We start from the raw sequence: 576,716 nt of genomic DNA, 5'->3' as shown, positions 1-576,716 counted from the left end.
ATTGCCACTCTATTCACAATAGCTAAGAAATGGAACCAGCCTAGATATCCCTCAATTGATGAGTGGATAATGAAGATGTGGCACATATACACAATGGACTTCTACTCAGCAGTTTAAAAAAATGAAATTATAAACTTACAAAATTTACAGAAAAATGGATGGATCTGGAAAGGATTATACCTAATGAGGTAACCCAGGCCCAGAAAGCCAAATGTCACATGTTCTCTCTCTTATGTGGATCCTAGCTACAAATGATTTGACTTCTGTGTGACTTGGAATAAAACCCAGCAGCAGAGGCCAGTAAGCTAGAAAGGAAATATAAAGGGAATAGAAAGGGAGGGAGGGGGTACTTAATAGAATGGTATTGTATATATGTAAGTAACAGATTAATGGGAGTGGAAAGGCCTAAGAGAGGTCAGGGGAAGAGATTGAGAAAAGGAAAAGTGGAGGGAGGTCTAATCAAAATCTAAGAGGATATAAATAAGTCATATGGAAACATACTTTTTTGGACAATGGAACACTCAAGAAGCCATAGATAGTTGCTCTTGGTTTCCCACCAGGAATAGATGACAAGAAGAAAAAAAATAATAAATAAATAAATATATATATATATATATATATATATATATATATATATATACACACACACACACACACGCACACATACACATACATACATACATATACATGTCATCTATTCCATATATATATATATATGTGTGTGTGTGTGTATATATATATATATATATATATATATATGTATATACACACACACACACATATATATACATATAAATATGTATATATATATGGTCAAAAAAAAGCAGTCAGGTGTGGTGGGGCATGCCTTTAATCTCAGCCCTTGGGAGGCAGAGGAAGGAGGCACTGTGAATTCAACAAACAAAAGCCAAATATATATATATATATATATATATTGTCCTGAGTTACTCAAATACAGGTCACCCCTGTACCCAGCCTCCCTCTTCTTCAGCCTTATTTTCTTCCTACTGAATCTAAGAGAAGAAGGTTATTGTCACCTCCGTGTGAGTGGCCATCAAGGACAAGCTCTTGGTCGTGTGCGTCATCTCTTTCCCTCTGCCTGACAGTCTCTAAGATGTCCTTCACCAGCATCTACCTAGATGACGTAGGACTCCTCTGTGTCAAGCTACTGCCGCCTGCACCCTGCTCTACACCTCTAGGACCCGCTACAGCCTGTTCACCTGGTCACTGAAAAAAATCCTTTTAATTAATTTGCTAAGGGAGGGAAAGGGAAGAGAATGAGAGAGGGGCACTGAGTGCTTGGAGTGGTGGTCTTTGTGTGGAAACTCTTGCTTTTTTATTTTTTTGTTCATTTTTATTTATTTACTTGAGAGCGACAGACAAAGAGGCAGAGAGAGAGAGAGAGAGAGAGAGAGTGGGTGCACCAGGACCTCCAGCCACTGCAAATGAACTCCAGATGCATGTGCCACCTTGTGCATCTGGCTAATGTGGGAAGCCTCAAACTGGGGTCCTTAGGCTTCACAGGCAAGTGCTTAACCACTAAGCCATCTCTCCAGCCCTTTGTGTGGGAACTCTTAATACCACCTTGGTCATTTACTTCTTCTGAACTAGGAATCCTGGCAAGGATCTTACCATTCCTGAAATGGATTCAGTCTATCTATCTATCTATCTATCTATCTATCTATCTATCTATCTATCTATCTATGTATTCATCTACCTTTATTTCTTCCTTCCTTCCTTCTTTCCTTCCTTTATTTCTTTATATTTGGTTTTGTTTTGTTTTTGAGGTAGGGTCTCACTCTATCTCAGGCTGACCTGGAATTCATTATGTAGTCTCAGGGTGGCCTCAAACTTATGGCGATCCTCCTACCTCTGCCGGGATTAAAGGCATGTGCCACCACGCTCAGCTTTATTTATTTAGTTATTTATTTTTTGGATAACTGCCAAAGTTATGACAGTGACTATGACCTTGCCTGGAACATTACTCCTCAAGAACTTCAGAGTTTTTCTTCAGGACAAGCTAACTACTTCCTGGCACAAGTAGGAACTTTGCAACAAGTCTTAATCTTGTGGCTGGGCAGGTCATGAGCCCTAGGGGAGTAATGCCTGCTGTTGTCTGGCTAAATGCATATAACATTCTCATGAAACTGTCTTGTAAACACTTTTCTTAACATTCATACCATGTATTAATGCTAACCTCACTTTTGCTTAGAAAAGCTTCTCTTTTCAGATGGTAGTGACCTCCGGGATGACTCAAAAGGCACCATCGTGCTGAGAAGTGACAGAAGAGTGTTCTACACTGAATCATCTCTGTCACACCTTCCAAGGCTCAGGGTCCATTGTAGAAGAGGTGATGAAAAAAATATAAGAGCCAAAGCCAGGTGTGGTGGCACATGCCTTTAATCCCAGCACTCGGGAGGCAGAGGTAGGAGGATCACCATGAGTTCGAGGCCACCCTGAGAGTCCATAGTGAATTCCAGGTCAGTCTGGGCCAGAGTGAGACCCTACCTTGAAAAACAACAACAACAAATATATATATATATATATATGCCAAAGGAAAGGTAGGACTGCTTACAATGCACTCTGCCAAAAATAACCTCAATATCCATGACCTCACAACACCTGGCACTACCTACACAGGATCCTCATAATAGGAGGAAAAGATGATATCAAATAAAATTGAGACTAATTGAGAGGGGAAGGGGAGTTGATGGAGGGTGAAGTTGTGAAGGGGAAAAGGGGGGAGGAGGGAATTATCATGGCTTTTGTTGATAATTATGGATGTTGTCAATAACAAAAAGTTTAAAACAAAAAAAAAAGAAAAAGTGCTAGATTTTTTTAGTTTCTCTTTACTTTTTTAAATTCTTTTAGAGGTTTCTTATTATTCTTTTTTAAAAACTTATGTGGCCAAGGATAACATTAAATTTATAATCCTCCAATGCCACCACAACCTATTGCCACTATTCAAAAGGGAGCCGGGCACAGTGGCACACGTCTTTAATTCCAGCACTCGGGAGGCAGAGGTAGGAGGATCACTGTGAGTTCAAGGCCACCGTGAGATGAAATAGTGAACTCCAGGTCACCTTGGGCTAGAGTGAGACCCTAACTTGAAAAATCAAAAAACAAAGAAACAATATTCTGATTCCTTACCATCTTCCAGAAGGTTCACTATGTTGTTTTTGTTGTTTTCATTGAGAATGGCCAACCAAAACTGGGTGAGAGTTTTCACTTAGTTTATCCAGATACTTATTGAGTGCCCATCACATGAAAAGTCCTGTTCAGTAGCCAAATAAGCACAATGCAGACATTACTCACAAAGCTTGTATATTCCAATGGGCGAAGAGAAACAACAAATAAAATAAGTAGCCAGGCACGGTGCCGCATGCCAATGACTACAGCACTCAGGAGGCAGGGGTGGGAAGATCCCTGTGACTCTGAAGCCACCTTGAGACTACATAGTGAATTCCAGGTCAACCTTGGCTACAGATAGACCTTACCTTAAAAAAACAATAGTATCAACTAGAATGCTAACATCTCATAGAAATGTATCTACAGGACACCAGCACCACACTGGGAAAGAGCCTGGATGAAGTGGAACAGTGAGCGGAGAGCTTTCTAAAAGGAGGCATTTGCTGAGTTCTGAGAGATGAGGGGCCAGCCATGTGCAGAGGCAGGGATATAGAAAGGTATTACAGTAGCCAGAGTTAGACAAGAACTAGGAATGTTCCAGCCAGAAAAAGGGGGCTGGAGAAATGACTCTGCAGGCAAAAGCACCTGCTCTGCAAGCATGAGGGCTTGAGAGGCCCTGAGACCACCTGAGTCCCACCCCACCACCCATGGCTCAGTGGTTAAGGCACACTTGCCTGCAAAGCCTAAGGACCAAAGTTCAGCACCCGAGTACCCACGTAAAGCCAGATACCCAAAGTGGAGCATGCGTCTGGAGTTTGTTTACAGTGGCTGGAGGCCCTGGTGCACCCATTCTCTCTTTCTCTCAGTCAAATAAATAAATAAAATATTTTTTAATCTTTTAAAAGGAAAATAAGAGCCAGGCATGGTGGCACACACCTTTAATCCCAGCACTCAGGAGGCAGAGGTAGGAGAATCATCTTGAGTTCAAGGCCACCCTGAGACTTCATAGTGAATTCCAGGTCATCCTGAGCCAAAGTGAGACCCTACACCTCAAAAACCAAAAAAAAAAAAAAAAAAAAAAAAAAAAAAAGCACTCAGAAAGAAGTGTCCCGCTTAAGGAGAGAGGTCTAAGCATGAACCTGGAGAGGTGGGTGTATCATGACAAGGACATGATGGGCGCAGCCATCTATTCTGCTGCCACACTGCGTGCACAGAACTCAGCTGCCAACTGTAACTCAGAGAGGACAGCACGCATGTAATGCGGTGCATGCTTATACTTGGGAGCTCCTGGGATTCCCATCAGGTCATTTACTTTCATGACAAATACCCTTTTCATAAATGTCTTTATCTGGTTCCCAAGCCCACCACAGAATATAAAGAGTGGATTCAAAAGAAAGGGAAGGGCACGGATTCTGTTCAGCTGACATTTCATTCAGTGGGTCACTTGCTTGGAAACCACCTCCTCAATGGTTGACCTCATCTACTACTTTAAGGACCAGGGGTCCACCAAGTACCCTTATGCTTATGTTTACTTAGCATGGTATAGTGAAAGGAACATGTTGATAGATACCAGCAGTCTTACATGGAAACTGATTCCACCATTCATAAATTTGCGTCCTTATTAACATGTGTCTTAGTTGTATTTGATGCCTAAGGATAATGATAATTATAGAATGAAGCTTGGTAAGTGGGTCTTGAATGAATAAATAAAAATATGATCATGGATAAACTACCCTTTTTCATCCTCAATTGAATCATCCACAAAAGGAAATAACATCATTGCTTCAAGGAATTCTTGGAATATAAATAATATAATTAGGCAAAAACCACAATATGTATGAAACATACGATTTAAATGAAGGGTCTTTTGCTACTTGGAGCTGAATCCGTCAGTGTCCTTCAAAAGGTCAACAGGGAACTTTTAGGTCTTTGTGTCTATGACTTCAGTACTTGCCACTAGATGGCAGTATTTTCTTAAGTCATTTTTTAGTCTACACCAGTGGGGTTTTTGTTTGTTTTGTTTTGTATCGAGGTAGGGTTTCACTCTAGCCCAGGAGGACCTGGAATTCACTAGGTAGCCTCAGGGTGGCCTTGAACTCACGGTGATCCTCCTACCTCTGCCTGAGATTAAAGGCGTGGGCGACCACGCCTGGCCATTACACCAGTGGTCTTTAAACTAGAAGTCTTGGGGCTGGATAGATGGCTTAGAGGTTAAGGTGCTGGCCTGCAAAGCCAATTTTCCAGGACCCACATAAGCCAGATGCACATGGTGGCGCTAGTCCTGGAGTTCCTTTGCAGTGGCTGAAAGCCCTCTCTCTCTCTCTCTCTCTCTCTCTCTCTCTCCCTTGACCTCTTTCTCTCAAATAAGTAAATAAAAATAAAACATTTAAACTAGGAGTTCTTATACCCCTAAAAGATTTCCAAGAGTGTTCAATTATGGAGGGCTTTGGGGAAAATCAGTGTTGTGATCCTTACTTTCTGTGTGTCCTCTTTCCTAAAACCAATCTGCTTGGAAAAGAATGTGCTGGGTGTGGTGGCACATGCCTTCAATCCCAGCACTCCGGAGACAGAGGAAGGAGAATCACCATGAGTTTGAGGCCACCCTGAGACTAGACTACATAGTGAATTCCAGGTCATCCTGAGCTAGAGTGAAACCCTACCTCAAAAAACCAAAAAGAAAAAAAAAAAGAAAGAAAGTGTGTCCAATTTTTCCAAAAGAGATATGTACCCATTTTTCATCCCAAATCTGATTTGATGACAACACAGCTGAATAATGTCTATAGAAGCATCAGATAAAGGGGAAAAAAATCTCCAATGATTAACAAAGAGCCAGTCTTGTTTTTCTCCCCCACATAGATCTGTTAAGAGTAAAAACTGGGGGTGGGGCATGGTGGAGCAAAGGTAGAAGGATCACTGTGAGTTCGAGGCCTCCCTGAGACTACACAGTGAATTGCAGGTCAGCCTGGGCTACAGTGAGACCCTACCTCAGGGAAAAAAAAAAAAAAAAAAGTGAAAACTGGGGACTGGAGAATGGCTTAGCGGTTAAATGCTTGCTTGTGAAGCCTAAGGACCCTAGTTCAAGGCTCAATTCCCCAGTACCCATGTAAACCAGATGCACAAGGTGGCACATACATCTGGAGTTCATTTGCAGTGGCTGAAGGCCCTGGTGTGCCCTTTCTCTCTCTCTCCCTCTCAAATAAATAATTTTTTTAAACTTTTTTTTTTTTTAAGAATGAAAATTGGGACTGGAGAGATTGCTCACTGATTAAAGTCACTTACTTGTTTGCAAACACTGACAGCCCAGGTTTGGTAAAGGGAGATATACAAAGTGGCGCATGTGTCTGGAGTTTGTTTACGGTGGCAGGAGGCCCTGCCCTCTGCATCTGTCTCTCAAATACATAATTATTTTATTTTTTAAGATTTTATTTATTTATTAGAGGCAGAGAGAAGGGGAGAGAAAGAGTGAATGAGTGAGAGAGTGAGAATGGGCACACCAGGGCATCTAGTCACTGCAAACGAACTCCAGACATATGCACCACCATATGTCTCTGGCTTACGTGGTACCTGGAGAATCGAACCTGGGTTCCTAGGCTTCAGAGGCATGCACCTTAACTGCTAAGCCTTCTCTCCAGCCCCATAATTTTTTTTTTAACAAGTCAAAATTAGCTAGGCATGGTGGTTCATGCCTTTAATCCCAGCACTTGGAAGGCAGAGGTAGGAGGATTGTCATGACTTCAAGGCCACCCTGAGTCTACATAGTGAGTTCCAGGTCAGCCTGGGCTAGAGTGAGACCCTACCTTGAAAATAAACTGCTAAATACAGATAGGTTTTGTGGCTTATTCTTATGATTCCAGTACTCAAGAAAATGAGACAGGATTGCCTCAAATTAAAGGCCATGTGGTCTAAAACAAAACAATGACAAATAAAAACAGTGAAATATTTTCACATATTTAAATAAAATAATTCAGCTATTCTCAATACTTATTCAAAGTCATGACATTAACAAGAAAGAAATATATTGAAGTCACCAGTCATTTAATTCATACAAACATACATCCATTTTTGTGTGTGGTGCTAAGAAATGAAACCTCTCTCTCTTCTCTTTTATTCTCTCTCCTCTCTCCTCTCTCATTCCTCTCTCCATATTATATATATATATATAGTTTATTTATTTGAGAGAGGAAGAGGCAGATAGAAAGAGAGAACAGGCACACCAGGGCCTCCAGCCACTGCAAACAAACTCCAGATGCATGTGACTCCTTGTGCATCTGGCTTACACAGATCCTGGGGAATTGAACTGGGGTCTTTAGGCTTTGCAGGCAAGCACCTTAACTGCTAAGCCATTTATGCAGCCCTCCTCCCTCTCTCTCTCTTTGTTTTTATTTTTGTTTTTCAAGGTAAGGTCTCCCTCTAGCCCAGGCTGTGCTGGAATTCACTTTGTGGTCTCAGGCTGGCCTTGAACTTGCAGTGATCCTCCTATCTCTGCCTCCTGGGTGCTGGCATTAAAGTTGTGTGCCACCACACCTGGCTCTTTTTTTTAAGTTAATTAATTTATTTATTTGAGAAAGGAGAGTGAGTATGGGTGGGCCAGGTCTTCCCACCACTGCAAAGAAACTCCAGATGCATGTACCACTTCATGTAGCTGGCTTGCGTGGGTCCTGGGGAATCAAACGCAGATCCTTAGGTTTCTTAGCCAAGCACCTTAACCACTGAGAAATCTCTCCAACCCCCTCTCTCTATTTCTTTTTTATTTTTATTTATTTGAGAGAGAGAGAGAGAGATAAAGAGAGAGAATGGGCTCCAGGACATCCAGCCACTGCAAACAAACTCTAGATGCATGTGCATCTTTGTGCATCTGGCTTACGTGGGTCCTTTGGCTTTCAGGCAAGTGTCTTAACCGCTAAGCCATTTCCCCAGCCCCCTCTCTCTCTTTCTGTCTCTCTCCTCTCTCTTATTTCTCTCATCTCGCTTTCTTCTCAAACATGCATGTGTGTGCATATGGGGGCAGTATTGGTCATAAAGTTCAGGCCTTTCAAATCCCAGTTGTAAGTTATGAGTTATAACCTCAGCTCTCGTGGATTTTTTATTTTATTTTATTGTTTTTCGAGGTAGAGTCTCACTCTGGACCAGGCTGACCTGAAATTCACTATGTAATCTCAGTGTGGCCTTGAACTCATGGCAACCCTTCTACCTCTGCCTCCCAAGTGCTGGCATTAAAGGCATGTACCACTACACCCAGCAGGTTGATTATTTTAAATATAACTAAAATATTTCTTAGGACTGGAGATATGGCCTAGTGGTTAAGACACTTGCCTAGAAAGCCAAAGGACCCAGGTTTGATTCTTCAGGTCCCATGAAAACCAGATGCACATGATAGCGTATGCATCTGGAGTTTCTTTGCAGTGGCTGGAGGCCCTAGCTATCTCTCTCTCCTTCTGTCTCTAATAAATAAATAAAATAATTTTTTTAAAAAAGTTAATGAGCTGAAGACATGGCTTAGCAGTTAAGGCACTTGCCTGCAAAGCCAAAGGACCCAGGTTCGATTCCCCAGGACCCACATAAGGCAGCTACACAAGAGGATACACATATCTGGAGTTCTTTTTCAGCAGCTGATGGCCCTGGCACACCCATTCTCTGTCTCTGTATCTCCCCCTGCCTATCTCTCTCAAATAAATAAAAATAAAATATATTTTTTAAGTTAAAAAAATTTTCTAGATTCCATAAATTTCTTATGAAGTAATAGATAAAACAAACCAGTAAAGCTATTACATGATCCTTTGCAAATTTGGTGCATGCTTTTCAATAACATAGCTATAAAATATTTGTATCAGTTCATATGAATATATATTTATTCTAATATTGGTCAATTTCAATTTTGGTCTCATTTTATTTAATACCTACTTCCCACTAACATAATTACATGTTATATGCTATTTCAATTCACTTTTGCAGTGTATATTTTTCTATTTCATTAAATCTATGAGAAATTTCACCATAATGTTTAAGGAAAATTACTTTTCTAAATATATTTTATTTTTATTTATTATTTATTTATTTGACAAAAAGAGAGAATGGGCATGCCAGGACCTCTAGCCTCTGCAACTGAACTCCAGATGCATGCACCATTTTGTGCATCTGATTTATGTGGGTCCTGGAATATTGAACCTGGGTCCTTCGACTTTGCAGACAAGTGCCTTAATCACTAAGCCATTTCTCCAGTCCCAACTTTTTTTAAACAGGGTCTCTAGCCCAGGCTGGCCTCCCACTCACTATGTAACCAAGAATGACTTTGAACTTCTGATTCCCCTGCCTCTACCTCCAAGTAGAGTACTAGGATCTTAGGGTTACGTACCACACCCATGTTAAGTAGGCTACACACAGAACGTAGGGCTTCGTGCATGCCAGGCAAGCACTGTCAACTGAGTTACACCCCAGCCCTCTATTTTGTGTTTTTCTACTTGAGACATATTAATGTACTATAAAAGCTGAACTTCTGCCAGGCGTAGTGGTGCATGCCTTTAATCTCAGCGCTTGGGAGGCAGAGGTAGGAGGATCACCATGAGTTTGCAGCTACCCTGTGACTATATAGTGAATTCCAGGTCAGCCTGAGCTAGGGTGAGAAAAAAAAAAAAAGTCAAGTCGTGCATGGTGGACCACGCCTTTATTCCTAGCACTTGGGAGGCAGAGGTAGGAGGATTGCCATGAATACAAGGCCACTCTTGAATACACAGTGAATTTCAGGTCAACCTGAACTAGAGCAAAACCCTACCTCAAAAGAAAAAAAAAAAAAGAAAAGAAAAGAAAAAATAGAGAAAAAGGAAAAAAGGCTCAACTTCTAAGTGTTCTAATATATTTTTGTTATTATTTTTTAGTTTTTTGGATTTTTGAGGTAAGGTTTAGCTCTAGCCCAGGCTGACCTAGCACTTATTATGTAGTCTCAGGCTGGCCTCTACTCATAGCAATCCTCCTACCTCTGCCTCCCACATGTTGGGATTAAAGGCATGCATCACCACACCAAGCTATTATTGGTAGCTTTTTAAAAATATACCTGGTGCCTGGGAGGTTTATTTATTTATTTTTTTTGTTTTGTTTTGTTTTTCGAGGTAGGGTCTCACTCTAGCCCAGGCTGACCTGGAATTCACTATGGAGTCTCAGGGTGGCCTCGAACTCACGGCAATCCTCCTACCTCTGCCTCCCAAGTGCTGGGATTAAAGGCATGAGCCACCATGCCCGGCTATTTTGGTTTATTTTTTTGACAGAGACAGAAACAGACCAAGAGAATGAACACACTAGGGCCTCTAGCCACAGCAAACAAACTCCAGGTGCATGTACCACCTTGTGCATCTGGCTTATGTGTGTCCTGGGGAATCAAACCTGGGCCCATTGGCTTTGCAAGCACCTTAACTGCTAAACCATCCCTCCAGCCCTATTATTTTTTTTTTTTTCAAGGTAGGGTCTTACTCTAGCCCAGGCTGACCTGGAATTCACTATGGAGTCTCAGGGTGGCCTCGAACTCATGGCAATCCTCCTACGTCTGCCTCCCGAGTGTTGGGATTAAAGGCATGCACCAGCACGCCTGGCTTTTTTTTTTTTTTTAATATATATATTATTTGTTTACTTGAGAGAGAGAGGGGCAGATACAGAGAGAGAATGGACATGTTGGGGCCTCCAGCCACTGCAAACAAACTCCAGATGCTTATGTCACGTTCTGTATCCAGCATTATGTGGTCATTGAGGAATGGAACTTGGGTTATTAGTCTTTTGCAGGGAAGCACCTTAACTACTGAACCACCTCTCCAGCCTGCTATTGTTTTGTTTTGTTTTGTTTTGTTTTGTTTTTTGAGGTAGGGTCTCACTCTAGCCCAGGCTGACCTGAATTCACTATGGAGTCTCAGGGTGGCCTTGAACTCACAGCAATTCTCCTACCTCTGCCTCCACAGTGCTGGGATTAAAGGTGTGCACCACCACACCTGGCGCTATTTTTGCTTTTTTTAAGACGGGGTATTTACCCAATACCTCTGACTGGTTTGGAACATCTTTGTGGACCAGACTGACCTTAGACTCAAAGTAAAGTCTGATTCTGCCTCCCAAGTACTGGGATTAAAATCAAATACCACCGTGCCCAACTTCATTATCCCTTTAAAAACTTTTTATTGTATGTTCATGCGAGAGTGTGGATACCAATAGCGGACAAAGGGCAATCAATTACCATGGAATGCTGTGCTCCACCATTGGCCTGGAGATCACTGGAGATCACTTGGCTAGAGAGTTGACCATCAAGTCCCAGCGATCCTCCTGTCTCCGCCTCCCTAGCACTGGGTTGACAAGCATACACCATCATGCATAATATTTTTACATGGGTTCTGGACTCAAACTCAGGTCCTCATGTTTGCAAGGCAAGCTCTTGAGTGACAGAGCTAGCTCCCCAACCCAGTCTAAGTTTGATGTACATCTTTTGGTATATTTTACCAAAGGAATAGCATAATTTGCATAATATTCTTTGCCTTATAAATAGTTCATTGTTGGTCTGATATGGTGATACACACCTGTAATTCTAGCACTTGGGAAGCTGAGGCAGGAGAATCATGAGTCCAAGAAAAACTGAGCTATGTAAGCATATCTCTGGTTCAAAAACTATAACATATATATATGTATATATATACTTTTTTAATTTTTGGGGGGGGTTCGAGGTAGGGTCTCACTCTGGTCCAGGCTGACCTGGAATTAACTCTGTCATCTCAGGGTGGCCTTGAACTCATGGCAGTCCTTCTACCTCTGCCTCCTGAGTGCTGGGATTAAAGGCGTGTGCCACCATGCCAGGCAAAAAGTATAAAATATTTTTAACACATGGCATTGCGTTACCATAACTTAGGTCATAAGGAATAGTATGCTGGTCTTTACTTTTTGCTTTTTGCTTTAAATCAAAGTCGTACTATGTATTGCAAGCTGGTCTTAAACTCACCATCCTCCTGACTCAGCATTCCAAGTGCTGGGATTACAGGCATGCAATACCACAACCAGCTATTACTTTGGGGGTTTGTGGTTATTATTATGTTTGTTTGTTTCTTTGTTAATTTTGAGGCAGGGTCTAACTCTAGCTCAGGCTGACCTGGAACTCACTATGTAGATAAGGCTAGTCTTTATCATCCTATCTCAGCCTCCCAAGTACTGGGACTACAGGCATACTCAGTTAACTTTGTTTTTATAATTGTAAAACTCAATGAATGAAAAGGTATTTAACAATTATGTAATGGGATGCTCAGGGTCCAGAAAAGTCCTTGAACTCCACACTCTAGGTTTGTTTCTAATTTTAATATCAAATAATTGAATAAAAAAGAAAGATAACTATTAAATTATCATATTTATTGAGGGATGCACAAAGTCAAGGAAAGGCACCCAAGTGGCTAGCGATCCCACTTGGAGAGCCTGGGAAAACCATGAAAAAAAAGAAAGAGAAAAGAAAATTTAAAGAGCTCCTGCCTGGTGGAGAGCTGGAGGGGATAAAAAGCCCATGTGGAGAGTTGGAGCTAGGGGGCCTCCCCTTACCCAAGCCCAGGCCCAGCCAAGGGAAAGATGACCAACAGCTGAAAGTTCCCCAGTGGTCAAGCATCTCCGAGAGTGTGCCTCCCCTTACAAAGATATTTATAACCTTAGAGTGGTGGGCTCTGTCTTTCGGCTGAACCAGAGGGACAGCTGGTTGTTTAAGGCTTGGGGCTGTCTCAGGAAAAGGCCAGACCTAACATCAAGTTCCAGGGGCTGAACTTGATCAACAATAATGTTTAAATCCTATGAAAGACCTCCCTTCCAGGAGGGGTCCAGGTTGTTTGTGGAAAAATAGGTCTAGGGAACTAGGTAACAGATGAGTCAGATCATCTTTGATTTCTAGCAAGTGAAAACTTTCCTGCTTTTTTTTTTTTTTTTTAACTTTCAGGAGCCCAGTTACCATAACTGCCTATTCCCTCTCAATTATATATACCCAAAATTAATCTTACCACTTTTAATTCTCACAGTGACCCTTGAAATAGATATATAGTTTGCACTACAAAAAGTTAGGTAATTTGGACTGGAGAGATGGCTTAGTGGTTAAGCGCTTGCCTGTGGAGCCTAAGGACCCCGGTTCGAGGCTCGGTTCTCCAGGTCCCACGTTAGCCAGATGCACAAGGGGGCGCACGCGTCTGGAGTTCGTTTGCAGAGGCTGGAAGCCCTGGCGCGCCCATTCTCTCCCTCTCCCTCCATCTGTCTTTCTCTCTGTGTCTGTCGCTTTCAAATAAATAAATAAATAAATAAATAATTTTTAAAAAATTAGGTAATTTGAACCAGCATGGTGGTGCACACCTATAATGCTAATGATACAGATCAAAAGCAAGATAGCTTTCTCCTGGTAAGTAGTCGACTGACTCACAGAAACACAGATGCCACCCTGTCTGCCCTGGCAGGGCTAGAACCCGAGTCTAATTTAGCCTCATCCAAGATGGCTGTAAATAACAACTCCTAATCCTTCCTGAGCACAGCAACAGGCTGCATATTTCTTCCCCAATTTCACAGGTTTAGCATCTGTTGCCGGGATCAGTCATCCTGCACCCACCAATCAGGTTCCTTCCTACACATCTAAGCCTAATGATGAGGCTCATTCTAGTTGAACGCCTGATTCATAAAAATGGACCCGAGCCAGGTGTGTGAGCTCTTCCCTCAGAGGCATCTGAGACTTCTTTATTTTTGCAGGGGGCGTGGGGATGGTGGGGTGTTCGAGGAAGGGTCTCGCTCTAGCCCAGGCTGACCTGGAATTCACCATGTATTCTCAGGGTGACCTTGAACTCACAGCAATCCTCCGACCTCTGCCTCCCAAGTTCTGGGCCTAAAGGCGTGCACTGCCCCAACTGGCAGCGTCTGAGACTTCCATTGCCCTTGTGAGGGAAATTCTTCCCTGGTCTCCTCTCCCCTCACAGCAATGCTGGCAGGGGAATATTTCTCTTTCTTGCTTTTTTTTCTTCTCTCCTGTTTTCACCGTATCCTTAATCCAGTCTCATAACTTACATTTCTCTGTGACTGTGTTTTGGACTCTGATAACTTGGACAAGGACCCAAACTCAGTATTCAGGAGCCTGGGTCTTCTGCACCGTTAGGGAGGTACAATCTTTCCCGGAGCTCCCATCCCACAACCCTAGCCCTTGGGAGGTCGAGGCAGGAAGATCGCGCATGCAAGGTCATTTTAACTATGTAACAAAGTCCAGGCAATCCTAGGCTACAATTGAGACTCTGTCAGAAAAGAAGGGAAGGAAGGAAGAAAGAGGGAAGGAGGGAAGAAGGGAGAAGGGGAAGAGAAAGGAATTTGAGATACAGGGAATAAGAGACAGTTTCTTGGGTCCAGGATTTTTTTTTTTGATGTTTTGTTTTGTTTTGTTTTGTTTTTGGTTTTGGAGGCAGGGTCTCACTCTAGCCCAGGCTGACCTGGAATTCACTAAGGAGTCTCAGGATGGCCTCGAACTCACAGCAATCCTCCTACCTCTGCCTCCAGAGTGCTGGGGTTAAAGGCGTGCGCCGCCACACCCGGCGGGCCCAGGATTTTTATTAACCACCAGAAGAGAATGGTGGGATCTGAAGAGAAAGGGAAAGTCTTGAGAACCCTGAGCAGAAGGAAGGATCAGGTCTTTGAAGGGGGGAGGGGAGGAGCTATACATGGGACTTGTCTGAGGGCTTGGGAGAGGGGGGGGGTAGCATTCCTCCTCTTACTCTGGATGCATGGTACTCATTCAAGTACCATAACAATAGGTAGAGACTCCCAAAATCTCAGACTTGGTCTGAGTATATCTTGGGTTAGGGAAAAGGAAGAGAAGAGAGGAGGAAGTAGTTCTCCGAAATTTAACAGATTTCAATTTATCCATTGTGATATAAGGAAAAAAACAGCCACCATGCGAGCCAATGTAGATATCATGAAAACCATGGTATTGCATAAAACTTTATTATTGCATAATATTTTATATGTTCCAGTCAAGGAGGCTAAAGTTCACTGTTCTGCTATATTGATTATTGGAGCAAACAGCAAGTGTAAGGATCACTTTGACCTTCAGTGCTGTTCCTTTTTAAATTTTTTTTTTATTATTATTTTATTTGCAAGCAGATAGAGTCAGAGACAGAAACAAAGAGAGAGAGAGGGAGAATGGGCACGCCAGGGCATAGTGCCACTGCAGAAAAACTCCAAATGCACATGCCACTTTGTGTGTCCCGCTTTATATGGGTGCTGGATGTTTGAACCCAAGCCATTAGGCTTTGCACACAAGCACCTTAACCACTGAGCCATCTCTGCTCTAGTGCTGTTTCCTTTTGTTTTTAATTTATTTTAATTAATTAATTTATTTATGTGTGTGTGAGAGAGAGAGAATGGTCACACCAGGGCCTCCTGCCCCTCAAATGAACTTCAGACGCATGCGCCCCCTTGTGCATCTGGCTTACGTGGGTCCTGAAAAGTGCAACCAGGATCCTTTGACTTTGCAGGCAAGCGCCTTAACCACTAAGCAATCTCTCCAGCCAACCAGTGCTGTTTCTTAAGAGCAAAAGACACTGGTCCCTGGTGGCAGAAGCCCTCCTCTTCCTAGAAAACTGCAACATCCTTGACTTCAGCACAAAAAAAGTTAAGGCAGAAGGAATTCTACACACTTTTCCTTGGTAAACAATCTTTCTCTTCATAGTTACTTCTCTGCTCAATTAACCACTCCATGCCAACCCCCCTTTCTTTGCCTGCCCACATTTTCACAGCACACTACTCCTTGACCAATTTAGTATAGAAGTAACTGCTTCTTTGGGCCATTTTTTGTGTTTTAGTCCTCTTATGTCACATAAAATTAGTATTGCACTTTTCTCCTGTTAATCTATGTCATGTCCATTTAATCTTAGACCCAGCAGGGACACCAGCAGGGCAGAGGTGGAATTTTTCTACCTTCCAGTTCCTGGCAACCAGGATGAAATCCTTAAGGGCTGAGACTCTCCTTGTTGTGTAAACATTTCCTGGGGAGAGGTGACAACTGTCTACTAATCCCACATGGGGCACCAAGACATAACAAAGGAACAATTCTACACAAGTCCAGCTTGGTGAACCAGTGAGTTTACTTATAGGAGCATGTGTGAGCTCCAAACACCCATTGTCACCAAAATGTCTCACCCCATTATGGAAGATGACTTCCTCATGGCTGCCTAGATACAGTTCCCTTTTCAGTTAACCTTGCACACTTTAGTCTCTGGAGACCATTAGGTTGAGGGCGGTGATGGGAAGGAATGGCTGGGATGTCACGGAATAACAGTCAAATAACTGTTCTCTGAGGAAGAGGAAGGAAAGTCAACTAGCTCGAGCTCCAGGGTCCAGCGGCTTCTAGGTAATCCCAGCTGCTCCCATTAAGCTAGCGATGGCTTGTGCTCTGAGGACAGCATTCCACTACATCCCCCCATGCCCCACACTACAGATGGGGTCCTGGGAGGGTGAGGAAAGAAGACTGTTGCAAGTCTGTGCCCAGCCCGGGCTACAGTATGAGTTCCAGGCCAAGCAGAGCAAGACCCCGTGTCCAAAAAAAAAAAAAAAAAAAAAAAGGAGAGAAATTCTTACAGCAATCAGTTCTGCTAGACAGATCTTTGAGTGTAACATCCCATTGAAAAAGGAAGATTAAGAAAAAAAATCTTGTCCCTTCCTCTCTAAATTTGGATTGTTTGGCAGGAGTAAAACATCTGTTAAGAGTTGGCTCTTTGCATTGACTCTCATGAACTTGGTTCTGGATTGTCATTAGTCACTCATGACAGCCTCCCATGAAGTAGTCCTTATTCCTGTAAGGTTTGGGAGTGACCAAGACCACGCCAACCACTCTGAGACAGAGATGGAAGCTTTTGTTCGGGAGAAGCACAAGCTGTCAGGGCTGACTCACAAGAGAGGAGCACAGCCTACCTGAGTTCTCAGGTAGTGGGCTTTGTAGGGCTTTTTCAGTTGGGGGAAGGTGAGGAAGGAAAAAGAACTCATTTGTGAAGTTGAATAGAAAAGTTCATTTAACCAGGTGTGGTGGCGCACGCCTTTAATCCCAGCACTCCGGAGGCAGAGGTAGGAGGATCGCCGTGAGTTCGAGGCCACCCTGAGACTCCATAGTGAATTCCAGGTCAGCCTGGGCTAGAGTGAGACCCTACCTCGAAAAAAAAAAAATCTTATATATGGGGCTAGAGAGATGGCTCAGCAGTTAAGGTGCTTGCCTACAAAGACTAAGGACCTGAGTTCAATTCTCTAGTACCTACGTAAAGCCAGATGCACAAGGTGGCACATGTATTAGGAGTTCATTTGCAGTGGCTAGAGGCCCTGGCATGCCCATTCTCATTCTCTTTCTCTAATAAATAAATATTTCTTAAAAAAAATACTAGATATATTTAAGATTGTAAAATTATAAATTCACCTGAAAAATAAAATTGGGTTGGAAGGATGGCTAAGCAGTTGAAGTGCTTGACTGCAAAGACTGCCAGCCTGGGTTCAATTCCCAAGTACCAATGTACAGCCAGATGCACAAGGTGGCACATGCATCTGGAGTTCATGTGCAACAAGAAGCTCTGGTATACCTCCTCTCTCTCTTTCTCTCTCTCTCTCTCCTGACAAATAAATAAAAATATTTTGAAAAATAAAATGTACAATAAAAATAAATTGCTAGGGGCTGAGGCTATAGCTCAGCAGTAAAGCACTTGCTTCGCATGTATGAGTCCCTGAATTTCATCTCCAGTGCTGCTAAATAAATGACTAACAAATAAATAGCTTGGCATACATAACCATAAAAAAGAAAAGGTTGAGAAGAGATTCAGTAGAAGGGGGATTTAGGTGAGGGAAAGAGGAGTAGCAGGAAAGAATTATGATCATGGTATATTGTCTATGTGTGTTGTCAGTGATTTGTTTGTTTGTTTGTTTGTTTGTTTGTTTTAATTCTTGGGTTTTTGCTTTTTGGTTGTTTTTTTTTTTTTTTTTTTTTTTGAGGTAGGGTCTCACTCTAGCCCAGGCTGACATGGAATTTACTATGTAGTCTCAGAGTGGCCTTGAGCTCACAGCAATCCACCTACCTCTGCATCCCAAGTGCTGGGATTAAAGCTGTGCACTACCACGCCTGGCTTCACCATAGGCTTTTTTAAAAATTATTTTTATTTATTTGCAAGACAAAGAAAGATACAGAGAAGAGAGACAGAGAGAATGGGTGTGCCAGGGCCTCTAGCTGCTGCAAATGAACTCCAGATGCATGCTGGACTTTGTGCATCTGGTTTTATGTGGGTACTGGGGAATCAAACCTGGGTCATTATACTTTGCAGGCAAGTTCCTTAACTGCTAAGCAATCTCTTCAGCCCACCACAGGAAGGGTGGGCTCTCTCTCTCTGACACTTGGGAACTTCCAGCCGGGGGTGAGTTTTTCCCTCAGTTGGGCCTGGGCTGGTTCTGCCCAAGAGAGGGCAGGGAGGGCCAGCTGGGAGGGCCCCTTACTTTCCTCATAGGTTCTTTGTCCCCTCCAGCTCTCCATGGCAGGAACTCCTTGAACTTTCTCTGTTCTCCTTTCTTTCTGCTGTTTTTCCAGACCCTCGAGGCTTTTGACTATGTTTCCAATACCAGGCATGTATTTCCTCCCATGCAGCAGGCCTTCAGTTCAACTAGAGTGGTTGGTTTCCCTCATAACAGACGTACTACTATTGCATCCGTTGGCTCATTTGACCTGGCTGGCCAATCTTAAGGCTTACAATGTCCACTGCTGTTTATCACTGCAGACAACTTCTCTCTCCCATGGGACTACATGCAGTGTAGCTTTTTCCAGCTCTCTGTCAGCTGGTCCACAGGGAGGAGGTTTCAGCTCAGCTTCAGCTTGATTTCTCAGTGACCTGCAGCCCACGTGGAAGCACGTGGCTTCAGCAATAAGGTCTTACCATCTGTTCCTGATGGGAAACCAAGAGCCTTGGCAATGGCTTATAATGTTTTGGGGCAACAGGGACCTCCCTGGCCAGCAACTCACTGGAAAGTATCCCATCCCTGGCACTGAAATTTTTGTAGTAACAATCTATGGCTTCCAGGCATGCCATTATCCAAAGAGCTAGGTTTCCGTATGGCTTATTCAAAACACCTTAATTTTTTTTTTTCTTTTATGAGATAATGAGAGAGAGAGAGGGAGAGAATTGGAACGCCAGGGCCTCCAGCCACTGCATTTGTATTCCAGACGTGTGCCACCTGTGCACATGCACCACCTTGTGCATATGTCACCTTCTGTGTCTGGCTTATGTGGGATCTGGGTAGTCAAACATGGACCCTTAGGCTTCAAAGGCAAGCACCTTAACTGCTAAGCCATCTCTCTAACCCACATCTTAAATTTTGATTAACCCTCCTCCCGCCCTTCCTTTACTCAATCACTTCCCCTGACCTCACTTAGGCCATCGTACCACTAGTAATCTGTTCATTTGTTTACATAGATACAATGCCATCTCCTTAAGTCCTCCCCTTTCCTCCCTCCCTTGTAGCCCCTTTCTAACTTACTGGCCTCTGCGACCAATTTTTACTCCAACTCACATACAAATCTAAACATTTGTAGCTAGGATCCACATATGAGAGAGAGCATACAGCATTTGGCTTTCTGGGTGTTTTGTGTTTTTTGTTTTGTTTTTTTGTTTTTTAAGAAAGGGTCTTGGGCTGGAGAGATGGCTTGGCGGTTAAGCGCTTGCCTGTGAAGCCTAAGGACCCCGGTTCAAGGCTCGGTTCCCCAGGTCCCACGTTAGCCAGATGCACAAGGGGGCGCACGTGTCTGGAGTTCGTTTGCAGAGGCTGGAAGCCCTGGCACGCCCATTCTCTCTCTCCCTCTATCTGTCTTTCTCTCTGTGTCTGTTGCTCTCAAATAAATAAATAAAAAATTAAAAAAAAAAAAAAAAGAAAGGGTCTTGCTGTAGCCCAGACTACCCTGGGATTCTCTATGTAGTCTCAGGGTGGCCTTGAACTCATGGCAATCCTCCTACCTCTTCCTCCCAAGTGCTGGGATTAAAGACATGCACCACCATGCCCAGCTCGGCATTTTTTATCAATTTTTTATGAATCTCTCAAATCTTTGGTTTCATGATAGTCTCTGGGTTTTTGTTTGTTTTATTTTCTATTTCATTTCTGGTCTCATCTAGATTATTTCCCTTTTTAGGTGTACTTTAGTTTTTTTTTTTTGTTTTGCACATGTGTGTGTAATATGCGTGGTATTGGTTTTTGTGTGTGTGTGCTGTATGCACATGTGTATGAAGGCCAGAAGAGAATGTCAAGGGTCTTTTGCATCCATCTACATACTTCCTTGAGATGGAACCTCTCTGTGATAGTTAAGGTGTTGTCAACTTGATCTGTTTAGTAATCCACAGGCTGCTTCTAGGAAGGATCAACTAAAGGAGGAGGTCTTTCTCCCAGGGTGAGCCCTTCCCCCAGAGTGGGCGGCCCCGCTCAGAGAGGGACTTGATATAAGGAAGCTCTGGGTAGAAGAGCTCCCTTTTTTCCTTCCTTCCTTCCACTTGGCTGCCGGAGCTGCTCCCTACCTTCTAGCGTGGATTGAAGACCAGTACGGACTAAAGACCAACATCAACTGAAGACCCACGTGGATCGAAACCCAGCGGCTCCTCAGGAAGCCTCCAGGCTTTCCGGCTCCTCAGGAGGCCTCCAGGCTTTCCGGCGCCATCTGCAGTGCCGGGTCGGGACTGCTGAGGCATCTGGCCACGTGGACTGAGCAGCTACCAGGTTCGGTGATTCTCAGGCCTGCAACTGCTATTGGACTACTGTAAACTAATCCAATAAATTCCCTTTATAAAATAATTCATTCTAGTAATTCTGTTCCTCTAGAGAACCCTGACTAATACACTCTCTAAATCCAGAGCTGCCATTTTCATGAGATCCAGCAATTCTCTGGTCTCTGCTTCCCGCAGGACTTGGGTTATAGGAATGCGGGGCCATGCCCAGCTGCTTACATGGGTGCTAGAGAATCAAACAGGGTGAATCAGGTCCTCTCAAATTATCATGCTTGCATAGCAAGGACTCTTACCCTGTGAGCCACTTCCCAGTCTCATGAACTTTAACTTTTTAAATATATTGTTTATTTATTTATTTGAGAGAGAGAGAGAGAGAGATATAGAATGAGAGAATGGGCACACCAGGGCCTCTAGCCACTGCAAATGAACTTTGGATGTATATGCCACCTTACGCATCTGGCTTTGCATGGGTACTGCAAATCGAACCTGGGTCCTTTGGCTTTGCCAGCAAGTGCTTTAACTGCTGAACCATCTCTCCAGCCAAAAAGAAATTGTTACTCTTTTATTTTTTTTTTAAATAGGATCTTACCCTAGCCCAGGCTGTCCTATATAGTTGGGCTAGCCTTGAACTCATTGCTATTCTCCTACCTCAGTCTCTGGAGTGCTGGGATTAAAGGTGTGTGCCACCACACCCAACCAATTTATTCATTTATTGAGAGACAAAGTCTTATCCTATAGCCCAGGTTGGCTTAAAACTCAAGTACTTAGCCCAGACTACCCTAACTCCTAGCAATCCTTCTCCCAACTGCTGTAAAAGAATGAGCCCACACACCTAGATCTTTAAAATTATTGAGACTGGACTAGGGATATAGCTCAGTTTGCACAGTGCTTACCTAGCATGCATGAAACCCTGAGTTTGATCTTTTAGCCACACCACATAAAACAGGTGTGGTTAAAAGAAAAACAACTTTAAAATTATTGAGATTTATTTAATAATGCAGAAGATAGCTAGAAATAAAGTACACCTACTGGGAGAAAATGCAGTCATTATTATGCTAATGCAAAGTCTCAGGTCTGGGAAAGAATATTTCTCCTTGTAAATGAGTATATTGGAGTTTAGATTTTATATATCAGTCTGATGAGCTCAGTAAATGTGAATTTCCTCCTGAGAGAACAAGCTGCCTCTCGCTACACAATGGCAAAGATCTTAATTGAAAACAGAACATTCCAATCTTCTAGGTACTTTCATGAACAGTAGCCATATGTTTGGATTCATATATTTGTTTTAGTGTTAGGACATGAAATAAAGATCTGAGGTCTCTGAATGAATTGTCCCTTCTTGGGTGACTTAATGTCCCATCTCAGTATTAAAAATTTATTTAAATATTTACTTTCTATATGAATGGATTTTGAGGGGAAATGTGACCTATACTGCTCAATATCACTGAATTTAAACAGTTTAGGCCAGGCATAGTGGCACATGCCCATAATCGAGGTAGAGGAAGGAGGAGATCACTCAAGTTCAAGGCTAACTTGAGTTGCTTCGTGAGTTCCGAGCCAGCCAGAGCCACTTAGCAAGACCCTATCTCAACAAGAGAAAGAAGAGAGGAGAGAGAAAGAAACCAGTAAGTGACCACAAATCATGTTGAATATGAACCTTCTTGGAATCAGCTACAATACATTGTTGACCCAGAATTTGTTCTTCATGATGCTTAGGACCAAACCAATATAGGACCTTAACCTTACTAAGTATAGGCTCTACCTCTAGACTAAGAATTATTTTGGTTTTGGGGGCAGGGTCTCACTCTAGCCCAGGCTGACCTGGAACTCTGAAGCCCAGGCAGGCCTCCAAACAACTATGATCCCCCTACCTCCCCCTCCCCAGATGGGATTAAAAGCATGAGCTGCCATGTCCAGCAGCAGTTTGTTCAATATTCTGCTGTAGATCTCAGCTTAAGTGTAGACCAGTGGTCTTGTCTGGATCAGATGTTTCAAAGGATTGAAAAAGTACACACAAATAGCAAAGCAACAGGAAGTTTTATTAAGTGAGCATGGGCTAGAGTGAGACTCTACCTCGACCAAAAAAAAGGGGGGGGCTAAAGGGATGGCTTAGTGGTTAAGGCATTTGCCTGCAAAGCCAAAGGACCCAGGTTCGATTCCCCAGGACCCACATAAGCCAGATGCACAAGGGAGCTCATGCATCTGGAGTTCATTTGTAGTGGCTGGAGGCCCTGACGCTCACTCACTCTCTCGCGCGCTCTCTCTCTTTCTCTGTCAAATAAATAAATAAATAATTTTTTTTTTTTTTTTTTTGTTTTTTGAGGGAAGGTCTCACTCTAGCCCAGGCTGACAAGGAATTCACTATGGAGTCTCAGGGTGGCCTCAAACTCATGGGGATCCTCCTGCCTCTGCCTCCCAAGTGCTGGGATTAAAGGCGTGCGCCATCACGCCTGACTAAATAAAATTTTTTAAAGTAACAGTGCAGAATTAGATACATTGCAAGGGACCAGAAGGCCACTTGAGTAGAGCTGTTCAAGAACTCTTGAGTTAACCCTCAGGATTTCTTCTGAAGGTCCAGGAGGAGGAGGAGGAGTTAGTTGCTAGAGGGTGGAGTATGGATGGTTTTCTGGTTTTTTGTTTGTCTGTTTGTTAGTTTATTTTTATTTATTTATTTGAGAGCAACAGAAAGACAGAGAGGGAAAGAGAGAGAATGAGCACATCAGGGCCTCTAGCCACTGCAATGAATTCCAGATGCATACGTGTGCATCTGGCTTACGTGGGAAGCCTCAAACCCGGTACTGAATCTGGTCTGTTTGTCCAGCAAAGATAAGCAACAGCCTGAGATGTAGGGTTGAGTTCCAGGTCAGCATGGGCTAGAGTGGAACCCCACCTCAAAAAACAAAAACAGTATTACAGACCAATCTCCCTCATAAACATGGATGCAAAAAAATCTTTACAAAATATTGGCAAACAGAATACAAGAATATATCCGAAAGACCATCCACTTCAACCAAGTAGGCTTTATGCCAGAGATGCAGGGATGGTTCAACATACGCAAATTGATAAATGTAATATATTATATAAATGGACTAAAGGGCAAAAATCACATGATCATCTCATTAGATGCAGAAAAAGCATTTGGCAAAATCCAGCATCCCTTCATGATAAAAGTCCTATAGAAACTGGGAATAGAAGGAACATATCTCAGCATAATAAAGGCTATTTATGACTAACCTACAGCCAACATAATACAAATGGAGAAAAACTTGAAGCTTTTCCACTAAAATCAGGAATAAGACAAGGGTGCTCACTGTCCCCACTTTTATTTAACATAGTACTGGAAGTTTTAGCCATAGCAATAAGGCAAGAGACACACATAAAAGGAATAAAAATTGGAAAGAAAGAGATCAAGTTATCATTATTTGCAGATGATATGATTCTATACATAAAGGATCCTAAAGACTTTACCAGCAAACTGTTAGAGCTGATAAACACCTATAGCCATGTATCAGGGTACAAAATAAACACACAAAAATCAATAACCTTCCTATATGCCACCAACAAACACACAGAAGATGAAGTCAGAGAATCATTCCCATTCACAATTGCATCAAAAAAATAAATAAAGTACTTTGGAATAAACCTAACCAAGGAAGTAAAGGATCTCTACAATGAAAACTTTAAAACACACAGGCGAGAAATTGCGAGAAGACACTAGGAAATGGAAAGACATCCCTTGTTCTTGGATTGGAAGAATCAATATTGTGAAAATGGCGATCTTACCAAAAGCAATCTACACATTTAATGTAATCCCCATTAAAATTCCAATGACATTCTTCATGGAAATAGAAAAAAAAAATCCTAAAATTCACTTGGAAGCACAAAAATCCTCAAATATCTAAATCAATTTTGAGCAACAAAAATAAGGCCGGTGGTATCACCATACCTGATTTTAACCTATACTACAGAACCATAGTAACAAAAACACCATGGTAATGGCACAAAGACAGACATGTAGACCAATGGAACAGAATAGAAGACCCATATGTAAGTCCAGATAGCTATCGTCACCTGATCTTCAACAAAAATGCCAAAAATACTCATTGAAGAAAAGACAGCCTCTTCACCAAATGTTGCTGGGAAAACTGGATATGTATCTGTAGAAGGATGAAAATAGAACCTTCTCTCTGTCCATGCACAAGAATTAAGATCAAAGACCTTAATATCAGACCTGAAACTATGAAATTGCTAGAGGAAAAAGTAGGGGAAACCCTTCAACATATTGGTCTTGACAAAGACTTTCTGAATATAGCCTCAGTTGCTCAGGCAATAAAACCACAGATCAACCACTGGGACCTCATGAAATTACAAAGCTTTTGTACAGCACAGGACACAGTGAATAGAGCAAAGAGGCAACTTACAGAGTGGGAGAAAATCTTTGCCAGCTATACATCTGACAGAGGATTAATATCCAGGCTATACAAAGAACTCAAAAAACTAAATAATAAGAAATCAAACAACCCAATTAAAAACTGGGCTATGGAACTAAATAAAGAGTTCTCAAAAGAAGAAACACAGATGGCATATAAACATTTAAAAAAATGTTCTAAATCCCTAGTCATCAGGGAAATGCAGGTTAAAACTACATTGAGATTCCATCTCACTCCTGCCAGATTGGCCACCATCATAAAAACCTACAACAGGGGTAGTCATGAGCCTCAGAGGTGCAACCTCTGCTGCTGTCTGGCTAAATGTATGTTCACCAAACTTCCCAGTAAGCATTTCTCTTAATGTTCACGCCCATATAGTAATGCTACTCCTACCTTTGATTAGAGAACCTTCTCCTTTCAGATGGCAGTGACCCTGGGATGACTTAGAAGGTACTGTGGTGCTGAGAAGTGACACTCCGCACTGAACTATCTCTATCACACCTTCCAAGGATCAGGGTCCACTATGGAAGAATTGGCAGAAAGAATGTAAAAGCCAAAGGAAGGGTAGGACTCCATGACCTCACAGTGCCTGACACTACCTACACAAGACCATCATAATAGGAGGAAAAGATCATGACATCAAAGTAAAAGAGAGACTGACTGAGAGGGGGAAGGGATATGATGGAGAGTGAGTTTCAAAGGGGAAAGTGGGAGGAGGGAGGGAATTACCATTGATTATTGTCTACAATTTTGGAAGTTATCAACAAAACAAAAAAATTTTAAAAACCAACAACAGCAAAAAAAGAAAAAAAAATGGCACTTGTTCTTTCTCTGTGGTGGATGTGATATTATGAGCCATGCATGATGAAGTGACTCAGGTCTCAGCGTCTCCTCCTCACTCAACTGGCCAAAACTGAGGTGTTCAAGGGTCTCACTCCCCCAAAGGGATCACTCAACTGGGGATATAGCCAACATGGCTTCTTCCACAAAACTCTCCTCTTACGGGGCAGTCCACCCTCAAGTGGGTAAATATAAAGTCTCCCCCGATCTCCCTCTTCTTCTTCTGGCCCTCTTTTCTAAAGAAAATGCATAATTCTCTATCTTTCTCTATCTCTGTTTCATATGCCTCTCATCTGCTTTCTTTTCTATACACACCATTCTCTTCTCTCTCTCTGTCTCTTGCCCCTACCCCCCCTGGTCTCTTCTCTCCCTCCCTCCTGGCTCAGATCCAGCCCCCTCCCCCACACCTGTCTTTCCATAATTCCACTTCAGGGTTTGTTAACATTCACATGGTCCAGCAGCAAGGGGCAGCTCTCTGAGGCTTTTGGGCTCATCTGAGCGGCCTTCCACTTCCTTCCCTCACCTGTACCAGCAACCAACATAGTCTTGTGTGCTGGCACCTGCACACTTTCCTCTCCTGCCTCTCCTGCCATGCCTCCCCTCTTTCCCTCTTAAACTGCACTGCTCTGAGTTGTATCAAAGCAAAAGACACAGCTTGCACCCCAAAGGAGACAAGAGATAGTTTATGTTGGAGCCAATATGAGTGACCATGGCCCAGGAAGACAGATTTAGGTTATACCAATTCCATGTTCCAACATGCTAACAATTTCTTGAAGGTTTTATAAGTATAGAACAGAAGAAAGTCATAAATCAAGGCATTTTTTTTCAAATATATTAGCTGACCACTGGGGAATGGGCTATAGCAAAGCTGGGGAAATATCTGCCACAGACTCCAGCTGCTATCTGATGCATTCTTAGCCTTTGAGATGACAGAAGCTGGGGGTCTGTTTGCACATCCCAAAATGGTCACACCTGATCAAGTGATAGCCACATGGATTAGGTCAAACACAGAGGTGGGCAATAATGGCTATTGAGAGGCTTATGGCAGCCCAAGGTAATCTGGCTTTCAGCTTACAACTTTCTACCTCTTTGTGGTCACAAGTGTTCTAGCATTCCGTTCAGCTTTGTTGGAAGTAGATGCAGCAGATGCAGCCCTTTCCTAGGAACTTTAGTTCCAGGCTGCCAATAAACATTCCTATAACAATATCCTTGTCTCAGAGCCTCTGTGGTCGAGCCTCTAATAGAAGATTTCCCTCAAAACTATAAGACAGGGCTGGAGAGATGGCTTAGTGGTTAAGCACTTGCCTGTGAAGCCTAAGGACCCCGGTTCGAGGCTCGGTTCCCCAGGTCCCACGTTAGCCAGATGCACAAGGGGGCGCACGCATCTGGAGTTCGTTTGCAGAGGCTGGAAGCCCTGGCGCGCCCATTCTCTCTCTCTCCCTCTATCTGTCTTTCTGTCTGTGTCTGTTGCTCTTAAATAAATAAATAATTAATTAATTAAAAAAAATTAAAAAAAAAAAACTATAAGACTGAAATAAATGTTTTCCTCCTATAAGCTGCTTCTAGTTGGGTGTTTTGTCCCAGCAATGAGAAGCTAACTGCTGCAGAAAAATTGGTACCAAGAGCGGGGCCGTTGCTGTCATGATTCTGACCACTTGGTTTTTGGAACTTATTTGCTGGAGGAATACAAAAATATTTGGTACATTGGACTACAGAAGCCTTGTAGTGCTGTAAGCAGAGCTTGATAAGCCATTCAGGTAAGAGTTTAAAAGACTTAGATGCAGAGAGAAGTATGGACTGTGAAGACTTGGGCTTATGAAGTTTCAAAGGACAAAGAGAGAACTATCCTGGAATTGGGATCCTGTGGGAAAAGCTGGCTATGTTTGGCACATATCCTGAGAATTTGAGCAAGACTGAATTTAAGAGTAATGGGGGCTGGAGAGATATCTTAGCAGTTAGGTGCTTGCCTGTGAAGTTTAAGGACCTCAGTTCGAGGCTCGATTCCCCAGGACCCATGTAAGCCAGATGCACATGGTGGCGCATGCATATGGAGTTCATTTGCAGTGGCTAGAGGCCCTGGCACACCCATTCTCTCTCTATCTATCTGCCTCTTTCTCTCTCTGTCTCTCTGTTGCTCTCAAATAACTAAAAACAAACAAACAAAAAAAAAACTTTATTTTTTAAAAAAAGAAATATGGAAGCCAGACTTGGCAACACATGCCTTTAATCTCAGCACTTGGGAGGCTGAGGTAACAGGATTGCCAAGAGTTTGAAGCCAGCCTGTGGTTAAATGAGTTCCATCTCCACTGGGTTTCCATTGCAAGCCACGGTTTGTCCTTTGAAACTTCATAAGCCCAAGTCTTCACAGTCCATACTTCTCTCTGCATCTAAGTCTTTTAAACTCTTACCTGAATGGCTTATCAAGCTCTGCTTACAGCACTACAAGGCTTCTGTAGTCCAATGTACCAAATATTTTTGTATTCCTCCAGCAAATAAGTTCCAAAAACCAAGTGGTCAGAATCATGACAGCAACGGCCCCGCTCTTGGGGTAGAGTGAGACCCTATCTTAAAAAAATAATAATAAATTTTTTTTTTTTTTGGTTTTTCAAGAAAAGGTCTCACTTTAGCTCAGGCTGTCCTGGAATTCTCTATGTAGTCTCAGGTGGCCGCGAACTCACAGTGATCCTCCTATCTCTGCCTCCCGAGTGCTGGGATTAAAGGTGTGCACCACCACACCCAACAACAACAAAAAAATAATAATGGATAGACATCTGTGCTCAGTGGAAGAACATATAAAACAGAAAGATATTAAAGATGTAAAGCTTTTCACAGAAAGAGCTGTAAGCAAATTTGAAGTAACATACAAAAAGGCTGGTTTTAGGCCATTTAAGCAATTGCTGTGTATTGGGACAGTGAGAAAGATTCCCGAAGGGCAAAACATAACTTATTGAAGGCTCAAGCTAGTAAGAATGCAAATTCTGCCAAGGGTGGTGTCTCACACCTTTGATCTCAGCACTCAGGAGGTTGAAATAGGAGGATCTCTATGTGTTCAAAGCCGGTCTGGTACTACAGTGTGAGTTCCAGGTCAGCCTGAGTTAGAGCAAGACCCTACAGCAAAAACAAACAAACAAAAAAAGAATGCAAATTCCTTCTTTTTCTTTGGTGTTTTTTTGTTGTTGTTGTTGTTTTGTTTTTTGAGGTAAGGTCTCACTATAGCTCAGGCTGACCTGGAATTCACTATGTAGTCTCAGGGTGGCCTCAAACTCACAGCAATCCTCCTACCTCTGCCTCCCAAGTGCTGGGATTAAAGGCGTGAGCCAGCATACTCAGCTGCAAGTTCTTTTAAAAGGAGGTTGCCTCTGTGGCTGGAGAGATAGTTTAACAGTTAAGGTGTTTGCTTACAAAGCCTAAAGACCCAAGCTTGAGTCCCCAGAGCCCACATAAGTGAGATTCACAGGGTTGCACATGTGTCTGGAGTTCATTTGCAGTGGCCACAGACCCTGGCACTCACCTCTCTCTCTCATAAATAAATAAATAAAAATTTTAAAAAGGAGGTTGCCTGAAGAAAGAATACTAAAGCAGTATCCTGCTCTTTGAGGTCAAGCTTTATCACCCCTCCCAACTTCAATTTACAAATTTGGCAATGTTGCCCACCTGGTATTGGTCATGGAAGCATTAGAAATATGGGAAATAGGGTCATGAAGTACATACATGGTTCCAGAAGCTGCTAAGATATAGCTGAGTGAAGCAAGATTGAATCCCATGCATGGAGGCTCTATAAGACCATTATATGAAGCTATGAAGATCAACTGTGAGTCACAAGATTTTGGAAATGCCAGGATTATGGGAAGGCTGCTAAGAAAAGCTAATCACTCTGATTCAAGTGGATCTGCCTAGAAAGCAAGTAACAAAATGGAGAGGCAGAATAGGGCAGAATTTGGAGCCAGAGGACATCACATTCCCAGATGCCAGACATGGAGCTGCAGGATTTAACGTTTGCCCTGGGTTTTGATCTTGTGTTGGTCCACTATTTCCTTGCTAAGTCTTCTTTTTGCAGTGAAAATGTTTACTCTGTGCCATGATATGTTGGAAGTAAATAACTTGTGTTCTGACTTTATAGGGCTCACAGTTAAGAAACTGTCTTAAACCTCAAATGATACTACATTTTTGAACACTGTTGAGATTGACAAAGATTATGGGGACTTTTAAAGATGGACTGAATGCATTTTCCATTGTGAGATGATCATGAGTCTGTGGGTACCAAGGGCAAAATGCAGTGGTTTGAATGTAAATGCCCCCAATTGCCTCAGGTGTTTATGATTAAACTTCCTGCTTAGTTCCCTGCTGGGGGAGCACTGGAGAGGTGGATTCTTGCTAGAAGAGGTGTGTTTCTGAGGCCACCTTGGGGAAGATGAAGCTAGCCTACTTTGTGCTCAGAACCAGTTCATGCTTGCTGTTCTCTCTCTGTTGTAGATGTGTGATGTTGTAAGCTACTTGACTTTTTCCACCATAATGAAGCATACCCTTGAAAAAATAAGTCAGAAATAAACCCTTTCCTTCCCTTAAAAACATAACATTTGGTGTTGGCCAGGGAGGACCCTGATACCCCAAAACATTACAGGCCATTGCTGAGGCCCTTGGCTTCCCATCAAAAATACATTGTAGGACCCTGTTGCAGTCCGGTTCGCATTGCTGGTAGAAATCACCCAACCAAGAGCAGTTTCTGGGAAAAAGAGGTTTATTTGGCTTACAGGCTCGAGGGAAAGCTCCACGATGACAGGGGAAAATGATGGCATGAGCAGAGGGTGGACATCACTCCCTGGCCAACAGAAGATGGACCACAGCAACAGGAGGGTGTGCCAAACACTGGCAAGGGGAAACTGGCTTTAATACCCATAAGCCTGCCCCCAACAATACACTCCCTCCAGGAGGCATTAATTCCCAAATATCCATCAGCTGGGAACCTAGCATTCAGAACACCTAAGTTTATGGGGGACACCTGAATCAAACCACCACATTCCGCCCCTGGCCCCCATAAACTGATATCCATACATGATGTAAAATACAATGCATTCATCTAACTTTAAAAGTCCCCATAGTTTTTATCAATCCCAATGATGTTCATACATCTCCAGAATCCAAGATCTTTTAACTGAGCCATAATACCAAAAAATAACCTCAAAAAACCCATAATGACACAGAATAAATATTCACACTGCAAAAGATGGCATTGGGCATAGCAAAGAAACATTCAACCAACACAAGATTTAAACAACCAGGGCAAATATCAAACTGTAGCTTCAAGTCCAATAATTCTAACCAGCAACAAGTCTCTGGCATTCCAATTCCGCCCCTCCAGCTAGGCTACTCACAGTCCTGGGAAACTTCATCGGGGCCGGCAGCTCCTTGGCAGCCATCTCATGGTCCCAGCATCTCCACTGGGTTTCCATTGCAAGCCACGGTTCATCCTCATGGCCCCATGGGGTCTCTATGCAGGCAACCAGCAAACCTACTTCACACTGCCCATGGCCATTTCCAAAACACAAGACCGTGTTGCAAACTCAACAACCCTCTTTCCAGCATTTCTTATACTCCATGATACCAGGTAGGGTGCCAGAATGTTAATCCAGGGGGTAATAAAGCAGACTTTGAAGAACAGGACACTCCTTGAGCACTCAGGCCCCTTCTAAAGAGTCTACATTTTTCCTGTTGCCCCAGCGCAGGTCAGCTAGCCCAGTCTCAAAGGTTGTAATCTCTCAGTTGCAGCTGAATGGGCAACAGTTCACCCAAAGATTTTTCTTTCTGTGCCATATTCCTCTGCTCATACCAGTTCATTTCTACGCAAAGCAACCCTGCACAACTTCTCAGGACATGGGCACAAGTGCAAGCTTCTCACACAAACTGCTAGCCCAGTCCAGGCACAGCTCTTTCTCACCCTCATAAGCCAAACCTCACAGTCCATACTGCAATCAGGTCTTGAAGCTCAGACCAGAATAGTCCATTAAGCTGTACTTACAGCACTGCAAGACATCTCTTAGGCCAAGGTTTCAACTCCTTCCACATTCCTCTTGAAAATCAGCTCCAAAAGGCCGAAGCCACATAGTCAGGTGTCTAGCAGCAATCCCACTCCTCGGTACCACTTTACTGTTGCAGTCCGGTTCGCATTGCTGGTAGAAATCACCCAACCAAGAGCAGTTTCTGGGAAAAAGAGGTTTATTTGGCTTACAGGCTCGAGGGGAAGCTCCACGATGGCAGGGGAAAACGATGGCATGAGCAGAGGGTGGACATCACCCCCTGGCCAACAGAAGATGGACCACAGCAACAGGAAGGTGTGCCAAACACTGGCAAGGGGAAACTGGCTTTAATACCCATAAGCCCACCCCCAACAATACACTCCCTCCAGGAGGCATTAATTCCCAAATATCCATCAGCTGGGAACCTAGCATTCAGAACACCTAAGTTTATGGGGGACACCTGAATCAAACCACCATAGACCCTATTGCTGAAGACTCAACATACCTTGGCTGCAAGGTCACTGAGAAATCCTGCTGGAGCTGAGCTGAAAACCTCCTCCATGTAGACCAGCTGACAGAGTGCTGGATAAAGCCATGCTACATGCAGTTCAATGGGTAAGATAGAAATCACCAGTGAAGATACCCAACAGTGGACACTGCAAGCCTTATATTTGGCCAGCCAGGCAAAATGAGCCAACAGGTGCAATTGTGGCATGTCTGTTATAGGGGAAACCAACCACCTTCTAATTTGACTAGAGGCCCACTCCATGAAAGGGAATACTGAAAATCTACAACAGGGGAAGTCATGAGCTCTAGGTGTGTAATGTCTGCTGTTGTCTGGCTAATTATATATACTATGCTCACCAAACTGCCAAGTAAACACTTTTCTTAATGTTCATACCCATATATATATATATACTTTTTTTTTTTTTTTTTTGGTTTTTTCGAGATAAGATCTCACTCTAGCCCAGGCTGACCTGGAATTCACTATGGAGTCTCAGGGTGGCTTCGAACTCACAGCAATCCTCCTACCCCTGCCTCCCAAGTGCTGGGATTAAAGGCATGCACCACCACGCCCGGCCATACCTATATGTTAATGCTACTCTCACTTTTGGTTAGAGAACCTTCATTTTTCAGATGGAAGTGACCTTAAGATGACCCAGAAGATACCATGGAGCTGAGAAGACATGACAGATTGCTTAGCACTGCAATATCTCTATCATACCTTCCATGGCTCAGGGTCCATTGCAGAAGAGGCAGAAGAAAGAATGTTAGAGCCAAAGAAAGGATAAGACTCCTTACATAGTGCTCCTCCAGACACAAAATGGCCTGGATATCCATGACCTCACAGTGCCTGACATTACCTACACAAGACCATCATAATAGGAGTAAAAGATCATGATGTTCAAATAAAAGAATGATTTGTTAAAAGGGGTAGGGTATATGATGCAGAATGGAGTTTCAAAGGGGAAAGTGGGGGGAGGGAGGGATGGAATATTGTTTACAATTATGAAAGTTGTCAATAAATAATACTAATAATAAAAGACTTGAATAGCAGGCAAACTCAAAACCTAGGGTCACTTCTGCTATATAAGAGCTACACCTGGCACCCTAAACACCTAGAATGAAGATATATAAAGTCAGATTGACATGGCTAAGAACACTGCACATAATTAGAAAACCAAAGCATCAAATTAACTCAAGGTACAACATTCTCTGCATTTTAAAATGTTTTATTTATTTATTTACGAAAGAGTCAGATAGGAAGAAAGAAAGAGAATAGGTGCACAAGGGCCTCTAGCCACTACAAACAAACTCCAGATGCAAGTGCCACCTTGTGCATCTGGCTTACGTGGATACTGAGGAATTGAACTTGGGTGCTGAGGCTTCACAGGCAAGTGCCTTAACTGCTAAGCCATCTTTCCAGCCCCAATTTCTACATTGTAATAGAAGAAACAAGATAATACAAAAATATATAACAAAAAAAATCAAGACTATACAATCCCACCAAAAATTATAAATCCATCAGAAATATCCATCAAAGGAATCAAAGAAGCAAACAAACTCCTGGAGGAATCCTAAGAAAACACAGGACACCAACTTAATGAAATAAGGAGGTCAATATAAGACATGAGAAAGGAAATAGAAATAATGAAAAAATACCAATCAGAAATATTAGAAATAAGAAGCAGAGTAAACCAAATAGAAAATCTGTAGAGGGCTGGAGAGATGGCTTAGCGGTTAAGTGCTCGCCTATGAAGCCTATGGACCCCGGTTCGAGGCTCAGTTCCCCAGGTCCCACGTTAGCCAGATGCACAGGGGGTGCACACGTCTGGAGCTCGTTTGCAGTGGCTGGAAGCCCTGGCGCACCCATTCTCTCTCTCTATCTGTCTTTCTCTCTGTGTCTGTTGCTCTAAAATAAATAAATAAAAAATGAACAAAAAATATTTAAAAAAAAAAATCTGTAGAAAGTCTCACCAGTAGAATGAATCAAGGAGAGGACAGATTAGCTAAACTGGAAGACCAGGTGGCAGATTTAATACAATCCAACAAAGAGAAAGAAAAACTAATAGGAAGGCATGAATGGGAATTTCAAGACATTCAGGACACTATGAAGAGATCAAACATAAGAACTCAGAGCATAGCTGAAGGAGAAGAATTTCATTCCAAAGACATAACAGGTATTTTCAACAAAATCATAGAAGAAAACTTCCCCCAAGTAGGGAAATTGATGCTAATACAGATATAGGAAGCCTATAGAATGCCAAGCAGACAAAACCAGGAAAGAACCTCTCACTGTCATAATATAATTAAACTGCAAAACACATGAAGAAAGGAAAATACATTAAAAGCAGTTAGAGAGAAAAATCAAGTCACATACAAAGGCAAGTTCATCAGTATATCAGCAGATCACTCAACACAAATTTTAAAGGCCAGAAGGGCTTGGAATGATGTATTCCAAGTTCTGAAAGATAGCAGCTGTCAACCCAGTGAAGCTATCCATCCAAGTAGACAGAGATATAAAAATATTCCACAACAAAAGCAAGCTAAGGGAATATATGAAGACTAAACCAGCTCTACAGAAAATACTTGAAAGGATCCTCCATGCTGAAGAGAAAGAAAAGCCACACATATAAAGAACCTGGAAAAAAAAAAAGCGTACTCAAATACTCGTTAATACAAGAGAGTAAAGATCAAACTGGAAGAACTATAAAACAAGAAGAATGGAAAGAATAAATACACACCTTTCAATAATAACTCTTAATATCAATGGCCTCAATGCCCCAAAAGACAAAGTTTTGCACACTGGGTTAAAAAGCAGGACCCGGCTCCTTTAGCTGCTGGGCACCAGCTTTTATCTTTGTTATGTCACCCCATTGGAGGCAAGGGCTGCATGCAGCATAGCTTTTTCTAGCTTTCTGTCAGCTGGTCAGCTGGAGGTTTTCAGCTCAGCTCCAACTCGATTTCTCAGTGACCTTGCAGCCCAAGCATGTAGAGTCTTCAGTAGTAGGGTCTTACAATCTAGTCCTGGTGGGAAACCAATAGCCTTAGCAATGGCCTATAATGTTTTGGGAGCGTTAGGGACCTCCCTGGCCAACAACTTACTGGAAAATATCCCATACCTGGCACTGGAATTTTCTACTAACAATCCATGGCTTCTGGATGCACCATTTTCCAAAAAATGTTTATTGACAAAGTGAGGAAGAGACTTTTCCCTAATGTGCCAAGTAGCCAAGAAAAGGAGATATCTCAGAGTCCGGTCTTGGAAACACCATCCAAGAACATTAGCTCTGAGACAGAACAACAAAAGAGTGGTGTAGATGATGTTCATCATTTGACAGATGGTGACATTAAGATCAAGCCTAAACGCCAGCTCCATACTGTGAGTTTGCCTCCTGAGGAACATGCTCCTTGTTTTCCAGAGCCCAACAACTTCACAAACTTTGAGGATGTTTCCAGTGGTGATGATGCAGAAGATCGGAATCTTCATGCTCTACCAAAGAGAAGAAGAAGTAGAAAGCACAAATCAAAGAAAAAACTTAACCGCCGGGCGTGGTGGTGCATGTCTTTAATCCCAGCACTCGGGAGGCAGAGGTAGGAGGATGACCATGATTTCAAGGCCACCCTGAGTCACTGAGTGAGTTCCAGGCCAGTCTGGGCTAGAGTGAAACTCTACCTAGAATAAAACAAAATAAAAAAAGAAAGGTTGGAAAATGGTGTTTCAAGCAAATGGGCCTAGAAAACAAGCAGGTGTTGCTATCATAATATCTGACAGGGTAGACTTCAATCCAACATTCACTGGAAAGATAAGGAAGGTCACTCTATACTGATAAAAAGAACACTCCAACAGGAGGACATGACAATCCTAAACATATATGCATCTAACATGGGGACTACCAATTTAATCAAACAAATAGTATTAGAATTAAGGTCACATAAAAATTAATTAAAAATCAGATACATAATGAGTTTGAGGTGTTTCTAGAAGTGCCTGCCCACACATGTTGTACCCCTTGACTTCACTGCAGCTTTTGTTCTGAACATATAGCATGTGTTCTTTGCACAGTGTGTGCTATCACACCAGACAACACCAGTAGATGCTGCCTCAAAAATCTTAACTCAGATTTGAGACTATTGCATATAATGAATTGCAGTGTTTGTTTTTATCACACAAATCAAGGTTTCCACAATTATAGAAACATAATGGTTTATTTACGGAAAACAAAGCCTTTAATATTTCTGTACCATTCTCAGCATGTAAGTATCAAATTACTGTATCTTATAATTAGATTGTGTTAGACAAGCACATCCATCTCATTAGTGTGCAGATTCACTTTTGTCCTTAATAAGTGGTAAAATTATAAATAAAAAATGAATTAAGGTCACAGATAACACCAAACACAGTTGTAGTGAGTGACTTCAACACCCCATTCTCAAGTGACTGGTCATCCCAGCAAAAAGTAAACAGAGATGCATCTGGATTGAATGAGATCATAGAACAAATGGGCCTAACAGATATCTACAGGACATTTCACCCAAATGCTGCAGAATATGCATTATTTTCAGCAGCACATGGAGCTTTCTCTAAAATAGACCATATATTAGGACATAAAGCAAATTTTAACAAATACAAGAAATTGAAATAATTCCTTGTACTCTATCTGACCACAATGGGATTAAACTACAAATCAACAGCAAGAAAAGCTATAGAGCATTCACAAAATCATGGAAACTAAGTAGTACACTATTGAATGATGAATAGGTCATTGAAGAAATCAAATAGGAAATGAAACAATTCACAGAATTAAATGATATAATAATGCAACATATCAAAACCTTTGGAACATAATGAAGGCAGTCTTAAGAAAGAAATTTATAGATTTAAGTGCCTATATTAGCAAATTAGAAGCCAGATGTGGTGGTATATGCCTTTAATCCCAGCACCTGGGGGGCAAAGGTAGGAGGATCACCATGAATTTGAGGCCACCCTGAGATGACATGGTGAATTCCATGTCAGCCTGGGCTAGAGTGAGACCCAACCTTGAAAAAGTAAAAAAAATAAAAAGAAATTAGAAAGGTCACAAGTAAACAACTTAATGCTTCACCTTAAGGCCTTGGAAAAACAAGAGCAAGGCAAACCAAAAATCAATAGACAGGAAAAAATAATAAATATTAGGGCAGAAATTAATGAAATAGAAACCCCCCCCAAAAAAATCCAAAGAATCAATGAGACAGAGTTAGTTCCTTGAAAGGATAAACAAGGTTCATAAACCCTTAGCAAATCTGACCAAAAGAAAAAGAGAATAAGACAGGAGAGATGGCTTAGTGGTTAGGCATATGACTGCAAAGCCTAAGGACCCAGGTTCAATTCTCCAGGTCCCACGTAAACCAGATGCACATGATGGCACATGCATCTGGAGTTTCTTTGCAGTGGCTGGAGGTCCTTGCGCACCCATTCTCTTCCTCTCTCTCTCTCTATCTATCTCTCTATCTCTCCCTCTCTGGGTCTCAAATAAATAAGTAAAATAGATAAAAATGTCTTAAAAAATAAAGAGAGAAGAGACACAAATTAATAAAATTAGTGATGAAAAAGACACCATTACAACAGATACCAATGAACTTCAGAAAATCATAAGAACATACTTTAAGAACATATACTCCACTAAACCTGAAAATATGAAAGAAATAGATGATTTTCTAGACTTATACAACCTACCAAAGTTATACAAGGATGAGATGAATCATTTAAATAGAACTATAACCAGTACACAGATCAAAGCACTTATTAAAAAAAATCTCCAGCAGGGCATGGTGGTGCACGCCTTTAATCCCAGCACTCGGGAGGCAGAGATAGGAGGATTGCCATGAGTTCAAGGCCACCCTGAGACTACACAGTGAATTTCAGGTCAGCTTGAGCTAGAGTGAGACCCTACCTTGAAAAAAATAAAAATAAAAAATCTCCCAACTAAAAAATATCCAGACCCAGATGGATTCACTGGTGAATTTTACCAGACCTTCATGGAAGAACTAATACCAATGCTTCTCAAACTTTTCTATAAAATAGAGTAGGAAGAAATACTACCAAACTTCTTTCATGAAGCCAGCATTACCCTAAACCAAAACCATACAAAAATAGAACAAAAACAGAAAACTATAAACCAATCTCCCTCATGACCATAGATGTAAAACTCTCAACAAAATACTAGCAAACAGGGCTGGAGAGATGGCTTAGCGGTTAAGCGCTTGCCTGTGAAGCCTAAGGACCCCGGTTCGAGGCTTGGTTCCCCAGGTCCCACATTAGCCAGATGCACAAGGGGGCGCACGCGTCTGGAGTTCGTTTGCAGTGGCTGGAGGCCCTGGCGCGCCCATTCTCTCTCTCTCCCTCTATCTGTCTTTCTCTCTGTGTCTGACGCTCTCAAATAAATAAATAAAAAATGAACAAAAAGTAAAAAAAAAAAAATACTAGCAAACAGAATACAAAAATATGACTGGAGTAGGCCATGGTGGCGCATGCCTTTAATCCCAGCACTCAGGAGGCAGAGGTAGGAGGATCACCATGAGTTCAAGGCTACTCTGAGAATACATAGTGAATTTCAGGTCAGCCTGACCTAGAGTAAAACCCTACCTCAAAACAAAACAAAACAAAATGTATATGGCTGGGTGTGGTGGCACATGTCTTTAATCCCAGGATATGGGAGAAGTATGAGGATTGCTGTAAGTACAAGGCTACCCCAAGACTACATAGTGAATTCCAGGTCAGCCTGGGCTAGAACCAAAACCTACCCCCAAAACAAAAAAGAATACAAGAGTATATCAAAAGGATCATTCACCCTAACCAAATAGGCTTTATCCTAGAGATGTAGGTATGGTTCAACATATGCAAATCTATAAACATAATACATTATAAACATGGACTGAAGGACAAAACTCACATGATCATCTCAGTAGATTCAGAACAGGCATTTAACAAAAATCCAACATCCCTCCATGGGAAAAGTCCTAAAGAAACTGGGTCTAGAAGGAACATATCTCAACATAACAAAGGCTATTTATGACAAACCTACAGCCAGCATAATACTAAATGGAGAAAAATTTGACCTTTCCACTAAAATCAGGAACAAGACAAGGGTATCCACTGTCCCCACATTTATTTAATATGGTACTGGAAGACCTAGCTATAGGAGTAAGGCAAGAGACACACATAAAAGGGATACAAGTTGGGCATGGTGGCGCACACCTTTAATCCCAGCATCAGGGAGGCAGAGGTAGGAGGATTGCCATGAGTTCAAGGCCACCCTGAGACCACATAGTGAATTCCAGGTCAGCCTGAGCTACAGTGAGACTATACCTCAAAAAATCAAATAAATAAATAAATAAAAATTAAAAGTAAAGTATCTTGGAATAAACCTAACCAAGGAAGTGAAGGATCTCTAAAATGAAAACTTTAAAACACTCAAGGCAGAAATTACAGAAGACACGAGGAAATAGAAAGACTTCCCATGTTCTTGGATTGGAAGAACCAATATTGTGAAAATGTCAATCTTACCAAAAGCAATCTACACATTTAATGCAATTCCCATCAAAATTCCAATGTCATTCTTCATGGAAGTAGAAAAAGAAATCCTAAAATTCATTTGGAAGTACAAAAAAGCCTTGAATAGCCAAAACAATTTTGAGTAACAAAAATAAGGCTGGTGGTATCACCATATCTGATCTTAAGCTATACTACAGAGCCATAGTAACAAAAACAGCATGGTACTGACCCAAAGACAGACATGTAGATCAGTGGAACAGAAGAGAGAAACTAGATGTAAATCCAGGTAGCCACAGCCACCTGACTTTTGATAAAAATGCCAAAAATACTCATTGGAGAAAAGACAGCCTCTTCAACAAGTGGTGCTGGGAAAAGTGGATATCTATATGTAGAAGGATGAAAATAGAAGCCGGGCATGGTGGCGCATACCTTTAATCACTTGGGAGGCAGAGGTAGGAGGATCACCATGAATTTGAGGCCACCCAAAGACTACATAGTGAATTCCAGGTCAGCCTGGGCTAGAGTAAAACCCTACCATGAAAAAAAAAAAAGGATGAAAATAGATGCACAAGAACCAAGTCTAAATGGAACAAAGACCTTAATATCAGACCTGAAACTGAAACTGCTAGATGAAATGGTAGGGGAAACCCTTCAACATATTGGCATAGGCAACAACTTTCTGAATATAATTCCAGTTGCTCAGGAAATAAAACCACTAATCAACCACTGAGACCTCATGAAATTAAAAAAGCTTTTATATGTCTAAGGAGACAGTGAATAAAGCAAAGAGGCAACCTACAGAATGGGAGAAAATCTTTGCCAGCTATACATCTGATAGAGGAGTAATATCCAGGATATAAAAAGAAATTTAAAAACTAAATAAGAAATCAAACAACCCAGTTAAAAGTGGGCTATAGAACTAAATAGAGAGTTATCAAAAGAAGAAATACAGATGACCTATAAATAGCTAAGAAAAAGTTCAAAACATAAATAAATAAAAACTTCTGGCTCGTTCTCTCTCTCTCTCTCTCTCTCTCTCTCTCTCGCCCTCTCTCTCTCTTTCTCCTTCTCAGCTGGCTCCTGCACTTCCAGTTCCAGTAAGCCTTCCCTCCTCTCAGCCCCACTGAGCTGAGACCCCCCCACCTTCACCCTTTCTCCCACACAGGCTCTCTACCCTTCCTGCCCTGCACATGGCAGGAGCTCTGCACTTTCTTCTCTTAATCTAATAAAGTCTCTCAAAACCTTTAAAAAAAAAAAAAAGTTCTACATCTTTAGCAATCAGGGAAATGCAAATGAAAACTACTTTGAAATTCCATCTCACTCCTGTCAGAATGGTTATTGTCAAAAAAAAAAAAAAAAAAAACTGACAATAAATGCTGGCAAGGATGTGGAAAAAGAGAAACCCTTCTACACTGTTGGTGGGAATGCAATCTGGTACAGCCATTGTGAAAATTGGTGTGGAGGCTGCTAAGGAGCGCTGCTGGCCCCAGATGAAGTTTTCTAGGACTGTGAGTAGCCTAGCTGGAGGGGTGGAATTGGAACTCTAGAGACTTGTTGCTGGTTAGAATTATCAGACTTGGAAACTTGTCACTGGCTACAGTTGTTGGACTTACAGCTACAGAGTTTGTGTTTGCTCCAGTTGTTTTAAATATTGTATTGTTTGAGTATTTCTTTGCTATGTCCAATGCCATCTTTTGCAGTGTGAATGTTTATTCTGTGCCACTCTGGTTTTTTGTTTTGTTTTGTTTTTTTGTATTGTGGCTCAGTTAAAAGACCTTGAATTATGAGGATTTTGAACATCATTGGGATTGATAAAAACTATGTGGACTTTTAAAAATATTTTATTTTATTTTATTTACTTGACAGAAAGAAAGAGGGAGGGCTGGAGAGATGGCTTAGCGGTTAAGCGCTTGCCTGTGAAGCCTAAGGACCCCAGTTCGAGGCTCGGTTCCCCAGGTCCCACGTTAGCCAGATGCACAAGGGGGCGCACGCGTCTGGAGTTCGTTTGCAGTGGCTGGAAGCCCTGGCGCGCCCATTCTCTCTCTCTCCCTCTATCTGTCTTTCTCTCTGTGTCTGACGCTCTCAAATAAATAAATAAATAAAAATTATAAAAAAAAAAAAGAAAGAAAGAAAGAGGGAGAAAGAGAGAGAGAGAGAATGGGCACACCAGGACCTCCAGCCACTGCAAATGAATTCCAGATGCATGTGCCCCCTTGTGCATCTGGCTTACATGGGTCCTGGGAAATCGAACCTGGGTCCTTTGGCTTTGCAAACACCTTAACTGCTAAGCCATACCTCCAGCCTGACTATTGGGACTTTTAAAGTTAGACTGAATGCATTATATTTTATTATATACATTATATCATGTATGGTTATCAGTTTATGGGGGCCAGGGGTGGAATGTGGTGGTTCCATTCAGGTGTCCTCCATAAAATTATGTGTTCTGAATGCTAGGTCTCCAGCTGATGGCAATTGGGAAATCAAAGCCTCTGGAGGAAGTGTATTGTTGGGGGTGGGCTGATGGGTGTTATAACTAGCTTCCTCTTGCCAGTGTTTGGCACACTCTCCTGTTGCTATTGTCCACCCAATGTTGGCCAGGGAGTGGTGTCCTCCCTCTGACCATGCCATCATTTTTCCCTGCCATCATGGAGCTTCCTGTCGAGCCTATAAGCCAAAATAAACCCTTTTTCCCTACAAGCTGCTCTTGGTCTGGTGTCTTCTGCCAGCAATGAAAACCTGACTGCAACAGGTAAAGAAAGTGTTAACCTAAAACTGTGGGTGCTGGCTGGTAATTTCCAGGACCAAAATCAGGTTCCCCCACAGTGAGCTGTTGGTCAAAGAGACATGAAGTCCCCAAAGTAATACAGACTATTGCCAAAACACTTGGTTACCTGCAAAAACTAAAGGTTAAGTCCCTGTTGCTGAAGAGAGCACAGCCTGCAGCCACAGGACATCAAATGACCATGCTGGAACCAAGAGGGAACCCAGTTATCTCCCAGCTAGCCCTCCTAAGTGCTGGAAAGTGCTATAAGAAAAGCTGCAGAATAACAGTTGCCAACAGACTGAATAAGCAGGAGATCCTGCCAGAAACAAAGTTGACCAGCTGAGCAAGAAGAATACACTTGTGCAATAGTGGTGCCCAGCCAATGTAGGTAACCAAGTGCTCAAGGACTGGACATGAGACCCGCTCAGTGGGAAAGAACCCATATCTGGCTGTGGGAACCAAGCCAGATTCCCTAGAACAGGAATCCAATTGGCTCCTGAGAGAACCACCACTGCTCTCTAAGAAGAATGGATGTGCACATCAATATATCTTTCTAATGAGTAGGCTTATCCCTTTTTATTCAAAGGTTGGAGAACCTGTTTTATTTTACAGATGGTAGAGAATACGAGAGAGAACAAGGATACATCAGTACATCAAGAAGAGAGAGAGCCAACTGTCTACCAGGAGATGGCTCACCTCCATCTCATCTGCCCAGGTCCAGAACTCATTACAGGGGAAGTGGTAACATGAATACTGCTCTCATGGCTAGCCTGGAAAACAGTTCCAGGGAAATGGCAACAGACACTGTGGTCATTCAAATCTCATAAAAACAGAGATCCACAGTCTACAGAGAAAGAAACACTAAATCAGATCTCTTCTTCCCTACCACGACTCAGGGTGTATTGCAAAAGAGGGGGTGGAAAGATTGTAAGAGGCTCAAGGTGGGTGGGAATAGCCTGAGACACCATGTGTGCCCCATCCCTGCAGAGGCTGAATGAGGCCTCTTGGTCCCCACAATGAATACCAATAACCCCATCAAAGATCCTTAGCAGAATTGGGGTGAGGAGGGGGGGTCTATGTGTACAAACTTTTGTTTAAAAAAAAATCAAGGCTGGAGAAGATTGCTTAATGGTTAAGGTGTTTGTCTGCAAAGCCAAAGGACCCCAGTTCACTTCCCCAGGACCCACATCAGCCAGACGCACAAGGTAGCCTATACATCTGGAGTTCGTTTGCAGTGGCTGGATGCCCTGGCACACCCATATTCATCCTCCCTCTCTCTTTCTACCTCTTTCTTTCCTCTCAAATAAATTAATTAATTTAATTTAATTAAATCTTTAAAAAAATCAGCCAAGCATGGTGGCACATGCCTTTAATGCTAGCACTCAGGAGGCAGAGGTAGGAGGATTGCCATGAGTTCAAGGTCACTTTGAAACTACATAGTAAACTCTAGGTCAGCCTGAGCTAGAGCAAAACCCTACCTCAAAAAAAACAAAACAAAAATCAATAAATTGTTTTGTTTTGTTTTGTTTTTTTGAAGTAGGGTTTCAATCTAGCTCAGGCTGACATGGAATTCACTATGTAGTCTCAGGGTGGCCTTGAACTCATGGTGATCCTCCTACCTCTGCCTCCCAAGTGCTGGGATTAAAGGTGTGCATCACCATACCCGGCTCAATAAAGTTTTTAAAAGGAATATTCCTGATAGGGCTAGAGAGATGACTCAGTGGAAAGGTGCTTGCCTGCAAAGCCTAATGACCCAGGTTCAGTTCTCCAGGACCCATATGAGCCAGATGTACAAAATAGCACATGCATCTGGAGTTCTCAGTGGTTGGAGGCCCTGGCATGCCATTCTCTCTCTGTCTTTCTGTTTCTCTATCTCATAAATAAACAAAAATATTTTTAGACAGTTATGGGGGTAATCTACTACATTATGATTGCATATGAGCCCTGCTCAATGAAAGTAAATATTTGCCTGGTACTGAGAACCAAGTCAAAAGCCTAAGGCTTGAAAGGTCACAGACCCTAGAGAGAAGCTTTCACTGTTCTTTAACTAATCAGAGGTTATGATCATCAAAAGGAGCTTTAAAGGCTGGAGGGATGGCTTAGCAGTTAAGGCATTTGTTTGTGAAGTCAAAGGACCCAGGTTTGATTCCCCAAGACCCATATAAGCCAGATGCACAAGGTGACACATACATCTGGTGCACCCATTCTCCCTCTCTATCTGCCTCTTTCTCTCTCTCAAATAAATAATTTTAGGGCTGGAGGGATGGCTTAGCAGTTAAGGCGTTTGCATGTAAAGCCAAAGGACCCAGGTTCGACTCCCCAGGACCCACATTAGCCAGATGCACAAGGGGGCACACATGTCTGGAGTTCATCTGCAGCAGCTGGAGGCCCTGACGTGCACATTCTCTCTTTCTCTCTCTCTCTCTCTCTCTCTTTCTCTATCAAATAAATAAATAAAAATATTTAAATAAATAAATAAATATTTTTTTAAAAATTAAAAAGCCTTTTTAGGTCTGGAGAGATGGCTAAGTGGTTAAGGTACTTGCTTGCAAAGCCTAATGACCTGGGTTCAGCTCCCTAGTATGTACATAAAGCTAAATGCACAAAGTGGCGCATGTGTCTGGAGCTTGTTTGCAGTTGCTGGAGGTCCTGGTATGCCCATGTTCTTTATCTCTTCTCTCTCTCTCTCTCTCTCTGAAAATAATTTTTTATTTTTAATTTATTTTATTTTTTTATTGACAACTTCCATAATTATAGACAATAACCCATGATAATTTCCTCCATTCCCCCACTTTCCCCTTTGAAACTCCACTCTCCATCTTATTCCCTCCCTTTCTCAATCAGTCTCTCTTTTATTTTAATGTCATGAACTTTTCTTCCTATTATGATGGTTTTGTGTAGGTAGTGTCAGGCACTATGAGATCATGGATATCCAGGCCATTTTGCAGTCAAATGCTCTACCACTGAACTATACCCCTGATATCCAGGCCATTTTGTGCCTGGAGCAGCATGTTGTAAGGAGTCCTACCCTTCCTTCGGTTCTTACATTCCTTCTACCACCTCTTCCACAATGGAGCCCTGAGCCTTGGAAGATGTGATAGCGATACTTTAGTACTGAGCACTTTTCTGTTCACTTCTTCTCAGCACTATGGTGCCTTCTGAGTCATCCCAAGGTCACTGACATCTGAAAAGAGAAGCTTCTCTAACCAAAAGTCAGAGTAGCATTAATATATGCATATGAACATTAAGATAAGTGCTTACTGGGCAGTTTGGTGAGCATAGTATATACATTTAGCCAGACACCAGCAGATATTACACCCCTAGGGCTCATGACTACCCCTGTTGTAGGTTTTCAGTATCAAGAATGTATTCCCTCCCATGGAGCATACCTCCAGTCCAATTAGAGAGTGGTTGGTTTCCCCCACAACAGACATGCCACTATTGTACCCATTGGCTCATTTAGCCTGGCTGGCAAAATTTAAGGCTTGCAGTGTCCACTGTTGAGTATCTTCACTGGTGATTTCTCTCTCTCCCATTGAACTGCATGCAGCATAGCTTTTGCCAGCTTTATCAGCTGGTCTACATGGAGGAGAGTTTCAGCTCAGCAACAGCAGGATTTCTCAATGACCTTGCGGCCCAAGTATGTGGAGTCTTCAGCAATAGGGTCTTACCATGTATTTCTGGTGGGAAACCAAGGGTTTTGGTAATGGCCTATATTGTTTTGGAGTATTAGTGACCTCCCTGGCCAACAACTCACTAGAAGGTGTCCCATCCCGGGCACTGAAAATTTTCTAGCAACAATCTATGGCTTCTGAGTGTTCCATTGTCCAAAAAAGTAGGTTTCCATGTGAGTTATTTATATCCTCTTAGATTCTTGTTTTGTTTGTTTTGTTTTATTTTCTCTTTATTTATTTGAGAGTGACAGACAGAGAAAGAGACAGAGAGAAAGAGGAAAATAGAAAGAGAGAATGAGCACGTCAGGGCCTCCAGCCACTGCAAACAAACTCCAGATGTGTGCTCCCCCCATGCATCTGGCTAACATGGGTCCTGGGGAATCGAGCCTCAAATCAGGGTCCTCAGGCTTCACAGGCAAGTGCTTAACCACTAAGCCATCTCTCCAGCCCTCTTAGATTTTGGTTAACCCTCCCTCCACCTTTTCTTTACTCAATCTCTTCCCCTGACCTCACTTAGGTCTTCCTCCCCTCCATTAATCTGTTCTTTTACTTACTTACAGATATATAATACCATCCTATTAAATACCCATCTCCCTCCCTTTCTATTCCCTTTATATCTCCTTTCCAGCTTATTGGCCTCTGCTACTGACTTTCTACTTACATAGAAGTCCAATCATTTGTAGCTAGGATCCACATATAAAAGAGAACATGTGACGTTTGGCTTTCTGGGCCTGAGTTACCTCACTAAGTATAATCCTTTCCAGATCCATCCATTGAAAATAAATAAAATCTTTAAAGGCTTTTAAAGTGTGTATGTTTATGCTATTCTCACTTTTTCTTATTTTTACAGATGGTGACAAATACTGGGAAGATCCAAGACTCACCAGGATGACGAGAAGAAGAGAAAGTCTAGTGCTTAGCACTATAAGAGTCATCTCTATCATACCCACTAGGGCTCAGGGAACATTACAGAGGAAGTGGTGAATAGAATATGCTGCTGTTCTCACTGTTAGCCAGAAAACCTTCTCTGTGGAGAAGGCAGTAGACTCTGAGAAGACTCAAAACTCATCAAAACAGAAGCTAACAGGCTGTGGAGAGTTCAATGCTGGACATTTCTATCATACAACAGTCCCAGCTCAGGGAACTTTGTAGAAGAAGGGAAAGAGAATATAAAAGCCACAAGGTTCTGTCCAGCTTTGGGACAGTGTCCTCCCACATAAACTAATGATGCACAGTGATTACTACTACTCCTACAAGATCAGCACCGTTCTGAGCCCATCAACATTTTGACATGGATGATGGAAGAAGACAAGGAACGAGACAACCCAAGGAGGACTACCTTGAACGAGGAGAGTCCTCAGTGGATGGGGTGGAAGAGAGCGGACAATAGAGGATAATGGAACAGGAACATGATCAAATTACTGTATTATTAAAGTTTTCAATAAGAATGTGTTTTTACATTTTATTTTTTTATTGACAACTTCCATAATTATAAACAATATCCCATGGTAATGTGTTTCTTTAAAATAAGGCTTTTATCAGCATTATGAGATTGCCCTTCAGCAACCACACAATGAATTGAAGATTAAAGAAAAGCCTTTTGCAATATAACTCTCCTACTGCTCCATCAAGAGGTGAATGAAATTCCCATTCCTGGCCATACCACCTTGAACGTGCCCAATCTTGTCTAAAATTGCCATTTCTTTGAATATGGAGTAGCAGATCCCTTGTAGTTTATAGAAAATGATACAAGCAATGCTGCCTGGCTTTTGAGTCTGGGTCAGAAAAGGCCAAGTGTCTTCTACCTTGGAAGGACAGTGTGATGAGTTGATTCAGGTGCCCCCCATAAACTTAAGTGTCCTGAATGTTTGATTACCAGCTGATGGCAATTTGAGAACTGGAACCTTGTTGGAGGTGTGTTGTCGAAGGAGGGCTTATGAATGTCACAGCCAGCTTCCCCTTGCCAGTGTCTGACACACTCCTGCTGTTTCTACCTGATGTTGGCCAGGAGGCAATGTCCAGCCTCTACTCATCACATGTTTTCCCTGCCATTATGGAACTTCCCCTCAAGCCCATAAGGAAAAAAAAAAAAAAAAAAAAAAAAAAAACTCTTTCCTCCCACAAGCTGCTTCTCGTAAGGTGTTTGTCCAGCACCAATAAGGTGATTGCAACAGATAGCTCTCCAGACACTCCCTCTCCAAAGCCAGCCCGAGGGCTCAGAGAAGCACAAGCCACAGGAGCTCAGTCAACAGTCCCAGCTGAGGCCAGCCTTCATGCTTTATGGCTCAGGTAGCAGATAAGAGTGGAGAAGCACTGAGATTTCCAGAGCCCTCAGCCAGTCACACCACTCCAGCCCGAGTCATCTCAACTGAGGCCCTAGGCAGCACCATGGAGTAGAGACAACACTTCTATCTCTACTGTACCCTAAGTTGGAGCATACTGATATTGAAAGGGAACTAGTCAGATAATTATTAGGTAGATAGTTAGAAAAAGACTCATTAGAAACATCTTTGCTGGGTATGGCGATGTACGTCTTTAATCCCAGTACTCAGGAGGCAGAGGTAGGAGGATTGCCATGAGTTCAAGACCACCCTGAGATTACCTAGTGAATTCCAGGTCAGCCTGGGCTAGAGTGAGACCCTACCTTGATAAAAGAAAGGAAGGAAGGAAGGAAGGAAGGAAGAAAGGAAGGAAGGAAGGAAGGAAGGAAGGAAGGAAGGAAGGAAGGAAGGAAGGAAGAAAGAGAGAAAGATCTTAAACTGATCTGTCCGCTGCCTGGAACACAGGTGGGTACTTAAGTCACACAGCTCTGCTGTCTGCTGAAATTTCAGCATCTGCCCCCATCTCATCCAATCAGCTCTCACCTTGGACTCAGCTATGCTGATCTTTATGTGATCCAGGTCCCTGAACCCAGACCAATCAGCCCTCTCAGACCCTCTGACATCACCACAATCTCATTTTATATATATAGATCCTTATCAGGTGGGCAGGCCTGTCTTGGTTGGCTGTTCATCTCTCCTGAATTTCCAGATATCTGTCCTGGTAAGCTTCCCCTGCTCCCACGTGAGTTCTCTACCCCTCTTGCCCTCCACATGCAGGAACTCTCACCACTTATTTCTTTCCTCTCAATATCCCTTTTGAGGATAAGGCACTTGCCTGCAAAGCCTACGGACCCAGGTTTGATTCCCCAGTACCCATGTAAGCCAGACACACAAGGTGGCATATGCATCTAGAGTTTGTTTGCAGTGGCTGGAGGGCCCTGGCACACTCATTCTCTATATATATTTCTCTCTTTCTCTCAAAATAAGTAAATAAATAAATGAAATATTTTTTAATATCCCTTTTTATATTTTTAGGCCCATGCTTACTTCCCACATGGGTTCTGGGTCCGAATATGTGTATCCATTTTCCCTTCCTGAGTTCTGGACCCTCCCTCACCCTGGTATATTCCTGAATAAAATTGTAATGGTTTATAAATTATCCTTCTGAGTCTGATTTATCCAATTCTTTGGTTAAAAACAGACATGAGGTGCTGGAGAGATGGCTCAGCAGTTAAGGGATTTGCCTGCATAGTCTCACAACCCAAGTTGGATTCCCTGGTACCCACATAAAGCCAGATGCACAAAGTGGTACATGCATCTGGAGTTGATTTGCAGCAGCTTGAGGCTCTGACACACCTATTTTCTCTCTTTCTCTCTCTCTCTCCTGACATGATGGTGCCTGCCTTTAACCCTGGCACTTGGGAGGCTGAGGTAGGAGAGTTGCTGTGAGTTCAAGGCCAGCCTAAGACTACATAGTGAATTCCAGGTCAGTTTGGGCTAGAGTGAGACCCAACCACAAAAAAAAAAAAAAAAAAAAAAAAAAAAAAAAAAAACACCACAAATGTGGAGTTCAAGGACTGCCCTGAACCCCTAAAAACCCATTACAATATTGCTAACATTTTTACACCAGTAAATTTGGAGAATTCAGAACCAGCCCAGTGGTGCAGGAGTGTAATTCCAGCTAATTGGGAGGCTGAGGCAAGGAACCATGAAGTTAAGGCCTGCTTGGACTATAGAGTGAGTTCAAGGCCAATCTGGACAACTGAGCTGAGGATTGTTGTAGTCATCTTCTTGCGCTGGGATGAACATCCAACCAGACACAGTTTATGAGAGGAAGAGACTTATTTCAGCTTACAGATCCTAGGGAAACCCATCAGTGCAGAAGAAGCTGCTCACTTCCACAGTCAGAGAGAAATACCTGCAGCAAGCAGACACCAGCACCCGCAAGCAACCGGACAGAGCCCAAACTGCTGCGCACACTTACATCTTTGGGGTGGAATTCGGATCTGTCCCCAGAGACACCTCCTATAGCTGGCAGCTGGAGACCCAAGTCACATGTTTAATTTTAATAAAACACCTGAGTCGTGGGACTATACAGTTACACTATCACATTCAAACTACCACAAGGATATAGCTCAGTGGTGGAGCACCTGCCTAGTATGCATGAAGGCCTGGGATTCAATCCCCAGTACGGGCAGAAAGGAAGGAACCTTCTCTCTTTACAAGTACAAGAACAATTCTCACCTAACCCTGAGCAGCAACGTAGCAGATGTAAAATTCTGCCCTCCACATGTGTTCCTTATGAAAAGTAGGGCAGCGGCTGCAAACTGTGACACCCATAACAAAACCAGCTTTTTGCTCGTGGCCCTAGTTGTTTGATCATAGGAAATAAAGAATATGAAACATAAAGTTTCTTTATGTTCAAATGTGATTTCCTTGTCCCCTGAACTCCCCCCCCATCGGCATTAATTTCAAGGACCCCTCTACTCTGTGTCAATTGTATAATTATGAATTCTAAAGCTGAAGGCATTAGATCTTTAGGTCATTTACACAAAGGCTTTACTTTGGAATGCAATGAGAAAATGCCTGCTGACCCTATGTTTATTTTTTCAGCTGGTGATTGAAGCTCTGGTCCAGTTATAATAGATGGGAATGCAATGTCTTATCCATTTTCAACTGTGCTGCAAATCTTGCATTGCATACAAGTCATATTTCTGCTTTCAGCATATAAAAGTAATTTTTTCTCAATTTTTATTAACATTTTCCATGATTATAAAAAATATCCCATGGTAATACCCCCACACACTTTTCCCTTTGAAATTCCATTCTCCATCATACCCCCTCCCCATCTCAATCAGTCTCTCTTTTATTTTGATGTCATGGTCTTTTCCTCCTCTTATGATGGTCTTGTGTAGGTAGTGTCAGGCACTATGAGGTCTTAGATATCCAGGCCATTTTATGTCTAGAGGGAGCATGTTGTAAGGAGTCCTACCGTTCCTTTGGCTCTTACATTCCTTCCACCACCTCTTCCACATTAGACCCTGATCCTTGGAAGGTGTGATCGAGATGTTACTCAGTACTCCAGTCACTTCTTTCCAGCACTATGAGACCTTCTGAGTCATCCCAAGGTCACTGCCATCTGAAAAGAGAAGATTCTCTACCCAAAGTGAGAGTAGTGTTAATATAAGGGTATAAATATTAAGAGAAGTACCTACTAGGCAGTTTGATAAGCATAGTATATACATTTTTCCAGACATCAGCAGATGTTACACCCCTAGGGCTCATGACCACCACTGTTTTAAGTTTTCAGTATCAGGGATGTGTTCCTAAAAGTAATTTTTATATCTGTGTTTCTAAAGCAAATATCATTGCATTTACCTCACCACCACCACCTTTACTCCATAGAACTATTTAACAGTGATAAGATATAAATATGGAAAAAAGATGTTTCAAGATTCTGTGGGTGCTGGGCATGGTGGCATACACCTTTAATCCCAGCACTCAGGAGGCAGAGCTAGGAGGATGGCTCTGAGTTCAAGGTCAGCATGGGACTAGAGAGTGAATTCCAGGTCAGCCAAGGCTAGAGTGAGACCCTACCTCAAAAAAAAAAAAAAAGATTCTTTGGGAACATTATTAAGAGTTGTTTATCATAGCAGGGCGTGGTGGCACATACCTTTAATCTCAGCACTTGGGAAGCAGAGGTAGGAGGTTCGCCATGAGTTTGAGGCCACCCTGAGATTACATAGTGAATTCCAGGTCAGCCTGAGCTAGAGTGAGACCCTACCTCAGAAAACCAAAAAAAAAAAAAAAGTTTTTTATTGTCAAGGCTGTATTACGATTACTGCTTTTCTTTTGACAGCACTAGATGTCAAATCCAGGGATTTACATATGCTAAGCTAGTACTCTATTACTAAACTATATCCCCAACCTTGTAAAAGCATTTTTTCAATTATGTTAGGGAGCTGGAGAGATGACTCAGAAGTTAAGGTGCTTGCCTGCAAAGCCAAAAGAACCCAGGTTCGATACCCAGGACCCATGTAAGCTACATGTATAAGATGGTGCATGCATTTGGAGTTTGTTTGCAGTGGCTGGAGTCCCTGGCTCACCCATTCCCACCCCCCTCTATCTATCAATCAGTCTATCAGCCTATCTGCTTCTCTCTTTCTCTCTCTCTGAAATAAATAAAAATAAAAATTTTTAATTATGTTATCCCATAATTTGTGACCACTGTTCTACCTAATCTGTGAAGTACTCCTTTGATGCTTACACTAAATCATTTTATACATCTTGATTGAGTGCCTACCGTGTAAGACAGGAATTGTGAACATAAGAGTGATCAGGATAGACAAAATAAGGTTCTGGCCTTTATGGCACCCATATTTGGTTTTGAGATAGTAAAGAAGTAGATATGGAAATGTCACACTGAGAAAAATGTTTTGAAGAAAATAAACAGTCATCACAGGAAACTCTAAGATAATGTGGCAGCTTTTTTTTTTTTGCCATGCTCCTAAGTGACAGAGTGATAACGTAGGTAGAGGTTAAAGCCATTAAAAGAATTCACTCTACCATAGCCCGTCACTGACATTCTTTCCACTAACCGATGCTGAGCTGCCTCCCCTGCCGGCCCTTCTTTTCCCACGGGAAGCACTGAGCTTTGGACCCTGTTTTCCCCACACTCTGTTTCTGCCTTCTGACCAAAACTGGTGCTTCTGTGTGTGGTCCTCACTATGCGGCCTGCCTCCTTCTTTCTTTTTTAAGACAACAGCTTGGGTGGCTGAAGCAGGAAGATGGAGTTCAAGGTGAGCTTCAGCTACATAATGAGACCCTGTTTCAAACAAAACAAAGCAATTGGAATGATGTTTAAAACTCCAGGATTTCCAATTTGCAATATGTTCACATAATAAAGTTCTCAATTTAAAAAAACCTCCAGGATTTGTCCTCATAAACTCAAAGAGGCCATCAGCACATTGCAAATTTACTTTCCTGAAAGACCGTCTGGAATTAAACACCATGTGTGACCTTTATACAGGGCCCTTTTATTTATTTTTCTTTTGTTTTCCTTTTTTGTTTTGGTTTTTTTGAGCTCTCACTCTAACCCAGGCTGACCTGGAATTCACTATGTAGTTTCAAGCTGGCCTTGAACTCACAGTGATCCTTCTACCTCTGCCTTCCGAGTGCTGGGATGAAAGGTGTGAGCCAACACACCCAGTTTCATTTGTTTATTATTTATTTATTTATCTTTCAATGCCATGGTTGAAACCCAAGAACTCATGCATGGTAGGCTCTACCAGTGAGGCACACATCCCTAGCCCTGGCAAATTATTTTTGTCATTGTAATAGTCAGAGTTAGGAAAGGTGAGACATAGGAGTGTATATGCTTAATATACCTATTGTGACAGGTAATCTTCACTGTCAATTTTAGTGGATTAAGAGTCATCTAGGGGGCTGGAGAGATGCTTTAGCAGTTAAGAGACTTGCCTGGGAAGCCTAAGGATCCAGGTTTGATTCTTCAGGTCCCACATAAGCCAGATGCACAAGGTGGTGCATGTTTAGAGTGGCTGGAGGCCCTGGAATACCCATTCTTGCTCTCTCTCTCTCTCTCTCTCTCTCTCTCTCTCTCTCTCTCTCACACACACACACACACACACACACACACACACAAAGAGAGAGAGAGAGAGAGAGAGAGAGAGAAATAAATAAATAAAATACTTTTTTGAAAAAGGGAGGGGGTCTGGAGAGATGTTTTAGCAGTTAAGGTGCTTGCCTGCAAAGCCAAAGGACCCAGGTTCGACTCCCCAGGACCCATGTAAGCCAGATGCGCAAAGGGGTACACACATCTGGAGTTGGCTTGCAGTGTCTGGAGGCCCTGGCATGCCCATTCTCTCTCAAATTAATAAATAAAAATAAAATATATTCTCTTCTCTCTCTACCTGCCTCTTTGTCTATTGCTCTCAAATAAACAAATAAAAATAAAAAATAAAGTCAGCCAGGCATGGTGGTAGATGGCTTTAATCTCAACACTTGGGCGGCAGAGATAGGAGGATCACCATGAGTTCAAGGCCACCCTGAGGCTACATAGTGAATTCCAGGTCAGTCTGAGCTAGAGTGAGACCCTATCTCGAAAAACCAAAAAAAAAAAAAAAGAAAAAAAAAAGAAACCAAAAGTCATCTAGGAGATACACGTGTGGGTGTGTATGTGAAGGAATTTCCAAAGAGGTTTAATTGAGGAGGGAAGAAGTGTCTTAAACTCCTCAACACGGGCTGAGTGCTCACACTGAAGAAAAGGAACAGAAAAGTCATAAAGAAAGGTTGTAAAGAAAGAAAGGTTATAAAGAAAGTCTCTCTGCTTCCTGGTTGCAGATGCAATCTACCTTCTCACACCTGACTGCCATGCCCTCCCTCCTGATGTACTGTATTCATTCAAACCATAAGCCAAACTACACCATCCTTCCTTAAATTGCTTTTGTCAGGCATTTTGTTACTCAAAGGTTAAAAAGTAATTAGAGCCGGGCATGGTGGCGCACGCCTTTAATCCCAGCACTCGGGAGGCAGAGGTAGGAGGATCGCCATGAGTTCAAGGCCACCCTGAGACTCCATAATGAATTCCAGGTCAGCCTGGGCTAGAGTGAGACCCTACCTCGAAAAACCAAAAAAAAAAAAAAAAAAGTAATTAGTATAGTGCTCACTTCAGCAGCACATATACTAACATTGGAACAACACAGAGAGAGAAGATTAGCATGGCCCCTGCACAAGGATGACATGCAAATTCATGAAGTGTTCCATATTTTTGTAAATTAAATATAAAACAACTGAAAAAAAGTAATTAATATACATGCCAAAAAAAGAACACAAAGTGGTGTCATCTTTCTGGAGAATAATTTAGCAATTCATATCACAGACTTCAAAGAGAGATGGCTCAGTGGGCAAGGAGCTTGCCTACAAAGCTTAAGGACCTGGGTTCAGACCTATGTAAAGCCAGGTGCACAAGGTGACCATGTGTCTGGAGTTCGTTTGCAGTGGCTCGAGGCCCTGGTGTACCCATTCTCTCTCTATCTGCATCTTTCTTTCTCTTTCCCTCTCAAATAAAAAAAAAATTAATAATTTAAAAAAGACTCCAAAGAGGGTGCTGGAGGATGGCTTAGCAGTTAGGCGCTTGCCTGTGAAGCCTAAGGACCTCGATTCGATTCCCCAGGACCCACGTAAGCCAGGTGTGCAAGGTGATGCAGGCATGTGGAGTGCGTTTGCAGTGGCTGAAGACCCTGGTGTACCACTGTCTCTTTCTATCTCTCTCTGCCTGTTTCTTTCTCTCTCTCAAAAAAAAAAAAAAAAAAAGACTTCAAAGAATACATCCTGTTTGGCAGAAATTCTAAGCATTTGTCTCCCCTTCTGTGACACCTCAATGCTGGGGATTGAATGTAGACCTTACACAAGCTAGGTAAACGCTCTATCACCAGAGCACATCCCCAGGAAATTATCACTGACAGCCCAAAATATTTTTTTTAAGTTTTTCTATTTCTTTTTTTTTCTAGCTTTGTTCATTTTTATTTATTTATTTGAGAGTGACAGGCACAGAGAGAAAGAGGCAGAGAGAGAGAGAGAGGGGGAGAGAGAGAATGGGCACGCCAGGGCCTCCAGCCACTGCAAACGAATTCCAGACACATGTGCCCCCTTGTGCATCTGGCTAACGTGGGTCCTGGGGAATCAAGCCTTGAACCAGGGTCCTTAGGCTTCATAGGCAAGTGCCTAACCACTAAGCCATCTCTCCAGCCCCCCAAATATTTTAAAACAAAGATTTCTTATAAAACTGAAAACTTCAGCCAGGTGTGGTGGCACATCCTTTAATCCCAGCATTTGGGAGGCAGAGGTAGGAGGATCACCATGAGTTTGAAGTCACCCTGAGACTACAGAGTGAATTCTAGGTCAGTCTGAGCTAGACTGAGACCCTATCTAAAAAAAAAAAAAAAAAAAAACCTTAAAAAATTAGGCTGGAGGGATAGCTTGGTGGTTAAGGCATTTGCCTGCAAAGCCAAAGGACCCAGGTTCAATTCCCCATGTCTGGAGTTCATGTGCACTGCCTAGAGGCCCTGGTGTACCCATTCTCTCACTCTCTCTCCACTTCTTTCTTTGTCAAATAAATAAAAATAAAATATTTAAAATTTTAAAATTTTAAATGCCATGCATGATGGCACATGAGGTAGGAAGATCACCATGAGCTCAAGGCCACTGTGAGACTACAGAGTGAATTCCAGGTCAGCTTGGGCTAGATAGAGTGAGACCCTACCTTGGAAAACCAAAATGGAAGGAAGGAAGAAAGGAAAGAAGGAAGAAAGGAAGGAAGGATGAAGGGAAGGAAGGAAGGGAGAAAGGAAAAAAAAAAAAACACCAGCCTATATTCTCACAATGGGATAGTTAAACCAAGGCATATACATAACAAGGAGTACTATGTAACTATTAAAAATAACATGAATCCGGGTATGGTGGTGCATGCCTTTAATACCAGCCCTCAGGAGGCAGATATAAGATCACCAAGTGTTCCAGGCTACCCTGAGACCACGTAGTGAATTCCAGGTCAGCCTGGACTAGAGTGAAACCCTACCTCCAAACACCAATATACATATATGTGACATGAAGCCAGTTGTGGTTGTTTATGCCAATAATCCTTACATTTGGGAGGCTAAGATAGAAAGATCACTGTGAATTCAAGGCCAACATGGGCTACAGAATGATTTCCAGGTCAACCTAAGCTATCATGACACCCTACCTCAAAAAAGAAAAAAATTGCAGGGTATGGTGGCACACACCTTTAATCCTAGACTCAGAAGGCAGAGGTAGAGGATCACCATGAGCTCAAGGCCACCCAGAGACTACATAATGAATTCCAGATCAGCCTGGACTAAAGAGAAACTCTACCTCAAAAAAAAAAAAAATTTTTTTTTTAAATAGCCAGGTATGACGGCACACACCTGGAATGCTAAAACTTGGGAAGTAGAAGCAAGAGGATCAGGAATTCAAAGTCAGAGAGTTGAAAGCCAGCTGTGACTACATGAAATCCTGTCACAAACAGAAATGATACAAAGCTGGATGGTGGCATAGACCTGTAATCTCAGTGCATAGGAATCTGAGGCAGGAGGATGGCAAAATTAAAGCCAGCCTGAACTATATATGGCGTCTACATGTAGATACTTACAAAGTTCCAGGCCAGTCTAGGAAGCTTCATCTGAGCTTACAATTGGATGTTCTGGGCATTTCTTTTTGCAGGGAACACACTGGTCTAATTACATGGAAACAGTTCATCAAGGAACAATATGGTAGCCGTCATATAGCCTGAGAGCAGTTAGGAGCTTCATTTTTTTTTTGCCTAAATCACGTCTACATAATAAAACATTAAGACTATAAATAGCCGAGCATGGTGGCTCACGTCTTTGATCCCAGCATTGGGGAGGCAGAGATGGGATGATCACTGTGAGTTTGAGGCAAGCCTGAGACTTACATAGTAAATTCCAGATCAGCCTGAGCTAGTGAGACCCTACCTCAGAAAACAAAAAACAAACAAACAAACACAAAAACCTGTAAATAACTTCCTAGTTGACATTAACTAAGTTATTAAATTAATTAAACTTCCTAGTTTAATTCTTCAAGCAATATTTTATGAGGAGCACTTCCTTGAGAAAGGAAAATATATAATCCTAAAAGTCTCAATTTTTCAAAACAAAAGTACTTAAAGCAAAAGAAAGAAATGCAACCTTTCCGGCGGTGACAATCTCTCTGCGAGAACATGCCTCCCACCAAGGATCTCCTTCACCCCTCTCCAGAAGAGAAGAGGAAACACAAGAAACAGCACCCAGTGCAGAGCCCCAATTTCTACTTCATGGATGTGAAATGCCCAGGAGGCTATAAAATCACCACGGTCTTTAGCCATGCACAAACGGTAGTGTTTTTGTTGTTTTTTTTTTTAATTTTTTTTTTTTAATTTGAGGGTGATAGACAGAAAGAGGAAGAGACAGATAGATAGAGAATGGACACACCAGGGCTTCCAGCCACTGCAAACAAACTCCAGATGCCTGTGCCACCTTGTGCATCTGGCTTACATGGGTCCTGGGGAATCGAACCGGGGTCCTTTGGCTTTGCAGGTAAACGCCTTAACCCCTAAGCCATCTTTCCAGCTCCACAAACACTCCTCTGCCAGCCTACAGGAGGAAAAGCAAGGCTTACAGAAGGATGTTCGTTCAGGAGGAAGCAGCACTAACAGCAGCCTGATCAAGATGAGTGGGAAATGATCCCAAAAAACATGGTTTGGGTAAAGAAAAAGAAAGAAATGCAGGCCAGGCATGGTGGCGCACGCCTTTAATCCCAGCACTCAGGAGGCAGAGGCAGGAGGATCATCATGAGTTCAAGGCCAGCCTGAGACTACATAGTGAATTCGAGGTCAGCCTGAGCTAGAGTGAGACGCTACCTTGAACAACAACAACAACAAGAAAGGAAATGCCCACTGGTGCAATAGTGGCAAGTCAGTAATGGGGGTAATGAACTTCTTTCTGATTGGGGTTGAGGCACACTCCACAGGAATGAACACGTAACGTGGGTGGCACCGTAAACCTGTTCAAAAGCCCATCGCTGGGAAGTCATAGCCCCTGGTGGGAACGCTGCTACTACTGTTGTTTGGCTAAATGCCTATCAAGCTACTTTCTAAATATTTATTCTTATTCCCATAAAGCAGTGCTGCAGTCAGCTTTGCTCAAATAAGCTTCTTGTAAACTTTTATGGACTTCTATAAGCAGGCAATAAATCATAAAAATCTGCTCCCATCACCCCCATTAATTCACCCTCCATTGAATCCCTTCTCCTTTCCAACTAGTCTCTCTTCTATTTTGAAATCACCATATTTTCTCTCCTTGTATGCAGCTCCTACGTAGGTAGTGTCAGCCACTGTGAGGTCATCAATATCAAGGCCACTTTGTGCCTGGGTGGCAGCATTGTAAGTAGTCCTCCCCTTCCTTTGGCTCTTGTTCTTGCTGCTACCTCTTCTGCAGTGGAGCTCAGAGGGTGTGACAGAGATGCCTCACTTAGTGCTGAACACTCCAGTGGCGCTTCTCAGCACTGTGGTGAGTTTTGAATCACCTCAGTAGTCACCATGATCTGAAAAAAAAAAAAACACTTCTCTAAACAAAAGTGACAGTAGCATTAGTATACGGGCATAAACATAAATATTTAGAGGGCAGTTTGGTGGGCATTTTCCAGTATTTCTCTGTATCTTTCTCTACCTAGCCTCTTGAGATCTCTCTTCTACTCTTCACATACACAACTTTTCCTCTCTTCCCAATCGCTTCTCCACATTCCTCTTTATTCTCCATAATTACAACCTTCCATAGCCTCAACAACCTCTACAATCTGTGGAAATTAATAATACCCCAACCTCCCTCTCCCACACATTTGTGCCACTTCCAGAGTTCGTACTAGATTTCACTCTAACCTACCTAAGTAACCAAACTCCTAGCATACTGCATACCAGCCTTGTTCACTAACTCTCCAGAAATTATTCAAGACAAAAGGAACATTGTGCCAGATGAGGTGGTGTAGGCCTCTAACCCCAGCACCTGAGAGGCAAAGGTAGTAGGATCACCATGAATTCGGGGCCACCCTAAGACTACGCAGTGAATTCCAGGTCAGTCTAGGCTAGAGTGAACTCCTACCTTGAAAAACCAAAAGAAAAAGAAAAAAAAAACAGAACAGCATACCAGGCGTGGTGCTACACGTCTTTAATTCCAGCACTTGGGAAGCAGAAGTAGGAGGGTTGCTGTGAGTTCAAGGCCAGTTTGGAACCACAGAGAGAGTTCAAGGTCATTTGGGGGTACAAATGGACTCTACCTTAGAAAAACAACATTGCCAGGCATGGTGGCACAAGACTTTAATCCCAGCACACAGGGGGCCCGAGGTAGGAGGATCACTGAGTTCGAGGCCAGTCTGATACTGAATAGTGAAATCCAGGTTAGTATGGGCTAGAGTGAGACCCTACGTTGAAAAACCAAGACAAAATATTGCTAGTCGTGGTGACGCACCCTTTTAATCCCAGTACTGGGTAGACAGAGGTAGGAGGGTCGCCATGAGTTCAAGACCACCCTGAGACTACAGAGTGAGTTCCAAGTCAGTTTGGGCTAAAGTGAGACCCTGCATTGAAACCACCTCCCCCTCCAAAAAAAAAAAAAAAATCAACAACAAAAAAAGGAAACACTGTTAATTTACTACAAGGACATTTGCATAGGAAGCATATCCACCAGCTTGTGTCACTCATACCTACTCTGGAGTAATAGAGAAGCCATATCTAGCACCTGAGCTCCTTCCCTGAAGATTTAACTTCTGATTTACTCATCTAACAATACTGCTGAAGGACTGGAGAGATGGCTTAGTGGTTAAGGCATTTGTCTGCAAAGCCAAAGGACCCAGGTTTGATTCTCCAGGATCCACGTTAGCCAGACACACAAGGGGGCGCTCGCATCTGGAGTTCGTTTGCAATGGCTGGAGGCCCTGGTGTGCCCATTCTCTCTCTCTCTGTCTCTCTCTCTCTCCCCCTCTCCCTCTTTGTCTGTCAAATAAGTAAATGAAAAGATTGATGCCTCTGAAAATACAGTTTCAATGGTTAAAAAAAAAAAAAGAATACAGCTGAAGATGTACTCTGAAGGTAGCGCATACCTTTAATGACAGTTCAGGAGGCAAAGGTTAGGGGGATCACTGTGAGCTACAGACTGAGTTCCAGGTCAGCCTGATACCCTACTTCAAGAAAACAAAATAAAAGAAGAAAGAAAAAGGAAGGAAGGAAGAAAGGAAGGAAGGAAGGAAGGAAGGAAGGAAGGAAGGAAGGAAGGAAGGAAGGAGGCAGGCAAGCAGCTGATAGAAAACTCAAGCAATGAAATAAACCACGATGCAAAAATAACAACACATTATTATAAGAAACGCAATTGGGCTGGAGAGACAGCTTAGTGGTTAAGGCTCTTACCTGCAAAACCAAAGGACCCAGGTTCCATTCCCCAGTACCCACATGAAGCCAGATACCCATGGTGACAGCATGCATCTAGAGTTCATTTGCAGTGGCTAGAGGCCCAGGCCTGCCCATTCTTGCTCTCTTTCTCTCCCTATTTCCTTCTTTCATAAATAAATTAATCAAAATGAATCTAAAATATTTGACTCTGTATCTCTCTACTTGCAAATAAACAAATAAAATTTAAAATAAACTTAGTGAAAATAAAACAGAAAACACACACTATGTGTGAATCCTTTTCTCTGTTTTTTTTTTTTTTTAAATATGTACTTTATTTATTTATTTGACAGAGAGAGAGAAAGAGAGAATGGGCACACCAGGGCCTCCAACCACTGCAAATGAACTCCAAATGCATGCACCCTCTTTTGCATCTGGCTTACATGGTCCTGGGGACTCAAACCTGGGTCCCTTGGCTTTGCAGGCAAACGCCTTAACCGCAAAGCCATCTCTCTAAACCCTCCCACCCCACCCCCCAGCTTTTTTTTCCCGCTTTAATCCCTGTGTTTAGTATTAGTTGGAGAAGTCCTCAGGGACTACAGAATTGCTCTTTTGGGGGAAAGGAAAGTTTTAAAACAGGGGAGCCATGGTATTTGTCATATACTACCTGGCAGCTGGGGAAAGCCCAGGCCTTTTTTAGAGTTCAGAAAGCAGTAGCAGGATGACTTAAGGTGACTGGGAGTGGACAAAGAAAGGAAACCAAGAACAATAGGGTCACTCCACCTCCACCCTCTGTGGATGGTGCTGCTTGCTAAGTGTAGAACTGGCTCAAAACAGTATAACTTACTAACTAGAAATGACCACAGTGAAGTTTTTAAATTTTTGCTTTGAACTCTAAGCACGGCTATGGTGAGTGGAAGTCCAGACGTTCCCACTGTGCTGCAATAAGAAAAGAATATGCCTGTACTTCAAGCTAGTTTTTGGTGCTTTTTCGATTTTTTTAAATATATTTTATGGGCTGGAGAGATGGCTTAGCAGTTAAGCACTTGCCTGTGAAGCCTAAGAACCCCGGTTCGAGGCTCAATTCCCCAGGACCCACGTTAGCCAGATGCACAAGGGGGTGCACACATCTGGAGTTCGTTTGCAGTGGCTGGAGGCCCTGGCGCGCCCATTCTCTCTCTCTCTCTCTCTCCTTCTCTCTCTCTCTTTCTCTCTTTCTCTCTCTCTTTCTCTCTCTCTCTGCCTCTTTCTCTCTCTGTCTGACTCTCTCAAATAAATAATAAACAAAAGATTTTAAAAAACATATTTTGGGCTGGAGAGATGGCTTAGCAGTTAAGCGCTTGCCTGTGAAGCCTAAGGACCCCGGTTCGAGGCTCGGTTCCCCAGGTCCCATGTTAGCCAGATGCACAAGGGGGCGCACGCGTCTGGAGTTCGTTTGCAGAGGCTGGAAGCCCTGGCGCGCCCATTCTCTCTCCCCCTATCTGTCTTTCTCTCTGTGTCTGTCGCTCTCAAATAAATAAATAAAAATGTAGAAAAAAAATATTTAAAAAAAACATATTTTGTGAGAGAGAGAAAGGGAAAGAATGAGAATGAGTGCACCACTGCATATGAATTCCAGATGCAAGCGCCAATTTGTGTATCTGGCTTTACTTGGGTACTGGGGAAACAAACTCAGGTCATCAGGCTTTGCAAGCAAGTGCCTTTAACCACTGAGCCATCTCTCCAGCCCTCCTTGTTTTTTCTTTTTAAATCTTTTTTCCTTTATTTTCTTTTTTAAAATTATTTATTTATTTATTTATTTTTTTAGCAGTTTACACAATGACTTTTAATACAAATCTGCCCAAAAAGGCATGTGAGACAATGTCACAGAGTTGGTCATACTCTTCACTAGTGGCCAGCCTGATGCATAGCATGTTTAGCTACAAACAGCTCTGCTGACTGCCCCTGCAACATTTTCATGGCTCGCCAATAGATCTGTCCGCAGTTCTCAGGTCTACCAAGGGGATGGTTCAGCTCTTCTTTGATGTAATCCATCCAAAGATCAGAATCTGTAGATCCAAACTCTCTCAAAGCCCTCTCATAATATTCTCTTAAGTTCACCATCTTGCAGGATTCTTGTTCCTTTTCAATCTGCATCATTTTCCTAAAAAAATCAACTGAAAATGGACGCCTTTCCTGTAAACTTTTAAACACAGCTCTGGCCTTCTTATAGCCACCACTTCGATAAGCCCGATCCAGGTATTTTTCCTTCAAAGTTCTTGAATCGGCACCTGTGACAGCTAAAATGGCTTTCTTAAAGACTTCTTCAGTGTCCTGGCTTCTAGCACCTTCACTCCACTCTGCCCAGGAAACCCACAAAGGCAGAGAAACCTGGGGTTTGAGGTGTGCAAAAGCTTCTTCAAAAAGCATGGCCACATCAGGGCTCTCTGAGTGGATCAGCACCTGCAGCTTCATCTGCCACATCGTCACAGAGCCTCTGAACAGCTCAGTCCCGGCTTCTGCCACCTCCAAAGCTTCCCTCAAGAAGTCCTGGTGCAGCAGTAACTCCACCCACCGCTTACACTGGACTTCTGATAGGAACTTGAACTCCTGGGCCTTCCTGAATGCAAGCATGGTTCTTTCCAGCCTCTGGCCTCTCAGAAGCACACTGCTAGTCTTCTAAGAAAATCTCTCTAAGCAAAAGTTGATGTAACACTTCCACATGGCCTCTGTGGGCAGAGTCTTCACAGCCTCTTCATACAGGGCACAGCACCTTTCCTCCCGCCGGCCCAGCTCCACGGCTCTGGCTTGTTTGCTCAGAGGCTTCTCTTCTGCTTGGGACTTGATCTCCAGTTCTCGCCGTGCCACGTAATCCCAAGTGAGAGGGTCATCAGTGTGCAGGGCCTAAAGGTCATCATAAATTTCTTTCTGTAGATCTTTGGCAAAGTCAAACAGCTGTGCAATTGAAAGAAGTGACACATGAAATTCTGCACCTTTAATTTTGCTTATAGAATTTTTATAGATGATCCTTGCAAACTCGCCATTAAGGATTTCTTCAGAATGATCAAAATTCCCCATATCCATGTCAGCTTTTTCAAATTCTTGCTTTTCCTTTCTCAGTTTCTCAGCATTCATCAGCTCCATGCGAAAGTATTCTTGATAGAGTTTTGGGCACTCAGGGTGAAAGCGTAAAGCCGGAAGGAAGAGCTGCCTTGCACTCTCTGAGGACAGGCGATCCTCATTTTCCCATTTGGCTGCCATTATCCACAAAGCTGGCTTGTTTGAATGAATGGCCAGCATAGCAGAGAATACTTTGCTAAGTTGAGCTTTAGTAGCCCATTTCTTACAAAACACTACATAAGATAGCCAAAGTTGAACATCATCTTTCCACTTTGTTGAAGCACGTCGAAAAATACCTTGTGCCCGGTGTACAATAGAATGCTCAATCTCGTCTTTCTTAAATGAATATTTAATGCGTGCTCGTCTTCTCTGGATCAGCTCCAAAAGGTTAATTTCATATTGAACATAATTAATGAAATCTTCCTTGAAAAGGGCTCTTCTCTGTATCTTGTATTCTAGATCAGAAGCCTTCTTAATGATAGCCTTGATCTCCGCGTGACTGAACAGTCCGACGCGCTCCAGCTGTTCCAATTCGGGGATCCGGTCTTCGATGCGCTCCTGGATTATCTCCGCCATGAGGCTGGCACTTCACCACCGTAAGTCCTTAGCTTCTCCGCCCGCGGCAGGCACAGGAAGTGCCCACCTGGCAGTCAGGAGCTCTACCCTCTGGGCTCACCTCAAACTTCACGTGTGCCTCTAAAATTATTTATTTTTTGAAAGGAAAGAGAATGAGAATGAGCAATAGGGCCTCTAGCCACTGCAAATGAGTTCCAGACACACGTGCCACTTTGTGCACCTGGCTTTAGGTGGGTGCTGGGAATTGAACCAGGTTGTTAGGCTTTGCAGGCAAGCTCCCCAACTGTGGAAGCATCTCTCCGTCTCAAAGAGAACAAAGTGCCCTGCCTTTTTTGTTTGTTTGTTTTTGTTTTCGTAGAAATAGGGCCTCCCTGTAGCCCAGGCTGACCTGGAACTCATGCTGTCGCCTCAGGCTGACCTCAAACTCACAGCAATCCTCCTCTGTTGGGATTAAAGGCGTGCACCACCATACCCGGCTTCGTCTTTTCCTTCTTTCTTTCTTTTTTTGTGTGTGTGCATGTATGTTTCAAGGGTAGTCTCAAGGTGGCCTCCAAGTCATGGCAATCCTGCTACCTCTGCCTCACAAGTGCTGGAATTAAAGGTGTGCAGCATCAGGCCCAGCCTTTTTTTTTTTTTTTTTTCTTCTGTCTTTCTTTTGTTTTGTTTTTCCAGATAGGGCCTCCTCCTAGCCCAGGCTGACCTGGAATTCACTATGGAGTCTCAGGGTGGCCTCAAACTCATGGCAATCCTCCTACCTCTGCCTCCTGAGTGCTGGGATTAAAAGTGTGCCACCACACCTGGCCTTTTCTTTTTAAAAAATATTTAGTGCTCAGCACTGAAACATCTCTATCACACCTCCCAAGGCTCAGGGTCTAATGCGGAAGAGGTGGCAGAAAGAATGTAAGAGCCAAAGGAAGGGTAGGACTCCTTACAACACTCTCCTCCAGACACAAAATGGCCTGGATATCCATGACCTTGCAATGCCTGGCATTACCTACACAAGACCATCATAATAGCAGGAAAAGATGATGACATCAAAATAAAAGAGAGACTGATCAAGAGGGGGAGAGGATATGATGGAGAGTGAAGTAAAGGGGAAAGTCAGGGGAAGGGAATTGTCATGGTTTATTGTCTGTAAATTGTCAATAATAAAAAGGAAGAAAATAAGTTAAAAAAAAAAAAATAAAGCCAGCCAGGTACATGCCTTTGATCCTATCACTAGGGAGGCCAAGGTTGGAAGATCGTGAGTTCAAGGCCATCCTGAGACTACAGAATGAATTCCAGGTCTGCCTGGGCTAGAGTGAAACCATACCTCGAAAAAAGAAAGAAAGAAAAAAAAAGAAGCCGAGTGTGGTGGCATGCCTTTAATAGCAGAGCTGGGGAGGCAGAGGTAGGAGGATCATCCTGAGTTAGAGGCCAGCCTGAGACTACATAGTGAATCCCAGGTCAGCCTAGGCCAGAGTAAGACCCTACCCCAAAAAGCAAAAAAAAAAAAAAAAAAAAAATCTAAGGACCACCCCATCATACCTCAAAAGGGCCCCAGCTGGAACTAAGAACAATTGGTGAAACAAGCAAGGGTGCTGTTCTCTTGGTGAACCAAGTACCAGCACAAGAGTGAAGGAGATCAACACAGAGAAAAATCAACTTCTACCAAATCAGATATCCAGAGACCCAGAGGACCCCAACACCTCATCAATGAAGCAGACCAAAAATGAACCCAACATGGCTCAGGGAAATTTTGCGGAAGAGGGGGCAGAAAGAATGTCAGAGCCACATGTTGGGTCATGATATGCAGAGACATTATTCCTACCCATAACTGTGGACTAACTCCACAATGCATGACCCATATACCTAAACAAGGAGGGGCCAGGGGAGGGGGTAGGACATGGATGAGCCTAACTATGGTACCAAATTGACTGTATTCACTGAGTACAAAACTAATTAATAAAAATAAATAAATAAATAAATAAAATCTAAGGAAAGGGAGAGAAGAAAGAAAGAGGAGAGAGAAAAGGAAGGAAGGAGAGAGAAAGACAGAAAGGAGAAAGAAAAAGAAAGAAAAATAAAGCAAGCAAGCAAGCAGGAAGGAAGGAAGGAAAATAGAAAGTTCTGTTGCTTTTTGGGTTTGTTTGTTGGTTGGTTTGCTTATTTAGGAGGAATTGTTTACATTTTGGTAGGGTCGAGGTGGGATCTCTAGATCAGGCTGACCTAGAACTCAATCTGTAGACCCAGGCTGATCTGGAACTCACAGCAGTCCTCCTAGCTCTGCCTCCCAGGTGCTGGGATTAAAGGCATGCAACACCAAGCCTGGATTTGTATTTTATTTTTGAAATAGGGCCTCACGTAGCCCAGGCTATACTCAGATTTGCTATGCAGCCAAGGATTACCTTGAATTCCTAGTCCACCTTTCTCTTCCTCTTAAGAGCCTTGTAAGTGTGCACCACCAGCTAAAAAACGGCTGTTGCTCAGCTTGGTAATGCACATCCATCATCCCAGCGCCCTGGAGATACAGGCAGGAAGATCAGGAGTTCAAGGTCATACTTGGCTATATAACCAGTTCAAAGCCAGCCTATGCTACATGTGACTCTATCTCAAAAATATGTAACTAAATTTGTTCTCACTGTGTACACCTACAATCTCAGCACTCAGAAGGCTGAAGCACGGGGACCACCATGTGTTTGAGGGCAGTCTGGACTGCATAGTGAGTGCCAGACCAGCCTGTGTTACAGTGTAAGAAACTATCTCAAAAAAAAAAAAAAAAAAAAAAAAGGAGAATGGAATTTCAAAGGGGAAAGTGGGGCGAGGGAGGGTATTACCATGGGATATTTTTTATAATCATGGAAAATGTTAATAAAAATTGAGGAAAATAAAAGAAAAAAAAAAGCTGGGCATGGTGGCACACACCTTTAATCCCAGCACTCAGGAGGCAGAGTAGGAGGATCGCCATGAGTTTGAGGCCACCCTGAGAATACACAGTGAATTCCAGGTCATCCTGGGCTATAGGGAGGCCCTCTCTGGAAAAAAAAAAAAAAAAAAAAAAAGCTGCTTTTTATTTATTTATTTTTGTTGTTGGTGGTGGTTTTTTGGGAGATTTTTTGTTTGTTTGTGTTTTGAAGTAAGGTCTCACTTTAGCGCAGGATGACCTGGCTTTTACTATGTAGTCTCAGGCTTCAAATATTTCATTCTTATATTATGTTTGTTTGTCTGGTTTTTTTGAAATATTAATATAGTCCCCTGGTTATCTAAATAGGCAAAACCTTTACTGTATTTTACCCAGTTTGGGTCAGAAGATATATCTTCAGGGTCAGGATATTCTTTATTTGGGCCTCTGGTTTAATGGGGAAAGCCACAGACTGGGACTCTCCAGCTGCACTCATCCCTGTGTGATCTCTCTCAGCTAATTGGGTAATGTTTCATTTGTCTCACATGTGAAAGGAAAGTGTTGGTACAAATGATTTTTCTGGTCAAAGGGATCACAAATCTATTAGTTGCACCTATCTACTTAATGTAAGACTGTCAGACTGAATCATATACTCAAGATGAAGTAGAGAGCTGAATCAATTGTATGGATCCCTCTGGAAAAAAAATTAAAAATAGATTTGACCACAGTTAGATATATTTCAGGCCAAAATGTTTATTCAGGTTTGTTTTTCTGGGGCTGTTAGAACAAAGTCCTGCTGATAGAGGAGACTCATTTGCTCTAAGCTTTGCTTGACCTAGATGGGCCCTTTAGAGTTTCACCAGCCTCTACCGAACAATGCCAGGCATGGCTTTGCTACGTACGCACTGTAAAGGTAATGACACTCTTTCAACCTCTGTACTGACCAGTGTCTACCATCATTCGGTTAACTAGCAATTCTTGTGTTTTAAAGTCTCTGGGGGCCATTTAAAGTACAGGCTGGAGAGATAGCTTAACTGCTAAAGCTCTGGCCTGGGAAGCCTAAGGACCCAGGTTCAATTCTCCAGTATCCACAAAAGCCAGATGCACAAGGTGGTGCATGCATCTGGAGTTCATCTGCAGTGCCTGGAGGCCCCGGCACACCCATTATCGCTCTCTCTCTCAAATAAATAAAAATAAAATATTTTTTTAAATACAGAATGCAACTAGGTGTGGTGGCACATGCCTTTAATTCCAGCACTTGGGAGGCAGAGATAGGAGGATCGCCATTGAGTTCAAGGCTGCACTGAAACTACATAGTGAATTCCAGGTCAACCTGTGCTAAAGTGAGATCCTACCTTGAAAAACCAAAATAATAACAATAGCAGAATGTTCTGGGCTGGAGAGATTGTTCAGTGGTTAAGGTGCTTGCCTACCATGCCTAATGACCCCAGTTCAATTCCCCAGTACCCATGTAAAGCAGGATATGAAGTGGCACATTCATCTGGAATTCATTTACAGTGGCTTCAGGCCCTGGCATGCCCATTCTCTTTCTGTGACTCTTTCTATCTCCCTCTCTTCTTGCAAATAAATACTAGTTTTTACAGAACAGATTGGGCTGGGTGTAGTGACTTACACCTACAATCCCAGCATTGTAGGAGGATTGTCAAGAATTTCAGGCTTACCAGGCATGGTGGCACATACCTTTAATCCCAGCACTTGGGAAGCAGAGGAGGATTGCTGAGTTCAAGGTCAGCCTGAGACTACAGAGTGAGTTCTAGGTCAGCCTGCACTAGAGTAAGACCCTGCCTTAAAAAATAAAAATAAAAATAAAGCCGGGCATGGTGGCACATGCCTTTAATCCCAGCACTCTGGAGGCAGAGGTAGGAGTATCACTGAGAGTTCAATCTCAGGGTGCTGAGACTATAGAGTGAATTCCGGGTCAGCCTGAGCTACAGTGAGACCCTACCTAGAAAAACCAAAATAAAGAAAGAAAATAAAAACAACTATGGGCTGGAGAGATGGCTTAGCAGTAAAGGTGCTTGCCTGCAAAGCCAAAGGACCCCAATTTGATTCCCCAGGTTGCATGTAAGCCAGCTGTACAAGGGGGTACATGGATCTGGAGTTCGTTTGTGTGGCATGATGCCCTGGCATGCCCATTCCCTCTCTCTCTCTCAAATAAATAAAAATATTTAAAAATAAATAAATAAAAATAATAAAATATAAACAAACAAACAAGTAAAATGCAGAGTGTGGGCTAGGGAAACAACTCAGTGGATAAAGCCCTTGCCACTCAAGCCTGAGCTCAAGTTTCATGCCCCAGGCATAGGTTAAAAAGCCAGAGGCCAAACTAGGCACAGTGGCACAGACCTTTAATCCTGGCACTCAGGAGGCAGAGGTAGGTAGGTGAATCACCGTGAGGCCACCCTGAGACTACATAGTGAATTGCAGGTCAGCCTGGGCTAGAGTGGAGTGAGACCCTACCTTGAAAAACTAGGAAAAAAAAAAAAAAAAAGCCTTTGGCTTCCATAATCCTAGCACACTGCTAGTGAGATGGGAGGCAGAGAAAGGAGAATTTTCCATCGAAACAAGGTGGAAGGTAAGATAGAGGTTAGAGGACATTTGTGTGTGCGTGCAGGTGCACCCTCATGAACACATACACAAAGAGCCAATAAAATAAGTGCAAAATGCAGTTTGTCTGCTTCTTTCTTTTTTTAAGGGAAAAAAAGTTTTGAGAGATTTTATTAGATTAAGACAAAGTGAGAGTATGAAGAACTCCTGCTCAAGAGGAGGCAGGAGGGGGTAAAGCCCACCCAGAGACCCAAATTGGGGTCATTTATAGTTTCTGCATGGGGATTGAGCTAACCAGCCTGATGCCAAGTTTTGGGGGCTGAGCTTAACCTACCACTCAATGCCAGGATCAAGTTTAATCCTTCCAGGAATCTTAATTCTAGGAAAGGGGGACTCCTGCCTGAACTATAAACCCAGCAATGACAAATCTGAATTATATTCATGATATGTAACAAAGTAAGATTACCTGTTTATATGTTGTTAAATTCTAGCTCACTGTAACAGCCTTATTAAATAAATTCAGTTGTAGCTTGCTTGCTTGCTTTTTTTCTTCCTTTCTTTCTTTTGAGGTAGGGTCTCAGTCCAGGCCAGGCCAGGTTGACCTGGAATTCACTATGTAGTCTCACGCTGGCCTCAAACACACAGCAATTCTCCTACTTCAACCAAGGGGTGGGGGGAGAAAAGGGTACACCAAGGCCTTGAGCTGCTGCAAATAAACTCCAAACGTGTGCAACTACTTTGTGCATCTGGCTTTATGTGGGTACTGGAGAATTGAACTTGGGTCATTAGGCTTTGCAGGCAAACACCTTAGGTGCTGAGCCATCTCTCCATCCTGGCTTTCTTTTTTACAATATATATTTCAGAGAGAGAGAATGAGAGAGAATGGGCACACCAGGGCTAGCCACTGCAAACAAACTCCAGATGCATGTGCCACCTTGTGCATCTAGCTTTACATTGATACTGGGGAATTGAACCTGGGTCTTCAGGCTTTGAAAGCAAGAGCCTTAACCACTGAGCCATATCTCCAGTCCCCAGCTTTCTTTTTATGTTCCTTTTTTTCTCTCTCACTGAAGTCTGAGAACACATTCTAATAAGTCTTCATTAATCTTAGATAAGAAAGAAAATATACAAAGAAAACCAAAACTATATGTTGGCATTCTCCTTTTCCTTGTCATACAGGCAAGTGGCCATTCAGCCTCAGGACAAGATCTGGGGGCCACATGGCATAAATCTGCGTGGGTATGAGATAAAGGTGGCACCAACCTTTTTCCAGAATCCAGCTTACCATGAATTTAAATAGCACACAGCAATTTATTAATATGATGCACAATAAAGTGAAGTAGAAAAAACAAGAGAGGGCTGGAGTGATGGCTCAGAAGTTAAGGCGCTTGCCTGCAAAGCCTAACAACTCAAAATGAATTCCCCAGTACCCATGTAAAGGCAGATACACAAAGTGGCACATGTGTCTGGAATTCGTTGCAGTGGCTAGAGGCCCTGGCACTTCTATTCTCTGTCTGTCTTTCTTTTATTTCTCTGTGCTTGCAAATAAAAATATTTTTGTTTTTGTTTTTGTTTTTGTTTGTACATTTTATTTATTTATCCATTTATTTATTTGAGACAGAGAGAAAGAGAAAGAGAGGAGAATGGGTGCATCAGGCCCTCTAGCCCCTGCAAACAAACTCCAAATACATGCGCCACCTTGTGCATCTAGCTTATGTGGGACCTGGAGGATCGAACTGGAATCCTCAGCCTTCGCAGGCAAGTGCCTTAACTGCTAAGCTATCTTTCCAGCCCTGTTTTGGTTTTTGTTTTTTGAGGTAGGGTCTCATTTTTTAAAAGCAAGAGAAATAGAGTAAAAATCACAATACGCTGACACTGGCTTAAAGTCTCAATAGCCTTGTGTGATACTTTTATTTAGTTAGAAAAGCAAGTCCCTCCTAGGGACCTGAAGGCCACAAGTGGTCCCATAGCAGCCAAGAGCACAAAGGGTGCAGAGCATCTTAGAGCAAAGAGGCATTTTCTTGATTGTACTTGAATGACTGGGATCTACGGATTTAAGTCCTTACCAGTGGGACCCTAAATACACGCTTAAGCTATACTATCTTAGATAGTTCTAATAGGACGTTGGCTCCAGTACAAAAAGAGAAAAAGACAACTCTTCAGGTAATGTACCTATTCTCATGGCCTAGGAAAAGGGCCTTAAAAGGTCGGCTGGGGTTGCAGCCACCACACCTGTGTGACTGAAAGAAGGACAGAGTATGAAGAGCTCAAGCCCATGAGAAGACAGTATGGACCAAAGCCCCTTTCTTTTTGTAAACTATTTTTATTTCTTTGAGAAAGAGTATGAGTGTGCCAAGGTCTCTTCTCACTGCAGACTCTAGACCCATGTGCCACTTTGTGCATCTGGTTTTATGTGGGAACTGTACAAATGAAGCCACGGTGACAGGCTTTCCAAGCAAGTGCCTTTACCCACTCACCCACCTACCTCCCAGGCTTGATTTCTTTCCCTTTCTTTTTTTCTTTCCTTTTTTTTTTTTTTTTTTTTTTTTTTTTTTTGGTTTTGGTTTTGGTTTTTTGCTTTTTAAAGATAGGGTTTCACTCTAGCCCAGGCTGACCTGGAATTCACTATGTAGCCTTAGGGGGCTTCAAATTCATGGCAATCTTCCTACCTCTGCCTCCCCAGTGCAGGGATTAAAGGCATGTGCAACCATGCCCAGCTTTAATTTAATTTTATTTTTTATTGACAACTACCATAACTGTAAACAATATCCCATTGTAATTCCTTACCTCCCCCCACTTTCCCCTTTGAAACTCCACTTTCGATCACATCCCCCCCCCACCAATCAGTCTCTCTTTTATTTTGATGTCATGATCTTTTCTTCCTGTTATGATGGCCTTGTGTAGGTAGCGTCAGGCACTGTGAGGTCATGTATATCTAGGCCATTTTGTGTCTGGAGGATCACATTGTAAGGAGTCCTACCCTTCCTTTGGCTCTCACATTCTTTCTGCCATCTCTTCCTCAATGGACTCTAAGCCTTGGAAGGTGTGATAGAGATATTGCAGTGCTGGGCACTCCTCTGTCACTTCTTCCCAACACCATAGTGCCTTCTGAGTCATCCCAAGGTCACTGCCATCTGAAAAGAGAAGCTTCTCTAACCAAAAGTCAGAGTAGCATTAGTATATGGGTATGAACATTAAGAGAAGTGCTTACTGGGCAGTTTGGTGAGCATAGTATATACATTTAGCCAGACAGTAGCAGACATTACACCCTAGGGCTCATGACTACCCCTGTTGTAGGTTTTCAGTATCAGGGACGTATTCCCTCCCATGGAGCAGGCCACCAGTCCAATTAGAGAGCGATTCATTTCCCCCATTACAGACAGGCCACTGTTGTACCTGTTGGCTCATTTGGCCTGGCTGGCAGTGTCCACTGTTGAGTATCTTCACTGGTGATTTCTCTCTCTCCCATTGAACTGCTTGCAGTGTGGCTTTTTCCAGCTTTTTGTCAGCTGGTCTACATGGAGGAGGGTTTCAGCTCAGCTCCAGCAGGATTTCTCAGTGACCTTGCAGCCCAAGTATGTGGAGTCTTCAGCAATAGGGTCTTACCATCTATTCCTGGTGGAAACTGAGGACATCAGCAATGGCCTGTAATGTTTTGGGGGCATAATGGACTTCCCTGGCCAACAACTCACTGGAAGGTATCCCATCCCTGGCACTGAAAATTTTCTAGTAACTATCTATGACTTAGTTCTAAGTGTTCCATTGTCCCAAAAGCACATTTCCATATGACTTATTTATATCCTCTTAGATTTTGATTAGCCCTCCCTCCACCTTTCCTTTACTCAATCTCTTCCTCTGACCTCACTTAGGCCTTTCCACTCCCATTAATCTATTCTTCTACTTACATATATACAACACCATCCTATAAAGTCCCCCCTCCCTCCCTTTCTATTCCCTTTATATCCCCTTTCTAGCTTACTGGCCTCTGCTACTGAGCTTTATTCCTACTCACATAGAAGTCCAATTATTTGCAGCTAGGATCCACATATGATGGAGAACATTGACATATGACTTTCAGGGCCTGGGCTACCTCACTTAGTATAATCCTTTCCAGATCCATCCATTTTTCTGCAAATTTTATAACTTCATTTTTCTTTACCGCTTAGTAGAACTCTATTGTGTAAATGTGCCATAACTTCATTATCCACTCATCATTTGAGGGATATCTAGGCAGGTTCCATTTCCTAGCTGTTGTGAATAGAGTGGCAATAAACATGGTTGAGCACGTATCTCTAAGGTAGTGAGACGAGTCCTTAGTATATATGCCTAGGAGTGCTCTAGCTGGTCATATGGTAGATCTATTTTAGCTGTTTCAGGAAGTTCCACACTGATTTCTACAATGGCTAAAGAAGATTGCATTCCCACCAACAGTGCAGAAAGGTTTCTTTTTTTCCACATCCTCGCCAGCATTTATGGTCATTTGTTTTCATGATGGTAGCCTATCTGAAAGGAGTGAGATGGAATCTCAACGTAGTTTTAACCTGCATTTCTCTGATAACTAGGGATGTCTTAACTTTTTTTTTTTTTTTTTTTCCTGAGGTAGGATGTTGCTCTAGCCCAGGCTGACCTGGAATTTACTGTGTAGTTTCAGGATGGCCTCAAACTCATGGTGATACTCCTACCTTTGACTCCCAAGTGCTGGGATTAAAAGCATGTGCCACTATGCCTGGTTTCAAACATTTTTTAGATGTTTATATGACATCTATATTTATTCTTTTGAGAACTCCCTATTTAGTTTCATAGCCCATTTATTAATTGGGTTGTTTGATTTCTTGTTTTGTTTTGTTTTGCTTTGCTTTTTGAGGTAGGGTCTGGCTCTAGCCCAGGCTAACCTGGAATTCAAATATTCCCTTAGCCTGCTTTTGTTGTGGAATATCCTTATTTCTCCATCTGTTTGAATGGATAGCTTTGCAGGATAAAGTAACCTTGGTTGACAGTTGTTATCTTTCAGAACTTGGAATGCATCATTCGAAGCCCTTCTGGCTTTTAAAGTTGTGTTGAATAATCTGGTGTGATCCTGATAGGCTTGCCTTTGTATGTGATTTGATTTTTCTCTCTAACTGCTTTCAATATCTTCTCTTTGGTTTGTATGTTTGATAGTTTGATTATAATATGGCAGTGAGGAGAGGTTCTTTCCAGGTTTTGTTTGTTTTGTGTTCTAGAGGTTTCCTGTATCTGCACTGGCATCTCTTTTCCAGTTTGGGGGAAGTTTTCTTCTATGATTTTGTTGAAAATGCCAACTATGCCTTTGGAGTGAAAATCTTCTCCTTCTACTATACCCTATATGCTTATGTTTGATCTTTTTTTTAAATTTTTTTGTTTATTTTTATTTATTTCTTTGAGAGCGACAGGCACAAAGAGAAAGAGGCAGATAGATAGAGAGAGAGAGAGAGAGAGAGAGAATGGGTGTGCCAGGGCCTCCAGCCACTGCAAATGAACGTGTGCCCCCTTGTGCATCTGGCTAATGTGGGTCCTGGGAAACTGAGCCTCGAACCGGAGTCCTTAGGCTTCATAGGTAAGTGCTTAACCACTAAGCCATCTCTCCAGCCCCCCGTGTTTGATCTTTTTATAGTGTCCCAAATATCTTGAAATTCCTATTTCTACCTTCCTATTAGTTTGTCTTTTTCTTTGTTGGACTATATTAGATCTGCCACCTGGTCTTCTAGTTTAGATATTCTGTTTTCTCCTTCATCCATTCTACTGGTGAGGTTTTCTACAGAGATTTTTATTTCACTGTGTTCTTCATTGCTAGTATTTCTGACTGTTTTTTCTTTATTATTTCTATTTCCTTATTCAGGTCTTGTATTGATCTCCTTATTTTATTAGATAGGTTTCCTGTGTCTTCTTAGATTCCTCTGATTTTCTCTTTGAACATATTTATATTCATTCTTTTGAAATCTTTCTCAAGCATTTCCTCTAAGTCAGTCTCACCGGAGGTCATTTCTGATGCATTAATACTTTTTGGTGGATTTATATTGTCTTGATTTTTTTGTGTTTCTTTTGTTATAATGTACATATTTTTGCATCTTGGGTTAATTTAATGCTTGGGTTTTCTAATTATCTGCAGTATTATTAGATGTGTCAAACAATCTGATGTTATATATCTTCAGGGCAGGAGCTTAATGTGCTAGGTGTGGCTCTTAAGACTCTGAGTAAACACAAAAGTGACCCTAGGTGTTGGGTTGCCTGCTATGAGAGTATTCAAGTAGGCTGAGTGGGAAAAAATACAGGCAAGTTCTAAAATTTAACTAAACAATGTACACATTCAATGAAAAACAGCACAGCACAGAGTATTTATGCAAGAGTAGCTATGATGACAAACATCCTCTAATAAAGTCACAGTCCCTAAGGATGTGTGTTGTCCCACATCCTTAATCCTGTCAACTGGAAGACTAAGATTTCTGGCCTGTAGAGGGTTTCAAGGTCAGTTTGTGACCAAATGAGACCCTTCCCCAATGAACGACAGAAGAGGAAACAAAGGTACTATAAATCAGGAAACAACAAATGACAAGCCCAAAATACAGCTTATTTAAGAATGGAGGGATGGCTTAGCAGTTACAGCATTTGCCCGCAGAGCCAAAGGACCCAGGTTCAATTCCTCAGGACCCACGTTAGCCAGATGCACAAGGGGGCACACACATCTGGAGTTTGTTTGCAGTGGCTAGAGGTCCTGGTGCGCCCATTCTCTCTCTCTCTCTCTCCCTCTTTCTCTGTCAAATAAGTAAATAAATATAAATAAAATGTTAATATATATATAAAATAATGGCAAATCCGGGGCCAAAGAGATTGCTTAGCAGTTAAGGCATTTGTCTGCAAAGCCAAAGGACCTCAATTTGATTCCCCAGGACCTATGTAAACCAGATGCACAAAGTGGCACATGTGTCTGGCATTCATTTGCAGTGGCTGGAAGCCCTGGTACAAGCATTCTCTCCCCCCACCCCATTCTTGCTCTCTCAAATAAATAAATGAATAAATAAATTTTTTTTAAAAATATGGCAAATCCATCAGATTTAACTTATAATTTACCCTGACATGGAAGGTGCAATTAGCACTTCCGATGCAAGCCTATACACCAGGCTTACTTGGTGGGTACTGACCTGGTGTAATCTCAGTTACTTTATGGGATGGCTTTGGTCTCAATTATGCTGTGCACCGCTGGCATCCCTCTTTGCTTCACTGTGGGCTCAGGTAGGCTAGCTGGGTCACTGCTCTGATTGCCTGTGCCAGGTGCTGTGTAGGCGAGCTCCCTTCCCCAGGTCTCTGGAGCTTGCTGGCACTTTTGCTGGCAGTGCAGGAGGGGAGGCTGTGAATGGTGGCTGAAGTTTTCCCACTGGTCCTCATGATCCTCTTCCTCATGAGACACTCCACTGGTCCCTGACATCCTCCCACATTTCTTGAGTTTGTGAGGAGGCTGGTGTAAGTGGAAAATCCCTTCACCTGACTTTTCCTGTGGCTCAGGCCGAGCCTGGCAGCTGCTGCCACACAGACCTGATGCCACCGCTGCTGGAGCCGCTTCTGCCTGATTCTGTGGTCTCTAGATGCTCTGGATCGCTCCTACTTCTCTACTGTGGTTGATAATTTATTATACGCCTCCCCTTTTTAGTAGAAGAGTATATTTTGCTGGGTTTTTTTTTTTGTTTTTTGTTGTTTGTTTTTGTTTGTTTGTTTTGCTTTTTCTCCCCTAGGCTGCTTTGCTGGGGTTCCTACGCTACCATCTTAACCAGAAGTCCCAGCCTTGCTTTCTTTTTGTGCTTTCATTTGCTTATTTTTCAGGGTATCATTGGTGAGGCAGTTCAGGGGTGACACAGCCCCAAGAGTAAGAAGCAAGAAATATCTTGGAGCCTGTGGGGGAGAATCTATGTTATTCCACTTTGCTACAGTTCAGAAATGTCAGAAGGGTCTAATTTTTTTTCTTATTATTGTCCACTATGAGAAGTAAGAATTGAGATTTCTGAGATTGCCCCTTCCCAAAAAACCTGACTCCAGGGCTGGAGAGATGGTTTAGTACTTAAGGCACTTGCCTGCAAAGCCTAAGGAACCAAGTTCAAGTCCCAGAACCCACATAAGCCAGAAGCACAAGGTGGCACATGTGTCAAGTTCATCTGCAGTGGCTGGAGGCCCTGGTGTGCCTGTTTTCTCCAGAGGGAGATATCTATCTAGATCTGCTTCTTTCTCTCATGCTCAAATAAATAAATTACATATTTTTGTTAAAGAACCAGACACCTGTTATCAGGACTAGACTTACTAGTCCAGACACCAATCCAGAGGGTTCACATAAAAGACCACAACCTGGGTCTCAGGGACAGCTTTCCTACCTCCAGAAAACCCCTCTTACCACTTTGGGCAAGAGCTCTGTCTTCCTTCCTTGCCTTAAATTCTATCTATAATCTAATAAGTTCTCTCGAAATTTACCCTGTGGTCTGTGGGTTTAAATTCTTTGAACTCATAATACAAGAACCTTGAGGTCACTGACTCAGTGGAAGTTTTGTGTGACTGTGACAGTCTGGTACCTTAACTCCTGGTTCACAGCCCAATCAGGTGCCAAGTGCCACATAAACAGGTGGTTTAGGGCTGGAGAGGGGGCGCAACCGTTAAAGTACTTGCCTAACAACCTGGTTTCAACTCCCCAGTACCCATGTAAAGCCAGATGCACAAAATTTTGCATGCATATGGAGTTTGTTTGCAGTAGCAGGAGACTCTGGTACACCCATTCATTCCCTCTGTCAAATACATACATACATGCATAATTTAAAATAAATAAATGAGAGCTGGGTGTGGTGGTGCATGCCTTTAATCCCAGCACTCAGGAGGCAGAGGTAGGAGTTCAAGACTATTCTGAGACCACATAGTGAGTTCCAGGTTAGCCTAGGCTAGAGTGAAACCCTACCTTGAAAACCAAACTAAATAAATAAATAAATAAATAAATGCAGTTTCTGCTTCAGTAGATCTAGGATAAGACTCAAGATTTTTAGAAATTGAACTTGATAAATACTCTATAAATAAGCTGCATCCCCAGTCCAGATTCTGTATTTTGGTTTTGGCAGTTTGTTTTTGTTTTATTGCGTGTTATTTTTGTTTTGGAGACTTTCCCTCCACAGGTCTGGATCTTTCCATGTAGACCAAGCTGGCCTGGAACTTGCAGCAATCCTCCTGCCTCTGCCTCTCAAGTGCTGACATTACAGATATCAATCACTATGCCCAGATAAGATTCTGCATTTGATTGAGGTGGGGAGGGGATATGATGGAGAACAGAATTTCAAAGGGGAAAGTTGGGGGGGGGGTATTACCATGGGATTCTTTTTATAATCATGGAAAATGTTAATAAAAATTGAGAAAAAAAGAAAAAAAAAGATTCTGCATTTAGGCCTGGATATCCATGACCTCACAGTGCCTGACACTATCTACGCAAGACCATCATAATAGGAGGAAAAGATCATGACATCAAAATAAAAGAGAGACTGATTGAGAGGAAGAGGGGATAGGATGGAGAATGGAGTCTCAAAAGGGGAAAGTTGGTGGGGGAGGACATTACCATGATATATTGTTTACAATCATGGAAGTTGTTAATAAAAAATAAATAAATTTTTAAAAAAGATTCTGTATTTAAATTTTGGTTTGATTGGTTTTTTGAGGTAGGGTCTTGCTCTAGCACAGGCTGACCTGGAATTCACTCCATAGTTTCAGAGTGGCCTCAAACTCACGGTGATCCTCTTACCTCTGTCTTCCAAGTGCTGGAATTAAAAGCATGCCCCACAATACCCGGCTGCATTTAAAACTGCTTTATTACTGGGATGGGGACATGGCTCAGCAGTTAAAGATACATATTTATAAATTTTATTTTATTCTTGATGTGTATGCAAATTTATGTGAGTGTGTGAGGGCAGGCAAGTGTCCGCCTGCACACATGTAGAAGTTGAGGACAATTTTAGGGTTAGTCTGCTGCCTTTCCACCTTATTTGAGGCAGGATTTCTTGCCCTGGATTCCTGCTCTGCTATTGTTCTTTGGTGTGCTTCCCATAAGTTCCTAGAAGTTTCTTCTGTCTCCATCTCCCCTGTTACTTTCAGAATCAAAATCAGCTTCAGCCTGCTGGGATTACAGATGCCCATCTTCCTTTTTACTTATTTACTTATTTTTATTTATTTATTTACTTTGTATTTTTGGGATAGGGTCTTGCTCTAGCCCGGGCTGACCTGGAATTCATATGTAGTCTCCAAATCGAAGCATCAGGGCCTCTAACTGCTGCAAACAAACTCCAGACGCCTGCACCACTTTGTGCAGCTGGCCTTGTGTGTGTACTGGGGAGTCAAACTTGGGCTGTCAAACTCTGCAGGCAAGCCTATTTAACTGCTGCGCCCTCTCTCCAGCCCCACCTCCCAACTTTTTATGTGGGATCTGGGGATTCAACTCAGCTACTCCAGTTTGAGCAGAAGTTGCTCAATCCACACTGCCATCTCCCTAGGCCAGATTCTGCTTTTTTGGTTTTTCTTTTTCTTTTTTCAAGGTAGGGACTCGCTCTAGCCCAGGCTGACCTGGAATTCACTATGTAGTCTTAGGCTGGCCCCAAATTCACAGCAATCCTCCTACCTCTGCCTCCCAAGTGTTGGGAATAAAGGCATGTGCCACCAACCCAGCAGATTCTGCATTTTAACAAGCTCTATTACTATTCATCTAACTAATAAGGGGATAAGCTATTAGGCCCCTCGTTATCTCTTGTAATCCCCTCTTAAAATGCATGCTATTTTTTTTATGAAGAATAACTGACTCTTGAGCTGAGCATGGTGGTGCATGCCTTTAATCACAGCACAGGGGAGGCAGAAGTAGGAGGATCACCAGGGGTTCAAGGCCAGCCTGAGACTATATAGTAAATTCCAAGTCAGCCTGGGCTATAGCGAGACCATACCTTGAAAACCAAAATAATAATAATAATAATAATAATGGTAACTGACTCTTTAACTAATAAAACTAGTGCTGCTTTCAGATAGTATTTGTGAAATAAAGCCAGAATTATTCATTTCTAAAATGATTGTATTGTGTGTGGATATATAATGTTTGCAGTGTTAAAAAATGTGAAAGCATATTTATTTTTCATTAAATACATAACAAAAGGCCTGAAAATGTAGCTCAGTAGTAGAGTGCCCCTCTATTAGCATATACAATTCAAGCCCCAGTATTACAAAAATAATATCAAATAATATATATGTATATCTACAGACACACATACTCGTATGTACACACACAGGGTACCTTATAAGGTAGCAAAGATACACTGAAATATACAAATTTCTTACTTCTCAGAAAGGACTCAAGGAAGCAGATTAGGAAGATTAATGAGATGACCTAAGCAAAAACCTTTAGCCCCATGCCTAGGTCTTACAAAATGCTTACCTAAAAAATAGGCCAGGTGTGGTGGTGCACACCTTTAATCCCAGCATTTGGGAGGCAGGGGTAGGAGGATCACCTTGAGTTTCAGACCACCCTGAGACCACATAGTGAATTCCAGGTCAGCCTGAGCTAGAGTGAAACCCTACAGGGAAAGGAAAGGAAAGGAAAGGAAAGGAAAGGAAAGGAAAGGAAAGGAAAGGAAAGGAAAGGAAAGGAAAGGAAAGGAAAGGAAAGGAAAGGAAAGGAAAGGAAAGGAAAGGAAAGGAAAGGAAAGGAAAGGAAAGGAAAGGAAAGGAAAGGAAAGGAAAGGAAAGGAAAGGAAAGGAAAGGAAAGGAAAGGAGGAGGAAAAGAGGAGGAAAAGAGGAGGAAGGGAGGGGAGGGGAGGGGAGGGGAGGGGAGGGGAGGAGAGGAGAGGAGAGGAGAGGAGAGGAGAGGAGAGGAGAGGAGAGGAGAGGAGAGGAGAGGAGAGGAGAGGAGAGGAGAGGAGAGGAGAGGAGAGGAGAGGAGAGGAGAGGAGAGGAGAGGAGAGGAGAGGAAAGAAAAGAAAGGAGGGACAGCCCTCCCCAAGGAGCTTTTAGCGATCAATGGTTGCTGGGGGAGGGAGAGACATTCTCTTCAGTGGTTGGGCCACTGGTAAATTGCCCATGCTTCAGTAAATAACCCTTGCTCATGGAAGCAACCCTAATTCCCTAATTAAACTCAGTGAGGGGCTGGAGAAATGGCTCAGCAGGTAAGAGCACTTGCCTCCAAGCATGAGTAGGCCTGAGTTTGATCACCAATGCCCATGTGAAAGGCTGAGTGAGGGCACAGAAGCCTGTAACCCCAGTCCTCTCAGAAAGAAAGACTGGATGGAGGTTCCTAAAACAGCTAAAGATTGATCTACCATATGACCCAGCTATAGCATTCCTAGGCATATATCCTAAGGACTCATCTCATTTCCTTAGAAGTAAGTGCTCAACCATGTTTATTGCTGCTCAATTTATAATAGCTGGGAAATGGAACCAGCTTAGAGGTCCCTCAACTGATGAGTGGATAATGAAGATGTGGCACATTTATACAATGGAGTTCTACTCAGCGGTAAAGAAAAATGAAGTTATGAAATTTGCAGAAAAATGGATGGATCTGGAAAGGATTATACTAAGTGAGGTAACCCAGGCCCAGAAAGCCAAGCACCACATGTTCTCTCTCATATGTGGATCCTAGCTACAGATGATTGGGCTTCTGTGTGAGAAGGAAAAAACTCAGTAGCAGAGACCAGTAAGTTAAAAAGGAGACATAAAGGGAAGAGAAAGGAAGGGAGGAGGGTACTTAATAGGTTGGTATTGTATATATGTCACTGCAATGATAGAGATGGGGAGGTAATATGATGGAGAATGGAATGTCAAAGGGAAAAGTGGGGGGGGTATTACCATGGGATATTTTTTATAATCATGGAAAATGTTAATAAAAATTGTGAAAAGAAAAAAAAAGAAAGAAAGAAAGAGAGAATGGAGAACGCTAGGGCTCACTCGTCAGCCAGGCTAACAACAACCACAACAGGCAGCTACAGATTTAGTGAGATACTCCTTCTCAGGAAATGGAGCAGAGAAAGGCACAGTCCTCTGGCTTCTGCATGGATATTTCACATAAACTACAAAGACACACATGCCAGAAAAAGAAAAGAAAACCTCAATGGGTCACAAACAAAATAGGCATGAAATAGAAGTGGCACTAGTTGGGAAGAATAGACTAGGTCATCAAGAGGTGGGCAAGAGAAGATAATGAAGAGTGAATATAATCAAAATATAACATATGCACATACGAAATTGTTTCAAAAATCAATTGGGGGGGTTGAGAGATAAGTTAGTGGTTAAGGCACTTGCCTGCAAAGCCTAAGGTCCCAGGTTCAATTCTCCAGGTCCTACGTAAGCCAGATACACAAGGTGGCACATGTGTCTGTAGTTCATTTGCAGTGGCTAGAGGCCTTAGTACACCAATTCTTTTTTTTTTTTTTTTTCTTTTTGGTTTTTCGAGGTAGTGTCTCACTCTATCTAGCCCAGGCTGACCTGGAATTCACTCTGTATTCTCAGGGTGGCCTCAAACTCATGGCAATCCTACCTCTGCCTTCCAAGTGCTGGGATTAAAGGTGTGTGCCATTACACCCGGCAACACCCATTCTTTCTCTCTCTTTCTTCCTGTCTGTCACAAATAAAAAATTAAAAAAAAAATAAAAAACACTTGGAGCTGAGGAAACGACTCAATGGTTAAAGGCAATTGTTTGCAAACCCTGCTGGCCTGGGTTCAATTCCCCAATACTAATGTAAAGCCATATGGCCAAAGTGGCACATGCATCTGGAGTTTGTTCACAGTATAGGTGCACCCATACTCACTCTGTGTGTGTGTTTCTGTGTGTGTGTGTGTGTGTGTGTGTGTGTGTGTGTGTGTGTCTTTGCTTGCAAATAAATAAAAGCATTTAAAGCCAGGTATGGTGACACATGCTTTTAATCCCAGCACTTGGGAGGCAGAGGTATGAGGATCACTGTGAGCTCAAGGCCACCCTGAGACTGCATAGTGAGTTCCAGGTCAGCGTGGACTAGAATGAGACCCAACCTTAAAAGTAAAAAAAAAAAAAAAAAAAAATCAATTAATTAAAGCTGGGCATGGTGGTGTATGCCTTTAATCCCAGCACTCAGGAGGCAGAAGTAGGAGGGTCCCTGTGAGTTGAAAGCCAGCCTAAGACTACACAGTGAATTCCAGATCAGCCTGAGCTATAGCAAGACCCTGCTTCAAAAAAACCTAAACAATAATAATAAACCAACTGCTCGCTAATTAGACTGGAGGCCCATTCCATGGGAGGGAATACATGACTGATACTGGAAACTTAGTTATAAACCTATTTGCTGGGGAGGTCATGAGCCCTAAGGTGTAACTTCTGCTGCTGTGTATACACTATGTTTATCAAATTGCCCAGTAAGCGCTTCTCTTAATGTTCATACCCTTATATTAGTGCTACTCTCACTTTTGATAGAGAATCTTTTCTTTTCAGATGGCAGTGACCTTGGGATACTCAGAAGGAATCATGGTGCTAGAAAGAAGTGACCAGAGTGCTAAGTATTGTAACATCTCTATCACACCTTCCAAAGCTCAGGATTTAATGCAGAAGAGGTGGCAGAAAAAATGTAAGAGCCAAAGGAGGAAGGGTAGGACTCCTTACAACGTGCTCCCCACCCCCCACACAAAATGGCCTGGATATCCATGACCTCACGGTGCCTGACACCTACACAAGACCATCATAATAGGAGGAAAAGATCATGACATCAAAATAACAGAGAGACTGATTGAGATGGGGAGGAGATATGATGGAGAATGGAGTTTCAAAGGGGAAAGTGGAAGGAGGGAGGGTATTACCATGGGATATTTTTTATAATCATGGAAGTTGTTAATAAAAATTTGAAATAAAAAATGCTACTCTATATCTTCTGCATCACAATTAAAATACAAACCTTTTTTGACATTTTTTTAATTTTAATTTTTTTAATTTTTATTAACATTCTCCATGCTTATAAAAAAATATCCCATGGTAATTCCCTCCCTCCCCTCCACACACAAACCATTTTTTAAAAAAAAATTCAACTCCATCAAAACCCACTACTTCAGAATTAATAGCTTCATTATTGTTTTTAGGCAAGCCTAATAGACTGGCCTTTCTTCCTTCCTTCCTTTCTTTCTTTCTTCCTTTCTTTCTTTCTTTCTTTTTAATGTGAGAGAGGAAGAATGGGTATGCCAGGGCCTCAGCCACTGTAATCAAACTCCAAAGCATGTGCCACCTTGTGTGCATGTGCAATCTTGCACACCTATGTCACCTTGTGCATCTGGCTTATGGGGGACCTGGACAGGCAAACATACGTCCTTAGGTTTTGCAGGCAAGCACCTTAACTGCTAAGTCATCTCTCCAGCACCCCTCCCCTTTTTGAGGTAGGGTCTCACTCTAGCCTAGGCTGACCTGGAATTCACTATGTACTCTCAGGGTGGCCTCAAATTCACAGGAATCCTCCTATATCTGCCTCCCAAGTGCTGGGATTAAAGACATGCAGCAGGGCTGGAGAGATTGCTTAGTGGTTAAGCGCTTGCCTGTGAAGCCTAAGGACTCCAGTTCGAGGCTCCATTCTCTAGGACCCACATTAGCTAGATGCACAAGGGGGTGTACCTGTCTGGAGTTGGTTTGCAGTGGCTGGAAGCCCTGGCACGCCCATTCTCTCTCTATCTGCCTCTTTCTCTCCCTCTCTCTCTCAAATAAATAAATTAATTAATTAATCAATTTTTTAAAAAAAGACATGTGGCACCACGCCCGGCTTCAATAAGTTCATTGGAGCACAGTAACACTTAAAAATGGTTAAGACTCTAATGCAGAAATTTGGTTGGTTGAAAGGCTAACTAAGCTTTCAACTTGCTCAAATAGAATCACAAAAAGGCAAAATTGGGCTTGTAAAGATAGTTTTGCTGTTAAGGCTAAGGCGTTTGCCTGCAAAGCCAAAGGACCCCGATTAGATTTTAAGCCAGATGCACAAGGTGGCGCATGTGTCTGGAGTTCGTTTGCAGTGGCTGGAGACCCTGATGAGCCCATTCTCTCTCTCTCTCTCTCTCTCTCTCTCTCTCTCTCTCTCTCTCTCCCTCTCTCTCTCTCTCTTTCTCTCTCTACTAAATAAAAATTTAAAAACAAACAAAAAGGCAAAATTTAGATTGTAGATTGAAAATAAAATGTTTGTTTCAACAGTGTAAAAAAAAAAGGCAAAATTGAGTTTTTCACAGAGATGCAGTCCACTGCAATCACCAACACTGAACAGCTGTTAAGAGTGCTGAGGTCCTGGGGAATCCAAGCATCCTTCAGGCAGTCTTCTGTTGCCCTTTCTTCCCAATGAGAGATCTGTGGATGTGGAAGGACACTACCAGCAGCAGTCGTCACCTTGAGAAGAGTCCAATTCTTCACCTCCATGAGAATAGCAGGTTGCAAGTGATATGAGTCATTGCTTCTTCTTCGCCTTCTAGTCTTTTGAAGCATTTCCTGCCGATTCATGTTACCTCTTTGGTGAGGTGCTCCCTGGGTGGCTGCACCATACACAGCAGCAGTGGCACCTGTGCCCACACACCTGTGGCTGGTTGTTCCAGATTTCTGTGTCAATGAATACAGCCTACGGGGGACTGCAAGCCCACTAGCTGCGAGTCCTTTCCAGCCTTTCCACCAGCCATCTCAAAGTGTGCTGAGACTCACACAAGGAAGGCAGAGAAGAGGCTAGTCGGACACACAGCGAGATCCCAACATCTACTCTTCGTAGCAATTAAAACTGCCTTATGTATTTGTTTTAATTTAGTTATTTAAGAGAGTATGGGCATGCTAAATTCTCTTTGTCACTGCAAATGAACTCCGGACACATGTACTATTTTGTGCATCTGGTTTTGTGTGGGTACTGGTGAATCAAACCGGGGCCAGCAGGCTTTACAAACAAGCACCATTAAACTGCTGAGCCATCTCTCCAGCTTCTTGCTTGTTTGTTTTTTGAGACAGGGTTTATTATATAGCCCAAGCTGGTCTCAAGTTCAGAGGACAAGCCACTATGCTGAATTTGTTGAATTTATTCTGTGCTTCCCCCCGCCACCCCCCTCCCTCCCTCGTGTGTGTGTGTTTCAAGTAGGCTCTCACTCTAACTCAGGCTGACCTGGAATTCACTATGTAATCTCAGGGTGGCCTAGAATTTATGGTGAGTCTCCTACCTCTGCCTCCCAAGTGCTAAGATAAAAGGTGTGCGCCACAACTCCCGGCTTCTCTTTGTTTTCTTTCTTTCTTTTTTTCCCAAGGTAGAGTCTCATTCTAGTCCAGGCTGACCTGGAATTGACTATGTAGTCTCAGGCTGATGTTAAACTCATTAAAGCCATTCTCCTACCTCAGCCTCTAGAGTGCTGGGATTAAAGGCCTATGTCACCATGCCCCCGTCTATTCTGTACTTTTTGTAGTTATTATGAATAAAGTCTCTTTTTCATCTTTATTTCTTAGCTTTTTCCTTCTTTATTTTGTATTTTTCTTTTTGTTGTATTTTTTTTTTTTTTAATTTTGGAGCGAGAGAGTGATAGAGAGTACGGGCATACCTCTTGCTGCTACAAATAAACTCCATATACACAGGCCGCTTTGTGTATCTGGCTTTACCTAGGTACTAGGGAATCAAACCTAAACTGGCAGGGTTTGCCAACAGGTCTCTTTATCTGTTGAGCCATTTCCCCAACCCCTTAAAAAAAATATTTTTATTTATTTATGTATTTATTTATTTATTTATTTAAGAGAGAGATAAAAAGAGGCAGATGGGGTGGGGGGAGAATGAATGCACCAGGGCCTCTAGCCACTGTAAATAAACTCCAGATGCATGCGCCCCTTTGTGCATCTTATGTGGGTAATGAGGAGCTGAACCTGGGTCCTTGGGCTTTGCAAGCACGCACCTTAACTACTAAGCCATCTCTCCAGCCCGTTTTTATTTAATTTTTTTGGAGGCAAGATCTCATTCTGGCCCAGACTGACCTGGAATTTGCTCTGTGGCCTCCTAACTCAGCTTCCCAAATGCTGAGATTAAAGGTGTCCACCATAGAGGGAGTGATGGCTTAGTGGTTAAGGCACTTGTCTGCAAAGCCTAAGGACCCAGGTTCAATTCCCCAGTTCCCACATAAGCCAGATGCACAAAGTGATGTGTTCATCTGGAGTTCGTTTGCAGCAGCCTGGAGGCTCTGACCTCAGCCATCCAAGTGCTGGAATTGAAGATATCACTGGCTGGTTTTTTGTTGTTGTTGTTGTTGTTGTTATTTTTGTTTTGTTTTGCTTTTCGAGGTAGGGTCTCAGTCTGGCCCAGGCTGACCTGGAATTCACTATGTAGTCTCAGGGTACTCTCAAACTCACGGTGATCCTCCTACCCTCTGCCTCCCCAGTGCTGGGATTAAAGGCAAGTGCCACCACACTTGGCTTTGGCTGTTTGTTTTTTGAGATGAGATCTCACTATGTAGCTCTGGCTGGCTTGGAATTCCTTATGTAAACTATGCTGGCCTTGAGCTTGCAGCTGCATGAGTGCCTCTGCCACCCAAGTGGTAGGATTATAGACATGTGCCACCATGTTTGACTCTTCCATCATTCGTTTCTTTCCTTCATTTGGCAAGCGTGTGTGTGTGTGTGTGTGTGTGTGTGTGTGTGTGTGTGTGTGTGTAGCCATGTCAGCATCTCTTGCCACTACAAATGAATGGCAGATGCATACACCACTCTTGTGTCTGGCTTTATGTGGATAATGGAGAATTGAACCTGGGCTGGCTGGCCTTAAAAGCAAATACCTTCAACCACTGAGCCATCTCTCCAGTCCTTCCATGATACGTTCTTATTGCTAATACATAGAGATAATAGGGTTGGATAGTTGGAGTAGCAGTTAAAGACACTTGTTTGCAAAGCCTGATAGCCCAGGTCCAATTCCCCAGTACTCATGTAAAGCCAGATGCACAAAAGTAGAGCATGTGTCTGGAGTGAGTTTGCAGTAGCAGGAGGTCCTGGCATGCGCATTCTCTCTTTCTATCAAATAAATAAATTTAAAAAAAATATATAGATAGATAGATAGATAGATATAGATATAGATACTGAGCTGGGCCTGATGGCAGAAGCCTTTAATCCCAGCACTCGGAAGGTGAAGTAGGAGCATTGCTGTGAGTTTGAGACCAGCCTAAAACTGAATAGTGAATTCCAGGTCAGCCTGGGCTATAGCAAGACCCTACCTGGAAAAACAAAAGAAAAAAATTATATATATACATATACACACACATACACAAACACACACACACACATAGAGTCACAGGTGTTGGCAGACGCCTTTAATCCCAGCACTGAGCAGGCAAGGTAGGAGGATCGCTATAAGTTCAAGGCCAGCCTGGGACTACAAGGTGAGTTACAGGTCAATGTGTGGTAGCATGAGACTCTACCTCCCTACTTTGACAAAAACAAAAATTAAAAATTAGGGCTGGAGAGATGGCTTAGCAGTTAAAGTGCTTGCCTACAAAGCTTTAGGGCCTAGGATTGACTCCACAGAACCCATGTAAGCCAGATGCACATGGTGGCGCATGTGTCTAGAGTTTCTTTGCAGTGGCTAGAGGCCACTCTTTCTCTCATCAAAAAAAATTACATATTACCTACACAAGACCATCATAAGAGGAGGAAAAGATCATGACATCAAAATAAAAGAGAGACATTGAGATGGGGAGGGGATATGATGGAGAATGGAATTTCAAAGGGAAAAGTGGGGGGGAGGGTATTACCATGGGATATTTTTTATAATTATGGAAAATGGTAATAAAAATTGAGAAAAGGGCTGGGGAGATGGCATAGCGGTTAAGCGCTTGCCTGTGAAGCCTAAGGACCCCAGTTGGAGGCTCGGTTCCCCAGATCCCACATTAGCCAGATGCACAAGGGGGCGCACGCGTCTGAAGTTCGTTTGCAGAGGCTGGAAGCCCTGGCACGCCCATTTTCTCTCTCTCCCTCCATCTGTCTTTCTCTCTGTGTCTGTTGCTCTCAAATAAATAAATAAATAATTTTTTTAAATTGAGAAAAAAATTGCATATATACATACATACATATACATATACATGTGCATATGCATATATATATATATATATATAGAGAGAGAGAGAGAGAGAGAGAGAGAGTCTTAAGTCATTATTAGGTATATTTTAGTTGACCCAGCTCTGTTTTTGTTGCTTTTATCTGGAGCTATTTGATTTCTTTCTTTTTTTTTTTAATTTTTTTTTTCATTTATTTTTATTTACTTATTTGAGAGCAACAGACAGAGAGAGAAAGAGGCAGAGAGAGAGAGACAGAGAATGGGCGCGCCAGGGCCTCCAGCCACTGCAAACGAACTCCAGATGCGTGCGCCCCCTTGTGCATCTGGCTAACGTGGGTCCTGGGGAATTGAGCCTCGAACCAGGGTCCTTAGGCTTCACAGGCAAGCGGTTAACCACTAAGCCATCTCTCCAGCCCTTTTTTTGTTTTTTTTTTTTTTAAGGTGGGGTCTCACTCTAGCTCAGGCTGACCAGGAATTGGAAAATTCACTATGTAGTCTCAGGGTGGCTTCAAACTCATGGTGATCCTCCTACCTCTGCCTCCAGAGTGCTGGGATTAAAGGCGTGCACCACCATGCCAGTCTATTTGATTAATTTCATTAATTTGAATCAATTTCTTTTTTTTTTTTTTTTTTTTGGTTTTTCAAGATAGGGTTTCACTCTAGCCCAGGCTAACCTGGAATTCACTATGGAGTCTCAGGGTGGCCTCAAACTCACGGCAAACCTCCTACCTCTGCCTCTGGAGTGCTGGCATTAAAGGCGTGTGCCACCACGCCCAGTGTGAATCAATTTCTAAATATTTTTATTTTATTTATTAGAAAAAAGGCAGATAGAGAGCGAGAATGGGGCCTGGAGAGAGGGCTTAGCGGTTAAGCGCTTGCCTGTGAAGCCTAAGGACCCTGATTGGAAGCTCAGTTCCCCAGGACCCACATTGAGGACCTGGCGCGCCCATTGCCTCCCCCTCCCTCTATCTGCCTCTTCCTCTCTCTCTCACTGTCATTCTCAACTAAATAATTAAAAATAAAAATAAAAAATTTTTAAAAACTTTTTTTAAGAAAGAGAGAATGGACCCAACAGGGTTTCTGGTCACTGCAAAGGAACTCCAGACGTATGTGCCACCTTGCGTATCTGTCTTTACATGGATATGGGGAAATCAAACCTGGATCCTTAGGCTTTGCAGACAAGCTCCTCATTTTGAATCAGTTTTTTTTTTTTTTTTTTTTTTTTTTTTTTTTTTTTTTAATTTGAGAGCGACAGACACAGAGAGAAAGACAGATAGAGGAAGAGAGAGAGAATGGGCGCGCCAGAGCTTCCAGCCTCTGCAAACGAACTCCAGACGCGTGCGCCCCCTTGTGCATCTGGCTAACGTGGGACCTGGGGAACCGAACCTCGAACCGGGGTCCTTAGGCTTCACAGGCAAGCGCTTAACCGCTAAGCCATCTCTCCAGCCCTTGAATCAGTTTTAAGTTACTATTATTTGGGGGTTTTAAATATTTTATTTATTTATTTGAAAGATAGTGCGAGAAAGAGGCAGATAGAGAGAGAGAGAGAGAGAGACAGAATGGACGTGTCATGGCCTTCAGTCACTGCAAATAAACTCTAGAAGCATGTGCAACCTTGTGTATCTGGCTTTATGTAGGTACTGGGAAATAGAACTTGGCTCCTTAGGCTTTGCAGTCACACGCCTTAACTGCTGAACCATCTCTCCAGCCCTTTTGGGGGTGTTTTTTTGTTGTTGTTGTTTTTGTTTTGTTTTTCGAGGTAGGGTCTCACTATCTAGCCCAGGCTGACCTGGAATTCACTATGTAGTCTCAGGGTGGCCTCAAACTCACAGCAATCCTTCTACCTCTGCCTCCTGGTGCTGGGATTAAAGGTGTGCACCACCATGCCCAGCTCTCTCTTTCTTTCTTTCTTTCTTTCTTTCTTTCTTTCTTTCTTTCTTTCTTTCTTTCTTTCCTTCCTTCCTTCCTTCCTTCCTTCCTTCCTTCCTTCCTTCCTTCCTTCCTTCCTTCCTTCCTTCTTTCTTTCTTTCTTTCTTTCTTTCTTTCTTGAGGTATGGTCTCACTCTATAGCCCAGGCTGACCTGGAACTCACTCTGTAGTTCCAGGCTGGCAATTATTTATTTACTTATCATTCATTCATTGATTCATTTGCACACAGAAGGAAGCAGAGACAGAGAGGGAGAGAGAATGAATGGGTGCACCAGGGCCTTTGTGCATCTGGCTTTACATGGGTACTGGGAAATTGAACCCAGGTCCTTAGGCTTGCAGGCAGGTGGCTTAACCTCTAAGCTATCTTTCCAGTCCTTTTGAAAAAATAACTTTTGGGGGGCTGGAGAGATGGTTTAGCAGTAAAGATGCATGCTTGTGAAGCCTAAGGACCCGGGTTCGATTCTCTAGGTCCCATGTAAGCCAGATGCATATGATGGCACATGCATCTGGAGTTTGTTTGCATGGCAAGAGGCTCTGGTGTACCCATTCTCATTCTCTCTCTCCCTCCCTCCCTCTCTCTGTCTCTAATAAGTAAATAAATAAAAATAAAATCTTTTTTAAAATAACTTTTATTGGGTGCACATGTGGAGGTCAGACTTCCAGTGTCCTGCCTTGACTTCCACTTTGGTTGAGGCAGGGTCTCTCATTGTTCACCACTGCATTTCCCAGGCCAAGTGGCTGTAAAACTTCCAGATGATTCTGTTGTCTCTGCCTGCCTTCTTACCTTAGGCATGCTGAGATTACAGATGGTTGCTGTAGAGCATCTGGTTTTACATGGCTTCTGAGGATCAAACACAAATACATTTGCATGACAAGCACTTTATCCATTGAGCCATCTCCACAGCCCAACTTTTGGTTTTGTTGTTTTTGTTTTTGTTTTTGTTTTTTTCTCGCACTCTCTTCTTTTTTATTTATTTATGTATGAGAGAGAGAATGGGCATGCCAGGGCCTTCAGCCACTGCAAAGTATCTCCAGATACATGAACAAACTTGTGCATCTGGTTTACATGGGTTCTGGGGACTTGAACCTGAATCCTTTGGCTTTGCAGGCAAGTGTCTTAACCACTAAACCATCTCTCCAGGGACCCCCTCTTTTTTTTCTCGAGGTAGGGACTCGCTGTAGCCCAGGCTAACCTGGAATTCTCTATGTAGGCCCAGGCTAGCCTCAAACTCAAAGCAATTCTCCTACTTCTGCCTTTCAAGTACTGGGATTAAAGGTGTGTGTGATTACGCCCCACTCCCATGTTTTGGTTTTTGGGAGACAGGATTTCATGCAACCTAAGTTGGCCTCAAACTTGCTATGTACCTGAACATGGTCTTGAACTCATGATCTTTCTGCCTCCACCTCCCAAGTGCTGAGATTACAGGCCTGTGCCAGCACACCTGGCTAATTTTGAAAGTTATCCTCCTACATAAATATATTCAAATAATGCTATTATGCCTTCTTTTGGATATTTTTTTCATCTTATTTAGCATATATTTTGTTGCATTTGTTATGATTTATAAAATAATATGGGAAAGTATCTGCACCTTGCATTATAGATCATCAATGTTAATCTCCCTTTTAGAAAAGGCTTCTGCAGGCTGGAGAGATAGCTTAGTGGTTAAGGTTGCTTGCTTGCAGAGCCTAACAACCCAGGTTCAATTTCCCAGTACCACATAAAGCCAGATGCACAAAGTGGCACATGTGTCTGGAGTTTGTTTGCAGTAGCTTAGAGATCCTGGTGTGCTCACCCATGCTTGCTCTCCCTCTCTCTCTCTCTCTCTCTCTCTCTCTACCTATCTATCTTTTTATTTATTTATTTGAGAGAGGGAAAGAGGCAGAGTGAGAGAGAGAGAGAATGGGCACGCCAGGGCTTCCAGCCACTGCAAATGAACTCCAGATGCATGTGCCACCTTGTGCATCTGGCTTACGGCAGTACTGGGGAAATCAAACCGAGGTCCTTTGGCTTTGCAGGCAAATGTCTTAACGGCTAAGCCATCACTCCAGTGCTCCCCCCTCCCTTTCTTTATCTCTCTTCTCTCTGTCTTTCTCTGCTTGCAAATAAATAAATAAATTTTAAAAAGAAAAGGCTTCTGCCAAGCCTAGGGAAAAAAAAGACCCAACTAGAGAAAGATGGAAAAGGGCTATGAATAGACAGCTCAAAGAGCAGGAAATAAAACCTTTTATGCAGAAGGAAAAATGCTCAACTTCACTTATAAATGAGAAAAATGCTATGGTGCCTTTTGACCCATCAGATTGGCAAGTCACCAGAAGTTTGTTAACAGTGCGCGCTGAGAAGCTGTGGGGAAACAGGTACTCTCACCGGTGCTGATGGGAATGGAAATTGAATTAATCCCTGTAGAGGGCAATTTGGCAGTATCTGTTAAAATTATAAATGCATATATCCTTTGACCCTACAGTACTCCCAGAAATTTATCCTGCAGATATATTAGCACATGTGCTAACTGATATGTGCACAAGGTTATTCAACAGAGTAGTATTTGAATAGCAAAACCCTAGAAGCAATCCAAGTATTCCTCAATATAAAGCTAGAGGGCTGGAGAGATGGCTTAGTGGTTGAGCGTTTGCCTGTGAAGCCTAAGGACCCCGGTTCGAGGCTCGGTTCCCCAGGTCCCACGTTAGCCAGATGCACAAGGGGGCGCACACGTCTGGAGTTCATTTGCAGAGGCTGGAAGCCCTGGCACGCCCATTCTCTCTCTCTCCCTCCATCTGTCTTTCTCTCTGTCTGTCGCTCTCAAATAAATAAATAAAAAATGAACAAAAAATATATATTAAAAAAAAAAGCTAGTGAAATAAATGTTAGCATACCCATTAAATGGAATACTAAGCCACCAAAAAAAAAAAAAAAAAGGTTGTTAAAGAAAAAAAGGAGGGGCTAGAGAGATGGCTTAGCTGTTAAAGTGCTTGTCTATGAAGCCCAAGGACACCGGTTTAATTCCCCAGAACCCATGCAAGTCAGATGCCCAAGGTGTTACATGTACCTGGAGTTTGTTTGCAATGGCTGGAGGCCCTTGTATACACATTTTCTTCTCTCTCTTTCTCTCTCTCCTCTCTCTCTCATAAATAAATAAAATATTTTAAAAGAACAAAAAAGATATTCAAGAGCCTAGCATGGTGGAACACACATGTAACCCCAGTACTTGGAAGGCTGAGGCAGGAGGATATGAAGTTCCAGGCCAACCCAAACAACATAGTTCAAGGACAGCCTGAGATTAAAAAAAAAAAAAACAAAAAAACAAGAACTTGGGCTGGAGAGATGGCTTAGTGGCTAAGCACTTGCTTGTGAAGCCTAAGGACCCCAGTTCGAGGCTCAATTCCCCAGGACCCACGTTAGCCAGATGCATAAGGGGTGCATGCATCTGGAGTTCGTTTGCAGTGGCTGTGCCCATTCTCTCTATTTCTCTCTATCTGCCTCTTTCTCTGTCTGTCGCTCTCAAATAAATAAATAAAAAGAACAAAACCTTGTTTCAAAATCCTAAACAAACCAGGCTGACCTGGAATTCACGCTGTAGTCCCAGGTTGGCTGGCCTCACACTCAACAGTCCTCCTACCTCTGCCTCCTGAGTACTGGGATTAAAAACCTGCATCACCAAAGACCTTTTTTGGGGCTGGAGAGATGGCTTAGTGGTTAAGTGCTTGCCTGTGAAGCCTAAGGACCCCAGTTCAAGGCTCGGTTCCCCAGGTCCCACGTTAGCCAGATGCACAAGGGGGCGCATGTGTCTGGAGTTTGTTTGCAGAGGCTGGAAGCCCTGGCGCGCCCATTCTCTCTCTCTTCTTTTATCTGTCTGTCTCTCTGTGTCTGTCGCTCTCAAATAAATAAATAAATAAATAAAAATTTAAAAAAATATTTAAAACAAAGACCTTTTTTAATGAATACTAGTTTGTATTTATTTTAAAAATAAATGAAATTATTAAAGTGATTAATTTTGTGATATATATTTTAACACACACATACACATATGGACACAAAGTTGGTGGGAACATAAGTCTTTGATGGGACCAAAGCAGAAACTTATAGCAGAGATCACCCAGAATCTCTGTTAGTCCTAAAGCCTCTATGACACAATAGATAACCCTCATTTGGATCTATACCTCACATGGGTAGCATATTCAAATGCTCTTAAATAAGTTACCTGCTTAACACATATGTGTGTATTTTGTGTATTAAAGATTTTAACATTAGTCATTGCCAATGACCTTCAACTTTCTTTTTTATTGTTATTTTTTCCCTCAATTTTTATTAACATTTTCCATGATTATAAAAAATATCCCATGGCAATACTCTCCCTCCCCCCACCGTACTTTCCCCTTTGAAATTCTATTCTCCATCATATTCCCTCCCCATCTCAATCATTCTACTTACGTATATACAATACCAACCTATTAAGTACCCTCCTCCCTTCCTTTCTCTTCCCTTTATATCTCCTTTTTAACTTACTGGTCTCTGCTACTGAGTTTTTTCCTTCTCACACAGAAGCCCAATCATCTGTAGCTAGGATCCACATATGAGGGAGAACATGTGGCACTTGGTTTTCTGGGCCTAGGTTACCTCACTTAGTATAATCCTTTCCAGATCCATCCATTTTTCTGCAAATTTCATAACTTCATTTTTCTTCACCGCTGAGTAGAACTCCATTGTATAAATGTGCCACATCTTCATTGTCCACTCATCAGTTGAGGGGCATCTAGGCTGGTTCCATTTCCCAGCTCTTATAAATTGAGCAGCAATAAACATGGTTGAGCATGTACTTCTAAGGAAATGAGATGAGTCCTTAGGATATATGCCTAGGACTGCTATAGCTGGGTCATATGGTAGATCAATCTTTAGCTGTTTGAGGAACCTCCACACTGATTTCCACAATAGCTGGACCAGATTGCATTCCCACCAACAATGTAGAAGGGTTCCTCCCAAAGACCTTTTTTATACCTTGCTTTTGTTTGTTTGTTTGTTTGGGTTTGATTTTTCTGTTTTCTGTTTTGGTTTTTTGGTTTGTTTCTTTGTGGTTTTTCTTGATTTTTTGAGGTAGGGTTTCACTCTAGCTCAGACTGGCCTGGAATTCACTATGTAGTCTCAGGGTGGCCTCAAACTCATGGCAATCCTCCTACCTCTGCCTTCCCAAGTGCTGGGATTAAAGGAAGCATGCGCCACCACAACTGGCTTATACCTTACTTTTATTAAGTATTGAAATATTTAAAAATTTAAATTTCCTTTGGCCTTATTTATGGCTATCACTCTATATAAAGTATCTGGAAAATAAATAGTGGTAAGTGGTAAATTTAGATAAATTTTCTTTTTTGCTTTGTGTGTATGATGGATGTGTATGTGTGCATGTTCATGTGTGTGAATACAGGCACACATGTGCCATGGCCTGTGTGTGGAGTCAAGAGGACAGCTTTAGGTGTTAGTTCTTGCCCTTCCACTTTGTTTAAAACAGCATCTCTCATTCACCACAGCATTCAGACAGGTTAGCTGCCCATGAGACTTTGGGGCCATTCTGTGTCTCTGCTTTCTTCCTTGCTATAGATGTGATGGCTCTTTACTCCTGGCCTAACCTGGGTTCTGGAGATCCAAACTCAGATAATTACACTTGCACAGCAAGAGTTTTAGCTGCTTTGTACATCTAGCTTTATACACTGGGGACTCATACCCAGGTTGTCAGGGTTTGTAAGCAAGCATGTTTAACCACTGAGCCATTTTCCCAGCCAAAGGCAATTTTCTCATGAACAACTATGATGACTTGATTCCCAGCTGGGACTCACACTCAGACACTTTACTAAACAAGGCCTCAGCCCCAACTTTTTTTTGGGGGGGGGGTTCAAGGTAGGGTCTCACTCTAGCCCAGGCTCACCTAGAATTCAATATGTAGTTTCAGGGTGTCCTCAAACTCATGATGATCCTCCTACCTCCCAAATGTTGGGATTAGTCATGCACCATGTCCGGCGTAAGAAGATCTTTATTAAAAAATAGTTTGGGGGCTGGAGAGATGGCTTAGCAGGTAGGGCACACAACTGCAAAGCCTAAGGACCCAGGTTCAATTCTCCAGGTCCCAAGTAAGCCAGATGCACATAGTGACGCATGTGTCTGGAGTTTGTTTGCTGTGCTATAAGCTCTGGCTTGCCCATTCTCACTCTCTCTCCTTCTGACTGTAATAAATAAATAAAAATAAAATCTTTAAAAAATATGTTTTAAAAAAATATGTTTTTGGGCTGGAGAGATGGCTTAACAGTTAAGCGTTTGCCTGTGAAGCCTAAGGACCCCGGTTCGAGGCTTGATTCCCCAGGACCCACGTTAGCCAGATGCATAAGGGGGCACACGTGTCTGGAGTTCGTTTGCAGTGGCTGGAGGCCCTGGCGCACCATTCTCTCTATCTGTCTCTCTCTCTCTGTGTCTGTCGCTCTCAAATAAATAAGCAAAATATATTTTTTTTTGGGGGGGGGTCAGGCATGGTGGTGCACACCTTTAGTCCCAGCACTTAGGAGGCAGAGGTAGGAGGATTGCTGTGAATTCAGGGCCACCCTGAGACTACATAGTGAATTCCAGATCAGTCTTAGCTAGAGTGAAACTCTACCTCAAAAAATAGATAGATAGATAGATAGATAGATAGATAGATAGATAGATAGCTGGCTTAGCAGTTAAGGCACTTGCCTGCAAAGCCATAGGACCTAGGTTCAATTCCCTAGGACCCACATAAGCCAGATGCACAAAGTGGCACATGCATCTGAGTTTGTTTGCAGTGGCTAGAGGCCCTGGCAAGCCCATTCTCTCTCTGTCTGTCTGTCTGTCTGTCTCTCTCTCTCTCTCCCTCCTTCCCTCTTTTTTCTCTCAAGTAAATAAATAAATAAAGTATGTTTGAAAAAAATTAGGCCAGGCATGGTGGTGCACGTCTTTAATTCCAGCACTCGAGAGGCAGAGTTAGGAGGATCTCTGTGAGGTCAAGACCAGCCTGAGATTACATAGTGAAATCCTGGTCAGCCTGGGCTAGAGTGACACCCAACCTCAAAAAAAAAAACAAGAAAAATAAAAAATAGAAAAATAAACAAACTGGCACATACCTTTAATCCCAGCACTAGGGAGGCAGAGATAGGAGGATTACGGTGAGTTCAAGGCCACCCTGAGAGTACATAGTGAATTTCAGGCCAGCCTGGGCCAAGTGAAACCTACCTTGCAAAACCAAAACTAACAATAATAACAGTAATGATAAATAATAAATAAAAGAGCCAGGCATGATGGTACACGCCTTTAATCCCAACACTCGGTAGGCAGAGGTAGGAGGATCGCTGTGAGTTTGAGGCTACCCTGAGAATACAAAATGAATTTCAGGTCAGCCTGGGGTAGAGTGAGACCCTACCTCGAAAAAACAAAAATTAATTAATTAATTAAAATAAAAAATTATTTTATTTTATTTGAGAGAAAGAGGCAAATAGAGAGAGAATGGGTGCATCAGGGTCTCTGGTCACTGCAAACAGCTCCAGACACATGCACCATCTTGTGCATGTGGCTTACATGGGTACTAGAGAATTGAACCTCGAAACTAGGTCCTTAGGCTTTGCAGGCAAGTGCCCGAACTGCTAAGCCATCTTCCAGCCTGTCCCCCCCCCAAAATTTTTTTTTGAGGCAAGCCCAACAGGCTGGCCTTTTTCTTTAGTTTAGGTTTTTTTTGGGGGGGGGTGGAAAGAGAAAAGAAGGGGAGAGAGAGAAAGAGAGGATGACAGAGAGAGAATGGGTGCCCCAGGGCCTCCAGCCACTGCAAACAGACTCCATATGCATGCGCCCCCTTGTGCATCTGGCTTACGTGGGTCCTGGGGAATGAAACTAGGGTCCTTTGGTTTTGCAGGCAACCGCCTTAAGGCTAAGCCATCTCTCCAGCCCAGGCCTTTCTTTTCTTAAATATGTGTGAGAGACAATTGGCACACCAGGGCCTCCAGCCACTGCAATTCAACTCCAGATGCACACACCACCTTGTGCACATGTACAACCTTGCACACCTGTGTCACTGTACATCTGGCTTATGTGAGACCTGGAGAATCAAACATGAGTCCTTAGGCTTCGCAGGCAAGCGCCTTAATGGCTAAGCCATCTCTCCAGCCCAAAGAAGAACATTTTATTTATCTATTTGCACACACTCACACAGAGACAGAGAAAGAGAGATAGAGAGAAAAAGAGAATGGGTGCACCAGATTCTGTAGCCATTGAAAACAAACTCCAGGCACTTTGTGCATCTGGATTTACATGGGCACTAGGGAATCAAACCTGGGTTGTTAGGCTTTGCAAGCAAGAGCCTAAATTGCTGAGCCACCTCTCCAGCCCTTTTTCTGGTTTTTGGTTTTGGTTTTGGTTTTGGTTTTGGTTTTGAGGTAGGGTCTTTCTCTAGCCCAGGCTGACTGCAATTCACTCTGTAATCTCAGGGTGACCTCACAGCACCTGGCCCCAATTTGTTTGTTTACAGTAGTTGTTTACTACTGTACCCCTTTTTCCCTCTTTATTTTATTTTATTTTTTATTTTTGCTTTATTTATTTGTTTTTGGTTTTTGTTTGTTTTGGGTTTTTTTGTTTGTTTTTTGGTTTTTCAAGGTAGGGTCTCACTCTAGCCCAGGCTGATCTGGAATTCACTACATCATCTCAGGATAGCCTTGAACTCATGGTGATCCTCCTACCTCTCTGCCTCCCAAGTGCTGGGACTAAAGGCATGTGCCATCACACCTGGCTTATTTTTCTTTTAATTTAATTTTATGTTATTTATCTGAGAGAGAGAGAGAGAATGGGCTGCCAGGGCCTTCAGCCACTGCAGACAAACTCCAGATGCATGCATACCCTTCTGCATCTGGCTTACATGTGTCCTGGGGAATCGAACCGAGGTCTTTAGGCCTTACAGGCAAATACCTTATCTGCTAAGCCATTTCTCCAGCCCCCAAACCAGTAATTTTTACAAGCGAGCACCTTTAACCACCAAGCCATTTTCCCAGCCCCTAAAATTCTTTTTTCACTTTTTTTTTTTTTTTTTTTTTTTATGGTTTTTCAAGGTAGGATCTTGCTCTAGCCCAAAATGACCTGGAATTCACTATGTAGTCTCAGACTGGCCTCAAACTCACAATGATCCTCCTACCTCAGCTTTTTGAGTGCTATGATTAAAGGCAGGTACCATCATGCCTGGCCCTAAAATTATTTTTATGGGGCTGGAGAGATGGTTCAGCGGTAAATCGCTTGCCTGTGAACCCTAAGGACCCCAGTTCAAGGCTCGATTCCCCAGAACCCACGTTAGCCAGATGCACAAGGGGGCACACGCGTCTGGAGTTCGTTTGCAGTGCCTGGAGGCCCTGGCACACCTATTCCCCCTCCCTCTCTCTGCCTCTTTCTCTGTCTGTTGTTCTCAAATAAATAAATAAAACTAAAAAAAAATTATGTTTATGATCACACAACTAAAGCACCAAGCAAGTAGTTAGACAGACCTACTAAGCAGTGAGAAGAAAGGATAACATGCCTTGCTTGAAGGGTAGTCTCTTTTCTGCTTTTGTTCAGTGACAAAGTTTCATATCTAGCAGCATTTTCTCATCAACAATAATTTCTGGAACTTTCAGGACCTCCAAAGCTAAAAATGATTAATTCATCAGTTCAAACAATATTGACAGCTGGGCATGGTGGTGCATGCCTTAAATCCCAGCACTTGAGAGGCAGAGATAGGAAGATCACCATGAGCTGGAGGCCAGCCTGGGACTACAGAGTGAATTGCAGGTCAGCCTGGGCTAGAGTAAGACCCTACCTTGAAAAGAATAAGAGCCGGGCATGGTGGTGCATGCCTTTAATCCCAGCACTCGGGAGGCAGAGGTAGGAGGATTGCCATGAGTTCAAGGCCACCCTGAGACTCCATAGTGAATTCCAGGTCACCCTTGGCTAGAGTGAGACCCTACCTCAAAAAACAACAACAAAAAAAAAAACACAAATAAACAAATAATTAATTAAATAATAAAACTGACATAATAAATAAATAAATAAGGGCTGGACAGATGGTTTAATGGTTAAGGCACGTGCCTGCAAAGCCTTTGGTTTCCTAGTATCCTTGCAAGCCAGATGCACAAAGTTGTGCATACATCTGGAGTTCATTTTCAGTGGTTAGAGGGACTGGTGTGCCCCTTCTCTTACTCTCTCTCTCTCTTCTCTCTTTGCTTGAAAATAAATAAATAAAAATATGTTTAGTTATCTAAAAATATATGGAAACTGGAAAGTAAAAAAAGTAAGAGAAAATAATCTAATTGTCCAGTAATATAAAAACAGCTAAGTAAATTATATATTTCATATAATTTTAGTGGAATGTTAAAATATGGCAACATAAACCATAACAAGGTATTGCCGGGCATGGTGACACATGCCTTTAATCCCAGCACTTGGGAGGCAGAAGTAGGAGGATTGCTGTGAGGCCACCCTGAGACAACATAATGAATTCCAGGTCAGCCTAAGCTAGAGGAGACCCTACCTCGAAAAACAAAACAACAAAAAAAGCAAAACAAAACAAACAAACAAAAACTAGAAATGCTTGTTACTAAAGGTCGTGTTGTGTCCACAGTTTCCTTCAGACCGGTTCAGAAGAGGATGCTTGCCTTAATGAATGCTGTTGGATAGAAACCTAGTACAATGAGTGGAAGGGCAGAAGAGGAGGTCCCCACATCTAAGGGGCTCCAAGAACAACTCCCACCTCAGATGGCACATGATTATAGGACCTTCATCTTCCCTTCAACACAGGAATGTTCCCTTTTCTTTCATTCACATAATTTCTCAGGATCTTTGTCATGCAGGGCAGTTAACTGTGATGCACAGAAGCACCCTAAAATGTTTAACACAATGGTGAGTGTCTCATCTGCTCTGAGGGGAATAGAATGGGACAATAAATGAATCATACAGAAAATCTCACTTGCCTGCAAAGCCAAAGGATCCAGGTTTGATTCTCTAGGCGCATGCATGTGGAGTTCATTTACAAAGGCTGAAAGCCCTGGTGTACCCATTCTCTCTCTCTCTCTCTCTGCCTTTTCTCCATATCAAATAAGTTAATTAATTAAATTTAATTTAAAAAGCAGTAAACTAGTAGTTTTGTCTTGTAAATGTTCTTGAGCCAGGCGTGGTGGCACATGCCTTTAAACCCAGCACTCGGGAGGCAGAGGTAGGAGGATCACCATGAGTTCAAGGCCCCCCTGAGACTCCATAGTGAATTTCAGGTCAGCCTGGGCTAAAGTGAAACCCTACCTTGAAAAACCAAAAAATTTAATAAAAATAAAAATAAATTTTCTTGAGCTGAGAAAACCTAATGATATGAATTGTTTTCTAATACCAAGACATCTTTTTTATAATTTTTTTGTTCATTTTTATTTATTTATTTGTGTGTGACAGAGAGAGAAAGAGACAGAGAGAGAGAGAATGGGCGCTCAAGGGCTTCCAACCACTGCTAACGAGCTCCAGACGCCTGTGCCCCCTTGTGCATCTGCTAACGTGGGTCCTGGGAAATCGAGCCTCGAACCGGGGTCCTTAGGCTTCACAGGCAAGCGCTTAACCACTAAGCCATCTCTCCAGCCCAATACCAAGATATCTTATTTACAAATGTTTACTTTTTTGGAAATGCCTCACTGTGATGTCTATATTCTTTTATTTGTTTTTTTTTCCACTGACTGTCATCTACCCACCTCTTTCCCACAACATAAAATGATTCTTTTGTTTCTAAAAAAAAAAAAAGAAACAAACAAACAAAAAGAAAAAAACACCATATCAAGGACTGGAGAGATGGCTTAGCAGTTAAGGCCTGTTAAGCCTAAGAATGCATGTTTTTATTTCCAGGTCCCATGTAAGCCAGATGCACAGTGACATAAGCACGCAATGTCACACACATGCAGAAGAGGGTGCATGCGTTTGGATTTGTTTGCAGAAGCTGAAGGCCCTGGCATCCCCTTTCTCTCCCTCTCTCTCTCTCTCTCTCAAAAAAAAAAAAAAAAAAAGCCAGGCATGGTGCCACACTCCTTTAATCCCAGCACTCAGGAGATTTTAACCTATACTACAGAGCCATAGTAACAAAAACAGCATGGTACTGGCACAAAAACAGACATGTAGACCAGTGGAACAGAATAGAGGACCCAGATGTAAGCCCAAGTAGCTATAGCCACCTGATATTCGATAAAAATGCCAAAAATACTCATTGGAGAAGAGACAGCCTCTTCAGCAAATGGTGTTTTGAAAACTGGATATATATCTGCAGAAGGATGAAAATAGATCCTTCTCTCTCGCCATGCACAAGAATTAAGTCCAAATGGATTAAAGACCTTAACATCAGACCGGAAACTTTGAAGCTGCTAGAGGAAAAAGTAGGGGAAACCCTTCAACATATTGGTCTTGGCAAAGACTTTCTGAATACAACCCCAATTGCTCAGGCAATAAAACCACAGATTAACCACTGGGACCTAATGAAATTACAAAGATTTTGCACCGCAAAGGACACAGTGAAAAAAGCAAAGAGGCAACCTACAGAATGGGAAAAAATCTTCGCCAGCTATATATCTGATAGAGGATTAATATCTAGGATATACAAAGAACTCAAAAAGTTAAATAATAAGGAATCAAACAAGCCAATCAAAAAATGGGCTATGGAGCTAAATAGAGAGTTCTCAAAGGAAGAAATATGAATGGCATATAAGCATCTAAAAAAATGTTCTACGTCACTAGTCATCAGGGAAATGCAGATTAAAACTACATTGAGATTCCATCTCACTCCTGTCAGATTGGCCACCATCATGAAAACAAATGATCATAAATGCTGGCGGGGATGTGGAAAAAAAGGAACCCTTCTGCACTGCTGGTGGGAATGCAATCTGGTCCAGCCATTGTGGAAAACAGTGTGGAGGTTCCTAAAACAGCTAGAGATTGATCTACCATGTGACCCAGCTATAGCACTCCTAGGCATATATCCAAAGGATTCATCTCATTTCCTTAGAAGTACATGCTCAACCATGTTTATTGCTGCTCAATTTATAATAGCTGGGAAATGGAACCAGCCTAGATGTCCCTCAACAGACGAGTGGATCATGAAGATGTGGCACATTTATACAATGGAGTTCTACTCAGCGGTAAAGAAAAATGAAGTTATGAAATTTGCAGAAAAATGGATGGACCTGGAAAGTATTATACTAAGTCAGGTAACCCAGGCCCAGAAAGCCAAGCGCCACATGTTCTCTCACATATGTGGATCCTAACTACAGATGACTGGGCTTCTGCGTGAGAATGAAAATACTTAGTAGCAGAGGCCAGTAAGTTGAAAAGGAGACATAAAGGGTGGAGAAAGGAAGGGAGGAGGATATTTAATAGGTTGATATTGTATATATGTAATTACAATAATTGTAATGGGGAGGTAATATGATGGAGAATGGAATTTCAAATGGGAAAGTGTGGGGGTGGGGAGGGAGGGAATTACCATGGGATATATTTCTAATCATGGAAAATGTTAATAAAAATTAAAAAAAAAGAAAAAAGAAAAAAGAAGAGGCACAAAAAAAAAAATTAAAAAATAACAGCACAAATAATGGTAAGAGAAAAACAGCAAGTTGACCATGGTAGCTCACACTGTAATCCTAGCTCTAGGGAGGCTGAGGCAAGGAGGTTAGGTGAGAGTTACAGGAGAGCCTAAGACTGGAAAGATAGCTTAGTGGTTAAGGTACTTGCCTGCAAAGCCTAAGGACCCATATTAAATTCCCTAATATCCATGTAAGCCAGATGCACAAGGAAATGCATGTGTCTGGAATTTGTCTGTAGTAGATAGAGGCCTTGGTGTGCCCATTTTTTTTTTCTCTCTCTCAAATAAGCAAATAAGATATAAAAGAAAATTTAAGGAGAGCCTGGCTATCTAATTTTAGGGTAGTCTGTACTATAGTGTGAAGCCCTGTCTCAAAAAAAAAAAAATTAAAACAAAACAAAACTTAAAAAAGGGGGGGGGGGTCTGGAGAGATGGCTTAGCAGTTAATATGTTTGCCTGCAAAGCCAAAGGACCCAGATTCAGTTTCCCAGAACCCATGTTAGCCAGGTGCACAAGGGATGCATGCATCTGGAGTTCATTTGCAGTGGCTGGGAGCCCTGGCGTGACCATTGTCCCTCTCTCCCTGTTTCTCTGCCAAATAAATAAATAAATAAAAAATAATGTCTGCTGTCTGGCTAAATGTATATACTATTCTCACCAAACTGCCCAGTAAGCACTTCTCTTAATGTTCATACCCATATATTAATGCTACTCTCACTTTTGGTTAGAGAAGCTTCTATTTTCAGATGGCAATGACCTTGGGATGACTCAGAAGGCACCATGGTGCTGAAAAGTGACAGAGGATTGCTCAGCACTGACATTTTTCTATCACACCCTCCAAGGCTCAGAGTCCATTGCAGAAGAGGTAGTGGAAAGAATGTAAGAGACAGCCGGGCGTGGTGGCACACTCCTTTAATCCAAGCACTCGGGAGGCAGAGTTAAGAGGATTACCGTGAGTTCGAGGCCACCCTGAGACTACATAGTTAATCCCAGGTCAGCCTGAGCTAGAGTGAGACCCGAAAAACCAAAAAAAAAAAAAAGAATGTAAGAGCACAAAATGACCTCACAGTGCCTGACACTACCTACACAAGACCACCATAATAGGAGAAAAAGATCATGACATCAAAATAAAAGAAAGACTGATTGAGAGGGGGAGAGGATATGATGGAGAATGGAATTTCAAAGGGGAAAGTGGGGGAAGGGAGGGCATTACCATGGGATATTATTTATAGTCATGGAAGTTGTTAATAAAAATAAATGAATAAGCTGGGTGTGGTGGCGCATGCCTTTAATCTCAGCACTCATGAAGCAGAGATAGGAGGATTGACGTGAGTTTGAGGCCAACCTGAGACTCCATAGTGAATTCCAGGTCAGCCTTGGCTACAGTGAGACCCTACCTCAAAAAAAACAAAACACAAAATAAATAAATAGGACTTATTAAGTGGGGAGGGGATATAATGGAGATTGGAGTTTCAAAGGGGAAAGTGGGGATAAGGAGGGAATTAACATGGGATTAAAAAAAAAAACCATGAATAGAAAGAAAACTTTAACATGCTTTGAAAAGAGAATGGATAAAAATATTCCAAAGTAGCTGGGTAAGATGGCTCAAGACTTTAATCCCAGCACTTGGGAGACAAAGGTAGGAGAATAGCCATGAGTGCAAGGCCATCCTCAGAATACATAGTGAATTCCAGGTCAGCCTGAGCTACAGCGAGACCCCTGCCTCGGAAAAAATGTGGGGTGGGGGGGAGGGACAGAGGAAGAGTTAATCAAAATTCAAGTTGTTATGAATAAGCTATATGGAAACCTACTGTTTTTGATAATGGTGGACGTAGAAGCCATAGATTGCTACTAGAAACATTTCAGTGCCAAGAATAGGATACCTCCCAGTGAGTTGCTGGCCAGGGAGGTCCCTGATGCCACCAAAACATTATAGGCCATTGCCAAGGGTCTTGGTTTCCCACCAAAATAGATGGTAAGACCTGATTGATGAAGCCCACATGCTTGGGCTGCAGGTCACTGAGAAATCAAGCTGAAGCTGAGCTGTAAACCTCTTCCCCGTGGACCAGCTGACAGAGAGCTGGAAAAAGCTACACTGCATGCAGATTTATGGGAGACAGAAGTCATCAGCAGTGAAAACAGTGGACACTGCAAGCCATAAGTTTGGCCAGCCAGGCCAAAGATGCCAGCTGGTGCAATAGTGGCATGTCTGTTATGGGGGAAGTCAACTTTACTCTAACTACACTCCATGGGAGGGAATACATGCCTGGTAATGAAAACCTAGTCAAAAGCCTATGGTAGTCTGGAGGGATGGCTTAGAGGTTAAGGTGCTTGCCTACAAAGCCAAAGGATCCACGTTTAATTCTTCAGGACCCACGTAAACCAGATACATAAGGTGGCACATGTGTCTGGAGTTCATTTGCAGTGGTTGAAGGCTCTGGTGCGCCCATTCTCTCACTCCGTCTCTCTCTCAAATAAATAAATAAAAATATTTTATTTTTTAAAATCCTATGGTAAACCAGGTAAAGTGGCACATGCCTTTAATCCTGGCACTTGGGAGACAAAGGTAGGAGGGTCGCTGTGTGTTCAAGGTCACTCTGAGACTACATAGTGAATTCCAGGTCAGTCTGAGCTACAGTGAGACCCTCAAAAAAAAAAAAAAAGAGCCAGGTGTGGTTGTGCACACCTTTAATACCAGCACTCAGGAGGCAGAGGTAGAAGGATCGCCATGAGTTTGAGGCCGTCCTGAGAATACATAGCGAATTCCAGGTCAGCATGGGCTAGAGTGAGACCCTACTTCTAAAAACAAAAACAAACAAACAAACAAACAGGCCTATGATGGGAGAGATTATGAGCCCTAGAGGTGTAATGTGCACACCAAATTGCACTGTAAACACTTTTCTTAACATTCATACCCATAGATTAATGCTACTCTCACTTTTGGTTAGAGAAACTTTTCTTTTTCAGATGGCAGTGACCAGTGGGATTATTCAAAAGGCACCATAGTGCTGAGAAGTGACAGAGGACTGTTCAGTCCTGAAACATCTCTATCACACCCTACAAGGCTCAGGGGCCATTGCAGAAGAGGTGGCAGAAAGAATGTTAAGAGCCAGGGCTGGAGAGATGGCTTAGCAGTTAATCACTTGCCTGTGAAACCTAAGGACCCTGGTTTGGGGCTCGATTCCCCAGGACCCACGTTAGCCAGATGCACAAGGGGGCACAAGCATCTGGAGTTTGTTTGCAGCGGCTAGAGGCCCTGGCACGCCCATTCTCTCTCTCTTTCCATCTGCCTCTTTCTCTCTCTGTCTCTCACTCTCAAATAAATAAATAAACAAAAAATTTTTAAATTGTAAAAAAAGAAAAATGGAAGAAAAAAGAAAAAGGAAGGGTAGAACTGTTTACAATACAATTTTTCAGACACAAAATTGTCTGGATATTCATGACCTCACAGTGCCTAGTACTACCTACAAAAGGCTCTCATATTAGGTGGAAAAGATGGTGATATCAAAATAAAAGAGAGATTAACTGAGAGGGAGAGGGGATATGATGGATTGCTGTGAGTTCAAGGCCAGCCTGAGACTAGTGAATGCCAGGTCAGCCTGGGCTAAACTGAGACCCTAACTCGAAAAAAAAAAAAATTTTTTTTTAAATTTGCAAACAAAGAGAGGATGGGAAGACAGGAGTGCCAGGGCTTCTGGTGCTGCAAATGAACTCCAGAAAAATGAGCCATTATGTGCATTCTGCTTTACATGGGTACTGGGGAATTGAACTCAGGTCATTATGCTCTTCAAGCAAGCACATTAACCACTGAGCCAACTCTCCAGCCCCCAATTTTTTTTAATTAAAAAAATTAAAAAGCATATATATGAGGGGCTGGAGAGCTGGCTTAGCAGTTAAGGCATTTGCCTGTAAAGCCAAAGGATCCCAGTTCAATTCTCCAGGACCCACGTAAGCCAGATGCACAAGGGGGCACATGCATCTGGATTTCTTTTACAGAGGCTAGAGGCCTTGGCATGCCCGCGCCTTAACCACTAAGCCATCTCTCCAGGCCTTCTTGTTTTGTTTTGTGTTTTTGTTTTTGAGTTAGGGTCTTGCTTTAGCCAAGGCTGACCTGGAATTTACTACATAGTCTCAGGCTGGCCTGATCTCAACAAGATCCTCCTACCTCTGCCTCCAGAGTGCTGGAATTAAATACCTGTGCCCGGCTCTCTTTGATTTATGAACTCTGACCCGCGCTTGCTTACTGGATGGCTTAAACACTTAATAGTATGATGATAAATGTTTTGTCCTGACTTTTAGCTGACTTGCGTGGTGCATGGCCAAGGGACCGCTGACACAAACTAGAATTGTGAGGAAGTGTGCCATTGTCCACTGTTATATGATATACATACCCTTGAGAACATACACAGTAGTACCTTATAATAACATAACCCCTGAGGGAATAAGTAGGTATTGCTCCCATTGTGATTGGTATGTAAATTGATATCTTTTTAGGATATACTTTGGCAGTATCTATCAAAACAAATACACATGGCCTTTGGCACAGTAATTTCACATTTAGGACTTTAACCTGGACATATCTTCATGTTGTGCCTAAAGATAAATGTATGGAGTTACTCACTGCAGTCTTATTTGTCAGCGGGAAAACAGGAAATAGCCCTATCATTCCCTGAGGGGGAAGTGTTGAATCATTAATGGTATAGAAAAAATGGAGAAGACAACATAATTATTGGTAGGGATGTGGAAGACTTATTTTGTCCTATAAAATAAGAGGCAAGTTGCTGGAATATGTGTCCAAAAATACGTTGACCAAAACACAAAGCAAATAACTGAAAATGCTTGGAAAATCTCTTAAAGCATGTACACAATTGCCTTTAGGCAGGGAAAATGATTGGGGTGGGTGGATTTTTACCTTTTTGTTGGAGGGAGTTTGAGGTAGGGTCTCACTCTACTCTGGGATCACCTAGAATTCCTAGAAATCATGGTAATCCTCCTTCTTCAGCTTCTGATAGAATTAAAGATGCGTACCACCAGGCATGGTGGCACATGCCTTTAGTCCCAGCACTCAGGAGGCAGAGGTAGAGGATCACCATGAGTTCAAGGCCACCCTGAGACTACATACTGAATGAATTCCAGGTCAGCCAGGGCTGGAGTGAAACCCTATCTCGAAAAACAAACAACAGCCGGGCATGGTGGCACACGCCTTTAATCCCAACACTCAGGAGGCAGAGGTAGGAGGATAGCCGTGAGTTCGAGGCCATCCTGAGACTCCATAGTGAATTCCAGGTCAGCCTGGGCTGGAGTGAGACCCTACCTAGAAAATGAGCAAACAAGCAAAACAGCCCAGCATGGTGGTACACGTGGTTGTTTTTGCTTGTTTGTTTGTTTTTTGGTTTTTCAAGGTAGGGTCTCACTCTAGCTCAGGCTAACCTGGAATTCACTATGTAGTCCCAGGGTGGCCTCGAAGTCATGTTGCTCCTCCTACCTTTGCCTCACGAATGCTGGGATTAAAGGTGTGCACTGGGATTAAAGGTGTGCACCACCACACCCAGCTTGTTTTTTACTTTTAAAATTTCATTTATTTGTTTGAGAGAAAGTGAGAGAGAGGAAGAGCCAGACAGAGAGAATGGGCGCCTCAGGGCCTCTTGCCACTGTAAACAAATTCCAAACACATGTGCCACTTTGTGCATCCAGTTTTACATGGGTACTGGGGAATCAAACTCAGGTCCTTAGGCTTTGCAGGCAAGCACCTTAACTGGTGAACCATCTCTCCAGCCCTCTCTTTTGTTTTGATGTCATCATCTTTTCCTTCTATCATGAAGGTCTTGTGTAGGTAGTGTCAGGTACTGAAAAGTCATGAATGTCAAGGCCATTTTGTGTCTGGAAAATTGAACTGTAAGCAGCCCTATCCTTCTTTTGGTTCTTACATTCTTTCTATCACTTCTGCAATGGACCCTGAGCTTTTAAGGGTGTGATAGAGATGTCTCAGTGCTGAACATTCCTCTGTCACTTCTTAGCACTATGGTGAGTTTTGAGTCATCCCAGTGGTCACCACCATCTGAAAAGAGAAGCTTCTCTAACCAAAAGTGAGAGTAACATTAATATATGGGTATGAACATTTTAAAAAGTGCTTAAAGGACAGTTTGGTGGCCATAATAGATGCATTTATCCAAATAATAGACATTACCCTTTTAGGGCTCATGACCTCCCCTGTCACTGGCTTTTGGCTAGGTTTTCAGTACCAGGCTAGTATTCCCTCCCATGGAATGGGCCTCCACTTCAGTTAGACAGCGGTTGGCTTCTCCAATAAGAGACATGCCACTATTGCACCAGTTGGCACATTTGGCCAAGCTGGCCAATCCAGGGTCCACTACTATTTACCACCATTGATGACTTCTCTTTCCCATACGGCTAACATGCAGCATAGCTTTTCCTAGTTTTTTTTTTTAATACTCTTTTTATTTTATAGTTCTGTTTTCTAATACACACACTCATAATTGTTACACTTATGTTTTGTTATTTTATAATCTTGAATTTATAGTTATTATTTTATGTGACACCTTTACCTGTTTTATGTTCCTCTTTTATTCTTTTTCTAGATATTTATTTATTTATTTATTTATTTGCATTATGTGGTGGTTTGAATAGATGGCCCCCAATATATTCAGTTCTTTATTGTTTGTAGTTTGCATCTGCTGGCTACCTGGCTGGAGGCAATGTCACTGGGTGGATCTTTAGGTATGGTGGTGGGTTTCAGATTTCAATCTAAAGATATGCAAAGTGTGCCTAGCTGGAGTTCCTGAAGTGTGCTGTGGCTTTTGGCTTTTAGGCTTGTGCTTCTCTCTCCCTGCTTGGTCCTGTGAAGGCAGGCCAGTTTCTTCTGCCTTTACGGAACTTCCCCTGGATCTGTAAGCTTCAATAAATATCCCTTCCTCCTTAACTGTGTCTGGTCTGAAAGTTCATCTCAGTGAACCTGAAACTATCTGCTACACATTATTTATCTATATTTTACGTTTTTTTTATTAACTAGTTTTGTACTCAGCGAATACAGTCAACTTGGTACCATTACTAGGATCATCCATGACTTACCCCCTCCCCTTGACTCCTCCTTGTTGAGGTATATGGGTCATGCATTCTGGAGTTAGCCCACAGTTATGGGTAGGATAAATGTCTGCATATCATGATTTTTTTTTTTTTTTTAAGGTAGGGTTTCACTTTAGCCCAGGCTGACCTGGAATTCCCTATGTAGTCTCAGGGTGGCCTCGAACTCATGGTGATCCTCCTACCTCTGCCTGTCAAGTGCTGTGATAAAAGGTATGTGCCACCATGCCCAGCTCTTTCCAGCTTTCTGCCAACTACTCAACAGGGAGGAGGTTTCCAGCTCAGCTCTAACTTGATTTATCTCAGACCTGCAGTCCAAGCATGTGGAGGCTTCAGCAATAGCATCTTACCACCAAGTTCTGTTGGGCAACCAAGAGTCTTGACAATAGCCTGTAATGTTTTGTGGTCAAAGGGACCTTCCTAGCCAACAACTCACTGGAAGGTATCCCACCCCTGGCACTGAAATTTTTCTAGTAATGACCTATGGCTTCTGGGCACACCATTATCCAAAGAACTAGGTTTCCATATGGCTTATTCATATATCTTAAATTGTGATTAAGCTGGACATAGTGGTGCATGCTTTTAATTTCAGCACGTGGGAAGCAGAGGCAGAAGGATCACGGAGTGTTCAAGGCCACCCTAAGATTGCTTAGCGAATTCCAGGTCAGCCTGAGCTAGAGTGAGACCCTATCTCAAAAAACCAAAAACAGGGCAGGGGTGGTGGTGCATCCATTTAATCCCAGCATTAGGGAGGCAGAAGGAGGTGGATCACCATGAGTTCGAGGCCACCCTGAGAGTACATAGTGAATTCTAGGTGAGACTGAGCTAGAGTGAAACCCTACCTCAAAAAACCAAAAAAAAAAAAAAAAAAAAAAAAATTAAGAGCAATGTCTTTCTACCTTTGCTTAAGCTTCCCTTCTCTTAAGTTTTTAAAATATTTTCTTTTTATTTATTTATTTGACGGAAAAAGAGGGGAGAAGAGAGAGAGAATGGGCACACCAGGGTCTCCAGCCACTGCAAATGAACTCCAGACATATGCATTCCCTTGTGCATCTGGCTATGGCTAATGTGGGTCATGGGGAATCAAACCTGGGCCCTTTGGCTTTGCAGGCAATGCCTTAACCGCTAAGCCAACTCTTCAGCCTCCCCAAAAAGTTTTGATCAATCTTCTTCCCACCCTTCCTTTACTCAGACTCTTCTCCTGACCCTACTTAGGCCATTCCCCTCCCAGTAATCTGTTCCTCTGCTTATAAATATACAATACCCTCCCCTTAAGTCTTCTCTCCACCCTCCCATATAGCCATTTCTAGCTTCTTGGACTCTACTACTGGCTTTTACTCCAACTCACATACAAATCTAAACATTTTTAGCTAGGATCCACATATGAGAGAAGACATGAGGCTTCCTGGGCCTGGGTTATCTCACTTACTATAATCCTTTCCAAATCCACCTATTTTCCTGCAAATTTCATTTTTCTTTACCGCTGAATAGAACTCCATTGTATAAATGTAGCACATCTTCATTATCCACTCATCAGTTGAAGGATATCTAGGCTGTTTCTATTTCCTAGCTATTGTGAGTAAAGCAGCAATAAACATGGATGTGCAAGTATCACTAAGGTTGTGAGTAGTCCTTAGGATATATGCCTAGGCGTGGTATAGCTGGGTTTTATGGTAAATCTATTTTTAGCTGTCTCAGGAACCTCCATACCAATTTCCACAATGGCTGTACCAGTTTACATTCTCACCAACAGTGTAGAAGGGTTCTTCTTTTTCTACATTCTCACCAGCATAAAATATAACTTATCTTTATATTAATTTTTATTTTATACTAATTATAACAAGTTATTCTCTTTTATCTCCTTTCCCCAGCTCCCATTATCCCAGAGACCTTCCTCAGTGGGTCTATGGTATTCATTGTAGGGTCAAGAAGGCCTGAGTCAGTCCCTGAGGGGTAGTGGGGAACCATGCCTCTGGATATTCCTACCCACTCTGGGCTCTTAAAATCTTTCCACTCCGTCTTCTGCAATGTTCCCTGGGTCATAGCAGGTCTGTTGGCAGTCTAATTAGTGTTAAGTTCTCTGTAGCCTCTGGATTTCTGGATGACTGATCACTGTGTGATCAATAGATTTTGATTGATCACTACATCAACCTGGAGCTGTTTATCAAGCTAGCAGTATGATCAGTGATCAGAAAATAATTTTTGAAGGATGTGGTGACGGACACTTGTAATTTTAGCCAGAACTCCAGGAAAAAGGCATTAGAACCTCAAGTTCAAGGCCAGCCTGTGAAATTTATGGAGACCTTATGTTAAAAGGAAGGAATAGTTGGACATGATGGCACAAGACTTTAATCCCAGCACTCCAGAGATAGAAAGGTAGGAGGATTGCCATGAGTTCAAGGCCACTCTGAGACTACATAGTGAATTCCAGGTCAGCCTGGACTAGAGTGAAACCCTACCTCAAAAAAAAAAAAAAAAAAAAAAAATTCATAGCTGGGCATAATGGAGCACACCTTTAATTTCAGCACTAGGGAGACAGAGAGAGGTGGATTGTCATGAGTTTGAGGCCAGCCAGAAAGTACAAAGTGAGTTCCAGGTCAGCCTAGGTGAAAATGAAACCCTACCTCAAAAAAAAAAAAAAAAAAAAAAAATCTAGTGCAAACAGTTGCAAGTCCAGTACTTAGTACTGAGGCCAAGTTGCTGAGGCCAGTCTTGGCCACAGCAAGACCTTGTCTTAACCCTCACCAAATAAATAAATAAATAATAAATAAATAGAATTGTGGGGTAGTATGAATTTGTGTAAAGAAAAATGAGTGGTAACTGCAAAATAACTATCTCATGGGACTATACGAACTCAAAGAACACTGATGGCACAAAAGATCTCCAATACCCTGCAGGCACTCCTGGCACTTTATTTACATTTCCATATCAATATCCTACTCTAGGTTTGAAATGTTTCATTCTAAACCAGTGAAGCTAATGAAAAAGCATTAGACACATTCCAGACCTGTGTTTAGATGCTTTTTATTTCTATCTTATTTTTAATTGTTTTAAATTTTCATTTATTTATGAGAGAGAGAATGGGCACACCAGGTCCTCTAGCCACTGCAAATGAACTCCAAATGCATGTGCCACCATGTGCAGCTGGCTTACATGGGACCTGGAGAATCAAACCTGGGTGTTCAGGCTTTGCAGGCATGTGCCTTAACCTCTAAGCCATCTCTGCAGGCCCCTTCCTACCTTTTTACTTTCAGGTACACATCCTCCATAACTGCCTACTCCTCCTCATTAATACTGAGGCTGAGGTAGGAGGAACTCCTTGAGTTCCAGGATAGCCAGTGTTAACAGAATGAGTTCCAGGTCAGCCTGGGCTAGAGACATTGGGTCAAACACACACACACACACACACACACACACGACCAAATAAAAAAAAGCAGCTGTTTTAGTTTTGTTTTTGTTGTTGCTGTTTTTGAGGTAGGGTCTCTCTATAGCCCAGGTTAGTCTTTAGGAAGCATTTTATGTTGAAGCAGCCAAATTCTAGTCGTGAGAGACAAAGCTTAGTTATTTTTTTATCTTTTGGGTTTTTTTTTGTTGTTGTTGTTTTTACAATATTTTAGTTGAGGAAAAGAGAAAGAGGCAGAGAGAGAATGGGAGCGCCATTCTCCAGAGGCATGCACCACCTTGAGCATCTGGTTTCTGGGGAATCGAACCTTGGCCTTTTGGCTTTGTAGGCAAGTATCTTAACCAGCCCAAAACTAGTTTAGCTTTTTTTTAAAAAATTATTTACTTTTATTTATTTGTGAGGGACACAGGGACAGTGAGATAGACATAATGTGTGCGCCAGGGCCTCCAGCATGCAAACTCCAGATGCATGTGCCACCTTCTGCATCTGGCTTACATGGGTCCTGGAGAATCGAACGTGGGTCCTTTGGGCTTCCAGGCAAGCGCTTTAACCAATAAGACTTCCCTCCATCGCTCTTTTGATTTTTCAAGGTAGGGTCTCACTCTAGCTCAGGCTGACCTGGAATTTACTACGCAGTCTCAAGTTGGCCTTGAACTCAGTGATCCTCCTACCTCTGCTTTCCAGGTACTGGGATTAAAGGCTTGCGCCACCACGTCTGGCCCTGAGTTTAGCTTTCTTAAATTTATTCTGGTTATCACGAGGCGCCAAGACCCGTGACTGGCGCCAAGCTCAGCCCGCTCAACTCCAGGGACCCACAGCCAGGCCTCCACGAAGGCTCAGGCTCGGGCCTACAATCCAGCTCCGAGGCGCAGCTCTCTAGGCTCCTTTTCTTCCCCCCATCCTCATTTACAAGCAACAGGGTGTGCTCTCGCTCTCCCGTTCCCCAGCGCAGAGAGGCGGGACCTCAGGGCGCCGAAGGTTGGCGGGAGCCGGAGGGGGCGGGCCGCAGAGGATGGGGGAAGCAGAGCGAACACTAACGCGCGCTGCGCTTAAACTTACGGCGCCACCAGCTCACGACCCGAGCCCCACCCTCGCCGTCAGCAAAGGCGCCCAGCCAATGGACGGGCCGGAAGCCTGCGAGCTACGCGCGGGGAGGGGAGGCAGGGGAGAGGGAAGGGAAGTTGGGAGGTGGGCCGTGTTTGACTGACAGCTCTCTTGAGCCAATCCTCCGCGCGGTCTCTGCGCTCTCTTCATTGCTGGGCTCCGTTCTACGTCCCACCTTCTCTCCCTCCACCTCCCTCCACACTCCCTTTGGACCCGCCCCGCCTCCCCTCCCCCATTCTGCGGGCAAATCACTGCTGGAAAGAGGAGGGGGCCGAAGGGGGGCCGGCTCGTGTGGGGCCCTTGAGGTGCAATTGACGGGCGTTCGGACCAATGAGAGACGGGATGATGGCGCGGCTGTGGCCGGAGCCAGCCAATGGGTGCGCAGCCTGGGGGCGGAGGCCCAGGTTCCAAACGCTCCGCGGCGCCATGGGCTGAAAACTCAACCGAGATGGAATCTCCCAGTCTGAACCGGTTTCAACCGGTTCCTAGTTTGAGGCACTAGAAGGAGGGGGAGAAGCGGCTGCAGCGGCCGCGGCAGGAGCAGCGGGAGCTACGGCATCAGCAAGAGCAACAGTAGCTACAGCCCCGGCGGCCGTGCCCGTTCCAGCGTCGCCGCAGCAGTCCGTGCAGCCACCCCGAGGGGGAGGGGAACCACCAGTCGCTGAGGAGCGGGAGAAGGGGGGAAAGTTTAGGCGAGCCTGGGCGGGCGGCAGCGCCGGGGCCGCGTGAGAGAGGGAGCCGCGCTTTGGTAGGGGGAGCCGGACTGCAACTGGCGGCAGAGCGTGTCCCCCCACCCGCGGCCGCGTGCACTCTGCGCCCCTTCCTCCGACCAGCCTGCGGCCGCCTGGGGCTGGACGGTCCTCGGGGGGCTCGGTCCGAGCCGCTTGACCCCGCTCCCCTCCCCCTTCTCTCCCCAGCCGGGCGGGAGCATTTATTTCTCACACTCTTAATTCCCCTTTTTTGGTGGGGCGGGTGTGTGCGCGTGTGTGTATGTGTGGGGTGGAGTTGTCCCTGGAATAGTAAATACTGAGCTTTTGATTTTTTTAATTATTTTTATTTTATTTTATATATATTTTTTGCCCTTTATTGCTTTTTAATTTCCTTTTTTTTAAGGTGGGGAAACTGTGAAGCCCACCTTAGTTTCATCCCCTCTTTCCCCTTCCCCACCTTCCCTCGCCCTCTCTAAGCCCGGACAAGGAAAGGAAGCAGCAGTTGGTTCAATTTCTGGGTAAGTGGACTGTGCGTCCGGGGGCCGAGGGTCGGGCGGCGGCGCGGCTGGGGCTGGCTTGGCTGGCGGGAGGAGGCCGGCGCGGGGCGCGGCGCGGCGGGCCCACGGCGCAGCCTGCGATTGAATGGAACCGCTTCTGTCGCCGGCGGATGGATGGGTGGAAGGATGGAGGGAGGGAAGGAGGAGGCGGCCGCGGGAGGGGAGCGCTGGCAGGGTCAGCGGCGTGTGCGGGTGGCGGTGAAGGAAGGCGAGAAGCGTGGGGAAGGAGGAGAGCTCCGGCTCGCTGGATGAGAAGGGCTTCCCTCAGTCCAAACGGCCGGGAGAGTTGGGGTGATTTCAGGAACATCTCTGTAAATTATTAGGAGTGGAAGTTTCCAGAAATATTTAGTGCAGCAGCATTGAAACGTCCGCTGGTATCACGTGGCCCCCTCGGTGGAGAGCTTGGGATGGGGGAGGGAGGAAGGGGTTGCCGAAGCCCTGCTCCTCCCGTAAGGTAGCTGGGTTGGTCTCAGAAGTGGGGAAGATGAGTTAGTTTTCCGAGGGGTCTGCGGGTGGTGTATTCCCCCCCCCGTCACCGCCCGAGTCTTGTGTATGGTAAAGTTGGGGGGCATCTTTCACTGCTTAGCAATGGAGAGTGGATGATGTCCCATTCTCCTTCGCAATGTAGGCTGGAGGGGAGCAAGTGCTGGAGTAGGGGATGCCGAGCACGCCCAGGCCACGCTGTCCGGAGCACGGCCGGGGCGGCGAACTCGGGCGCCCGCTCCACTGCCCTCGGAGCTGGGCGGGGTGACTTGCGTGCTCCGGGCTGCTATAGTTAGAAGCGCCGCTCGGCGTGTCGGGTGGGAAGCCAGGGGAGGGCGGGCCTTCCGAGGGAGGCGTGTTGGTACTGAATGAAGCAGGCGAGTGCCCACACACCTAAGTTAGTCTTTGCCTTTGTAGCAACTTGTTTTTTCAAAGTAGTGTGGAAATTAACCTTTAAGCAACGGTTCCGATTTTTCTGGTTTGGGGTTGGCAAACTGGTGGTGTGTTGGTGCTTTTGAAGTGGCATTGTAGATATTTTGGTAATCCCTTGTGAAGTCACTGTGTGGCGGGATAATCTCTAGTATACATACGCAATCCAGCCGGGTGGGTTTAGGATTGAGAGGACTCAACGACAAAGCGTTTGTGTTTACCCTTCTCCCTCACCCCTGTCTATTCACTACCTCCCCCATTGTACACGTTAAGCGGGTGGGACACTGCTCGTAGTGAAGAGTGGTTTGAAAGCTGATTTGGGCAAGTAAATGTACTTAGTTAGCATTGACCAAAGCCGCCATTTCTGTATTACGTACAGTTCGAGAATAAGTAGGTGGGTAATACTCAGGACGACTGATACTTCGGGGGTTGGCAAACTACTGTGAGGAATAAGAAACGACTTTTATTTTAAGTTTTTTTGTTCGTTTTTATTTATTTATTTGAGAGTGACAGAGAAAGAGAGAGAATGGGCGCGTGCGCCCCCTTGTGCATCTGGCTAACGTGGGTCCTGGAGAATCGAGCCTTGAACCAAGGCCCTTAGGCTTCATAGGCAAGCGCTTAACCGCTAAGCCATCTCTCCAGCCCCAGAAACAACTTTTCATATGAATCTAGCCCGGAGAACTCACAAAAAACAGCGTGTTTGAAAGTGAAACTTTCAGTCACTTTAGTAATCCTTTATTTGTTTACTTTTTACCTGTGAGTTTACTAGGGTAGGAAAAAAGCTTTCTTTTTTCTTGATAAAAATTGAAAAAAATTTTTTTGAGGTAGGAACTCTCTGTAACTCCTGGCTGGCAACAGCAATCCTACTGTTTCAGCCTCCCATGTGCCTGGGACTAAAGGTATGCTCCACTATACTGGGATAAAAGATTTTTTTTTTTTTTGAAAGAGAGAGAGAATGGGCGTCAGGGCCTCCAGTCACTGCAAATAAAACTCCAGATGCAAATCCCCCCCCCCCCCGCATCTGGCTTACATGGGTCTTGGAGCATTGAACCTCGGTCCTTTAGCTTTGCAGGCAAGCGCCTTAACCGCCAACCCATCTCTCCAGCCCTGTTTTTGTTTTTGAGGTAGGGTCCCAGTAGCCCAGGCTGACCTGGAATTCACTATGTAGTCTAAAGGTGGCCTTGAACTCACAGGGATCCTCCTACGTCTGTCTCCCAGGTGCTGGGATTAAAGGGGTGCACCACCATGCCCCCACTTCTTAAATATTTTTATTTGCGAGCAGAGAAAGAGAAAGAAAATGAACCCCCAGGGCCTCTTGCAGCCAATGAACTCCAGATGCATGGGACACTATTTGGCTTTATGTTGGTACTGGGCAATCAGACCAGGGCCATCAGGCCTTGCAAGCAAGTCCCCTTAACCACTGAACCATTTCTCCGGCCCCTTAACCTTTAATTTTTAAGATTGTTTTGTGGAACATATTCCTTCTGTATAATGGGGCTTTTTGTTTGTTTGTTTTTTATCTTTTGAGACAAAGTCTCACTATATTCCACACTGACCTCAAAGGGGTTCCTCAGCCTTTAGTGCTGGAATTGTAGGCAAGTGCCATCATCCCCAGCCTGAAGCTTCAGATCATCTGGTCTGCACCTCCAAAGTTACAGCTGTGTGCCCCTTTGGGCAATTTGATTTTTACATTATGTTTAACCTAGATGTCACAGTTTTGTACTTTTATTTTTATTTAATTGAGAGAAATAGAATGGGCACGCCAGGGGCTCCAGGCACACCTTGTGCATCTGGCTTTGGAGGGTCCTGATGAATCAAACCTGGGTCCTTGGCTTTTCTGGCAAGTGCCTTAACTGCTAAGCCGTCCCTCCAGTCCTCCTCTTTTTTTTTTTTTTTTTTTTTTGGTTTTTCGAGGTAGGGTCTCACTGTAGCCCAGGCTGACCTGGAATTCACTATGGAGTCTCAGGGTGGCCTCGAACTCACAATCCTCTCACCTCTGCCTCCCGAGTGCTGGGATTAAAGGCGTGCGCCACCACGCCCGGCTCCAGTCCTTCTTTTTAATGAGAGGGAGAATTGACATACTAGGGCCTCCAGCCAATACAGTTGAACTCCAGATACTTGGGACTTGGAGAGTTGAACGTGGGCCCTTAGGCTTCACAGGCAAGCACCGCCACCTTAACTTCGTAGCTGTCTCTCCAGCCTTGTGCTTGCTTTTGGGGGGGGGGTTTGTTTTGTTTTGTTTTGAGAGCGGGTGTCTAGGGAACCCTAGGCCTATCTGATGACAAACTTATAGCCGACCTTCTGTCTTTGCTGGGATTGCATGTATAACAAACACTGGGGCTCATCTTTGAAACTGATGAGAGTGTGTGCGCTAAGGCCTCCTGCTATTGCAGAGGAGCTTCTGACTTTATGTGGGTACTGGCAAATCAAACAAAGGCCCTCAGGCTTTACAAGCAAGCACTTTTAACTACTGACCCATCTCTCCAGCCCTTGAAACCTTATTCTTGGCCTAATTATTTGAGGCTGAGTGTCATTTACTCAGGTTGGCTTTGAACTCAATGCAGACAAGGATGTTCATGAATTGGAGATTATCCTGCCTCCACCTCTTGAATACTGGAATTACCTTGTGTGCCACCATTCTGGGTTATATACAGCCCCAAGGATTGAACCCAGGACATTATGCATGGCAGCTCTTTTAGTCTTTGGTTTTTTGAGGTAGGGTCTCACTCTAGCTCAGACTGACCTGGAATTCACTATGTAGTCTCAGGGTGGTCTTGAAATCACAGTGATCCTCCTACCGAGTTGTGGGGGTTGAAGAGATGACTTAGCAGTTAAGGCACATGTCTGCGAAGCCTAAGGACCCAGGTTCAATTCTCCAGGTCCCACGTAAGCCAGATGCATATGGTGGTGCATGTGTCTGGAGTTAATTTGCAGTGGCTGGAAGCCTTGGTGCGTTCTCTTTCTCTCCCTTTCAAATAACAATAAAATTTTTTTTTAAAATTTGAAGTTGTGGCACACATCTTGAATCCCTGCACTTGGGAGGCAGAAGTAAGAGGATAGCTGTGAGTTTGTCAGCTTGAGTTACAAGACCCTACTTTAGAAAAACATTGGGGGCTGAGGGAATGCTCAGCGGTTGAGGCACTTGCCTGTAAAGCCTAACAACCCAGATTCAAATCCACAGTACTCACATAAAGCCAGATGCACAAAGTGGATCCAGCATCTGGAGTTGGTGGTGTCACCGCCCTAGTATTCCCATTCTTTCTCTCCCCTCCCCCATCTTTATCTGCTTTTAAATAAATAAATACATTTAATGTTTGTTTAATTGGACTAGAAACCAGGAATGGTGCTGCTCAAGCCTATAATGTTAGCCTTTGGGAAAATGAATCAGGAAAATTGTGTGCTAGGTTTAGAATTTTTTTGAGTCAGGGTCTCACTTCAACCCAGACTGGACTGGAACTCATGGTGTTCCTCCTACCTCAGTCTCCACCAGTCATGTGCCATGTTCATATGAAATCTTATTCAAAGAGCATTCCCCTGGGGTTTTTTTTTTGTTTTATTTTTATTTCTTTTTCTTTTGAGGGGGGTTTCTGTGGTAGGGTCTCACTCTAGCTCAGGCTGACCTGGAATTCACTATAGTCTCAGGGTGGCCTCCAACTCCTATCTCTGCCTCTCGCTAGTGCTGGGATTAAAGGTGTGTGCCACCATGCCTGACTCCATTTTTGTTTTATTTTTTTTTTTATTTGAGAGAGAGAAAAAGAGAAGGTGCACCAGGGCCTCCAGCCACTGCAAACTCCAGACACATGCACCACCTTGTGCATCTAGCTTACATGGGTATTGGGTCATTTGGCTTTGCAGGCAAGTGCCTTAACTGCTAAGCCATGTCTTCATGCCAGGTCTTTTGTTTTTGTTTGTTTGTTTGTGTTTTTGTTTTTTGATGTGTAGGGTCTTGCTTTAGCTCAGGCTGACCTGGAATTCACTATGCAGTCTCAGGGTGGCCTTGAACTCAGGACAATTCTCCTACCTGTTTGAGTGCTGGGATTAAAGGCCACCATGCCAGGCTTTGTGTGTTTTTTGAGGCAGGATCCATCCCACTCTAATGTAGGCTGGCCTGTAATGCATGAAGTGATTTGCTTCACCCTCCCCGTGCATAAGCCACTATGCCCTGTTCCCCTGCTGTTTCTTCAAAGCCAGTGACACTATAAAGTTGGACTGGTTGAATCAGTAGTTTTGACCCTTTTTTGCATCAAAATACCATAGTGTTAGGAGAGTGCCATAGTTATAGTTCCTGTCCCCATTACCCCTCTGTCCCTTTTTAGGTAAGGTCTCATTTTATAGTTCACGCTGGCTTTGAATTTTGGCAATCTTGGCTCAGTCTCCATAGCATGGCATTGCATGTGTCTGCCATTATGCCTGGTACTTAAGATTTCTGTTATAGTCGAGAAATTTATGTGTTTGTAGAGGCTTTTGATGTTTTATTTGTGTGTTGGCATGCCAGAATATCTAGTTCCTCTTTAAATGAATACCAGGACAGTTGCACCAGTTTTTGAATTGTTTGGTTTATTCAGGTGTCTTGAGAATTGAACCTGGGTGGGCAGGCTTTACAAGCAAATGTTGAACCATGTATTTTCCCAACTTTCCTGCTTTTGACTTTGAGACAGAATCTTGCCATGTAGGCCACACTGGTCTGGAATTTGCCATGTATATGTAGCCCAGACTGGCCTCGAGTTAGAGCTCCACTTGCCTTACTTTGCAAGTGCTGGGATTACAGGCTTGATACTATATTGCTGAGTAGATGATGTTTTAATCTCTAAAGTTATTGAGGGTTGAAAGTAACATTTGAGTTGTTTAAGTGTAGAAATTGAATTCCGTAGAGCTTAAGAGAATTATTACTAAGATTTTGTTTTTTGTTTTTCGAGGTAGGATCTTGCTAGCCCAGGCTAACCTGGAATTCAGTATGTAGTCTCAGGGTAGCCTTGAACTCAAGGCAATCCTCCTACCTCTGCCTCCCAAGTGCTGGGATTAAAGGCATGCTGTACCACACCTGGCTCTCTTAAGATTTTTTTTTTATGATTTATTTTATTTGCAAGAGTTGAGAAAGAGGAAGGGAGGGAGATAAACAGCACACCAGGGCCTCATGCTACAGAACATGAATTGTAGATATATAGAGATAACATGCACCACTGTGCATCTGGCTTTACATACATGGGTATTGGGGAATTGAACTCTGGTCTTTAGGTTTTGCAAGCAAGTTCCTTTACTGAACCATCTCTCCAGCCCGAGATTTTTTTTTTATATCGTTAGTGTTTATTTATTTATTTATTTATTTGAGGAGGGAGAGGCATATAGAGAAAGGGCATGCCCAGAACCTATAACCAGTGCACACTCCTGATACATGTGCCACCTTATGCATTTGGCTTTACGTGGGTACTGGGGAAGCAAACCTGGGTCTTTGTTTGTTTGTTTGTTTTTGTTTGTCGAGGTAGGGTCTCACTCTGGTCCAGGCTGACCTGGAATTAACTATGTAGTCTCAGGGTGGCTTTGAACTCATGGCGATCCCCCCTCCCCCCAGTGCTGGGATTAAAGGCTTGCGCCACCATGCCCGGCTTGGGTCATTTTTAAAGTATATTCTTTTATTTGGGGGGGGGAAAGAATGAGGCAGGTGGGGGGTCCAGATAAAGACAGAATGGGCATGTTAGGGCCTCCAGACGCATGCGCCTACTTGTGCATCTGGCTTACTTGGGTCCTGAGAGTCAAACCTGGGTCCTTCGGCTTTGTAGGCAAACGTCTTAACCACTAAGCCATTTCTCCAGCTGTAGGTCCTTTTTTAATTTAATGAACTTATTTTCTTAAGTCTTGTGTGGAGCATTTATTTATTTATTGGAGAGAGTGCAAGAAAGAGGCAAATAGGATGGGCACACTAGGACCTCTACCCACTGCAAATGAACTCCAGATGCATGTGCCACATTGTGCATCTGGCTTTATGTGGGTACTGGGGAATGGAACCTGAGTCCTTTGGCTTTGTAGGTAAGTACTTTAACTGCTAAGCCATCTCTCCAGCACTGAGTTTATTTTTTAATTTTATTTATTTGCAAGGAGAGAGAATGAGAGTTCCAGGGCCTCTAGCCATTGCAAACAAACTCTAGATGCATGTGCCACCTTGTGCTTCTGTCTGGCTGACATGGGTACTGGGGAATCTAACCTGGGTCCTTAGTCATCACAGGCAAGCTCCTTGACCACTAAACAATTTCTCCAGCCTATGTCAGGCTTTAAAAAAACATATATTTAGTATTTATTTATTTGCAAGCAGAGAGATTGCGAGCAGATGCAACAGGGCTTCTCGTTCTGCAAACTCCAGATTCATGTGCAACTCTGCCTCTAGCCTTTATATAGATACTGGGGAATTAAACCCACGTTATTAGGCTTAGCAGGTAAGTGTCTTAACTGCTGAGCCATCTCTCCAGCCCTTTTTTGTTTTTTCCAAGGTAGAGTCTCACTCTAGCTCAGGGTGGCCTTGAACTCATGGCGATCCTCCTACCTCTGCCTCCAAAGTGCTGGGATTAAAGGCATGTGCCACCATGCCCTGGTCTTTTTTGCTTTTTATGTTTTACTGTTTTTTGTTTTTTTTTTTGTTTTTTCAAGGTAGGGTCTCACTTTAGCCCAGGCTGACCTGGAATTCACTGTAGAGTCTCAGGGTGGCCTCGAACTCATGGCAGTCCTCCTACCTCTGTCTCCTGAGTGTTGGGGTTAAAGGTGTGCACCTCGTTTAATGAACTCCAACTTCCCTTCAAAAAAAAAAAAACTGCCTGTAATTTAGGATTTATTTCAGATTGGTAGAGTGCTTGCTTAGCATGCATTAAGCCTTGTGTGGTGGTGTCTCACACTTGTAATCACAGCAGCACTTGGGAGTTGCAGGCAGGAGAATCAGAAATTCAAAGTTATCCTTGGCTACACACAAATCTTAGGCCAGTCTGGCCTACATGGTAAAAGTATGGTAAGCTGGTTGTAGTGCCACACACCTTTAATCCCAGCACTTGACAGAGGTAGGAGGACCACTGTGAATTCCAGGTCAGCCTGAGCTAGAGTGAGACCCTACCTTGAAAAACCAAAAGAAAACTAGGACTTCCAAGGCCAGCCTGAGATTAGTGAGTTCCAGGTCAGCCTGAGCTAGAGCAAGACCCTATATCGGAAAAAAAGAAAAAACATTCCTTGGGCTGGAAAGATGGCTTAGCAGTTAAGGCACTTGCCTATGAAGCCGGAGTACCCAGGTTCAATTCCCCAGGGCTACCCATATAAGTCAGATGCACAAGGTGGCGCATGCATCTCACAGTCATTAGTAGTTGCTGGTGGGCCTGGTATACCCATTCTCTTCTTCCCGCTCTCTCCCCCCCCCCCAAATAAATAAAATACTAAAAGAAAAACTGGGGCTGGAGAGATGACTTAGCAGTTAAGGCGTTTGCCTGCAAAGCCAAAGGATCTGGGTTCAGTTCTCCAGGACCCATGTAAGCCAGATGCATAAGGGTGTGCATGTATCTGGAGTTTTTTACAGTGGCTGGAGGCCCTGGCACGCCCGCTCTCATTTTTTTCCTCTCTCTCTCTCTCTCTCTCTCAAATAAATAAGTAATTAAAATAATTTAATTTTTAAAAAACTGCTTGGAGAGGTGGTGCATGACATCTCAGCACTTGGGAGGTAGAGGTAGGAGGATTGCTATGAGTTTAAGGCCAGCTTGGCTAGAGTGAGGTCCCCCAAACTTCTTGTAACCAGCCTGATCATGGTTTCAAGATTCTGTGATCCCTGTACTCAAGAAGGGGAGGCAGGAGGATCACTGTTATATTTTAGGCTAGAGTCCAGCTAACAAGACACTGTCTTCAGAAAAGAACAGGCGAAAAAAAAAAAAAAAGGCTGGAGAGATGGCTTAGTGGTTAAGTGCTTGCCTGTGAAGCCTAAGGACCCCGGTTTGAGGCTCGATTCCCCAGGACCATGTTTGCCAGATGCACAAGGAGGCGTATGCGTCTGGAGGTCGTTTGCAGTGGCTGGAAGCCCTGGCGTGCCAATTCTCTCTCTGTGTGTCTGTTGCTCTCAAATAAATAAAGTAAACAAAACCCTTTGTACTAACAGTTTGGGGGGGGGCATAAAATCTTAATGATGGGATCATCTTAAAACTAGATTTAGTAGTACGCAAGAAAAGTTAAACCCCAGGTAATATACTTATGGAGTAGCTAGATAATTCAACTTTGCCTCTGTTATTATCAATTTTATAATAATTACATGAGTTCTATAAAGTATTTGTAAGAACAGAGTTGAAGTAAAATAACTTGAATGAAAAGTTGGGAATGTTAACAGCAGAAATTCATAGGTGACTTCAATTTGTTCTTTCTTTCAGTAATCTATGCCAGCAATTATGACAATGTTAGCAGACCATGCAGCTCGGCAGCTGCTCGATTTCAGCCAAAAACTGGATATCAACCTTTTAGACAATGTGGTGAATTGCCTATACCATGGAGAAGGAGCCCAGGTAAAGTAGCTGGCCAAAGCTTTATAAAATTAGTAAATAGACCAAAGTTGTTGAATAAATTACCATATTTTAAAATAGTATTCTATAGTTAATGTGAATGTGGAATTACATACTAACTGTAATGAGGCTTAACATGGAAAATACATTCATGTTGGAAATGGTTGAATGGGAAATTTAAGAATATACTTGTTCTGGGCTGGAGAGATGGCTTAGTGGTTAAGCGTTTGCCTGTGAAGCCTAAGGACCCTGGTTCGAGGCTAGATTTACCAGGACCCACATTAGCCAGATGCACAAGGGGGTGCATGCGTCTGGAGTTCGATTGCAATGGCCGGTGGCCCTGGCGTGCCCATTCTCTCTCTCTCCCTCTCCCTCTCCCTCTCTGCCTGTTTCTCGCTTTGTCTGTTGCTCTCAAATAAATAAATAAACAAACACAATTTTAAAAAAAGAATATGCTTGTTCTGTTCTCCTTCTCAAACTTAATCTCTCTAATACAATAATAGAACTCAATAAATAAATGCTTTGTTAGATACTACAGGTTTATGTACTTTTACATATGCTTAATATATTTGGGCTTCAGTCTATATTTGTTCTGAGTGGGTGGGTGGATGTGTATTTGTTTTGAGGTAGGGTCTCACTCTATTCCATGTTGACCTGGAATTCACTATGTAGTCTCAGGGTGGTCAAAACTCTCCTCTGCCTGCCCAGTGCTGGCTTAGCCTTTTTTTTTTTTTTTAAGGTAGGGTTTCTCATTCTAACCCAGGCTGACCTGGAATTCACTAGAGTTTCAGGGTGGTCTTGAACTCACAGAGACCCTCCTCTGCCTCCCAAATGCTGGGATTAAAGGCATGCACCACAGGCCTGCAAAGCCAAAGGATCCCAATCCGATTCTCCAGTATCCACGTAAGCCAGATGCACAAGGAGGCGCACGCGTCTGTGGAGTGAGTTTGTAGTGGCTGGAGGCCCTGGTGTGCCCATTCTCTTTTTCTCTGCCTTTCTCTCTCTCAAATAAATAAACATTTTTTTTTCCTTTTTAAATTTTTTTATTGACAACTTCTACACTTACAATAAACCATTATATTTCCCTCCCGTCCCCCATTTTCCCCTTCACAACTCTGCTCTCCATCATATCCCCTCACTCTCCCCATTAGTCTCTCTTTTATTTTGATGTCATCATCTTTTTCTCTATTAGCAGGGTCTTGTGAAGGTATTGCTAGGCACTGTGAGGTCATGGATATCAAGGCTGATTTCTGTCTGGGCAGTTGTAAGTAAGGAGTGGTGCCCTTTCTTGGGTCTTACATCCTTTCTGCCACCTCTTCTGCAATAGACCTTGAGCCTTGGAGGGTATGATAGAGATGTTTCAGGGCTGAGTACTCCTCTATCATTTCTTCTTAGCACTCTGTTGCCTTTTAGGTCACCCCAGTGGTCACTGCCATCTGGAATAAGCATTTTTTTTTAAAAAGGCATGTGTCACTACACCAGCTAGCCTAGTCTGTTTTTAAACATTTAAATTACAGAAGTACTCCAGACATTTGTTAAAAATTTTTCAGTAAGAATGCTTCGTTATTTGAATTTTGTGCATTTGTTAAAGAGGTTTTTTTTATATATGTGAGAAAGAGAAAGAGGTAGAGCGATAATAGGTGCACCAGGGCCTGTAGCCTAAGCTAACCTGGAGCTTACTCTGCAGTCTCAGGTTCATCTCAAACTCATGGACAGTATTATTTATAAATAATTGGAAAAGAAAAATAAGTAAATACTAGTCATGCATATTCTCTTTCACTTATGAAATATCATGACACTTATTTTAATATAATAGGTTCCTTGTTGGGTGGTGGTGGTGTCTGGTTTTTGGTTTGGTTTTTCTTTTTCTTTTCTTTTTTTAATTTTTTTTACTTTATTTTTATTTATTTATTTGAGAGGCAGAGAGAGGGAGAGACAATGGGTGCACCAGGGCCTCCAGCCACTGCAAACGAACTCCAGATGCATGCACCACCTTGTGCATCTGGCATACATGGGTCCTGGGGAATCGAACCAAGGTCCTTTGGCGCTGCAGGCAAACGCCTTAACTGCTAAGCCATCCCTCCATCCCCTGGTTTGGTTTTTCGAGGTAGGTTCTCTATCTTGCTTAGGCTGACCTGGAATTCACTATGTAGTCTCAGGCTTGCCTTCCAGGTGTTGGGATTGATTTAAAGGCTTGTGCTACCATGTCCAGCTCAGTGTAATAGTTCCCCCCCACACACAAAAAAATTATTTATTTTCAAGCCAAAAGAGACAGAAAGGATGGGCTCTCCAAGTTCTCCAGCCGCTGCTAAAGAATTCCACATGCATGTGCCACTTTGTGCATCTGGCTTTATGTGGAGACAGGGGAATGGAACCTGTGTCCTTAAGCTTACCTCTAAACCATCTCTCCAGCCCCAATATAACAGTTTTTTAAAGAACTTTGTGCTTTTTTCAAGGTAGGGTTTTTCTCTAGCCCACACTAACCTGGAATTCACTGTGTAGTCTCATGGTGGCCTCTATCTCAAGGCTATCCTCCTGCCTCCGGAGTGCTCTGATTAACGGCATGCACCACCATGCCCGGCTCAAAAGAACATTTAAATTTTTTTTTCTTTGCAAAGGTAAAGGAGAGAATGTACCCACCAGGGCCTCTTGCCTCTGCAAACTGACTCCTGATGCATGTGCTGCTTTGCCTAAATATTGTGGCTTAGTGAACAGGCTTGCAAGTATGTACCTTTAATTGTTGAGCCATCTCCCAAGCCCTAATAATCAGCCTCAAGGGCTGGAGAAGGATCAGCAATTAAAGGCACTTGCATAAAGCCTGACAACCTGGGTTCAGTTCCCCAATACCCATGTAAAGCAAGATGCACAAAATGGCTGCTGTGTTTGGAGTTCATTTACAATGCCATGAGACCTGCACACTCTTACATGCATACACACTCCTCTTATTCAAGTAAATAAAAGAGAACTTTAAAAAGAATAGCTACTCTTGGATCCTTAATATTATTTCTAGAACCCATCCTGAAAAGTGCTGTGCTTAAAGGCATGTACCACCATGACCAGTAATAAAACATTTTTTAAAAGACATAATGAGTATGTGCACAAGCCATATGGAAACCTACTTCCACCACATGCAGCTACTCTCATTTTTGGTTAGAGAAGCCTTTCTCTTATCAGATGGTGGTGACCACTTGGGTGACTCAAAACTTAGCATAGTACTGAGAAGTGACAGTGGTGTGTTCAGCACTTAGTGTGACCTGTCTATCACACCCTCCAATGCTCGGGTACCATTGCAGAAGAGGCGGTGGAAAGAACATAAGAGCCACAGGAAGCGGAGCATTCCTTCCTTACAGTGCTGTTTTCCAGACATGAAATGATCTATTCATGACCTTACAGTGCCTGATAATACTATATACACAAGACCTGCTGCACAGTGGGTGGGGAAACTATAGCATCAAAATAGAGGAGAGACCAGTTGGAAAGAAGGGAGTGAGGGCGGTGGGAGATGATGATCCCCAGATCAGTTGGTGCTAGAGCAAGACATTACCTTGAAAAACCAAAACGTCTGGGATTGGTGGCGCATGACTTTATTCCTAGCAGTCGAGATGCAGAGATAGGAGGACCACCTGAGAGTACATAGTGAATTCCAGGTCAGCCTGGGCTAGAGTGAAACCTTACCTTGAAAAACAAAAAAAGGGGCTGGAGAGATAGTTTTGCAGTTAAGGCATTTGCCTGCAAAGCCAAAGGATCTGGTTCAATTATCCAGGACCCACGAAAGCCAGATGCACAAGGGGGCACATGTGTCTTGCAATGACTGGAGGCCCAGGTGTGCCCATTCTCTTTGTCTCATAAGTAAGTAAATTAAATAAGTTAAAAAGATTTTTCTAAAAAAAAAAACCAAAAGGGATAGAAAATAAAAAGAAGAAAATAATAGTAGCATTAATATATGGGCATAAACACAGGTGCTAAGTGGGCATAATATATGTAGTTAGCTACGCAGCTGTAGTAGTTTTTCTGGCTTCATGGGTGGGTACTGGGGAATCTCGAGCCTTGAACTACTAGGGTCCTTGGGCTTCACAGGCAAGCATTTAACTGTTAAGCCATCTTTTCAGCCCCTAAATATAATCCTTTAAAAATTATTTTTTTTTACTTACTGGGGGGGTGGGCAAGAAGATAGAGAAAATGGGCACACAGTGGCCTCTAGCCATTGCAAACAAACTACAGATGCATGTGTCACCTTGTCTATCTAGCGTACTGGAGAATAGAACCTGGATCCTTAGGCTTTGCAAGCAATCATTTAGCCACTAAGCTGTCTATCCAGCCCAATATAATCCTCCTTCTGCTGGATGTCGTGGGCCATGCCTTTAAACCCAGCATTTGGGAGGCAGAGGTAGGTGCATCGCAGTGAATTCAAGGCCACCCTGAGACTACATAGTGAGTTCCAGGTTAGCCTGAGCTAGAGTGAGACCCTACCTCAAAAACCAATATATATATATATATATGTATATATATATATGTATGTATGTATGTACGTACGTACGTACATATAAATATATAATCCTTCAGGTAGCCCAGGCTAACCTGGAACTCTCTGTAAACCTACGCTTGCCTCAAACTCAGTAGTATCTGCCTACCTCAGCCACCCAAGCACTATGACTAAAGGTGTAGGCCCACTTCTTTAAACTTGTTTTCTTTGCTAATGTTATAATATCTATTAATAAAGGGAAATTAAATTTATTGAACCAATGGTAGGAACCTAACAGGTTTTTATTTATTTATTTTTGCTTTTTCAGGGTCGGGTCTTGGCTCCAACCCAGGCTGGCCTCAAACTCACTGTAATCCTCCTACCTCTGCCTCCCTAGTGCTGGGATTAAAGGCATGTGCCACTGCACCCAGCAACCTAACAGTTTTTTAAAAATTCACTTGTGGGGCTGGAGAGATGGCTTAGCTGTTAAGCGCTTGCCTGTGAAGCCTAAGGACCCTGGTTCGAGGCTCGGTTCCCCAGGTCCCACGTTAGCCAGATGCACAAGGGGGCGCATGCGTCTGGAGTTCGTTTGCAGAGGCTGGAAGCCCTGGCGCGCCCATTTTCTCTCTCCCTCTATCTGTCTTTCTCTCTGTGTCTGTCGCTCTCAAATAAATAAATAAATACATTTAAAAAAAAAATTCACTTGTGGATGCAAAGTGGTGCATGCCTCTGGAGTTTATTTGCAATGGCTAGAGGAGGTCTTGGAGCACCCATGCTGTCTCTGCCTCTCCCTGCTTGCAAATAAGTAAAAATATATTTTAAAAATGTTGGTGGAAGCCGGGCGTGGTGGCGCATGCCTTTAATCCCAGCACTCGGGAGGCAGAGGTAGGAGGATTGCCATGAGTTCGAGGCCACTTGAGACTAAATGGTGAATTCCAGGTCAGCCTGGACTAGTGTGAGACCCTACCTCAAAAAAACAAAAAAAAAAGCTAAAAAAATGTTGGTGGAGCCGGGCATGGTGGCACAATCCTTTTAATCCCAGCACTTGGGAGGCAGAGGTAGGAGGATCACTGTGAGTTGGGAGGCCACCCTGAGATTACATATGAATTCCAGGTCAGCCTGAGCTACAGTTAGACCCTACCTTGAAAATCAAACAACAACAACAAAAAATTGGTGGAGAGAGTATGAATATGGGTGCACCAAGGTTTCTTACAGTTGCAAAGGAGCTCCAGACACATGACCTCTGTGTATCTGGCTTTTTACGTGGGTACTGGGTAATGGACCTGAGCCAGCAGGCAAGCAAGTGCCTTCATCTGCTTAGTCATCTGTCCAGCCCCAGTGCCTAACAGGTTTTGAAGAATGGAAAAACTAAATATTATTATTTTTGAATTTGTAGATAGAGCCAGGTATGGTGGCTCAAGGGTTCAGTCCCTGTGCTTGGGAGGCTGAGTTCAAAGTCAGCCTGCACTAGAGTGAGACCCTGCCTCAAAAATGACGAAATAATCTGTATCAAGAAAAGCACACAATCTCTCCTCCCACCTGCATTTTACTCTAATAAATAAATTTTACCAGGGGAGGGGAGTACTGGAAAGATGGCTTAGAACCTAAGGTGCCTGCCTGCATAGCCTAAACCCACACGTTTGATTCCCCCAGAACCCATGAAAGCCAGATGCACAAAGTGAAGCATGCATCTACAGCTTGTTTGCTCTGGCTGGTGTCCCTGGCACCTCATATTCTCTCCCTCCCTCCCCATGCATCTTTCTATTCAAAAAATTTAAATAAAGAAAGGCACATGCCTTTAATCCCAGCACTTAGGAGGCAGAGGTAGGAGGATTACCATTAGTTCAAGGCTACCCAGGAGACTACATTGTGATTCCAGATGAGCCTGGGTTAGAGCAAGACCCTAACTTGAAAACCCAAAAATAAAGAAAGGGGAAAGAAAAAGAGAGTTGATAGAAGGAAGGGAGGGAGGGAGAGAGGGAGGAAGGGGGGGAAGAAAGAACTTTGGCCTATAGAAATAATATAGTAAGTATTTAACACTAGAATATTAGGGTCCCCTTATTTTTTATTTTTAATTTTATTTATTTATTTGAGAGAGAGAAAGAGGCAGATAGTGAGAAAGACAGATTGGGCACACCAGGGCCTCTAGCCTGGGCTAGAATGAGACCCTACCTCAAAACAAACAAAAAAGTTTAACAGCAATATAAGATCATTCATAACTGTGATTCGTTTTGCTGTTTGACATCAAGCATTTGTTTTCTTTTACGGTTTGTGCTCGTGTTTATAAATTGTAATAGAAATAGGAAGAACAGCCCAGTTAGCTATAAAGTGATCTTTAAAAGTGAAAAACTAGGCTGCAGAGTTGTCTCAGCCATTAAGGCACTTGCCACTTTTTTGTTGTTTTTTCTGAATAGGGTCTCTAGCTCAGAATGACCTGGAATTTACCATGTGGTCTCAGTCTGCCCTCTAACTCACAGCAGTCCTACCTGCCTCTTGAGTGTGCCACCATTCCCAGCTTAAAAAATTTTTCTCATTATGTGTGTACCTGTGGTTGCGCATGTGTGTATGGGTGTGCACAAGGAGCTGCTGCCTCTGGAAATGAGTGTTCACCTGGCTGTACATGAGGTGGCTGGGAAATTGAACCCAGAGCTGACAAGCTTTGTAAATAAATGTCTTTAACTGCTGAGCTGAGCCATCTTCTTGGTCCCTTTTTATTTAAGAACAACAGAAAGAGGCAGATAGAGAATGGGCATACCAGGGCCTCTAGCCACTGTAAATGAACTCCAGGTGCGTGCACCTCCTTGTGCATCTGGCTTATGTGGGTCCTGGGGAATTGAGGCTTGAACCAGGGTCCTTAGGCTTCACAGGCAAGTGCTTAACCACTAAGCCATCTTTATAGCCCTTGGTCCCTGTTTTTAGCTTTTAATTTTTTTGAAGTAGGTTCTCTAGCCCAGGTTGACCTGGAATTTACTCTGTAATCCCAGGCTGACCTTGAACAAACAGCAGTCCTCCTACCTCTACTTCCAAGTGCTGGGATTAAAGGTGTGTGCCACCACACCCAGATTGTTGTGGTAGTATTTTGGAAATCTTTTGGTGTTTCAAAGTAGGGTCTCACTAATATAGCTCAGGCTGGCCTGGAACTCACAGCAATAATCCTTTTACCTATGCCTCCTAAGTGCTGGGATTAAAGGTGTATGCCACCACACTCAGTTATTTTTTTTTTTAATTCTAAAAAGATTTATCTTAGGAGTAAGAAAGAAAGCAGTGTTCATATTAAGTAGGTAGGATAGTGGAAGAATGACCTGATAGTGGAAGAATGACCTCATGATCCTGTTGTGATCTTTAATGTGCACTCATTGGTGGGGTCAGCTGGTTAGTCCATTTCCTGTGTCAGGTGTTTAGGTACCTTGCAATCTTACTCTGATCTTCATATCAGATTTCTAGTGAGGGGAAACTCCTCTAAGAAAAAAAGAGATTAGGAAGAATCAGGCAGGTATTGATGCTTAAGAAACTTTACTTTGGAGTACTAGGCAATTTCTCATTCTCCTGTCTGAAGGGGTAGCCCTAACTGCCTCAGAAGTTCCTGTGTGTTAGAATTTAAACCAGCTGTTCTTAGGAATGAACTGGTAAATGATTATGGTGATATGGAATCTGACCATTGGTCTATATTGTGTGGAAATTTTAGGTAAGATGGTATTTAAAGTCAGAAAGCAAGGATGGAGCTCATTGGTCTCTGAGAGCACTGAAGCATCCTTGCTCTGTTCCCAGATTCTCTAAGGGATGCAAAGTTGATCTGAAATGTATCACATTCATAAAACGTTAGTGTTCATTTCCTTCCATCCAGAAAGTATGCTTCATATTCCAAGGGGTGGAGGGATGGAGTAGTGTGCAAGCAGGTGGAAGTTCTTCCCTCAAGTGTGAGCAAGAAAAACAAACAGTTGGGACTCTTTCTAGGTTTGCCTACTGTTCTGCTCCCTTAACAAAAGGTTATTCCTCTCTTCACAAGGGTCTTTATACAAGAATATTTTCCCAGACCATTTACATAACTTTGCTTAAATAGAAGAGCAACTATTTGGCAAGTAAAGAACTAGTGGGATGGGGAAAGGACAGACTATTCGTGATTATGGTCAAAGGACTCTTGGTTTTTCGAGGTAGGGTCACACTCTAGTCTAGGTTGATGTGGAATTCACTATGTAGTCTCAGGCTGGCCTTTGAACTCACAGCGATTCTCCTACCAATGCCTCCCGAGTGCTGGGATTAAAGGCGTACTCCACTACGCCTGGCTACATAATCTTGAATGAAAATATTATTAGGGAATCAATCAAGTTATAGAGTGAATAAATTTTAAAACTAGAAGCACACAGTCAAAAAGCTAGCTGGGTATGGTGGTGTATGACTTTAATCCCAGCACTCAGGAGGCAGAGTTAGGAGAATTACTGTGAGTTTGAGGCCACCCTGAGACTCCATAGTGAATTCTACATCTGCCTGGGCTAGAATGAGACCCTACCTCAAAAAAAACAAAAAAAAAAGCTTAAGTTTGTCTCAACAAATTTTATGAGCCAAAAGTAAAAGGGAACACTAATTTTCATTCCTACGTATTTCATGCACAATGAAGCAGGGTATGAAAGCATGACAAGATTCTCAGAGGACTAGAGATGTTATTTTGCTGTTGGTGGTGTTGGTGTTCATTCTAGCCCAAGCTGTCCTGGAACTCTGTGTAGTCCCAGGCTAGTCTCGAACTCACAGCGATCTTCCTTTCTCCACCTGGCAAATGCTGGGATTAAAGGTGTATGCCACTGCATGCGGCCTATATTATTTTTTGTTGTTGTTTTGAAGTAAGGTCTCACTCTACTCTGACCTAGAACTCATTCTAGTGCCAGGATGGCTGTGAACTCACAGTGATCCTCCTATCTGTACCTCCTGAGTGCTGGGATTAAAGATGTGGGCCACCACGCCAGACTGTCTTTTCTTTTTCTTATGTCTCAACTTCCTGGTGCTCTGATTTCTAGGCTGGCATCATGCTTTGCCATTTTGTGCTTAACAGAGAATGAGTGGGCCACAGTCTCTAACCATGCAAACAGATCCCAGACACATGTGTGTGCCACCTCATGCATCTAGCTTTATGTGGGTACTGGGGAATCAAGCTCTGGATTTTAGGCTTTGAAGTGCCTTAACCGCTGAACCATCTCTCCAGCCCTCATTTTTAATTTAAAAAAAAGATTTAGGAGTAGTGATAACTTAATATTTCTTTTTCCCCCTTCATTGTCAATGTTGGAAGAGTTCATGCCTCAAAATGTTATCAGAAGTGTTTAGTTTCATTGTCTTGTTATAATTTGTCTCTTCATCAGTATGTATTAAGAAATTCCAAAGAAAAATATCGCTTAAAATTCTTTTTGTATATTTTAGCAAAGAATGGCTCAAGAAGTACTGACACATTTAAAGGAACATCCTGATGCATGGACAAGAGTCGACACAATATTGGAATTTTCACAGAATATGAACACGAAAGTAAGCAAGTGGTGGTTTTAAAAACACATTTATTTCTTTCTTCCAGTCATAAACTTTGAGGAAGGTATCTCATTTATAGTATAGCATTTGTTATGGAATCATTTTATATTGTTAACATTTCAAAATTATTCTTAAACATAGATTTAATTCTTGCAAATAGTCCTAAGAATTAAGACTTAAATTATGTAATTGGGACTAGTATGCAAGATGGTGCTTTTTTGTTTTACTTGTTTTTTTTTTTTTTTAAGAATATGTATATAGGTCTAAATAAATGTAGCATACATTTTGAATAGTATCCAGAGATGAAACTATCAGCGAATTATTTTGGGCAAGTAATCAATATAACACAGGCCTAGTCACTTCCAACACCAAGTAGTGTGGACAGCTTAACACCCTACTCAGTTGTACCAATGCTTTGAATGCACTCAGCTTTTATTTGCAATTGAAGATGTTATGATTCAGGTCCTTTTTTCATAAGTTTGAACAGAAGGGTTGATCAAAATGTGTTTGACTGTTTTGTGCTGATGATTCACGCTTCTCTTTAAACTGCCTTAAAGTAATAAAGTACCATGGCTTTCTGTTTAGTACACAAACGGTTTCTACTTTATAGACATTGTGTTAAAACAGAAAACAGCCATGTTCACATCTGTTTCTGAAATCAGATTGTCTTAATTTGAAGTTTTAAAATATTAATTAGTTTTGACATCTTGTAAATTTTAAGGCAAAAATAAGCCCAGAACTTCCTCAAAGTGCTAACCTTAAGTAACATAATAGTGTTTGCCTGTTTGCTTGCCTGGTAAATTTTGCTTTTTATACTGACAGAGATTACTAATGTTTAAGTTGATTTATCAGCAGTATTTTTAAAAACTCAAAATTTGTCTTGTGAAAAATGAGATGATTAGAGGAACAGAAAGAAAGCAACAGGTAAAGAAATCTTCAATTTACATAAATTACAAATGATTTGGTGCTAAATTTATGCACTATGACATTTGGCTTTTATGCAATTAAATTTTTTCTTTAAAGATGTTAACACTACCTGATATTAATCATAATGTTCCATTATGTTGATTGCTTGTAATAGGAAGAAAAGGGGTGTCTTCCTGTGCAACTGACACAGCTAGGCTTTGACGGCAGGCCTCCACAAGGTCTACCCTTTTGATTCCCTTTAACTGAATTCTGTTCATCAATTGTTTTTGTTTCATGGGTGGTGGGTGGGGAAAGGGGAATTCAATGCATAAAATAAGTATTTCTAAGGGCTCAGAAATTTCTACCATAGGGATCATTTCATTTGCATTTTTTTTCACAGTCTTTGCTGTTATCTGTCCCTCATCCTCATAACTCAGCAGTGGATTATTCAAGATCTGAGATAAAGAACAAGTCTGTTTTAGTTTTTTAGAGTATATGGATAATTTATGGGTATTTCTGAAGTGATTTATCATTGGCCTGCAGATTTGGCTGTTATTTCATATTTTGAACCAGTCTTTTTTTTCCCAAAAGAATAAGGATTATTTTTCTTGAGTTTCATATATTAAATATTTGTTTGTTGAAGAAGAGTTGGGCCTTAGGATATTATGGTGGTAGGCACACCCTGTTGATCACTAATGAGGAATGCTTATTGAGCTCCCTGATTCAACCCTTTTGTTTTTTTTTTTTTTTTTTTGGTAGAAAGATTAGATATGAATGTTTTTCAGCACACTTATCTTACCTTTTTTTTTTTTTTTTTTACAATTGCAATAAAGACTGGGGGTTAGGAAATTGGGGATCTAGGTGTCAACAGTATTAACCAGTCAGGAAGATACATTATATGGATTAGTATAAAAGCAAAAGGGAGTCTCTTTCAATTAGGAAATTTGGTCAGCTATCTTAGACTTGCTCTAATACTTATTTATTTAATTTATGAGGAACAGAATGGGTGTGCCAGGGCCTCTAGCCACTGCAAACAAAGTCCAGATGCATGCAACACTACGTGCATCTACCGTACGTGGGTTGTAGGGAATAGAACCTAGTTCTTTAACTTCTAAGCCATCTCTCCAACCCTCTCAGGTGTTTTTGTTTGTTTGTTTTTAATTATTTGAGAGTATAGGTGAGCCAGAACCTTATGCTGCTGCCAAGAAACTAACCCCAGATGCATCTTCCACTTTGTGCATGTGGCTTTCCATGGGCCCTGGGGCCTATAACTTGGTCTGTAGGCCTTTGCAAGCAAGTACCTTTAACCATTGAGCTACCTCCCCAGCCCAGCATTTTTTAAAAATTCAGATAACATTTATGGCAGGTTTTGATTCTTAGTGTTATTAGCCTTGGTGTTATTTATTTTGGTTCTTAGCAAGAGAAAATACTCTGTTACACAGTGTTGCTTTGGCTCTACAAAGCTTTTGACATCTGATCTTGGCTTGAAAATTAAAGAAAATATGTAGGGTAGTATTTTTCATAAGCTAGTGTTATTTTTAGGTTTTTTTAATTTGCTTAATATGTTTCTGAGACTTAAGATTTATAGAGAACTGTGTTCTTATCAACATGAACAGAATAGGAAGCTTCACTATTTACTGCTGATTATGAAATACTGCAGTGGCACCAAATTTGCAATTTCAGAATTTTTCTCTGGCCTTGCATTTATTTTAGAAACTTTTAAGGAATGTCTGCAAATGTAGGATTGGAGTAGAGATGGCAAATTTTTCTAGAAAGTGAATTGTCAAAATGAAAGAAAACAGCAAAAACATTTTGTTAGAGCACAATATAGTTTGGGACAGTCTATATTGTGCTTTGGGTAAAATGAGAATTCATATGATCCCTTTGGTTGAAATACTAATGCTCCTATTTTATTGTGTATAATAACTAACCATTTTAAAGATGAACTCTTATTCTCAGCCAAAACTTGCAATCTGAGGTTATGTGTCTATATATCATTAAGTTTACCTTTCAGGTGTTACAGCTAATTCTTCCCTAATTCTTCAGTTAAAGCATAAAGCATACCACATTTTTGTCCCTTTTCTTCCTCCTGTCTATCCACACTAATTGGTCATAGTAATCATTTTAGATGGAAACTCCTGAAACACTAAAATTTTTAAAATATTGTTGACTATTTAGAGTGCATAATCAGCAGGAGGGACAAAATTCCTTTCAAGTGGTGTCTTTAAAAAAAAACTTCTACACTTTCCATTACAACTTCATATTTAGGGCGGAATATCTGAAAGGTAGATACAGATTGCAACATGCATTTGTGTATTTTGACTGTGCACAAAAGTTTATCTTTAAATTAGTAGTAATAGCAACTATATAAGGGTGGGGAACAAGATTTACAATAAATCCATGGGTTGTCTTGCTGCTCCTTAAGTAACACACCAGTGATGCTTAAAAAAGTATCTATGACAATCCTTAATATTTGGCTGAAAGCTTATAACTGCTAGAGAATGGTAGGAAGCTTGATAGCATCCAAGCTTACTAAATTCTTTGGAGCCTGGTTGTGTTAATAATGAATATGAGCCTATGAGCAGTCTTTTATGCTGTGAATACGTATCTGGCTGTTATTTTCCTTCTACAGATAGCCCATTTGGCTGCTAAATGGCTTTTTATATGGTTCTTCGTCCTGGTGTGAGCATGTATAAACAGCAGGACCTTATGTAGAGTAGCAAACAGTAAAATGAGGAAAATGCATGAAATCTCAGTATATGGGTGAATAGATCCTTGTTTAATATATGTAATTAAACTTGATAGCATATTGTTTCTGAAATTTTAGATATACATGTGTGAATGTCTGTCTGTTTGTGAATCCCTAAAGTTGCCAGTCCTGTGGCAATATATTCACATAATTCTATTCTCCGATTTTCAGTATTATGGACTACAAATTTTGGAAAATGTGATAAAAACAAGGTGGAAGATTCTTCCAAGGAACCAGTGTGAAGGTAGGTAGTGAGAAATTTGAGAATCTTTCTTTTTTTTTTTTTTTGTTTTGGTTTTTCGAGGTAGGGTCTCACTCTGTCCCAGGCTGACCTGGAATTTACTATGCAGTCTCCTTTCTGTGCTCCCTGAGTACTAGGATCGAAGGCATGTGCCATCACACCCAGCTTTGAGCATCTTTTTGGTTTTTGAGGTAGAGTCTCACTCTAGCCCAGGCTGACCTGGAATTCACTATGTAGCCTCAGGGTGGCTTCGAACCCAGAGCAGTCCTTCTATTTCTGCCTCCCTTTGTGGGGGATGAAGTCATCTCCAGTATACCTCATATCAGAAGGAAATGAAACTTGAATGTGCTCTTAATACTTTGTTGTAAGTTCACAGAACAGTAAGTACAAGAAATATGAATACATAGAACAAAATGCAAGTTTAATTGGGCTAAAGGAAAAAAACCAAGTATGAATAATCAAGACTTGCACATTTCTGATGTTGCCTTATGGGATGTTTATTTTTTTAAATTTTTATATCAATTTTATTTATTTTGAGCGAGAAAGGGGCAGAAAGAATGGATGCATTAGATCCTCTTACCACTGCAAGCAAACTCCAGATGCTTGTGCTACCTTATGCAGGCTTTGTAAGCAAAACCCCTTTGATCACTCGGCCATCTCTCCAACCACCAATGTCTGATTTATTAGCATAGTTTATTGTGTAAAGTTAATCTATGGAAAATCCCACAAAATACCCCTTGAAAAGGAGACAGATAATCTGCTGATTGTTCATTCCTATTCACTTCAAAAAATATTTTTTTCAAATGGTACGTTACTCTGGCCCAGGCAGGGTCTCACTCTAGCCCAGGCTGACCTGGAATTCACTATGTAGTCTCAAGCTAGTCTTGAACTCTTGGTGATACTCCTACTTCTGCTCCCAAGTGCTGGGACTAAAGGTGTGTTCCGGCATTCCTGGCCAAGATTTGTTTCTTTGTTTGTTTTGTTTCTTTTTTGAGGCATGATCTCCCTGTGCATCTTAGGTTGGGCTGAGATTCACATCTCCCTTAACTTAACCTTCTGAATAATGGGATGTACAAAAATTTTCCAACCTACCAAAACTTGATGGGTTGGAGAGAGAGGGGCCAGCAGTTAAGGCATTTGCTTATAAAGCCTGACAGCCTGAGTTCAAATTCCCAGTACCCACACAAAGACATGTACACAAAGTGGTGCATGTGTCTGGAGTTTGTTTGCAGCTGCTTGAGGTCCTGACCATATTCTTTTTTTTTTAATTAGCATTTTCCATGATTATAAAAAAATATCCCATGGTAATTCTCTCCCTCCCCCCCACACTTTCCCCTTTGAAATTCCATTCTCCATCATATTGTCTCTGCATCTCAATCATTGTCTGACCATATTCTTATCTCTCCTCCTTCCTTTAAATAAATTAAAAAATATATTTCTTAATGTACTTGTTGATTTTTGCCAGGCATGGTGGCTCACACCTTTAATCCCAACTCTTGGAAGGCAGAGGTAGGAGGAATACCATAAGTTTAGTTCGAGGCAACCCTGAGACTACATAGTGAATTCCAAAGTCAACCTGGGCTAGAGCTAGACCCTACCTCAAAAACAAAAACTTTTTTTTTTTTTTTTTTTTAGGCCAGTGAGAAAGTTAGGTAGTTAAAGTGCTTGCCTTGCCAGTATGAGGACCTGAATTTGATGCCCAGATGGAGCTATCAGTTGTGGGGCTTTATATATATATATATATGATCTTTATTAGGTGTTTTTTGTTTGTTTGTTTGTTTGTTTTTTTGAGATAGAGTGATACTCTAGCCCAGGCTGACTTGGAATTTATAATGTAGTCTTAGGGTGGCCTTGAACTTGTGTCGATCCTTTTAATTCTGCCTCCTGAATGCTGGAATTAAAGGTGTATACCACTACACTTGGCTTATATATGTATTTTTTTATTTAAGAAGACAAGAATGCCAGGTGTGCTTTGTGGTTTTGCATGCCTTTAATCCCAGCCCTCAGGAGGCAGAGGCAGGAAGATGCTGTTGAGGTCACCCTAAGAGTACATAGTGAATTCCAGGTCAGCCTGGGCTAGAGTGAGACTCTACCTTGAAAAAGAAATAAAACAAACAAACAAATAAATAAATAAAAAAAATACCTTGAAAAACAAATAAACAACTAAAAGAAACAAAAGAAATGGCTGGATAAAATGGCTAAGCAGGTAAAAGCCTAAAGAACCAGGTTCCATTCCTCAGTACCCACGTAAGGCAAATGCACAAGACGGTGCGTGCATTTGGAGTTTATGGTTGCTAGAGGCCCTGGTGTAGCCATTTTTTCCCTTGCTCTCAAATAAATAAATTAGAATGGAGATAATAATGACTTAAAATAAATCAGGATGTGATGGCACACATTTTTAATCCCAGGAGGCTGAGAGCAGATCTCTGTATTCAAGGTCAGCCTGGGCTAGAGCAAGATCCTACCCTGCAAACAAAGAAACAGGTGTATGGGGGTAGAGGTTGTCTTAGTTAAGGTGCTTGTCAGAAAAGCCTAACACTCACGTTTCAGTTTCTAGTTCCCATATAAAAGCCTGATGCACAAAGTGGTGCTTGAATCTGGAGGTCATTTGCAGCAGCTGGAGGACCTTGTGTACCCATTCTGTCTCTTCTGTCTCCCTCTGTTTGCAAATGAATAAGTCAAAAATCTTTCAATAGGGCTGGAGAGGTGGCATAGCAGTTAAGGTTCTTGTCTGTGGAGTTAGAGGACCCAGGTTTGATTCCACAGGATCCATGGAAGCCAGATGAACAAGGTTGTGCATGTGTCTAGAGTTTGCTTACAGTGGCTGAAGGCCCTGATGCACCCATTCTATCTGCTTATTTCTCTCCCACCTCCCCCCCCAATAAATAAAATAAAAACAAAAAAGCATGAGCCAACATGTCCAACTAAGCTTGAGAAAAAAAATGAGAAAGAAATGCAGGTTGTTTGGTATACTTTTTACCATAGAATTGAAGATAGTCATCTGGGCTTATCAGCATGCAGGAGGCAGAAGGGGAGGAAGGTCATAAGTTTGTAACCTGTATGGCTAAACAGTGTCTCCAAAGTACAGACTTAAAGCGCTAGGGTATAGAGATGGCTTAGCAATTAAGGTGCTTGCTTGCCTGCAAAGCCCAAAGACTCAGGTTCAATTCTCCTGGTCCCACATGCGTCTGGAGTTCGTTTGCATTGGCTAGAGGCCCTGGTGCACACATTCTGTCTGTCTCTTTCTGTCTCAAATAAATAAAGAAAAATAAAACTTGAAACTTTATGCAAAGCATATTGCATTGATTAACCTTTTGAAGTGTTTACAACAATCAAGCTCAGGGGTTGTTTTCAAGGTAGGGCCTTACTGTAGCCCTGACTGACATGGAATTCAGTATGTAGTCTCAGGCTGCCCATGAACTCACAGCAATCATCGTGTGTTCTACCTTTGAACCCAGGGGTTTTGTTTGTTTAATGAGAGAATTGGCGGTCTAGGGCCTTAGCTGCTGCAAACATACTCTAGACACATGCGTCAGTTTATGCATCTGGCTTATTGTGTGGGTTCTTTTGGAATTGGACCTGGGTCTTAATGTGCATAATAAGCACTCTTACCAAGCTGTGTGTTGTCCTTGTCTTGCAAAACCCCCTGCCCCCCACTGCCTTTTTTTTTTTGAGGCAGAGTTTCACTGTAGCTCAGACAAACCTGGAACTCACTATACAGTCTCAGGGTGGCCTCCCAAGTGCTGGGATTAAAGGCGTGTGCCACCACACTTGGCTCCCCTTTTATTTACATTCATTTATTTGTTATTTATATGTTTGTGGTTTGTGAATGTTTTTGCAAGTGCATGTACAGGGTTCCACACATGATAAGGCTAGAAGAAGATAACTGTTTGCTTTCTTTGCTCTTCCACATTATTTTCTAGAGAGAGGCTCACGGAACATATAGCTACCATTTCTTTTCAGAGTTGACTGAAGAGTGAGCCCTAGCAATTCTCCTGTCCCTGGCCTCTTTATGGCTAGGGCTACTAAAATTTAAGGTAGTGGGTTCAAATCTAGGAATTGGCAGGCAGACATGCAGACATGGGTGTTGTGGATCAAAATCAGGCCCTCATTCTTCAATGCTCTTACCAGCTGAGTCATTTCTCTACTGTGTAATTTCCCTGGCTCCCCTCCCTCCTATTTTTTTTTTTTTCCAGGTAAGGTCTCACACTAGCCCCGCAGACCTATCTTAACACCTTATGGTGATCATCCTACCTCAGCCTCCATCCAGAGTGCTGGGAGTAAAGGTTTGTGCCATGATGCCCACCTCTAAAAGAGAAGTCTCAGCTTGGGACTGTATTTTCAGTTTTAGATCAACCCTGGCTGGAGAGAGACCCTACCTCACAAGGAAAAAAAAAAGCAAATATTGGAGAAGTGGTTAGAATGTACAACTGATTATCCTTTCATTCATGTCCTAAATATTAGCTTACCCTGTTAAAGGGTCTGGCATGTAATATAGTTTGATTTATATATTTATGTATATATATACACACACACATTATGCAACAATTTTTTAACAGGAATAAAAAAATATGTTGTTGGCCTCATTATCAAGACATCATCTGACCCAACTTGTGTTGAGGTAAGGAAGCTTTTTGGAAATTGCTTTTGAGAGTGAAAATAAATTTATCCAGAGTTAATCAACATTTATAATTTAATTATTTGCACAGAAGGGGAGAGGGAGGAAGAGTAAGAGTGTGTATATACTTAATCTGCCTTTTTTTCCTCCTCTTAGAAGGAAAAAGTGTATATTGGGAAGTTGAATATGATTCTTGTTCAGGTAAGCTTTAAAGATTTAAGCTTTTTTTAATATTAGTTATATCACTTAGACAAAATAACTTTAGAAGTAGTGGTAATAGACTTTACTATAATAATTGTCATATTTTTGTGGTTAATGTTTGATGTGATTAGTTTTATGTGGTATTAATCATTAGTTATTTTAAAAAAAATTTGTTTATTTTTATTTATTTGCGAGTGACAGGAAGAGAAAGAGGCAGAGAGAGAGAGAGAGAGAGAGAGAGAGAGAGAGAATGGATGCGCCACTGCAAACAAACTCCAGATGCATGCGCCCCCTTGTGCATCTGGCTAACATGGGTTCTGGGGAATAGAGCCTCGAACCAGGGTCCTTAGGCTTCACAGGCAAGCGCTTAACCACTAAACCATCTCTCCAGCCCAGTCATTAGTTATTTTAGCCCTATCAGTTACATGGCTCAAGTGTGAATTGGATTGGGCATTGTAATCTTCAAATATTCATTGTTGCATTCTTACCAAGCTGCTGTGCACTTTTGCTTTTCATGTGGCTTATACTGGTCCCCAGTTTGTATATTCTTCTTCTAATTGATCCTACATGTACAGTCCTCAAGCCAACTTTCCAGTCCAATTTTAGAATTTTTACATGCACCCACTCAGGTCCTGATTGAGAATGTCTGAAATAGTCTTGGCTTTTACAACACATACAGTCCAAACATAAAATACACTCAATTAGGCTTTTGATAAACATAATTTCATCCCTAATATGATTTAAGGACCAGGGTCTTAGGGAATCCCTATAGTGTAGTGTAAACGTTAAACCTAACTTCTGCGAGATCATGGTTTAACTTAAATCATTGCAGAAAAAATCCAACCAAAAATCAGATCCATGGCAATCCTATCTATCTCAGCTTCTGGTGTACTGTACCCTGCACAGAAATCATTTATGGTACTCAAACACAGTCACCCGCCCTGAAGTCTGGCTTCCTAACATATATCACCTTTTATCATTTAGAGTTAGATCTTGACCGTTCAGGGATAGTTTACATGTGTTGGGCAAATTTGATTTGAGTGCACATTAATCAAACGGCATCTTAAGGTATGTAATGCAGAAGAAGTCATATTTGATTGTAACCTCAGTGTATACTATAGAGAATGAAACATTCCCTTTTTGTTGTTACTATTTTTTGTTTTTCAAGGTAGGGTTTCACTCTAGCCCAGGCTGACCTGAAATTCACTATGGAGTCTCAAGGTGCCTTCAACTCACAGTGATCCTTCTACCTCTGCTTCCTGAGTGCTGGGATTAAAGGCGTGATGGCCTTTATACATGTTTATTCCTAGCATTTGGGAGGGAGAAGTAGGAGGATAGCCATTAGTTCAAGGCCACCCTGAGGCTACATAGTAAACTCCAGGTCTGCCTGGACTAGAGTGAAACCCTACCTCAAAAATTAATAAATAAAGAGTAAAAAGTGGTTGACACCAGGCCAGTTTAATCCCAGCACAAGGGAGGCAGAGGTAGGAGGATCGCTGTGAGTTTGAGGCCACCCTGAGACTCCATAGTTAATTCCAGGTCAGCCTGGATCAGCATGAGACCCTACCTTGAAAAAACAAAAACAAACAAAAAATAGTGGTTGATAACCTATTCTGGGTTTTAGTCTCATAAATTTCCTGAGAAATTGTTTTATTTGCTTGTCTTTTGCAAGTGAAATGAAATTAACACTTCACTTCCTATTTGTCTTATTACAGATACTTAAACAAGAGTGGCCCAAGCATTGGCCAACATTTATCAGTGACATTGTTGGAGCAAGTAGGACCAGTGAAAGTCTTTGTCAAAATAACATGGTGATTCTTAAACTTTTGAGTGAAGAAGTGTTTGATTTTTCTAGTGGACAGATAACTCAAGTAAAAGCAAAGCATTTAAAAGACAGGCAAGTCATAACTGTGTTTTAGATGTGTTTAATTTTAAAACTACTTAAATTTAGACCTATATTTAATTTTTTTTTTTTTTAGTGAGCTGATCAATAATGTATTAAATTACTAGAAATTAAGGCATAGTCCGTAAATAAGGTCTAACATAAATCTGCAATAGAGTTAATTGAAGTGCAGAGATTGCAAAGAAATGCCCTTTTAATTAGTAATATTCCTGCTGGTTTTCATTTTCCCTTTTGGAATATACTAAATATAATGTTTTGTAATAATCAAGCTGGGTTAATAACAGAATTACTTCTTTTTCATTAAGAATATAGCAAAAATTTTTACCTGTATATGTTCAAGCCAGATAAGTTTTTAAGCCAAACATGATTGTCCTCCCCTATAATCCCAACCTCTAGTAGTGCCCTGTGGAGGCATTTATAGTCCAGGCTGAACAACTTAGCAAGAATCTATCTGAAAAATAAGAACTTTAAAACTTTGGGGGTGTAATATTTGTGGTTTACTTTTTCCTCCTTAGTTAAGTACCTGAGGTCAAACACAAAGCTCAAAAATAGTAACAGAAAATTTTATGAAGTAAGTTTCTTCTCACCCCATAAAGTCTTGGAGGCTAGCCCAGACTGACCAGGAATTCACTATGTAGTCTCAGGATGGCCTCAAACTTGCACACCTGGCTCTGGCTCTTGTTTTTATTGGTAAAAATAATTGTATTTACTTTCCTCTTTTCAATGAGTTATTCCTTTTTTTTCTCTCTCAGTATGTGCAATGAGTTTTCTCAGATATTTCAACTTTGTCAGTTTGTGATGGTAAGTAGTTTGATTTCATTTTTAAATATTTTATTTATTGGGAAGGAAGGGAAGAGAGTAGGAAAGAATGGACATATCAGGGCTTCTTACAGTGGTAAGCTAATCTTAGGTGCATGTGACACTTTGTGCATCTGATCTTTTGTGGATGTTGGGGAATTGAACCCTGGCTGTTGGGCTTTGCAAGCAAGCACCTTTAACCACTGAACCATCATTTCAGCTCCTGATTTCATTTTTAAATTGGCAATTGGAACCAGGCGTGGTGGCGCACGCCTTTATTCCCAGCACTTGGGAGGTAGAAGTAGGAGGATTTCCATGAGTTCTAGGTCAGCATGAGCTAGATTGAGACCCTGCTTCGAAAAATCTAAATAAACAAACAAACAAGCAATTACAGGGAAATAATTTCAGATATTCTTATTTATAGGAAAATTCCCAGAATGCTCCACTTGTACATGCAACCTTGGAAACACTGCTGAGATTTCTTAACTGGATTCCACTGGGATATATTTTTGAGACTAAGTTAATCAGCACATTAATTTATAAGGTAAATGAAATACTTTGAAGTTTTATCTCTTGTTAGTCACAAATACCCTTTTCCTGTGCTGTTTTGTTTTCTTTAGTGTCATAACTATTATCTTTGTTTGTGAGATAAAGAAACAGCTTAGAGCCAGGTGTGATGGCTCACGCAGAGGTAGGTGGATCGCCATGAGTTTGTGGCCACCCTGAGAATACAGAGTGCATTCCAGGTCAGCTTGGCCTTGAATGAGACCCTACCTTGAAAAACCAAAAAAGAAAAAAATAAACAGCTTAATAGAATTTTCTCATAATTACAGCTGGTAATTTATGAGTTAAAAATCCAGATTCTGAGATGTGGAGAGCCCTGTCTTCCGGGACATTGGCATGGCCAAAAAGGGATACACCTTCTCGCCCTGTCACACACATTGGTATATTTGAATAGAACTTTGTGCTAAACCATTCATAGACAACCTCCTTCTGGGTCAGAGTCTTGTATGTAGCAGAGCAGTTCCCTCACTGATCTATTGCAAGTCAGCCCTTAATACAAGGACTTGGCACTTGTTCAATCTATTGATCACCCACTGTCTTAAGGCACTCCCTTGGAGAATGCTCCTTTATTGCCCACTCTGGCTGCTGAGGAGGTGGCTATCCCCAACAAAAGCCACCCTCCCACCTCCTCATCCTGGCATGCCCACTGGGACCCTCCTCCTGTCTCTTCCAGAATGGGACCCAGATCAGAGCAGTGTTTGTCTGTGGTTCTTGTATGCAGGGAGATGGCGAGAACCGGTTGCCAAAAAAAGGGAGGGGGCATTCCAACATGTGCGTCACAGGTATATCCCTACAGGCTGGGCATGGTAGTGCAGGCTGACCTGGAATTTACTATGTAGTCTCAAGCTGGCCTCAAACTCACAGTGATCCTTATACCTTTACTTCTGCGTAGTGACATTAAAGACATACAACAATGAAACGTGGCTGTTTATTTGAGAGAATGAGAGCCAGGGCCTCTAGCCACTGCAAAGAAACTCCAGACTCATGCACCACCGTGTGCATCTGGTTACGTGAGTCCTATGGAATAGAACCTTGCTTTCTAATTTAGCATCTTTCCAGCCCCGGGCAGTTTGGTTTTTGTTCTGTTTTGTTTTTTAATAATGGCACTTTTATTTCTTTGTGTTTGGGTTCAAGCATACTAGGAGATCTTGTTGCTGCAAACAAATGTCAAACCTTGTGCCATTTTGGGTTTGACTCATTTTATGTGTATGCTAGGGAATCGAACCTTGGCCTGGAGGCTTTGCATGCAAACACCTTTAACCAACTCAAAATGAAAATATTTTATGTAAAAATTTCTTATAATTGTTCCTTCATACTGTTACTAGGTAGACATCAGCTTGGGCTCAAGAATGAGTTCCAATTCAGCCTGGTCTAACATGAGATCCTGTCACAACATAAATTTATTTATTTACATGTGTATGGCAGCAACAGCCCCTCCTGTTGCACATGAACTTCAGACACAACTTTATGCCTCATGCTTTACATGGGTATTAGGGAATTGAACCCCATGCTGGCAAAGTTAGCAAGCTAGCTCCTTCAGCTATACCTCCCAACTTTGGAGTGGGTTTTACCATGCTCTACATCTGTGTTAACTGTCTTCTAAAATGCTAAGGAGAGATGGTTTAGTAGTTAAATTGCTTGCCTGTGAAGCCTAAGGAGCCAGGCTTAATTTCTCCAGAACCCACATAACCTATTAAAGCAAAACATGAGGGCTTGAGAGATGACTTGACCATTAAGGCACATACATACCTGTGAAACTTAAAAGACCCATTTTCGATTCTCCAGGTTCCATGTAAGCCAGATGCACATGGTGGTGCAATGTGTCTAGAGTTCGTGTGCAGTGGCTAGAAGTCCTGGTGTCCATTCTCATCTTCATATTCCCTCTCCCTCCCTCCTCTCTCTCTCTCCTCTCACTATAATAAATAAAAATAAAATCTTTAAAGGGGGGAGCTGGGGAAATGACTTTGCCATTAAGGCATTTGCCTGTGAAGCCTAAAGATGCCCATTCAGAGCCGGGCATGGTGGCGCACACCTTTAATCCTAGCACTTGGGAGGCAGAGGTAGGAGGATCTCCATGAGTTCAAGGCCACCCTGAGACTACAGAGTTAATTCCAGGTCAGCCTGGACCAGAGTGAGACCCTACCTCAAAAAACCAAAATAATAATAATAATAATAAAAATGCCCATTCAATTCCCCAGGACCCACAAAAGCCAGATAGATGCTCATTCTCTCTTTCTATCTGCTTCTCCCCTCCCCCCCCAACACACACATGCCCTCAAATAAAAACTTGAAAAAAAAAACAAATAGCATGAGTCCTGGTTCAATGGTTAAAAGACACTTGCAAAGCCTGGCTACCTGGTTTGATTCCACAGTACTCGTGTAAAATCCAGATGCATAAAGTGGCATTTGCTTCTGGTTACTTTGGCCTGGCAAGTCTCTGGCCCAGGGTTGAGACATGTTGTAGCACTTAACCTTCTCATTACTGAGATAAAATTCCCCTAAGCAGATGCCACCTGTGGGACAGAGGAAAGGGTTTATTTCCTGCATCCAGTATTTAGGGGAAATTCTAGCGCGGCATGGCAGAGCATGCTAGCAAGGCTTCATATTCCAACTTGCCAGCAGCTGAGGATTGAGTATGAGGCTTAATTAAAAAGTAAGCTATTTGGGGAAAAAAAAAAAAGTAAGCTATTTGGGGCATATTACATTCAAACTGCATTTATGTTGCTGTTAAAGGACAGACATATATATCTGTTGTCCACTTAAGGTAATCTGAGCTGGGCATGGTGATACACACCTTTAATTCCAGCACTCAGGAGACAGAGGTAGAGTGTTTTCTTGGTATGCACAAAATCCTGAATTTGATCCTCCACCTCACATAAAATTGGATGTTTTGGCCCATGCCTGTAATCCCAGCAATTTAGGAGATAAGAGGAAGATCAAGAGTTCAAGGCCATCTTCTACTTGATAGCAATCTTGTCTGACAAATTAAAGGTGGTGTGGCACACATAGTGTGCTTCTAAAGTATTTATTACCTTTGGGATAGGTAATGGTTGTTTTCTGGTTTTTTGTAAGGTAGGTTCTCACTCCGGTCCAGGCTGACCTGAAATTCACTAGTCTCAGGGTAGTCCTGAAGATAATGATGTTTTTTAATGCATGCAAAATAAAATGTTATCCAGCTTAACTATTTATTTAATTTGGGTCCTTGTTTTTAAAAGTTGTTAACCTTGGGCTGGAGAGATGGTTCAATGGTTAAGGTATTTGCCCACAAAGTCCTAACAGCTCAGGCTCATTCCTCAGAACCCACATAAAACCAGGTGCATAAATTGGCATATGCGTCTGGATTTCATTTGTAGTGCTTGGAGACCCTGCCCAGTGTACCCATGTGTTGGTGGCACATGCATTTAATCCCAAAACTTGGGAGGCAGAGGGCAGAGGGTAGAGGATCTCAGTAAGTTCAAGTCATCCTAAGCTAGAACAAGACCCTACCTCAAAAAAAAAAAAAAAACACCTTATTTTTAAAAAGTTTTAAAAGAAGTTGTTAACCTTCCATCAAGTGTGTATTATGCCATTTAATTTTGTTTCTTCTTTTAAAACATTAGTTCCTGAATGTTCCGATGTTTCGAAATGTCTCTCTAAAGTGCCTCACTGAGATTGCTGGTGTGAGTGTAAGCCAATATGAGGAACAATTTGTAACATTATTTACACTGACAATGATGCAGCTAAAACAGGTAATGTAACACTTTTGAATATTGACTGAAAATTTCTAATGCTTTAGAAAATGTTCATGCTACCCAGTACAGCACATGAATGAGTGGGTTTCAAGTTGGAACTATTTATTTGTTTGTTTTTTGTTGTTGTTGTTTTTTCGAGGTAGGACCTCACTCTAGCCCAGGCTGACCTGGAATTCACTATGTAGTCTCAGGGTGGCCTTGAACTCATGGTGATCCTCTTACCTCTGCCTCCCGAGTGCTGGGATTAAAGGTGTGCACCACCACGTCTGGCTTCAAGTTGAACTATTTAACATAGTGTATTACAGATCACGTACAATGTGATTATTTGCAAATTATATACAATCTTGGGTAGAAATTTTTATGGACCCCAAGAAAAATATGTTGAAACAAAGCAAAGTTAGGTAGTCTCAAGTCTGGGCTGACATGAAACACATACAAAACAGTCTGAGCCAGAGGTGGTGGCACATTCCTTTAATTCCCTCACAGGGGAGGCTGTGAGTTCAAGGCCAGCCTGAGATTACATAATAAATTCAAGGTGACCCTTGGACGGGGGCTTAGTCTAGCCTAAAACTCCTGAATGCTGAGATGAAAGACAAGCACCACCACACCAGACTATGATAATGTATTGTGGTATATAATCAGTCATTCCAGCTCAATTTGGGGTAGACTGAGGCCCTGTTTTAATCAAAATGTGTGTGTGTGTGTGTATTGAAGGTCCATACATCCTCACCCCATGTATTTGATACTGTTGGTTAAACCCTAGTAAGCTTTCTACCAGCTCTGATACTCTGGTTATGTTGCAGGTGATCTCAGTAGTCATTTTATCACTCAACTGACTGTTTTAACTTCTTTTTTTATTTATTTATTTTTTTGGTTTTTCGAGGTAGGGTCTCACTCTGGTCCAGGCTGACCTGGATTAACTCTGTTATCTCAGGGTGGCCTCGAACTCAGGTGATCCTCCTACCTCTGCCTCCCGAGTGCTGGGATTAAAGGCGTGCGCCACCACGCCCAGCTGTTTTAACTTCTTAAAAAATACTTCTTTATGGGTGAGAGGCGGAGAGCTTGATCATAGGCATAGCATAGCAGGGCCTCTTGCTGCTATAAACAAAATCTAGATTCACATTCCACTTTGTGTATTTGGCTTTACACAGGTACTGGGGAATTGAACCCAGGCCAGCAGATTTTATAGGCAAGCACCTTTAACCAGTGAGCCAGCTTCCGTGCCCACATTAAGTATGTTAATGATTTGTGAAAGTCTGATATAGGAAAAGCGAGAAGTAAAAAGCAAAATTGCCAGCCTAAATTCTTTATATGGGTAATGTTAACAAGTATGTATTGGGAATTTAAAGTTTAAAATACTTTTTCTTTAATATTGTAGATACTTCCATTGAATACAAATATTCGACTTGCATACTCAAATGGAAAAGATGATGAACAGAACTTCATTCAAAATCTCAGTTTATTTCTCTGCACCTTTTTAAAGGAACATGGTCAGCTTATAGAGAAAAGACTCAATCTCAGGGAAACACTCATGGAGGTAGGCTTGAATATATTCTTGGTTCCTGGCATTATCCTCTACACAGTGGAAGGTTTTTAAAAATATGTTTATTAGCAAGGAGTGCTATCTTTTGTATCTCTAGCTCCAAAATGAGATTTTTAAAAATATTTTATTTTTTATTTATTTGACAAAGAGGGAGAAAGAGAATGGGCGCACCAGGGCCTCTGGCCATTGCCAACAAACTCCAGACGCATGTGCCCCCTCGTGCATCTGGCTATCATGGGTCCTGGAGAATCGAACCAGGGACCTTTGGTTTTGCAGGCAAATGCCTTAACTACTAAGCCATCCCCTCAGCCCTAGATATCATTTTGTTTGAGAGGGAGAGGGAGAATGGGCATATCAGACCTTCAGCTACTGCAGCTGAACTCCAGGCATGTGCACCACCTTGTGTCTGGCTCTGTGGGATCTCGAAAGTCAAACATGGGTCCTTATGCTTTACATGCTTGTACCATAACCACTAAGCCATCTCTCCAGCCCCCAAATGAAATTTCATTTTAAAGGGTGTTCTGCATAAAGCTTTGTTTTATGGGCTGGGTCCCCAGGACCCACGTAAGCCAGATGCATAAGGTGGCACATGCGTCTAGAATTTGCAGTGGCTAGAGGCCCTGGCATGCCCATCTTCTCTTTCTCATAAATAAATAAATGAATGAATGAATGAATGAATATTTTTTAAAATAGCTTTGTCTTATGTGTATGATATGTACATGAAAGTTACACATGCTTGTGTGGACTACAGAATACCATGTTAGTCTGGTGTCTCCAACCTATTCTAAAAAGGATCCATAGCTAAACCTAGAGTTCACCCCAGCACTGGGATTACAGGTGGGCACCACTACACCTGGCATCTTATGTGGGTTCTGGTTATCCAAACCAGATGGTTTGTATGGCATGCACATCACCCACTGTACATTATCCCAGCTCTGTATGATACATCTATGAAGAAACTTGAAAATGCTTTAAAGTAGTCGTATAATTGGCATAGTTTTCCAACACAGTATACAAGTCTGCAACACTTTGGTATTTTGAATGCTTTATAATGGCAGTAACAAGTTTTCAAAACATTTTGTTATTTCTACAAGAAAGTTGTTATTAGGCCTGACCTATTGGTACACCTGGGAGGCTCAGTAGGAGGATCCTGGTGCATTTGAGGCCAGTCTAGAGCTATAGAGTGAGCAAGGAAGGGTCTCATGTTGCCTGGGCAGGCCTACATATTCGTAGCTAACCTAGAACTCCCACCTCTATCTGGTATTACATTAATGCTGGTATTAGCTCAAAGGAGTTTTTGTTTTTTTTTTGTTTTTTTTTTCTTTTTTTTTTTTAATATTTTTTAAAATTATTTATTTATTTATTTATTTGAGAGCGACAGACACAGAGAGATAGACAGATAGAGGGAGAGAGAGAGAATGGGCGCGCCAGGGCCTCCAGCCTCTGCAAACGAACTCCAGATGCGTGCGCCCCCTTGTGCATCTGGCTAACGTGGGACCTGGGGAACCGAGCCTTGAACCGGGGTCCTTAGGCTTCACAGGCAAGCGCTTAACCGCTAAGCCATCTCTCCAGCCCAGTTTTTGGTTTTTTTGAGGCAGGGTCTCTCTCTAGCCAAGGCAGTCCTACCACTGTGCTGGGATGAAAGGCATGTGCCTCCATACCTTTTAAGACCTTTTTAAAGAGACTTGAAGCTAGGAACTATTGTACCTTTTAAGACCTTTTTAAAGAGATTTGAAGCTAGGAACTGTTGTGCACATGCCTTTAGTCCAGGCACTGGGTATTTGGGCCCGAAACAAAAAATAAAACAGACTTGTATAAAGTTGATGTAATGTTCAACAGGTAAATACATCATGAGAGGTAGAAGTGCCATTTCCTCCTGCAGTTTGTGTTCTTTTCGATGATCAATGACTGTAGAATCCCTTAAAATAAAGCATGATTTTTTATTTCTTTTGAAGCACCATGGAGATGGTAGCAATGTTATAAATTATTTTAATATTGTTTGTATTATATGTATAGGCCCTTCATTATATGTTGTTGGTATCTGAAGTGGAAGAAACAGAAATTTTTAAGATTTGTCTTGAATACTGGAATCATTTGGCAGCTGAACTCTACAGGGAGAGTCCATTTTCAACATCTACTTCTCCATTGTTATCTGGAAGTCAACATTTTGATATTCCTCCCAGGAGACAGCTGTATTTGCCCGTGTTGTCAAAGGTAATAGTAAATTTGAGTGCTGCTCTTGTTGCTTAGTATAATTTTCATGGCTAAATACAATTACTTTGGCCACTCTGAGTCTACATAATGAATTCCAGGTCAGCCTCAGCTAGAGAGAGACTCCACCTTGGAAAAACGAAATTAAAAGGGGGCGGTGGGGGGCTGTGGAGATGGTTTAGCAGTTAAGGCACTTGGCCTGGAAACTCAAATGACCCAGTTTCAATTCCCAAGTACCAGATGCACAAAGTGGCACATGTATCTGGAGTTCGTTTGCTGTGGCTAGAGGCCCTGGCATGCCCTTTCTCTACTTGGTGCCTTTTCTCTTTCTTAAATAAATTCAATACATTTTTTTATGGTGGGGGGAAGATTATACCTCAAAAAAAAAAAAAGTGGTTTCAGAAGTATGATTCTTGTCCAAGCAGGACCATCAGTGTTGTTACAAATGTACATTTATTGGCAACCCCCTAATCTCGAATCAGTCTGGAAATGAGATAGAGGAAACTTGTAAAACAAAAGTTGATCTTTTTTTCTTTTTTTAATTCATATAAAAACATGCAGAAATAAGATGGGACATGCATCTGGAGTTTGCTTACAAAAGCTGGAGCCCCTGGCATGGCTATTTTCTCCCTTTTTCTTTCTCTGTGCTTATTTTGGTGTTGGACAAGTCACATTTGAACTCCTGAGTACTAGGATTATAGAAGTTCACCGCAGCACCCCACTTACAAATTCTTATTTTGTGTATGTATGTGTGACAGATTTGCATGGTCACTGAGTATGGCCTGAAACTTAACAATCTGCTAGATCACCCCCTGTGCCAGGATTACAGGAATGTGCAGCTGTACCTGGCTTCTCACTCTCATTTTAATCCTATCAGGTTAAGCTTTTTTTAGTATTGCAAATTAAATAAATGGTTTTTTTTCCCCCAGGTATTGTCTCTAGCTCAGGCTGACTTGGAATTCACTGTTTAGTCTTAGGGTGGCCTTGAACTCGTTGCAATCCTCCTACCTCTGCTTCCAAGTGCTGGGATTAAAGGCGTGCAAAACTACACCAAGCTAAATAAATGGTCTTTGGGGTTTTTGTTTGTTTGTTTTCCAGTCCCCCTTTCTCATTCTATATTCTATGTGGGTAATTTCAAATATCTTAACAAAATTTTAATTTATTGATGGATAGGTCCGTTTATTGATGGTTAGTCGCATGGCTAAACCAGAGGAAGTACTGGTTGTAGAAAATGATCAGGGAGAAGTTGTGAGAGAATTCATGAAGGATACAGATTCCATAAATTTATATAAGAATATGAGAGAAACATTAGGTAAGTTAATAAACATTTTTAATTCATTCCTGCACTTTGTGAACCATTTGTGGGTTGGAATACTGCTTAGGCAAAGTGTCTAAATTATTGATCTTTCAGTACCTTGTCTTGTTTTTTTTTTTTTTGGTTTGGGAGGTGGGGTCTCACTCTAGCCCAGGCTGACCTGGAATTCACTATGTAGTCTCAGGGTGGCCTTGAACTCACAGCGATCCTCTTACCTCTGCCTGCTGAGCGCTCAGATTAAAGGCATGCACCACCATGGCTGGCTTCAGTACCATGTCTTTAGTTGTTTTTATTTATTTATTTACTTATTTTTTATTTATGAGAGAGAAGGGGGGGAGAATGGGTACACCAGGGCCTCCAACCACTGCTAATGAACTCCAGACACATCTGCCTACCTTGTAAATGTGGCTTACATGAGATCTGGAGACCTGGGTCCTTAGGCTTCACAGGCAAGTGCCATAACCAGTAAGCCATCTCCAGCCCCAGTACCATGTCTTATTGAGGAGAACCACAAACTTTCTTATTAAAATTCTTTCTCCTTGGGCTGGAGAGATGGCTCAGCAGATATGGTGCTTCTCTGCAAAGCCTAACAACCTGGGTTTGTTTCTCCAACAGGCACATAAAGCAAGATGCACAAAGTTGCACGTGTATCTAGAAATCCTTTGCAGTGGCCAGAGTCTGTGGTGTGCCCATTCAGCCTGTCTCTCTACCTCTCTCTACCTCTCTCTACTTACAAATAAATGGAAATATTATTTAAAAAGATAATCTTTCTTGGGGCTGGAGAACTGGCTTAAGGCACTTTCCTGCACAAGTGGCACATTAATCTGGAGTTCATTTTCAGTGGCTGGAGGCCCTGGCATGCCCATTCTCTCTCTCTTTCTGTCATGTTTCTCTCTAACATACTTTAAAAATTCTTTCTGCTGCTTAAAGATTCACACTTGAAACATCTGGAATTTTTTCTTTCTTTGTAGTATACCTTACTCATCTGGATTATGTAGATACAGAAAGAATAATGACTGAGAAACTTCACAATCAAGTGAATGGTACAGAGTGGTCATGGAAAAATTTGAATACATTGTGTTGGGCAATAGGCTCTATTAGTGGAGCTATGCATGAAGAGGATGAGAAACGATTCCTCGTTACTGTCATAAAGGTAGGCAACATACACACATGAAGGAAAAGCACTGTGTGTGTGTGTGTGTGTGTGTGTTTGTTTTGGGTTTTTTTTTTTTGATGTAGGTTCTCTTAACTCAGGGTGACCCCAAACTCATGGCAATCCTACCTCTGCCTCCTGAGTGCTGGGATTAAAGGCGTGCACCACCATGCCCAACTAGATAAGTATATTTTGTTACAATATACGATCCACATCTATTTTATTTTATAGGATCTTTTGGGATTATGTGAACAGAAAAGAGGCAAAGATAATAAAGCTATTATTGCATCAAATATCATGTATATAGTGGGTCAATATCCAAGATTTTTGAGAGCTCACTGGAAATTTTTGAAAACAGTAGTTAACAAGCTGTTTGAATTCATGCATGGTAAGTCTATTTCATGTATTCTATTTTGCACTCTATTTTTGTTGAATAACAACAAAATAGAAATGTTTTTGTTTTGTTAGAGACCCATGATGGAGTCCAGGACATGGCTTGCGATACATTCATTAAAATAGCTCAGAAATGCCGCAGACATTTCGTTCAGGTTCAGGTTGGAGAAGTAATGCCATTTATTGATGAGATTTTAAATAACATCAACACTATAATTTGTGATCTTCAGCCTCAGCAGGTATGTAAAGTATTGTGCATATTAATATTATTTCTTTAAATAAAGAATGTTTAGCCAGGGCTTCCAACCACTGCTAACAAACTCTAGGTGGGAGTGCCACTTTGTGCATCTGGCTTTACATAGGCACTGGTGAGTCAAACCCAGGTTAGGCTTTGGCAGGCAAGTGTCTTAACTGCTAAGCCATTTCTCCAGCATATTACTGGTTTTTTAAACAATAACCATTATATGTACATACGTATATCTTATTATCACACTCTCAAATGTTTCCTATGGTTTAATATTCATACTGAGGCAATAACAGACCTGCATAATATAATTAGTTTGTTTGAGTGTGGTTTACTCAGTTGTATCACTGTATAAAAGCTAAAAAAAAAGTCTCCATTTAAAAACAGGTTCACACATTTTATGAAGCTGTTGGATACATGATTGGTGCACAAACAGACCAGACGGTCCAAGAACATTTGATAGAAAAATACATGCTACTCCCCAACCAAGTGTGGGATAGTATAATCCAGCAGGCCACCAAAGTAAGTTGCTTTCCTTAAAGCTCTAGCAGGGTTTAAGGGTTTACTGTATTTATAGTACTTGTACTAATCTCAATTTTTTCCCCATGTACAGAACAATATTTTATTACAGTTTTTAAATCAAGTAGATAAAGTACAGCAAATGATGACTTATACAAGTTGGACTCTTAACTCTTCATAAAATTAAGTAAAAACAGGCACTGACATTGTGAGACTCCACATTAAACTTACTGTTAGTTGGGGTAATAAAATAGGTAGAAAATCCAAGTTACAGAGTATGTTATAGTTATAATGTGATCTTACCATAACAAAAGAAAGAACATTGCCAACATCACCAAAGAAAAACAATCTATTTTCATGGGCATATTAAATATAAAATAAGTAGAAGAGAGTTTTATTCGTTAAGTGACAGTGAAATTCGACACCTGCAAGCTCATCCTGTGGTTCCGTACCCTCTGTACAGCTCAACTAAGTTCAGAATTTTTCTACACCTTTAGGCTTTAACTTTTGAGGGATAGTAAAAAACAATTATGTAAATTGAAGTTTAAATTGAAACCCATTACACATGAAAGAAAACCTGAATTAATGTTTTTTCAAGGTGTAGGGTATTGCTCTAGCCCAGGTTGATCTGCAATTCACTGTGTAGGCTCAGGATTTCCTTGGGCTCATGGTGATCCACCTACCTACCTCTACCTCCCAAGTGCTCGGAATAAAGGCATGTGCCACCCCACCAGCTAATATTGTATTCCAATTTGGCTCCTTGAGAGAAAAGGGTTAAATCCCAGACCTGCCTGTCATACAAATGCTTTACCTCCCTAAATCCTAGTAACTAGCTTGAAAAGCCTGTGGTTTTATAGTCCTATGTCTGCTTAATGTAGTTTTAGTTTACTCAAAATCTCCATACAACACAAGACTTTACAGGAATAAAGGGAATGTTTGATTGTTTGGTTTTTCAAAGCAGGGTCTCCTGTGAGCTCAGGCTGACCTGGACTTCACTATGTATTCTCAGAGTGGCGTAGAACTCCTGCCTCTGCCTCCTGAGGGCTGGGATTAAAGGTGTGCACCACACCAGGCCAGAATTAGAGTTTTTACATGTTTTTGATATGTGTGCTTTATGCACAAGTATTTTTATTTATAGTTTTGTATGTATAAGGGTAATATTGTAGAAAGTGGGCTTGGTTCAAGAAAGTGTTTTAAGATTACCCTGAGATTCATGAGACCATGAGAATGGTAGAGAATGATTGTGTATGGTTATGCCAGGGCCTCCTGCAAACTTAATTTCAGATGCATGCACCATTAATGTGGGTGCTGAGCAATCAAACCCAAGCTATAAGGCTTTGCAAGCAAGCTGCCTTTAATAAGTCTGAGCCACCTTTCTAACCCAAAGCCAAAAAAGCAAATAGTCATTATAAAATATTTAAAAAAAATTTTTTTTTGTTTATTTTTATTTATTTATTTGAGAGCAACAGAGAGGGAGAGAGAGAATGGGCATGTCAGGGCCACCAGCCACTGCAAATATACTCCAGATGCGTGCACCTCCTTTGTGCATCTGGTTCATGTGGGTCCTGGGGAAACGAGCCTGGAACCAGGGTCCTTCGGCTGCACAGGCAAGCGCTTAACCGCTAAGCCACCTCTCCAGCCCTAAAATATCTCTTGATAGAATGGGCGGGCCAGGACCTCTAGCCTCTGTAAATAAATTCCAGATGCATGTGCCACCTTGTGCCTTCTGGTTTATGTGGGTCTTGGGAATCAAACCTGTGTTCTTTGGCTTTGCAAGCAAACACCTTAACCATTAAGCCATCTCTCCAGCTCTATAAACTTGTGTTCTGTTGGTCCTTTGTGCTACCACTGGGCTACACTATTATAATTTTGTGAGGTTTTTTTTATGAATTGAGTTTATTTAGGGAGAAATCATAATTTGTGAGGTTTATTCAGGGGAAATTGGTGTGTAAGAAAAGGCAGGAGCAGTTCCACACATGTGGTAGATACAACATAGAGAAACTCCTTCAAAGAACAGACCAGAAGGGGTTAAGAATTAGTGAACGAGCCAGGTATGGTGGTGCACAAATTTAATCCCAGCACTGGGGAGGCAGAGGTAGGAAGATCACAAGTTCAAGGCTGCCCTTAGAATACAGAGTGAATTCCAGGTCAGCCTGGGCTAGAGTGAGACCCTACCTTGAAAAACATATTAGGGAAGGACTCAGAGATTAAATATAAATTTTATATATAATCAAAGTGAAAGGATTACTGCCAAAGCATAACACAGATAGAAGGCAAGAGGAAAAGTGCTCAAGCCAAGTTAAGTATTCTCCCCAGGGTCCAGACTCACTTGGATGTTAAGGCCTGGTCACAGGCAAAAGAGCATGTATCCAGGCAGAGGTCACAGGGAAGAAAGAGTATCAAAGCAGAGACAAGAAAATTCAAATTAGAAATGGCTATTAGAGAAAGTTACAACCATAGTTACCCCAAGTTTAGAGAAATTCCAGCGTTTAGGGGAGGTACCCACGTGGTAGATCTAGAGTGTGTGAAGGAAATACACATGGGTAGACTCAAGGATTAGATGAAAGTCATTTATGTTATTAAAATGAGAAGTTATCCCAGAGCATAATGTATATTACAGGTAAGATTGGATTTGAAGCTAGGTGTGGTAGTACCTGCCTTTAATCCCAGCAAACATAGAAGGATCACCATGACTTTCAGGTCAGCCTGGGTTAGAATGACACCCTGCCTGGAAAGGGGGAGGACATGGATTGGATTTATGGTATAAGCAATTGATTTATCTTTGTAAAAGACTCCCCACTCCCCCAAATTAAACTGCTTAGCTGGGTATCCCAGTGATCCTCCTGTCTATATCCCTCTCAGCCCTATGCATGCATTACTATTCCTGGCTTGTTACAAGGGTATAAAACCAGGTCCTCAGTACAACAGGCACTCTTCCCACTGAGCCATCCTTCAGCCCTTTATCTGGAATTTTTGTTTTCCTCCCAGAATGTGGATATATTGAAAGATCCTGAAACAGTCAAGCAGCTTGGAAGCATATTAAAAACAAATGTGAGAGCTTGCAAGGCTGTTGGGCATCCCTTTGTAATCCAGCTTGGAAGGATTTATTTAGACATGCTCAATGTCTACAAGTGCCTCAGTGAAAATATTTCAGCAGCTATCCAAGCTAATGGTAAGTGATCCTGAATTCCTTGCGTAATCTAATGCACTACAACAAATTATTGAAACTGATTGCATCTGAAATAAACTACTCTTTAATATCATCTAGATTATACTTATGTTTTTTAGGTGAAATGGTTACAAAACAACCATTGATTAGAAGTATGCGAACGGTAAAAAGGGAAACTTTGAAGTTAATATCTGGTTGGGTGAGCCGGTCAAATGATCCACAGATGGTAAGACCATATATACACACACTTTTTTTTCTTTTGATGGTGCATTCTTTGGAATTTGCTGTCTCCACATGAATTTTTTAAATGTATTATATTTATTTATGTGAGAGGAGAGAATGGGCACATGAGGGCCTCCAGCCATTGCAAATGAACTCCAGATGCACGCACCCCCTTGTGCATCTGGCTTACATGGGTCCTGGAGAATTGAACTGGGATTCTTTGGCTTTGCAGGCAAATGCCTTAACTGCTAAGCCATTTTTCCAGCCCAGTACTATTTTTATTAAGAAAAATAATACAGAAAGACCAGATGTGCCAGTGCCTCCTGTCACTGCAAATGATCTTCATACACAGGGACCACTTTGTATATCTGGCTTCACATGGGTACTAGGGAACCAAATCCAGTTTGGCAGGTTATGCAAGCAGTACCTTTAACCACCAAGCCATCTCCCAGTCCTGTCTCTTTGAATTTAAATGTGATGTTCCTTAGTCATTCTGGACAAAATAATAGGTCAGGTGAGGTTTTGCTTACTTTTAATCTTTAATCAGGAAGAGGTAAGAGGGTTATCATGAGTTCAAGGTCACTATGAGGCAACATAGTGAATTTCAGGCTAACCTGGGCTAGAGACCCTACCTCAAAACAAGACCAAAGAAAAAAACGCCAGCTCTCTCAAGGCCACCCTGAGACTATATAGTGAATTCCAAGTCAGCTTGGACCAGAGTAAAACTATCTCCCAAAAAAAAAAAAAAAAGGCCAGGCATGGTGGCACATGCCTTTAATCCCACAGGAGGCAGAGGTAGGATCACCGTGGGTTCAAGGCCACCCTGAGACAACACAGTAAATTCCAGGTCAGCCTGGGCTAAAGTGAGACCCTACCTCGAAAAAAATCACTGGCTGTGTTGACGCACCAGCACTGGGGAATTCCCTACGTACTTTCAGGGTGGCCTCAAACTCACGGTTATTCTTCCACCTCTGCCTCACAAGTGCTTGGATTAAAGGCGTGCCCTAACACAACCAGCCTTCTAATTCCCTTTTGAATGAATTTATTTGTAGTATACCATGATGGTGAACAACCACAAGTCTCGTTGGGTGGGGGGACTGAGGCAGTAGGGGGATCACCAGCTGATCCAGTTGCAATTTTTTGTTGTTTTTAACCTGGAACTCAAGGATCCTCCTACCTCTGCCTCAGTGCTGGTACTTAAAGGCATGTGCCACCACACCCTGCGCAAAAAATTTTTTTTTTGCCTATTCTGTTTGTAGCCTTTGTCTTTATGTTTTTTTGTTTTTAGTTATTGGTTTTTCGAGGTAGAGTCTCACTCTTACCCAGGCTGACCTGGAATTCACTCTGTATTCTCAGGGTCACCTCGAACTCACTACGATCCTTCTACCTCTGCCTCCTGAGTGCTGGGATTAAAGGTATACACCAGCACCTTTGTTAGTTTTTATTTTACTGGTTTCTATTTAGAGTTTTAGCATAGGAAACCTTATTAAACCAGGTGTGGTAGTTAGTACATGCCTTTAATCCTAGCACACTCATGGTTATCCTTCCACCTCTGCCTCCCAAGTGCCTAAGATAGAATTATAGTGAGTTCCATGTTAACCCCAGCCTAGAAGAAAACCCTTCCAGGGAAGGGGTGGATTTCTCCAATTTAAGTAGATAATTTAAACGAGGATGTCCCAGCTGTTTACAATAGTATAATTTTTCTTCTTCTCCACAGGTAGCTGAAAACTTTGTTCCTCCTTTGTTGGATGCAGTTCTTATTGATTACCAGAGAAATGTCCCAGCTGCTAGAGAGCCAGAAGTGCTTAGTACTATGGCCATTATTGTCAACAAGTTAGGGGGACATATAACAGCTGAAATACCTCAAATATTTGATGCTGTTTTTGAATGCACATTGAATATGATAAATAAGGTATGTGATTTGCATTTTAATTACATAGTGGGAAATTCTGTAATAATCTCCACTCAAATTAACTAAGTCTCATAGGTTTGTAAAAGGTGTGGTGGTTGCTCACCTTTAATCCCAGTACTTGAGAAGGTGAGATAGGTTTGCCATCTGATCCAGGCATACCTAGGCTACAGTTCCAAGTCAGTGTTAGTGCTAGAGATCCCTTACAAACACATTTAGGCCTGGGGATATGGCTTAGCAGTTAGGGGAGCTTGTGTACAAATCTTGTAACTTAAGTTCAGTTTCCTAGAACATAAAGCAAAAAAAAAGCCTCAAGAGCTGGGTGTTGTGGCACACACCTTTAAGGTGGCAGAGGTAAGAGGATTGCCATGAATTCAAGGCCACCCTTCATAGTGAATTGTGAAGGAGAAAGAATGCATGGGCACGAGTGGACCTCTTCCTGCTGAAATGAACCGAGATTCAGGTGCCACTAAGTGCACCTGACTTTGTGTGAGCTACCTCCCCATCCCTGATCAGGTTTTATTTTTCTTTAATTTTTATTAACATTTTCCATGATTATAAAAAAATCCCATGGTAATACCCTCCCTCCCCCCCACACACACTTTCCCCTTTGACATTCCATTCTCCATCATATTACCTCCCCATCTCAATCATAGTATATATATATAAAAAATACCAACCTATTAAGTACCCTCCTCCCTTCCTTTCTCTTCTCTTTATATCTCCTTTTTAACTTACTGGCCTCTGCTACTAAGTATTTTCCTTTCTCATGCAGAAGCCCAATCATCTGTAGCTAGGATCCACATATGAGGGAGATCATGAGGTATTTGTTTTTTAACCTCTCCCTTTTTGGCAAGATAGGAATATAGCATCTTGTTATGTAGCACTGCCTGCCCTCAACTCTGGCCAAGCCTACTGTCCCTTCCTTCAATGTGTTGGGATTACAGGTTTGTAACACCACACTTGACTATGAATTATAGGGCTACAGAAATGCCTTAGCTTGCCTGCAAAGTCTAACAATCCAGGTTCAATTCCCTAGTGTTCACATAATGCCAGATGCAAAGTGGCACATGTGTCAGGAGTTTATTCTCTCTCTCCTTAAAAATGAATATTTTAAAACTATGAATTAGAAGCCAGACATGGTGGTGCACACCATTAATCTTAGCACTCAATGGAGGACAGAAGTAGGAGTATCACCGTGAGTTCAAGGCCACCCTGAGACTACATAGTGAATTCCAGGTCAGGCTGAGCTAAAGTGAAACCCTACCTCTAAAAAGGGAGGAAAAAAAAACAATTACAATACTGAACTAAGGCTTGTTCCCCCTTCCCATTTAGCATGAATACTGAAATGTTATTTTGTTCTAATCACTTTTAGGATTTTGAAGAATATCCTGAACATAGAACAAACTTTTTCTTACTACTTCAGGCTGTCAATTCTCATTGTTTCCCAGCATTCCTAGCTATTCCACCTGCACAGTTTAAACTTGTTTTGGATTCCATTATTTGGGCTTTTAAACACACTATGAGGAATGTTGCAGATACAGGTAAATACATTGTATGTCCTGTACCAGCTACCTCTTCGTTTTCTGACGTTTTAATTGGGTTAACTAAAGTGGTTTTAAATTGTGTCATGTGTAGCATGGTAAGATTTGTCTCGTGTGTGTCATGATTAACCCTTTTGTCTAACCTGTGTGTGCTGTCTGTATCCTCATTAATAATTGTATAACCTGTCTCATCAACTATCTTAGTATCACAGTGGGTATGTGCAAGTAACTCTTCTTTAAGTTATGTCAGTTTTGGGCTGGAGAGATGGTTTAGCGGTTAAGCGCTTGCCTGTGAAGCCTAAGGACCCCGGTTCGAGGCTCGGTTCCCCAGGTCCCACGTTAGCCAGATGCACAAGGGGGCGCAGCGTCTGGAGTTCGTTTGCAGAGGCTGGAAGCCCTGGCACGCCCATTCTCTCTCTCTCCCTCTATCTGTCTTTCTCTCTGTGTCTGTCACTCTCAAATAAATAAATAATAAGTTATGTCAGTTTTTATGAAAAGCATGAATAAATACAAATAGTTACATAGTTGTAAGGTTGCCATTTCACTTGTTTCTGTTGCAGAGGGATAATATTTCAGAGTATGTCCCACCGCAGGTATTTTTTGTTTTGTTTTATTTATTTATTTGCAAGCAGGGAGCAAGAGAGATAGAAGTGAGACAGACAGAGAATGGGCACGCCAGGGCTTCCAGCCACTGCAGACAAACTGCAGATGTATGTGCCCCTTGTGTGTCTGGCTTACATGGGTCCTGGGGAATCAAACCTGGGATCTTTGGCATTGCAGGCAAATGCCTTAACCAACCCCACCACAGCAGGTTTTTTTTGTTTTGTTTTGTTTTGTTTTTTAATCTATCTAGACAATTTACCAGGCATGGTGGCACACACCTTTAATCCCAGCATTTGGGAGGCAGAGGTAAGAGGATTGCTGTGAGTTTAAGGTCATCCTGAGACTACATAGTGAATTTTAGGTCAGCCTAGGCTAGAGTGAGACCCTACATCAAGCCCTCTTCTTCCCCCCCCCCCAAAAAAAATGAAGGAAGGAAAAATTTTTTTTTTTTTTTTTATCTATCTAGACTGTCTTGTTTTACCCAGATGGGGCTCTTAACTAGTTGGGGTCAACGATGACTTTGAAGTTGTAGTGTTTCTACCTTAATCCCTGAGTTCATGTGTTACTACCCCAGGGATAGAATACTAGGCTTTGTGCATGCTAGGCAAACATTCTGTCAACTAAGCCAAATAATCTGATGCAAATACTGGAGATGATAGCTTAGTTTGAGGCTAGCCAAGGCTACAATGTGATTCTCTACCTCAGTGAAGAACAAAAAAGCCTAGCTGGAGAGAGACCACAGTGATTTAAGACACATTGTTTGCAAAGCTCACAGGCCAGAGTTCAGTTTTCCAGTAGTCAAGTGAAGCCAGATGCACAAAGTGGAGTTGGCTTGCAGTGTCAAGAAGCCTTGGCACAACATAGACAACAAACTGATAATTCCCCACACACTCCCATTTTTACCACTTTCAAATTTGTCCTCCATGGAATCCCTTCTTTTCAATTAGGCTTTCTTCCTTTGGTTTTTCAAGGTAGAGTCTCTTAACACAGGCTGATCTGGAATTCACTCCTCAGTTTTTTTCCAGCTCTATTTTTATGTCATTATCTTTGCTGCCTCTTGTGAAGGTCTTGTAGGTAGTGTCAACAACTGCACGGTCATAAAGATCAAGGCTGTTTCGTATCTAAGAGATTGCATTGTAAGCAGTCCTATCCTTCCTTTGTCTCTTACATTCTCCCCACTACTCCTTCCTTAGTGGACACATGAGCTTTGGAGGATGTGATAGAGATGTCTATCACTTCTTATTTAAGCAGCACACTGGAGAGAGCTAAACTGAGAATTGGCACACCAGGACCTCAAGCACAGCAGTCGAACTCCAGCTTTTGCCACCCAGTGGGCATGTGCAACCTTGTGCTTGCGTCACCTTTGTGCATCTCATTAACATCTGGACAGTCAAACATGGGTCCTTAGGCTTCACTGGCTAGCGCCTTAACCACTAAGCCTCTCTCCAGCCCATCTGGTGACTTTTTGTAGTCACCCCGGTGGTCACTACTATCTGAAAAGGGAACCAGTAGTGAGAGTAGCATTAATATATGAGGATAGGACTGGCAACTTTGGCTTAGTACTCGTTAAGGTGCTTCCCAGAAAAGTCAATGGACTCAGGTTCAGTTCCCCAGTACTCTAATAAAGCCAGATGCAAAAGGTGACGCATGCCTCTGGAGTTCATTTGCAGTGGCTAGAGGCCCTGGCATGCCCATTCTCTTTGTCAAGTATTAAAATAATTTCTTTAAAAAACACAGTGTGTATGTAATTAGTCTATTGTGCCTAATAAGAAGGTTCAGTGATTTTGCTATCAAATAGAATGTGGTATAGTCAATATAATCATGGAAATTTGGGAGGCAAACGAAAAGTGGATTGCAGCAAGGTCTAGGCCTGCCTGAACTCTAGTTCACACCCTATCTCAAGTAATAGCCATTCCCCTATAAATTGCCCATCAATAAACAGGAAAAATCTGAGTCAGTTGTAATGCTTGTGCTTTACCTTCTAGGCTTGCAAATACTTTTTACTCTCTTACAAAATGTTGCGCAAGAGGAAGCTGCAGCTCAAAGCTTTTATCAAACTTATTTTTGTGATATTCTTCAGCATATCTTTTCTGTTGTGACAGACACCTCACATACTGCTGGTAAGAATTTAAAATTATTAAGTTGTTAAATATTTTGGTTTTCATACTTTAGAGTTAATAATTTTCTTCTCATCAACAGGTTTAACAATGCATGCATCAATTCTTGCATATATGTTTAATTTGGTTGAAGAAGGAAAAATAAGTACACCACTGAATCCTGGAAATCCAGTTAACAACCAAATGTTTATTCAAGAATATGTGGCTAATCTCCTTAAGTCTGCATTCCCTCATCTACAAGAGTAAATGGCATTTATATTTATTGTTTAGATTTGAAAATTGACTTTGTCAGTATGCTGGGGTTAAACTTGGCTTCAAAATAACAGTACTTTAAATACTCAATTTATAATTACTTCATGTTTTGATTTGCAGTGCTCAAGTAAAGCTCTTTGTGACAGGACTTTTCAGCTTAAATCAGGATATTCCTGCTTTCAAGGAACATCTAAGGGACTTCTTAGTACAAATAAAGGTACAAACATTAAGGCAAGAGGGCACCCTTAGTTGTTTTATCAGAGGGGTTACATCTGTATAAAATGTGATTTTTGCCCAACATAGTTGCACACACTTTTTAATATCAACACTAGGGAGGCAGAGGTAGGGGATCACTGAGTCTGTGGTTGGCCTAGGGTACAGTATGACCCTACCTTGGCGACGGGGGGCGGGGACGTGATCTTGAGGGCTGGAAAGATGGCTCAGGTGTTTAAAATGCTTGCTTAGCAAGAGTTACTACCTGGGTTTGATTCCTAAGTACCCACATAAAGCCAGATGCACAAAGTGGCACATGCATGTAGAGTTTATTTGCCACGGCATAGAGGCCTTGGCGTGCCCATACTCTCCATTAATTAAGTCTTAGAAACATTTTCTTTGGTATTGTTGCTTCTGAAGATTTTTTTGGTTTTGTTTTGTTTTGTTTTTGTTTATTCAAGGTAAGGTCTCACTCTAGCTCAGGCTGACCTGGAATTCACTGTGTAGTCTCAGGGTGACCTCAAACTCATGGCAATCCTTCTACCTCTCTGCCTCCCCTGCTGGGACTAAAGACGTGTGTGCCACCACACCCAGCTCTGAAGAATATTTAAGCCAGGAGTAGTGCCTTTAATCCCAACATTTGTGAAGCCGAGAGAAGAGATTAAAAATTGGAAATACATCATAGTAGTCTTCCCTCCATCCTAAATTTAAGTTTTATTTTATTTGACATTTCATTTGACTGTTTTCACAGGAGTTTGCAGGTGAAGACACATCTGATCTGTTTTTGGAAGAAAGAGAAACAGCCCTTCGGCAGGCTCAGGAGGAGAAACATAAACTTCAAATGTCTGTCCCTGGCATCCTTAATCCACATGAAATTCCAGAAGAAATGTGTGATTGAAATCTGAAATCAGGCTGGGTTTTTTTTTTTTGTTTTTGTTTTTTTTTTCACTGCAACACTTGTTCACAGAAGAAATCAGCATATGGATATTTGTCGACCAAAATGATGCCAATTTGTAAATTAAAATGTCACCTAGTGGCCCCTTTTCTTATGTGTTTTTTGTATAAGGAATTTTCTGTGAAATATCCTTTCATTGTTTAAGCTTTTGTTTGGTCATCTTTATTTAGTTTGCATGAAGTTGAAAAATAAGACATTTTTAAAAACTTACTTCATGCCCATTTTGTGGCAGGGCTGGGGGGAGTTGGCAAGTTTGATTTGAACATTTACTTGTAAATTCTAATGCGAAATTACACAGTTTTTCTTGTAAACAATACCAATTTTAATTAGGGAGCATTTTCTTTCTAGTCGGTCTTTCAGTCTAGAAGGAAAGGTAATGAGTAAAACCAATTGCGTTGAGAGGATTATAGACCTGCGTTGTTTAAAGTTAGCACCACTTGGGCCGAACCGTCTGTCTGTAGACTACATGTATTACAAGTCTGTATGGCAAGTTTGCAGCGAGATCATGTGCATATCATCCCATTGTAAAGCAACTTCAAAAAAAATATGGGAACACAGTTATTTTTTACACAGTTCTTTTTGTTTTTGTGTGTGTGTGCTGTCGCTTGTCGACAACAGCTTTTTGTTTTCCTCAATGAGGAGTGTTGCTCATTTGTGAGCCTTCATTAACTCAAAGTGAAATGGTTAAAAATATTTATCCTGTTAGAATAGGCTGCATCTTTTTAACAACTCATTAAAAACAACAAAACTGGCTTTTGAAATGACTTATACTAATTTACATTGTTTACCAAGCTGTAGTGCTTTAAGAACACTACTTTAAAAGCAAAATAAACTTGGTTTACATTTATTTTCCCTTGATTGGCTTAAAATTATTCCTATACTGGGGAGATAGATGAGCAGATACAGGTGATGGTTTGCAAAGCCTGGCGGCCTGGGTTGAATTCCTAGTACCCACATACAGCCAGATACACAACATGTACATGTGTCTGGAGTTCATTTGCAGCACCATGTAAAAGAGCACAAATCAGCTTAGAAATAGGAGATACTCTCCAGTTGTGGTGGCATACACTTTTAATCCTAGCACTTGAGAGGCAAAGATAGGATCACCATGAACAAGTTGGAGGCCGAGGCCAACCTGAAACTACATAGTGAATTCCAGGTCAGCCTGGGCTAGCGTGAAAGCCTACCATAAAACATTCCCCCAAAAGCCTGGCATGGTGATCACTTTGGGAGGCACAGGTAGGAGTATCACTGAGTTCAGGGCCACCCTGAGACTACATAGTGAATTCCAGCTTGGGGTAGAGTAGTGAGGCCTTACATTGGAAACCAATGAGGGAAAAAAAAAAAAAAAAGAAATTGAACTGGAGTGATGGCTCAGCAGTTAATGCACTGAGGCAAAAATATTGGATATAGAAGGTGGTTAATGACTTGAAAATTACACAAGGAATTAGAATGACAGTATGTGAGCACACTTAAAGTTTATAATTAGGGCTGGAGGGATGGCTTGGCAGTTAAGGCATTTGCCTGCAAAGTTGAAGGACCCCGGTTCAATTCCTCAGGACCCACGTTAGCCAGATGCACAAGGGGGTGCACATATCTGGAGTTCATTTGTAGTGGTTGGAGGCCCTGGCCCCCCTCCCCCTGCTCTATTTTAAACGTCTATATGAATGTTTTTAGTTTTAAGAATTAATTTGAGGCCAGACAAGGTGGTGCATACCTTTAATCCCAGCACTTGGAGGCAGAGAAAGGATCGCTGTGAGTTCAAGGCCACCCTGAATTCCAGGTCAGCCTGGGCTAGAGTGAAACCCTACCTAGAAAAAAATTTTTTTGAGAAGATACCACATGATGTAACCATACAAAATGTTTAAAAAATAATTTCAGGGGCTGGAGGGATGGCTTAGCGGTTAAGGCATTTGTCTGCAAAGTGAAAGGACCCAGGTTTGATTCCCCAGGACCTACGTTAGCCAGCTGCACAAGGGGCGCATACTTTTAAGTTTTTATTTTTAAACATGCTTGCCTTTTCAAATGCTGAGATTATGTCCTCATCTACCACTTTAAAAATAAAAAACAGGGCTGGAGACATGGTTCTGGTTGTGTTAACCTGTGAATGATGCACAAGTGGAGCATGTGTCTGGAGTTTGTTTGCAGTGGCTAGAGGTCCTGGCCTACCTATCCTCTGTGTCTGCCTTTTCCTCTCCCTGTGACTTGTTATCCTTGGGACCCCAAACAAATGATTGCTTGCTGAGGGCAGAGTGGGGGGGGGGGGATGATAACTTTAAAGCCAAACATAGTGAGTGGGTCATGCCTTTTAATTCCAGCACTCAGGAGGGTAAGGTATGAGGATCACCATGAATGTTCCAGGCCAGCCTGAGCTAAAGTGAAATCCTATTCCTACATCTCAAAAAAAAGTATATTTATTTTAAATTTTATTTTTTGAGGTAGGGTCTCACTCTGGCCCAGGCTGACCTGGAATTCATTATGTAGAAGTCTTGGTGGCCTCAAACTAAGAGCTATTTTCCTACCTCTGCCTCCCAGGTGCTGGGATTAAGGGTGTACACCATCACACCTGTCTCATTTTAATTTTGAAGCAAGGTGTCAATTTATCCCAGGGCTAACCATGGACTCTAGCCCAGGCTGGTCTGGAACTCATGGTGATACTACCTCAGCTTCCCAAATGTTAAGATTAAAGGCATGAATCACCATGTCCGGCATGTTGAATGTTTTTACATGCAACATCTCGTTTTATTTTCATAAATCCTTTCTGAGATAGATTCTGGATTACGTGGGTCCTGGGGAAGCACGTCTCGAACTGGGGTCCAGCTAAGCCATCTCTCCAACCCAGCCCGCGCTAAGGATATTTTAAGTGGGGGAAAGAAGGGGGTGCTGGGGAGATGGTTCAGCCTTTCAGGTGCTTGCTTGCAAAGACTGACAGCACAGGTTCAATTTGTCGAGATTCACATTAAACCAGATGCACAAGGTCCAGAATTCTTTTGCAGTGGAAAGAGACCCTGATGTGCTCATTCTCTGCCTCTCAATAAATAAGAAATACTTACAAAGCTGAGCGTGGTGATACATGCCTTTAATCCTAGCACCAGCACTTGGGAGGCACAGGTAGGACAGCCTTGAGTTCAAGGTTGCCTTGAGACTACATAGCGAATTCCAGATCAGCCTGGGCTAGATTTGAGACCCTACCTTGAAAAATACTTGTTTAGATTTAAAGCTTACACCCTAGCATTCAAAGGCCAAAGGTAGGTGGATCACCACAGGATCACAGCCAGCCAGGTCTACATTGGGAGTTCCAGGCCAGTCCAGACTACATAGCTGGACCTTAAAAATGAAAAAAGGCTCGGTATGATGGGTCACACCCTGAATCCCAACACTGCAATGAGAGGTAGGAGGCCAACTAGAGACCACATAGTGATTTACAGGTCAGCCTGGGCCAAAGCAAGACCCTACCTTGAAAAGCAAAACAGAGCCTGGTGTGATGGCCCATGCCTTTCTCTAATGCAAGTATTCAGGAGGCTGAGGTACGAGGAATGCTGTGAGTTGGAAGCCCCCCTGAGACTACATTGAGAATTTTAGGTCAGCCTGGGCTATAATGAGACCCTAACTTGGGGGAGGGGGGAGCCAAGCTGGGGAGATGGCTTAGCAGTCATAACACTTGCCTGTGAAGCTTAAGGACCCAAGGTTCCATTCCCCAGAACCCATGTAAAGCAGATACTCATGGTGGTGCATGCATCTGGAGTTCATTTGCAGTGGCTAGAAGCCTTGGCAAATCCTCTCTCTCCTCCTCCCTTCCTCCCTTCCCCCCCTCCCTCCCTCTCTCCCTCTCTCTCTCTCAAAAATAAATAGGCCTGGGGAGATGGCTTAGCAGTTAAGGTGCTTGCCTGCAAAGCCAAAGGGCCTAGTTTGGTTCCCCAGGACCCACATAAGCCAGATGTACGAAGTGGCGCATGTGTCTGGAGGTCATTTGCAATGGTTGAAGACCCTGGCATTCCCATTCTCTCTCCCTGCCCCCCTCCATCCCTCTGTAATAAATAAAAATTAAAACTAAATAATTTAAAAAGTGTAAACCAGCTGGGTATGGTTCTCGCCTTTAATCCCAGCACCTGGGAGGCAGAAGTAGGAAGATCGCCATGCGTTTGAGGGCTAGAGTGAGACCCTACTTCAAAAAAAATTTTTAGATTGTATGACTTTCATAAAGCATAACTCTGCCACTAGATGGTGACAAATTATTAAAAACCTTCATTCTAGTGGTGTGTGGTGGTGCATGCCTTTAATCCCAGCACTCGGGATGCAGCGATAAGAAGATCATTGTTAGTTTGAGGCCAATCTGGGACTAGAGTGAATTCCTGGTCAGGCTCAACTAGTGAGATCCTACCTTAAATCTTTCCAAAATTAAGTCTTTGTTAATACACATTACCAAGTCAGCAGGAGTGTAGAATAAAGAGGCAAACAACCTTGTTTTTACTGGCATCCATGCTAGTAAAAATATATACTCAGGCTGGCCTTGAATTTACTATGTATTGGAGGATGACTTTGACCATCTGATCCTCGTACTTCCACCTTCCAAGAGCTGGGATTACAGGCATATGCCACAATGCCCGGGTTTAGGCAGTGATGGGTACTGAGCCCAGAGATTTAGTGCTAGGAAAGAACTCTACGAAATGAGCTGTATCACCATCTAGCTTGTGCCTCTCTTAACAAACAGAGCAGAAGACGCAGGTTCCTGAACGACAGCCCAGCAAGTTCGGCTTGCTACATAATAAATTTGTATGGTTTGTAAGATGTGAATGGTTTTTACTTTTAAAGCAGGGTCTTACTCTAAAGCAAGCTGACCCAGAACTCACTCTAGCCCAGGCTGGCTTTAACTTCGTGGCAATCCTATCACCCTCGTGAGTGTTAGCTTGTGCCACCATGTACAGTTGATTTTCACTTTTGGGGGTTTTGTTTTGGTTTGGTTTTTGGTTTTTATTTTCGTGGTAGGATCTCACTAGTACCAGCTGACCTGGAATTCACGATTTAGTTTCAGGGTGGCCTCAAATTCACAGCGATCTTCCTACCTCTGCCTCCCGAGTGCTGGGATTAAAGCGTGTGCCACCATTCCTAGCTTCCCTTCATGCCTTTTTTTTTTTTTTTAACCCACTTAGTTAAATTATGTGTGCATGACCATGGGTGGTAGGTTATTTACTGTGTACCAGTGGTTACAGGATTGATTAACCTGACTCCCCTCGCCCAGCAACCATTAGCTAATTTGAGAGTTGTGGGGTCTCATGTACCTTTCCCCCAGTGATGAAGAACTGGCAGGTTCAATCTTGTACAGGAAATCACAGTTGCTATGAATTTGTGAGTATAGTGGCTAGTCACGTAGTACCCAGACAGTTATTTGGCTTTTACATTAATTTATTTATGGATTTTGAGGTAGGGTCTCACTCTAGCCCAGGCTGATCTGTAATTTAGTATGTAGTCTCAGGGTGGCCTCAAACTCATGGTGATCCTCCTATCTCTGCCTCCTAAATGCTGGGATTAAAGGTGTGTGCCACTATGACTGGCTTATATATTTTTTGCTTTTTTGAGGTAGGGTATCACTCTAACCCAGGCTGACCTGGAACTCACTATGTAGTCTCAGGGTGGTCTTGAATTCATGGCAATCCTCCTACCTTTGCCTCCCAAGTGCTGAGATTAAAGGCATGCACCACCATGCCCAGCTGTATATTTTTTTCCAATTGAGTTTTCTTAATTTATTTTTATTAACTTCCATGATTATAAAAAAAATCTCATGTTAATACTCTCCCTCCCCCCACTTTCCCCTTTGAAACTGTATTCTCCATCATAACCCCTCCCCATCTCAATCAGTCTCTCTCTTACTTTAATGTCATGATCTTTTCCTCCTATTATGGTCTTGTGTAGGTATTGTCAGGGACTATGAAGTCATGGATATCCAGGCCTTTTGTGTCTGGGGGAAGCACGTTGCAAGAAGTCCTACCCTTCCTTTGGCTACATTCTTTCCGCCACCTCTTCCACAATAGACCCTTAACCTTGGAAGGTGTGATAGAGATATTGTAGTACTGAGCACTCTGGTCACTTCTTTCTAGCACCATGATGCCTTCTGAGTCATAAAGGACACTGCCATCTGAAAAGAGAGGGTTCTCTACCAAAAATGAAAGTAGCATTAATATAAGGGTATGAACATTAAGAAAACTGCTTACTGGGCAATTTGATAAGCATTCATTTAGCCAGACAGCAGCAGATGTTACACCCCTAGGGTTCATGACTACCCGTTTGACATTTTCAGTATCCGGGTTGTATTCCCTTCCATGGAGCGGGCCTCCACTCCAATTAGAGGGCGGTTGGTTTTCACCATGACAGACGTGCCACTATTGCACCCATTGGCTCATTTGGCCTGGCTGGACAAATATAAGGCTTGCAGTATCCACTGTTGAGTATCTTCACTGGTGTTTTCCCTTTCTCCCATTGAACTTCATCATGCAGAATGGCTTCTTCCAGCTTTCTGTCCCAGCTGTACATTTTTATTTTGTGTGTGTGTGTGTGTGTGTGTGTGTGTGTGTGTGTGTGTGTACCACACAGCATGTGTGGTCAGACACTTGGGTTTTAACAGATTCCTGACCAGCCCAAGGTTTGAATTAAGAAGAAATATTTAAAATACTTGCCATCTCACTCTTGCCCAGGCTGACCTAGAATTCACTCTGTATTCTCAGGGTGGCTTTGAATTCAAGGCGATCCTCTTCTACCTCTGCCTCCCAAGTGATGGGATTAAAGGCACGCACCACCACACCCGGCTGAGAAAAACTTTATTATTATGTATTTATTTATTTGCAAACAATAAGAGATAGAATAGAGACAGAGGGGAGAGGAAGTGAATGGGCCCACTGGGATTTTCAGCCACTGCAAATGAAATCCAGATGCATGTGCCACTTCGTGCATCTGGCTTTACATGGGCATTGGGGAATGGAACTCAGGTCATTAGTCTCTGCAAGCTAGTATTTTAGCCATTGTGCAATCTCTCCAGATGAATTTAATACTTTTGTGGTTCTAGGACTAGAACACAGGACCTTGCAAATACTAGGCAAGCCAGGCATGGTGGTGCATGCCTTTAATCACAGTACTTGGGAAGCAGAGGGAGGAGTTACAGGTCAGCCTGGGCTAGAGTGACACCCTACCTTGAAAAAACAAAACAAAAATACTAGGCAAATACTCTGTCACTGAGCTTCATTTTCAGCCCAGGTTTTACATTTTATTGAGAGCAAGAGGAGGAAGGGAGAGAGAGAGAGACAGAGAGAGTGAAAGTCAGACACAGAGTGAGTATGGGTGCTCCAAGATGTCCTGCCACTGCAAACAAACTCCAGATACATATGACACTTTGTGCATGTGGCTTTATGTGGGTGTTGGGGAATCAAACCCAGGCCATCAGAGAGCCTTTACTGCTGTGCTACTTCTGCAGCTCGTTTAAAAAAATATTTATTGGGCTGGAGAGATGGCTTAGCGGTTAAGCACTTGCCTGTGAAGCCTAAGGACCCCGGTTCGAGGCTCGGTTCCCCAGGTCCCACGTCAGCCAGATGCCCAAGGGGGCGCACGCGTCTGGAGTTCGTTTGCAGTGGCTGGAAGCCCTGGCGCGCCCATTCTCTCTCTCCCTCCATCTGTCTTTCTCTCTATGTCTGTCGCTCTCAAATAAATACATAAAAAATGAAAAAAAAATTTATTTATTTATCTTGTGGTAGGGTCTCACTCTGGCCTAGGCTCACCTGGAACTATGTAATTTCAGGGTTGCCTCTAAGTCAAAGCGATCTTCCTGCCTCTGCCTCCCAAGTGCTGGGATAAAATATGCCATCATGCCCAGCTATTTTCCTTTTTTTTTTGTTTTTTTATGTTTTTTTTTTTTTTTTTTTTTTTTGAGGTAGGATCTTGCTTTAGCTGAGGCTGACCTGGAACTAACTCTAGTCTCAGGGTGGCCTCAAACTGACAGCAATCCTCCTACCTCTACCTCCCAAGTGCAGGGATTAAAGGCACGCGCCACCACGTCCAGCTTTTTATTTAATTTAAGAGGGAGGGAGGGAGAGAGAGAGAGAGAGAGAGAGAGAGTTGGAGAGATGGCTTAGCAGTTATGACATTGGCCTACAAAGCCAAAGGACTCAGGTTCAATTCCCCAGGATCTATGTAAACCAGATGTACAAAGTGTCACATGCATCTGGAGTTTGCTTGTAGTGGCTGAAAGCCTAGTCATGCCCATTCGATCTCTCTCTGCCTCTTTTTATTTATTTGAGAGATAGAGAAAGATGCACAGAGAGAGAGAGAGAGTAAGAGGGAGAATGAGCATTTCAGGGCCTCTAGCCACTGCAAACTCTAGATGCATGTGACACCTTGTGCATCTGGTTTACATGGGTCCTGGGGAATCAAAACAAGTTCCTTTGGCTTTACAGGCAAGCTCCTTAACTGCTAAGCCAACTCTCTAGCCCTGCCTCTGTCTTTTTCATTTTTAAAAAGTATTTTATTTATTTGAGAAAGAGAGCAAGAGAATGGGCACATCAGGGCCTCTAGACACTGCAAACAAACTCCAGACACATGTGCAGCATTCTACATCTGACTTACATGGTTACTGGGGAATTGAACCTGGGTCTTTCAGCTTCATAGGCAATTGCCTTAACTGGTAAGCCATCTTTCCAGCCCTCATTTTTATCGGTTTTGTTTTGTTGTTTACTTTATTTTTTTTTTAATTTATTTATTAGAGAAAAGAGGCAGAGACAGAAAATGGGTGCGCCAGGGCCTCCAGCCATTGCAAATGAACTCCAGACGCGTGCGCCACTTTGTGCATCTAGTTTACGTGGGTCCTGGGGAATCAAGCCTCAAACCAGGGTTCTTAGGCTTCACAGGCAAGCGCTTAACCACTAAGCCATCTCTCCAGCCCTCTTTTTTTTTTTTTTTTTTTTTTTGTGGTAGGGTCTCACTCTAGCTCAGGCTGATCTGGAATTCACTATGTAGTGTCAGGGAGGTCTCAAACTCACAGCAATCTTCCTACCTCTGCCTCCCAAGCTCTGGGATTAAAGGTATGCACCACCATGCCTGACTCATTTTCTTGTTTTTAACTTTATTCATTTTTTTTCTTTTTTCTTTCCTTTGCTTTTGGTTTTTTGAGGTAGGGTCTCACTCTAGCCCAGGCTGTCCTGTAATTCACTATGGAGTCTCAGGGTGGCTTCCAACTCATGGTGACCCTCCTACCTCTGCCTCCCTAGTGCTGGGATTAAAGGCATGCACCACCACACCCGGTTGTCTTTCTTTTTTTTTTTTAAGGTAGGGTTTTGCTCTAGTCCAGGCTGATCTGGAATTCACTATGTAGTCTCAGGGTGTCCTTGAACTCATGGCAATCCTCCTACCTCTGCCTCCTGAGTACAGGAATTATAGGCATGCACCACCATGCCTGGCTCATTTTTAAGATTTATTTTTATGTGTATGTGTGTGTGAGAGAGAGACAGAGAGAGGGAGAGAGAGAATGAGACTATGGGTGTACTAGGGCCTCTAGCCACTGCAAACAAACACCAGAAGCATACACTACCATGTGCATCTGCTTTATGTGGGTTCTGTGGAATCAAACCTGGGTCCTTAATTTTCACAGGCAAATGCTTTAACTGCTAAGCCATCTCTCCAGCTCCTTCTCTCTCTCAAATAGGAGAAAAAGGCCTGGAATTAGTAAGAGTATCCACATAGTAGATCTAGAGTATAAGGGAAACATGCATATTATAGATTCAGATACTAGAGGAAAATCTTGCATGTAATCAAGGTGAAAAAGCTCTCCCACCACACCTGAAGCCAGACTCTCATGTATCCATGTGGCCTTATCAAAAAGAGACAGAGCCGAGCAGGGCCAGAAAAGTAGAGCAGAGCTAGTAAGAGGAGGAAGACAGCAGCTTTGATAGGCAAGACCTCATTGGTTTGTAGATTTGAGGGTTGCATGCTAGACTATAGATTGCAAGGGATACTGAAAGACCAGTTTTGATCAGACAGGAGTTCCATTTCTGCCAAGACTTCCCTTCTCTAGCACAGGCTGACCTAGAATTCACTATGTAGTTTTAGGTTGGCCTTGAACTCATGATGACCCTCCTATCTCTGCCTCCCAAATGCTGGGATTAAAGGCGTGTACCAGCATGCCTGGCCTAAGATTTCCTTGTGTCAGGATGAAGTGGCATCTCCTGGTTCTCTCTGTGCCTCAATCTCTAACTGAAACTCCCTAAAAGGAGATAACTTTCTCCAGTCCTCCTTCAGTATCAGATTGCACAGACATCACATGCGTGCTGTTGAATTGAACCTTGGCTAACAGAGTTCGTAAGTAAGCAATTTTAACTATTGAGCCATCTCCCCCGCCCATTTTCTTAAAAGTCTCTCCATTATGTAGACTTGCCTGATCCTCTTTCGTACTTGGATTACAAATGCAATATCCCTGTGTTCCCTATTTTCTTTTTTTATTGAGGCAGAGTTTCACTCTAGCTAAAGCTCACCTGGAACTCACTTTGTAGCTCCAGGTTGGCCTTGGACTCATGGCAATTCTACCTCAGCCTCGAGAGTGCTGGGATTAAAGGCGTGTACCACCATAACCAGCTCCTATTTTCTTTTTCTTTTCTTTTCTTTTTTTTTTTTTAAACAAACTCCAGATGCAGGCGCCACCTTGTGCAACTGGCTTACGTGGGTCCTGAGGAATTGAGCCTTGAACCGGGATCCTTAGGCTTCACAGGCAAGCACTTAACCGCTAAGCCATCTCTCCAGCCCCAGCTCCTATTTTCTAAAAAGCACAAAATATTCACTATCTGCACCTTCTAGAAAACATGGTTTTTCTAGGGAAGGGGAGATGTCTCAGTCATTTAAAAAGCATGTACTGTGCAAGCCTAACAACTGGAGTTTAGATCCTCAGAACCCATATATGGGCAGACACAAGTGTCTGTAAGCCCAACAAATTTACAGTAAAGAAAGGTGGAGTCTATCAAAATCACCAAAAAATACAAGACCCTGTAAACATGGTGGAAGGCAAGAATTAACACCCTGGAGGTTATTCCTTTGGCTTCTACATGGGTGCTGTGGCACTTAAACACCCATACATACACACTTGTTGAACCCTGATGTAGATAACCAAAGAGCAGTTTTCACTAGTAATAATCCACCAGATTCTCAAGGATCTACATCCACCTGTCTCTCTGTATATATAGATAGATGATAGACAGACAGAGAGACAGATACACCATGATAGGTAAGTGCTCTGTCACTGAACTTCATCCTTCATCCCCAGCTCTCCACGTAAGTTATTATTTTTATTTTGGAAAAAGGTCTCTTTATGTAGCCCTGGCTGGCCTGAAACTAGGTAAACAAGGCTGTCCTTGAATTTGTGGCAGTTCTGTCTGTCTCCTAAGTGCTGGGACTGTAGGCTTGTGTACCAAACCCTGTAGGATTATCTTTTTTCAATATAAGTAGCGGGAAACAGTCTATTCAAGGAAGTATTTATGACTCTTATGACCTTTTTTCTTTTTTTTTTTGAGGTAGGGTCTCACTCTAGCTCAGAGCTGACCTGGAATAATTCACTATGTAGTCTCAAGGAAACCTCAAACTCTTGGCAATCCTCCTACCTCTGCCTCCTGAGTGCTGGGATTAAAGACATGCACCACCATGACCGGCCCTTTACTTATTTTATTTATTTGAGAGCAACAGAGAGAGAATGAATGGGTGCACCAGGGTCTCCAGCCATTTCAAAGGAATTCCAGATGCATGCGCTACCTTGTGCACCTGGCTTACATGGGTCCTGGGGAATCAAGCCTCGAACCAGGGTCCTTAGGCTTCACAGGCAAGTGCTTAACTGCTTAAACCATCTCTCCAGCCCCCCCCTTTTAAATATTTATTTTTATTTATTTATTTTTTACCAGAGAGAGGGAAAGAGGCAGATTATATAGAGAGAATGGGCATGTCAAGGTCTCTAGCCACTGCGAACAAACTCCAGATATATGCACCACCAGGTACATCTGGCTTAAGTGAGTTCTGGAGAATTGAACCTGGGTCCTTAGGCTATGCAGGCAAGCGACCTAACTGCTAATGAATCTCTCCAGCCCAAGGATGGCTTTATTTAAATTTCTTTTTTTTTTTTTTTTTTTTTAGGGCTGGAGAGATGGCTTAGAGGTTAAGCGCCTGCCTGTAAAGCCTAAGGTCCCCGATTCGAGGCTTGATTCCCCAGTACCCCTTCCCCAGTATCCACATAAGCCAGATGCACAAGGTGGAGCATGTGTCTGGAGTTCATTTGCAGTGGCTGAAGGCTCTGATGCGCTCATTCTCTCTCTCTCTCTCTGCCTCTTTGTTGCTCTCGAATAATTTTTTTTTTTCGAATAATTTTTCAAGTAAGTAAATATTTAAAAAAATGTATCCAGATGTGGTGGTGCATGCTTTTTTTTTTTTTTTTTTTTGAGGTAGGGTCTCTCTCTAGCCCAGGCTGACCTGGAATTCACTATGTAGTCTCAGGGTGGCCTCAAACTCACGGCGATCCTCCTACCTCTGCCTCCCAAGTGCTGGGATTAAAGGCGTGCGCCACCACGCCCGGCTGGTGCATGCTTTTAATCCCAGCATTCAGGAGGCAGAGGTAGGGGGATCACCATGAGTTCGAGGCCACCCTGAGACTACAGAGTGAATTCCAGGTCAGCCTGGGCTAGAGTGAGTCCCTACCTCAAAAAACTATGTGTGTGTATACACACACACACACACACACACACACACACACACACAGAGAGAGAGAGAGAGAGGGAAGCAGAATGAGAGAATGGGCATATGGGCATGTCAGAGCCTCTAGCCACTGTAAATGAACTCTAGACGCATGTGGCACCTTGTGTATCTGGCTCTACATGGGCACTGGGGAATCAAACTCTGGTCCTTAGGCTTTGCAGACAAGGCCTAAACCACTAACACAGCTCCCTAGCTCATCATTATTATTATTTTTTTTTTGAGGTAGGGTCTCACTCTAGCCCAGGCTGACCTGGGATCCACTCTGTAGTCTCATGGTGGCCTTGAACTCATGGTGATCCTCCTACCTCTGCCTCCTGAGTGCTAGGATTAAAGGCATGTGTCACCACAACTGGCTTCAGCTCAGAATTTTTATTTTTGTTTCTAGAGAAAGCAAGAAGAGCAGGCAAGTAGGCGACAGAGAATTTGCATGCCCGGACCTCAGCCACTGAAATCCAACTCCAGATGCTTGTGTCAACTAGTGAGTTTGTGTGACCTTGTGCTTGCTGTGTACACCTGGTTTATGTGGGATTTAGAAAGTGATCAAACATGTGTCTTTAGGCTTTGCAGGGAAGCGCCTTAACAGCTCAGCCATCTCTCCAACTCACACTTTTTAAAACATTTTTTTTTTTGGTTTTTGAGGTAGGGTCTCACTCTAGCTCAAGCTAACCTAGAATTCACCATGTAGTCTCACAGTGGCCTCAAACTCTCAGTGATCCTACTCTGCCTCTTGAGTGCTGGGATGAAAGGCATGTATCACTATGTCCAGCTTTTTCTTTTTCTTTTTTGATTTTTTTCAAGTAGGGTCTTGCTTTAGCCCAGGCTGGCCTAGGGTTCATTAGGCTGCCCTCAAACTCACAGCAATCCTCCTACCTCAGCCTCTCAAGTGGGATTAAAGGCATGCATTACCATGCCTGGCTTATGGTTAGCTTATTTATTTATTACTTATTTATATTTATGAGAAAGAGAGAAAGAGACAGAGGCAGAAAGAGAATGGTGGCCGCAAGCCCCCCAGCTGCTGCAAACGAACTCTAGATGCATGTGCTCTTGTGCATCTGGCTTATACAGTTCCAGTGGAATTGAACCTGAGTCATTTATCTTTGCAGGCAAGCACCTTAACCTCTAAGCCATCTCTCCAGCCCAAGGTTGCCTTTTTACCTATTTGTGGCTTCACTGTTAACAGATAAACCTAGCTGAGCATGGTGGAATACATATATAATCCCAATGCTAGGCCAGCAGAGGCAGGAAGACTGTAAATTCAATGCCAGCCTGGGCTACATAACAAGACACCTAGAAAAAAAAACCAAACCAAAATGCCTATAAAATGGATGCTGTATTACTTTCCATACCAAGAACAAGCTTCAGGCACAGAGAAAATGTATGTTGGCTGAATTTGTCCTCTATTTATTTATTTTTGGCCTTTTGGAGATAGGGTTTTATTTTATCTCAGGCTGGCCTCCAATTTACAGAGATCCTCCTACCTGGGAATAAAAGCATATGCCACCATGTCTGGCTTTGTCCTCTTTTTTAGGAAAGGGTAATTCTTCCCAATAGACCCAATGCTATAAATTTATGCTTTAACTTCATGGGCAAAAATTTGAACATACAAGCCTGTTGTTGTGGCACATGCCTTTAATCCCAACAGAGGGAGGCAGAGGTAGAAGGATCACCGTGAGTTTGAGCCTACCCTGAGAACACAGAGTGAATTCCAGCTCAGTCTGGGCTAGAGTGAGACCCTACCTTGAACAACCAAAAATCTTAACATACAGTCAGCCAGAGAAAGTAGATTAATAAGACTGTTAGCTTAGATCACAAATTTGGGGTGGGTGTTCCTTTCTGAGATCAAGATCTCATTGATACCAACTGAAAAAAATATGGATTCTGCTGGAAGGCCAAACTGGGCTATATGCAGAATCCAAAATAAAGTAGCAGAAATTTGTTAAGTGGGGAAAAAGATGAAGGCAAAATGGCTGTACAGATTGTAAGGCTCATCCACTGATACGGAACAACAAAACAGTTTGGACATAAACTTTATAGCATAAACTGCAAAACAAAGCAAAGCACACCATAGGGTAAGGAGGTCCATGTGTGGGATGAAGTGAGCCTCAACAAAACACTAAAAAAAAATAATTCAAGGACTTCCTTAATAGGTGCTCTTTTTTTTTTTTTTTTTTTCTCCCAAGGTAGGGTCTCACTGTAGCCCCGGTTGACCTGGAATTCACTATGGAGTCTCAGGGTGGCCTCAACTCACAGCAATCCTCCTACCTCTGCCTCCCTAGTGCTGGGATTAAAGGGGTGCGCCACCACGCCTGGCTAATAGGTGCTCTATGACAGTTTTGAAATTATGCATTCAATCTTAAGATTTCTTTTTTCTTTTCGAGATAGGGTTTCACTCTAGTTCAGGCTTCGAACTCCCGAGCGCTGGGATTAAAGACATGCACCATCACGGCCAGAAGATACTCAGGTTTTGCAAACAAGTGTCTTGCTCCAGGTGAACATTGTCTTTAAATTTTTTTCTTTTGACACAGGGTCTGACACTTGCCCAGGCTCAATCATTGGGGTTCAGCCTCCGGGGTGCAGGGAGATAGAGATAGAGATAGAGAGAGAGAGAGAGAGATTATCACTGTCTCCTCCTGGGAATAGTCCCAGCTTTTTGCTGAGAAACCCAACACAGTACTTCCGGTGAGGCTTCCTTAGGCACGCAGTGAGACTAACTCACGTAAAATGGAGATGTGATGCCAACACTGGCACGCCATTTCTAGTCCCGTCAAGGTGTCTTACTGCTGAGGGCAGAGGCGCCTGGCGGGAGTGCGGGAGAGCGCGGGGCAGGGGGCAGAGGTTAGGCAGGCCTCGGGTCTGTCCCATTCCCGCAGGGCTGGGGGTGCAGGGGGAGGGAGAGAGGCCGCCGCTGACCCACAGCCTCCCCCACCTCCACAGCTGCTGCCCAGCGATGGCTGCAGCCCGCACCTACGCCGCTCGGTGGGCCAGGGGAGAAAATGGCTAGGCGCCGCCGCGGACCAAAGAGCGGCGCCAGTGACTCAGCGCTCGCTGAGCCGCCGAGCGCTGGGAGCCGGCCGCGTCGGGCGCCCGGGCCGCGCAGCGCACCCGGCACCTCCGCCATCTTCCTTTCCGCCCTCCCCCCAGCCCCCCGCGGCCGCGCCGGCTCCGCGCTCCCCTTCCGGCCGCTGACAGAGATCCGGGCCGCGCTGGGCGGGGTGGGCCGCGGGCGGCAGGGCCGGACGGAAGAGGAAAGGGAGGGCGAGCGGCGGGCTCCCGCGGGGCGTGGAGCGTGCGGCGTGTGCGCGGACGGCTCGGAGGGAGGGAGGGAGGGAGCGAGCGAGCGAGCGCAGGGGGAGGCGGGGGAATGAGAGCGCCAGCTCCCTGGCGTACGCGCCTTCGCCTGTGCGGAAAGAGCCGAGCGCGGCCCGAGCGCTCAGTGAAAATGGCGGCGGCGGCGGCGGCGGCGATGACCGCGGCGTCTGCTCGGTGGTGAAGTGACTCTGCTGCTTCTCAGCTCCCCTCCCCCTCCCTCTCCCCTCCCCCCGTCTTCCCTCCCTCCCTCCCCGCCCCCCGCCGGCGCCTGGGCGCCCCTGCGGCCTGCGCGCCTCCCCCGGCCCCCTCCTCCTCCCCCGCCCGCGCCGGCCCCCTCCCTCCGCCGTTCGGCTCCCCGCCCCGTCCCGTCCCGGCTGCCGCCCGCCCTCGTCGCCTCCGCGCCCCGCCGGCCGGCCGGCCCCCTCCTCGACCTCTCTCCCCTCCCCCCCGCGGCTCGGGATCAGTCAGCGCGATCCGAAGCGGGGGAGGGGGGGGCGGCGGCCGAACGATGTGCGAGAACTGCGCAGACCTGGTGGAGGTGTTAAATGAAAGTAAGTAGCCGCGCCGGCGGTGAGGGCTCCCCGCGCCCGCTCGCCGGCCTCGCGTGCCTCTCGCGGCCTGTGGGACGGAGGAGGCCCCGGCCCGGCCCGGCCCGGCCGGCCCGGCACGGGGCCTCGTACACCCGGGAAGGTGTGCGGTGGCCCGGCCGTAGCGGCGCCCTGGGCCCAGGCCTGCGGCAGCTACCTGGGCGTCCGCGGGCTCCGGCCTGGGCGCGCTCCCTCTCGGAAAGTTTCCTCATTACAGGTGTTAATTAGGGAAGGCCCCCATGGGCCCTCCCGGCCCCTTCTCTCCGCCGGGAAGGTGAGGGTAGGTGGGGTTAGAGTCCTGGGCTTTCCGCATTCCGAACCGTAAGGCCGCCCTCTTTGATTTTCCGAGAGCTGCTGAAGGCCTTTGCTTACCTGCTAATAATGTTCATTAAAGTCCGTGCAGAGGGTGGTGGTTTTGCCCTCCCATAGGTTGTGTGTGTGGGTGGATTAAATCCATCTGCCAGGCCCGAAATAGCTGGAAATGAACCGCATCGCTGATGATTGGAACCTTCTTCATACCTTTATTAAAATGAGATAATATTACCGTTCGTCGTTTTCATGCTAAATTCTATTAAGGAGAGACTTGTATGAGAAGATAACTCTACCAAGATGGTCATAATCTGTCTCCCAAAATGAAAGGTCTTACATCTTGTCCCTTTTATTATTACTTGACATACCTTTATTTCTAACCTTTACACAATGGTGCATTTTCTTAAAGAAACAAGATATATTGTAGATCACTTACTTCTGGGTCTAGAGGCGTAGATTGGAAGAAGTGAATTAGATGAACAGGTAATTTACAAAATTTTGACTGTTGAGATGCTGCTCATTTATGAAGTTTTTGTGAGGTAGGATCATTTCTGTGTAATGTCTCAACAGGCTTCCAAACTGCTTATTTTCTAATACAGTTTATTTAAACAGTTGGTTTATAGAATGTTCTGTACTGTTTGTATTTAAATTTAACTATACCATGAGTTTGAATTTCACTTTAATGACCAAGGTTAATAAAAGTGGAAGGATTTTTATTTTTATTTTTTTTGGTTTTTCGAAGTAGAGTCTCACTCTAGCCCAGGCTGACCTGGAATTCACTATTGATTCTCAGGGTGGCCTCGAACTCATGGCAATCCTCCTACCTCTGCCTCCCGAGTGCTGGGATTAAAGGCGTGAGCCACCACGCCCGGCTGGAAGGATTCTTTTAAAAAGAAATCTTTTATAATTTTACTTATGGGGGGGGATATAAATGAGAATGTATGGGCACAACAAGGCCTCTTGCTGCTATAAATGTGGGTACTGGAGAATGGAACCTTGGTCGGTGGACTTTGCAAAAAAAAAAAAAAAAAGTCTCTAACCACGGAGCAATCTCCCAAGCACCAAATGAAAGGATTCTAATTTACTTTCAACTATGTCTTCACTTCCTGACGAATGGAAGTAGTTATTGCACATATTTGAACTATCCCATATTTGTGTTACCCTAGATTTTCAGGTTCTTTGTATTTGTATTTTGGTATCAAGTTGTTTTTTGGTGCAGGTTTTATGGTAGACATAAGTCCCTAATAGTCATTTTAGTAAAACATAGGTCTCAGATAAATATATATATGTGTGTGTGTATATGTGTGTGTGTATATATATGTATGTATATGTGTGTGTGTGTATATATGTATGTGTGTGTGTGTATACATACATACATACACACACTTTTCCTTTGGAATATTTTTATTTGTTTACAAGCAGAGAGAGAAGGTGGGGAGTGAGAATGGGCATTCCAGGCCTCTTACCGCTGCAAATGAGCTCCAGATGCATGCACCACTGTGTACATCTTTTTTTCTTTTTTCTTTCTTTTTTTATTTTTTCGTGGTAGGTCTTGCTGTAGCCTAGACTGACCTGGAATTCACTATTTAGTCTCAGGGTGGCTTTGAACTCATGGTGATTCTCCTACCTCTGCCTCCCAAGATCTGGGATTAAAGGCATTTGCCACCATGCCCGGCTCCCCTCATTTTTAGTTATATACATACACACACACACACACACACACACACACACACACACACACACGAGAGAGAGAGAGAGAGAATATGAATGAGAGAATGGGCACAGTAGGGGCTCTTGCCACTGGAACAAACTCCAGACACATGCACCACTTTGTCTGGCTTTAAGGAAATACTTGGGAATCAAACCTTGGCTGCCAGGCTTTTCAAACAGAAATACTTAACTACTAAGCCATTTCTCTAGCTCTGTAGTATGTAAAAATAGTTTTAAATCAGGCATGGTGGCTCACACTTTTAATTCCAGAACCTAGGAGGCTGAGGCAGGAACCATGAGGAGGAGGTCAGCCTGAGCTGGACTGAGACCCTCCCTGAATACAAACCAAAAACAAAGCTAAACTTAATTAGAAAAATTCTAAAGAAACTAAAGTTTAATGTCTTTGAAACATAGTATCTGGTGCATAAAAGAAAAGTACTATTACACTTACCTGGTAGGGGAAATATGATCAAAAAAGGTTCTTTTTAAGATTATCTGTGTAACTCCTAGAATTTAGGTGTCATTTAGTGGTTCTGAAAATAACTTAGCTACTTTAAGGCCATATTTAAAATTTATCTCTTCAACATTAAAATGTTAAATCTTACTCTCACAGTAGTACTTTTAAAAACCTGGGCATTGTGGCACATACTATGTATTCTTTAGGCAAGCCCAACAAACTGGCCTTTTTTATGACAGAGAGAGAGAATTGGTGTACCAGGGCCTCCAACGACTGGAACCAAAATCTAGACATGCATGCCACCTTGTGTGCATGTGCTGTGTACATGTGTCACCTTGTGCATCTGGCTTACATGGAATCTGGGGAGTTAAACATGGTTCCTTAGGCTTCTGGCAAGTACCTTAACTGCTAAGCCATCTCTCCAGCTCCATGCCACACACCTTTAATCCCAGCACTCAGGAGGCACAGGTAGTATTGCTGTTAAGTTCAAGGTCACTCTCAGACTACATAGTGAATTCCAGGTCAACCTGGGCTAGAGGGAGACCCCACTTTGAAAAAAACCAAAAAACCTACCCAAGTAATATTTAAAAACGACAACGGTGATAGTCTTTAAATTATTTTCATTTGTGCTGCTTTTGTATCTTAAACATAAAATGGTTAAAATTCTCTGAAGATGGAGGTATACTTAGCATAGTATTTATTCACCCATGGATATGATGGATGGAGCTTGTTAATGAGAGTGCTGATTGGGGCTTGGTTAAAACTTGTTGAATCAGCCTGGCCTGGGCTACAGAATGAATTAATGTGACAACTTAGTGAGAACTTGTCATATTTCAAAATTAAAGTTTCAAAAAAGCACTAAGGAGGCAGAAGTAAGAGGATCACCATGATTTCTAGGCCTGTCTGGGACTACAGAGTGAGTTCCAGGTCATCCTGAGCTGGAGAGAGAGCCTGGGTAGGGGGATAAAAGAAAAAATATAAAGCTGTGAAACAGCTCAGTGGTAGTGCTTGCCTAGTATGGACAAGGCTGTAACTTCAATCCCTATTAACTCCCCTCCTACCACCTACCATAACAACAAAACTAACTTGTTTAATCAAAGTAGATTATTACATTTATTTTGTGATCTCAGCAATTATCCATTGTTTGTCCTTTTTCCTGTAGGTTATACAAAGATAAGTAACAATTCAACCTTGATTAGAAATTCAGAATTAGGGCTGGAGAGATAGCTTAGCAGTTAAAGTGCTTGCCTGCAAAGCCTAACGACTTGGATTTGATTTCCCTTAGTACCCATCTAAAGTCAGATGCAGAAAGTGGTGCATGTGTAAGAAATTGAGAATTAGATCTTTGAAACTATGCTTAAAATTATCGAAGTCCCTGTATGTTTTGTTTTGCTTTATTTTATTTATTGAGAGAGAGAGAAAGAGACAATGGGCATGTCAGGCCTGCAGCTGCTGCAAATGAACTTCAGACACATGCACCACCTTGTACATCTGGTTTACATGGGTCTTGATAAATCAAACCTAGGTCTGTTGGCTCTGCAGGCAAGTGCCTTAACTGCTAATTCATCCCTCCAGCCCCTTTTATTTTATTTTATTTTATTTTTTTGTTTTTGTTTTCAAGGTAGGGTCTTGCTCCAGCCCAGACTGACCTGCAATTCACTCTCTAGTCTCAGGGTGGCCTTGAACTCATGACAGTCCTCCTATCTCTGCCTGCCTCCTAAGTGCTGGAATTAAAGGCATGTGCCACTATGCTTGGCTTATTTTATTTTATTTTATTTATTTATATTTTTTGGTTTTTCGAGGTAGGGTCTCACTCTAGCTCAGGCTGACTTGGTATTCGCTATGTAGTCTGAGGTGGCCTTGTGCTCACAGCGTTCCTCCTACCTCTACCTTTCCAGTGCTAGGATTAAAAGTGTGCACTATCATGCCAGGCCTATATTTAATTTTATTTTTTATTTTTGGTTTTTCGATGTAGGGTTTCATGCTAGCCCAAGCAGACCTGGAGTTCACTGTGTAGTCTCAGGGTGCCTTGAACTCAAGGCAATTCTCCTACCTCTGCCTCCTGAGTGCTGGGATTGAAGGCATGCACCACATATATATATTTTTTTAATATTTTGTTTTTCTTTATTTATTTGAGAGAGAGGCAGATAGAGAGAATGGGCATGCCAGGGCCTCCAGCCACTGCAAAAAACTCGAGATTCATGCCCTATCTTGTACATCTGGCTTATGTGGGTCCTGGGGAATCAAACTGTGGTCCTTTGGCAAGTACCTTATCTGCTAAGCCATTTCTCCAGCCATTATTTTATTTTTTGCTACTTTTTTGTATGTCAGTTTACCTGGTCTGTGAGCATCTGGATTCTCCTGGCTCTGCCTCCTATTCCCATAGGCATGCTGGGATCACAGTTGTGTGGATCACTTTTTTAAAATTTTTGTTTTTTTGAGGTAGGGTCTCACTCTAGCTCAGGCTGACCTGGAACTCATTATGTATTCTCAGGGTGGCCTTGAACTCACAATGATTCTCCTCCTACCTCTGCCTCCCAAGTGCTGGTTTTTTTTTTTTTTTTTTAATTTATTATTTGAGAGAGAGACAGAGAATGAGTTGGCATGTCAGGACCTCCAGCCATTGCAAACAAACTCAAGATACATGTGTCACCTTGTGCATCTGGCTTACATAGGTTCTGGGGAATCAAACCTTGGTCCTTTGGCTTTGCAGGCAAGCACCTTAACTGCAAAGCCATCTCTCCAGCTTGTGTGGCGCATTTGTATACAGCTTTACATGGGTGCTTGGGAAATCGAATATGGGGCGTGCAGACTTGCAAGCAAGTGCCTTTAAACGCTGAACTCACAGCAGTCCTCCTACCTCTTCCTCCCTAGTGCTGGGATTAAAGGTGTGCACCACCATGCCCAACTCTTGGTTTGGGTTTCAGAGGTAGGGTTACACTCTAGTCCCGGCTGACCTGGAATTCACTTTGTAGTCTCAGGATGGCTATTTAACTTTTGTTGTTGTTGTTTTTGTTTGTTTGCTTTATCTTGGTTTTCAAAGGTAGGGTTTCACTCTAGCCCAGGCTGACCTGGAATTCATTATGTAGTCTGAGGGTGGCCTTGAACTCTTGGTGATCTTCCTGCCTCTGCCTCCCAAGTTGTGGGATTATAGGCATGTGCCACCACGCCCTGCTCTATTTAACTTTTTAAAAATTAAAAAAAAAATATTTCAGAGAGAGCAAGAAGCAGAAATGTAGAGAGAATGGGTACGCTAGGGTCTCAAGCCAATGCAGAAGAACTCCAGATGCATGTGGCACCTTGTACATATGGTTTATGTGGGTACTGGGGAAATGAACCTGGGTCCTTTGGTTTTGCAGGCTAACGTCTTAACCACTAAGCCATTTCTCCAGCCCTTAATTAACTTAGTGCTTTTGGCTCTACATGAATCCTGGAAATTTATCCAGGCTGAGGCTTTGCAACAAACACCTTGACCACTGAGCCATCTTCCCAGTCCCTCCCCTGATTCTTTTATTTATTTTTTTAGAGTGAGTGATAGAGAACCAAGGCCTCAGCCAATGAAATGGGGCTCCAGACACTTACACCACCTAGTGGGCGCGTGTGACCTTGCATTTGCTTTACCTTTTGTGTGTCTGGCTTACTTGGGATCTGAAAAGAGGTTGAACATGGGTCCTTAGGCTTCTCAGGTGAGCTTTAGTTGCAAAGCCATCTCTCCAGTCTTCTCCCCAATTCTTTTAAGATGTATGATTACCATGACAAAAATAGAAATAAGCTGGGCTTGATGGTTCCCGCCAGCACTGAGGCAGCAGAGGTAGGAGGATTGCTGTGAGTCAAGGCCAGCCTGGGACTACAGAGTAAGTTCTAGGTCAGCCTGGACTACAGTGAGACCCTACCTTGAGAATCCAAAAAAATGAAAACAAACCAAATCCAGTTCTCACTGCTACACTCCAGCTGCAGTCTTTTTATCTTTAAAAAAAGTTTTGAAATTATCTTTGTGTGTGTGTGTGTGTGTGTGCGTGTATGTATGTGTGTATAAGTGTATATATGTATATGTGTATACACACACACGTGTTAGTGTGGGTGTGTGCATGCTATTTCTGCATGTGGAGGTCAGACGTCTCAGGTGCTCATCTTGCATCATGTTTTGAGATAACTGTCTTGTTTACCAGGCAAGTAAGCAAGCATCTAGGAATTCTTCTTTCTCCACCTTTTGGATAACAGATGCTTACTGATGTCATATGTTGGCTCTGGGGATCCGAAATCAGGTTGTCACACTTACACAGCAAGTGCTTTTACTCACAGAGCCATCCCCTCCAGCCTTTTCTGTCTTTCTCATTTTCTTTTCTTTTTTTCTCCAGGAAGGATACTGATTACTATTCATCAATATCTGTGCAATTTGGGTATCTTCACCTGTACTGAATATTATAAAAAATCTTAGCCAGGTGTGGTTCCTGGATAGCACTCAGGCAGAGGTAGGAGGATCACAGTGAGTTTGAGGCCAGCTTGAGATTACATAGTGAATTCCACATCAGACTGGCCTAGAGAGAGACCCTATCTTGAAAAACAAAACAAGGGGCTGGAGAGATGGCTTAGCAGTTAAGCGCTTGCCTGTGAAGCCTAAGGACTCCGGTTCAAGGCTCGGTTCCCCAGGTCCCACGTTAGCCAGATGCACAAGGGGGCGCACGCGTCTGGAGTTCGTATGCAGAGGTGCCCATTCTCTCTCTCTCCATCTGTCTTTCTCTCTGTGTCTGTCGCTCTCAAATAAATAAATAATTTAAAAAAAAAGAAAAACAAACAAAAAAACCCAAAAAAACCCCAAAACAAAATAAAAAAAAATTAGGCCTGTAGATAGAGTTCAGTTGGCAGAGTGCTTGCCTAGCATGCATGAGGTTGAAAGAATGGGCGTGCCAGGGCTTCCTCTAGGTGCTGCAAATGAACTCCAGATGCATGAGCCACCTTGTGCAATTTGGCCTTATGTGAATATTGTGGAATTGAACCAGGGTCTTTTGACTTTGCAGGCAAGCACCTTAACTGCTAAGCCATCTTTCTACATATATAAATATGTATGTGTGTGTGTGTGTGTGTATATGTGTGTGTGTGTATATATACACATACATACATACATATGTGTACACATATATACACATACATACATGCATGTATACATACACATACAAAATACATATACACATACATATATGTTTCATTAAATATATATGTAAATTTTTTTATTTTAGTATATTTTTTTATTGACAACTTCCATGATTGTAAACAATATCCCATGGTAATTCCCTCCCTCCCCCCAACTTCCCCTTTGAAACTGCACTCTCCATCATATTCTCTCCCCGCGCAGTCAGTCACTTATTTATTTTTTTTAATTTTTTTATTTATTTGAGAGCGACAGACACAGAGAGAAAGACAGATAGAGGGGGAGAGAGAGAATGGGCGTGCCAGGGCTTCCAGCCTCTGCAAACGAACTCCAGAAGCGTGCGCCCCCTTGTGCATCTGGCTAACGTGGGACCTGGGGAACTGAGCCTCGAACTGGGGTCCTTAGCTTTCACAGGCAAGTGCTTAACCGCTGAGCCATCTCTCCAGCCCCAGTCACTTATTTTGATCTCATGATCTTGTCTTCCTATTATGATGGTCTTGTGTAGGTGGTGTCAGGCACTGTAAGGTCATGGATATATATCCAAGCCATTTTGTGTCTGGAGGAACACATTGCAAGAAGTCCTACCCTTTCTTTGGCTCTTTCTTTCCGCCACCTCTTCTGTAATGGACCCTGAGCCATGGAAGGTGTAATTGAGATACTGGAGTGCTGAGTGAGCTCTGTCACTTCTTAGCACCATGGTGCCTTCTGAGTCATTCCAAGGTCACTGCCATCTGAAAAAGAAGGTTCTGTAACCAGAAGTGAGAGTAGCATTAATATATGGGTATGAACATTAAGAGGAGTGTTTACTGGGCAGTTTGGTGAGCGTAGTATATACTTTTAGCCAGACAGCAGCAGATGTTACACCCCTAGTGATCATGAGTATCCCTTTTGTAGGTTTTCAGTATCAGTGATGTATTTCTTCCCATGGAGCGGGCCTCCAGTCAAATTAGAGGGTGGTTTGTTTCCCCCATAACAGACATGCCACTATTGTACCTGTTGGCTCATTTGGCCTGATTGGGCAAATACAAGGCTTGCAGTGTCCACAATGGAGTATGGTGATCTCTCTCTCCCATTGAACTTCATTCAGTGTGGCTTTTTTCCAGCTTTCTGTCAGCTGGTCTACATAGAGGAGGTTTTCAACTCAGCTCCAGTAAGATTTCTCAGTGACCTTGCAGCCCAAGTATGTGGGTGGAGTCTTCAACATTAGGGTTAAATTTATTTTTTACTTTACTTTTGTTTGTTAATTTGCGAGAGAGAGAAAGAGACAGAGAAAGGGAGAGAGAGAATGGGTTTGCATGGGTCTCCAGCTACTGCAAACAAACTCCAGACGGATGTGCCCCCTTGTGCATCTGGTTTACATGGGTCATGGGGACTCAGGTCCTTTGGCTTTGCAGTCAAGCGCCTTAACCACTAAAAGCCATCTCTCTAGCCCTGTTCTTAAATTTTGATTAATCCTCCTGCCTTCCTTTACTCAATTTCTTCCCCTGACCTCACTTAGGCCATTCTACCTCCCAGTAATCTGTTCATCTATTTACATATATACAATACCATCTCCTTAAGTCCTTACCTCTCCTCCCTCCCTTACTGGCCTCTGCTACTGATTTTTGCCCCAACTCATGTGCAAGTCTCAACATTTGTAGCTAGGATCCACATATGAGAGAGAACATGTGAAGTTTGTCTTTCTGGGCCTGCATTACCTCACTAAGTATAATCCTTTCCACATCCATCCATTTTCTTGCAAATTTCTTTCTTCTTCTTTTTTTTTTATAGTTGAATAGAACACCATTGTTTAAATGTATCATATTTTCAATACCCATTCATCAGTTGAGGGACATAATAGGCTAGTTCCATTTTCTAGCTATTGTGAATAGAGCCCTAATAAACATGGTTGAGCAGGTATCTCTAAGGTGCTGAGACGAGTTCTTAGGATATATGCCTAGGAGTGGTATAGCTGGTTAATATAGTAAATATATATATATATATATATATATAATATATATATATATTTTAATTTTTATTAGCATTTTCCATGATTATAAAAAAAAAATCCCATGGTAATTCCCTCCCTCCCCACCCCCCACACTTTCCCCTTTGAAATTCCATTCTCCATCATATTACCTCCCCATCACAATTGGTAAATATATTTTTAGCTGTCTCAGGAACCTCCACACTGATTTCCACAATGGCTATACCAGATTACATTCCCCCCAATAGTGAAGAAGGTTTCCCCTTTTTTTTGCATCCTCACCAGCATTTATTGTCATTTTAAAAAAAAAATTTAAATTTTTATTTATTGATTTGAGACGGGGAGAGAGACAAAGAGAAAGAGAGAGAATGGGCACGCCAGGGCCTCCAGCCACTGCAAACGAACTCCAGACGTATGCACCCCCTTTTGCATCTGGCTAACGTGGGTCCTGGGGAATCGAACCTGGGTCCTTTGGCTTTGTAGGCAAATGCCTTAACCGCTAAGCCATCTCTCCAGCCCCATTTCCTTTTTTAAAAACATGTATTTTATTTATTTATTTTAGAGAGACAGAACGAGGCAGAGAGAGAGAGAGAGAGAGAGGGAGAATGGGTACACCAGGGCCTCCAGCCACTGCAAAGGAACTCTAGATGCATGTGCCTCATTGTGCATCTGGCTAATGTGGGTCCTGGAGAGTTGAACTGGGATCCTTTAGCTTTGCAGGTAAACACCTTACCCCCTAAACCATCTCTCCAGCACTCTTTTTTTTTTTCCTTTACAATTTTTTTTTTTTTTACTAACAACCTCCATGATTATAAAAAAAATCTCATGGTAATACCCTCCCTTCCCCCACATTTCCCTTTGAAACTCCATTCTCCATCATATCCCCTCCCCATCTCAATGAATTTTTATTATTTTATTTTTGAGAGAGAGCCAGAGGGAAGAAGAAAGGTGGGGGGGGGCAGGCAGGCATTCAGGGCCTTTTTGCCTCTGTGAAGTATCCCCTTTTCGCACATGAGCAACATTGCATGCTTGTGTCACTCTTGCCTTTGGCTACTACTATTAAAGACTTCTGTGAGTAATGCCATTGAAATTTTGATGAAGATTGCATTAAATGTATAGATTTCATTTGGTCAGATTGACATTTGCACAGTGTAGGTTCTTCCAGTCTAAGAACATAGGATGCCTTTCTATTTCCTAGTGACTTCTGCCATTTTGCTGGAGTGTTTTCACTGTAAGCTGGGCATGCATGGTGGTGCACACCTTTAATTCCAGCACTGGCGAGGCACAGGTTTTCACTTCCTTGGTTAGGTTTATTCTAAGGTATTTTATTTATTTATTATTTATATTCTACCTCCAGAGTGTGGGATGAAAGGTGTGGGCCATCCTTCCCTGCCTTAATGCTTTTTTAAATTCAGTGTGCTTGGGAGATAACTCCGTGGTGGAACACTTGCCTAGCATACATAATGATCTACATTGGAACCTCACTGTAAGGAAAAGAAACAAACCAACAAGTAAAATACAGTTTAGGTAATTGTTAAAATAATTCTTCTAATGTAAAATGTTTGATTATACAAGATTGAAGGTCAGCAAACACTGTCTTTTGTGTGTATTTTCTGGGATAGTATCACTATGTCGCTGATGGCCTTCAGACTATCAAATGCTAGGATTGTAGCCAAGAGCCAGGAAACATTTATATGAAGGTCCAGAACAAAAGTATCTAACCCTTTGCATTCTTTACAACCTATGCAGCCACTTTGCTGTTTATATCTTCAAAGTAATCAGACACAAACAAATGAAATGGCAAGTTACAGAAGTAAGTAGCTGAACAGATATGGATAGGCCATAATTTACCTGTTCCATCCTAGACAGAGGGCAGATTGACTAACAAGAAGGCCAAGCAAAGTGTGGTGAGCGATACATGCTAGTAGTACTGCAATAAGGGGACAAGAAACAGGAGGATAGGAAGTTCAAGGCTAGACTAGGATAGTCTTTTTTTTTTTTTTTTGGTTGGAGAGAAAGAAAGGCAGATAGAGAAAGAGAATGGGCGCAAGGACCTCTAGACACTGCAAATGAACTCCAGATACATGTGCCACCTGTGCATCTGATTCACCTGGGTACTGGGGACTCAAACTTTTGTTCTTAGGCTTTGCAGGTAAGTGCCTTACCTGTCCCACCTCTCTAATAAATAATCTTTGTTTTTCAAGGTAAGGTCTTACTCCAGCTCAGGCTGACCTGGAATTCACTATGTAGTCTCAGGGTGGCCTTGAACTCACAGTGATCCTCTTACCTCTGCCTCCTGAGTGCTGGGATTAAAAATGTGCACCACCATGCCCCGCTAAATAAATATTTTTAAAGTAAAAAAAGCTGGGGCTGAAGGGATGGCTTAGTAGTTAAGAAGCTTGCCTGCGAAGCCTAAAGACCAAGGTTAATTTCCTAGTACCCTTGTAAGCTAAATATACAAGGTGGCAGTCCATGCATCTGGAGTTTGTTTGCAGTGGCTGGAGGCCCTGGCACCCCCATTTTCTCTTTCTCAAATAAATAAATATTAAAAAAAATAAACATGGCTGGGCATGGTGGCACATGCCTTTAATCTCTGCACTTGGGATGCAGAGGTAGGAGGTTTGCCGTGAGCTCAAGGCCACCCTGAGACTACATAGTGAATTCCAGGTCAGCCTGAACTAGAGTGAGACCCTACCTCAAAAAACATAAATAAATAAATAAATAAAAATAAAATAAAATAAACAAATAAATTTGAGGCCACTCTGAGACTACATAGTGAATTCCAGGGCAGCCTGGAGTGGTGAAACTCTACCTTGAAAAACCAAAAAGTTAAAATAAAAAATTAAGTCAAGCATGGTGGCACACACCTCTAATTTTTTGTTTGTTTGTTTTCCAGGTAGGGTCTCACTCTAGTACAGGCTGTCCTGGAATTCACTTTGTAGTCTCCGGATGGCCTTGAACTCAGGGCAATTCTCCTACGTCTGCCTCCCAAGTGCTGGGATTAAAGGCGTGTGCCACCATGCCTGGCTATAACTGCATTTAAAAGAAATATTTATTTTTTATTTATTTAACAGAGAAAGAGGGGGAGAGAGTATGAGAACGAATGGGTGTGCCAAGGCCTCTAGTCTCTGCAAATGTATTCCAGATGCATGCGTCCCCTAGTGCTCTGGCTTATGTGAGTTGAACAGGGATCCTTTGGCTTTGTAGACAAATGCCTTCACCACTAAGTCATCTCTTCAGCCCTAAACCTGCATTTTTTATTAAAATATTTTATTAATGTACTTATTTAAGAGGCAGAGAGAGAATGAGTGGGCATATCAGGGCCTCTTGCTGCTGCAGAGGAACTCCAGACAGTGTGGGTACACCACCTTGTGTATCTTGTCTTACATGGGTACTGGGGAACTGAATTTCAGGTCCATTGGTTTTGCAGGCAAGCCCCTTAACCACTTATCTATCTCTCCAGCCCCAAACTCCATTTTTATTTATTTTTACTTATTTTTTTTTAAGAGCCAAGCATGGTGTTGCATGCCTTTAATCACAGCACTTGGGAGGCAGAGGTAGGAAGATTGCCATGAGTTTGAGGCCACTGTGAGACTACAGAGTGAATGCCAGATCAGCCTGGGCTAGAATGAAACCCTACCTCAAAAAACCAAAAAAAAAAGTTTTTTTTTTTAAACTAGGGAATTGAACCTGGGATGTTAGGCTTTGTAGGCAAGTGCCTTAACCACTGGGTCATCTCTCCAGCCCAATATATACATTTTAAAAAAAGGGATACAAGAGATCATATGTAGTGCGCACCTTTAATCCCAGGATTCAGGAGGCAGAGGTAGGATTGCCATGAGTTCAAGACCACCCTAAGACTACATAGTGTATTTCCAGTCAGCCTGGGCTAGAGTGAATCCCTACCTATCAAAAAACCAAACAAACAGACAAAAGCAGCATCAAGGCTGGACATGGTGGCACATACTTTTTAGGATTGCTGTGAATTTAAGGCCACCCTAAGACTACATAGTAAATTCCAGGTCAGCCTGGGCTAGAGTGAGACCTTACCACAAAAACAAAAGGGATACGAGGGCTGGAGAGATGGCTTAGCGGTTAAGCGCTTGCCTGTGAAGCCTAAGGACCCCGGTTCAAGGCTCGGTTCCCCAGGTCCCACGTTAGCCAGATGCACAAGGGGGCGCACGCGTCTGGAGTTCGTTTGCAGAGGCTGGGAGCCCTGGTGCGCCCATTCTCTCTCTCTCCCTCTATCTGTCTTTCTCTCTGTGTCTGTCGCTCTCAAATAAATAAATAAATAATTTAAAAAAAAGGGGGATACGACTTGAGGCATTTTTCCCCCAACAGAGACTGGCTGGTACACTTATTTTTTAAAAATACATTTTATTTGTTTATTTGAGAGAGAGAGAGAGAGAGAATGGCCTTTCCAGGGCCTCCAGCCACTGCAAATGAACTTCAGATGCATGCGCCCCCTTGTGCTCTGGAGAATCGAACTGGGGTCCTTTTAGCTTTGCAGGCAAACACCTTAAACACTAAGCCATCTCTCTAGTCCCTTTTCTATTTTTTAAAATATATTTTATGTATTTAACAAAGAGAGAGACAGAGAGAATGGGCATACCACTGCCTCCATCCACTGCAAATGAACTCCAGATGTGTGTGCCACCTTGTGCGTCTGGCTTACATGGGTCCTGGAGAATTGAACCAGGATCCTTTGGATTTGCAGGCAAGCACCTTAACGACTAAGCTCTCTCTCCAGCCCTGGCTGCTACACTTAGGAATTCACAGTGACTACCAGTCAATAACCCTCATAAGAAGGTCCCTCCGTGGAATGGGCCTAGGGCAGAGAGGATATAAGAGTATATATAACCCACTGGGAATATGAGCATATGCTACATAGTCATAAAGTTTAAATTAATAAAAAGACAAAATTATGGCACAGTATAACATCCATGAGGAAGGGATGAGTGCATCACATTTTAACACTACAGCTTCATAGTACATAATTTTGCTACATTTTGTCTTGGGCGTGGGTAACCTTAAAGGGCATTTTTCTTTTAATGTTTTAAAATTTGTTTTAGTAGAGAGAAAGAGAGAGAATGGGCACACCAAGATCTTCAGTCAGTGAAAATGAAATCCAGGCACATGAGCCACCTTGTTGTACATCTGCATCTGGCTTATGTGGTACTGGGGAGTTGAACCTGGGTCCTTTGGCTTTGCAGGCAAGCACCTTAACGGCTAAGCCATCTCTCCAAACCTTTCAGGACATTTTTCAATGTTCAATTACATCCAGTCAGGGTTACCATAGAAGTTCCTTTAGCCAGGCTTGTCATTGTGGCACTCAGGAAGTTGAAGCAGGAGGATTGTCACCAGTTCCAGAACAGCCTGGTCTACATAGCAAGTTACAAGACACAGCAAGGCCCTATTTAAAAAAAAAAATTATTTTTAAGCCGGGCATGATGGCACATGCCTTTAATCCCAGCATTCGGGAGGTAGAAGTAGGATTGCTATGAGTTTGAGGCCACCCTGAGACTCCATAGTGAATTCAGGTCAGCCTGGGCTACAGTGAGACCCTGCCTCGAAAAACCAAAAAACAAATTTTTTTTATTGACAACTTCCATAATTATAGACAATACCCATGGTAATTCCCTCCTTTCCCCCACTTTACCCTTTGCAACTCCACTCTCCATAATGCCCCTTCCCCCTCTCAAACAGTCTCTCTCTTATTTTGATGTTATCATTGCTTCCTCCTATTATGATGGTTTTGTGTAGGTAGTGTCAGGCACAGCAAGGTCATGGATATCCAGGCCATTTTGTGTCTGGAGGAGCATTTTTGTTAAAGATCAGATGACTGTAGCTACCTGGACTTACATGGGCTCCTCTGTTCTTTTCTACTGTTCTACTTGTCTGTTTTTTGTGCCAGTACCATGCTGTTTTTGTTACTATGGCTCTGTAATATAGGTTAAAATCAGGTATGGTGGTAACTATCAGCCTTATTTTTGTTGCTCAGAATTTGGTAAGATTGCCATTTTCACAATATTGATTCTTCCAGTCCAATAACAGAGGATATCTTTCTGTTTCCTAGAGTCTTCTGCAATTTCTGTCTTGATTTTTGTTGTTGTTTTAGTTTTTTCTAGATAGGGTCTCACTCTGGCCCAAGCTGACCTGGAATTCACTGTGTAGTCTCAGGGTAGCCTCAAATTTATGGCAGTCCTCCTACTTTGCCTTCCCAGCACTGGGATTAAAGGCATGCTTCACCATGCCTGGTTCTGTTTTTAGTGTTTTAAAGTTATCATCGTAGAGATCCTTCACTTCCTTGGTTAAGTTTATTCCAATATACTTTTTTGTTTGTTCTTGATGCAGTTGTGAATGGGAGTGACTCTGATTTTGTCTTCCGCATGTTTGTTGTTAGAATATAGGAAAGCTACTGATTGCTGTGTGCTTATTTTGTATCCTGCTAGATTGCTATAAGTGTTGATCAATTCTAACAGTTTGCTGGTAGAGTCTTTAGGGGTTATTAATGTATAGAATTGTATCATCTGCAAATAATGATAACTTGATCTCTTCCTTTCCAATTTGTATTCCTTTTATGTGTGTCTCTTGCCTTATTGCTATAGCTAAGACTTCCAGTTATATATTAAATAAAACTGGGGACAGTGGGCACCCTTGTCTTATTCCTGATTTTAGTGGAAAAGCTTCAAGTTTTTCTCCATTTAGTAGGTTTGTGATAAATAGCCTTTATTATGTTGAGATATGTTCCTTCTATTCCCAGTCTCTGTAGGGCCTTTATCATGAAGAGATGTTGGATTTTGTCAAATGTTTTTTTCTGCATCTAATGGGATGATCATGTGACTTTTATCCTTCAGTTCATTTATAAAATGTATTACATTTATTGATTTGCGTATGTTGAACCACACCCTGCATCTCTGGGATAAAACCTACTTTGTCGGGAGATATTTTTATTTATTTATTTATTTTTTGAGAGTAGCAGGCAGAGAGACAAGAGATAGAGAGAGAGAGAGAATGGGCGCGCCAGGGCCTCCAGCCACTGCAAACGAACTCCAGATGCTTGCGCCCCCTTGTGCATCTGGCTAATGTGGGTCCTGGGGAATCGAGCCTTGAACTGGGGTCCTCAGACTTCACAGGCAAGCGCTTAACCACTAAGCCATTTCTCCAGCCCTCGGGAGATACTTTTGTATTGTTTGCCAGTATTTTGTTGAGAATTTTTGCATCTATGTTCATGAGGGAAATTGATCTGTAATTTTCTTTTTTTGTTCTATCTTTATCTGATTTTGGTATGAGGGTGATGCTGGCGCCATAGAACAAGTTTGGTAGAATTCCTTCCTTTTCTATTTTATGGAAAAGTTTGAGAAGCATTGGTGTTAGTTTTTCCATGAAGGTCTGGTAAAATTCACCAGTGAATCCATCTGCGTCTGGACTTTTTTTAGTTGGGAGATTTTTTTTTAATAACTGCTTGGATCTCCATATTTGTTTTATTTAGGTGGTTAATTTCATCTTGATTTAGTTTTATTAGGTCCTATAAATCAAGGAAATCATTTCCTTCAGATTTTCAAACTTAGTGGAGTATATGTTCTTATAGTATGTCCCTATATTTTATTTTATTATTTTTAGTTTTTTGATTTTAAAAACATTATTTATTTATTTGAGAGAGAAAGAGGCAAAGAGAGAAAGTGTGTGTGTGAGTGAGTGAGAGAGAGAGAGAGAGAGAGAGAGAGAGAGAGAGAGAAAGAAAGAGCACACTAGGGCTCTAGCCACTCTGCAAACGAACTCCAGATGCGTGTGCCCCCATTGTGCATTTAGTTTATGTGGGTCCTAGATTATCGAACTGGTATCTTTGGCTTTGCAGGCAAATGCCTTAACCACTAAGCCATCGAGATCTCCAGCCCCCTATGACTTTTTAAAAAAGTTATTCTGGTATTTGTTGTAATGGTCTTTTTCATCTCTAATTTTATTATTTATATCTCTTTTGTCTTTCTTTTGGTCAGATTTGCTAAAGCTTTATCAATCTTGTTTATCCTTTCAAAGAACCAACTCTATTTCATTGATCTCTGGATTTTTTTGTTTCTATTTCATTAATATGTGCCCTAATCTTTATTATTTCTTCCTGTCTACTGATTTTTGGTTTGCCTTGTTCTTTTTTTCCCAAGGCCTTACGGGGAAGCATTAAGTTGTTTACTTGCAACCTTTCTATTTTTTCTTTCTTTCTTTTTTTTGGTTTTCTGAGTAGGGTCTCACTCTAGCTCAGGCTGACTTGGAATTCACTATGTAGTCCCCCAAGGTGGCCTCGAACTCACTGTGATTCTCCTACCTTTGCCTCCAGAGTGTTGGGATTAAAGGTGTGTGCCACCACGCCTAGCTCTAATTTCTTAATTAGGCACTTAAAGTTACAAATTTCCCTGTTAGGACTGCTTCATTGTGTCCCAAATTTTGGTATGACAGTGTTCACATTATCATTTGATCTATGAACTTTGTGATTTTTTTTTTCCTTTTTGTCTTTTTACAAGATAGGGTTTCACTATAGCTCAAGCTTACTTGGAATTCACTATGTAGCTCAGGGTGGCCTTGAACTCACATTGATCCTCCTACTTCTGTCTCCTGAGTGCTGGGGCTTTGGTGTGTGCCACCATACCCGGCTAGGTTTTTGATTTCTTCAGTGACCCATTCATCATTTGATAGTGTATTGTTTAGTTTCCATGATTTTGTGTGTGCTCTAGCTTTTCTTGCTATTGATTTGTAGTTTAATCCCATTGTGATCAGATAGAGTACAAGGAATTATTTCAATTTCCCTGTATTTGTTAAAATTTGCTCTCTGTCCTACTATATAGTGTATTTTAGAGAATGTTCCATGTGCTGCTGAAAAGCGTGTTGTATTCTGCAGCATTTGGATGAAATGTTCTGTAGATACCTGTTAGGTCCATTTGTTCTATGACCTCATTTAATCCAGATGCATCTCTGTTTATTTTTTGCTGGGATGACCTGTCAGTTGATGAGAGGGGTATGTTGAAGTCACCTACTGCAACTGTGTTTGGTGTTTTCTGTGGCCTTAGTTCTCTAGTATGTGTTTTATGAAATTGGGAGTTCATATGTTAGGTGCATATACGTTTAGAATTGTAATGTCCTCCTGTTAGAGTGTCCCTTTAATCAATATGAAGTGACTTTCCTTATCTTTCCTAACTAATGTTGGTCTGAAATCTACCCCATCAGATATTAGGATAGCAACACCTGCTTGTTTTCTAGTTCCAATATTTTTAAACACCATTTTCTAACCTTTCACCTTATGATAGATAATGTCCATCTTTTGTGGAGAGTTGAGTTTCTTGGAGGCAAGAAATTGAAGGATCCTGCTTTATTTTCATTTGATTATTTATTTGAGAGAGGAAGAGAATGGGAGCACCAGGGCCTCCAGCCAATGCAAAGGAACTCCAGACATATGAGTCACCTTGTGTATCTGGCTTCTGTGTGTCCTGGGGAATCGAACTGAGGTCCTTTGGCTTTGCAGGTAAATGTCTTAACTGCTAAGCTATCTCTCCAGCCCAGATACTGCTTTTTAACCCAGTCTGCAAACCTGTGTCTTTTGGTTGGGGCCTTGAGGCTGTTGATTTTTTAAAATTGTGTATTTTTCCCCATTTTTTGGTTTTGTAGTTCTTCTGGTTTTACCTTTGTTTGCTCTCTTGTATTAACTAGTATTTGAGTATGTTCTGCCCCCCCCCCCCCATGTTCTTTATGTGTATGCTTTTCTTTCTCTTCGGTATGAAGGATCCTTTCACGTATTTCCTATAGAGCGTGTTTGGTCATCACATATTCCTTTAGCCTATTTTTGTTGTGGAATGTCCTTATTTCTCCATCTATCTAAATGGATAGCTTTGCAGGATGTAGTAATCTTGGTTGACAGTTGTTATCTTTCAGAGCTTGGATGGAATACATCATTCTAAGCTCTTCTGGCTTTTAAAGTTTGTGTTGAGTAATTGCTGTGATCCTGATGGGCTCACATTTGTATGTGACTTGATTTTTCTTTCAACTGCTTTCAATATATTTTCCTTGAAGACCCTATTTTTTTTTAATGTTTATTTACTTATTTGAAAATGACAGAGAAAGAGGGAGAGGGAGAGGGAGAGGGAGGGAGGGAGGGAAGGAGGGAGGGAGAGAGGGAGAGAATGGGCACGCCGGGGCCTCCAGCCACTGCAAACTCCAGACACATGTGCCCCCTTGTGCATCTGGCTAACATGGGTCCTAGGGAATCGAACCTTGAACCTGGGTCCTTAGGCTTCACAGGCAAGTGCTTAACTGCTAAGCCATCTCTCCAGCCCATTGAATACCCTATTTTTAAAAAGATATATTAGAGGAGGGATGTAGGGAGGTGATGGGAATATGACTTAGTGGCAGAAAGCACTTGCCTAGCAAGCATGAGTTCTGGGTTCAATCCCTAGCACTGAAGAAAAAAAAAAAAAGGAAACAAAAAAGTTCACCTTTCAGCAGTAACTTCTTTGCATGCTTTTACTAAGTGCTCACACAGTCAGGAGCCCATGTCAGGAGGGAATTGGACACTGGTTCCACTGCAGTGCTAGGGCTGCCCTAGAACTCAAATGGCTATGTGAGGCTGCTACCTGGAGTTAAAGTGACCAATCCAATGTTACTATGTGAGGATACAGCCATTGCGGGGTCTCTGACATTGGGGTGCTCTCACTACCCCACCCCCATCCTGAGCGGTGACCCCATTGCCAGAGTGTGGTGATCCTACCTCCCATTGTAGCTGGGCAACCTTCAAGACTCCAGAACCTGACCTTTATCAGTGCTCACACCCCCAACCAGGAGCCAAACCTCCCTGCCACCCCTTTGGCCCCCTTGTTCATTTTCGCCCTTTCAACCCAGCTTTTCCCCACTCTGGGAAGAACTGGGAAGAGAAGGCCTGTATTTTTAGGATACAGGTTTAGTGCTTAGTTTAATTTCAGAATCTTTATTTATTTATTTATTTGAGAGAGAATACATGAAGCTGGGATTGGAGAGGGTAAGTAGATAAGGATATGGCAGGGCCTCCAACCACTGCAAAGAACTCCAGATGCATGCACTACCATGTGCATCTGGCTTATGTGTGTACTGGGGAATTGAACCTGGGTCCTTGGCTTCACAGGCGAGCGCCTTCACTGCTAAGCCATCTCTCCAGGCCTATTTTAGGTTGTTATTATTATTATTATTATTATTGGTTTTGGCTTTTTGAGGTAGGATCTCAGTCTCTAGCCCAAGCTGACCTGGAATTCACTATATAGTCTCAGGGTGGCCTGGAACTCATAGCAGTCCACCTCACAGTGCTGGAATTGAAGGTGTGTACTACCATACCTGGCCGGCCCTAATTTTAGCATCTTTTCATAGTGGTACACATTATATATGTAATGTCAGTATGTTGTGCCCAAACACAAAATTAAAGAGAGGGTTTAATAAAAAGAAGTAAGTACACAAGTTTTGGATTTTTTATTCTTTTACTTATTTATTTATTTTGGCTTTTTGAGGTGTGGTCTCACTCTAGCCCAGTCTGCCCTGGAATTCACTATGTAGTCTCAGGCTGGCCTCAAACTCACAGCGGTCCTCCTACATCTGCCTCCTGAGTGCTGGGGTTATTATTCTTTTATTTATTTATTTTTTTTTTTCCCGAAGTATGGTCTCACTGTCTAGCCCAGGCTGACTTGGAATTCACTGTAGCCTGAGGGTGGCCTCGAACTCACAGTGATCCACCTACCTCTGCCTCCCAAATGCTGGGATTAAAGGCCTGCAACACAGTGCCTGGCAAGTGCTGGGATTAAAGGCATGCACCAACATGGCCAGCAGATGTTGTATTTTCTTTTTAAATTTTTTTAAAACTGTATTATTTATTTATTTTTGAGAGAGGGAGAGAGAGAAAAAAGAAAGAGGCAGAGAGAGGGAGAGAGAGAGAATGGGTGCTCCAGGGCCTCCAGCCACTGCAGACAAACTCCAGACACATGTGCCCCCTTGTGTATCTGGCTTACATGGGTCCTGGGTAATTGAACTGAGGTCCTTTGGCTTGGAAGGCAAGCGTCTTAACCATTAAGCCATTTCTCCAGCCCCAGATGTTGGATTGTCTAAGAGCAAAATGGGAACTATGAGGAAACTCAAGAGATTGTATAACTGCCAAAATGTTTCCCTCTGTTGCATCCGTTAAAAATCTGCTCTGGGGGCTAGAGAGAGGGCTCAACAGTTCAGGTACTTGCTTGGAAAGCCTGATGGCCTGAGTTTGATTTCCCAGGACTAACATAAAGCTAGATGCACAAAGTGGTATATGTGTCTGGAGTTCTTTGCAGTGGCAAGAAGCCCTGGCATGCCAGTTTGCCCTCCCTCTCTCCTTGCAAATAAATAAATAAAATAAAAATAAAAATTGAAACACCAAGCCGGTCGTGGTGGCACATGCCTTTAATCCCAGCACTTGGGAGGCACAGGTAGGAGGATTGCTGTGAGTTCACAGCCACCCTGAGACAACATAGTGAATTCCACATCAGCCCTACCTTACAAAAAGGAAGAAAAAAAAATTGAGACACTTGTATCATTTTTGTGTCGGGCTTATGTGAGTAGCAAGTGCATTTACTCGCTGACCCACCAGTTTAACCCTGGGCTTTATTTTTGAAGTGTTTTAGTATTTGATATTTAGCATTTATTCATGATTACTATTTTTTCTTCATTTCAGTATCAGATACAGAAGGTGGTGATGGACTGCAGCTCAGAAAGGAACATACTCTCAAAATATTTGCTTATATCAATTCCTGGACCCAGAGGTATGCATTTTTAGTATTTTGAATACTAATTTGGTGAATTACTTTTTTTAAATTTTTTATTAACGTTTTCCATGATTATAAAAAAATATCCCATGGTAATTCCCTCCCCCCCACTTTCCCCTTTGAAATTCCATTCTCCATCATATTACCTCCCCATCTCAATCACTATACTTACATATATACAATATCAACCTATTAAGTACCCTCCTCCCTTCCTTTCTCTTCCCTTTATGTCTCCTTGTTAATCTACTGGCTGAATTACTTTTTAACAAATATATATATTTTTTTTATTTGAGAGAGGGAAAGAGGTAGAGGCAAAGTGAGTGAGAGAGAGATTGAGAGAAAGGGTGCGCCAGGGCTTCCAGCCACTGCAAACAAACTCCAGATGCATGCACCGCTTGCGCATCTGGCTTATGTGGGTACTGGGGAATCAAACTGAGTTCTTTTGGTTTTGCAAGCAAGTGCCTTAACCACTAAGCCATCTCTCCAGCCTCCGCTCCCTCCGCCTTTTTTTTAATATTTAATGAGACTAGTAGATTAGAGAAGGAAGTGCAGTGAGCTTCTCATGTGAAAGGCAGGAGCAGGTAGAACCTATCCCCACACTATCTCTGCCCGGCTAGGTTGGGACTAGGCCGCCTGCCTAGAGCAGGGGCTTGGAGTTTAAGGCATCGGGAAGAAGAATACCTGAAAAGAGGCTTTTTCCACCTGTTAAGCATGTATTTGTATCCTATTTGTGGGCTTCCCTTTCAGGCTCAGGTGAGTTCTGAGAGAGCTTATTGTTGTGTTCTCAGAAAGAAACCAGCCATCATGTCTAGTTTTAGGGATGAGCTTAACCAACCAGAGTGTCAGAATCAGATTTAACTGTTAATTCTAGGAAATGTGAACTCCTTTCCAGGGAGGGACTCAGGTTACTGTGGACAAACAGATCTAGGTAACCCCTTTAGGTGGATGAGGAGAGGCCATCATGACCTTCTCTTATCTGCAGCAAAGTGGTGACTGCGAGGGCAGACATAAGAACATCCATACTTTTCATTTTCTTGGCCCAGTCACCCTAAATTGCTTGACTCTCCCCTCTGAAGAAGCAACTCTAAATGTCATTAGGGAAGTGGGACAATGACCCATCTTGCTTCTTTAAGCTGAGTGGAGGTGATGGATATGGTCATACGGAAACTTCTCCAGTGTGTCTGTCTAATGGACCCCAAAAGTGCAGGATGACAGTCCTGGAAGAAAATTTTGGTGAGAAAGGATAAAAGCAAAGAGTTGCTGGGCATGGTGGCACACACCTTTAATCCTAGCACTGGGGAGGCAGAGGTAGGAGAATTGCTGTTAGTTCGAGGCCAGCCTGAGACTACATGATGAATTCCAGGTCAGCCTGGGCTAGAGCAAAACCTTACCTCGAAAGACCAAAAAAACAAAACAAACAAAATCCAAGAAAGACATCAGGGCTGGAGAGACTGCTGAGCAGTTAAAAGGGCTTGCTTGAAAAACCTGATGACCCAGGTTTGATTTCCCCATACTGATGTAAAGCCAGATGCACAAGTATGGTACATATTAATCTGAAGTTAGGTTTGTGGTGGCAAGAGGCCTTGGCATTCCTATTCGTATTCTGTCTTTCTTCCCTCCCTCACTCCTCTGTAAATAAATAATACATATGTGTTTTTAAAGGTATCAAAACACAGAGTGAGTTTCATATTAACCTGGGCTAGAGTGAGATCCCATCTCAAAAACAAAAAGTACACAAACCTAGAAAAGGGACTAGGAAAGAAGGGGGGAGGGGGTTCAATGGAAGAGGGATGGGGAGGGAAGACAAAAAAGAAAATAATGGGAGCCAGTTATGCTCAATGCTCACTATACGTTGTGAGCCAGGCGTGGTGGCCTTTAATCCCAGCATTTGGGAGGCTGAGGTAGGAGGATTGCTGTGAGTTTGAGGCCAGCCTCCGAGACTACATGGTGAATTCAAAGTCAGCCTGAGCTAGAGTGAGACCCTACCTCGACAAACAAAATATATTATGAACATGTGTGAAAATTGTCAGTACAAAAGAGCTGGGAGGGGCGTGTGTGGTGGTGAATGCCTTTAATCCCAGCACATGAGAGGCAGAGGTAGGAGGATCACCATTAAGTTGCAGGTCAGCCTGGCCTAGTGAGATACCTTGCAAAACCTGAAAACAACAACAACAAAAAAAACCCCTCAAAAATTGAGGTGATATCTCAGTGGTTAAAGGTGCTTGCTTGAAAAGCCTGCTGCTGGCACAGGTTTGGTCTAGGTTTTAATACCCACTACTCATGTAAGTCAGATTCTCAAAATGGCACATAAAGCAGTGTGAGTATGCAGGACAAGAGGCCCTGGTGCCTTGCTTTATTTCTTTCTAGAGAAATTACATTTGTTGATGAGATACTATCTTTGTGAATTGCTACAGTGCTACCTCAGCAGGAAAGAAAAAATATCTGAAATTTAGGAAAAGTATTTTTGTTTTTGCTTGCAGTTTTCCTTCCTTCCTTCCTTCCTTCCCTCCCTCCCTCCCTCCCTCCTTCCTTCCTTCCTTCCCTCCCTCCCTCCCTCCCTCCCTCCCTCCCTCCTTTTCACCATGCCCAGCTGTAGTTTTCTTATACACGCCTTTAATCCCAGCACTCGGGAGGCTGAGGAAGGAGGGTCACCATTGCCATGAGTTCCAGGCCACCCTGAGATTGCAGCCTGAGCTAGAGTGAAACCCTACCTTGAAAAACCAAAATAAATAAATTAATATATGTGTGTAATATATGTGTGTGTGTATGTGTGTATGAATGATTGTTGCCTCTCTATAAAGCACTTACTTATTGAATTTTATTTTTTCTTGTAGGCAATGTCTTTGCTGCTTCAAGGAATATAAGCATTTGGAGATTTTTAACCAAGTAGTGTGTGCACTTATTAATTTAGTGATTGCCCAAGTTCAAGTGCTCCGGGACCAGCTTTATAAACATTGTACTACTATTAACATAGATTCCACGTGGCAAGATGAGAGTAATCAAGTGGAAGAAACACTGAACATAGAGAGAGACTATAATGAAGGAACTACAGAAAGACAGAAATCAATAGAAAAAAAATCAAACTCTACAAGAATTTGTAATTTGACTGAGGAGGAATCTTCTAAGAGTTCTGATCCATTTAGTTTGTGGAGTACGGATGAAAAGGAAAAACTCTTACTATGTGTAGCAAAAATTTTTCAAATTCAGTTTCCCTTATATACTGCTTACAAGCATAATACCCATCCTACCATAGAGGTATGTAAAAATAGATACTGTCAATATTTTGTATAACAAGTGCTTGTTAGCTTGGGAATTAAGAAAATATTTGTTTTGATTTTTTAAAAAAATTTTACTTATTTATTTGAGAGAGAGAGAGAAAGAGAATGGGTGCATTAGGGCCTTCAGCCACTCCAGAAACAAACTCCAGAAACATGTGCCACCATGTGCATCTGGCTTATGTGGGTCCTCAGGAATTCAACCTGGGTCCTTTGGCTGTGCAGGCTAGCGCCTTAACCAATAAGCCATTCCTTTATCCCCTTATTTTGAATTTTTGAGGCAAGGTCTCACTTTACCCTAGGCTGGTCTTGAAATAATGGCATTCCTACCTTAGCCTCCTGAGTAATGGGACCAAAGGTGTGTACCAACATTCTTGGCTTCAAAATGTTTTTAGGGGTCTAACTCTGACCCAGGCTGACCTGGATCTCACTTTGTAGTCCCAGGCTGGCCTTGAACTCATAGTGATCCTCATGACTCTGCCTCTTGAATGCTGGGAACAAAGGTGTGTGCCACTATGCCTGCTGACTAGAAAAATATATACTTTAAATATTATTTACTTATTTATTTGAGAGAGAGGGAGAGAGGATGGGTGCATCAAGGCATCTAGCCTCTGCAAACAGACTCCAGACTTATGTGCCACCTTGTGTATCTGGATTATGTGGGTACTAGGGAATCAAACCCTAGCTTAGGTTTTGCAAAAAAAGTGCCGTAATTGCTAAGCTATCTGTAACCCCAGAAACTAAAATAATATTTCATTCATTTATTTATTTTCAAGCAGAGAGATTCAGAGAGAGAGAGAGAATGAATAGGTGGGCCAGGGCCTCCAGCCAGAACTGCAGATGTATGCATCACTTTATGCATCTGGCTTTGTGGGGTACTAGGGGATGAAACTTGGGGTTGTTTGGCTTTGTAGGCAAGCACCTTAACTGCTAAGCCACTTCTCCAGCTCCCGGAAATTATTTTTCTTTAATATTTCATTTGTACTTATTTGAGAGAGAGAGGCAGATAGAGATAGGATGAGAATGGGCATGCCAAGGCCTCCAACTATTGCAAACAAACTTGAGATGCATGCACCAACTTGTGCATCTGTCTTATGTGGGTCCTGGGGAATTGAACCATGGTCCTTTGTTTTTGTAGGCAAGCTCCTTAACTGCTAAGCCGTTTCTCCAGCCTTGGAAAATATTTTTGATGGAAACCTTCATTTTATTTTTTCTTTGTCCCTCCTTACCTCTTTCCTTCCCTCCCTTCCCTTTGCCTTTTCTTTATTGAGATAAAGTCAATAAAATTGAGTCCAACAAGCCTGTTGAATTTGCTGTGTATTCCAGGCTGGTCTTAATCTTGTAATGATCTACTTGCCTCACCAAGTGCTGGAATTAATAGGTCTTTTAATCATGTCTGGCCTGATGGAACAATTTCTAAATGTTGCTAGTATTGTTTTCTCCGACTATTTCTATAACAATTTGTTTTGAAAATGTTGTTAGTGTGTTTGTAAATTGAATTGGTAAATTTCAAGAGATTTAAACATTTTTGACATTGCAGATACATGGTGTGTTCATTGTCATTAAAAAATAATGGATGAAGCCAGGTGTGGTGGGGCATGCTTTTAATCCCAGCACTCAGGAGGTAGAGCTAGGAGGATTGCTGAGAGTTTGAGGCCAGCCTGTGACTACATAGTGAATTCCAGATCAGCCTGGGCTAGAGCAACACCCTACCTGGAAAAACAACAAGGAAAAATAAAATAAAGAAAAGATTAGGAAAAAGTACATAAAAATTTTAATTTCATTCTCAGAAACAGATGACAGACTTTTTTTTTTTCCCGAGGTAGGGTCTCACTCTAGTCCAGGCTGACCTGTAATTCACTATGTAATCTCAGGGTGGCATCGAACTCACGGCAATCTTCCCTACCTCTGCCTCCCAAGTGCTAGGATTAAAGGCATGCGCCACCATGCCCAGCCTTGACATTTTCTTTTTAATACCACATTTATTTATGTCCTTACTTACTTTTCAATATTATTTATTTATTTATTTGAGAGAAAGAAGCACAGGAATGGGTACACCAGGGCCTCCAGCCACTACAAAGAAACTTCAGATACATGCACCACCTTGTGCATCTGGTTTACGTGGGTCCTGGGGCATTGAATCTGGCTCCTTTGGCTTTGCATGCAAACGCCTTAACCTCTAAGCCATCTTTCCAGCCCCCAGACTGACATTATCCCTCAAAAAAGCTTGGGCTAGAGAGATGGCTCAATGGTGGAGTTTATTTGTAGTGGCTAGAAGCCCCAGTATGCACCCATTCTTTTCACTCTCTGCTTGCAACTAAATGAAAATTACTTTTAAAAGGTTAACAAATTAACTCTTTTGGCTATTTTAAGTAATATTTTACTTATTCTGTAAGTCAAGCTGCTTAAATTCTGAACCCTGTACTTCCCCCTTCAAGGTAGGATCTTGTGCTAGCCCAGGCTGACATGGACTCTACTGGGTCCTTTGGCATTGGCTTTGCTGGCAAGTGCCTTAACTGCTAAGCCATCTCTCTAGCACTGATAACAGTGAATTTACAAACCTACTCAATGCATTTATTTTATAGACTAGGGACTTGGCTTAAAGAGGTTAAGAGATTTGACCAGATTTCCACAATGTACTACCATGAAGAATCCTAGGATTAGATATATAACATTGTTTCTTGACCACATTCTTTTTTTTTAAGATTTATTTATATTTATTTATTAAAGATAGAGGGAGGGAGGGAGAAGGAGAGAGAGAGGGAGAAAGAGAGAGAGAGAGAAAGAAAGGACGCTCCAGGGTCTCTAGCCACTGGATATGAACTCTAGATACATTTGCCACCATATGCATCTGGCTTTATGTGGGAACTGGAGAATTGAATTTGATTCCTTAGACTTCACCTTAACTGGTAAACCATCTCTCTGGCCTTTGACCATATATATAATATATATATATATATATATGTGTGTGTGTATATATATATATATATATATTGTACCTTATTTTCTTTTTTTAAAATTTTTATTAACATTTTCCATGATTATAAAAAAATACCCATGGTAATTCCCTCCCTCCCCACCCCCACACTTTCCCCTTTGAAATTCCATTCTCCATCATATTACCTCCCCATTACAATCATTGTACTTACATATATACAATATCAACCTATGAAGTATCCTCCTCCCTTCCTTTCTCTTCCCTTTATGTCTCCTTTTTAACTTATTGGCCTCTGCTACCAAGTATTTTCCTTCTCAGGCAGAAGCCCAATCTGTACCTTACTTTCTTTTCGAGGTAGGATCTTGCTGATCTGGCTGATCTGGAATTCATTCTGTAGCCGTAGGCTGGCCTTGGACTCACAAGTGTCCTATTATCTGTGCCTTCTGAGGGTTGGGTTTAAACATGTGAGCCATTGCATCCAGCTCTTACCATTTTGAAGTAGTGGGCCACTGTCAGTACTTAATTGGATGGGAACTAGGAGCTTCCTTTTCCCTTCCCCTCTTTCTGTCACCTCTCTCAAAGTTGATTTCTTGTCTATGTGAAATAGGGGCTTGCTGTGTTTCACATAGCGAGTCATGAGCTTGTCCCCCCCCCCCATGGAGTGGGCCTCCAGTTCAATTGGAGGGTAGTTGTTTTCCACCATGACGGACGTGCCACTATTGCACCTGTTGGCTCATTTGGTCTGGCTGGCCAATTATAAGTCTTGCAGTGTCCACTGTTGAGTATCTTCACTGGTGGTATCTCTCCCATTGAACTGCATGTAGAATGGCTTCTTCCAGCTTTCTATCAGCTGGTCTACATGGAGGAGGTTATCAGCTCAGTTCCAGCAGGATTTCTCAGTGGCCTTGTAGCCCAAATATGTGGAGTCTTCAGCAATAGGGTCTTACCATCTGTTGCTGGTGGGCGACCAAGCCAGCTCTTTTTAATGCAGAAATTTATGGAAAGGAAAGAAACTTCTATACTTATGTGATCTCTTATACATGATATACCTATAGCTATTGTATGATCAGACTTGTGTGAATATATGTCGTACTCACAGTTTGATCATACAGTAGCTATAGCCTTCCTTGATTCTCTTGATACTTTTTTTTTTATTAACTTTTTGGGAGGTTTTGTGTATGTGCACTTACACATATAGGTCCTTATGTGTAAAGGTCTTAAGACAACCTTCCACCTTGTTGAGACAGGATCTCATTGTCATTGTTTCACAAGCTTCTCTTCCCATTCCTCATCTCCATAGGCACACTGAGATTTCAGACTCCTGTTACAGTATCTGACTTTTTTTTTTCCATTCTTTTTTTTTATAAATATGTTTTGTTCATTATTTATTTATTTATTTGAGAGTGACAGACAGAGAGAAAGACAGATAGAGGGAGAGAGAGAGAATAGGCGAGCCAGGGCTTCCAGCCACTGCAAACGAACTCCAGACGCATGCGCCCCCTTGAGCATCTGGCTAACGTGGGACCTGGGGAACCGAGCCTCGAACCGGGGTCCTTAGGCTTCACAGGCAAGCGCTTAACCGCTAAGCCATCTCTCCATCCCTGCTTCAGGACTTTTATCAGGAGCATGCTGCGAGAAACTTTTCAGGAGGAACGACAGACACTTCACAGGCAAGCGCTTAACTGCTAAGCCATCTTTCCAGCCCAGTATCTGACTTTTTTTTTTTTTCTGACTTTTTTTTAATGTGAGTTCTGGGGCTGGAGAGATGGCTCACTTTCTCAGTAACCACATAAAGCCAAGATGCACAAGGTGTCCAGTGTGCCTAGAGTTTATTTGCAATGGCGAGCGGCTCTAGTGTGTCCATTCATTCATTCGCACATAAGTAATTAAATATTTAAAAAATTGTTTAAATGTGGGGCTAGGGATTCAAACTTGGGTACTTTTACCTCATTTGCTTTACTGAATCATCTCCCAAGCCCTTAACTTTTATTTATTAAGTATTATTATTATTATGATGTTGGTTTTTTGAGGTAGGGTCTCACTCTAGCCCAGGCTACCTGGAATTCACTGTATAGTCTCAAGGTGGCTTTGAACTCATGAGATCCTCCTATCTCTGCCTCCCAAGTGTTGAGATTAAAGGCATGTGCCACCATGCCCGGTTTAACTTTATTTCTTGAGGCTTATATCCCAGTCTGGCCTATAATTCAATTTGTGGCCAAGGATGACTGACCTTGAACTCTGATCCTTCTTCCTCAGGCTCCCAAGTATTGGGATTACGGAAATGCATCATGATGACTTTTTCCCACGTTTTTAAAAAAAATTATCTATTTATTTATTTGAGACAGAGAGAAAGAGGGAGGGGGGAGAGAGAGAATGGGCGGGCCAGAGCCTCCAGCCACTGCAAATGAATTCCAAGATGCATGTGCCACCTTGTGCATCTAGCTAACATGGGACCTGGAGAATTGAACCAGGGTCTTCAGGTTTTTCAGGCAAGTGCCTTAACCGCTAAACCATCTCTACAGCCCTTTTCCACCATTTTTTAAATTTAATTTTTATTAACATTTTCCATGATAATAAAAAAATACCCATGGTAATACTCCCCCCCCCACTTTCCCCTTTGACATTCCATTCTCCATCATATTACCTCCCCATCTCAATTATTGTACTTACATATATACAATACCAACCTATTAAGTACCCTCCTCCCTTCCTTTCTCTTCCCTTTATATCTCCTTTTAACTTACTGGCCTCTGCTACTAAGTATTTTCCTTCTCACGGAGAAGCCCAATCATCTGTAGCTAGGATCCACATATGAGGGATAACATGTGGCGCTTGGCTTTCTGGGCCTGGGTTACCTCACTTAGTGTAATCCTTTCCAGATCCATCCATTTTTCTGCAAATTTTGTAACTTCATTTTTCTTTACCGCTGAGTAGAACTCCATTGTCTAAATGTGCCACATCTTCATTATCCACTCATCAGTTGAGGGACATCTAGGCTGGTTCCATTTCCCAGCTATTATAAATTGAGCAGCAATAAACATGGTTGAGCATGTTTATTGAAATGAGATCGGATATATGCCTAGGAGTGCTATAGCTGGGTCATATGGAAGATCAATCTTTAGCTGTTTTAGGAACTTCCACAATGATTTCCACCATGGCTGGACCAGATTGCATTCCCTCCAGCAGTGTAGAAGGGTTCCTCTTTTTCCACATCCCTGCCAGCATTTATGATCATTTGTTTTCATGATGGTGGCCAATCTGACAGGAGTGAGATGGAATCTCAATGTAGTTTTAATCTGCATTTCCCTGATTACTAATGACGTAGAACATTTTTTTAGATGCTTATATGCCATTCGTATTTCTTCCTTTGAGAATGCTCTATTTAGCTCCAAAGCCCATTTTTTGATTGGCTTGTTTGATTCCTTATTATTTAACTTTTTGAATTCTTTGTATATCTTAGATATTAATCCTCTATCAGATATATAGTTGGCTAAGATTTTTTTTCCATTCTGTGGATTGCCTCTTTGCTTTACTCAGTGTCCTTTGCCATACAAAGTCCTTGTAATTTCATGAGGTCCCAGTGGTTAACTTGTGGTTTTATTGCCTGAGCAATTGGGGTTGTATTCAGAAAGTCTTTGCCAAGACCAATATGTTGAAGGGTTTCCCCTACTTTGTCCTGTAGCAGTTTCAGAGTTTCCGGTCTGATGTTAAGGTCTTTAATCCATTTGGACTTAATTCTTGTGCATGGCGAGAGAGAAGAATCTATTTTCATCCTTCTGCAGATATATATCCAGTTTTCCCAACACCATTTGCTGAAGAGGCTGTCTTTTCTCCAATGAGTATTTTTGGCATTTTTATCAAATATCAGGTGGCTATAGCTACCTGGACTTACATCTGGGTCTTCTATTCTGTTCCAATGATCTACATTCCACCATTTTTGAAAAACTTTACTTTTCACTATTTTTTTTTAATGAAGTAAGGTCTCATTCTAGCCTAGGCTGACCTGGAATTCACTGTGTAGTCTCAGGGTGGGCTTGAACTCATAGTGATCCTCCTACCTTTGCCTCCCGAGCATTGGGATTAAAGGCGTGCGCCACCACGCCCAGCTCCTTTTCCACCTTTTTGAAAAAGGTTCTTCTTGCTCTATATCCTTGAGTGGCATGGAAATTGTTGTGTAGCCCAGCCTGCTTAGAATTGTTGTCAGTCCTCCTTCCTCTGCTTCTTTTTTTTTTATATAAAATATTTTATTTTTATTTATTTATTAGAAAGAGAGAATGAACACACCATGGCCTCCTGCAAACAAACTACACATGCATGTGCCACCATGTGTAGTTGGCTTATGTGGGATCTGGAGAATTGAACCTGTGTCTTTAGGCTTCGCTGGCAAGTGCCCTAACTGCTAAGCCAGCTCTCCAGCCCCCTCTGCTTCTTGAATGCTGGCATTAGAAGCATGTGCAACCCATCACTTTTTAAAAAATAATGCTTTATTTTCTCTTACTATGTGTGTGAATGAACATGGAGGGCCTGTTGCTGCTGCAGTTGAATGCCAGATGCATATGCTACATTGTGCCTCTGTTATGTGGTTACTGGGTTCTCCAGGAAAGTACCTTTAACCACTGAGACATCTCTCCTGCTCTGCCATGATCTTTCTAAAGCTAGTGTGTAAAAATAATGATGTATCTCAGTTGGTAGAGTGCTTAGTTAGCATGAAGCCCTGCTTTGATTCCCAGTACCACATTCATTTTGGTGTGGTGACACATACCTGTATTGTCATTATTGGAGGTTTGGAGGCAAGAGGATCAGGAGTTCAAGGACATCCTGTACTATATACCAAGATCAAGAACAGCTTGGGTCTGACCTTGACCCTGTAATGTATAAATGAAAAACGTTTCACAAACCCTTTTACACTGGTTGTGGTGGCACATTCTGAATCCACCCTAGGGATACATAGTGGATTCCTGTCTCAAAAAGAAGAAAAAAAATAGGTGAGAACCGCCCTTTAGCACTGGAGAGGCAGAGGTAGGATTGCTATGATTTTTTTTTTAAATTTTTTATTTATTTATTTGAGAGCGACAGACACAGAGAGGAAGACAGATAGAGGGAGAGAGAGAGATGGGCGCGCTGGGGCTTCCAGCCTCTGCAAACGAACTCCAGACGCGTGCGCCCCCTTGTACATCTGGCTAACGTGGGACCTGGGGAGCCGACCCTCAAACCGGGGTCCTTAGGCTTCACAGGCAAGCACTTAACAGCTAAGCCATCTCTCCAGCCCGGATTGCTATGATTTTGAGGCCACCCTGAGATTCCATAGTGAATTCCAGGTCAGCCAGAGCAAGACCCTACTCAAAACAAAAACAAAAGAAAAAAATTGCATTTTATATCTTAAAAAGAAACTTACTGGCTGGAGAGATGGCTTAGTGGTTAAGTGTTTGCCTGTGAAGCCTAAGAACCCTGGTTCAAGGCTTGATTCCCCAGGGCCCACGTTAGCCAGATGCACAGAGGACACACGCATCTGGAGTTCATTTACAGTGGCGGGAGGCCCTGGTGTGTCCATTCTCTCTCTGTGTGTTGTTCTCAAATAAATAAATAAAAGATTATTTATTTGAGAGAGGGAGAAAGAAGCAAATAGAACGGGTGTGCAGAGCTCTTCAGCTGCTGCAAACAAACTCCAAATGTATGCATCACCTTGTACATCTGGCTTACCTGGGTCCAGGGTAATTGAACCTGGGTCCTTTGGCTTTGCAAGCAAGCGCCTTAAGCACTAAGCCATTTCTCCAGTCATTTTTACATCTTTTTTTTTTTTTTTTTTCAAGGTAGCGTCCCACTCTAGCCCAGGCTGACCTGGGATTCACTATGGAGTCTCCGGGTGGCCTCGAACTCACGGTGATTTTCCTTCCTCTGCCTCCCGAGTGCTGGGATTAAAGGTGTGCACCACCATGCTGGCTTGATTTTTTACATCTTTTTTAAGAAAAATATTTATTTGCTTATTTGAGAGAGAGAGAGAGATATGAAAAGGCTGAGAGAAAAAGAATGGGCCCTCGAGCCACTGCAAATGAACTGCAGATGCATGTACACCCTTGTGAATCTGGCTTACGTGGGTCCTGGGGCATCGAATCAGGGTCCTTTGGCTTCACAGGCAAATGCCTTAACCACTAAGCCATTTCCCCAGCCCCCATTTTTACAACTTTAAGCTTTATAAGTTAGTGGTTTTTAGGGCACAGCTATCACTAGTAACTTAAATACCTCTGACTTTAAAAATATATGTATATTTATTTATTTATTTATTTATTTGAGAAAGAGAGAGATAAAGAGAATGGATGCGCCAGGGCCTCAAGCCACTGCATATGAACTCCAAATGTGTGTGTGCCCTTGTACATCTGGCTTACATGGGTCCTTGGGAGTGAGTCCTTTGGCATTGCAGGCAAGCTCCTTAACTGCTAAGTCTTTTCTCCAGTCCCCAATACCTCTGACTTTAAGCAGAAATTAAATTTTCAGTCCAGTGACTTAGTTTTCCATGATTCAGTTTTAGAGCAGAATATGCTTTATTAGATACAGAATCATTTTAATCTGTAGATAGCCATTTATTTATTTTTTTAAATAATTTATTTTTTGAGTCTAAGGTGCTATAATTATAATGAAGAGGAGGCTTTAAAATATATCAACCTCTTAAAAAATAACTTACATGTTTCCCTTTTGTTTTTAGTCCTTTTAAATGATTTTCTTAAGATTAAAACTTCATAGGTGTATGTGGGAGAAGGCAGGTGTCACCCTTTAGTTGGAGATTAGTTTGGTCTACATAGCAAGAGCCAGGCCATCCAGGGATATGTAAGAGACTCCAGCTTCAGAGAAGCTAAAATAATATTAATAGTATATTAGAGCTGGGTGGGTGTGGTGGCGCATGCCTTTAATTCCAGCAGTCAGGAGGCAGAGGTAGGGTTGCCATGAGTTCATGGCCACCCTGTGACTGAATAGTGAGTTCCAGCTCAGGCTGAGCTAGAGTGAGACCCTACCTCGAAAAACCAAAAAGAAAAAGTACATTAAAAAATATTTGAGAGAGGGAGAGGATGCATTGGCATGCCAGGACCTTCTGTTGCTGCAAACAAACTTGAAGTGCATGTGCTCCTTTGTGCACCTGGCTTTATTGGGTACTGGGGAATTGAACCCAGGCTGCCAAGGTTTGCAAGCAAGTACCTACAAGCATTGAGCTATTATTCCAGCCCCCGCTTTTTTGGTGGGAAATAGAGGTTTATTTTGGCTCACAGGCTCGAGGGGGAAGCTCCTTGATGGCAGGGAAAACGATGACCTGAGCAGAGGGTGGACATCACCCCCTTGCCAACATAAGGTCGATAACAGCAACAGGAGATTGTGCCAAATACTGGCAAAGGGACACAGGCTATAACACTCATAAGCCTGTCCCGAACAATAACACTGTCTCCAAGAGGCATTAATTACCAAATATCCGTCAGCAGGGAACCTAATATCCAGAACACTTAAGCTTATGGGGGACACCTGAATCAAAGTACCATATTCCACCCCTGGTCACCATAAACTGATACCCATACATGATGTAAAATACAATGCATTCAGTCCAACTTTAAAAGTCCCCATAGTTCTCATCAATTCCAGTGATATTCATCCATCCCCATAGTCTAAGATCTTTTAACTGAGCCATAATACCAATAAAAAAAATCCCCCCCAAACCCATAATGGCACAGAATAAACATTAACAATGCAAAAGATGGCATTTGGCATAGCAAAGAAACATTTAGCCAATATAAGATTTAAAACAACCAGCCAGCCCCATTTTTTAAAAAAATATATTTTGTTTAATTATTTATTTCTTTGAGAGAGAGGGAGGGAGAATGGGCACACCAGGGCATCCAGCCACTGCAAATGAACTCCAGATGCCTGTGGCTTTTGTGCATCTGTCTTATGTGTCTTAGGTGTGCTACCACACCCAGCTCTAAAAGCACTTTTTTTTTTTTCTCTCAAAGTGCTTTTTTTTAAAAGCAAAAATAGCCAGGTGTGGTAGCACACGCCTTTAATCCCAGCACTCAGGAGGCAGAGGTAGGAGGATCACCGTGAGTTTGAGGCTACCCTGAGAATGCAGAGTAAATTCCAGGTCAGCCTGGACCAGAGTGAGACCCTACCTCAGGAAAAAAAAAAAGGCAAAAATAAATAAAATAGAAACCAAAAAAAAAAAAAGAAAGTGTCAAACAGTTTAATAGTTTTAATAGTCTTCACCTCCATCCTGGTTAAGTGTATGTGATTTTGATTTACTACTACTACCACCACCAATACTACTACTGATACTAATACTAATATTACTAGTAGTGTGTTTCTTTTTCCCCCCTGAGGCAAGGACTCTAGCACAGGCTGGCTGACTTGGAACTTACTCTGTGACCTAGGCTGGCCTTGATCCTCTTACCTTATCTTGCAAGTGGTGATTTTGTTTTTTGAAGTCTTTATAAAGATGATTATACTATCATTTATTTAGCTGATTGATGGATATCAGTTGTTTTTAACTTCTATTTTTAGTCATATTAAATTTATTTTTTAATATTTATTTATTTATTTATTTAAGAGAAAATCGGTGTGCCAGGGCCTCCAGCCACTACAAATGAAGTCCAGATTCAAATCCCTTAATTGCTAAGCCATCTTTCCAGTCCAAATTGGAGCTTTCACTGCTAGCCAAGTACTCTACTGTTACTGTACTGCTGCAATTTTTTTTTTCCCTTTTCTTTTTTGGTGCTATTGAAGTTTGAACCCAGGAGCTTTGTGTATGCTAAGCAAGCACTTTACCACTGAGTTAAGAAGCCTAGAATTACTATGCCTTTCATCCCAGCCCTGAAGAGGCAGAGGTTGATTGCCATGAGTTTGAGGCTACCCTGAGACTACATAGTGAATTCCAGGTTAGCCTGGGCTAGAGTGAGACTCTACCTTGAACAATTAAATAAATAAATTCATAAATAAATATAAACAAAGAGCCTAGAATTACTCTGAATATAAAGGAAACTTTACCATTGTTTTTCGTTAAGAAGGAAAATTAAGTCTGATATGGTTGTACACGCCTGTAATACCAGCAACCTGGAGATGGAGGCAGGAGAATTTTGAATTCAAGGCCAACTTAGGTTTCCACATGAAAGCATATATTGAAAGATCAAGGGCTGGAGCTATAGTATAACAAGAAAGCACTTGCCTGATATATGCAAGGTACCCTAGAACAAAACAAAAAGAAAAGGAAAAATAATGTGTCGTATAAACAAAAACAATTCTTTGAGCCAGGCATGGTGGTGCGTACCTTTAATTCCAGCACTTGGGAGTCAGAGGTAGGAGGATCGCCGTGAGTTCAAGGCCACCCTGAGACTATATAGTGAATTCCGGGTCAGCCTGGGCTAGAACAAAAGCCTACCTCAACACCCCCCCCCCAAAAAAAAAAGAAAAAAATGAATTCTTAAAATATCAATTAGAGGAGTGGAAAGATGGCTTAGCAGGTTAAGCGCTTGCCTGTGAAGCCTAAGGACCCCAGTGCGAGGCTCTATTCCCCTGGACCCACGTTAGCCAGATGCACAAGGGGACGTACACATCTGTAGTTTGTTTGCAGTGATTGGAGGCCCTGGCGTGCCCATTCTCCCTCCCTCCCTCTCTGTCTGCCTCTTTCTCTCTGTCACTCTCAAATAAACAAATAAATAAAAATTAAAAAATAATATCCCTTAGAGTCTGGGCGTGGTGAATCATTGAGTTCAAGACCACCCTGAGAGTACATAGTGAATTCCAGGTAAGGCTGGGCTGTAGCGAAGCCCTATCCTGGGGGGGGGGAAAAGGGTTGGAGAGATGGTTTAGTGGTTAAAGTGCATGCCTGCCAAACCTAAGAACCCATGTTCCACTCTTTAGGTCCCATGAAAGCCATATGCACAAAGGTGAGGCAAGCACGAGGTCACACATGCCCACGAGGTGGCACGGTGTCTGGAGTTTTGTTGTAGTGGCTGAGAACCTGGAGCGCCGGTTCTCTCTTTTGCTCTTTGTTCATGGTGAAAAGAATTAGTGTTTTTTATAAAAATCAGTGTTTTAGAAGATTGTATGTTCTTTATATTGTCATTTAATATTGACCTATTTTTCTGTTTTTTACCTTTTTCTAATTAGGATATATCAACACAAGAAAGTAATATATTAGGGGCATTCTGTGATATGAATGTAAGTGTTCATCTTTTAAGTTTTATGAAACAATTTTTGTATATGCCTGTTGATTTACTTTTATGTGTTCAGTATTGTTCTAATATTGTTTATAAATTGAAAATTGCTTTTGATAAATTTGTAAAATTTCTTTATTTTCATAGGATGTAGAAGTACCATTACATTTGCTTCGTTATGTCTGTTTGTTTTGTGGGAAGAATGGCCTTTCTCTCATGAAGGATTGCTTTGAATATGGAACTCCTGACACTTTGCCATTTCTTATAGCACATGCATTTATTACAGTTGTTTCGAATGTAAGTATTGTTTGGAATTGGTCTTTATCTTGAGAATGATGTGTAACATTGAAATAAGATGATTTTTTTTGTCCACAAAGGTAGGTTTTGAGTAATTCATATGAATAGTAATTGTTTTTGCCTCATTAAAAAAATATTTATTTACTAGAGAGAGAGAGAATGGGCACAAGAGGGCTTCTAGCCACTGCAAACAAACTCCAGACACATGTACTACCTTGTGTATCTGGCTTACGTGGGTAGTGGGGAATTGAACCTAGGTCCTTAGGCTTTGCAGGCAAGTGCCATAACTGCTCAGCTGTCTCTCCAGCCTGCCTCATATTTTTATTTTTTAATTTAACTTTTTTTTTATTAACTTTTTCAAGGTAGGGTCTTATTCTAGCTCAGGCTGACTTGGAATTCACTATGTAGTCTCATAGTGGCCTTGAACTCACATCAGCCCTCCTACCTCTGCCTTCCAAGTGCTGGGATTAAAGGTGCGCACTACCATGCTTGGCCTTTTTTATTTTTATTTATTTTTTATTTTTTTATTTTCAAGGGAGGTTCTTACTCTAGCCATGGCCGACCTGAAATTCACTATGTAGTCTTAAGGTACCCTCAAACTCATGTTGATCCTCCTTCCTCTGCCTTCGGAGTACTGGGATTAAAGTTGTGCCCTAATTTGCCTGGTTCATCATGTTTTTAAAAACCCTTTTAAAACCTCAAACCTTGGGGCTGGACAGCTGGCTCAGTGGGTAAAATTGCTTGCTTGTGAAGTCTGATGGTCCAGTTCACTTCCCCAGTACCCACGTAAAGCTAGAGGTACAAAATGGCACATGGGTCTGGAGTTCATTTACAGGGTCAGGAGGCCATGTTGTGCCCATACTTACTTTCTCCCCCCTCTCTTTCTCAAGTAAGTAAGAAAAAAATATATTTATATGTCTATATATACATATATGTGTATATATAGACCCGTACTTAATGTATACTTTTTTATTTATGTTGAGAGAGGGAGAGAGAGAATGGGCATGCCATGACCTCTAGCCACTGCCAATGAACTCCAGTCACATGCGTTACCATGTGCATTTGGCTTAAGAGGGTTCTGGTGAATTGAACTTGGGTGCTTAGGATTTGCAGGCAAGCACTGTAAACACTAAGTGCTCTCTCCAGCCCTAGGCAAATAATTTTGTTGCATTGTTTTCAGTCTTACTCTTTGTAGTAACATAGTACCCTGGAAAGTGTTCTAATTACACTTTTTGAATATATAGACTTGCATATTTCCATATTTGAAATAAATAATAGCAATATTTATTTATTTATTTATTTATTTATTTATTTTTTTAATTTTTATTAACATTTTCCATGATTATAAAATATATCCCATGGTAATTCCCTCCCTCCCCACCCCCACACTTTCCCGTTTGAAATTCCATTCTCAATCATATTACCTCCCCATTACAATCATTGTAATTACATATATACAATATCAACCATTTAAGTATCCTCTTCCCTTCCTTTCTCCACCCTTTATGTCTCCTTTTCAACTTACTGGCCTCTGCTACTAAGTATTTTCATTCTCACACAGAAGCCCAGTCATCTGTAGCTAGGATCCCCATATGAGGGAGAACATGTGGCGCTTGGCTTTCTGGGCCTGGGTTACCTGACTTAGTATAATACTTTCCAGGTCCATCCATTTTTCTGCAAATTTCATAACTTCATTTTTCTTTACCGCTGAGTAGAACTCCATTGTATAAATGTACCACATCTTCATTATCCACTCATCTGTTGAGGGACATCTAGGCTGGTTCCATTTCCCAGCTATTATAAATTGAGCAGCAATAAACATGGTTGAGCATGTACTTCTAAGGAAATGAGATGAGTCCTTTGGATATATGCCTAGGAGTGCTATAGCTGGGTCATATGGTAGATCAATCTCTAGCTGCTTTAGGAACCTCCACACTGTTTTCCACAATGGCTGGACCAGATTGCATTCCCACCAGCAGTGCAGAAGGGTTCCTTTTTTTCCACATCCCCGCCAACATTTATGATCATTTGTTTTCATGATGGTGGCCAATCTGACAGGAGTGAGATGGAATCTCAATGTAGTTTTAATCTGCATTTCCCTGATGACTAGTGACGTAGAACATTTTTTTAGGTGCTTATATGCCATTCGTATTTCTTCCTTTGAGAACTCTCTATTTAGCTTCTTAGCCCATTTTTTGATTGGCCTGTTTGATTCCTTATTAGTTAACTTTTTGAGTTCTTTGTATATCCTAGATATTAATCCTTTATCAGATATATAGCTGGCGAAGATTTTTTCCCATTCTGTAGGTTGCCTCTTTGCTTTTTTCACTGTGTCCTTTGCGGTGCAAAATCTTTGTAATTTCATTAGGTCCCAGTGGTTAATCTGTGGTTTTATTGCCTGAGCAATTGGGGTTGTATTTAGAAAGTCTTTGCCAAGACCAATATGTTGGAGGGTTTCCCCTACTTTTTCCTCTAGCAGTTTCAAAGTTTCCGGTCTGATGTTAAGGTCTTTAATCCATTTGGACTTAATTCTTGTGCATGGCGAGAGAGAAGAATCTATTTTCATCCTTCTGCAGATATTTATCCAGTTTTCAAAACACCATTTGCTGAAGAGGCTGTCTCTTCTCCAATGAGTATTTTTGGCATTTTTATCGAATATCAGGTGGCTATAGCTACTTGGGCTTACATCTGGGTCCTCTATTCTGTTCCACTGGTCTACATGTCTGTTTTTGTGCCAGTACCATGCTGTTTTTGTTACTATGGCTCTGTAGTATAGGTTAAAATCTCCTGAGTGCTGGGATTAAAGGAGTGTGGAAGACGGTGTTTCAAGCAAATGGGCCTAGAAAACAAGCAGGGGTTGCTATCCTAATATCAGACAGGGTGGACTTTAGTCCGAAGTTAGTCAAAAAAGATAAGGAAGGTCACTTTATATTGATTAAGGGCACACTCCAACAGGAGGACATTACAATCCTAAACATATATGCACCTAACATGGGGGCTCCCAAATTCGTCAAACAAACACTATTAGAACTAAGGTCACAGATAACACCAAACACGGTGGTGGTGGGTGACTTTAACACCCCACTCTCATCAATTGACAGGTCATCCAGGGAAAGAATAAACAGAGAGGCATCTGGACTAAATGAGGTCATAGAAGATATGGACCTAACAGATATATACAGGACATTTCATCCAAAGGCTGCAGAATATACATTCTTTTCAGCAGCACATGGAACATTCTCTAAAATAGACCATATATTAGGACACAAAGCAAATCTTAACAAATTCAGGAAAATTGAAATAATTCCTTGCATTCTATCTGACCACAATGGAATTAAACTACAAATCAGTAGCAAGAAAGGCTACAGAGCATACACAAAATCATGGAAGCTAAACAATACACTACTAAATGATGAGTGGGTCAATGAAGAAATCAAAAAGGAAATCAAAAAATTTATAGAGTCAAATGATAATGAGAACACAACATACCAAAATCTCTGGGACACAATGAAGGCAGTTCTAAGAGGTAAATTTATAGCCTTAAGTGCCTATATTAAGAAATTAGAAAGGTCGCAAGTAAACGACCTAATGCTTCGCCTTAAAGCCTTGGAAAAAGAAGAACAAGGCAAACCAAAAAGTAGTAGACGGGAAGAAATAATAAAGATTAGGGCAGAAATTAATGAAATAGAAACAAAAAGAACAATCCAAAGAATTAATGAAACAAAGAGTTGGTTCTTTGAAAGGATAAACAAGATTGATAAACCCTTAGCAAATCTGACCAAAAGAAAGAGAGAAGAGACACAAATTAATAAAATCAGAGATGAACAAGGTAACATCACAACAGATTCCAGAGAAATTCAAAAAATTATAGGGACATACTATAAAAGCATATACTCCACAAAGTATGAAAATCTGAAAGAAATGGATGATTTCCTTAATCTATATGACCTACCTAAATTAAATCAAAATGAGATTAATCACTTAAATAGACCTATAACAAACATGGAGATCCGAGCAGTTATCAATAATCTCCCAACTAAAAAAAGCCCAGGCCCGGATGGATTCACTGCTGAATTTTACCAGACTTTTAAGGAAGAGCTAACACCATTGCTTCTTAAGCTTTTCCAGGAAATAGAAAAAGAAGGAATCCTACCAAACTCCTTCTATGAGGCTAGCATCACCCTGATACCAAAACCAGGCAAAGATAGAACAAAAAAAGAAAATTACAGACCAATCTCCCTCATGAACATAGATGCAAAAATTCTCAACAAAATCTTGGCAAACAGAATACAAGAGTATATCAAAAAGATCATTCACCCTGACCAAGTAGGCTTTATCCCAGAGATGCAGGGATGGTTCAACATACGCAAATCTATAAATGTAATACATTACATAAATGGGTTGAAGGACAAAAACCACATGATCATCTCATTAGATGCAGAGAAAGCATTTGACAAAATCCAACATCCCTTCATGATAAAAGTCCTACAGAGACTGGGAATAGAAGGAACATATCTCAATATAATAAAGGCTATTTATGACAAACCTACAGCCAACATATTACTAAATGGGGAAAAACTGGAAGCTTTTCCACTAAAATCAGGAACAAGACAAGGGTGTCCACTGTCCCCACTTTTATTTAATATAGTTTTGGAAGTCTTAGCCATAGCAATAAGGCAAGAGACACACATAAAAGGGATACAAATTGGAAAGGAAGAAATCAAGTTATCACTATTTGCAGATGACATGATTCTATACATAAAGGACCCTAAAGACTCTACTAGCAAGCTGTTAGAGCTAATCAAAACCTACAGCAATGTAGCAGGATACAAAATAAATACACAGAAATCAGTAGCCTTCATATATGCTAACAACAAACACACAGAGGATGAAATCAGAGAATCACTCCCATTCACAATTGCATCAAAAAAAATAAAATACCTTGGAATAAACCTAACTAAGGAAGTAAAGAATCTATACAATGAGAACTTTAAGACACTCAAGCGAGAAATTGCAGAAGACACTAGAAAGTGGAGAAACATCATTTGTTCCTGGCTTGGAAGAATCAATATCGTGAAAATGGCAATCTTACCTAAAGCAATCTACACATTTAATGCAATCCCTATCAAAATTCCAAAGGCTTTCTTCATGGAAATAGAAAAAACAATCCAAAAATTCATTTGGAATCATAAAAAACCTCGAATATCTAAAATAATACTGAGCAACAAAAAAGAGGCTGGTGGTATCACCATACCTGATTTTAACCTATACTACAGAGCCATAGTAACAAAAACAGCATGGTACTGGCACAAAAACAGACATGTAGATCAGTGGAACAGAATAGAGGACCCAGATGTAAGCCCAAGTAGCTATAGCCACCTGATATTCGATAAAAATGCCAAAAATAATAGCAATATTTTTAAACCCAAATTTCATGGTTACTGATTGGTTGAAAAGTTTGATTCAGAGGCCATGTAGTATGTGCCATTTATACAAGTACCTTTTGAACATACAGTTGCATTTTGGTCCTGAATTCCATTCTTAACTGTTAAAATCTGCACAATGGGAACTATGATGGTACTTAGAGAATTGTGGGGTTTAACATTAAAAGCTAATTTAAAATTGTTTTTAAATTAAAAAATTTTTTTTATTAACAACTTCCATGATTATAAAAAATACTCATTGGTAATACCCTCCCTCCCCCTACTTACGCCTTTGAAACTCCACTCTCCATTATACCCCCTCCCCATCTCAATCAGTCTTTTTTTTTTTACTTTTGATGTCTTGATCTTTTCCTCCTCTTATCATGGTCTTATGCAGGTAGTGTCAGGCACTGTGAGGCCATAGACATCCAGGCCCATTTTGTGTATGGAAGGAGCATGTTGTATCGAGTCCTGCCCTTCCTTTGGCTCTTACATTCTTTCTGCCACCTCTTCTGCATTAGATCCTGAGCCATGGAAGGTGTGATAGAGATATTGCAGTTCTGAGCACTGCGGTCATTTCTTTCCATCACCATGAAACCTTCTGAGTCATCCCAAGGTTACTGCCATCTGAAAAGAGAAGATTCTCAACCAAAAGTGAGAGTAGCATTAATATAATGATGTGAACATTAACAGAAGTGCTTACTGGGCAGTTTGATAAGCATAGTATATACATTTGGCCAGACAACAGCAGATGTTACACCGCTAGGGCTCATGACTACCCCTGTTTTAAGTTTTTAGTTTCAGGGATGTATTCCCTTCCCATGGAGCGAGCCTCCAGTCCAATTGGAGGCCAGTTGGTTTCTCCCATAACAGATGTGCCACTATTGCACCCATTGGCTCATTTGGCCTGGTTGGCCAATTATAAGGCTTGCAGTGTCCACTGATGAGTATCTTCACTGGTGATTTCTCTCTCTCCCATTGAATTGCATACAGAATGGCTTTTTCCAGCTTTCTGTCAGCTGGTCTATATGGAGGAGGTTATCAGCTCAGATCCAGCAAGATTTCTCAGTGGCCTTGCAGCCCAAGTATATGGAGTCTTCAGCAAAGGGTCTTACCATCTATTTTTAGCGGGAGACCAAGGGCTTCAGCAGTGGCCTATAATGTTTTGGGGGCACCAGGGACCTCCCTGGCCAGCAACTCACTGGAAGATACCCCATCCCTGGCACTGAAAATTTTCTAGCAACAATCTATGGCTTCTGAGTGTTCCATTGTCCAAAAAAGTAGGATTCCATATGATTTATTTATATCCTCTTAGATTTTGATTAGCTGACCCTCCACCTTTCCTTTACTAAAAGCTAATTTTTAAAAATGTACTTATTTATTTGACACAGAAAGAGGGGAAGAGAGAATGAGCATGCCAGGGCCTCCAGCCACTGCAAACGAACTCAGATGTGTGTACCCTCTTGTGCATCTGGGTAACATGGATCCTGAAGACTCGAACCTGGGTCCTTTGGTTTTGCAGGCAAATGCTTAACCGCTAAGCCTTCCCTCCAGCCCTAAAAGCTACATTTAAAGTTAGTATAAGTGTATGATAAATGTCCACATAATGAGTTCCACGTCAGCCTGGACTAGAGTGAGACCATGCCTCAAAAAAACGGTTCCCCAGGACCTGTGTAAAGCTGAATGGACAATGTGGTGCATGCACCTGGAGTTCATTTGCAGTGGCAAGAACCCCTCATGTGCCCATTTTTCTTTTCCTCTTGCAAATAAATACTTTAAAAAACAAACATGGTATTCTAGAACTTGATGTCCTTAGTAACCACTTGGTGGCTAGTAGCTGTTATTTGTAGTAGTTATCAGGTACTTTTTGATTTGTTTTTTCTATTTCAAATTATTCCATAGGAAATGCTGTTCACATTGGTTTTCTCTGACCTTGTAACTTTCCTTTAAGGTGAAGGCAAAATGAGTTCATGGCCAGTCTTGACCACGAAGTGTGTTTTTTGTTTTTTCAAGGTGGGGTATGGGTATCACTGTAGCCCAGACTAACCTGGAACTCACCATGTAATCTCAGGGTGGCCTTGAACTCCTACCTCTTCCTTCCAAGTGTTGGGATTAAAGGCGTGAGACACCACACCCATTTAAGACCCTATTTTTTTTTTAATTAATTAATTATTTTTTTATTTCTTTGGTTTATTTTTGCTTTAGAGGCTCATTATGGCCAAAGCTGACCTGAAACTCACTTTGTAGTCCCAGGCTGGTCTTGAATTTACAGTGATCTCTCTACCTCTGCTCCCTAAGTCTGGGATTAAAAGTCTGGCTATCAAAATGTTTGATATTTATTTTCTAATTAAATTAATTTATGAGAGAATGGGCATACCAGAGCCTCTGACCACTATTGCAAATGAACTCCAGACACATGTGCCACCTTGTGTACCTGGCTTACATGGGTATTGGGGAATTAAGTCTGGGGTCTTTGGCTTTGTAGGCAAGTGCCTGAACCACTAAGCCATTTCTCCAGCCCATTATTTATTTATTTTATATATATTTCAGCACTCGGGAGGCAGAGGTAGGAGGATTTAAATTTAATGGTCTATTTCTTTATTAGAGAGACAGAGAATGGGCACGCCAGGGCCTCTAGCTACTGCAGATGAACTTCAGACGCATGTGCTACCATGTGCATCTGGCTTATGTGGGACCTGGAGAATCGAACCTGGGTCCTCAGGCTTTGTAGGCATGTACCTTAACCACTAAGTCACCTCTCCAGCCCAACCACTTTTTAAAAAAAATTATTCTTTGTTTTTATTGACAACTTCCATAATTTTAAACAATAATCCATGGTAGCTCTCCCTCCCCTCACTTTCCACTTCGAAACATGACACTATCATATCCTCTCCCCCTCCCAATCAGTCTCTTATTTTGATGTCATGATCTTTTTCTCCTGTTATGATGGTTTTGTGTAGGTAGTATCAGGCACTGTAAAGGCATGGATATCCAGACCATTTTGTATCTGAAGGAGTACATTGTAAGGAGTCCTATCCTTCCTTTGGCTGTTAAATTCTTCCCACTACCTCTTTAGCAATGGACCCTGAGACTTGGAAGGTGTGATACAGATATTGCAGTGCTGAGCACTCCTCTGTCACTTCTCAGCACCATAGTGCCTTCTGAGTCATTAAATATGTAGATTGCTTTTGGTAAGATTGCCATTTACACAGTATTGATTCTTCCTATCCAAGAACAAAAATGGCTTTCCATTTCCTAGTGTCTTCTGCAATTTCTCACTGAAGTGTTTTTATTAAAGTTTTAAATGTAGAGATCTTTCACTTCCTTTGTTAGGTTTATTCCAAGGTACTTTATTTATTTATTTTTATTTTTTATTTTTTTAAATTTTTATTAACATTTTCCATGATTATAAAATATATCCCATGGTAATTCCCTCCCTCCCCACCACCACACTTTCCCATTTGAAATTCCATTCTCCATCATATTACCTCCCCATTACAACCATTGTAATTACATATATACAATATCAACCTATTAAGTATCCTCTACTTTATTTATTTATTGGATGAAATTGTGAATGGTAGTGATTCTCTGATTTCATCCTCTGTGTGTTTGGTGTTAGCATATAGGAAGGCTACTGATTTCTGTTTGTTTATTTTGTATCTTGCTCTATGGCTAAAGGTGTTTTTCAACTCTTAACAGTATGCTGGTAGAGTCTTTAGGGTTCTTTATGTATAGAATCATATCATCTGCAAATAATGATAACTTGATCTCTTCCTTTCCAATTTGTATCCCTTCTATGTGTGTCTCTTGCCTTATTGCTATAGCTAAGACTTCCAGTTATATATTGAATAAAAGTGGGGACAGTGGGCACCCTTGTCTTATTCCTGATTTTAGTGGAAAAGCTTCAAGTTTTTCTCCATTTAGTATGTTTGTGATAAATAGCCTCTATTATGTTGAGATATGTTCCTTCTATTTCCAGTCTCTGTAGGACTTTTTTGAAAACAATATTTATATTTATTTATTTGAGAGACAGAGAAAGAGCGTATGGGCATTGCCAGGGCTTCTAGCCACTGCAAATGAGCTCCAGATGCATGTACCCCCTGTGCATCTGGCTTATGTGGGTTCTGGGGAGTCAAAGTGGGGTCCTTAGGCTTCGCAGGCAAGCACCTTAGCTGCTGAGCCATCTCCCCAGCCCTCTGTAGGACTTTTATCTGGAAGGGATATTGGATTTTCTCAAATTCTTTCTCTGCATCTAATGAGATGATCCTGTGATTTTTGCTCTTCAGTCCATTTATATGATGTATTACATTTATTGATTTGTGTATGTTCAACCATCCTTGCATCTCTGGGATAAAACTTACTTGGTTGGGGTGAATGGTCTTCCTGATACATTCTTGTATTCTGTTTGTCAGTATTTTTTTGAGAATTTTTGCATCTATGTTCATGAGGGAGATTGGTCTGAATTTTATTTATTATTATTATTATTATTATTATTATTATTATTATTATTATCTGTGTCTGGTTTTGGTATCAGGGTGATGCTGGCTTCTTAGAAGGAGTTTGGTAGAATTCCTTTATTTTCTATTTTATGGAAAAGTTTAAGAAGCATCAGTGTTCTTATTGTATGTCGCTATGATTTTTTGAGTTTTTTTGTTATCTGTTATGATGCTGCTTTTTTCATCTCTAATTTTATTAATTTGTGTGTATTTCCTGTTTTTGTCAGATTTGCTAAGGGTTTGTCAATCTTGCTTATCCTTTTAAAGAACCAACTCTTTGTTTCATTGATTCTTTTGATTTATTTTTTTTTTTTTTGGTTTCTATTTCATTAATTTCTGTTTTAATCTTTATTATTCCTGTCTACTGATTTTTGGTTTGCTTTTATCTTCTTTTTCGAAGGCTTTAAGGTGAAGCATTCGGTTTTTTACTTGTGACCTTTCTAATTTATTTTTTTTTCTCAGTTTTTGTTAACATTTTCCATGATTATAAAAAATATCCCAAGGTTATACCCTCCTTCCCCCACTTTCTCCTTTGAAATTCCATTCTCCATCATATCCCCTCCCTATCTCAGTCTCTCTTTTATTTTGATGTCATGATCTTTTCCTCCTCTTATGATGGTCTTATGTAAGTAGTGTCAGGCACTATGAGGTCATGGGTATCCAGGCCATTTTATATCTGGAGGGAGCATGTTGTAAAGAGTCCTACCCTTCCTTTTTGGCTCTTACATTCTTTCCGCCACCTCTTCCACATTAGAACCTGAGCCTTGGAAGGTATGATCAAGATGTTACTCACTACCCCAGTCACTTCTTTCCAGCACTATGAGACCTTCTGAGTCATCCCAAGGTCACTGCCATCTGAAAAGAGAAGATTCTCAACCAAAAGTGAGAGTAGCATTAATATAAGGTTATGAATATTAAGAGAGGTGCTTACTGGGCAGTTTGATAAGCGTAGTATATACATTTTTCCAGACATCAGCAGATGTTACCCTCCTAGGGCTAATGACTACCCCTGTTTTAAGTTTTCAGTATCAGGGTTGTATTCCCTCCTATGGAGCAGGCCTCCAGTCCAATTGTAGGGCAGTTGGTTTCCATCATTATAGACGTGCCACTATTGCACCTGTTGGCTCATTTGGGCTGGCTGGCCAAGTATAAGGCTTGCAGTGTCCACTGTTGAGTATCTTCACTGGTGGTATTTCTTTCTCCCATTGAACTGCATGTAGAATGGCTTCTTCCAGCTTTCTGTCAGCTGGTCTACATTGAGGAGGTTATCAGCTCAGTTCCAGCAAGATTTCTCAGTGGCCTTGCAGCCCAAGTATATGGAGTCTTCAGAAATAGGATCTTACCATCTATTCCTGGTGGGAAACCAAGGGCCCCGGCAATGGCCTATAATGTTTTGGGGGCATCTGGGACCTCCGTGGCCAACAACTCACTGGAAGGTATCCCATCCCTGGCACTGAGAATTTTCTAGCAACAGCGTACGGCTCCTGAGTGTTCCATTGTCCAAAAACCAGAGGATTCCATATGATTTATTTTTATCCTCTTATGTTTTAATTAGCCCTCCCTCCACCTTTACTCAGTCTTTTCCTCTGACCTCACTTTGGGCCTTTTCACCCCGTTAATCTATTGTTTATACAATACCAACCTACTAAGTACCCTCCTTCCTTCCTTTATATCTCTTTTTTAGCTTACAGGCCTCTGCTACTGAGTTTCTAATTTCTTAATATAGGCACTTAAAGCTATAAATTTCCCTCTTAGAACTGCTTTCATTGTGTCCCAAAGGTTTTGATTTGTTGTGTTCTCATTATCATTTAACTCTTAAGAATTTTTTTGTTTTCTTCTTGATTTCTTCATTGACCTATTCATCATTTAGGAGTATATTGTTTAGTTTCTATGATTGTGTGTATGCGCTATAGCTTTTCTTGCTATTGGTTTGTAGTATGATTCCATTGTGGCCAAATAGAATGCAAGGAATTATTTCAATTTTCCTGTATTTGTTAAGATTTGTTTTGTGCCCTAATATATGGTCTGTTTTAGAGAATATTCCATGTGCTGCTGAAAAGAATGTATATTCTGCAGCATTTGGATGAAATGTCTTGTATATATCTGTTAGGTCCATTTGTTCTATGATCACATTTAATCCAGATGCATCTCTGTTTAGTTTTTGCTGGGATGACCTGTCTGTTGATGAGAGTAGGGTGTTGAAGTCACCCACTACAACTGAGTTTGGTGTTATCTGTGATGTTAGTTCTAATAGCATTTGTTTGATTAAGTTGGGAACCCCCGTGTTTGTTAGGTACACATATATTTAGGATTGTAATGTCCTCTTGTTGGAGTGTGCCTTTAATCAATATAAACTGACCTTCCTTATCTCTCCTAACTAATGTTGGACTGAAGTCTACCTTGTCAGATATTAGGATAGCAACCCCTGCTTGTTTTCTAGGCCCGTTTCTTTGAAACACTGTTTTCTAACCTTTCACCCTAAGATAGTGTCTATCCTTTGTAGAAAGGTGAGTTTCTTGGAGGCAACAAATTGAAGGATCCTTCTTTTTAACCCAGTCTGCAAACCTGTGTCTTTTCGTTGGGGCCTTGAGGCCGTTGGTGTTAAGAGAGATACTATTGTAAGGTGTGTATTTATTTTTGCCTTTTTTTTTTTTTTGTAGTTCTGCTTTTACCTTTGCTCTCTTGTATTAACTAGTATTTGAGTATGGTTTGTTTTTTTCTGGTTCCTTATATGTGTGCTTTTCTTTCTCTTCATCATGAAGGGTTCTTTCAAGTATTTTCTGTAGAGGTGGTTTTGTCTTCAAATATTCCTTTTGCCTGCTTTTTGTTGTGGAATGTCCTTATTTCTCCGTCTGTTTAAATGGATAGCTTTGCAGGATAAAGTAACCTTGTTTGACAGTTGTTATCTTTCAGAACTTGGCATACATCACTCCAAGCCTTTCTGGCTTTTATAGTTTGTCTTGAGTTATCTGGTATGATTCTGATGGGATTGCCTCTGTATGTATCTTGATTTTTCTCTCTGACTGCTTTCAATATATTTTCTTTGGTTTGTATGCTTGGTAGTTTAATTATAATATGAAGACGAAGGGTTCTTTCCAGGTGTTGTCTGGTTGGTGTTCTAAAAGATTCCTGTATCTGCATTGGCATCTCTTTCCCAATTTGGAGGAAGTTTTCTTCTGTAATTTTGTTGAAAATGCCTACTATGCTTTTGGAGTGAAAATCTTCTCCTTTTTCTATACCCTGATTTCTATGTTTGATCTTTTCATAGGGTCCCAAATATCTTGTAATTCCCATTCATACTTTTTTATTAGTTTGTCTTTCTCTTTGTTGGACTGCATTAGATCTGGTACCTGGTCTTCCAGTTTAGGTATTCTGTCCTCTGCTTCATCCATTCTACTGGTGAGATCTTCCCTTCCTTCCTTCCTTCCTTCCTTCCTTCCTTCCTTCCTTCCTTCCTTCCTTCCTTCCTTCCTTCCTTCCTTCCTTCCTTCCTTCCTTCCTTCTTGTTGAGATTTTCTACAGTTTTTTATGTTCTTTGCTAGTAATTCTTACTGGTTTTTCTTTATTATTTCTGTTTCTTTATTGATGTCTTATATTGACCTCTTTTTCATTAAATTGGTTTCCTGAGCTTCTTTGATTCTTTTGATTCCTCTTTGAGTTCTTTTTTTTGTTTGTTTGTTTGTTTTTTGTTTTTCGAGGTAGGGTCTCACTCTGCTCCAGGCTGACGTGGAATTAACTATGTAGTCTCAGGGTGGCCTCAAACTCTCTGCGATCCTCCTACCTCTGCCTCCCAAGTGCTGGGATTAAAGGCGTGTACCACCACACCCGGCTCCTCTTTGAGTTCTTTGCGCATATTTACAATCATTCTTTTGAAATCTTTCTCAGGCATTTCCTGTAAATCATTCTCACTGGAGGTCATTTCTGATGCATTAATACTTTTTGGATTTGTATTGTCTTGATTTTAGTGTTATTTGTGTTATAATGTATATATCTTTGCATCTTGGATTAACTTAATGCTTAGATTTTCTAATTAGCTGCAGTATTTTTAGATGTCTCAATCAATCTGATGTTATTTATCTTAAGAGTGGGAGCTTAAGGTGCTAGGTGTGGCTCTTAGAGCCTGACAGTATGTACAAAAGTGACCCTATATATTGGGTTTCCCTGCTATGAGAGTATTCATGTAGGCTGAGTGGAACAGAATACAGGCAGATTCTAAAATTTAAATAAACAACGTACACATTTAATGAAAAACAGCACAGTGTATTTATGAAAGGGTAGGTATTATGACAACCACATGCTCTAACAAAGTCACAGTCCCTTAGGATGTGTGTTGCCCCATGCCCTTAATCCTGTCATGTGGGAGATTAAGATTTCTCGTCTGTTGAGGGTTCCAACTTAGCTTATGACCAAGTAAGACCCTTCCCTAATGAACTACAGAAAAGGAAACAAAGCCACTATTTATCAGGGAGCAATAAATGACAAGCCCAAAATATATCTTATTTAAGAATGGCAGATCTAACCATCTATCAGATTTAACATCAAATTTATCCTAATATGGAAGGTGCAGTTAGCACTTCTGATTCAAGCCTAGATACCAGGCTTTTTTTGGCGGGTAATGACCTGGTGTAATCCCAGTTAACTTTTGGGATGATTTTGGTCTCAGTTAGCTGTGCTTCTGCTGGGGTCCCTGCTTGCTCTGCTGTGGGGTTAAGTAGGCTGCCTGGGTTGCTGGATTGCTGCTCTGGTTGCCCGTGCTGGGTGCTGTAATCTCCCTTCCTCAGGTCTCTTGTGCTTGCTGGTACTTGAGCTGGTGGAGGGGTAGGGGATGCTGTAGATGATGGCTGTAGTTCTCCTTCTGGTCCACGTGATCCTCTACCTCAGGAGCTGCTCCTCCGTTGGTCGCTGTGGTCCTCCCTTTAAGTTTCTTTAGTTTGCAAGGAGCCCCAATGTGAGTGGACAATCCCCTCACCTGGCTTTTTCTGTAGCTCAAGCTGAGCCTTGCATCTGTGGCCCCGTGGACCTGGTGCTGCTGCTGCTAGAGCTGCTTCTGCCTGCCTGTGTGGGTTCTAGACACTGGATCTCTCCTACTTCTCTGCTACAGTTGTTAATTTCGTATATACCTTACTTTTTAGTAGAAGGGTGTATTTTGCAGTTTTTTTTTTCTTCTTTTTTCCTTTGGCTTTTTCTCCCGTAGGCTGCTTTTGCATGGTTCCTACGCCATAATCTTAACTGGACCTAGCTATATATTCTTGAGTAAAGTATTGTCATCCTCTTGGAGAAGGAATGCTGTAGCATTGGGGAGTGTGTGCACATAGAAAGATTAAGGCAAATATGGACACTTACCTAGGTAGTCAGCCAGATGACCTCAGTCAGCCATAGTGGATACCATTGATTCAGACAGATCTCTCCCACTTCCAGACTGTTGATAATGTATTCAGTATGTAACTTGAAAATGAATTTGCTTCACTTAGATAATGAGGTGACCTAGAATTGTGCGATTTGATTCTCTCTTTTTTTTTTTTCTGAAAGAAGGATGGTTTATCAAAAGTTATTTAAGTACATCATGGGTGGAGTGTGCACATCTTTAATCCTAGGGCTTGGGAATCAGAGGTAGGAGGATGCCATGGGTTTGAGCCCATCTTGAGAGTACAGAGTGAATTCCAAAAGCTTAATTAGGGGTCATTCAGTAAAGTACTTGCACTCATAAGCATGAGGACCTGAGTATGTTCCCCAGAATTTGCATTAAATAGGTAGGCATGGTGGAGTGCTTGTAGTCAGTACTGAGGAGGCAGGTTCCTGGAGTTCCACTGGTCAGCCAGTCTAGTGATGGTACCTTCTAGGCCAGTGAGTTAACCTGTGTGAAAGAAGGTGCATGGTGCCTGTGGAATGACATCTGATATTGTCCTCTGGTCTTCTCCTGCATGCAAACAAACATGCACTCACATGTATATAAGCAAGCACACACCTATTTTATTGTTTTGAGATGGGGTCTCACTCTTGCCCATGATCACCTGGAACTTACTCTGTGGTCCTAGGTTGGCCCTGAACTCACAGTGCTTCTCCTACCTCTGCCTCCCAAGTTGTGGTATTAAAGGCACCACATGGTGTATTTAGTACTTTGTATTATAGTTATTTTCATATAAGGAAAGAATATTAAGAAGTAAAGAGATATAATTTGGGGACTGGAGAGATGGCTTAGCAGTTAAGATACTTGCCTGCCAAGCCTAAGGACCAAGGTTCGATACCCCATTACTCACATAAGCCAGATGTACAAGGCGCATGTGCTTCTGGAGTTCATTTGCAAGGTTTGATTCCCCAGTACCCACATAATTCAGATGCACAAGGTAGCACACGCAACTGGAGTTCTTTATAGTGGCTAGAGGCCCTGGCATGCCCCTTCTCTCTCTCTCTCTCTCTCTCTCTCTCTTACAGCTCTCTCAAATAAATAAATATTTTTTCAAAGATATAATTTGAAGCCAGCCTTAGTAGTACACACCTTTAATTCTAGCTGAGATAGGATCACTATGAGTTTGAAGCCAGCTTGGCATTACAGAATGATTTCCAGGTCAGCCTGGGCTAGACTGAAACTATCTATGACCTCTCTCTCAAAAAAAAAAAAAAAGAGGTACAATGTGAATAAATGGTTTTTTTTCATAACAAGAAGTTAATGTTCTTCAAGCCGGCTGTGATGCCACATGCCTTTAATCCCAACACTCAGAAGGCAGAGGTAGGAGGATCACTGTGAGTTTGAAGCCACCCTGAGACTACACAGTGAATTTAAGGTCAGCCTGAGCTAGGGTGAGACCCTACCTCAAAAAACAAAACAAAACAACAATAATAACAAAATCTTCAGATTGATTTAAAAAAATTTTTTTTTGTTTATTTTTATTTATTTGAGAGTGACAGAGAGAGAAAGAGTGAGAGACAGAGAGAGAATGGGCGTGCCAGGGCTTCCAGCTGCTGCAAACAAACTCCAGACACATGCGCCCCCTTGTGCATCTGGCTAATGTGGGTCCTGGGGAATCAAGCCTTGAACCGGCGTCCTTAGGCTTCACAGGCAAGCACTTAACCGCTAAGCCATCTTTCCAGCCCGAGATTGATTTTTGTTTTTTGTTTTTTGTTTTTTGAGGTAGGGTCTCACCCTAGACCTGACCTGGAATTCACTGCATAGTCTCAGGGTGGCCTCGAACTCACAATGATCCTCCTACCTCTGCTTCCTGAGTGCTGAAATTAAAGGCGTGTGCCACCATGCCTGGCTAGATTGAATTTTAATAAATATTGATTCAATTATTTGCCTGGTATATTTAATCTGGGTTTGTTGTTTATCTTATTCAAAACTAATATTAAAATGCCTTTGGATTAAAAGGCAGCAAAATAAAACACGTTTGTTTAATTTAGTCAAAGCCATGTGTCTCAGCATTTATTATAATTAATGACATTTTAATTAATTTATTTTTTTACAGATTAGGATATGGCTACATATCCCTGCTGTCATGCAGCACATCATACCTTTTAGAACTTACGTTATCAGGTGAGTTTAAATATTTATTACATATAAACAATTTATAACAGACCAATTTATGAACATTTTATAAGAGAGCTATCTCTTTTCTTTTAATTTATTTTTTTTCTCATTTTTTAAATCATTTTCCATGATTATAAAAAATATCCTATGGTAATGCCCTCCCTAGCCCCCTTTTCCCCTTTGAAATTCCATTCTCCATCATATCCCCTCCCCATCTCAATCAGTCTCTTTTTTTTGATGTCATGATCTTTCCCGCCTCTTATGATGGTCTTGTGTAGGTAGTGTCAGGCACTGTGTGGTCATGGATATCCAGGCCATTTTATGTCTGGAGGGAGCACATTGTAAGGAGTCCTACCCTTCCTTTGGTGCTTACATTCTTTCTGCCACCTCTTCCGCATTAGACCTTGAGCCTTGGAAGGTGTGATCAAGATGTTAGTCGGTACTCTGGTAACTTTTTTGCAGCATGATACCTTCTGAGTCATCCCAAGGTCACTGCCATCTGAAAAGAGAAGATTGTCAACCAAAAGTGAGAGTAGCATTAATATAAGGGTATGAATATTAAGAGAGGTGCTTTCTGGGCAGTTTGATAAGCACAGTATATACACTTATCCAGACATCAGGAGATGTTACACCCCTAGGGCTCATGACTACCCCTGTTTTAAGTGTTCAGTATCAGGGATGTATTCCCTCCCATGGAGCAGGCTTCCAGTCCAATTGTAGGGCAGTTGGTTTCCATCATTATAGACGTGCCACTATTGCACCTGTTGGCTCATTTGGGCTGGCTGGCCAAGTATAAGGCTTGCAGTGTCCACTGTTGAGTATCATTGGTGGTATCTCTTTCTGCCATTGAACTGCATGTAGAATGGCTTCTTCCAGCTTTCTGTCAGCTGGTATATATGGAGGAGGTTATCAGCTCAGTTCCAGCAAGATTTCTCAGTGGCCTTTCAGCCCAAGTATGTGGAGTCTTCAGCAAATCATCGATTCCTGGTGGGAAGCCAAGGGCCTCGGCAGTGGCCTATAATGTTTTGGGGGCATCAGGGACCTCCCTGGCCAACAACTGGAAGGTATCCCATCCCTGGCACTGAAAATTTTCTAGCAACACTCCATGTTGAGCCATCTCTTCAGCCCTATTTGTTCTTTTTACTTGAGTGTATAAAAAGAAGTAGAATAATTATGTTATTCTAGTGTATCCAGTCAACAAGTACTTAGTATTGTGTTCTAGAAACAGCCTATTTAGAATGTAACTCTGAGCCTGGTGTGGTGACACACGCTTTTAACCCTAGCACTCATGGAGGCAGAGCGGGGAGAATTGCCTTGAGTTCAAGGCCACCCTGAGGCTACATAGTGAATTCCAGGTAAGCCTGGGCTAGAATGAAACCCTACCTTGATAAACAAAACAAAAAGCAAATAGAAAAGTACACTTAAAGGACACTAGAAAGTAGTAAATACATAGAATAAAAGGTAGATTAAGTTTATAAGAGATTGGTTTTAAACATTGGAATGGGGAAGGTCTTATTGATGACTTGGTGAAAATTCGAGTTTTATTATACATTATTCTAAGAAGGAATCAAAGTTGAAGAATTGTATTCATTACAATATGAACTTTCAGAATTCTAAAAATTAATTTTCATGATTAAGAAGGGGCTGGAGAAATGGTTTAGTGGTTTAAGACATTTGTTTGCAAAGTTTGACCGCCTGCATTTGATTCCTCAGTACCCAATAAAGCAAGTAGATGCACAAAGTCACACATGTGTCTGGAGTTTGCAGTGGCAGGAGGCCCTGGTATGCCCTTATTCATTCTCTCTCAAATAATGATAAACTATACACCCACACAATTTTTTAAAAATAAGATACTCTGGTTTTTTTTTTCTCTACATCATGTGGACATTCTATTTTAATTTTTTGGGGGGGATTGCTATGTCTTTATTAAGCAGTTTTTTTTTTCTAAATTTTTATTAACATTTTCCATTATTATAGAAAGTATCCCATGGTAATACCCTCACCCCCCACTTTCCCCTTTGAAATTCCATTCTCCATCATATCCCTTCCCCATCTCAATCAGTCTCTCTTTTATTTTGATATCATGGTCTTTTCCTCCTCTTATGATGGTCTTGTGTAGGTGGTGTCAAGGCACTATGAGGTCATGGATATCCAGGCCATTTTATGTCTGGAGGGAGCACGTTGTAAGGAGTCCTACCCTTCCTTTGGCTCTTACATTATTTCTGCCACCTCTTCCACAGTAGACCTTGAGCCTTGGAAGTTGTGATCGAGATGTTACTCAGTACTCCAGTCACTTCTTTCCAGCACTATGAGACCTTCTGAGTCATCCTAAGGTCGCTGCCATCTGAAAAGAGAAGATTCTCTACCCAAAGTGAGAGTAGCATTAATACAAGGGTATAAATATTAAGAGAAGTGCTTACTGGGCAGTTTGGTAAGCATAGTATATACATTTTTCCAGACATCAGCGGATGATACTCCCCTAGGGCTCATGATTACCCTGATCCTCTACTTTTTAAAAATATATTTGAGAAAGAGGGAACGATTGGGCACACAGTAGGGTCTTCTAGCCATTGCAAATGAACTCCACATTAATGTGCCACCTTATGCTTTACATGCGTACCAAGGAATCAAACCTGGGTCCTTTGGCTTTGCCAGCAAGTGCTTTAACCTCTAAGCCATTTCTCTAGTCTCATTTACTGACAATTATTTTATTGACAATTTCCGTAATTATAGAAATAAACCGTGATAATTCCCTTCCTTCTCCCACTTTCCCCTTCTTAAATTCTTCCTGTATTGTTTACCCCTTTAAGTAGTCTCTCTTTTATTTTCATGTCATCTTTTCCTCCTTTTTTTTTTTTTTTTTTTTTTTTTTACTTATTTGAGAGAGAGAGAGACAGACAGACATTAACATAGAGCTGTAGTCCCAGGCTTGTCTTGCACTCATGGCTAGCAGTGTTTATAAATAATTGGAAAAGAAAAATACGTAAATACTAATTTTTCATATTCTCATTTGCTTATGAAATCTTATGATACTTATTTTAATATAATAGGTACATTGCTGTTGCTGAATTCGGTTTTTCAAGGTAGGATCTTGCTTTAGCCCAAGCTGATCTAGGATTCACTATGTAGTCTCAAGTTGGCCTTGAACGCAGAGTAATCCTCCTACCTCGGCTTCCCCAAGTGCTGGAATTAAAGATGTGTGCAACCACACCCGGCCTAAATGCTTTTTTTGGAGTATGTAATTAGAAATTTTTCTTTCTTTTTTTTTTCTGGTTTTTTTTTTTTTTTTTTTTTTTTTTTAGGTTGGTTCTTAGTTTAGCTCAGGCTGACCTGGAATTCACTGTGTTGTCTCAGGGTGGCCTCGAACTCACAGCGATCCTCCTACCTCTGCCTCCTGAGTGTTGGGAGTAAAGGTGTGCACCACCACACCCGGCCTTAATACAATTTTAAAATTATTTTCATTTTAATTTATTTGAGAGAGAGAAAGAGGTATACACAAACACCAGTGAGGTGCTTCAGGAGCTGCAAATGAGTCCAGATGTCATGAGCCACCTTGCATATCTGCCTTACATGGGTCCTGGGGAATTGAAGTTGCGTCCTTTGGCTTTGCAGGCAAACACCTTAGCTGTTACATCATCTCTCCATTCCTCCTAAATGCATGTTTTTTAAAAAGGAGTTTTTTTATTGACAACTTCCAGAATTATAGACAATAAACCATTCCATCTCCCTCACTTGTCCCTTCACAACTCCATGCTATATCATACCCCTCTCTCTCTCAATTACTCTCTCTCTTATTTTTTTTTTCTCTCTCTCTCTTATTTTGATGTCATCATCTTTTCTTCCTATTATGGTCTTGTGTAGGTAGTGTTGGCTACTGCAGGGTCATGGATATCCAGGCCATTTTTTTGTCCGGAAGAGTGCATTGTAAGGAGCCGTACTCTTCTTTTGGATCTTAGGTTCTTTAAACCACCTCTTCCTCAATGGACCCTGAGCCTTGGAAGGTGTGATAGAGATGTTTCAGTGCTGAGCACTACTCTGTCACTTCTTAGCACCATGGTGCCTTCTGAGTCATCTCAAGGTCACTACCCTCTGAAAAGAGATGCTTCTCTAACCAAAAGTAAGAGTAGCATTAATATATGGGTATGAACATACGTGAAGTGTTTTCCAGGCAGTTTGATGTACATAATACATACATTTAGCGAGATGCCAGCAGACGCTATACCTCCTGGGGCTCATTACTTCCCCCCATCATAGGTTTTCAGTATCAGGGATGTATTCTGTCCCATGGAGCAGGCCTCCAGTCCAATTAGAGAGTGGTTGATTTCCCCCATAGCATAAATGCTACTATTGTACCCTTGGCTCATTTGGCCTGAGTGGCAAAACTTGAGGCTTGTAATATCCATTGTTGTTTATCTCCGCTTGTGACTTCTCTCTGTCCTCCATGGAGCTGCATGTAGCATAGCTTTCTCTAGCTTTTTGTCAGCTGATGTACAGGGAGCCGGTTTTCAGCTCCGTTCCAGCATGATTTCTCAGTGACCTTGCAGTCCAAACATGTGGTGTCTTCAGCAGTTGGGTCTTACCATCTATTTTTGGTGGGAAACCAATAGTCTTGGCAGTGTCTTATAATGTTTTGGGAGCATCAGGGACTTCCTGTGCCAACAACTCACTGGAAGGTATTCCATCCTTGGTACTGAAATTTTTCTAGTAACAGTATATGGCTTTTGGGTCTACCGTTGTCCAAAAAAGTAGGCTTCCATATGACTCATTCATACCCTCTTAGATTGTGGTTAACCCTCCCTCCACCTTTCCTTTACTCACTCCCTTCCTCTGACCTCACTTGGGCTTTTCTCTCCCAAGCAATCTGTTGTTCTACTTACATACATACAATACCATGCCCTTGAGTGCTCCTCCTCTCTCTCCTCCCTCCCTTATAGCCCCTTTCTAGTTTATTGCTCTCTGCTATCGAGTTTTATTCCAACTTACATAAAAGTCTAAACATTTATAGCTAAGATGCACATATGAGAGAGAATGTACATCCTTTGTTGTTCTGGTCCTGAGTACCTCACTTAGTATAATCATCTCCATACCCATCCATATCCTTGCAAATTTCATAATTTAATTTTTCTTTACCACTGAATAGAACTCCATTGTATAAATGTACCACATCTTTATTATCTACTTATCAGTAGAAGGACATCCAGGATAGTTCCATTTTCTAGCAATTGTGAATGGAGTGGCAATAAGTATGGTTGTGCAAGTATCTCTAAAGTGTGTTTTTTGGGTACATTGTTTTCTCATTTAGTTTTTCAAAGTTGCTTTTTAAGAATAATTTGGGAGAGAGAGAAATAGAGAACAGGTGTTTACAGGGCCTCCAGCTGCTGTGAACAAACTCTAGATGTGCACACCCCTTTTGTGTACATGTGCGACATTGTGTGCTTGCGTCACTGTGAGTCTTACATGGAACCTGGAGATTTGAATATGAGTTCTTAGGCCTCATATTCAAGCGCCTTAACCACTAATCCATTTCTCCATCCCTCAAAGTTTCTTTTTTTGTTTGTTTGCTTTTGTTTTTTTGAGGTAGGTTTTCAATATAGCGCAGATGGACTTGGAATTCACTACATAGTCTCATGCTGGCCTTAAACTCCTGGTGATCCTCCTACCTCTGCCTCCCAAATGTTGGGGGATCATAGGTGTGTGCCACCACACATGGCTAAAATTTCTTTTTCATGTGTTGTATTTTGTTTTGTTTCTTCATGATAGCTTCTCACTGTAGCCCTGACTGACCTGGATCTCAACTCTGAAGTTCTATGTTGCCTTCTAATTCATAGCAATCTTCCTACCTCTGCCTTCCAAGCACTGGGATTAAAGACATGGAGTATCACACCTGCCTCATTTGCAAAGTTTTGAGTGCCTGCTATTTTCTTGATATTGTTGGAGGTATTGAATAAAGTGTCAGGATAGCCCAGATATTATAAGTGTCATGTAGGTTAGATAATATGATAGAGAAAGAGAAGGTAATGATACTAAAGGCTATGAATCAGCCAACCCAGTGATGATCACAAGGATGTATTCTATGACCAAAGAAGATAGAGGCATTGATTTTGGACGTTAGAATTAATGTGTCATTTAAGAATATAAGAAGATTGATGGGGAGTCTAATGTGCAAGGGTAAATGTCACAACATAAAAGAACTTTATTCAGGACCTTGAAGACTACTCTATAATGTTCTGGGGCTGGAAAGATACCCCAGCACTTAATGCGTATGCCCATAAAGCCCAACAATCCCAGTTGGATTCCTCAGTTCCCATGTAAAGCCAGATACACAAAGTAGAATTTAATTTTAGCATTGGGGATCTATTGAAGTTTTTAAAAAATTATTTATTTGAGACAGACAATAGAAGAGAAAAGAAAGAAAGAAGGGCATACCAGGGCCTGTTTGTGTTGCAAATGAACTCCAGACACCTGAGCCACGTTGTATATCTAGCTTTAAGTGGCTATTAGGGAATTGAACCTGGGTTTAGCAGGTTTTGCATGCAAGTCTAACCACTGAATCATCTCCTAAGCCCTGATGAGTTTTAAGTACCTAAGTCTTGGTGCTTTTTATTTTTTAATTCTTCTTTTTTTTTTTTTCCTCTAGGTAGGGTCTCACTCTAGCCCAGGCTGACATGTAATTCACTATGTAGTCTCAGGATAGCCTCAAACTCATGTCAGTCCTCCTATCTCTGTCTCCCAACTACGCCCAGCTGCCCCCCCCCCCCCAAGTTAGGGTCTCACTCTAGCTTAGGTGGATCTGGAATTCACTGTGTAGTCTCAGGGTGGCCTTGGAACATGGCGATCCTCCTACCTCTGCCTCCCAAGTGCTGTGATTAAAATACATGCGCCACCACGCCTGGCTACTGCTATTTTTTAATTCTTGAAAAATATTTTATTTATTTATTTATTTGTTTGAGAGAGAGAGAAAGAGGCAGATAGAGATTGGGTGCCCCAGGGCTTGCAGCTATTGCAAATTAGCTCTGGATGCATACACCACCTTGTGCATCTGGCTTATGTGGGTACTAGAGAATCGAACCCGGGTCCTTAGGCTTTGCAGGCAGTCACCTTAACCACTAGGCCATCTCTTCAGCCTTATGGTCTTTTTCAAAAATATTTTTTATTTATGAGCAAATGGATGCTTGAGAATGGGTGTTACAAGCCTCTTGCAACTGTAGATGACCTGTAGACATATGTGACATTCTGTGTGTCTGGCTTCATGTGGAAAATGCTTTTAGCTGCTTTGTCATCTCCCAGCCCAAGAAATGGTGTTTTGAAAAGCTTTTGTTCTTTATTTTTATATTGATACTGGGGTAGCAACCAGGGCACCAATTAAAAGTTCAATATTATGGTCTTAGACAGAAATTACATAAATCATGTTAAGATTATTAACAGTTTTGTAAATCAGGTGAACTAAGTGAAATAAAATAGCAGTACTTATAATTAAGGGGTATACATGCTGAGGTATTATTATGGACAGTTACTAATTCCCCTTCTCAGATTTCTCTTTTGTGTTTTTTTTTTTCCCCGAGGTAGGGTCTCACTAGCCCAGGTTGACCTGGAATTCACTATGTAGTCTCAGGGTGGCCTCGAACTCATGGTGATCCTCCTACCACTGCCTCCTGAGTGCTGGGATTAAAGGCGTGCACCACCACGCCCAGCTTTCTTTTGTGTTTTTGGTGCCATTAACATAATTGCACAGAACTGAGAAAATTTAAAAGAAGACTGATATTTTTGTGGGGCATTTTAGTGATGCTGACAAATTGAGTGTGAGTCTGTAGTTGTGGAAAGAAAATCAGTTATAGCTGTCAGCATAAAGGCATTATTTAAAAATCATTGGAAAATGGATTGGAAAGATGGTTCAGCAGTTAAGGCACTTGCCCACAAAGTCTGAATGTCTGGATTAGATTCCCCAGTGCCCAAGAAAAGCCAGGTGCACAAAGTGGCACATGCATCTGGAGTTGATTTGTAGCAGAAAGAGGCCTTGGTGTACCCATTCTCTCCCGTTTTGGAAATAAATAAAATATTTTTTAGAGAAAGAACAGAAAATAAAGATGAGAGTAGGGTGAATCCTTTTATATATGTTAAGTAATGTTAAATAGTACTTTAAATTAATAGATCTTTTTTTTTTTTTTTTCCAATTTGCATCTCGCTGTCTAGCCCAGGCTGTCCTGGAATTCACTATGTAGTCTCAGGGTGGCCTTGATCTCAAACTCTTCGGTAACCCTTTTCCCTCTGCCTCTCGAGTGCTGGGGATAAAGGTGTGTGCTACCATGCACGACTTGACTTTTTTTTGTTGTTGCTTTTTTGTTTTTGTTTTTGTTTTTTGAGGTAGAATCTCAACTCTAGCTCAGGCTGACCTGGAATTCACTGTGTAGTCTCAGGGTAGCCTTGAACTCATGGTGATCCTCCTACCTCTGCCTCTGGAGTGCTGAGATTAAATGCATGTGCCAGCACATCTGGCCGGTGACATTTTCTTTCTTTCTTTTTTTAAACTTTATTTATTTATGAATTTTCATTTATTTATTTGAGAGCAGCAGACGGAGAAAGAGGTAGAGAGAGAGAGAGAGAGAGAGAATGAATGGGTGCACCAGGGCCTCCAGCCACTGCAAACGAACCCCAGATGCATTTGCCCCCTTGTGCACCTGGCTTACATGGGTCCTGGGGAATTGAACCGAGATTATTTGGCTTTGCAGGCAAAGGCCTTAACTGCTAAGCCATCTCTCCAGCTCAGCATTTTCTTCTTAATAGGCATTTTTAAATTGCTCATAGCTCTCTGACTGCCTTGGTAGTTTACCTACAGAGTTAGCTTGGCTGAAATTGGATGCTCTCAGAAAACCTTATATATTTTGTGATTTTAGCAGGCTGCTTTTTTTTTTTTTTTTTTTTTTTTTGGTTCCTCCAAGTCAGGGTTTCATGTAGCCCAGGCAGGCCTCAAACTTGATATATATCTGAGAACGTTGTGAAAGTATGATTATCCTGTTTCCACTTTACAAGAGGTTGGATGACAGTTCTGTGCCATCATGCCAGGTTTATGTGGTGCTGGGGATGAATCCTAAATTTTTGTGCATGTTAGGCAGGCATGGTGCCAACTGAACTACAAAGGCTTGACCTTTTATTTTTTCTTTTTCTTGTATTTTCTTTCTCTCTCTTTTTAATAAGCAGGCTGGTTGGTGATTGGAACTGGGGGACTCATATATTCAGTATTTGGCTTGCTGTCAGTTGGGGAATCAGACATTTTTCTCTCACATCCTAGGGTCACTTCTTTTAGTGGTGGAGAAATTTCCAGTAATAGGTTAAACTCCACAGCTTTCTATCTTCTACTTATGTCTGTTAATACATCCTCTTGGTCAAAGCACAGTACATAGCACAGCTAAGATTGAGTAGGCCAAAGAAAAGAATGCTCTTTTTTTCCCTCTCCTTAAGACAGGTCTCATGCTACCTAGGTTGACTGAACTCACTCTGTAGCCTAGTCTGGTATCAAATTCACAGTGATACTCCTGCCTCATTGCTGGGATTAAAGGCATAAGCCACTGTGCATGGCCTAGGTGATAGCTTTTTTAAAAAATATTTTTATTTACTTGAGAGAGAACTGGCATGCCAGGGCGTCTAGCCACTGCAAACAAACTCCAGATGCATACGCCATGTTGTATAGCTGGTTTACATGGGATGTGGAGAATTGAACCTGGATCCTTAGGCTTTGCAGGCAAGCGCCTGAACTTCTAAGCCATCTCTCCAGTCCTAGGTGATACTTTTTGATAGGTGAAACAACGAAGTTAGGCTACAAACACTTTTTTATGTAATAATGGAAGGAATATATGAGCATTTTGTCATCTGTTATAGACCTTCTGAAGTACTACTGTTGAATGTTTGGATAGTGGAGAAGGAACCATCAAAGACACAAGTCAGCAAACATATTTGTTGGTTTTAGAAAGGAAAATAGACTTAAAAATGTATATGTTAATGAATTTGACTATGTCAGTGCAGGAAATCTATGTCTGTAAAGTCAGCTGAAATTTATTGGCAGTAGAAAACATAAATATGTTTTAGAGAGGAACAAAGTTTTATAGTAGATATAAAACCATATGATGTCACGGCATGATGGTACACGCCTTTAATCCTAGGCAGAGGTAGGAGGATGGCTGTGAATTCAAGGTCATCCTGAGACTACATAGTGACTTCCAGGTCATCCTGGGCTCTTAGAGGGAGATCCTACCTCAACCCCCCCCCAAAAAAAATGTAAATGACTTACTTGACTCTCTGCAGCTGCTAGTCTAATTGACTCTTGGCAAAGACACATTATCACAGGGTAAAGTATGTTATGCAATTCTTAGATATAATTGAAGTTTAAAGTTTAAAGATGACAAGTTCTACTGTATAAACCTTATGGAGGAACAGAAGCAAAGCAATGTTGATGAATTCATACATAGTCTTCAGAAGTATTTTGTGAGTTTTTATGTATTTTCTGCTTTTAAACCATTCAGGTATTTATGCAAACTCTCTGATCAAGAGTTACGACAGAGTGCAGCTCGAAACATGGCTGACTTAATGTGGAGTACAGTGAAAGAACCATTGGATACAACATTATGCTTTGATAAAGAAAGCCTAGATCTTGCCTTTAAGTATTTTATGTCCCCTACTTTGACTATGAGGTTGGCTGGATTGAGTCAGATAACCGTAAGCTATACTTATTTATATCTGGAAATTTTTTGCATGTATATTGTATGTGTTTGTGTGGGGGGCATGTTTGTGGAGGCCTGAGGTCAATATCAAATGTCTTTTTTTCTTAATACTCTGCACCTTAGTTTTAGAGACTGGGTCTGTACTTAATTCAGAACTCTGATTTGGGTTGAGAAGCTAGTCAACAAGCCCCAGGTATCCCCCTTTTTTGACTCCCCAGTGCTAGGATTATAGGCACCACCATGCCTGCCTTTGTCCTAGGGCACTGAGGATTCAGTCCGGTCCTCATGGTTATGAGAGAAGTATTTTACCCCATGATCTCCCAGCCCCCATTTTAAATTTTTTAAAATTTTTATTTTTTTCATTTTAAGATTATTATTAATTTTCTTCTTTTCAATTTTTTTAAATTAACAACTTCCATGATTATAAAAAATATACCATGTAATGCCTTCTCTCCCCCTACTATTTCCTTTGAAAATCCATTCTCCATCATATCCCCTCCCTTATTTTGTTTTTTCAAGGCAGATTTTCAATTTAGCACAGGCTGACCTGGAATTCACTATGTATTCTCAGGGTGGCATCATGGCAATCCTCCCTCCCTAGTGCTGGGAGGCGTGTACCACCATGCCCAGCTAGCCCAAATTTTTTGATTTTTTAAAAAACGTTTATTTACGAGAGTGAAAGAGGCAGAGAAAGAGAGAGAATGGGCACATCAGGGCCTCCAGCAACTGCAGATGAACTACAGGTGCTTGCGCTTCCTTGTTCATCTGGCTTACGTGTGTCCTGGAGAATCAAACTGGGGGTCCTTTGGCTTTGCAGGCAAAAGCCTTACCTGCTAAGCCATCTCTCCAGCCTTCAATTTTTTATTTTTGTTTTCCAAACAGACACAATAATATCCACAGTAAGGGAAGCCATTTGTGTTAGATATAATGTTACTTTTTTCATAATGTTTAAAAAATTATTTATTTATATGAGGGGAGAGAGTGAGATAGAGGGGCAGACAGAGAACAGGTGTGCCAGAGCATCTAGCCACTGCAAACAAACTGCATATGTATGTGCCACCTTGCTTATTTGAGTACTAGGGAGTCAAACCTGGGACCTTAGCCTTCACAGGCAAGTGCCGTAACAGCTAAGCCATCTCTGTACCCCCATAATGTTATTGTAAATGCATTTCTTAGTATTATCTTTATAAATAGTTTCTGTGATTTCTTTCTTTTTTTTTTTTTTTTTTTGAGGTTGGGTCTCACTCTAGCTCAGGCTGGCCTGTAATTCACTATGTAGTCTCAGAGTGGCCTCGAACTCACAGCGATCCTCCTACCTTTGCCTCCAGAGTGCTGGGATTCAAGGCATGTGCCACCATGCCCCGCTAATTTCTTTTTTTTTTTTTAATTCATTTTTTAAAAAATTTTATTAATAACTTCCATGATTATAAATAACATTGCTTGGTAATGCCCTTCTTTCCCCCACTTTCCCTTTGAAAATCTGTGTTTTTCTTATTTTAAACTTATTCCATCGTGTGTGTGTGTGTGTGTGTGTGTGTGTGTGTGTGTGTTGATTGTTATCATCTGGTGGGGGTCAGATAGGAAGAAAGAGAATGGACATGCCAGGGCCTCCAGCCACTGCAAACGAACTCCATACACTTGTGTCACCTTGTGCATCTGGCTTATGTGGGCCCTGGGGAATCAAACCTGGGTCTTTAGGCTTCAAGCATCTTAACCACTAAGCCATCCCCCCAGTCCTATTTTGTGCTTTTGAGGCAAGATCTATCTAGCCCTTGGTGGCCTTGAACTTGTGATATTCTTGCCTCTGCCATCAAAGTACTTATTGGTATGCCCAACCATATTTGACCAAAAGTAATGCATAATGCATCAGTTACTTTCTTGTTGCTGGAACAAAATACCAGATCCGAAGCACCTTAACGTCAGGTAGGATTTATTTTTGGCTTACCATTTTGAGGGAAAATTCATCATGGCAAGAAAAGCATGTCAGGAGAAGAAAGTTAGAGTCACATTTGGAGGAAGGAAGTAGAGATGAATGCTAGTGCTCATCTAGCTTTCTTCTTTTTATACCATCTAGGACTCCCAGTCCATGGAATGGCATTGCCTACAAGTTAGCATTGGTCTTACCACCTTAATGTAATATAGAGTATCTCTAATAGATGTACAAATAAGATTGTTTCCATAGTGATTCTAAATCCTTGTTAAGGTATCAACCAGAAATTATAGTATTTCACACTGTATTAAGTAATATTTAAGGGCTAGAAAGATAAGCCAGCAGTTAAGGCACTTGCCTGCAAAGCCTAATGCCAGGTTCAGGTTCCCAGTACCCACATAAAGGAAGATGTCTCATGCAAATGCAGTTCATTTGCAATGGCAGCTCCTAGTGTACCTCTCTTTTTCTCTCAAATAATTAAATAAAATTTTCAAAAATGATCTTTAAAATGGGGAAGAAATCATAAAAATTCATATTCTTGGCTGCTTGGACAAGTGGGATTATCAGAAGACTTTGAGTCAAGGATGAGTTATTTGCTACAGATAAGTGGCTTGCTAAATCCTTTAGTGTGGGTATTCTTCCTATACTTCAGTCCTCATTAGCTTTACTCTCTTATATTTCCTGTGTATTTTTTATAGTGTAGGTACAGCAGAATTCTAAATTTTACTTACATGCTTCTTGACATTTTTCATTTATGTCTTAAATGAGTTTGATCTCAAGAGCCTTTCCTGAAGCTTTGTCTTTAATGCTATAATGATGCTTATATTAGATTTGTGGATTTTTTTGTGTTTGTGTCTGCTTTATTTTCTGTAATGTATTTAGTATAGGGCATGAATATTATTTTTAGGATAAATTTAGTATTTTAATGTGATGGAGAAAGTCATACTGATTAGAAAGTATGGGTACGTCTGATTGTCTTGCATTTTGTGATTTTAATCTTATTGGTTATTGTCTACATATAAACTAATCAATTTATGTTTCTTGCCATTTATTCACATTTACAAGTATTATTTTATAAAAATTTATTTTCTCTACTCTTAGAATCAACTTCATACTTTCAACGATGTGTGCAATAATGAATCATTGGTGTCAGACACAGAAACGTAAGTAGGAGCATTAATTTATGTATGTGTATTGTTTTAATGTGTACGTAGTTATGGGATAGATATAATTGTAACTTGATTATATTTGAAGTGCCGTATGGATTCAATGTCTTCAGAACAATTTGGTAAAAGTCCCTCCACCCCCACCCCCCAAGATAGAGAGTGTCTTATTCTAGCCCAGAGTGACCTGGATTTCACAATGTAGTCTCAGGATAGCCTCAAACTCATGTCAGTCCTCTTACCTCTCTGCCTTGTAAGTGCTGAGATTAAAGACAAGGGGAGGGGGGAGGGGGTGAGAGCACGTGAGCAAGCACATCAGGGCATTCAGCTGGTGTAAACAAACTCCAGTTGCATGTCCCACCTTGTGCATCTGGCTTGTGTGGGTTGAACCTGGATCCTTTGACTTTACAGGCAAACACCTTAACCACTAGGTCATTTCTCCAGCCCGATAGGTTTTTTCTTTAAAGACATGTACTCAACAATATAGCATTATTTGTTATAAAGTGCTAGAAATGGATCTCATTGAGAATTTAGTGAATATGGTATTAGTTTTTTTTTTAAGGACTTGGGTTTTATATTTTTTATTTTTTTTAATTTTTATTAACATTTTCCATGATTATAAAAAAAAATCCCATGGTAATACCCTCCCCCCACACACTTTCCCCTTTGAAATTCCATTCTCCATCATATTACCTCCCCATCTCAATCATTGTACTTACCTATATACAATACCAACCTATTAAGTACCCTTCTCCCTTCCTTTCTCTTCCCTTTATATCTCCTTTTTAACTTACTGGTCTCTGCTAGTAAGTATTTTCCTTCTCACACAGAAGCCCAATCATCTGTAGCGAGGATCCACATACGAGGGAGAACATGTGGCGCTTGGCTTTCTGGGCCTGGGTTAGAATATGGAATTAGTTTTCAGGAAGCAATAAATTGTTTTATTTCAGGTTTCTAGAGGACATTACCAAAATTTTTTTGGCTCATAAAATTTTCTTTCCTATGTATTGGAATGTGAAAGTCCAAGATGAAATACCAGAATAGCCAGGTTCTTTTGTATTGCAGATTGTTGTTACTTTTATTTTTTTTTATTTTTTAATTTAATTTATTAGTTTTCTTTTCAGTAAATACAGGCAGTTTGGTACCATTATTTAGGCTCATCTGTGATCTACCCCCTCCCATTAGACCCTCCTTATTATTGAAAATGGGTTGTGCATTGTGGAGTTAGCCCCCAGTTATTAGTATGATAAATGTCTCTGAAAATCATGACCCAACATGTAACTCTGACATTCTTTCCGCCCCCTCTTCCGCAAGATTTATTTAGGTGTATGACCTTGTGTGCGTGTGTGTGTGCGTGTGTGTGTTTGGGCCTGCCATTGTCTTTTTAAATTTTTAAAAAAATTTTTAAAAAAAATTTATTTGAGAGCAATAAAGAAAGAGTCAGATAGAGAGACAATGGGTGCTCCAGGGCCTCCTGCCACAACAAATGAACTCCAAATGCATGTGCCCCCTTGTACATCTGGCTTGTGTGGGTCCTGGGGTCCACAGGTTTCACAGGCGAGCGCTGAACCGCTAAGCCATCTCTCCAGCCCTTTTTAAATTTTTATTTATTTGAGAGCTACTGACAGAGAAAGAGGCAGGTAGAGAATGCCATTGTCTTTTGTTGCAGCAAATGAACTGGCACATGCCAATTCTAAGTCTCTTTTTAATCTGGACCAGTAGTCTCTGCAAGCAAGTGCCATTGAGCCATCTCCTCGGCCCCTTGTTTTTTCCTTTTTCTTTCCTTTTTTTTTTTTTTTTTTGGTTTTTCAAGTTAGGGTCTCAATCTGGCCTAGGCTGACCTGGATTTCACTGTGTAGTCTCAGGGTGGCCTTGAATTTATGGGGATCCTCCTCCTGAGTGCTGGGATTAAAGGTGTGCGCTACCACGTCTGGCTTTTTTTTTAAAAGAAAATTTTTATTTTCTTATTTTAAAATATTTTTATTTATGTTTATTAAATTTTTTACTTAAAAATTTTTTTATTAACAACTTCCATGATTATAAAAATAACCCATGATAATACCCTCCCTTCCCCCACTTTCCCCTTTGAAACTCCATTTTTCATTATATCCTCTCCCCATCACAATCAATCTAAACTGTTCTTCACAAGGCTGAAACAGTGAGAGAGCTCTCTAGGGTCTTTTATTCTATTATCTTCCCCCCCTTCTTTTTTTTTTGAGGTATGGTCTCATTTTAGCCCAGTCGGACCTCCTATTTTATTTATTTATTTATTTTGTTTTGGTTTTTCAAGGTATGGTCTCACTGTAGCTCAGGCTGACCTGGATTTCAATAGGTAGACTCAGGGTGGCCTCAAACTCATAGTGATCCTCCTACTTCTGCCTCTCGAGTGCTGGGGTTAAAGGTGTGCGCCACCACGCCTGGCTCCTTGTTTTATTTTTATTTATTTATTTATTTGACAGAAAGAGGGTGGGAGAGACTGTGAGAATGGGCACTCTAGGGCCTCCAGTCACTGAATATGAACTCCAGATGCAAGTGCCACCTTCTGCATCTAGCTAATGTGGGTCTTAGGGAATCGAACCTGGGTCCTTTGGCTTTGCAGACAAGGGCCTTAACTGCTAAGTCATCCCTCCAGCCCTGTTTTTATTTATTTGTTTTGTTTTTTGTTTTTTGATTTTTTGAGGTAGGGTATCACTTTAGCTCAGGCTGACCTGGAATTCACTATGTAGTCTCAGAGTGGCCTCAAACTCATGGTGATTCTCTTACCTCTGCCTCCTGAGTGCTGGGATTAAATGCATGAGCCACCTTGCCCGGCCTTTTTTTTTTTTTAAACTGATTCTCATGTAGTTGTAACCCATCCTTTCCTAAACCCTGACCTTGCTATGTACATGAAACTGTCCTTGAACTCCTGATTCAATTCTTTTCTTTCTTAGAAGTGCTACCATATAGACATGTGCCAGCACACACAGCCATCTCTAATCCCATTTATTTTTTTAAAGGGATTTTAGATTATTTATTTATTTATTAGAGACAGAGGAGAGAGTGAGAGTGAGAATGGGCGTGCTGGGGCCTTTAGCCACTGCAAGTGAACTCCAGACGCATGCACCACCATGCGCATCTGGCTTACATGGGACCTGGAGAATCAAACCGGCGTCCTTAGGTTTCACAGGCAAACCGCCTTAATCGCTAAGCCGTCTCTCCAGCCCTCAAATCCCATTTATGATGCCACCACCATCATAATTATATTCTGGTGCCGTTTCCTTCTCCCACAAAGTATGAAACATCTTGGAATTTTTCCTGAAGTACTACTACTGAAAAAGGTTTTTATGGTATAGAAAATAGTAGATGAACTAAAAATGATCCTATTTTAAAACCCTAAGGAAAATATACCTTGAAGACATGATGAGAATACAAGGACCAAATGTTTTTAAGAGCTAGGTCAAAATGAGTTATTTTTAGAATACTTTTTTTTTTTTTTAATTAAATTGAATAGAGGAGGCCATTTGCTTGGGCCTGGGAGTCCCCACAGCCATGGCCAGTTCCAGTAACTGTTGCAGACCAAGAATTGGATGGCCAAGAAGGTGTCTGAGATCTGTCTGTAAGTGAAAGAATCAAAGGCTGAAGGGCAAAGAATAGGCTCAGGCTGTGATTGAACAGTACCAACTGCAGTGGGAGAAAGAGTTCAAGGTCAGTGAAGCTGCGGCACTGAGTTGGAGAAGGAGACCCAGGAGAAGGTGACCCTCCTCCAGACCTACTTCCAGCAGAACAGGAATGAAGTCCTGGGTAACCTCTTAGCCTTCATGTGTGACATCTGGCCAGAAATTCATCAAAACTACCACATGAACGGATAGAAGAGGGAAGCATCTATTTCATGGGCTAGCATTGAAGACACCCTCATAGAATAGGCAGCTTTGCAAAGCTGGGTTTCTTACAAAAGACATTAAATTATTTGTCATCACTGTAGTACATCCCTTCACTTTTTATAGAATAGCACATCTAGCTCTTTGTACAAACTTAGTTCTTACTCAAAGAATTCCTCTTGTCACCTTGTGAGTCTTAGGCAACATGCATCAATACTCACTTTTTCTTTCTTAGTCTACTAGGAAAACAACTTATTCTTTGAAGAAGATATTAAATTTTTCTTCTTTCCCTCTCTTCCCTTCCCCTCCCTCTCCCCCCCTTTTTTGTAGTTCAAAGCTGGCCTTGAATGCACAGTGATATTTCTACCTCTGCCTCTCTGTGCTGGGGTTAAAGACATGTACCACCATGCCCAGTGGTACATGCTTTTTTTTTTTTTTTAATTATTGATTTATTTATTTGAGAGCGACAGACATAGAGAGAAAGACAGATAGAGGGAGAGAGAGAGAATGGGCGCGCCAGGGCTTCCAGCCTCTGCAAACGAACTCCAGACGCGTGCGCCCCCTTGTGCATCTGGCTAACGTGGGACCTGGGGAACTGAGCCTCAAACCGAGGTCCTTAGGCTTCACAGGCAAGTGCTTAACCGCTAAGCCATCTCTCCAGCCCGGTACATGCTTTTAATCCATATACTTGGGAGGCTGAGATAGGATAATCACCATGAGTTCCAGACCATCCTGGAGTTACAGAAAGAAGTCCAGGTTAGTTTGGTTTACAGTGAAACCCTACCTCAAAAAAGGAAAAAACCAAAAACCTGGGGGTGGGGCCAGAGAAATGGCTCACTAGCTAAAGGCCATTACTTCCAAAGCCTAACAGCCCCGGTTTAATTCCCCAGCACCCATATAAAGCTAGGTGTACAAAATCTGGAGTTTGTTTGCAGTGGCAAGGGGTCTTGGTTCACTCAGCCTCTTTCTTTCCATTTCATCTTCTCCCTTTCTCACCTTCCCTTTCCTTGCAAATAAATCAATAAAATATTAAGAAAGAGAAGGAAAAAGAAGCACCTAGGGACATAGATTAGTAAAGTGTTTGCCTTGAAAGCATGAGAACCTATGCTTGTTTTCCTAGAACCCACTTTGTAAAAATCTGAATGTATGCCGTGTACATGTAATCCTGGTGCTGGGAAGGCAGGCATCAGATCACAGGCAGGAAGTCCATTCTAGCTAACTTGAGGAATTCCTGGCCAGTTAGAGACTGTGTTCATTAAAAAATAAAAGGTCAAGCCTGGCGTGGTGGCGCACGCCTTTAATCCCAGCACTTGGGAGGTAGAGGTAGGAGGATCACATGAGTTCAAGGCCACCTTAAGACTACATAGTTAATTTCAGGTCAGTCTGGGCCAGAATGAGACTCTACCTCGAAAAACAAAAAAAAGAAAAGAAAAAAATAATAAAATAAAAGGTCAGAGAGCTGGGGAGGTGGCTCAGCGGTTAAAGGTACTTGCTTGCATGTAACACCTGCCAGTCCCAGTTTAATTCCCTCCTATCCATGCATACCTACGTACACAAAATAGCTCATGTGTCTGGAGTTTGTTGGTAGTACCAAGAGGCCTTGGTGCACACATAAACATTCTCTCCCACCCCCACACAAATAAATAATAATTTAAAAGTTGCATGGAACCTCAGTGGCCGGTGCACACGTTTATCTGTGTATACATGCACAAACACACAAAACACAATTAAAAAGGAGTTGAAGCCGGGTGTGTTGGTGCACTCCTTTAATCCTAACACTCCGGAGGCAAGAGTTAGGAGGATCACTGAGTTCAAGGCCACCTTGAGACTACATAGTGAATTCCAGGTCAGCCTGGGCCAGAGTGAAATCCTATCTCAAAAAAAAAAAAAAAGTTGGGGATGCCAGGCGTGATGGCGCATGTCTTTAATCCCAGCATTCGGGAGGCTGACGTAGGAGGATCACAGTGAGTTTGAGGCCACCCTGAGAGTACATAGTGAATTCCAGGTCAGTCTGAGCTAGAGTGAGATACTAACTTACAAAAACAAAAAAACAAAAACAAAACTGTTGCACATGATGATGCACATTTGTAGTTCTAATATGTGTGAAACAGAGGCAGGATGAGAATCACTTCAAGTTTAAGGCTAGCGTGGTCTACATTTTGATTTCCAGTCTACCAAGACTCTTTCTCAAGAAAACCTAGGCTAGAGAGATGGCTTAGTGGTTAAGCGCTTGCCTGTGAAACCTAAGGACCCCGGTTCAAGGCTCGATTTCTCAGGACCCACGTTAGCCAGATGCATAAGAGGGGGCATGCATCTGGTTTGTTTGCAGTGGCTGGAGGCCTTGGCGCGCCCATATTCTCTCTCTCTCTGTCACTCTCAAATAAAAATGAACAAAACATAAAAATAAAAAAACCTATTCAAACCAATACAAAAAAAAAAAACAAGGTTAGGGCTAGAGAGATGGGTTAGTGGTTAAGGCACTTGCCTGTAAAGTCAAAGGACTCAGGTTTAATTCTCCAGGATCCATGTAAGCCAGATGTACAAGGTGGCTCATGCGTCTGGAGTTCGTTTGCTGTGGCTGAAGGCCCTGGCACACCTGTTCTCTCACACTCTCTCTTTATTTCAAAAAGTAAAATAAGTTTAAAAATTAAAAGAAGCAAAGGCTAAAGTGAATTACTTTTAGAATAAAATTTAACCTTAAAACAGTTTTAAGGACAAGTAGCTCTTAGGGGTTTCTCATGGTATGTGTGAATGTGTTTTTATGAGTGGTTGTGTGGAGGTGCTTGCATGTGTGTGTGTAGGAGTCCACCTGTGTGTGGTCAGTATTAGATATTTGTCTCAATTTCTGTCCATCTCTTCTTATTTTTTTCAAGGTTGGCTCTCTAGACCATGCTGACCTGGAACTTTCTTTGTAGTTCCAGGCTAGCCGTGAACTCAAAGTGATCCTCTTACCTCTGCCTTCCATGTGTTGGGATAAGGGGCTTGCACCACCATTTCTGGCATCTGTCTTAATTTGAGATAGGGTCTCTCACTGAACTTGGCTGGAGTTCATCAATTTAGCTAGAATAGCTAGCCAATGAGCTCCAGCCATCATCTGTTTCTTCCTTCCCTGTACTGGGATAGAATCTGAAAGAGGGCTAGAGAGATGGCTTAGTAGTTAAGGCTCTTGATGGCAAAGCCAAAAGGACCCTGGTTTGATTCCCCAGGACCCACGTAAGCCAGAAGCAAAAGGTGGCACATATGTCTGGAGTTTGTTTGCAGTGTCCAAGGCCCCTGGGGTGTCCATTCTCTCTCTCTCTCTCTCAAATAAATAAATAAATAGAAAAAAGAATCTGAAAGAATAGAGTTTATTCTATAGATTGACTTTATTTGATGAGCTTATATCAATGAGTTGAATCTTGTAGATCATAGCTTCAGTAGTTAATGTATTATTAGTAGTTCTTTGATGTCTTTTGACATGCCTATCACTTGTCTCTTCATTCATTACTGGGCTCTATATAAATGAGTTGAATCTTGTGAATCATAGCTTCAGTGGTTAAAGTCGATAAGTAGGTTTTTGTTGTTGTTGTTTGGTTTTTCGAGGCAGGGTCTCACTCCTGTTCAAGCTGACCTGTATTCACTGTATAGTCTCAGGGTGGCCTTGAACTCATGGCGATCCTCCTTCCTGTGCCTCCCGAGTTGCTGGGATTAAAGGCGTGTGCCACCACACCTAGCTAAATTAGTTTTTTTTTCCTTCAAGGTAGGGTCTCACTCTAGGCCAGACCGACCTGGAATTCACTGTGTAGTTTCACAGTGGCCTTGAACTCATGGCAATTTTCCTACCTATGCCTCCCAATTGCTGGGATTAAAGGCGTGCACCACCATGCCTGGAAGTAGTCTTTTTAAAAAATATTTTTATTTTTATTTATTTGAGAGATAAAGACAGAGAGAGGGTTAGGGAGGGGGGGAGAGAGAGAAAATGGGCACTCCAGGGCATCCAGCCACTGCCTTGTGGATCTGGTTTACGTGGGTCCTAGGGATTTGAACCTGAGTCCTTTGACTTTGCAGGCAAACACCTTAACCGCTAAGCCATCTCTCCAGCCTGGAAGTAGTTTTGTTTTGATGTTTTTATCTAGCCAGTTTTTTTTTCCTGCCACTTTCCTCTTCACTCATTACAGGGGTCTTGATAAGTGCAAGAAGACGACTTGCAGTTTTTTGGGGGGACAATTTTTTATGTGTTGCAATCTACTTCCTACTTTATTTATTACAGAGGATGTATTGGGAAATTTTTCTTGAATGCTTCACTGTGTAGTATGCAAATTAAACTATAAGACTTCAAGTCTTCTCTACTCCTTTTCCTCAAAGTCTTAAGAAGTCTGTTTTCTCACCTGGATACCTGGTCTTAGTTGTGTTCTTGATTTTTCAGTTACTTGTTATTTATTTGTAAACCCAGGGAATATTAAAAATTGTTGTATTTCATCCTAGTTGTTCTTTATATTATTATAAATAGTTGTATATAATTAATTTTCATTCCATAGTAGCCAAATTACGTTTGGAAGTGAGTCTTTTTTTTTCTTTTTCTTTTTTTTTTTTTTTTTAAAGTTTTTCAAGGTAGGGTTTTGCTCTAGCCCTGGCTGACCTGGAATTCACTATGTAGTCTCAAGGTATTCTCAAATTCATGGCGATCCTCCTACCTCTGCTTCCCAAGTGCTGGGATTAAAGGGGTGTGCCACCCCTCCCATCCTCCTGTGAGTCTGCCTTTTATGTCTGGGAAAGGCTGGTAAAGTAATTTTTAAAAAATTATTATTTTAAAAATAATAAATAATAAAAATATGAGAGAGGTAGACAGACAGTGAGAAAATAGGCATGCCGGGGCCTCTAGCCACTGCACAGAAACTCCAGATGCTCGTGCCGTTTTGTGCATCTGGCTTTACGAGGGTACTCAGTATTGGAACCTAGGTTGTTAGGCTTTGCAGTTTTGCAGGCAAGCACTTTAGCCACTGAGCCCTCTCTCCAACCCAAAATTCATTTATTTGTGTGTGTGTATATATAGCACATACATGTGTTTCTTACTACTGCAAGTAACAAGCAGAAACTTTGTGCCCATCCTTATGTCAGTGCTGGGGAATTGAATCCAGGCCTATAGGCTTTGTAAGCAATCTTTTTTTTTTTTGAGATAAGAAAATAATTAGTTTAATAATTACAAGGATGTCATACAGACACTGTAGTAGTCAACACCAGGATGCTGCCTGTACCTCGACTTCCCATGGTGTTGGGGTGTCCCAGCAAGCGGGAGTGATTGGCGTGGAGGGGTACACAGGTACATAGGTGTCCCAGACCCCTAAGGGAAAGCTCATTGGAGCTACAGACACTGCTACATCTCTCATGGTGGAAGCAATCACTTTTTTTTTTTTTTCAAGGTAGGGTCTCACTCTAGCCCAGGCTGACCTGAAACTCACTATGTAGTCTCAGGGTGGCCTCAAACTCATAGCGATCCACCTACCTCTGCCTCCCGAGTGCTGGGATTAAAGGCGTGTGCCACCACGCCCGGCTTTGGAAGCAATCACTTTTAACCACTGTCATTTCCCCAGTGGAGAGTGGGGAAGCAATTTTTAAAACTGTATTCTTTTTTATCATTTTTTTTAGGTCCATTGCAAAAGAACTTGCAGACTGGCTTATTAACAACAATGTAGTGGAACATATATTTGGACCAAATTTACATATTGAGGTTTGTGGACATTTATATTAGTTATGTATTACATACCGAGAACACTTAAAAAATACTACATTAAATTTTCATTTTCCAGATTATCAAGCAGTGCCAAGTGATTTTGAATTTCTTGGCAGCAGAAGGACGACTGAGCACTCAGCATATTGATTGCATTTGGGCTGCAGCACAGGTGATAAGAACAGCTATCTCTCTGTCTGTTTTTCTCTGACTGAGTCTTACTCTAGTTCATGCTAACTTGGAACTCACTCTATCTTATTGTGGCCTCAATCTCATGGCTGTCCTTCTACCTCCACCTCCCAAATGTTTGAAGCCAGATGTAGTGGTTGACACTTATAATCCCTGCTTTATTTATTTATTCATTCATTCATTCATTCATTTATTTGAGAGCGACACAGAGAGAAAGACAGATAGAGGGAGAGAGAGAGAATAGGCGCGCCAGGGCTTCCAGGCTCTGCAAACGTACTCCAGATGCATGCGCCCCCTTGTGCATCTGGCTAACGTGGGACCTGGGGAACCGAGCCTCGAACCAGGGTCCTTAGGCTTCACAGGCAAGTGCTTAACCGCTAAGCCATTTCTCCAGCCTATCCCTGCTGTTTTTATCCCTCCAAACTGAGGATGGCTTTGATCACCTAATCCTCCCATCTCTATCTCCCGTGAGCTAGAATGAAAGGAATCCACTACCACACTCAGATTTATGTGGTTTGGGGATTGAACTTGGAGCTTCTTGCATGCTAGGTAGGCATTCTACCTATTGAGCTACATCCCAGGCCCTGTAATATCTCTTATCATAGATAGTCATTTCATCCATGGACACAGTATTATATGTAAGATTAATTCATATGGAACTAGAATTTCAAGTTTAAAGTATATATGTATTTTTCTTTTTTTATACTTAAATTATTAGAGAAAGGTGGGTGGTGGTGGGGGGAAGGAGAGAAGGGGCACACCAGGGCCCCCAGCCACTGCAAACGAACTCCATATGCATGTGTCCACTTGTGCATCTGGCTTACGTGGGTCCTGGAGTATTGAATCTGGGTCCTTAGGTTCTAGCCCATATACATATATTCATACATACATACACACACACACACATATGTATATATATATGGTGTGTGTGTACGTGTGCTGATAGTCATACCACTTTTTCCATGGCCACCTCAATTTATTATAATTAAACTTGAGTTTTAGTAAATTTGGTGGATAAAAAGGTAGCATTAGTGTTTTATGTATTTCTTATAAAAATGTTTCTTTTTATTATTTGTAAGCTGAGGGGTGGGAGGGAGAGTTCAAATGAATATCAATGGGCATGCCACGGCCTCTTGCCCCTGCAAAGTAACTTGACTCCTGCATTACTTTGTGCATCTGGCTTTATGTGGGTACTGGGGAATTGAACCTGGGCCATTAGGATTTGTAAGCAAGTTCCTTTAATTACTGAGCCATCTACTTAGCCCCAGTTGACTTCATTGTAAACCTGAATATTGAAATTATTATTATTTATTGTGACACTCAATGTTGTTATTAGAATTAGGTTTTTGTTGTTTGTATGATTAAGGTAAATCAGTTTAGGGGCTGGAGAGATGGCTCAATATTAAATGCACTTGCTTGCAAAGCCTAATGACTTGTGTTTGATTCACCATTACTCATATAAAGCCATATGCATACAATGGTACATGCATTTGGAGTTTGTTGACAGTGCTAAGAGGTCTTGGTACACCCATTGTCATTCTTTCTCTTGTTCTGTTTCTCTTTTTCCCTCTCCTTGCAAATATTAATCAAAAAAATTTTTTTTGTTTGATTCTTTTCAAAATTAGAGTCTCACTGTAGCCCAGGCTGCCCTGGAATTCCATATGTAGTCTCAGGCTGTCCTTGAACTCATGGCACTCCTCCTACGTGCTGGGACTAAAGAAGTGTGTCAATACACCCAGTAAAATAATTTTAAAAATAAGTCAATTTAAATCAAAATCCATTTGACTGTTTTGTTTGTTGTTGTCTGCAGTCATACCACCCTGAATGTACTCGATCTCATCTGCTTGTACTTCCATGTATGGTATTCACAAATTACTATTTTAGTAACAAAATATTAGTATATTGACCATCTTCTGTACTTTACAAATCATGTAGTTTTTTTTAAATATCATGTAACTCATTTCTATAGGACATTTTAAACTTTTGACTCTCTTTCTGTTTTATAGTTGAAACACTGTAGTCGGTACATTCATGACTTATTTCCTTCACTCATCAAGAATTTGGACCCTGTACCACTTAGACATCTCCTTAATTTGGTCTCAGCTCTTGAGCCAAGTGTTCATACTGAACAGGTAATGCAATCAGAATATTGTGGTAAGTTTTTTTTTTTTTCTATAAAACTACAATTTATGTTGTTGTTTAGATAATTTCACTTTCAGCTTATCTATATAAATACTACTATTTCTATTTTGGAATGATTTTTAAATGTATTTATTTTTTTATTTTTATTTTTTTTGGTTTTTCGAGGTAGGGTTTCACTCTGGTCCAGGCTGACCTGGAATTAACTCTGTACTCTCAGGGTGGCCTTGAACTCATGGCGATCCTCCTACCTCTGCCTCCTGAGTGCTGGGATTAAAGGCGTGTGCCACCACGCCCGGCTTATATTTAATTTTTAAAAGTTTGACTTCAAGTTTCTAACCTTGTCTCTCTTTTTTAGACATTGTACTTGGCATCCATGTTAATTAAAGCTTTGTGGAATAATGCACTTGCAGCTAAGGCTCAACTATCTAAACAGAGTTCTTTTGCATCTTTATTAAACACTAATATTCCCATTGGAAATAAGAAAGGTTTGTAACATATCTTGTATTTTGTAACAGTGTGTAAACTTTTACTTTATGACTCAGATTTTTAAGCGTTTTCTACTAATTTGAGTTGGTCATCCCTAATCTGAAGATGTTAAATTTAATATGCTCTAAAATCCACAACTTTTTGAATGATGACATAACAATTTAAGTCCTAAGTGCACTAATAATAACATAAGGGTACCTTCAGATTTTGCTTAGCAACCTGAAAATGGAAGAAGTACTGTGTAAAGAACATATGAAACAGCCGGGCGTGGTGGCGCACGCCTTTAATCCCAGCACTTGGGAGGCAGAGGTAGGGGATTGCTGTGAGTTCGAGGCCACCCTGAGACTCCATAGTGAATTCCAGGTCAACCTGGGCTAGAGTGAGACCCTATCTTGAAAAACCAAGAAAAAAAAAAAAACAAAAAAACATATGAAACAAATGATTCTAGGCCATCCTGGGTAGAGTGAGACCCTAACTCAAAAAACTTAAAAAAAAAAAAAAGAGCTGGGCATGATGGTGTATGCTTTTCATCCCAGCACTAGAGAGGCAAAGGTAGAAGGATCACTGTGAGTTTAAAACCGGCCTGGGACTACAGAGTGAGTTCCACGTCAGCCTGGGCTAGAGCAATACCCTACCTCTAAAAATCCAAAAAGGAAAAAAAAAAAAATGAATTTTGTCTTTTTACTTGGGTCCTGTCCCCAAGATAGGCCATTGTGTTTATTCAAACATTCTAAAATCTTAATGCAAGCATTTCATATAAAAGATGATCTGGCTGTACTCACAAGTCTCTTTTTTTCCTTCTCCTTGCAAATAAATTAATCAAAAAAAATTTTTGTTTGTTTCTTTTCAAGATTAGAGTCTCACTATAGCCCAGGCTGACCTGGAATTCCATATGTAGTCTCAGGCTGTCCTTGAACTCATGGCACTCCTCCTATGTGCTGGGACTAAAGGAGTGTGTCAACACACCCAGCAAAATAATTTTAAAAATAAGTCAGTTCAAATCAATTTTCTTTTAAAATATGTCTGGTGTGGGAAGTAGGCAATTTGTGAATGGTTTAATAAATTGTGTTTGGTTCCTTTTTTTTTCTAAAGGTTTGCGTTCTTTTTATTTTTAATTATTTTTATTATTATTATTTTGAGACACAGAGAGAAAGAGGGAGATGGAGAGAATGAGCGCCCCAGGGCTTCCAGCCACTGCAAACAAACTCCAGACACATGTGCCCCCTTGTGCATCTGGCTAACGTGGGTCCTGGGGAATTGAACCTCAAACTGGGGTTCTTAGGCTTCACAGGCAAGCGCTTAACCGCTAAGCCATCTCTCCAGCCCTGGTTCCTATTTTTGATTTAATGTTCAAAGAATAATAAAGTTTTAGTACTTACTTTTTCACTCTTTTGTTTAATTTTCTGTCTTTTAGAAAAAAACACGAATGTTAGAAATAATTCTGAGTAGACCATAATAATGGAGTTCTTATGGATTTGCACTTAGCAGTTTATTGTATGTGTAACTTTGAAGGAATTTCTAAAACGTTATACATGTTAATTCAGTTTAAAAAGTTGTTTGTTAATTTCTTTTGGCGGGGAAGATGTTTTTAAGTAGGGTCTCACTCTAGCCAAGGCTGTCCTGGACCTCCCATACTGCACTTTCCGAGTGGAAGCTGAGGCTTATCTGAAGTTGTAGTCCTAGGCTGGCTTTAAACTCATGATGATTCTCTTACTTCTGCCTTCTAAGTGCTGTGATTAAAGGCGTATGCCATTATGCCTGGCTTTAAGTCAGTGTTTCTCTCTTGAGCACTATTTTAGGCCTTTTTATTCACGTACCCACAAGAACCGACACGTTTCCTATCTATATTTTGTTATGCTATCGAAACCAAGAAGCTTAGTCACTTAGAATGTTTCCTTCCTGTCTTTCCTTTTTCTTCAGAGGAAGAAGAGCTCAGGAGAGCAGCTCCTTCACCTTGTAAGTTGAGTCTCAAAATGGCAGTGTGTGACAATATTACCCAAAGTTTTGATGATCTTTGACTTGATTTGCCACAGTAATATGTTCACATTAAAGTCATAAATTTTATTTTGAGAAGATGACATAGATCTTGCCTCCTTTGCTCCTTTTCTGATCAAGTGTTGGGAATTGAACCCATGGTCTCAAGCATGCTAGTCTACTGTTGAGCTACAGCTCCATCTTACCAAGTTTAATTAAAATCATTAGCTTGATTTAATTGAAATCATGTTTGAAAATAAAATGACAGATGGTATCAAATTTAGGAGGTGTATGTTTGGCTATTAAGCATAAACCTTTTGGTAAAAAACTCAAGGAATCAAAGCATGATGTTCTGTTATGTGTGTATTATTTTAAATTTCAAGTGCAAATTGAAATATATACATATATACATACATACATACATACATACATACATACATATATGCATTTATTATTTAATTTGAGATAGGGAGAAAATGGGTGCACCAGGGCCTCTTACCACAGCTAATGAACTCCAGATGCATGTACCACTTTACAGTGGGTGCTGGGGAATTGAACCCTGCTTGGCAGGCTTTGGAAGCAAGTTCCTTTTAACTACTGAGCCATCTCTGCAGCTCTGAGGTTAAAATTAAAAATTCTCTCTTAGGGTCACCTGCAGCAAGTCCTCAAAGTAGTGATAATAGTGACACCCATCAAAGTGGAGGCAGTGACATTGAAATGGACGAGCAACTTATAAATAGAACCAAACATGTGCAGCAGCGACTTTCAGATACAGAGGTAAGTAGTGTTCTTCTCTTTTAAAGGAATTTAGAAACTTTTAGCCATATTTGCCATTTGAAGTCAGAATATAAATGTAATCCATGTTGACTGTTCTAAGTAGTATATTTTTCTTTATTTTTAAATTATTTCTATGAGTGTGCATTTATGGGTGTGTGCTTGTGATAACACACATGTGGCGGTCAGAGGACAACCCTGTGGTATTTCATTAAACTTTCATCTATCCTCTTACCTCTGTCTTCAAATACCTGGGATTAAAGACATGAACAACCGGGATCTCTTGTTATTGCTTGTGAGCTTTTGGATTCTGCTAGTTCCATCTCTCATTACTGTGCACCGGGATTACAGACACTTTGTGTCTGGCATTTTTTTTTCCCCCCTCAAGGAATAGTCTACTCTAGCTCTGACTGTCTTAGAGCTCACTCTGTACTTAGAGACTGGCATCAAACTCACAGCAATTCTCCTGCCTCTGCTTTCTTCTCTTAAAAAAATTTTTTTTGTTCAATTTTATTTGAGAGCGACAGGCAGAGAAAGAGGCAGAGAGAGAGAGAGGATTGGTGTGCCAGGGCCTCCAGCCACTACAAATGAACTCCAGATGCATGTGTCCCCATGGGCATCTGGCTACTGTGGGTCCTGGGGAATTGGGTCTCGAACCGGGGTCCTTAGGCTTCACATGCAAGCATATAACTGCTAAGCCATCTCTCCAGCCCCTGCCTCTGCTTTCTTGAGTGTTGGGATTAAAGGCATATGTCACTGCATGTGGCTTTTTTTTTTTTTTTAGAGTTATTTATTTATTTTTATTTGAGACGTGTGAGGGGAGAATGGGCATGCCAGGGCTGTAGCAACCTCACAAACTCCAGACCCATGTGCCACCCTGTGCATCTGGCTTATGTGGGAGAACTGAACCTGGGTCCTTAGGCTTTGTAGGCAAGTGCTTCAACCGCTAAGCCATCTTTACAGCCCTGAATGTGGCTTTTATGTGTGCACTGACGAAGATCAAATTTAGATTGGCAGCCTTGCAGTTAAATGCCTTTATTGGCTTGAGTCCCTCTCCTAGCCCCTCTAAGTGGCATTTTTTGGCATCTTTTGGGATTTTGAATATTTTGTTTCATTCAAAGCAATATGGTAGGACTGTGGCAGCCTTTTAAAAAGAACAGTGTGTCCATGCCAGTTAATTTATTCTTACTAATTTGAATTTTGAAGTTTATTTGTTTCTAAATACACAGGAATCTATGCAAGGAAGTTCTGATGAAACTGCCAACAGTGGTGAAGATGGAAGCAGTGGTCCCGGTAGCAGTAGTGGCCATAGTGATGGCTCTAGCAATGAGGTCAATTCAAGCCATGCTAGCCAGTCAGCTGGGAGCCCTGGAAGTGAGGTCCAGTCAGAAGATATTGCAGATATTGAAGCCCTTAAAGAAGATGATGAAGATGATGATCATGGCGACAAAACTCCTAAAAATACTTGTGGTACAGATCTTCGAAACAGAAACTTAGATAGTCAAGCAGGCATTTGCTTGGGGGAATCCCAAGGCACATCTGAAAGAAATGGGACAAGCAGTGGAATAGGAAAGGACCTCGTTTTTAACACTGAATCACTTCCATCAGTAGATAATCGAATACGAATGCTAGATGCCTGTGCTCACTCTGAAGACCCGGAACATGATATTTCAGGAGAAATGAATTCTGCTCACATAGTGCAAGGGTCTCAGGAGTCTTGTGTCTCACGAAGTGGGGACTTCCTTGGAGAGGCTATTGGAAATGAATTATTTAATTGTCGACAGTTTATCAGTCCACAGCACCACCACCACCACCACCACCATCACCACCACCACCATCACCATCACCACCACCACCACCACCACCACGATGGGTAAGCATGTTGAAAAGTAAATACTCAATTTATATTTTGTAAAGTGTAGTTTAGTTCCCATTTATTTTAGTTTATTGCTTTTTAGTAATAATGCAGTATATGAATGCAATTTACAAATAGATAAATTTTATAGTGAGCATCTTTAAAAAATCAAAATAGTTGGGTGTGGTGGCACATGCTTTTAATCCTAGCCGAAGTAGCAGGATTGCTGTGAGTTGGAGGCCAGTTTGGGACTACAGAGTGAGTTTCAGGTCAGCCTGAACTAGAGTAAGACCCTCCCTTGGAAAAAAAAATTGTACCAAGAGAAAAATGGGGCTCATTTTAATTATATAATTTGTTTGACTAAGGGAATATCTAAAGTACTATTACCAAACTAGCCAGTATAAAAATGAAGATTTTTTTTCCCTGAATATATACTGACCAGTTTTTGTGTATATGCTTGTGTTGTAAAGCCTGGAATCAAAAGCCAGTGGCTCCTACATGTAAGGCAAGCATCCACTACTTAGCTGTATCCCCAGCTCCTATATCTTATATTTCTAATACCCCTACATTTAAGACAGGTTTTCTGTGTAATGGCCTTATATATAATCACAGATACTGTATTGGAAAGCATAAATTTAGATCTCCAAGTCTTTGTAGCACTTGTCCTTGTCCCATAGGTAAGTATAAGATCATTTGTAGAAACTTCAAGTAAACTTTGGTGAAGAAAAGGGACACTTTATGCCATCTTTTTGTTTTTTTAAATTTTGTTTGTTTTTTGATATTTTGAGGTAGGGTTTCACTGTATTCCAGACTGACCTGGAATTCACTGTGTAGTCACAGGGTGACCTAGAACTCATGGTGATCCTCCTACCTCTGCCTCCCGAGTGCTGGGATTAAAGGCATGTGCCACCAGGATGGCTCCAACAGTAATAATAATAATAATAAATATTTTTTGTTTTTCTAGTTAGGGTCTCATTCTATCCCAGGCTGACCTGCAATTCACTGTGTATTGTCAGGGTGGCCTTGAACCCATAACAATCCTCCTACCTCTGTCTCCCAAGTGCTCGGCTTAAAGGCGTGTACCACTACACCCGGCAAAACATAAATTTTCAATGTGTAGTGTTTCTCAAGGTTGACACTATTGGCATTTTGAACCACATAATACATTTTCTTGAGTTCATAGAAGTGTCATTGTTGTTGGGTGCATTGTAGGTGGTTTCTAGTATACCTAGCCCTTGCCTTTCTGTAGATGACAGTAACCTCATTTGTAACAACAGAAAAATGTATTTAGACATTGCTAAATATTCCTGCTTGAAGCCAAATAAGCACTGTCAGAACCTTTGGTTTAATTCCTCATAGGATAGGTGTACACATTTAAAATGTCCCCATTATTGCTTAAAGCAGGTACATCAGTATAAAACTGAGATGTAGGATATTCTGTAGAAAGGGTTGCACATATCTTTTATAGTATTGTCATCCACTTTCATAGTAGTTCAAAAACTCAAATTATTGGGCTTCTGCGTGAGAAGGAAAAAACTTAGTAGCAGAGGGCCAGTAAGTTAAAAAGGAGATATAAAGGGAAGAGAAAGGAAGGGAGGAGGGTACTTAATAGGTTGGTATTGTATATTGTGTGTGTGTGTGTGTATGTATGTATGTATGTATGTATGTATGTGTGTGTGTGTGTGTATACATATATATATATATATATATATATATATATATATATATATATATATATATATATATAATGATTGAGATGGGGAGGGGATATGATGGAGAATGGGATCTCAAAGGGGAAAGTGTGTGGGGGGTATTACCATGGGATATTTTTTATAATCATGGAAAATGGTAATAAAAATTGAGGAAAAAAAACCTCCAATCATTAGACCTTAGAGGTCTATTCCACCAGTTACAATGATTTATTGTGTTGTTTAGGCCCTTTCCATATTTTGTATTTATGGCATTACTTATGAGTCTTTAAATGAAGTCTGAACTTCTCTTTATTTTGCATCCATTGTTCTTACATCCTTTAAAATACTCAGTGCAGTATGTTTTGTGTTTACTACTTAATAAGCCTTTATTAACCAGGCATGGTGGCACATGCCTTTAATCCCTGCACTCCAGAAGCAGAGGTAGGAAGATCACAGTGAATTACAGGTCAGCCTGTGCTAGAATGAGAACCTACCTCATAAAAAGGAAAAAGGCCTTTTTATGATAAAACAAAAAAATAAAAATTGGGCCAGAGAGATTGCTGAGTGGTTAAGGTACTTGGCCTACAAAACCTAATGACCCAAGTTCGATTCCCCAGTACTTATATGAAGCCAGATGCACAAAGTGGTGCATGCATGTGGAGTTTATCTGCAGTGGCTAGAGGCCCTTCTGTGCCCATGCTCTTTCTCTGTTTGCAAATAAATAAAAAAGTAAAATTAAAAAGCCTAGTGGGATGATGCACACCTTTAATCTTAGCATTCTGGGAAGCTAAGGTAAGAGTATGGCCTGGGCTAGAGTAAGACTCTACCTCAGAAAACAACCCCCCCCCCCCACAAAAAAAAAGCCTTTATTGAGATCAAGGAATTTAATTTGGAGACTTATTTTTGTAGTGGTCCTGAAGATGAAACCCAGGGTATGTTGATGTGTACATACCTTTGCTCCTCCCCAATTAATATTAACTCTTCCAAGATTGCAGCCTTAAATTGGAATATTTTCCAGTAAATCCCACTTGATTCTGCAGTTACATGAATAAATTTAAATTTTCTGGTTTTATTTTGTGACTTTGAATCTATGAAATAATATATGACAGTGAGTATAAACTGGTATTGCTAAAAATGCTTCTTTTTTGCTATAAGTTCAAGGCCACCCCAAGACTACATAGTGAACTCCAGGTCAGTTTGAGCTAGAGAGAGACCTTATCTCAGAAAACCAAAAAAAGAATAAACAAGACTTTTGTGGGATATATATATATACACATACATACATACATATACGTATACGTATACATACACATACATACATACATATATACATACATACATATATATATATATATATTATATATATATATACACACACACACACACATAAGTATGTTTTGTTTTTTTGGGGGGGGTTTTCGAGGTAGGGTTTCACTCTAGCCCAGGCTGACCTGGAATTCACTATGGAGTCTCAGGGTGGCCTCGAACTCACAGCAATCCTCTTACCTCTGCCTCCCAAGTGCTGGGATTAAAGGCGTGTGCCACCATGCCCGGCTGAGTGGGGTATATTTATGTATCTTAAAATAGAATGTTTATATATTAATTAGTTAATGAGTAATTCTAACATTGGTGCCTTAGGTTTTGCATATATTTATTTTCCATGTGTATTTTTAAGAACCTTTCATATCTGAATGCCTTGCCTTTTACTGTAAAGTAGCTTGGTTTTGATTATATAATAATTTGTATCAAATATTTTCACAGAGAGTTTTAAAATACCATTTGTGAAGTTGGATTAAGACTAATTACTAGGAGTAGGATAGATACAGCTCAATGGAAGAGTGCTTGACTAGCATGCAGGAGCCCCTGGGTTTGATCCCAGTACCAAAATAAAAAAGTTTGGGGCTGGAGAGATGGCTTAGCGGTTAAGCGCTTGCCTGTGAAGCCTAAGGACCCTGGTTTGAGGCTCGGTTCCCCAGGTCCCAAGTTAGCCAGATGCACAAGGGGGCGCACGCGTCTGAAGTTCATTTGCAGTGGCTGGAAGCCCTGGCGCGCCCATTCTCTCTCTCTCCCTCTGTCTTTCTCCCTGTGTCTGTTGCTGTCAAATAAATAAATAAAAAATGAACAAAAAAGTATTTAAAAAAAATTTGTAATTACTAAGTTTTTGGTTTTCTATGTGTTGTAGGCATATGGTTGATGATATGCTTAGTGCAGATGATGTCAGTTGCAGTAGCTCACAGGTCAGTGCAAAATCAGAAAAAAATATGGCTGATTTTGATGGTGAAGAATCTGGATGTGAAGAGGAACTAGTTCAGATAAATTCTCACGCAGAACTAACATCTCATCTCCAACAACATCTTCCTAATTTAGCATCTATTTATCATGAACATCTCAGTCAAGGTAAGATTCTATAGTTATGTTATCATCTTCAAAACACTTTAATTGCCGTTTGAAAAGAATTGTTAATGTTGCCGAGCGTGGTGGCGCACGCCTTTAATCCCAGCATTTGGGAGGCAGAGGTAGGAGGATCGCTGTGAGTTCGAGGCCACCCTGAGACTCCATAGTGAATTCCTGGTCAGCCTGGGTTAGAGTGAAACCCTACCTCAAAAAACCATTAAAAAAAAAAAACCAAAAGAATTGTTAATGTTATTCTTTAAGTGCTTTTGTTCAAAATAACTTAAATGAAGCAGGGTATGGTGGTGCATGCCTTTAATCCCAGCACTTGGGAGGCAGAAGTAGGAGGATCACCATGAGTTTGAGGTCACCCTGAGACTACATAGTGAATTCCAGGTCAGCTTGAGCTAGAATGAGACCCTACCTTGGGGGGGAAAAAATTAAACGAACCTGGTGTGGTGGCACACACCTTTAATCCCATCACTGGGAAGGTAGAGGTGGATTTCTGAGGGTTTGAGGCCAGCCTGGGACAAAGCAGATCCTACCTCGAAAAAAATAAAAATAGAAAAAATAACTTACATGATAGTTTTCTTTCCAAGATAATGAAATTACTGAAGCACACCACATGAATATAAATAGGTCCTGGTGTATTTTCATTTTTCACTTATTAGAGGTACTGAGGATTGAAGTGAGGGTCTTAATCATTGTTGGCCATTGCTCTGCCACTGACCTATATTCCCATCCAGGACTAGCGGGCTTATCAAGAGATGCCTGCTGGGAAAGACAATGAAATTTTATTTTCTTTTTCAAGGTAGGGTTTCACTCTAGCCCAGGCTGACCTAGAATACACTCTGCACTCTCAGGCTGGCCTCAAACTCTCAGTGATTCTCCTACCTCTGCTTCCCAAGTGCTGGTATTAAAGGCATGTGCTACCATATATCCATCAACAATGAATTTTTTAAAACTTTTTTTTTTTTTTTTTTTTTTTTTTTTTGAGAAAGAGGGAGATAAAAAAGAAAATTGGCGAGCCAGAGCCTCTAGCCACTGCTAAAAACTCCAGGCATATGCACCATTTTGTGCATCTGGCTTACGTGGGTCCTGGGGAATCGAACCTGGGTCCTTTTACTTTTCAGGCAAGCACCTTGACTGCTAAGCTACATCTCTAACCTCGACAGTGAATATTTATGGAATCGATCCTGTGTCCTTCGGCTTTGTAGGCAAGCACCTTAACTGCTAAACCATCTCTCTGGCCCCCCAAATCTACTGTTTATAAGTAGAACAAATAACAGATTTATACTTTAGAAAATGTATAGTTGTAATAAGTTTTATTTTCTAAAATTTTAATACTTAAAAATAATACTTAAAACAAAACACATTGTAAGATTCCATTTCTCTTCTAAAGAATTTCTTTTAAAGATTTTATTTTTTGAGCTGGGCGTGGTGGCACATTCCTTTAATCCCAGCACTCAGGAGGCAGAGGTAGGAGGATTGCCATGAGTTCAAGGCCATCCTGAGATTACAGAGTTAATTCCAGGTCAGCCTGGACCAGAGTGAGACCCTATCTCAAAAAACCAAAAGAAAACCAAAAAAAAAAAAAAAAAAAAAATTATTTATTTATTAGTCAGTGAGAATGGGTGTGCTAGGGCATCTAGCCACTGCAGACACATGTGCCACTATGTGCATGTGGCTTATGTGGGACCTGGAGAATTGAATCTGGATCCTTAGGCTTCACAGGCATGCGCCTTAACTGCTAAGCCATCTCTCCAGCCCCCTAAAATTTTTTTTAAGTATTTTATTTATTTATCTATTTAAGAGAGAGAGAAAGAGGCACAGAGAAAGAGAGAATAGGCACACCAGAGCCTCTAGCCACTGCAAATGCCAGGCACAAGCTCCACCTTGTGCATTTTGCTTATGTGGGTTCTGGGGAATTGAACCTGGCGGCTTTGCAGGCAAGCCCCTGAACTGCTAAGCCATCTCTGCAGCCCAAGATTCCATTACTTATATCCTTATAGTGGACTCATTTGTAAAGGCAAGGATAGTGGTTGGAACTATGGATGGTTAGAGAAAATAAGAAAGGGTGCTGGAAAAAAAGAAGAATGAAAAAAGAAAAAAAATAAAGAAAGGGTGCTGGAGAGATGACTCAGTTGTTAAGGTGTTTGCCTACAAAGTGAGATGCACAAAGTGGCACATATATCTGGAGTTCATTTGCAGTGGCTGAAGGCCCTGGTGTGCCCATTCTCTTATCTGTCTGTCTGTCTGTCTGTCTCTCTCTCTCTGCTTGCAAATAAATTTTAAAAATAAATAAAATAGGGTCACTGCTAAAGGCCTGAGGTGTTTCTTAAATCTGTGTTGATGAAAATATTTGAGAGATGATTATTCCAATATTTCAAGTTGATCCTAAGGTTATGGAACTTGACCAAACTTGGGAGAATGGAAAAAAGAATAGGATAAATGGTAATAGAGCCAGGGAGGGTGGCATATGCCCATACTCCTGGTACTTGGGAGGCTCATATAGAATAATCTCACATTTGAGTCCATTTTGGGCTATGTATCAAAAGCCTGACTCAAAAAAGGTGTCATAATAAGCTGGATGTGGTACCATACAACTTTAATACCAGCACTTGGGAGGCAGAGGTACAAAGATTACTGAGAGTTCGAGGCCCGCGTGAGACCACATAGTGGATTCCAGGTCAGCCTGGGCTAGAGCAAGACCTTACTTTAAAAAAAAAAAATTATTTTTAAAATTTTTATTAGCTGGGCATGGTGCATTTAATCCCAGCATTCACGATGCATAGGTAGGATCACTATGAGTTTGAGGCTACATAGTGAATTCTAGGTCAGCTGGGACTACAGCGAAACTTTACCTCAAAAAAATATTATATGTATATTTATTTGCAAGGAGAGACAGAATGGGGAATGTTGTGAATGGGTGCACAAGGGCCTCTAGCCATTGCAAATGAGCTTCAGCTCCATGCTTTTCTTTGTGTATCTGGCTTAATGAGGGTACTGGAGAATTGAATCTGGGCTGTCTTTCTTTGGGTGTTTTCCAGCGAGAGCATTTAATCTTGCTGAGCCATCTCAAACACTGAAACTTTTTTTTTTTTTTTTTTTAAGGTAGAGTCTCACTCTAGCTCAGGCTGACCTGGAATTCACTATAGAGTCTCAGGGTGGCTTTGAACTCATGACAATCCTCATACCTCTGTCTCCTGAGTATTGGGATTAAAGGCATGCACCACCACACCCGGCTTTCAAACACTGAGTTTTTTATTACTTTTTTTTCTCTGTCTTGGTTACTCCATCCCCACGCTGACCTGGGACACACTTGTAGCTCCAGGCTATCCTTGAATTTACAGAGATCTCTTAGGTCTGCCTCCCTAGTGGTGAGACGGAAGGTATATGCCATCACACCTGGTCTAGCTCTTTTTATTTTGAGATAGTATCTTATCAAGTTGCTCAAGCAGGTCCCTTTATTTTTGCAAAATATGGTTGAGGGCACCAGTTTGCCTTATTATTTTATTTATTTATTTATTTGGGTTTTTTGTTTGTTTGTTTATTTATTTATTTGAGAGAGAGAGAGAATGAGAATTGTGCACCAGGGCCTCCAGCCACTGCAAATAAACTCCAGATGTGTGCGCCCCCTTGTGCATCTGGCTAACATGGGTCCTGGGGAATCGAACCTTGAACTGGGGTCCTTAGGCTTCACAGGTAAGTGCTTAACCACTAAGCCATCTCTCCAGCCCAAACAATAGAAGCTTTTTTTTTGTTGTTGTTGTTCTTCAAGGAGTGGTCTCACTGTAGCTCAAGTTGAACTGGAATTCACTATGTAGTCCCCGGGTGGCTTTGAACTCATAGCGGTCCTCCTACCTCTGCCTCCCGAGTGCTGAGATTAAAGGCATGCGCCACCACACCTGGCTTTTTTTTTCCTTTTTTTTTTTGAGATAGGGTTTCTCTCTAGTCCAGGTTTACCTGGAATTCACTATGTAATCTCAGGGTGGCCTTCATTGTGTAGTCTTAGGGTGGACTCACGATGATCCTCCTACCTTTGGTTCCCAAGTGCTGGGATTAAAAGTGTGTGCTACCATGCTTGACTTTTTTCTTTTTGTATTTTTGGTTTTTGAGGTAGGGTCTTACTCTAGCTCAGGCTGACCTGGAATTCACTATGTATTCTCAGGGTGGCCTCAATCTCAGGGTGATCCTCCTACCTCTGCTTCTCCAGTGCTGGGATTAAAGGTGTGTGCCACCATGCCTGGCTCCATCTTTTATTCTTCTAACACAGTTAAAAAATTAACCATATGGATCCAGGTGTGTTCTGTGTCTTCTGAGAAAACCAGTATAGGATGATCATGTCACCTGAGGAAATTGAGATCAGCCTGGCAACATAGTGACACTCCCATTTCCCTCATAAAACAACAGAAGCCCCCAAATTAAATCTAGGCAAGCGACTTGAACAAGTAAAAAAAAGACATAAATGAGTAATAGTACATTCATTCCTCCATGCTAGAGAATCAGACCCAAGGACTAACATGCTAGGTAAACCATTTTACCACTGAGGTGTATCCCTTATCCCATTACATATATTCATAATGTCTAGTGATCTAAACATATCTTTAAAAAATATTTTCTTGGGCTGGAGAGATGGCTTAGTGGTTAAGCACTTGCTGTGAAGCCTAAGGACCCTGGTTCAAGGCTCTATTCTCCAGGACCCACATTAGCCAGATGCACAAGGGGATGCACGCGTCTGGAGTTCATTTGCAGTGGCTGGAAGCCCTGGCGTGCCCATTCTTTCTCTATCTGCCTCTTTCTGTCCCTGTCACTCTTAAATAAATTAAAATGAATAAAAAAATTAAAAAAAATATTTTCTTTATTTCTTAGAGAAAGAGGCAGAGAGAGAATGAGTATGCCGGGGTCTCTAGGTACTGCAAACAAACTACAGACAGATAAACCACCTTGTGCATCTAGCTTACATGGTCAGTGGGGAATTGAACCTGGATTGTTAGGCTTTGTAGGCATTCAACTAACTGCTAAGCCATCTCTTTAGCCCTAAACCTTATAACTTAATATTAACATGGAAAGGGGAGTCACAATTTAAAACCACATTGAAATGGTTCTATATACATTAAAAAGAAGGTAAAATTGGGGGCTGGAGAGATGGCTCAGTGGTTTAAACGTGCTTGCTAGTAAAGCCTAATGGTTCATATTTAATTCTTCAGTACCCACATAAAGCCAGATGCAAAATGTGGCTAATGTATCTGGAGATTGTTTGCAATGGCAGGAGGCCCTGGTATGCCCGTTTGCTCTTCCATTTTCATTATCTCTCTCTTTGTAAATTAATAAATAAAAAAAATTTTTTTAAAAAAATTTGGTAAGGTCTGGGGAGATGGCTCAGTGGTTAAGGCATTTGCCTGCATTGCCTGACAACGTGGGCTTGATTCCTCAGTACCCATGTAAAGCAAGATGCTCAAAGTGGTACATATGTCTGGAGTTCTTTTTCAGTGACTAGAGACCCTGATTCTTTTTTTTTTTTTTTAATTAATTTATTTTTTTATTTGAGAGTGACAGACACAGAGAGAAAGACAGATAGAGGGAGAAAGAGAGAACGGGTGCGCCAGGGCCTCCAGCCTCTGCAAACGAACTCCAGATGCGTGTGCCCCCTTGTGCATCTGGCTAACGTGGGACCTGGGGAACCGAGCCTTGAACCAGGGTCCTTAGGCTTCACAGGCAAGCGCTTAACTGCTAAGCCATCTCTCCAGCCCCTAGAGACCCTGATTCTTATGTTCTCTCTCTCTCTCTCCCCCTTTGTCTCTCTCTCCTTGCAATAATTTATATATTTTTTAAGGTAGGGTCTTCCTCTAGCCCAGGCAGACCTGGAATTCAGTATATAGTCTCAGAGTGGCCTCTAACTCATAGCAATTCTCCTATCTCTGCCTCCTGAGTGCTGGGATTAAAAGAGTGTCCCACTATTTCCATTTTATAAATTGTTATTTATTAATATTATGATTGTAAATAACGTATTTATAAATCATTACCATATTACTAAGAAGAATACACTTAGGCTGTGCATGGTAGCACACACCATAACTCCCAGCTCTAGGAAGGCAGCTATGAGGATTGCTGTGAGTTCAAGACCAGCCTGGGTCTACAGAGTGAGTTCTGGGTTAGCCTGTGCTAGAGTGAGGCCTTCCTTGCCTCTACAAAAAAATGTAATTATTATTATTTAAAAGCAAATACATTTATTACATAGTGGGATAATGGGTTATGATTGTGAATAACATCATTCAATATTGAGCAACTCTTGAGAGAGAGAGAGTGTGTGTGCTACATACACAGATAGAAAAAGAGCAAGCAAGCTCTTGCAAGAGAAGGATCTTGCCAGGGCCTCCTGCCAATGCAAATGGACTCCAGATGCATGAACCACTCTATTCATCTGGCTTTACATGTATACTGGGTTATTGAACCATTATGCTTTGCAAGTACCTTAGCTGCTGAGATATCTCTCCAGCCTTGTGGTTTTGGTTTTTTTTTGTTGTTTTGGTGGTAGGGTCTCACTCTAGCCTAGGCTGACCTGGAATTTACTACCTAATCTCAGGGTGGCCTTGAACTCAAGATGGTCCTCCTACCTCTGCCTCCCGAGTACTGGAGTGCTGGGATTAAGGGCCTGGCTATTGTTGTTCTTATTATTTTGGTGAACCCCTAAATTTAGTTAGGATTGCTTAAATGAGCATGGGTGGGAGACCGATTGTTTCTAGGGATTATAAAATCATAGTAATTTTGGGCTGGAGGGATGCTTAGTGGTTAAGACATTTGCCTGCAAAACCAGAGGACCCAGGTTTGAATCCCCAGGACCCATGTAAGCCAGATGTACAAGGGTGCACAAGTGTCTGAAGCTTGTTCGCAGTGACTGGAAGCCCTGGCATGCCCATTCTCTCTCTCATTCTATCTCTCTCCCTCCCTCAAATAAATAAATAAACATCAATAAAAAAATAATAAAATCATAGTAATTTTTGAGAAAGGTTTGTTTTGTTTTGTAATGCAAGGGAATGACGTCTTATAAAATAAAATAGATACCTACCATATTACCCAACTCTTTTTGCTTTAGATTTTTATTCAGTAAGTGAAAACATATTGACAAAAGTATTTATGTACATGGCGTTGGTGGTGCAGCTCATACATAGAATACCTGGCTAGTATGAATGAACACTAAGTTCGATCCCCATCTCTACATGAAACTGGACATAGTGCTGCATGTCTATAACCCCAGCACTTGGGATGGGAAGTTGAGGCGGAATGATCATAAGTCCAAGGTCATCCTCAGCTGTACATAGTGAGCAGAAGACCAGCATTGCAAATGTGAGACCCTGTTTCATAAAACAACAAAAACCCTGTTCATGTATATTCATACCTCACTGATAAGTGTCTAACAGAATGAGCTGGTTTATTCACATAGTGCATAAATAAAAAAGTCAAACATCATGAATGAAAATCTAAAAAAGGTGGAGGGTGTATGAGATGGCTCAGTAGATAAAGAGCCTTGTAAAGCCTGCCAGCCTTGAGTCCTATTCCTCAGCCACCCACATGAAACTGGATGCAAAAAGTGGCACAAGTATGGAATCAGAGGTAGGATTGCTATGAGTTCGAGGCCAGCCTGGGACTACAGAAGTGAGTTCCAGGTCAGCCTGGACTAGAGTGAGACTGAACTTGCGGGGGGAGGGGGAGGGGCATCGGGGAGGATAGACATTAACTTGTGAATATATAAATAGAAAGTAGTTTTTCTTTTTCTTTTTTTTTTTATGGGTCTCTTATTCTTTTATTTTATTTTTTTTATTTTTATTAACATTTTCCATGATTATAAAATATATCCCATGTTAATTCCCTCCGGTTTTTCTTTTTTTTTTTAAGAAAATTCTTTTTCTTTAAAATTTTTTTTTAATTTATTTTTTTTAATGAAATGTTTTATTTATTTATTTGCAAGCAAAAAGAGAGATAGAGAAAAGAGAGATAGGTAGAGAGAATGGAGCATACCAGGGCCTCCAGCCACTGCAAACAAACTCCAGGTGCATGCACCACTTTGTGCAGCTGGCTTTACGTGGGTCCTGGGGTATCAAAGCAGGGTTGTTAGGGCATGCAAGGGCCTTAAAGCATTGAGCCATCTCTTCAGCCCTCTAGCAAATTCTTTTTTTTTTATTTTTTATTTTTAATTTTTATTAACATTTTCCATGATTATAAAATATATCCCATGGTAATTCCCTCCGGTCTTTCTTTTTTTTTTTTAAGCAAATTCTTTTTCTTTAAAATTTTTAAGGTTTATTTATTTATTTATTAGAGAGAGAGAGAGAGAGAGCACTTGTGCATGAGAGCGAGCGAGCAAGCACGTTCAAGCAAGCAAGTAGACCATGGCCTGTAGCCACTGCAAGTGAACTCCAGACACATGAGCTACTATGTGCATCTGGCCTGTGTGGGACCTGGAGAATTGAATCTGGGTCCTTTGGCTTTTCAGGCAAGTGCTTTAACCACTGAGCCATCTCTTCAGCCCATAAAAATATTTTTGAAAAACTGCATTCTAGGGCTGAAGAGATGGCTCAGTGGTTAAGCACTTGCCTGTGAGTCTTAAGGACCCTAGTTTGAGGCTCGATTCCCCAGGACCCATGTTAGCCAGATGCACAAGGGGGCACAAGCATCTGGAGTTCGTTTGCAGTGGCTGGAGGCCCTTGATGCATCCATTCTCTCTCTCTCTATTTGCTTCTTTCTGTCTGTGTCTATATCTCTCAAATAAATACAAAATGAAACAAAAAATATTAAAAAAAAAATACACCTGTGAAAAAAAATACAACTGTGGGGCCTGGAGAGATGTCTCAGTGGTTAAAGTTCTTGTCTTCAGAACCTAACGACCTGAGCTCTATTCCCTGGTATTATTGTAAAGCCAGATGGACAAGGTAGCACATACATTTGGAGTATATTTGTGTGTCTAGAGGCCCTGGCGCACCCATTCTTTTTGTCTCTCTCTCTCCCCTTGCAAATAAATAGATAAGTTTAAAAAAAATACAACTGTGCTAGCACTCAGGAGGCAATGGTAGGTGGATCACCGTGTGTTTGAGGCCACCCTGAGACTACATGATGAATTCCAGGTCAACTTGCCTAGAGTGCAACCCTACTTAGAAAAAAAAAAAAAAACCAAAATCCAACTAACCAACAATATCAAATACATACATACATACATACATACATACATACATACATACATACATACATAAATAAATCCCCCACACAAAACAACAATTGTGGGTTGGAGAGATGACCCACTGGCTAAACATAATTGTTTACAAAGTCTGATAGCCAGCCTGGGTTCAATTACCCAGTACCCATGTAAAGCCATATATACAAAGTGACACATGTGAGTGGAGTTAGTTTGTAAAGACAGGAATCCCTGTCCCTTTTCTCATTCTCTCTTTTTTGCTCTGTCTGCTTGCAAATAAATAAGAATAAAATATGCAAAAAAAAAAAAGAATAAAATATGCAATTTGCTCAGGTGTGGTGGCACATGCCTTTAATTCTAGCACTTGGGAGGCAGACCTAGGAGGATTGCTGTGAGTTCAAGGTGACCCTGAGACTACATATTGAATTCCAGGTCAGCCTGGGTAGAGCAATACACTACCTCAAAAAAAAAAAAAAAAAAAAAAAAATTCTGTGTTATTTAATTAGAAGTACCATGCTACTGCTAATGTGCCTGAAAATGCATGAACCTTAAGAATGTGCCAAGTAATTGAAACAAGACAGAATAATGCATGAGAGTATGGATTATATTTCTTATCATTTGTTAACTTTGTGAGTGCTATAATTCACAACTCCATTCAGCAGTATTCCTCTATAGTGTGCTGTCTTTTACCCCTTAGGACCTGCTGTTCATAAACATCAATTCAACAGTAATGCTGTGACTGACATTAATTTGGATAATGTTTGCAAGAAAGGAAACACTCTCTTGTGGGATATAGTGCAAGATGATGATGCAGTAAGTTATTTAATAAAGTCAAGAAAGTACAAATTTTTAGCAAAATGCAATCAGGACAAATAGTAACTTTATGCATATACATTTTTTGTAGGTAAATCTTTCTGAAGGACTAATAAATGAAGCAGAGAAACTTCTCTGTTCTTTAGTATGCTGGTTTACAGATAGACAGATTCGAATGAGATTCATTGAAGGTTGCCTTGAAAATTTAGGAAACAACAGGTAAATAATAATTTAACTTTTTTATGTAGTAGTAATAGTTATTTTCATGTATTGTTTTTCTTATATTTAACATACTCATTCCAATCTATTGTATAATATTACAGATTTTATGTTACATTTATGGGCTGTTCCCTTATAATGTTAGCATTTTATCAGTCAGTGGAACTTTTTCAGCACTCTGAGTTAGATAATTTTGAACATAAAAAATAATTATATTCTTTGTTTTCTGAAAAGTTTATTGGATTATATTAATTATACAAAGTAATTGGATTTGTCATGATATTTTTATACATGACTTAGTCTCTTGATTCTAGATACCCAGTGGTTATTGCTTTCAAATTTCAGTTAAATATTCTTGAACTGTCTCATGCTGTATATAGAGGAAACTAAATAAGAAATGACATTAATTTAAGTTAAAATGAAAACATTTTGGAAAGGCTATTATTTTCCCATGTAGTTCTGTCATTCGTGTCTTATTGTGTATAAATACTAGGTTTTTAAGTGTATAAAAAGCATTAGGTTGGTAACTTGGGAAGTTGAATACGTAGAATACATATGGTTGTTATATATAATTCATACTTGAATGAAGTAGTTTTTAAAATATATAACATACCAAGGTTGGTGACACATGTCTCTAATCCTAGCACCAAAGAGGCTAACATAGGAGGGTCATCAGTTTGAGACCAGCCTTACTTAATGAGTCCCTTTCTCAATGGGGGGAAAAAACTTGCAAACTGTATATCTGACAAGAGGTTGATATCAGAAAATACAATGTACTTAAAAGAAAGACTAGCACAAAAAGTACCCTGAATTTTCAAATTTGCAATCAAAGACATTTATCCAAGGGCAGATACAAATAGGTAATAGGTACATCACTTGTCACTTGTATGTCACTGTCAGAAGAATGTAAATCAAAACTATAATGAATTATCACCAAGTAAAAAAGACTGTTGTCAAAAAGACTATGGATAACAAGTACTGGTAAGGATATGGAATAAAGGGAATCCTTGTACACTGGTGATATTATTTAGTGTAGGTTTTACGACAGAAAATTACTGAGATTAAAGAAGAAACAAACAAGGGCTGAAGAGATGACTTAACAGACAAGAGCACTTACTGGGTAAACAGGAGGACTCCCAAATTGGATCCAAATTGGAATGGCCTTGCATGCTTGTGATCCCAAAGCTGAATGAGGCAGAGACAAGATTGCAGAGCCTTCCTGTTCAGTCAGTCTAACTCAAAATGCGGAGCTCCAAATTCAGTGAGAGGTGCTATCTCAGAGAAAAAAACCAGAGTAATAGAGATGGTCACTTGACATCTTCACCTGGATTTTGCACTCATGCACACAGGGCATGTACATTTCTAAATACACATGTGTACACCACATGTGTATCCCCACACGCACCAAAAAACTATAAATAATCAAATGGTCATGTTGTCTAGCAGTTGTACTAGTGGAAAGTCACAAGCAGTAGAATAGAGAAATATGTGATCCCATGTTTATTGCGGGACATAATAGGTAAGAAATAGAAACAACTTAAAGTGTCTGTTAATGGTTGAGAACATAAAATGGTCCATACACACAGCAATACTGCTAAGCCACAGAAAATAATGAAATTTCTTTCATGTGTAACAACATGAATGATATTGGTGATTAGTATGGCAAGGTGAAATAAGGCACAAAAAGACAAGTACAGTATAATCTCATTCATATAGAATCCTAAAAAAATTGATCTTAATGGGTGTGGTGGCACACATCTTTAATCTCAGCACTCCTGAGTGATAGGAGTATTGCCATGAGATGAGGTTACCCTGAAAGTACATAGTGAGTTCCAGGTCAGCCTGAGTTAGAGTGAGACCCTACCTCAAAAAAGAAAAAAGAGAAAAGAAAGGTTGATCTTATATAAGATTAAAGTTACGATTACCCTGTAATAGGAGAGGACAAATTAGCAATTAGACAGATAGGTATTAATAGTTAGGGACAAGGAATTTGGGTGTTGTTCAGATGACTATATATAAATAACAATAAATGGACTATACATTTCAAAACTTATAGGAAAGCTTATTGAAAATTTTAGCCAAAAAAATGATCTAAAGGAATCATATGTTTAACCTGATACAAATATTACACAATATACTGAAGTCATCTTATCCAGTAATATGTAGAATGTTTATATTTTTATGTAACAATTAAAATAGATGAAGTTTCAGATATTAGGTTAACATTTCTTCTCTAGTTTGAATTTTGCCACAAATTTATGTAGTTCTCATTAAAGCTGAAATGACTTATACTATTCTTGATTTTTCCTTTAGTGCTGTTCCATTGGAACAACTTGATTTTCTTTGACTTACATTGCTTTCATTCTTGATGTTGTGTAAACATGATGCTTCTGTGTATGTGGACAGTTCACTTATAAATGCATTGTTTTCTGCTCACATCAGCTTATGTCTGCTATAAATGTCAAATTTCATTGAATAGCTAAGTTCTTCAAAGTATTCATTTTCTGTAATTGAACTAGATAAGCATGTGTAATATGTTCTACTTTCAAAAAGTTTTATTTTTATTTTAGAGACAGAGACAGAAAGAGGCAAATAGCATGGGTGTGTAGGGCCTTTAGCTGCTGAAAAATAACTCGAGATGCAAGCGCCACCTTGAGTATCTGGCTTAGATGGGTCCTGGGGAATTGAACCTGGGTTCTTTGGCTTTGGAGGCAAGCGCCTTAACCCCTGAGCCATCTCTCTAGTCCTACACTTCTGATTTAAAAGGGGCTATAGTTTAAAAAATCTTAATAGGTAAAACCATAATAGGTAAAACTGTTAGTTCATGCATTCCAGTATAAGACACTAATATTAGAATTCTGTTAGTTGATTATATGCCTTACTTGTCTTAAATATTCTTTCGTAAGCGTACATTGAACTGTTGTTTGCGTATGTTATCAGCAACAGGCTTTATTTTTATTTTATTGAACACCAGCTTTTTGTGTGTTTCCTTTTTTGGAGTGGGATGGAGGAAGGTAGTGTTTTGAGATAAGGCCTTGCTGTAGCCCAGGTTAGCCTATACTTCACTATGTAGTCTCAGGCTGGCTGTGAATTCATAGAAATCCTCCTACCTCTGCCTCCCAAGTGCTGGGATTCAAAGCATGTGCCATCATGCCCATCACCAAACATCAGTTTTTTTCCTTCCTCCCTCCCTTTCTTCCTTCCTTCCTTTCTTTCTTTCTTTCTTTCTGAGGCAGGGAGAGAGAGAGAGAAAATGAGCACATCTGAGCCTCTAGCCACTGCAGATGACCTCCAGATGCATGTACCCGTTTGTGCATCTGGCTTTATGTGAGTACTGGGGAATTGAACCTGGGCCGGCAAGTACCTTAATGGTTAAGCCATCTCTCCAGCCCCAAAACATCAGTTTTTAAAGAATGGTTGTTACACTAGCATATATGTATCTGTATATCATGTTACCTGTTAGTTCTCCTTATAAGTATGTAACTACCAGGAATATGTCACATATTCTGAATGTTCATGACAACAGTATTTGAAATGACTAAAATTCATTGTCTAGCTGGCTAAATGCTAACAAACATTGGGACGAATAATTTTGGACTGTTTATAGAAGCCATATGTATAGTAAATGAATTATAACTACAAAAATGGAATGTGGGGCTGGAGAGGTGGCTTAGCAGTTAAAGTGCTTGCCTGTGAAGCCTAAGAACCCTGGCTCGAGGCTCGATTCCCTAGGACCCACGTTAGCCCGATGTACAAGGGGGTGCACATGTCTGGAGTTCATTTGCAGTGGCTGGAAGCCCTGGCCTGTCCCCCCCCCCCCACTTTTCTCTGTCTTTCACTCTCAAATAAATAAATAATAAACAAATTTAAAAATGGAATGTAGATGAATCTCCTTATTGAGTGGAAGAGGGTAGATACAAAAGTATGTCTATCCTCTGGGCATGGTGGTGCACGCCTTTAATCCCAGCACTCAAAGGGAGGGTAGTGTTTTATCTTATTTTATTTTATTATTTATTTATTTATTTTTTGGGTTATTCGAGGTAGGGTCTCACTGTAGCCCAGGCTGACCTGGAACCCACTCTGTAGTCTCAGGGTGTCCACTTACTCACAGTGATCCTCCTACCTCTGTCTCCTGAGCGCTGAGATTAAAGGCGTGCGCCATCACACCCGGCCAGTGTTATATTTTAAATAATATTATCTAGTTGTATTTACTTTAGAATTTAGAACTTCACATTTAGATTTATACAAATTTTGTTTGTGTGTTGTTCTTTAAGAAGGTAAGGATATAAGATGGGTGTGGTGGTGTTTGCCTTTAATCCCAGTAGGAGGATCACCGTGAGTTTGAGGCCACCCTGAGAAAATAGAGTGAATTCCAGGTCAGCCTGGGCTAGAGTGAGACCCTACCTTGAAAAACAAAAACAATCAAACACACAAAGACAGGAATGTAAAAGATGATATAATGTCTGTGCTTTCAAAGATTATATAATGATTTGAACATACCCTTATAGATTGATGTATGAAAACTTAAAAGTATTACTAGAAGCAAACCATAATGTAGTATCTAAATGTGGCTATTTCAGTGAACACTGGTCCGTTTTCTTTTTTTTTGTTAAATGTGTGTGTGTGTGTGTGTGTGTGTGTGTGTGTTTGTTTATTTTTGTTTTGAGGTAGGGTCTCACTGTAGCCCAGGTTGACTTGGAATTCACTATGGAGTCTCAGGGTGGCCTCGAACTCACGGTGATCCTCCTATCTCTGCCTCCCAAGTGCTGGGATTAAAGGTGTACACCACCACGCCTTCTAAAAAAATATTTTATTTATGAGCAGGAGAGATGGCTTAGCAGTTAAAGCACCTGCGTGCAAAGCCAAAGGACCCAGGTTCGATTCACAAGGACCAACGTAAGCCAGATGCACAAGGTGACACATGCGTCTGGAATTTGTTTGCAACGGCTGGATGTCCTGGTGCACCTATTCTATCTTTCTCTCTCAAATAAATTTTAAAAATTTATTCATTTGCATGCAGGGCCTCTACCCACTGCAGATGAACCCAGCTCATTAGTCTTTGGAGGCAAGCATCTCAGTTGATAAGCCATCTCTCCAGCCCTACATTAATCTTATTTTAAAATAAAAAGGTTGTAATCTTATGCCTCCACCCAATTCTGAGGATCTTCTTTGGTGAGGTTATTGGTATTCATTGTGGAGATCAGGGTGCCTCAGTCAGTCTGGTGGTGGTGGGAGTTGGCAGAGGACTCAGTACTCAAGGCTATTCCCACCCATCTTAAGACTCTTAAAAAATCTTTTTTTTTTGTTTTTTTGTTTTTTTGTTTTTTTGTTTTGTTTTTCAAGGTTAGGTCTCATTCTAGCTCAGGCTGACCTGGAATTCGCTATGTAGTCTCAGGGTGGCCTCATAGCAATCCTCCTACCTTTGCCTCCAGAATGCTGGGATTAAAGGTGTGCACCACCACGCCCAGCTCTTAAACTCATTATACCCCCTTTTCCTCAATGTTCCCTGAGCCTTAGTGGGCAAGATAGAGATCTGGTTTACTGTTGCTTTCTTTGTAGCCTCTAGATCTCTCTTTTGATGAGGTTTGAGTAATCATATTGTCGCCATCTCCCTGGTTTTCAGGCCAGCCTTGAGAGTATTATTTTTGTCACTGCTTGTTCTATTGTGACTTCTGAGCCTCGTAGATGAGGTGGAAGTGGCCCATCTCATCAAAGGCAGTTGGTTGGCTCTCTATTCTTGATGTATTGATATATGCTGGTTTCCAAAGCCAGATATGAGTTCTCCCTACTGAGCTGGTCTCATTTCCAATCTACGAGCAGTTGGTTACCAGCATTATCTGCGCGTCACTATTGCACAAGTGTATATTTTCTTAAGTATATACTTGAAGTCGTAGCTCAAGCATTAAGATAAGTTAAAGAAATAAGAGGGATAGAAATTGAAAAGTAAGAAGTTAAACTAGTCTTGTTCACAGATGCTATGATTTGGAAGTGATAAATGCTTTTAGCAAAGTCACAGGATATAAAATAAACACAAAAATCACTAGCTTTTGTATGTCTCAATGATAACCATATGGAAAAAGAAATCAAGGAAGCTGTTCTGTTTACCCCTCCTCCCCCCAAATCAAGTACCTTGGAATATTCTAAGTGTGGTGGTGTATGCTTTTAATCCCAGCACTTGGGAGGCAGAGGTAGCTGTTAGTTCGAGGCCAGCCTGGGACTATAGTGTGAGTTCCAGGACAGCCTGGGTTAGAGTGGGACTCTATCTCTACAAAAGCCAAAGAAAAAATAAAAATAAAATATAAAACCATTGAAGAAAGAACTGGAGAAAGACACAAGGTAGAATGACTTTCCATGCTCTTTGACTGGAAGAATTAAAGTGGCTGTCCTACCAAAAGCAATACCAAGATTCAGTGTAATTCAAATCAAAATCCTAGCAATATTCTCCATGGGGGGGGGTGGGGAAAGAATGTCTCACAACTCATATGGAAGCACAAAAGGCCTTGGATAGCCAAAAATGTACTCAGCAAAAGGAACACCTTTTGGGGTATCAATTTCAAGTTATACTATATGGTCATAGTAATAAAATCATAAAAACAGGTACATAGATTACTGGAATAGAATCGAAGATCTAGGTGTGTGTTCAAGTAACTACAGGTACCTGATCTTTGACAAGGGGGCCAAAAATGCTCACTGGAACAAAGACCCTGTCTTCAGCAAACAGTGCTGGAGAAACTGGACAGCCACATGTACCAGATTGAATTTGGACTAGTCATAGTGGCACACACCTTTAATACCAGCACTTGGGAAGCAGAGGTAGTAGGATCACTGTGAGTTCGAGGCCACCCTGAGACTGCATCGTGAATTCCAGGTCAGCCTGGGCTAGAGTGAAACGCTATCTCAAAAAACAAAACAGGGCTGGAGAGACGGCTTAGTGGTTAAGTGCTTGCCTGTGAATCCTAAGGACCCCAGTTTGAGGCTCAATTCTCCAGGACCCACGTTAGCTAGATGCATAAAGGGGCGCATGCATCTGGAGTTCGTTTGCAGTGGCTGGAAGCCCTGGTGCGCCCATTCTCTCTCTCTCTATCTGCCTCTTTCTCTCTCTGTCACTCTCAAATAAATAAATAAAAATGAACAAAAAAAAAAACATACAAAAGATTGAATTTGGACCTCCTCTTGCCTTGCATAAGCAGCAACTTCAAATGGATTGGGCACTTCAATATAAGACCTGAAACTCTAAATTGATTAGAAGAAAAAGTAGGGGTGATACTCCAATGTATAGGTGTAGGGGAAAACTTTTTTTTTTTTTAATTTTTCGAGGTAGGGTCTCACTCTAGCCCAGGCTGACCTGGAATTCACTATGGAGTCTCAGGGTGGCAATCCTCCTACCTCTGCCTCCCGAGTGCTTGGGATTAAAGGCGTGCGTCACCACGCCCGGCTGGGAAAAACTTTCTGAGCGAGACTCCAGTAGCCCAGGGAATTACGCAAACACTGAATAAGTAGGACCTTGTGAAAATAAAAAGCTATTGTACAAATAAGCAAAACCATCTGTAGGGTCAGTAAACAACCTACTGAGTGGGAGAAAATCTTTTCCAGTTATACCGTCAACAAAGGCTTTATATCTAGAATCTTCAAATAACTCAAAATCTAAGCAATTTAAAAAAAAACAAAAAAACCAAGCACCTCTCTCAAAAAATGGGGCAGGGAAATTGAGCAGAGTGTTTCAAAGGAAGAAATACAAATGATTATTAAATCCCTAAAGAGAGGTTAAACATCTCTACTCATTAGGGAAATTCAAATTAAAACTATGAGATTCTCTCTCACTCTAGTCAGAATGGCAACCATTAAAAAATTAAATGATAGTACATGCTGCTGGGGAGTTGGGAAAAGAAAAACTCTTACCCACTGCTGGTAGGGGTGCAGATTTGTACAGCCACCTTGGAAATCAGTATGGAGACTTCTCAAAATGCTGAAAATAGAACTACCATTCTATCCAGCTGTACTTCTTTTGGGCATGTATTTTATCCCAGAGACACATGCCCAACCATTTTGACTGCACCTCTATTCACAATAGTCTTATACTTGAATCATCCCAGATGCCCATCAACAAATAAATACTTAATGAAGATGTGGTACATATGCACTATGGAATTCTACTCAGTGGTAGGGAAAAATGAAATACCAAATTTATAGTGAAATGGAAGGGCTTGGAAAAAACTCATGCTAAACGAGGTTAGATGCTCAGAATTGCAAGTGCCCTCTCATATGCGGTTTATAACCTAGATCAGCATCAGTTAATTGTAAGCCATAATAAATATCAACGTTATGGACATGGTATGAGAATTAAGCTAGGAAAAGTGGAAATAAGGAGGGAGGAGAGGAAAGGTTACTAGAAAACAAGTTGATGGTTAGCAAAAAGAAAGAAAGAAAGAGGAAGGGAAAGGAAGGAAAGGAGATGAAAACGCCTGGGAAGAGGGGCACTAGAGGAAGGAGGAATAGGGAGAATAAACAAAACCAATAGCAAGACAATCAATTCCATAGAAACATTCTTCCTGAATACCATTCTACAAGTCATTACTTTTTTTTTTTTTAAGATTTATTTTTATTTATTTATTAGAGACAGAGAGATGGAGAGAGTGAGAACGGGCATGCCAGGGCCTCTAGCCATTGCAAATGAACTCTAGACGCTTGTGCATCTGGCTTACGTGGGACCCAGAAAATCAAACTTCTTTGTTTGTTTGTTTGTTTTTTCAAGGTAGGGTCTCTCTCTAGCTTAGGCTGACCTGGAATTCACTCTGCATTCTCAGGGTGGCCTTGAACTCACGGCGATTCTCCTACCTCTGCCTCCCGAGTGCTGATATTAAAGGTGTGCGCCACCACTCCTGACCCATCATTATTCTTAATAAGGGACTGGGATAACAGACAGAAGAGCCCTAAAACCATGGGCTCTGACTGGTAAATCCCAGTGCCAGAAATGCATTTCCCCCACCCCCAGCACCACCACCACTGTAAGCTGATGCTCAGGGAGAGACAAAGTCTCCAAAATAATACAGGCCATTGCCAAAATACTTGCTTACCTGTTAGAGCTAAAAGATAAGTCTCTATTGCTGAAGACACAACAGCCTGCCACCAGAGGACATCAAATGACCATGCTGGAACTGAGAGAGAAACCTTTTCTCAGATTCTCATAAGATTTATATTCAATTTGAGAATCACTCCTTATAAACCATGCCTGGCTACAGACAGAATGGGCATGCCAGGGACTCAAGCCACTGTAAACAAACTCCAGACGCATGTACCACTTTGTATATCTGGCTTACATAGGTACTGGGGAATCGAAAGCAAGGGCCTTTTGCTACTACTGTAAATGAACTCAAGATGTATGTGCCACTTTGTATATCTGGCTTTACCTGGGTAGTAGAGAATTGAACCTGGGTCATCAGGCTTTGCAAGCACATGCCGTTAACCATTGAGCCATATCTTTGAACCCCATTACTTTCTAGTTTTTTTTTTTTTTTTGGTTTTTCGAGGTGGGGTTTCATTCTAGCCCAGCCTCTCCTGGAATTCACAACGTAGTCTCAGGGTGGCCTTGAACTCACGGTGATCCTCCTACCTCTGCCTCCTGAGTGCTGGGATTAAAGGCGTGTGCCACCATGTCCGTCTTCTAATGTTTTTATTTGTTTTGTTTTTCTAGGTAAGGTTTATAATTAAGGGGATACATGCTGAGGTATTATTATGGACGGTTACTAATTCCCCTTCTCAGATTTCTCTTTTGTGTTTTTTTTTGTTTGTTTTGTTTTTGGTTTTTTGGGGAGGTTCTCATTCTAGCCCAGGCTCTCCTGGAATTCACTATGTAGTCTCAGGGTGGCCTTGAACTCATGATGATCCTCCTACCTCTGCCTCCTGAGTGCTGGGAATAAAGGCGTCCATCTTCTAATTTTTATTTTTATTTTTTCTCAATTTTTATTAACACTAATTTTTATTTATTTTTATTTATTGGAGAGAAAATGGAGAGAGAGAAAGGGCATGCCAGGGCCTCCAGCCACTGCAAACGAACTCCAGATGCATGCACCCCCTTGTACATCTAGTTTGCGTGGGTGCTAGAGAATCAAACCAAGGTCCTTTGGCTTTGCAGGTGAATCCCTTAACCACTAAGCCATCTCTCCAGCCCTATTTTCTAATTTTAAAATTTTTAAATAATTTATTTCCAAGCAGAGAGAGCACGAGAGTGCACATGTGCCAGCGCCCCCAGCTACTGCAAATGAACTCCAGAGACATGTGCCACTTTGCATCTGGCTTTATGTGGGTACTGGGGAATCAAACCTGGGTCATTAGGCTTTTCAGGAAAGCGCCTTAACTGTTGAGCCATTTCTCCAGCCCTGTTGTCTTAATTTTTAAGAGTTGGGGATATAACTTCATGATCACTGACAAGTGTTCTTGCCTAGCATGTTTAAGGCTCTGATTTTGCTTTTGTTTTAAATTTATTATTTGTGTGGGGTGGACAGAAAAAGATAGAGAAAGTATGGGCATGTCAGCATAAATTTCAGCTACATGTGCTAGTTTGCACATCTGACTTTACATGGGTATTGGGCAATTGAACCCAGGCTGGCAGGCTTTCTAAGCAAGTGCCCCCTTTAACCATTAAGCCATCCCTCTTGCCCAAGATGTGTTTCTTTAAACGCAGTCCTCAGTTGACTATCATTATAAGGTATACTGGTATTTATCCATATATTTTCCCTTATGCTTGAACAAATTGACAATTTAAACTTTAAACATACTCAGTATAGTCCTAAGATTTGACCAAGCCAGTTGCTTGCTGTCTACAGGCCCGTATTTATACAACTGGGCTATTGGAGACAGTGACACCACAGGATGCACAGCTCACTAATGACACATCCCCAGCACCCAAGGCGACCCTCAACCCTACTATCCTAGCCTTTGGATTATCTGATCACCTGTCTCTAAAAGGACTATTTCTGGGATGGAGAGATGGTTCAGTGGTTAAGGTACTTGCCTGAAAGCCTAGGGCCCAGCTTCAATTCCCTAGTGCCCATGTAAAGCTAAGTACACAAAGTGGCACATGCATCTGGAGTCTATTTGCAGTGGCTAGAAGCCCTGGCACACTCATTCTCTCTGTAGCCAGGTGTGGTTTATAAAGAGTGATTCTCAGGTTGAATAAAAGTCTTGTGATAATTTGGGGAAAGTGACAATAACTTGTTAAAGAGTATTGTCATGAGAAGGAAAAGTTTGATATTTTTGCCTTGGATTTAAAGCCAAGTATGGGGGGGAGGCAGAATGTGTGTGTGTGTGTGTGTGTGTGTGTGTATAATCAATTTTATATTTTATTTAAGAGAGATAGTGGGTGCTTCAGGGTCTCCAGCTGCTGCAAACAGACTTCAGATGCATGTGCCATCTAGTTCATCTGGTTTTACATGGGTAAACCTGGACCCTTTGGCTTTGCAGGCAAGTGCTCTAACTGCTAAGCCATCTCTGCCGTCCTACACTGTTTTAATTTGTAACTCTTGATGGTCTGGAGAAATGGTTCAGTTGTTAAATGTGTTTGCTTGCAATGCCTGATGGTCTGGGTATAATTCCCCTATATTCATATGAACCTGATGCATAAAGTATCATATGCATCTGGAGTTTGTTTGCCAGTGGCAGGAGGCGCTTCACTCCCCTCCCTCCCTCTCTCTTTTTGCAAATAAATAGTTTTTACACACACACACACACACACACACACACACACACACACACACACACGGGGGGGGGGGATAGACTGCCACACCAGGGCCTCAGCCACTGAAATTGAACTCCAGACACTTGTGCCGCCTAGTGGGTATGTGCGACCTTGCACTTGACTCACCTCTGCACATCTGGTTTAAGTGGTATCTGTAGTCTCTAATGTGGTTCCTTAAGCTTTGCAGGCAAGCACCTTAACCACTAAGCCATTGCTTGAGACCCCCCCCCCCGCCCTTTTTTTGAAAGTCTTGGTTTGGAATTATATAACTTGAATTTGTTGCCCAGAAATTTAAAAATGAACTTATTCCTTAGAAGCAAAATTATTTCTGTAAGCAATATATATAGTTCATTATGTACTTGTATATGTCAATGTTTTGGTTTTTTAGGGTTAGAGCATTATAGCTCAGGCTGAACTGGAATTTACGATGTAGTCTTAGGATGGTCATGAACTCACAGTGATCCTCCTACCTCTGCCTCCTGAGTGCTGGGAATAAAGTTGTGTGACACTGTACCCAGCTTTGTTTTTGTTTTTGTTTAGGTAGAATCTTGCCATATATAGCCCAGGCTGACCTGGAAGTTGCTATGTAGTCTCAGCCTGTCCTCAAACCCATTGGAAATTTTCTTACCTCTACTTCCTGAATGCTAGGATTAATGGTTTGCGCCACCATGCCTGGCTGTATTAATTTTTTTTTTTTTTTTTTTTGAAGTAAGGGTCTCACTCAAGTCCAGGCTGGCCTGGAATTCACTATGTAGTCTCAGGCTGGCCTTGAACTCAATGGCCATCCTCCTACCTCTGCCTCCCAAGTGCTGGTATTAAAGGAATGCACCACCATGCCCAGCTTAAAAATTTGATTTTTAAAATATTTATTTATAAGGGAGAAAGAGAATATGAATGGCTATATGGGCATGCCAAGGGCCATCAGTTACTGCAAGTGGACTCTAGACCTGTATGCCCTACCTTGTGCATCTTCCTTATATGGGTCCTGGGCACTCAAACCTGGGTCCTTTGGATTTGCAGGCAAGCGGCTAACCACTAAGCCATCTCTCCAACCCTAAGATTATATATATAAATTTGTATTTTTATTTTTTGGTTTTTTGAGCTTGGGTCTCACTCTGGTCCAGGCTGACCTGGGATTCACTATGTAGTCTCAGGATGTCCTTGAACTCACGGTGCTGCCTCCCGAGTGCTGGGATTAAAGGTGTGCACCACTATGCCCATCCTGATTTTGTTTTAATTATTTTTGTATTAGCAACTGCCATGATTATAAACAATATCCCATGGTAATTCCCTTTCCCCCACTTTCCCCTTTGAAACTCCATTCTCCATCATATCCCTCCCTCCTCTCAATCAGTCTCTCTTTTATTTTGATGTCATGATCTTTTCTTCCTATTATGATGGTCTTGTGTAGGTAATATCAGGCACTGTGAGGACATAGATATCCAGGCCATTTTGTGTGTGGAGGAGCACATTGTAAGGAGTCCCACCCTTCCTTTGGCTCTTACATTCTTTCTTCCACCTCTTCTGCAATGGACCCTGAGCCTTGGAAGGTGTGATAGAGATATTGCAGTGCTGAGCACTCCTGTTACTTCTTCTCAGCACCATGATGCCTTCTGAGTCATCCCAAGGTCATTGACATCTGAAAAGAGAAGGTTCCCTACCAGAAGTGAGAGGAGCGTTAATATATAGGTTTGAACATTAAGAGAAGTGCTTAGTGGGCAGTTTGATGAGCATAGTATATACTTTTAGCCAGACAGCAACAGGCATTACACCCCTAGGGCTCATACCCCTGTTGTAGGTTTTCAGTATTAGGGATGTATTCCCTCCCATGGAGCAGGCCTCCAGTCCAAATAGAGGGCAGTTGGTTTCCACCATGACAGACATGCCACTATTGCACCCATTGCCAGTCTGATTTTTAAAAATTAATTAATATTTATTTATCAGAGTCAGAGAGAGAGAGAGAGAGAGAGAGAGAGAGAGAGAGAGAGAGAGAGAGAAAATGGGTGTGCCAGGGTCTCTAGCCTTGTAAACAAACTCCAGATGCATGTGCCACCATGTGCATCTGGCTCTCTGGGACTTGGAAAATGTAGCCTGGGTCCTTGGGCTTTGCAGGCAATCGCCTCAATGGCTAAGCCATCTCTCCAGCCCAAGATATTCTTATTTTTTATTAAATTTATGAGAAAGAGTGATTGAGAAAGAAGTATGCCAGGGCCTTTGCCACTGCCAATGAACTTTACGCGCATGTGCCTGCCAGTTTGTGTTCGTGCAACATCTTGCGCATCTGGTTTATGTGGGTTCTAAGGAGTTGAACCTGGGTCCTTAGTCTTTGCAGACAAGTAACTGTTAAACCACTTTTCCAGCACTCTAGTGTTTTTTGTTGTTGTTTGTTTTTTGGGGGGATGGAAGCCCAACAGACTGGCTGTCGTTTTTTTTGAGGTACGGGCTCACTCTGGTCCAGGCTGACCTGGAATTAACTCTGTCATCTCAGGGTGGCCTTGAACTCATGGCAATCTTCCTACCTCTGCCTCCTGAGTGCTGGGATTAAAGGCGTGCACCACCACGCCCAGCTGCTCTTTTTTTTTAATATGGGAGGGATGAATGAGAATTGGCCTGCCAGGTCCTCCAGCCAGTGATGTCTTACTTAAGATACGTGTGCATGTGCAAACCTCATGCATGTGTCACCTTGTGCCTCTGGCTTACATAGGATTTGGGGAGTTGAACAAGGGTGCTTATTTGCATACAAGTGCCTTAACTGCTAAGCCATTTCTCCAGCCCTCTTATTTAAGATTTCTAAGTAGCTGTATTTCTGTGAAAAACTGGGTCACTGATAATATTTTTTTTTAATGAATGTCTTTTTTTTTTTTTTACATTTCAGGTCAGTAGTAATTTCACTTCGTCTTCTTCCCAAACTCTTTGGTACTTTTCAGCAGTTTGGAAGCAGTTATGATACACATTGGATTACAATGTAAGTAAATGAATATATGAAATAATTTTTAAGTTTTTCTTCCAAATAACATTGATCAGGGTTTTTGAGTCATTTACTGGCTTTTATTGTATACTTGAAAAAAAATGAGTTTCATAAAATTGAAAAACATTTTATTAAGAATTCTTTGAAGCTGGGCATGGTGGCACACTCCTTTAATCCCAGCACCTGGGAGGCAGAGGTAGGAGGATTGCCATGATTTTGAGGCCATCCTGAGATGACATAGTGAATTGCAAGTCATCCTTAGACTACCTTGAAAAACAAAAAAACAAACAACAAAAAAAAAAAACCACAAAGAAAAGATAGGAAGATTCTTTTTTCTTTTTGTTTGTAGTCTGACAATGCTATAGAATATTCTATTCTAATTTTAGGGTGTTTTTTTATTGTGTGTGTTTATATTAGAGAACTGCTACAAGAGTATCCATGATATATATTTGTATGCTTTTACTTTTTGTTGTCAACACTATTTGGTACATTATATTACTGTATTAGGGATTATCTTGACACTCCTCTGTTGGTCCTTTACATGTGTGTGTGTGTTTAGTTTTTTTTTTTATTTTTTTTTATTTTATTTTTGGTTTTCTGAGGTAGGGTCTCTCACTGTAGCTCAGGCTGACCTGGAATTCCCTGTGTAGTCTCAGGGTGGCCTTGAACTCAGTGTCAATCCTTCTACCTCTGCTATAAGGGTGGGCTGAGGAGATGGCTCAACAGTTAAAGGTGCTTGGTTGGAAAGGCTGCTGGCCCAAGGTTCAACTCCCCAGTACCCTTGTACTGCCAGATAGATGTATGAAGGGATGCATGTGTTTGGAGTTCACCTGCAATGGCAGGAGGTCCTGGTGCATCATACTCTCCTCTCGTGCTCTTCTTGCACGTACATGCATACATACATACAGTGTTTTTTAAAGTTGTTTAAATATTTATTTATTTATTTGGGGGCAGGAGGGAGGCAAATAGACAGAATGGGCACACCATGCCTCTAGCCACTGCAAAAGAGCTACAGTCACATGTACCACCCTGTGCATCTGGCCCACGTGGGTAATGGGAAATTGAACCTGGATTCTTGGGCTTTACAGGCAAGTGCCTTAACTGCTAAGCCATTTCTCCAGTTCCCCATTTTTTAAAAAAAAAAAAATCTCCTTTTTTTTTCTAATCACAATTTGAATTTTCTTTAAATGACTTTGGAATTTTCTTCTCTTGTCTCCCTATATTTTTTTATGTATTTTATCTGGGTATGTATGTACATGTGTTCAGAGGATAAGTTTTGGGAAAGTACTTTGCCCTTTCCAGCTTGTTTGAGGCAAGGTGGCTTACTTATTCCAACTGTCTCCACCTCCTCCCTTACTGTAGGCATGCAAGGATTACTGAAGCCCTCCACAGCTTCTGCTGTTTGTATGTGTATGTATGTTTGTATGTATGATATGTGTATGTGTGCATGCATGCATGCATGCAAATGCATATGCACAGAGGCCACAATAGAAGATAGGGTGTATTTCTCTATTGCTCACCTGTATGTTTTCTTGAGACTGGATTTGTCACTGAATCTCGACCTGCCATTTTCTTTCAGTGTACCTAGTCAGTGAGCCCCAGAAATACTTCCCAGAGGACTAGGGTTATAAGATGTACATGGTCACACTCAGTTCTTCATGTGGTATTGAGGAATCAAAGTTAGGACAGACCAGATCCTCTCAGTCCCTCATGCTTGTATGGCAAGCATTCTTAACCTGCTGAGGCCCTTCCTCAGTCCTAGCTTTTATTTATTTATTTGAGAGTAAGAGACAGTAAAAGAGGCAACTGGAAAATGAAAAAAAAAAAAAAAGTATTGCTGGTCTTGCTAGTGGTGCATGCCTACAGTCTCAGTACTCTTATGAGATGAGGCAGAAGATACTTTGAAGTTTTTTTAGGTAACATAATGAGTTTGAGGTTAGCATGAGGTGGGTACATAGCAAAATTCTGTTAACATTTTTCTTAATGTTATTTATTTATTTGCAAGCAGAGAGAGACAAGAGAGACAGACAGAAAGAACAGGTGCACTAGGGCCTCCAGCCACTGCTAACAAACTCTAGATGCATGCCCCCTTGTGCATCTGGCTTATGTGGGTCCTGGGAATCGAACCTGGATCTTTTGGCTTTGCAGGCAAATGCCTTAACTGCTAAGCTATCTCTCCAGCCCTTATATTTTTAAAAATTAATTAATAATTTAATTTTTAATTAAAAGAATGTAAGGTCTGGAGAGATACTTCAGTGATTTAAGGCACTCAGTTGCAAAGCCTGATGGTCTAAGTTCATTTCCCAAGTACCCATGTAAGCCCAAATGCACAAAGTGGCACATACATCTGCAGTTTGATTGCAGTGGCAGGAGGCCCTGGCATGCCTATACTCATATTCTCTCTTCCTCTACCTATTCCCTGCCCCATCTCTGTCTGAAACAATATAGTTTTTAAAAAATGGGGGCTGGAGAGATGGCTTAGCGGTTAAACGCTTGCCTGTGAAGCCTAAGGACCCCGGTTCGAGGCTCAGTTCCCCAGGTCCCATGTTAGCCAGATGCACAAGGGGGCGCACGCGTCTGGAGTTCGTTTGCAGAGGCTGGAAGCCCTGGCGCGCCCATTCTCTCTCTCCCTCTATCTGTCCTTCTCTCTGTGTCTGTCACTCTCAAATAAATAAATAAATAAATAAATAAATAAATAAATAAATAAAATGGTAGCAAAAAAAGCCGGGCTTGGTGGTGCATGCCTTTAATCCCAGCACTCGGGAGGCAGAGATAGGAGGATCGCCGAGAGTTCAAGGCCACCCTGAGACTACAGAGTGAATTCCAGGTCAACCTGGGCTAGAGTGAGACCCTACTTCCAAAAAAACCAAAAAACCAAAACAAAAACAAAAAGATAGCAATAAGAAATTAAGAATTGAGGCTGATAAGATAACTTAGTTGGCAAAGTGCTTTCCTTCCAAGCATAAGGGACCTGAGTTTGATGCCCAGCACCTACATAAAAATGCCGGGTGTGGGGCTGGCGATACGGCTTAGTGCTTAAGGTGCTTGCCTGTGAAGCCTAAGGACCTAAGTTCGTTTCTCCAAGTTCCACATAAGCCAGATGCACATGGTGGCGCATGCATCTGGAGTTCATTTGCAGTGGCTAGAGGCCCTGGCACACCCATTCTCTCTCTCTCTACCCCTCTACCTCTGTCTCAAATAAATAAAAGTGGATCACGGGAAAAAATTTCCGGGTGTGGCAGAGCATGTGTGAAGTCCCAGAGTTTGGGAAGACAACACAGGCTGATCCCTAAGGCTCTCAGGTCAACCCAACTATCCTGAGTGTTGAGCTCCACATCTACAAGAGATCCTTTTTCAAAGATAGATTTTATTCCTGAAGAATTACCCACCAGATTATACTCTGGCCTCCACGCACACTTGCACGTATGGGCATGTGCTTCTGCACATACAGGTGTGCAGTTGCACATGTAATCATGTATATACACATGCACATGTACCATACAATGAAAATTGAGCAATTGGGAAGTTATTGTGTGCCCTCCATATGCCCTGGGTTTTGCTAAATCCTTATTATCATTTATTTTGTAGGATGATAAGCTATTTTTATTATTAAGTCCTATTTGTAAATGAGTTGTGATGACTGCCTGCAATCCTAGAGCTTGGGTGGGAGGCAGGAAAAGCAGAGGTTGAAGGTCTTCTTTGGCTACATATTGAGTTCAAGGCCAGTCTGCACTATTTGAGACTTTGTCAAAACAAATTATAATATAAGCACTTTATTCCCTTCAAAGCTGTTGAATATTTTATATTAATAAAACAATGATGCTAGCTGGGCGTGGTGGTGCATGCCTTTAATCCCAGCACTTGGGGTCAGAGGTAGGTGGGTTGCTGTGAGTTTGAGGCCACCATGAGACTACAGAGTGAATTCCAGGTCAGCCTGGGCTGGAGTGAAACCCTTCCTTGAAAAACAACCACAAAAAAATAAGATGCTTTAAACTTTAAAAAATCATGGTACATTGCTTTGTAGAGGTTCACCATAAAAATGTAAATAAAATATGTAACATTTAATACTTGAACGTTTTGAAGAATTCTTAGATAAGGTTTTTTTCTTGGTCTAAATAATATCTTTTGTTATCTTAGTCTTTCTCCTTTAAAATTATCTTCTTTAATTGTACCAGGTGGGCAGAAAAAGAACTGAACATGATGAAGCTTTTCTTTGATAATCTTGTATACTACATTCAAGGTGTAAGAGAAGGAAGGCAAAAACAGGCCCTGTAAGTACCTCTCACCTAGTTTAAAAATGATGGCCTTTCTTTTGAGAGATAATTTTCTACCTTTACTACTTTTCTTTCTTTTTTTAAATAAATATGATGGTCACAAAGTATTTGTATGAAAGTAATCCCCCCATAACAGTTTTTGATAGGAATTGGAGATTTAGCTCAGGGTAGAGTAAAGGCCCCTGGGGTTATGTCCCTAGCACCAAAAGGAGAAACAAAAATAAAATATTACTAGTCCTTAGAGAAGTTAGCTTCCTTACATTGGGGTCTTGGTTAGCATTCATTGTTGAAATTTATTAAAAGATACTGTTTGTAAAAGTCAAAATTAAATCTATTAGTACTTATCAGTAGCTTTTTCTTAATGTTACTATGGCCTTTATTCTCAAATTCATCAATATATATTTCCTAAAGTATATTTAACATTGTTAATTTAAAACATTTTATTTACTTTTTTCTTATTTCATACTCATTAGCATGTTTTAGAATCAGTCATGCAGAGGTTTTTTGTTTTTTGTTTTTTTTTCACTGTGCAGTCTCAGGGTGGCCTCAAACTCACAGTGATCCTCTTACCTTTGCCTCCCAAGTGCTGGGATTAAAGGCTTGTGACACCATGCCCAGCTCTGAGTTTTTAAATTTGTGTTGTCTTCTTATAAAATATCCATGAAGAAATTTTTTGAATATTGACAATACTTAAGTGGCTTAGGATATGAATTGTTAGAAATCAGTTAGTGGATTAGTAGGGGATTTATTTTAAATTCTTCTAAGAAGCATCATTGGGGGCTGGGGAGGCAGAGGTAGGAGGATTGCTGTGAGTTCGAGACCACCCTGAGATTGCATAGTGAATTCCAGGTCAGCCTGGGCTAGAATAAGACCCTACCTTGAAAAACCAAAAAATGAAAAAAGAAGGGAATTAATGTTAGTTTTTTATAGATATAAATTAATCCATTTGAGGGATATACTCTCATTTTACAATGAGAACACTGAAGATAGCAGACAATGAATAACTTTCTCAAGAGAGATATTTAATAAAGCATAGTATTCAAGGCATGGTGGCGCACGCCTTTAATCCCAGCACTTGGGAGGCAGAGGTAGGAGGATCGCCATGAGTTCAAGGCCACCCTTAGACTACAGAGTTAATTCCAGGTCAGCCTGGACCAGAGTGAGACCCTACCTCGAAAAACCAAAAAAAGAAAAAAAAAAAAGAATAGTTGGGGCTGGAGAGATGGTTAGTGGTTAAGGCACTTGCCTTCAAAGCCAAAAGACTTATGTTCAATTTCCCAGTACCCATGTAAGCCAGGTGTACAAGGTGGCACATATATCTGGAGTTCGTTGCACTGGCTGGAAGACCTGGTGCACCCATTCTTTCTATCTCTCTCTCTCTCTCTGTCTTTCCCCCTCTCTCAAATAAAGAAAAACAAAATATTTAAAAAAAGAATAGTCAAGATTTGTACCCAAGCAGTTTGTTTATGAACTTAGTATTTATTATTTATTTAATAGCTCAGGCTACCTGGGAATTTACTGTGTAGCCCCAATCTGGCTTTGAACTTGCAGTCCTCCCTCAACATCCCAATAGCTATACACTGTTACTTCTCTAAATATCAAAGTATATCTTATGTCTCATCACAGGTTGACCCAGAAGTTTTGTATTTATCTTGATAACTTAACTTGTAGCTTAGCATTCTTTATTTTTCCATTATTTTTATTATTGATAACTTACATAGTTATAGAAAATAAACCATGATATTTCCTTCTCCCCCTCACTTTCCCCTCTCCACTCTCCACCATGTCCCTTTCCCCTCTCAGTCTCTTATTTTGATGTCATCATCTCTTCCTCCTATTCTACTTGTCTTGTGTAAGTAGTTCCAGGCACTGCAAGGTTAAGGATGTGTACAATGAAAACTTTAAAACACTCAAGACAGAAATTTCAGAAGACATTGGGACATGGAAAGACATTCCATGTTCTTGGATTGGAAGAGTCAACATTGTGAAAATGACAATATTACCTAAAGCAATCTACACATTTAATGTAATCCCTTTCAAAATTCCAATAGTATTATTCACAGAAATAGAAATAACAATCCTAAATTCCATTTGGAAGTACATAAACCCTGGATTGTCCAAAACAGTTTTGAGCAACAAAAATAAGGCTGGTGGTATCACCATACATGATTTTTTTTAATTTTAAAAATTTTACTTATTTGAGAAAGGGGGGGGGGCAGATATATATAGAGAGAGAATGGGTGTACCAGAGCCTCCAGCCACTGCAAGTGAATTCCGGATGCATGCACCTTCTTGTGCATCTGGGTACCGGGGAATTAAACTTAGGTGATTTGGCTTTGCAGGCAAGTGTCTTAAACAGCTAAGCCATCTCTCCAATTCCAACCTGATTTTAATCTATATTACAGAGCCATAGTAACAAAAACATCATGACACTGGCACAAAAGTAGCCATGTAGATCAGTAGAACAGAATAGAGAACCCAGATGTAAGTCTGGGCAAGTATAGCCACTTAGCTCTTATATTCTTTCTGCCACCTCTTTTGCAATGGACCCTGAAACTTGGAGGATGAAATAAATAAGTGTTGTAGTCAGGTTTGCGTTGCTGGTACAAATCACCCAACCAAGAGCAGATTGTGGGAAAAAGAGGTTTATTTTGGCTTACTGGCTCAAGGGGGAAGCTCTATGGTGGTAGGGAAAATGATGGCATGAGCAGAGGGTGGATGTCATCACCTGGTCAACATCAGGAGACAACAGGAGAGTGTGCCAAACACTGGCAAGGGAAACTGGCTAGAACACCCATAAACCAGCCTCCAACAATACACTGCCTCTAGGAGATGTTAATTCTCAAATCTCCATCAGCAGGGAACCTAGCATTCAGAACACCTAAGTTTATGGGAGACACCTGAATCAAATCACCACAATAGGCCTCACATATTAGTGAACACTCCACTGTGGTGTATATTCTGAGCACTTGACCACTTTTGAGTCACTCCAGTGGTCCTAACATCTAGATAATAGATAGGTGGCTTCCAGTTAATCTTCAGCTTGATTTCAGCAGCCCCATCATATGAAGTCTTCAGCAATAGAATCTTACTTATCATCTACGTCTGGTGGGCAATCAAGAGTCTTGGCTCCAATCTGTTGTGTTTTGGAGGCATCAAGGGCCTCCCTGGCCAGTAACTTGCTTGCTAGAAGGTATACCACACCCAGTCCTAAAAATTTTCTAATAAGTTTCTGGCTTTTGGGCACAACATTATCTACCTTTACAGGATACATTGCCTAAACTTATTTTGTTTTGGTTTTTTGAGATAGGGTTTCACTCTAGTCCAGGCTGACCGGGAATTCACTCTGTATTCTCAGGGTGGTCTTGAACTCACGGCAATCCTCCTACCTCTGTCTCCCAAGTGCTGGGATTAAAAGTGTGTGCCACCATGCCTGGCTTTGCCTAATCTTTTTTAAAATAATTTATTTGCTTGTAAGGAGAGAGAGGAAAAGGAAAGGAAAGGGGAAAGGGAAAGGAAAGGAAAGGAAAGGAAAAAAGAGAAGGAGACTAAATTGGCTCTAGTTGCTGCAGGTAAACTCCAGATTCAGGTAGCACTTTATGCATCTAGTTTTATGTGTGTATGCTGGAATCAAATCTGGACCATATGCTTTATGCAGAACATTAACCATCTTTTTTTTTAAAAAAAATATATGCATTATTAGCTAGTGGAGAAGTAGGTTTCCACATGGCTTATTCATAACATCTTAAATTCTGTCTCTCTTCACACCAATCCTCTCCTCCACCCCCTGCCCTTAGACTCTCCTCCCCACCAATAAACTTTTTTATTGTTCATTTTTATTTATTTATTTACTTATTTGAGAGTGACAGGCACAGGGAGAAAGACAGATAGAGGGAGAGAGAGAGGATGGGCGCACCAGGGCTTCCAGCCACTGCAAACGAACTCCAGACGCGTGCGCCATCTTGTGCATCTGGCTAACGTGGGACCTGGGGAACTGAGCCTTGAACCGGGGTCCTTAGGCTTCACAGGCAAGCGTTTAACCGCTAAGCCATCTCTCCAGCCCTTTTTTTTTTTTTAATGATAGAGTGAGAATGAGTGTAAGGGAGAGAGAATTGTTGCTCCAGGGCCTCAGCCACCACTGCAATTGAACTCTAGATGCTTGTGACACTTAGTGGGCAAGTGTGACTTGCACTTGCCTCACCTTTGTACATCTGGCTTACATGGGATCTGGAGTGTTGAACATGGGTCCTTAGGCTTTGCAGGCAAGCACCTTAACCACTAAGCCATCTCTCCAGCCAGTAATAATCTTTTATCCTTAAGCCTTTAATAGTGAATCTAGCCAGGTGTGGTGGCTCACACCTTTAATCTCCCAGCACATGGGAGGCAGTGGTAGGAGGATCCACATGAGTTTGAGACCACTTTTGGGAAGCAGTTTTGTGAAGTTTTTGAAATTTTGCACTTAGTGGAAAGTCATAAGGATTTGAATTAATAGGCAGTCTCATCTTTTCGCAAGCTAGGTTATAGATCAGAGCTTAAGCTTGCTGCTGGTGTGTGTTGACAGAACAGTCTGAGCAAATCTCTGCCTTACATTTATATCAGACATATTCATGATCAGTGTAGTCTTAGTGAGTTAAGTGCTTAGATACTGGAAGTATAAGATCTAGACTAAGAACCGGGCATGGTGGCTCATGCCTTTAATCCCAGCACTCGGGAGGCAGAGGTAGGATTGCCGTGAGTTCGAGGCCACCCTGATTCTCCGTAGTGAATTCCAGGTTAGCCTGGGCTACAGTGAGACCCTACCTTGAAAAACCAAAAAAAAAAAAAAAAAAAAAAAAAAAAAAAAAAAAAAAAAAAAGATCTAGACTATAATGATCTGTAGACAAGAAATACTTACGCTTATTTATTTATGTTTTAAAATATTTTATTTATTTGTTTACTTGAGAGAGAGACAGAGGAAGAGGCAGAGAGAGAGAGAATGGGCACTCCAGGGCCTCTAGCCACTGCAGACAAATCTCCAGACTCATGTGCCCCTTTGTGCATTTGGCTAACGTGGGTCCTGGGGAATCGAACCTGGGTCCTTAGGCTTTGCAGGCAAATGCCTTAACCACTAAGCCATCTCCCCAGCCCTACCTTTGTTTGTTTGTTTGTTTGTTTATTTGTTGAGAGAGAATGGTGGGGGAATGGGCATTTCAGGTCCTGCCACTGCAAATGAACTTCAGATACATAACCATCTTGCGCATCTGGCTTTACATATGTTCTGAGGATTTCGATTCAGTTTGCTAGTCTTGGCAATCGAGTTCCTTTTAACAGATAGGCAATCTCTTCAGCCCAACAAGACATTCAGATGCAAACCTGAGTATTACTCTGGTCCCACAGTGTCTCCCTGTTGTGTTTCAGTGTCGTCTTTTTCCATCTAGAGCAATGCCAAACTCTTTCTGACGTTCAGACTGTTTACATTCTACCAGTATCTTGTCCTTCCTCATCAACAGACTTAGCACACAACACACTTGCTTCTTAGAATATTCATCCTTTGTGCATGCTTATAAATTTAAGATAAACTTAATTTCCAGAGAACTGTGTGAACTCATATTTTGATAAAACTTTCATGATAACTGTTTCATTGAATTTTTGTGTGTGTGTTTGTTTTGTTTTTTGAGGTAGGGTTTCACTCTAGCTCAGGCTTACCTGGAATTCACTATGTAGTCTCAGGGTGGCCTTGAACTCTCTGTGATATTCCTACCTCTGCCTCCTGAGTGTTTGGGATTACAGGTGTGCACTACTACGCCCATGCTTGATTATTTAGATTTGAAATAAACCTTCATAATACCAATTTTATATCAACTACATTATTTTTGAACTAGATTTAGGAAAAGTAATGTGAAATGTGTGTTTTAAAAATGTAATCTTCTATTGGTTAACATATTATTTCTTCATTTATGTATATATCACACAATTTTAAAGTGACATTTCTTTGCTTTTTTATATGTATATGTGTGTGTATTTATATGGGCATACATGTGTGTGTGGATATGCATTCATATGTATGCAGTGTCAAAAGTTTGACATCAAATATCTTCCTTAGTCTCTATTTTATTCTGTAAGACAAGGTCCCTTGTTGAGCTTAGAGTCACTGATTTGTCTAGATGAGGTAGCCAGGAAGCCTCAGGGATCTCCTATCTTCTTCTCCCAAGCATTGGGGTTACAGGTGTATACTTCAAAGCCCCAGGGATTCTCCTGTCTTCTTCTCCCCAACACTGGGATTACAGGTGTACTCTTCATACCCATCATTTTATGTGTGTACTAAGAATCTGTATTTATGTCCTCATGATTTGTGCATCATACACTGGGCCATCTTCCCATCACTTTTTATATACTTTCAACTAAATTTAAAGTAAATTTGGTTACAGTGTGAAGATTTTTATAATTAATTAAATTGTATAAGTTTAAACACAACATTTAGTTTTGGGAACATTATAAAGCCAAAGTTATATACTTAATTAATAGTAAATGCAAATTGAAATGGATTTCTGCTTTTTCTGTGTAAGTTATGATTCAGAATATTAATCAGAATATCTAATTATGCCAGGTGTTCATAGTTTGTAATCCCAGTACTCTGTAGGTTGAGGCAGAAGGATCACCTTGAATTTGAGAAATGCCATCTTTTATTAATTATTTGAATTACTTTTTGTAGGTATAGCCATAGTGCCGAAGTTCAAGTTCGACTTCAGTTCCTAACTTGTGTGTTTTCAACTCTGGGATCACCTGATCATTTCAGTAAGTGTTTTAGTCCGTAAGTTTTAAATATTTATTTTGGACCTTAGAATAAACTAGTTAAGCTACTCATTCCTTTGGATTTCTGCAATAATTATCCTGAATGTATTTATGTATCTTTTTCTCCCCTTGGCAGGGTCTCTAGCTTAGGCTGACCTTGAATTCATTACGTAGTCTCTGGGTAGACTTGAACTCATGGTGATCCTCTTACCTCTGCCTTCTATGTGCTGGAATTAAAGGCTTGCACCACCACATCTGAGTTTTGCTAACATTTTAAATAAAATTTTCCAATATTTTGTTTTAATCCAACTTTCAAAAAATTTTTTTATTTGACAGAGAGAGAGAGAGAGAGAGAGAATGGGGGAATGGGCACGCAAGGGCTTCCAGCCACTGCAAGTGAACCCCAGACATGTGTGCCCCCTTGTGCATCTGGGTAATGTGTGTCCTGCAGAATCGAACCAGGGTCTTTTGGCTTTGTAGGCCTTAACCACTAAGCAATCCATCAGCCCACAACTTTTTTTTTTTTTTTTTTTTTGAGGTAGGGTCTCACTCTGGCTCAGGCTGACCTGGAATTCACTATGTAGTCTCAGGATGGCCTTGAACTCTTGGCGATCCTCCTACCTCTGCCTCCCGAGTGCTGGGATTAAAGGCGTGCGCCACCACGCCCGGCTCACAACTTTTTTTTTAATTATTTTTTATTTTTTTGTTATTCACAACTTTTTAAATAATAATTCAAATATTTACCCTAAGATCATTGGATAAGCATGTTATTATTAAGCTTTTTAATATGTATTATATTTATTTATGTAAGAAAGAGAGAATAGACATGCCAGGGCCTCTAGCCACTGCAAATGAATTCCAGACACATGTGCCACTTTGTGCATTGGCTTACATCTGTGCCAGGGAATCGAACTTGGGTCCTTAGGCTTACAGACAAACACATTAACCACTAAGCCATCTCTCCAGCCCCAAAGCATTAATTTTTTTTTTTTTTTTACCAGCTTTATGGTAATGAGTATATGGCCTTGATGACATTCTCTTTCTGTCTTTAATCTCTGGTAATGCAAATTTCTCAAGGGGAATAGAAGGAAAGACCATGTTAGGGTAATCACATCTTCTATTAACTTTTGTTGTAGAATTCTGCCATTCATTTGGAAATAGCCATTAACTTTTTTTTTTTTTTTTTTTGAGGTAGGATCTCATTCTAGCTCCACTGACCTGGAATCTACTGTGTAGTCTCAGGGTGGCCTCAGACTCTCTTGGCAATTCTCCGGCTTCTGCCTCCCAAGTATTGGGATTAAAAGCATATGCCATCATTATTACCATGATTAATAGGGCTGATTTGCTTAAAATTACCTGGGTTCATCATCATAATACACATTCATTGGCCACAATTTTATTTAGATTATTTTATATTTTGTTTCATGAACAGTTCTTTCTTTCTCCTTTTTATTTTACTATCTTATTTCATTTTTTTTGTTTGAGGGAGAAAGAGGCAGAGAGACAGAATGGGCATGCCAGGGCCTTTGGCTGCTGTAGGCGAACTCCAGATGCATGTGCCATGTTGTTCATCTGGTTTACATGAGTCTTGGGGAATCAAACCTGGGTTCAAGTTTACTTTGGTTTTTCAGGGTAGGGTCTTATTCTAGCTCTTGAGTGCTGAGATTAAAGGCATGTGCCATGACGCTTGGCACTTTTTCTCGTTTTGTTTTGTTTTTCAGGGTAGGGTTTTGTGTTAGCCCAGGCTAACCTGGAGTTCACTGTGAAATCTCAGGGCAGCCTCCAACTCACAGTGGCCCTGAACTCCCAGCAATCCTCCCATCTCTGCCTCCCCAGTACTAGGATTAAAGGCATGTACCATCACGCCTGACTTTTCTGTGTTTTACATAGCAATTGACTGGTTATATTCAGGAGTGGGAACCAAATCCATTGCTACACATTCTTATTTTTTGCAGCTGGGAGAGTTCAAGGTAGGGTCTTGTTCTAGCCCAGGCTGGCCTGGAATTCACTATGTAATTTTAGGATTTTCTTGAAATCACAGAGATCCTCTTCCCCTCTGCCTCCCAGGTGCTGGAATTAAAAAGGCGTGCACCACCATGCCAGGCTCCATATGCTACATATTCTTACTAGAGGAGCAAGCTTGACTTTCCTTTTCTCTTGCTCTATATTCTTTTTCTTTTTTTGTCTTTTGTTTTTTTAAGGTAGGGTCTCAGGCTGACCTGGAATTCATTATGTAGTGTTACGGTGGCCTCAACTCAGAGATCCTCCTACCTCTGCCTCCCAGGTGCTGGCATTAAGGGCCTGGCTTTACATTCTTTTTACTGTATGTTTAACACAGAAAACCTCATTGTTTAGAAGGACCCTACTTTTCTTTTGCTGTGTGTTTACTAGTTTGCAAAGAATCACTTGCTCTTTTTTATACTTATTTGTACTTGCAATCTACCATGTGTTTCTTCTACTGCTTTGTGTATATATTTTTCTCACATTCCACCTATTGATAGTAAATACCACTAATACCATGATATCAACAGATTTAAATAGTAAGGCACCTGGGGCTGGAGAGATGGTTTAGCAGTTAAGGCACTTGCCTGCAAAGCCAAATGACCCGGTTCAATTCCACAAAACCCATATGTAAGCCAGATTCATAAGGTGGCACATATGTTAGGAGTTTGTTTGCATTAGTTAGAGGCCCTGGCATACCTATTCTCTCTTTTTTTCTCTCTCTCAAATAAGTAAGTAAATAATTAAAAGGATGAGGCATCTAGCATCTGTTGTTTGGTTTTTTTGTTTGTATTTTGAGGTAGGGTGTCACTAGCCCAGGCTGACTTGGAATTCACTACCCTGAACTCACTGCAATCTTCCTACCTCTGCCTCCTAAGTGCTGAGATTAAAGGTGTTTGCCACCATGCCTAGCTGTTTTGTTGGTGTTGGTCGTTTCTGTTTTCTCTTTTTTCTTCTTTCTGTTTTTCTGGAGTATTTTGGTTTTTCAAGGTAGGGTCTCACTCTAGCCCAGGATGACCTGGAATTTACTATGTAGTCTCAGGGTGGCCTCAAACTCTTGACACTCCTTCTACCTCTACCTTTCAAGTGCTGAGATTAAAGATGTGCACCACCACACCCAGCTAAAGCATCTTCTTGGTCTAGCCTGTCTGACCTGGAATTCATTATGTCATTTCAGGGTGTCCTCCTACCTCTCTGCCTTCCTAGTGCTGGGATTAAAGACGTGCCACCATGCTTGGCTTGAAGAATCTATTTTTTATAGGCTATTTCTTTTTTTTGTTTGTTTGTTTTGTTTTGTTTTTGTTTTTGAGGTAAAGGTTTCACTTTAGTCCAGACTGACCCTGGAATTCACCATGTAGACTCTGGGTGACCTCGAACTCAGGGCAGTACTTCTACCTCTGCCTTCCGAGTGCTGGGATTAAAGGTGTGCGCCACCACACCCGGCCGGTCTCTTCTAATTTTATTTTTTTTTAATTTTATTTATTTATTTGAGAGCAACAGACAGAGGGAGAAAGAGGCACAGAGAGAGACAGAGAATGGGCGCACCAGGGCCTCCAGCCACTGCAAAGGAGCTCCAGACATGTGCGACCCCTTGTGCATCTGGCTATGTGGGTCCTGGAGAATCGAGCCTTGAACCGGGGTCCTTGGGCTTCACAGGCAAGCACTTAACCACTGAGCCATCTCTCGAGCCCTATTTTTATTTTTATTTTTATTTTTTTTTTTGAAGGTAGGGTCTTGGTCTAGCCCAGGCTGACCTGGAATTCACTATGTAGTCTCAGGGTGACCTCAAACTCATGCACATTGTGGTGTGATTCAGGTGTCCCCCATTAACTTAGGTGTTCTGGATGCTAGGTTCCCTAGTTGATGGCAGCTGGAAATTGAAGCTTCCTGGAGGGAGTGTATTTTGTGGGGGCAGGCTTATGGGTGTTATAGCCAGTTTCCCCATGCCAGTGTTTGGCATACTCCCCTGTTGTTATTGTCCACCTTATGTTGGTCAGGAGGTGGTGTCCACCCTCTGCTCATGCCATCATTTTCCCCTGCCATGATGGAGCTTCCCCTCAAGCCTGTAAGCCAAAATAAACATCTTTTTTTCCCCATAAGCTGCTCGTTGGTTGGGTTATTTCTACCAGCAGTATGAATCTGAATGTAATAGCCATCCTCCTACTTTTGCCTCCCCATTGCTGGGATTAAAGGTGTGTGCCACCATGTCCAGCCTTCATAGGATATTTCTATTTTGTTCCATTAGGTTATTTATTATTCCTCAGTATAACTAGTGAAAAGTAATAAATATTATAAAATATAACAACATTCATTTTATAGGTATGTCAAACCAAAACAAATAGTGTAATTTCAGATAATTGGTAAGTTTTGTATTTTTTTTGCAGTATAGATTTTGCACAAAAATTTACAGTTACTGTCAAGGTAAAATCAAATCAAAAATTACTTCACCCAAATGATAGTGGTATAGTTTTTCCATTGGCACAGTGCCTGTGATCTGTGTGTTGTCTTCTGCTCAATGCAATTATATTGAATGGATTAATAGAGTTTTTCCAATATAACAACTAACAATAACACTTTTAAAAGAAAGTTAAAACAACAGTCAAGGAATTACTTATTTCCTGTTGAATGTAGGTTAGTGGTTCAGTCTTTTTTATTTTAGTCTTGTTATATATAGATTGCTATAATTAACCAGGATATTTTGAGGACTCTCGCTTTCTTCATTCCTCTTATTCTCTTTGCTTAATGTACTTGAGTTATACACACTAAGTGTTGCTTCATGTTTTGTTATGTTGGGTCCTAGGAGTGCATGTTCTTACTGGAATAATCATCCATGGATTATATGTTTATTTGAGAAACTGATGGGATACTTTTTTTGTTGTAAAATTTTTGAGACATTGTATCTCCATGTAACTCATGCTATCTGTAGCTGTTTCGTGGCCTGAATTGGCCTTAACGTCATGATTTTCCTTCCTCTCCTCTGTTTTGATATTACAGGTATAGACCACAATACCTTTATGATCTCTTACATGAGTGGTTGGATTTTTGCAGTCTAGATTTTTATGTACATTTTCAGTTAAGAGGGAGCTTTGATGGTTATAGTATACCTTCATGTACCCTCAGATTCTTTGGAGGGGCTAGGAAGATGGCTCAGTCATTAAAATGCTTGCCATGTAGTTTAAATCCAATACCAATACTGGAGAGGAATAGACAGGGACTCCTTATGGGTTGCTGTCCTGCCTTGTCTAGTGTTATCTGAGCAGTGTTCAGTGCAAAACATTGCCTCAAAAACAAGGGGGTGACCAATTGAAGAAGACACCCAGCATCAACCTCTGTCCCCCACTGTGCATCCACACATGCGCACACTTACATGCAAAAGAAAACCTTTGGATTTTTTTCATTCATTTATTCATTCATTGTGATTGCCTATAATCATTCTATGTAGTTGTTTTTCCTTGTTTCTTTTGACATACTTGAGAATCCTTTTTTGGACCAGAGAATTACGTAGATTTATTTCATCTTACCATGCATACCAGTTGAATTCTATGCTGTTAATACGTTGCTGTTGTATACCTGTCTTGAGCAATTAGTTCCCTGTTCTAATGCTTTCTTCTTCATAAGGATTTCATGTTCATAGTAAATTTCCTATATATACAGAGTTCCCTTTGAACATGATTTCTACTCTTAATCATCAGCCTTATTTATACTTGATGCCTTATAATTTTATAATTAGTCACTTTTATTATTATACAGTAATAGTCGTATTATATGAAGATAACATATACTACTCTTCCTTACATATTCTTGCATACCTTTTTTTTACTCTTTAGGTCATGCTGGGGATTGAACATAGTGTGTCATGCATGCTAGCCAAGCATTCTACCAGTGAGCGAGATCTCAGCCCTACAATACTTATTAAGTTGTTTTGCGCAACTATAAGTTATAATTTATATATTTAAATCATAAATATTGATGTTTCCTATAAAATACTTTTCACACAATCTTGTCAGCTATCCTTTACATATATGTATATATTTTGGTTTTTCAAGGCAGGGTCTTACTCTAGCCCAGGCTGACCTGGAATTCACTATGTAATCTCAGGGTGGCCTTGAACCCATGGTGATCCTACTTCTGCCTCCCAAGTGCTGGGACTAAAGGCGTGCACCACCATGCCCAGCATCCTTTATATTTTTTGTCTACTAGTGTGTCTAATATGTTCAATTAATGTAAAAATGTTGTGTGTATCAGGATTCAACATTTTCCAAGCAGAGGATTATTACTGAGACATAAAATAATACATACATTTTTTGCAAATAAACTACATGTTTACATGTACATCTGTCTAAAAGCAATTCTATAAATTGTATTAGTATGATTAATAAAATATAAACTAGGCATTGTGGCATACACCTGTGATGCCATCATTTGGGAGTTGGAGACAGGAGAATTGCAAGTTGGAGGTCAGTGTGACCCTTTCTTCCTTTCCCTCAAATTGATAAATTATGTATAATTTTCATCTAGGACTGAGTTTAGAGCAAGTGGACATTTTATGGCATTGTTTAGTAGAAGATTCTGAGTGCTATGATGATGCCCTCCATTGGTTTTTAAATCAAGTTCGAAGTAAAGATCAACATGCAATGGGGATGGAAACCTACAAACATCTTTTTCTCGAGAAGGTAATCTTTATTGCTTATATTGTTTTCTTGTAAGTATAAATATTTTCATTTACTTATTTGGACAGTATGGATGCTCCAGGGTCTCTTGCCACTGCAAACAAACTAGTTACGTGTACCACTTTGTGTATCTGCCTTTATGTAGGTACTAGGGAATCAAACTCTGCGCCGGCAGACATTGCAAGTAACTGCCTTTAACCACTGTGACATCTTCCCAGTCCCTTGCTTTTATTTATTTATTATTTACTTATTTTTATATTAGAGAGAGAGAATTCACATGCCAGAGCCTCATACACTGAAATTGAACTCCAGATGTTTGTGCTATCTAGTGGCCATATTCAACCTTGCGCTTGCCTTACCTTTTGTGCATCTGGTTTATGTATTGCAGATAGGTCTTCAGGCTTTACAGGCAAGCGCCTTAACCGCTAAGCAATCTCTCCAATTCCCCTCTTTTATTTTATTTTAGTCTCTTGAAACATGAACTCTATAGTATTCTTTGTTTTTGTTCTTTTCCTCTTCTTTTGACATAGCTTTTGTTAAAATAGACAAATGTTCCAGTTATTGTCAGTGTTTATGTATTTTTCCCATCTAGATTTTGGTATAATATCCTTTATAGTATTATTTATTTATTTATTTTTATTGACAGCTTCCATAATTATAGACAATAACCCATGATAATTCCCTCCCTTTCCCCACCTTCCTCTTTGCAACTCCACTCTTCATCATACCTCTTCCCCTTCTCAGTCAGTCCCTGTTTTATTTTGATGTCATCATCTTTTCCTCCTGTTATGGTCTTGTGTAGGTAGTGTCAGGCACTGTGAGGTCATGGATATCCAGGCCATTTTGTGTCTGGAGGAGTGCATTGTAAGGAGTCCTACCTTTCCTTTGGCTCTTATATTCTTTAATCCACCTCTTCTGCAATGGACCTTTATAGTATTTTTAGCTGTGGTGGTGCATGCCTGTAATCCCAGCTCTTGGGAGCTAGAGATAAGAGGATTGCCATGAGTTCAATCACCCAGAGAGTACATAGTGAATTCCAGGTCAGCCTGGGCTAGAGCGAGACCCTACTTTGAAACCCATCTCCTGCTCCCCCCCACAAACAAAAAACAACAACCTTACTTTATATGTATAAACATGTTAGTTGCTCATTAAAGAAGTTTAAAAATAATTAGAATGACAGAAGCACTAACTATAAATATGGGGCTTGGGGTCATTTTATTTTGTGTGTGGTATGCGAACATATGAGTGTGTGTGCTTGTCGGAATCTAGAGGACAATCTATTGTTATCTTCAGGTATGCCATCTGCCTCTTATTCTAAAAAATTATTTTTATTTACTTATTTGAGAGAGAGGGGCCAGATAGAGAAAGAGCAAAAATGCGTGCACCAGCGCCTCCAGCCACTGCAAATGAATTCCAGAGACATGTGCCACCTTGTGTATATGACTTACATGGGTACTCGGGAATCCAACCTGGATCCTTAGGCTTTACAGGCAAGCACCTTAACCGCTAAGCCATTTCTCTAGCCCTTATTTATTTATTCATTGATTGGGGAAGGGCTGTCAATGGATATACAGGGTCTCTAGCCATGGCAGATGAACTCCACATGCATGCACCACCATGTATATCTGGCTGTATGTGAATACTGGGGAATGTAACCTGCATCTATAGGCTTCACAGGCAAGAGCCTTAACCACTAAGCCATCTCTCCAGCCCCCAGCTCTTTTTGTTTTTAAAGACTTACTTTATTTATTTAAGTGAGGGAAAGAGGGGGAGAGAGAGAGAGAATGGACACGCCAAGGATTCCAGCCACTGCAAACAAACTCCAGACACATGTGCCACCTTGAGCATCTGGTTTACATGGGTCCTAGGGAATCGAACTGAGGTCTTTTGGCTTTACAGGCAAGCACCTCAACTGCTAAGCCATCTCTCCAGCGCCCCCCCTCCCCCCGGCTCTTTTTGATACAGAGTCTTTTATTGGCCTGGAGCTCACATATTAGGCTAGACTACTCAGCCAGCAAGCCTCAGAGATCTGCCTCTGCCTCTGCCTCTCAAGCTCTAGGATTACAGGTGTTGACATCGCCCCTGGCATTTATATGGTTAAGAGGGGTTGAACCTCAGGTCTTCATTACTAGCGCTACAAGTATATTACTGACTGAGATATTTCCCCGAGCCTTAGTATTTAGTCTCAGTAGTAATATTGTTCCATTTTCAAAGATATCCTTGTATTCACAAGTATAAGAGCTAAAACCTATGACTTTTTCATATTAAATGGCTGTAGTTCAGTCCATCTTGGGTGCAAATACGAGGCACTGTTCAGACTTGTTAGCTACTTGGAATCTTATTTTAAGAAACATGATTATGATAGTCACCATCGTTTGATTTTTACCATCATGAAATACTTCGGTTAGTTACTTCCTAAGTGGACCATTCCCATTTGAATTTTTGAACGGAGATGTATTGAGAATGGTGGTGTTCACTTGGGAGGAAGAAGGATCACAAGTATAAAACCATCATTAGCTCCATAGCAAATTCAAGGCCAGCCTGGGCTACATGAGTACCTGTTTCCAAAAAAAAGTTGGGGCTGGGGAATGTGGCTCAGTAGAAAAGGTATTTGTCACATACCTCTAGGAGTTAAGTTTGGATCCCTGGCACCTACACTGGACATGGTGGCACACACTTATGATGCCAGCACTAATGTAGTAGAGCTTGCAGGATCTTTAGGGCTAGTCTGAGTGAGTTAGGGTCCTATAGGTTGAGGAAAAAAAACCCTGTTTCAAAAAAAAAAAAATTAAGGTTGAGAATGAGGAGAATTCCTGATGTCAGCCTTTGGACTCCATTTACACAGGTGTGTGAACAGAGGTACCCATGGCAGATGAACATGGAAGTCTTTTTTTTTTAATTTTATGATTTTTGAGGTTTTTTTTTTTTGGCGTACTCAGAATGAGTTTTTAAACATATGAACTAAATCTCTTCAGAGATACAAGACTAAAAACAAACATAATTGTATTTATTATACATTATGTCCTTAACCCAACTACATATGCAGCTACATATATCAATGTGTATAGTAATATGTGTGCAGTAGGTTCATTTTGTTCTTTGTATGTCTTGAAAATTGAAACACATCATGTAGGTTTGAGTTTTGCCTGAACAGAAGTTCTGTGAAACTATATAATTTTCAACTATCACTAAAACCTGAGCTAATACTGCATCTTCTACAAGTGTTTTCATTGAAACTTACCACATGCTAAACTAGTATTAACATTTTTTTTCCTAAGATGCCTCAGCTAAAACCTGAAACAATTAGCATGACTGGCTTAAACCTATTTCAGCATCTGTGTAACCTGGCTCGATTGGCTACCAGTGCCTATGATGGTGGTTCAAACTCTGAGGTATGGCTTAAGACTTACTCTTTTGTAAGATCAATTTATGGGATTTTCCTTTTTCCACATTAGATTACCAAGTTTAGAAAGCTTTGTTTTCCTTTTTAAAAGTTATGTAAAGCCGGGCGTGGTGGCGCACGCCTTTAATCCCAGCACTTGGGAGGCAGAGGTAGGTGGATCACCATGGAGACAAGGCCATTCTGCACCTTAAGACTACATAGTGAATTCCAGGTCAGCCTGAGCTGCAGTGAAACCCTACCTCAAACATCAAAAAGTTATATAAGCTGGGCATGGTGGTGCATGCCTTTAGTCCCAGCACTTGGGAGGCAGAGGGAGGAGGATTGCTGTGAGTTCCAGGCCAGCCCAAGACTACATAGTGAATTAGAGGTCAGCCTGGGCTTGAGCAACACACTAACTTGAACCCCCCCCCAAACAAAAAGTGTATTGTATGTTCTTTTTTTATATGTTAATTTGTGGAGAAAGATCATCAATCTGCTTTAGTTTCCTAGAAGCTCCTACATAATACCAAATATTTTAATTGGAGTAGAAAGTTAGTCTGAAACATGAATTTTTTGATACTTGCTATTGTCAAGCATTTAGTGCTTATAGATTTTTGTTTTCTTCTTTAGTAAACATTTCTTCTGGAACAGTCTACTCAGCTGACCATCAGGCATGATGATGATCAGTTGTTTTTTTAATTTTTTTCTTTGCTGGTAACCCAGACCCTCACATATCTAGGCAAGTGTTGTACTACTGAACCATGTCCTTAGCCATGATCATTTTTTTAAGGAATTCCCTTTCTAAATTGTCATTTTTATATTTGGCTCTAGGTTATGTTTTTCAGATTTGTTTGCCACTAAGCCTCATTGACTACATTATCCCTCACTCTCCTAACTCAAATTTTCATTTAAAGGTCGTCCTTAATGGACATACTTGGTAATGAATAGTAGCTTTGATTCTTATAGTATGTGTTCATATTTTTCATAGTTTTCTTAAATTCATTTGTGTTAGGAGAAAAGTGGAGAAAATCGTTGTTACTCTGTATTGTAAATTAGAATTTTGTAGAGTTAAAATTCTTTATTAACTTAAGGAGGCTTCTAAGGTTTTTGTCACTTGGAATTACTTATTAACTAAATATAATAAGTTGAATTTTTAAAAATATTAAAATTAATGTGCAATTTTAGTTGATCATTCAGTGTTCTGTTCAGTTACATCATTTTATAAACAAAATATAAAGATAAATTTTTCTTTCTTAGCTGTGTGGTATGGACCAATTTTGGGGCATTGCTTTAAGAGCACAATCAGGTGATGTCAGTCGAGCAGCTATCCAATATATAAACTCCTACTATATTAATGGTACGTGATTTGAAATACTAATTTAATATTTTTCATTTATATATTTATAAATTTCTGTTGCCTGTTGGTTTGCTTGGTTTTGTTTCTTTAAGATTTGGTTTTGCTATGTGGTCCAAGTTGCCCTGGAACTCATTATGTGTCCCAGCCTATCCTGGAATTCATTCTTATGATCCTTGTCCCTCAGCACCCCCCCCCCCCCAAGGGCTTAGATTACTGGCATGTACCACCAATCTCTGCTGTAATAAGCTTAAAAATATATTATTTATTTATTTATTTACAAGTAGAGAGATAGGCAGAGCAAGTGGGGTGGTGAAGAGGGTGAGTATGGGTGTGCCAGGGTCTTTAGCCACTGCAAACAGGCTCCAGCTGCATGCACTACTTTGTGCATCTGGATTTACATGGGTACTGGGGAATCAAACATGGATCTGAAGGTAGGCTTTGCAGGCAGACGCCTTAACTGCTGAGCCATATTTCCAGCCTTGATAAGTAATTTTTAATCTGAGGGTATTTTCTTTCTATTTATATAATTTATTCATTTGCATGCTCATATGCACATGCACAGATGGGTGGGTGTACACATGCCAGGGTCTCTTGCTGTTGTAAAGTAATGCAAGATACTTGCAGTTCTTATTGCATCTGGTTTTATGTGGTTACTGGGGAATCAAACTTGGGCCAGTAGGCTTTATGAGTAAGAATTGTTCAGCCATCTCCCAGCCCCATTTAATTTTATGTTTTAAATATAGCTGTGAATGTAATTAATGTAAATTTATAAACATCTGTATTTCAGGTAAAACGGGTTTGGAGAAGGAACAAGAATTTATTAGTAAGTGCATGGAAAGCCTTATGATAGCATCTAGCAGCCTTGAACAAGAATCACATTCAAGCCTCACAGTCATAGAAAGAGGACTTCTTATGCTGAAGACACATCTAGAAGCATTTAGGAGAAGGTAATTTTATTGTACTGTACTGTATGAATGAATGTTAGCTTTTTATTCTTGGCATATCTAAATGTATCTTTAAAATTAGTGTGTGTGATGGGCAGTTAGTAAGCATAACTTACCAAAGCTAAATGGTTAGTAATGGAATTTGTTGTTACTCAGAATATATATAATTTTTCTCATGATACAGGCACATAATTTTCTGATAAATATTGCCCAGGCTTTAAAATCATTAGACTCTGAGCAGATGTGCATGAATAAGAATATCTGGACAGCATCTCATCTCTGTGAATGTATTAATTGTGGCGCAAAAGCAGGAACACCACTACTGAGACAATTTACACTAAAACTCTCACCAAGAACATCAGATAATCTTTCATAGTTGGATCAAGTTAAATCATTTGTTTCATTTGCTGTTTTTTTTTTCTTCCTGGACTAGGAGACAGTATTTTAATTTTGAATTTCCATTTACCATGGAAACATGACCAAACATTTCTGTGTTAATGAATATCTGTATAATTAATTTAGACATACCCTGTGTAATACAGAAATAAAGCAAATTAACATTTATGAATATATCAACTGAAAAGAAAGGTGAGTAGATAGTTTTAATTACAGAATTCTGTTTGTTAAAAGTCATTGAGTAAATGTAAAAGTACTAAGAACTGTGTTGAAAACTTGTTAAAATTAAAAACTTCTTTCAACTTCAGATCTTAGTTTGATATTTAAAAACTCACATATAATTTATATTTTTGACATTTTACTTGAAATACCAAGAAATAGTAAATGAGAAATATTCCACACATTACTTATAAATAACATTCATGCATGATTTGAAACTTTCAGGCATTGCAAAATTATATTTTCACTATGGTTTCAGTTGTAGGAGTTTATTCAAATAATTGTTTTAAAGAACTTATAAAAGAAATATTGAATTTTTGGATAGAAATATAAAATATTTCATAACTTTCACCACTTAAGAAAGAAAATAAGCCAGGTATGGTGGCACACACCTTTAATCCCAGCACTCTGGAGGCAGAGGTAGGAGGATTGTGTTGAGTTCAAGGCCACCTTGAGATTACATAGAGAATTCCAGGTCAGCCTGGGCTAGAGTGAGACCCTACCTCCGGGTGGTGGTGGTGGGCGGGGAGGGGCGGGGGAAGGATGGAGAAAGAAAGAGAGAAAAAGAAAGAAAGAAAGAAAACATATAAATGTTATGATCTTAATCAAATTAATTTAAAAAACTCTTCATTACAAAGTTCAGCTACTACACTAAGATGCTACATAGAAGATGACAGTCTCCTATTACTGCCCTCTTCCTATCAGAGATGGTTGCTGTTAATGGTAAAATATTTTTTTCCAAGCTTTTTACTGTGCTCTGGAAAGCAACAAGCCAATAGAGTCTGATAATACAACCCTTAGGCCTTGTACAATGTAATTTTACTGGTACTGTACATTAAATATATAAGTACTTAATTTTAGTTTAATGAGTTCTTTTTATCAGTTTACTGGATTTAAGCTCCAATACCCTTTCTCATTGGTACAAGTTTCATTTTAGTATTTGAAAAAAATGTGCCTTTCACATGTATCTGCTCATATTTTATGTTAAAAGTTGATGTTGCTGTTAAATCATTTTATTTAAATAATTTCTGGATAATCACAGACTATGAAATAGGCAAAATTGAATAATAAAACTATTTTTAAAATTCATGTGGATATTTTCCTACAAGTTCTTGTCAAGTATCCTTATATATGAAATGCTTTATGTGCTTAATGCTACTAATTTAAAATTATGTAGTATGTAGAAAGAAAAGCATGGCAAATTTTTCCACATTTCACAAGTGATAAGAATGTCTTAAGGATTTCCTTTTTATAGGCGATAAAAGTTTAATCTTAAACAGTGATGTTCAGTGAAAAGTGATGATTTCTTCCCAGGAACAGGAATGTCTAGAGATATTTTTTGTTAGCACTGCTTAGGGGAGGAGATTGTGATGATATTTAGTGGGTGAAGAACAGGAATGTTTGTAAACATTTTACATTTATGAGTTAACCTCCATTTTGCTTCCCAATGACAATAATTGAGCTCAAAGGTACAAAAAAACAAATTTTGAAATATGCAACAGGAAATGTTAATTATTACTTAGCTCATAGACCTGGACAGACTCTCTTAATAGGAAATAAGACAAGCCAATTTACTTTTCTATCCATTTAATAAAAACTAATCATTAATATTAGACATTAATTTTTTTCTTTACTAAATTGAGGTATGTGAATCTTTTCATTCGCAATTGAAAGTAATTTAGAAAATTGCTAAGTAAATTGGAGTTTCATGGTAGATGTCTCTTTCAAACTATCTTTTTAATTAGTTTATTTTAATAGTCATGGAGTTAATTCTCAGATTGTTTGACTGACTGACATAATAGGTGGTATTGCTGCTCCTGAAGAATATTTCTCAAAATATATTTCTGTATTTTTAATGTCCTTTTTCTTCTGATGTAGGAAAGACAAGGTGATGTTTCATTTTACAAATTATTGTGTTTTGTTTTGCTTTAATTTCCTCTAGCTTTCTTATTATTCTTGTTTCCTTATCAAACTGTTCATAGTGGTATTTTTCTGCCCTTAGTGTCTTCTCTTAGAGTCTTATTTGTTAGGAACTTTCAGTTATATTAATTCAGTTATGTTCAGCTCAGCATTAGTCTCTAATTGGTATGTTAGAACTTTTAATGGCTGTTTCCTGTTTGTAAAATATTAAAAACTTATCTTTCTGACCCTTAAAATGTCACCTTCCATATGTGTTTTTTATGTTGTTTTAGGTTTGCGTATCATCTCAGACAGTGGCAAATTGAAGGCACTGGTATTAGTAGTCATTTGAAAGCACTGAGTGACAAACAGTCTTTGCCTCTCAGGGTTGTATGTCAACCAGCTGGACTTCCTGACAAGGTAGTTTCAGAATTTTAATTTCTAAATTGGTAAAGTTTTGTGCTCAAATACTTGGTTGGGTGTTTGGGTTGTTTTATTTTTTGTATATTTAAATTGGTTGCATTTCATATTTCAGATGACTATTGAAATGTATCCTAGTGACCAGGTAGCCGATCTTAGGGCTGAAGTAACTCATTGGTATGAAAATTTACAGAAAGAACAAATAAATCAACAAGCTCAGCTTCAGGAATTTGGTCAAAGCAGCAGAAAGGGAGAGTTTCCTGGTAAGTATAATAATTCAAATTCCTCCCAAGTGCTAGAATTAAAGGGGTGTGCCACTACACCCAGCTAACAATTCAAATCTTTAGGTTCCTCCCCCCCAGGTTATTATTTTTAAATACCCCCCCCCCCCCCCCCCAGGTAGAGCTTTGCTCTAGCCCAGGCTGATTGGAATTCACTCTGTAGTCCCAGGGCAACCTCAAACTCACTGTGACCCTCTTACCTCTGCCTCCCAAGTGTTGGGACTAAAGGTGTGTGCCACCACGCCCTGCTCCCCCAGATTATTTTATATAGAAACTGTCTTAATCCATCTTGTGTTGCTCTAACTGTTCCTTAGATTATTTACTTTTTGTTTTGGAGGCAGGCCTAGAATTCAGTGTACCACTCAGGCTTTCCTTACATTCACAGTAGTCCCCTAGTATTGCTTGCCAAATGCTGGAATTACTAGTATAAGCCAGCACACCTGGTTAAACAACTGAAATTTATCACTGTCTACAGACTAGGAAGTATAAAATCAAAGTACCACAATTTGGGCAATTTTGGGCTGATTTCTGACTTTGGGACAGTGCCTTGAATATTGCCTCACTCACACTGTATCAAGGCTAAGGCCATAAACGAAATAAATTTACTTTCTTAAATCCTTATAGGCATCAATCCATTCATGATTACGGAGTCCCCAGGTCTTAAACATTCTCTTTTTTTTGGTTTTCGAGGTAGAGCCTCACTCTAGCCCAGGCTGACCTGGAATTCACTATGAAGTCTCAGGGTGGCCTCGAACTCACAGCAATCCTCCTACCTCTGCCTCCCAAGTGCTGGGATTAAAGGCATGTGCCACCACGCCCGGCCTAAACATTTTCTAAGTGATGGTACCTACCAACACATTCTTCCCCCCATTCTCCCAGACTCTGTCCTTCCTTTTTCCCCCTTTTGTCTGTCATACTTACCTAACATACCCAGAGTCTCGTGCATGTTAGGTAAATACTCTACCCCTGAGTTATATACTATCTCTTTAATTCTTGATATTTTTAAGACAAAGTTTTTCACTTGGGTCTGAATCTTGAGATCTACTTGTTTTCTTTTCCCAAATAACTACTGGATTATAGTTGTGTGCCAACATACCATGCTTCTATTCTTTTGCTTATTGAGAGAGTGAGGGAGAATGGATGCTCCAGGGCCTCTAGCCACTGCAAACGAACTCCAGATACATGCACCACCTTGTGCATGTGGCTTACATGGGTTCTACGGAGTTGAACCTGGATTCTTAAGCTTTGTAGGCAAGTACCTTAACCACTAAGCCATCTCAAAACCCTCTTTCTTTTACTTTTACTCTTTTTTTTTTGAGGTAGGGTTTCACTGTAACCCAGGCTGACCTGGAATTTTTTATGTAGTCTCAGTGTGGCCTCAAACTCACAGCAATCCCACCTCTGCCTCCCAAGCACTGGGATTAAAGGCATGCACCACCATGCCCGGCTCATTGTTCTATTTTTATAAATATTGCCAGAGAATATCCCTCCATGCACATTGTATTTTTTCTTTTGTTTTTTTTTATACATTATTTTTAAAAAATATTTTATTTTTACTTATTTATCAGAGAGAGAGGGAGAATGGGCATGCAAGGGCCTCTAGCCACGGCAAACGAACTCCAGATGTGTGCACCACCATGTGTTTACGTGGGACCTGGAGAATTGAACCTCACTCTATCCAGGCTGACCTGATTCACTGTGTAGTCTCAGGGTGGCCTCGAACTCACAGCGTTCCTCCCACTTCTCCCCCCTAAGTGCTGGGACTAAAGGCATGTGTCACCATGCCCCACTCAAGTTCTTTTGTTTTTTTAACATTTTATTTATTTATTTGAGAGAGAGAGAGAGAGAGAGAATGGGTGCATCAGGGCCTCTAGCCACTGCAAACAAACTCCAGACGTCGGACCTGGAGAATCGAACCTGGGTCTTCAGGCTTCACAGGCATGTGCCTTAACCACTAAGCCATCTCTCCAGCCCTAAAACTAAGTTCTTAAGTATAGTTTGTCCCACAGGAAACACATATTTTAGGTCTGTAATATTAACAAAATGCTGGAATGGACAACAGAAATCACGACACAGGGGTTCTTTTCAAGTAAGTTCCTGTGATCACTGTGCCATCTCCTTAGGCCCACAGGGTTTCTTTCCTCTTTCCAAAGATCAGTATGACTTGTATTACTTACTTTAGATTTATTTTTGAGAGAGAGAAAGAGTTGGTGTGCCAGGTCCTCACATTGCAAGCACCTTAACCTTTAAGTATTCAAACAGTAAGACATACAGTTATAACAGGAGCTTTTGTAGCACTTGATTAAGGCAGTCTGGCTCTTAATAAGATTATAAGACATAGTTTATTGTCAAGTTTTTCCCAAGGGAGAGAAGTCGATATGATGATAGCTGGGTCTTGGTAATGGTGGCCCTTATTTCTCAGAAGTCTCATGATCATCCATATCTGGTACATAGCATTGACAGTGTGTGAGCATGTGTATAAGTGTGGCATATTGTGTGTGTGTGGTGGGGGTGGATGCACATGTGTGTGCAAATGACTGTGCATGTGCAGGGGCCAAAGGAAGATGTTGGTTGTCTTTCACTTTCAATCATTTGTTTGCTTCCTTGAGACAGGCTCTCACTAAACCTAGAGCTGCCATTTTCCATCAGAGTAACCTGTGATCCCCAGTGATTGTATCATTTCTGCATCCCCTCCTCACCCAAGAGTCCGTGTTTCTAAACCTATGCCCAGCTGTTTGTGTGGAGAATCATACTCAGGGTAAATCAGGCCCTCTCTAGCCTTCATGGCCCTCTTATGTGGGTGCTTAGGAATTGAAGTTGGGTCACCTGGCTTGTAAGCAAGCATCTTTAACCACTGAGCCATCTTCTCAGCCTCATCTAATTACATATTCTTGTCAGCAAATGACTTAAGTATAATAAATAATATACTTTTCTGTTTGTTTAATTCTAAGGAGGCTTGATGGGGCCTGTCAGAATGATTTCATCTGGACACGAGCTAACAACAGACTATGATGAAAAAGCACTTCATGAGCTTGGTTTTAAAGATATGCAGGTACATACATAAATTGTTGACTTTTTCTTTTTAAAAATTTTTTTTTTATTTATTTGAAAGAAGCAAATAGAGAATAGGTGCACCATGGCTTCTACCCACTGCAAACAATCTCCAAATGCCTGTGCCACTTTGTGCATCTGGCTTTAGGTGGGTAGTAGGGAATTGAACTCTAGTCCTTGGGCTTTGAAGGTAAGTGTCTCAACCATTGAGCAATCTTTCTATCCCCAATTTTTTTTTATTTGCACGTGTGTGTATTAGTGTGGCTTGCCCTGCAAATGAATTTCTATGCAGCTTTAGGTAGGTGTCAGGGAAATTGAACCTAGGCCAGCAGGCTTTGAAACCAGTGCCTTTAACCTGTGAGCCATCTCCCCAGTCCCTTCAGTTTTAATTAATTATCTGTTGGTTGAGGCTAGTAGTTGAATAATCAAATTTATTTTAAACAATTTTACTACTTTTGCTACATTAAAATCATAGATAAATGTGTAATCTTTTTTTTTTTCTCTATTATTTTGTAGATGGTATTTGTGTCTTTGGGTGCACCAAGGAGAGAACGAAAAGGGGAAGGTGTTCAGTTGCCTGCTTCGTGCCTACCACCCCCTCAGAAAGACAACATTCCAATGGTTTTGCTTTTACAAGACCCTCATTTAACTACTCTTTTTGATTTATTAGAAATGCTTACATCATTTAAACCTCCCTCAGGAAAAGTTGCAGTCAATGATATTGAGGTAACTGATAATTTGTTTTTCACAAATTTTGTTTCATCTTTCTGTTAAAAGGCAAATAACCTTGTTATTTTAAAGAACCTATTTATTAATTTAACTATTTAAGTGCTTAATATTAGCTAGTCATTCTTTAACAAAAGTACTTATTTACAAGGATGTTCAAAATAGGCACAGTTTCAGGCTTTATTAAATCTAACGTGGGAGGCAGATAGTGGACATGCCTAGTAAGTAACATAACAGGGGCTGGAGAGATGGCTTAGTGGTTAAGCGCTTGCCTGTGAGGCCTTAGGACCCTGGTTCGAGGCTCAGTTCCCCAGGTCCCACGTTAGCCAGATGCTGAAGGGGCACACACGTCGAGTTCATTTGCAGTGGCTAGAAGCCCTGGCACGCCCATTCTATCTCTCTCTGTCACTCTCAAATAAGTAAATAAAAATGAACAAAAAAATAAAAAAATAATTTAACATAATAGGGAAGTAGTTTCAGATAGCAGTATTTGCTAAAATAATGAAACCTGCCATGTAAAATTATGGGGGAAAATATGAAAAATAACTCAATCATATATTTGATCTGGAAAGAATTATCTTAAACAAACAGCCAAAAGGATACAACCAATGAAATACTGAAATGTTACAGAGTGTGGTGGTGCATGCCTTTAGTGTCAGCACTCAGGAGGCAGAGGTAGGAGGATTACTATGAGTTTGAGGCCACCCTGAGAATACATTGTGGTTTCCAGGTCAACCTGGGTTAAAGGGACAACATTCCTTCGAACTCGTCTCCCTTGGCCTCCTCCCAAACACCTTTAAAGTGATCTTGATATAGCAGTCTAATTCTATTTTTTAAATTTTATTTTGATAAGAGAGAGAGAGAGAGAGAGAGTGTGTGTGTGTGTGTGAGAGAGAGTGAGAGAGGAAGAGAGAGAGAGGGGGGCGGGGGGAGAGAAACTAGACATGCCAGGGCTTCCAGCCATTACAAACGAACTCTAGATGCATGTGCCACCATGTGCATCTGGCTTACATGGGCTCTGGGGAGTTGAACCTGGGTCCTTAGGCTTTGCAGGCAAGTGCCTTAACCACTAAGCCATCTCCCCAGCCCTAAATCTTTTTTTTTTTTTTTTTGGAGAATGGGTCTCACTCTAGCCCAGACTGATCTGGAATTCAATATGTAGTCTCATGGTGGCCTCGAACTCATGGCGATCCTCCTACCTCTGCCTCCCGAGTGCTGGGATGAAAGGTGTGCACCACCACAATTGGCTTCAAATTCGTTTTTGTTTTGTTTGTTTCTTTTTTTTTTTTTTTAAACAATGTGCATGTGTGTGTCTGTCCTCTCTTCCTCCCTTTAAAATGTTTTTTAACTTTTTTTTTTATTTGAGAGTGAAAGAGGCATATAGATATTGAATGGGCAATGCCGGACGTGGTGGCACACACCTTTAATCCCACCACTCAGAAGGCAGAGGTAGGAGGATAGCCATGAGTTCGAGGCTACCCTGAGACTACATAGTGAATTCTAGATCAGCCTGGGTCAGCGAGACCCTCCCTCGAAAAACCATTGGGGGAAAAAAGAAAGAAAGAAAGAAATTGAATGGGTGCACCAGGGCCTTCAGCCACCGCAAACTAACTCCAGACACATTCAACACTTTGTGCATCTGGTGTGGGTGTTGGGAACTCATACCTCCGTCTTTTGGCTTTGCAAGCAAGTGCCTTAACTGGTAAGCCATCTTTCCAGCCCTTTAAAAAAAAAATTTTTCATTCATTCATAAGCAGAAAGAGAGAGAGGCAATGGGTGTTCCAAGCCCTCTTGTCATTGCAAATGAACAACACATTCATGAATCATTTTTTGTATCTGACTTTACATGGGTACTAAGGAATCAATTGCAAGCCATCAGGCTTTACAAGCAAGTACCTTTTTGTGTTTTTCATTCAAGGTAGGGATTTACTCTAGCCCAGGTTGTCTTGGAACTCGCTCTGTAGCCCAGTCTGGCCTTATACAGCGATCCTCCTACCTCTACCACCCAGTGCTGAGATTAAAGGTGTGCATCAGTCCCCAAGAAAGCACCTTTAACTGCTGAGCTATCTTTCTAGGCCATGATCCTTTTTATTACTGTTGTTCTTTGCTTGCTTGTTTGAGACAAGGTCTCACTGTGCAGGCCAGGCTGGCCCTTCGACTCCAACCTCCTGAGTCATAGGGTTACAGGAATATACCACCACACTCAGTATCACTCTCTTTTGGGGGGGGTGGAGGGGTCTGTTTCAAGGTAGGGTTTCACTCTAGCCCATGCTGGAATTCACTATGTAGTCTTAGGCTGGCTTTGACCTTACAGTGATCCTCCTTCCTCTGTCTTCCTAGTTCTAGGATTAAAGGCATTTGCCACCACACTTGATTTTATTTACATATATATGGAGAGAGAGAAACTTGTTTCATATTTATTTTTACTTCTCAAACTTTCACTGACCTTTTTTGGTAAAATATATGTATATATAATGTATTTGAGTCAAAATCCTCTTCCATCACTCTGTCTTGTCCTTCTTTCAGTATATCTTTTCCAGGGAACCCCTCTCTCTACAACCAGTCCCTCTTCTATTTTGGTTTGCTTTTGTGAGCCAGGGTTGTACTCTAGTCCAGGCTGACCTGGAACTTACTCATAGCTCAAGGTGGACTCAAACTCACAGTGATCATCCTCCTGAGTGCTAGGATTAAAGGCATGTTATACCATATACCACACTGAGTTAAGGGCCCAGTTAACTATGGATTGGAGTGAAGAGAGTAGTTAGGTTTTTCTGAAAAGTGAATGCCGTGTTTAAAAATCATGATCATAGTATAATTCAAACACTAGTACAGAAAAAGAGATTGTCACTTATGTTGCAAGGGAATCTTATATGATCTTTATTTTTCAGAAAATGGTTTACTATCATGGCAAGGCATAGCATCTTTTTCTGAAACAAAACATAGGCACTATTATAAAGAGAGCAAAGACCAAAGATCTTGATGACATGTACTTTTACTGTTTTAACAACCTTTGGTTGACCTGCAAGCCCCAGCAGTTCTCATCACATAACTGGGGTACAGATGTGCAGAGTCATGCCCAGCTGTTTACCAGGATGTTGGAGAATCAAACTTAGGGTGAACCAGGCCCTCTAAGTCCTCATGTTTGCTTGGGAAGTACTCTTACTCATTGAGCCATCTTTCCAACCTTCTTGTTTTATTATAACAGAATCATAAGTAATCCAGGCTGGCCTCAAAATCTTGTAGCTGATGCTGCCTTTGACTCCTGACTTTCCTGCTTCTACCTCCCCAGTGCTGGGAATATAGGCATGTACTACCACATCCAGTAATTTTATTTTGTTTTATGTATTTGTATTTTTAAATTTTCATTTTATTATTATTATCATTTTATTTTATTTTATTTTTTTGGATTTTCAAGCTAAGGTCTCACTCTAGCTCAGGCTGACCTGGAATTCACTATATAGTCTCAGGGAGGCCTTGAACTCACAGTGATCCTCCTATCTCTGTCTCCCAAGGGCTGGATTAAAGGCATGCACCACTATGCCCAGCTTTAGGAATTTTTTTTTCTTTGAGACAGGGTCTCACTCTGTAGCCCAGTCTTACCTTGAACTTCTAGACTCCTGCATGCTGCAATCTTATGGACATGTACTACTGTGGCCAGCTTTGCCACATTTTTATACATAACGGACTTGAGTATACACAGATGTTGGTGTATATATGGATCCCAGAATTCCACTGATGACAGCAGGATGACTGTATAGTAGCTTCATGAAATAATTATGTAGTTCTTTATAGACTTAGAGAATGTTTCTTTGGCATTTTTAATTGTGTGTTATGGTAGGGAATCATTATGATAGCATTAAAAGTAGTATAATAATAAATAGTGAAAAGTACCAATTGAGAGGGAGAAAGCATGCAATTTTGTATATACTTTTTGAAACTTCGGTTACCTTACTCTATCTTAGCATTGTACTCAACAAGATTCATTAAATCATACTGGTAAAAAGTAAGAGTTTTCAAAATAATTTTGCTTACCATTACTTTCTGCTCACACAAGAATTAATGGGGTGGGAGAGATGGCTCTGTAGTTAAGGCACTTGCCTGCAAAACCTATGGACCCAGGTTCAGTTCCCCAGTACCCACATAAGCCAAATGCACAAAGTGTCGCATGTGTCTGGAGTTTGTTTGCAGTGACTATTGGCCCTAGTGTGTCCATTCTCTCTCTGTCTGCTTCTCTCTCTCTCTCTCTCTCTCTCTCTCTCTCTCTCTCTAATAACTAAAAAAGTTTTTTTTCTCAATTTTTATTAACATTTTCCATGATTATAAAAAGTATCCCATGGTAATACCCCCCCCACTTCCCCTTTGAAATTCCATTCTCCATCATATCCCCTCCCCATCTCAATCAGTCTCTCTTTTATTTTGATGTCATGGTCTTTTCCTCCTCTTATGATGGTCTTGTGTATGTAGTGTCAGGCACTATGAGGTCATGGATATCCAGGCCATTTTATGTCTGGAGGGAGCACGTTGTACGGAGTCCTACCCTTCCTTTGGCTCTTACATTCTTTCCGCCACCTCTTCCGCAGTAGACCCTGAGCCTTGGGAGGTGTCTAAAAATTTTTTTTAAATAATTTAATTCACAAAGTGTTTGTTGTACCTAGAGTCATGATCTTTAGTGCACAAGTAGGAATCTTGAAATTTACGAAACACATAGTTTCACTTCTATTTGGAAAGTTTCCTGAGGAAAGTGATCAGACTAATTTAGAAAAATGGTTGTTAGACTTAAAATGTTGCTTCTACAGAACAGTTTTCTTCAAAAAAAAAAAAAGTATTTTCTTGAGCACGTTATATTTACCCTGTAACAAATGTTTAAATTTCAGATGTTTTCAAAAGTAAGGGTAGGAAGTCTGAGTGATTCTATGCAAAACTGTTGTTTTGAATGTAACTTTTAAATTTTTTTCTTGTGATGTATAAACCATTGATCTTATTTATGTAGAGCTTAAAGTGTGAAGAACTTCATCTTCATGCAGAAAATCTGTCTAGGCGAGTCTGGGAGTTGCTGATGCTTCTTCCTACTTGTCCTAACATGTTGATGGCATTCCAGAATATCTCAGATGAACAGGTGAGCCCTCAAAGTCTTTCTCCTCTCATTGACACTCAGTGTGTGCTGCTTTATGTTCCAACTAACAGTATAGGAAACCATCTCTATTTTATGTATTTATTTTTTGATTTTTGAGATATGGTCTTATGCTAGCCTTTGCTGACCCAAAATTCACTATGTAGTCTCAGGATAGCTCCGAATTTACTATTCGGATTTACTATTTACTATATTTATTTACTATATTCGAATTTACTATTTACTATATATAGTGTTGGGACTAAAGGCATGTGCCACCACACTTAGCTCATTTCTTTTTACACATGTGTGTGTCTGGGGGGGTCATGGAGGAGTGAGTATGTGAGAAAGTTTGGGCATGTAAGGGTGTACGAGACCTCTTGCCACTGTAAAATAACTCCAGAAACATGTGCTAGTTTGTGTATCTGGCTTTATATTGATACTCCGGCAATTGAACGTAGGCCAAAGACGTTGCAAGCAAGTACATTTAACTGTTTAACCAACTCCCCAGCCCAAAATCATCATTTGACTACTAACACACATATGCATAAACTCATTGCTAGCTTAATAGGTTTAATAGTTTTAGTTTAGGGTGGCTCAGCAGTCAATGGCGCTTGCTTACAAAATCTGAAAACCAGGATTTGATTCCCCAGTACCCACATAAAGCTAGATGCACGATGTGGAACATGTTCCTTTGCAGTTGCAGAGGCCTCTGGTATGCCCATACTCTGCCCCCCGACACGTGTATGTGTGTTTCTCTGTTGGGCTCAAATGAAATAATTTTTTTTTGAGGTACATTCTCATTCTTACCTAGTTTGACCTGGAGCTCACTCTGTAAGTTCCACATCTATCTCTTTCTCCCTAGTTTTGGGATTAAAGGCATATATATACCACCATGCCTGTCTTATGTTAGCTTCCCAATGCATGTGCCACCTTGTGCATCCAGGTTTACATGGGAATGAATGGGGTCCTTTGGTTTACAGCCAAGCACTTTAACTAATAAGCCATGTCTCCAGCCTGATTTTTAAAACATAAATTTGTTTATTTATTTACTGATTGATTTGTAAGCAGAGAGAGAGAAAACAGATGGGGAAGACAGATGGGATGCCAGTGCCTCTAGGTGCTGCAAACCAACTCCAGATGCATGTGCTGCATCTGGCTGACATGGGTTCTGGGGAGTCAAACTTGATATATATATTAAGTATATATATAGATAGATAGATATATGTATTTTTTTAAAAAATATTTTTATTTATTTACGAGAGAGTGAAAGAGCAAGACAGAAAGAGAGAGAGAATGGGCACGCCAGGGCCTCCAGCCACTGCAAAGGAACTCCATATGCATGCACCCCCTTGTGCATCTGGCTTACGTGGGTCCTGGAGAATTGAACTGGGATCCTTTGGATTTGCAAGGCAAACACCTTAACTGCTAAGCCATCACTCCAGCCCCTTATTTTAGAGGGAGGGAAAGAATGAGCATGCCAGTGTCTCTAGCGGCTGTAAGCAAACTCCAAATACATGTGCCACCTTGTGCATCTGGCTTACATGGGTCCTGAGGAATCAAACCTGGGCCCATAGGCTTCGTGGGCAACTACATTAACCTCTAAGCCATCTCCAGGCTCCCCCATTCCCCTGCTTTTTAAAGCAAATGCAGTAAAGTTTTTTTCATAAATACTGTATTGACATGGCATGTACCAGTTCTTGTTTGCATGCATATACAAAGTTACTGACAGAAATAGGGAAAGTAGGGCTGGAGGGATGGCTTAGGTTCGATTCCCCAGGACCCACATTAGCCAGATGTACAAGGGGTCACACAGGTCTGTAGTTCATTTGCAGTGGCTGGAGGCCCTGGTGCGCCTATTCTCTCTCTCTCTCTCTCTCTCTCTCTCTTTCTCCACCTCCCTCCCTCCCTCCCTCCCTCTCTATCCCTCTCCCTCTCCCTCTCCCTCTTTCTCTATTTCTCTCCCTCTTTCTCTGTCAAATAAATAAGTAAAAATAAAATATTTTTAATAAAAAGAAATAGGGAAAGTACAATAAAGAAATTTATTAATCATTTAATAACTTCCCCCTAGGATATCATTATCATTTTTTATAGTGTTATGTTTTGGATCTAGTAAGAATGCCTATACAGTGAACAATACTATTGAAAGGTACATAAGTTTTTCTGTGGAAATCCTTTGAATGAATGAATGCAAAAACAAATGTCCTGATAGTTTTTTATGGTTTAGAATATCTTCATATAAATTCAGAAAAAACCTAACTCAGCTGGTCACACACACCTTTAATCCCAGAACTCGGGAAGCAGAGGTAGGAAGATCGCCATGAGTTTGAGGTCACCCTGAGACTACATAGTGAATGCCAGGTCAGCCTGGTCCAGAGTGAGACCCTACCTCGAAAAACAAAAAATAAAACAAAAATTCAGATGACTTGGAGTTGAAATAGATTGGTTCTGAAAAATGATGCATAATGTCTCAGTACCTTTAGTAATAACATTTCAAAGTTGTACATTATGTGAGTAGCATTTCCTAAATTAGGAGTAAAAAGCGGCAGTATTTTAAATTGTAAATTTTCCCATGCTTCTGCTTTGTTTTGCTTTTGTGTGTTTGGGTGTGTATGTGTGAGATATATGCAAGTGGATGTGCCCCTGTAGCACCTATGCATTCACCTATGGTGGCCTGCTCTTTGTTTCTTTTGTCTGTTTTTATTTTGAGTAGAAGTCCCTTACTGATCCCAGAGCTTGCCTCTTTTCTTTTTTCCCCTCATGCTTACACAATCATTGGGTCTCTACTACTCTGTGGTACTTCAGGCTAGCATGTTGATTTGGGTTCTAGTGATTGGAAATCAGGTTCTTTCAGACGTTTTCAGGTAGTCATTACATGCCCAGAAAGCATATTTAACTTGGCAGCCCCTAAGCTGCTGTTTTTAAGTTTTTGTTTTACAAATGTAATGAATAATGTATGCTTAAGCATGTTTTTGTACCAGTTAAATTACTTACTTTCATACAGTTAAATGTTGTTATTTGCAATATTTGTGGCTTTTTCCCCGCTAGTGTTGATTACTATAGGTTTGGCAGGAAGGTTGAGTGTTCCTTTTGGAAGTTGTCTTAAGAAACTCGTGTTTGTTTTTGTACTTTAAGAGCCATGATGGACTTAATTGGAAAGAGCTTCTCAAAATAAAGAGTGCTCATAAGCTGTTGTATGCTCTGGAAATTATTGAAGCCCTAGGGAAACCTAACAGAAGAATCAGGAGAGAGTCAACGGTAATTACAGTTCCATTATTATCGTTACATGTTTGCATTTTTTGGAAAAGAATTGTGATAGTAGTATTGCTTAATATTGTAGAATAGTCTTTTAATCTGATATCTTTTCTGCTTTGTTTTTGCCATTCATTAGGGAAGTTACAGTGACCTTTATCCAGATTCTGATGACTCAAGTGAAGATCAAGTAGAAAATAGTAAAAATTCCTGGAGTTGCAAGGTTTGATCATACTTATTTTATAATATATTAAGAAGAATCTCTGTTAGTTGAAAAATTATGTTTTACTATAAATCATAATAATGCAAATTGATACCATTCAATGCCTTGCCACTTCTTCCTATTTTTAGCACTGCTCCCACACCCCATGCACACACATTGAACTCCTGTGTTAGGACATGCCAGAATTACATAAATACTGAAATACAAAAACATGTTTGTAGAGTTTGATAAATATCTTAGGAAGCCAGGAGTGGTGGTGCACACCTTTAATCCCAGAACTCGGGAGGCAGAGGTAGGAGGATTGCTGTGAGTTCCAGGCCACTCTGAGACTACAGAGTGAATTTCAGGTCAGCCTGAGCTACAGTGAGAACCTACCTTGCAGGCGGGCGGGGGTTTAGAAATCTTAGTAGGGGTTGGAGAGATGGCTCAGCAGTTGCTTCCAAAGCCTGATGGCCTGTGTTCATTTCCCCAGTACTCAAGTAAAGACAGTTGCAAAAAGTAGTGCATGTGCCTGGAGTTTGTTGTTGCAGCAGCAAGAGGCCCAGACACTCCCATATTTATATTATATTGTATTCTCTTTCTCTCTCTCTCCCCTCCCCCTTTAAATGAGTAAATAGAAATTAAAAAATACTTTAGAAAATCTTAGTAAAGACTTTTGAGGTCATTAGTTTATATAAAAGTTACTTTGGTGTGATATATAGAAAGTAATTTTCTAAATGAAACTTAAAATACATGCTTACTCATTGAATCAACAAGTGTTATGTCATGTAGCTGATTTTCTCTTAACCAATCTCCTCACAATTGCTTACAGTTTGTTACTGCGGGTGGCCTTCAGCAGTTACTAGAAATTTTTAATTCTGCAATTCTAGAGCCTAAAGATCAGGAATCATGGACTGTGGTAAGTGAAAGTAGTTTTAACTAATTATACTGATTGTCTTATTTGACTTTGATCAGTACAATTGTTGGTACATACTTAATTTTAATAAAATAGAGTAAGATATTAAAAAGTAAAAATACGAATTTGATAAACTAATGATATAAGTTATTCATAGCCGGGTGTCTTTAATTCCAGTACTTTGGAGGCAGAGTAGAAAGATCACTTTGAGTTGGAGGCTAGCCTAGGACTATAGGGTGAGTTTTAGGTCAGCTGTGATTAGAGTAAGACCATGTTTCAAAAAACACAAAACATGGGCTGGAGAGATGGCTTACCAGATATCGTGCTTACCTGTGAAGCCTAAGGACCCAGGTTTGACTCTCCAGATGTACAAGGTAGCACATGTGTCTAGAGTTTGTTTACAGTGGCTAGAGGCCCTGTCACACCCATTGTCTTTATCTCTGCCTCTTCTCTGTCTTTCAAATAAAATTAAAAAAAAAAAAAGGAAAGAAAGAAAGAAAAAGAAAACAAGGGCTGGAGAGGTGGCTTAGCGGTTAAGGCACTAACTTGCAAAGCCAATAGACCCATGTAAGCCAGATGTCTAAGGTGGCACATGCATCTGGTGTTCATTTGCATTGACTGGAGGCCACCCATTCGTCTCTCTCCCTCTTTCTGAAAATAATAATAATTATTATTAATAAAATAAGAACAGCTGGTGTGGTGGCACATACCTGTATTTCTAGCACTCGGGAGGCAAAGGTAGGAGGATCACCCTGAGTTTGAGGCCACCCTGAGACTACATAGTGAAATCCAGGTTAGCCTGGGCCAGAGTGAGACCTTACCTTGACAAACCAAAATAAATAAACAAAACAAAACAAAAAAATATTTGGATTGGAGAGATGGATAAACAGTTAAGAGTACTTCTTGTACCAGTATGAGGGTCTGAACAGGCTTGACACTGCAGAATTCAATTCCTCAAAACCCAAGGAAATATCTGGGCATGGCCATATGCTACATACTAAAACCTATCTCAGTTGTTAAAAGTAAAGAAAAAGTATTGTCCTTTGTGGGTTTTTTTTTTTTTTTTTTTTTTTTTTTTTTGGGTATTGAGTTGTTTTATGTTGGTAAAGATGGAACATAGTCCTTAAATATGCTAGGCAAACACTCTACCACAGAGCTACACCCCCATCCCTTACAATTCTTATAAGATAGAACTCACATATAGTAAAAATTGGTTTTTGATAATTTTGGTATTTGGATTCTGCCTTTGTCTTATGAACATTTGTGCACTTGAAAGTTTTCAGCTCATTTACTATGCTGTAGCAATACTTACTACTTTTAAAAAAGTTTTTATTAACAGTTTCCATAATTATGGAAAAAAGCCATGGTAATTCCCTCTCACACCATTTTCCTCCTGTCATATCCATCCTCCATCAAATCTCCTTCCTCTCTAAATCAGCTTCTCTTTTAATTTGTTTTATTTATTTTATATATATATATATATATATATATATATATATATATTTGTGAAGTAGGGTCTCACTCTGGTCCAGGCTGACCTGGAATTCACTATGTAGTCTCACAGTGGCCTTGAACTCATGGTGATCCTCCTACCTCTGCCTCCCGAGTGCTGAAATGGAAGGTGTATGCAACCATGCCTGGCTGGATTTTCTTAAGTTTTTAAAATATATATGTGTGTATATGTATGTATGTATGTATTTGTGTGTGTCTCTCTGTAATTGACAGCTTCTATACTTACAGACAGCAAACCATGGTATTTCCCTCCCCTTCCCTCCATTAGTCTCTTTTTTAATTTGATGTCATCTTTTTCTCCAGTTATGAGGGTCTTGTGTAGGTATTGCTAGGTACTGTGAGGTCATAGACATTGAGGCCAATTTCTGTCCAGACAGTTGTATGTAAGGAGTGGTACCCTTCCTTTGGCTAAGATTTTCCAAGTTTTGATAAAGCCAAATGTCTCTTCCTTTTGTGCTTGTGCTTTTTTCAAAACATTAACTCACTCATGGTTATAAGGATTTGTTATTATATTCTAAAATTTTTTTGGTTTTAGCTTTCACCTTTATGCCATTGGTCCATTTGAACTGAACTTGTATTCATGTAACAAATAATTAAAGGAAGTATTTTAGTTTTGCAAAAGTCTATACTTTGTGTAATCCTCAGGATATTCAAAAATATAGAATATTTTTATTAACCTTTGGAGTTGTAGCCTACTGTTTCATATTATTTTCTCCCTTTCTCCCAACAAACTAGCCTAAACTATTTGTTTATATTTTAATTTAATAAGAATTATCATATAACCAGTTGTGGTGGCCCATGGGTTTTGTCCCAGTACTTAGAAGGCAGAGGTAGAAGGATCGTCATGAGTTCGATGCCATCCTGAGACTATAGAGTGAATTCCAGGTCAGCCTGGGCTAGAGTGAAACGCTACCTCAAAATAATAATAATAATTATATAATTATGTTGGTATCATACGTACACTTTTCTTTTTTGTCTAGCCCAGGCTGACCTGGACTTCACTCTGTACTCTCAGGGAGCTTGAACTCATGGTGATTCTTGAGGTGCTGGGATTAAAGGCATCTGCCACCACGCCTAGCCCTGTGTTTGTTTTAATATGTTTTGGATGTTAATGAATAGGTATTTGTAGTTTGTGAGTTTTTATTTTTTAGCCACGCATAGTGGTGCATGCCTTTGATCCCAGCACTCAGGAGGCAGAAGTAAGAGGATTGCTGTGAATTTGACACCAACCGGAAACTACAATAGTGAATTCCAGGTCAGCCTGGGCTAGAGAGAGACCGTATTTTGAACCTCCACCCCTTGCCAAAAACAAAGCAGGTTTTATTTTTGAGTAAGGTATTTTTTGAATATCACATACCCCACCTTATCTACTCTTTTTGGTTTTTCAAGGTAGTCTTCTCTAGCCCAGGCTGGCCTGGAATTCTCTATGTAGTCTCAGGATGGCCTTGAACCCACTGTGATCCTCCTACCTCTGCCTCCTAATTGCCGGGATTAAAGGTGTGGACTACCACACCCAACTTGGATTGCTTATCTACTCTTCTGTTGCTGGACATTTGCCAGTTTGGGGTTATTACTAATACAGAATAATTTTGTTGTATCCATACATTTTTGTTTCTCTTTGGGTAAGTGCCAGATAATGAAATTACTAAGTAATATTTTATCTTTGATTTTTTAAAAAATATACATACTAGCTGTAATGTAACTTTTAAAAATTTATTTAAGAGAGGATGGGCACACCAGGGCCTTCAGCTGCTGCAAACAAACTGCAGACACATGTGCCACCCCCCTGTGCATCTGGCTTATGTAGTTCCTTGGTCCTTTGGCTTTGCAGACACATGCATTTGCTGCTAAGACATCTCTCCAGCCCTGTAACTTTAAATATATTAGAAAACTAACAAATTCTTTTCCAAAGAAGCTCTACCATATGAGAATCTCAATCCACAACATTTTTATCATTAGTTGCTTTGGTTAGGAGCCTTTCGGGAGCTTGTTGTACCTCAATTGTAGAGTATTTTCTTATCATATATTACTTTCATTCCTGAAAACCACAAAATGAAGCTGTTCTTTGTTGTGATTGTATAGTATTTTCTTGTGATCCTTCAGTGGCTCTTGCCTTAGTGATGGTTTTCATCTTTTCCTTGATTTGCTGCTACCTCTTTTAGAAAATTTGCTGTTATGGCGTGTTAATGTAGAGTTGTATGACTTTGTTTTTCCTTTTTTTCACATATACACAAAGGGGCTATATATAATGTCTGTGGATTGCATTTACATTGTATTGACGGGGTTTTTTATTTAATTTAAGGTTTAGTTTTGTAGTCCAGGCTGCCATTGAACAATTTTCTTAATTTATTCTTTGATAATTTTATGTATTCATCTAATGATTTTGGTCACATTCACCACCTCCCCCACCTTCTCTTGACTCCCTCCCATTTGTGACTAACATTTTATTCTGAACTAGTTCCCCTTATACTTTAATGGTATGGCGGGGGGAGTGCTTAGTGGTTAAGGAACTTGCCTGCAAACCCTAAGGACCTACGTTCAATTTCCCAGAAGCCATGTAAGCCAGATGCACATGGTGGCGCATGCATCTGAAATTCGTTTGCAGTGGCTGGAGGCCCTAGCATACTAATTCATCCATATTTCCCTCTCCCTAAGAAAATAAATAAAAGTAAAATATTAAAAAAATAAAGCTGAGAAATCAGCAAGTTTTGACTAGCAGTAACCACCACCCAGTGCAGAAAGAAGCTTCTTTGACCAAAACTGTGTATAGCACTTAACCATGAGCATAAACATAAATATTTAGAAGGTAGTTTTACAGGCACATGCTTATTTAGCAAAATAACAGCTTCTCTCCTGGGACCTATGACTTAACTTACCCTAGCCATGGACTTTTGACCAGATATATAGTACCAAGCACGAGATTCCTTCACAGATCTATTTCAAAAATTCAGTCAGGCCGGGCGTGGTGGCACATGCCTTTAATCCCAGCACTTGGGAGGCAGAGGTAGGAGGATGCTGTGAGTTCAAGGCCACCCTGAGCTAGAGTGAAACCCTATCTCGATAAACAACAACAACAACAAAAATCAGTCAGAAACTTGTTGGTTATCCCCATAACAAGTCAATGCCACTGTTTCACCAAGAGGTATATTTTGCCTGGCAGGCACTCTGTATATGTAGTATATATGGTCTGAAGCTCCATAAGTCTATTGGTGATTTTTCTCTCTGAGCAGCCTGCATCTTAGGGGAGTCTGAATGCTGTCTAGGAAGGAGGAAGTTTCTAGTTCACTTATATTTTGATTTTTCTATCTTAAGCCGTAGGGCCTTACCATATAGTTCTAGTTGCCAGCCAAGAGCACTGGCAATAGCCTGCTTTATTCTGAAGGCCTCAGACCAGGGTCCTCTCTAACTAACAACTTATAGAGGGGTATCCCATCCCTGACACTTGGATTTTCCTTTAATAATTTATGACTTCTTGGAGCAGCATTATTCCATCTATGAAAAATAATACTTTTTTTGTGGTTGGGGAGAGTTACATTTTTGAATCAGGTTACAAAGAACTAGATTTTCACAGGGCATGATGGCTCGTGCCTTTAATCCTAGCACTCAGGAGGCAGAGAGGTAGAAGGTAGTGAGTTCAAGGCCACCCTAAGACTACATAGTGAATTCCAGGTCAGCCTATGCTAGTGTGAGACCTACGTCAAAAAAAGGAAAAAATAGTAGATTTCCATGTAACTTTTTCAAACATCCTTAGTTCCTACCCCTTCTCTTCTCAATCCTCCTCTACTCTCTCCCCTCTTGGTTGTTTGCTTGTTTGTTTGTTTATTTGAGAGCGACAGACACAGAGAGAAAGACAGATAGAGGGAGAGAGAGAGAATGGGCGCACCAGGGCTTCCAGCCTCTGCAAACGAACTCCAGACGCGTGCGCCCCCTTGTGCATCTGGCTAACGTGGGACCTAGGGAACTGAGCCTTGAACCAGGGTCCTTAGGCTTCACAGGCAAGCGCTTAACCGCTAAGCCATCTCTCCAGCCCTCTCCCCTCTTGTTTTTGAGATAGGGTCTCCCTCTAGTCCAGGTTGACCTGGATCTTACACTGTATTCTCAGACTGGCCTCAACCCAACAGTGATCCTCCTACCTCTGCCTCCAGAGTGCTGGAATTAAAGGTGTGCGCCGCCATGCCCAGTTCCCAATCCTTCCCCCTCTTCCTGCTTAAACCTTCTCCTTCCAGCTGTGCCTCCTCCTTTCATATTACATGTGTTCTATTTGCCCCTAGCCCAACACTTCTTGGCCTTAAACTTTTATCCTTCTGCCTTAACCTCCTGTGTGTTGGGAACCACCATGCTTGTCTTGGCATCTTTAACCTTTTTTTTTCCCCACCCAGGTAAGGTTTCACTTTAGTCTAGGCTGACCTGGTATTTACTATGTAGTCTCAGGGTGGCCTTGAAATCACAGTGATCCTGTCTCTGCCTCTGGAGTGCTGGGATTAAAGGCATGGGCCACCACACCCAGCCTCTTTACCTTATTTTATTTTATTTTTTTTATATATTTATTGAGGTAGGGGCTCACTTTAGCCCAAGCTGCCCTGGAGCTCATCTTTAGTCCCAGGTTGGCCTTGTACTCACAGCAATTCTACTGCCTCTGGAGTGCGGAGTGCTGGGATTAAAAGTGTGTGCCACAGTGCATGGCTTGTCTTGGCATCTTTTTTTAAAAAATTATTTATTTATTTATTTCAGAGCGACAGACACAGGGAGAAAGACAGATAGAGGGAGAGAGAGAGAATGGGCGCGCCAGGGCTTCCAGCCTCTGCAAACGAACTCCAGACGCATGCGCCCCCTTGTGCATCTGGCTAACGTGGGACCTGGGGAACCGAGCCGGGGTCCTTAGGCTTCATAGGCAAGCGCTTAACCGCTAAGCCAACTCTCCAGCCCGTCTTGGCATCTTTTAAGAGAAGTTTAATGAATTTTATTGAAATTTTTGATCTATAAGAGATATCATTTTAACTTCATGAAAATTTTGTCCCTATATTTTCTTATATGTTTTATAGTTCTCATTGACATTTACTTTTTGGTTTTTTTGAGGTATGGTCTCACTGACCTGGAATTCACCATGTAGTCTCAGGGTGGCCTCAAACTCTTGGTGATCCTCCTGCCTCTGCCTCCCAAATGCTAGGATTAAAGGTGTGTGCCACCATGCCGGGCAACATTTAGTTTTATTATTATTATTATTATGGTATTTTTCTTTTAAAATATTTAATGTATTTGTTTATTTATTTATTTATTTATTGCTTTTTCGAGGTAGGGTCTCACTCTAGCTCAGGCTGACCTGGAAATCACTCTGTAGTCTCAGGGCGGCCTCAAATTTATGGCAGTCCTCCTACCTCTGCCTCCTGAGTGCTGGGATTAAAGGCATGCACCACCACGCCCAGCCTATTTATTTGTTTATTTATGAGAGAGAGATAATGAGTGCACCAGGTCCTCTAGTCACTGCAAATGAACTCTAGACGCATGTGCCACCTTGTACATCTGGGTTTAAGTGGGTATTGGGGAATCGAGCCCAGGTCATTAGGTTGTACATGCATGCCCCTTAACTGCTGAGCCATCTCTCTAGCCCTGGCATTTACAGTTGAGATTGGTATATTATTTTTTTAAGTTTATTTTTGTTTATTTTTATTTATTTATTTGAGAGCAACAGACACAGAGAGAATGGGCATCCCTGGGCCTCCACCCACTGCAAATGCATCTGTCTTAACATGAGTCCTAGGGAATCAAACCTCAAACTGGGTTCCTTAGGCTCCACAGGCAAGTGCTTAACCGCTAAACCCTTCTTCTTCTTTTTTTTTTTTAATAGTTATCCAACTATTTTCCAGGCACCATTTGTTGAATTATCTTGATGAGTTTTTTTTTGTTTTGTTTTTTTTTAACTGGTTTTTCAAGTTAAGGTCTCACTCTAGCTCAGGCTGACCTGGAATTCACTATGTAGTCTCAGGGTGGTCTCTTAACTCATGGTGATCCTCCTACCTCTGCCTCCCAAGTGCTGGGATTAAAGGCGTGTACCACCACACCTGGCTATCTTGATGAGTTTTTGAAATTTATTCAAATGATGCTTTGTTGTAAGACAGATTCTGTTCCCTGGTAGTTGTATTGCTTTCCTATTTGCCACTGGAATCAGAACAGGTGACCAAGGCTTTAATATAGCTAAATCTCTCAAACTCTCAAGTTATACATAACTAGTATTCTAATTTTTTTCTAGGGTAGTGTCTTACTCTAGCCTACTCTATAGTCTTAGGTTGGCTTTGAACTCACAGCAATACTCCTGCCCCTGTTTCCTGAGTGCTGGGATTAAAGGCATGTACTACTGATATTCTAATTATTTAAAGAAAAAGCTTTTTGTTACTAGAACTTAAAATTAATTGTACATTATATTTTTTATCTTTTTTTAAAATGTGGTTTATTTATTTGAGAGCGACAGGCAGAGAGAAAGAGGCAGATAGAGAGAAAATGGGCGTGCCATGGCTTCCAGTGCAAATGAACTCCAGATGCTTGCGCCACCTTGTGCAGCTGTCTTACATGGGTCCTGGGGAATTGAACCTGGGTCCTTATGCTTTGTAGGCAAGCACCTTAACCACTAAGCCATCTCTCTAGCCCAACAATTTTGTTTCTTAGTGATTATTAGTGATGAGTAGATTATATCCCTGTTATCATTCTTTTTTACTTATTTATTTTGTTTTTTTTTTTAATTTTTTTTGTTCAGTTTTAGTTATTTAAGAGCGACAGAGAGAAAGAAAGAGGCAGATAGAGAGGGAGAGAGAATGGGCGCACCAGGGCCTTCAGCCACTGCAAACGAACTCCAGACGCGTGTGCCCTCTTGTGCATCTGGCTTATGTGGGTCCTAGGGAATCAAGCCTCGAACCAGGGTCCTTAGGCTACATAGGCAAACGCTTAACTGCTAAGCCATCTCTTCAGCCCTATTTATTTTGTTTTTTCATGGTAGGCTCTTGCTGTGGTCCAGCCTGCCCTGGAATTCACTATGTGTTTTCAGGATGGCCTTGAACTCTTGGGGATCCTCCTATCTCTGCCTCCCAAGTGCTGGGGTTAAAAGGGTGCAGCAGCACTCTTGGCCCATTCTTTTCTTTTTTTCTTTTTCAATATTTTATATATTTATTTACTTGAGAGAGCGATAGAGGGAGAAAGGGAGGGGAGAGCATGCCAGGGCCATTGCATACCTACTCTGGATTAATATGCCATCTTGTGTGTCCATCCTTATATGGTTTCTTGTGAACTGAGCCTGGGTCTTTTGGCTTTGCCTAAATGCCTTAACCACAAAGCCATCTCTCTAGCCCCCTGTTATCATTCTTAATAATTTTGTAAAATTGTATGCATTATGTGAAGCATATTTTCAGAAAAATCCTGTGTATACAATTTAATAAAATTTAATAAATTTTGCCGGGTGTGGTGGCACATGCCTTTAATCCCAGCACTCAGGAGGCAGAGGTAGGAGGATCGCTGTGAGTTCAAGGCCACCCTGAAACTACATAGTGAATTCCAGGAGAGCGTGAGCTAGATTGAAACTCTGAGAAACCAAAACATAAAAATAATAAAATAAATAAAAAATAAATTTAATAAAATAAAATGTTACGAAAAAAGTGAAGATGTCATTTTCATCTCATTGTTTACACCCTCTTACTTATTTAGATTTTTTAAATGTAAAATTGCATTCTTTTAGCCATAATATTTGAATAGCAAAATTTTTGCAGCACATTTAGTACTTGCCATAATTGTTTCTCTTTTTGGCTTTTTAATTTTAAAATTATACTGGCCAAAACATATTACTGAAAATAGAGAAGTGACATTTTTTTTCTCATCCACAGTGGCAGCTAGACTGTCTTGCTTGCTTGCTGAAATTAATCTGCCAGTTTGCAGTAGATCCATCTGATTTGGATTTAGCTTATCATGATGTCTTTGCCTGGTCTGGTATAGCAGAAAGCCACAGAAAAAGAACCTGGCCTGGCAAATCAAGGAAGGCTGCTGGTGATCATGCCAAGGGTCTTCATATACCACGATTAACAGAGGTAAAGTATAGAAAATTACATTAAACTGTACTGATGAATTTCACTTATGTTTTGAGAAAGCTCATGTTTTTTGTTTTCGTAAAGTAAACATTAAGGCATAAGAAATACTATTCTAGCACCTGCATTTATGCCCTGATTTAAAGTAACAGTGATGTATTGATAATGATTTTCAGTGCATCATTTAAGAGGAAGGCCATTGTAATGCAATTTTAATGTTGTCTGACCTTTGGGTTTCATTTACTTAAGCTTACTAATTTGCATTCTGAGTATATTAGGATCCATGGAAGAAAGTAGAAACTATAGTAGGTTTTTAGTACAGGAAAGTTAAAATTAGGAATCTGATTTTACATTAGTGGTTTAAGTGCTAAAAAATCTAAAAGGAAGTCGTGAAGTAACCCAGATGAGGTTCACTGTTCCTAGAGCTTTAATAATATAGTGAGTGTTAGAGTTATTAAGCACTCAGAAGACTTATAGAACAGATCGTGTTGAACTGGATGTAGGCCTTTGAATTCAAAAGGTTTTGCTTAGCTGCTGCTTGATTTTCAATAGACCTGATAAACTCTTGTAAATAGTAGGAGAGCTTGAAAAACTGAAAGCCAGCTAGGTATTGGTAGTTTAACACCTTTAATCCCTGCACTCAGTAATAGGCTTAAGTAGAAAAATAGCTGTAAGTTCAAGATCAGCCAGGGGCTACAGAGTGAGGGTCAGTCTGAAATAGAGTGAGACCCTTCCTTAACAACAACAGCAACAAAAAACCGATGGCTGAATCCAGCTGCCCCTTAGATAAACCACCTGTGGAACAATGCTGAGAAAAAAAAATATGTATCAAGGAAGCAAACTACATAGTGCCCAGTTTCTAAGAATCTAACAGGAAGTCCCATTGCCAAGGGAAGAATATTGTTTGTGATACGCTGGACTTAACAGTCTACTGAAAGCATATAAGGTGTTTGAATTTAGAGATATTAAGTAAAGAGCTTTGTCACCACATACAGCAATAAAAATGGAGTTTAATTTGATTGATTTCTTTGTTTATGAATTAGGTAATTGCTTTCCAGCATCAGTCTCCCATGACTGGGGAAGTAAAGTGAGATGAAGATGAGTTTTTACTGAAATGTTTTTCTTATTCCATATCTTTTTTTTGTTTGTTTGTTTAATTTTTATTTATTTATTTTAGAGGGACACAGAGAAGAAGCAGATAGATAAAGAGAATGGTCTCCAGCCATTGTAAATGAACTCTAGACACATGTACCACCTTGTGCAACTGGCTTATGTGTGGGTACTGGGGAATTGAGCCTTGAACTGGGGTCCTTAGGCTTCACAGGCAAGCACTTAACTGCTAAGCCATCTCTCCAGCCGCCCCTTTTTTTCCCTCTTATTTTTTTGAGGTAGTATTTCATTCTAGCCCAGGCTGACCTGGAATTCACTGTGTAGTCTCAGGGTGGTCTCTAACTTATGGTGATGCTCCTACCTCTGCCTCCCCAGTGCTGGGATTAAATGTGTGTGCCATCATGCCTGGCTTAATTCATAATCTTTATTTTTTATTTTTTTATTCACTTGAGAGTGAGAGAAAAAGCCAGAGAGAAAGAAGTGGGCACGTCAGGGCCTGTAGCCACTGCAAATGAACTACATTGTGTGTGCCACCTTGTGCTCTGGACTTTACATGAGTACTGAGGAATGGAACTTCAGTCTTAAGCTTTGCAGGCAAGCACCGTAACCACTGACCCATCTCTAGCCCCCCATAACCTTTTGAGAAGAGACCTTCACACCTCATACACAAAGCTAATTAATTGCTACTGATAGATTGAATATGGTGGTGAACATAGCATTTGTGTAAATTTTTTTGTTATAATCAACCATCCATGCTATAATCACTCAAATTCTGATTCTTTTTTTTTTTTAATTTATTTATTTATTTGAGAGCGACAGACACAGAGAGAACGACAGATATAGGGAGAGAGAGAGAATGGGCGCGCCAGGGCTTCCAGCCTCTGCAAACGAACTCCAGATGCGTGCGCCCCCTTGTGCATCTGGCTAATGTGGGACCTGGGGAACCGAGCCTCGAACCGGGGTCCTTAGGCTTCACAGGCAAGCGCTTAACCGCTAAGCCATCTCTCCAGCCCAAATTCTGATTCTTTAACCTGCTTAGTAATTTCAATGCTTATTGATATTTATTAGTGACTTGAGATTTCAATAATATATACAGGTATTGGCATAAAGACATTTATGAAGCTTTTGAAATACATGCAGCTACTCAGTCATTAAAAATAACACACGGGGCCGGGCGTGGTGGCGCACGCCTTTAATCCCAGCACTCGGGAGGCAGAGGTAGGAGGATCGCCATGAGTTCAAGGCCACCCTGAGATGACAGAGTTAATTCCAGGTCAGCCTGGACCAGAGTGAGACCCTACCTCGAAAAACCAAAAAAAAAAAAATAAAAAAAAAAAAAATAACACACGGGCTGGAGAGATGGCTTAGCGCTTAGTTTGCCTATGAAGCCTAAGGACCCCAGTTTGAGGCTCAATTCCCCAGGACTCAAACATTAGCCAGATGTACAAGGGGACACACGCATCTGGAGTTCGTTTGCAGTGCCTGGAGGCGCTGGCGCACCCATTCTTTCCATCTCTGCCTCTTTCTTTCTCTCTTTGTTGCTCTCAAATAAATTAAAAAATAAATAAATAACACCTGAGCTGGGCGTGGTGGCGCATGCATTTAATCCCAGCAGAGGTAGAAGGATTGCTGTGAGTTCGAGGCCATCCTGTGATTCCATAGTGAATTCCAGGTCAGCCTGGACTAGAGTGAGACCCTACCTCGAAAAACCCCCAAAAAATAAAAATAAAAAAACACATGATAGCCCAGGCATGGTGACACACAGTTTTAATTCCAGCACTCAGAAGGCTGTGAGTTTGAGGCTAACCTCAGACTACATAGTGAATTCCAGGTAAGCCTTGGCTAGAGTGAGACTCTACCTTGAAAATGAGAAAAACAACACTTAGTATGTAAACGAGCCTTCTGTACAGGATCCTGTCATTAATACCATTACATTTACCTTGTTGGAACTTTTTTATGTACATGGCACTATTTTAGCTATTCCATAGTTAGAAAAAGATTTCATGAGTGGGGGTGGGGTGTAGTGTAGTGAATTGGCATGCCAGGGCCTCTAGCCACTGAATTGAACATCTGTGCCACCTTATGCACATGTATCACTTGTGTGTCTAGGTTACATGGCTTCTAATGAGTCAAATCTGGGTCCTTAGGCTTTGTAGGCAAATGCCATAACTGGTAAGCCATCTCCTCAGCCCTTGAAAAAAAATTTGTGTGTGTGTGTGTGTACGCGCGAGCGTGCGTCCATGCATGCCTGCACCCACATCCAACCACGTGTCTTGTCAGTGCAAATAAATTTCAGACATGTGGCTACTTTTACATCTGCCTTTACTTGGTTATTGGGGAATCAAACTGGAGTGAATAGCCTTTGCAAGTAAGTATGTTTAACTGCTAGGCCATCTCCCTAATCCCTACTGTGTTTTTTACCTTTGTGCATTTTTCAGAATAACTGTAGCTTAGTGTCTATAGCCAAGCTGTTTGCATGTAAAAATCTTAGTAGCATAAATTGTTGGGTTTTTTTCTTTCTTTTTTTCTTTTCTTTTTTTTTTTTTTTTTTTTTAACGTAGGGTCTCATACTAATCCAGGTTGACCTGTAATTCACTATGTAGTATTAGGGTGGCCTTGAACTCACAGCAGTCTTACTGCCTCTGCCTCCCGAATGCTAGGTTTAAAGCATGTACTACCACGCCAGGCTGGTAGCATAAATTTTGGAGACCAAGTGAGGAGGGGGAGGGAGAGGGAAAGAATTGGCGCCCCAGGGCCTCCAGCTGCTGTAATTGAACTCCAGATGCATGTGCCACCTTGTGTGCATGCACCACCTTGTGTCTTTGGCTTACATGGGATCTTGGGAGTCAAACATAGGTCCTTAGGCTTTGCAAGCAAGGGTCTTAACTGCTAAGCCATCTCTACAGCCCTCATCTAATTTTTTTAAAGATACTTTATTTATTTAATTATTTATTTATTTGAGAGAGAATAGAGACGGTGCCCCACTGCAAGCAAACTCCAGATGCATGCATCACTTTGTGCATTTGGTTTTATGTGCATCTAGGGAATCAAACCTAAGCCACCATGCTTTGCAAGCAAGTGCCTTCAACTACTGAGCCATCTCAATTTAAGATATTGTATAGTTTTTGCATTTTTTCCCCCCAGAAATTCCACTTGATTTGTCCATTTCCTGTCACAGTGCTGCCAAGTATGCAGATAATCGTTGATCGCCTTATACTTTGTTATTTTGGGGCCATGATGTTCGCCATGCTTCTTAAAGATAGTCTAGCAGGTGTTGAGAAATGTCCCACATACTTGATAGCTATAGCTTTGAAGCTATTATGTAGATTTTATATCACTTATTATTCCACAAATCTGAGGTCTTTTTTGATTGGTTTCTGCTTTATTCTCTCTCTCTCTCTCTCTCTCTTTTTTTTTTTTTTGTTTAGGTTAGTTTCTGTTGCTATTCTATCTTAAAGTAGTAATAATCAGAAGATCCTCTCTACTCAAGTTGGTCTTTGTGTTGTTTTCAGTGTGCTCTTACAAACTCTTTTTCTTAAGGTATTTGTTTGAGAGGGAGAGAGGGAGCTAAACATATAGAGAAAATGGGCACACCAGGGCCTCCAGCCACTGCAAATGAACTTCAGATGCATGTGCCACCTTGTGTATCTGGCTTATGTGGGTCCTGTGGAATGGAACCTTGAACCGGGGTCTTTAGGCTTCATAGGCAAGTGCCTTCACCACTTAGCCATCTTTCCAGCCCCCCTCTTATAATTTCTTCTTTTTTTTTTAATATTTTTTGTTCATTTTTTATTTATTTGAGAGCGACAGACACAGAGAGAAAGACAGAGGGAGAGAGAGAGAATGGGCGAGCCAGGGCTTCCAGCCACTGCAAACGAACTCCAGACACGTGCACCCCCTTGTGCATCTGGCTAACGTGGGACCTGGGGAACCGAGCCTCGAACCGGGGTCCTTAGGCTTCACAGGCACGCGCTTAACCGCTAAGCTATCTCTCCAGCCCTATAATTTCTTATAGAAGCCGTACTTCACTTCATGTTTTTTATTATTCAGTTGTTGGGTTTTCATTGTCTTTCCATTTCGCTTATATTTTCTTTCTTTTTTTTTTTTTTTTTTTTTTTTAGGTAGGGTCTTGCTCTGGTCCAGGCTGACCAGGAATTAACTCTGTAGTCTCAGGGTGGCCTTGAACTCAGGGCAATCCTCCTACCTCTGCCTCCCAAGTGCTGGAATTAAAGGCATATGCCACCACGCCCGGCTCCATTTAGCTTAGATTTTTCTTACTTCACTTATCTATGACATGGTTTTCTTTTTTTTCTGAAATGTAGTTTTAATGCACCCTTTCAAATCTTGTCTACAGATTCCAGCACTTTACCATTTCAGATTCATTGTTTGCTACATTTTTATTTAAACCCCAAGTCATACTTTATATTTCTCTGTGAGTTTAATAATTAACTATCATAAACTGCATTTAAACTTTTTTTATTTTATTTTTCAAGGTAGGGTCTCATTCTGGTCCAGACTGACCTGGAATTAACTATGTAGTCTCAGGGGGCACCTCAAACTCCCACCAATCCTCCTACCTCTGCCTCCCAAGTGCTGGGATTAAAGTCATGTGTCACCATGAACTGTATGTTTTAATTTCTTTTCTTGGTAGGTGTGACCCAGTGAATCTTTTTCACTTTCCACCTCTTCTAGCTCCTCTTAGCCCTACCTGTTGCTGTCTGTGAAATAACTGCTCTTTACATTATCTATACAACAAATTCTCCTCTTTGAAATCAATTAATTTTAATATATTGATAGTAAGAAAGAGCACTAGTGTATTTACTGTTACTCATTATTATATTTGTATCTCTAAATGTCTTGTAAATTACTTCCATATCATATCCTCATCAACTACCTTTCTAGAAACTTGCTTGATTCTGCCAGGAACAATTTGGTTGTTGGGCCAGTCACTGTTTTAACACATTGTATACACTTGTGCTAATCTGGTTTTTGCACCCCCCTGCTCCTGTGGAGGAACATTGCCAAAGCAACAGTTCTGCACAGAGACTGGGCACCATCCTACTGAAGGGATTCATCAATTAGTTATTAAACTGTTTTTTCACAGTATAGGGTTGAAGAGCTAGAATGTAGAGGCTAAGTTAGCATAATACTAGGATATATGTTAACAAATTGTGTTGAACCTCAGAATCATATGTGTGCATGCAAGTATAGGCACATGTTGGTGGAAGGCACATGTTGGTGGACTGCTTCTTATGGGTCATTCCACACCTTCTACCTTATTTAAGGCAGGGTCTCTTGTTCATCATTCCAGGTTTGGTAGCCCAGAACCTTCTGGAAGATTTTGTTGTTTCTGCTTCCCTTTTCAATCTAGGTGCATTGGGATAGAGTTGCTAACAGTTTTGTAGGTCCTAGGGATCTTAACTCAAAGATTGGTCCATTCAATTACCTCCCCAGCTTGACTCACAACAAATTTTTTTTCTTTTCTTTTTTGTTTTGAAGGCAGAATCTCACAGTAGCACAGTCTGATGTGGAATTTGCCCTATAGTTCCAGGCCAACCTCAAACTCACAGGGATCATCTTAACTTAGCCTCCCTGATGCTGGAATTAAAGGCATGTGCTACCACACTGGCTAACCTCCAAATTTTGAATCTAGGATCCATATTCCTAAAGTATATCTTTTTTTTTTTTTTTTCACCAATACATCTTTATTGATAGGGTCATCATTTTCCTTGGCCTAAAGTATATCTTATTAAATTCCCTTTTTTGAAGGGAAGGTCTCACTCTAGCTCAGGCTGACCTGGAATTTACTATGTAGTCTCAGGGTGGCCTCGAACTCATGGTGATCCTCTTACCTCCTCCTCTTGAATGCTAAGATTAAAAGCGAGCCACCACCATGTCTGGCCTTTTTTTTTTTTTTTTTTTGGTGGAGGCAGGGTCTCACTGTAGCCCAGGCTGACCTGGAATTCACTGTGTACTCTCAGGGTAGCCTCAAACTCATTGCAGTCCTCCTACCTCTGCCTTCTGAGTGCAAGTGTTTGGATTAAAGGCATGTGCTACAACACCCAGCAAATTGCTTTTTATTTTTTTATTTTCTATTTTTGTAAATATATCTCACTTATTTACTTGAGAGAGAAAGAGGTAGAGAGAGAGAGAGATAATGGGCCTGCCAGGGCCTCCAGCCACTGCAAAGGAATTCCAGATGCATGCTCCCTCTTGTGCATCTGGCTTACATGGTTCCTAGAGAATTGAACCGGGATCCTTTGGGTTTGCAGGCAAATGCCTTAATCGCTAAGCCATTTCTCCAGCCCCGCGAATTGCTTTTTAAAAAATTATGTGTGTTGGAGAATGGCTGAGGAACATGCTACTGTTTTAGTTGTTACATGTATTTTCTTATTTCAGAATTAAACATTGCTTAATTTTTCATTTAGCTACTTCAAAATCAATCATATTAGTGAATCTATAGGTTAAATGTAAAAAATGTTTCTGTGGATTTTTAATAAAGTTGCTGTTCTTAAGTATGATATAAAGTTCAGGACTTCAAAGGTGGGTATAGTGGTACAAGCCTTTAAATTAAGCTCAGTACTTTTGAGGATGAGGTAGGAGGATCATCATGAGTTTGAAGCCAGCCTGAGCTATAGTGAGACCCTGCCTCCAAAGAAAAGTATTATATATAAAACTCTGGGTTTTTGTTTGTTTGTTGTTGTTGTTTTGGTTTTGGTATTTCAATATAAGGTCTCGCTGTAGCTCAAGCTGATCTAAAAGTCACTATGTATTCTCAAGGTCGCCTCAAACTCATGGTGATCCACCTACCTATGCCTTCTAAGTGATGGAATTAAAGGTGTGCTCCAATTTCTAGTTGCCAGGCATTGTGGTATGCATCTTTAATCCTAGTTCTGGGGAGGCAGAAATAGGAGCAGTGCTGTGATTTGGAGGTTAGCCTGTGACTACAGAGTGATTTCTAGGTCATCATGGCCTAAAGTGAGACATTGGCTCAAAAAATAATAATAATAATTAAATAAAACCCATATTTTGCTGCTTTTAAAGACTTCTTAAAATGTTCTGTTTTGCAGGTGTTTCTTGTTCTTGTCCAAGGAACCAGTTTGATTCAGCGACTTATGTCTGTTGCTTATACCTACGATAATCTGGCTCCTAGGTAAGAATTTTTCATATTTTACATATGTATGTATATATGTATGGCTTTAAAATACTATTTTGAAAAATCAATATGAAAAATTTTTTGATTTTTTTTTTTGGAGGGGGGGCTTCGAGTTCACTTGCAGCCACAAGGAACCCTCGCACATTCATATTCTCATTTTCTCTCTCTTTCTCTCTGCTCATAATAAAATAAATTATTTTAAACTCAAATGAGCATAAAAATTAAAAAAGGTAGCCAGCTGTGGTGGTGCACGCCTTTAATCCCAGCACTCAGGAGGCAGAGGTACGAGGATTGCTGTGAGTTCGAGGCCACCCTGAGACTCCATAGTGAATTCCAGGTCACCCTGGGCTAGAGTGAGACCCTACCTTGAAAAACCAAAAAAAAAAAAAAAAAAAAAAAAAATTAAAAAGGTAAATAAGCTGAGCATGGTGGTACATGTCTTTAATCTCAGCACTGTAGAGGTAGAGGTAGGAGGATTGCTGTAAGTTTGAGGCCATCCTGGGACTACAGAATGAATTTCAGATTAACGTACTTGCTTGCCAAACCTTAAGGAATTGATACCCCAGCAGTCATGTATTTATGCTAGGTGCATAAAATTGCACATGTGTCTGGAGTTCCGTTTGCAGAAGCAGCAAGCCCTGATAAACCCATTCTGTACACCCTCTCCTCTATATCTCTTTAAAAATAAATAAAAGAGTTGTTCTTGGGTTAATTGTGTTGTACCAAAATGAGTGCCAGGTATGGTGGCATACACTTATAATCACTTCTGGAAGACTGAGGCAGAAGTATCATGAGTTAAGCTAGAGATGCTTTTTTTTTTTTTTTCTTTCTTCGAGGTTGGGTCTTGGTGTGGCCCAGGCTGATGTGGAATTTAGTCTCAGGGTGACCTTGAACTCAACAGCAATCCTCCTACTCTGCCTCCTAAGTGCTGGTAATAAAGGCATGTACCACCATGCCTGGCTAGGATTTTTTGTTGTTGTTTATTTTTATTTATTTATTTGAGAGTGACAGAGAGAAAAAGAGGCAGAGAAAGAGAGAATGGGCACGCCAGGGCCTCCAGCCACTGCAAACGAACTCCAGATGCATGTGCCACCTTGTGTATCTGGCTTACGTGGGTCCTGGGGTATGGAGCCTCAAACCGGGGTCCTTAGGCTTCATAGGTAAGTGCTTAACCGCAAAGCCATCTCTCCAACCCAGGATTTGTTTTGTTTTTCAAGGTAGGGTCTCGCTGTGGCCCAGGCTGGTCTGGAATTCACTATGTAGTCTCAGGGCAGCCTCCAACTCACGGTGATCCTCCTACCTCCCTCTCCCAAGTGCTGGGATTAAAAGCATGTGTGACCACACCGGTTCCGCAGCTGGAATTTTTTAATTGATTGATTTTTGTTTTCATTTTACAAGATGGGGTATCGTTCTGGTCCAGGAACTTATTGACCTGGAACTCAGAGTGATCCTTCTTGTGCTGGGGTTAAAGGTGTGCATCACCATGCCTGGCCTAGAATTTATTTTTACTTTTTTTTTGCATGTGTGTTTATATACACTTGGGAGTGGTACTCATGTATGTATGTGCATGTATATGGAGGCCATAGGACAACCTTAGGTGTCATCCACAGATATGCCATACACCATCTTAGTGGTAGAACTACAGACATGCCACATACCTAGCATTTCTGTGGGGCACTGGGAATTGAAGTCAGGTCCTTAATGTTTGTAAAGCAAGCACTTTACTGACTGAGCTATTCTCCCAGCTCCAGACTCCATCTTTATATTAAATCCAACTGGGGCCTTGGGATGTTAATAAAGCAAGTACTTGCCTCACAAGCAAGAGGACCTGAGTTTAATAGGACCCATGTAAAAATACTAAGCATGGTGGCACATGCTTGTAATCCCAGCATTGGAGGTTAGAAGACAGGCTGTTCTCTGGATCTCATTCGTCAGCCATTCTAGTTTAATTGGTAAGCTCCTGTATCCAAGGATGTGGGTGGCATACCCAAAGATGACACCCAAGTTTGTCCTTTGCCCTCCACATGCACTCATGCACTCATGCACATACACATACATATGGGGGGGGGGGGACACTAAGAGGGCTGGAGAGATGGCTCAGCCATTAAGGTACTTACTTGCAAAGCCTAGGGGCCCAGGTTTGATTTCCTAGTACTCATATAAAGCCAGATGCACAAAGTGGCACATGCATGTGGAAGAATTCATTTGCAGTGGATAGAAGCCATGGTATGCACATTCTCTCTATCTACCTATTCTCTGTATCTTTTCTCTCCCTCTGTGTGTCTTTCTCTCTCTCTCAAATATATATATATATATGAATGCATGAATGAATATGGCTCAGTGGTAGAGCACCAGTCTAGCTAGCATGCATAGGGTCCTTGGTTTAACTGACACATTTTATAAAACTTACAAAAAAAAAATCCCGGCCCCCCCCCCCCCCCCCAGGTAGGGTCTCCCTATAGCTCAAGCTGACCTGGAATTTACTATGTAGTCTCAGGGTGTTCTCGAACTATCAGTGATCTTCCTATTTCTGCCTCCTGAGTACTGGGATTAATTAAAGGTGTATACTACCGTGGCCAGCCAATTTCTTTTTTCTTTTTTCTTTTTTTCTTTTTTTTTTGTCTTTTCGAGGTAGGGTTTCATTCTAGCTCAGGCTGACCTGGAATTTACTATGTAATCTCAGGGCGGCCTCGAACTCACGGCAATCCTCCTACCTCTCCCTCCCGAGTGATGGGATTAAGGGTGTGTGCCACCATGCCTGGCTTTTTATATATATTTTTAAAGAATACTAGTACTGTTGAAGTGGCTCAGGTGGTTGAAGGCACTTGCTTGCAAATTCTGCTGGTCTGGGTTTGATTCCTCAGTATCCCCATAAAGTCTGATGCACAAAGTGGTGATTGTGTTTGGAGTTATTTGCAGCAGGAAGAGTTCCTGGCGTTCCCATTTCCCCACCTCAAATAAATAAATAATTTAAAAGTAATAAAAACATGCCAAATTTAACATCAGATACTTTTTAAGTTAGAGTCTCTCCCTAGCCAGGCTGACCTGGAATATACTGTGTAGTCTCAGCCTTGAACTCACAGCGATCCTCCTACCTGTCTCCGGAGTGCTGGGATTAAAGGCGTGCACCACCATGCCTGGCTTTAAAGTTTGAGGCAACCCTGAAACTACATAGTGAATTCCAGGTCAGCCTGGGCCAGAGTGAAACTTTACCTCAAAAAAAAAAAAAAAAAGCTGGCGGCGGTGGTATATGCTTTAAATCAATCCCAACACTCAAGAGATCAGAGATAGGAGGATCGCCAAGAGTTCGAGACCACCCTGAGACTACATAGTAAATTCCAGGTCAACTTGAGCTATAGGAAGACCCTACCTGGGGGGGGGGGGGGGAAGTTGTAAGGTTTATAAAATGTGTCATTTAAACCAAGAACCCTATGCATGCTAGACTGGTGCTCTACCACTGAGCCATACTCTTAGCCCTTGCTCTATAGCCTCATCAGGACTTGATGTTTGAGAGTCTTCTAGGATTACAGGCCTGTTCTGCCAGACAGTCCAACTTTCTTTTGTTTTGTTTTGTTTGAAGCATACATAGCCTAACTCTAGTACAGGCTGACCTGAATTCATTCTGCAGTTCAAGCTGTCCTCAAACTTACGGCAATCACCCTACCTCTACCTCCCAGTGCTGGGATTAAAGGAGGGCACCACCTCACCCAGCTTCATTTTTGTTTTATATGCAATATGGTGTCGTTTTGTGTTTTTTTTTTTTTTCTCTTATGTTATTTAGAGGGCAAAGAGAGTGGGTGCATCAGGGCTCACAACCACTGCAAATGAACTCTGGACGTATGTGACCCCTTGTGCATCTGGCTTATTTGGGTACTCAGGATTGAAACCTGGGTCCTTGGATTTTGCAGGCAAGTGTCTTAACCATTAAGCCAACTCTCCAGTCCATGTTTTTTAAATTTTATTTTTTTTTTGTTGTTCATTTTTATTTATTGAGAGTGACAGAGAGAGAGAAGAGAGAGAGGTAGAGAGAGAGAATGGGCACGCCAGGGCTTCTAGCCACTGCAAACGAATTCCAGATGCGTGCACCCCTTTGTGCATCTGGCTAACGTGGGTCCTGGGTAATCCAGCCTTGATCCGGGGTCCTTAGGCTTCACAGGCAAGCGTTTAACCGCTAAGCCATCTCTCCAGCCCCATGTTTTTGTTTTTGATTTTGGTTTTTGGTTTATTCAGAGTAGGGTCTTGGGGGCATTTCAAGGTATAGTCTCACTCTGGCCCAGGCTGACCTGGAAATCACTATGTACTCTCAGGGTAGCCTTGAACTCACAGTGATACTCTTACTTCTGCTTCCCAAATGCTGGGATTAAAGGCATGTGCCACAAAAACCCTGCTTTTTGGGGGTGTTGGTTTTTTTGAGGCAGGTTCTTACTCTAGCCCAGGCCAACTCATTCATTCTGTAGCTCAGGCTGGCCTCAAACTCATAGCGATCCTCTTCAATTTCTTGAAGGCTGAAATTAAAGGTGTACATATGGTTTACCATTGGTTTTTTTTTTTTTTAAGGCAAATGACTAGATATATAATCTTCAAAGTAATCTGTGTGGGATGAAGTCATAAACTTTATAGGATATATGGTATTAAGTTGTATTTAATTAAAGGTGGTGTTATATTTTTACAGAGTTTTGAAAGCTCAGTCTGATCACAGGTCGAGACATGAAGGTAAGAGTTTTGACAATGTTAATTTTTATTCAGTAGAGTTTGTAACAATAAATATGGTGATTCATTATCTTTTATTATTGATATTGTGTCTTGTTTATCCAAGCCTATATTACAATATTTTCTTTTTATCTTTGTCTTAGTTTCACATTATTCAATGTGGCTCCTGGTGAGCTGGGCTCATTGTTGTTCTCTAGTGAAATCTAGCCTTGCTGACAGTGATCATTTCCAAGATTGGCTGAAGAAACTGACACTCCTTATTCCTGAGGTGAAATAAAAATTTTGAAAATTACTGTTTGTACCTTTTATAAGTTTTTTTATTACCAGCATTTTTAATTTAAAAGAACTAAAGTAACATGCATTATTTTCTCTACACGTGTGTATGTGTGTGTGTGTGTATACAGTAGTTGGAACCCTATATAACGTTTAAGAACTGAGAATATTCCACAGTCTGAATCACTCCTATTTGTCATTTCCTGAAATGTTTGTTTAAAGAGTGATTATTTTACTTTGGTTTTTGCTTTTGCTTTTTTTTTTTTTTTTTAATAGTTTTTCAGCTGGGCACATCCCTTTAATTCCAGCACTTGGGAAGCCAGGATCACCATGAGTTTGATACCACTCTGAGACTACATAGTGTGTGCCAGGTCAGCTTGGGCCTAGAGTGAGACTCTACCTTGAAATATTCCTTCCCGTAATAAAAAATTTTCTGTGTATGTAGTTCAGTGGTAAAAGCTCCTGTTACCATGTTCCAGGCCATTTCCAGCATCATAACATTTTGTTCTTGTGTTTTTCTGATGGATAGGAAAGCCTTAAGCATTTATTCTGGTAATTTATGTTTTAGAACTGTTTATTATTTTTCTTTTTAGAAATTTTTTGCTTATTGGGCTGGAGGGATGGCTTAGTGGTTAAGATGCTTGCCTGCAAAGCCAAAGGACCCAGGTTTGATTCCCCAGGACCCACGTTAGCCAGATACACAAGGAGGCGCACACACGTGGAGTTAGTTTGCAGTGGCTGGAGGCCTGGTGCGCCCATTCTCTCCCCCCCATCTCCCTTTCTCTGTCAAATAAATAAATAAAATACTTTAAAAATATTCATTTATTTATTTATTTGAGAGAGAAAGGGGGAAGAGAGAGAGAGAAAAAGAGAATGACTGGGCATACCACCTCTTGTCATAGCAGACAAATTCCAGACGCATGTGCCACCTTGTGCATCTGGCTTATGGGTACTGGCAAATCAAACCTGGATCTTTAGACATCCCAGGCAAGTGCTGTCTCTCCAGCTCTGTTTATCCCCTCCCCCTGCTTTTTCAAGGCAGGGTCTCACTCTTGCCCAGGCTTACCTGGAATTCACTGTGTAGTCTTAGGGTGGCTTTGAACTCACAGCAATCCTCCTACCTCTGCCTCCTGAGTGCTGGGATTAAAGGCGTGTGCCACCACACCTGTCTTCTGTTTATTCTTTTTTTTTTTTTTTCCTCGAGGTAGAGTCTCACTCTAGCCTAAGCTGACCTGGAATTCACTATGGAGTCTCAGGGTGGCCTCGATATCACGGCAATCCTCCTACCTCTGCTTCCCAAGTGCTGGGATTAAAGGCGTGTGCTACCGTGCCCGGCTCTGTTTATTCTTTTCAAACTTCATTTTTAAAACATACTTATTTATTTGAGAGAGAGATTGGTTGTGCCAGGGCCTATAGCCACTGCAAAAGAACTCCAAATGCATGTGCCACCTTGTGCATCTGGCTTATGTGGGTACTGGGGAATTGCACTTGGGTCTTCAGGCTTTGTAGGCAAACATCGTAAATGCTAAGCCATCTCTCCAGCCTTATTTTATTTTTTGATCTTTTTAATTGGGTGACAAAACGTATGTGCCACCATTACCGGCATGTGCTTTCTTAGTTTGTTCTGTCTTTGAAAAAAATGCCTTGTTACTTAGGATATTACTAGCTTGGTTATAACTATTGATTAATCACTTGTTACTTATGCTTTTTAAAATTTTTTATTTTTACTTATTTATTTATTTTTGCTTTGGGAGAGAAGGGGAGGAGAGAGAGAGAAAGAGAATGACTGGGCCCTGGGTTCAAAAATAATAAAATATGCCGGACATGGTGATGCAACACTCACAGGCAGAGGTAGGGGGATCGCCATGAGTTCGAGGCCACCCTGAGAATACAGAGTGAATTTTAGGTCAGCCTGGGCTATAGTGAGACCCTACCTCGGAAAAGAAAAAAAAAAAAGTAATAAAAATAATATATTGCTAAAGAAGTTACCATGTTTGTAATTCTAGCACTTGGCAGTAATGGCAAAAAGATCACAAATTCAAGACCAGCTGAGCTTATGTAGGGAGTTTCAGGCCATCTTGGGTTATGTGAGACCCTCTTCTCATAAGTTCAAGTTTAGCTAGGCATAGTGGTGTACATCTTTAATCCCAGCAAGTGGAAGGCAGAGGTAGGAGGTTCACTGTGAGTTTTTGGCCAGCCTGGGACTACATAGTGATTTCGAGGTCAGCCTAGGCTTCAGTGAGACCCTACCTCAGAAAACAAAACAAACACCAAATAAAGTTCAAGATCATCCTCAGACATGTATTGACTTACAGGCAGCCTGAAACTGCAGTGCTGTGCTCAAATCCAGGGCTTAGTGCTTGGTAGACCAGCATTCTCTACTGAGCTATATCCAGCATTGGATTAGCCTTTTTCTGTGTGTTTGGTGTACATGCATATATACATAAATCTTCATATGCTTGCGGGTGTATAAAGGCCAGATGTTGACACTGCCATGTCTTCAGATGCTCCTCGCCATTTATTTACTTATTCATTTGCTTACCAAGAGAAAGAAAGAATGGGTATGCCAGGGCTCTAGCAATTGCAGAAGAACCCCAAATGTGTACACTGCTTTATATTGGTACTGGGGAATCAAACCCAGATCTCTAGGCTTTGAAAGCAAGCACCTAAACCACTGAGTCATCTCTCTAGCCATTTAACCTTATTTTTTGAGATTGGGTCTCTTACTGCATGTATAGCTCGCAACTGACTATCTAGCTAGTAAGCCTTAGGGATAAGCTTGACTCCACTGGGAATTACAGGCTTGTTCCACCACATGTGGCATTTTACACAGTTACTAGAGATCCAAAGTCAGGTTGTTCAGCAAGCACTTCACCCACTGATCTATCTCCACAGTCCAACAATTAGGTTTAAAATACAAACTGAGGGGCTGGAGAGATGGCTTAACGGTTAAGCGCTTGCCTGTGAATCCTAAGGACCCCGGTTCAAGGCTCGATTCCCCAGGACCCACGTTAGCCAGATGCACAAGGGGGCGCATGTGTCTGGAGTTCGTTTGCAGTGGCTGGAGGCCCTTGCATGCCCATTCTCTCTCTATCTCCCTCTTCTCTCTCTGTTGCTCTCAAATAAATTTAAAAAATAAAAAATACAAACTGAGACTAACTCTGGAATTTGCTTTTTCAAAACTTCAGACTGCAGTTCGACATGAATCTTGCAATGGTCTCTATAAGTTATCGCTGTCAGGCCTAGATGGAGGAGACTCAATTCATCGTTCTTTTCTTCTTTTGGCTGCTTCAACATTGTTGAAATTTCTTCCTGATGCTCAAGCACTCAAACCTTTAAGGGTAAGACTTTACTATACTAACTGCACATTGTTTTTTTCTGTAATTTTTCTACTCCCAAATTTATTCTTGTACTTTATCGTTGTGATCATCCCACATAGTCAGAATAGTTCTTTTCCTCCTTCTGTTCTTCCCACCCTCCCTTCCCATCTTCCACCTTTTTTTCTCTCATTGTGTTGCAAGCTAGCCTCAGGTGTGCCACTACACCAGTGTAATCATAGAGCTGTCAGAGTGGCACCATTGTGACAAGATTGTTTAAATATTATAACTAGTAAGAAAATGTTCTCTTTTATTTTTATTGTATTGAAAATAGTGTTTATCCCTGCAAGGTTCTGAACCTAAATGACAGCGAAATCATGACGAAGTCTCTTTCTATGTAGTAACATAGTTGGGCTTACTATTTTTATTTTATTATTGGGGAGGGGTCTTACTATTTATATATTATTTATGGGTTTATTTATTTGTTGGTTTAATCTTACAATATTATTTTATTTTTCTCATTATAATGCCAGCTTTTACAAATGTTTTTACCACATCATAAATTCAAAGACTATGAATAAATGACATTTTCCCCCAAATATCAAGAATATGGCATTTGCATTATTTTCTTCTTTACACATACCATTTCCAAGTAATTTGAAATTCGTTTTCTAAGTTAATATTACTCTTGTATGTACATAGATAGATACTTTGATATTTTTGTATGTTTTTGTTGTTATTTGCAAATGGGGGAAGTGAGTGAATGAATGAGTTTGCCAGGGTCTCCAGCAACTGCAAATGTACTCCAGATATATGTGCCATTTTGTGCATCTTGCTTATGGGTTCTGAGGAATTGAACCTGGATCTTTAGGTTTTGCGTGCATTAACCACTAAGCTTTCTCTCCAGCCCTGAGTTTTTGTATCTTTAACTATATAAGATCTAGGAATACATTTAACTTTTCTTAGGTTTTTGTTCAGTTTTTATTTATTTTGAGAGCGACAGACAGACAGAAAGAGAAAGAAAGAATGTGCACGCCAAGGCCTCCAGCTACTGCAAACAAACTCCAGGTGCATACGCCCCCTTGTACATCTGGCTAATGTGGGTCCTGGGGAATCGAGCCTCGAACCAGGGTCCTTAGGCTTCACAGGCAAGCGCTTAACTGCTAAGCCATCTCTCCAGCCCTTTTCTTAGATTTTTAATATGTTTAGTTTTGTTGTATGAAGTAAAGAGTTGCTTATCTGAATTATAATTTTACATTATTTTAGAAGCATTTTCACAAAGTACTTTTTTTTAATAGATAGATGATTATGAAGAAGAACCAATGTTAAAGCCTGGATGTAAAGAGTACTTTTGGTTGTTATGCAAATTAGTTGACAACATACATATAAAGGATGCAAGTCAGGTATGTTCAGAAAATTTTCACATTTACTTGTTAATAGGTGTAAATCATGGACGTGGCTGTTTTTATTTATTTTTTTCCTTTTAGTTTCCTTATTAATCTATAAAAAATTGGCATTGTCAGCCGAATATGGTAGCTTATGCCTTTAATCCCAGCACTTGGGAGGCAGAGGTAGGAGGATCTCCATGAGTTCAAGGCCATCCTAAAACTACAGAGTGAATTCCAGGTCAGCCTGAGCTAGAGTGAGATCCTACCTCGAAAAAATGTGTAAAAAGTTGCCGTTGTCATAATTTTTCCATTATACTTGTTCCTTTATGTTCTACTCTAATTTCTTTCTTGTTTTTACTTTGACCTTAATTGTTATAAAGTATTTCTTCTATTACAAATAGCTATAAGTACTCTTGAACATTCTGAGGTTTGTAGTTTTAAATCTTAATTTGAGAATAAAACTTATATTTTAAATTTAAGTATATGTTTCTTTATAGTAGCATGTAGATTTAGTCTCTTACATACGTAATTTACAACTGCAGTTCAAATTGAAATTATTTTAGGCTAAAGAAACATTGTCAGTTTTTCCTGCTCAACTAATTTTCTTATACAAGCCTAAAATAGCATTTCCAGTTAAACAGATAAATATTTAAAACAAAGCTTGACACACAGACTTTAAATTAAAAGTTTAAATTAAAATAAATTAATTCGTTATAAAAATTGTGTTAGCCAAAAATGCATTTGTTAATTTGAAAGTAATGAGAAAAACTTGAATAGGATCTGTTAAATCTTACATGTACGTAAGTGAAAGTGCAATATAGACACATTATTTGAAAATCATATAGTAGAAGCCAGACCTGGTAGCACATGCCTTTACTCCCAGCACTCGGGGGTAGTGGTAGGAGGATTTCTGTGAGTTCAAGGACAGTGTAGGACTACAGAGTAAATTGCAGGTCAGCCTGGGCTAGAGTGAGACTACCTTGAAAACAAACAACTAAACAACAACAACAAACATATTTGTGTATGTCCATTATTGTGACTATCATAATTTATTCTATTTGGTGGTACATTTAAAACTATAGTTTCATTAATTGATATTTATTACATGAGTAAGTATGTTGAGTTCGTTACTTCATTTGTAAGAAGCTTGTATTTTATAGAAGGAAATGATTTGTTATAAGCTATGAAACACAAAACTAAAAAATCTGCATTTGAATTTTATATTTTCTTTTTGCATTAAGACAACACTCCTCGATTTAGATGCTTTGGCAAGACATTTGGCTGACTGTATTCGAAGGTAAAATTTGATGTAAAATTGACAATTATATTATTGAGGAAAGATAAAGGATGGGACTATCTTGTTTTGTTTGTGTTCTTATTTTTTTTATATAGCAGGGAAATCTTTGATCATCAGGATGGTAATGTAGAAGATGATGGGCTTACTGGACTTCTGAGACTTGCAACAAGTGTTATTAAACACAAACCACCCTTTAAATTTTCAAGAGAAGGACAGGTATGTAATAAAATATCCAAATGCTTATATGACATATACTTTAAACTTTTTGGTTTTGCATTATGTGTGGATATAAAAGCTCCCCCCCCCCCGGAGGTAAAGTCTCACTTTAACCCAGGCTGACCTGGAATTCACTATGTAGTTCCAGGTTGGCCTTGAACTTACAGCAATCCCCTACCTCTGTCTCCCAAGTGCTGGATATTATAAATATGTACAGACAAAACCCAAATAAGTTTGTTAGAACTTAATCATAAACTCTGAAAATACAAAGCTATAATTCCTCCCTCCCCCCTTTTTTTTTTCTAGGTAGGATCTGACTTGCAATTCACTGTGTAGTCTCAGGCTGGCCTTGAACTCAAATTGTTCCTCCTACCTCTGCTTCCTGACTGCACTACCACACTGGCCTTTTTTTTTTTTTTTTTTTAAATAATATATAAACAAGGCTTGGGGATGTCACTCAGCAGTCAAAGGCACTTGTTTGCCATGTACATTTACCTAGTTACCACATAAAGCCAAATGCACAAAGGGTTACATGCATCTGGAGGTCATCTGCAATACCAAAAGGCCCATTCTGTCTTGCATAAGTAAATAAAAAATATTTTCTTAGGAAGGAATATAAAAATAAGTTTTTATTTTGCTTTTGTTTTTTAAAACAGGATCTCTTATAGCCCAGGAAAGCCTCAAGTTTATTGTGTAGGTGAGGATAGCTTTGAACTACTGGGATGACAGGCATTAACCACAATGCCAATTTTTTTAAATTTTTAATTTTTTATAATTAACAACTTACATGATTGTAAATAATGTCCCATAGTAATTCCCTCCCTCCCCCCATTTTCCCCTTTGAAACTCCTTTCCATCATATCTCTCCCCTTAATCAGTCTCTGTTTTATTTTGAAGTCATCATCTTCTCCTCCTATTATGATGGTCTTGTGTAGGTAGTGTCTGGTGCTGTGAGGTCATGGATATCCAGGCTGTTTTGTGTCTGGAGAAGCACATTTTAAGGAGTCCTACCCTTCCTTTGGCTCTTACATTTTTTCCACCACCTCTTCCTGAGCATTGGAAGTTGTACTAGAGATGTTGCAGTGCTGAGCACTCCTCTGTCACTTCTCAGCACTGTGATGCCTTCGGAGTTATCCCAAGGTCACTGCCATCTGAAAAGAGAAAGTTCACTAATGAAAAAATGAGAGTAACGTTAATATATGGGTATGGACATTAAGAGATGTGCTTACTGGGCAGTTTGATGAGCATAGTATAAACATTTAGCCAGGCAGCAGCAGACGTTACACCCCCTAGGGCTCACAACTACCCATGTTGTAGGTTTTCAGTTTCAGGGATGTATTTCCTCCCATGGAGCAGGCCTTCAATCAAATTAGAGGGCGGGTTGTTTACCCCAAACAGATGTAAATCATGTTGCACCCGTTGGCTCATTTGGCTTAGCTGGCCAAATAAAAGGCTTGCAGTGTCTACTGTTGAGTATCTTCATTGTTGATTTCTCTCTCTCCCATTGAGCTGCATGCAGTGTGGCTTTTTCCAGCTTTCTGTCAGCTGGTCTTCATGGAGGAGGTTTTCAGCTCAGTTCCAGCATGATTTCTCAGTGATCTTGTAGCTCAATTAGGGTCTTACTGTCTCTTCCTGGTGGGAAACCAAGGGCACCGGTGATGGCCTGTAATGTTTTGGGGGCATCAGGGACCTCCCTGGCCAACAACTCACTGGAAGTATCCCATCCTTGGCACTGAAAATTTTCTAGTAACAATCTATGGCTCCTGAGTGTTCCCTTGTCCAAAAAAGTAGGTTTCCATATGATTTATTTATATCCTCTTAGGTTTTGATTAGCCTTACTCAATCTCCCTGACCTCACTTAGGCCTTTTCATCCTGATTAATTCTTCTATTTACATATACACAATACCTGTTAGTCCCCCTCTCCCTTCCTTTCTATTCCCTTTATATCTACTTTCTAGCTTACTAGCCTCTGCTACTGAGTTTTCTTCCTACTCACACAGAAGTCCAATCACCTATAGCCAGTATCCACATATGAGAGAGATCATGCTTTACCGCTGTGTAGAACTACATTTTGTGAATGTGCCATGTTCATTATATCCCACTTTTTTTCAATTACTTTATGGTCTATATCATCAAAACCTATCCCTAGTATTTTATCCAAAGCACTTTAAATAGGTTCTTCCTTTTGTGCATTATATAAAAATTACCTTTATTTAATGTATGAATATGCTTATATACCTTTTCTGAAAGGCTCGGAACACAGAAATTAAAAATATTGTTGATTTCAGTATGCTTTACCAATTCCATACTTCTAATTTATCACCTTACTCTTGCCCTCTCTTTTTTTCTTTCCTTTCCTTCCCTTTGTTTTTTTTTGTTTTTCAAGGTCTCTCTGTAGCTCAGGCTGACCTGGAATTCACTATGTAGTCCCAGGGTGGCCTCAAACTCTCGGAAATCTCCCCACCTTTGCCTCCTGAGTGCTGGGATTAAAGTCATGCACCACAATGCCAAGCATTTTACTTCTTTAAAAAAAAAAATATATATATATATATATTATATAATAAAAATATATATATATAAATATATATATATTATATAATATATATATTATAATATACATATAATATATAATTATATAATATATATATTATAATATATATATAATATATATTATATAAAATATATATATATTAATATATATAATATTAATATATATTATATATAATTATAATATAATATAATATATAAATATAATATAATATAATATAAATAATATATATATTATATATAATTATATATTATAATATATATATAATATATATATTATATAATATATAATATAATATATATATATAATATATATATTTAGGGCTGGAGAGATGGCTTGGTGGATAAGGTGGTTGCCTGTGAAGCCAAAGGACCCAGGTTTGATTCACCTGGACCCAAGTAAGACACATGAACAAGGGGCGTATGTATCTGGAGTTTGTTTGCAGTGGCTGGAGGCCCTGACATGCCCATTCTTTCTCTGTCTGTCTGTCTCTCTTCTCTATCTCTCTGTATGTCTCTCTGCTTGCAAATAGATAAATAATTAATTCAAAATGTTTTTATTTATTTGCAAGCAGAGATCGAGGAGTGACAGAATGGGTGTGTCAGGGCCTCCAGCCACTGCAGATGAACTCCATATGCATGCACTACTTTGTGCATCTGGCTTTGCATGAATACTACAGAATTAAACCTGGGTTGTTATGCTTTGCAGACAAGCGCCTTAACTGCTGAGTCACCACTCCAGCACTAATATTGTTACTTCTACTTTTTTATTTTTTGAAGCAAGCCCAACAGACTGCCTTTTTTTTTTTAAATGTGGAAGAGAGAGAGAGAATTGGCGTGTCAGGGCCTTCAGCCATTGTAATTGAACTCTGGATGTGTGTGCCACCTTGTGCACATTTGCAACCTTATGTCACCTTGTGCGTCTGGCTTACATGGGACCTGACTGGTCAAATATGGGTCCTTAGGCTTTGTACTCATGTGTCTTAACCACTAAGCCATCCCTCCAATCCCTATTTTATTTATTTATTTATTTATTTATTTATTTATTTTGAGTGGAAAGAGGGAGAGTATGAGTACACCAGGTCTTCTTGCTGCTGCACAGGAACTTCAGATGCATACATCACTTTTTGCATCTGGCTTTACGTGTATACTGTGGAATTGAACCCAAGCCAGCAGGCTTTATATTCAAGTGCTTTAACCACTGAGCCATTTCCCTAACCCTCTTGTTTTTAAATTTATTACTTGTATATGTGTGTACATGAGTTCATGTGTATGCTAAGATTTTTTTGCACTACAGTCTAAACTCCAGACCTTTGTGCCACTTTTTGTGTTTTGCTAACATAAATAAGTAGGCTGTCAGGCCTTTCTCAAGTTTTCTCTTTAACTACTGAGCCATCTCAATCTTCCAGTTCCTATATTTCTGATAAAGTACTTAAGTCACAGGCTTAAGTATACTGTGAAATTCATTAGAGCTGTATATCTAAATTTTTTTTAGATGTATATTGATTGGCAAAGACAATTTACTAAAGTTGTGATTACCCAATTCAGACTTGCTGTTTGAGTTTATTTCCCCGTGCAGAGTGCAGATAGATGTTTTGTGTTTTCATGACAGCCATATCATTTCTGAATTCTAAGGTAGATGATTTAAACTCCTAGTATCAGTGGGTTAGAAGTTGATAATAGTAAAATAAGTCAAAACTGAAAGGACATTAATGATAGAATATTTTAAATTGTCTTTGAGTGGTTGTTTGTGTGTATTTTCGTTCCTCTGTCCTTAGATCCCAAGACCACTGCAGGTTGTGTGATTGATTAGGACTCACACGAGTCAGTCAGCACATAGTTGGATTTATGGCAAGTAGTTTTTGCAGTGTAATACAAAGTGAAATAAAAGAACAAGGTATTCTGGCAAAGGGAGAAGAAATATGTGCCAATTAGCAAGAATGACTGATGTATGTCTTGAATTCCCAGTTAACTGAAACTCCAGATTCCCAAGAGGAAACAAATATTTAGCAAGAACTACATACAGTTGGGTACAATGAGCTACTTTATCACTTAAGTTTTACATTATTGTAAAGTACTGTTAGTTGATCAAGCTTCCAGACTACAGCCAAGGGTAGGAATATTTCGGCTTTATTATATTGCCTTATTTTCTGTACATTATCCTAGGAGATTTTTACCACAGAGTAAGACTCTTAGTGGTGGTTGGGACTAACTAGATAAAAGAGCAAGTAGCCAGGTGTGGTGGTGCACACCTTTAATCCCAGCACTCGGGAGTCAGAGGTAGGATTACTGTGAGTTGAAGGCCACCCTGAGGTTACATAGTGATTTCCAGGTCAACTTAGGCTAGAGTAAGACCCTACCTTGGGGAAAAAAAAGAAAAAGAAAAAAAAGCAAGTTAAAAAGTAGCTAGGACCCACTTTCTCAGTTATATTGGGTTTAGGAAAAGGCTCATCAAAATGAAGATTTGAGGCTGGAGAGATGGCTTAGTGATTAAGGCACTTGGCTGCAAAGCCCCAAAGGACCCAGGTTTGATTCCCCAGTATCCACGTAAGTCAGATGCATAAGGTGCCACATGCATCTGGAGTTTGTTTGCAATGGCTGGAGGCCCTGGCACACCTATTCTCTCTCATAAATGAATAAATGAATGAATGAATAAATAAATAAATAAATAAAAATATTTAAGAAAAAAGAAAAAATCAAGATGCACACACACATACATATGCCTGTGTGGAATAACATGTCTACTGTGTTTTGTTTGTGTTTGGCTAGTTAGTGCACATGATGGCACATGCATCTGGAGGTTGCTTGCAGTGGCTAGAGGCCCTGGCACACCCATTCATTCATTCTCTTTCTTGCCTTCTCTGTCAAAAGAATAAATATTTAAAAATGAACATCTAGAAATCAATTTATTAAAACTGATATCATGGTGAACCTTGTTACTTCCTTCTGTTCATATATATATGTCTTTTGTTACACAGATACTGAGCAAGAGGTTGATTTTTTGTTTGTTTGTTTTGGTTTTTCGAGGTAGGCTTTCATTCTAGCCCAGGCTGACCTGGAATTCACTATGTAGTTTCAGGGTGGCCTCGAACTCACAGCAGTCCTCCTACCTCTGCCTCTCAAGTGCTGGGATTAAAGGCGTGCACCACCATGCCTGGCCTTAAAAAAAGTTTTTTTTAATGAAAAATAGTAATATATATATATATATGAATTATCTTTAAGAATGAGCTAATAGATATGAAGAGAGAAGAGTAAAAGATATTTCTCTTCCATTCCATTTTCTGTAATCTAGATGAATATCGCTAAAACTTTCAGGTGATGGTATATGATGCTGCTCTAAAAGCTTTTGCTTAATCTTAAGTAAATAATAAATAGTTCTATATCCAGTTCATTCCATATATTACTTGCTTATGTTTGAAATGCAACTGATATCCAAGTTTGGGTAACATACCTACTTTTTCCCCCCTCAGGAGTTTTTAAGAGATATCTTCAATCTTCTGTTTTTGTTGCCCAGTCTAAAAGATCGACAACAGCCAAAGTGTAAATCACATTCTTCAAGAGCTGCTGCCTATGATTTGTTAGTAGAAATGGTAAAGGGTTCTGTTGAGAACTACAGGCTGATACACAACTGGGTTATGGCACAACACATGCAGTGTAAGTATGCTTCTTTTTCTTTAATCTTGATAAATTCAAATGCAGAAACTGGAGATTTCAGAGGCATTATTGAAAGAATTTACTTCTCACAAGCTTTAACATTATAAAACATTTTGATAGGATGTTAACTGGCTACTTTACTAACCTTTTTTGTCTATATTGTAAATACTTTGTCCTTTTGTAAAATAATTAGTATCAAGTAAAATAAAGTTTTAGAGTTGTCTGAATGTATACAGTTTTATAATATATAGTTACCAATTTTTAAAAACCATTGTAAACTAAGTAGTTAATGGGGGTAATAGCTGTCAAAGCAAAATATGTATGTTTAATTGTTTGGGGGCATCTTTAACTCCCTCTGTCAACAGCCCATGCACCTTACAAGTGGGACTACTGGCCTCATGAGGATGTTCGTGCAGAGTGTAGATTTGTTGGTTTAACTAACCTTGGAGCTACTTGTTACTTGGCGTCAACCATTCAGCAACTTTATATGATACCTGAAGCAAGACAGGCTGTCTTCACTGCTAAGGTAAAATTTTCCACACTTTAAAAATTAAAACTGTGGTCTGGGCATGGTAGTGCACGCTTTTTTAATTCCAGCACTCAGGAGGCAGAAGTAGGAAGATCATGGTGACTTCAAGGCCACCCTGAGACTACATGGTTCTAGGTCAGCCTGGACTACAGTGAAACCTTTACCTTGGAAAACAAAGACAAAATGATGATGATAATATAAAAAATTGTAAATTTTATTTATTTTTCAAGGTGTGTATGTATAGTAGGAGATTGAGCTCAGGGTCTCATCCTAGACAAATATTCTAACACTGAATTACATTCTAGCTCTTGTTTGTTCTTTTCATTTGTTTGCTAATCATGGACTGTTGTTCATTTCTATAGTCTGTTATTTTTGTTGTTGTTGTTGTTTTTTAGTCTCACTCTAGCCCAGGCTGACCTGGAATTCACTATGTGGTCTCAGGCTCTCAGGGTGGCCTTGAACTCACTGTGATACTCCTACCTCTGCCTCCTAAATGCTGGGATTAAAGGCATGCCCTGCCTCACCTGGTTTCTATAATTTTTTGATGATGGTCTCTATGATTTTGTTTTGTTTTGTTTTCTTTTTGGTTTTTCGAGGTAGGGTCTCACTCTGGTCCAGGCTGACCTGGAATTAACTCTTGTCATCTCAGGGTGGCCTTGAACTCATGGCAATCCTCCTACCTCTGCCTCCCGAGTGCTGGGATTAAAGGCGTGCACCACCACGCCTGGCTTGATTTTGTTTTCTTTTGTAATATTTTTAAGTCTCTGCATTTTATTCTTCTGAGAAAGTCTGTGATGCCTTAGTTTATCCTTTAATAGGTTATAGTTACTCTTCAAGGTCTCCAACTTACAGTATATTAAAATGAATTTATATTGCTTTTCTTTATATTGTACTTTAAAATTTTTTTTATTTTCTGGAGATGGGTTGCATGGAGGCTGGCATCCATAATCCAGCACTAGAGGAGCTAAGGTAGGAGGATTACCATGAGTTTGAGGCCAAACTAGGCTACAGAGTGAGTTCCAGGTTAATCTTTTCCCAGGTTAATATTTTTTCAAAAATAAATAAATAGCCTTTAGATTGGACTATCATGAAAAGTAGTTCAATAATGTCTTCCTATAAAGTAACAACATTTATAAATCCATCTAAGTAGCTATGGAAGAAGCTTTTTTTTTTTTCAGTGATTATTCTTTCTAGCTAGTGAGTTGATTATGTATCATGGTGCTTTTTATTTATATTAATGAATACCTTTATCTATTAGTCCTGTCAATAATTAGTAAAACAAACAAACAAACAAAATACCCAGAGATACTTTCTTAAAAACTAAAACAAAAAAGCAGGGTCTTGCTCTACAGCAAGGTGACCTAGAACTCACTCTGTAGGTGGGGCTGACTCCTCAGCCTCCTAAATGCTGGGATTCAAGGTGTGAACCACCACACTTAGCTTCATATGTGCTTTGTTGTTTGTTTGTTTTTGTTTTTCAAGGTATGGTCTTACTGTAGCCCAGGCTGACCTGGAATACATTCTGTATTCTCAGAGTGCCCGTGAACTCATGGTGATCCTCCTACCTCTGCCTCCCGGTTGCTAGGACTAAAGGCATGTGCTACTATGCCGGGCCCAATATGTGCTTTTTTTTTTTTTTAATTTATCCCATTTTTGGCATTTTCATACATGTATATAATGTATTTTGATCTTATCCCCCCAATCCCCAGTTATCTTTTCTTACTCCTCCCTTCCTAGTCACACCCTTCTCCACTAATCACCATTTTCCTTTCATGCTGTTTAACCCATTGAGTTAAACCCCTTGCTTACATGATCATGGGAGGAAAGTTATTTATTATGGAATAGGGCAACACCAGTGGCTAAACTTCTAATAAACGTGATTCCACTAATTCAGCAACTATAAGCTTCTTTGGGAGTTGTGTTTCTTGTGTCCTTCCCCCATGGATTGTGAAATATTGATAGGCTCAGGCTTGTGCTAGAAACCACAGCTGTTATGAATTCATGAATGTAACAATGAATCTGGATGACAGTTTGACAGCCTCCCCCTCCATCTTCCTGCTTATAAATTCTTTTCTGCTCTCTCTTCTGAGAGGTTCCTTGAGCCTTGGAAATGTGCTTATTTTGAGTAGATTTTTTTAGGTGAAAAACTAAACTTAGATCTGCATAGGCTTTCTTTTTAAATTTTTTTCTATATTTATTTATTTATTTGAAAGAGAAAGGGGGAGGAGGAGGACGAAAAGAGAGAGAGAATGGGTATGCCAGGTCTTCAACTGCTGCAAAGGAACTACAAATACATGCGCCCCTGGTTTACATGGGTTCTGGGGAATTGAACCTGGATCATTTGGCCTTTCAGGCAAGTGCCTTAACTGCTAAACCATCTCTCCAGCCCATGTGCTTTCTTTTATATTTACACTTTATTTATAAGTGCAAGATATACTTTTTTAGAAATTTATTTTTTTTAATTATTTATTTATTTATTTGAGAGTGACAGACACAGAGAGAAAGACAGATAGAGGGAGAGAGAGAGAGAATGGGCGCGCCAGGGCTTCCAGCCTCTGCAAACGAACTCCAGACGCGTGCGCCCCCTTGTGCATCTGGCTAACGTGGGACCTGGGGAACCGAGCCTCGAACCGGGGTCCTTAGGCTTCACAGGCAAGCGCTTAACCGCTAAGCCATCTCTCCAGCCCTAGAAATTTATTTTGTACATATTGGACATTTACTTTATCAGTGAGCTACATGTCATTTTCTAAATAGAAAAAATATATTTTCAAGGTAGCGTCTCACTTTAGCTTAGGCTGACCTGGAACTAACCCTGTAGTTCCAGACTGGCCTCAGACTTACAGTGATCCTTCTGCCTTTGTCTCCCAGGTGCTAGGATTAAAGGTGTGCACCACCATGCCCAGTTAAATAGGGGGAAAAAAAAATTAGTGGCATGTGCTGTGTGTTTGTGTATTATGTGTTCATGTATGTGTTGTTGCCAGAATACAACCTCAGGTGTCCTTACTCAACTATACCATCTACTTCTTTGAGATAGCATTATTCACTGGCTTATAACTCACCTATTAGGCTAAACTGGCTGGCCAAAGTATCTTCCTGTCTCCATCATAGCAGTAGGATTACAAGTACTCACTACCAAGCCCAGCAGTTTTACATGGCTACGGCAGATAAAACTCAGGTCCTAAATCTTGCAAGATAAGCACTTTACTGACAGCTATTTTCCCAGCCCTCGAAAATTTTTTTTTCCTTTTTTTTCTTTTTTCTTATTTCCAGAGAGAAAGAGAGAATGGGTGTGCCAGGGCCTTTAGCCCCTGCAAATGAACTCCAGATGCATGTGCCACTTTATGCATCTTGCTCTACGTGAGTACTGGGAAATTAAACCCAGGACATTAGGTTTTGCAGGCAAGCTCCTTAACTGCTAAGCCTTGTCTGTCTTCAGCCCTAGTTGGGAGATTTTTGATAACTGCTTTGATCTCAGTGCTTGTTTTAGGTCTATTTTATTTATTTATTTATTTATTTTTAATTTTTATGTGTTTATTGGGGTTGGAACTCAGGTGCTCATACTTCCAAGGCAAACAAGCACTTTACCAACCAAGCTGACTCTTCAGCTTCCTCTTTTTTAGGTCTATTTTAAATGGTTTATCTCATATTTATTTAATTTTGGTAGGTCATATAAATCAAGTAAATCATCCATTTCTTTCAGATTTTCAAACAGTAGAGCATATGTTCTTAAAGTATCTGTTGTAATGGTGGCCTTTTCATCTATAAATTTATTGATTTATGTGTTCTCTGTGTTGGTAAGATTTGCTCAGGGTTTATCCGTCCTGTTTATCCTTTCAAAGACCCAACTCTTTTCATTGATTCTGTGTTGTTTTTTTTTTTTTTTTTTTTTGATTCTGTGTTTTATTGTTTGTTTTTGTGTGTGTGTGTGTGTGTGTGTGTGTGTGTGTAGTTCATTGATTTCTGCCCTAATCTTTATTTCTCCCCTTCTACTGGTTTTGGTTTGCTTTGTTCTTCTTTTTCCAAGGTATTAAGGGTTATCTTGTTTACTTGAGTCCTTTTAACTTTCTTAATATAAGCACTCAAAGCTGTGAAATTTCCCTTTTAAGGATTGCCTTTATCGTGTCCCATGGTTTTGGTATGTTGTGTTTTCATTATTATTTGATTCTATGAATTTTTTTATTTCCTTCTTGATTTTTTCAGTGATCAATTCATTATTCAGTAGTGTGTTCGTTAGTTTCCATGATTTTGCAAATGCTATTTAGTTTTTCTTGCTATTTATTTGTAGTGTAATCCCATTGTGATCATATAGAGTACAACTAATTATTTTACTTTTCCTATAGTAAGATTTGTTTTAGCCAGGTATGATGGTGCATGTCTTTAATCCCAGCACTCAGGAGGCAGAGATAGGAGGATAACCCAAGGGTTCGAGGCTGCCCTGAGACTACCTAGTGAATTCAAGGTCAGCTTGGACTAGATTAAGACCATAACCTCGAAAAACACAACGAACAAACAAAATAATAATAAAAACAAAAAAATAGAAGATAAGTTTCATGCCCTGTATATATGGTTTATTTTAGACACTGTTTCATGTGTTGCTGAAAGAAATGTGTATTTCTCCTCCTCCTTCAATAGGTTTCATATTAATAATGAAATAACATGCTTGCTATATATGTGGATCTCTCTTATATGACTAGCAATCAGAACTAAGTCTGTGACCATCATGCTTATGCACACCTTAATTCCAATACTTGGTAGGTAGAGGTAGGAGGGTTGTAAGTGTTATATCAACCTGAGGTACCTGAGACTGTACCCTAAAAACATTTATTTATTTAGAGAATAGGTGTGCCATGGTCTCTTGTCATTATAAATGAACTTAAGACACATGCGCCATCTTTTATATTGTTTTATGTAGGTACTGGGGAATGGAACCCAGGCCATCAGGCTTTGCAAGCAAGGACTTTTAACTGCTGATGTATCTTTTTGCCCCTTCCCCCCACTTATTTTTAAAGGCAGCTAAATCTCATAAGTAAGCTTAGCCAGATTGACAAATCTTTATTTTGTTTTTGTGTTTTGATACTTACATGGTTTTCAAAGATTATGTATGATATTCTTTATATGTTCCAAAAAAATCTAAAGATATGATTGATGATGGAATGTGATTTTGATTTATGACTTTCCATATAAAAGGCAATTTATTGCAGTGTTTTTTCTTTTTGTAAACTAGCATAGTACCAATATAAATATTGATCTAGTAAGCAGCTCTTTTGAAAAATGTGTCTGTTTAGTTTTCTAACATAAAACATTCTAATTTGTCTAAGGCTATAGTTTCTAAAGAAAGGGTAAATTGTGAGTGTTTTCTGCATGTTGCCAAACACATGAAAACAGATAAAGTGTTAAGCTCATTTCCAGACTGCTAGAATGTTAGGTGTGTCACCAATAGTGTTTTGATAGAAAATTTCCTCTTGCTTTCCAGTATTCAGAAGATATGAAGCACAAAACCACTCTTCTAGAACTTCAGAAGATGTTCACATATTTAATGGTATGTTTGTAAATTAGGAAAGCTGTTAATTTGTCTTTTGTATCATATCTTTTCCCTGTCATACAATTGTCTTACAAAATGCATAAGCCTGGTACTTTCTGACTTCTGTATTTCTCTTAATTCTAATACTCATAACTATAAAAGTTGTCAATTATTTTTACTTTATTTCTTATATTTTTAAAAATTTATTATTAAAGAGAGAAAGAGGCAGATAGAGAAAATGGGTGTGCCAGGGCCTGTAGTCACTGCCAATGAACTACAGATGCTTGTGTCACCTTGTATATCTGGCTTATGTGGGTCCTGGGGAATCGAACCTGGGTCCTTTGGCTTTGCTGGTAGGTACCTTAACTTCAATGTCATCACTCCAGCCTTATTTATTTATTCTGTATTTGAGAGGGGGAGAGGCAGATGCAAATTGAGAATATGCACATCTGGGCCTCTAGCCACTTAGGAGCTTCAAAAGTTTGTTTTGGTCTGGAGAGATAGCTTAGTGGTGATGGTGCTTGACTGTGAAGCCTAAGGACCCAGGTTCAATTCTCCAGGACCCACATAAACCAGATGCACAAGGTAGCACATGTGCCTGAAGTTATTTGCAGTGGCTAAAGGCATTGGCATGCCCATTCTCATTCTCTCTTTTTTCTCTCTCTACCTTTCTCTATTTCTTTCTCTTAAATAAATAAATATTATTTTGGAGTTTGTTTTATGCTTGGAAATTCAATTGAATCCCTTAAATCCCAAATTTTGGGTTTGAAATTAAGATTAATTTAAGATCTTACCAATACCATTAAATTGAAAAGGCCATGAAAAGTAAACAAAAATGAAATAAAGACTGCATTTCAAAAAACTTAGTTTGGGGCTGGAGAGATGACTTACAGGTTAAGGGATTTGCCTGAGAAGCCTAACAACTGATGTTTGGCGCTGCAAATCCCACATAAGCCAAATGCACAAGGTGGTGTAAGTGTTCAAGATCACACATACACACAAGGTAGCACACACTTCTCAAGTTCAATTTTAGCGGCTGGAGGTCCTAGTGCACCAATTCTCCCTCTTGCGTGTAAAAAACTTGGTTTGGTTGGATGTAGTGGCACATATCTGGAATCCTAGTACTTCAGAACCTTTGACAAAAGGATGGAGAATTGAAGACCAGCCCAGGTTACATAGTAAAACCCAGTGTTGTGTGGGTGTTGGTGATGGTGATGAAACAAAATTTTTTTTGTTGCATTGTCACTTGTGTTTTATTTTATTTATCCCCACTCCAGGTGATGATTTTAGTTTAATTTTGTTCTCAGTTTTGTTTGTTGTTTGTTTGTACAGTCCCTCCCTTTGTCCTGAAGGGCCAAGAATTTATATCCAAGACTAGCCTTGAACTCCTGATCCTCCTGCCTAACTTCTAAGGGCTAAGACTACAAAAATGTACCAGCACATGCAGCATTTTATTTGCTCATTCATTTAACAACTTTTGTTACAGCTATTTTTTTCTGACACAACCTCCCCCCTTTTCCTTTATAGGAAAGTGAATGCAAAGCATATAATCCTAGACCTTTCTGCAAAACATATACTATGGATAAACAGCCTCTAAATACTGGAGAACAGAAAGATATGACAGAGTTTTTTACAGATCTGATCACTAAAATTGAAGAAATGTCTCCAGAACTGGTTAGTAGCAGAATACTGAAAAGTTTTTTATTGACGTTTTTACAGATGTACCTGCATTTTAATCACTGATTTCTGTTTGTTTTGTATTAAAGAAAAACACTGTCAAAAGTTTATTTGGAGGTGTGATAACCAACAATGTTGTATCCTTGGTAAGTTTACCTGTTGTTCTCTTTTGTTGATTTTTGTAGGTTTTAATAAGCTTTTGCTTGTTATAATAAATTGCAATTTTTTTTGGTCCAGGATTGTGAACATGTTAGTCAAACTGCTGAAGAGTTTTATACTGTGAGGTGCCAGGTGGCTGATATGAAGAATATTTATGTGAGTAAAATTGTACATAATTTTGAGATTTTTTTTTTATTTTTTTTTTAATTTATTTATTTGAGAGCGACAGACACAGAGAGAAAGACAGGTAGAGGGAGAGAGAGAGAGAATGGGCGCGCCAGGGCTTCCAGCCTCTGCAAACGAACTCCAGACACGTGCGCCCCCTTGTGCATCTGGCTAACGTGGGACCTGGGGAACCGAGCCTCGAACCGGGGTCCTTAGGCTTCACAGGCAAGCGCTTAACCGCTAAGCCATCTCTCCAGCCCAATTTTGAGATTTTTATAATGCCTTTAACTATATGTGGTGTGTTGTTTTCAAAGGAAATGATTGCTTCATGTGTTTTATTTTTGCTCTTCTGTTGAAGTAAGCATTAAGGGCACATCACATACTGTTTCTTGGCACACAGTTCAAATACTTAGTCCTTTGGAAAAAGGAATAAAGGCTGGGGAGATGGCTTAGCAATTAAAGGTTCTTGCTTACAAAGCATCCTGGGTTTGATTCCTCAGTATTCACATAAAGCCAGATACACAACTTGTCACATGTGTCTGGAGTTTGTTGTAGTGGCAAGAGACACTGGCATGCCATACTCCCCCCTGTACATATGTATATGCATGCATATGTAAGATTCATGTGAAGAAAAAAAAATGTTTAAATTAAAATTATAAATACACTTTAAAAAAGACCAGATTGGGGCTGGGCGTGGTGGCACACATCTTTAATCTCAGCACTAGGGAGGCAGAGGTAGGAGGATCGCCTTGAGTTTGAGGCCAGCCTGAGACTACATAGTGGTTTCCAGGCCAGACTGGTCTAGAGTGAAACCCTACTTCAAAAAACAAAACAAAACCAAACAAATATATACATATATATATATATACACACACACACACACACACACACACACACACACACACACACACAGATTGATTTTATGTGCCAGCTGATCAAATTGTAACTGGGATTTGTTAATAATGCTTTAAATAACGTGAATTTTCCTATGTGGTTTTATACACAGGAATCTCTTGATGAAGTTACTATCAAAGACACCTTAGAAGGTGACAACATGTATACTTGTTCCCATTGTGGGAAGAAAGTTCGAGCTGAGAAAAGGTATGTTTTTTGAAGTGTAATTCATATAATTCTCTTTTTTTCATTTTGAAATGTGATCCAGTAGAATTTAAAGATAAACTTAAATTTTGAATTGTGTGTAAATGTGTGTGACTATGTCATGCAGTGTGATTAATGTAAAATGAGCTCTTTGGAGCTGTTTCACACAGCAATATTTACTATTCAGTGAACTATAATTTAACAGAAATTATAAATTGGGATAGAGAGTGGAAATCTCTAAACTTAAAGAAATCCTAAATTTTTTAAAAAGTATTTTGCTTGGTTTGTTTTTTTTTTGTTTGTTTTTGAAGTAGGGTCTCCTAGCCAGGCTAACCTGGAATTTACTTTATAATCCCAGATTGGTCTTGAACTCACAGCAATTTTCATCCCACCTCTACCTTGATGCTGTGTTTAAAGGCATGCTCTACCACACCCAGCTTTTCATTTATCATTTATTTGCAATGAGAGAGAATAGGGCCTCTCACTTTTGCAACGAACTCCAGGTGCATGTACCACTTTGTGCATCTGGCTTTAAATGGGTACTGGGGAATTGAACTGAGGCCAGCCATTATGCTTTCAAGCAAATGCCCTTAATCCCTGAGCCATCTCTCTAGCCTAAGCCTAGATGTTTTCCTGGGTTGGATGAGGGTGTCGAGATAGGGTCTCGCTGTAGCCCAGGCTGACCTATGCAGAGTCAGGCTGACCTCGAACTTTACCTCAGCCTCTGGAGTGCTGGGATTAAAGGTGTGTGTTACCATGCCCAGCCAACCTAAGGAGATACATGAAAGGTCGAGGGAATGATCATCTTTATTACTGTCTATATTGACTCTGTCTAGTTTCGTGATATGGTCTTAGGTATGAAGAGCTAACTTTTACACAGTACTTCTTGTGTATATATGTGCACACACACATGGACATATGTGCCTATGGAGCTGTCATTATCTTTAAATTGCTAAGACAAAACACCTGACCAAAAGCAACTGATTAGAGGAAAGGGTTTATTTCAGCTTACAGTCTCACAGGGAAGTTTTACCATGAGTAGGAAAAAATGGTAGAGCAGAAGCTGGACATCACATCTTGCTATAAAAGCTGGCAGAATGCAGCAAGAGTGAGCTGAGCTCTGGTAAGGAAGATAGAAGCTGACTATAACACCTCTCTAAGCTTGTCCCCAGCAGTATCATCCATCAAGGCTTCACCTTCATATTGCCACCAGCTGGGGACCAAACATTCACAATCCATGAGTCCATGGGAAACATCTGATTCAAATCACCACAGGACTAGAGGTTGATATTGAGTGTCTTCTTCAATCATTCTCCACTTTATTATTATTATTATTATTTTTTAAAGTTTTTCAAGGTAGGGTCTCACTCTAGCCCAGGCTGACCTGGAATTAACTATGTAGTCTCAGGGTGGCCTCGAACTCATGGCAATCCTCCTACCTCTGCCTCCAGAGTGCTGGAATTAAAGGTGTGAACCACCACACCCAGCTCCACTTTGTTATTTTTTAATTTTATTTTATTCTATTCTATTTTATTTTATTTTATTTTATTTTATTTTTTTGCCTGTGAAGCCTAAGGACCCCGGTTTGAGGCTCGATTCCCCAGGATCCACATTAGCCAGATGCACAAGGGGTCACATGCATCTGGAGTTTGTTCACAGTGGCTGGATACTTTGTTATTTTTAAATTTTTTTTTTATTTTAATTTGTTTGTTTGAGAGTGACAGAGAGAGAGAGAGAGAGAGGCAGATACAGTGAAAGAATGGGCATGTCAGGGCCTCCAGCCACTGTAAATGAATTCCAGACGCGTGTGCCCCCTTGTGCATCTGGCTAATGTGGGTCCTGGGGAATGGAGTCTCAAACTGTGGTCCTTATTCTTCATAGACAAGTGCTTTACCACTAAGCCATCTCTCCGCCCATCTACTTTATTATTTTTATTTGCACTTGCACCTGTACAAATGTGTGTGATACATGGGCATATTGTTGTCACATTGCACATGCAGAGTTAAGAGGACAAATTTGTGCTGGAGGGATTGCCTAGCAGTTAAGGCATTTGCCTGCAAAGCCAAAGGACCCAGCTTCGATTCCCCAGGACCCATGTTAACCAGATGCACAAGGGGGTGCACACCTCTGGAGTTCGTTTGCAGTGGCTGGAGGTCCTGGCTCGCCCATTCATTCTGTCTCGGCCTCCCTCTTTCTCTGTCAAATAAATAAATAAAATATTTTTTATAAAAAGAGGAGGAATTCAAGGTGTTGATCCTCTCCTTCCAACTTGTTTGAGGCAGAGTGTCTCAGATCACTCTGTAAGGGCTAGACCTGGCCCAAGCATCTTTAACCACACCATCTCCTCAGCCCCATCTTATTTTTCAAGACAGGGACTCTCACTGAACCTAGAGCTCACCAATTTTGGTACACCATCTAGCAAGCAACCCCAAGCATCTTCATGTTTCCACCTGCCCAGCAATAGGTTTACAGGTATATGTTACTGCATGGGAATTTGAACTAGGGTCCTCATGGTTGCCATGTGAACACTTAACCAACTGAGTCTTCTCCCCAACCTTTTATATAGAAAGTACTTCTTCCAGAATTTTATAGATCCCATTCACTTAATGTGGCATTCTATTGTAATACGATCATTCTTGTCAGGCATGGTAGCACATGCCTTTAATCCCATCACTTGGGAGGCAGAGGTAGAATTGCTCTGTGTTCAAGGCCATCCTGAGACTACCTAGTGAATTCCAGGTCAGCCTGGGCTTAGAGTGAGACCCTACCTCAAAAAAATACAATTCTTATTTTCATTTTTTAATTTATTTTTATTACATATGGATATATTTAGTATGTAAACAACACATGTTGGTACCATTCTTTCCCTCCTCTTTGTCTCTTTTCTGAAGAGGCCTTCCTCATTGGGGCTGCAGGTCAACCCCATGGGGATTGTGGGTAATGTATTATGGGGCCAGAAGTCAGTTATGGGAGAGAGGCTAAATGTCCTAACTTGTGGCTGTAACAATCTTTCTGCCTCCTGTTCCACAAAATTCCCTGAGCCATGTTGGGTGCATTTTTAGTCTACTTCAGTGATGGGCACTTAGGAGACTCTGGATCTCTGGTTTGGTGGGTGTTAGGTGTCCTCAGTGTTTATCTCCTTCACCCTTGTGCTGATATCAGATTCACTAAGAAATTCCTCTGTGGTGGAGTGCTCTGGGTCGTTTATCTCCTCAGGTCCAGCTCCCATCTGAAAAAGAGAAGCAGATTCTCCAATGGAGAGTCAAGTCAGCACCAGTTAAATGGGATAGCCATTATTAATTTAGAGAGAATTTAAAGGGTATAGACCCTCTTATAGGCCAAGATTAGTTGGAGCTTGACAGTGGAAAGCAGAATCATTATCTGGATATGATTCTGACCTGTTTCCCAATTCCAGATATGGTATCTTTTCTGCTGACTAGACCTGTTAGAAAATCCAAGAGCAGTTGGTTACCCACCATGGCTGTGTGCCACTATTGCCCTTGTGTGAGCATCAAGTCAAGTTGTTTGATCCTGAGTCACTTAGACTTTGAATTGCTCAGACAGATGTTGGCTACTTCCCCCGGTAGTTCATGTAGTGTCTTCCAGCATTAGATGGTCTAATTGTCCGGCTCTCTTTTGGTTTCCTAGCAGGTCTCTCCATGGTCCATGCCAACAGCAATAGGGTCTTACCATTAACCCCTGACAGAAATCTGTCTTGTTTGTTTTGGTAGATCTAGTAGGTCTCTCTGTTCAACATCTCATTGTGTATGTAAACCACATCCTGGTACAGGGAGTTACTTGCCAGTGCCAAGGGAAAAGAAAAAGAGAAGAAAGATAAACAGGAAAAATTTAAGGTTACACTTCAGCTTATCATCTCCAGTGCCCTTTGATTCAGGTGCTCCCTCTTAAGGTCCTCTTGTGGGTTAATGGTCTGTATATTTGTCTGCACAAGAGCTTTTTTAGCTTCATGAGGTCCCGTTAGTTGAGTACTTGTTTAATTTCCTGGGCTACTGGCATTTTGTTCAGGAAGTCTATTCCCAGTCCTATATTATGGAGAGTTAGTTTCTCCTGTTTTTTCTTCTAGTAGTTAAAGAGTTTCAGGTCTTACGTTGAGGTCTTTAATCCATCTGGACTTGGTTTTTGTGTATGGCGAAATGAGTGGATCTAATTTAATTTTTCTACATACGGTTATCCAATTTGTCCAACACCATTTATTGAAGATGCTGTCTTTTCTCCAGTCTACATTATTGGCACCTTTGTCAAAGATAAGTAGCTGTAGTTTCTTGACCTAAGGTCTAGGTCTTCAATTCTGTTCTGTTGGTCTATGTTTCTGTTTCTATTCCCGTACCAGGCTGTTGTTGTCACTGTGGCTTTGTAATATAGCTTTAGATTAGGTGTGGTGATACCATCAGAGGTTTTTTTGTTTGTTTGTTTTGGCTGAGGATTTGTTTGGGTATCTGAAGCCTTCTACTATTCCATATGAATTTTCACATCATTTTTTTCAATCTCTGTGAAGAATAATGCTGTTATTTTTATTGGTGTTAAATCTGTATATTGCTTTTGGTAGAATTGCCATTTTCACAATATTCTACCTATCCAGGAGCATGGTAGGCCTTTCCATCTTCTCAAGTCCTTGATTTCTTTCTTAGTTTTTTTTTTTTTTAATGTTTTCATTATGTAGGCCTATTTTCATTTTAACAGGTGATTATATGTAATCTCAAGAAGAATAAAAGCACTTTGCACATGGTGGTCTCTAAGATAGGGGAGTAAATGAGCAGATTTATGGAAACAGTCCAAATGATTTTGAGTTTTCTTTAAGGCATCTGGTTGGAAGCTGTTTACTTTTAAGATTGGATCTTGCAAGGCCCTTTTTTCCCATTTGAAGTATCCTCAGTGGCAGGCATATTAGCATATGCCTTAACTGCTGAGCATTCTCTTCAGCCCTGCTTTTATATGTCTTTGGCCACATTATGTGCCACTCTCCTAAACAATTCTAAATAACAGCCCTGTAACAGATACGTTACAGAGAGGGAGAGAAAATGTGCATGACAGGTCCTCCAGTCACTGCAAATGACTCTAGATACATGTGCCACCTTGTGTACCTGGCTTATGTGAGTAATGGGGACTCAAACCTGGGTTGTTAGGATTTGCAGGCAAGTGCCTTAACTGCTTAGCCATCTCTCTGGCCCCTACTATAACTTTTTTTCTTTTTTGCTTTCAACAATTTTCCTTTTATTTATTTGTTTATTCATTCATTTTTTTTTCTGCATCCTTGCCAGCATTTATTGTCACTTGTTTTCTTTCTTTCTTTTTTAAATTTTTAGTAGCATTTTCCATGATTATAAAAAAAAAATCCATGGTAATCCCCCCCCCCCCCCCACTATAACTTTTTAAAAAGACTTTACTGGACTGGAGAACTAGCTTAGTGGTTAAGGCGCTTACACAGGATGAGGGCGGCAAATGTGTCTGGAGTTCATTTGCAGCGGCAGGAGGCCCTGGAGCACCTGCCCATTTTCTTTCTATTTCCCTCTTCTATTTTCTTTTCTCTCATTAACAAATACAAACAAACAAACTTTATTAAGCCAGATGTGGCAGTGCATGCCTTTTATCCCAGCAGTTGGCAAGCAGAGAGTTGGAAGATTACCTTGAGTTCAAGGCCCCCCTTAGAATACATAGTGAATGCAGGTCAGCCTGGGCTAGAGCAAGACCCCCTATCTCAGAAAACCAAAAAAAGAAAAAAATGTTATTGACAACCTTTGTACACTGTACCATGATCATAATCCACTCCTACCACCTCTCCTTTTCCCCCTTCCATGTCTTCCCTCCACCGAATTCTTTCTAAGTAATCTCTCTTCTATTTTGATAACATCTTTTGTAGATAGTATCAGGCACTGTGAAGTCATGAATACCACAGCAACATTGTAGTTGGAAGGTAGAATTGCAAAGCACTCCTTTTCTTCTTTATGCTCTTAACATTCTTTCCAGCCACCTCCTCCACAGTGTTTGCTGAGCACTGAGAGGTGTGATAAAAATGTCTCACTTAGTGCTAAATATACCACTGTCATTTCATAGCACTTTAGTGAGTTTTTAATTTCCCAGTGGTCACCTCCAACTGAAAAGAGAAGCCTCTCTAACCAAAAGTAAGAGAGAGTAGTATTAATATGTGAGCATAAGCATAAGTATTTAAGGGGCAGTTTGGTGGACATAATCATGTAGCCAGGCAATATTTCCCTAGCCATAGGCTTTTCATTACGCTTGCAGTACCAGACAGGAATTCCCTTCTGACCATTTGGCTTCCCCATGACAGATATAACACCATTGTACCTGTTGGTTGTCACCTTTACCCTGGCTGAGCAGCAGTTGAGCTTGTAGGTCCACTGCTGCTTTTGACCATTGATGTCAAGCTGCATAGCTATTTGTAGCATCATGACAGCTAGTCAACAGGGACCAGGCTTCCAGCTCAGCTCCAGCTTAATTTCTCTATCACTTGCAACCCAAGCCTGTGTAATCTTTAGCCATAAGGATCTTGCCATCTAGTTCTGGTGGACAACCAAGAGTGTTGGCAATAGCCTGTAATGTTTTAGGGGCATCAGGGACCTCCCTGATCAGTAGCTTCCTGGAAGTTCCATCCATGGGACTGAAATTTTCTTTTAACCATCTATTGCTTTTGGATACAGTTTCAATCACCCCTACAGGGTACTGCTACCCAAACACACACATGCGCGTGCACACACACACACACACACACACACACACCCCTCTTAAATAGGGTCTTGATCTAGCCTGTGCCAACCAGGAATTCAGTATCAGGGTGGTGTCAAACTCACCATGATACTACTACCTCTGTTTCCCAAGTGCTGGGATTAAAGGTTTGTGCCACCATTCCCAACTTTAAAAAAAAAACTGGATATCAAATATTTATATATATTATTTATTTGAGACACACACACACAGAGAGAAGAGAATGGGCATGCCAGGACCTCTAGCTACATATAAACTCCGCATGCATACACCACCTTATGCATTTGGCTTATGTTGGTACCATGAAATCAAACCTGGGAACTTAGGCTTTGCAGGTACATTAACTACTAAACCATTTCTCCATTCTGAAACTCTTGTCTTTTTTAACATGCGTATTTAGCTAGTGACAAAGTAGGTTTCCATAGGGCTTATTCATAACATCTTTAATTTTGCTCAGCCCTCTTCCCAGTTCATCCCCTTCCTTGTGTAATTTTTTTTATCATCTTTACTTAGGCATAGACTAGTCCTATCAGGATGGAGGAAAGATTTTTTTTTTTAATTTTTTTTTGGTGTTTATTTTTTTTATTTGAAAAGTGACAGACAGAGAGAGAGAAAGAGGCAGATATAGAGAGATAAAGAGAATGGGCACGCCAGGGTCCCCGGCCACTGCAAACGAACTCCAGACACATGCGCCCCTTGTGCATCTGGCTAACGTGGTTCCTGGAGAATCAAGCCTTGAACTGGGGTCCTCAGGCTTCACAGGCAAGTGCTTAACCGCCAAGCCATCTCTCCAGCCCTTTTTTTTAAAATTTTTAATTTCTTTATTTGAGAGCGACAGACACAGAGAGAAAGACAGATAGAAGGAGAGAGAGAATGGGCGCGCCAGGGCTTCCAGCCTCTGCAAACGAACTCCAGACGCGTGCGCCCCCTTGTGCATCTGGCTAATGTGGGACCTGGGGAACCGAGCCTCGAACCGGGGTCTTTAGGCTTCACAGGCAAGCACTTAACCGCTAAGCCATCTCTCCAGCCCAAGATTTTTTTTTTCACAATTTTTATTAACATTTTCCATAATTATAAAAAAATCCCATAGTAATACCTCCCCCCCACACTTTCCCCTTTGAAATTCCATTCTTCATCATAATGTATTTTGTTTACTTTAGGGGGGGCACTAGATCTTTCAGCTGCTGCAAATGAACTCCACATACGTACACAACCTTGTGCATCTGGCCTACATGGGTCCTGGGGAATCAAACCTGTGTCCTTTCACTTGTAGGCAAGTGCCTTAACCACTAAGCCATCCCTCCAGCCCCAGAATAGAGGAAGTTTTCATGTATGTGTGTGCACATAATTTTTTTTTTTTTTATTTGAGAGAGGGAGAGAGAGAGTGGTGCACCAGGGCCTCCCGCCACTGCAGATGAATGCCAGACATGTGTGCCCCTTGTGCATCTGGTTTATGTGGGTCCTGGGGAATCAAACCTGGGTCCTTTGGCTTTGCAGGCAAATACCTCAACTCTAAGCCATCACTCCAGCCGTTTGTATATAATTTTAATAAAAATGAGTGTGATTCAAAGTTGGGCATTATGACACACATGTATGAGTCCAGTACTAGGGAGGTGGAGACAGGAGGATGAAGAGTTCAGGTCTGTCCTGGGCCACATGAGACTGTCTCAACATAATAAAAACAAAACCAGACATGATGGCACATCTTTTTAATCCCAGCACTGGGGAGGCTGAGGTGGGCAATCAACATGAGTTCAAGGAGATCTGGGCTAGAGTGAGACCCTTCAAAAAAAAAAAAATTAATTAATTAAAAAAATACAAACAAGCCGGGCGTGGTGGCGCACGCCTTTAATCCCAGCACTCGGGAGGCAGAGGTAGGAGGATCGCCATGAGTTCAAGGCCACCCTGAGATGACAGAGTTAATTCCAGGTCAGCCTGGACCAGAGTGAGACTCTACCTTGAAAAACAAAAACAAAACAAAAAAAAACAAAAAAAAACAACCAAACAAAGTAAAGAATGTGTCTGGGTGAAGTGGTGCCCATCTTTAATCCCCACACTTGGGAGGTAGACATAGGACTATTGCCATGAGTTCGAGGCCACCCTGAGACTAGATAATGAATTCTAGGTCACCCTGGACTAGAGCCAGACCCGGCCTTGAATACTGCTACTTATTTTAAGTTGGTTGATTATTGAATAGATATAGCACTAACATTTTTTAAAGTATTGGGTTTTTTTTGCAATAGAGGGAAAGGGACTTGAGAGAGAGAGAAAGATAATGGGTACGCCAGGCCCTTCAGCTGCTGCAAACAGTCTCCAGACTCATACACCACCTTGTGCATCTGGCTTATGTCGGTCCTGGGTATTCAGCCTGGGGTCCTTTGGCTTTTCAGACAAGTGCCATAACTAGTAAGCCATCTTTCCAGCCCCTAAACGTCTTTTTAAAATGCAGTGTGTAACAAGGTTTTTTGTTTGTTTTTACTTCTCAGGGCATGTTTTAAGAAATTACCTCGTATTCTGAGTTTCAATACTATGAGATACACGTTTAATATGGTCACAATGATGAAAGAGAAAGTCAATACTCATTTTTCCTTCCCTTTACGATTGGATATGACACCTTATACAGAAGATTTTCTTATGGGAAAGAGTGACAGGAAAGAAGGTAAATTTCCATCTTTTTTTTTTTTTCCTGTGTTTGTTGTAAGTCTCCATTAATAAGGAAAGTCATGTTAATGGAGATAAGATGTCAATAAGACAGTTAACAAAATTAAATTACTAATAATGTGAAACATTCATTTACTTAGACACCATGGGAAACAAATAAACATGGTTGCTGTCATTGCAAAGTTCAAGTCTTGGTGGTATTGAATACAGATTTACAAGGTTGGTTTGCTGCCACATAGGACAGTGAATAGGTTATGGATCTCAGGGAATTCACACTATCATTAGAAAGTGAGATTTGAGGGCTGGAGAGATGGCTTAGCGGTTAAGCGCTTGCCTGTGAAGCCTAAGGACCCTGGTTCGAGGCTCGGTTCCCCAGGTCCCATGTTAGCCAGATGCACAAGGGGGCGCACGCATCTGGAGTTCGTTTGCAGAGGCTGGAAGCCCTGGTGTGCCCATTCTCTCTCTCTCCCTCTATCTGTCTTTCTCTCTGTGTCTGTCGCTCTCAAATAAATAAATAAATTTAAAAAAAATTTTAAAAAAAGAAAGTGAGATTTGAAACCAGGTGTGGTGGCGCACACCTTTAATCCTAGAACTTGGGAGGCAGAGGTAGGAGGATCACCATGGGTTCAAGGCCACCCTGAGATTACATAGTTAATTCCAGGTCAGCCTGGACCAGAGTGAGACCCTACCTCGAAAAACCAAGAAAAAGAAAGAAGGAAGGAAAGAAGGAAGGAAGGAGAGGAAGGAGGGAAAGAAGGAAAGAAAAAACAACATGAGATTTGACTAAGAGACTGAGAAGAAAGGATGAGTCTTTTAGTGCAAGCAAGAAGTATTGATTAATGAAGTGAACTATAAACAGTAACAATACTTTTTGGCTCCATGCTATGTTAGTAATTTTTTTTTTTAAATTTTTTGTTTATTTTTTTTATTTATTTGAGAGCAACAGAGAGAGAGAGAGAGAGAGAGGCAGAGAGGAAGAGAGAGAATGGGCGCGCCAGGGCTTCCAGCCACTGCAAACGAACTCCAGACGCGTGCGCCCCCTTGTGCATCTGGCTAATGTGGGTCCTGGGGAATCGAGCCTCGAACTGGGGTCCTTAGGCTTCACAGGCAAGCACTTAACCACTAAGCCAACTCTCCAGCCCTAGTAATTTTTTTTATTCATTGTTTCACCATTAGGTTTTCAAATAGATATTAACAAAAATAAAAAGGACATGGGGAAAAAAGTTACTCTAGTAGCTTAGAAAATGATGCACTTGATATGGGAAGGCCATATTTATAAAACAAAATTTTTTAAAAATATATATATTTTTCTTATTTGAAAGAAAGGGAGAGGAAAGAGAGAGAGAATGATGGGCAGGCCAGGTCCTCTGATGACTGCAAACAAACTCCAGATGCATGTGCCACGTTGTACATCTGGCTTATGTGGGTCCTGGAGAATTGAACCTGGGTCTTTTGGCTTCGCAGGCAAGTGCCTTAACCTCTTGCAAGTAAAATAAAATTTTAAAAAGCTAAATAAAAAAAAGTGAGGGAGAAAGACAGAGAGAGAGTGGCTCTGCCAGGGCCTTCAGCCACTGCATACTGACAACAGATGAATGCGCCATTTTGTGCATCTGGCTTTTCGTGGGTACTGAGGAGTCAAACCCAGGTCTTCAGGCATTGCAGGCAAGCACTTTAACTGCTAAGCCATCTCTCCAGTCTATAAAACAGAACTTAAATAGTAGTTTCAAGGTGAGAGTACTAACAAAGGTGGGAAAAAATGGTGGAATTCTTTAGGGCCTTTCCATCTTGGGAATCAAACCCAAAGCTTTGTGCAGTCTATACAAGGGCTGTACTATAGAGCTATAACCAGCCCCTAACTTTCATAATTTAATGAATAAATGAATCCCGTAATGATTTTGAACATCTTTTTACTAGTTTTTACTAGTACTGGGAATACAGTAATGGCAAAAACCAAAAGCCATTGCTCTCTGTGAGGTTTGTGTGTTATTTGTCTGCTGCTAGAAGAAAGAACAGCCATGGAAGTCTCTAGGTTTCTAGCTTAAACAGTAATGAAAGAGGAATATAATCTGTTTCAAGGTTTCTAAAAAAGATGTGTGGTCATGAATATTAAATGATATATGAGAAGTGCTTCCAGGAAGAATAAGCCTATAAAGTAAAGAAAAGAAAGAACGAGAGAAAGGGAGAGAGAAAGAGAAAGAAAGAACGAAAGAAAGAAAACAAGCTTGTTTGTAGCAGAACTTTTTGGGTCCCAATAGGAAACCAAATTCTAGTGCATTAAAAATGGTACATGGGGGCTGGAGAGATGGCTTAGCTGTTAAGGTGTATGCCTGTGAAGCCTAAGGACCCATGTTCAGCTCTTCAGATCCCACATAAACCAGACACACAAGGTGACACAAAGCACACAAGGGTGTGTATGCACACAAGATGGCACACAGGTCTGGACTTAGATTTCATTAGCTGGAGGCCCTGGCATGTCAACTCTTTCTCATGCTCTCTCCTGCTCTTCTCTCGCTGTCCCTCACGTTTTAAAAAAAAGGACTTGGGGGCTGGAGACATGTCTTAGTGGTTAAGGTACTTGCCTGCAAAGCCTAAGGACCTAGCTTCTACTCCCCAGAATCCACATAAGACAGATGTACATGTTGGCTTGTATCTGGAGTTCATTTGCAGTGACTAGAGGCCCTGGTGCACCCATATTCTCACTCTTTCATAAACAAGCATTCAAGCAAAATAGTTCTTGGGCTGGTCGTGGTAATGCACAAAGTTAATTGTAGCCGTCAGGCTCAAGTAGGGGGATCACTGTACATAGCAAGTTTCAGGTCATGGGCTGGAGAGATGGCTTAGCGGTTAAGCGCTTGCCTGTGAAGCCTAAGGACCCCAGTTCGAGGCTCAATTCCCCAGGACCCATGTTAGCCAGATGCACAAAGGGCTGCATGCATCTGAAGTTCATTTGCAGTCTCTGGAGGCCCTGGCACACCCATTCTCTCCCTCCCTCCCTCCCTCCCTCCCTCCCTCCCTCCCTCCCTCCTTCTCTCTCTGCTACTTTCTCTCTGTGTCTGTCACTCTCAAATAAATAAAAATATACAAAAAATTTTTTTTTAATTTCAGGTAGTTCTGGGAAAAAGTGAGACCCTACCTTTAAAATCCAAAATATAAAAAATAAAAAGGTTGGTACTTGGACACACCATACTGGCAAATTCCGTTAGTTCCAACACTTGGGAGGCTGAGGTAGTAGGTCAGCCTGGGCTAGAGTGAGAATCTGTTTAGAAGAAACAAACAAAAAAAGATACTTGGGGGCTGGAGAGATGGCTTAGCGGTTAAGTGCTTGCCTGTGAAGCCTAAGGACCCCGGTTCGAGGCTTGGTTCCCCAGGTCCCACGTTAGCCAGATGCACAAAGGGCTGCATGCATCTGAAGTTCATTTGCAGTCTCTGGAGGCCCTGGCACGCCCATTCTTTCTCTTCCCTTCTATCTGTCTTTCTCTCTGTATCTGTCGCTCTCAAATAAATAAATAAAAAATTTTTTTAAAAAAAAGATACTTGGTGCATAAGTAGAAAACTACCAAATTGTTACTTAGGTAAGTCTGGAGGTACTTGAAGGACCATATGGGTTAAGAAAAAGAATTCAGGAAGAGGGCCTGAAGAGGTGGCTCAGTGGTCTAGGTGTTTTCTTGCAAAGCCTAAAGGCCCAGGATTGATGCCCTGGTGCCCACCTAGAGCCAGTTTTGCAGAGTGGTACATGCATCCAGAGTTTGTTTGCAGTGGCTCTATCCTTCCCACTCTCCTTGCAAATAAATAAAAATATAAAAAAATATTTTATTTTTATTTGAGAAAGAAAGATACAGAAATAGGCAGGAAGTGGGAGAGAGAGAATGCAGCCACTGCAAATGAACTCCAGATGTGTGCACCCTCTTGTGCTTCTTACGTGGGTCCTGGGGAGTTGAACCTGGATCCTTTGGCTTTGCAGACAAGCACCTTAACTGCTAAGCCATTTCTCCAGCCCTAAAAAAATATTTAATAAAAGAAAGTATCAAAGAAAAAAGTTAACTCAAGAGGCAGAGATAGGAGGATCACTGTGAGTTCAAGGCCACCCTGAGACTACATAGTGAATTCCAAGTCAGCCTGGACTAGAGTGAAACCTTACCTGGGATGGGGGGCAAGAGGAGTAGAGTCTAGCTCTTCTTTTAGCTTTCTTTAATAAGATATTTTCACATCAGTGAGTGTTGTGACAATGCTTTCTTTAGATTGTAATGGTTTCTAGAAGCCAGTATAACTATACTAAAAAGAAAGAAAGAGCCAGGTGTGGTGGCACATGTCTTTAATCCCAGTATTCGAGAGGCAGAGGTAGGAGGATCGCCAAGAGCTGAAAGCCACCCTGACACTCCATAGTGAATTCCAAGTCAGCCTGAGCTAAAGTGAGACCCTACCTTGAAAAAGAAAAAAAAAAAAAAAAAAAAAAAAGAACATTAAAAAAAAAAAGAAAAGAAAGAGAACACCTAGCATTTAATGAGTGTCTGATAAATGTTCTACCCTCACTGAATGGAAGATAACAGATGAGTTCTAGGCTATTCTTTAAGAGAATGTACTCTTTGTTTCAAAAAAACAGGAAAGAAGAATGCAGCATTATACATAACAGAATATAGAGGGAACTTTTAGGTTTGTATGTTTTTAAGTTGCAGGAAATGGCTTTATAGTGATAAATTTGAAAATACAAATACTATGCATTATTTATGTTTCTCATTCTTTGTAGACTATTTATCAAACCATTTGAAAAGATGTGATAGGACTTTCTGTTACCTGTGCTTCATGTGTACGTAGATTTACATTTGCTAGGCCATAAGTTACACATGCATTTAGATCCTACTCCTGCTTGCATAAGCATATAGAATACATACCACTCAGAGCCTCTTGCTGCTGCAAATGAACTTCAGATGCATGCACCATGTTGTGCATCTGGCATTATATGTGTACTGGGGAACCGAACCTGAGCTGCAGGCTTTGCAAATAAGTTCCTTTAGCCACTGAGCCATCTCTACAGCCTTTAAATTTTAAATTTTTATTTATTTATTTATTTGAGACAGAGGGAGAATGGCCGCACCTGGGCCTCCAGTCACTGCAAACGAACTCCAGATGCGTGTGCCCTCTTGTGTATCTGGCTAACATGAGTCCTAGAGAATCGAGCCTTGAACCGGGGTACTTAGGCTTCACAGGCAAGCGCTTAACTGCTAAGCCATCTCTCCAGTCCCAGCCTTTAAATTTTTGAAGATGAGAATCAAGTGCTTTGTTTTTGTTTCAATGTATACAATGCTAATACATAGTGCTTTTGATTATGTTTTGAAATATGTCAATACAGTGCTCCATTTTCCTTAGCACAAAAAGATAAAAATATAACCTTTTATACCTTGCATATTTTGTTCATAATAATAAAAATGAATAAAGCAATTAATACTATACATTTCAAAGAACTTGTCAAGTCAGACATTTAATATTGGGGTTGCTTGTGTATGTACAACTTACAATTTTTTCTAGTTAATTGTATAATTATGCTTCTCAAAGCACTGACTGTATAAAGTATGCTACAAAACATGAGCCTAAGATACTGTTTTACATTTTTAAAGTTCCAGCCATTATCTTATATTAATTATTTCAGGCTTCAAAGAAGTCAGTGATCTTTCAAAAGACACAGAGAGCTATGAGTACGACTTAATAGGAGTGACTGTTCACACAGGAACAGCAGATGGTGGGCACTATTACAGTTTCATCAGAGATATAGTCAATCCACATGCTTATAAAAACAACAAATGGTAAGTTAAAAAGTTTTGTTGTTTTTTGTTTTTGTTTTTCAAGTGTCAGCTCTATCCCAGGATGACCTTGAATTTACAAAGATCCTTGTCACTCTGCCTTCCAACTGCTGGGATTAAAAGGGTGTGCTACCATGCTCAGTTTAGATTTCCTTTTTTTGTTTTTTTTTTTTTTTAACTATTTTAAACTGTAAATGTGGTGTTTTACTCTTGCAATATTATTTTCAGTTTTTCTGAAAACTTTGTATGAAAAGAGAAAAGAAAAAATTTAACTTTTTTAAAAAAAGAATATAAGCCAGGTGTAGTGGCACACGCCTTTAATCCCAGCACTCGGGAGGCAGAGATAGGAGGATCGCTGTGAGTTTGAGGCCACTCTGAGACTACATAGTGAATTTCACGAGAGCCTGGGCTACAGTGAAACCCTACCTTGAAAAACCAAGAAAGGGAAAGGGAGGGGTTAGGGAGGGAGAGAGAGGGAGAGGGAAAATGAATCGGTTCTTCAAGTTATGTATGGTTCTCTGAATTCTTGAGTATTTGATGAATCCTTTCTCATAAAAATGAACTCACAGATTTTTGTTAACAATCTTAGGAAATTCATAGACAAAATATACACCTGTCAACTACAAAATACTTTCTATAAGGTGATCACAACGTCATTTAGAAGTTGCCTGCATCCTTCACTGTGCTCTCCTTGCCTTTTTCCTTTCACGAGTATTTTTATGTTGTTATTTTGTTTTGTTTTTCTAGGTAAGATCTCATTCTAGTCCAGGTTGACCTGGAATTTACTATGTAGTCTCCTGCTGACCTCTAATTCACAGTGATCCTACTACCTCTACCTCCTAAGTGCTGAGATTAAAGGTGTGCACTGCCATGTCTGGCCTATTTTGGTTTTCAATCTTTTATCAAGTTAACACCAGTCACTAGTAGCTATTGTTTAGTTCAGAAAACCTCAGGAAGTATCTCATATATAGGGAACATATGTTTGCTTATGTACTGTTTTAATTTTTGGAGTGTTGCTTTGAACAAAACACTTAATTACTCATTGATTTGTAATTACCAGAATAGTTTAATTCAAGCCTGGCATAGTGGCACACGCCTTTAATCCCAGCACTCAGGAAGCAGAGTTAGGAGGATTGCTATGAGTTTGAGACAACATAGTAAATTCCAGGTCAGCCTGGGCTAGAGAGAGACCCTACCTCAAAAAAAAAAAAAAAAAAGTTTAAGCTGGACGTGGTGATGCACACCTTTAATCCCAGCACTCGGGAGGCAGAGGTAGGAGGATCACCATGAGTTCAAGGCCACCCTTAGACTACATAGTGAATTCCAGGTCAGCCTGGACCAGAGTGAGACCCTACTTCAGGGGAGAGGGGGTCAGGGAGTTTAATTCAGCTCTTCTCCCTTTTTCAGACATCATGACCAAGGGCATGTTACTTTTATTTGGAGTTTTTCACGGTAGGGTCTTGGTCTTTTCCACCTGATAGCATAATCAGATGGAAAGCACATCCCTTAATTTTGGCCACCTTAGATAGCTTTACATGTTTTGTTTTAGCAGACTTGATTTTCTTTTTTATATATATATAACTCTATAGTTTTATTAAGACAAAAGCTAACAGTATGGTATGAAGTTTACATTTAAACAAAATTTTCAGACATCTAACATATGCCTAAAATGATTTAATGATGTAGCTCTAGATGCAGGTCTAGACAATACCAAGAATTGATGGGTCTTATGAGTCAAGACAGAGCATTTTGGGAATGTTAATCTAAAGGTTTTATTTTGTGTTTTCAAGTCAATCTATACCCCAATATGAAAAGTATTTGTCTCCTGAGACAGTGCTTTTTGAAGTATTCAACCCTTGAATTGACTCAAATGAAATTTGTGCTGTTAGTGGCTGAACCCTGCCACTAAGTTTCAGAGCTCAAAGTTGAAAAAAACAGGCTCCAAGTGTTTTCCTATCTCCTATGCCACCCTCCGCCCTTCACACAATGCTTCAGCCAGTGGTTGAAAAAAAGTGGTTGAAATAACTCCATGATTATAAATGAAGGGTCTTTTTTTGTTTTCCCCTCCTAATATTAGCACTTCTGAGGTAAAATGATCTGCCTGAATATACTCTCCAATTAAAAGACTTTTACTGCTTCAGTTTCCACCTTTAAAATGTCAGCTTTGGTTAATGTAGGAACTGGCTTTCTCCTTTCTGGGCAACATGATGCTCAGGAAGGAAACATCACAGGTTTGAAGCAGTCTCCCACTGTCCACCTTTCTGGTGCCAATGAAATATTTTGAAAAGTTTCTGAACCTAGAACTAAATCATCGGTTAGCTGTTCTTTCCATTGCTTCTCCGTTTCCCCAATCAGGCTCCTAATTTTAACCACAATCATCCTGTCCATCTCCTCCCTGTCCCATTTCCCCCCCGCCCTCATTAATACACCAGTAATAGCCAAAAACTACACACATGCTACTCTGTAAAAATGCAGTTAACACTGTTGGAAAGAAGGCTGTGGGTTGTGGAGATGCTCTTTGAAGATGAACAGTATCTTTTTTGCTCTCCCACACACCCAGTTCTACAGATTTTGTCCTTCATAGAAGGCCCTTTGCCTTTCTCAGCAAAGTGCAGAATGGGTTGCCTTGAAACACTTACCCTTTCCCCTCCACTGGGATGGGCATACAAACTACACAGCTTGGAACAGCTTTAAAGCACTTGAGCTGTTGCAAGGGCACAGAAACTGTGCTGGCTCTTCAAAGGACATCTTCTCAATCCACCTTTATGATGTGAAGACAAGTAGAATTCTTCCCTCCCCATTTGAAACCCACAGTCAAGAGGTGACAGGGGCTGATACTCAAGAGAGTTACTTCTTGTCGTCTTTTTTGTCATCATCCTCTGAGGGGTAGGAATGCCACGTCAGCCTTTCCTCATAGAAGGATATGACAACCTGACATTGGCTTCCTTGGCAGGGACCAGGTCAGCCTCATCAGAGTTTTTCCATTTCATCAGGAACATGAGCTCTCCTCTGGAATTTGTAGTTCCAAAAAGCCACTCTGGCTCCAAACCTCAGGCAAAGCCTCGTGGCTTTTCTGACTCTTCTTTTTTCTTCTTTGGTTTGCTCTCCTCTCCCTTATCTTCAGAATCAGAGTCAGCTTTCCCCTTGCCTCCCTCTGATTTATCTATCTCATGTGCTATTTTCTGTGAGTGTAGAAACTCAGCAATCAGGTCAGGGCAATCCAGGTTCTCTTCTGGCTTCCACATATTGTCCTCATCTGAGAAACCCTTCCACTTTAGAAGATATTCTACTTTTCCCTTGACAGCTCATCGATTGAGAACTTTTCCCACCACATATTCCTCTTCCTCTTCTTCAAGCACGTCCTCCACTTTCTTCTTGTTCTGTTTTTTTTTTTCCCCCATAGTGCCCGCCACCTTTGTAGTGTAAAGGGTGACGTTGCTCTCAGCAGTGTCCGCATCCCAGGAGAATCGGGGCCATGCTCGCTAGCATGTCACGTAGGGAGCGCAGAGAGAGTAGCACCCAGGAAAGCAAGCAGCGGGGTGGCTGCGCCAGAGTCCCTCACTGAAGCGGCATACCGTAGGCCTAACCAACCGCCCTCCTCCCCCTCAAATGAGCAAAAGAGATTGACTTTCTTTTTAAAAATTATTTTAAGATACTTTATTTTCAAAGTGGGTTACAACTGTGTTCCTACTGTCATCATACAAGCTACAAATGCTTGCTCAGCAGCCGAGAGGCACACTTCAGTATGATTGAACCGTGAATCCAATTCCATGCAACAAAAGTATTAAAATAGTTCCATAAAGCATAGAAAGTTTAACCCCCATTGCTGAGCCTTCCATACTTCTGTATCTTTCTATCTTACTCTTACAAAAACATTACAAAACTAGCAGTCATTAAGTTAAATCTTCCCACCAAGTCACATAATTCAAGCTAAACTTGAAATTAAGAGCTCCATGAATGGTATCTATTTAATGATACTAGTGGAAGCACAGGCTGCCAGGTCATACCACTTTCCTGAGCACCAGACATGGGTAAAGTGTCCTGTTACTCCATGTCAGGTGGGAAGCTGTGGTTCTGTGCTTGTCTCATGAGTTGGCACATTGGTCATGACATCTGATCATAATGGATAGTAGGCCTCTGGAATCCATTGAAGTCGAAATAGCAATAGTGATGTGTCCATGCTTTCAAAGAGCACCCAGCCAATTACCCACATGCATTTCAGGCAGGTTATAGCACTCAAGACCATCACATGTTGTGTCCCAGGTGCTAGATAAGTAATGCTTCTTATCTGGTTTGGGTCTGTTCTGTAGCCGAGGCTTTACATGCGCATAATATAAAGGATGTAGTTAAGTGATCCATATGTTCTATCATTCACACAATACATACATTGTTTGCTTATACCATTCATCTTCATCGTCAGAGCTGGTCTGCTGTTACTTTAAGATGATTTATTCTTTTGGCCATGATGTTGACTACAACCATGAAAGCTCATGTGATATAATGTCTGCTGGCTCAGCAATGATGATTCTTACTCCAGAGCTTGAAGGAAACTACTTATTCAGCACTAGATTAACCATATTGTTGGCTTTCTTTAAAGTAAAGCTTCACAGCCTCAGATTCGGGAAGCCACCACCAATATCAAGTGTATATAGGATGAAACCAATCTCTGCAACTGTCAGAGACACAGTGGGTATCAGACACTGCAGGAAGGTCTCAGGATCATTGTAGCCACTCCCAACATGGAAGCTGACACCAATAACATTAATATTTAGCTCTTTTGCCTATTGCAAAAGAAGTCTGCTGGGTTTGAATGTAGCACCAAATTTAATACTGAGGCCACAGACCACCTGGAAATCATCAGTAGCAATTCTCACAACCAACTTTGGCTACTTTTGTCTTTTGTTTTTCAAGGTAGGGTCTCGCTCTAGCCCAGGCTGACCTGGAATTCACTATGGCGTCTCAGGGTGGCCTTGAACTCACAGAAGTCCTCCTACCTCTGCCTTCCACGTGCTAGAATTAAAGGCATACATACCACCACACCTGGCTCTCCCTCCCCTTTCTTCATTTTAAAGATGAAAGCCAGTGCCTCACACATGCTAAGCAAAAGCAGTGTCATTGAGCTATACCCTCAACACAGATCTGTCAGATTTCAAGGTGGTTATGGGTGTTAATTTTTTTTGTCAACTAAAGTTGTACAAATAAGAACTTATTAGAATTTACCTCATTATAATTTGACCAATATTTATGACATCATTACAAATATTTAAAAAATAGTAGCAGGAGCTAGAAAGATGGCTCAGCAATTAAAAAGTGTTTCCTTCAAAACTTAAGGACCAGGTATTGATTCCCCAGTACCTATATAAGGCCAACTGCACATGGTGGCGCATTCATCTAGAGTTCCCATTGGCTACTAACCCTAACATGCCCATGCTTTCTTTCACTCTCTCTGCTTGGAAATGCAATCACAGCTGGGCATGGTGGTACATGCCTTTAATCCCAGCACGCATAGAGAGGCAGAGGTAGGAGGATCGCCACAAGTTTAAATCCAATCTGAGAATAAGTAGTGAATTCCAGGTCAGCCTGAGTTAGAGTGAAACCCTACCTTAGGGGGAAAAAAAAGGAAATGCAATCACAGAGATACCATAAACACATTTTAGGTAATATGCTCTGTTTCAGGTATCTTTTTAATGATGCTGAGGTGAAACCTTTTGATTCTGCTCAGCTTGCCTCTGAATGTTTTGGTGGTGAGATGACGGTAAGTGATTTAGAATTTTTTATTTTTACTTTGAGATATAAAATCCAGGAGACGAGCCACTTAACTCTAGATGCTATTATTAAATCTAAAATTTATGTCATGTATTGGAACTTTATTATACTTATAGTATACACAGACCCTAATAAATGTTTAAATGTTACTCTTTCTGCTTTAAACCACAATTTGATAAAGATAGAAATTACAAGTAAAGTTGGGCGTGGTGGTGCACACCTTTAATCCCAGCAGCAGGAGGTATGAGAATTGCTGTGAGTTCAAGGCCACTCTGAGACTAGTTAGTGATTTTCAGGTCAGCCTGGGCTACAGTGAGACCCTACCTTCTCCCCACCCCCACCCCCCCAAAAAAAAAGCCGGTCCTGCTTTCAGAAATTCAAGCAGAGAGAGTGAAGTCAAAAGCCATCCCACATAGCACACTTGAGGGCCCCAGTTAGGCACATTTTGCATATCTTTAGATTGGAATTTCAAATCTACTATCACATTTTAGGGCTGGATCCAGCCCAGTGATACCTCCTACAGCTTGGTGGCCACAGACCCAAATTACAAACTGTAACAAAATACTGAGTATATTGGGAGCCATCTATTCTGACTGCCACATTCTGCTCCTGGTCCCTAATAGATTCAAAACCATCACACATTGTAAAATTGGATTTAGTCCAATTTCAAAGATCCCCACAGTCTTTCACCAAGTTAAGATAGTTCCAAAGTCCCAAGTCTCATCTGAGATTTAAGATTGTCTCTTAGCTGTGAATTCTGTCAAGTCAAACAGGTGATATACTTTTAACACACAGGCACAGAGTAAACATTTTCAACTGGTATAAGGCATAGCAAGGAGAGACTAGAACAATGCAAACTCAGCCACCATCAAGCATATATCAAACTTCTGCAGTTCAAGTCCTTTATAACCAGAGACAGTCTCTAAATTTTCCAGTTTTGCCCCTCCTACTGTCTTATTCAAATGTCATTTCGTCTTATTATGTCACTCATCAATTACTTCTTTTTTTCCCCCTGAGGTAGGGTCTCATGCCAGCTCAGGCTGACCTGGAATTCACTATGTAGTCTCAGGGTGGACTTTAGCTATGAGCAATCTTCCTACCTTTTCTGCCCATCAATTACATTTTTTATGTATGTACTGACAGATTCATTTAATCTGGAAAAATTATAGCTGTAAGATTCAAAACTTTTTTTTCCCCAAAGGGTGCAGGGTATAAGTATTATTCATAGGTCTTAAAATATGTTACAGCTTTATGTTTGTGACATTCCTGCTCTCAGCTTTTCTTTCCTCTCCTTTTTTTTCTTTTTGTTTGTTTGTTTTTCGAGTTAGAGTCTTACTCTAGCCCAGGCTGACCTGGAATTCATTATGTGGTCTCAGCCTGGCCTTCAACTCAAGTGATCCTCCTACGTCTGCTGGGATTAAAAGCATGTGCCACCACACCTGGCTGCTATCAGCTTTCCTTATCACTAATGTTGCTGAGAATGTAGTTTTTGTATTTATTTCTACTTCCTGTATTTGAAAAAATTAGGCCTAGAGTACCTTTTCTTGCCATACCTCATATTTTCTATTATAGTAACCCTAAATGTTTTTAGGGGTGGATATTGCTGGGGATCATACCCAGAGTCTTGTATGCATCTGCTTCACCACTGATCTACATCCCTGCTCATATACAATATACATAGGATTTATATGATTACAATTTTATTTTAAAACTATTCACAAGGTTATTTTAAGTATTTAATAACTAATCATGAAATGATTGATAAAAAGTTGAGTAATTTTTTTTTTAAAAGGACTTTTTTTTTAAACAGACGAAAACCTATGATTCAGTCACAGATAAATTTATGGATTTCTCTTTTGAAAAGGTAATCATTTATTTCACATGTAATAGTTTTACAATGTATTCCTTTTCTTCATTGAATGTCTAATTTTGGAATTATACTTTATCAAAATGAAAATATCTTTTTCCCCTTTGCTTCATAAAGACACATAGTGCTTATATGCTGTTTTACAAACGTATGGAACCAGAAGAAAATGGCAAAGAATACAAATTTGATGTTTCATCAGAGTTACTGGAGGTACAATTTAATTTTAATATGTTAAAATATGTATTTATGCAAGGAATAGTTCAATATAAGGGCAGGCAATAATGGACTAAGATCTTTAATCCCAATTAAATATTAAGAAGAATTAACAAATACTCATGGTAATACTGACATACGAGAGGTGAGTGAAAAATTAGTGAAATTAAAGGGAGTAGCATATAATTGCTAATGAACATGAAAAAAATTAGAAATTGGTAAAACTCAGGTGGGCTCAAAAATAATTTGTTTAGTACCCAATAATCTATTTCTGGAATTGGGTGGTAGACTTGCAAGTGTTCTTTCTGTTATGTTTCATGTTATAGAAGCTTGATAGTGTATTTGGAATGTATCTTACTCATTAACTAAACAGGTGCCAGGTATCATCCCAGCAGGAAGATTGCAAGTTTAAAGATTGGTTAGGCCCAGTCACTCAAAGCCACTTGGACAATATGAGACCCATTCTGTAATATACATACTTATTTACATATATACATAGTTTTTCTCCCCCCTCCTAATTCCCTAAGATCAGTGTCATATTTAGGAAGTAAAAGATGATGTTTGGTAAATTAAAGAAAGAGTGGCCCAAGATGAGCTTGAACAGTGGTATTTTTTTAAAAAGCCAGGAATGGTAGCACATGCCTTTAATCACAGCCCTTGGGGGCCAGAGTTAAGAGGATCGCTATGAGTTTGAGGCCACCCTGAGACTACATAGTGAATCCATGTCAGCCTGGACTAGAGTGAGACCCTACCTCAGTGGTGGTGATGGTGGTGGGGCAGGGAAGCCAGGCCTAGTGGCACACGCCTTTAATCCCAGCATTTGGGAGGCGGAGGTAGGAGGAGCGCCATGAGTTCAAGGCCATCCCTAAAACATACATAGTGGATTCCAGGTCCTCCTGGGCTACAGTGAAACCCTACCTCAAAAAATAAAAAAAAAAAAGGAGAAGCCAGGCATGATGGTGCACATCGTTAATCCCAACACTTCGGGGAGGCAGAGATAAGAGGATTTCTGTGAGATCGTGTCCACCCTGAGACTACTTAGTGATTTAATTCCAGGTCAGCCTGGGCTAGAATGAGACCTACCTCGAAAAACCAAAAAGTAAAATACAATAAATAAATAAATATAAAAGAAGGAATGTGTGAAAATGCAGTGTAGTAATTTAACACTTAGACCTGTAACCAGTTGGCTGTAACCACATTGTATTGGTAAACTGTGAAAAGGATCATCAGAAAACAACATCAAGATCAGTGTTCCCAGTGCAAAGCTAAAAGCATTAACTGGTAAAACCCAAGAGACTATCTAGGCTTTAGGTACAGAAGCAGATAATGGTGACTCTTATGAGATACAGGAAATAAAAATTTTGACATTGGATCTAGAACTGAGCTTATGGTTAAAACTAAGAAGTTTGCGCCAGGCATGGTGGCGCACGCCTTTAATCCCAGCACTTGGGAGGCAGTGGTAGGAGGATCGCTGAGAGTGTGAGGCCACCCTGAGACTACAGAGTGAATTTCAGGTCAGCCTGAGCCAGAGTGAGACCCTACCTTGAAAAAAAAAAAAAACAAAAAACTAAGAAGTTTGCAATGAAGCTTCCTTGCTGTGAAATTACTGAATGAGATAGGGAGAATGTTGGCACACACTCCTTTGGACCAAAGCATTATAGAAAGTCAGGATATAGGGCTGGAGAGATGGCTTAGTAGTTAAGACACTGGCCTGCAAAGTCAAAGGACCCAGGTCCAATTCCCCTGGACCCACATAAGCCAGATGCACAGGGCAGCACATGTGTCTGGAGTTCATTTGCAGCAACTAGAGGTTCTGTTGCACCCATTCTCTCTCTCTCTCTCAAATAAAAAAATAAAATATTAATTAAAAAAAAGTTAGGATATAGAAAGGCTTACAAACTGTCATTTCCCAGATTACCTGGAGCAGTATGCCTAATTGATTATATCTGGTTCATGACCACTAGTAGGACTGAGAGGTACACGGAGGTAGTTGAAACCTTTAGTGGAGAAACAGAGGTAAAGGTTGGGACCATTAATTAAACGTGAACCTGGTGGGCTTTTGAGTCAGTTTAGCAGTTAAAGGTGTTTGATTGTAAAGCCTGATGAGTTCTATTTCCTAGTACCTACATAAAATGTCAGATACACAAAGTCGTACGTGCTTTTGGAGTTTGTTTGTAGTAGCAAAAGGAGGCCCTGAGAGACCCCTTCTCTCCCTCTCTCCCTCCCTTTCTACTTCTCCCTCCTCTTTCTCTCTTAAAATGAATTTTTCTTTTTTCGAGGTATGGTGTCACTCTGGTACAGGCTGACCTGGAATTAACTATGTAGTCTCGAGGTGTCCTTGAACTCATGGTGATCCTCCTCCTTTTGCCTCCGGAGTGCTGGGATTAAAGGCATGTGCAAAAAGAGAGTGAAGGGCTGAAGAAATGGCTTAGTGGTTAGGTGCTTGCTTGTGAAGTCTAAGGACCCCGGTTCAAGGCTTGATTCCCCAGGACCCATGTTAGCCAGATGCACAAGGGGACACACGCATCTGGAGTTCGTTTGCAGTGGCTAGAGGCCCTGGCGTGCCCATTCTCTCTCTCTCTATCTGCCTCTTTCTCTCTCTGTTGCTCTCAGATAAATTTTAAAAAATAAAAAAAAAGAGTGAAGCTGCTTGTCATGTGTCCCCATACCTGTAATCTCAGTACTCAGGAAGCTGACACAAGACAGCTTTGAGTTGAAGGCTGTCCTAAATTATAGTGTCAGACTCTGTCTCAGAAAAAAAAAAAGAGAGAGAGAGAGAGAGAGAGAGAATGGGGTCTGGGGAGATGGCTCAGCAATTAAAAGTGTTTGCTTACCTATTCTCAGCAAAATGCAACATATTTTTTTATGTATTTGCTGGTCAGGCAAGATTCCAGAATTCTTCCATAATCTTCAGAAATAAAATTTAAAACAGATGATCTCTTTAAGTAGCCAGATAAATAATATATAAGTGGAGTATGAGCCGGGTGTGGAGGCATACACTTTTAATCCCAGCATGTGGGAAGCAGAGGTAGGAGGATCATTGTGAGTTCAAGGCCATCCTGAAACTCCATAGTGAATTCCAGGTCAGCCTGGGCAAGAGTGAGACCCTACCTCGAAAAACAACAACAAAAAAAAGTGGAGTAGGTTTAGTGACTTATTTTACATTCCTTATATACTTGGGGCCGGGGAGGAATCAGCATGAGTTTTAAGTACCTTTTTAAAAATATTTTGGCTTCTTCATGGTTTTCCAACCATAACTTTTTTTTTAATAAAAATATTCGTAAAATATAATGAAATAAACTGTTTCTGTTATCAAATGTTAACCTTTTTTTTTTTTCTTCAGTGGATTTGGCATGATAACATGCAGTTTCTTCAAGACAAAAATATTTTTGAACACACTTATTTTGGGTAAGTTTGGATTAATTTTACAGATGCTTTACTAGTCTTTTTTAAAAACAATCTTTGATAAGAATTTGTTATTCATTTTGAATTCTAGGTTTATGTGGCAGTTATGTAGTTGTATTCCAAGTACATTACCAGATCCTAAAGCTGTGTCCCTGATGACAGCAAAGGTAATATATAAATTTAGATAACTTAGACACATTTATAACTTTAAAACAATTGAGTCTTTATTGCTTAATTTTATTTTTTCTTACAGTTAAGTACTTCCTTTGTCTTAGAGACATTTATTCATTCAAAAGAGAAGGTATGTATTTTGTTTTGTGGATTTTATCTTATTTTTCTGTTATCTGTTCATATTTGTTATCATTAGCTTTAAAAAGTGACTAACTCCTTTTCTGCCTTTTTTTCTTAGCCCACAATGCTTCAGTGGATTGAACTACTGACCAAGCAATTTAATAATAGTCAAGCAGCTTGTGAGGTAAGGACAGTAAACAACTTTCAGTTCTACTTTAAAGTGTTTCTTTTTATCTTATATACTGTCACAAATTGTTTCTATTTGAGTCATAGGAGTCCGTTGTAAAGTGTTCAAATATCATTTGATAGTTAAAAAGTTATTATCTGCATTTCACATTCTTTATAAATAAAGATTAATTAATTGTTATTTAAAACTTTCAAACCTTGGGAATTTTTTTTTTCTTTCTTTTTTCAAGGTAGGATTTCACTCTAGTTCAGGCTGACCTGGAATTCACTATGGAGTCTCAGGGTGGCCTTAAACTCAAGGTGATCCTCCTACCTCTGCCTCCCGAGTGCTGGGATTAAAGGTGTGTGTCCACGCGCCTTGCGGGAATTTTTTTTACATATATAATACAAGGTTAAAATAAAATTTCAGTCTGAGCATGATCCTGCATTCAAGAAGCAGAAGTTGTATGATTGTGAGTTCTAGGCTAGTGTGATATAGTGAGTTAAAAATTAACCTGAGAGCTGGGCGTGGTAATGCACGCCTTTAATCCCAGCAGTCAGGAGGCAAAGGTAGGAGGATTGCCGTGAGTTTGAGGCCACCCTGAGACTCCATAGTGAATTCCAGGTCAGCCTGGACCAGAGTGAGACCCTACCTCGAAAAACTGGAAAAAAAAAAAATTAACCTGAGGTTCATAGGAATACTTTGTCAGAAGTGAGGGACTTGGTTTCACATGCCTTTAACCTCAGCACTCACGAGGTAGAAGTAGGATTGCTGGGAGTTTGAGCCAGGTGTGGTGGTGCAAGCCTTTAATCCCAGCACTTGGGAGGTTGAGGTAGGAGGATTGCTGTAAATTTGAGGCCACTCTGCAACTACATAGTGAATTACAGGTCAGCCTGAGCTAGAGAGAGACCCTACCAAAAAAACCGAAAATATATGTATTGTTTGTTGATTGTTTTTATTCGTTTGGGACAGGATCTTATAATGTATTAGTAGCTTGCCTATATTCAAGGCAATCATCCTGCCTCAGCCTCTTAGTGCTGCAATTATAAGCTTTTCCTACCACACCCAGCTCTTAACTGCTGTTTTTCTAGGCTGACCTGGATTTCACTATGTAGTCTCAGGGTGGCCTTGAACTCAGGGCAGTCCTCCTACCTCGACTTCCCAAGTGCTGGCATTAACGACATGTGCCACCATGCCCAACTTTAACTGCTTTTTGTTTGTTGTTTTTATTTGCTATGTTTTTCTAGTTTTGTTTCTCTAGCTCAGGCCGAACTAGAATTCATTATGTAGTCTCAGCGTAGCCTCGAAGTCATGACGATCCTCCCTCTGCCTCCCGAGTGCTGGGATTAAAGGTGTGTGCCACTACACCCGGCTTCTGTTGTTTTTTTTTTGTTTTTTTTTCTTATTTCCATTTTATTTATTTATTTGAATGAGTGAGAGTGAGAGTGAGACATAAGAGAGGCAGATAGGAAGACAGTAGACACACCAGGGAATTCAGACACTGCAAAGGAATTCCAGACACATGCACCACCTTGTGCATATGGCTTATGTGGGTACTGAGAAGTCGAACCTGTGTCTTTTGGCTTTGCAGACAGGTACCTTAAGCCCCAAGCCATCTCTCCAACCCACTGCTTTTTTTTTTAATTGTGCTTATTTTTATTTATTTATTTGAGAGAGAGAGAGAGAATGGGCACACCAGGGCTTCCAGCCACTGCAAACAAACTCCAGCTGCATGTGCCACCTTGTGCATCTGGCTTATGTGAGTAACTGGGGAACCGAGCCTTGAACCAGAGTCCTTAGGCTTCTTAGGCAAGCACCTAACTGCTAAGCCATTACTCCAGCCTGGCCCACTACTTTTGGTATTAGAAAAATACTGTCTTTCGCCGGGTGTGGTGGCGCACACCTTTAATCCCAGCACTCGGGAGGCAGAGGTAGGAGGATCTCCAAGAGTTCGAGGCCACCCTGAGACTACATAGTGAATTACAGGTCAGCCTGAGCCAGAGTGAGACCCTACCTCGAAAAACAAAACAAAACAAACAAACAAAAAAAAAAACTCTTTCTCCCTTGCTATATATACATATGCGTGTTTGTGTGTGCATTGTATATATTCATTCATCCCAGTAGATAATTTTTTCTCAATTAGTATTTCCTTTTTTTTTTTTTTTTTTTTTTTTAAGGTAGGATTTCACTCTAGCTCAGGCTAACCTGGAACTTGCTATATAGTCTCAGGTGGCCTTGAACTCATGGAGATCCTCCTGTCTCTGCCTCCCAAGTGCTGGGTTTAACAACATGTGCCACCACACCCTGCTTTCCTCCTATCTTAAGAAAAATGCATCCTTAACGATAATCTACTTACAGAGTCATAGATATTGACAACTATATTGCCATCTTAATATAATATTTTTAAACTTTATTTATTTTCTAGCAGAGAGAGAGAGGAGACAGAGACAATGAATGTTTCAGGGCCTCCAGCCACTGCAAACAAACTCTAGATGCATGTACCTTGTGCATTTGGCTTACATGGGTTCTGTGGAATCAAACCTGGGTACTTTGGCTTTGCACGCAGGCTTCTTATCTGCTAAGCCACCTCCAGCCCCTTAATATAATAATTTTTTTGGTGGGGGGGAGGGGTGGCATGGGCCTGTGGAAGGCAGATTGAAAGTGAGCCTAGACATCCAGGTCTTTTTGGTGCATGCCTTTATTTATTTTACTATTTTTATTTATTATTTATTTATTTATTTTTCAGAGAGAGAGCGAGCACGTGCACATGCAAGAAGGAGGGAGAGAATATGGGTGTGCCAGGGCCTTTCAATTGCTGTGAAAGAATACCTAACACATATGCCCCCTTGTGCGCATGTGTGACATTGCATGCTTGCGTCACTTTTGCATCTGGCTATATGTGGGACCTGGAGATTCGAACAAGCATTCTTAGGCTTCACAGGCAATCACTTTAACCACTCAACTGTCTCTCCAGCCCAATATGATCCTTTTTGATTAGTAATCAAAGACATATCTAAGCTTTCTAGTATTGCAAGTTTTAGGCGACTGTATGTATGTATGTATGTATGTATGTATGACTTTGATATTTACATAAGAAATACAGCACCATAAAAAATGGAAAGTAGTTTAAGAATTTTTTTCTCTCGAGGTAGGGTCTCACTGTAACACATGCTGACCTGAAACTGTAGTCCAGGCTGGTCTTGACCTCATGGCTATCCTCTTACCTCTGCCTACTGATTACTGGGACAAAATGTGTGCACTCGCCATGCCCTCTCATTCTAGCTTGCAACAGTAAAATAAGAGAACCTATCATTAAAATTTTACAAACAAAGGTGGTGTAGCTTTTAAAACCTTTTTTGAGGGCTGGAGGGATAGCTTAGCAATTAAGGTTGCTTCCTTCAAAGCCAAAGGACCCAGGTTCGATTTCCCCAGGACCCACATAAGCCAGATGTACAAGGTGGTGCACGTGTCTGGAGTTGATTTGCGGTGGCGCACTCATTCTCCCTCTCTGTCTGCCTCTTTCTCTCTTTCCCTCTCTCTCAAATAAATAAAATTTTTGAAAACTTTTTTGCAAAATTGGGAAGAAATTTGAAGAGAAAGTTCCTTTACCTATTATCCAGTTCCAACATATGCCATATGACATAATATGGTATATACTAATACTGTTTCATTCTTGTTGCATGTATTCCCCTGTGCCTTTTTTCACCTGAAGTATTTCAGAGCAACCTCTGAAATTGTATCTGTAACTATATACTTTCAGTATATATCTTAACAGGTAGGAATGTTTTCAAAAATCATCTGTAACAACAATTTCACTTATTCCCATTAGAATAGATTTCTTTATTGCCATCTAATGTTCAGTCGATGTTTAATTTTCCATGCCAACTGTTCTGCAGGGATATTCCACACACTGGCTTTGACTGCTGGTTTTATTTAAACTGTACTTTTGTTTCCCTTTCTCATTATAGCTATTTGGTAGATGTCTGTCTTTACACAAAAGAAAAAGGAATCTTATTCAGACTGGATTAATAATAGTTACAAAATGGTCTTACAGTATGACATTGGTAGGACTAAGAGGAAAATAGTTGTCTATTTTATTATAAATACCTCTTGTAGATTATATAGTATAATGTTAATGATATCTCTTGAGCTGTTTGAAGTTATTTGTATTTTGATTTCGGGTTTTTTTTTATTTTTTTGTTCATTTTTATTTATTTATTTGAGAGTGACAGAGAAAGAGACAGGTAGAGAGAGAGAGAAAGAATGGGCGTGCCAGGGCTTCCAGCCACTGCAAACGAACTCCAGACGTGTGTACCCCCTTGTGCATCTGGCTAACGTGGGTCCTGGGGAATCAAGCCTCAAACTGGGGTCTTTAGGCTTCACAGGCAAGTACTTAACCACTAAGCCATCTCTCTAGCCCTTGATTTCAATTATAGTAATTAACTACAGAAGCCATTTTGGCAAGAACTTAAAATAATTGAAACATTGAGTATGTCTTTATATGATTTTTATCTCATTTAACAAGTATTGATCTCAAAATATTACATCTTGCTATATTTTCTTACAGTGGTTTTTAGACCGCATGGCTGATGATGACTGGTGGCCAATGCAGATACTAATTAAGTGTCCTAACCAAATTGTGAGACAGGTAAGGAAAGATTTATTTAAAATAAAATATTTGATAAAGAAATGGCTTTAAATGAATTCTATATTTGTCTATAAATAGCATTGAAAGCAGTTTGAAATCCTCGATTTCTGTCAAAAATTCACTTCCTATTGTTTTCATTGTTTCTATTTTTTTTAATTTTTGTTAAATATTTCATTTTTATTTATTTATTTGAGAGAAATAGGCAGAAAGAGAAAGACAAGAGAGTGAGAATGGGTGTGCCAGGGCCTCCAGCCACTGCAAATGAACTCCAAATGCTTGCACCCCCTTCTGTATCTGCCATACAAGGGTCCTGGTTAATCAAACCAAGGTCCTTTGGCTTTGTAGGCAAGTGCCTTACCTGCTGAGCCATCTCTCCATCCTGTTTCTATTGTTTCTAATGATTATTATGAATTTCCCTAAACTTAATAAGATAAGCTATAGCTGTCAATTCTTTTCTTCCTTAGAATAGTCTATTCAGCAGTATTGTAATGAACTAGGACTTTAAAGGAATAGGATGCATTTCATTTGTGTGACAAAGTCTGAATGATCAAATGGATCAAATTCTTTATATCCTTGGGGAAAATTATATAATGAAGAGGTAAACATTGCAATCACAAATGACACAAGATTCATATCTTAATCTGAAATATGCCACTTCCCAGTTGTTATTGAAAGAGAATCCCTTTTCTGTATTTTTTTTTTTTAATTAGGGTCTCATTTTAGGCAAAGCTGACCTGGAATTCACTGTGTAGTCCTAGGCTGGCCTTAAACTCATAGTGATCTTCCTATTTCTGCTTACTGAGGCATGTTGTGATTAAAGATGTGCTCCACTACACCCAGCTCTTTTTCGTTGTTATTTTGTGGGGTTTTGTTTTGTTTTTTGTTTTTTGTTGTCTTTGAACTCACAGTGATCCTCCTCCCTCTGCTTTCCAAATGCTAGGATTAAAGGTGTGTGCTACCACACCTGGCTTGTTAATGAGAGTGTGAGCAAAAGAGATAGAAAATTGGCACACCAGGGCCTTAGCCATTGTAAGCGAATTCCAGATTGCATGTGCCACCTGTGCACATGTATCACCTTGTATATCTGGCTTACATAGGTTCTGGGGAGTTGAACCTAGGTCCTTAGGTTTCACAGTCAAGTGCCTTAACATTAGCCATCTCTCCAGGCCCCACCTCTTTTAAAATATATTTTTATTTATTTATTAAAAAATTACGAGGTACACCAAAGCTTCTTGCTGCTACAGACAAACTCAAGACACATGCATCATTTCATATGTCTGGATACCGGGAAAATGAACCCAGGCCATCAGGGCTTGTCAAGCAAGTTCATCTTCCTAGCCCTAGTTGTTATTGAAAGAGAATTCTTATAATATGAAACTAACCCAAACCTTTCAAAGATTTGGAGAGTTTTAGTTTATCACAAAGTTGCGTAACCATAACCGCTATACAATTTTAGAACATTTGTGCCTCTTTCTTTTCCTCAGTCCCTGTCAACTACTAATCTATACTCTATAGCTCTATGGATTTCTCTGTTTTAAACCTTTTTTGGTTTTTCGAGGTAGGGTCTCACTCTAGCTCAGGCTGACCTGGAATTCACTCTGCATTCTCAGGGTGGCCTCAAACTCACGGCGATCCTCCTACCTCTGCCTCCCAAGTGCTGGGACTAAAGGCATGCACCACCATGCGCGGCTCAAGAGTTTTTGTAAAAAGAATCACAATCATTGTTAAATCTTTTTAAGATTTATCTGTATACTAACAGAGGTCTCCAGAGCTAAGTGTGGTGACTCATGCTTGTGATCCTAGTAGTCAAGAAGCTGAGGCAGGAGGATTTCCAGGAGTATAAGGCCAGTCTGGACTAAAGTGAGACTATCTTAAAAACAAAAAGTGGGAAAAATTTATCCACATCTTGCTTGTGTTTCATAAGTGTGTAGAGAGGGAGATAATATTCTATTGAGTGACTGTAACACATTGTGTTCATATTTTCATTAGTGGCCATTTAAGATGTTTTTGCTTTTTGTTTTTTGTTTGTTTTACTGAAAATGGGTTCATTATGCAGCTGTATGACCTGAACTCACCTAGGTAGCCCAGGCTGTCCTTGAACTTGTGCTAGTCTTCCTGCCTTTGCTTTCCAAGTGCTCAAGTTACAGGCTTATGCCAACATGCTCAGTGTTGTTTCTATTTTGAAGGCTGATAGGAACATTTGTGTAAAATTTTGTTTGCACATAATATTTTGTTTTGTTTTCGTGTATACTTAGAAGATATATTTGGACTTGCTGGGTAATGTGCTTACCTTTTGTCTTTGACATTATGAGTTCTACTAAAGTGTTTCTCTTCGTGATGGCAGTATTTCACTGTACCTTCTCTAATATTTACATCCACCATCTGAGAAGGTTTTTCTGTTTATTTGTTTCTTTCTTTTTTCCATTTCTTTTTGGTGGGGGGAGTGCTTTTCGAGATAAGGTCTCACTCTAGCTCAGGCTGACCTGGAATTCACTATGTAGTTTCAGCATGGCCTCCAACTCTCAGCAGTGCCTCCTGAGTGCTGGGATTAAAGACGTGTGCCACCAGGCCTGGCTGTGAGGTTTTGTACAGTTATGATTTTGATAATCTTTTTTTACTGAAAATAATAGTCTATTGATGGTTTCTCCTTTATCATACGGATGAATTTTACTTCCTTTTTGTTTTTTGTGTTTTTGTGTTGGTGCTGGGAATTGAATTCAGGGCCTTCATAAGCTTGAACTCCACCACTAAGCTATACTTCCAGGCCTTGAATAGTATTTTATTTTGTTTTTTGGTGTTTTTTTTTTTGGGGGGGGGGGTGTCAGGTTTTGTTGCTGTTGTTGTTATTGTTGTTTGAGAGAGCAAGAGTGAATATGGGTGTACACCAGGGTCTCCTGCAAGTGCCATTTTACACTTCTGGCTTTTATGTGGGAACTGGGGCTCTAACTTGGGCCATCAGGCTTTGCAAGCAAGCACCTTTAGTCACTGAGCCATCTCTCCAGCCTTTAATGTTATTTTTTAAAATGTATTTTTATTGGAGACAGAGAGAGAGGGAGAAGAGAACGCCAGAGCCTCTGGCCACTGTAGACGAACTCCCAACACATGCACCACCATGTATGTCTGGCCTGCATGTGACCTGGAGAATCGAACCAGGGTCCTTAGGCTTCATAGGCAAGCACTTAACCACTAAGACATCTCTCCAGCCCTTCAATATTATTTTTGAAACAGGGTTTCACTTTGTAACCAGGTTGGATTCCAGTTTGTGATCCTTGTGCCTCTGTTCTAAGATTATAGGCGTGTGCCACAACATATAGTTTTAGTATCTTTGGTATCTTTTTAAATTTTTTCAAATTTTTATTAACAACTTCCATGATTATAAAAATATCCCATGGTAATACCCTCTTCCTTTCCCCCCCACTTTCCCCTTTGAAACTCCATTCTCCATCATATCCCCTCCCCTTCTCAATCAGTCTCTTTTTTATTTTGATGTCATGATCTTTTCTTCCTGTTATGATGGTCTTGTGCAGGTAGTGTCAGGCACTGTGAGGTCATGAATATCCATGCCATTTTGTGTCTGGAGGGAGCACATGATAAGGAGTCCTACCCTTCCTTTGGCTCTTAGATTCTTTCTGCCACCTCTTCCACATTAGACCCTGAGCCTTGGAAGGTATGATAGAGATATTGCAGTACTGAGCACTGCAGTCACTTCTTTCCATCACCATGATACCTTCTGAGTCGTCCCAAGGTCACTACTATCTGAAAACAGAAGATTCACTACCCAAAGTGAGAGTAGCATTAATATAAGGGTATGAACATTAAGAGAAGTGCTTACTGGGCAGTTTGATAAGCATAATATATACATTTAGCCAGACATCAGCAGACGTTACACCTCTAGGGCTCATGACTATCCCTGTTTTCAGTATCAGGGATGTATTCCCTCCCATGGAGCGGGCCTCCAGTCCAATTGGAGGGCAGTTGGTTTCCACTATGATAGACGTGCCACTATTGCACCTGTTGGCTCATTTGGGCTGGCTGGCCAATTATAAGCCTTGCAGTGTCCACTGTTGTATCTTCACTGGTGATTTCTCTTTCTCCCATTGAACTGCATGCAGAATGGCTTCTTCCAGCTTTCTGTCAACTGGTCTACATAAAGGAGGTTATCAGCTTAGTTCCAGCAGGATTTCTCAGTGGCCTTGCAGCCCAAGTATGTGGAGTCTTCAGCAATAGGGTCTTACCATCTATTCCTGGTGGGAAACCAAGGGCCTTGGCAATGGCCTATAATGTTTTGGGGGCATCTGGGACCTCCCTGGTCAACAACTCACTGGAAAGTATCCCATCCTTGACACTAAAATGTTTCTAGCAACAGTCTATGGCTCCTGAGTGTTCCATTGTCCAAAAAAGTAGGATTCCATATGATTTATTTATATCCTCTATTAAGTATCCCCCTCCCTTCTTTTCTTTTCCCTTTATATATCTTTTCTAGCTTACTGAGTTTTCTTCCTATTCGCATAGAAGTTACATTTAAAAAAAAACTTATTTATTTACTTATTTTGGGGTAGACTCTCAATCTATCCAGTCCAAGCTGACCTAGTATTCACTGTGTAGTCTCAGGCTGCCTTCAAACTCACAGGGATCCTTGTATTTCTGTCTCTCTTATTTATTTGTTTGTTTGTTTGTTTATTTTAAAGTAGGGTCTTGCTCTAGCCCAGGCTGGCCTTGAACTCACAGCAAACCTACCTCTGTCTCCTGAATGCTAGGATTAAAGGTGTGCAACACCATGTCCAGCTAAAACTTTATTGACAACTCCCATAAGTATAGACAATAAACCATGATAATTCTTTTCTCTTACCTCTATTCCTCTCTCAAATACACCTTCCAATTGAATCTCTTCTTCCAAATTAGTCTTTCTTTTGGTTTTTCAAGGTAGGGTTTCACTTTAGCCCAGGTTGACCTGGAAATTACTGTGTAGTCTCAGGGTAGCCTTGAACTCATGGCAGTGCTCCTACCTCTGCCTCCCAAGTGCTAGGATTAAAAGTGTGCACCACTATATCCAGCCTTATTTTTTTTTATATTTGTTTTTCGAGGTAGGGTCTCACTCTAGCCCAGACTGACCTGGAATTCACTATGGAGTCTCAGGCTGGCCTTGAACTCACAGTGATCCTCCCAAGTGCTAGGATTAAGGGCGTGTGCCACCACGCCTGGCTCCAGCCTCATTCTTTTTTGATGTCATCATCTTTTCCCCCTATTATAAAGGTCTTGTGCATGTAGTGTCAGGCACTCTGAGGGCCTCTATATCAAGGCCGTTTTGTGTCTAGAAAAGTGCATTGTAAGCATTCCTACCCTTGGACATTCATTCCGCCACCTCTTCCACAATGGACCCTGAGCCTTGGAAGGTGTGATAGAAATGTCTCAGTCATGAACGCTCCATTATTACTTCTTCTCACCACAGTAGTGACTTTTACCTAGTGGTAACGTCCTTTTGAAAAGAAGAGCTTCTCTAATCAAGAATGTGAGTCGCATTAATATATGGGTTTAAATAAAGTGCTTAGAGGACAGTTTTTTGGGCATAAAATATGCATTTAGCCAGATAACAACAGGTGGTATTCCCCTAGGGCTCATGACTTCCCTAGTTAAAGATTTTTGAATAGGTTCTCAGTACCAGGCATATATTCTCTTCCATAGAGCAAAACTCTAGTCCAGAGAGTACTTGGTTTCCTCCATAAAAGACGTGTGACTATTGCACCACTTGGCATATTTGGCCTGGCTGGCTAATGTTAAGGCTTTCAGGTCCACTGATGTTTAATACTATTGATGACTTCTCTCTCCCTAAAGGCTTGCATGCTGCATAGGTCTTTCCAGCTTTCTGATAGTCAACAGAGAAGAGTTTTCCAGCTCAGCTGGGACTTGAATTTTCAGTGACCTGTAGCCCAAGCCTGTGTAGTTTTTAGCAATAGAGTCTTATCATCTATTTGTAGTGGATAACTAAGAGCCTCGGCAATGGCCTGTAATGTTTTAGGGCATAATAACAATCGCTGGCTTCCATAGTACCTTTTCTTCTAATGTTGATTTTTCCTTTACAGATGTTTCAGCGTTTGTGTATCCATGTGATTCAGAGACTGAGACCTGTACATGCACATCTCTATCTGCAGCCAGGAATGGAAGATGGGTAAGACTTTTTTAGAACAAAATATTTTTAAATATCCACAAGAAGATATTTTATTTAGACTGTTATGCTTAAGAATTATCTGTAATAATGCAAATCAGGAAGTTAGGGCTATTTAATATTTTTTTTTTAACTAAACATCTTCAAAATGTTTGTATTTGTAGAAGATACTCTACATATATCTTCATGGCTTAAACTTTTTTTTTGATTGGTTTAGTTAAAATAATTGGAGTATAACTACTTACATTATTGCAGTTGGTAGCTCTTTTTTATTTTTTTTAATTTTAATTTTAATTAATTTATTTATTTGAGAGCGAGAGAAAGAAGCAGAGAGAGAGAGAGAGAGAATGGGCCCACCAGGGCCTCCAGCCTCTGCAAATGAACTCCAGATGCGCGCGCCCCCTTGTGCATCTGGCTAACATGGGTCCTAAGGAATCAAGCCTCGAACGGGGACCCTCAGGCTTCACAGGCAAGCACTTAACTGCTAAGCCATCTCTCCAACCCTGCAGTTGGTATTTCTTTCACAAAAAATAAAAGAAACTGGGCTTGGTGGTACACACTTTTAATCCCAGCACTCAGGAGACAGAAGTAGAAGGATCGCCATGAATTTGAGACTACCCTGAGACTACATAATGAATTCCAGGTCATCCTTGGCTAGAGCTAGACCCTCCCTTGAAAAATAAATAAATAAATAAATATTTAAAAAATAAACTTTTTAAAAAGGTAAGATCAGTTTTTAAAATATATTTTTGGGGGTCTGAGAAATGGCTTAGCAGTTATAGGTATTTGTTTACAAAGCCTACTGACCTGGGTTTCAGTTCCCAGTCCCTTTGTAAGCCAGATGTACAACATGGAATATAGGTCTGGAGTTTGTTTGCAGTGGCAAGAGGTCCTGGCACATCCATGTACGCACATGCTCACACTTGCACACACTCTCTCTCAAGTGAATAAATATATTTTTTAAAAATATCTTTTGTTTGGGGAAATGACTGAGCAGTTAAGAGAGCTTGCTGCTCAAGCATGAAGGCCTGAGAGTGCCCAAGTTCTATTCCCCAACATCTACATAAACAGCTGTTCCTGGCCTCATATGCCTGTAATCCCAGTCCTGCAGAGGGTAGTGACCAGAGAATCGATGATGAAAAAAATGGCTGAAGAAACAGAATAATAGCTTTGAGTTGACTGAGACTTTAAAAGAAAATGATGGAAGAGCAAAAAGAGGGTACCTAATGTTCTTCAGTAGCATCTGTAAGCAGGCACACAAGTTCTCACATCTGCACACACACTGCACATCATCACACACCATATGTTGTACTCTATGTTCACACACAAATATGGGCTGGAGAGATGATTTAGTGGTTACCCCAGGACCCATGTAAGCCAGATGCACAAGGCTGTGCCTGTGTCTGGAGTTTGTTTGCAGTGGCTGGAGGCACTGGCATACCCATTCTCTCTCTCTCACTCTCAAATAAATAAAATTTAAAAATTAAAAAAATCACAAATATGCCCCAAAATAAAATAAATAGGGGCCAGTGAGATGTCTCAGTGGCTAAAGTTGAGTGCTTGCAAAGTCTACCCATCTAGATTTGATTCCTGAGTACCTACATAAAGCCAGATATACAAAGATACATGCATCTGAAATTTGTTTGGCAAAGGCAAGAGGCCCTGGTTTGTCAGTACATGAGCACATGCACACACACTCTCTCTCTCTCTTTCTGTCTCTATCAAGTAAATTAAAAATGTTTAAGAAAAAAAAAAGCTAGGCTTGGTGTTGCATGCCTTCAATCCCAACATTCAGTAGGCAGAGGTAGGTGGATCTCCATGAGATCGAGGTCACCCTGAGACTACATAGTGAATTCCAGGTCAGCCTGAGCTAGAGTGAGACCTTACCTTGAAAAACCAAAACAAAAACAAAAGTTTTAAATTTTATTTATTTATTTGCACATGTGTGTAAGTGTGATGTATGTATTGACTCACCAGGGTCTCTTCTCACTGCTTACAAACTCCAGACACATGTAACACTTTGTATATCTGACTTTATATGGGAATTGGGGAATCAAACCTAGACTCTCAGGCTTCACAAGTGAGTACATTTAACTGCTGAGCCATCTCTTCTGCCCCTGCTCCCATTTATTTTATTTTTTTGGTTTTTTTGAGGTAGGGTCTCACTCTAGCCCAGGTCAACCTGGAATTCACTTAGTAGTCTCTGGGTGGCCTTGAACTCAAAGTGATCCTCCTACCTCTGCCTCCCAAGAGTTGGGACTTAAGGCATGTGCTACCATGCCTGGCTTTTGTTTATTTTGTTTTTTTTTTTTTGACAGCTTCCATCATAGTAAACAATATCGCCGGGGTAATTTCCTCCCTCCCCTCACTTTCCTTTTGAAACTCCACTCTCATATTCCCTCCCCCATCAGTCTCTCTCTTATTTTATTATCATTTTTTTAAGTAGAAACTTTGTATAGACACATCATATATTGATACCATCATTTCCCTTCTCTCTGCTCCCATTCTACTGAGGGACCTCCTCAGTGGAATTGCTGGTATTGACCATGTGGTTGTGGGTTATGAGTTGTGAGAACAGCAGTTATTGGGGAGGAGGGAGTGTAATGCCTCTGGATATTCCCTCCCACCCTGTGGCTCTTAACGTCTTTCCACCCCCTGTTCCACAAATTCCTTTATCTGTGGTGGGTGGGTTATAAGTCTACTTTAGTGTTGTGCTGTCAGTAGCTTCTGGATTTCTGCTCCCCAAAAATTATTTTTAAAAGTAAATAAATAATAGTCTTCCTCCCAGACAGCATCTGTCTTCAAACTTAACATGTTCTCTAAGACTTACTTTTCTTTTAGGTCAGATGATATAGATGCCTCAGTAGAAGACATTGGTGGTCGTTCATGTGTCACTCGATTTGTGAGAACTTTGTTACTGATAATGGAACATGGTGTAAAGCCTCACAGTAAACATCTTACAGAGTATTTTGCCTTCCTTTATGAATTTGCCAAAATGGGTGAAGAAGAGGTAAGGCTAAATCTTTTACCTTATATTATGTACCTGTTTTTAGTATTTGGAATTTGTTTCTAATTTGAATCTTTAAATCTTTTTTTTTAGAGTCAGTTTTTACTTTCATTGCAAGCCATATCCACAATGGTACATTTTTACATGGGAACCAAAGGACCTGAAAATGTAAGTATAGTTCCATCATATATATTAAGGATATAGAGGCCATATTACCAATATTCTACATCATGCAAAGTTATTACATTTAAAAAACTTTCCTCTTGGGCTGGAGTGATGGCTTTGGGGTTAAGGCATTTGCCTGCAAAGCCAAAGGACCCAGGTTCAATTCCCCAAAACTCACATTAGCCCGATGCACAAGGTGGTGCACGTGTCTGAAGCTCATTTGCAGTGGCGGGTGGGACTGGCACACCCATTTTTCTCACTCTTTCTCTGTCAAATAAATAAAAAAATTTTTAAAGTATATTGAATAAAAATTTCCTCTTTTTTCATAGATAATGTTAAGGGTCTAAGATTTGTTAATATTACTACTGTTATTTTAATGTATGTGGCATGCAGAAAAACTCTTAAGTTTAAATAATAAGACCTTGAAACAAAGCAAGTAAATTTCTCCAAAGTAGCCATTAGGTTTTTGTGCACATTTTTAGTAGTCATTTAAAAAAATATTTATTTATTTGCAAATAGAGAGAAGAGAGAATGGGCACATCAGGACCTCTATCCACTGCAAACATACTCCAGATGTATGTCCTACTTTGCAAATCTGGCTTTGCATGGGTACTAGAGAATCAAACCCAGGTCGTTAGCTTTGTAGGCAAGCACCTTAACTACTGAACCATCTCTCTAGCCTAGGTAGTCATATTTTTTTAAAGCTTTTTGCATTTGAAGTATTTAGGTACTTTCAAAAATCTAAGTTGTTCATCCATAGTAATATCAAAGTATGATGAATGGCAGCTATATTAGCTTTCATATCTTAGGTTTAAGAGATTAAGTACTGTTTTTATCTCCATTCCACAGACAAGGGAATTGAGGCTTAGAGAATTTCACTTGTTATAGATACCATTTAGTAGGCTTTGTTCCATGGTTAGACTACACCCATGGTGCTGCAGTGCTGTGTGTATATGTATGTATGTATCTGTGTGTGTGTGTGTGTGTGTGTGTGTGTGTGTGTGTGTTTTGTTTTGTTTTTCAAGGTAATATCTCTAGCCCAGGCTGACCTGGAATTTACTATGTAGTTTCAGGGTGGCCTCGAGCTCATGGTGATCCTCCTACCTCTGCCTTTTGAGTGCTGGGATTAAAGGCGTGCACCACCACGCCTGGCTAGGCAATGCTTCTGAACGTGTAAGGACTGGTATTGTCTAATTCTAACATAGTGTATATGGCTACCTATTTTGACTGGTTTTCATCTTGCTTTTTTGAAAAAAAATTAATTTATTTGCAAACAGGAAGGAGAATATGAGAGAAGTAATGGGCATGCCAGGGCCTCCTGCCACTGCAAACTCCAGATGCATGTGCCACTTTGTGCATCTGGCTTTATGTGGGTACTGAGGAATCAAACCCCAGTCGTCAGGCTTTGCAAACAAGTGCCTTTAACTGCTGAGCCACCTGTTCAGCCCCTCCTTGATTTTTGTATGGCACAAATCCTTTTAGTCTCTTGGAGTTTTTTGGTTTTTACTGCTTCTTTTTGTTTTAATTTGAAACAGGATCATAGTATGTAGCCTAGACTTATGATTCTTCTCCCTCAGCCCCCTGATTGCTGAGATTATAGGTCTATACCACCATGCCTGCATGTCAGTCTCTTGCATTTTAGAACCTAAGGGATTACCTGTTTGAAGTATTTCTCTTTAGGTTATCTAGAAACTACAATAAAATTTTATTTCTTTGCAAAGGGAGGGAGGAAGGGTTAGAGAGAGAGAGGGAAGGAGAGAATGGACACACCAGAGCCTGTTGACACTGCAAATGAACCTAAAAGAATGCAACACTTTGTGTATCTTGCTTTTAGTGGGTACTGGGGAATCAAACCTGGACCATCAGGCATTGCAAGCAAGTACTTCTGAAGTGTTGTCCCCCCTCCCTTTTGGGGGTTCGAGATAGGGTCTCATTCTAGCTAAGGCTGACCTGGAATTCGCTATGTTTCTAGTCTCAGTGTGGCCTCAAACTCACGGTGATCTTCTTGCCTCCCAAGTGCTGGAATTAAAGGTGTGCACCACCATGCCCAGCTTTGAAGCCCCTAATTTTTTATTTTGATTAATATTCCAAGGAACTTGGTTATAAGAAAAGAGAAATTTTTAAATTAAGGCAAATATTGTTCTTTATAATTCTGCCAACTTAGTCTACAGTTACCCTAAAAATGTGATTTATATTGTTAGACCTTTAAATGTTTGTTTTTTATAACACATACTCCTGCCATCATCTACTTCATAGCTAAATAAGTCAGCTGTTCTCAAAAGGAAGGTAAAATTAATATTGACATTGAATTTTTTTCCAATTAGCCTCAAGTTGAAGTATTGTCAGAGGAAGAAGGGGAAGAGGAGGAAGAAGAAGAAGATATCCTATCTCTGGCAGAAGAAAAATACAGGCCAGCAGCCCTTGAAAAGATGATAGCTTTAGTTGCTCTTTTGGTTGAACAATCTCGCTCAGAAAGGTGAAATGTTTCAACATTCAAAATGCTTACAGCGTGTTTGGTTTTATTCTTTATATGTAATTGTTTTATCACTATACAGTTTTTATTACATACATCTTTTAAAATAATAATATCACTCTTCAACTCTTATGGCTCAAGAATTTCAATCCTTTCTACCAATCTCGTCTCTGAGTCATGTTAGAAATGTTCATGCTTTACCTTTGCTTACATGGGTCTGCTCCCAAACACAGAAAGATACATGAAATAGTACTTGTCACAAAATGATTAGAGATACCCAGGTACAGAAAGATACATGCACAGAAGTCATTATTGAAATAATACTCCTAATCACAAAATGATTGGAGATGCCCAAATACAGAAAAACATGTACAGAAGTAATTATTTAAATTGTCAAAAAATGATTGGAGATACCCAGATGGCCATCAGAAAGGGACAAAAACTACTGAAAATTCAAGAAGTCTGGTCAAGTACTTCATAGCTTAAGAAAAAGGAAATACGATATTAGGCATGGTTGCACACGCCTTTAATCCCAACACTAAGGTAGGATGAGCATGAATACCATGAGTTAAAAGACCAGTTTGGAACTACAGAGTGAGATCCAAGTCAGTCTGGGCTAGACTGAGACCCTACCTCAAAAAAATTAAAAAAATTAAAAAAGAAGAAGAAAGAAGGAAAGAAAGAAAGGGAATTTAACTGTGCTAACATGGAGTTACTTTTGATGCACACATATCCTTCCTCTTAATCTCTTTCAAAAGGCAAAATGGATTAAAAAGTATATAGAGTGTGCTTCTTGTTAGGAAAAGGGAGGCTAAAAGATGGAGAGAGAGAGAGAGAGAGAGAATGTGTGTGTGTGTGTGTGTGTGTATGTGTGTGTGTGTAGCTGATCTTCATTTGTGCATTGCCTATTTACAAAGTCACATACTGCTCATATTTATTTGTAATATTCCAAATTAGTACCTGAGGAACTTTCACAATCATGTACAGATACGTGCATGTATATTCAGAGTGATGAAACATTGGAGTTGCCTGCCACATACTTCTTCAGCTGAGGTCAAACAAAGCAATGATCTACTGTCTTGTTTTAGATTTCATGTTATAAACAAATGTACTTTTCATGATGTATGCCACGTTTTCCAAATATTTATGCTTTCCATTGGTGACGTCACTGTTTACAATGGCCCCCAAGCATAGAATTGAAGTATTGTTTATTGTTCCTAAGCTTGAGGAAGGTTGTGATGCGCCCTAGAGTGAAAATAAATGTGTTAGATAAGTTTCATTTGGGTATTATTCATAATGGTATTGGCTCCAAGTTTAATGTTAATGAATTTGATAAACATATATTAAATAAGATGTCTTTAAACAAAAAACACCTGTACAATATGGTGTTGTATTGATGAGTTCATAAAAATATGACAGGCTCACAAGGACCTACTTCTGTATTTTCCATAGGATAAATAATTTGGTTTTTGGTAATTTAGTGTCTCTGTAGCATTTTGTAGGATAATGTAACTATACAAACAAGATTTAACTATAAATAAAATCATCTTTTAACAAAATGACTTCCAATGGAGATAAAATAAGGTAAAAGAGACAGAAGTGGAAGCTTGACGAAACAGAATGTTTTGTAGATTTAACTTTGGAATCCTGTAAATGTTTTGTATAATTACAAATGAATATAAAAAAGCAATACATAAAAACAAGAGTATAATGAAGTAAGTAAACCTTATTCTATATTAAGGAGGTTATATAGACCCTGGAGAGGAATTAAAGTATATTCAAACCGTTAACTGTGGATTTCTAGTCCGATGTACTTGAGGGGAAAAAAATTGCAAAGTTGTCCTAAACTGTTACAGTAATTATATTGTTACTAATATAATTAAGAATTATTCTGAAATGATTCTGTGACAAGAAATGAGTGAGAATCTTGAAGTGTTTTTTTTTTTTTTATTTTGGAGAACATGGAGATTTTCTAAATAGACTACTGAGGTCATGTTTAAAGAACCTGAGTTTGCTTGAGGAGTTTCTGTTGTTTATGTGTTGGACAAATTGCTTATCAAATAATAAGAATAACTGTGGTGGACAATGTAAAATATAACAAGGTGTTTAAATTGATAAAGGAAAATTTGAAAATCTTGTTGGCAACCTTTGGAGTGTATTGGGAAATCACCTTTCTTTTGAAAACTGATAAAAGTAAATGGTGTGAAGGATTTGTTTATCCTACCAGCAAGAAGTAAAAGTTCATTACAACCAAATGGTGGATGAGGGAAATTCATCGATACAGAGATATTTGAGCTAGAAAAAAAATTGAGCAAGGAATATTGGAATTAGGAAATCACTATTTTGTGATCCCCAAATGAAATAATGGATCTATGATGTTCATTGGTGGAAAATGTTTCAAAAAGACAAACCTCTTCATTATGTGCCTCTTGAGGAAAATCCACACTACCTACAAAAAATACACTTGATTTAAAAGTCTAACCTAGATCTGATCAAGTCTCTAGCTGTACCTACCAGTTTACAGGAACAGACGAATGTGTAAAAACACCACCACCAGGATACAATAAGCAAAATATAAGTGTTGGAAACTCTACAGGACTACCTGCTTTCTTCATTGGATAAATTACAGAAACAAAGTCTCAAGGGAAACCAGTAGATTAAAATTTTAAAAGACACTTAAACCAATTGCAGCAAAAGACTTTTTTATTAAGATTCAGATTGAAACAAATTCACTACAAAATATTTTTAAGAAAAAATGAGGAAATTTGTAAATATTCCTGATTATTGTAAGATAGTAAGGAATTGTTGATTTACTTTAGGCATAGATAATGATGCCGTGGTTATGTTTTTGAAATTTATCTGAGATATGTACTGAGATACATGGATTAAATGATAAAACTCTGGAGTTTGCCTCAGAACAATGCATATTGAGTGGCTGGTGGTAAAAGTGAAATAAGACTGGCTATGGTTTGGGTAAATTTGAACTGGAGTGATGCAAAACATGCAATAATTTTAAATTGGGAAGTGAAACTAATACTTCTTAGAAGTCTATTTGACTTAAAGAGCCTCAGAGAAAAAACTGTCAAAATAAAATTAGACCCATCCTACCATTTTAATATGTTAATTTGAGCCCTGTATGGTGGTGCATGCCTTTAATCCCAGCACTCTGGAGGCAGAAGTAGGAGGATCGCCATGAGTTCAAGGCCACCCTGAGACTACATAGTGAATTCCAGGTCAGCCTGAAGTAGAGTGAAACCCTACCTCGAGAAACAAAAAAATAAATGTTAATTTTATTCAGTTAATGAAATGGAAATAAAGTATATTTGGCTTTCCATGTACCAACTTTGGAAAGTTTCCTAAAAGTTGGATATCAAACAAGTCCAGCCATCAATAATAATAATAATAATCCTTCCCCTGAAAAAAAATGTTTATGGTGACAGGTTGGTGCAGTTATAAATACAATATAATATAATTGACAGTTTTCATGCATGTCATGATTTAAATAGCTGCAAAGTAGTACACATGGAAAAGATTTATTTCCACAAATATTTTCTTTTAGGCACTTGACATTGTCACAGACTGATATGGCAGCATTAACAGGAGGAAAGGTAATACCTTAACTGATACTAAACAATTAAATCATCATAAACATAATATAGCAGCTCTTACATATGAACTTCTGTTTTTAACAGGGATTTCCTTTCTTGTTTCAACATATTCGAGATGGCATCAATATAAGACAAACTTGTAATCTGATTTTCAGCCTATGTCGGTACAATAATCGACTTGCAGAACATGTAAGTGCTAAAAACAGTCTTGAACTTTATTTTGATAATTTAAGAAAGAATATTCTGAAATCTTTCTTTTTCTATTTTAGATTATATCCATGCTTTTCACTTCAATAGCGAAGTTGACTCCTGAGGTATATAAACATTTGCTATTTATTTTATTTTATATGGTTTTTATGATAGAGTCTCTGGTCCTGGCTGGTCTGGAATTCATATATAGTCTCAGGGTGGCCTGGAACTCATGGTGAGCCTACTACTTCTGCCTCCTGAGTGCTGGGATTAGAGGCATGCACCACCAAAAGTCTAAGGACCCAGATTCAATTACCCCGGACCCCACATAAGCCAGATCCATTAGGTGGCGCATCAGTATGGAGTTCATTTGTAGTGGCTCGAGGCCCTGGTGCACCCATTCTTCCTCTGTATCTGCTTCTAGTCTTGCTTTTTATCTTTCTTTCTCTCTCTTGCTTATAAATTTAAAAAAAAAAAAAAAAACTTCTCTGCGTTTGGAGACTCTTGTCTTTAATCCTAGCACCCTTTGACTACATAGTGAATTCCAGGTCATCCTGAGCTAGAAGTAGACCCTACCTCCAAAAACAAACACAAAAACTTTTCACTTACAGTGCTTTCACATGAGCTTTCTGATTAGAGTTTGCCAGTGACACAGTAACCTCTTTCTTAAGTATATGACTTGAATAAACTGAGTTACTTCTTCATGTTTCATTAAAAACATAATTATAGGGCTGGATAGATGGCTTAGCAATTAAGGCACTTACTTGCCTGTGAAGCCTAAGGACCCTGGTTCAATTTTCCAGGTCCCATGTTAGCCAGATGCACATGGTGGCACATACATTTGGAGTTTGTTTGCAGTGGCTAGAGACCCTGGCACCCCCATTCTCACTGTCTCCCCTTCTCTGTCTCAAATAAAAATAATATTGTGTGTGTTTGTGTGTGTGTATATGGGCTGGAGAGATGGCTTAGCAGCTAAGGTGTTTACCTGCGAAGCCAAGGGACCCAGGTTCAATTCCTCAGGACCCACGTAAGCCAGATGCACAAGGGGCACATGCATCTGGAGTTTATTTGCAGTGGCTACAGGCCCTGGCATGTCCATTCTCTCTTATCTGTCTGTCTTCTCCCTATCTCTCTCTGCTTGCAAATAAATAAATAAAAATTTTAAAAAATAAAATACATAAATTTTTATGAGAGAGACAGAAAGAGAATGACGTGTTAGGGACTCCAGATAATACAAACTCCAGACCTTGTACCATCTTGTGCATCTGGCTTATGTGGGTCTTGGGGAATTGAACCTGGGTTCTTTGGCTTTGCAGGCAAGTGTCTTAACTACTAAGCCATATCTCCAGCCCCATATATCATAATTTTATACAAGAGAAAAGTAAACTAGCTATAGTGCTGCATATATAAAGAAATATATGCAAAATGGTATTGTGAGAGTGTTTTTATTTCAGAAAAAGGTGTTTTCTTTAGCAATACATTTCAAAAATTAATATATATATATGGTGCCGGGTTTGGTGGTGCACACCTTTAACTCAGCACTTGGGAAACAGATAGGCAGGGTGCCATGAATTTGAGGCCACCCTGAAACTAATTACAGGTCAGCCTGAGCTACAGTGAGAGTCTACTTTGGAAAACACACACACACACACACACACACACACACACAGACACACATACAAAGTAGAGTCTGAGGAGGTGATCCAGTAGTTAAAGGCAGTTGCTTACAAAGCATTGCCATCCAAGGTTCAGTCCAGCCACCTATGGAAAGTTAGATGGGTGTTCATTTCCAGCAGGAAAAGATCCTGGTGCATGCAGGCAGGCACATATACAAATACATAAATTTTTTTTTAATATTAATATGAATGAATCAGATTGCTGCAGGAACCATTTGCCAAATTTTTCAATAGACTATCCTCGCTTCAATAACAAGTTATTTTGGAAGTAGAGATGTTGATCAAAGGATAAAATATTTATATGAAACAGGAGGGGTGGAGTAAAGAGATCTGTTGTACAACATTGTGACTAAAAGGTAATGATGTACTACACACTAGAAAATGGTTTAGGAATTGATTTTAAGTATGTTCACCCTAAAAACAGGATATGTGACATATACATATGTTTAATTGTCTGGATTTAGCTATTTTGTATGATTTATCCCTGTTTCAGGACATGATCTATGCTATAAATACAGAGTGCCTACCTGTCACTATAAATAAATACTTTTTTTTTAATGGTAGTTTCGCTCTATCCCAGGATGAGTCTCAGAGCGGCCTCAAATTCACAACAGTCCTCCTACCTCAGCCTCCCAAGTGCTGGGATCAAAGGCATGTGACACCTTGCCTGGCCAAATAAATACATTTTTAAAAATTTACTTATGTATTTATTTATTTGAGAGAGAGAGAGGAGGTAGAAAGGAGAGAATTGGTGCTCCAGGGCCTCCAGCCACTGTAAATGAACTCTAGATGCATGCGCTACTTTAGGGAGTCAAACCCAGGTCCTTTGGCTTTCCAGGCACTAACTTAACTGCTAAGCCATTTCTCCAACCCTAAATTCATTTTTAAGATTACTTCATTGCAAATATATTTGACATCCGGAAAAATCTGTGCGTACCACACAATTGATTGCATCTCATAGCTGATCCTGGTGTTTTCTGATCATTTTCATAGGCAGGAATATTGACTGAGCTTTGCCAACCTGAAGTAGTAGATTTAAATGTGATGCTCAGAAGCATGTGTTTCTTTTCTCCTGAATAGCATAACTGGAATTGATCTAAATAACAGTATGTATGTGTCTTGCAGGCAGCCAATCCTTTTTTTAAATTGTTGACTATGCTAATGGAATTTGCTAGTGGACCTCCAGGAATGCCTCCTTTTGCATCTTACATTCTGCAGAGGATCTGGGAGGTAAGTCTTGAGAAGATACTTTCAGCATTGATTTCCCAAGAATATTTTATTTATTTATTTTGGTTTTCGAGGTAGGGTTTCACTCTAGCCCAGGCTGACCTGGAATTCACTATGTAGTCTCCGGGTGGCCTGGAACTCAGGGCAATCCTCCTATCTCTGACTCCCAAGTGGATTAAAAACATGTACTGCACCCAGCAAAATTTTACTTTTCTCTGCTGCCACAACCATCTTTAAGTGTCTGTTCATGTTTCACTTGCATTGCAAACCTCACAGCCTAACAATATCAGTTTCTTCCTTAAGAGGCTACTCCAAAATCCTTCCAGTAAATTAAAGATCCAGAGAATTAGAGGAGCTTTGGTCAGAAGCTTTATGACAAACAAAAGTTCCTAGCTAGCCTCCTAGATACTTTTTTTTCCTTATACATTTAAATGGTCTCAGCCCATGTAAAATTCTTATTCCTCTGTTCTCAAAAGAATTCCTTAAACAACTAGAAGCCCTAGAAACTTAAACCCAAGTGTTTTCATCAATCTACAAAAATAGCAGAGGAACCACCAACCGCTTCTTTTCTTCCAGAATTACTGATGTGGTCATAAAATTTCTTTGAAGCCAAGCATGTTAGTACACACCTTAAATTCCAGCACTTGGGAGGCTTGAGGTAGGATTGCTATGAGTTCTAGACCAGCCTGGACTACAGCAAGACTGTACCTCGGAAAGCCAAAAAATAATATAAATAAGTAAAATGCCAAATATAGGATTTAAAGTCTACATGTCTCTTTTGAAACTATTCATGTGTCCTTTGAACCTAAAGACAACCATAGGCAATAAATAAATATGTGGCCTTGGCTACAGTGAAATGACAAAACAAGCAGCCATGAAATTTGGCCAGGTATGGTGATCACATTTGTAATCCCAGTACTGAAGAAGTAGAGATAGGTGGATACCTAAAGATAACTGGCTACTACTGGTCTAGCCTGCTTAGTAAGCTCCAGGTCAGTGAGAGGCCTCATCTCAAAAAAAAAAAAAAAAAAAAAAAGATGGGCTGCATTCCCGAGGGAACAGCACGTGCCATTGTCCTCTTACCTGCATGTATACACACACACACGCGTGTGCGTGCACGCTCATACATGTATTTTCACAAGCAGATATGCATAAACACATACATATAAAATTTTTTTATAAAGAAGGTAAAGAATTGACCATATGTTTTGTTTCTGTCTTTTTATTTACAGGTTATTGAATATAATCCTTCTCAGTGTCTGGACTGGTTGGCAGTACAGACACCCCGAAACAAATTAGCACACAGCTGGGTCCTACAGAATATGGAAAACTGGGTCGAACGGTTTCTTTTGGCTCACAATTACCCTAGAGTCAGGACTTGTAAGTCAAATGTTCAAAATTTAGCAAACTGTTGTTCCAGTTTTTGGGTTCATTTTCTTATTTGTTTTGTGTTCTTTTTTCTAGGGGAGATCCATGATAATGTCCATTGTCAAATGTAAAGCTCTTAGAGATGTTGCTCTTAAAAATCAAGGTTCTTTTTTTTTTTTTCCAGTGTTTGCAAACCTGTGACCATGTTTAAAATAATTTTTAGCATTTTGTTTGAGAATAAACATTGTTCTTTCTCATGTCGTATCATTATAAGCATTTTAGTTTCCCTGCTTGATAGAGTAGGAAGGCCTAAATGGCATTAGTGAAGGAAGCAAAAGATTAAAAGTATCTCAGGCTGAGGAAATGGCTCAGCATTTCAAGGCACTATATTGCAAAGCCTATTCACCTGAGTTGAATTCCCCAGTATGTTTGGAAAGCATGATGCACAAAGGGGAGCATGTGTTGGGAGTTTGTTTGCAGCGGCAAGTGGCCTTGACACACATTCATTCTCTCTCTCTCTCTTTTTTTTCTCTCTCATAAATCTGTCATAAGTAATTTTTTTTTCAAGGTACAGTCACCCTTGAGCCCAGGATGACCTGGATCTTACACTGACTATAGTCTGAGGCTGGCCTCTAACTCATAGCACTCTTCCTGCCTCTGCTTCCCAAGTGCTGGAATTAAAGGTGTGTGCTACCACACCTCACATAAAATATTTTTTCAAAAACCTGATATTGGCCTGAGGAAATGACTTAGCATTTAAAGGTGCTTTCTTGTAAAATCTGCTGGCCCAGGCTTGATTCCCCATTACCCACATGAAGCCAGCACAAAGTGATGCATATGGAATTTGCTTGCATGGTCAAAAGACCCTGGTACACCTATATTCTCTGTCTCTCCTTCCCTTGTAAATAAAAAAAAATACATCTTTTTGAAAAATATCTTGATGCCGTTAGAGTCCTAATTTAGAATTGCAGATGTTTTTATAAAAATAACTCTTGTAGAGGGCTGGAGAGATAGCTTAGCAGTTAACTGCTTTCCTGTGAAGCCTAAGGACCCTGGTTTGAGGCTCAATTCCCTAGGACCCACATAAGCCAGATGCACAAGGTGGCACATACATCTGGAGTTTGTTTGCAGTGGCTAGAGGCCCTGGAGTGCCCTTTCCCTTTCCCTCTCCCTCTTCCCTCTCCATCTCCCTCTATGTCACTCTCAAATAAAATAAAAAATTTTTTAAAAACTCTTGTAGCTGGGCATAGTAGCACATGCCTTTAATCCCAGCATTTGGGAGGCAGGGATAGGAAGATTGTTTTGAGTTCAAGGTGACCTTGAGACTACGTAGCGAAGTCCAGGTCAGCCTAGGCTAATGCAAGACTCTACCTCGAAAAATAACTCTTGAGGGCTGGAGAGATGTGGTTAAGGCACTTGCCTGCAAAGCCCAAGGACTCAGGTTCAGTTCTGCAGTACCCACATAAACCAACTGCACAAGGTGGCACATGCATCTAGAATTCTTTTGCAGTGGCTAAAAGCCCTGGCCTGCCCATTCTTTTTCTCTTTTCCTCTCAAATTAAATAAATTTTTTGTTTTGTTTTGTTTTTGTTTTTTTGAGATAGAGTTCCACTCTAGCTCAGGCAGACCTGGAATTCACTCTATAGTCTCAAGATGTCCTTGAATTTACAGTGATCCTCCTACCTCTGCCTCCAGAGTGCTGGGATTAAAGGCGTGTGCCACCATGCCTGGCTCAAGAAATAAAATATTTTGAAACTAGGCATGGTAGCACACGCCTTTAATCATAGCACTTGGGAGACAGAGGTAGGAGGATCACTGTGAGTTCAAGGCCACCCTGAGACTACGTAGTGAATTCCAGGTCAGTCTAGGCTACAATGAGATCCTACCTTGAAAAAAACAAAATTAAATTAAATATATTCACTTTTGACAGTTTTTGTTTTTTTTTTTAAGTGGGTTGGAGAGATGGATTAGCAGTTAAGGCATTTGCCTGCAAAGCCAAAGAACACAAGTTCAATTTCCCAGGCCACACGTAAACTTGATGCATAAGATGGCACATGTGTCTGGTTTGGTTCCAGTGGCTGAAGGCCCTGGTACACCCATTTTTTATCTCTCTCCCTCCCTCTTTCTCTCTCTCAAATAAAATAAAAGTAGGGCTGGAGAGATGGCTTAGCAGTTAAGGTGCTTGCCTGCAAAGCCTAAGGACCCAGATTCAGTTCACCAGAACCCACATAAGCCAGATATACAAAGTGGCACATGCATTTGGAGTTCATTTGCAGTAGCTGGAGGCTCTGGTACACCCATTCATTCTCTCTCTCTCAAACAAAATTTAAATGTTAAAAAAAAATTCACAAGAAACATACATGTAGATTTCCTCCCTAGGAGGAAGAACTTAACTCCTTATTGAATATAAGCTTAATGATTTTCTTGCAAAGAATAGAGTATGAGAAATGTAAAGTAACTTGACAGTGATAATTTGATACTAACTCAGCCAAGTGTTAATATCACTAAATCAAGTTGATAGAATATTCCCTTGATGTGATGATAATGTGAAGAGTGCGTCCTTTCTTGTGATCTTCCCCAAAGACCATATTCTGAGTCATTTCAGGATAAATATCACATAAACTCAGTTTGAAGGACATTCTGTGAACTACATGCCGTGTATTACTCAAAACTATTAAAGTCATCAGATACAAGGAAGCTAGGGATGGAGAGATGGCTTAGCAGCTAAAGTGCTTGCCTAGGAAGTCTTAAGGATGATCCAGGTTTGATTCCCCAGTACCCATATAAGCCAGATGCACATGGTGACACATGTGTCTGGAGTTGGTTTGCAGTGGCTAGAGGCCCTGCCATGCCCATTCTCTATCTGCCCCCACTTCTCTCAAATAAATAGTTTTTTAAAAAAATATTTTAAGCCGGGCATGGTGGTGCACTCCTTTAATCCCAGCACTTGGGAGATAGAGGTAGGATTGCTGAGAGTTCGAGGCCACCCTGAGACTACGTAGTGAATTCGGTCAGCCTGAGGTAGAGTGAGACCCTACCTCAGAAAAACAATAAGTAAATAAGCAAAAAATGAAAGGAGGCTGAGAAACTCACAACCATAGGAGCTTAAGGAGATGTCACAATTAAATGCAAAATATTCAGGAAGCCAACAAAATATACCAGGATAGCTACTAAAACCTAAAGTGTGGAGTTTGTAGCTATTAAAATGTTACTATTGGTCCTTTGTCACAATAAATATAGCATAATAATAATAGATACTGATAACACATGCTGAGTGAGGGTTGTATGGGAATTGTCTGTTCTTCAACTGTTCTGAAATTAAAGGCTTACTTGAGAGAAAACCTTTCAGTTAGCAGGCTACACATGTATTGACATTGGCATTCTGCCTATGAGATCGATTTTTTTTTCCCTATCAGTTTAGTTAACCTCACAATGAAGAGATGTGTTTATTAGTTAGCCTCTCTGGGTTGTAGCATTTTATATTGTGATCATGGAGCACAAAACAATGAGAAAAACCATAATTAACTTAAAGTTTTTTTCATTAGATGTTATACTAATGTTCATGATAGTGCTAAGGAAATGGATTCTTGTGTATACTCTTAATTAAAAAAAAAAAAAAGCAGCTTAGCTAGGCTGGGTAGCACATGGCTGTAATCCCAGCACATCAGAGGAAGAAGTAGGAGGATCTCTGTGAGTTTGAGATAAGCCTGGGCTAGAGTGAGACTCTACTTCGAATATGTATGTATGTATGTATGTGTGAGTGTGAAAAAATATATACATTTTTTTTTAAGTTGCATGTGGTGGCATATGCCTTTAATCCCAGGATTTGGGAGGCTGAGGTAGAAGGATTACACGAGTCCAAAGCCAGCCTGAATCTGCATAGTGAATTCCAGGTTAGTTTGAGCTAGAGTGAGACCTTACCTTGAAAAACCAAAACAAACAAACAAACAAAAAATTATATTAAAAATTAAAATAAAAAGCAGTTTAGCAGTTTGTTCCAAGATCCTTTTTAAAAGTTATATCCTTATTTATTTATTTATTTATTTTATTTGCAATCAGAGAGAGAGGGAGGTAGGGAGGGAGGAGACAAAGAATGGGCATGCCAGGGCCTCCAGCCACTACAAATGAACTCCAGATTCATGCGCCCCTTGTCCATGTGACTTACCTGAGTACTGGGGAATCAAACCTGGGTCCTTTGGCTTCACAGGAAAATGCCTTAACCACTAAGCCATCTCTTCAGCCCATAAAAAGTTATATCCTTTTTTATTGCAAAGTACTATAGGGAATTCAAGTACAAGTAAGTCATTGAAAATACAGATGTGTTATAAATAACTCCTTATCCATGCTCATGTAAGCACCAAAAAATCAAAGTAGATGAGGAACTGGTTGGGAAGAAGATGGTGTTAACAGGAAGAGGGGCACAAGAGAAGATAATGAGGGATGAATATGGTCAAAGTATGTGTGTATAAAATTATCAAAAAATAATTTTAAATGCCCTGAGACAACTTTTCAGTTCAGAAACAAAGTGTTAGACACGAATTATTTTTTACATGTGCATATGTACTGTGTGTTTCATGGTATGTATGTGTTTGGTATGTGCATATGCACACATGTGGAGCAAGAAGAGAACATCAAATGTCCTCTATCACTCACCTACATATTTCCTTGAGATCAAATGTCTCTCTGAACCTAGAGCTGCAGTTTTTGTAAGCACCAGCCATTGTCTGTTTTCCACAGGACTGGGGTTATAGATGTGCATGGCCACATCCAGCTTTTTACCTGGGTGCTGAGGCTGAAACTCAGTCTCAGGCTTTCATGCTTAATACACAAGCATTTAGCCTCAAAAACCATTTATTTTTATTTATTTTATTTTTTATTTATATGAGAGAAAAATAACGGTTGGCCATGGCCTCTAGCTGCTGCAAACAAATTCCAGATGCATCCACCACCTTGTGTGTGTGTGTGTGTGTGTGTGTGTGTGTGTGTGTGTGTGTGTCTGTCTGTCTGTCTGTCTGTCTTATGTGGGTCCTGGAGAATCGAACTTAGGTACTTTGGCTTTGCAGACAAGCTCCTTAACCACTAAGCCATCTCTCCAACCCAAACATCGGGTTTTTTTTTTTTTTTTTTTTGTGTGTGTGTGTGTTTTGTTTGTTTTTTAATTACAATAGACTGCTTAAAAAAAAAAAAAGGAAAACATTTTTAAGCCAGGCACTTGGAAGGCAGAGGTAGGAGGAATGCCATGAGTTCAGGGCCACCCTGAAACTACATTGTGAATTCCAGTTTAGCCTGGGCAAGAGTGAGACCTACCTTGGAAAAAAATTTTAAAACAAACCAGAGGGCCTCAAATATTTGAATTGAATTCATTGAGTATGTTTTAGAATGAAAAAAATAACATGTAAGAGAAAAACTCAAGAGAAATGCTTCTAATCATTACAAAGTAGCTTTAAGAAATGACTGAATAGAAAATAACAATATTGAAAGGAGGGGTGTCCTGGAGAGATGGCACTTGCCTGCTAAGCCAAAGGACCCAGGTTTGATTCCCCAGGATCCACATAAGCCAAGATGCACAAGGTAGTGCATGCGTCTGGAGTTCGTTTGCAGTGGCTGGATGCCCTGATGCACCCATTCTCTCTCTTCCTCTCTCCCTCTCTCTCAAATAAATAAATTAATTAAGATATTTTTTAAAAAAAAAGAATGACTATAGCTGGGAGTGGTGGCCCAAGCATGTGGAAAGCTGAGGTAGAAGGATCACCATAAATTCAAGGAGAGCCTAGGCTACACAGTGAGTGCTAGGTAAGCTTGGACTAGAGTAAGACCCTATGTTGAAAAAAAAAACAAACAACGGGGAGGCAGAATAATGGAATGTTGAACAAAGAAAAATGGAGTCACTGGGATTTTTTTTTTTCCCGAGGTACTGTCTTACCCTAGCCCAGGCTGACCTGGAATTCACTATGTAGTCTCAGGGTGGCCTCGAACTCACAGTGATCCTCTTACTTCTACCTCCCAAGTGCTGGAATTAAAGGCATGTGTCACCACACCTGGCAGGATTCTTTTTTAATTTTAAAATTTTAATTGTGTGTGTATATGTGTATCACATGTGCACCAGGACCTCTTGCCACTGAAAATAAATGCCAAGCTCTTGGTGCTACTTTGTGCATCGTGCTTTGCATGGGTAGCTGGAGAATTAAACCTTGAGTAACAGGCTTTGCAAGCAAGTGCCTTTAGCCAGTGAACCACCTCCCTAGTCCTCACTAGGATTCATGAGGGGTGGTGAGTTTCAAGGTTAGGTCTCAAACTAGCCCAGGCTGACCTGGAATTCACTATGTAGTTTCAGTGTGGCCTCCAACTCATGGTGGTCCTCCTATCTCTGTGTCCCAAGTGCTGGGATTAAAGACATATGTCACCATGCCTGGCTTCAGCGCCACTGAGATTCTTAAAATAGTTATAGCATAAAATAAAGCAGATTTGTTTTAAGTACCATAGTATAAAACAAGATTCCAAGGACTCTTCAAGTGATATATAACAAGGCATTTTTTTGAGTTTGTGTTTTTTTTCAAGGTAGAGTTTCACTTTAGCCCAGGCTGACCTGGAATTCACTATGGAGTCTCAGGGTGGCCTCGAACTCACAGCAATCTCCTCCTATAAGTGCCAGGACTCAGGGTGTGTGCCAGCACGCCCAGCACAAGGCTTTTTTTTGTTGTTTTGTTTTTCGAGGTAGGGTCTCATTCTAGCCCAGGCTAGCCTGGAATTCACTTAGAGTCGCAGGGTGGCCTCGAACTCACGGCGATCCTCCTACTTCTGCCTCCCAAGTGCTGGGATTAAAGGCATGCACCACCATGACCGGCTACAAGGCATTTTTTAAGCATATGGCTTGCTTTCCTAAGTTAACCTTAACCATTGTCAGAGATGCTTTAAAAATATTTTCTCAGGCTGGAGAGATGGTTTAGCAGTTAAGGTGCTTGCTTGCCTATGAAGCCTGAGGACCTAGGTTTGATTCCCCAGAACCCATGTAAGCCAGATGCTCATGGTGGTGTATACTTTTGGTGTTCATTTGCAGTGCTTAGAGGCCCTAATACACCCATTCTCTCCCCTGTCCTCCCCCTGCATCTCTAATAAATAAATAAATAAAAGTAAAATATTAAATAAAAACTTTATACTTTTTCATTTAAAAACAAACGCATTTTTAGAAAGTAAAAGATATGGTTAGATATGTGATAAGGCAAGGCTATATATTAATTATAGAATTTAGATGCTAGGCCTATAATTTTCAGTAGGGTTCCCCCACCTTGTTTTTGGTATGTGGATTGAACCTATGTCCTACCAATTTTTTTTAAAGTAAAATGTCGATGTGAGAATATATAACTTAAATGGAATGACTTTTTATAGCCTAAACAATTTTCTTGAATTTCAGTTTTGTATAAAAATCTATCATGGGCTGGAGTGATGGCTTAGTGGTTAAGGCACTTGCCTGCAAAGCCAAGAGACCCCAGGTTCAATTCCCCAGGACCCATGTAATCCAGGTGCACATGGTAGTGCATGCATCTGGAGTAGTTTGAAGTAGCTGAAGGCCCTGACATGCCCATTCTTTATATATATATGTGTGTGTGTATGTGTGTGTGTGTGTGTATATATATACACACACACTCACATATATATCTGCCACTTTCTCTCTCTCTCTCAACAAATAAAGTTTAAAAAAATTATCAGGATGATACTACATGCCAAATTGTTACATAGGAAATCTATAGAAGTTTGTAGGAAATGGAGTAGTATGCACAAAGGTTAAGATAAATTTGTAAAGTAAACTATATAGTTAATTTCAGGATCCCTAAGGTTTTATCTGCTTTGATAATAGGGTAGAAATTATCAAAGTATTAGATGGGATGCTGGGAGACAGAATTATTAGATGTATTGAGAAGACCACCTCCTAAAGTATTATAGGTATAAAAGGTTCTTTGGTGTATGGTGGTATTATTAGCCCTCGAGCCTTGGTTTGAATCCTTGTTTTGCCACTCTGTAATCTAAGAGTCTTTCCATTTAAACCACAAAATTATAATAACAGTGCCTACCACATAAATGTACAGTGTAAAAACATTAGTAATTCTTAATTTTTTTACTAATGTTATTATTTTAATATTACTAGTTTTGGCGTCATTGTTTATCAAGTCCTAAATTAGTCTCTACCTCTTTATTTTTGTGATATGAGTCATTGCTTCAAGAATTAGGTTTCCAGTATCCTATCACCCACCTCAAAGATGTTTGTCAAGCTTGAATGAAATATTGGTAAAATAGGGCTGGATAGATGGGTTAGCAGTTAAGGCTCTTGCCTGCAAAGCCTAAGGACCCAGTTTCTATTCCCTAGTACTCATGTTAGTTAGATGCACAAGGGGGCACACACATCTGGAGTTTGTTTGCAGTGGCTGGAGGCCCTGGTGTACCAATACTCATATTCATTCATTCTCTCTCTCTCTTTCTCTCCAATAAATAAATAAAGGCTTAGCTTAGTGTCTTCTTCATACAAGATTACTCAACCGCTAAGTCATTAATTGTTCAGAATTATAACCATAGGCTCCATGATAATTTTCAGATACATGGAAGGAAAGATTCTTTAAGCTCTAGGTTAGCCTTAAAAGATGTTTAAAGGTTTTTCTATTCAGAAGTGTTGGCACATGTGTAACCCTAGTACTTGGGATGCTAAAGCCCGATTGTGAGACTCAGACCAGCTGAGGCTACACAGCCTCACAGTAAGACCCTACCTCCAGAAAAAAATTAAAAAGGGCACTTCAAAGTTAATAGTCTATCACTGGCATATGTAATGTATCACAATGGACTATTATATAGATCTTATTCTCTATAACAAGTAAATTTTAAGCAATTATCTGTAAACTGATATAAAATTTTTTTTAGTTTTTTTGAATTTACTTTAAGTAATATGAAAACATTAAATGATTTTTACCATATCAAGTACTTTTTGTAGGTATTTTTGATCCAAATGCTCATTGTCCTCCTTACTGCGTCAATATATATCTTCATGACAAACTGTAAAGCTGGGTGTGGTCGTGCACACCTTTAATCCCCGCATTTGGGAGGCAGAGGTAGGTGGATCACCTTGAGTTTGAGGCCACCCGGACAGTACAGAGTGAATTCCAAGTCAGCCTGGGCTAGAGTGAGACCCTAACTTGAAAAAGAAAAAAGAAAAAATCCTACATAGTGGAAAAGCTAAACAGAAGAGGATTGAAAACTAGTTCTGCTAGTCAGATATGGTGGCAGACACCTGTACTCCCAGCACTTGAAGGGTGAAGGCAGTAGGATATGAAGGTCAAGGCCAGCCTGAGTTATGTAAAACTGGCTTGTGGTGATCATTATAGCCAGTTAAAATAAGATGGTGGTAGACTGTAAGGTGTCTTATTTCTAATACCCCTAGGAATCTTTCTGTGGGACCAAGGGTAAAGAAGAAAGACTTGTTATATATCATGTCCCTTAATTTTTATTCATTTTCATTATAAAAGGGAAGAGTATCTTTGTGTTTAATGACTGCTCTTCAGTCTGTTTTTATCTTATAAGGATCTGACAGTTTTGTTTTACATTTTATAGCTGCAGCTTATCTTCTGGTATCCCTTATACCAAGCAATTCATTCCGCCAGATGTTCCGGTCAACAAGGTCTTTGCACATCCCAACCCGTGACCTTCCACTCAGTCCAGACACAACCGTAGTCCTACATCAGGTCTACAACGTACTCCTTGGTTTGCTCTCAAGAGCTAAACTTTATGTTGATGCTGCTGTTCATGGCACTACAAAGCTAGTGCCTTATTTTAGCTTTATGACTTACTGTTTAATTTCCAAAACTGAGAAGCTGATGTTTTCCACATATTTCATGGATTTGTGGAACCTTTTCCAGCCTAAACTTTCTGAGCCAGCAATAGCTACAAATCACAATAAACAGGCTTTGCTTTCATTTTGGTACAATGTATGTGCTGACTGTCCAGAGAATATCCGCCTTATTGTTCAAAACCCCGTGGTAACCAAGAACATTGCCTTCAATTACATCCTTGCTGACCATGATGATCAGGATGTGGTGCTTTTTAACCGTGGGATGCTGCCTGCCTACTACGGCATTCTGAGGCTCTGCTGTGAGCAGTCTCCTGCATTCACACGACAGCTGGCTTCTCACCAGAACATCCAGTGGGCCTTTAAGAATCTTACACCACATGCCAGCCAATACCCTGGAGTGAGTAAAATTAATACTCTTATATCTGTGTCCTCAAGTTGATTAGCAGTGTGTTTCCCCCTTGTAAAAAGTGATAAAATAGAGAATAGTCCAATTTTAACCATTTACTCTTACTTTTTTTCCAGTGCTAGGAATCATACCCAGAACCTTGCTTTTGCTAGGCAGCTATTCTATTACTAGGCTTCATCCCTAGCCATTATTAAGGATTTAACATGTATGCTCTTTGAATATCCTCATGTAATGCTATATTATTAAAACAAGTCATAAATAGGTGGTTATATCTCCTTATGTTGTAGGTAATATTTTTGTCTAATGTAATTTACCCTTTTACATTGACAATACTAGGGAGCAAACTCAGGGGCTTGCCCATGGTAGGCAAGTGCTCTATCACTGACCTACATTCCCAGCCCAAATTAATGCTTTTGTTAATGTCTCTTTAGTGGGTGCCTACCAAAAAAAAAAAAAAAAAAAAAAGACAGGCTTAAGGAAGTACTGTTTAAAAATTAGATTTTAGCCAGGCATGGTGGCACAAGCCTTCAATCCCAGCACTTGGGAGGCAGACATAGAATTGCCGTGAGTTTGAAGCCACCATAGGGCTACATAGTGAATTTCAGGTCAGCCTGGGCTAGAGCAAAACCATACCTTGAAAAACCAAAAAAGAAAAAAAAAATTAGATCTTGCCAGGTGTGGTGGTGCATGCCTTTAATCCCAGTACTCAGGAAGCTGAGGTAGGGAGATCACCATGAGTTCAAGGCCAGCCTGGGACTACAAAGCAAGTTCCAGGTTAGCCTGAGCTAGAGTGAGACCCTACCTCAAACACACACACACAATTAGATTCTCATTACCATGAACCTCATATTTTGCAAGGGTAGGAGCTGCACAATATTTTAGTTTAAGCTAGTAGTCTTTCATAGTGTTTCTCTACATCTCAAATGAATGAAATGATAAGAGATTCGTCATTACATACAGTTCCAATCTGATCTTTTTTCTTTCCAGAATACTTACAGTTTTCATATTAAATGATTTTCTCTATTTAAGACTATTATACCTGGATATTACTTTTCACTGCAATGTCATACTTTCTGTTGCAAACTATCCTTTATAGCTTAACTGTTCTTTAAAGATGGTATAAAGCTATTTAGAATCTCTTACCCAGAAAAAGTAACGTAACTTCCAGTTGTAAAAATTAGAATGCCTATAATGTAAGACTTATTTTATTCAGTACCAAAAAGTTCATAGGCTTGCCTGTAGAATACAAAAGTAAAAAGAATGAGTGTCTTGTTTTGAAGGAGTCATGATCGGACTTACTAAGTTTCAATAGATTTGTCTTTATCACAGTTCATATAAATAACAGAATTTAGTTACTAAATATGATATCTATCAAGGATTCCTTTGATTAGAGCTAGGTTAGTTAGAATGCTTATCTCCCTGTATTGTTTCTTGCTCTTGGCATCAGTGAAATGTAATACCTTTGATTGTAGAAATTAGTTATTGGAAATGTTCATGAAAATGTTATTTGCAGTTTTGCCATGAGAAGCATAAAATGGGAGTGTTCATTCATTGACAAGTATGCGAGAAGTTTGTATATAAGGAATAAAATCATAGCTACTAATTTTGCTAAAATTATACCACATTTGATTCACCAGGAACTTCAAACGATCAGTCTAGAAAAATCATTCCAAATGTTGGTACAGATGGTATTCTCAGAAACTGTATTAATTCAAATTTAATTTAGATACCTAAAATCTTCATCATGAAGTTAAAACTGTTCATGTATTAAAGCAAAAAGAACACCAACTAGATTCTCCAGTAGATTTATCACTGAAGTTATAAAGCTAGTACTTCAAACAGTATTAAAACTATATTTGGTTTTTCTTGAAACTTCATAAGGTTTATTGGTTTCAGTACAAGTGTTCAGTTACTAATATTATGATACCTTTTCCTCAGTGGTAGTGGAATTACCTTATTTGTGTGTGCATTTACAAGTTGGCTAATGAGCATACATTCAAAGGTGGGAAGTAGACATTCTAAAATTTTAATAGAGTTAAATGGCAATTATTACTTTGCTTATTTGTTTTTTAGGCAGTGGAAGAACTATTTAACTTGATGCAGCTGTTTATAGCTCAAAGGTCAGATATGAGAGAAGAAGAATTAGAAGATATTAAACAGTTTAAGAAAACAACTATAAGTTGCTACTTACGTTGCTTAGATGGCCGTTCCTGCTGGACTACTTTAATAAGGTAAAAAGTTTTTGTTGTTTTTGCTTTATTTATAGTTAGTTTTTCAAGATAGGGTCTCATTCTAACTCCTTCTGACTTGGAATTAACTATGTAGCCTCAAGTTGTCCTCAAACTCACAGCTATCCTCCTATCATGGCCTCCCAAGTGCTGGGATTAAAGGCATGTGCCACCATGCTCAGCACTGTATTTTTGTTTTTGTTGTTTTTAAGTAGGAGGATAAGAGCTGTCCTTTTGATTGATGGTTTATATCTGAAAGCTTTCTTTTTCTTTAAAACTTTTATTAGTATATATTAGCTATACATAATGTATTATGTTATACTTTATATAAGGCAGGGTTTTTATTATAATATTCACCCCTCCCCATTGCCCTCTCTTAGTCATTTCCTACTCTGACTGATCCCCAGTTATTCCCACCAATGCAGACATGTTTGCTTGCTTCTTTTTAGATGACACAGTTGGTTACATTAGGGTTGCTTACAGGAGCATAGAACCTTATCAGTGGCTATATCACTGAAAAAAATATCCCTCCATCAACAATCATTAATGGAATATAAGTCCTTAGGGATCGATAGGGCCCCATTACTCCTTCCTGACAGGATGTTGGTGGGGCCCAGTGTTATGCAAGCTGCCATGATGTCAAGACTACAGTAGCCAAGTCATTGCTGGAAGTCAGTGTTCCACACTACTTCTCTCCTTCACATTCTTTCTCTGTTCACTGAGCCTAGGAGAACAGTGGGGAGGTGAAGTAGATATCCTTTTTATGGCTCAGCATTTATCTGGCATTTCCATCACTTTGACCAGTTAGGAGCTTTTGTTGTCAACATTGCCCATGGCAAAAAGAAGCTTTTATAACAAAACTGACCACAACAGTAATCTATGGGTATAAGTATAGTTGTTTAGAAGGACACATGTCCATTTAACAAAAAGCAGAGGCTTCCCCATGAGGGCCTAAACTAAGGATTCCTTCCTGTCGAGTAGGCTTCAGATTCAGTCAGAGAACATTTGGTTACCACTATAACACACTTGCCACTATTCCACCAGTGTTGGCATATCCTGTTGCTGGTGTTGCACACAGGGTCCACAGTTCTCTCCAAGCAGCCCCATAGCACCATCTGGCACTATGAGAGTTCGCCAATAGGGGAGTTTCCAGCCTAGTTCCAGCTTGCTTTTTCTATATCCTGCAGCTAGAGTATGTGGTATCTTAGGCAGTCGGGTCTTACCATCTAGTAGTTCATATGGGCAACCAACAGCAGTTTCAATTGCCTGCATTGATTTGGGGAGTTTAGTAGATTCTATGACCAATAACTTACTGGGAGGGCACTGGAATTTCCATTTAATAACCTATGACTTCAGGAATAGGTGTGTTTTTTTACATAGTTTTTTACTTGTACATAATTTATTTTGATCATAATCCCCCTACCCTCCCACACTCACTATCCCACTTCTACTGAACCCCTTCTTTCCAACCAGTCTTTCCTCCCCCCCCCACCCCCTCACTGTAGGGTTTCACTCTAGCCCAGGCTGACCTGGAATTCACTATGTAGTCTTAGGGTACAGGAATTCACTATGTAGTCTTAGGCCTTGAACTCACAGCTATCCTCCTACCTCTGCCTCCCAAGTGCTTTCTCCCACAGGGTGCACAACCACATCTGGCTCTATTTGTTTATCTGCAAACAGAGAGACAGACAGAGAAAATGGCCATGTCAGAGCTTCTAGCCACTGCAAACAAACTCCAGATACATATGCCACTTTGTGCATCTAGCTTTACTTGGGTACTGGGGAATCAAATGTGGGTTGTTAAGACTTTGCAGGTAAGCACTTTAACTGCTGAGCTATCTCTCCAGCCTCCCCCCCGCCAACTTTTAACAATTATTATTATTATTTATTTACTTATTTTTGCCAAAAAGCCGACATGGTGGCCACATGCCTTTAATCCCTGCACTCAGGAGGCTGAGGTAGGAGGATTGCCATGAGTTTGAGGCCACCCTGAGACTACATAGTGAATTCCAGGTTAACCTGATCTAGTGTGAAACTCTACTTCAAAAAACCAAAATCAAAAAAAATTCTTTTTGCCCTCTATCATCCATGAGGACATGTTGTTGGGCCCAGTATTGTGAAGGTATTGTGTAGGCAATGAGAGTCATTGTGAGGTCCTAAATACAGCCACCAGTTCATGTCCACTAGACAGTAATCCAAAGTACTACTCAGCTGGGCATGATGGCGCAGGCCTTTAGTCCCAGCAGTTGGGGGACTGAGGTAGGAGGATCTCAATGAGTTGAAGGCCAGCCTAGGCTGGAGTGACAGCCTGCAGTGGGGGGGGGGGGGGAAGAATAGCGACAAAAATAAAATCTTGCGGCAGTAGAGCATAATTTCCTCCCATGGAACAGACCTCAAATCTTAATCAGAAAGCATGACCCATGTGCCACTATGGCAACAGTCTATATATCTTGCCTGACTGGCCAGTTGTTGTATAGCATGCTGGGTCCCTTGGTAGTTAAAACTGTTGATAACTTCTTCCCCCTAGGAGACTAGTACTTTCCAGCACTATGATACAGCTAGCCAGACTGGATGAGGTTTCCAGCTCAGTTCCAGCTTGATTTCTCAATATCATGCAACTAAAGTATGTGTTATCTTCAGCTATAGATTCTTGATGATTTAGTTCTGGTGGTCAACCAAAACATTGGTAACAGCTTCTATTGTTCTGTTGTCCTCAATGACCTCCCTAACAACTGACTGAGAAGTACCCTACCCTTGGCACTGAGATTTTCCTCCAACAAAATATGGCTTCTGGGTATAGCATTCTCCATCCTTACTTGGTACTTCTGTCTTAAATATGTCATATATTTAATATTAGTATATTAAATATACATATATATTTTTTAATAGTAGGGTCTTACTTTAGCTCAGATTGGCCTTGAATTCATGGTGATCCTCTTACCCCAGCCTTCCAGGTGCTTAGTTTAAAGGTGTATGCTACCACACCTGAGTTTAGTTTATGTATATATGATATGTATATAGGTATTTTTATATATATATATATATATATATATATATATATATATATATTTTTTTTTTTTTTTTTTTTTTTTTTTTTTTTTTGAGGTAAGGAATTCACTATGTAGTCTTAGGCTGGCCTCAGACTCACAGCAATCCTCCTACCTCTGCCTCCTGAGTGCTGGAATTAAAAGTATGTGCCACTAGACCTGGGTTCTTCATCATAATATATGATAGACTATACTTTTTTAATATTTTATTTTTACTTATTTGACAGAGAGAAAGAAGCAGAGAAAGAGAGAGGCAGACAGATGCATATGCCACTCTCTAGCCCTTAATTATTTATACATACAGCTTTGGGTTTTTTGTTTTGTTTTTCAAGGTAGGGTTTTACTCTAGTTCAGGCTGACCTGGAATTCAGTATGTGGTCTCAGGGTGGCCTCAAAGTCATGGGGATTCTCTCACCTCTTCCTTCCATGTGCTGGGATTAAAGGCATGCTCCACCATGCCCAGCAATTATATATTTTTAATTAGCTAGCTGAGTAGATTTCCATGTGGTTTATTCACAACATCTTCATTCTTGGCTAGCCCCCCTGTTCTTCATCTCCCCTCCCCTGAACCCCAGTGTTCCACACCTCTACTTATATATTAACCTCTCTCTTAACTCCGCCCCAGTGACTCCCTTCCTAGCTTCCTGGTTTCTATTATGCCTCTTACTCCAACTTAAATACTGATCTAAAATTGTAAAGCTATACTCTGGTTTCACTTCAAATTGTATAAGTCATTTGCCTTTTTAAAGTCTGAAGCTAGGATCCCCATATAAGAACAAACATATAACAGCATTTGTCTTACTTACTTATTTATTTAAGAGAGCCAGAGAGAGAAAATGGGTGACCATTGCCTCTAGCCACTGCAAATGAGTCCAGATGCATGTGTCACCTTGTTCATCTGGCTTGGCTTACATGGGCACTGGAGAATCAAACCTGGCTCCTTAGGCTTCTCAGGCAAGCACCTTAATCACTAAGCCGCCTCTCCAGCCCCAGTGTTTATCATGTTGAACCTGATTATTTTCCAGATCCATCCATTTTCCTGAAAGTTCCATAATTTTGTTTTTCTTTTTTTAATATTTAATTTTATTTGTTAGAGAAAATGGGCACACCAGGGCCTCTAACCACTGCAAACAAATTCCAGACACATGTGCATCTGGCTTATATGGGTTCTGGGGAACTGAACCTGTGTCCTTAGGCTTTGCAGGGAAGCGCCTCAACTGCTAAACCATCTCTTCAGCCTTAATTTCATTTTTCTATACATCTGAATAAACCTTACTGTGTATATATACCAGATCTTTACTATCCATCCATTAGTTGATGGGCATCTAGATTGATTTCATTTTCTAACTACTGTGAATAGAGCAACAACAAACATGAATAAGCAGTTATCTCATTAGCAAAATGTAAAGTCCATTGAGTATATGCCCAGTAGTAGTCTAGTCCCAAGAGCAGTTTTATCCATGTACACAGGGTGCCTCCATTCAAATTATTTATTTTTCTTTTGTTTTATTTCATTTTTTTCCAGGTAGAGTCTCACTATAGCCCAGGTTGACCTGGAATTTCCTATGTAGTCTCAGGCTGGTCTGAAATTCAGTGATCCTCCTATCTCTGACTCCTGAGTGCTGGGATTAAAGGTGTGCACAACCACTCCCGGCTCCACACTGCCTTCTATGGTTTACATTCTTTCCAGTAGTGAATTTTTCTTTAGGTAGGAAAACAAAAAGCTTAAGTGATGGTTTTACGTCTGTCTCATTTTCATCAAAAATGTTCTAATTAAAATTTTTTAAGTTGGATTTGTCTGTGTTCTTCTAGTGCCTTCAGAGTACTATTGGAATCTGACGAAGACCGACTTCTTGTGGTATTTAATCGAGGCTTGATCCTGATGACTGAGGTAAGATTTATCTCATCTTAATGTTCTTACCAAAACTCTTTATTCCATGAACATGTTCATTTTATGCTAGACTATTTCACAGTTGGCAAGATTTTTTTTGGTGGGGGCTGTTATTTTGGCTTACAGACTCGAGTGGAAAGTCCATGATGTTAGGGGGAAACAATGGCATGAGCAGAAGAGGGTGGACATGACCTCTTCACCAACATTGGTTGGACAAGAGCAACAGGAGAGTGTACCGAACACTGGCAAGGGGAAACTAGCTATAATAACTATAAGTCTGCCCCCAATAATATAATGCCTCAAGGAGGTGTTAATTCCCAAATCTCTATCAGCTGGGAACCTAACACCTAAGTTTATATGAGGAACACTTGAATTAAACTACCACATTCTGCCCCTGGCTCCCATAAACTGATAACTATCCATGATGTAAAATACAGTGCTAGGCTGGAGAGATGGCTTAGTGGTTAAGTGCTTGCCTGTCAGGCCTAAGGACCCAGGTTCAAGGCTCGATTTCCCCAGGACCCACGTTAGCCAGATGCACAAGGGGCACATGCATCTGGAGTTCCTTTGCAGTGGCTAGAGGCCCTGGCGTGCCCATTCTCTATTTTATCTACCTGCCTCTTTCTCTCTCTTGTCTGTCACTCTCAAATAAATAAATAAATAAATAAAAATTTAAAATACAGTGCATTCAGTCCAGTTTTTAAAGTTCTTATGGTTATTATCAGTCCTAATGATGTTCAAATATTCCTATAGTCTAAGATCTTTTAACTGAGAAAACCTCAAAAAACCCATAATGGCACAGAATAAACACATTGCAAAAGATTGCATTGGCCGTAGCAAAGAAATACTCAACCAGTACAAAATTTATACAGAGCAGGCATCAAACTCCGTTGCTCCAAGTCCGACAACTCTAGCCAGTGACAGATCTCCAAGTCTGATAATTCTAACCAGCAACAAATCTCTAAGAGTTCCAATTCCACCCCTCCAGCTAGGCTACTCACAGTCCTGGAAAACTTAATCCAAGTCCGGCAGTTCTCCTTAGCAATGGTCTTGTGGTCCCAGCGTCTCCACTGGGTCTTCACTGCAACCGACAGTCCATCTTCAAGGCTCCATGAGGTCTCTATGCAGGCATCCAGCAAACCTGCTTCACACTTCCCATGGCTGTTTCCAAAATACAATACCACGTTGCAAATTCAGTGAACCTCTCTTTCCTTCATTTCTTATACTCCATAATACCAGGTAAGGTGTCATTTTGTTAATCTAGGGGGAATAAAGCAGACTTTGAAGAACAGAACACTCCTTCAACATTCAGGCCCCTTCAAAAAACTGCATTCTTCCAATTGCCCCAGTACAGGTCAGCTGGCCCAATCTCAAAGGTGTAACCTCTCATATAATTGCAGCTGAATGGGCAAAAGTTTCAGCCCAAAAATTTCATTTCTGTGCCATATCCCTCTGCTCAGGCCAGTTCATTTCTATGCAGAGGAACCCTGTACAAGTTCTCAAGACATGGGCATAACAGCAACCCTCTCACTCAAACTGCTTCTAGCCCAGTCCAGGCAAAGCTGTTTCTCACCCTCAATAAGCCAAACCTCACAGTCCCATAGTTCTTATTGTATTCAGGTCTTTCAACTCTGACCAGAATAGCCCATCAAGCTGTACTTATAGCACTGCAAGTATTTCTTAGTTCAAGGTTCAGATCCTTCCATATTCCTCTTGAAAATCAGCTCCAAAAAGCAAATGCCATAGTCACGTCTAGCAGCAAATAACACCACTCCTCAGTACCATCTTTAATGTTGTAGTCAGGTTTGTTCACATTGCTGGCAGAAAACACCAGACCAAGAGTAGCTTCAGGGGAGGAGGGGTGCTGTTGTCAGGTTACATTTCTAGCAGAAAACACCAGGCCAGGACTGGAGGGATAGCTTAGCAGTTAAGGCATTTGCCTGCAAAGCCAAAGGACCCAGCTTCTAGTCACCAGGACCCACATTAGCCAGATGCACAAAGGGACACATGTACCTGGAATTCATTTGCAGTGGCTGGAAGCTCTGGCACGTCCATTCTCTCTCTCTCTCTCTCTCTCTCTCTCTCTCTCTCTCTCCCGCCCTCCCTCTTTCTCTTTTGAATAACTAAACATAAAATATTTTTTACAAAAGAAAACACCAGACCAAGAGCACCTTGTTGGGGGAGGGGAGCTGTAATTTTGGCTTACAAATTCAAGGGAAAGGCCCATGATTGCAGAGGAAAACAGTGGCATGAACAGAGGGTAGACATCACCTTCTGGCTAATATTAGGTAGACTATACCAACAGGAGAGTGTGCCTGGCAAGATTTTTAATAACATAAATTGTTCAATGTCAGTTTATATTATCAAGAACCATTTAGGTCACAATTTTTAGGATTCTTTGTTTTTCAATAGTAATTACATACCTTTCTCTTCATCTTATACTTAGGATTTATTTGAAATATACTGGTTTTTTTTTTTTTCATTTATAAAATAAAAATGGGGACATGACTCAGAAAGGTGCTTGCTTGCAAACCCTATCAGCCAAATTCAGTTCCCCAATACCCTCATAAAGCCAGGTGCACAAAGTGCACATGTGTATAGAGTTCATTTGTAATGGCAAGACATCCAGGTGTACCCATTTACTTTCTCTTTTTCTCTCTCACATAAACTATTTTTTAAAAGAGGCAAAGAAATTCATGTGATTTATAATCAAGGGTACACATTATTTCCCAAAAGCTTGTTTAGTTGACAGAACAAAGAAATTTATTGTTAGCATCATCAGAGGAGGGCTCTGAAACTGTTATAGATGATTGGAATCTGATTCTAATTCTTCAATGTCCCCAAGTGTAAGATAATCTTATAGCCACCAGAGGCACATTGTACCCTTTAGTCTCATATTGGAGATAAGATAAAAATTGTACATGTCGGCTGGAGAGATGGCGTAGTGGTTAAGCGCTTGCCTGTGAAGCCTAAGGACCCTGGTTCGAGGCTTGGTTCCCCAGGTCCCACATTAGGCAGATGCACAAGGGGGCGCACGCGTCTGGAGTTCGTTTGCAGAGGCTGGAAGCCCTGGCGCGCCCATTCTCTCTCTCTCCCTGTACCTGTCTTTCTCTCTGTGTCTGTCGCTCTCAAATAAATAAATAAATAATTTTAAAAAAAAAAGAAAATTGTACATGTTACCAGGCATGGTTGCACATGCCTTTATTCCTAGCACTAGAGAGGCAGAGGTAGAAGGATCCCTGTGAGTTTGAGGCTATTTTGAGACTATATAGAGAATTTCAAGTCAGCCTGAGCTAGAATGAGATCCTGTGGGGAGAGGGGAGATGTAAAATGGGGCTATAGAAATTACTGAGTAGTTAAAGGTGCTTGCTTTCAAAGCCTGACAGCCTGGGTTTGATTCTCCAGTACTCACTTTGAGCCAGGTGCTCAAAGTGGCACATGCATCTGGAGTTGGTTTGCAGTGGCAAGAGTCTCTGGCAAACCTATCCCCCTCCCTCACTTGCTCTCTCTCTCTCTCCCCTCCTCCCTCTCTGCTTGCAAATAAATAAATAATTTTAATATAAAATAGTTTTTAGTTATTGGCATTGTAGTGTACCAGTAGAATAAATTTAAAACTGACTTTGAAAAATTTGGACTTGGCAAAAGTAAGTGGAAATACATCAAATAAATGACTTTCTGGGCACAAGGGCAAGGAAATATTGGCTCTGTTTGAGGAAGGTCATATATTTCTGTTTGGCTAAAAGGTATGTGAAAGGAATAATGAGAATTTCATTCTTTCATAACAGACACTTAAATGTCTACTCTGCAAGGAAGTGCATTGGATACTGGCATAGTGTAATCAGCAAAGCAAACATAATTCCTGTCTTTCTAGCTTACAGGTTAAATACTATGCAAAACATTGTTCATGTTACGTGCTGCTAAATAATCTGGGTCAGAACTTTGAACTTTGAATTGTGAGAAGTGTATAGACCATGGTGAGTTGACTGGAGGATTAGAAGACGGATGCTTCATTATAAAAATGAAATAGGAGGGCTGGAGTGATGGTTAAGCAGTTGTTTGCCTGCAAAGCCCAAGGACCCAGATTCAATTCCCCAGTACCCACATAAACCAGATGCACAAGTTGACACATGCATCTGGAGTTCGTTTGCAGTGGCTAGAGACTGTGATGCACCCAGCCCCCCTTTCCCCCCTTTCTCTATCAAATAAATAAATAACTTACCTTTTTTGTTTAGTTTTATTTATTTATTTGAGACTGATAGAGAAAGAGACAGATAGATAGAGAATGGGCATGCCAGGGCCTCCAGCCACTGCAAACAAACTCCAGATGCATGCATCATCTTGTGCATCTGGCTTACGTGGGTCCTAGGGAATCAGGCCTTGAACCATGGTCCTTAGCCTTCACAGGCAAGCGCTTAACTACTAAGACATCGCTCCAGTCCCTAAAATAGTTTTTAAAAAATGAAATAGGAGAGCCAGACATGGTGACATGTGCCTTTAATCCCAGTACTTGGGAGGCAGAGGCAGAAGGATCACCGTGCATTCAAGGCCACCCTAAGTCTACATAGTGAATTCCAGGTCAGCCTGAGCTATAAGACCCTACCTCAGAAAACAAAACAAAAAAAGAAATAGGAATAAAACCTAAAACTTTAATTAAGCTAATACAGTTAATTCTTTTTTATTAACTTTTTTATTGGCGAGAGAAGAGTGAACATTCCAGGTAATTTGCAAATGAACTCCAGATGCATGTTCCCCTTTTTGCATCTTTACTTAGGAACTGGGGAATCCGACCCCAGTGAGCAGGCTTTGCAGGGAATCTCCTTCTCGCCATCCTCTACTAGTTCTTAACTTGTAAAGCACTTTTAGCTCTTTTAGGCCTTTTACTTTGAGTATGGCTAACAGCTATTTCACCACTTTCTACTCAGGCCATGGAAAGTTAATTAAACTGGTCCCTATTCTCCCTAATCATCTTCTTGTTTCATGCTTCTAAACAAATTATTTCTTCAGAATAAAGGGACTATACAAAATATAACTCTGTAGATGAAGACTGTTTATATGCATTTTAAAAGAGCTGAATGTGACATATTGACTTTGATAGAAAGCCAATAGCATTTGCTTTGCACATGCATATAGTCCAAGTCAGAAAACATCTTTCAAAGGATAAGCAGTACTGTTTTGTGGCTCAATAAAGTGAAAGTGAAATTCTATTTTTTCAAAAATTTTAAATCCCTTGTAGTCTTTCAACACATTGCACATGATGTATCATGAAGCTACAGCTTGCCATGTGACTGGAGATTTAGTAGAACTTCTGTCCATATTCCTTTCCGTTTTGAAGTCTACACGCCCATATCTTCAGAGAAAAGGTTTGATGATTTCTACTTCCTTTGTTACTGTTGCCATTGAAGAGCAATAAGATTTTTAAATCTCAGTGCCCAGAAATATCACCTTTACCTCTAGTTCATGCATAGAAGATGGTGCCTAATTAACTAACTATTAGGAAATGTTTGTCATGATCCCCTAATGTAAAGTTGGAAGGTGGGACATATTCATCACTGAACTTTATACTTTAAGAAATCTGTATGTTTAGCACATACTTTCTTGCCCTCTGGAAGCTCAGTTAGGATGATAAGTTCTAGCCTTGGCTATGCAGAAAGGAAAATGGGGAAGGAGAGGAAGGAAAGGGTGGAAATGTAGCAGGTATCATGGTAGTTGTAGATATCTCATGAAATTAGTCACTTAGCTTTCAAAAAAAGATGTTTTTGTGTAATTAATTTGAAGCTCTTAGTGTTAGTAATCTTTAGTTCACAACAGATGACAAAAACCATGAGGAGTTGTGATTTCTCACTTATGAATGCTTTTATATTTGCAGATGTGAAGCAAGCATTAATCCAGTGGCAAGAGAGAATTGAATTTGCCCATAAACTTTTAACTCTTCTTAACTCATATAGCCCTCCAGAACTAAGAAATGCTTGTATAGGTATGTTACTTTAAAAATATAATTTGAATGCCATAACCCCCCTGGAGCAGGGGCAAGGGGATAAAAGATTATAACCTGATATATGTAAAATTAAAAAAAAAATAAGATATGCTTATATAAAAATCTGTTAGGAGAATGTTTTGTCAAGTTTTTATTATTATTTTATAAGGCGTGATGTTAGGTCTGCAGGATTTGGAAGACGTTTATGCTTTTGTGTATTACTAGCACGGGCTAGCAGGTTCTAAGAAAGTCAAGTTACAAGCCAGGCATGGTAGTGTACACCTTTAATCCCCCCTCACTTGGGAGGCAGAGGTAGGAGGACCACTGTAAGTTCAAAGGCCACCCTGAGGCTACATAGTGAATTCCAGATCATCTTGGACTAGAGTGAAACCCTACCTCCATAAAAAAGAAAGTCAAGTTATAGGTTTGGGAAGATGACTCAGAGGTAAAAGTGAAAGGCATGTGTTTGCAAAGTCTGCCAGCCTGGGTTCAGTTTCCCAGTATTCATGTAAAGCTAGATGCACAAAGTTGACATGTATCTGGAGTTCATTTATAGCTGCAAGAGTCCCTGGCATATGCTCTTGCTTTCTCTCATTCTCATAACTTAAAAATAAAAAATTTTTAAAGAGAATCAAGTTGTTCTTAACATGCTAGTAATTATCCATGTAATCATAGATTATCCAGTATATCAAGGCTCTTTGACCTTTCGTTATCTGTAGGTTTCTAAGATTTTTTAAGTCTTCTGATCCTATGTAAACAAGGTAGAACTGACATTGCAAAGGATTTGATTGCTATTTCACTATGATTTTTTTAAAAATATTTTACTGTATTTACTTGAGAGAGAGAGAAAGAAAGAAGCAGGTAGACAGGTCTGGAAAGATGGCTTTGTGGTCAAGGCACTTGCCTGCAAAGCCTAAGGACCTATGTTCGACTCTCTAGATCCCACATTAGCCAGATGCACAAAAGTAAGGCAAGCACAAGGTTACACATGCCCACTATGTCACAAGCATCTAGAGTGCAATTACAGTAGCTGAGGCCTTGGCACACCAATTCTCTCTCTCCCTCCCTCTGTCTCTCTTAAAAAAAAAAAAAGAAAATGAATAGAAAATCAAAAGGGGGGAAATAAAGAAGCAGATAGAGAATAATCATGCCAGAGCCTCCTGCCCTGCAAACTAACTCCAGGCTTATATGGGTCCTGGGGATTTGAACCTGGGTCCTTCATTATAGAATGATAATTTGTGGCTGTTATAAAATAATGTTGGAGTTGAGGAGATGGCTCAAAGAGTAAGAAGACTTGCTGGGAAGCATGAGGTCCCAGGTTCAATCCCCAGCACCCACATAAAATGTTGGACATGGCAGTGCACACATGTATTCCAAGTTCAGAAGCAGGCAGAGATAGAAGGATCAGTGAGGCTTGCTGATCAGCCAGTTTAGCTGAAAAAATGGCCAGCTCCAGGTTCAATGAGAGACCCGCATCTCAAGGAAGTAAGGTTGAAGAGCAGTAGAGGAGGGTACCTGATGTTTTTTTCTAGCGTCTGCATGCTTGTGTACGGGGCATGGGCATCTGCACAACACACATGCATACACCATATATATACTACTTCATTTTAGATTTGGAGTTAACTTTTTTACTATCTTAGAAACTTGAAATAGTGATCTTTCACTGAGACTGAGTTCTCAAAATGTCAAAAATAGCTGTTATACATGAGAAGTCTTGATATTTTACACAATTATCTGGCCTTTTTTTCTTTTTCTTCTTCTTTTTGGTTCTTCCAGGTAGGGTCTCACTCTAGCCCAGGCTGACCTGGAACTCAATCTCTAATCCCAGGCTGGCCTCATACTCATGGTAATCCTCCTACTTCTGCCTCCCAGGTGCCACCACACTTAGCTTAATTGGCCTTTTTAGAATTTTTTTTAATTTTTTAGTACTCTTCCACTAAGAGAGGAAGGAGCACGTAGCTGTAACATCTGGTTACCATTTTAGTAGCCCACATCATGAGCTTTACTCCTATGTAACTAAAGTAAGAAGCCATCCAACCATTATCATTCATATATATATGTATGTATGTAGGTATATGAGTTTGATAGAAAAATTTCAATAGTGATTGTAGATCATTAATTATCCCTCAATAGGCAGAAAAACTTTAAGCCATATATATTTTTTCTAAGCTGTTATAGTTGACTCTCAGATAAATGACAAAGGTACATTTCTATATTTTGAGAGTGGGGAGAGAGAGAAACTAGTGAAATGTTTAAAACTTCTGTTTCTAATGGCCCTGTACTGTGGTCAGTTCTCCTCACCCAGTTTTGATTGAGCATCAAATCAAATTTCTTTTAGTGTTAGATTCTACAATTTGTAGTGCTTACCACACCATAGCCTCTTGGGATTTGTAGGAAGAAACTCCAGTGTTTTAATATCCTAATTATGTTTTAATTTTCAGATGTCCTCAAGGAACTTGTGCTTTTGAGTCCCCATGATTTCCTGCATACTCTGGTTCCATTCTTACAACATAACCATTGTACTTACCACCACAGTAATATACCAAGTATGTATTCATCTAGCACAATACTTGAATATGGTTGACATTTAATCATTCTGTACTCTGAAGCTTGCAGACTTATTTTTTTCCATTTATTCTTATTGTACACTTTTAATGTCTTAGTGTCTCTTGGACCTTATTTCCCTTGTCGAGAAAATATCAAGCTAATAGGAGGGAAAAGCAATATTCGGCCTCCGCGCCCTGAACTCAATATGTGCCTCTTGCCCACAATGGTGGAAACCAGTAAGGTATGTTGGGATGCCAGGAAAATCATGTTTTTAGATTAGAAAGTAATTTGAAGTTTCCCCTGGCAGTTATGAATCCATTAGACTTACATGAGCCTTTTGTATATCCTAAGATTAGATTCATTTGGACTTTTTCCTTTAAGTGCTCTGAAATGTTGGTTAAATATCTGTAAAATCAACAATAAGCACATGTACTTAAGGTTCTCCCCCTCCACCCCAAAAATAGCTTAACAGTAAATCTTAGTATTTGTTACTAGGCTAAATTGCAAGTGTGTCATACATCTAATCTGAAAAGTTAAATTAGGTACTTGAGACTTTTTTTTAATTTGGCCATATAATCAAGACTTCCTTTACTGCCCTTAAATCATATTCTTGTCCAATGTATAATGTCATAGACTTCCCATCTAGTTCCTGTCTTCTAGTGCTTATTCTGAAGTAGTGCCAATACTTAGTTACAGACAGGGTACATTGACAGAGGATAATTTATCTTAGTTTTAATGTTTTTTTTAAAAAATTTCCCTTTATTTTTTTCTCCCAAACTTCATTCACACTCTCTTACCTACCACCATTAGATCTTAAGTATATTTTGACAGTTTTCATAAGATAAAAAATATTAAAAATAACATTATAGTTACCTTTGCAAAAATAATTTTAAATCTTTCAAAAATGAAGTTTAACTCATTCTTCGTGATATGTCTATAGAGCTAAAGTGTCACATGTTAAATTTCTGCAGTACTTTTACTCAAGAGTATACAGAAATAATGGGTAATTTTAATTGTAGCATTTGCACACTGAAAATAACCTTAGGACAGTTACGATATCAATAACACTAGAAATTTGAAATTTAAAATTAAGTACTAGAATTTAAAGATTTAATCAGCTTTTTAGTTAAACTTATTACATTTGCACAAAATATGCTCTTTATTATACAATTTAAGTGCAACCATTTTATCATCTTTAACCTTCAGGGCAAAGATGACGTTTATGATCGTATGCTGCTAGACTACTTCTTTTCTTATCATCAATTCATCCATCTATTATGCCGAGTTGCAATCAACTGTGAAAAATTTACTGAAACATTAGTTAAGCTGAGTAAGTATAAAAGATGAGCAGTAAATTCCACGTCATTATTTTAAGCCCCTAGCCATCCAGGAAGGGGAGAAAAGATATGAGACAATCCTTTCTTTTTCTTTATAATTTTTTTCTTTTTTAAGTGAATGTTTAAAATTATTAATTAGTATTCTTGGGAACATTTAAATACTTATTAAGAAAACACCAACTTACTGGTTTCCATTGAATAGCTTTGCCCAGAGTTTCAGCTGGCCTATAAAGGAATGTGTAATAGGGCTTATTACTGTTATACATAAAAGCCCAAGTCCATTATCTTATCTGCCCAGCATAATTCAAAATAAAACTGCTCTACTTAAGGATAACAGTCTAGAGACTGTCTTCCTCAGCCCTGATCTTGAGGGTAAGAGGAGATCTATAGTGCCAGCTGTGCTTTGGAGCTGGCAATGCCAGGAGCATGCTGAGTGGGTTTGCCAGCATGAAGCAGAGGTGCATATATGAGTAATTAGGTAAGTCTCATAAAAAAGGTGAGAAGAGAAATATGAAAGGGGAAATATGAGAAATAGAAAACAAAAAACCTTCAGTGAATTATATGTAGGGTGAAAAAACCCAAAGTACTTTTAATAATATTGTCTCTGACCAAGGAGGTACCTGAGAGCTGTTAAAGAACTATTCCCTGTGGGTAACTTTCTTCTGCCTTGTAAATCTTTAGAAGACACGTAGCCCTTCTCCAGAGGGCCCTTATTTCAGGACCTATGTATGATTTGTGAGTCTCTGTGTGTTCTACCTCCTAACTTTAGCAAGGATGAGGGGCAGGATTCTTTCCAGTTTCTATAGCTTTGTTTCAGAGAGTGGGAAGTTGATACTTGTGGGATTACTGCTGAGATCAAGAAATAGAATATTACTGTAGAAGTCCCCGGTGCTCCATCTCAATCACAACTCCCTCCGTCTGTTGGAAAAGATTTTGGCCCATTCCAGATAGGGCAAAAGGTGTGATCCAATCATAAATTTAATTATCCAAGAAGAAAGAGGTGTTAACAGCTGTCAGGGATAGCTCCTTCAGAAAATAACATCTTGCTGGTAAGTGATTAGAGCATCTTCAAGTGTGCAGGGCTGTTCTTACACTGGTCATCATTAGCTGATTATATGTATATGTCTGTGTCTATAATGCCCATTTGTGGAGGAAGTAAGAATACTTTCAAATTGGCTGTTTGAGAATTTTGCATATGGGTTGTGGTACGCTGAACCTTTAGAGGTGATCACATATGAGAAAATATTTTGGAGTTCTAATCATACTGTCCTTTATCCCGGGCAATAAGAGGAACTTAACAAGGAAAACTTCCTAGTAATTGTGTTAATGCAGTTATACCAAAAGTTATGTGAGAAGCTATTCTTGCTACTTCAACAACTTTGACCAAGTAATGAATGTTCTAGGAATTTGTGGACTGCCCCTTGTCAACACAAACATACACTTTTAGGAAACTTAAAAATGGAAAGATTTTGGGAGATGGCTTTATAGTTTGTACTTGCCTGCAAAACCTTCCAACCCTGGTTCAACTCCCCAACCATCCACATAAAGCTGGATAGGCATTCATTTGCAGCTGAAAGAGATCCTGGCACACCCACACATACATACATACATACATACATTTTAAAAAAATGTAAGGAGAGGTAGCCTTTTAAAAATGTTTTAAAGCTGGGCGTGGTGGCGCGCGCCTTTAATCCCAGCACTAGGGAGGCAGAGGTAGGAGGATTGCCATGAGTTTGAGGCCACCCTGAGACTCCATAGTGAATTCCAGGTCAGCCTGGGCTAGAGTGAGACCCTACCTCAAAAAACCAAAAAAAAAAAAAAAAAAAAATAGTTTTATTTTAGGCTGGAGAGATGACTTAGCAGTAATGGCACTTGCCTGCAAAGCCTAAGGACTCAGGTTCAATTCCCCAATACCCACGTAAGCCAGATGCATAAAGTGGCACACACTTTATGTTCATTTGCAGTGACTAAAGGTCATGGTATGCCCATCCTCTCTCTCTTATCTGCTTCTCTCTGTCTCTCTCTCTCTCTCTCAAATAAATATATACATAAATTTCTTTTTTTTTTTTCTTTTCTTTTTCGAGGTGGGGTCTCACTCTAGCTCAGGCTGACCTGGATATCACTCTGTAGTCTCAGGGTGGCCTAGAACTCATGGCAATCCTCCTACCTCTGCCTCCCGAGTGCTGGGATTAAAGGTGTGCACTCCCATACCCGGCCACAACAATATTTAATATTAAAAAAAAATTATTTATGAGAGAGTGGGTGTGCCAGTGCCTCTAGCCACTGCAAAGGAACTCCAGATGCATGTACCACCTTGTGCATCTGGCTTACATGGGTACTGGGGGAATCAAACCTGGGTCCTTAGGCTTTGCAGGCAAGCACCTCGACCGCTAAGCCATCTTTCCAGCCCAGTCCTACCTTTTAATCCAGTTTGTAAGTCTGTGTCTTTGTTTGGGACATTGAGATCATTGATATTAAGAATTGATATTGATGGGCTGGAGGGATGGCTTAGCAGTTAAGGGGTTTGCCTGCAAAGCCTAAGGACCCAGGTTCAGTAGCCCAGGGACCTACATAAACCACATGTACAAGGTAGCTCATGAGTCTGGAGTTCATTTGTAGCAGCTGGAGACCCTGGTGCACCCATTCTCTTCTCCCCCTCCCCTAATAAATAAAAATTTTTAAAAATAAAGAATATTGAGGGTTGAGGAGATGGAACCTCAATAGTTAAAGGTACATGGTTGTCAAGCTTGCTGGCCTGGGTTTAACTTCCCAGTTACCTTAACTTCCCAGTTACAGAAGGTAATGAATGGGCATGTGTGTAGGATGCCCATATTTACTGTCCCACAAATAAATGAAATTAATGAATTAGTTATTCCTGTCATTTTTCTTGATTTTTGTAGCACTTGCTATTTTTCTGTTACTGATGTGAACTGCTATTCAAGTATGGCTTATCCTTTCCTATGTCTCATGTGCTTTTCCTTCTCTTCAGACTGAAGATCCCTGCAAGTGGTTTCTGTCGAGCTGGCCCTACTGATCATGTATTACTTTAGCCTATTTTTTATCATGGAAGGTTCTTGTTTCTCCTTCAATTACAACTGATAGCTTTGCTGAATGTAGAACTCTGGGTTGGCAATGGTTGTCTTCTGGCTTCTAAAGTTTGTGTTGCGTACTCTTGTTCTCCTGATGGGCTTTCCTTTATAGGTGACAAACTGCTTTTATCTTACTGCTTTCAATGTATTTAAAAGGCCTTTGTGTTTAGCAGGTTAATTATAATATGACCAGGAGAGGTTATTTCCTGATCTTGTACATTTGGTGTTCTAAGTGCCTTCTATCTACGTTTGCATCTCTTTCTCTTTTTGGGGTAAATTTTCTTGTTTGATTTCTTCATAGTGTCATGAATGTCTTGAAATTCCCACTTGTACCTTCTTATTAGTTTCTCTTTCTCATTGTAGGAATGCTCTTGCTTTGCAACCTTGTCTTCACCCTCAAATACTTTGTCCATTCCTTGAGCCATTCTGTTGGTGAGAATTTGTTCTGAGTTTTTTGTTTGGCTTACTGTGTTTTTTATTTCTCAGATTTTAGATAGGTATTTCTTCAATATTTCTATTTTCTTATGCAATCTTGTATCAACACACCCTTATTTTGTTGATTTCCTGTGTTCTCTTAGGATTCCTTCAGGAGTTTTTCTTCCTCAATTCCTTTGCTTTCTCTGAGCATATTTAAAATCATTCTGGGGCTAGAGAAATGGTTCGGTGGTTAAGGTACTTGGCTGCAAAGCCTAGCAACCTTGGTTTGATTCCTCAGTACCTATGTAAAGCCATAGGCAGTGGCACATGCATCTGGAGTTCGTTTGCAGTGGCTAGAGACCCTGGTGCACCCATTCTCTCCTTCCCTCTTTCTTTCTGATTTAAAATAATAATAATGATAAATGTAAAATCATTCTTTTGAATTACCTGCCTTGCATTTCATCTAATTCAGTCTCACTGGAGGTCATTTTTGTTGGATTTATTGTTTTAAACATTTTTTTCTTTCTTATTGGAGGGGCAAGTAGATAGAGAGAACAGGCACACCACATCCTCCAACCTGCAAACAAACTCCAGACACATGCACCACCTTGTGCATCTGCTTATGTGGGTCCTGGGGAATCAAAACTGGGTCCTTAAGCTTTGCAGGTAAGTACCTTAAGTGCTAAGCCATCTGTTCCTCCAGCCTGGATTTATTATTTTTGGATTATTTTTTCCTATATTATTGCACATATTTTTGTATCTTAAATTATTTCTGTGCTTATATTTTTTTAGAGATTTTATTTATTGGTGGGGCAGATAGCGAATGGGCACACCAGGGCCTCCGGCCACTGCAAACAAACTCAAGACACATGTGCCACCTTGTGCATCTGGCTTACGTGGGTCCTGGGGAATCAAACCTAGGTCCTTTGGCTTTGCAGGCAAGCATCATAACCACTAAGCCATTTCTCCAGCCCTATATTTTCTTTTTTTTTTTTTTCTCAATTTTTATTAACATCATCCATGGTTATAAAAAATACCTCATGGTAATAACCCTCCCTCTTCCCACTTTCCCCTTTGAAATTCCATTCTCCATCATATCCCCTCCCCATCTCAATCAGTCTCTCTTTTATTTTGATGTCATGATATTCTCCTCCTCTTATGATGGTCTTGTGAAGGTAGTATCAGGCACTGTGAGGTCATGGATTTCCAGGCCATTTTATGTCTGGAGGAAACACTTTGTAAGGAGTCCTACTCTTCCTTTGGCTCTTACATTCTTTCCACCACCTTTTCCGCATTAGACCCTGAGCCTTGGAAGGTGTGATTGAGATATTACTCAGTACTCCAGTCACTGCCATTTGAAAAGAGAACATTCTCTACCAAAAGTGAGAGTAGCATTAATATAAGGGTATGAACACTAAGAGAAGTACTTTCTGGGCAGTTTGATAAGCATAGTATATACATTTAGCCAGACAGCAGCAAACATTACACCCCTAGGGCTCATGACTACTCCTGTTTTCAGTTTTCAGTATCAGGGATGTATTCCCTCCCATGGAGCGGGCCTCCAGTCCAATTTTTCGCCATAATAGACATGCCACTATTGCACCCATTGGCTCACTTGGCCTGGCTGGCCAAATATAAAGGTTAAAGTGTCCACTGCTAAGTATCTTCACTGGTGATATCTCTTTCTCCCATTGAACTGCATGTAGAATGGCTTCTTCCAGCTTTCTGTCAGCTGGTCTACATGGAGGAGGTTATTAGCTCAGTTCCAGCAAGATTTCTCAGTCAGCCCTATATTTTCTATTTATCACCTGTCTTCTTATATATGTACATCAGAAGTTGTATTTTCAGCGAAGAGTTAAGGGCTATTTGTCCAAGGCTGGCCTTAAACCCACAGTCTTCTTACCCCAGCCTCCTAAGTGTTTAGATTATAAGTGTGAGCCACCAGGTCCAGCTTCAGAGGTAATTTTAAGTAGTTGATACAAAATCAACAACTATATATCACATGCCTTTTCAGATCTTTCTAATTTTCTTTTGGTTTTTCAAGGTGGGGTCTCGCTCTAGCCCAGGCTGACCTGGAATTTACTATGTAGTCTCAGGTTGGCTTTGAACTCACAGCAATCCTCCTACCTCTGTCTTCCCAGTGCTGGAATTAAGGGTGTGCACCAGTATGCCCAGCTAATTTTCACACACATATATATATTTTGTTGTTGTTGTTTTAGTTTTATAAGGAGAAAGAAAGAAAATGTGAATGAGCTCACCAGGGCCTCTTGCCCCTGCAAAAGAATTCCAGGTACATGCACTACTTTGTGCATCTGGCTTTACATGGGTACTAGGGAATCAAACCCAGGCCATCAGGCTTTTTAATTAGGCGCTTTTAACCACTGAGCCATCTCTCCAGCCCAGACAGTTTCTAGTTTTCTGACATGGTAAGTGTGCCTCTTATTTTTGTGGCTTTAAAAAGGATGGTTGTTAGTGGCTGAGATTGTGACTCCTTTAAAATATTTCTATTTATTTGCGAAGGAAGAGGGAGGGGGAGAGCATGAGAGTGAGAATGAATGTGCATGTCAGGTCCTCTTGCTGCTGCAAACAAATTCTAAGTGTACATACTACTTTGTGTGAACTAGCAGCCTTTGCAAGCAAGCGCCTTTAGCCACTGAGCCATCTCCCCAGCCAAGGAATTTCATTTTAAAACTTCTTTGTGTGTTTTTTTATTTGTTTGTCTTTCTGAGGTAGGATCTCACTCTAGCCTCACATTGACCTGGAATTCACTATGTACTCTCAGGCTGGCCTCAAACTCATGTCAGTCCTCCTACCTCTGCCTCTCAAGCGCTTGGATTAAAGGTATACACCCCCATGCCAGACTTAAAACATTTTTCTTTTTTTTTTTAATTTTTATTAACATTTTCCATGATTATAAAATACATCCCATGGTAATTCCCTCCCTCCCCACCCCCACACTTTCCCATTTGAAATTCCATTCTCCATCATAACATTTTTCTTTTTAATATTAAAAACACAATATGGCTCAGCAGCTAAGAACACTTCCTGCATAAGTATGAGGGCCTGAGATCACTGAGGTTGATTCCAGAACCCACATAAATAAGCTGGGCAAACCACACAAATCTGGGACATCTGTCCTGCAGATGCAGAAATGGAGAATTCACTGGAACTCACCAAAACAGAGTTCCAGAATCAATGAAAACACTTGGTCTGAAGAAAACAGGTAGATGAGTAATGGAGGTAGATATCTGATGTTCTCCTCTGGCCTCTAGGCTCACATGTGTTAGCCTACACACATACATACACACACAAACACCATGAGATCATTGAATAATAACACCTCGAGATTTCAAAGTCCACCTCAAGCTAGACACAAAACTCACAAACAGTAAAGTAAGAAATAGAAGGGGGGTTTTTGCACATATGCCAGGGTCTCTTCAGCTGCAACTGAATGCCCAAATGGCTTATAGGGTAGCTGGTCAATTGAACCTGAACTGGCAGGCTTTGCAAGGAAATGGCCTTTGAAAAAAAAAGTTGTTTTAAATATTTTATTTATTTGTGTGTGTGTGTCCACACCAGGGCCTCCCACCACTAGAAACAAACTCCAGACACGTGCCACTTTGCATCTAGATTTACATGGGTACTTGGCAATCAAACCTGTGCCATCAGTCTTTGCAAGCAAGTGCTGTTTAACTGCTGAGCCATCTCTCCAGCCTACCCAGAAAAGTTTTGATTACCTAAAAATTGAAATTGCTAAGTAGTGAGAAATGACACAAATTAAAACACAATGTAGCTACTGAGAAAGTATATGGAAACATTGCCAGCAAACAAAGCTTTTAGCTTTGGTAAGGGGAAAAGGCTGAACAAAATTGGAGAATGGAGCCAGGCATGGTGGCACAGGCCTCTAATCCCAGCACTCAGGAGACAGAGGTAAGAGGATCTCCATGACTTTGAGGTCACCCTGAGAATATGTAGTGAATTCCCAGTCAGCCTGAGCTAGAGTGAGACCCTGCCTCAAAGACCAAAAAAAAAAAAAAAAAAAAAAAAACTGGGGGGGGTGTTCTGGAGATATGGCTTAGTGGTTATGGCGCTTGCCTGAGAAGCTTAAGGACCCAGGTTCTATTCTCCAGGTCCCAAGTAAGCAAGATGTACATTGTATTGCATGCATCTGGAGTTCATTTGCAATGGCTGGAGGTCCTGACACACCCATATCCTCCTTCCCTCCCTCCCCCCCCTTCAAATAAATAAAAATAAATTTGAAAAAAAAATCTGAGAATGAATGGGTATTTCACCCATAAACAAAACTAAGTGTTAATTAACCACATGAGAAGTTACCCGTACTCATTAATAAGAAATCAAACAGTTGTGCCTGACAGATGGCTTAGTAGTTAAGGTGTTTGCCTACAAAGCCAGAGGACCCAGGTTCGGTTCCCCGGACCCACGTAAACCAGATGCACAAGGTGGTACACGTATTTGTCATTTGTTTGGCAGTGGCTGAAGGACCTGGTGTGCCCATTTGCGCTCTGCCTCTTTCTCTTCCTCTCAAATAAAAATAAATTTTAAAAAAGAAATCAAACAGTGATTGATCACTCATCTGTTTTTATTATATATATTTTGTTTTTTGTTTTTCGAGGTAGGGTTTCACTCTAGCCCAGGCTGACCTGGAATTCACTATATAATCTCAGGGTGGCCTCGAACTCACGGCAATCCTCCTACCTCTGCCTCCCAAGTGCTGGGATTAAAGGTGTGCGCCACCACGCCCAGCTCATTATATATATATTTTTTTGAGTCAAGTTCTCACTGTAGCCCAGGCTGGCCTGGAACTCATTTTGTAGCCCAGGCTGTCCTCAGTCTTGCTGTGACCCGCCTACTTCATATTCCTCAGCACTGAGATTAACGATGTATGTGTGTGTCACCATGACCAACTCCATCTTTTTAAATAAAAGAAATGAGAGGGCTGGAGAGATGGCTTAACGGTTACACACTTGCCTGTGAAGCCTAAGGACCCTGGTTCAAGGCTCGATTCTCCTCGACCCACATTAGCCAGATGCACAAGGGGGCACATGCTTCTGGAGTTCGTTTGCAGTGACCAGAGGCCCTGGTGCGCCCATCCTCTCTCTCTCTATCTGCCTCTTTCTCTCTGTCCGTTGAGCTTTCAAATAAATACATAAAAATAAACAAAAAAATAAATTAAAAAAAAAAGAAATGAGAGAGGGCTGAAGAGAGCACTTAGTGGTTAAGGCGCTTGTCTGCAAAGCCTGAGGACTGAGGTTTGATTCCTCAATACACATGTAAGCTAGATGCACAAGATATTGCTAACATCTGGAGTTTCTTTGCAGTGGTCAGAGGCCCTGGCATGCCCTCTCCCCCTCCCCCCATAAATAAATAGTTTATTTTTAAAAATTAGATAAAGTTTAAGTGATAGTCACACTTAAGACACATTGGGGAAAAGCAAGGTAATGGAATACCAGTCAGTGTCATGAGATTTGGTATTCTCAAATTATTATTATTTTTTTCAAGGTAGGGTCTTGCTTTAGCCCAGGCTGACCTGGAATTCGCTATGTAGTCTCAGGGTGGCCTTGAACTCACAGCAGTCCTCCTACCACTGTCTCCTGAGTGCTGGGATTAAAGGCAGGCATGTGCCACCATGCCTGGCTTTTTTTTAAAACTTAATTGACATCTGTCATACATATAGGCAATATACCATGATCATAATCTCTTACCACTACTCTCCCTTTTCCTCCTCCTGAATCCCCCCTCCACTGAATCCCTTCTTTCCATTGAGTCTCTCTTCTATTTTGATGTCATGATTTTCCCCCTCCTATATTATGTAGGTTCTGAGTAGGTAGTGTCAGCCACTGTGAGGCCATGAGTATGTTAAAACTGAAAACAACCATATGTCTACTAATAAGAGCAAAATTCAGTAAACCATATTTCATTTGTATTATATAGTTTTTAGTGGTTAAGGCACTTGCCCACAAAGCCTGAGGATCCAGGTTTGATTACGTAGTACCTATATAAGTCAGATGCACAAGGTGGTGCTTACATCTGGAGTTCATTTGCAATGGTTGGAGGCCCTGGAGTACTTATTCACTGTCTGCCCCCTCCTCTCTTTCTCTTTCTTTCTTTGTGTGTGTGTGTGTGTGTGTGTGTGTGTGTGTGTGTGTGTGTGTCTGTCTGTCTGTCTGTCTCTCTCTCTCTCTCTCTCTCTCTGTCTCTCTCTCTCTCTCTGTCTCTCAAATAAATAAATAATAAGATAAAAAGGAGTACAGCAGCCAGGAGTGGTGGTGCACGCCTTTACTCCCAGCACTCAGGAGGCAGAGGTAGGAGGATCGTCATGAATTTGAGGCCACTTTGAGACTCCATAGTGAATTCCAGGTCAGCCTGACCTAGAGTGAGGCCCTACCTTGAAAAGCAAAAAAAAAAAAAAAAAAAGTAATAGTGCAAATTGTAATGATACATGTTTTAGGCCTCAGGGTGACCTTAAGAATACATAGTGAATTCCAAGTTAGTCTGAGGTAGAGTGAGACTCTGCCTCGGGAAAAAAAAAATCTGAGAATGAATGGTTATTTCACCCATAAACAAAACTAAGTGTTAATTAACCACATGAGAAGTTACCCGTACTCATTAATAAGAAATCAAACAGTGGTGCCTGAGAGATGGCTTAGCGGTTAAGGTGTTTGCCTACAAAGCCAAAGGACCTAGGTTTAATTCCCCAGGACCCACATAAGCCAGATGCCAAGGTGGCGCATGTATTTGGCATTTATTTTCAATGGCTGAAGGATCTGGCGTGCCCATTCTCTCTCTGCCTCTTTCTCTCCCTCTCAAATAAAAATAAACAATAAAAACAAATCAAACAATGATTGGTCACTTATCTCTCTCTATTATATGTATTTTCTGAGTCAAGTTCTCACTGTAACCCAGGCTGACCTGGAACTCATTTTGTAGCCCAGGCAGGCCTCAGACTCACAATGACCCTCCTACTTCACACAGAAGTGAACAACAGGATGCTGTAATAAATTTGAGGCACTTTAGTGCAGATCAAAAGTTAGCTTTTTCTGGGCATAGTGGTATATGTCTTTAATCCCAGCACTTGGGAGGCAAAGGTAGGAGGGTTGCTGTGAGTTTAAGGCCATCTGAGAATACATAATGAATTCCAAAGTCAGCCTGGGCTAGAGCTAGACCCTATACTACCTTGGAAAAACCAAAAAATAAAGAAAGTCAGCTTTTATCAGTCCACCAAAAGCAAATCCATTTATATGAAGGTGATACTCAATAATCACACATACTTTTTGGTTTTATTTATTGAGAGACAGAGAAAGAGTGAGTATGGACATTCCATGGCCTCCTGCCACTGCAAACGAACTCCAGAAACATGTGCCAGTTCATGCATCTGATTTTATGTGGGCACTGGGGAGTTGAACCTATGTCATCAGGCTTTGTAAGCAAGCACCTTTAACCATTGAACCATCTCTCTGGCCCCAGTAATCACATGTTGTACTAGACATCCTCACGTTGCTGTGACGAACCTCCAGACCAGACAGTTATGGAGGAAGGGAATTTTTAAAAATATTTTACTTATTTATTTGAGGGAGAGAGACCAAGGGGGAGAGAGAGAATGGGCACACCAGGGCCTCCAGCCACTGCAAACAAAGTCATGTACCACTTTGTGCATCTGGCTTACATGGGTCCTGGGGAATTGAACCTGGGTCTTTTGGCTTTTCAGGCAAGCCTGTTAACCACAAAGCCAACTCCCCACCCCGAGAAAGGGAATTTATTTAAAACTTACAGATCCAGGGGAAGTTTCATAAATGGCAGCAGAAGCTGGCCTGCTTTCATAGGTCCACGCAGAGAGGGAAAAAGCCAAAAGCAACCAACACCAGTACAGGCAAGCATACTCAGGAACTCCAGGCAAAGCTCAGGCACGTTGCATACCTTTAGGCTGGAATTCCAAATCTACCTCTTCACCTTAGGATCCACCCACAGGGACACCTCTTAGTCAGGTGGCTACAGATCTAAATTATAAACTTTAGTAAAATCCTGAATATATTGGACAACCACTTATTTTTATACATTATATAAAAGACATAATTCCAAAATTGTTGTCTAATTTGTTCATTTACACAGGAAGAATTGGAATAGAAATCTGACTATTCCAGAGTAGAGCCATATTCTTTTCATAACCTACAAGGGATGCCTGCTAAGCAACTGTAGGTTACTTAGTGGGTATGAAATTAGAACAAGGGCAGTTAGATCAAGTATCTGATATTCTTAGGCTACAGAGTGAGTTTTGCTTCACTTTCATAATAAATCATTACTCATGGGCTTTAATCTGTTGGCTAATGCCACCAGTTCCCCCACATAATACATTGATCAGATAGATAGTCCTATAGGAAATAGAGAATCATAAAAATTTAAATAGGAGAAATTGAAACTAGTAAATGTACATATTCCTCACAGCAGTCATGGAAACACTAATACCTGAAATACTATTTTAACCTATAAAGGCAGCTTTTGAAAGATGTTTCTTTTCTTGACATACCACCCACCAACTTCTACAAAGTTGTTGTTAGTGAGGAAGGATAATGAGGTCTTGTGTAGGCAGTGTCAGGCACTGCGAGGTCATGGGTATCCAGGCCATTTTGTGTCTGGAAGAGTGCATTGTAAGCAGTCCTGCCTTTTCTTTGGTTCTTACATTCTTTCTGCCATCTCTTCTGCAGAGGTAGGAGGATCACCATGAGTTCGAGGCCACCCTGAGACTACATAGTGAATTCCAGGTCAGCCTGGGCTAGAGTGAGACACTACCCCCCCCCCCAAAAAAAAACCCCACATCTAAAATAAAGCTGACACAGAGTTAGTCTTGGTGAATCTTTTAGGGGCTATAGCTCCGTAGAAGAACATCCCAGCTAGTATGCACAAGAGTGGATAGTACATGAATAGTAGTATAGATGATGGGCCTATGTGCAGATCATGAAGAAAATAGTTGACTGCAGTTTGATTCAACACTGACTGTTAAGTTCTAAGTTTTATAATTAGGTTAATCTATGTAACTGAGTTTGAATCTGAAGAGATTAGGGTTAGGGGTTGTAAAGATATAGAGAATGGGTTATTTATTGTGGGGTGCAAAATTGGGTAGAGAGGTAGGATAGAGAGTGGGAAAAACAAACATATTTGACACCTAGAAGAGTCAACAAAAGGAAAGACTAACATGAGAGGTTCCAGGGCTTATTAGGCTGTAGCTAGGTGGTAAAGCACCTTAATGACCTGCATCTGAGCCCCTCGGTTCAATCACCAACACAAAAGGAAGGGGTAGGGGAGGTTCCAAATATCATTGTCACAGTGCCAGATCTATTCTACCCAAAAGATCTTGGGACAAGGCAAGACGCTATTAGACTCAAAGCAGTATTTACTTAGTATACCACAAGGAGAAGAGGAAGAAATAACGTTTTAGATTCTAATTTTCCACACACTCTTCTGCCACCCTAAAATGTAGCAATTCTTTGCGAATTTTCTAATATAGAATGGCACCTTAATCCAAAAAGGCTTTGAAAGCCACTCATGGTAACTTAATTTCCCAAATACAGTTCCAGTACTCAAAAAGGATGGGTTGGAAACTGGTTGTAGTAATTCCCAGCACTAAGGAGCCAGAAGGATTACATGTTCAAGATTATCCTTTGCTACATAGTGAGTTTGAGACCCTGTCTCAAAAAAAATAGGAGGAGTAGAGTTGGTTTAGGTTGCCTCAGATGCTTTTTGGGAAAGGTGTACCAAGTAAATTAAAAGAACTTTATTCTATATTATTTCACTTTTTAAAACATTGCAATGAATTCTGTAAGTTCTCTATATATTTTTTTTAAAAATAAGTTATATTCTGTCATAACCAGAAATGGTTATAATATTGTACCCGCAGTTTAATATCTCAACAGTGTAATTTATAATCTGTTCTGAACTCTTTTCAAATACTAGGTGTTCTAGTTGCTTATGAAGGCTTGCCACTTCATCTTGCGCTGTTCCCCAAACTTTGGACTGAGCTATGCCAGACACAGGTAAAGCAAATGAATTTTAGATGATTTGATCTTACTATCTGGCCAAATGGCCAAGAATTTTCAGAACAATGGGTTGAAAACTAACTGGCTAGGTAATTGGATATGTTTTAGAGTTAATTGAAATAATGGCTTTTAAGCCTCAGGCACCTAGTCTCCTTTAAGTTATTTTTCAATTTATGCTTTATGTACAAAAGGATAGTTAAAATAAGCTTGCTTGCTTGTTTTTTGTTTTGTTTTTCGAGGTAGAGTTTCACTGTAGCCCAGGCTGACCAGGAATTCACTAGGTAATCTCAGGGTGGCCTCAAACTCACGATGATCTACCTTTCTGCCTCCCGAGTGCTGGGATTAAAGGCATGTGCCACCACATCTGGCTTCAAATAAGCTTTTGTTTTTGTTTTTTTTTTTGTTTGTTCGTTTTTTGAGGTAGGGTCTCACTGTAGCTTAAGCTGAATTGGAATTGACTATGTAGTCTCAGGGTGGCCTCAAACTCTACCTCTGTCTCCCAGCTGCTGGGATTAAAGGCGTGCACCACCTCACCTGGCTTAAATAAGCTTTTTATGTTGGATTTCTCATCAATGGGTCAGTATCTGAATGTTCAAAACAGGGCGATATTAGGGAAAGAAAGCAAATATAATTTTTATTATTTGAGAGAGAAAGAGGCAGATAGAGAGAATGGGTGTGTCAGGGTCTAACACTTCCTGTGCATGTATGGGCAGGCACACATGGCTTCTTGCTGTTGCAAACACCAGATGCTTATGCCACTTTATATATCTGGCTTACATGGGTAGCTTAGAAATAGAACCCAAGCTAGCAGGCTTTCCAGGCCAGTGCCTTTAATTACTGAGCCTTCTCCCCAACCCTTCCTTGACCTCTTCTTGATTATATTTTTTCATGGGTCACATGCCCTTGTTTATTTACCCGCAGTCTCTTGGCCTTCTGGCTAAGATTAGCTGAGAACAAGACAGGCTACCTTTCCTACTTTAATTTTCTAAGCGCTACCTTCCAGCCAGAAATATTGATGTATGCCAGTAACTCCAGCGCTTGGGAGAAGGCTGAGACTGAAGGCTTGCCATGAGTTTGAGACCAGTCTGTGTTACCTAGCAATATCCTGTCTCAAAACAAAAACAAAAAAAAATCAGCCAAGGGCTGGAGAGATGGCTCAGTGCAAAGCCTAATGGCCCAGGTTTGATCACCCAGGTAAAGCCAGATACACAAAGTGGTTCATGCACCTGGAGTTCCTTTGCAGTGGCTAGAAGCCCTGGTGCCGCATTCTACCCCTTTCTCTCTCTCCCCTTGGAAATAAATAATATATTTTTTTTTTCTTTTTAAACCAGCCAAGTGTGGTGGTGCATGCCTTTAATCCTAGCACTTGGGAAGCTGATGTAGGAGGATCACCATGAGTTTGAGGCCTGACTGAATCTACAGAGTGAGTTAGAGATCAGCCTGAGCTTGTGTGAGACCCTACCTCAAAAAATTTCTTTAAAAAAATTGAAACATGCTGGGCGTGGTGGTGCACGCCTTTAATCCCAACACTCGGGAGGCCGAGGTAGGAGGATTGCCGTGAGTTTGAGGCCAGCCTAAAAGTACATGGTGAATTCCATGTCAGCCTGGGCTAGAACATGACCCTACCTCGAAAACAAAGCAAAACAAAATTAAAACAAGGGCACACCCTCCTGTTGCTGTGGTCCACCTTATGTTGGCCAGAGGGTGATGTCCACAAAAAAAAAAAAAAAAAAAAAAAATTGAAACAACTCCATCAAGGCACATAAATTGTATTTGTTAGACTGTAGAACAGGGCACAAATGGGAGAAGCCTGTTGATCCTACAGTTTGGCTCAATCCTTGGAGCTGGCCTAAAGAATTCCCACAAACCTAAAAGAAAGCTACTGGTTTCATTTCATACTAAATATGTTTTCCCTACCGTAGAGGGGCAGATATACGTTTGTTACTCTGCCTTGGGTGTAACCCTTTACCCACATTATAGTTTCTGAAGTATTTCTAAATCTGGTCCAGCCTCCAACCAAGCAGTGGTAGGACTCTGTTTTCCAAATGTTTCCCATGCAGTACCATAATAGTTCTCTATGTAACACTTACATAGAATCATCTCGGTTCCTTGAAGAAACAATAATTTTCTGAAGTAGGAACCTTTGAAAGGCACAATCTCACTTAGCTAACATAACTTAGTACATGATCAGTATTCAGAAAATGACTAACTGGTTGACTTTTGAACTGAGGGGTCTATGCAGTGAGTTTCAATGGATTTCTCCTTTTCCCTCTGCTGCTGCTATATTGCCCTTCGTTTTTTGTTTTGTTTTTTGAGGTAGGGTCTCACTCTAGCTCAGGCTGACCTGGAATTCACTTGGTAGTCTCAGGGTGGCCTTGAACTCCCTGCTGCTATTGCTCTTTGTGAGTTCAAGGCCACCCTGAGACTACCAAGTGAATTCCAGGTCAGCCTGAGCTAGAGGGAAACCCTACCTTGGGGGAAAACAAAAAGACAAAAAAGAAAAAATAAATAAAACAGTGGGTCCTGGTCCTACTTTATTCCTGGGTTCTTGGGTGACCTTGAGCAGCTTATTTAAAACAGTCGCTTACTTTAGTAAATCTGCTGCTCCATATGTAGTGTATGATTAAAGCACATATGAGTAATCTACAAATATATTGTTTAAGAACACACTACTTGTGTTCAAGAGCCAGGACCATATGAAAACAGGAAAACTAAATTTTACATATATTGGAACCCACTAATTCTCTGAGTTTTTTCTTAATCTTTGCAGTACTTAGGAATCACTAGTGAGATCATACAGTAAAGTTTAACCCATTTTAGTAAATAAGCTTTAGTTTCTAAAAATTGGTCTTTTCGGGCTGGAGAGATGGCTTAGCGGTTAAGCGCTTGCCTATGAAGCCTAAGGACCCCGGTTCGAGGCTCGGTTCCCCAGGTCCCCCGTTAGCCAGATGCACAAGGGGGCGCATGCGTCTGGAGTTCGTTTACAGAGGCTGGAAGCCCTGGCGCGCCCATTCTCTCTCTCTCCCTCTATCTGTCTTTCTCTCTGTGTCTGTCGTTCTCAAATAAATAAATAAATAAACTTAAAAAAAAATTGGTCTTTTCTTGACATGTGGTTTGGTTGTCTATTTATTGGCCCTCTTAAAACATTCTCATTTGTCAGCTTATTGTTAACACACTCAGTCCTGAATGATAAAGCTGCATTTATTTTACAGTATATTTATTTGTTCAGTTTTGCTATTCAGTGTTTTCTAGTAGTACCAGCTCTCTAGTGTAAATTATTAATATGGTAGTATATGGAGAAGAGATTGCTGTAACTGGAAGTTAAGTCCTCAGCTACTTCAGTGCTCAACCATCATTGCTTCTTCTCACCACTTTAGTCAGCCATGTCAAAAAACTGCATCAAGCTTTTGTGTGAAGATCCTGTTTTCGCAGAATATGTTAAATGTATCCTAATGGATGAAAGAACTTTTCTAAATAACAATATTGTCTACACGTTCATGACACATTTCCTTCTAAAGGTATGTAGTTAGTGCTTATGAAGTACTCTACCATTTCTGGTTAATTAATGCATGTGTTCATTATGTTGATCTTGGAGATATTTTTTAAATCTTTTTCAGGTTCAAAGTCAAGTGTTTTCAGAAGCAAACTGTGCCAATTTGATCAACACCCTTATTACAAATTTGATAAATCAGTACCAAAACCTACAATCTGATTTCACCAACCGAGTTGAAATTTCCAAAGCGAGTGCTTCTTTAAATGGGGTAAGAGGGGCTGGGGAGAGGACTCACAGTTATAGGTGCTTGATCATAAAGCCTGCCAATCTGAGTTTCATTTTATCCATGTAACGCCAGATGCAAAGTGGTACACCCATGCAGATTCTGTCAAGGTGTAGGCGTATCATTTAAAATTTAAATCAGCTCTATATTTGGTCTTAGTATGATTTTACTATCAAGGCTTTTAATTACTGTTAAAACTGAAAGTTACATATAATGAAATGTTTTTCAAAGAAGTGATCACTATATGTGTGTGTGTATGTATATGTATATATATACGGATGTGTGTGTGTATCACACTTATTTAGAAGCTATGTGAAGAGCAATAAGACCACGAAAAACTATAGATGGTGGCACACACTTGTAATCCCGGCACTTAGCCTCATCTATATACCAAGCTCCAGGCTAGCCAAGACTAGAGTGAGACAAACACCCCCCCTTTTTTTTTCCTTAAGGTGTCTCATTCTAGCCCAAGCTGACCTGGAATTCATGGCAATCCTCCTACCTCTGCCTCCCAAGTGCTAGGATTAAAGGTGTGCACCACCATGCCCAGCTTGAGAGGCCCTATTTATACCAATAATAATAATAAGATGTCATCTCTGCTCATTTATACTTTTGGAAATATTATTTGTGATGTATTATTACCTAAAGCTCCTAAATGACCAGATTAAACTAATGATATGCTGATTTATAAAAGTAGTAAAAACTAGGAAGTGAGTTGCTTTGTATAAATTCCTGACAGTTATGTCACAAAATGGAGCACTCTGAAGCATGCTAGAATATCGTTCTAGTAGCTTCCCAAGTAACAAGATGCTTACAAGCCAGAAAAGACCACCATGTATGTAAAACAGAAATTTGCTCATGGGTCACTGAGGGTTTGATTTTTAAATTACTAGGATTTACTATAATCTGCTTTGTTTTCCTCTTTCATTTTCAAAACACTGATTCTTTCATCTGGCCTACAAAATACAGGTACTTAGTGACAGACAACTGATGAAATACTGTACCATCCTAATGCTAGCTTTCTTGTTTTAGCATTTTTCTAAAATGGCCAGAGACCAGAATGGATGCCTAGGAAAGTAAACATCTTCATGAACTATAAACAATTGTGTCAAAATGTTGGCTTTAGAAATTAAACTGTTCCTGTCTGGGTTTTTGTAGGACCTGAGGGCACTTGCTTTGCTCCTGTCAGTGCACACTCCCAAACAATTAAACCCAGCTCTAATACCAACTCTTCAAGAGCTTTTAAGCAAATGCAAGACTTGTCTTCAACAGAGGAACTCACTCCAAGAGCAAGAAGCCAAAGAAAGAAAAACTAAAGGTTAGCTTTGTTGACTAATCACATCATTACCTTGGGTTGGGAATGGGAAAGATACTTCATGTAACTTTATGTTCTATTGAACTTCCTGAATATATGCTTTAAAAAGAGAGCTAGAGATGTGACTCAGTGGTAGAACTCTTGCCAAGTATGTATAGGTTTTAAGGTTTGACCTCAGTACTGCAACAAGAAAATTTTTAAAGCTAAAAACCAAATTGGCCTCCTCTTCCCCCCATCCCCAGTATGATTTTTAATCTCTTTCAGAGAATTGTTTTAATGTTTGTCTTCATAGATGATGAAGGGGCAACTCCTGTTAAAAGAAGGCGTGTTAGTAGTGACGAGGAGCACACTGTAGATAGCTGCATCGGTGATATAAAAGCAGACACCAGGGAGGTCCTGACCCCAACTAGCACTTCAGACAATGAGACAAGAGACTCATCAATTATTGATCCAGGAACTGAGCAAGATCTTCCTTCTCCTGAAAATAGTTCTGTTAAAGAATATCGAATGGAAGTTCCATCTTCATTTTCAGAAGACATGTCAAGTATCAGGTCACAGCATGCAGAACAGTCCAACAGTGGTAGATTTGAAGACTGTAAAGAATTTAAAGACCTTCACTGTTCCAAGGATTCTACCCTAGGTGAAGAAGAATCCGAATTTCCCTCTACTTCTATCTCTGCAGTTCTGTCTGACTTAGCTGACTTGAGAAGCTGTGATGGTCAAGCTTTGCCCTCCCAGGACACTGAAGCTGCTTTATCACTCAGTTGTGGCCATTCTCGAGGCCTCTTGAGTCACATGCAGCAACACGACATTTTAGATACCCTGTGTAGGACCATTGAATCTACAATTCATGTGGTCACAAGGATATCTGGCAAAGGAAACCAAGCTGCTTCTTGACATTAGATGTAGCATGTCCACTTTTAAGGGCCCCCTCCCTGATGCTGTTTGTATAAGTTTTGCTTATTTGTTTTTGTGCTTCAGTTTGTCCAGTGCTCTCTGCTTGAATGGCAAGATAGATTTATAGGCTTAATTCTTGTTCAGGCAGAACTCCAGATTGGGGGAAAAAAAAACTTGCATCTTCAGTACACTTTCTAAAGGGCAATCAGATAATGGATATGTTTTATGTAATTAAAAGAGTTCACTGTAGTGGCTTTCATTTAATATGGCTTTCTGGGAGAAGCAGGGTTCCCAAACCCTGTGCAATGTAATTTAAACTTACAGCATTTTTACTGTGTATAATATGGTGTCCTCTGTGCCAGTTTTGTACCTTATAATAAGAGGCAGATTGCCTCAGATCGCTGTGGTTCTTATTATCAAAATTAAGTTTACTTGTATACGGAACAACCACAAGAAATTTGATTCTGTAAAGAATCCTCTTTAGCTGTGGCCTGGCAGTATATAAATGGTGCTTTATTTAACAGAATACCTGTGGAGGAAATAAAGCACACTTGATGTAAAAATAATTGTTTTATTTTTATTGACATGACTGATTGCTATTCTGTGCACTTAATTAAACTGATTGTGATGAATTTTCATTTGTTGCTTCAGTCTTCTCAGGTGAAAGTACCCAAATGGGGAAAATATTCATCCATTCTATTTCAGAAGTCATCTCAGTGGCAGTCAAAGAGTAACTTACCACACAGATGTCTCAATGCTCTAATCTTCAACTGCATAACCACTTGCCAGGGCCAACTTAAGGGGAACATAACAGTCCAGCCAACTAGTCCGTGCTTCAGCATGCTGGGGTCACGCACTACAGCTCCACCTTGATGTCAACTAAGGAAACCATGTAACATGCCATATATTTGTCTTCTCAAGTGAACTACAGCTGAAAGTAAGCTAGTTAGGACAAACTTTAGCTTGGCTAATTTCTACACACAGACTTCATTTCTGGAGCAGCTATAGAAGGTGAGATTAATACCTAATTTCAGGTTGCTTACTACTTTTAACTCAGTTATATAAGAAACCAGTGCTCTTAAATTCTGAACAGGGGGCTGGAGAAAGGGCTCCACAGTTAAAGGTACTTGCTTATGAAGCCTGACAGCCCAGGTTCAATTCCCCAATACCCACATAAAGCCAGATGCACAACTTGGCACATGTATCTAGAGTTTGTTTGTGGTGGCAGGAGGCTCTAGCACACCCATACTCTCTCTTGCTCAAATAAATAAAAAATACATTTAAAAATAAATAAATAAATGATAAAAAATAAAGTAATTCCAAAAGTTTAATGGAGTTCATCCAATATAAAATAAATTAAAAGGTTTTGTTTTTAAGGGCTTTTTTGTTTGTTTTTTAAAGAGAGGAGACTTTGCTTACAAACGGTAATGAAATGCCCTTATAAAATCTAATTCAAGCATTTAGGGTGGTCAGTGTAGTAAACCTTTTATTTCTCCAAAATGCTGCTTCTGCCAACAGGATTTCGTGTTTTCTTCTTTACAGACAGGAACTCCTTTACAGTCCAATTGTAATTCTGTTTGCCCTACAGTAGGCACAAAATTCAGTGCAACTGTTGCATAGTGTTCTGGGGGGGAAACAGAAGTCTTATTAGTGCACCAGGAAGAGGGAAGCTTATCCTCTGTAGCTTTGACTCTGTTGGGCCTTTACACACCAAGTGCATGTAACCTTCTGGCCAGTTCTTACATCTCCATTTCACGATGATCTATTTGTTGACTAAAATGCAAAGAGGAAATTCCACTGAAAACTTTTTTTTTTTTTTTGGTTTTCCAAGGTAGGGTCTTGCTTAGCTCAGGCTGACCTGAAATTCACTAGTCTCAGGGTGGCCTCGAACTCAAAGCGATCCTCCTACCTCTGCCTCCCAAGTGCTGGAATTAAAGGTGTGTGCCACCATGCCCGGCCACAGACATCTTTTGAAACTTCCCAAAATACAATATGGAAGAAACTAATCTTACCAATTAAGATGATTCATAAAGTAATGAAATTAAATTTTAAATAAAGATACTGCTATCTTCCAGTTTATAGGCCAACACTACTGACAGTCCTTCTCATTATTGCCAAAATGTCTCAAAGTAGCATAAGTAGCAAGGAGAGAAGTATAGTTACATTGGTGACCACAACAGAGAACTAGCATCAAGGGGAATTGAAACTTGGCAACACAGACCCTAATGATTTTTCAAGTAGCAGAACTAGAAGAGCTTTAAATATATAAAACCTGCCGGGCGTGGTGGCGCACGCCTTTAATCCCAGCACTCGGGAGGCAGAGGTAGGAGGATCGCCAAGAGTTCAAGGCCACCCTGAGATTACATAGTAAATTCCAGGTCAGCCTGAGCCAGAGTGAGACCCTACCTCGAAAAACAAAAAAAAAGGGCTGGAGACATGGCTTAGCGGTTAAGCGCTTGCCTGTGAAGCCTAAGGATCCCGGTTCGAGGCTCGGTTCCCCAGGTCCCACGTTAGCCAGATGCACAAGGGGGCACACGCGTCTGGAGTTCGTTTGCAGAGGCTGGAAGCCCTGGCGCGCCCATTCTCTCTCTCTATCTGTCTTTCTCTCTGTGTCACTCTCAAATAAATAAATAATTTTTAAAAAAAAGAAAAAAATATATATATATGTATGTGTGTGTGTATGTATGTATGTATGTGTGTGTGTATGTATGTATGTGTGTGTGTATGTATGTATGTGTGTGTGTATGTATGTATGTATGTGTGTGTATGTATGTATGTATGTGTGTGTATATGTATGTATGTATATATATATCCTAAAATTCCAGGTTAGAGAGATGGCTTAGCAGTTAATGCGATTGCCTGAGAAGATTAAGGACCCAGGTTCAACTCCCCAGGACCCACATAAGCCTGATGCACAAGGGGGCACATGCATCTGAAGTTCATTTGCAGTGGCTAGAGGCCCTAGCGTGCCCATTCTCTCTCTGTCTTCTGCTTCTCTCTGTTGGCAAATATATATAGATATTTTTTTAATCCAAAACAAATTATAAAAGGAGCAACTTTATCACTGGGGATGTTGCTCAAAGGTAGTGCACTAGCCTGCAATTCATGAGGCCCTGGGCTTGGTTCCTGGTTCTGCCAAAAAGAAAAGAATTAAAAACAAAGCAATATTAGGGGCTGGGGAGATGGCTCAGAAGTTAAAAGGTGTTTGCTTGCAAAGCTGATATGACTAAAAGCCAGGTACACAATGTGGCACCTGCACCTGGAGTTTGTTTGCAGCAGCAAGAGGCTGTAGAGCACCCATATCCTTTCTTTGTCTCTATCATACATTCACACACATGAACAAATGACTAAATAGAAATAAGGGAAGAGTTAAGTCTCAGCTTACTTCAATTACTTACCAATTCTACATATTCACCAGTGATGTTCCCATCAAACATATGGAATTTCCCACCTTTTTCAGCTTCTAATACAGCAGGAGATTTGCAAACTTCCTGCACCAACTAGCCAAACAAAACACAGTAGACATGTTATTCCACACATGCATATCACTGTATATGTGTGTGCATGTTGCATCTTGTTTTGTTTTTTCTTTTTAAAAAATACTTATTTAAAAAGCCGGGCATGGTGACACACACCTTTAATCCCAGCACTCAGGAGACAGAGGTAGGATTGCTGTGAGTTTGAGGCCACTCTGAGACTACATAGTGAATTCCAGGTCCGCCTGGGCTAGAGTGAAATCCTACCTTAGAGGAAGAGGTAGATGGAATGGGCATGTGCTAGGGCCTCTAGCCATTACAAATGAACTCCAGATGCATGTACCACTTTGGGCATTTGGCTTACCATCTGGTGGATCCTGGGGAACCAAACCTGGGTTCTTAGGCTTTGGAGGTAAGTACCTTAATCACTAAGCAACCCCTCCAGCCCCATCCCTGGCTATTCTTGTCATCTATGTCCTCAGAATCCTTCAAAAATACCAAGAAGCAGGGTGTGGTTACATATGCCTTTAATCTCAGCACTGGAGAGGCAGAGATAGGAGGATTGCCATGAGCTCAAGTCCACCCTGAGACTGACTACACAGTGATTTCCAGGTCAGCCTGACCTATAGTGATACCCTACCTCAAAAAATTTTAAAAAATAATAACCAAAGGAGGGATGGAGAAATGGCTTAGGCACTTGCTTGCAAAGTTTAAAGATGCAGGTTCAATTTCCCAGTACCCATATAAAGCCAAAGACACAGAGTGGTTCATTTGCAGTGGAGTGGCATGCGACTCTTGTGCACCCTTTCTTACTCTTTCCCTCTCTGCTTGCTTCTTTTAAACCACAAGATAAAGCAAAAACCAACCTGTTCTTTGTGACACATTTCCTCCATTTAGAATACTAGCTTACAGAATTACTTACATCTTTCACAATGAAGATACTGTACAGTTGCTCTACTGTTAAATACTTCCATCAAGTGCAGAGCCATGATGGGAATCCTTATACCCAGTGTTACTGGAGGTGAGGCCTGATCCTCAAGAAGTTCAAAAGAACAGTGAAAATACCAATATCAATAAAATAGAAGTATCCCAAATTGTACTACCACTTCTGCACATACACAGGAAAATGACAAAAAACCTTTTGCTTAGCCCCATCAGCACTGGCCTCTGCTTTCAAAACCATGAACTGTGAGCTCTTTATCTGTTCCATTCCCAGCTATGGCTGAACACCCTTAATCCTAGTTGGACATTACATAGGACCTGAAAGTACAAGGACGGAGTGAAAGATGATGTGCATAAGGCTCAAGGGTGTCAGTTATACACATGCACACATTCCAGTTCCCCAATTTCAAAAACATTTAAAATCCATCATGATAAAAGGTCATTCCACTGAATGAATGAATGTGTGTGTGTGTTTGTGTGTGTATGTATTTATTTATTTATTTATTTTATTGTTGGGGTAGGGTTTCACTATAGCCCAGGCTGTAGTCTTAGAGTGGCCTCGAGCTCACAGTGATCCTTCTACCTCTGCCTCCCAAGTGCTGCAATTAAAGTTTGTGCCACCATGCCCAGCTTCCACTGAAATATATTATTTATATGAGACAAAGAAAGGCAGAGAGAGAATGGGTGCCCCAGGACCTCTATCCACTGCAAATGAACTCCAGACACATTGTAGTTAAAGGCACTTGGCTTCTAAATCTAATAACCCAGGTTTGCTTTCCCAGTACCCATGTAAAGCTAGATGCTTTGAAGGCTCACATGGATCGAGTTTGTTTGCAGTGCAAGAGGCCTTGGCATGCTCATACCTTTGGCTCAAGTAAATGTTTTTAAAATATTTTTATTTATTTGTATATTTGGGGGGAGTGTGTGTGTCAGATTCTCTTGATACTAAACAAATGCCAGATGCACTACTTTTTAAAAATTATATTTATCAAAAAAAAAATACATTTATGAGCCAGGCATGATGGCGCACACCTTTAATTCCAGCACTCGGGAGGCAGAGGTAGAAGGATTGCCGTGAGTTCGAGGCCACCCTGAGACTCCATAGTGAATTCCAGGTCAGCCTGGGCTAGAGTGAGACCCTATCTCGAAAAAAACAAAAATACATTTATCATTCGCAAGCAGATACATAGAAGAGAGACAGAATAGGGACACCAGGGCCTCCAGTCACTGCAGATGGGCTCCAGGAGCATGTGCCACTTTATGCTTTACATGGATACTAGGGAATCCAACTGAGGTCATTAGGCTTTGCTGGCAAGTGCTTTAACTGCTGAGCCATGTCTCCAGCTCAATAAACATTATTTTTTAAGAAGTCTTGTTGCCAGGCATGGTGACGTATGTCTTTAAATCCAGTACTTGGGAGTCAGAGTTAGTTGGATCACTACAAGTTCAGGGCCGCCCTGAGACTATTAGTGGGTTCCAGGTCAGCCTGGCCTAGAGTGAGATACTACCTCCAAAAAGCAAAAAAAGACATAAAGCTCACAGAGAAACAAATGTGGATTAACACTCCTCATTATATCCAAAGTTCATCCAAAATGTGAAGGGGCAGGGGAATTGGCTCAGCCAGTAAAATGCTTGCTGTGCAAGCGTGACCTGAGTTCAGATCCCCAGTTCTCACATAAAGTGCCAAATATGGTGGCACATACCTGCAATCCCACTGCAGAAAAGGCCAAGACAGAAGGATCGCTATAGCTTACTGCATGGCTAATCTAGCCAAATAAGTGTGCTCCAAATTAAATGAGAAGCCTTGTCTCAAAGACTAAGATAGACAGAGCAAGAAGATAACATCTCTTTCTGGCCTCACAGGAATGCACATACATGTGCATGTCTACAAACAAATACATATAACAATTTGTTTTTATTTATTTGAGAGTGACAGAAAGAGGCAGATAAGAGAGAGAATGGGCACGTCAGGGCCTCCAGCCACTGAAAACGAACTCCAGATGCATGCACCACCTGGTGCATCTGGCTTACATGGGTCCTGGGGACGAGCCTCAAACCAGGGTCCTTGGGCTTCACAGGCAAGCACTTAACCACTAAGCCATCTCTCCAGCCCACATATAACAAATTTTTTAAAAATATATTTATTTGAGAAAGAGTGTATGGGCACACCAGGGACTCTTGCCACTGCAAAGGAACTCCAGATGCATGAGCCACTTTGTACATCTTGCTTTACATGGTTTTGGGATATTGAACCCAAGCCAACAGGCATTGCCTTTAACTGTTTAGCCTTCTCAGCCATGCTCCCCCCAATTTTTTTGGAGGCAGAGTCTTGCTGTAGCCCAGGCTGATCTGGAATTCACTATGTAGACTCAGGGTGGCCTTGAACTCACAGTGATCCTTCTACCTCTGCCTCCTAAGTGCCGGGATTAAAGGAGTGAGCCATCATACCTGGCCTCCAAAATATTTTTATCTAAAACAGGTTCCGTAAAAACTCACTAAGTGTATCCTTTCACTCTCCCTACCCCAGCCACCAAAGGTCATACCTGCAAAGTATTTTCACTGTTTTAACCATCATTTACTGAGTCACTACAGCTTTTGTTGGTAAATCATTCCTGTTGTAAATTCTGTAAAAAAAAAATATATATATGGAAAATGATTTTCTGAAAGATATATTTCCTTGTAAGCATAGAGTTAAGATAGACAAACCCAAAATGGAAAAAAAAAAAAAAGACGGGCATGGTGGCACACACCTTTAATCCCAGCACTTAGGAGGCAGAGGTAGGAGAATTGCTGTGATTTCTAGGCCAGCTTGAGAATACATAGTGAATTCCAGGTCAGCCTAGGCTACAGCAAGACCCAACCTCGAAAAAAAAAACAAAACAAACACAAAAAATTTGAAGAAAACCCAAAATGAAAGAACTGGTACATAAAGCTTTCTTAAAGTATTTTTAAGTCTTCAAGACCGCTTAATGTTTTAACATACAAAATTATTGATACTTAACATGAATTCCACTACAGCAAAGGCCACACTTTATCATTTCCTTTTTAAAATTTTTTTAACTTTATTTTTAAAAATTTATTCGATTTTTGTTGTTTTTGTTTTTGTTTATCAAGGTAAGGTCGCACGGTAGCTCAGGCTGACCTAGAATTCACTCTTGTACTCTCAGGGTGGCCTCCAACTCATGTCAGTCCTCCTACCTCTGCCTCCCAAGTGTTGGGATTAAAGGCGTGCACCACCACACCTGGCTTAATGTTTATTTGAGAAGAGACAGAATATGGGCACATTGGGGCTTCCTACTGCTGCAAACAAACTCCAGATGCATGTGCTACTTTGTGCATCTGACTTCACATGGGTATGGGGGAATTGAACCTGGACCATCAGGCTTTGCAAGCAACCACCTTTAACCACTGAACCATCTCTCCAGCCCCTAGCATACTTTTTTTTTTTTTTTTTTTTCCTGAGATAGGGTCTCATTCTAGCCCAGGCCGACCTGGAATTCACTATGAGACTTCAGGCTGGCCTTGAATTCATGGCAATCCTACCTCTGCCTCCTGAGTGCTGGGATTAAAGGCATTACACCACCATGCCTGGCTTTATCATACTCTTTTAAAAGCACTAAATTTTCAAAAGTTCTTTTTCAAATAACTGTGTTGTACATGGATTGTAATAGCATTGTGATCCTCGCCTACTGTCCAAACTGGGCACTTGACTTTGCTTCCCCACCACCTCACAAAACTTATTCTCAGACTTCATGCCTCAGGGCTTGTAGGAAGGGTGATACCCCAAACCTATCTATGCCCAATACCTAGATATTTTACCAGCATGATCCAAGGATAAGGTACAGAGAAAGGGTCCTGCTGGTCATTCTGCTTGGGTAAGAACCTGTAATTTAGGGAACAGATAATAGCCTCCCTTCCATGCAGTATAGGCATTATCACATATTTAACTGCAGTCACTTTCTTTATATACTCATCACTATGTAAAGATTTATTAAACACCTACTATGTGACAGCCATTGTGCTAGAGACTAGAAGTAATCACTGAACAAGACAGATACCCCCCATGCCCTCATGGAGATCACAGTCTAGCAGGGAAGATAGATATTAAGTAATTATACAACTGATGATTCTCATTCAAGAAAACTACTACTACTGGTTGTTTTGTTGTTTTTGAGACAGGGGTCTCACTGAGCACGAATTTTCAGCAGTCTTCCTGCCTCAGCCTCCCAAATGCTGAGATTACCAACACATACCACCATACCCAGTTTATAAAACTTTTCCAAACAATTGCCAAACTGATTCATGGAATACATAATACTGACTTACTGAGTTACTAAGCATGGTCTCACCATGAGTAGCTCTCAATATCCAGACTAAGGGGGTGGAGAGATGGCTTAGCGGTTAAGCACTTGCCTGTGAAGCCTAAGGACCCCGGTTCGAGGCTCGGTTCCCCAGGTCCCACGTTAGCCAGATACACAAGGGGGCGCACGTGTCTGGAGTTCGTTTGCAGAGGCTGGAAGCCCTGGCGCGCCCATTCTCTCTCTCTTCCTCTATCTGTCTTTCTCTCTGTGTCTGTCGCTCTCAAATAAATAAATAAATAAATAATATATCCAGACTAAAGTTTATTCTGCATCATGAAGAAGGGGTTCAGGAGCCTGGCCTGGGAATCCACACAACAGTGCAGACCACAACTTGGATAGACAAAGGACTCTTTAAGACACAAGGGATGCCTCTACCTGTCTTCAGTGCCTTCAGGTACTTTCCAAGGGCCTCCCTGACCTTGGTGGCGCCTGTAGTTTTCACAAGATCCTTCAGTATATCCCCATCCCCCTTCTTTTTACTCATGTTTCCTACCAATTACAAAAATAACTTAACAAAAAAATCTGGTTTAATTTAAGTCTTATAAAAAGGGTCACTGGGGATGAGAGATCTGGGAATGGCAGAGAAGTGGTATAAGAGCTGTGATAGGTTTCTTCATACTTGTAGAGGATGTAAGAGTTTTGGGGTTTTTTTTGGTATATTTTGATTTATTTATTTATTTGAGAGCAACAGAGAAAGAGGCAGATAGAGAGAGGGAGAGAGAATGGGCATGCCAGGGCCTTCAGCCACTGCAAACGAATTCCAGACGCGTACGCCCCCTTGTGCATCTGGCTAACATGGGTCCTGGGGAGTCGAGCCTCGAACCAGGATCCTTAGGCTTCACAGGCAAGCACTTAACCATCTCTCCAGCCCTTTTTGGTATATTTTTATTTGAGAGTGACAGGTAGACAGAGGAAGAGGCAGAGAGAGAGAGAGAGCGAATGAGCGCATCAAGGGCCTCCAGCCACTACAAACGAACTCCAGACGCATGTGCCACCTTGTGTATCTGCTTACATGGGTACTGGGGAATCAAGCCTCAAACTGGGGCCCTTAGGCTTCATAGGCAGGCTCTTAACCGCTAAGCCATCTCTCCAGCCCAATGTAAGAGATTTTTAACAAGAGACGGGATAGGGAGCCAAATCATGACTGGACTTCACACTATGAATCACCTGGTGCTGGGAAGATGGTTCACTAGTTAAAGGTGGTGGCTTGGAAAGCTTACTAGCCCTGGTTTAATTCCCAAGCCACCAACATAAACTAGACACAAGTGGCACAAGTGTCTGGTATTCATTTGCAGAGGCAGGATGCCCATGTGTGTGCAAATAAAATTTTTTAAAATGTTAGGGCTGGGCATGGTGGCACACACCTTTAATCCCAGCACTCGAAAGGCAAAGGTAGGAAGATCACTGAGTTTGAGACCAGCCTGAGAGATTACTTAGTGAAATCCAGGTCAGCCTGGGCTAGTGGGAGACCCTACCTTGAAAATAAAAATAAATATTCGGGTGTGGGGGCTTATGCCTTTAATCCCAGCACTTGGGAGGCAGAGGAAGGAGTACCACCATGAGTTCAAGGCCACCTTGAGACTACATAGTTAATTCCAGGTCAGCCTGGGCTACAGTGAGACCCTAACCTCTAAAAACAAAAAATGTTTTACCTAGTTTCTAATATAGCTATTAGAAAAAAATTTAATGCATATGGTTTATGCAAGTTTACACTGAACAGTGCTGGTCTACAACTCCAAAACCACTAATTAGGAAAATAAAGTTTCCACTATGGCCTTGAGCTATACTCTTTTGGCAGGGAGAAAAATCAAGAGAAAGAATAGAAGAAAGAATATGAGTTAACAAAGAGAAAGAGAAGATAGAAAGGCAGGGGTGTGTGACTGGCACTTTGCAGTATCCACAAAGCAAAAATGGGGCTGACCTGGAATTCACTCTGTAGTCCCAGGCTGGCCTCGAACTCACAGAGAACCTTCTACCTCTGCCTCACTGAGTGCTAGTATTGCAGGGGTACAATCTTTAAAAGACCAGATTAGCATATTGGAAAGCTTTCTAGATGATCTGAACATAGCAAAATAAAACCACAACACCTGAGTACAGCAAACCCAAGTCTGAGACAGCCCCATCCTTTTTAAAAAAAATAAATTAATTTTAATTTCATTATTTATTTGACAGAGTAAGAGAGAGAGATTGAGAGAATGGGCACACTAGGGCCTCCAGTCACTGCAAACGAATTCCAGATGCTTGCGCCCCCTCGTGTAGCTGGCTTACATGGGTCCTGGGGAATTGAACCTGGGTCCTTTGGCTTTGCAGGCAAGCACCTTAACCACTAAGCCATCCCTCCAGCCCAACAGCCCCATCTTCATGGGGCTTCATAAGACATGCTACTCTTACGTTGAACACAAGTCAAATACATTGCCAGACTCTTGATTTGGAACATGCAGCTGCTGTACAATGGTCTCATCCCTAAAAGCAAACTTCCCATGTGCAGAGACAAAGCAGGTGTGGGAATAAGTAGGCTCCATCTCTCAGGAGGACTAGGAGAGGCAATCAAAAGCAACACATCTCTGGAGGCAGAGGTAGGAGGATTGCCATGAGTTCAAAGCCACCCTGAGACTACACAGTGAATTTCAGGTCAGCCTGAGCTAGAGTGAGACCCTACCTTGAAAAACCAAAAGAAAAAAAAAAAAAGCAACACATTGCCAAGCGTGGTGGCGCACACCTTTAATCCACCCTGGGACTACATAGTGAATTCCAGGTCATCTTGGACTAGAGTGAGACCCTACCGCGGGGGTGGAAAAAATTAAAAAAAAAAAACATCCTAAGAGTTAGCTTATAAAAACCATGAGGCATACTCAAGAGAAAGCACAGTTAACGGCAGAGAACCATCGCTATTAAAGAGAAAACAGCAGAGGTATAGTGAAAGAGACATAGTTACATTCAGGAAGCTAAGCAAGTGGCCTAAGTATTTCATAGCACATAACTTTATTACATTTAACCTGTGGCATCCCTGAAGGATAAATTAACCCACTGAACAGAAGAGAAAGCCATGGCAGATACAGCTGCCTGCCAGGTCCATACCTGGTCCTGGGGAGTCTGGAGCTTCTCAGGGCTTCCTCCTTTTCCTACATCATGTCAGCTCCACAAACCATACTGTCTCCACAGTACAGCAACCCTTGGCATATGGCTTTTCACAATTCACAACTCTCACACCAGGAAAGAGTGCCCTAATGACCACATTCCAAATGCCCAGCATCTTTAGCAGAAGGTACTTCAATCAATCCTTTGTGCTTCACACAAGATTCCTTAACTGTACCTAGAAAGAACAAAATGGTTTCAATTAAAAAATAACAACTGGCTTTATGCAAAACTGCCCTGTCTGACTAAATAGCCTACATAAGGTTCCACCTCCTTACAGGGGAACAGCCAAGACAGGTAACAGGGTTAGCCAGCATGGATAAGAAGTCAAGGGTGACATCCCCACAGAAAGTTCATTTGTCACACACATCTCTTCTTATCCCCCAGTGTCTTATCCTACCATGTCAAAGTAGGATAACTACTATCAACAGAAGGCACAAGGGACTGGAGAAATGGCTTAGAGGTTAAGGTGCTTGCCTATAAAGCCTAAGGACCCAGGTTCAATTCCCCAGTACCCACATAAGCCAGATGCACAAGGTGGCACATGCATCTAGATTCATTTGCAGTGACTAGAGGCCCTGGCACACCCATTCCTCATACATTCATATTCTTTCTTTCTCTCTCTCTCATCTGCCTCTTTCTCTCAAATAAATAAATAAAAAATAAAGAGCCACACATGGTGGGACACACATTTAATCCCAGCACTCGGGAGGCAGAGGTAGGAGGATTGCCATGAGTTTGAGGTTACCCTGAGACTACAGAGTGAATTCCAGATCAGCCTGGGCTACAAGAAGAACCTACCTCAAAAACCCAAAGAGAGAGGGAGAAAAAAGGCACAAGACTGTTGGAAAGCAAAAAAGAACAATGAGTTCTGCTCATGGAAAGTGTTAGGGAGGCAGGCTATGGCCCAGGGAGGTCTTATGTCATCCCTACACAGATTTCTTTCAGAACCAAATTCTGTACATCTGGAACAGCAGTTGGGTAAGCCTCAGCTGGTCTTTTAGCTAAGCATAGAAATTTTTTATTGTTGTTTTAATTAGACATAATTCCTTTATTATAATGATCTGGGAAGAAAAGGCATTTAATAAGATTATGCTCAAAATGAGAAAACTGAGCTCCCAAAAGCAGGGCCAAGGAACTGGAACATGATTCAGGAATTAGCCACACTGAAAAGACACTCCAGAGTATGATCTAGGGGCATTTCATTGCCATCAACAGGGTGGAAAGGGTTCTGCAAGGTTCTGTCCCTTAGAAGTTAAGGGCTTTATGCATGGACATCAAGAGTGGCTTGTTTTCTGAAGGCCAGACTACACACGAGACAATTTCAACTGCCTGGGATTCTTTGTTTCATTTGCTTAATTAATTAATTAATTAATTAATTAATTAATTTTGCCGGGAGTGGTGGCACATGCTTTTAATCCCAGCACTGAGGAGGTAAAGACAGGAGTATCGAGGCCACTCTGAGACTACATCGTGAATTATAGGTCAGCCTGGACTAGAGTGAGACCCTAACTCCAAAAGGAATTTTTGTAAAGGAAATATATGCATCATTCATGGTTGATACCTTCTGGGTCTGGGAGAAACCACTTCTTGTTTTTGTTTGTTTTTAACCACCAGGCAAGCTACATTCATCTTCCACGGAAAGGGCTAGAATCCTCAGACAGCGACCTATGTAGGAAAATACCAGACTGGTTCCTGTGGCACAGACTCTGGCTTCTCATTCACTTTTCCTTGCATGGTTCTTCACATCCCTTCCTCTGACAGGGCCCGAGTTAGACAAGCACTAGCAAAATCCCTCTGAAATTAAAAAAGCCTTCCCTCAGTGTGGACTACAATCCAGGGCCCCAGAGGCACTACTCTACTCGATTCTCTAAAAGAAGTGGGTGTAGGAGAAAAACTGCTAAGATGGAGAGCCAGCAGACCTCATCTGCAGCTTCAAGCTGAGATACCCACACATGCAAGGAGTGTGGCGTGTAGGGAGGCGAGCAGTTCCAGTAACAGAGATGGGAGCATGTTCTTCAGACTGCTCCCGCCTGGTCCAGCCTTCACTTCTTAGCCTTTCTCTGGACAACTACAGGTTCCACGGTGCTATGTATGGTCTGGTCTGAATCCACCTGGAACATCTGGGACTTAAAGGGCTTCACAGTATTATCTAACTCATAGACAAAAAGAATGCCAATTGGCAGGGTTCAACTCCACAATGGTCATCTGAGGGTCTTCCCTTGCTTGATGCTGCCCTAAAGGCTGTTTAAAGGCAGCAATCAATGATTCTCACACTCCTGGATCTGGAATCTATTTGTTCATTACACAAGGGCTGGGTGCATCTTATTTTGCAAAGGAGCTGGTTGTTTCTTTGGACCAAGGAAAATAAAGAAACAGAGGTCATGAAGTTCCTCAGGTCCCTGAGTCCTATCCTGCTACAATCCAACGAGCTACAGCCAACAGGACAGCAACAGAGGACTGTGCATGCGTGCATGTGTGTGCATGTGAATGTCAGTGTGGTGCCAGACTCTGACCCAAGGGTCTTCTGCACCCTAGAAAGGTTCTCTACCTCTAAGCTATTGACTTGAACTTTTTTAAAAAATATTTTTTAAACTATTTATTTGAGAGAGAGGGGCAGATATATAGAGAGAATGGGCATGCCAGGGCTTCCAGCCACTACAAACCAGTTCCCGGCGCATATGCCACCTTGTGCATCTGGCTTTATGTGGATATTGGGGAATCTAACCTGGGTCCTTTGGCTTTGCAGGCAAGTGCCTTAACCACTAAGCCATCTCTCCAGCCCTGCCTTGAACTTTCTATGTAGTCCAAGCTAGCCCTCAAACTTGCAGGGTTCCTGAATATCTCCCTAGACTCCTGTCCCATGACAGCAGAGGCCAAAGCCAGATTATTCAGCTTCTCTCTAACACAAACCGTCTAGAAAGGAGCTGTCAGGATTTTCCAGAAGTGGAAAATGGGGAGCGATTACTATTAGCACAGTATTTCTTTCTGGAGCAATAAAATGTTCTACAACTGACTGCAGCAATGATTACATAACCAGAAAAATCACTGAATTATATGTATTAGAAGGGCAATTTAGACCTGGGTGTGGTGGTGCACACCTTTAATCCCAGCTCTTGGAGGTGGGAGGATCGTTGTAAGTTCAAGGCCAGCCTGAGAGTACAGAATGAATTCCAGGTCAGCCTGGGCCAGAGTGACACCCTACCTGGAAAAAAACAAAAAATAAGGGGGAGGGAAGAATTTATAACATATATGAACTATGTCATATATATCAATATTATGTAAATATCCATAATGCTGTTATTAAAAAAGCTTTGCCCTAATACATGACAGTGAGCTAATAAAATCTTTAGTTTCCACGTACAGTATATCAAGTATCAGAACTTAGGGGGAATATGGCGAAGGAACAGAGATAGCACAAGGAAGAAGTCTTCAATGAGTTTCATGATGGAGCAAGGGAGACTTAACACAGGCAAAAGCTCCAAGGGAGTGGGCAGCTACAGGTGGAGAGTGCTCAGACAGCAATACCTAAGTCCAGTGCTAGAGGTACTGGTAGAAAAGGGTCTGGCTGAGAACTGAGCTCCAAGCAGCAGAAGCACTGGAGAAAGCTCAGCTCCAGCTTTCACATAACTCCCAAGTGCATCTGAAGGTCAGGACCCACTAATGCTGACTGAATGGGCTGACTCTGCCCAAGGCTGTCCCAATGGAGACCCCTTCTTACCTTTCCAAGCCAACTTGATGTTCCACTCATAGAAGAAAATAAGCTTTCCTTTGCGGTTGCTACAAGAAGCCTCACCTTCCACCTGCTTCAGCTCACTGATGACACAGCAGCCAGCCTGGATCTCCATAGCAATGCCAACCAGGAGTTCTCTGAGCTTCCCTTTAGACCAACTAGTGGCATCCCGCTCAGTCCTGCTTGGGTAAAGAAGGCCACAGGGGTGGAATGACTTGGTTGATCTTCATGTGCACAACCAGGATGTCATCCAGGCCCATCCCCAATCAGTCTTGGTCCTTTCAACAGCCTCCAATTTGCAAATGTGCTTTTCCAATTACCTTTCTACCAGATATCTTCACTTCTGCTAGCTCACTTGAAGTCACTATTATCCATCATGTACACTTAATGAATCTTTTTTTTTTTTTCGAGGTAGGGTCTCACGCTAGCCCAGGCTGACCTGGAATTCACTATGGAGTCTCAGGGAGGCCTCGAACTCATGGTAATCCTCCTACCTCTGCCTCCCGAGTGCTGGGATTAAAGGCATGCGCCACCATGCCCGGCTGCAACACTTACTGAATCTTAAATACACTGGTGGCAGGGGGGAGAATGGAGAGGTAGGACTTTCATCTCAGGTTAAGGTAGGATCTCCACAAACTAAAGGCCATCCTGGGCTAGAATGAGACCCTGCCTTTGAAAAAACAAAAACACTGAGCTGGGAACGATGGAACACACATTTAATCCCAGCACTTCCGAGGCAGAGGTAGGAGAATCACTGTGATTTCGAGGTCAGCCTGGGCTACAATGACACCCTACATTGAAAATAAAAACAATCCTTAGAAGTACGTGCTCAACCATGTTTATTGCTGCTCAATTTATAATAGCTGGGAAATGGAACCAGCCTAGATGTCCCTCAACAGATGAGTGGATAATGAAGATGTGGCACATTTATACAATGGAGTTCTACTCAGCGGTAAAGAAAAATGAAGTTATGAAATTTGCAGAAAAATGGATGGACCTGGAAAGTATTATACTAAGTGAGGTAACCCAGGCCCAGAAAGCCAAGCGCCACATGTTCTCTCTCATATGTGGATCCTAGCTACAGATGACTGGGCTTCTGCGTGAGAATGAAAATACTTAGTAGCAGAGGCCAGTAAGTTAAAAAGGAGACATAAAGGGTAGAGAAAGGAAGGGAGGAGGATACTTAATAGGCTGATATTGTATATATGTAATTACAATGATTGTAATGGGGAGATAATATGATGGAGAATGGAATTTCAAATGGGAAAGTGTGGGGGTGGGGAGGGAGGGAATTACCATGGGATATATTTTATAATCATGGAAAATGTTAATAAAAATTAAAATAATTAAAAAAAAAGAATTAGAGAAAAGGTTATATACTATATTATCCATTGAATGACAATCTATAGAAGGCAAAACCACAGCGGCAAAGAACTGACCAGCAGCCAAGGAGGTTTGACTATAAGTGCGCTGAATGAGGTTGCTGGAATCATGGGATCATGTAGTGTCCTGCTTATAGGGTTGGTTGCATAAATTGCATAAACATGTTAAAATTCTAGCCTAGTATATTGACGCACACCTACAATCCTCCCGCACAGGAGGCAGAGGCAGGTTTGTGGGTTCAAGACCAGCCAGGGGTATATAGCAAGACTATGTCCGAAAAAAACAAAGCAATACAAAAAAATATATATATATCCATGGTACTATGTACTAAAATGGTTGCTGTATGATAATTACAGAGTAAAGTTTATAAAAATGATTCAGTGATATTCTGATATCATTCTGTATTTAAATAACAGTCATCAGGCTGGCATTCCCAGTTTTAACATCGCCCACCCTGCTAAGCTCCCAACCATGCTCATGCCAACCTTCTTTGCTATTGGCATGCGAAGGGCTCATTCATTCCTACAGCCAATCTAGTAAGATTCTGTTCAGAAAATTGGATCAGCAAAAGATAGCTACGAAGTGCTAAGAAGATTGCAGTCAATTTACTTGCAGCTAGTAATGATGACTGATGACGATGATGCCAATTACGATAATAATATGAAGAAACCAAAGCATCTTCTCAATGGCTCATCTATGGAGGACATGACTAAGAGGTATTAACAACAATCCCCTTGTTAGCATGAGACTTAGAGAGTCATGGCTCGGAACATGATGAGGACTTCCCGGGGAACCCCAGAGTGAGGCATCAGGATGACTTGACAGGACTTCAAGGATGCTTTTCATTTCCTGGGAAGACTACAACTGTGCACCCTAGGGTGGAGCTGTAGAAATAGCTAAGGCTTGACTCACCTTCTTATTGTTTCCTGACTATGCCTGGGCTCCTCACCAACGGTTTGACTGCTTCTGAAAATGGGGTGATGCTGTCCACCAGGGACCCACCAGATGGCCAGTGCCTTGCCTTGGCTGAGTGGAAGGAACAAAAGGCTGGAATGGAAACACCTGAGGAGCCAGTTCTGTGTGGCAAGTGCAGCCAACTCATGACCTTCCTTCCCTTGCATTGTCACTGATTTTCTTCCTTGCCTTGCTTCTCCCAGGGCTGCCTTGAGTTTGGGGTTCCCACATAAGTCTCATAATTCTCTTGTGAAACACACAATTCCACAGACCTCATTCTGGCATTGATTTAAAGCTTATCCCTAGTTTTTAAAGAAAGTTCACCAAGAACACGAAGTGTGACTTTGGGGTATACTGAGAGCTCGGTAGCTGCTGGATTTTGTGATCACTCTCTATGACAGATGCTTGAACTGCCTTCTGTTTTGTCCTAAAGAGAAAGGTTCGATAACAATGTTTATTCAAATCAATAAAAATTAACAAAAAATAAAAAAATAAAAGCTGGGCATGGTGGTGCATGCCTTTAATCCTAGTACTTGGGAGGCAGAGGTAGGAGGATCGCCATGAGTTCGAGGCCACCCTGAGACTATATAGTGACTTCCAGCTCAGCCTGGGCTAGAGTGAAACCCTACCTCAAAACAAACAAACAAAAATAAATAAATACACTCATGCACAGGCTAGAGAGGAGAGTCTAGCAATCTCACCCACTGGAAATATATATAACAGCGTCATATATAATTGTGGTAAGAATTTTATGTATTTTATTTATATTTGAGAGAGAAAGTCAGAGAGAGAATGGGTGCGCTAGGGCCTTAAGCCACTGCAAAGGAACTCCAGATGCATGCGCCACCTTGTGTATCTGGCTTACGTGGGACCTGGAGAATCGAACATGGGTCCTTTAGCTTTGCAGGCAAGCGCATTAACCGCTAAGCCATCCCTCTAACCCCAACGGTGGTAATTTAAATAACCTGAAGCGTGACAATGCCAGTTATCAAGTATTTCCATATATGCATTATCTCTTGCAAGTTTCCCAAATGATATTCTTAGGGAACAGAAAGGAGCTCATCTCACAGGCCCTGGGAGCTGCCTCAGGACCCACCTCCGACTCTGGTCTTGCGTCCCAGCCCTCGAGGCCAAGAGCATCCCCTGCTGGGGCTCTGGAGGAGAGGGAGGTGATCGTCAGCCCAGGCTCGGGAGCGCAAAACCGACAGGTTCAAACTCAGAGAAAGCCCGGTGAGATCAAAGCCCCTCCTCGGCCCGCGCACTGGCCGGCGGCGGGGACCGCGGAGGCCGGGGCGGCCGCGGCGGGCTGGGCGAGGGGAAGGGCGCGGGCGCCCACACCGCGACGAGCGCCCGGGCCGCGGCCCAGCGAGGCCGGCGCCTCACCAGTGCCGGCTGTCCGCGTCGGCGGCGTCCTCCCGCGGCTCCACGACCCAGCGCCGGTCGCCCTCACCCCACTTGGCCTTGGCGCCGCAGCCTCGCCCCGAGCAGGGACCGCCGCGGCTCCGCGCGGGCGTTTCCAGCCGGCGAGCCGCGGCCTCCAGAAAGTACCAGAAGCCCCCGCCCCGCAGAGCGCACCGGGCCGCGGCCGCTCCCGGGAGGGCCGCGCCGGGGACGGAACCTGCGCGCCGGGCCGGCTGTGCGCGCTCCCGCGCCGCGGCGCCCCCGGGCCTGTCCTGATCCTGCTTCTCGCCTCTCCATCCTCGGCCGGTCTCCGCTGCACGAATACGGGAGTGTCGCGGCCTTTGGAGATGGTCGAGATTGTGTTTGTAGACGCACGTGTGCGCCTGCAGCTTTGAGACACTTACTGTAAGTGCTAGTAAAAACCTTTTATGCTTTTTTAGTTTTTTTGTTTATTTTTATTTATTTATTTGAGAGACAGAGAGACAGAGCAAATGGGCGTGCCAGGGCTCCAGCCACTGCAAACGAACTCCAGACGTGGGCGCCCCCTTGTGCATCTGGCTAACGTGGGTCCTGGGGAATTGAGCCTCGAACCCGGGTCCTTAGGCTTCACAGGCAAGCGCTTAACCATCTCTCCAGCCCTAATTTTTTTTTTTTTTAATTATTGGATACTTCAAGGTTTGACCTGCATCTCACTCACTCTGTAGTCCTAGGTTGGCCTCCAGTGCATGACGATCCCCCAATCGTTTTCATAGGTTTTTTACTGGGCTAGAAGGAGGCACCAGCCATTTGGAATGTGCTATGGAGGGGCATGTGGACTTTTAATGGGCAGAGAAAGTTAGGAAAACTGGAAATTGGGAGTTCTGTCTCAAAAAAAAAAAAAAAGTAAAAATACAGGGCTACCATTGGTGAAATACTCAGTTTTGGGGTCCTTCATCAAAGGCTGGCCCATTAAGTCCAGTCAGTTGGAACATAGCTCATCCCTGACTTCGATGCAGTCGTGATCTGGCTGTCCTGGCTCGGTAAGCAGCAGGGCCACCTATACTACTTCTAGGAGAATGTACAGGGACTCACACAGCATTCCCTGATATTTGACCGTCCAGATGTTTGTCAGCCAGTGGAGTCCCTTATACTCCATTAATGTCAGTACTGAGCGTGGCGCTCGCACTGTTGATAATTCTTGTCCCATAGTCAGTTTGTCAACCTCTGACACTAAAAGAACTGTGACCACAAGTGTCCATAGGCAGGGTGGCAGCCATGGGTGATGAAATCAAGTTGCTTGGACATATATGGCACTGGACAATGCCTCCCCCCTAACATTTGGGTCAGGACCCCCAACTTAACAAACAACAGGACACTCAGGTATGTATAAGAAGAAAGGCTTGGAGTCCCAAGCCAGGCACGTTGGTGAGGGTTCCCTTAATTGCTGTTAAGGCCTTCTGCTGTGCTCATTCCCATAGCAAAGGTTTTCACTGTCCCTGCTTCGTGGTCTCATAAAGGGGTTTTGTCCACACAGAGAAGTTAGGTATACAGATTCTACAGAATCCTGTGGCCCACTGAACTCTTGAATTTGGCAGTAGGGTGATGAAAGTGGAATATAGCAGCTGGCTGGTTTTCTCTCCAGGCTGAGATGATGCTGTCCATGAGACAGGTAAAAACCAAGGTATTTGATTTTTTTCCTTTGAAACTTTGTAGCCAAAAGAGCTATGTCCCTTCCATACAGTCGTCTTACATGCCTGGAGCACCCCTGAAGTTTTGCTCATTTTCAGTGCCTTCCCTCCGTCTTCCATGCCACTTAGAAGGTCCTCCTGGTATTGTTCAAGTCTCTGGGATTCTTGATCATCATTGGAGTCCCAGTGTGGATCTTCAGGGAACTGGCTTTAGCCATGGGCCTGAACATTCAAAATTCCTGACGGAGCAAGCATGTTCCTCTAGCCACTTATTTATTTATTTATTTATTTATTTATTTATTTATTTTTAAATTTATTTATTTATTTGAGAGCGACAGACACAGAGAGAAAGACAGGTAGAGGGAGAGAGAGAGAATGGGCGCGCCAGGGCTTCCAGCCTCTGCAAACGAACTCCAGACGCGTGCGCCCCCTTGTGCATCTGGCTAACGTGGGAGCTGGGGAAGCGAGCCTTGAACCGGGGTCCTTAGGCTTCACAGGCAAGTGCTTAACCGCTAAGCCATCTCTCCAGCCCAACTTTATTTATTTTTTAAATGTTTTATTTATTAGAGAGAGAAAGAGAAGCAGATAGAGAGAATGGGTGTGCCAGGACTTTTAGCCCTGCAAGCAAACTCCAGACGCATCCACCATCTTGTGCATCTGGCTTACATGGGTTCTGGAGAATTGAACCTGGGTCTTCAGGCTTTGCAGGCAAGTGCCTTAACCACTTAGCTATCTCTTCAGCCCCCTCTAGCCATTTTAATGCAGCCTTAGTAATTTGACGGCAGCATTCTTCAATGTTAAGCAGTGGAGAGAAGCTGGTGGCAGTGCGCGGGGGCTGTGGGTCTCAGTGAGGACTGCATTCACCAGTCACAGCCTGAAGGCTCTTGGTGACTGAGGAGTGTGCTTGTTCCAGGTCAGGGGCGCAGTGGTGTTCAAAGGCTGCTATGGAAGGTGCATTGTCCCTCTTGCACCTGACTATTTTGATCTCAATAGATGGGCCCCCAGGTTTTCCTCAGTGACATGTGTGGGGCACTTTGGCACCTGTTTGGGAGGATGTTGTTAGCAAGGGTCTCATGGCACTTCCTGGCTGGCATATACATGGCTAGGACTGGCGGTTCCTGGTCCCCAGGTGGCTATGGTCCCAGGGGAGTGTCATGTGACTTCCTGGGAGCGGTGGCTTCAGGGGTGTGGGTGGCCTCTGGTGAGGATCCAGATGCAGGGGTGCACGGGGTGTAGGTGGTAGCAGAGTGTACAGCAGTACCTAAGGAGGGAAATCTCCTCTGGCTTTCCAGATAAAATGGACTTCTTGGGTTCTGGTAAGCATTGTGAGAGAGCCATCATCTAGGCCATCGTGATGTTACAGTTCCCTTCCAGACAGGCTTTCAGTCAAGGTGGCCAAGGGAGAACTATGCCTTGCTAGCAGTCAATGTACAGAAATCAGACAGGATGGCCTGAGTTCCCACAAAGACTCAAAACACTCTGTTAAGTAGTTCTTTATCTAGTGACCCCTCAGAAGGCAACCCAACCTGAATGAAGGCCAGTCTATGTTACAGAAGGTCTAAAGTTTTCTGGAAGTCAATTTAACACCATAATTTTCAGAATATTCCCTTTTGAAATTTTTTTCACCATATACTGTACTGAGGTAAGTTTTCTCTAGTTTCTGTTGCCATCCATTTCCTCCCTTTAAAAGACAACAATAAAGCTGGGCATGGCGGCACACACCTTTAATCCAAGCACTGGGGAGGCAGAGGTAGGAGGATCAAGGCCACCCTGAGACTATGTAGTGAGCTCCAGATCAGCCTGGGCTAGAGAGAGACCCCCACCTTGAAACACAAAACAGACAACAATTAGCCTAGCATTAGTTTCAGCAGACATAGGAGGATTACCAGGAGTTCAAGGCCAGCCTGAGACTACATAGTCAGTTCCAGGCCATCCTGCGCTAGAGTGAGGCCATGCCTTGGGATGGGGCAGGGGTGGGATGGGAGGAGAGTAGAAGGGGTGGGGACAAGGGACAACAATCTGCTGTGTATGGTGACACATGCCTTTAATCCCAGAACTGGGGAGGCAGAGGTAGGAGGATTGTTAGGAGTTCAAGGCCAGCCTGGGTTAGAGTGAGACCCTACCTGGAAAACATACACGCACACATCAATAGTCATACATGATGAGAAGGTGAACAGGCTTTTTTTGGTGTTTTTTGTTGTTGTTGTTTTGTTTTTTGCCTGTATTTGGCTGCTCTCCTGGTGAAGATATTTCAGGAGCACCTTAGCATTGCTGGGACTGTATAAAGCCCAACATCAGGATCCCCCGTGGAGAGGGCCACCATAAGCCAAATGAAGATCGCCACAGAACTGCAGATGCGGACTCTGCACTCAGCGCGTGGTTGAGCTGGAACTCTCACGTTGTTGGTCTCATTCACTCACATGCACATTTCCAGCCCGTCACCCAATGCCTTAGAGTCACAGTTTCATCCCCAGTGACAAAGGTTAGTCTGGCAACTCTGGGAGGTGGTCAGGCCCCCCTTTTGCCTCTGAGGGGCAGACTTACCAAAATGAACCCAGATTCTTACCAGTCTGACGGGTGGCACTCCCTGGGCTGGTTCCTGTCTCAGCATGCCAGGAGGGCTAGTTCCCTGTGGATCAAATGATCCCCTGGTGCCAGGCAAAATCACCTCCTCTGGTGTCCCAAGTGTCGCACCCTGGCAAAAAGGGAGGTGAAATCACTGGCTGAACCCCAAGTCAAGCCCCCAAGGAATGTTGTGGGATTCTTGTACAGAGAGATAGAACACTAAGGCTTCCAACCAGAAAGCAGCATTTATTTATTTATTTATTTATTTATTTATTTATTTATTTATAAATTTATTTATTTATTTGAGAGCGACAGACACAGAGAGAAAGACAGAGGGAGAGAGAGAGAATGGGCGCGCCAGGGCTTCCAGCCTCTGCAAACGAACTCCAGACGCGTGCACCCCCTTGTGCATCTGGCTAACGTGGGACCTGGGGAACCGAGCCTCGAAGCGGGGTCCTTAGGCTTCACAGGCAAGCGCTTAACCGCTAAGCCATCTCTCCAGCCCAGAAAGCAGCATTTATTTGTGCTGGCATAGGCTTACCTGGAACTCAAGCACAGCAGAGCATTGCCTTATATACCCTGTTAGTTCTCCTTCACATTTTAGTCCCTCTGCCTCCCTCTTATGGAAACGTGTTTTCTGATTGGGTGTTCTATGCTGCAGGGTGGCGACCGAGTTGCACATGTGCTCATGGATCCTGAGTTTGCCTTGCCTTTGTTCCGGGAGGGCCCTTTCCACAGCGGGCCCTGAAGTATCTGCAGTAGGAAAAGACCAATGTGTCATGAATGTGAAGGTGTTCCGTTTCCTGAAGCAGGTTGGAAACATGAACTAAATTTAGGTTATCCAAAGTTAGTGGAAACATTTCTTAATTCTCAAACAGTTGGTAAAGAAAAAAATGGATAAGATGGAGAGTGGAGTTGTTAAGGGGAGTGAGGGGGGAGAGAATTATCATGGTTTATTGTCTATAATTATGGAAGTCGTCAATAATAATAAAAGAAAAAGAAAAACTAGTACAAGACTGGTTGTGGTGGCTCACACCTTTAATCCCAGGACTCAGGAAGCAGAGGTAGGAGGATCACTGTGAGTTCAAGGCCAGCCTGGGAATATAGAGTGAACTCCAGGTCACCCTGGGCTAGCGTGAAACCCTACCACAACACAAAAAAGAAAGAGGGCTGGGGAGATGGCTTAACCATTACCTGCAAAGCCAAAGGACCCATGTTCAATTCCCCAGGACCCACATAAACCAGTTGCACAAGGTGGCACATGCATCTGGAGTTCATTTGCAGTGGCTAGAGCCCTGACACACCCATTCTCTCTTTTTGTTTCTCTCTGTCTCCCTTTCCCTCTCTCTCCCTCTCTCTCTCTCAAATAAACAAATAATTCTTTAAAAAAAGAAAGAAAGAAAAATGGTACAAAAAAATCTTTCTGACATTGAATATGATAGCAAATCAAAGAAGAAAAGTTGGGGCTTGGGAGATGGCGAGCAGTTAAGGGTACTTGCTTGCAAAACCTTTGGGTGTAGGTTCAATTCCCCAGCACCCATATAAAGCCAGTTGCACAAAGTGGCACATGTGTCTGGAGTTTGTTTGCAGAGGTAAAAGACCCTGGCACACCCATGCTCTCGCCCCTCTCTTCCTCTCTCTCTCTCCTCCCTCCCAAAATAAAAAAAAATTAAAAAGAGGGGGGTGGAGAGATGGGTTATCAGTTAAGGCGCTTGCCTGCAAAGCCAAAGGACTCAGGTTCAGTTCCCCAATACCCACATAAAGCCAGATGCACAAGGTGGAACATGTGTTTGGAGTTGGTCTGCAGTGGCTAGAGGTCTTGATGTGCCCATAATGGTGGTGGCAGGGGGGTCGCTGCTGAGAAACCAAGAGGCTTTGCCAGTGGACTGAATCCTAGGCAAATAGTGGATGCCACATACAGGAGTGAGACCTGATGCTTCCCATGAGATGGAAGGGTTCAGATGAGGCAGGCTGGGTGCTGGCAAAAGAGACAAATACAAAGTGTCCTCACACTGCGGTCGCTTTCTATGAAGAAAGGTGATGATAATTCATAGTTCTGAGCAACCTGAGAAATCACTTCAGAGCTGACGAGATGGCTCAGTGGGTAAAGCACTTGCAGTTCAATTCTGGAGGCCCAACTTCAGGGTCCAAGACCCCACATAAAACCCAGAAGTTGGGCTGGAGAGTTGCCTTAGTGGTTAAGGTGTTTGCCTGCAAAGCCAAAGGACCCAGGTTCAATTCCCCAGGACCCACATAAGCCAGAGGCACAAGGGGACACATGCATCTGGAGTTCATTTTCAGTGTCTGGAGGTCCTGGTGCACCCATTCTCTCTCTGTGTCTCTTTCCCTCTCTCAAATAAATAAATAAATATATTTAAAAAAAATAAAACCCAAAAATCATGATGGGTGTGTGTCATCCCAACACACTGACTGCAAGCTGCAGGTAGAGACAAGAGAATTTTCTTGCGTGTGTGGTGGCGCACGCCTTTGATCTCAGCACCTGGGAGGCAGAGGTAGGAGGATCGCAGTGAGTTTGCAGCCAGCCTGGGACTACAGAGTGAATTCCAGGTCAGCTTGGTCCAGAATGAGACCCCACCTTGAAACCGCCCCAAGAAAAGACAGAGAGAGAATGAAAGTTTATGGCCCAGTGAACACAGCAGTAAACATCAAAAATGAGAGATACTGAGATTCTGCCACAAAGAAAAGGATGGAAGGCAAGGACCAGTAACTTAAGTTGTCCTCTGATCTTGGTGACCTCTACACCCACCCCATGACGTGCACACACCTCCCCTCACACACATGAACATGCATGAATACACACACACACACCATGACGCACACACCTCCCCTCACACACATGAACATGCATGAATACACACACACACCATGACGCACACACACCTCCCCTCACACACATGAACATGCATGAATACACACACACACACCATGACACGCACACACCTCCCTCACACACATGAACATGCATGAATACACACACACCATGACGCGCACACACCTCCCCTCACACACATGAACATGCATGAATACACACACACACACCATGACGCACACACACCTCCCTCACACACATGAACATGCATGAATACACACACACCATGACGCACACACACCTCCCCTCACACACATGAACATGCATGAATACACACACACCCCATGACGCGCACACACCTCCACTCACACACATGAACATGCATGAATACACACACACACCATGACGTGCACACACCTCCCCTCACACACATGAACATGCATGAATACACACACACACCATGACGCACACACACCTCCACTCACTCACATGAACATGCATGAATATACACACACACACCATGACGTGCACACACCTCCCCTCACACACATGAACATGCATGAATACACACACACACCATGACGTGCACACACCTCCCCTCAAACACATGAACATGCATGAATACACACACACACCATGACGCACACACACCTCCCTCACACACATGAACATGCATGAATACACACACACCATGACGCGCACACACCTCCCCTCACACACATGAACATGCATGAATACACACACACACCATGACGCGCACACACCTCCACTCACACACATGAACATGCATGAATACACACACACACCATGACATGCACACACCTCCCCTCACACACATGAACATGCTTGAATACACACACACACACCATGACGTGCACACACCTCCCCTCACACACGTGAACATGCATGAATACACACACACACCATGACGTGCACACACCTCCCCTCACACACGTGAACATGCATGAATACACACACACACCATGACGTGCACACACCTCCCCTCACACACATGAACATGCATGAATACACACACACACCATGACGTGCACACACCTCCCCTCACACACGTGAATATGCATAAATACACACATGCCATGACATGCACACACCTCCCCTCACACACATGAGCATGCATGAATATTCATATACACACATTAAACAGGCAGAAAGGAAGGAATCACTCACTTCAGGTTAAGTTGAATTTTTTTCTGAAGCCATAACCGTTTGAATTAGATGATTCCATAGTTAATTGGACAGTTTGGGCAGGATAAGTTAAGAGCCGTCACATCAGCATCCATATGTATGTCATCATGTAAATGAAATGCTATCTTTTAAAAAATATTTTATTTTTATTTATTTATTTGACAGGCAAAGAGGGGGGAGAGGGAGAGAGCAAGAGAATAGGTGCGCCAGGGCCTCCAGCCACTGCAAATGAACTCCAGATGTGCATTCCCCCTTGTGTTTCTGGCTAATGTGGGTCTTGGGAAATTGAACCTGGGTCCTTTGGCTTTGCAGGCAAATGCTTAACTGCTAAGCCATTCCTCCAGTCCCAAAATGCTATATTTATAAAATTCCTGCAAGGGAAAACTTTATCCTCTGTTGAGCCACACCTTCACAGAAACTTGAGACCTGTACAAAAAGGTAATGGCTTTGGAATATCTAAGATGGCTCATGGCAATGTAATCATATGGTTAGAGGCGCTGCCAATTTAGTGCCCCCTGGCATAAATGGCAGAACAAAATTTGATAATATAAATTACTGACCTGGATCCTTTTTCTTTACCCCAAACTCATTCCTTGCGTGCAGGCTCAGTCACCTCAGTCAGTGGGTTACTGGCTCAGCAGAAATCAGGAAAACAGTAGTGTAATATTAGGAAGTTATTGAATTGTATGTTGCTTACTTAATTATAAATAATGATGAACATGGACAATAAGTGATCTTATATTGCTTTAAAAATTAAAAGTTGTGGAGCCGGGCATGGTGGCACATACCTTTAATCCCAGCACTCGGGAGGCAGAGGTAGGAGGACCACCATGAGTTCGAGGCCTCCTGAGACTACATAGTGAATTCCAGGTCAGCCTGAGCTACAGTGAAACCCTACCTCGAGAAACCAAGAAAAAAAAAATTGTAAATTCATTTTCATTTAAATTACAGATGCATGCAAAGCTGAGGATGGCTTCAAAATCTAAGCCAGCCTAGGAACATAACAAGAGCCTATCTCTAAAAAAAAAAAAAAAAAAAAAAGAAAAGAAAAAAAAAGAAGAAGAAGCAGGGCTGGAAAGAGAGCAGTTAAGGCGCTTCCCAGCAAAGTCTATGGATCCAGGTTCCCAGGTTCGATTCCCTAGGACTCATGTAAGCCAGATGCACATGGTGGCACATGCGTCTGGAGTTTGTTTGCAGTGGCTAATGGTCCTGGAATACTCATTCTCTCTCTCTCCCTAATAAATAAAACATAAAAATAAAGCAAAATCAGTGCTGGGTATCTCAGCTGGTAGAGCCTGCCTGAGTTGACCCTAGCAGAGAGTAGTGTATGCTTATAACACCAGCTCTCAGGACGTAAGTAAAGAGGAGGAGAAATTCAAGGTTATTATTGGCTACACAGGAGTTGGGGCCAGTCTGGGAGACATAAGACCCTGTTTCAAAAAAAAAAAAAAAGTAAGTAGAAAGGTACCTTATGTAGATAATTGATCAAGAATTAAATTGGCTTTGAAGAATTTAATCAAGAAAGTAATTTTGGGGCTGGAGAGATGGCTTTGTGGTTAAGTGCTTGCCTGTGAAGCCTAAGGACTCCAGTTCGAGGCTTGATTCTCCAGGACCCATGTTAGCCAGATGCACAAGGGGGAGCATGTGTCTGGAGTTCGTTAGCAGTGGCTGGAAGCCCTGGTATGCCCATTCTCTCTCTCTTTCTCTATCTGCCTCTTTCTCTCTCTGTCACTCGCAAATAACTAAATAAAAATGAACAAAAAATTTTTTTTTTTAATTTTGAAAAAGTAATTTTTGAGCCAGGTGTGGTGGTGCATGCCTTTAATCCCAGCATTTGGGAGGCAGAGGTAGGAGGATGTGGTGGTTTGATTCAGGTGTCCCCCATAAACTTAGGTGTTGTGAATGCTAGCTCCCCAGCTGATGGATATTTGGGAATTAATGCCTCCTGGAGGGAGTGTATTGTTGAGGGTGGGCTTATGAGCTTTATAGCAGGTTTCCCCAAGCCAATGTTTGGCACACCCACCTGTTGCTGTGGTCTACCTTATGTTGGCCAGGGGGTAGTGTCTACTCTCTGCTCATGCCATTGTTTTCCCCTGCCATCGTGGAACTTCCCCTTGAGCATGTAAGCCAAAATAAACCTCTTTTTCCCAGAAGCTGCTCTTGGTTGGGTGATTTCTACCAGCAATGTTAACCGGACTGCAACAGTAAAGTGGTACCAGGAGTGGGGTTGCTGCTAGACACCCGACTGTGTGGCTTTGGCCTTTTGGAGCTGATTTTCAAGAGGAATGTGGGAGGATTTGAAACCTTGGCCTAAGAGATGCCTTGCAGTGCTGTAAGTTCAGCTTGATGGACTATTCTGGTCTGAGCTACAAGACCTGAATGCAATAAGAACCATGGACTGTGAGGTTTGGCTTATGAGGGTGAGAAAGAGCTTTGCTTGGACTGGGCTAGCAGTCTGTGTGAGAAGCTTACTCTTATGCCCATGTCCTGAGAAGCTGTGCAGGGTTGCTTTGTGTAGAAATGAACTGGTGTGAACAGAGGAATATGGCACAGAAAGAAAAATCTTTGGGTGAACTGTTGCCCATTCAGCTGCAAGTGAGAGATTACAATTTTTGAGACTGGGCTAGCTGACCTGCACAGGGACAACAAGAAGAATGTAGACTCTTTTGAAGGGGCCTGAGTGCTCAAGGAGTGTCCTGTTCTTCAAAGTCTGCTTTATTCCCCCCTGGATTAACAAATTAGCACCCTACCTGGTATCGTGAAGTATAAGAAATGCTGGAAAGAGGGTCATTGAATTTGCAACATGGTCTTGTGTTTTGGAAATGGCCATGGGCAGTGTGAAGCGGGTTTGCTGGTTGCCTGCATAGAGACCCCATGGGGCCATGAGGATGAACCGTGGCTTGCAGTGGAGACCCAGTGGAGATGCCAGGACCATGAGATGGCTGCCAAGGAGCTGCCGGCCCAATGAAGTTTTCCAGGACTGTGAGTAGCCTAGCTGGAGGGGCGGAATTGGAATGCCAGAGACTTGTTGCTGGTTTGAATTATCGGACTTGAAGATTTGTCACTGGCTAGAGTTGTGGACTTGAAGCTACAGATGTTTGCCCTGGTTGTTTTAAATCTTGTATTGGTTGAATGTTTCTTTGCTATGCCCAATGCCATCTTGTGTAGTGTGAATATTTATTCTGTGCCATTATGGGTTTTTTGAGGTTATTTTTTGGTATTATGGCTCAGTTAAAAGATCTTGGACTATGGGGATGTATGAACATCTTTGGGATTGATAAAAACTATGGGGACTTTTAAAATAAGATGAATGCATTGTATTTTACATCATGTATGGATATCAGTTTATGGGGGCCAGGGGTGGAATGTGGTGGTTTGATTCAGGTGTCCCCCATAAACTTAGGTGTTGTGAATGCTAGCTCCCCAGCTGATGGATATTTGGGAATTAATGCCTCCTGGAGGGAGTATATTGTTGGGGGCGGGCTTATGGGCTTTATAGCCAGTTTCCCCATGCCAATGTTTGGCACACCCTCCTGTTGCTGTGGTCCACTTGGCCAAGGGGTGGTGTCCACTCTCTGCTCATGCCATCGTTTTCCCCTGCCATCGTGAAGCTTCCCCTCAAGCCTGTGAGCCAAAATAAACCTCTTTTTCCCAGAAGCTGCTCTTGGTTGGGTGATTTCTACCAGCAATGCGAACTGGACTGCCACAGAGGATCACCATGAGTTCGAAGCTACCCTGAGACTACATAGTGAATTATAGGTCAGCCTGGACTAGAGTGAGACCCTACCTCAAAAAACCAAAAATGAATAATTAAATAAAAAAGAAACTGATTGAGAGGTGGAGGGGATGTGATGAAGAGTGGAGCTGCAAAGGCAAAGTGTGGGGGCAGAAACTACCATGGTCTGTTGTCTAATTATGGAAGCTGCAATAATTTTTTTTTTTTTTTTTTTTTTTGGCTTTTCAAGTTAGGGTTTCACTCTAGCTCAGGCTCTCCTGGAATTCACTATGTAGTCTTAGGGTGGCCTTGAACTTACAGTGATCCTCCTACCTGTGCCTCCCAAGTGCTGAGATTAAAGGCTTCCACCACCATGCCAGGCTAAAAATCTTTTTTTTTTTTTTAATCATTAAATGAATGTATCTGGACTAGCAAAAAAAAATTAAAAAGGCTGGAGTGATGGTGGCTTAGCGGCTAAGGTACTTGCCTGTGAAGCCTTAGAACCCAGATTCAATTCTCTAGGTCCCCCATAAGCCAGATGCACAAGGGGGCACATGCGTCTGGAGTTCGTTTGCAGAGGCTGGAAAAAAAAAGGAGGAAAGTAGTAATTTCAGGGCTGGAGTCTTAGCTCAACCTAGTATGTTTGTGAACTGTAATTCCAATCCTTAGCACCACAGGGAAATGAAAAAGGTCATTTGTGCTATGCAGTGGTGCATACCTGTTGCCCACCTAAGTGCCTGGATTCCCCTGATATGGAGAAGAAAGTGAAGTGTTAAGTTGTTGAATACCATCCGCTGGCATCCGTGCCTGGCAGAACAGTCAGGTGACAACCCTGATAGGCCTTGAGCCAGGAGATGCAGAATACTCAAGGTCTTTTTTCCCATGACCAGCCTGTGCCAGAATAAGCCCAACTTATTTTTTTATATTTTTTTAATTTTTTTTATTTATTTGAGAGCGACCGACAGAGAGAGAAAGAGGCAGGTAGAAAGAGAGAGAGAGAGAGAGAATGGACACGCCAGGGCCTCCAGCCACTGCAAATGAACTCCAGACGCGTGCACCCCCTTGTGCATTTGGCTTACATGGGTCCTGGGGAATCGAGCTTCCACCTGAGGTCCTTAGGCTTCACAGGCAAGTGCTTACCCACTTAGCCATCTCTCCAGCCCCAAGCCCAACTTAATTGTTTTCACTTTTTTTTTTTTTTTTCAAAGGTATGTTCTTACTGCAGCCAATGCTGACCTGGAATTCACTGTGTAGTCCAGGATAGCCTCGAACTCACAGAGATCCTCCTATCTCTGCCTCCCAAGTTCTGGGGTTAAAGGTGTGTGGTACCATGCCCATTTTCTGTTTTTACCTGTTCAAACACAACTAGTTCTTTGGAGAAAACAGAACATTTGTACCCAGACCTCCCTGCATGGTGGTGCAGTTGTGAAGCACTTGAGAAGCTAATGCAGATTGTGAGTTCACTAACAGCCTGGCCTGCAGTATTGAGATCATATTTAAAAATAAATATGTAGACTTCTGGTTAAGATGACAGTGTAGGAACCATGCCAAAGCAGCCTAGCGAGAAAAATCCAAAAAAAAAAAAACAAAAAAAACAGCAGGGCTGGAGAGATGGCTTAGCGGTTAAGCGCTTGCCTGTGAAGCCTAAGGACCCCGGTTCAAGGCTCGGTTCCCCAGGTCCCACGTTAGCCAGATGCACAAGGGGGCACATGCGTCTGGAGTTCGTTTGCAGAGGCTGGAAGCCCTGGCGCGCCCATTCTCTCTCCCTCTATCTGTCTTTTTCTCTGTGTCTGTCGCTCTCAAATAAGTAAATAAAAAATTAAAAAATATATATTAAAAAAATATTGTGAACAACTACATTGTTCTCACTGACTAGAAAGATCACTTTCAGCTGTCTTGTATGACCACACAAAAGATTTTTTAAAAAAATTTTAAAAAAAACAGCAAAATACACTCTTCTACTAAAAAGCAAGGTGTATAAGAAATTAACAATGGCAGCAGAGAAGTAGGAGAGATCCAGAGCATCCAGAGCCCACACAGGCAGGCCGAAGCGGCTCCAGCAGCGGCAGCACCAGGTCCGCGGGGCCACAGCAGCCAGGCTCAGCTTGAGCCACAGGAAAAGCCAGGTGAGGGGATTTTCCACTCACACTGGAGCTATTTGTAAACTCAAGAAATGTGGGGAACCACAGCGAACAATGGAGGAGCAGATCACAAGGTAGAGGATCACATAGACCAGCAGGAAAACTAGAACCACCATCCACAGCCTCCTCTCCCCTACTGCCAGCGCCAAGCACCAGAGACCTGGGGAAGGGAGCTCACAGCACCCAGCACCTGCGACCAGAGCAGTGATCCAATGACCCAGCCAGCCAACTTGAACCCACAGTACACCAAAGAGGGACCCAAGCAGGAGTGCAGCAAAACTGAGACCAAAATCATCCCAAAAGGTAACTGGGATTATACCAGGTGAGTACCCAGCAAATAAGCCTGGTATATAGGACTGAACCGGAAGTGCAAATTGCACCTTCGAAATCGGGATAAATTATATGTTAAATCAGATGGATGGTCAGGTTTGCCATTCTTAAATAAGCTATATTTTGGGCTTGTTATTTGTTGCTTCTTGATTTATAGTGGCTTTATTTCCTCTTCTGTTGTACATTAGGGAAAGGTCTCACTTGGTCACAAGCTGACTTGGAACCTTCAACAGACAAGAACTCTTAACCTCCTAGTTGACAGGATTAAGAGTGTGGGGCACCTCACACCCTAAGGGACAGTAATTTTGTTAGAGGACCTGGTTGTCATATACCTACTCTTGCATAAATACTTTGTGCTGTTTTTCATTGAACATGTACATTGTTTAGTTAAATTTTAGAATCTGCCTGTATTTCGTTCCACTCAGGCTACTTAAATACTCTCATAGCAGGCAAACCCAACACCTTCTGGAACTGAGCTGATAACCTCCACCATGTAGACCAGTTGACAGAAAGCTAGAAGCCATTCTGCATACAGTTCAATGAGAAAAAGAGAAATCACCAGTGAAGATACTCAACAGTGGACACTGCAAGCCTTATAATTGGCCAGCCAGCCCAAATGAGCCAATGGGTGCAATAGTGGCATGTTTATCATGGTGGAAACCAACTACCCTCTAATTGGACTGGAGGCTTGCCCCATGGGAGGGAATACATCCCTGATACTGAAAACCTAAAACAGGGGTAGTCATGAGCCCTAGGAATGTAACATCTGCTGCTGTCTGGCTAAATGTATATACTATGCTTGTCAAACTGCCCAGTAAGCACTTCTCTTAATGTTTTTACTCTTATATTAATGCTACTCTTACTTTTGGTAGAGACTCTTCTCTTTTCAGATGGCAGTGACCTTGGGATGGCTCAGAAGTCATCATGGTGCTGGAAAGAAGTGACAGGAAGCCAGGAGTGGTGGCACACTCTTTTAATCCCAGCACTCAGGAGTCAGAGGTAGGATGATTGCCATGAATTAAAGGACACTCTGAGACTACATAGTTCATTCCAGGTCAGCCTGAGCTAGAGTGAGACCTTACCTCAAAAACCAAAGAAGTGGCAGGAATGCTCAGTACTGCAATATCTCTATCACACCTTCTAAGGCTCAGGGTCTATTGCAGAAGAGGTGGCAGAAAGAATGTAAGAACCAAAGGAAGGTTAGGACTCCTTACAATGTGCTCTCCCCAGACACAAAATGGCCTGGATATCCATGACCTCACAGTGCCTGACACTACCTACACAAGACCATCATAATGAGGAAAAGATCATATCATCAAAATAAAAGACAGGGAGTTCCGGTCAAGATGGCGACCGCCTAGCTGCACTACAAACAACGAGGGAAAAAAAGGCAAGTATTCAAGGGAAATTAGGAACTTTCTGAAGAGGGAGGGCACAGATTGGGATAAAAGAGGGAAGCACACACCCCCGCGACCCACGCCCCTCCACCCCGCCCGCCGCGAATAACTGCATCGGGCGCGCCCTGCGCCCAGCGGCCCGGCGCCCCGTGCACACCAAGCCCCACGCGCCCCGGCGGCCCAGCGCACCCCACAACCCCCGTGCCCCACACCCGCCGCACCCCCCCGCACCCCTCCAGCACTCCCCTCCCCCCCAGCGCGCCCCACGCTCCCTATCCACACACGGCAGACGCGGCCCAAGCGAACCAAGGCTTCCCGCGCCCCGGGCACCCAGGCCTGCCCCGCGCCCCTGCGCGCCCAAGACCCCTGCGCCCCACCCCCGCGTGCCTCGAGACCACCCCACGCCCGCCCCACCCTCCCACGCGCCCCACCCCCCGCGCGTTCCGTGCTCTCTATCCACACACAGCAGGCACGCCCCAAGCGCCCTGCGCCCCCCGCGCGCCCTGAGACCCCCACGCCCCACCCCCACGCGCCTCAAGCCCCCCCCCGCGCGCCCCGCCCCCGCCTCCCCCCCCAGCGCGCCCAACGCTCCCTACCCACACGCGACAGGGGCGCTCAAAGCGCCCCGCAGCGTCCAGCGCCCAGGTGTGCCCCGATCCCCCTGCGTGCCCCGAGACTCCCCGCGCCCCACCCCCGCGCTCCTCGAGCCCCCCCCCCGTACACCCCGCCCCCGCCGCGCGTCCAGACTGCCCCGCAGCGTCCCACAGCATCCAGCACTCCATCTTACCTCAGCGTGCTACACGCCCCCTGCGCTACCGCGACCCCCTGGAACCCCTCAGCCCCCTCCCCCGCACGATCCGCCCCCTCCCCCCCTGCGAGTCCAGAGCACCCCACGGTATCCCACAGCGCCCCACGCTCCTAGCTGCCCCCCCTCCCCTCACGCCCTGCTGTTCTCACATCACTTGCCCCCGGTCAGTTTCTGCTGTGTCCTGATTCCGTACCCACATCATCTGCCTCTGCACTACAATTGCACGTGCAGTGGGCCCAGTCCCACAGCAAGAGCCACATAAGTCCACACTGAGTCACTAGCGCCAGCGCAGGTGCCATCCCCTACCTGTACATCGCCACCCATCCCCCACTCCCCTGAGGCGGAAGAGCACAGACTGTTTACAGACCCCAGTGTACCCAGCCAGAATCTAGGCACCTTCAGGGCTTGCTACCTCAGTCCCTTTTCAAGCTCAAAGGCAGGCAGCTTAGGTGCATTACTGGGTGAGAATTCAGGCAACTTTGGTGCCCCTGTCAGGCTATAGGTAGGCGGCTTTGGCAAGAGTGAGCAAAAACCCAGGCTGCTTACAACTGCCCCAGGCTGCCTTGGATTTGCATTAAGCTAGATCCCAGGCTGCTCCACCCACCTACCTGCCCATACACTGACATGGGTAGACCACAGCGCAAAAGAAATAACACGAAAAATAAAATGGAAGAAAATCCAGACAGATCACCCAGTCCAACAAGGATCACAACAAACCAAAACATAGAAAAGTGTTTAGGATCAGAACATCAAGTGGAAGCAATGAACAATGCAACCCTGACCAAACTACTGCTAGATCTGACAGGAAAGCTACAAAGGATAGATAATCGTATGGATGCTACCATCACTAAGCTAGAGCAATATGATAAGACACTGGAAGGAATTCAAAGAGAGCTAAGAGAGTTGAGGGAGAATGAAAAAAAAGAGGACCTTAAAAATCAGCTGGCCACACGAAATGAAAACATAAAGAAATGCAAGGATGATTTCCAAGAATCAGCAAGAAAATCAGAAAATGAGACAAAAAGGGAGCTGGACAAAGCGATGGAAGTGATACATAGGAAAGTAGTAGAAAATGCAAACTTAATTGAACAAGTCCAAAACTCACTAGAGGCTCTCAAGAATAGAGTCAGCGAAGTGGAAGATAGAAATTCTGATCTGGAAGACAGGATGGAAGAAACAGTTCGAGAGTCCAAAAATTTCAGTAAGTTCAAAAGTTCCTGTGAACAGAACATGAGAGAATTGTGGGATACACTTAAACGTCCTAATATCAGAATCATTGGAATACCAGAAGGAGAAGAATTTCAGACCAAAGGCATGGAGAACTTATTTAACACAATAATTGAAGAAAACTTCCCCCGTCTCTTAAAAGAAAGGCCCATCAAGATTCAAGAAGCAAACAGAACTCCTAACCGACTAGACCAAAGGAGAAACTCCCCAAGGCATATTATCATTAAGACTCTAAACATTGACACCAAGGAAAAAATCCTAAAAGCAGCTAGGGAAAAACAGCACACCACTTTCAAAGGAAACCCCATCAGAATTACTTCAGACTTCTCAATGGAAACCCTGAAAGCTAGAAGGGCCTGGAATGATACTCTCCAAACGCTAAGAAACTATGGCTTTCAACCTAAACTACTCTACCCAGCAAAAGTCTCCCTTATAATAGATGGTGAAAGGAAAACTTTCCATGATAAAACTCAGCTTTACAATTATATGAACACAAAACCAAACCTACAGAAAGTACTCCAGGAAATTCTCCACAGAGAGGAAACAAATAACCAAACACAAATGCCTACAAGAAGAAGATCACAGCAATCAAACCCAGAGTAGATACAAAAAAAAAAAAAAAAAAATTCCATGGAAATGCCAACACACCTCTACCACCACAAAATGACAGGGATCAAATCAAATCTCACAGTCATCACCCTAAACATTAATGGCCTTAATTCACCCATCAAGAGACACAGGCTAACAGGGTGGATCAAAAAATTAGACCCCTCAATCTGCTGCCTTCAAGAAACCCACCTTACCACTAAAGACAGAAACATCCTCAGGGTGAAAGGGTGGAAAACAATATTCCAAGCAAATGGGAATAAGAAACAAGCAGGTGTAGCTATATTAATATCAGATAAAGTTGACTTCAAACCAAAAACAATCAAAAAAGACAAAGAAGGCTACTTCCTACTTGTAAAGGGAACAATCCATCAAGAGGATATTACAATCATAAATCTGTATGCACCAAACACAGGGGCACCGCAGTTCATAAAACAAAACCTACTTGACAATAAAACAGAAATAACCACCAACACCATCATAGCTGGGGACTTTAACACACCATTATCAGTAATAGACAGATCATCCAAACAGAAGCTCAACAGGGAAGTAAGAGAGCTCAACAAAACCATAGAGCACTTAGACCTAACAGACATCTATAGAACTTTCCACCCCAAATCCACAGACTACACATTCTTCTCAGCAGCCCATGGAACATTCTCTAAAATAGACCATATACTGGGTCACAAAGATAGCCTCCACATATTTAGGAAAATCGACATAATTCCCTGCATGATATCAGATCATAATGCTATATTCCTAGAAATCAACAACAAAAAAACCAACAAGAGCCCCAACGGCAACTGGAAACTGAATAGCACGCTCTTAAACAATAAATGGATAGTGGATGAAATAAAAAATGAAATTGCAAAATTCCTGGAATTGAATGACAATGAGAACACATCATACCAAAACTTGTGGGACACAATGAAGGCAGTCCTCAGGGGAAAATTCATAGCACTCAATGCCTTCATAAAAAAGACAGAAAAATCCCAAATCAATAGCTTAACCATCCACCTAAAGGCATTGGAAAAACAAGAAAAATCCAACCCAAAGAGCTTCAGAAGGAAGGAAATAATTAAAATCAGAGCAGAAATTAATGAATTGGAAACCAAGGAAACAATTAAGGCAATTGACAAAACAAAGAGCTGGTTCTTTGAAAAAATAAACAAGATTGACAAACCTCTGGCCAATTTGATCAAGCAAAAAAAGGAGAGATTCCAAATTAACAAAATTCAAAATGAAAAAGGAGAGATTACAACAGACATCAGTGAAATCGGCAGAATCATCAGGACTTATTTCAAAAACCTCTACTCCACAAAACTGGAAAATGTGGAGGAGATGGATAAATTCCTGGATGCATATCATCTACCAAAGCTAAACTCAGAGCAGATCAACCACCTCAATGAACCCATCACGCTCATGGAGATTGAAAAAGTAATAAAAAACCTCCCAAAAAAGAAGAGTCCAGGACCAGATGGATTCCCAGCCGAATTTTATCAAACCTTCATGGAAGAACTCAAACCAATCTTCCTAAAACTGTGCCACACAATTGAAGAACAGGGAAAACTACCCAACTCCTTCTATGAAGCTAGTATCACCCTAATCCCAAAACCAGGCAGAGACGCCACAAGAAAAGAAAACTATCGGCCTATTTCCCTAATGAACATAGACGCAAAGATCCTCAACAAAATTCTCGCAAACCGAATCCAACAACACATCAAAAGCATTATCCACCTTGACCAAGTGGGATTTATCCCAGGAACACAAGGGTGGTTCAACATACGAAAATCTGTCAATGTAATACACCACATAAACAAGCTTAAACATAAAAATCACATGATCATTTCAATAGATGCAGAGAAGGCCTTTGACAAGATACAACATCACTTCATGATCAAAACATTGGAGAGAATCGCCATGGCCGGTTCACATCTTAATATAATAAAGGCAATATACAAAGCTCCAAAGGCCCAAATAATTCTTAATGGAGAGAGACTGGAGGAATTCCCATTGAGATCAGGAACAAGACAGGGATGTCCTCTCTCACCTCTGCTTTTCAATATAGTTCTGGAAGTCCTAGCCCAAGCAATAAGGCAGGAGAAGGAAATAAAAGGGATACAATTTGGAAAGGAAGAAGTTAAGTTAGCTCTATTCGCTGATGACATGATTGTATATGTAAGAGACCCAAGAGACTCCATCCCAAAACTCCTGAAGGTGATTAACTCCTATAGCAAAGTAGCAGGATACAAAATCAACGCACAAAAATCGGAAGCATTTCTGTATGCAAATGACAAAGACACAGAAAAAGAAATAAAGGACATAGTCCCATTTTCAATAGCAAAAAATAAAATAAAATACCTTGGAATAACGTTAACCAAGGAAGTAAAAGATCTATACAACGAAAATATAAAAACTCTCAAAAAAGAAATTGAGGAGGACTTGAAACGATGGAAAGACCTCCCATGCTCCTGGATAGGCAGAATTAACATTGTGAAGATGACAATCCTACCAAAGGCAATATATAGATTTAACGCAATTCCAATTAAAATCCCTACAATGTTCTTCACAGACATAGAAAAAATGATCTCAAATTTCATATGGAAAGGCAGAAGGCCTCGCATATCCAAACATATCCTCAGCAAAAGAAATACCTCTGGTGGCATCACCATACCCGATATAAAGTTATACTACAAAGCCATAGTAATAAAAACAGCATGGTACTGGCATAAAAACAGGAGTATAGACCAATGGAATAGACTTGAGGACCTGGATTTTGGGCCAAGCAACTATAGCTACTTGATATTCGACAAAGGCCCAAACAATATAGACTGGAAAAAAGATAGCATCTTCAACAAATGGTGCTGGACAAACTGGATAACCACATGCAGGAAACTAAAACTTGATCCACACATTTCACCATGCACAACACTCAAATCCAAATGGATCAAAGACCTCAACATAAGACCAGAAACTCGAAAACTACTGGAAGAAAATTTAGGAAGTACTTTCCATGATATAGGAATGGAAAAATGGACTTCCTGAATAAAACCCCAGTGGCTCAAGTTCTTAAACAGTCACTCAACCATTGGGATCATATGAAGCTGAAGAGTTTCTTTACAGATAAGCATATAATAAACAAAGCCAATAGAATACCCACAGAGTGGGAGAAAATATTTGCAGGTTATCCAACAGATAGAGGCCTTATCTCTAGAATTTACAAAGAACTCAAAAGTCTAAACAATAAGAAGACAAATACCCCACTCACAAAATGGGGCACAGAGTTAAACAGGCAATTCACAGAGGAAGAGATACAAATGGCAAACACACACCTAAGAAAATGTTCATCATCCCTAATCATCAGAGAAATGCAAATTAAAACAACTATGAGATTCCACCTTACCCCAATAAGGATAGCCAACATCAAAAGGTCAAATGAAAATAAATGCTGGCGAGGATGTGGAGAAGCAGGGACACTCATTCACTGTTGGTGGGAATGCAGGATGGTACAACCACTTTGGAAAGCAATATGGAGACTCCTGAAAAAGCTGACTATAGAAATACCAACAGACCCAGTTATACCATTACTGGGCATGTACCCTAAAACCTTCAAACCAAAAGCCAGAGAGATTTGCTCAACCATGTTTGTAGCAGCTCAATTCGTAATAGCTAAAAGCTGGAATCAACCCAGATGTCCATCATTAGAAGAATGGATAACAAAGATGTGGTATATCTACACAATGGAATTCTATACAGCAGTAAGAAAAAATGACATAAAGAAATTTGAGGAAAAATGGTTGAACCTGGAACAGATCATTCTCAGCGAACTTACCCAATCACAGAAAAAAAATCGACACATAGTCTCACTCATCTGCAACACCTAACCTGAATTTGCCCAAGATGCCTTACATACCCAGCAAGTACCTCATGGACTAGACAATAAGATGGGTGGGAGGGCGGGGAGGGAATCAAAGGGTGGAAAACAGTAATCCGGACCCAAACGGCAATGGTACCATAAAATTCTACTTCCTAAAAGACAGACCAAATGACTGAACCTTCACTAGTCCCTTACAGGAAACACCTGAACCACAAGACACTGGAGAGGGTAGGATCAAGACTGACCTAAATCTCCTACATCTTCCCTCCCTCCCTCTCCCCCTCTCCCCTCTATCTCTCTCCTCTCTAACTGTTGTATATTAGTTATCTTTTTCCTCAATTTCTTAGTGGACACTGACCTGTAACCCCCACTTCCAGCTTGGGCCTACAATCCACAATGAGCTTTTGATCAGAGAAACCTACAAGGTTTCCCAAAACAATGACAGACTTCTGTCAGAGTAATTGATGACCCACCAAAGGCCAGTGGTAAGACCCTATTGCTGAAGACTCCATACGCAGCTGACACGTAAAATGGAATGACATGGCTGGAAGCCAGGAGAGAGTCAGTCCCCAGACAGTCAGCGTGTCTAGTGCCAGAAGGCGCTACATAGGCGACTGGGGGAAGTGACCAAGATCTGTCCAAGCAACACATTGTTTAACCTAAGTAGCAACAATTAACCGGATGTGATACCCACACAAGTGCAATAGTGGTACACAGCCATGGTGAGGAATCAATTGCTCTTGATTTGACTAACTGATCCACTCAGTGGTACTAGACCCTTAGCTGGAGCTGGGAAACAAGTCAGAACCATACCCAAACACAAGCCCACTCTACAATATCAAGCTACCATCAATCACGGGGTATAAGAGGGCCTACACCTATCAAACTGTGTATCAAAAAAGTAAGTGTTATCTCAATTTTCTGGGTGCTAACTTACTCTCCGTTGGAGAATCTGCTTCTCTTTTCCAGATAGATGCAGATCCTAAGAAGAGAGCTGCCCCAACATACCTCAGAAGGGGCCCAACTGAAACTAAGGACAACTGGCGAAATAAGCAAGGGTGATGTTTTCCTGTGAACCGGATACCAGCACAAAGGGGAAGGAGATCAATGCAGAGAAAAATCAACTCCTACCAAATCAGAGAGCCAGAGCCTCAGAGGCCCCCAACACCTCAGCACTGAAGCAGACCAAAAATGAACCCAACATGGCTCAGGGAAATCTTGCGGAAGAGGGGGCGGAAAGAATGTCAGAGTTACATGTTGGGTCATGATTTTCAGAGACATTTATCATACTAATAACTGGGGGCTAACTCCACAATGCACGACCCATTTTCAATAATAAGGAGGGTCTAATGGGAGGGGGTAGATCACAGATGAGCCTAAATAATGGTACCAAACTGCCTGTATTTACTGAAAAGAAAACTAATAAATTAAATTTAAAAAAAAAATAAATAAATAAAAGACAGACCGATTGAAAGGGGAGGGGATATGATGGAGAATAGAGTTTCAAAGGGGAAAGTGGGGGAATTACCATGGGATATTGTTTATAATCATGGAAGTTGTTAATAAAAAAAATTTGTTTTTGCAGAACCAATGTTTATTTAAGAATTAAAGATACTGGGCATGGTCTTTAATCTCAGCACTCAGGAGGCAGAGGTAGGAGGATCACTGTGAGTTTGAGGCCACCCTGAGAATACAGAGTGAATTCTAGGCCAGCGTGGGCTAGAGTGAGACCCTATCTCAAAAAAACAAAACAAACAAACAAAAGAGAATTAAAGAAAGAGCTGGACCTTCCTTCCATTTGGCTGCTGGAGCTGCTTGCTGCCTTCCAGTGTGGATTGAAGACCAGTATGGACTGAAGATCAGCATCAACTGAAGATCTGCATAGACCAAAAACCAGTGGCTCCTCAGGGAGCCTCCAGGCCTTCAGTGCTAGATTGGGACCGCTGAGGCACCTGGCCATGTGGACTGAGCAGCTGCCTGGTTCCTTGATTCGCAGGCCTGCAGCTGCTATTGGACTATTGTAAGCTAATCAAATAAATTCCCATGTATGTATGTATGTGTGTGTATACACACACACACACACACACACATCTATCTATCTATCTATCTATCTATCTATCTATCTATCTATCTATCTATCCATCCATCCGTCCATCCATAGAGAGAGTGAGTGTGTGTCAGGTGTGGTGGCACATGCCTTTAATCCCAGCACTTGGGAGGTAGAGGTAGGAGGATCACCGTAAGTTCCAGGTCAGTCTGGGCTAGAGTGAGACCAACCAAATAACAACAATAAAAAAAAAAGAATTAAAGAAAGTTTTCCAGGTAAGATGACAGCATAGTAGCCAAACCAAAGCAGCCTAAGGAGGGAAATAAGCAGAAAAACATCAAAATACACTCTTCTACCAAAAAGTGAAGATGTATAAGGAATTATCAACCACAGCAGAGAAGCAGGAGAGACCCAGAGCTTCTAGCAAGCAGGAGACCAGCCAGAATCCTGCTGAGGCACTGACAGTCCTGGTCTGTGTGCCTGCCCACCCAGACCACACAGGGGCAGGGGCAGAAGCCAGGTGAAGGGATTTTCCACTCATACCAGTGTCCTCACAAAGTCAAGAAACCCAAAGGAGAAGACAGCAGGGACCAGCTGAACAGCTGTGGTACAAATTTGGGCATCCTGCACGGCTTCCCATCACCCAACTGCCAGTGCCATGAACCACCAAAGAACTCATCCACCGCCCCTGCCCCCCTGCCCCCCACCCCCTAGCCACATAGCATCCAGCAAAGCTGGTCAGAACACCAGATCCAGCAACCCAAGCAGCCAAACCAAATCAACAGTGTAACAGACAGAGATCAAGGTGGGCACTCAGCATTGATGAGATCAGCAGCCATCCCAAAAGGTAACAGGGCCTACTTACACAAAGCCAGGTACATAGGCCTGCACTGTAAATGCTAATCTCACCTTCCATGTCAGGGCAGATTATATGTTAGATTTGATTGGTTGGCTTTACCATTCTCAAATAAACTGTATTTTGGTGTTAACTATTATTGCCTTTGATGTTTCCTGATTTATAAAACCTTTGTCTTTTTCTTCTGTCATTATTGGGGGCAGAGTCTGACTTGGCCCCAGGCTGACCTGGAAGCCATTTCATATCAGAAATCTCAACCTCCCAGTTGATAGGACAAAGGGTGAGGGCCAACACATACCTTTAGGGACTTTGGCTTTATTAGGTTAGCTGTTTGTTTTAATCCCCACTCTTGCATAAATACTCTGTGCTTGTTTTGATTGAATGTGTATATTGCTCAGTTGAATGTTAGGATTTGTTAGTAATTTGCTCCACCCAGCCTACTAGAATACTTGCATAGCAATAAAACTCAATACCTCGGGTAACTTCTGTTGTTACTCTGGGAGTAATATAAGAGCCACACTTGTTACCTTAAACTCCTATCTTGCAGATAGATAAAGTTGGATTTACACATCTAACAATACTGTAGATAATTAGAAACCCAAGCATTAAGTTAACTCAAGATGCAAAAATCTCTACATTATAATACAAGAAACACAAAAATTCAAGACACACCAGGTGTGGAGGCACATGCCTTTAATCCCAGCACTCAGGAGGCAGAGGTAGGAGGATCACTGTGATTTTGAGGCCACCCTGAGACTACATAGTGAATTCCAGGTCAGCCTGGGTTAAAGTAAGACCATACCTCAACAAAACTAAAAAAAAAAAAAGCCGGCATGGTGGTGCACACCTTTAATCCCAGCACTCCGGAGGCAGAGGTAGGAAGATTGCCGTGAGTTTGAGGCCAGCCTGAGACTATATAGTGAGTTCCAGGTCAGCCTGGAGTGGAGTGAGACCCTACCCCGAAAAAAAAAAAAAATTAAGACAAAACATTTCCACCAAAAATTATAAATCCATCGGAAATGACCTTCAGTGAGACTGATTTAGATGAAATGTCTAATAAGGATTTCAAAAAATATGATTATATCTATGCTCAAAGGAATCAAAGAAAAAAAAAAGAAACTCCTGAAGGAATCCCCAGAGAACACAGGAAACAAGTTAATGAAATAAGGAGGTCAACACAAGACATGAGTAAGGAAGTAAAAATAATGAAAAACTACCAATCAGAAATACTAGAAATGAAAAACAGAATAAGTCAAGTAGGAAATGCTTTAGTCTCACCAATAGAATGGATCAAGGAGAGGACAGAATATCTAAACTAGAAGACTAGGTGGCAGATCAAATACAGTGCAACAAAGAAAAAAAAAATAGGAAGGCATTAATGGGAATTTCAAGGCATTCAGGACACTAGGAAAAGATCAAACTTAAGAATTCAGGAGCCGGACATGGTGGTACACACTATTAATCTCAGAACTTGGGAAGCAGAGGTAGGACGATTGCCATGAGTCTGAGGTCTACCAGAGACTACATAGTGAAATCCAGCCAGGTCAGCCTGGACTAGAGCAAGACCCTGCCTCAAAAAACAAAAAACAAACAAAAAAAAAAATTTCAGGGTATATTAGAAGGGGAAAAATTTCACTCTGAAGGTAGAGTAGGTATTTTCAACAAAATCATAGAAGAAAATTTCCCCCAAATAAGGAAAGGGATGCCAATACAGATATAGGAAGCCTTTAGAACACCAAACAGATGAAATCAGGAAAGAACTCATCACCACCATACTATAATTAAACTAAAAAACACCCAAATGAAAGAAAATATATGGAAAACAGTTAGGATATCAGCAGATTACTCAACAGAAACTGTAAAAGCCAGAAGGGCTTGGAATGTTGTATTCCAAGTTCTGAAAGATAACAGCTGTCAACCAAGATTACTTTATCCAGTGAAGCTATCCATCCAAATTGACAGAGAGGCACTGGAGAGATGGTTTAGCAGTTAAGCGCTTGCCTGTGAAGCCTAAGGACCCTGGTTCAGGGCTCAGTTCCCCAGGACCCATGTAAGCCAGATGCTCAAGGGGGGTGCACACATCTGGAGTTCATTTGTAGTGGCTGGAGGCCCTGGTGTGCCCATTCTCCCTCTCTCTCTCTCTCTCTCTGTCTGTCGGTCTCAAATAAATAAATAAAAATAAACAAAAAATTCAAATTGATGGAGAAAGAAGGATATTCCACAACAAAACAGGCTAAAGGAATTTATGACAAACCACCTCTATAGAAATTACTTGAAAGGATCCTCCATGTGGAAGAGAAAGAAAAGCACACACATAAGAAACCAGGGAAAAATAAACCATACTCAAATAGTAGTTAATACAAGAGAGTAAAGGAAAAAAAACAGAAGAACTACAAAACAAGAAAAATGGAAAGAAAGAATATTCCATTTTTCTTGTTTTGTAGTTCTTATTTTTCTCTATTTATTTATTTATTTATTCTAATAGACATTTTTCAATAATAACTCTTATTACCAATGGCCTCAATGCCCCAACCAAAAGACACAGGTTTGCAGACTGGGTTAAAAAGTAGGATCCTTCTATTTATTGCCTCCAAGAAACTCATCTTTCCATTAAAAAGGGATACTATCTTAGAGTGATAGGACGGATAAAGGTATTTCAAGCAAATGGGCCTAGAAAACAAGCAGGGGTTGCTATCCCAATATCTGATATGATACATTTCAACATTAGTTAGGAAAGATAAATAAGGTCATTTTATATTGATTAAAGAAACACTCCCACAGGAGGACATTACAATCCTAAACATATATACACCTAAATTAGTTGCTCCCAATTTCATCAAACACATAATATTAGACTTAATGTCACAGATAACATCAAACACAACTTTAATGTGTGACTTCAATATCCCATTTTCACCAATTTATAAGTCATCCCAGCAAAAAATAAACAGTAAAGTATCTGGATTGAAGGAGCTCACACAAAAAAATGGACCTAACAGATATCTACAAAATGTTCCATCCAAATGCTACAGAATACACATTTTTTTCAGCAGCACATGGAACATTCATTAAAATAGACCATATATTAGGACACAAAGCAAATCTTAACAAATACAGGAAAATTAAAATAATTACTTGTACTCAATATCACAATGGGATCAAATTACAAATCAATAGCCAGAAACTAATAAATGAGTCAATGAAGAAATCAAGAAGGAAATAAAAAAAACTCATAGAAAGACAGGTATGGAGGTGTATGCCTTCAATCCCAGTACTCAGGAGGCAGAGGTAGAAGGATCTCTGAGAGTTTTAGGCCACTCTAAGACTACATAGTGAATTCCAGGTCAGCCTGGGCTAGAGTGAAACCCTATCTCAAAAAAAAAAAAAAAAAAAAAAAATCCATAGAATTAAATGATGACGAGAACACAACATACAATATGCCTTTGGAATACAATGAAGGCAGTCCTGATAGGGAAATTTATAGCTTTAAGAGCCTACATTAAGAAATTAGAGTACCGGGTGTGGTGGCGCACACCTTTAATCCCAGCACTCAAGAGGCAGAGGTAGGAGGATTGCTATGAGTTTGAGGCCACCCTGAGACTATATAGGGAATTCATTCCAGGTCAGCCTGGACCAGCGTAAGACCCTACCTTGAAAAACAAAAACAAAAACAACAACAAAGAAATTACAAAGGTTACAAGTAAACAACTTAATGCTTCACCTTAAGCCCTTGGAAAAAGAATAACAAGGCAAACCAAAAAATCAATAGACGGGGAGAAATAATAAAGATTAGGGCAGAAATTAATGAAATAGAAGCAAAAAAAATCAATGAAACAAAGAGTTGGTTCTTTGAAAGGATAAACAAGATTGATAAACGTTTAGCAAATCTGACCAAAAGAAAGAGAGAAGAGACACAAATCAATAAAATTAGAGATGAAAAAGGCCCCATCACAGCAGATACCAGAGAAATTCAGAAAATCTCGATTACATACTTTAAGAACATATACTCCACTAAGCCTGAAAATCTGAAATGGATGATTTCCTTGATTTATATGAGCTACCAAAATTAAATCAAGATGATATAAACCATTTAAACACAACTGTAACAAGCATGGAGATCAAAATAGTTATAAAAATCTCCCAAGGATAGGCTGGAGAGATGGCTTAGTGGTTAAAGTGCTTGCCTACAAAGCCAGTGGTCCATGGTTTGATTCCCTAGGACCCATGTAAGCCAGATACACAAAGTGGTGCATGCATATGGTGTTCTTTTATTTATGTATTTTTATTAACAATTTCCATGATTATAAACAATATCACAAGATAATGCCCTCCTTCCCTCCACTTTCCCCTTTGAAACTACACTCTCCATCATATCCCCTACCCCTCTCAATTAGTCTCTCTTTTATTTTGATGTCATGATCTTTTTCTCCTATTATGATGGTCTTGTGTAGGTAGTGTCAGGCACTGTGAGGTCATGGATATCCAGGCCATTTTGTGTGTGGAGGAGCACATTGTAAGGAGTCCTACCCTTCCTTTGGCTCTTACATTCTTTCTGCCACCTCTTCCACAATGGACCCTGAGCCTTGAAAGGTGTGATAGAGATATTGCAGTGCTGAGCACTCCTCTGTCACTTCTTCTCAGCACCATGACACCTTCTGGGTCATCCCAAGGTCACTGCCATCTGAAAAGAGAAGATTCTCTACCAAAAGTAAGAGTAGCATTAATATGTAGGTATGAGCATTAGGGGAGTGCTTACTGGGCAGTTTGGTGAGCATAGTATATACATGTAGCCAGACAGCAGCAGATGCTACACTCCTAGGGCTCATGACTACCCCTGTTGTAGGTTTTCAGTATCGGGAATGTATTCCTTCTCATGGAGTGGGCCTGCATATGGAGTTCTTTGCAGCAGCTAGAGACCCTGGTATGCCCATTCTCTCTCCCTCTCTTCCTCTCCCTCCCCCCTCTCTTAAATAAATAAATAATAATAATAATAATAATAATAATAATAAAATCTCCCAAGGAAATAAACATCCAGGTCTAGATGGCTTCACAAGTAAATTTTACCAGACCTTCATGGAAGAGCTAACACCAATGCTTCTCAAATTTTTCCATAAAATAGAAAAGGAAGGACTACTACCAAACTTCTTCTATAAAGCCAGCATTACCCTGATTCCAAAACCAGATAAAGACAGAACAACAACAAAAAAAATTATAATGCCTGGCATGGTGGCACATGCTTTTAATCCCAACACTCCGGAGGTAGAGGTAAGATGACCACCATGAGTTTGAGGCCACTCTGAAACTACATAGTGAATTCCAGGTCAGCCTGGACTAGAGTGAGACCCTACCTCAAAAAAAAGAAAAAAAGAAAAAAAAAGGAAGAAAGAAGAAAGGAAAATTACAGGCCTATTTCTCTCATGAACATAGATACAAAAATTCTCAACAAAATAGAATATTAGAATATATCAAAAAGATATCATCCCAAACATATACAAAAAATCACATGCTGAGGATGAAATCAGGGAATCACTCCCAATGACAATTGTTTCAAAAAATAAAAATAAAATAAAAAAGTAGCTTGGCGTAAACCTAACCAAGGAAGTGAAGGATCTCTACAATGAAAACATTAAAACACTCAAGAGAGAAATTGCCGAAGACAGTAGAACATGAAAGACATCTCATGTTCTTGGATTGGAAGAATCAATATTGTGAAAATGTTAATCTTACCAAAAGCAATCTACACGTTTAATGCAATCCCCATCAAAATACTAATGGCATTCTTCATGGAAATAGAAAAAAAAAATCCTAAAATTCATTTGGAGAGACATACACACACACAAAAACCCAAATAGCCAAAACAATTTTGATCAACAAAAATAAGGCTGAGGGTATCACCATACCTGATTTTAAGCTATATTACATAAGAACTATAATAACAAAAACAGCATGGTACTGATACAGAGACAGACACATAGATCAATGGAACAGAATAGAAGACCTGGATGTGAATCCAGGAAGCTATAGCCATCTGATTTTCAACAAAAATATATTCACTGGAGTAAAGACAGCCTCTTCAACTATTGGTGCTGGGAAAACTGGATGTCTATATGTAAAAAGATGAAGATAGATCTTGTCTCTCTCCATGCACAAGAATCAAGTCCAAATGGATCAAAGACCTTAATATAAGACCTGAAACTCTGAAATTCCTAGAGGAAAAAGTAGGGAAAACCCTTCACCATATTGGCATAGGAAAAAACACTGTGTATAACCCTAATTGCTCAGGAACATGAAATGAAAAAGCTTTTCTATAGCAAAGGATACTGTGAATAGAGAAAAGAGGCAACCTGTAGAATGGGAGAAAATCCTTGCCAGCTATACATCTGACAGAGGATTAAAATCCAGGATATAGGGCTGGAGAGATGGCTTAGTGGTTAAAGTGCATGCCTGCAAAGCCTAAGGACCCAGATTTTATTCTCCAGGTCCCACGTAAGCCAGATACACATGGTGGCACATGTGTCAGGAGTTCATTTGCAGTGGCTAGAGGTCCTGGCTACTTGTTCTCTCTGTCTCTCTCTCAAATATATAAATAAAAATAAATCAAGCCAGGTATGGTGGCACACGCCTTTAATCCCAGCACTCGGGAGGCAGAGGTAGGAGGTTCTCCATGAGTTCGAGGCCACCCTAAGACTACATAGTGAATTCCATGTCAGCCTGGGCTAGACTGAGACCCTACCTTGAAATGCCAAAATAAATAAATAAATAAGTATAAATAAATCATAAAAAATATAGTGTATACAAAGAAGTAAAAAAAACTAAACAATAAGAAATCAAACAACGCAATTAAAATTAGGCTATTGAAATAGAGAATTCTCAAAGGAAGATATACAGATTGCCTATAAACATCTAAAAAAATGTTCTACATTCTTAGCCATCAGGGAAATGCAAAATAAAACTACTTTGAGATTCCATTTCACTCCTGTGAGAATGGCTACCATCAAGAAAACAAATGACAATAAATGCTGGAGAGGATCCAGAAAAAGAGGAACCCTTCTACACTGTTGGTAGGAATGCAATCTGGCACAGCTATTGTGGAAATCAGTGTGGAGGTTCCTAAGACAGCTAAAAATAGAGTTACCAGATGACCCAGCTATACCAGTCCTAGGTATATATCCCATGTCGGAAGCCATTTGCCTGGAAATTTGTTTATGACCTGTGCACACTTATAAAGTGGGCCAGAGAGAAGCAGAATGTTTGCCAAGCATAAGATTAGATATCAGCTGAGGTTCTGGGAAATGAGAAAGAAGTAATATTTTGAGCTGGAGGCTAAGATTTGACTGTTCTTTGATCAATGTAGGAGGATGTGTCTTTCTCAAGAGATCCTATGTAAATATTAGCATTTTTCTGCTTTCATTCTTGTGCTCTGAGAAGAAGTATAAAATAGCTGAACAAAATAAAGTTGGGGCTTCAGTATTCTCTGACAGCCCCCCTGAGTTCATCTTTTGTCTCTCATCTTTTTTTCTTAATCCTCACTCCCCCTCAGGTACTGTTCGACTCTGCCGGCGTGCTCCGGCAATCCTAAGAACTCATCACACTACCTTAGAGATACTTGCACATCCATGTTTATTGCTGCTCTATTCACAATAGCTAGGAAATGGAACCAACATAGATGTCCCTCTACTGATGAGTAGATAATGAAGATGTGGTATGTTTATACAATGGAGTTCTACTCAGCAGTAAAGAAAAATGAAATTTGCAGGGAAATGGATGGACCTGAAAGGATTATACTTAGGTAACCCAGGCCCAGAAAGCCAAGTGCAACATGTTCTCTCTCATATGTGGATCCTAGCTACAAATATTTAGACTTGTATGTGAAATGGAATAAAACTCAGTAGCAGAGGCCGGTAAGCTAGAAAGGGGCTATAAGGAAGGGAGAAGAGGACTTGAAGGGATGGTATTGTATATATGTAAGTAGAAAAGCAGATTACTCAGGGTGGGAAAGCATAACTGAGGTCAGGAGAAGAGATTGAGTAAAGTAGGGTGGGGGAGGGTTAATGAAAATTTAAGAGAATATGAATATGTCATATGGAAACCTACTTTTTTGGACAATGGTGCATTCAGCACCCATAGATTGTCAGTAAAAAAATTTCAGTGCCAGAGATGGGATATCTTCCAGTGAGTTGCTGGCCAGAGAGGTCTCTGGTCCCCCCAAAACATTACAAGCCATTGACAAGGTTCTTGATTTCCCACCAGGAATGGATGGCAACACACTATTGCTGAAGACTCCACATGCTTGGGCTGCACGATCACTCAGAAATCTTTCTGGAGCTGAGCTGAAAACCTCTGTGTAGACCAGCTGACAGAAAGGTGGAAAAATCTATGCTGCATGCAGCTCCATGGGAGAGAGAAGGCATCAGTGGAAATAAACAACTGTAGACACTGGACGCCTTGAATTTGGCTGGCCAGGCCAAATGAGCTAATGGGTAAAATAGTAGCATGTCTGTCATGGGGGAAACCAACCACTCTCTAATTGGACTGGAGGCCCACTCCATAGGAGGGAACACATGCCTGATACTGAAAATCTATAATGGGGGAGGTCATGAGACCTAGGGATGTAACACCTGTTGGTGTCTAGATAAATCCATATTATGCTCACCAAACTGCCTGGGAAGCACTTTTCTTAATGTTCATATCCGTATATTAGTGCTACTCTCACTTTTGGTTAGAGAAGATTCTCTTTTCAGATGGCAATGACCTCTGGGATGACTCAAAAGGCTTTATAGTGCTGAAATGAAGTGACAGAGGAGTGCTCAGCACTGAAACATCTCTATTACACTTTCCAAGGCTCAGAGTCTGTTGCGGAAGAGGTGGCTAAAATAATATAAGAGCCAAAGGAAGGATAGGACTCCTTACAATGCACTTTTCCATACACAAAATGGCCTGGGTATCCATGACCTCACAGTGCCTGGCACTACCTACAAAAGACCAGCATAATATAAGGAAAAGATGATGACATCAAAGTAAAAGAGACTGCCGGGTATGGTGGCGCATACCTTTAAGTCCAACACTCGGGAGACAGAGGTAGGAAGATTGCCATAAGTTTGAGGCCATCCTGAGACTACATTGTGAATTCCAGGTCAGCCTGGGCTAAAGTGAGACCTTACCTCAAAAAAACAAAAATAGGGCTGGAGAGATGGCTTAGCGGTTAAGCGCTTGCCTGTGAAGCCAAAGGACCCCGGTTTGAGACTTGATTCTCCGGGACCCACTTTAGCCAGATGCACAAGGGGGAACATGCATCTGGAGTTCGTTTGCAGTGGCTGGAGGCCCATTCTCTCTTTCTCTCTCTCCTTCTCTCTGTCTGTCACTCTCAAATAAATGAATAAAATAAACAAAAAATTAAAAATAAATAAATAAATAAATATAAAAAGGAAACTAATTGAGATGGCGATGGGATAAGATGGAGTGTGCATTTGTTAAGGGGAAAGTGGGGAGGAGAGAGAATTATCATGGTTTACTCTCTATAATTATGAAGTTGTCTATTGGGATCCTTTGGGTTTGAGTAGGCTTGGGCTCCTGGTTTTCTGACTCCTGGTACCCCTGCACTGAAGGCAGTGAGAATAGAGAAGATAAACCACCCTTCACACATCAGCTAGGGCCAAGGTGAAGCCACAGAGGAACTGGGAAGATGAGCAAGAGTGATGCTTCCATGGCGTGCCTGACAATCAGCACAGGGTGAAGGGGACAGATGTTGAGGACACTCAAAACATATCAAATCAGGGCTGGAGAGATGGCTTAATGGTTAAGGCATTTGCCTACGAAGCTTAAGAACCCAGGTTCAATTCTCCAGGTCCCATGGAAGCCATATGCACAGGGTGATGCATATGTCTGGAGTTCGTTTGCAGTGGTTATAGGCCCTGATGCACCCATTTTCTCTCTCCCTCTCTCTGTCTCTAAGTAAAAACCACAACAACAAAAAGCATACCAAAGCAGAAATCTAGAAGCTGCTAAGAGCACACAACATTAAAGTAGACTTCAAACAACCCACCACTCAAGGAATTTGCGGGGAGAGGGGGGTGAAAAGATTGTAAGAACAATAGAATCAGACAGAATATCTAGAGACATTCCCCCACCACCACCCTACACACACACCCACTACAATGACTGACTGCAGCTCTTACAACTCAATAGATCTAGGAATTTGTTAAAGTTTGTAATTTAGATCTGCAGCCAACTGGCCAGAGGAGGTGTCACTGTGGGTGGATCCCAGCCCTAAGGTGTGGGGTGTATTTGGAATTTCAGTCTAAAGATATGCAAAGTGCTTGAGCACTGCCTGGAGTGCCTGAAGTGTGCTTGCTTATGGTGCTGCTGGTAGCTTGTGGCTTTTCTCTCTCTGCTTGATCCTGTAAAAAGTGGGCCATCTTCTGCCATTATGGAACGTTCCTGGATCTGTAGGCTTCAATAGATATCCCTTCCTCCATAACTGAGCCTGGTCTGGAAGTTCATCTCAGCACGTGAGGCTGTCTACTACACATGTGATAGGCATGATTTTCACCAAAGAGAATATATATATAATCTTGTGTGTTTTATCACACTGGGCAACTTTTCATGGTACTGTGAGACCAAATATAACCATTGAAAAAAAAAAAAAAGGCCCAGGCCTGACTTAGATAGAGCACTAGCTGGCCAATGTGCTGACCTTTTGCTTCTGTAAACTTTGCTTGCTTAATTGCTGCCTTTCCCCCTAATGTTTCTGAGGAATCTCCACTTCAAGGACATTGCAGAAACACTCCACTGTGGGGGGCCCTCCGGCCTTCGGCCACCTGCTTAGATAAGAAACTGAGGAATCTCCAGTTCAAGGACAATGGAGATGACTTCATCTGCCTGGAGTGCCCCTAGCTCCTGCCCCCAACTTTGCCCACTGAAACCACAAGCCAATCAGAACTGTTTAAATCAACCAATCATGTATCTATCCCCTACTTCTTTGTTCGAATTCCTATATGAACCCCTTCCCCCAAAAGAAAGGGGCTCTCTCCCTCACTACTGCTGTGCCGGACTGTGGGGATGGAGCCCAGGCCTAGGCTTGCAATAAAGAAACCTGTTGCTTTTGCATTCGAGTGTCTTGGCTTCTGTGGCGGTTCTCTGGTGACTCCTGGGTGACTGGGGGACTTGGCTCCTGGTCAGGGGACTTGGTACAACATCTTGGGGGCTCGTCCGGGATCCCCAGACTCTCCAACGAACCTGAGACCCTGAAGGTTTCTTCTACGTTTTCCACCTGAGCGCTCTCTTTTTTCTTTCACTCTGTAGGCTAGCCACATTGTTTCCTGATCATGTCATATGTCCCGGTGGACACGCCTGGACAGACATGGAGGAGGCAGGAGATGTCCTGCCCCCTCATCTGAGTGGGGGCTCTGTCTCTGACAGAGCAAACCTGGTAATCTGAGTGGGGGCTCTGTCTCTGACAAAGCAAACCTGCTGGGGAGACCTGCTCCCATCTGTACCATGTTTGGCATTATTGAGTTGTCCCCTAAGGACTCAGACACTTCTGGCCACCAGGGATCTGAATCTGTAGCACACATCTGTTTGTTTTTTTTGGGGGGGGGCTGTGTGTCTATAATACTTGTGTGTCTTGTCATTGCTCTAATCCTACGGACGTTCCTCCCCTGACTCAATAACATGGGACAGATTCCTTCCTCCCCTTTAGGACACCCTGATCAAATCATATTGTAACCTGGAGGAACCTGATAGAAGAGCCTGTCCCCTGGGTGAAGTCTTTCCTCCCTTCCTCACCCCCTCCTTCACAGGTGCTGGCAGTTATACCCAGAAGAGACACCAAGCCCACTGCTGAAGCCTCAGCCCCAATTCTTGTGGGGGCACTGATGAGATGGACAGGATGGGTGAGTGCTCTGCCAGAGACTGGGAGACATCAGCCCATGCGGCCTTGCCTCCATGTCTTTGAGGGCTGGCAGGTTTCTCTTTCTCCTCCTTTATTTTTGGTTCATGCCATTGTGTGGGACCAGACACGACGAACTGGCAACTGATGTCTCTTGGCCGAGGCCACTCTTCAGTATTGACTGAAGGCCAGCCATCCTCTGCCAGGACCCTCACAGCCCATTGGGTGTTGGCAAAAACCCTCTATCTATTTCTCTCTGACAAAAAAAAAATACCAGTAACACAACAACCTCTTAAAAGCCTGTAGCAGGTCGCTGGTCTCTTAAACTTGTGGACAGGCTCACACCCGGAGCTCTAAGGAATCCCCTGGGTGCTGATCAGCCCTTGGGAATGTTGCCCTCTGGTCTTGGCATTTCTAATCTTTCTTTGTCATGGGTAACATTGCCTCCTGCCAAAATATAAATTTAAATATCTTAGATTCATGGAATAAGAGCTCTTCTGAAAGTTAAGGGAATAAGAAGTCGTCCAGGTCATTTCTGGATTTCTGGGCATCCATGTGGACCCTCATAGCTTATTCTGGCTAGGAAATGAAAAGTTCAGGAAGGAAATTTCCCCTCACTCCCTGTAAGCAGCAAAACTACAAGCCAGTTTTGCAAGCGCTCCAAATTGGCTTAGGTCAGAGTCAGATGGCAGACAGACAATGGCCCCTCTGCCCATGCAGGTGCCATGTCTCTGCCTCCTCCCCCAGGGGGCCCACTCCTTCAGCAGCCTCCCAGTGGGCCGCCTTCCATGGAGGCCCCCCTTTCCCCTGCAGGTAGTCAGAGTCCTTGGCCCCCAGCAATCGTCTTGGCCATTACCTCCACGTGTACTAGACGGACCCCTGGGGAGTGCTGGGAGTAAGGCCGGGCTGATCTGAGATGATACAAGCCCCGCCCAGCCGCAACAGCGCACCAAAAAGCGGCAAGAAAAAAAAATGTCACATTTAACTGCAGCCTATAAAGAACTAAAGTTTTACATGATATCATAAATATAATTACTGAATTTATGTTCTAGGTCAACTTCAACTTTCATAGAGGAATATTAAAAACAACAGAATTCTTTCTAAAGTGGTAATTTAACAGGTATTTAAAAAAAATTGTAATATACTTAAAAGGAGGAGGCAACAGACCTGACTTCTAGGCCAGCCTTCCTCAAGATAGCAACAATATTTGCCTTAGTTTAATGTCTTATTGGTATTAATGACATAACATTGTCTTTAGACTACTCATTTGTTAGTGAGTAATGAGATTAATTAATTTGGTGTAGTTTTTCATAATAGCCTTATAAGAAAGGTGGTTAATAATGGGATAAGATGAATTGATTAAAGGAACTGGGAAAAAATTTTTCAATGTTGGGACATAGAATGCTCATTAAAAATGCCTTTTGAGTGGTACTTAGATAAAAATGTTAAAGTAGGTAAATAAAGATGTGCATATATAGGAAAGAATTTTCAGGCTAAACCTAAAAACCATGCCTAAAATTAGAGATTTTTCAGTTGTTTACAGACTCTTAAGGATACCTTAATCTAAATTCATCTTATATTAGACACAGGTGATGCCTATACTAGGTGGGTCACAAAGTTATAAGTACAGATGTAATTGGAGATTTAACCAGGTTAAACATAGACAAGAGTCTATCATCTTGTGTTTTGCAAATGGGTGAATTTGCTATGTAAAAACAACTTCAGTATAGGATAAGGAATGTCAAAATGTTTATCTCTCGGCTCTGTAACTTCATTTTATCTTGCTTTCCAACATATGCTACTTAAATTCATGGAAAGCTGGACTCTGAATAAAAACGAATGGAACCCCCTTTTATCTCAGACCCCATGCAAGTTTAAGCCATGTGTCCCCCAGACTCTGACTAGAGACAAAATGGCCAATTGTCTCTGACAAAGAAAAAAAGAGTACAGCATATAACTGTGGTTCTCTTTAGTCCTTCTCTTTTAAACACCTAAAGTCACATCTGTTAGATAAGTTCTCACTAGACAAAATGTTAAATAAGTAAACTGAGTCAAGGTATTTGATCAGCCTACAAACTCCTTACATAAGACAAGCATCAGGCTTATCTAATGTGTATATCAGGGTAAGGGCCCTTTACTGAAACATTTAATTGGATTAAATCTAATGTTTACCTGATGCCAAAGGTTTAGTCAGTGGAGAAACTGAGTCTTATGATAAGGCCTCACTTATTAACAGGTCACTGATGCTAATTTGTTATGATTTAAGGGTTATAAAACTGGCTTTAAGACTCGCTCAGTAAATAAATTAGGTTCCTCTTTTCATCAAGGTTTTAACTATTCTTAAGATAAAGGCTCACATAGAAGTGATTAATTTCCAAAGGTGAAGTACTCATACCTAAAGACATTGTGACTTTAAAGTTAGCTGCTGTCTTATTTATGCTAATTATATTAAATGGTCATAACTAGGTTTAATCACTTAGGTTTAAGTGATTTAATTTCAGTAATGATGACCTTCATCTTCCTGGGATATGTTGGGACAGCATGCTTAAGCTTTATCAAATTCAAGTCATGGGTAAAACATAAAATTGTTTTATGTTAATAAAACTTCTGTGGTACATAAAGTCAATAGCTATCAAGTTTAAGCCCAAATCATGGGTTGTCAAATATTGTTTTGTTTTGTTTTTTTTCAAAAAGATTTATCAAGGGTTATATTAGAATTTAGATAGCAGTTTGGGCTTTAAAAAAAAATTCAAGTTCTGTGGTTCTGTTTCCAATGTTTTCTGGGAAATTTCTACCAACACAGGTATCTGAACTAATCAAAAATGTTTTCAAACACAGGTGCTAAGACTTTATACTGCCTTACTTGTTCTTTTCTGAAAATTTCTAGGTTAAGTGAGTTAGTCTGTAAATCAATTGGTACTGTTTTCAAGACTGGTAGCAGGTTCTGCCTATATTTATAAATATTAAATATTTAAAATATAAGATATTTATAAATATTAGATATTTAAAATATAAGATGTGTCTACTCTCTATACCTCATATATAAGACTTATGCTGCCATAGTACAACCAAAATTTTAAAGATAGGACAAAATGATTTTAAAAGTCCTTGTGCCATTCTTTAAGTCTATTTCCGTAATCAAATGTGCTCTATATGTACATACATCCAGGGTGGTGTAACTTCCTTCCTATGTGTGTTAATTACCTACGTAGAAGCCAAAAGCGAATTGGAATAATCAGAGCAAGAGGCACCAATATTTGGGCCTGTGCTCCCAGGTCATGAGGCCACTGGAGATGATGGGACACTTCTATACTGGCCCCCCTGGTAAGTCACCTGGTGATATGGAGACCCAAACAAAATTGGTGTACAGTCTGAAACAGGAGAGTCACAATTGAGGAGCAATCAGTCCTCCTGACTTCCCAAAGAAGGGAAAACTACTTGGCCAGCATGGCCCTGACTCATCCTGACAGAAGATACCAGTAAGCTATGGGGCTCCTCCTGGGTCCCTAAAGTCTCTTTGGAGAGCATTAATGACCTCCAAAATTAATCTTTAATTAAATTTGGCTATCTACATGGTCTTAAACACTCAGAAAGAAATGTATAGCCAAAGATAAAAAATACCTCACACATATGAATGGCCTATTATTCCAAGAGGGGAAACAAACATTAAGACGTATTTTCCCCCATAGTTTTAATTCTATAATAAAAAAAGATGTTCAAAGGGTTATTTTCAAACCTAAAATGTGTAAATAATCTGGGACACTGGGTGTTGCCATCGCAGCGAGACACTGGAACCCCGCTGTGAGGGACCCTACGCTGGAAGGGACCCTAAGTCTTCATCCTGACCACACCTTCCGCTGTGAAGATGGACGGAATTGCCACTTGGATTCATCACACCTACCTACTAAGTTGGACTATATGTGGCCTTAGGAAAGAATGTTGTTTTTATATCAACCAATCAGGTATAATTAGAGACTCAATGGTAAAGACAGGAGAAAATTTGGAAAAACGAAAAAAAAACAAAAACTAATAAGGGATGGTTTAAGTCATGGTTCAGTCATACCCCCTGGTTAACAACTCTGCTGTCTGCTTTAGCAGGGCCATTACTGTTATTTTTGTTGCTAATCACAATAGGACCTTGCATCATTAATGGATTAGTTGCTTCTGTTAGGAAATACATTAATACTGTACAGCTTATGGTTTTAAGATCACAGTATATACCATTAGACTCCACTTGCTAACTCATTTGGGATCCAAGATTGGCTCCTCATGATACATAGAGAGGGGAAAATGTGAGACCAAATATAACCATTGGAAAAAAAAAAAAAAAAAGGCCCACGCCTGACTTAGATAGAGAACTAGCCGGCCAATGTGCTGACCTTTTGCTTCTGTAAACTTTGCTTGCTTAATTGCTGCCTTTCCCCCTAATGTTTCTGAGGAATCTCCACTTCAAGGACATTGCAGAAACACTCCACTGTGGGGGGCCCTCCGGCCTTCGGCCACCTGCTTAGATAAGAAACTGAGGAATCTCCAGTTCAAGGACAATGGAGATGACTTCATCTGCCTGGAGTGTCCCTAGCTCCTGCCCCCAACTCTGCCCGCTGAAACCACAAGCCCATCAGAACTGTTTAAATCCACCAATCATGTATCTATCCCCTACTTCTTTGTTCTAATTTCTATATGAACCCCTTCCCCCAAAAGAAAGGGGCTCTCTCCGTCACTACTGCTGTGCTGGACAGTGGGGACGGAGCCCAGGCCTAGGCTTGCAATAAAGAAACCTTTTGCATTCGAGTGTCTCGGCTTCTGTGGCGGTTCTCTGGGTGACTGGGGGACTTGGCTCCTGGTCAGGGGACTTGGCACAACAGTACAAAAGCTATTTCTGAAAATTACTTAAGAATGTCAGATCAAATAAAGTTACAGGAGCAGTAAGTATGTAGGGAATGTGGAAAAGGACCACGATGACACTGTGGACCTGGATCAAGCGCCTATCCATAAGCCTCTGGTGAATCCTGCACTCCTGTTCTTCCCTTGGCAAAACTGAATAGAAAAACAAAAGAAAACAAAAACAAAAAATTGTGTCATTTTGAAGCCTGATTTGCTTATAAACTGCAGGAGATCAAAGAAAAAGAAAAGCAGCTTGGTCAGGATTAAGAATGAACAGGCCCTGGGGCTGGAGAGATGGCTTAGCGGTTAAGCGCTTGCCTGTGAAGCCTAAGGACCCCGGTTCGAGGCTCGGTTCCCCAGGTCCCACGTTAGCCAGATGCACAAGGGGGCGCACGCGTCTGGAGTTCGTTTGCAGAGGCTGGAGGCCCTGGCGCACCCATTCTCTCTCTCTCCCTCTATCTGTCTTTCTCTCTGTGTCTGTCGCTCTCAAATAAATAAATTAAAAAAAAAATTAAAAAAAAAAAAGAATGAACAGGACCTGCTTGAGTGCTAATGCTGTGGAAGGGATCTCTTCTCTGTATCTATCAGTGAAGGATGATAGATAAATTGTATCACAAATCTGGACGCTATCATAATCATTACCGGGGAGTTTATTTTTTGAGAAGAAATGAATCTCTCCATTTGAAATTTCAAGTACCAGTTTTCTCAAAAAAATATTTTAGGGGTCTGGAGAGATAGATGGCTTAGTGGTTAAGGCATTTTCCTGTGAAGCCTAAGAACCCAGGTCCAATTTTCCAGTACTCACGTAAGCTGGTTACACAAGGTGATGCATGCATCTGGAGTTCGTTTGCAGTGGCTAGAGGTCCTGGCACACTCATTCTCTCATTCTGTCTGTCTGTCTCTCTTTCTGTCTCTGGAAAAGGAAGGCTCTGAAGACAGGCCTCAGCACAAGTAAAGAGCTGAATGTTCTGCCTTGTGAAGCTATTGGCAATTTTCACCTAGGGTACCCAGACTCTGGTTTCTTGGTTCTTTTCATAGCTTGCAAAAGGTTCCCATGTTATTAGCAACACACAATTGCCATTCTAGCCAAGAATTAAAAAGGAAAAAAATGAAGAGACAAAATCAATATAACTTGCCCTCCCCCAAAACATGCCATGTTATGTTACAAGTTTGCAGTCCTGTCCTTGATTGAATTTCTGAATTTTAAAAAGTGAAAGTCTGCCGGGTGTGGTGGCACACACGTTTAATCCCAGCGCTCAGGAGGCAGAGGTAGAGGGTCGCCATGAGTTCGAGGCCAGCCAGAGACAACATAGTGAATTCCAGGTCAGCCTGGGCTAGAGTGAGACCCTCCCTTGAAAACCAAAAATAAATAGATAAATAAATAAAAAGTGAAAGTAAAGCAATCAATCAGTGGTTCAGATAAAAGTTTCTTGACCTGAGTTACCACCAGGTCCACTGTGACCTGCCTAGCTTCTCACAGAACAAGCTTCTAGGCATCTATACCAACCCCATGGAAAGTTTCTCTACCACAAGAGGTCAGCTAACCATGCAACAGTTTTCCTCATACATATCATATGTGGATTCTCAGCCACAATCTCTCACTGGAGAAAGCTTTTCTGTAGAATGGGTTCTTTGGGGTCCAATGAGATAGGAGGAGCTTCTAGCAAACCTTTCCAGACCCAAGGGAAGTACTGGTTTTTCCCAGATGTGAGTTCCCTGACACACCCCGAGCGATCCCTGACAAGCTTTCCTCATGCAGACACTTGTAAGGTCCTTCCTCAGGATGTTAAGCCAAGTAAGACTCCAGCCAGTGTTTTTGCCACACTCAAGACCATTACCAATGTTTACAAGGATGGCTTCCTTGAGGGGAAAGAAAGTCAGTTCTGTAAAGCAGCTTCTCCACCGCTTCCAGGGCTTCTCCCCCGGGGGCCTTGCTGCGGTCTAGGGCGATGTCTGTGTGCCGGAGGCATTTAAGCAGCTGGGCTCTGGGCTGGGTTCTCGTGGGACCGGGAGGCTGAGCACTGCTGCAAAGCTCTACTAGTCAGTGCGTACGTAAGACTTCCTACATGCACGACACAGACAGCACATGTGTAGACCTTTTTAAATATTTTTGTTCATTTTTATTTTTTTATTTTTTTAAAATTTTTTATTTATTTATTTGACAGCGACAGACACAGAGAGAAAGACAGATAGAGGGAGAGAGAGAGAATGGGCGCGCCAGGGCTTCCAGCCTCTGCAAACGAACTCCAGACATATGCGCCCCCTTGTGCATCTGGCTAACGTGGGACCTGGGGAACCGAGCCTCGAACCGGGATCCTTAGGCTTCAGAGGCAAGCGCTTAACCGCTAAGCCATCTCTCCAGCCCTTCATTTTTATTTATTTGAGAATGACAGGCACAAAGAAGCAGCTAGAGCAAGAATGGGCGTGCCAGGACCTCCAGCCACTGCAAACGAACTCCAGACGTGTGCGCCCCCTTGTGCATCTGGTGTCCTGAAAGGGCTAAGTGGTGCCAGAAGCTCTTCTCACATTTGCTATGTCTTCAAGGTTTCTCATAATTGTGGATTCTCTATTGTGAAATCAGATCTGAGCTTTGGATGAAGCTATTCTCATTCATATCGCGTCTGTAAGGGTTCTCCCCAGGACGGGTTCTCTCACATGCAAGTGTTAAGTTTAAGTTTTCACAGTAGTTTTGTCAGTGTTTAAGGCACTGGTGTATTTGATTATCTATTTGAGTAATTTCATGTACATGAATAAAAACTTTCTTAGCCTTTTAAAAGCATACATGATATGTATTTTTCTTTTTTAAATTTATTTGGGGGTGGGGAGAGATTGGGCACACCAGACCCTTCCACCACTGTAAATGAACTCCAGATGCATGTGTTACCTTATGCATCTGGCTTATGTGGGTCCTGGGAAATCGAACCTTGGTCCTTTGATTTCATAGGCAAACACCTTGACCACTAAGCCATCTCTCCAAAGCTATTTTTCTTTCTTGAGTTTTCTGATAACATCTCTCTTCTGAAGTGTACATTTTCTATGGCTCTCTCCTAGGGAGTTTTACACTCATCTTCTTGACCCATTATTGCTTTCACAGTCATTGTCTTGATACCTTGGAAGACATGTCTGTTCCAAGCCTTACAGTCATAAACAGTCTGCTTTCACCAGTTTCAAGCATCATATTTATTAGTCTTTTACTTGGTATTTTCCAAACCTCTGCCTCCAGAGTGCTGAAATTGAAGGTGAGTGCCACCACACCCTGCTGCCAGGGCTCCTGGTCACCCACCAGAACTAGGTGGTAAGACCTTCTCACTGAAGACTCCACAGGTTGAAGCACCAGGTCTCTGAGAACTCAAGCTGGAGCTGAGCTGAAAGTGTCCTCCCTGTTGACTAGTGGTCAGGATTCTGAAAGACCTACGCAGCCGAGGCAAGACTCTTTTCCTTGGGGATCAGAAGGTCCAGAATTTAGAACCACTCCCGACACTCAATTCTTCCTTGTCCTCCAGGAGCCACACCATTGGAAGGCTCTTCCTTCAACTTCCCATGGATTGCTGCATGCTGGGCCTGCCTGACCTCAGCCTTGCTGGGCTGGCTAGTTCCTGGCCCACACTGCCCACTACACACATTTGTGGGCCTTCGGCCTTGCCCTCCCTAGGGCACCTACCCCACTGCAGCCAGAACCTGGCTCTCCGCCTCAGACTGCCTTAAACATATTTTTATTGGGCTGGAGAGATGGCTTAGCGGTTAAGTGCTTGCCTGTGAAGCCTAAGGACCCTAGTTTGAGGTTTGATTCTCCAGGACCCATGTTAGCCAGATGCACAAGGGGGCGCACACATCTGGAGTTCGTTTGCAGTGGCTGAAGGCCCTGGTGTGCCCATTCTCTATCTCTCTCTCTCCTGCTCTATCTGCCTCTTTCTCTGTCTGCCACTCTCAAAAAAAAAAAATTTATATATATATATATATATATATATATATATATATATATATATATGTATGTATGTATATATATATATACACACATACATACATATATATTGTTATTGCCGGGCATGGTGGTGGACACCTTTGATCCCAGCACTTGGGAGGCAGAGGTAGGAGGATGGCTATGAGTTCAAGGCCAGCCTGAGACTACATAGTGAATTCCAGGAGCCAGAGCCAACCTCAAAAAAAAAAAAAAAAAAAAAAGGAGGCTGGAGAGATGGCTTAGCAGTTAAGGTGCTTTCCTACAAAGCCAAAGGACCCAGGTTCAACTCCCCAGAACTCATGTAAGCCAGATGCACAAGGTGGTGCATGCATCTGGAGCTCATTTCCAGTGGCTGGAGGCGCTGGTGCACCCTTTCTCTCTCTCTACTTGCCTACTTCTGTATCTCTCTCTCTCAAATTAAATAAATAAAAATAAAACATTTCAAAAAATTAAAGGTGTGTGCACCAAGGCCAGCTTGGAAATTTATTTATATATTTTAAAATTTTTTAAAAATTTTTATTAGCATTTTCCATGATTATAAAAAAATATCCCATGGTAATCCCCCCCCCCGCTTTCCCTTTGAAATTCCATTCTCCATCATATTACCTCCCCATCACAATCATTGTACTTACATATATACAATATCAACCTATTAAGTACCCTCCTCCCTTCCTTTCTCTTCCCTTTATGTCTCCTTTTTAACTTACTAGCCTCTGCTACTAAGTATTTTCCTTCTCACGCAGAAGCCCAATCATCTGTAGCTAGGATCCACATATGAGAGAGAACATGTGAAGCTTGGCTTTCTGGGCCGAAATTTATAAAAGAAAACAAAATATTTGAGAAAGAGAGAGAGAGTGCATATGGGCAAGCCAGGGCCTCTTGCATTGCAAACAAACTCCAGATGCATGAGCCATTTAACACATCTGGTCTTACCTGGGTACTGGGGAATCGAATTGGGTCTATCAGGCTTTGCAAGCAAGCATCTTTAACCACTGAGCAATCTTTCCAGCCCCAGATGTTGTTTTCTTTCTTTTCTTTTCTTTCTTTTTTAATTTTTTTTTTAATTTTTTTGAACTAGGGTATCACTCTAGCTCAGGCTGACCTGAAATTCACTATGTCATCTCAAAATTGTCTTGAACTCATGCCAATCCTCCTACCTCTGCCTCCCAAGTGCTGGGATTAAAGGTGTGCACCACATGCCTGTTTATTTATTTATTTTTGGGTTTTCGAGGTAGGGCCTAACTCTAGCTCAGGCTGACCTGGAATTCACTATGTCGTCTCAGGGTGGCCTAGAACTCCTGGTGATCCTCCTACCTCTGCCTCCCGAGTGCTGGAATTAAAGGTGTGCACCACCACACCTGGTTTATTTATTTATTTTTGAGGTATAGTCTCACTCTAGCCCAGACTGACCTGAAACTCTTTGTAGTTCCAGGCTGGCCTGGAACTCAGCAATCCTACTACTTCTGCCTCCTGAATGCTGGTATTAAATACCTGTACCACCATGTCTGGACTGAAAGTAAATTTTAAGCAACTAAAGTCAAGGGTGGTTTAATCTTGGGACTTGCCTAAGTTAGTAGGATGTTTCATTGCTAGTAGTAATTTGAGGTTTTTGGTATCAATATTAAAAAGCTCAGGGGCTGGAGAGATGGCTTAGCGGTTAAGCGCTTGCCTGTGAAGCCTAAGGACCCCGGTTTGAGGCTCTGTTCCCCAGGTCCCACGTTAGCCAGATGCACAAGGGGGCGCATGCATCTGGAGTTCGTTTGCAGAGGCTGGAAGCCCTGGCACGCCCATTATCTCTCTCTCCCTCCATCTGTCTTTCTCTCTGTGTCTGTCGCTCTCAAAGAAATAAATTAAAAAAAAAAAAAAAGCAATGCTCAGTACAAGAAAAGTTGCAGGGCTGTGTTTAATGGGAAACATGGTAGAAGGACCTGACCATAGCTGCTAGAGGTCTCCATGGGAATAGCTGTAATGTTACATTTTCATGAATGTTGGATTAGAACATGTAAGAAATTTGATGTGGGGCTGGGGAGATGGCTCAGTGGTTTAAAGGTGCATGCTTACACTGCCTACTGGCCCAAGTTCAATTCCCTAGTATTCATGTAAAGCCAGATGCAAAGAGTGGCACATGTGTCTGGTATTTATTTGAAAATTTGAAATGGTAAAAGACCCTGGAGAGGGGGGGGAGATGGCTTGACAGCTAAAGGAACTTCCTTGCAAAGTCTGTTGGCCCAGGTTCAATACCCCTGTATCCACATAAAGCCAGATACACGAAGTAGTGTATATGTCTAGAATTTGTTTACAGTGCCAGAGGCCCTGATTCACCCCATATTCTTTTTTTTTTTTCTTTTTTCCGGTTTTTTGAGGTAGGGTCTCACTCTAGCCTAGGCTAACCTGTAACTCACTCTGTATTCTCAGGGTGGCCTCGAACTCACGGTGATCCTCCTACCTCTGCCTCTCAAGTGCTGGGATTAAAGGCGTGTGCCACCACGCCCACCTTCACTCCATATTCTTACTCTCTCTCTGTCTCTCTCTGTCACATGCACACTACACATGCATGCAAATAAATGTTTTGGTTTTTTTCAAGATAGGGTCTCACTCCAGGCCAGGTTGACCTGGAATTCACTATATAGTCTCAGGCTGGCCTTAAACTCACAAAGATCGTCCTACCTCTGCCTCCAGAAATACATTAAAAAATTTTTTTCAAATTTAAAACATTTTTATTTTATTTATTTATTTGCAAGTAGAGAGAGAAAATGGGCATGCCAGGGTCTCTATCCACTGCAAACTTCAGATGCATGCGCCACTTTGTGCATTTGGCTTTACATGGGTACTAGGGAATCGAATCTTGGTCCTTTGGCTTAGCAGGCAAGTGCCTTAACCACTAAGCCATCTCTCCAACCCCAGCAATGCATTTTTTTTTAAAGAGTTTTGCTTACCTAATAGACATCTGCACAAATACAGAGACCTTTATTCACATGTTAGGACAGTGTGTAAAAGTTGAAACTTTCAAGAACACAAGAACACAACTTACTGAACCCAGATTTGCTTTTATAAAACTATATTTGAGTTCAGTATTTTCCTTACAGAACTTTTCATAGTGCATTTCACTTTGTACAAAGGTAAACTACTATCTGTATTTGCTTAATTCCCATCTTTTTGCTGTTTGGACACAATTTAGTACCCTTGGTCATTCAGTGTTAATCAAAAGTTGCATTTCTTTCACTCTCAGCCTTTTTGTGCCTCATTTTCTCTCTTTATGTTCTCGAGGATAGCTTCGAGGTGCAGAGTATTCATTTCCAAGATCCACAACAATGACTTCCTTAGAAAATGTCACTCCTTTTAAAGGTCTCTTTTGGGTCTCAATAGCTGAAGAGGTTCTAGAGATGCGCATGGGTGCTCTCTCTGAAGTGTTGCCCTGCAAGGGAAGGGCACAAGTAGCACACGTGACCAGTGTATGGGCATTACAAGCCATGCTTTAAAAAATACTGGCTAAATACACATTGTGAATAAGAAATAGAAAAAGAAAGCGAGGTGTGGTGGTGCACATCTTTAATCCCAGCACTTGGAAAGCAGAGGTAGGAGGATTGCTGTGAGTTTGAGGCCAGCCTGGGACTACAGAATGAGTTCCAGGTCAGCCTGGCTAGAGTAAGACCCTACCTTGAAAAAAAAAAAAAGGAAATAGGAAAATTTTCTGGGTTTGGGAGATGGCTTAGTGATTAAAGGTGCTTACTTGCAAACCTGCCTGGCCCAGGTTCAATTCCCCAGTTCCCAAGTAAAATGGTGAATGCATCTGGTATTAATTTCCAGATGCAAGAGGCCCTGATAGACACACATATTCTCTCTTTCTCTCTCCCCTCGAAAATAAATAAAAAATTATTTTTTATTTTGTTTTTGAGGTAGGGTTTCACTCTAGTCCAGGCTGACCTGATATTCACTATGTAGTCTCAGGCTGGCCTCAAACTCATGGTGATCTTCCTACCTCTGACTCCTGAGTGCTAGGATTAAAGGCGTGCACCACCACCCCGGCCTAAATAAAATATTTTTTTATTTTTTTTATTTTACGAGGTAGGGTCTCACTCTGGTCCAGGCTGACCTGGAATTAACTCTGTAGTCTCAGGATGGCCTCGAACTCTTGGCGATACTCCTACCTCTGCCTCCCGAGTGCTGGGATTAAAGGCGTGCGCCACCACGCCCGGCTTAAAATATTTTTTAAAAGGGAAAGACTTTCTAAGTGACATAGAAAACTATGACACTCCATCATGACCACACTGCCCAATTTCTATAGCTCTAAAGCTGTCTTATAGCTCCAAGACCTTAGAAGTCTAACAAAAACAAAACAGGAATATAAGAACATAAGAGGACTAGAGAAATGGCTCAGCAGTTAAAGACACCTGCTTGAAGGTGACATGGGTTTGATTCCCCAGTGCCCACATAAAGCCAGATGCACAAAGTGGTTCATGTATCTAGATTTCGTTCACAACAGCAAGAGGCCCTGACATGCCCATTCGTGCTCTCTTTCAAATAAATAAGCAAAAATACATAAATATTTAAAATTAAAAAAGTGAAAGAAACACGAGAAAGCTTCTAGTCTTGACATATGTAGCTGGTTTAGCAGCATGAAATAATAAGCTTAGAAAAATGGTTAAAGACTGAACACTGGAATCATTCCAGTTATGAAACTAAGCTATAGACATCACCCCTAATTATTATCCCCGCACAGATGACACTCCTCAGTCTGAGCAAACCCTTGAGAAGAGAAAAGTATGTCACCTCTTCCGTGGTTTCATTACCATCCTCAGGGTCTTCTGCTTCTTTCTTCCTGTTCTGTTCTGCTTCCATGCTGTCCCTCTTTTGTAAGGCCACCACCTCCCTGCTTTGTCTCTGGACAAGAATGCCAGGCCTTGCTGGTGCATTCAAGTTCACAGTCTTCATGAGGACCCTGGGCAAAGCAACAGCAGAGATGTAAAAACTCAAGCATCTTAGCTTGTCATATAGAAGAACGACTTCCTCCCGCAGCCTCAGTGCAGACTAACTTCTCTTGCTCTCCTTGTTTGTTGGCCGCCACATAAGCAGCTAAACAATCTTCACCTCCAGTAGCATTTGTACAAAATGCTGTCTCATTTTCCTTGCCTTGGAAACTGAAAATAAAAAAGTAAAAATTCAGAAAAAGAAGAATGAAGCCAGGCGTGGTGGCACATGCCTTTAATCACAGTAGAGGTAGGAGGATCACCAAGAGATCGAGGCCAGCCTGGGACTACGAAGTGAGTTCCAGGTCAGCCTGAGCTAGAGTGAGACTGTACCTTGAAAGAAAAAACAAACAAACAAACAAACATAAAACATAAAACAAACAAACAAAAGAACAAAAAAGGCAGAAAGACCCAGATTCTAAGCCGTTGTATGGGAATTTCTCCTTTAAACAGAAAACTAGCATTTTAAACCTGAGATGGAAAAAGTAGATCACTGTTCCACTGCTTGTTCTATTTTATTTTATTTATTTATTTTGGTTTTTTGAGGTAGGGTCTCACTCTAGCCCAGGCTGACCTGGAATTCACTATGCAGTCTCTGGCTGGTCTTGAACTCACAGGTATCATCTTACCTCTGCCTCCCGAATGCTGGGATTAAAGGAGTGTGCCACCACACCCTGCTATTTTATTTTTCTAAAGCAGGATCTCACATATCCTTGGCTGGCCTTGAAAGTGAGTCATAGTTAAGGATGACTCTGAACTGATCTTCCTCCCCCACCTCCCAAGTTCTGGGCCTGCAAGCATAAACCACCACTCCTGGCTCTAACTTTTCTGTTTTAAATAGATTCAGGTTATTTCTAGATACATTTGCTACTTTGTCTTGAAATCTGATCCCAATTTATCAACATGAAATTATACCATTTATATAAAAAAACCACTAGTAAAAGGAGGATGCAAATGAAGCAAATTAGAAGGATGATGACGAAAGTGAATGCTGTGGCGTCAAAACTCATAGGGTTAACTGTAGAAGACTCATCCATTCTCACAATCACAGATTGTCCAAATATTCTTTTCTGGCTCAGTTTGAATGTAGCTCTTGTCCTTTAAGTTTTCTAGAATCAAGGAGAAAAGGCTATTTTGTTGTTCTCAGTTGAGCTTCAAAATAGATGCTTGGCTTGTTTTGGTGGAAGTGACTTACATTGCCTAATTTCTTTCCATAAATGCTGTGGGGGCTGAGGTGGCTAGAGGGGAGACTGAGCTGGGATACACTGCTCACTCAGCTCACCTCCCCTCACCCCAGAAACAGTCAGAATCCAGAGGAGAGCCAAGCCTAGCTTGCCATTCTTCTAAGTGACATCACAGAACCAAGGAACTGTGGAGTTACAGAGACCATGATCTGGGGCAGGAGAATGACTGACCTCTGTGGGCTGCTGCTTGTCCGTCATGTCTCAGAGATGTGGAGTAGAGGTCAGATGGCACTGTGTCAACCATTTTTGGGACAAAGATTTTCCTCCTATTTTGCAGACTCCATCCTTCCTTCCTAACCTGAGCCTCTTCGATAGTTCTTTTCACAGATGAAATCAATCAATGTACTTCGGTTACTACAGAAACTGAGTCACACAGAGATGGCACCAGAGATAAGAGTGGAGACTCAGAAAATTTATTCGTGTCGCCGTGGGCTCAGGGAAATAATTTCCAAAGTCTGGTTTCTTTGTTAAACTTCTACCACTCTTCCTCCTTACATACAACATTCCCTTCTATAGCCCCCACATAACTTAATCTGACTGTGTTCTCTCTGGGCAGCATGGTCCTCATTCTTTGACTCTCATCTCCCTCTGACTTCATGGGCATGCAAGAAAACTGTCAGCTGTAAAGACCAGGCTGGAGGAAGCACGACCAGCAGCAGGTGATCAGTGGAAGCCGAAGCCAGGCCCATGTGCAAGGTCAGGTAGGAATGAGTGATGCTCATGACAAGCAGGAGAGAGCGAATTTTCTGAGAAGAAAGGAAGGTAAGAAAGAAGATGGAGAGGGGAGAGGGGCTGGAGAGATGGCTCGGAGGTCTCCAGGGCCATTGCCACAGACATTTGCAAGGGGACAGCTCTAACAAAAATACAACATACAAGAATTGGTAAGGCTGCACCCCAAAGCCTTCACTGAATATGGCATAGGAAATCGTTACCTTAAATTTGCATGTATAGTTAATGTAATCTGGAAAATGGAAGGATACCCAGCTTGGGTGTCTCAATCACTATTTTTTTAAATTTTATTTTTATTTATTAGAGACAGAGAGTGGGTGAGAGTGAGAACGGGTGTGTCAGGGCCTCCACCCGCTGCAAACGAACTCCACATGCATGTGCCCTCTTGTGCATCTGGCTTACGTGGGACCTGGAGAATCAAACCTGGGTCCTTAGGCTTCGCAGGCGAGTGCCTTAATGGCTAAGCCATCTCTCCAGCCCACTTTTTTTTTTTTTTGAGGCAGGGTGTCACTGTAACCCAGACTCACCTGGAACTCATTCTAGTTCAGGTTGGCCTCAAACTCATAGCAGTCGCCTACCTCAGCGTCTGGAATGCTAGGATTACAGGTGTGAGTCACCATGCATGGCTTCTCAATACCCCTTTTAAACATTTAGGCACTCTGTACTATAACCTTGTGAGGTCATAGGATCATTCAGAGGCGGCTTTCAGGGCCTAACAAAATATGTCTATCCACAGCTGGGGAGATGGCTCAGTGGTTAAAGGCACATGCTTGCAAAGTTCAATTCCCCAGTACTCACGTAAAGCCACATAGATGCACCAAGTTGTACATACATCTGGAGTTTGTTTGAAGTGGCAAGAGGCCCTGGCATGCCCATTCACTCTCTCACTCTCAAACATATAAAAAATAAATAACTTATTTGGGGGCTGGAGAGATGGCTCAGTGGTTAAGGTGCTCACCTGTGAAGCCTAATGACCCTGATTCAAATCCCTAGTACGCACGTAAGGTCAGATGTATGAAGTGGTGAATGCATCTAGAGTTCTTTGGCTAGAGGCCCTGGAATGCCCATTCTATCTTCTCTCTTTCTCCTTGCAAATAAATAAAAATATTTTAAAAATATTTGGGGCAGGATATTATAATCAATTCCACAGAAATTCAAAAGAATTATGAGTGCCATGAACAATGTCTGCTACAAAATCAGAGAACATAATCCTAGAAATGGGAAAAATCCAAAGAACACAGAAGTCTATTATGACTAACTCACAAAGAATCAGAAAGTCTGAATAGACCTAAAATGACATTGAATTAATCAAATAATTAAAGAAAGGTCTTATTGCATGGCTTTACTCTGGAATTATACCAGATATTTTGAAAACTGTAATCCTTTTCAAACCCTTCCCAAAAAATTGAAGAGAAAACATTTTCTTACCATTCTACGAGACTTTCATTAATTACTCTGATATCAAAGTTAGACAGTATAAGAAAACTGAAAAGGTGGGGGGTGGGGGAGGCTAGAGAGAGAATTCAGTGGTTAAAAGTGTTTGTTTGCAGAGGCAGGAGGCCCTGGCATGCCCCTATTCTCTCTCTCTCTCTCTCTCTCTGTGTGTATGTGTTTCTGCCTCTCTCAAGTAAATAAATCAAATATTAAAAAACAATATCCAAGCTGGAGGGATGGCTTGGGAGTTAAGGTGCTTATCTGCAAAGCCAAAGGACCTAGACTCAATTCCCCAGGACCCATGTAAAGCCAGATTCACAAACTGGCACATGTATCTGGAATTTGTTTGCCTTGGCTAGAGGCCCTGATGTGACCATTCTCTCTCTATCTGCCTCTCTCTCTCTCTCTTGCCCACTCTCTTTCAAATAAATAAATAATAAAATATTTAAAAAAAACAATATCCATTGTGAATACTAACACAGAAAGTATTAACTTCAGTAACATATTAAAAGGATTATACCCTAACACCAAGTGAGTTTTATTCTTAGAATACTAGGATGTTTTAACATGAAAACCAACCAATGAGTCAGGTGTGGTGACACACACCTACAATCCCAGCTGTGAGTTTGAGGTCAGCATGGGACTACAGAGTATGTTCCACCCAGGTCAGCCTGAGCTACAGTGAGACCCTACTTCAAAAAAACAAAACAAGGGCTGGAGGGATGGATCAGCAGTTAAGGTGTTATCTTGCAAAGCCAAAGGACCCAGGTTCAATTCTCCAGGACCCATGTAAGCTAGATGCACAAGGTGACTCATGTGTCTGAAGTTCATTTGCAGTGGCTAGAGACCCTGGCTCACCCATTCACTCTCTCTCTCTCTGATTCTAATAAATGAATAAAAATAAATAAAATTAAAAAACAAAACAAGAGCTGGAGAGATGGCTTAGTGGTTAAGTGCTTGCCTGTGAAGCCTAAGGACCCCGGTTCAAGGCTCGATTCCCCAGGACCCACGTTAGCCAGATGCACAAGGGCGCACACATCTGGAGTTCGTTTGCAGTGGCTGGAAGCCCTGGCACACCCATTCTCTCTCTCTGTCTCTCTCTCTCTGTTCTTCTTTCTCTCTCTGTCACGCTCAAATAAATAAAAATAAAAACAAAAATAAATGAAAAAAAAATACAATAAAAACCCAGACATTATAAAATACCACATTTTAAGAATGAGAGTTTAAAAAATTCTCAATGACAGGGCTGGAGAGATTGCTTAGTGGTTAAGGTGCTTGCCTACAAAGCCAAAGGACCCAGGTTCAATTCCTCAAGACCCACGTAAGCCAGATGCACAAGGGGATGCATGCTTATGGAGTTCATTTGCAGTGGCTGGACGCCCTTGTGCACCCATTTTCTTCCTCCCTCTCTCTCTCTTTCTCTCCTTACCTGCCTCTTGCTTTATCTCTCTCTCAGATAAATAATTAAATTGTAAAATAAAAAACTTCAACTAGAGAGATGGCCAAACAGTTAAGGCATTTGCCTGCAAAGCCAAAAGACCCTGGTTTAATTCCCTAGGACCCACATAAGCCAGATACACAAGGGGGCACATGCGTCTGGAGTTCATTTGCAGAGGCTGGAGGTCCTGGCACGCCCATTCTCTCTCTCCTTCTGTCTCTCTCTTTCAAACAAATTAAAACAAAAAAAAAAAAACTAAAACAAAAAAGTTATCTCAATGATATAGAAAAAATATTTTAGAGGCTGGAGAGATGGCTCAATGAGTAAAGGCACTTGCTTGCAAAGCCTTACAGCCCAGGTTCGAGTTCCTAGTACCCATGTAAAGCCAGGTGCATAGAGTGGCACATGCATCTGGAGTTCATTTGCAAGGCAGGAGGCTCTAATGCACCCATCCTTCTTTTTCTCCCTCCCTCTGCTTGCAAGTAAATAAATAATAAAAAAGTAAATATTTACAAATTTAACATCATTTCATGATTAAACTACTCAGCAAAGGAGGATGAAAAGTAAAGTGCCTCAATATAACGAAAGTCATATATGAAAATCTAGCTATGCAACTACCTTACTTGATGGTGAGGAATATCTCACATACCTGATAACATGTGGTAAAAAGTCTAATTTTAAAATGGTAGAAGTGTTTTCTTCCTTCCTTCTTTTGTTACATTTTTATTTATTTATTTGTTTATTTATTTTCACGTGTGTCTGTGTGTGTTTGTGCACGTGTGCATGCATGCACATGTGTATGGGTGCACTAGGGTCTCTTGTCACTGCAAACAAACACCAGATGCTTGCACCACTTTTTTGTTTGTGTGTTTGTTTTTGTTTTTGCGGTAGGATCTTGCTCTAGCCCAGGCTGACATGGAATTCACTAAGTAGTCTCAGGGTGGCCTTGAACTCACAGACATCCTCCTACCTTTGCCTCACAAGTGCTGGGCTAAACCACTTTTTATGTCCATTTTACTAGCCCCTCTTTTTTTCCAAATTAAAAATAAATTATGAAAGGCAGAGAGAGAAAGGGTGTTCCAGAACCTCCTGTCACTACATACAAACTTTAGATGCATGCACCACTTTGTGCATCTGGCTTTACATGGGTACTGGGGAGTCAAACACAGGCCATCAAGCTTTGCAAGCAAGCACCTTTAACCACTGAGCCTGATCTGCAGCCCCTTCAGCCCCTCTTTCTTCCTTCCTTCCTTTCTTCCTTCTTCTCTCTCTCATTCTCTCTTTGTCTCCTTTTATTAATCTGTTTTAGACAGGATCTTGTGTTTTACTCTGGCCTTATTCTTCTTTGTAGCCAAGATTGGTATTGACCTCCTGATTGTTAGGTCATGACAAAATGGAGTCACCAAGGACAGAAGGAGGTCAACAGAGGCATAAGGAAGTGGCTCATCCACATTCCTCAAGAAACCACCCAGCCATTACCCCTTCCTTGCCTAACCATACCGCAGGTCTAGGTTTCCTGCCCCCTTAATCTTCCACCTGGTCACTTCTGGTCTCATACTCTATGGCTAAAGTAAAGAACAAAGGAGTTCCTTCCCCCTTCCTCACCTTCCCCCAACTGAAGAGTTCCATATAGTCCACTGTCTGTGATCCCAAGTCCACTGCTCCACTCTTGAGTCAGTCCTGGCAGCTCATGTTTTTCTCTGAATAAAAACTTCCATCTTTACCTGAGAGTGGTCTCTGTGGTCTTGATCAGTCCTAAACCTTACATGTGGTGCCATGACTTGGATAGGAAGGCTTCTGATTGTCCTATAAAGTGGCCAAGCCTCCTTTTCTTTGACTGGACCACCAAGTTGCCATTCTACCCTCTGAAAGCTTCGGACCATCATGTCTGATACAGGCTCTCACACCAGCCAGAATTAGGCCTCACTGACCTTTGAGTCACCTCCCTCCTGCTGAGAAAGTGTCTCTCTCTGATTGGCCAGTCTCGGGTTTTAACCCTCCTTGAGGAAGCAATGAGGCATGCCAGGCTATACCCCACTGCTGCTAAAGCCAAACCCCAGGTCTCCAGAGAGACCACCTCTGGAAACCTCAGGTCTATTGCTCTCTGGCCTACCGACCATAAGGGGCACATTTTTGGTTCGATTGCACCATCTTGGGACACCAACTGCCCTCCTTGCTCTCCCTCCATCTCAGTCTAGAGCTCTCATCTTACACATCAAGCAGCTTTCAACATCTGATCAGAGTAGCCCTCCTTGCCCACTGACAGGCTAAACAGCCAACAGTACCGACCTGTCGGCCTCTGCCAATATGGGAGGTAAAGGCACAGAATACCCTAAGGGACCAGGGGGTCATATTGGTGTTCTGTGTGAACCAGCTTGAGCCCTGGCTCTTTCTACTCACTGTTGTGGTTTCTTCTTTCATGAAAAGACAATTTTGTGAACGGGAGCACAGTCACCTTCCTTGCCCACTAACAGGCTACACAGCCGACAGTTGCGACCTGTCAGCCTCTGCCTACGTGGGGGAGTGCAGGCCCCATTCACCCTAACGGGCCAGGGGGTCATATTGGTGTGTGTGTAAACCCAGCTTGAGCCCTGGTTCTTTCTTCTCACTCTTGGGGTCTCTTCTTGCACTTACAATTACACCTAGTGGAGCACAGTCACCCTCCTGCCCACTGACAAGATATCGGCCAATAATTACCACCTGTACAGCCTCTGCCCATGTGTGTAGTCCATGCCCCATGCACCCTACCGGGCCAGGATGTTGTATTTGTGTTCTTTGTAAACTTATCTTGAGCCCTGATCCTTCTTGGTACTCTTGAGATCTCCTGGTTGACTGCCAGCTTCTTTTGCCATCTGTAAGGGTCACCTCGCCCACTGACTAGATATGAGCCATCATTTTTGACCTGTCGGCTTCTGCCTACGTGGGGGGGTGCAGACCCTGTTCACCCTAACGAGCCAAGGGCTCATATTGGTGTACTGTGTAAACCCAGATGGAGCCCTGGGTCTTTCCTCTCAATCTTGTCATGTCCTCTTTCACAGCCAGCCGCTTTTGCCATCGGGAGCAAAGTCACCCTCCTTGCCCACTAAGAGGCTCAACAGCCTACTGTTGCAACCTATTGGCATCTGCCTACATGGGGTGTGCAGGCCCCATTCACCCTAATGGGCCAGGGGGTCATATGGCATCCTGTGTAATCTCAGCTTGAGTCCTGATTCTTTCTTCTCACTCTTGATGTCTCTGTTTTCACTGACAGACAATTTCGTCCTCTGGAACACAGTCACCCTCCTTGCCCACTCACAGGATATCAGGTGATAGTTTCGACCTCTACAGCCTCTGCCCATTTGTGTAGCTGATGCCCCGTTCACCTTAATGAGCAAGGATGTCATATTTCTGTTTTGTGTAAACCCATCCTGATCCCTGAACCTTCGTCCTGCTCTTCTTATCTCCTATTGCACTGCCAGCCTCTTTTGCCCTCTGGAACCCATCACCCTTCTTGCCCTCTGACAGGATATGCGCCAACATTTGCGACCTGTATAACTTCTCCCCATGCGGGACATGTGGGCCCCGTTCACACAAATTGGCCAGGAGGTCATATTGGTGTTCGGTGTAAACCCAGCTTCAGCCCTGGTTCTTTCCTCTTACTATTGTAGTCTCCTCTTTCACCTCCAGCTACTTTTGCAATCGGGAGCATAGTCACCCTCCTTGCCCACTAACAGGCTAAACAGGTGACAGTTACGACCTGTCATCCTCTACCCTAACCCTAACAGGCCAGGCGGTCATATTGGTGTTCTGCATTAACCCCGCTTGAGCCCTGGTTCCTTCCTGTAACGTTTCATATAATTAGTCTCAGTCAATGTTTCACTTAATTAATTTCTCATTTCTGATATATTAAGTTTATTGCTTATACGGATATTGATACTTAAAACAAGGAAATACAAACAATTTTGTTATAGTTTATCCAAGCTTCAGTTAACAGTTATAAATATTTCTTTAGTTATATATTTCTTTAGTTATATATAATCAAGTCTCTGTCAAGGTTTCACTTAATTAATTATCACATTTCTGGTATTTTAAGTTCATTGCTTATAGAGATATTGATATTTAAAACATCTTTCCTGCCCTGGAAAAAATAATCTTAAATTGATGTTCTACTTTTTCTTTGGTGGGGGGTAACTAGTACTTACATTGATGTACAGACTAGCCAACATTGTTTTCCAACCCAGATGCCAAGTTGTTATACTGTCTTGTCTTTTTGCTGGTTTACTATTTCTAGATTAAACCAATTGCCTTAAAGTTCTTGATATAATAATTAGTAAAATATTGTTTTCATGGCTACTGAAATATTCTGCCTATACTTAAAACTGGTAGACACTTAAAAGATAGAAAGTGTATGCTTTCTATGTCCCAGATGTAGCTTCCACTGTCACCTGATAACTAAACTTAAATATTAATCATAATATTTTTAATTTATTTTGTCATTCTCTAACCAGATCTGCTTTGCCAACCAGATCTGGTCTGCACCCTTTTTTACTAAGCTGTTTTGCTAATCAGATATGTACAGTCTCTCTGAGCAAGTAATAGCCCTATGTAGAAACCAAAATCAATTGAAAACATTGCAGTTAAAAGGCTAACCAGATCTGGGCATGGTGGTGCATGCCTTTAATCCCAGCACTCGGGAAGCAGAGGTAGGAGGATCACTGTGAGTTTGAGGCTACCCTGAGACTACATTGTGAATTCCAGGACAGCTTGGGTTAAAGTGAGACCCTACCTTGGAAAAAAAAAAAAAAAAAGATAACCAATATTTTGGTTCCTGCTCCAGGGTCAAAAGTCCACAGGAGATGATGGGACACTTGAACTTCTATCCTCTGGTAAGTTACCTGTCTTCTTGATCAGAGAGGATATGGAGACCCAGAAAGGAGATCCAAGTCAGCTTATCTGCAACAGGAGAATCACATAGGAGGAAAATCAGTCCTCTAGGCTGCCCAAAAGAAGGAGGGCCACTTGGTTATCATGGCCTTGACTTATCCTAGCAGATGATAATGCTGAGAGTCATAGAATTCCTCACAGTTCCCTAAAAGTCTCTCCTACAGAGCCATTATTGACCTCCAAAATATACAATTAATTCTGGCAGCCTACATGATCTTAATCACCCAATAAAAAATAGAACTACAATATAAACAATGATTCAGACTAACAGGCTCCCCTGTTTGATGCTGACTTACAATACTAGACTCTAACATTAACTCAAATCATCTGCCTCTGCCTGTCCCTGATTAACTTCACCTACTCTGACCCCAGCAACTCCCACTTGCCTTAGCCAGAACCACAGTTACTCCTCAGGGCCCCTCCTTCCTTAGCCCTTACCCTATCTCATTCATGGATAAGTTCACTGCCACCCCAATGGACACTCTCAAACTCAAACTCTCTTCTGTTCCTACTCTTCCCTTGATCCCAAAGATGCCCCTCTGCCTCCTCTTGCCCCAGGCCCTCTATCTCTCACCTCTGAATGCTCATCCTCCCTTTACACCTGGCACTTTGACAAGAGTAACAAGCTCTTTTATTCTCCCTTCTGTCTTCTCACAGGGTGCACAGAGCCCATCTCCCTCACCTTCTCTATAACAGGTGTCTGCCAGCAATTGCCCTGAAGCCAGCTCAACACAGGGATGGTATGAGAGAAGTCTCTGCTTCGCTCAGGACCAAGTCGTAACAACATGCTACACTGGCTCTATCGATCTCACCACTCTGCCACCTCTAGCCACCATGAAACTGCCTCCTCATCACCTGCCCTGAAAAGACACCCATGGACTGCATTATCCAGCCCTTATGGTCAGCATGACCTTCATCTCTTATCATTAACAAAAGGCTGGAATGTTAGGTCAGGACAAAATGGAGTCACCAAGGACAGAAGGAGGGCAACAGAGGCATAAGGAAGTGGGTCATCCACATTCCTCAAGAAACCACCCAGCCATTACCCCTTCCTTGCCTAACAATGCCCCAGATCTTGATTTCCTGCCCCCTTAATCTTCCACCTGGTCACTTCTGGTCTCATACTCTATGGCTAAAGTAAAGAACAAAGGAGTTCCTTCCCCCTTCCTCACCTTCCCCCAACTGAAGAGTTCCATATAGTCCACTGTCTGTGATCCCAAGTCCACTGCTCCACTCTTGAGTCAGTCCTGGCAGCTCATGTTTTTCCCTGAATAAAAACTTCCATATTTGCTTCAGAGTGGTCTTTGTGGTCTTGATCACTCCTGAACCTTACACTGATTATCCTGCCTCCACCTTCCAAGTGCTGGAATTACAGGAATATTTCAGCATGCCCAACTACAAAAGATTCCAATTCACACTTCTTTAAAGATAGCTGTTTTAGTTACCTTCTCATCACTGGGATAAAACACCTGACCAGAAGCAGCTTATGGGAGGAAAGGGTTTGTTTCAGCTTACCGTCTTGAGGGGAAGTTCCATGATGAGAGAGGACAGCATGATGTGAGTAGCAGGGGATACTGGCAAGTTAGGGGCTAATGAACCTCATGGTCCACGCCCAGCAACCTCCTGCAGTAAGGCCCCCAGCAGGGAAGAAGCATTTAGAATACATTAGTTTATAGGGAAATAACTGATTAAAATCACCATTCACCCCCCCCCACCACTATAAACTCACAGCCACCCATTATGTAAAATGAAATGCATTCAGTCCAACTTTATATAGTTTTTTTTTTTTTTTTTGGTTTTTCGAGGTAGGGTCTCACTCTGGTCCAGGCTGACCTGGAATTAACTCTGTAGTCTCAGGGTGGCCTTGAACTCACGGTGATCCTCCTACCTCTGCCTCCCGAGTGCTGGGATTAAAGGCGTGTGCCACCACGCCCGGCTAGTTTTTTTTTTTTAATCCCAGCACTATTCAAACATCCCCAAGTTCCCTTAACTGTAAACTGCAAAGCCAAAACTGCATAATGGCACAGGGTAAACATTCACACTACAAAAGATGAAATTTCAAGAAAGATTGAACTAGCTAGGCATGGTGGCACACACCTTTAATCCCAGCACTCAGGAGGTATAGGTAGTAGGATTGCTGTGAGTTCAAGGCCAGTGAATTCCAGGTCAACCTGGGATAGCATGAGACCCTACCTCAAAAAAAAAAAAAAAATGTGGCTGAGAGAAGGCTCAGCAGTTAAGGTGCTTGCCTGCAAAGTCTAACATCTTGGGTTCAATTCCTCAGTACCTATATAAGCCAGATGCACAAAGTGGTGCATGCATCTGGAGTTTGCTTAGCAGTGGCTAGAGGCCCTGGCATACCTATACTCTCTCTCTCTCTATATATATATATCTGATTGCAAATAATAAAATATAAAAAAGTTAAAAACAACAACAAAAAAGACTGAACCAATACAAGATCTAAAAAACAAACAAGGCAAACATCAAATCCTATAGCTCCAAGTCCAACATCTGGAAACAGTGACAAAGTTTCTGAGTTTCCAACTCTGCCTCCCTCGCTAGGCTGCTCATGGTCTGGGGAACAATCTATCCTGAACCAACAGCTTCCCTTGGCAGCGGTTCCACAGTTCTGGTATCCTCCAAAAGTCATCAGGTCTCTACTGCAACACACTGTTCATATTCATGGCTTCTTTGGGCCTCCATGCAGGGACCCCAACAACCTTGCCTCATATCACATAGTTGCTATCTCCACAAAACAAACCACATTACAAATCCAATGACCCTTTCTTTCCTACAATTGTCATACTCCCATAGTACCAGGTAGACTACCAAATTTGTTAATCCAGAGTGGTGGTGGGGAATAAAGTCAACTTTTTTTAAAAATTTTTTTTTGGTTTATTTTTATTTATTTATTTGAGAGCGACAGTCAGAGAAAGAGGCAGAGAAAGAGAGAGAATGGGCGCACCAGCACTTCCAGCCACTGCAGACGAATTCCAGATGTGTGCGCCCTGTGTGCATCTGGCTAACGTGGGTCCTGGGGAATTGAGCCTTGAACCAGGGTCCTTAGGCTTCACAGGCAAGCGCTTAACCACTAAGCCATGTCTCCAGCCTGAACAAAGTCAACTTTGAAGAGCAGAACAATCCTTCAACATTCAGGCCCCCTAACATTAAAAAAAAAAAAAAAAATCAACATTATTCTTGCTTTTCCAATGCAGAAAAGCTTGCCCAATCTAAATGGTGGTAATCTCTCAGACATTTGCAGCTAAACAGGTGCTATCTCCAGCTCATAACTTTTATTTCATTTCTTTTTTTAAAGATTTTTATATATTTATTAAAGGAGGGGGAATGGGCATGCCAGGGCCTCTAGCCACTGCAAACAAACTCCACACACATGTGCCACCATGTGCATCTGGCTTACGTGGGATCTGGAGAATGCACATTAACCACTAAGCCATCTCTCCAGGCCCAATAACTTTCATGTCTTTATTGTGCCATATCCATTTACTCACACCAGTCTATTTCTTCTAACCTCAACCCTGTTTGCTCAAGTTTTCATGACTCAGGCAGAACACAGCAAGCCTTGCACACAAACTGCTTCTAGCTGCTTCTGGTTGGGTGTTTATAAAGCAACAAGAAGGTAACTACAACACCTGATGATCCGTGATTAAGTAAGAAGTCATCAGTAACAAAGTACTATTTATATTACATCAGAATTGCCTAGATTTAGGTAATTGCATTTCTTGCTTCACCCACAGTACCCTTAACACCTGTTGTAGTGGTTTGATTCAAGTGTCTCCCATAAACTTGGGAGTTCTGAATGCTAGGTTCATGTAGATTTAGGAATAAATGCCTCCTGGATGCAGTGTATTGTTGGGGTCAGACTTATGAGTATTATAGTCAGTTTCCTCATGTTAGTGTTTGGCACACTCTCCTGTTGCTATTGTCCATCTGATGTTGCCCAGGAGGTAATGTCCACCCTCTGCTTATGCCACTGTTTTCCCTGCCATCATGGAGCTTCTCCTCAAGTCTGTAAGCTAAAATAAACCTTTTTTTTTTTTTTCTTCCCATAAGCTGTTCTTGGTTGGGTGATTTCTGCTAACAATGCAAACCTGTCTGCAACAGTAAAGTTGGTGCCAGGAGTGGGGGCATTGCTGCTTGAAATCTGACTGTGTATGGCTTTGGCCCTTTGGAGCTTATTTTTAAGAGGAATGTGGAAAGATTTGAAACCTCAGCCTAAGAGATACCTTGCAGTGCTGTAAGGACAGCTTGATGGACTATTCTGGTCAGAGTTGAGAGACCTAAATGCAATAAAAACCATAGACTGTGAGGTTTGGCATATGAGGCTGAGAAAGAGCTTTGCCTGGAATGAGATAGAAGCAGTTTGTGTGTGAGGTTTGCTGCATTCTGCCTGCTTGTGTCCTGACAACTTGTGCAGGGTTGCATTGTGTAGAAACAGACTGGTGTGAGCAGAAGGATATGGCACAGAAATGAAATATTTGAGTTGAAACTGCTGCCCATTCAGCTGCAATTATATGAGAGATTACAACCTTTGAGATTGGGCCAGCTGTCCTGCATTGGGGCAACAGGAAGAATATAGATTCTTTTGAAGAGGCCTGAATGCTCAAGGAATGTCCTGTTCTTCAAAGTCTGCTTTATTCCCCTCTGGGTCAATAAATTGGCACTCTATCTGGTGTTATGGAGTATAAGAAATGCAGAAAAGAGCTGGGCATGGTGGTATACACCTTTAATCTCAGCACTTGGGAGGCAGAGGTAGGAGGATTGCTGTGAGTTCGAGGCCACCCTGAGACTACATAGTTAATTCCAGGTCAGCCTGGGCTAGAGTGAGACCTTACCTCAAAAAAAAAGTTTAAAAAATATTAAGTAAATATGAAGTGATTACATTAAAAAAAAAAAAAAAAAAAACCAAGCTGGGTGTGGTGGCACACACCTTTAATCCCAGCATTCTAGAGGCAGAGGTAGGAGGATTGTCTTCAGTTTGAGACCAGCCTGAGACTACATAGTGAATTCCAGAACAGCCTGGGCTAGGGATTCTACATTGAACCCCCCACCCCAAAAAAAAACCCCAATTTGATAGACATGACATCCAATTAGCAAAATAGCTGTAGCTTCCCTACTAGGGCCTGTGATTTCCCCAGTCAGGTGTGTGTGCATGTGTGTAGGCACATTTATGTGTGTGAGTGCAGATGCACACATGCCAGTGTGCATGTGGAGGTCAAGCAACAACCTAGAGTGTCTGTCCTCAATTTCCACCTTGTTAGAGGTAGGTTCTTTTTTTTTTAATTTTCATTTTAATTAATTTTTAAAAAACAAACTTATTTTATAAAGTTTATTTTCTTTATTTGAGAGATAGAGGGGCATATATACATAAAGAGAGAATGGTTGTGTCAGGGCCTTCAGCAAACGAACTCCAGATGCATATTCCACCTTGGGCATCTGGCTTATGTAGGTACTGAGGAATCGAAACTGGGTCCTTAGCCTTTGCAGGCCTTAATCACTAAGCCATCTCTCCAGCCCAGTTTTTAATTTTTTATTATTTTTTAAATGTTTTATTTATTTATTTGAGAGAGGCAGATAGAAAGAATAGGCATGCCACAGCCCTTATCCATTGCAAATGAACTCCAGACACATGCACCACCATGTGCATCTGGCTTACATGGGTCCTGGGGAATCGAACTTGGGTCCTTAGGCTTCACAGGCAAGCACCTTAACTGCTAAGCCACCTCTCCAGCCTTTGAAGTAGGTTCTTGATCACGTGGTTCACTGCTGCATTCTGCCATCTAAGTACTACCCAAGCCCGACACTGCTTAGCTCCCAGGATCAGATGAGATCAGACACGGTCAGGGTGGTATGGCTACAGTCATGGCTTCGCTCTCTAGCTAGCTGTCCCTCAAGCCTTGGGAGACTCTCCTGTCTGTACCTTCCTTCTTTTCCTGGGGGCGCTGGGAAAATAGGTGATAGCACTACCACATCTGGCTTTACATGTGGGGATCTGATCTGAACTTAGCTGTGCCTATTATTTTTTCCTTAAGGTAGAGTCTCACTCTAGCCCAGGCTGACTGGAACTCATTCTGTAGTCCCAGGGTGCCTGGAACTCACAGAAATCCTCTTATCTCTGCCTCCCAAGTACTGGGATTAAAGATATGCACCACCAAGCCTGGACTTTTTTTTTTAAGGTGTGTTAACCATTCCAGGCTTCAAAATAACATTTTTTATTTAACAAATATTTTATCTATTTATTTGAGAGAAAAGAGAGAGAATGGGTGGAATGGGTGTGCCAGGGCCTCTAGCCACTGCAAATGAACCATAGATGCATGTGCCAACTTGTGAATTTGCCCTATGTGGGTACCATAGCATTGAACCTGGGTCCTTAGGCTTGGTAGGGATGTGCCTTAACTGATAAGCTAGTTTTTCAGTCTTCATTTTCAATTTTTAATTTTTATCGACAACTTCCATAATTATAGACAATAAACCATGAGAATTCCCTGCCCCCATTTTTTATTTTTAAAAACATTTTTTTTTGGCCTGGAAAGATTGTTTAGTGGTTAATGTGCTTGTCTGCAATGCTAAGGACCCAGGTTCAATTCCCCAGTATCTACATAAACCAGATGTACAAGGTGGCACATGTACCAGGAGTTCGTTTGCAGGAGTTAGAGGGCCTAGTGTGCCCATTCTCCCTCTCTCTCTCTCTCCCTCTCTCTCAAATAAGCAAAAAAAAAATTTTTTTTAAAGCAGATTCTCTAACCAAGAGTGAGAATAGTATGGAGCAAAGGAGCTAAGAGTCTTAGATATGAGAAGAGCATCCAACCAAGCACAGTTTATAGGAGGAATAGGTTCATTTTAAGCTTATGGTCCAGGAGAAGTTCCAGCAGTAGTGGAAGAAGCTGTCTCCTATTCATGAATCAAGCAGAGACAGAAACCATCACCAGCCAGGAAAAACCAAAAAGCCATAAGCAGAGACCCCCACCAGAGCTCAAACCTTGATGCATACCTTTGGGCTGGAATTAAGATCCACCCCCAGTGGCTCCCCCTCTAGCAGGAGTCTGCCTGCAAGGGGCTAAAGCTGCAAACTCAATTTTAATATTTAAAAAAAAATCCTGGGCTGGAGAGATGGCTTGGTGGTTAAGGCACTTGCCTGACAAGCCTAAGGACCTAGGTTCCACTCCCCAGAAACCATGTAAGCCGGATGTACATGGTGGCACATTCATCTGGAGTTTGTATACAGTGGCTAGAGGCCCTGGAGCACCCATTCTCTCTCTTGTTTGCTCTCATAAATAAATAAAATAAAAAAATTCCTGAGTCTATGGGGCCATACATTCAAACTACCACACTAAGCACAGACATTTGGAAGACTTTCTCATGAGATACAGAATTGGTGCTCCAGAGCCTTTAGCCATTGCAATCTAACTTCAGACATGTACACCACCTTGTGCACATGTGTGACCTTATACATCTGGCTTATGTGGGTTCCAGGGAGTCAAACCTGGGTCCTTGGGTTTTACAGTCAAGTGCCTTAACCACTAAGCACTCTCTATAGCCCAGAGGACATTTAAAATTTTTATTTTATTTGCAAGTGTAAAGAAATGAGAGAGAGAGAGAGAGAGAGAGAGAATAGGCACACCAGGACCTCCAGCTGCTGCAAATGAACTCCAGATGCATGTGCCACTTTGTGCATCTGCTTTACATGGGTATTGGGTAATCAAACCCAGGTTGTTAGGCTTTTCAGGCAAGTGCCTTAATCACTGAGCCATCTCTTCAGTCCTTAGATTTGTGTGCTTGGTTTTTTTGAGACAAGGTCTCATATAGCTCAGGCTGGCTTTAGACTTACTATGTAGCTGAGGATGGCCTTAAACTACTTTTTTTCCTTAACACTTTTCCCCATTTACTAGAGAGAGACAGAGAATGGATGTGCCAGGACCACCAGCCACTGCAAACAAAGTCCATACACAAGCACCACCGTGTGCATCTGGCTTATATGGGTTTTGGAGAACTGAACCTGGGTCCTTAGGTTTTGCAGGCAAGTGTCTTAACCACTAAGCCATCTCTCCAGCTCCACTAGAAGATTTTTGAGGGCATACCCTTCTCTCATTATTTAAAAAATATTTATTTTTAAGCAGAGA

General features: G+C 41.2%; 6 protein-coding genes, 1 non-coding gene and 1 pseudogene across 8 annotated transcripts; 4 read left to right on the top strand and 4 right to left on the bottom strand.

The window, feature by feature from the left end:
• The first annotated feature begins 55,632 nt into the window (after positions 1 to 55,632).
• LOC123460393 lies at positions 55,633 to 55,743 on the top strand. The gene has a single exon (XR_006636958.1). It is a non-coding gene; the product is annotated as a U6 spliceosomal RNA (small nuclear RNA).
• A 2,977-nt stretch (positions 55,744 to 58,720) lies between these two features.
• On the top strand, positions 58,721 to 59,212 carry LOC123460189 (40S ribosomal protein S27-like). The gene is made up of 3 exons (XM_045148142.1): positions 58,721 to 58,893; positions 59,012 to 59,019; positions 59,118 to 59,212. The coding sequence occupies exons 1-3, from the start codon at positions 58,730 to 58,732 to the stop codon at positions 59,198 to 59,200; spliced, it is 255 nt and encodes an 84-aa protein (XP_045004077.1). The 5' UTR covers positions 58,721 to 58,729; the 3' UTR covers positions 59,201 to 59,212.
• A 4,522-nt stretch (positions 59,213 to 63,734) lies between these two features.
• On the bottom strand, positions 63,735 to 65,599 carry LOC123460137 (U3 small nucleolar RNA-associated protein 6 homolog). The gene has a single exon (XM_045147694.1). It carries the CDS (start codon positions 65,597 to 65,599, stop codon positions 64,808 to 64,810), a length of 792 nt encoding a protein of 263 aa, XP_045003629.1. The 3' UTR covers positions 63,735 to 64,807.
• A 53,063-nt stretch (positions 65,600 to 118,662) lies between these two features.
• On the top strand, positions 118,663 to 173,821 carry Xpo1 (exportin 1). Of its 2 annotated transcripts, none has more exons than XM_004665519.2 (25): positions 118,663 to 119,470; positions 128,803 to 128,934; positions 138,800 to 138,901; positions 142,728 to 142,800; positions 147,357 to 147,418; positions 147,572 to 147,616; positions 149,332 to 149,513; positions 150,272 to 150,320; positions 150,742 to 150,861; positions 154,481 to 154,609; positions 155,991 to 156,149; positions 158,172 to 158,369; positions 159,540 to 159,678; positions 160,653 to 160,834; positions 161,066 to 161,222; positions 161,303 to 161,466; positions 161,859 to 161,993; positions 164,979 to 165,162; positions 165,279 to 165,385; positions 167,099 to 167,293; positions 168,666 to 168,834; positions 171,423 to 171,557; positions 171,637 to 171,796; positions 171,927 to 172,023; positions 172,771 to 173,821. In XM_004665519.2, the coding sequence occupies exons 2-25, from the start codon at positions 128,809 to 128,811 to the stop codon at positions 172,915 to 172,917; spliced, it is 3,216 nt and encodes a 1,071-aa protein (XP_004665576.1). In that variant the 5' UTR covers positions 118,663 to 119,470; positions 128,803 to 128,808; the 3' UTR covers positions 172,918 to 173,821. The 2 variants fall into 2 exon arrangements, with proteins under 2 accessions (XP_004665576.1, XP_045003192.1); XM_045147257.1 differs by lacking the exon at positions 118,663 to 119,470 and adding an exon at positions 139,983 to 140,046 and having other exon boundaries at positions 128,919 to 128,934.
• Positions 173,822 to 189,456: 15,635 nt separating this feature from the next.
• On the top strand, positions 189,457 to 489,086 carry Usp34 (ubiquitin specific peptidase 34). Its single transcript, XM_045147284.1, has 80 exons — positions 189,457 to 189,596; positions 211,927 to 212,014; positions 214,852 to 215,272; positions 228,371 to 228,421; positions 228,565 to 228,714; positions 246,100 to 246,167; positions 256,676 to 256,868; positions 259,905 to 259,966; positions 269,449 to 269,530; positions 269,610 to 269,702; positions 271,726 to 271,851; positions 272,217 to 272,346; positions 274,268 to 274,303; positions 274,968 to 275,098; positions 276,325 to 276,968; positions 280,824 to 281,038; positions 290,920 to 291,035; positions 291,127 to 291,254; positions 305,864 to 305,953; positions 310,132 to 310,227; positions 316,922 to 317,004; positions 323,521 to 323,675; positions 326,951 to 327,064; positions 328,312 to 328,411; positions 329,199 to 329,358; positions 332,163 to 332,289; positions 332,405 to 332,552; positions 335,522 to 335,622; positions 336,138 to 336,347; positions 341,338 to 341,463; positions 344,593 to 344,715; positions 344,849 to 344,932; positions 345,744 to 345,830; positions 355,205 to 355,405; positions 363,583 to 363,665; positions 368,341 to 368,381; positions 368,522 to 368,646; positions 371,840 to 371,992; positions 373,267 to 373,371; positions 374,598 to 374,653; positions 374,749 to 374,869; positions 380,888 to 381,071; positions 381,437 to 381,597; positions 387,074 to 387,139; positions 388,649 to 388,795; positions 388,888 to 388,944; positions 389,036 to 389,113; positions 390,129 to 390,223; positions 399,448 to 399,620; positions 405,267 to 405,420; positions 411,094 to 411,172; positions 412,994 to 413,047; positions 413,168 to 413,260; positions 416,607 to 416,671; positions 416,760 to 416,835; positions 416,922 to 416,969; positions 417,078 to 417,143; positions 421,693 to 421,773; positions 427,854 to 427,939; positions 430,778 to 430,946; positions 431,037 to 431,111; positions 433,433 to 433,584; positions 437,141 to 437,189; positions 437,274 to 437,378; positions 437,459 to 437,503; positions 440,180 to 440,284; positions 441,514 to 441,661; positions 451,244 to 451,878; positions 453,961 to 454,118; positions 458,975 to 459,053; positions 464,287 to 464,413; positions 464,920 to 465,027; positions 467,469 to 467,573; positions 467,691 to 467,815; positions 468,781 to 468,904; positions 482,384 to 482,463; positions 485,844 to 485,984; positions 486,084 to 486,227; positions 487,401 to 487,560; positions 487,850 to 489,086. The coding sequence occupies exons 1-80, from the start codon at positions 189,554 to 189,556 to the stop codon at positions 488,452 to 488,454; spliced, it is 10,668 nt and encodes a 3,555-aa protein (XP_045003219.1). The 5' UTR covers positions 189,457 to 189,553; the 3' UTR covers positions 488,455 to 489,086.
• On the bottom strand, positions 408,265 to 408,818 carry LOC105944564 (annotated as a pseudogene).
• Positions 489,087 to 489,906: 820 nt separating the features above from the next.
• Ahsa2p (activator of HSP90 ATPase homolog 2) lies at positions 489,907 to 507,592 on the bottom strand. The gene is given in 12 exon segments (XM_012950395.2): positions 489,907 to 489,929; positions 489,932 to 490,078; positions 490,180 to 490,227; positions 491,849 to 491,954; positions 492,853 to 492,892; positions 492,894 to 492,958; positions 495,460 to 495,479; positions 495,482 to 495,496; positions 497,609 to 497,722; positions 500,469 to 500,546; positions 504,090 to 504,280; positions 507,535 to 507,592. Coding segments are annotated over 12 exon segments (891 nt in total). The 5' UTR covers positions 507,579 to 507,592.
• Positions 507,593 to 557,084: 49,492 nt separating this feature from the next.
• C4H2orf74 (chromosome 4 C2orf74 homolog) lies at positions 557,085 to 559,826 on the bottom strand. The gene is made up of 4 exons (XM_004665510.2): positions 559,726 to 559,826; positions 558,877 to 558,981; positions 558,614 to 558,782; positions 557,085 to 557,258 (listed from the first exon to the last, which is right to left on the bottom strand). Exons 1-4 carry the CDS (start codon positions 559,818 to 559,820, stop codon positions 557,085 to 557,087), a joined length of 543 nt encoding a protein of 180 aa, XP_004665567.2. The 5' UTR covers positions 559,821 to 559,826.
• Positions 559,827 to 576,716: the final 16,890 nt, after the last annotated feature.

The sequence above is a fragment of the Jaculus jaculus genome, chromosome 4 (assembly GCF_020740685.1).
Source record: "Jaculus jaculus isolate mJacJac1 chromosome 4, mJacJac1.mat.Y.cur, whole genome shotgun sequence".
NCBI lineage: Eukaryota > Metazoa > Chordata > Mammalia > Rodentia > Dipodidae > Jaculus > Jaculus jaculus.
Note: the sequence above shows the minus strand (reverse complement) of the source record. Positions and strands in the feature narration are given on the sequence as shown.

Coding starts and splice junctions, on each gene's coding strand:
- LOC123460189 (XM_045148142.1), top strand. CDS start 58,730: ATGCCTCCCACCAAGGATCTCCTTCACCCCTCTCCAGAAGAGAAGAGG.
- LOC123460137 (XM_045147694.1), bottom strand. CDS start 65,599: ATGGCGGAGATAATCCAGGAGCGCATCGAAGACCGGATCCCCGAATTG.
- Xpo1 (XM_004665519.2), top strand. CDS start 128,809: ATGCCAGCAATTATGACAATGTTAGCAGACCATGCAGCTCGGCAGCTG. Junction 161,223..161,302: donor GCTGTTTGAATTCATGCATG/GTAAGTCTATTT, acceptor TTGTTTTGTTAG/AGACCCATGATGGAGTCCAG. Junction 168,835..171,422: donor GAGGAATGTTGCAGATACAG/GTAAATACATTG, acceptor TTTACCTTCTAG/GCTTGCAAATACTTTTTACT.
- Usp34 (XM_045147284.1), top strand. CDS start 189,554: ATGTGCGAGAACTGCGCAGACCTGGTGGAGGTGTTAAATGAAA. Junction 329,359..332,162: donor CTAGAAGCATTTAGGAGAAG/GTAATTTTATTG, acceptor ATGTTGTTTTAG/GTTTGCGTATCATCTCAGAC. Junction 485,985..486,083: donor TGACACATTTCCTTCTAAAG/GTATGTAGTTAG, acceptor AATCTTTTTCAG/GTTCAAAGTCAAGTGTTTTC.
- C4H2orf74 (XM_004665510.2), bottom strand. CDS start 559,820: ATGAGTTTTGACGCCACAGCATTCACTTTCGTCATCATCCTTCTAATT. Junction 558,982..559,725: donor GTGGTTTTTTTATATAAATG/GTATAATTTCAT, acceptor TTTTATTTTCAG/TTTCCAAGGCAAGGAAAATG. Junction 558,783..558,876: donor AAACAAGGAGAGCAAGAGAA/GTTAGTCTGCAC, acceptor TGCTTTGCCCAG/GGTCCTCATGAAGACTGTGA.